The 576,716-nt window shown below is 35.5% G+C and overlaps 1 protein-coding gene, 1 long non-coding RNA gene and 3 pseudogenes across 11 annotated transcripts; 4 read left to right on the forward strand and 1 right to left on the reverse strand.

The window, feature by feature from the left end:
• Window positions 1-33,773: 33,773 nt before the first annotated feature.
• ASCC3 (activating signal cointegrator 1 complex subunit 3) lies at window positions 33,774-418,763 on the reverse strand. 9 transcript variants are annotated; one of them, XM_017958156.3, is made up of 44 exons: window positions 418,465-418,578; window positions 408,489-408,615; window positions 407,238-407,261; window positions 405,405-405,550; window positions 402,632-402,782; window positions 386,759-387,318; window positions 332,081-332,201; window positions 326,659-326,863; window positions 325,771-325,912; window positions 325,048-325,173; window positions 293,138-293,338; window positions 292,549-292,689; window positions 250,562-250,726; window positions 243,041-243,217; window positions 240,496-240,567; window positions 214,151-214,285; window positions 192,812-193,003; window positions 192,274-192,498; window positions 186,083-186,202; window positions 177,397-177,561; window positions 176,241-176,327; window positions 175,219-175,395; window positions 171,887-172,112; window positions 171,285-171,439; window positions 168,716-168,814; window positions 167,259-167,427; window positions 164,160-164,380; window positions 156,576-156,661; window positions 154,487-154,653; window positions 153,320-153,465; window positions 153,068-153,188; window positions 150,688-150,830; window positions 133,465-133,602; window positions 133,254-133,374; window positions 132,075-132,207; window positions 128,347-128,472; window positions 116,843-116,954; window positions 116,530-116,664; window positions 68,058-68,282; window positions 44,098-44,249; window positions 42,304-42,451; window positions 38,827-39,036; window positions 36,007-36,182; window positions 35,105-35,911 (listed from the first exon to the last, which is right to left on the reverse strand). In XM_017958156.3, exons 4-44 carry the CDS (start codon window positions 405,507-405,509, stop codon window positions 35,764-35,766), a joined length of 6,624 nt encoding a protein of 2,207 aa, XP_017813645.2. In that variant the 5' UTR covers window positions 405,510-405,550; window positions 407,238-407,261; window positions 408,489-408,615; window positions 418,465-418,578; the 3' UTR covers window positions 35,105-35,763. The 9 variants fall into 9 exon arrangements, with proteins under 9 accessions (XP_003898000.3, XP_017813645.2, XP_017813643.2 ...); XM_017958154.3 differs by lacking the exon at window positions 407,238-407,261; XM_017958155.3 differs by lacking the exons at window positions 407,238-407,261; window positions 418,465-418,578 and adding an exon at window positions 410,312-410,754.
• On the forward strand, window positions 50,677-59,216 carry LOC103883882 (annotated as a pseudogene).
• A 3,287-nt stretch (window positions 418,764-422,050) lies between the features above and the next one.
• Window positions 422,051-440,112, forward strand: LOC108585534. The gene is made up of 3 exons (XR_001901996.2): window positions 422,051-423,259; window positions 429,520-429,567; window positions 439,786-440,112. It is a non-coding gene; the product is annotated as an uncharacterized LOC108585534 (long non-coding RNA).
• Window positions 426,146-429,507, forward strand: LOC110743135 (annotated as a pseudogene). The gene has a single exon (XR_002521672.2). The product of XR_002521672.2 is annotated as an MAPK-interacting and spindle-stabilizing protein-like (transcript).
• Window positions 440,113-493,994: 53,882 nt separating the features above from the next.
• On the forward strand, window positions 493,995-494,090 carry LOC116275614 (annotated as a pseudogene).
• The last annotated feature ends 82,626 nt before the right edge of the window (window positions 494,091-576,716 follow it).

The raw sequence follows: 576,716 nt of genomic DNA on the forward strand, positions 1-576,716 counted from the left end.
TAAATAAGAAATGTGTACAGGACAGGTTTGTAAAACCTCATGTGTAAGTATTTTATAGATTTTTAGTCTAACACAGAAAAAAAGTTTGGTCACAAATGAGTCAAGTGATCACTCTTGGAAACACTGTAAGTCAGTGATGGATTTGGGTACAAAAATGATGATGAGCTGAGTGTACTTTTGAGAGCTCCTTCCATAGCTTCTGGATCTCATTGAGGAGGTTGTGTCTCATCCATGCAGGTAAGGACTGAAATTCAGCCCTGGCTCAGTCCTGTGTCCCATGCAGAGGGGCGTCTTTTTCTAATTTACACAAAGGCACTGTACAGTCTAGCAACAGCCCTCCCAATACTATCCTCCTTGCTGATTCAGGGCTCATGGGACACACTTCAAAGAATATTTGTCATGATGTATTGGAAATAATCTTGCAGTCATTTCAGTGCTTAATGGGTGACCAACACATAACATTTCATTCCCAGCAAGTATAAGAATAGAGTGACAGAGCAAATTTGTTTAGTAAGGGCATATCCCAGAGAAAGTAGAGAATGAAAAGAAATGCTACTGTGAGGAAAGAAAAGAGATGAACACATGGAGGTGGGGAGCACCGAGGAGAAAGTTTTACAAAAAGATTGACATCAACATGTTTAAAATGGTTCCAAAATCTATTGACCAAATTCAGGGGGAAAGACTTTAAAAAGAGCCAAGTATGCTTATTTTGAAAATTGCATTAGACAATTAGCCTGTGCATTTTTAAAAAGTAACTTAAATATTACTATTGCTTTGACTAATTCGAAATTTGAGAAGTGTAAACCCAGTAAGAACTCTTGCTGTTTAGCAATGTTATCAGCCATCAGTTCTTCAGTGGTCAGCAATGCTGTAGTTTATATAGGACCTTCACATCTTTTTCAAATGATCTGAAACCTGACCAGTGAGACAGCAGATTTGAAATGCCTGTGCAGTGACCAGAATGTGATGGGTGCTCACTAGAGGAGAGTGCTCAACTCACTTCCCACTTGCTCTATTATTTCAGCATGAAAGGAGTTAATTGGAACTTCTGTAACTCTCTACATTCCTGTGAGGATGGGGACAGAAGATATTTCTCCAAGTTTCCAAAGGGAAGGCTGAAGAACAGAGAGCTGAGTAGCTTACCCAGAACCACTTAAGAATAATGTTCACTCAAGTAAGTATTTTTGGGCTTTCCCTCAAAAAGTGAAAAAGACCAAATAAAAAGAAGTTAAGGTTAGATGTATTGGAAATAAGGAGAGTAACCCCGGGGGAAAACATCCCAATTGAAAGCTGGCCTGGGTTTCTTCTTGAAACTTTTTTCTTAACTTTTTTTTTTTTTTTTTTTTTTTTTGAGACGGAGTCTTGCTCTGTCGCCCAGAGTGGAGAGCAGTGGCGCCATCTTGGCTCACTGCAAGCTCCGCCTCCTGGGTTCGCGCCAATCTCCTGCCTCTGACTCCCTAGTAGCTGGGACTACAGGCACCCACCACCACCATGCCCGGCTAATGTTTTGTATTTTTAGTAGAGACAGGGTTTTACCGTGTTAGCCAGGATGGTCTGATCTCCTGACCTTGTGATCCACCCGCCTCGGCCTCCCAAAGTGCTGGGATTACAGGCGTGAGCCACCGTGCCCGTCCCTTAATTTCTAAATTTGGAAATCATTATGGATTTACAGGAAGTTGCAAATAAATGTACAGGGAATTCGGGTGCACCCTTTACCTTGCCTACCCGAGTAACATCTTGCATAATGTATATGTATAAATACCAAGAAAGTGACATTGGTACAATTAACAGAGCTCATTCAGGTTTCTCCAGTTACACTTGTACTCGTGTGTATGTGTGTGTGTGTGTGTGTGCGTGCCTGCGTGTGTGTGTCCGTGTGTGTGTGCTCATAGTCCTATACAGTCTGACCACATGTGTAGCTTAGTGTACCATCACCACAATTAAGATACAGAATTGCACCATCACCACAAGGGTCCCTTATATTAGCCCTTTCTCTTTGCCTCCATCCTCATCTCTAAATCCTGGACACCACTAATCTCTTTTCCATTGATAATTTTGTTTCAGGAATGTTATGTAAATGGAATAATATATAATGTAACTTTTCGAGATTGGTGTTTTCACTGAGCACCACCTCTTGAGACCAGTTCATATTGTTACACATATCAGTAGTTCATTCCTTTTTATTTCTGAGTAGTATTCAATGGTATGGATGTTCCACAGTTTTTTTTTTAACGATTCACCTTGTTGAAGAGCATTTGGGTGGTTTCCAGTTTGTATATTATACATAAAGGTGCTATGAGCATTGCTGTACAAGTTTCTGTATGAACATAAGTCTGCATTTCTGTGGAACAGATGCCTGAAAGTACAACTGCTGGGTGGTATGGGAAGTCCATTTTTGGTTTTAAAAGAAAAAGTAAAACTATATGTGTGACTGTACCACTTTACATCCTTACCACCACATATGAGTGATCCGATTTCTCCACATCTTCACTGGCATTAGATTTTTTTTTTTTTTTTTTTTTTTTTTGAAATCATATCTCTCTCTGTCACCCAGGCATGCTGCAGCCTCGACTTTGCAATCTCAAGTGATCCTCCCATCTCAGCTTGGGACTACAGGCAGGCACCGCCACGCCTGACACATTTTTGTATTTTTTTGTGGAGACGGGGTGTGACAGGGTTACCCAGGCCGGTCTCAAACTCCTGGGTTCAAGCAATCCAGCCGCCTCGGCCTCCCTAAGGGCTAGGATTACAGATGTGAGTCACCGTGCCTGGCCAGCATTTGATGTGATTTTTTATGTTAGCCATTCAGATGGGTCTGATATCATTGTGGTGTTTGTTAGTTTACATCTTCCTAATGGCAAATAATGTTAGATACCTTCTCATGTACTTATTTGCCATCTCTGTATCCCCTTTGGTAAAATGTCTGTTCATGTTTTTGTTCATTTTCTAATTGAATTGCCTGTGTGGTTTTTTACAGCTGAGTTTTGAGATTATATGTATTCTTTGTTTGATTTGTGATTTGCAAATATTTTCTCTCAGTCTGTAGTCTGTCTTTTCATCTCCTTTACAGAGTCTTTCACAAGCAAAAGTTTAAAATTTTGATGATGTCCATTTCTTCTGCTTTTTTTTTTTTTCCTATTTGAAACTTATCTTTAAAAAGCAATAGGACAACATCATCCACAAGGGAATGACTCAGTGTCAAAATCACAGCTTTCTGAAGCTATTTCACCATTGCAATGGAGAGAGGAATGCCAACTCCAACTCAACAGATATTTAAGGAAGATTTTTTTCAGTGAACAAATCAGCAAAGATCCCCACCCATGTGGCATGTAAATTCAAATGGGGGAGGTAGGCAATGAACATAATAAAGTTAATTACATAACAGGTAAGAGGGTTGTAAATGCTCTGGGAAAAGAAAAAGAAGAGCAAGGAGTATAGGGTGCTGGTCGGGGATGTTTACAGTATTGAATAAAGGTATTAGAAGGGCTTTACTGAGAAAGAGAAATTTGAGCCAACTTGAAGGAGGTGAAGGAGTTAGTCAAGTGGATATCAGGAAGGAGAGGACTGCTAAGACCCTAATGTGGGGTGTGCCTGGATGATTCATGGAGTAGCAAGAAGGTCAGTGTCCATGGCAGACTAGAGACGGGGAGGAGGAGAATGTAGGAGAAGAGAATGTAGGTGCAGATCACATAGGCCCTTGGAAGTCACCCTAAGGATTTTATGAAGTGAGGTGAGGATACATTGCAGGATTTTGAGCTGGGGGGTGAAATGATCTGACTTGTTTTAACAGGGTCACTCTGGCTGCTGTGTTGACAGTAGTTTGAAGGAGGGCAGAGCAGAAGCAAGGAGATACCTACTACAGGGATCCGGTGGAGGGGTAATGGCGGCTTCAACCAAGTGAAAGCAGAGTAGGTGGTGAGAAGTGGCTAGATTCTGGATGTATTTGAAGGTAAATCCAACAGAGTTTTCGGTGAATTGAGTGTGGGGTGAGAGAAAGAGGAAGAAGGAAGACTTCAAGATTAAAGCTAAAACATAGGCCCAGGTGCAGTGGTTTACACCTGTAATCCCAGCACTTTGAGAAGCTGAGGTAGGAGGATCACTTGAACCCAGGAGTTCAAGACCACCCTAGGCAACATAGCAAGACCTTATCCCTACAAAAACTAATTTTATAAAAATTAGCCGGGCATAGTGGTGTGTGCCTATAGTCACAGCTACTCAGGAGACTGAGGCAGGAGGATACCCTTGAGCCCAAGAGGTTGAGGCTGCAGTGAGCCATGATTGCACCACTGCACTCCAGGTTGAGTGACAGAGGGATACTATGTCTCAAAACAAAACAAAAAAAAGTTAAAACAGAGTAAAAGTGGCCCAGAGTATAGGTTGTGAATAGAAAGTTAATGAGAGAGAGGTGGGGTCAATAAAAAGGCAGTTCAGCCTTTGTGGGAGGTAATTTAACAGTATTTTTTTAAAAATTCAAAATGCATATCTATGCTTTGGTCCAACAATTTTTTTCTTTTAAGGAATTTATCCTTCAGAGATATTGTACACGTACACAGGTATATATAAAAGGACTTCACTACAGACCTGTTTACAATAGTGAGAAACAGAAACAACCTAGACATCCAGCAGTAGGGAAGGGAATGGTTTATATATTATAGTACATCAAACTATAAACCCCATGACACGTTAAACTGCATAACATATGTCTAGTTAAAGCTCTCCAAGTTATACTGTTAAATGAAAAAAGCAAGCAGCAGAGTACTACATGAATTGGGCAAAGAAAATTCTCTCTATATCCACACTTACGTATCTACATATATGTAAATACTTAGGGATAAGCCTGGGATGATACATGGGACAATTTTTCAAAGGAGCAGGGAATGCATGAAAAAACACATTGTACCCTCTTTATACGTTTAAACAGGCACTCAATATTGTCTTAATGAAACACATTTAAACAAGTATACTCTATCAAAAGCTTTTAAAAGTAGGGTAGAAGAATTATTTCTTGCCAGGGGTGATGGCTCACACCTGTAATCCCAGCACTTTGGGAGGCCGAGGTGGGCGGATCACCTGAGGTCGGGAGTTTGAGACCAGCCTGACCAGCATGGAGAAACCCCACCTTTACTAAAAATACAAAACTAGCCGGGCATGGTGGTACATGCCTGTAATCCCAGCTACTCGGGAGGCTGAGGCAGGAGAATCTCTTGAACCCGGGAGGCGGAGATTGCAGTAAGCCGAGATCGTGCCACTGCACTCCAGCCTGGGCAACAAGAGCGAAATGCTGTCTCAAAAAAAAAAAAAAAAAAAAAAGAATTAATTTCTTGTTAATAAAGCCTTTTTTTTTTTTTCACTCTGTCACCCAGGCGGAAAAGCAGTGGCATGTAATCATAGCTCACTGCAGCCTCAAACTCCTGGGCTCAAGTGAACCTTCTACCTTAGCCTTCTAAGTAGCTGGAACTGCAGATGTGAGCCACCAAGCCTGGCCACTGTAAATTAAAGTCTTCACTACTTTCCTTAGAGCCCCAGGGGATCCTGACCCTCACTCTGGGAAACAACCCCCCTTTCACGATGAGAGAGTAAGGGTTGGTTAGCCGGGGTGAAGGGCGGAAATGAGAGAGTCCAAGGTCATTCTATTTCCAAAGGCTCTAGGAGAACCACTGGGGCTTTCCTGTGAGTAGTACACCCAAATAATTAGTTATTCCTACCCCCAAATCCTAGATCTCTTTGTCGCTTTCTGCCTTACATTGAGATAGCATAAAGTGGCAGACAGAGACAGTACCTGGACTCTAAGGAGCTGGGCTCCAGTCTGCCACTCCCCCGGTGTCTCTGAGATTCTGTTTTCTTATCTGTGACATCAGGGACAACAGCAAAAGTCAGATGAGAGCTGTTGCTGGAAGTGTGTTGCGGGTGGAAGGCTCCCAGCTGTCAGCGCTCTCAAGGCAGGGATATGTCTTTCCCACTCTAAACCAGGGTGTGCTATGTTGTAGGAACTCTGAAATGGATCCTGAATAGATGCATTTGGTGCAATTTCATGAGGTATTCTTGCAGATGAATCAGACTAAGTATCTTGTAAGATTATTACTTGTTTTTTTCATTTAAAAATTTTTTGAGAATGTTGTTTCTGGATCCATTTGGATTTCTTGTTTTCTTTCTTCAAATTTCACTTTCATCTCCATTCCCAGTGACATTTATTTGCAAGGACACTCAAGGACAGAATGACAGCAGTACAAGTTTGCCACCTATAGGTGGACATTGTCATTACAAGTGTTTTTTCTGTGACCCAGACAGTGGTCTAAAAAAACAAACAAAACTCAAAAACTAACTAACAAAAAACCAGTCATGCACAAAACACCCCCGTGACTTTCACTTCAACCTTACTCTTCACATATTTGCTCTCATTATTCCCGTAAGTGTTGGTGTTAATTAGGGTCACCGGCAAGGATTTTTGTAACTACAAACAGGTGTAACTTTTGCTCTATAAAGATTTGTCTTAAATGTTTTATTGTATTTTCCTGTCTGATCAAGGTAGATTGGATTTGATATAAATGTTCTATTTCTTCAGAAAATGAACAAAAAACAGATCTAGATCACTCTGCCTTACTGCTTGTAATACAAGTAAAAGCATGGGCCTGTGCAGGTATAAAACGTGACACAGACTCTTGAGTAGTGCTGGCCAGTGGACAAAGGAACACAGGCCTTGTTTTATCTCTGAGCTCTACCAGATCATGGCCTGACACCTGAGCATCTATTTGCTCATCTATAAATTAAGTGCTGGGACTGAATTTTCTATGCAGTTCCTTCTAGCTCTAATAAGCTAGACTCGATGGGCTGAAGTAATTATAATAACAAGGATTTCTAGCATTTATTAAGGCCTTACTAGCTGTCAGGCCTGGGTTAAGCATGATCTCATTTGATCTGCATGGTAAACCTATTAAATAAGTGACACTATTACAAGTAAGAAAACCGAGATTGAGGGAAATTTAGTAATTTGCCCCAAATTATAAGAAAGTATGTGCTATGGTCAGAAGTTGACCAGTGACTACCTACTGAGCTCACCATGACTTTAGGCGCTATAATATATATCCCAATAAGTGCCGTTCCCTTTCATATAGTCCCTTCGGAAGCCTACCCAGATATTCTAATAATGTTGCCATTACTATGTTTGGATCACTGTTTTGGACAGAAAGTAGCCCAAACTGGTGGGCTAATTTTTTTTTAAGAGACAATGTCCTGCTCTGTTGCCCAGGCATGGTATAATCTTGGCTCACCCCAGCCTTAGCCTCCTGGGCTCAAGTGATCTCCCTGCCTCCGTCCCTTGAGAAGCTGGGACTACAGGCATATACCACCATGCCCAGCTAATTTTAAAAAATTTTTTGTAGAGACAGGATCTTGCTATGCTGCCCAGGCTGGTCACTAACTCTTGGTCTCAAGCAATCCTCCCACTTTGCCCTCTCAAAGTGCTGGGATTACAGGTGTGAACCACCATGCCTGGCCAAGGTGAGCTAATTTGAATAAAACAAGAAAGCTGGCCTTACTGATGTTTGGCCATCTCCAAAATAAGCAAGTGATTAAGCCAACTAGTATTTTTTTATTTATCTACATCCAATGTATGCTGAGCACCTAATTCTTCATACAGATGGAGACAAAAGACACAGGGTCTGTAAGACAGGATGTGCTGGGTGGTGAAGATGTGGGAATTACCAAAGGTCATGAAAAGGAGCCAGGCATAGTGTGCCTCAATGGAGGAGTGGAACATGGGCAAGTCAAGGCTTGGGGTGTGGGAAAGTGGAAGAGCTGGGAGAGTGCAGGTAGGTTTAACCAGAGAAGAGAGTTGGTTGCTGGAATCAGTGAGAAAGAATGCTGAAGTCTGGGGCCCAGTGGAGGAGGCCCTTTTGTGCAAAGCTAGGCATCATGAAATGCCTTGAAAGCCCTTTGGTAATGAGGAAATGCTCAGTGCAGGGCTCTTGGATGGCCCTGCCTGAATCTTCATCTCATCTCTGCCCAGCAAGTCCCCTGGGTGATGTCCTTTACCCTCAAGGTATTAGCCATCACCCTAGTCCATGGTTGTAAATATTTCTTTTTGGCTTTGAGCCCTCCGGATACTCCAGACCTGCATTCACGTCGCATGCTAGACACATCCATTGAATGATTGTTTCCTTTAGGGTCCTCAGATTCAGCATGGGTGGGCACATAAAACTAATATGTTCCTCCTGGGTTTCCTATTTCAGTTCATGGCCTCAACATGATCAAAGTCAACAGAATCATCCCCTGAATGACATCTTCAGATCTCCCATCTTGCTCCTTTCCTAGACCCCACCAATCCCTGAGTCCAGTCATCGGTGTAGCTTCCCTGGCTACAGCGCACAGATTTTGGAGTCATACAATGAATTCGAATTTGAATCCTGACTCTCTGTGGCTATATTATTAGCTAAGATGTGTAATCGGACTGAGCCTCATTTCATCATCTGTAAAATGGGTAAGATGCCGATCTACAATTTAACCGTAGGAATTATATGAGATTCCGATATAAAAGAACCCCTTCCCCTTCAGATTCATTCTCTACCCTTTCTACCCTGCTTTGTGCCACAGACACTGAACCTATGCAGAGACTCCAGAGGGAAGTGGGGTTCCCTTCAGCTTCTTGTTGGGTTTAACCAGTGGGTGACCATTGAGAGATGGGGGAGAGAAAAGCTGGAATGTTCATTGCCTCATCCTCTTCCTGCCATGGCTTTTACAGTGATTATATTTTTCTAGGCCTTGACTTTGGCGGGCAGTCCCTCTTCTATAGCTATGGCTCTCACCAGTTAAGAGAGTCCATCTTTCTCCTCTTAGCCTTTCAGACCTGGGGCAAGATCTTACTTTTGCTAGTCCCTCAGTATTTTGGCATCCTTTGGTAAAATCTGAATCCTGATCCACTTCTGTATACAGTTCTTTTATTAAACTCTTCTCAGTTAAATTTTGTGCATATGCCCATCTGTTCCTGTTGGAATCTGGCTATGACAAGGTGCAAAGGACCTTTTGGAGAAAATGATTTGGCACGGACCTGCAGGATGCAGGATGGATGGCAGGGATGAGTTCCATCCAGAGAAAGAGTACCAATGAAGGACTGGGCTATGACAGGCAGCAAAGTGAGGGTGGAAATGAAGGGCAGGTGTAGATGTACTTTCTTTGCTGTACAGAGTGCCTGCTTTTGCCACAAGCTACCTTGTCTAGGTGACACATCTGTTTATTATCTGCTTTCAAAGCCCAATGCTACTTTTAAGTAACCAAGAAACCAAAAAATAAATTTGAGGAATTGAACACTTGAGGGGCTCCCATAGCTCCAACAAAGCTCTAATCTTGTTTAGCCAGCTCCAGCCCTGTCCCAAGCCTGGTTGTAGCTGATCTTGTCTTTAATCAGGACTATAGAAGTCTCTGTTTCTCTCCCACCAAAAGCAAATATTTACCTTTCATATTCCCATAACACTTCACAGAAACTCTGATTTAGAACTGACCATGTTGACTTTGAGAGCAAGGACAAACCGTCTGGGTTTGGCTTTGGTCCCCTAGTCCCCAGCATGCAGAGCCAGCTTACTTTACCCCAGCTCTGTGGAAGCTCAGTTGAGTGTCTAGGTTGAAGAGTGACTGGAGTAGGCGTGGATGAGAATAAAGGGCAATGAATTGCAAGCTGTTGCAAAACCCACGTCCATGGTACAGGAGGAACCCGTGGACCTGCGTGCTTGCCCTTGTCAGAATGTCACAGCTCACAGGGCAGGAGGGAAGACTGGCATTCTCACCCCAGCTGCCTGTATGCTTCTCAGCCCTTAGCATAATTTTGACTCTGCAGAGGTGCACAATAAATGTTACAAAGGTAAGTAGAAGACATCATCCACTGTTTATGCTCTTGAATTGGCCAAAAGATTGTTTCTAGAAGAGAGATATTGGAATGTCTTATTTTGGAAAAGCAGCTATACAATTTTTGTTGTGTTGTGTTTCGTTTTATTTTGTTTGAGACAAGGTCTCACTCTGTTGCTCAGGCTGGAGTATAGTGGTATAATCACAGCTCCCCGCAGGTTTAACTTCTGGGCTCAAGCAATTCTCCCACCTCAGCCCCCCAAATTCCTAGGAGTACAGGCATGTGCCACTATGCCTGGCTAAATTTTTCACTTTTTGTAGAGACGGAAGTGTCCCTATATTGCCTGGGCTTGTCTTGAACTCTTGGCCTTGGGTGATCCTCCCACGTCAGCCTCCCGAAGCATTGGGATTACAGGCATGAGCCACCGAACCAGGCCAGCCATACAGTTTTGAGTTTTATCTTCTTATCTCGCTTGGGGATTGTTAAGAATAATTAATAATGTACACTTTTATTTGGGCAGGATCCATGATAGGTTCATCAATGTGTTTCTATAGGGCTTAGAGTATAATATAGTATACATTCATAAATTTTGTCTACTCTTCCCCACTACCTGCAATAGAACATTTGCAGTTTTTCGTCTGCCCTTTGAAGTACCTACCACAGATCCATTCCCCTGAGACGTAAGCAGCTCATTATAAACCCCAAGATGTAGGTGGAATGGCTTAATCTAGGTCAACTAGAGAATTGGGTAACTCAGTCAGTACTGAGTGTCTGAATCTCACCAAAGATGTCAACCTATGCCAGGTACCTTTCCCATCACAAACTTGCAATTTGGCTTAAATGAGACTTTCCTAACTGAAGCATACTTTGCACTTGATTCTCTTACTTCTGGCTTCCTGTGCTTCCATCCCAGCTTCTAATTCTGTGGCAGAGAAAAATCCTGCCCTGGAAAATGTGTGGCCACAGCAGGAGTCATCGGGCAGGACCCACCATTGCACCCTCCACCTCCAGCGTGGATTTTCTCCTTTGTCTTTTCCCCTGGCTCTCACTGACTGCCTTTCAGGACTAGGAAATACGTTGTAAAGACTGCTCTAATTGATTCCTGTATTAAAAGGGATGGTCTGAGAATGCTGTGATAATCTCAAGAGGAGAGTGAGACCCTGTCCCAAGTAAACGCTTTCCTTTTTGTTTTTCATGTTTTGATCTTATGAGCCTTGACTAGGCTCAGTTAAAAACAATGGCAGCCTCTTCAAAGGGGAATATCAAGCCCTTTGAATGGGCTAATTCTGCTCCAGGTTCCCGCCATCTACCCGCCCTTGTCAAGCGCCAGTAGAAGTCAACAGGTGGTTGTCCAAATATAAATGAAAAGGCTTAACTCTAAAACATCGCTGTCTGAGGGGATTTTTAGAAGACTTTACTCTGTGGTTTTGGCAGTGACCGTGTGTTTCTTTGCCAGCACACAGAGAAATTTGACCTGTGTCTCTCAGGAGTTAGAGATTTTCATCACTACTATCCCCACACTAGACCTATCAACCCCTTCTCCACCCCAACAGATCAGGAGACTCAAAGATGAATAGTGAAGAGAGAGAGAAAGAGAGAGAGGCTGAAGAAACAGGGGATGAGAAATGGTACAGGAATGCTTAGTGAGTCTATATTTTATTCCCTTATTAAAGTCACATTTGTATGTGTCAAAAACAGAGGGTATTTTGATGTGTGAGCAGAGTGGGAGGAGAGGTATTTTGCACGCAGATTTCTCTCAATAAATTTTTCTTTGTGCTGACAATACAGTGACAAATTAGTAGAGTTATCTGTATAAACAATGTATATTTAAGTTACCACCAACTTCTGAAGCAAAGATTGAGAAACAAGTAACAGAGGAACAGAGGAGGGAAGGCCCACGGGGTGTGATCTTTCCAGTTACCCTGAGTCTTCTTTGGTCATTTCCCTTTCTTAGGCAGCCAACCACCAGAAAATATTGACTCCAGGCAAAACTTATTTTCCAGAGCAGATTCTGTTGTGTTTCAAAGTTGCAGCAAATTTGTCCGTAGAAAGTGCTATATGCAGATATTATTGAGAACTGAGGGATTCAATTCAGAATCTAACTTTATATTCTCCAACTTCCTGAGCAAGTGATTCACTTGATACTACTTTAGAAGAATAACTGCCTTCACTTTCCATTTTGATAAGCCGTCCTGAGTGGTTAGTGATGTCAGATAACCACCGAAAGGGATAAATATGACATCTTTTTCTAATCTAGAGGCACAAAACTTTAATTATGTAAATAAAAGAATATAAATGTCAAACTCAATTTACATACATTAATAAATTATATGACTCAAATAAAAATACCCAGGTAAGCATCAGTGACAAAGGCAAACACTCACATTAACAGTAGGTCAGCATGGCATCCATCATCCTCCTTGTTCATGGGGTGGAAAACCTCTACCCCCAATCCCAAAATATCGGGTTGGGTCAGTAGGTGGAACACTCACCCTTAGGAGCTGCCATCCAAAAGACTCTGTGCAGGCTGTTCCCTGTGCGTCTTAACAGAGTTTTCTAAGATGCCTGAGGCTCCTCCTCTGAGTGTGCTCCTCCGTTATGGCCCAAGGGAACACACACCCTGGTTTAGCCTGATGCCAATTTCGGATGGGCTCATGACAGCTGACCTCTGTGGAACAGGCACCCCTGGTAGCCTGGGTAACTCCACTGTGTTCCCAAACACTCGGCTAGGATCCCATCTCAGCCTGCTGTGGCCTCAGCATGGAGCAGGGAAGATGCCCATGTACGTTCTATTCAATTGAATTTAAAGGGCAGGCTTGGACCACGGGGAGGTGCACAGATGCTCCAAAGGAGTCCAGAGAGAACATCATTTCTAAATAACTTTATCCCTTTTCTTCCCATAGGTACCAACATAGATCTTTCCCCAGAATATAGAGAAATTGCCACAGGAACTGAGCCAAAAAGCGTGCATAAACAATGTGGGTGTAGAAAAATTTTGTTCCTCGTCTCTTGTGATGGCATGGCAGAGATTAGCACTTGATAACCTTGATGATTGTGCACTTTTGAAGTAAGTAAAAGTCTCTTAATGAGCTCCTAAATTAGAGAAGAAAGGAGGCCCATCTAACCTCTACATGTTATTGGAGTCAGAAACATGGTATAGCTACAACTTAGCACTAATCTTAACAGCTTATGAATACCAGAAAATACTGTAAACCAAAGAATAAAGCTGCCCAGCAAATCCACAGTGGCCTTTCTACTAGCTAATTAGTTCTGGGAGTTCTAAGAGAACTAATTGTCCACACTAGAAAAGAAAAAAATTACTGATCCCAGGTGAAAGCAGAAGTAGTATCATGAAGTCATAAGTGTCTAATTACAAGTTTTTGAAAAGCAGCTAGCAAAAACGGAATACTGAGGTTTAGGCTCAAAAAGAGAAAGGAAGCTTTTCATAAAGCTAAGTGAACACCATTATCTTGGGAAAGAAAACACCTATTTTAACAAGGCTACCACTGTGCAAAATACACTTTCAAACTTCTCTTTCGGAACTGGTTTCGAAATCAATGACTACAGAATCTCAGTCTCATCTTATTTGACCAAAGCTGTTTTTACCTAAATTGATCACATCGGTTTTGGGCCATTTCCAAAAATTAAATTTTCTCTCAAAGAACAAATGTTTACCACTGCTGAGAAGAAATATCCCTCAGGTTCTGAAAATAATTCTGAAAGGGAATTTTTAAAAAACTCATGGCAATAATTGCTTTGGAGATGATTACATTGAAGGAAATGAGAATAATTTAAATGCAATTTTGGGGATTTGCTAAAAGTCAGATTGTATTATAATTATTCCTTGTAAATTTAAGTATCTATATAACCAAATTCAGGAAAGTCTTTTTAACTAAAGGAAGGTTGTTGAAATTTGTACAATTCCTTTTGAAATACAAGAGAAAGAAATCTTTCTCCTTCTCCCTTTAAAACATACTGGCATGTTAAGAATTTTGCTTTCAGGTTCTTCATCTTCATGAAAATAACTTATATCACCTGCTAAATCTGTAAGTGTTGGCCAAGAAAAATTATCTCCCTATACTTATTTTTCACTCTTTTTACTCTCTGTCTTCCACAGCCTGTTACAATCTTTGATTTCTACATTTTAGAGATTTTAACTGATTTTTTTTCCTTGAAATAACTTTCTTGATGATAGTCCTTAAGCTGAGAAAGTAGGGCCCACTTGGGACAAACAGAGATAACAAGCCCTAAAAGGAATCGAGGGAAGTCTGAAGTTCTGTAAGAATCTCCCAGATACCTATCAATGGCAGTAATGTGGGAGCAGAATTGGCCTCAGCTCTAAATCATCGTTCCTTCATTCCTCCCAAACTTCCACACCATTGTCCTGTCTCTGAAAGTCACATTGACATCTCTGGAACCACTGGAAAATTTTCAGAGCCCCAAAGTTTTCCAAAGTGCTGACTTACAAAGCTCGGTTGCTTGGTGTGCATTGACAGAATTTTTCCATGGGTTTTCTATTCACATGGTGAGGCAATTGGTATGGATGAAGTGATTGTATAAAGCTCTGACCCTTGCCTCATTGTGAAATAACCACACAGATCGATCACACCTGGGACCTCACGGAGCATTTGGGAGAACCAACTGGGATGGGATAGGAAGATAGGTGGTGGTGATTTCCTGCAAATAAATAAATGACATCTTCAAGGGATTTACACAATCGACTTGGAATCCAGTGGGGTAGAGGTAGCAGGGTAAGCAGGGAGATTCTTTGTGTCAGCACTGCCAGGGCGTTGGGGTTCCAAGCAGGGACAGTGTCCTTGCACAGGACTGCCTTGCTGCCCCATCCTCCCCTCCAAACTCACTTGCTTGAGCCCCAAAGGATGGCAGACATGGATAAGACAGTGTGCTTAGTGCAGTCAATTTTCAAGGTGAGAGTATGGGGTGGACAGTGGAGCCAAATTGGACACTTTGGGGGTCAACGTTTTCAATCTTGCCCTTACCATATGTTAGTTGCACATTCTTAGGAGATGTACATAGCTTCCCTGGGTATCTAGGGCAGAATGGAGAGAAATGCCAGAGCTGATGACAGGACTCAAAACAGAAAGGAAGTAACATGTGTGAGGAGTTGCTTCATACCATTATAAACCACTCTCATGTTTAACCCCCGTGAAAGTAGGTGTTATGATTTCATTATACCACTGGGAACTGAGAGTCAGAGGGCCAAGTCACACAGGTATTGCAGAACCACCAGGCCTGTCTGACTCAAGTCTTGTGCCTTTTCTGCTGCCCCATGGGTCTCAGTGCAAGTTAATCCCTCTTCAAGAAGATTCCTAAAAGCTAGAGGCAATGCAGGGTGATGGGGAGTGGGGTACTAAGGGAGGAGACAGACTCAGTAATGGTCTGTGGAAGGTACTGGTGCTTTATGGGGACGTGCTGGCAAAGGAAAGATGTGTTTTCAAACCCATGTCCTTAATACCAGCCAAGGTCAACCCGAGAACAATTCGCAGTGGAAAATTACACCCGGCAAATTCTGTAGCCTGATCCTAATTAGGAGCTAACCTCTTTTATTAGGTGAACTTTTTCTTTATTCCTTCACTGTGGAGAATTGGCAGTAATTTGTTAATGAAATAGCATGCTAATATATGTAGTCCTATAATTTGTGGATGATCAAGAGAAATTTTTTTAATTAGAAAAATAGGGCTTTTGTTTCTACTTTTCTTTTTTGTGTCTTCAAAATCATTAATTCTTTAAACGTGTTCTCTTGGTGTTAGAGAAGTGAGGAATGAAACCACTTATCTCAGGGAATGCTTTCACATCTACCCGTTTGTTTCGTCTCAATTGTTTTGGAGTTTCAATTCAGCAATCATTTATTCAGTTCCCAGAGGACACTGAATGGCACTGTCTGAGGCAGAGGTTACAGCCCCAAAGGAACTTATGACCAAATGAAATCAATGCAGATGTGCATGTAGACACGTGAGAGATAATGGGAGTTAAAATACCCCTGACAGATTTACAACCTACGTCTGATGCCATTCCTGAGGACTCACTGACTGTTCTGGGCTCTTTTATCTCATGTGGCCTCTGAGTGGGGAGGAACAATTGCTGCAGAAGTGCTAGAAACACACTAGATGCCCTAGTTTCTCCTTGTTGTGTACTTATTTTCCAGTCCACCACAAGACTGCTGAGATTCTGGGCCTTGGCTCTTAATTGGAGGTGATTGGAAATAGTGTGTCTCTCCTTGATGGTGTGCTACTGACAGTACTAAGAGGGTTGTTCTTTCTGGCTTCTTGTAGCCCCACATGCTCCTTGACTCATGGCAGCATAACTCCAATCTCTGCCTTCTTGTTCCAGTGGCATCTTCTCTGTGTCTCTTCACATCATCTGCCTTCTATGTGTGTCTGTCCACACCTCCCCTTTTGATAAGGACGGCAGTCATACTGGATTAAGGTCCATCCTAATGACCCCTTTTTAACTGTGGAAGACACTGTAAAGACCCTATTTCCGAATAAGGTCACATTCTGAGGTCCTGGGAATTAGAACCTCAACATATATTTGGGTGGAACACAATTCAATCCAGAACAGTGGTGAAAGGAGAGAAATCACCTTGATTTTTTTTTTTTTTTTGAGATGGAGACTCGCACTGTCATCTGGGCTGGAGTGCAGTGGTGCAATCTTGGCTCACTGAAACCTCCGCCTCCTGGGTTCAAGTGATTCTCTTGCCTCAGCCTCCTGAGTAGCTGAGATTACAGGTGCCCACCACCATGCCCAGCTAATTTTTTGTATTTTTAGTAGAGACGGGGTTTCCCTATGTTGGCCAGGCTGGTCTCAAACTCCTGAGCTCGTGATCCGCCTGCCTCGGTCTCCCAAAATGCTGAGATTACAGGTGTGAGCCACCACACCTGGCCGAGTTTTTTTAAAGTAGAAAACGCACAAAAATAAAACCCCTTTCCCAGAAATATTCAGTTTTTCTCCCTAAAGCACAATACTGAAACTGACTTTGTTTTAATCATCCTTTAATAGGGAGTCAGCCCTGGTGACCATCTGCTCAGGTTAAAGTCGTAGAAGATTTGAGGGCTTTGGGCACAACTGTGACATCTCCATACCCTGCAAACCCTTCAGAGAACCTGTGTCTCCTCTGAGGAGGGTGTTTTCACATGTGTGAACAAGAAATAACCCCCTTTCCCCCAAAGCTGTCCTCAGCATGAAATTAAAGCTTTCTCCTTAACTCTCCATGGACCTCTCAGATGCACAGCTAGTGAAGCAGCTTGTAAAGGAAACACTAAGTGCTAGCTTTTGGTTTTGTTATGTTTGTTTGAGGCATATTGTGATTTTGAGTGTTTTTTTCTTTTTTAAATCAAACGTTTTCAAACAACTATTTTTAATGGAAAAAAACTGTGTAAGCAGATGATAAAAAAAAAAATCAAATGGTGCAAAACATTAAACATGAAGTCTCTCCCTGCAGTCCCTTCCTCAGAAGCCACCACTCATAAATTCCTCTGATAACCTTCCAGAATTATTCTGTGGAGAGCATTGAGTTCTTTAGACAATGCACATTTAGTAACGAATATGTTGTTAAATGAATAGCAGTCTGGGGCAGAGGCTGTAAAATATTCTCCAGCAGGGTCTGTTAGACGTCAGGGACTGGGTTTTACCGCTGAACTCATTGCCTGAAAAATACCTTTAATTTCCTAGATTCTGTGCTTACTTTGCTCTCTTTCATATCAGCTTTCCCGCCACAGGAAGGCATTTGTCTGCCTAATGACCTGCAAGCAGGAAGGATATTCAGTAACCTCATTTTGTTCTGTTGACCTTCGCCGGAGACACCTCAACTGATCCTTTTAAAAGAAGATGGGACAATGAGCATAATGGGTGCTCAAGAAAACTTTAAGTTCATTTTTCTCTGTCAGTTGATTGTCTATTTTAATCCTTAAGCCTGTAAGTTTAAATTTGTACTTGTTCCACAGTCATCTTTCAAACACTTCTGATACACAAGGCTGTGTGCTATGCAGGTGAAGAGACAAAGTAAACTCGTGCCCTGAGAGAGGCTTTGCCGTGGGGGCAGGCTCAGGGGTAGGCCGCAGTGTGCAAGACCGAGGTGGAAGCTGCGCAGGACCAGAGGGCCAGGGAGGCTGCCTATGGCCTCTCTTTGTTGCCTCTTCTGTTCAGAAGCATCTGGATAACACAATTTTGGTTGCAGGTTTTGCTTAGTATGTATTTCTTTTATTGATGCACATGAGTTGTGGTATATATTCTGAGAGAGCTATGGATTGCTTCTAAAAATGATTCAGATAATGAAGGAATGTTATACATGATCTTTCTGATTTTTCTTGAATAAATCTTAGGTTGTGGTGAAATGGTTACTGAGGTGCTTTGACAAGCCTGACATCCCTTTAAATAGATCACCCATTCGGGTTGCATCAAAATGACAGTCATTCAAGGCTGTTCATCGTGGGGGTGTTACTGTATTTGCATCTCTCATCAAAGCTGTCTTTTCTTTATTCAGCACTTTTATGTTTCAACGGGGGTGGTAGTGGTGTTGGGGGTGCTTCGCTTCTATGGCTATAGCTAAAACTGGGAGGTCATCATTTGCTAGTTTCTCTTTTCCTGTCAATATGTGATAGGAAATATAAAAACATAAAGAAATATGTTTGATACAAATAACTGAGCCTGCTACAGTGATACCATTTTACCAAATACACTTTATGGGAGGAATGATTTTTAATGTCAGTTTCAAAAGTCTGTAAATCAAAAATAGAAGAGAATCTTTTAAGACCTTTGTCACATCATGAAGCATGCAGGCACGCTTGTTAATTCATGATGACATTTTAACCAGTCCTGTTTTGCCAGGAGAGATCATGACAGGGCATGTTCCCGTTTCTTAGGAGGTTTACAACTTCAGCTTCACCACTGTAGTCCAAAGAGAGTGACAGGCATCTCAGGAGCCCCAGTGTATAGCCGCGGGGGCAGGGCTGGCCATTTCCTGGCTCAGGAGGGCAGTGTGAGGAGGGGCTCTGCATCTTGACTTTTCTTCACACGGCTACTAGAGAATGCACCTGCGAGAAGTCTCCTACTGAGTCACAGAAGAAACATCTGTTGGGAAATTCTGCAGTACATCTCAGCTTAGAACAGCAGAGAAGGAAAAGCATGCTAACTAGGTCAACTTTTTCAAATCAGGGCTAATTATGAGAAACTGCTACCTGTGTGCCTCAGCTTTGGATTGGAATATGCTTCAATGGCCACCTTTATTCTACAGTTCCAATATCACCTGCTTAGATTGTTTTTTTGTGGAAAAATCCAGGGCTTCACCTTGGTAGATTAAATATTGCCTTAAAAATGTAAACACGTCATGCTAGTGTAGACAAATCATAAATTCCTCGTGTGTAATTTATTTTGATTACTGAAGAATCTGAACTTGAGTATTAGTTGGCTTTGTGATTTTTATGAAATTAAAAATGATTAGATGAGAAATGAGAAAAAATATTTGTTGCAGAAATTTTACTTGTAGTAGCATATATTGGAAACAAATATAAAAGCTCATCAACTTAAAAATGAGTGAATAAATTATGATATATTCATACAGGTAATTAAACTACAGCTGTATGTATCAACATTGATAAATCTCAACAACCATATTAAGTGAAAAAAGTTTACAAACATGCTACACTCTGCCGTATTAGTTATCTATTGCAGTGCAACAAAATACTTCCAAATGTATCAGCTTAAAAGAAGACATATTTACTTCTTCATAGTTTCTGTGGGTCAAGCCTCCAGGAATGGCTGAGCTGGTTCCTTCCGGCTCAGGATCTCTCATGAGGCTGCTTCCAGGCTATCTTTCATGGCTATTTGCAGGCGTCAGTAGATCTACTTCCACGTATACTTATGTGGGTCTTTCCCCAGGGCTGCCCCGTGACAAAGTGGGACATAGCAGCTGGCTTCTCTCGTAAGTGATCAACCAAGAGAGAGCAAGACAGAGAGTACCCAAATGGAAATTAGTCTTCTTATCACCTACATTTGGAAGTGATATCCCATTATGTATTCTAGTCATTAGAGGTGAATCTCTTAAGTCCAGCAGACACTCAAGGGGCAGGGATTGCCCACAGGTGTGAGCACAAGGAGGCATGGATCAATGGGTGCCATCTTGGAGGCTGCCCACCACAACTGCTGTGTATTACTTTTGGATATACAGTATGTGAGAATAGTATAAAAACATGGAACAAAATTATGTGGTAATATCAGTAACAGTTTAAAATATGTACACAAAAGATAATAATTCAGAATAAGGACTAGCTCTGGAATGGAAGACGAGAACAGCATTGGAAAAGGGTATATCAGGACACCAACTATACATCTAATGTTTTATTTCTCTTTTAAAAAGTAAGTGTGGAAAATGTTATAATTCAATAAATTTGGGAGACAATAGAAGGATGTCCATTTTGTTAATTTCTCATTTTAGATAGGTTTGAAATATTTCATCATAAAAAATAATGAGCAAATTACAAATAATTAAAACACTTTTATGCTATTTCTTTTGGGCTTGAAAGGTTGGGTTCAAGTATTTGGCAAACAGATGTTGGAAATGAGGGAGAAAGGAGACTTGGCTCTTTGGTTGCCAGTTTTGCTTGGGTTTCACTTTACTGGAGGCTTGGGTGTCACAAAGTGACTACTACTCAACCAACCAATAACTTTTTAGCATTGTCTTAGGTTGAATGTCAGGGATGCTAATTCACCCTCACACTATGAGAAGACCTGACTCTCACCCAATTTGTGGGTGTGGGTTCTGGCAAAAAAGGAGTACCAAAGGATGCACGAATGAAAATTAGTTGCTCCACCCCATTTAATAAAACATCTAGAAACAATGATTTCCAGATCCAGCATTTAATAGGTTATTGAAGTATGTTTTCAATGGGATAAACTGATGAAATGATCTGGTAAGCTTTCTGTTTAGAATGGCGATCATTAAAAAGTCAGGAAACAACAGGTGCTGGAAAGGATGTGGAGAAATAGGAACACTTTTACACTGTTGGTGGGATTGTAAACTAGTTCAACCATTATGGAAAACAGTATGGTGATTCCTCAAGGATCTAGAACTAGATGTACCATATGACCCAGCCATCCCATTACTGGGTATATACCCAAAGGATTATAAATCATGCTGCTATAAAGACACATGCACACGTATGTTTATTACGGCACTATTCACAATAGCAAAGACTTGGAATCAACCCAAATGTCCATCAGTGACAGACTGGATTAAGAAAATGTGGCACATATACACCATGGAATACTATGCAGCCATAAAAAAGGATGAGTTTGTGTCCTTTGTAGAGACATGGATGCAGCTGGAAACCATCATTCTTAGCAAACTATCCCAAGAACAGAAAACCAAACACTGCATGTTCTCACTCATAGGTGGGAACTGAACAATGAGATCACTTGGACTCGGGAAGGGGAACATCACACACCGGGGCCTATCATGGGGAGGGGGGAGGAGGGAGGGATTGCATTGGGAGTTATACCTGATGTAAATGACGAGTTGATGGGTGCTGATGAGTTGATGGGTGCAGCACGCCAAATGGCACAAGTATACATATGTAACAAACCTGCACGTTATGCACATGTACCCTAGAACTTAAAGTATAATAATAATTAAAAAAAAAACTTATGATCTGACAATAACAATAAAAAAAAAAAAGAAAGTTTGCTTTTGCTTATATAGAACTCTGACTCCATAGTGTATTGTCCTGAACTTTTAAATAAACCCGCAGGTGCTGTATTAGTCTGTTCTCACACTGCTATAAAGACATACACAAGACTGGGTTACTTATAAAGGGAAGAAACTTAGTTGACTCCCAGTTCCACATGACTGGGGAGGCCTCAAAAAACAATCATGGCAGAAGGTGAAGGGGCAGCAAGGACTTTCTTCACATGGTGGCAGGAGAGAGAAGTGCAAGCAAAGGAAATGCCAGATGCTTATAAAACCATTAGATCCCGTGAGAACTCACTATCATGAGAACAGCACGGGGGAAACTGCCTTCATGATCCAGTCACCTCCCTCCCTTGACATGTGGGGATTATAGGTCCCTCCTTCCACACTTCCATACATGGGGATTACAATCTGAGATGAGATTTGGGTGGAGACACACAGCCAAACCATATCAGGTGCCATTTGTTTTTGTTGTACTTTATCATCTTTGATTCAAAGCAGTTGACTTTTTTTTAGTGCACATTTTGTGTTAAGGTAAAAAATACATATAACATAAAATTTACCATTTTAACTCTTTAAAAATATACAGGTGGTATTAAGTGCCTTCATATTCCTGTGCAACTATCACCACCATTTCCTGAACTCTTTTTACCTTGAAAAACTGAAACTCTTTACCCTTTAGACAACAACTCCTTATTTTCCTTCCTCCCAGGCCCTGGCACCACCATTTTACTTTCTGTCTCTGTAAATTTGACTACTCATATATATGAGGTAATTTGTATCAGTGGAATCAAAGCATATTTTTCTTCTTGTGACTGGCTTATTTCATTTAGCATAATATCCTCAAGGTGCATCCACATCATATCATGTGGCAGAATAGTATTTCGTTTTCTGTATATACCACATTTGCTTATTCATTCATCCTTTGACAGACACTTGGGTTGCTTCTAAGGTTTGGCTATTGTGAACAATGCTGCCGTGAACATGGGTATACAAATATCTCTTCAAGACCTTGCTTTCAATTTTTCCGGAATTGCTGGATCTTATAGTAATCTTATTTTTATTTTCTTGAGGAACTGTCATACTGTTTTCCACAGTGGTTGCACCATTTTACGTTCCTACTAACAGTGGATAAGGGTTCCAATTTCTCCACATTCTCACCAACACTGGTTATTTTTGTTTGTTTATTTTATTATTTTGTGGTTAGCCATCGTAGTGAGTGTGAAGTGGTATCTCATTGTGGTTTTGATTCACATTTCTCAAATGATTAGTGGTGGTAAGCATCTTGTCACATGCTTGTTGGCCATTTGTATATCTTCTTTGGAAATATGTCTATTTAAGACCTTTGTCAATTTGGGAATCAGGTTATTTTATTGTTGAGTTTTAGGAGTGTTCTGGATATTATCTCTTATCAGATATATGATTTGTAAATATTTTCTCCCATCCTATGGGGTACCTTTTTACTCTTTTAATAGTGTCTTTTGATGTGCAAAAAATTTCAATTTTCTTGAAGTCCAAGTGTCTATTTTTTCATTTATTGCCTGTGCCTTTGGTGTCATAGCCAAGAAATAATTTCAAATCCAATCGAAAATATTTGACTTTTAATTATAGTTGCCACTTTTCTTCCTCTGTTCACCAGGGTAGATTATTTTTCTGTCTACTTACTGAATCTATAAAATATGTATATAATTACACTTTTGGTGTACTTTATGTATCCCTTTTTTCATTTTAACATCTCAGTTTTTTTAATACTTTAAGTTCTGGGATACATGTGCAGAATGTGCAGGTTTGTTACATAGGTTTGTTTGTACATGTGCCATGGTGGTTTGCTGCACCCATCAATCCATCATCTACATTAAGTATTTCTTCTAATGCTATTACTCCCCTAGCCCCCCACACCCTAACAGGCCGTGGTATGTGACGTTCCCCTCCCTGTGTCCATGTGTTCTCACTGTTCACCTCCCACTTATGAGTGAGAACATGCAGTGTTTGGTTTTCTGTTCCTGTGTTAGTTTGCTGAGAATGATAGTTTCCGGCTTCATCCATGTCACTGCAAAGGACAAGAACTCATCCTTTTTTATGGCTGCATAGTATTCCATGGTGCATATGTGTCACATTTTTTTATCCAACCTTTCATTGATGGGCATTTGGGGTGGTTCCAAGTCTTTGCTATTGTTAACAGTGCTGCAATAAACATGCGTGTGCATGTGTCTTTACATTAGAATGATTTATAATCCTTTGGGTATATACCCAGTAATGGGATTGCTGGGTCAAATGGTATTTCTGGTTCTAGATCCTTGAGGAATCGCCACACTGTCTTCCACAATGGTTGAACTAATTTACACTCCCACCAACAGTGTAAAAGTATTCCTATTTCTCCACAGCCTCTCCAGCATGTGTTGTTTCTGGACTTTTTAATGATCACCATTCTAACTGGCATGAGAAGGTATCTCATTGTGGTTTTGATTTCCGTTTTTCTAATGACCAGTGATGATGGGCTTTTTTCATATGTTTGCTGGCTGCATAAATGTCTTCTTTTGAGAAGTGTCTGTTCATATTTTTTGCCCACTTTTGGATGGGGTTGTATGTTTTTTTCTTGTAAATTTGTTTAAGTTCTTTGTATATTAGCCCTTTGTCAGATGGATAGATTGCAAAAAATTTCTCCCATTCTGCAGGTTGCCTGTTCACTCTGATGATAGTTTCTTTTGCTGTGCAGAAGCTCTTTAGTTTAATTAGATCCCATTTGTCAATTTTAGCTTTTGTTGCCATTGCTTTTGGTGTTTTAGTCATCAAGTCTTTGCCCATGCCTATGTCCTGAATGGTATTGCCTAGATTTTCTTCTAGGGTTTTTATGGTTTTAGGTCTTATGTTTATGTCTTTAATCCATCTTGAGTTAATTTTTTTATAAGGTGTAAGGAAGAGGTCCAGTTTCAGTTTTCTGCATATGTCTAGTCAGTTTTTCCAGCACCATTTATTACATAGGGAATCCTTTCCTCATTGCTTGTTTTTGTCAGGTTTCTCAAAGATCAGATGGTTGTAGACATATGGTGTTATTTCTGAGGCCTCTGTTCTGTTCCATTGGTCTATATCTCTGTTTTGGTGCCAGTACCACGCTGTTTTGATTACTACAGCCTTGTAGTATAGTTTGAAGCCAGGCATTGTGATGCCTCCAGCTTTGTTCTTTTTGCTTAGGATTGTCTTGGCTATACAGGCTCTTTTTTGGTTTCATATGAAATTTAAAGTAGTTTTTTCTCATTCTGTGAAGAAAGTCAGTGGTAGCTTGATGGGGATAGCACTGAATCTATAAATTACTTTGGGCAGTATGACCATTTTCACAACATTGATTCTTCCTGTCCATAACCATGGAGTATTTTTCCATTTGTTTGTGTCCTCTCTTATTTCCTTGAGCAGTGGTGTGGGACTATGTGAAAAAACCAAACCTACATTTATTGGTGTACCTGAAAGTGACAGGAAGAATAGAATCAAGTTGGAAAACACTCTTCAGGCTATTACTCAGGAGAACTTCCCTGATTTAGCAAGACAGGCCAACATTCAGATTCAGGAAATACAGAGAACACCACAGAGATATTCCTCGAGAAGAGCAACCCGAAGACACATAATTGTCAGATTCACCAAGGTTGAAATGAAGGAAAACATGTTAAGGGCAGCCAGAGAAAAAGGTCATGTTACCCACAAAGGGAAGCCCATCAGACTAACAGTGGATCTTTCTACATAAACCCTACAAGCCAGAGGAGACTGGGGGTAAATATTCAACATTCTTAAAGAAAATAATTTTCAACCCAGAATTTTATATCCAGTCAAATGAAGCTTCATAAGCAAAGAAGAAATAAAAACCTTTACAGACAAGCAAATGCTGACAGATTTTGTCACCATCAGGCATGCCTTACAAGAGCTCCTGAAGGAAACACTAAATATGGAAAGGAAAAACTGGTACCAGCCACTGCAAGCACATACCAAATTGTAAAGACCGTCGACAATATGAAGAAACTGCATCAACTAATGGGCAAAACAACCAGCTAACATCATAATGACAGGATCAAATTCACATATAACATATTAACCTTAAATGTAAATAGGCTAAATGCCCCGATTAAAAGACACAGACTGGCAAATTGGATAGACAGTTAAGACCCATTGGTGTGCTGTATTCAGGAGACCTATCTCACATGCAAAGACACACATAGGCTCAAAATAAAGGGATCGAGGAAGATTTACCAAGCAAATGGAAAGCAAAAAAAAAGCAGGGGTTGCAATCCTAGTTTCTGATAAAATGGACTTTAAACCAACAAAGATAAAAAAAGACAAAGAAATGCATTACATAATGGTAAAGGGATCAATGCAACAAGAAGAGCTAACTATTCTAAATATATATGCACCCAATACAGGAGCACCTAGATGCACAAAGCAAGTTCTCAGAGTCCTACAAAGAGACTTAGACTTCCACACAGTAATAGTGGGAGACTTTAACACCCCACTGTCAATATTAGACAGATCAAGGAGACAGAAAATTAACAAGGATATTCAGGACTTGAACTCAGCTCTGGATCAAGCAGACCTAATAGACATCTACAGAACTCTCCACCCCAAATCAACAGAATATACATTCTTCTCAGCACCACTTTGCACTTATTCTAAAATCAACCACATAATTGGAAGTAAAACAATCCTCAGCAAATGCAAAAGAACAGAAATCATAGCAGTATCTCAGACCACAGTGCAATCAAATTGGAACTCAGGATTAAGCAACTCATTGTTAACATTATATTTATCTGATTTTTTTAAAAAACATTTTTGTTCCAAAGAACTTTTTCCTGTTTTTTTATTGTTGTAATTGGTAATGTCTTTCTGCTTCCCTTTTTAGCTGTTTTCTGACAACTTAAAATCAAGCATTTCTGTTCTGATTGCTGATTCATGGATTCATTGAAATGCACCTGCAGATTGCATCTCTGTGAACAGTTAGTTATTTTAAATATGTCAGGATTGTCCCTAGAAGATTTCCTAAATAAAAGCTTATTCCAATCAATTTACTTAAATTCATTCTGAATTACCTCAGACTCTGTCTTTAACACATTCAATATTTATGCAATGCATCCTCATGAGTGTTTCAAATATATTGTTTGGGGATGGGATGAAGCATCAAAAAATAATTAACACAGTGGGCAAAGATAACAAAATGACAAAACTGAAATAGAAGATGCAGATGTACAATCATTTTCAGCATGAAAAGTAACAATCAATTGAGAGTAAATCTTTGTGGGTTGGATTGCTGCAAACAGCAGTGGGTCTGATGTTATGAGTTGTAGCATTTTATAAGATGGACAGAAGCCAGGATCATCACTGTGGTATATTACATGATCTGGGTATAGTTATGTTTCTATAATTGATTAGAATTGTCCATGGAGAATGTTCTTTGCTGCAATCCAAGGATTTCTTCAATGTTTCAGTTTCTCCAAAGGCCACTTGTAGGGTAATGTGTTTTTAGAGGAATGCATTTTTCTAAAGGCTCAGGAAATAAGATTGAGGTTTTACTAAGATGTCTATATTATTCTCTGTTTCTGGTAACAATAGCCCTGTATTAGAATCCAGTAGCATGATTTTTTTCTCCTGATTTTTTGGATAGAATTAGGCTTCAGAAGTTGAATAAATACTGTAAAAATGGTTGTTTCTGAAAGAAAAATCAGATATTTACTTTTAAAAGGGAAGAGTTTAGGTTTTTACTGAATATATTTAAATTGATTTTCATGCTTACACAAGCATGAGAGCAACATGACTGCCAGGAAGATTGGACAGAATGGATATTGCTTGCAATGTTAAGGAAAGTACATTAATGTTTTTAAAGAACATTACAGAATTTGCTTAAAATTTTCATTTCACTCTGCGTGCAACATACCTTATGATCCAAACACTCAGTGAGAATGTGAGTTGCCTCCACTCTTGCTCTCAAAAGTTGTTCTGCTTCCAGAGTGATCCATTTCTGATTATTTGGATATAAAAAATGGCCCTTAGCAAGATTCTAAAGTTTGAATTCAGAACCCAGAGGGGAAGTAATAAAGCAGTCAGACTTCACCTCCAGTCTGGATACCTAGGTGCCCTTTACTGTCCCTCCAACATGTTCCCAGAAAGTGCTCTCAGAAGTAATTCACATTCCCATGTGAGTGCCGAGCTACACCTGAGTGTACATGTATTTTGCGTTTTGACAGGTGGGAATCCTGTAGCAAAAAAGGAATGGAGCACAAATCTCTCTCTGGGCCCAATGATTTTTCTGTTTGGGGTGGGGGTAGAGAAGGTGAGGTGGGGCTCTTAGCTTACCGCCCCATTGACACATAAAATCAATCCTGAGGATGAGTTTGTTTGCTATTGATCATCTTAGACTTCCATTTCCATTATAGTTACTCTTTATAGTTCTTTATCATTTTCTAAGCATTTTCACATAAATGATTCATTCAACAAAATTGATTGAACACCTCCTGTGTGCTAGGTGCTGTGTGTACAGCAATGACGTTCACTGCGCTTCTTATCATGATGGAGCCAACGACTCTGAGAGAAGCCTGGGCAGGTGTTACCTCTGTTTTTGGAGGTGAGGAAATGGGAACAGAAGAAAGTTGATCAGATACATTGTCCTAAATCTTACAAAATGTGACCAGATCACCAAATATAGCACATGGTGAGGTAGCATTTCAGAACGTCATTAAAAAGAAACGAAAAACTAGGAAGGCATGGTGGGCTGTGCCTGTGGTCCCAGTTACTCAGGAGTCTGAGGTGGGAGGATTGGTTGAGTGGGAGGTTGAGGCTGCAGTTAACTGTGACTGTGCCACTGCACGATTCCAGCCTGGGCAACAGAGCAAGACACTGTCTCAAAAAAGAAAAAAAAAAAAAAAAAGAAAGAAAGAAAGAGAAAAAAAAAGCCAAAACCCTAAACTGCTTCTCTTGATACAGCAAACCTAGCTTAAAAACAAAACTTATTCCTCCCAGATCCCTGGTGAAATTGTGTTCTAATAGGCAAATATATTTCCTGATAATAATTACCAGTTCAAGTAACACAGGTAGAGATGCACACTCCTGGTAGACAGCCTGTAATTAGGCCACTTTCGTATGTACTTGAGCTTATTTGAAAGCTCATTTGTAGTTGCTGGCATTCTTTGTTAAAATTACTATTAGACATTTTCATGCAATATCAATTTTAGACATTTAAAGAAGTATGCAAGGATGGGTTTCCAGTGTGTCCAGGAGCCCAGTGGAAAGAGACAGCTATGTTGGGGCAGATCATGTTTGATAAATGAAGATCTCCATTGGTAGCTTGCTTGTTCATTATTTTAAAATTGTGTTGTGAAGACTTTGTATTTTTTCCCTCTTACTTCAATCCAAACTTTCTCTTCTGTAATTTAAACGTACTTAATATTTTTGGTGGTCCACTCTGGTGACATTTAAACAAAAATAATACTCCACGCATGTAATTTCACTAAAAAGCAATCACAAACCTAGAACTTACACATTCAAATAAATTGAGTCATTTTAGTTGAATAAACTTTTAGGTGAACTTTGGAGAATATGCACCAATCCTGGTGTGTTGACAGAAAGAACATTTTTAGAACCTTCTGATTGCAGTTAATGTCATCATAAGAAAAGCGATTTTGTTTTTTATGGTAGTCAGTATTATTCAGCGTTATTAGTTGTCTAATTCTCAGGAATTATTTGGTTATTTCAGGATCTCCATTCATCCCTCAAAGGAATAACTTTGGCACCCTCTAGGCCTTTTGGAAAAATGAACCATCAGCTGAAGGTAGTTCCAAAACCAGCTACAACAATCCTCTACATCCTGGAAAGTACAGTTCTCTGAGGCCAACAGACAGCCACACTTGGGTGAAAGCTCACACATGAAATTCATCTTAGATCAACTCTGCAATCCTCAAATCATTACAAACTCCTTCCAGTGTAACTTGGAACCAAAAAGTATGATCATTCAAGGAGACTATACTTGTTTTCAATGGTCAGGAGTGGCACCTACATGGCTTAGAAAGTCCCAGTAAAATCAAGGACACCCAAGTAATAAAATTAACAAGTAAAGAAACGTGGGTTTGGGGGATTCAAAGAACTTTTAATTAGAAGTTGTGATTCTGCTCAACCAACATGGTATGATCTACAGTCTATCATGTTCTTCAGGAAGTCTCTACGGAATGGTTAACAACTTACAGCCACAGTATTAGGAAACTTTAATCAGGCGCATTTTAAACAAATTCTCCAAATCATAGGGCAATCGAAGAATAACAATAGAAATTTAAGTATCCATTCAAATATGGCTGTCTTTTTAGCCAAAAGCTTGACCTTGGGTCAGCCTGGATCTAATATCTGAGTAGCACCCCCACAAGATCTTTCTCAAATTGGAATGCAAAGTCTTGGGAAGAATATTCAAGCAAAATAGAACCCCTGAAACTTCATTTAAAGGCCTCAAATTTGAACAACTTTATTTTTTAAAAATCGTACAGAATGCTCCTTGATGAAAAGTGGAAGGACTGAAGTGGAAATTGTGGGACTAAATCTTTCCAGAACTCATGATAGCTGTTCCTCCACTGCTTAAAAAACAGGCTTCCAGGACATCCTGGAATCAGCAGTCATTCTCAGCATTTTTGAGTACCTGAAAATAATATAACTAAAACTTACGAAACTCAAAATGTTTTTATCTCCTGTGTTGCTTAGACTTCGAATTTCTATTTCTGAAGCCAGAAAAAGAAAGTTAATCCAAGGGCTTAATACACATCTCTGAAGTCAAGCTCTATATTCAGTAATACTCATTTGAAAGATGCGCAACTTAATTCAGGTTTTTCTTTTAAGAAGCCAGCTCATGAAATAATTTCTGCCTACTCATTTTGGATTATTTCTAAAAACAGAAGGCCCCAAATTATTATCAATCTATATTCTTAACTATATGGAGTTCCTATTTGGGGGTCTTTTCACTGAAAATAGCAGCAGTGATGGAGGGAGAGAGACAGAGAGCTACAACTTCAGGTGAGAAAGATTCTATGATCATTGGAAGTTTTAAAAGATCTGTAATACCTAAGATCCATTACTACATAAAAACTCATTCTTCTTTTCCATAAGTTATAACAATCATCATCATAAAACTACCAATTAACTTAAATATACCTTTCCTCTGTTGACAAAAGATACAAGACAATCAGTTAGTACCTTGCTTTTGGTGAGTGTGACAGTACTTGTAATCTCTGGAAGAACGGGTGGTTAACTCTGTGTATGGAGGCAGTGGTGGTGGTGGTGGTGGTGGTTGTGGGGGAGATAGTTTAGAATTCCCGTGTGCCTCTGTGTTCATTTAGTCATTCAGAAAGTATTTATTGAGCGACTGTATGCCAGGAAATATAGGTCCTTCTTTGTAGCAGTGAACAGAAGTGACAAAAATCCCTGCTTTCCTGAAGCATAGTCAGAAGAGACTAATAATAAACCAACACGTATTTTAATAGTGTTGATAAAACAATGGAGAAAAACCAAACAGGAGAGGGGGTTAGGGAGGTTTTGTGGGCTTGCCATTTAAAATAAGATGGTGAGACATAAGGAGATTAGGGGCAACAGTCATCCAAGTGAGGGAGTAGAAATGGCAAGTTCAACAAGCAGGGAGGTGACTCCTGTGGTTGGTGTGTAGTGAGCAGGAGGGCCAGAGGGTAGTGAGGGGAGAAGGCAACACTGTGCAGGACCTTGTGGGTACTGCAAGGATTTTGGCTTTTGAGATGGAAAGGCACTGGAAGCTTTTGAGCAGAGTGAACTCATGATCAGACCTATGTTTCAAAACCAAATTGTTGTGTAAAGACTGAAAAGGGGCAAGAGTAGCAGCAGAGAGGCCAGCCAGGAGGTGGAGTGGATAGGGTGGCAGTGGGGAAGGTGGCTGGATTTCAGATAGATTTCAAAGGTAGAGCTGAAAAGGTCTGCTGACAGGTTAGATGTAGGTTGAGGTTTTCTAATTAAATTTCTATTCGATTAGAAAAGTAGAGTCAGTAATGACCCCAAAGTTTTGGTCCTGAGCAACTGGAGGTATGTGTGGAGCATGTCCTTGGGAAGTGACACGTAATTTTCTAAGGCTATTGGATTAAATCGTGAGAAAGGGCAATCAAAATTTGACGGAGTGGGTCAATCTTGCATATTTGGACTTCGCTGCATTGTTTGTATGTGTAAAGGGAAGAAAAGACAGATGATTTTTGGTGACTGAATATCCCACCACTGTATCCTCTTCCCATCAAAGTTAGCAGTGGAATTTTAAAGTATGATAAGGGCTCCTTATTCACGTCAAGGAAATAGGTAGGTTCCCTCTTTACATTTTCTTATTATTGGGACTGAAGGATCCCCACACTTTTTTTTTGGGAAATGTGTGAGGAGTTTTAGTTTTCAGCTTGATGGTGGTAATGGTGGGGATGAGGGCACATACATATATTTGTATGTGTTCAGGAATGGTGGTTGCAGGGGAGAATGTTGAAAGGAAACAAGCTGATTCTTACCAATTCCTGTCTGCTCTATCATCACCTTCTTCAATGCAGGTGATAACACTGGATCTTTGCTGAACGAAACCTGTAGAATTACTTTCTTCATTCACTGCCTCTCCTTTCTTATTGCCCACTCTGGTCCTCACCTCCTGAAATCTCAGCTTCCTCTCTTCCTATTTAGCTAAATTTACTCTCTTAACAATCATTCATGATCCACCGCTCTCAGAGTCAGGACCCTTGACTTGGTTCTTACTTCCCTGACCTCTTGTCAGTATTTAGCACCCATCACCCACCACAGATATGGATGCGTGTCCCGCCAGGCTCCTGGTTGTCTCCTCTCTGCACTGGTTGTCTGTTCCACTCTCAGAATGTTCTTCATCGTAACCTTCTCTGGTCCTTCCTGACTCCTTACTGCAGGTAGGTTTTGAATGTTGTTTCCTTGGCTTTTCTTGCTACACTTCCTTGCTTGGTCATATCATCTCTACATCGAGGCCAGATTCATTTTCATAAAGAAAGCTCCCACATAGCCAAACCCTAACCTCTGGTGACTTGCCAAGAAATTCCATGGTATTCACATAAGAGTTATGGTCTTTAACTCTCTAATTCACAGTCACTTCACAGACTTTCCCCTTCGTCTTGCCCATTCATCCCTTTCATGTCTCTGAGAATGCAGACCTAGCCACTCTAGGCTGGGCTAGCTATAAATTTTCCTAATGCTATTCTACCTGACCTGGAATGTCCTCTTTCTTCTGTGCCTTCCCAATTCTAAGCATCTTAAAAACAGCCTAAATGTCACTTCATGATTTTTCTAAGTAATATTTTACCTCTGAACTCCCATAGCATTTCCCCCATCACTAATATTAGTGCAATTACTTTTTATTATAATTATGAATATCTTTTTATCACCAGGCTACCCTTTTTTTTTTTTTTTTTAAATTTATTTATTATTATTATACTTTAAGTTGTAGGGTACATGTGCATAACATGCAGGTTTGTTACATATGTATACTTGTGCCATGTTAGTCTGCTGCACCCATCAACTCGTCATTTACATCAGGTATAACTCCCAATGCAATCCCTCCCCCCTCCCCCCTCCCCATGATAGGCCCCGGTGTGTGATGTTCCCCTTCCTGAGTCCAAGTGATCTCGTTGTTCAGTTCCCACCTATGAGTGAGAACATGCGGTGTTTGGTTTTCTGTTCTTGTGATAGTTTGCTAAGAATGATGGTTTCCAGCTGCATCCATGTCCCTACAAAGGACGCAAACTCATCCTTTTTTATGGCTGCATAGTATTCCATGGTGTATATGTGCCACATTTTCTTAATCCAATCTGTCACTGATGGACATTTGGGTTGATTCCAAGTCTTTGCTATTGTGAATAGTGCTGCAATAAACATACGTGTGCATGTGTCTTTATAGCAGCATAATTTATAATCCTTTGGGTATATCCCCAGTAATGGGATGGCTGGGTCATATGGTACATCTAGTTCTAGATCCTTGAGGAATCGCCATACTGTTTTCCATAATGGTTGAACTAGTTTATGTGGAGAAATAGGAACACTTTTACACTGTTGGCAGGCTACCCTTTTTGAAGGCAGGATGTGTTTCTGATTCATGTGGGTATCAGAATACTCAACACAGTGCCTACAACAAATCCTTGACTGGAACTTCAATTATTTTGAGTTGATAAACCCCAGAGAAATATGAAATGACCTGCCATGAAAACACAGTTATATAGTATAATAGCCAGCCCAGAGGTGCATGTTCTGAGATAAGTGGGTTGTAGGTACATCAGTTAAGAAAGCACTTTTTAATACAGCCTTGAAACCTTTTTATCACAATATTTCTCTTCACGAAAACAAAACCCCGCAAGACACTTTAGAACAAATGCATTCTTTCAATAATCAGGATTTGGAATTATTTTAAACACTGACAAAATTCTTGGCCAATAAAAAAGTTGTGAGATGTTAATGACTTGCAGATCTGTAAACAGTAGTACTAATCTGATTATGTTGGCATATATCCTGTTGTAAGACACATTTAACACTATAATTTTTGTTGAGTAATGAGTGTGGATAAAGTTGTAGCTAGTGTTGGTCACTCATTGGAATAAGATTAACTTAAATTTGTCACATTATTTCTCTTCTCTCTAATGGGTACAACAGAAATACTTTCTTATTGCTCCTATGTCCTGTGTCATATGTCCAGTGAAGGAGACCTCCCAAGTCTGCTTGCTGTCTAGTAAAAAGGAATGATGTTGGTAAACACGAAATCAGTGAGATTGTTACCCCGCAGGTTCCTGTACGGACTGGTCATTGTTATCTATACATAATCTTCATTTTCTTTTAATTCCACTAAAACAGTGTTTAAGATATAAATTCCAATTAGGTAATAAACTTTGCCAAAGAAAAAACAGAGAGAACTTTTATATGAAGTAAATTTCTCAGACTAGAGTCCTCATTCTCACTATACTTGGTTTGCTTGCAATAGTTATTTAGATTTAATTTTGGGAAGTGAATGCCTGGTTCTCCTGCAACCTACTTTTATTTCTTCTTCTTTTTTATTTAAGCATGGAAAAGGATATATACAAGCAATACATTCCAATTCCAGAAACACTGAAATTCTAGTACTTGTAACAGTTACATTGGAAAATGTTTTAAAATAATTTATTTTAGGGCTAAGAAAACTGAAATTATTTCACAAAGGTAGAATTTCATTCCACTAGAATGCATATTATATGAACATTGAATTTTAACAACTTTTTAGCTTGAAAAAGTATTTTTCAAGATGGAATTTGTTTGCACATGGAGAAATTTTCTTTGACCCACAGGGGTCAAAAATTTTCTGTCTCAGATTTGTCCAGGACAGCATAAAGACAAATAATTGTACTATATGATCTGTAAGTGTTACAACATGAATTAGATTATACTTCTCTCCTTGTGTAAATAAATATGTCAGAAAGATAATGGAAATAAAGCCTTGAAGTAGAAGGGAAAGAAAAGAAGAACAGATGAGTAAGGGGATATTATGGAAAGGAAGCAGAAGAAAACATTGAGTCAACTGGTCTTGAAGTGTCACTCTATATTTTATTTCCCAGTTAACTGTATCTACATTTTCTAAGATCAGTATATTCTGTTTTCTTTGTTATCATCATTAGGCTCCATAATATAATTTTACATCACATATTATTAAAACATTTATGAGTATAAGAAATTCTTGAAGCTACTTCTGCATGTAATCATATCAAAGTATAAATTTTGCTAACAATACACACTGTGTATCACCTTACAGGTTTATATTTATATTTTATGTGGCAGAGTTAGAAATCTGTGACAAGTCCTAACACTTGTCACACCTCAATGCAGTTTTCCTTAAAGAAAAAGCCAATATTCATGTAAACAGTACATTGTGAGATGTAAAATTTGATAGCTCCTAAATATCACCTCAAATATACACAAATTAAAAGATTATTCTACATGCTTTTTCATCTCACATATCAAGAAACTCATGAAGATAACATTATAAAAGGCAACATTTGTTAAAAGGCCACTGTGGTTAACTTTATGTCACTGGAGTCAATACTGCAGCCACTGTCAATTTCCTGGATGGCTGAGGTTAGAAGTTGATCCTTTCAAGGCAAACATCAAGTAATTCGATGTTGTCTAGATGACTGAACAATGAGAATTCTTAGCCACTCCTTTCAAATGGATTGTTCAGGTCAGGTTACTTTAATGCCAGGTCAGTCAGGGCATCAGAGACCTTGGTGTTGACCTGTGTAGAAAGGCTCGCTTGTGTAACGTTGAGATAGATGTCATACTGCTGGTCCAGGCCAAGGTAGCAGTCACTCATGAAATATAATGTGTAAATATACCTAAAATATAAAAATAGAATAAAAATGTAAAACCACATTTGCAATCACAATCATATTTAATGCTTTCAGAACTTTGCTAGTAGGCTTCTTCTTACCTTCCAGGTATTTCAGGGGTATAAAAAGAAAGGGAAGCAACATGATGATTTCGAATATATCCTACTCTTTTCAAAGCAATAAGTTCTCTTTTATCCACTTCTCCTAATATCAAAAACCATCCTTCATCTTTTGATTTGGGAAACCGAGGAGTAACTGCACAGCTCTCTGGCTTTCCCTATAAACCAGAAAAAAAGATACAACATTAAAAATATCTAGACTTTCTATACCACTTGGTTGTGGTTAAGGCTACGTTGAGTTACTTGAAGGCCATACATCTACATAGTTCACCATGTGTATCTGAGATGTTTTAAATTTTTTTCCATTCTGGTTTGGTGTCTTTGATATGCAATTATTTAACTTATCTCAAGATTCTCAGAGCACATTATAGACACTAGTTTGTGGTTGTAAGTATCAGAATATTTGGCCAGTTAGAATAAAAAACTCTGGATCTTGACATCCAATTAGCAAATTCTCATGCTATTCCTGCAATTAACTTTAATACCACATTGGTAGATGAACAAATTGAGACATAACCATGTTAACCAAATCTTCTAAAACCTCATTCACAAAAAACGAATGCTTAAGAAAACAAACAAACAAATAAACAAAAACACAAAGCCAATCAAGACTGGACTCTGGACCCCAACATGAGGAGTACTATATCAAATACATACTTTCCCCCCATCCAAGAAAAAAACTCACATAAATAAGCATATATTCTAATATGGTAATATTAAAGAGTCCCTTCTCTGAGAAATGGGCAATTTTAAGTCAAGCAATTTGTAAAATATATTAATCACCACAATCCAAATTAGATATAAACATAATGATCGCACTTGAGGTCTTTATTTTAGATCAATTTTTATAAAATGCAAGATTATTCTAACGATTCTTTAAGACAATAACTTTATGGCATAATAAAATATAGTAATAATGATATATTCTCAGACTTCACTCAGTATTCTAGAGGGAGATGTTTCACTTATTTCAAAAGGGTGTCAGAGAGTAATATATTTTTACAGCATTCAGAAACAAAAATTAAGAGATTTTCTGGCATGATTAAATCTAAGTTATACATAGAATATTAAGGTAAAAAATCATAGTTTTCCCCTATGATTTTATCTTTATGATTATTGCTATTTTTATGATTACTACTAGTATTAGTTTATATTACTTTTTTAATAAGTTGGAATACATTAAGTCCTCTAAAAATGCTCATATTGCCAGGTGCAGTGGGTCACACCTGTAATCCCAACATTTTGGGAGGCCAAGGCAGGTGGATCACCTGAAGTCAGGAGTTTGAGACCAGCCTGGCCAACATAATACAAAAAATTAGCCAGGTATGGTGGCAGGCACCTGTAATCCCAGTTACTTGGGATGCTGAGGCAGGAGAATTGCTTGAACCGGGAGGCGGAGGTTGCAGGGAGCTGATGTTGCACCCTTGCACTCCAGCCTGGGCAACATAAGTGAAATTCCATCTCAAACAAACAAACAAAAGCTCATATAAATGTCAGGTGTGGTGGCTCATGCCTGTAATCCCAGCACTTTGGGAGGCAGAGGCAGGCGAATCATTTGAGATCAGGAGTTCGAGATGAGCCTGGTCAACATGGTGAAACCCTATCTCTACTAAAAATACAAAAAATTAGTTGGGTGTAGTGGCACATGCCTGTAAAACCCAGCTATTTGGGAGGCTGGAGTAGGAGAAATGCTTGAACCTGGGAGGTGGAGGTTGCAGTGAGCCAAGCCTGGGTGACACAGTGAGACTCTGTATCAAAAAAAAAAAAAAAAAAAAAAAGAAAAAAGAAAAAAGAAAAAAGAAAAAAAGAAGCTCATATTAAAGTCTCTGAAATGCCAGAGGCCAATCAGTTAATACTTACACTGACAGATTTTTTAGATTTAGAAATCAAATGAGGTGAGACTTGAAGGTACAATACTGAAAGAACATCGTACAAATAGAAAGTTACTGATCATTTTGTGTGTGAGAACAGAAGGGGCAATACTAATGAACTACAGCTTCACCCCTGAGGGCTTATTCTAGATATGGGAAAGCCCTGAATCCACTGGACCATAAAGAAGACTAATTCTTTCTTATTTTAATTATTATGGCACTAAAAACCAATCTGCCCACATGCTGTGTACTAATATTCTTAAAGGACCAGATAATTAATTTTGGTGTCAGAGGCAACAGAAAAGAGCATAGTAATCTAAAATAAAAATACTGTACATTTTTGGCCTGCATGAACATTGACAAAGCTCTTCTATGCATTATAATGAAGGACGCAGGCAGATGTGGTAACTGAGGCTCAGAAAAGCTTAATGTCTTATTCAAATTCATAGAGCTAAGTGGTAAAGCTTCAGTCTCATCTATATCTAGCCCAATGCAGTTCCTGTATACCAAAGTGCCTCTAGGGCAGTACTGCTCAAGCTTTAAGGCCCTTAAAAATCATCTGGAGTATTGAGTGAAGGTATAGATTTTGAGATCCCCCCTCTTGAGGTTCTGATTCAGCCAGTCTGGAGTGGGGCCAAGGAATCTGCGCTTTAAAAGGCCCTTTAGGAATTCTCCTGGACTGAGTCTATATACCATACCTTGAGAATAGAACTCTAGGCAATATATTCTTATGTAAGGTAGATTTTCTGGGGCTGAAAAATGGCACATGAGAACTCATGAATTTCAAAAGACTAACTCTCGCTGCTTAAGACCAGTTGAGAAAGCAGGATTCATGAATGACACGGGCGCATTAGTCATATAACAGATATGTGTGGTGGCGCATGCTGGTATTTGGTGTGAAATATTTGAGAATGGAAACCAAACACTATACCTTGTGGAACCCAAAGTGGACTCTCTGCAAGCTGACTTGAAGCACATACTCTTGGTCAGCATGCAATTTGATCCATTTGTTGTCATCTCGTTTGTCTGCAGTCAGAGTTGAGACACAGAGTTCATTATGTCCTTCAACTAAGTCATCCCACGAGCCTTTAACACTTATGCCAACATTTATCACTGGCAAGTGAGATAAGAAATTCCATGCCTAAATAAAAACAGAAAAGTAACATAATAAAGGAAGAGTTTATGTGAAATGCAATGATCAACTAAGAAATAGTGTGCTTTTAGAAAAAAATCAACCTTTTAATGTTGAGATTAATTCTAGATCCAACGCAGTTGCAGGAAATAATACAGAGACATTCTGTGGACATTTACTCAGTTTCCTCTAAAGGTAGCATTTTTCAAAACTATGGTACTTATTACTACTAGGATATTAACATTAACATAATCCAGTGATTTTGTTCAGATGTCCTCAATTTTTCTTATACTTGTGGCTATATGCATGTATGTGTAAAAATATTGTGCTTTTAGTCTTTTTAATGTCTTTGTAAAAGTAAAAGAGGGCTTATCATTATTTAAACTTATGATTTCTTTATTGTAAATCCCTCCTGATATTGAGCAGCTGTTGACTATACTAAAATAAAACAAGTTAAAAAATGTTTGTTGTCGAACTGGTTTGTTTTAGAGAAGCATCTATTCAGACATTCATGTGGCTTCTAAGATGGAGAGCATTACTTGGGGATAAATGGGCAACCTGAAAAAAATTTTGTAATTGAATAATTGATGTTAGAATCCTCCACTGACCACTTATTGTACATTTTTTGGCTCCTATTTCAAATTTGTCCTATTTATTCTGAAAAAAAAAATTTCTTTATATTCGATATTTCACAAGGAATTCTATAAGTCTAGGGTTCCTTCTAGAAACAAACATGAATTTTTGGCATCATTATGCTGAGAATACCAATTAAAATGACACATTAAAAGATATTTTACCTAATTTTATACTGCTTTTGAAGTGGAAAGACATTTGTGAAAAATCAGTATTCAAATAGCAAGTGCTCACCAATGTTGAATGAATGAATGAATGAATACCTAGGTCTACAGAAAAGATGTAACAAAAGAAACTTGAGGTCATCTTTTTATAACATATACAATTCTATGGCAATATCAGCATCAGTCAAGAAAACTTCTCAAGACATTGGCTTTTTTTTTTTTTTTTTTAAATCAGTTGTTACCTTCTATGTTAGTTTTTAAAAGTACATGGTATTTTAATTTTGGTTTTCCTTTTATTCCTTTAATACATACTATATATTTCCTTATAGGTTTTGATCTTGCTTACTGCTGCTGAGTATACCTAATTGAAATGAAGTAGCCCTGATGAACCAAACTACCCCTTAGGAATTAAAAAAAATGTAAATTCAATGCAAATTTTCAATTCAAATCCAATCCTATAACTTGTCTTATGAATCTGAAATCATGTCTTGAACTGGATTTTGAAATAGTCAAGCCACAGAGTGTACTTCCAGTACAAAGGATGGTCTATCCCCTGCTAGAACCCATAGTCACTAAGTATAGAAGCTGTACCACTGGATGTTCTTCTAGGACTGGCCAGTCTGGAAAAGTGGTTAAGGGGACTTAAAAACACAATTTCTGTAAAGCATTTGACTTTGTCAGACAGCACAAGTAATATTTACCACATGAAGCAAGACTTGATATGTTTCTTTACTTGTACCATTAAATTAGTTACCAATATAATGTTTTGTTATCAGCAATTCATTGGGATTTTACTTTACAAAGTCCCCAAATGCCATATCTGGCTTTTATATATATGTAATTTTTTGTAGGACTTAATGTTATTATTATTTTCAATCTACAATGTGTACACATATATTTATTGGAGATATATATGTGTATATATATTTATGTATATAAAACATGAACTATTTTTAGAGAAACTGCTAAGACATTTCAATACCAGCCAAACATATTTATCTGAGGATTAATCTTCATCTATTGAATCAGGCAAGAGCACTGCCATGCATACAATTATTTAATTAGCAGCCAAATCCTCTGCCAGTCAGCAGCCGTTCCAGGCATACTGATGGGGTAGAAGATGCAAATCTCACAGTCGTACTGCTTTTTCTCATTACTACTGCAATTAGCACTTAAATTGATGCTTTAAACATACTAATTTCTGGAATAATTCAGGATTTGTATGTTACCTGGGATCGCCTCACTGCAGAGCCGGCACCAGATTGCTCTGCAAATTGAAGCACTTTTGAGCCAAATAACCATCATCATATCAGACAGAGCCAATTTGCATTTGGTTTTAAAGATAACAGAATGGCAATTTATGCAAATAAATTAAGTAAGTTTACTTCTGAGTTCTCCCTGAACTAATTATAACAATGTTCTAATTTTTCATCATATCTAAAACTTGGCTTGAAATCAATGTATGTTATGTTGGAAATCTGTTGTTGCTAACAGAAGCTTTGTTTTGATTTAAATATATTGTTTTTATTCATAATTTTGATGGTAATTTAGTTGGAAAGGTAGGCATTTATTATGAATATTTAAATAGTATTTTGTGCCAATCTTGGGTTCAACAGAAACTGAACAGTCAATCAGACGTTAATGCTTGTTACACTTTTTCCAAGTCTTGATAAAAAATAAGTTCCACTTGGAAAAAAAAAAGACATGGTTTAGAAGTTTCTTTAATACCCGTATTTGCAAGTCAATATGTTAATTATGTTATAAATCCTGAACGTTTACTTTGACATGTTTAGGGTAAAATTGCTTAAGACTTAAAGTCTAGATAGCCAAATATTTCTGGCATTGTTCATTCATATTTTTGGTCTTCCTAAAGATTGTTTGGAGACATGATCCATGTTGTTTTTCGCAATATAGATTCAGCTTTCTGTGTAAGTTATATGGTTCACACACACACACGGTTTACTTGAAAGGATACTTTTGGATCTAGAAACAAAGTGATTATAATAAGAGAGGGGCATAAACAAATAACTGAGGGAATTGCATGAAAATATACCAAGCATACCGAAGGAAACACTACCCTGAAGAGAGGGAGTAGAAGGCTAGGATAATGCAGCCAAGTGATGGACAAGCTACTTGAGGCTTTTCACAGCCAGCTTAGTAGCATTTATACTGAAACAACTTCTCGTAATGCAAATACCACTATTAGTTACTATTACTGTCATTATTTTTAGTATTCATTTATTGAGTTCTTACTCTATGTCAAGAACTGTATAAAGCAGTTTACATAAGAGTATCTTCCTTAATTTTCACAAGAACTTCTTGAGACATGTATGTTTTCATGTCCATAATCATAGTAGTAAATGGCAGAGACAATTTAACTCAAGGCGAGCCTGGTTCCAAAATCCATGCTCTAAGTTAGAAAACTCATGGTACACCTCTGAGTAGGGGAGCCTTCAAAACACTTAAGAGATGGTCTTACCTGTTTCGTTTTTGCAGCATGTAGCTCACTTTCTACCATGGAGCTAAATACATGGTCTTTACCTCCACAGGCCTGGATCAGTTCGGGAAGGCACTCGATGGAGGTCCGACCCCTAGCATGTGGGCCCTTCATAACTGGCTTCCATTTCCTAGGAAATAATATCGAACCAAGCAAATAATTGTTTCACAGCAGAAAGATGATTTTCTGACAATGGTGGTTTATATAATAACTTTTTTTTGTTTCAATTAAGAAATGACATTTTAAGACCATTATGTTAAGTTTAAAAATTCAGCCAGCATTCTGTATGGATAACAGCCCTAGGCAGTACTGTTATTACTACATAAAATGTATTAATTATGTGTGAGCTGAGTAAACACTTAGGGTTCACAGACATTGGGTATCTTTCTACAGGAAGACACTAATGTGAAGTAATGCTTCCATGTACATGAAGTACTGATCTGGACCCCTGAAATGTGCTTAATGGGTGCAGCAAATGTCTTTAATATAATTACTTAAATAAAGTTTTAAATTATAAGTTGTTGGGAACATAAAGCTAAAAGTTCATTTTGAGAATTTTTGAGATTTACAGCATAAGTAGTGCTAGATCCCAGAAACATAGGCCACCTAAATATTCCAGTAAGAAGAAAAATATAATTGAAACTCTTAAGAGTGCTGTGAAAACTGTATCAAATCTCTTAGGTCCCAAGCAGCTTCCATAGCAGACCTGCGTGCTATGTGTGGTAGTACCTTAATGTGTGTTCTTTACTGCTGAAACCCTACTCCCATAACTTTTATACCATACTGGAAGGGCTCCTGAAACTGAGCTGCAGACACACAGAGGAGGTTATCTGCCTTTCACCCCATGCCACTTGCTGCTGCTATGGCATAAGTGTCTTTTAGTTTCTAGGGACATCCCATGGTTGGAACCCAAGTACCATGGAGACAACTGCCCTGGAACCCAATATATTTGAGTCAAATTGAGGGACTTTCCTAAGGAGACTTCGTGTGTGCCTGAGGTTCTTGTTGGCATCTGTGTCTAGATGTCTCAAATAACTGCCACCCCTTATCCGGATGAACAGGAGTACGAGTGCATGATGGCAAGCTACAGCCAGATTGTTTTGCTTGTCTACATGACTGTGAACCAATATTTTGGCTGCAAATTATCTCTCAACTGGCGTGAAACACTGGTGTGAAAGAAACATTTCCAATTAAACACTGCCAACCCTGCTTGTATTAAACACTGTTCTTTTCCTTGCAAATATATTTCAGTCATGTACATGAGACTTATGGGTTAAATAATTGATGCTAACATAAACTCTTACACACAGGTTATATCTTGAGCTCCTAATATATGTAACTACCTAGTTTGGGACATTTTACAGATGCACAATTTACTTTTACAATGGATTTCAGATATCTCAAATCTCTTCAACAATAACAGACATTGGCCATTTATTTTGCATTAGATCACAAAGCATTTTAATGATGTCTTCTTAAATGAAGATTGATATTGTAAAAGAATAAATGCAATCAAGAAAAAAATGTATCCAATGCTTCAAATGGAAAATGATTTAGATAGGAGAAGTTTAAATTATAGTTCAGCTTGGGACTGATGATCAAATTCCAAACCAAAATGTTGTCAGTTGGCCATGTCTTACTCTGGGAAACAGGAGTATTTTCCATGTCAATAATCAGTATTCTCCATAACATAAAATTTCAGTGACTACATATATAAAAAATATATTTTAAAAAAAATTAAAACAAAACAATTACATTGAAAAGTAAGACAATTACTTGAAAAGGTGAAGATGATGGTTTTCTATGTTTGGTAGTGTAAGAAGAGAAGAGTCTTTTAACCACCGACCCTGGATCACCATCTGAATCAGATTGGTGATATTCAGGACAGTCACCAGCCAGCCCTGGTTTGCAGCCACGTCCAGCATTGCCTGAACAGGGAAAATGCACGTTACAAGAATAACATGGTACTTGCCCCCTTCACTGGGATTCTGATGTTAGCTTTAACAAAAAACAAAGAAACCAAGCATTGTATCTCTAAATTATTATTCATCAACATAGAAACCAGAAAATAAACCACAGTTGGATTGCAGGGAACAAATTTGATCACAGCATTTACTGTACATTACTTCCCACAAAGGACCAAATAATAAGTTTTGTTAGGGCAGCAAGAATAGCTACATAATATTGGTAGCTAGCATTAAAACAAAGATAAAAACTCAGTGTACTTACTATGAGAACAAATACTCATATAATTCACTGTATTAAGAACATTAGCAGCTGCATTTAAAGAGTGAATCTCATGTAGTCTTTCAAATTTAAAATCAATAATGGTAAGGAGATAGTTTTTCTTGCCAAAAATTTATTTTCTCCAAAGAACAGGCTAAACATAGAGGCCTGGTTTTCAATGACGATAATACACCACACCACATACTAGCAAAGGGGGCAACTGCTAGTGGTACATGTAGAATGAAGAGAAGCTATTCATATTAGTCTATACATTTAATCTAATGTTTTATGGACAAACAAAAGGCTGCATTTGCTTAAGGCAAAACTAAACAGTGAAATCTTATTTAAACAAAGGCAAAGTTTACACAGGCAAAGCTATTTCAATTAAATTAGATTCTGGAGAATGCTGACTTAAAGACACATAAGTTAATATCATGATCTTAGGTAGCTATTTTATACAGTTTTAGTACTGTACTCTCTTGTTTTGGGAAATGATATGAAGATAGGAGAAATTAGATATGCCTAGCAAATAATTAAAATGATACTTTAATAGTAAATATCTCAATGACAGCAAAATATTTATAAAATGTACAAAATCTGTTAGTGGACTTTTAGAAATAATTTTTAAGGCATATTATGTTGGAAAAATCAATTTGCTATACTACTTAGTACTGTTGATGGAGAAACATCTTCCTTCTGAGCGTTGAATATCCCACTCTGTTCTCTAAAAAGTGAGTTTAAAAAAACTCTCTAAAAAGTGAGTTTAAAAAACACCTGGCTAAACGAATCTATTGTTTCCTTGGTATATTACAGAGAAATGGATCAAAATTTCTGGATATCATGATTAATGTGACGTCATGGTCAAATTGGTCTTTAGTATCTATTAACCTGCTAGATATACATCATAAAGACAGAATGTTGGTATAATAGGTATATTTATATATGTGTGTGTATATGAATGTGTATACATGTATGAATGTACGTATTTATAAATCTAAGGAAAATCCACTTATATTCTTCCTTTTTCCCTGTACAGCAGAATAATATACTTTGTCTTTCTTTGAAGTATATGAGACAACAGGTCATGATGAATGCTACTCATAGACAAAAAAAGAGTAGTTCACAAGTCATAACTCTTGAGTCTTACTAAGGGAAGAGAAAAGGAAAAGAGAAATGAGTAATTATACCTAATGCAGTATTATGATGATGTCAGAACTTGCAATGTGGAGTAACTATGGCAATTTTACTTGTGATTTTACATTGCAACTTGACTGGAAATAAATTCCAGACCAAAAGCTCACATACTAGAAGAGCTAGATGGATGAACCATATATTCTTAACTTTGAAGTTTTCATGATGAAGTTGAAAGATTTCATAAAACTTATGAGATTTCCCCACAATTTTATACTGTAGGATCCAGATGTGAAAATGTAAAAAAACATGCTAACTACTTATATGAAATAAATAAAAAAGCCATATCATAAACTGAAAACTATTATTTATCTTGTTTAAATTTAGAGAAAAAGCAAGTGGGGAGACCAAGAATCTGTGATGGTAAAAGGTTTTGTGGCTCCCCAACTGAGTTGAACAAAAACATTGCTACACGTTTCTCTGCTCAATTACTCCCTAGTTGTCTTGTTCTCTTTGCCCCCATGGCTTTAGTGCAGACCTTCATTTCTCACCTGGAACATTATATTCTTTATTCTCATATAATTTCTTTTCAATATTTACTTTATATTGTTACCGAAGTGAACTGTAAGAAGGTAAAAGTGATCATATCATTCCTCTGCTTACATTTCTTTAATGGTTTTACACTGTGAAGGGGATAAAAAAACTGATGCTTCTTTGAATAACAGTCAACATTCTCTCATCTATCTGGTCCTTGCTTTTCACTCTGGCTACCTCCCACTCTGTACTCTTAGTAGAGGAATACGTAACTACTGGTATTTTCCCACACCAACCCTTGCTTTAGATGTTTCCTTCTCCGTCTCCTTTTCTTTCTTTCTTTTTTTTTTCTAAACAAATACCATTCCTGTACTTTGTCCCTCTGGGAAATTCCTATTCATCCATCAAGTCTCATTCAAATGCTACTTTTTACAATGAAGTTGCCAGACCGTTGTAGGTACAGTCAAGCACCACATAATGGTTTTGATCAACAACGAAAGAACCAAAATATACAACAGTAGTCCCATAAGACTATACAACCATATATTCTGTAACTTTTCTGTTTAAATATGTTTAGATACATGAATATCATTGTGTTATAATTTCCTACAGTATTCAGTACACTAACATGCTATACAGGTTCATAGCCTAGGTGTGTAGTGGGCTATACCATCTAGGTCTGTGTAAGTACTCTCTATGATGGTCACACATGAAGAAATTGCCTAAGGGCACGTTTCTCAGAACTCAACCCTGTTATGCAATGCATGATAGTATTTTTCCTATGTCTCTGCTGTTCTTGACACACTCCACCATCATCTTTTTGTAATCCTCTGTTTACGCATCTGTCTTTTAAAGTATAGGCTTCTTGATGGCAAGAATCTGGAATCATTCCTTGTAATTCTAGCCCAGCACAGTGCACTCAAGAAATATTTATTAAAGAATATAGGTAAAAATGTAATTACAGTGATTATAACAACATTCTTCCTAAGTTATTGCCCATCTACCAAAGACAGTATGGTATAGGAGAAAAAAAAGTTTTAATGTCAGATAAACATAAAGTAATCCCCCCTTATCTGTGGGGAATATATTCTAAGACCCTTATTTTACTTAAGAATGGCTCTGGCATATAAGAGTAGTGATGCTGGTAATTTGAATATGCCAAAGGGAAGCTGTAACATGCTTCCTTTAAGTGAAATGGTGAATGTTCTTGATTTAATAAGAAAACAAAAAAAATCATGTGCTGAGGTTGCTAAGGCATACAATAAGAAGGAAGGATAAGTCCATCCATGAATTTGTGAAGAAGAAAAAATAAATTCATGTTAGTTTTGCTGTCACACCTCAAACTGCAGAAGTTATGCCACAGTGCATGATACCTGCTTAGTTAAGATTGGAAAGGCATGAAATATACAGGTAGAAGACATGAACAGAAACATGTTCTAATTGATGGTAATCAGGTTCTGTACTATCCATGGTTTTAGGCATCCACTGGGGGTCTTGGAACTACGTTCTAAGGATAAGGGGATACTGTTGTACAAGATGGCAGGGAACAAGGCCAAAGATAGATCCTGCAGCTTAGGCCAAACTGGAGGATGTGAGCCTGGTATTCAGTTAGAGTAGGCAAGCCCATGTGACTATTCAGAGATCCAAACCTGATAGGTGCTAAGGCCAAGGGATGGTCCAGGTAAGTGGATTTGAGAGTCCTGGTAGCTTGCATTGATACTCTTCATATGACTGAGCTTAGGATGAGTTCCTTGTGTCTCACTACCTTTCACAGCAGTTTTCCTGGCAGATAAGGATTGATAGGTATATGCTCCTCCCCAGACTGGGGATGGTTTTGGTAACAACTGGCAAGTGTGCCTGAGTTTCCCAAGTAACCCCCAAAGTCCTTTACAGGGATCTAATACTCAGCGATCTAAACAATAAAAGGTTGTTTTAGTACAAGGAGGATAAATAATCCTTGACATTCATTAGCAGCTTAGCATTAATATCAGGCAAATACTTAATCCCCCTTTACCTCTTATCCACTTTCTACTTGGCACTCTATCTATCAGACAAAGCTAGGATGATTCTGAATGTTGGGGAAACATGAATGGGGGCTGACTCTGTGTGAGACTTTCTTCTACTAAGTTGGAATCAATTTCAGTTAATTGTTGATTTGGAATTCTTTGTCATCACCAGCCCTGGAAGAATGGAAATGTGATTTCAAGCACTGTATCCACTTATAAAATTATACCACAACTAAAACCTTATTTTAGTTAGCAAAAACAATAGGGTTGCCATTTATTGAAGAGAGGTGAGCTGGAGAGGAGGTGATGAATTTAATTTTGAACACATTTTAAGTGAGGTGCTACTATGAAGCTAAGAAGTTCAGGTGAGCCGGGCGCGGTGGCTCAAGCCTGTAATCCCAGCACTTTGGGAGGCCGAGACGGGCGGATCACGAGGTCAGGAGATCGAGACCATCCTGGCTAACACGGTGAAACCCTGTCTCTACTAAAAATACAAAAAGCTAGCCGGGCTTAGGTGGCGGGCTTCTGTAGTCCCAGCTACTCGGGAGGCTGAGGCAGGAGAATGGCGTGGAACCCGGAGGTGGAGCTTGCAGTGAGCCGAGATCAGGCCACTGCACTCCAGCCTGGGCGACAGAGCAAGACTCCGTCTCAAAAAAAAAAAAAAAAAAAGAAGTTCAGGTGAAAATGAGCTCTGGAGAAAGTACATGGGCTAGAGCTGTGGACTTAGAAATCCTGGGCACAAAGTGCGCAGAGCCAAAATAATTAAAATGAGCATGCATGGAGCAGAGATAGGGGAAGCAGAGTGGGGTTTACCCGGAGATGACACCTGGAAAGGGAGGGGGAGGGCAGCTAAAGGAGTCTCACAGGCACTGCTGAAAGAGTTGTGATTAGGATGGATGTTGGTTAAGCATCTACTATTTGTCAAACACTCTGTTAACCATTTAATGTAAGTTTTTGAATTTAAACCATTTTTCAGATGAAGACACTGCCTAAGGTTGCATAGCTCTGGTAAATGGGTACAGCTGACTCCAGTTCTGGGGAACCTGACTCGAAAGGGCTTGCTTTAACCAATATAGTATATTGCTTATGAATCTCACGAGGAGGAGGAGGGTGTGTAGACTTTGAATGGGGCACTAAATTAGAATTAAAGGTTCTATGAGGAATGTGCACACTAGATAAATTGAAACTTTGTGAAGTTTTCCTGACAAGACAGAATGTAAGCAAATAATAAGTCTGGATGAAGTGTAATCAGTAGTATGATTCATGAATACATGATACTGGTTGAAGAGAGAGTGTGGTATACTAGAAAAAGGTTTAGCCTGAGAGTTTAGAGTATTGTGCCTTTAAATTAGCTGTAAGACCTTGGGCAAATCACTTAACTACTAGTATTCATTTTCCTCATCTGATAAATCAAGGAGTTTGATTAGGTGCTTTTTAATGGTTTCTGTCTTCTGTAAGCTTTAATTTTTCAATAATAAAATGCCAATATGCCCATATTATATAGTTATTTGTTTTTACAGAGCTTACTTTCTATTTTTCCAGGTGGAATGTAATATCCTTGAGGTTAGGGGTAGCATATACTAAGCAGGAAATAAGCTGTACAGAGAAAAGACCCTTTTGGGGTCAGAGGAAGATAAATTATCTGCTTCCAGGGTATGTGGGCAAGAACTCACAGAAGAGAGGGGCTTCTGCTGGTCCCTGGAGACCTCACTCACAGAGAGTGAATGAAGAGAGAGAAGCTCGGAGGTGAAGAGAAGGGAAATTGATAGCACTTATATTAGAGAGTCTCAATCATCTCTGTAAGTTGGAGGCGATGTCTCTTGCTGGGAGGAAGTACCATAAAGGAGCACTGGAGAGAATTAAAGATGTGAATAAAAACTAGAGCAGCTGTGAGTTTCAACAGCATGACTTTGTAGTAGAAACAATTAGCAGTGTTCTGTGATTGTTTCCAGCAATAATTAAGTATGCATAACTTAGATGTGAAAGTTGAGAATTCAAATGTCGATAGTTACCTAGGGAGGTGAGAAACATTAGGGTACCAGTGACATTACTGTTGAAATGGCCAACTCTGGTGTCAATGCTGTTTAGAGTAGCAAGTGAAGTCATAAACAGAGGGAACTGAGGACTAAACTGAGGAATCAGGAAGGGAATAAGAGATTCCAGATCAGAATAACAGAAATGTTCAGTCAAACTGATTGATAAAGATGCTGTGGTCAGAGAGACCACAATCCTTGGCCTACTTTAATCACTACCTTCTTGATACCAAGTGATATCAATGAGTTAATGATTAAAGTAGTTCAGCTATAACAGTTAGGAATATGGGATGCATGTAATTATGATGTTATAAAAGGGTCATCTGTTGAGCCCACTATGATGGAGCTGAAGACTAGGAACTGGTGTTTGGGGAAGGAGGAAAGAGATCTAGAGTTTAGAAGACAGGTGAGAAAATAATCTTATGGACACTGAAAGTAAAACAAAACATGGATAGAAGCAGGAGTCTGAGAAGAAAGAAATGGTTGGAGAACTTTTATTCTGGGGAAGTAAGAAGAATCAGCCAATTCAGGAGTTTCTAAGTTGAATGTTACAATGAAGGTGATGTGTGTGCCTGCCTGTATCTGAGTGAGAGGGTAAGAGATGGAAAGAGAAGAAAGAGGGAGAGAGAGAAATGGGAGTTGGGGATGGAGAGAAAGAGAGAGGCAAAATTCAAAAATAGACATACTAAACACATCTTAGACCTCATCTTTATACGGAAAAGTTAAGAACTTCTGAAGTACCTGGTTTTATACAAGGGTAGAACAAAATAAAACAATAACAACAAAAACAAACAAAAAGCAAAACCCTGTAATATCCTTGAGGTTAGGGGTAGCATATACTAAGCAGGAAATAAGCTGTACAGAGAAAAGACCCTTCTGGGTTCAAAGGAAGATAAATTTTCTGCTTCCAGGGTATGTGGGCAAGAACTCACAGAAAAGAGGGGCTTCTGCTGGTCCCCTCTAGAGTTTAGAAAATGGGCAGTCTCTGTAAGGAAATTTTTAAAGGTGTGGGGTTCCTGAAGCCAAAGGTATCCTTTATGACTTAGATACACCGTATGTCCTCAACATCTATTTCGAATCAATTTTAAGAATTTCCTAAGCATAACAGGTTTGGTCTTAGCATTTAAATTCAACCACATTTTTATATTTGTGTAAGAATTTCTGCAAAGAATAGATTTATCCAAACCTATAGACACTTTTCTTCTTATCTTGCAAAGTTGCAGATTATACTTTAAAAAGTTAACATTTTAAGCTTGACAACATATCTTCTATATTTCATATCAAGTAAATCCCATGAATTTATTGTAAAAAGCTCCAGTGAATTATACAAAGTCAGACAGTGTAGAGAGTATGCAATATGGTGTGATGAAAATACCTGTATAGTACTGCACAGATTATACAACATTTTCACTAATGGCTCTCACCTAATACTCAACAATACTAACTATGAGGCAGGCATTAATACTATCCCCCTTCACAGAAAGGGGAACTTAAGCCTAAAGAAGTTTAGTGACTATGTAATCATGCTGGTAAACAAGTGATGAAGTTAAGGCTTGATTTTGGTTTTCCAGTTTCATACATGTGCTCATTACACTGTATTCTACTAAGTGTGCTGATTTCTGCATATTCTGTTTTGCTTCAAAAAGAATCTGAGGTGGCTGACATCTGACCTCGTTTCCCACATAGCAGAAAAATGCGAACTCCAGACAAAATTATTATGTATTAATTGATTATTGTCTCCGTGGGTAAATTTTATCAACATATTTTTTGAAACTCTAAAATTTTAAAATTAATTTTAACCTAACATTTAGTTATAACTACATCTTAACATTTGATCTTCAGGCACTTATCTTTTGAAACACAACTGAATTCTGGATTTAAATAATCCAAAAGTAAAATAGGAACATTGAGCACTGTGATAAAATTAAGTCAGTTTCATTGCAAGGAAATAGCATCACTGACCTAGGCTACTAAAAGAAAATCTACATCATTAAATGTACATAAAGAGGTAAGTTAAAAGGTGGATAATAAAATCTAACTCTAAGGCTTATTATTTAAAAATTTCCCCTAAAATCCAAACTTCAGTTTAAGAAATCTGTCAATTTAATCCTTAGTGTCCTCAAGTCTCTGTGGCTATAGGGTGTATGCATGGAGGTGGACGGATTGCTCCAGCTTCTCTCCCCTTCTTAGTATTCTTTAGACTCACACTCTGTCCTCTCCCTTTATCCTTCCTCCTCAAGAAACCTTTCCTCCTTTTCCCCATATCTCTTGTGATCATCTTAATGTATCTAGTGTTAGTAGAAGGATTACAATAAATGTATGAAAATAAGATCACTGCCAGGAAGAGTGGCTCACGCCTGTAATCCCAGCACTTTGGGAGGCCAAGGCAGGACAATCACTTAAACCCAGGAGTTCAAGACCAGCTTGGGAAAGAGTGAGATCCCATTAAAAAAAAAAAAAATTGCTCGGTGTGGTGGTATGTGCCTGAGGTCCTAGTTACTTGGAGTCTGAGGTGGAAGGATCGCTGGAGCCCAGGAGGTTGAGGCTACTATACACCAGCTTGGGTGATAGAGTGAGACCCCTGTCTCAAAAAAAAAAAAAAAAAAAAAAAAAAAGAGAAAATAAGATCATGACAAAGGTTGAAGTGATAAATGTCTGTTCAAATTAAATGACATGGGGATGATATATTGTCATCAGAGTTTAAAAGAAAGAGATTTATTTACGCCAAAATGAGAAAAATTATATTAATTTATAAAAACGAAGTTGTTATGTATAAAGTATCACAAGAATGCAAAACACTATGGAAAGATCATCAAAAACAGGAAAGTCTGAGAAACTGTCAGAGCCAAGAGGAGCCTGAGAAATGACTATTGAATTTAAAGGGATATCCACAATGAGATTCTAGAATAGAACTAAGGGCATTAGGTAACATTACACATTGTATACCTGTATCAAAATATTATATGTACCCTCAAAATAAGTACAAGTATTATATATCAAGAAAAAAATTTTAAAAAGAAAAAGGATATTAGGTAAAAATTAAAGAATTCTGAATAAGCATAGACTTTAGTTAATAATTATTTGCCAAAATTGGCTTGTCAATTGTTACAAATGTACCTTACCAATATATTTAAGATGTCAATACTAGGGGAAAATAGGTTCTATTTTGTATGGGAACTCTGTATTATCTTTGCAGCTTTTCTGGAAATATAAAACTATTCTCAAACAAAAAGTTTATTTTAAAAAATTGTGGAAATTGATCCTAGGCAGTTTGTTAAAACATTAGTTGTTAGACATCTGCTAGAAAATGCACTATTTAGTTCAAGAGCTCCCAGAAGCTTTACAATGATGGGAAAACCCGAAAAAGCTTTCTTGACAGAAAAGTACACTCCTTTAAAGGTTCAGGTCAGTTGCAAGTAATGATACAATATTTTGTCAATAATTAAAATGCTATAAGTACATTTATAAGAATCTTTTTCAATAGCAACAGTTGTTCATAGTAACTTTCTCCTGAACTTTTACCCCCAGAAGGTTAGCATTCAGGAAGCTCAGCTGCTGTCTAACAAACTTAATTAATCAAAAAGTCATTTCCGAGCTGTAACTATGAGTAAAAGTGCTTCAAGTGTGCTAGCAAGCCTACAAGTTAATCAAAATGCTAATGCAGTACAAATTAAAGTTGTGATTAACATTTCACAGTAGCTGCTTAAGTGAATTGATCACACAAATGGGTTAAGCATTACTCATTTCCTACAGCCCCAACCGGGAAAAGGGTTGTTATGTGGGTATGAGAAGAGGAGCAAGGGGTAGAAGGATCCTTCATAATAGCATCATATCATCAATAAACCACCACCAAATTGTTATACAAAAGCTTACAGGTAAAGTCACCCAGGGGGAAAACAGCCTTCCAAATTATATTATAGTCCTTGAAGGGAGATTGGCTATAAATCCACAAGAGTAAGTAAAGGTGTTTAACACCTCAAAATCCACACATTTGTGTTAGTTTTGGGAAAGCTAAATGCATCAGCTCTGTATCACTTCCCTAGTGGAGAATGGTGCTTTGTTTTAGGTGGTGTTTTGGGTGTTCTACTGTGGAGATAAAATATAGCTTTGATCATCTAGGACTAGGATTCTGCACCATTGTGTGGTCCTTTACATTTGGAATAATAACCATTCAGGATTAAGTTCATTTAGAATTATTTGTTTTTAAATAGTCATCCATTAATACAGCTTCATCAGGTTTTTATGGCAGAATATGAACTCCTGGCAGTCTGGCCAGGAATGCAGCCTGAATTTAGACTTCACCCTCATCTCTATGAATTTGATAAAGTCACATTGATATTTACAATAAATAAACTACATTTGTTTATAGATAATTCAAATTTGGCAGAAAATCTTAAAAACATCGTAAGACTCTACAAACAAAAAATCTTTTTCCAATCTTTCCTGTAAAAGAACTAAAAAGAAAAAAGTGAAATATTGATTTGCCTATGATATAGAGATCTATATATCCCAAGCATTGTACTCAAGTCACCTTAACAGTGTCATTATAGTTGATAAGTTTCCAGCATACTTTAGATGATACAAAAGACCCCAAATATATGCTTATGGTATTAATGCTCATAGTTCCTTGAAACATATCCACAAATTATTTACTTATAATCTACCCATCTTTTTTTTTTTTTTTTTTTGAGACGGAGTCTCGCTCTGTCACCCAGGCTGGAGTGCAGTGACTGGATCTCAGCTCACTGCAAGCTCCGCCTCCCGGGTTCACGCCATTCTCCTGCCTCATTCTCCCAAGTAGCTGGGACTACAGGCGCCCACCACCACACCCAGCTAATTTTTTTGTATTTTTAGTACAGACGGGGTTGCAGCATGTTAGCCAGGATGGTCTCGATCTCCTGACCTCGTGATCCGCCCGTGTTGGCCTTCCAAAGTGCTGGGATTACAAGCGTGAGCCACCCACCCGGCCTAATCTACCCATCTTTTTATCAAAATGATTAGAAGCTTTCTGAAGCTTCTTGTGCAGTACTATCTATTTAAAGAGAATGTTTTCTTGGTCTAATTATAAGCATTTAAAAATCTGAAAAGATTCTACAAAAATACACAAAAGACTTTATCTACCATTTGCTATATCAAAACATTTCATACAAGTATTGCATTAAGGGTTTGATCAAGTACTTCTATCGTTAAGCTCAGCAATACCCGGACTATTTTCATTGCTAAATGTATTTAAACTCCACAATTCTAAAACTCATTTGTTTAAATGACACTGACATTCTTTAATACATCACCAACACAATGAGTCTGTGCTTAGTGCATCTATATGTAAACACTCTGTTCCATGGCAATTCTACCTCCTGGCATCATAAAATATTCCTGTGCTTTTTCATCTACTACAAATGAGAATCATTTGTTAATGAAAATATAGAACCAGCTTACAGTCATAATACCTTTCACTTAAAATAATTTTTAATGAAAAATACCCACATCGCTATATCTTCTTTTTCTTCCCTTATTCTTTCCTATTCTCATACTCTACTGTGTGTATCCATAAATATACACACACATCTTTTTTTTTTTTTTTTTTTTTTTGATGACATCTCACTCTGTCACCCATGCTGGAGTACAGCAGCATGAATCATGGCTCACCACAGCCTCAAACTCCTGGGCTCCGATGATCCCCCTGCCTTAGCCTCCTAAGTAGCTGGGACTACAGGTGAGTGCCACTATGCCCAACTGATTTTTTTTTATTTTTTGTAGATATGGGGTCTTACTTTGTTGTTGCCCAGGCTGTTCTCAAATTCCTGGCCTCAAGTGATCCTCCTGCCTCAGCCTCCCCTTGTTGGGATCACTGGTGTGAGCTACTGCACTTGGCTCATACATATCTTAAGATTATCTGCCAATATACTTTAAAAAATAGATTGAAGATAAAACGCATTTTCAGAATATCTGTGAATTATAGGAAAAATATAATACTAGCTATGTGAAATGTAATATGCTTTTAGCTTATCAGAAGTTGTTACAGAGATTAAGAGGTCAAATCACTGTTCTGAAGTTTAGGCTAAACAACAATCCCACCAATAAGCTTGTAAAGATTTGTTTTTGCAAATATAGGAAGGTTGTCTAAATGAAGAAAGGTATACCCATACAATTCATATACTTCTTCCTGTTATTTATGCAGTTGATTAAAGTTATTTTTTTTTGGCTAGCACATATGACAATTGATAAAGCCTATTAGAACATTGTGATATTAATTGGAGTCTACATAGTATCTCACATGCAAAAGAGAAGAAAAACTGGAAACTCGGTAGATCAAAAAGACTTGTCTGCTCATTCCTATGGAGTAGTCATTCTTTTATTCCTTTTATTTCTTAATAAACTTGCTTTCATTAAAAGAAAAAAAATACTTGGGTGTTAAGGAAAATAATAAAAAATGAAAACTCCCGTATTAAAGTTAGAGCCAAGACTATATAAAACAATGGAAACGTATCCACCGGAACGTAGCTCCTTAAAGGTCTTCCTTTCAGGCACACTGAATCACCCATAATACTTTCAAAGCAGCTGTGCTGGCTACTTCCACTAGGGCAATGGAGTATGAATTCAATCTATACTAACATTTACCTTGGAAGACAGATCTTTACATTCTTCCTCAATAGTAAAGAGGAGATATCTGCTATCTTGAGGCAAGGTACCTCTAAGATTGCCTATTACTTCTAGAAGCTTGAAGTTTTCAAGAAGAACCAGTAGATGGACAAAGCTTGCTATCCAGGTGGCCCCATCAGTGGTGGTGGTGGTGGTGGTTAGACAGTGAAAGAAGCCAAAAAGCTAATCTAAGGAGGCAAACCTTAAAATGACAGAGGAACATAAAATGTGTGTGTGTGTGTGTTTGTGTGTGTGTGTGTGTATATGTGTGTATGTATATGTGTTTATTGTAGTACACCTACGCAGAAATTATTCTAGTGTGCATTTGCCTTTTATTATAGGGCTATCTTATAATTATGATGTTATTCTTCCTTCTCCCTATGGATCAACAATCTGATCTTTCTCTCATTATTTTCAATTATTGTAGCTTTATGGGAGAATGTGAGGAAACAAATGGTTAATTCATTAGTTTATATAGCATAATATAAAAACTTGAGAAGACGCATAAGCAGTTGATACAAAAAAGGCAAACACTACCAACTGGGCACTGTAGAGTGATATAATAAAGCAGTTACAAATATTCAATCATATTAACAAGTCCCTCTAAGAAACTGGTTAAAGTAATTATAGGCAGACTGTTGAAAAGGGAACCAGAGTAATTAAAAGGAGGTGATTTAAGTATACATTGAAAAACAGGGATTAAAAATATTATTCATGGTCTAATGGGAATTCTTGGTTAAAAAATGTAGAAATGTCTGTGAAGTTCTCAAATTTTAAAATAAATTCTCACTAGATCGTGTGTACAATTTTAAAGTCCATCAATATAGGACAAAGGGAACACAGTGAAATACATTTTTATGGTATATCCAACCTGTGTTGTAGGCTGTTTTTGCCTTCTGATGTGATTTTGGGAAAGTTACTTAGTCTTCATCTTAAATAATGAGAATACTGTACTGCTTCACTAGACTATTGTAGAAAATGGGTCAATTACATGCAAAACAAGTACAACAAACAGGGCCTGATACAAAGAAAGCCCTCAATAAATGTTCATCATTACCACCACTGTCATGATGTTTGCCTTATGGGCCATCATTAAATAGTTATTATTTTTTTCTTTTTTGGTAGGAGGTACAGGGATGGTGTACAGTTCTCCAGATATTCTGGTATAATTTGGTATTTAACATACATTAATTCCAATTTAAATTTGCAAGCATAGGTTTCTAGAAATCTTTCTAATCAGTGTACACTGTCACAGTTCTCTATGTGCATGTATATGTGTGATGTGTTTTCCTTTCACAAATTAACATCATTTTTCTTGTAGTCTTTAAGGATATTGCTGCTCATTTGCTGCGGAGCCAGAGGAGGAGGGGAGAGCCTTGGAAGACACCAACATGAACAAGTTGAAATCATCACAGAAAGATAAAGTTCGTCAGTTTATGATCTTCACACAATTTAGTGAAAAGAACCTCAGTAAGTTGTCTATCTCAAAATGACTGGAAGTTTGATGTTATAACAGATAATTTTTTCCAAAATCCTGAACTTTATATACAAGAGAGTGTAAAAGGATCGCTGGACAGGAAGAAGTTAGAACAACTGTACAATAGATACAAAGATCCTCAACATGATAATAAAATTGGAATAGATGGTATATAGCAGTTCTGTGATGGCCTGGCACTCAATCCATCCAGCATTAGTGTGTTGATTATTGCATGGAAGTTCAGAGCAGCAACACAGTGTGAGTTCTCCAAACAGGAGTTCATGGATGGCATGGCAGAAGTAGGATGTGACAGCATAGAAAAACTAAAGGCCCAGATACCCAAGACGGAACAAGAATTGAAAGAACCAGGACGATTTAAGGACTTTTACCAGGTTACTTTTAATTTTGCAAAGAATCCAGGACAAAAAGGAGTAGATCTAGAAATGGCCATTGTCTACTGGAACTTAGTGCTTAATAGAAGATTTAAATTCTTAGACTTATGGAATGAATTTTTGTTGGAACATCATAAACGATCAATACCAAAAGACACTTGGAATCTTCTTTTAGACTTCACTACAGTGATTGCAGATCATGTGTCTAATTATGATAAAGAAGGAGCATGGCCTGTTCTTATTGATGACTTTGTGGAATTTGCATGCCCTCAAATTGCTGGGACAAAAAGTACAAGAGTGTAGCACTAAAGGAACCTTCTAGAATGTACATAGTCTGTATAATAAATACAACAGAAAATTGCACAGTCAATTTCTGCTGGCTGGACTGAACTAAAGATCAATTCTCACAATTCAGACTGAGGGTTGGGACAAAACTTTAAGGATACATCTTGAACCATATTGTATTTCATTCTTCTAATGGTGGTTTGGGCTTGTCTTCTAGTCTGGGATGCTCGAAACACTTATAATTCCAACACTGTGGATTTCATCTTATATCCGTGGACCATCCTACTTTATTCTCACATAAGTCCTAGAAGCTTTATGGTGATTATTTCGAGGTTTCCATTCTCACATAAAGCACAATGCTGTCTTCATTAGAAAACAGGTGGCATAAGAATTAAACATATGAACATCACAAAACAATGTATAAGAACTGCTTAAATATATGCTTTGGGCTAGTTGCAAAGACTATGCTAACAGCACTTCCAATAAGGGTGATATATTTAAGTATACTGGATCTAGAATGGTATTTTGGTTTGGGGAGAATTTTTTTTTTTCCTGGCAAATCACATAAGTTGTTGATGTGACTAGAGTATCTGATGAAAAAACAATGTCAGAATAACCAACATGAAAAATTTTTAGGATAACTTGGTGCCTACCTGAAAAATGTATTGTGTTTCAGACTCTTGATTTCAAAAGGTTCACAGAACTAGTCTGAGCTTACCTTACCCATGTTTATATATAGTTGTCCTACGGGGAGATTTTATTTAGAAAATGTCTGCATAATGTAAGATTCTACTCCTGTCTACATTATGCACTACATAATTGGACTTCATTATGCTTTTGAAATGCTTATCTGCCTGTCACATAAGTTAAACTATTTAATTTGTTTAGAATGTTTTAAATTGCTACACAACACAATATTCTAAATTTAGGCATGAGGGTTTATTTTTTGTTTTGTTTTTACTCTTTTTTTTTGTCATTGCACTATGGAACACAAATGAAATTCTCTTAATTTATAAGAAGACAGTAGGAGTTAAATTTTGAAAATGGTTGTGATGAGCCATGAAGTTCAATCTTTATAATATAGGTACTGCTCTTTCAGACAAATAGTCCATTTTTGATGACTTCTTATTTTGTTGAAATAGCTTTAACTGCTAATCACTGTGGTTGCCAAATATTTACTTCAGGAGCAAAGATTTTCAAACAAGCATACACGATGCAAAATACCAATCTGGCTTCTAGTCTGTTTTCTGTTTTTGTTTCATTCAGATTAGCTCAGTTTTCTCATCAAAGCAGAATGCTATTTTTGTGTGTGTGTGTGTGTATATATGTATATTTTATTACAAGACCCATGAGCTGCTTTTATGATGAAAATGGTCATTTCTCTGTTCGCTTACACTCAAAGAAGGGTTCTTTGCTTTCTAAACATTTCCGTAAGGCAGGCTAGAAATGTAATACTTCAAATGTTAGATGATTATGGTCTTCTGATAAGAATAGATTCTGCTTGGTATATCCAGGCACTCTCTAAGGTCTAGGGTTGACATTAACAAAGGAATGTACTTCAGAATAGCCGTATATTTTATGCAAATATGGAAATTATTTTAAGAAACAATGACATATTAAAACTGCTTTTCATTTACATGATTTTGAAATAGACTAGAAAGCTTTTCTTATAGACATATTAATATTCCAATCATAACTTTAATTCAATAATATAGTTTTACCAAAAGAAAAATTTGAAAATTTATATTCAGGCTACTGGAATTGGTTATTAAAAGCAAAAGGAAAAAGAAGAACCTTGCTGCTTTCAGTATTACCTGATTTCATTTTTGTAAATATAAAGAGGAATTTTAATTCTACAAAATTTTTAAAACATATATATGTCTATATATGTATATGTACTGTTTTGTTTCCTGTCTTGAAGATTTTAAGTTATGGTTATTGTTTTCAGACTGATTAATTCACATATGCTGTGTTTTGAAATAAGATCCCATTAGCTGTTTTTTGTTTATTTTTTTTTCAATATAAAGTGTTTTCTTTAAAAGTCTGATACTGGTTCATGCCCTAGTGCCTTGGATTTCACATATTTTTCTTTTTAAATGCAAAACCTTTTCAACAGAATAGTGTTTGTCATCAGGTTAGTACTAAACATTTATAATTACTGTATAATTATAAACAAAAACACATAAAAGCTTTGAATATAGTTATGGAGTATTAAAGTTAAGGCTGTTCACTATAATGGCATCTTAGAATTAAACAAAACTTTTACTAGGGCTGAAAAAAAAAGAATATTGCTGCTAAAGTTCTTTAAAATAAATCTTAAAATACCTACAAGTGTTTTGATCTAAAATAAATCTTAAAATACACACAAGTGTTTTGATCTGTTAAAATGTAGGCTGCAGGCTTGATAACATGAGCTGAAGGGCAAATCTAGCCTCTATGACTTCTGAAAAAAAACTTTCCCAAATTAACTCAGTAAACTGACAGCACAACTAAACTTGGAAACACACAGCCCTCTGCTTCTCAGATCACTGAGTTCAGGCTCCATAAGCCATGGTTTCTCTTTTGGCATAACACATATGAAAGTTCAATTACTGGGAAGTTTTGAAGTACATACCATATATAGGAAGTAGTGAGAGTGACTGAGATATAAACACATATTCTTATACTATTTGGCTTAGTATTGTATTTAGATGTTTTTCATTTAAATGAAGATTATTTTTTAACTTGTAGACTGGTGGCGCTTCTTAGAAAGGATCAGAGATATCAGAGCAAGAATAAAAGTCCTGGAATCTCCATTTGGTTTCAGCACAAATTGCCTCAACAAATCACCTTTAGCAGAGCTATTTAACTTCTCTAAAAACCAACTGCTTTGTTCTTTGATTAAAAAACAGTGTCAAGGCTAGGTGTGGTAGCTCACGCCTGTAATCCCAGGAGTTTGAGACAAGACTGGGCAACATGGCAAAACTCTATCTCTACAAAAAATACAAAAAAATTAGCCAGGCGCGGTGGCTTGCACGTGTAGTCCCAGCTACTCAGGAGGCTGAGGTGGGAGAATCCATTGAGCCCAGAAGTCAAGGGTGCAGTGAGCCAAGATGGTGTCACTGCACTCCAGCCTGGGAGACAGAGCAAGATCCTGTTACCCAGGCAAAAACCAAAAATCAAAAATCAAAACCAACCAACGAAACAAAAAACACACAAAAAAGGCAGAGAGGTACTCAAAACACTAGACATTTATCATTAGTTCTGGTTTTGTCACCAAATTTGAAAATTTAGGCAACTCACTTATATTTTTGATACTTTTTACTTTTAATTTTTCCATAAGAGCTAACATGAAGCTTTTCTTTGGTATATCCAGCACAGAAAGGCTGTCATATCACTTACTACATTTTACAAATACATTTTACAAATACATTTTATAGTTAATATGATCAAGAAGAGGATTTTAAAGGTAAAGGGCAAGGACAGTCAATTCCATAATTATGCAATTTACAAATTAGAATATTCTAAACAGATTTTAAAAATTGAGATATGTATAGTAATTTTAACATTTATTTTTGTTAAGGGGGATAGCAAAGGAAATGCTAGTAACAGTAAAATATTAAAAGGAACCATGACAAAAATATCTCAAACCAAAAAATGACACAAATGCCCTTGATACATAATTTGAAATGGGATAGGAGAAGCCAAGGCAGGCTGTATTGTAGACTCTGACTTCAAGCCAGGAGGAATAATTCTACTACAACTACGTTTTTCTTTTGTGAAAGACTACTAGAACACGAGTAGTCAAGACTACAGAGTTTTCATAACCTGGATGATGGTACAAATAAAAGGTAGGCTTCTATGAAATAAAGGGAATAGTTAAGTTACTATGATAAAGCAAGGAAATAAAAGAACTACTAAGAATGAAGATACTAAGATCTATTTCCAAGTCCTGAAATTGTTGTTTACTTTATAAACATTAACTAAAGCACCACTCTTCTAAGGTGTTAGCTTTACTCAGACACCAAAGGTTAAGTGACTTGCCTATGGCCTTATACTAAAATGGCAGCAGAGGAGAATTTACAGTCAGAACTGGTGGCAGATTCCCATCCACAGTTCACAAGATCATGCTGATGTCCCATGAGAGCGGTAGTATAATTTTCAATCAGCCAGCAGAGCTGCGAACTGCTTGAACCCGTACTTTCTAAGGCCAATAGTACCCGCGTATCAAATGAAAACAACAGGGTACAGAATTAGAACTGCCAATCAGTCATTCTCTCCAAGTTTCCCACTGGCAACTCTAATATTCTTTCCTCTTAATGGCTTGTTTACTTTCATACAATTTTGTAGAGAAATTCCAAGAGTGAGAGGATTCAGAATATGAGCTTTTATTTTTGAGATGGAGTCTCGCTCTGTCACCCAGGCTAGAGTGCAGCAGCGTGATCTTGGCTCACTGCAACCTCTGCCTCCTGGGTTCAAGCAGTTCTCAGCCTCAGCCTCCCAAGTAGCTGGGATTACAGGCACCCGCCACCACCCCCGGCTAATTTTTGTATTTTTAGTAGAGGTGGGATTTCACCATCTTGGTCAGGCTGGTCTTGAACTCCTAAACTCGTGATCCACCTGCCTTGGCTTCTCAAAGTGCTGGGATTATAGGCATGAGCCATGGCACCCAGCAGAAGCTGGTTTTCATCTCTTTACAATGCAGCTTCCTTCCAGGTGGCTTCCAACAAGCCAAGTCAAACATTTAAGATGGTCAAAACTAATGCTTTTAACTTAAAATAGAGGAAAACTGCAAACACAAATGTCTAATAACAGATAACTCACTAAATAAATTATGAAATTTTATATGAGGGAATATAGCATAGCCATTAGAAATTATTCTTGAGAACAATGTTTAATGCTATAAATTATTAGGCATTTATAAAATAACATAAGATATTTCTATAAGAAAAAAGTGAATGTGTGTATGTGTAAATTTACCAAGAAAAAGTCTCCAAAGAAAAAAAAGAACTGTACACAACCGCTGCATTTTAGTTAGTATCTGCTTTTTGCAAGAGAAAGGGTTGGTAATTCTAAAACTACACCACTGAATATTCTAGGATTGAGGAGCTAAATAAATATATCTTTATTAACTATACTGTGACACCTTACAGGTAGAAAGAGGAGTTATTAATAAAAAAGAAGGAAGACTAAGTGAACCCTTTGGTCTTAGATTGAAATACAAGGTATAAGAATGATAAATATAGATGTTTTTACACACACATACACATGTCCATGAGAGGTAAATGGGCACGCAAATAAATATAAATCTCTGTGTATACATACTTACATTTCCTTGTTTTGTACACAGAGAGGGCCTAGAAGCAAAGACCCCCAAGTAGCAGTGGAATGCAGAAAGCACCCAGATTTTCTATTTTTGAGACAGGGTCTTGCTCTGTCACCCAGGCTGGAGCACAGTGGCTTGATCATGGCTCATTGCAGCCTTGACCTCCTGGGTTCAAGCAATTCTCTCACCTTGGCACCCCCTACCGTCCACCACCACACCTAGCTAATTTTTAATTTTATTTTTGTGGAGATGGGGTCTTGGCCTCCCAAAGTGCTGAGATTAAAGGTATGAACTACTATGCTCAGTCCAGATTTTAGTTTCTACAACCATCTCTAATAAAAGGAACCAAGGTTCTTATAAAAAAAAAATGGCTGATTCCAAGGCTGGGGTGATGGGGTGACAGCACAAGATGCCAGAATGCAAGGTAGTATTCAAGAAACAGTGCGGTGAGTCTATGCTTATATAAATAAATAACTGAATAAAGTAAATAAATGGGGAAGAAGGGAAGTTCTTCCTTATCGTATAATTCCAAGAATCATTAAAATAGAAATTCACAATAGTAATTGTTCTGGGCAAATATCACAAATGGATGCTGCAAATAATGTTAAAAACTATGACAAGAAACAGAATATTTATATAATCTCAAAGTTATTTTCCAAAGTATATTTATTAATTACAAAAAAAAAGTAACTAGTGAAGAAGGCTGGCAGACATCACCTCAATTGTATAAAGTCAATATCATTGCCACACACATCTGTCATAAGCCTCCTGATACGATACACTAAGAGGACAAACCATCACTGCTGCCATATTCTTGACAAAGAATACCACAAACTTAAATGTAATCATAACAGGCAAATCCAAACTGTGGGATAATTCCATAAAATAACTGCCTGGTACTCTTCACAAGTGCCAAGAAAGACAAGAAGGCTAAGGCGACATGACAACTAAATGCAATCTGCGATCCTGAATTGGATCATGGTACAGAGAGAGAAAGGGCAATTATTGGGATAAAATTCATACTGACAAAATTTGAATAGGTCTATAGATTTGTTAATAGGACTGGACCAACACTGAGTTAAGATGTTAACTTTTGGGGAGGTTGGGTAACAGGTATAAGAAAATTTCATTGTAGTATTTTGCAAATACTTGTAAGCTTGAAATTATTTCAAAACAAAAGTCTAATTTAAAAAAGATTAAAAATTCATTGAAAAAAAGAAAAGAGCCTCATATTCATGTGAGTGAAGGTATAATTACTATGAATGACTTTAATTTTAGTATGCTGCTTTTCCAAATTATCTACAATGAAGTGTACTATTTTTATAATTAAAGAGAAAATGATTTCTCTTTAGATGCTATTTAGAAGGATCAACCATATTTAAGGAATATAAATATTATCCCAGACACTGTATATAAGATATATATAGATATATATACTATATAAATATATATACTGTATATAAAAATATCTAATAGAGGCTAAAAAGTATCTGGCTGAATCCTTTTCCTTAAAAGTAAATTTAGAAACAGACTCCTTTAAGAAATTTCCTAGATTATTATCTAGTTTTTGAATCATTATTGACTGAGTGCTAAAAAAGAATCAATGAACTGATCACACAATATAGGTTTTAGAAGTAATCTACATACAAAAATTATAACGTACAATCAAAATATCTGTAAATATAAAAACTTAATTTATCTTGCCATTTCTCTTCAACTCTTTCTGACCCCAGAGTTCATTAACAAGTCAGTGTTTGAGAGAGGAAAGGAAGTTATAGGAAACATAAATGAGTATCCAGGGCAACAGCTAAAACTTTAGGACCTTTAACCTTTGTGAAGTGTGACTAATAAGCAGCAGCAAATCACCTTCCTCAATAAGTAAACCATGTGTTAGTTACAAAAGAGTGTAAAAACATGTTATATGTTTATTATAGCCTTACTTCCCTTCCAATTTTTGATAACTTGAGCTTACTCTCTCTTTTTATAGTGCTTCTAGTTTCTAAAACAATAAAATTGTTATTTTTGATAATAAAAACACTTGAGGTTAATTTTAAAACATTCAAACATTTAAGAACAGCATAAAGAAGAAATTAAAAATCACCCGAATTCCTGCTACCCAGATACGGCTACTGTTAAACTTTTGGTGGACACCATTCTGGATCTCCTCTCTGGGTATATATTCATATATAGATATGGACATTCTACACAAATGTAGAGTTCATAAATGGAATTGTAATATTTTGTAGTATTCTAATAACCTGAGAGACACTTAGGTTATTTCCAAGCCTTAACTTTGCAAATCATTTCATAATGTATATTCTTGTATACATATTTATATAGACTAACTTACTCTACCTTTAAAGATCTTAAATCTTTTGAAAATTTTAAAAATGGGTTTTTATGAAAAAAAAAGTTTAAAAACACGTCCAAAAAAGGTATAAAGTAGAAAATCAAAATCCTTTATAATCACAATCCTTTAGGTATTCTTCCCCCACCAAAACCAGCTCCTCTGACAATCATCTCCCAGTAATGTTAGCTCCATGCTTCTAGTTGCTATGGAGAAAAGCCTTGAAATCATCTTTGGTTCCTTGCTTCCTTAAAAACCCTTGTTCAATTCATTAGAAGAGTCTGTTAGTTCTCCTTAGAAAAATATTTAGTATCTGACCAATTTTCATCAACCTTACCCATTACTAACCTGATCAAACCACCATCATTTTATTGTCTAGCACTAGAGCACTTAAGGTATAAAAAGGTAATTAATATGGTTTCAGATTCCACATTGCAACTAACCTTCAAGAAATATCGCTTGTCAGGTTCTAGTGTAGCATTAAAGAAGAATACCCACAATTATCTGAAAAGGCTATAAAAATACTCTTCTCTTTTTAAACTGTTTACCCCTCTAGGCTGGATTTTTTTTCATATACTTCAACTAACACATCCTATTGCAATAGACATTTTATGTTGATTGTAAAAGAAGATATATAAACCTAGTTGATCTCTCATAAGTTGGATATTAAAGATACTTGCAAAATGTAAAAACTGCCATACTTCTCACTAATTTTTTTTTATTGTTTTAACCATCTCTTTCGACCTTTTTTACAATAAGCCTCCTGGATATTCCTTGAATATACCAAGTAACTTCCTACATGAAAACTTTCTTAGTGTTTGAATACACACCTGCAGAGACCCTATGGTTTACTCTCTTCTTTCATTTTAAGTTAAATGTTACCTTACCAGTGAGATAGTTCCTGAATACCATATTAAAAAACAGTACAAAACATTACCCTCCATCTTTCTCTTTATTTATTTTACCATTCTTTATTTTTTTAAAGCAGTTATTTAAAAATGCCAGTTATTACCTATTAATTTATATTCTAAATTGTCAGTCTTCCCCAACTTGAGTGAAAGTCCATAATAGAAGGGACTCTTCTGTCTTTTTCATTATTATATGCTCAGGGCCTAGAAAAGTATCTGGCACATAGTTTGCCTTCAATATGTTTTAGTAGAATGGGTGACTAAAACTGTCATCTTATTTCATTTATATTTGTTTTTACTTTGGAAATTCTCGGTATGATCAACCAGTTGTTTCTCAACAATGATACCATAAAGTTGTTAAATGCAAGTACATTTTATCCTAAAACTAGCAAAAAGAGGGCAGGAATGATGGGAGAAAACACACATAGATATTAGAAGTGACTTTCATACCTGACATACTCTGAGAGCTTGGTCCAAGACTGTTTTGGTATCAGTGTCATAATCTGGGCAGGGTAGCATGGCTCGGCTGAGATGTGCCTGTAGTAGGAGATGTGCTTTGGTGTGAGGGCTGTCAAATGAATGAGGATTTAATTCAATGGGAAGACATTTTGCCAGTTCACTATTCATATGATCTTCATTGTGTCTCACGGGTAAATCTGTATACTCTTCTGCATCCTGAAAAAAAAAAAAAAAAGCCCCACATGGTTGGATCAAAGTATAATTAATGTACTTCTTAGTTCTACTGACATTTAAAACATGGCTCAGAAAAATCATACAATAACTATATCCCTTAGAATTTTGCTTGTTCAATACTATCATAAGCAATGTATTAGTGATAGTGAGTTAGGTACAATCTATGTGAAATTCATGAATGTTCCTTTGTATTTACAGTCAACAAAAATAATAGAGTATTTACTAGTCATCACACACTATGCATGACACTGGGGCCACAGCAGTGAACCAGAAATTGAGAGTTCATCAGGGAAGGTAGATAAAAAAATTCTATAAAGTGTAATAAATGTTATGATACGGTAAAAGTACAGAGTGTTGAATGAAAATTCAGTTTGGGGGACCTTCTTATTTTAGAGGGCAAGGGACAGCTTTCTGAAAAAGTGATGTTTAATTTAAGATCTTCTGAATGAATGGAAGAAATAAGACCGGGCTGGAGAAAGGGGCAAGGACAAGACTGGCAAGATGAGAAAAGGGTAAAGAGCAGAATTAACTTACTATTTATTGTAACCAATTAGATCACACACAGAGTCAGATTGTTCTGGAATGTTTTGATTTTCCATCTTAGATTTTTAGGGTACAGTAGTGAAAAGTAGTCTGCATGATATCAGTCAATAAGTGCCAATTGAAACTACAAGCGAAACTAGAACTGTTGTGTTAAAAAATAGACTGATCTATTTATTAGTGTTTGTTGTGAAACAAAAATAATATTTTCCAAATATGTAGTTATTTGAGATTGTCCATGGATGTTGATATGAATCCTACATCAGACATAGCATTAATTGGATATGTTAATATTCAAACAGGGGCTGGATTTACCCTCCTACTGCAACTGCCCCTTCCTCCAAAAAAAAAAAAAAGACAAAACCTATGAAACAGTGGTCTTCAAGATGCTGAACATAAAACTATGAAAGACAATGATCCCTGATACATAGAAAACAAACCAGGTGAGCCTTAGCATTGCCTCAGCTTACTGCATAGAGAGTTACCATACTGTGGTGTAGTGAGAGGAAATCCAGGTACATCTAGAGGACTCCCTGTATTGAGGTGATGAAGACAGCCTTGCCTAAGTAGTGGAGAGTAATTAGCTCTAGGACAAATATTACTCTAGCCTGCCAAGCAAATTAAAAAAGCAACACCTAAAATGATCAAACAGCTTCCAAGTAAATTAACTGCATTCCAGAACAGAGCTCAAGAAGATTTATAGGAATACAAAAAATATAGTACTCAAGAAGGTGAAATTCACAATGTATGGCATCCAATTAAAGATTATCAACTATGCAAAAAAGCAGGAAAAGAGGATCTATAACAAGGACAATAATCAGTCAATGAAAACTTAGGAGTGACATAGATCTTAGAATTAGTAGACAAAGAAAACAGTTGTTGCAACTGTATTTTACACATTTAAAAAGTTACTGACAACTACTCAATTCAAATTTCTAGAGTTGAAAATTTCTGGAGATGAGATTTTTCATCTCAGACATTTTGTTTTTTATGAATTTTATTAATGGAAGAATACATATTGAAGAAGAAATTCATAAACTTTAAGACATTAATAGAAACTATTAAAAATGAAATACAAACAGAAAAAAGAATTAAAAAAATCAACACAACATCAATGAGTTGTGAGACAACTTCAAGTGGCCCAATGCACAGTGTGGAAGGAAAGGCAGAAAAAAATTTGAAGAAATAGTCACTGGAAAAGTTCTAATTTGATATAAACTATAAATCTATAGATTCAAGAAATTCAACAAATCTCAAAGAAAACTGAAAACTATACAACCATAATTAATCACTACTGAATTGCTCAAAATCAGTAATAAATGGAAAATATGAAAAGCAGCCAGAGGAAACACTATGTTATTTACAGTGGAAGGAAGATAAGAAAGCAAGGTGCTCATCAGAAATAATGCCATAAGGCAACAGTGAAGCAACATCTTTAATTTACTGTAAGAATAACAACTGTCGGGCCGGGTGCGGTGGCTCATGCCTGTAATCCCTGCACTTTGGGAGGCTGAGGTCCGCGGATCACGAGGTCGAGATTGAGACCATCCTGGCCAACACGGTGAAACCCCATCTCTACTAAAATTACAAAAATTAGCTGGGCATGGTCGCGAGCGCCTGTAGTCCCAGCCACTCAGGAGGCCGAGGCAGGAGAATCACTTGAACTTGGGGGGCAGAGGTTGCGGTGAGCCAAGATGTTGCCACTGCACTGCACTCTGGAGACAGAGCAAGAGTCCATCAAAAAAAAAAAAAAAAAAACCCCAAACTGAATAAATAAAAAAAGGAAAAGAAAAACAACTGTCAATCTAGAATGCTAAAATTCAGCGAAAATAAATATTTCAGAAGTGAAGAATTTTCAAACATACAAAAACTGAAATAATTCAGCTGATGCGCTTAATGTTAAAGTCATTGTTCAGGCAGAAGACAAATTATACCAGATGAAAATATGGATCTACACAAAGAAATGAAGAGCACTAAAAGTGGTAATTTCATGGATAAATATGTAATAATTTGTTATTACTATTTTAATATCACTGAATACAAAATGATTGTTTAAACAAAAATAATAAATACACATTATGGAGTTTACAATACATGCAAAAGTAAGATATATGACACAATAGCATAATTTCTGGTAGGCGAGAAACAGAGGTGTAATATTCTGAGGTTCTCTTATGATACATGACGTCTTATAGTATCATTTGAAGATAAACTGTGATGTCAAAAATGTACACCATAAATCCTAAAGCAATCACTAAAATAGTAAAATGCAAGAGTTACAGTTAGTAACTCATCATAGAGGATAAGAAGTAACTAATCTACTCTCCAAGAACTAAAAACGGAACTAACTACCCCTTGACTGGGCAGCTCCAAAGGAAAAAAAATCATTGTATCAAAAAGGTATCTGTACTTGTATGTTTATTGTAGTACTATTCACAATAGCAATGTTATGGAATAAACCCAAGTGTCCATCAATGGATAACTGAATAGAGAAAATGTGGTATGCGCCATGGAATACTATGCAGCCATCAGAAGAATGAAATTATGTCTTCTGCAGCAATATGAATGGAGCTGGAGAACATGTAATCCCACATGTTCTCACATATAAGTGGGAGCTAGACAATGGGTATACATGGACACACATACACGCAGAATTAATAGACACTGGGGACTCCAAAAGGAAGAAGAGTGGGAGCGAGATAAGAATTGAAAAATTACTTATTGGGTACAATGCTCACTACTTGGGTGATGGGTACAATAGAAACCTAAACTCCACCACACAATACATCCATGTAACACACCTGCACAGGTACCACCCTGAATCTATAAAAAATGTTTTAAAAATAAATAATTAATCCACATGAAGGTAAAAATAAAGAACAAAAATGTAAAGAACATACTTCACACGGAGCATGTGAAGTATGTTTTCATGTCATAATGAAATTAAATTAGAAATCAACAACAATCTCTGGAAAACAAATATGATTATATACTTAAACCTAAGCATATCAACAGTCACATTAAATGTAAATGGTCTAAACAACTCCATCTGAAGTCAGACATTATCTACATAATAAAGCATGACCCAACTAGAGTTGTCCCTTGGTATCCATGGAGGATTGGTTCCAGGATCCCCCGCAGATACTTAAATCCAGATATCCAAGTCTCTTATATAAAATGTGTAATATTTGCATATAACTTACACATATCCTCCTGTATACTTTAAATCATCTCTAGATTACTTATAATACCTAATACAATGTAAATGCTATGTACATAGTTGTTATATTGTATTGTCTGGGGAATAACGACAACAAAGAAAAGTCTATACATGTTCAGTACAAATGCAGCCATTTTTTGGTTTATGAATATTTTCGATCTGCAATTGATTGAATCTATGAATGCAGAACCCATAGACACAGAGGGTCAACTATATATGTTTGCTTACTACCAAACACACACTAATATACATGTATAAATACATGTATATGTGTAGATATGTACATATTAATGTATAGACAGACAAATATGTTAAAAGTAAAGGAATAGAAAAAGATATACTATGCTAACAGTAGTTCAAAGAAAGGCAGAGTGGCTATATTAATTTCAGACAAAGTAGATTTCAGAGCAAAGATTATCATCATGGATAAAGATGGTAACGTCATAACCCTAAAGGAGTCAATCACAAGGACATAACAATCTGAAACATTTATGTTCTGAATAACAGCTTCAAAATCCATGAAAAAAAAAGTGTAGAAGTACATGGAGAAATAGAAAAAAAAAAACAGTATTGCTGAAGATATCAATACCTATCTTTCAAAAATCACAAAAACAAGTCGAAAAAATCAGCAAGAATATAGAATTGAACAACACTGTAAACTAAGCTGACTTGATTGACATTTATAAAACACACAACCCAACAACAGTAGAATATATTTATTGTCAAGAACACAGAGACTATTTACTGAGATCATATTAGCGGGCCATAAAAACAAATTTTAAGTGATACTTTGACTGCAAGAAAATTAAATGAGAAACCAACGACAGATCTCTGGAAAATCCCAAATATTTAGACACTAAGTAGTACACCTCTAACTCATGATTGAAAGAAAAAATAAAACAGGAAATGAGAAAGTATTTTGCACATTCATGAATGAAAATAAAAACATAATGTCTCAGATTTTGTGGGACATCACTGGAACAGTACTTAGGACGGATTTATAAAACTAAACATCTATATTAGAATTGAAGAAAGGTCTCAAATAAGTGACTTTTGTTTCCACCTTAAAAAACTAGAAAAAGAACAGTAAATTAAGTCCAAATAAGCAAAAGAAAGGGAAGAATGAAAATTAAAGTGAAAATCATTGAAATAGGAAACAAATACAATAGAGAAAACAAATGAGACCAAAAGCTGGTTCTTTAAGATCAACAACACTGATACTCCTCTAGCAAACAGATCAGGGAAAAAGGAGAGAAAACATACATCAGTATCAGGTATAAGAGGGGTGACATAACTGCAGATTTTACAGATATTAAAATAATAATTAAAAAATAATATGAACAGCTTTATGCCTTTACCTATAAAAACTAAGATGAAATAGATAAACTGCTTGAAAGACACAAAACATTAAGAAGAAATAGAAAACTCAAGAAGAAATAACCTGAAAATCCTTACATGTATTAAAGAAATTCAATTTGTAGTAAAAATCTTCTGACACAGAAAACTCCATGCCCTGATAGCTTCCCTGGTGAATTCTATCAAACATTTAAGAAAGAATTAAAACCAATTCTGTAAGAACTTTCCTGGAACATCAAAGAGAAAGAAATATTTCCCAACTAATTTGATGGCACCAGTTCTGTCCGTATGCCCAAACAAGACAATAACATTAAAGGATAAGAAAACCACAAAATATCTCTCATAAATGTAAAAATTCTAAACAAAATTTTAGCAAATTTAACAATATATAAATAGAATAATACATCATGACCAAATGAAGTTTATTCTGGGGATGCAGGATTGGTTACACACTCAAACATCAATAAATATAATTCATCTTATAAATAAACTTTAAAAGAAAAACATTATCATCTCAGTCATACAGAAAAAAAAATCAGACAAAGTTCAACATCCATGCTTAACAAAAACTCTCAGCAAACTAAAGAAGGTTACTTTCTCAACCTCATAAATGGCACTTCTTTTTTTTTTTTCATTTTTTTTTTTTTGAGATGGAGTCTTGCTCTGTCGCCCAGGCTGGAGTGCAGTGGCACCATCTCAGCTCATTGCAAGCTTCACTTCCCGGGTTCAAGCAATTCTCTTGCCTCAGCCTCTCAAGTAGCTGGGACTACAGGCACATGCCAGCACACCTGGCTAATTTTTTTATTTTTAGTAGAGACAGGGTTTCACCGTGTTAGCTAGGATGGTCTCGATCTCTTGACCTTGTGATCTATGAGCCTCAGCCTCCCAAAGTGCTGGGATTACAGGCGTGAGCCACAGCGCTGGCCATAAATGGCACTTCTGAGAAATCTATGGCTAACATTTAATAGTGACAGACTGAATGTTTCTCCCCTAAGATCAGGAACAAAACAGGAATTTCTGCTTTCACCACTACTACTAAATCTTCTCTTTAAATAGGGCCTCACTCTGTTGCCCAGGCTGAAGTGTAGTGGCACAATCATAGCTCACTGTAGCCTCAAACTCCTGGGCTCATTATCCTCCCACCTTAGCCTCCAGAGTAGGCATGCACCACCATGCCTGGCTAATTAAAAAAAGATCTTTTTTGTAGACTTGGGATCTTATTATGCTGCCGAGGCGACCTCAAACTCCTTGCCTCAAGCAACCTCCTGCCTTAGCCTCCCAAAGCGCTGGGATTACATATGCGAACCACCATGTCTGGCCTGCTCTTACTATTTCTATTCAACATTGTACCACAGGTTCCAGCCAGTGCAATCAGGCAAGAATAAGAAATAAAGGCATCTAGACTGGAAAGGAAGAAGTACAACTATCTTTATTTGCAGATGACATGGCCATCAATGTAGAAAGTCCAATGATATCTACAAAATAAGTTTGGCAAGTGTGTAGGATACAAGATTAACATACAAAAATTGATTGTATTTTTCTGTATATTTGCAACCAACAATCAGAAATAAAAAAGGAATTCATGATAACATCATATATATGAAGTACACTTAGAGATGAATCTCATAAAAATATAAAAACCTGGACACTGAAAACAAAACACAACAAAAACACTGCTAAGAAAAAATAAAGAAGATCTAACTAAATGAAGAGTTATACCTTAATTCTCCTAAATTGATCTACAGATTTAATACAATTTCAATTGAAGCTGTAGCAGGCCCTATTTTGTGTGTGTTAGAAATTGACAAGTTGATTCTAAAATTCATATGGAAATGTAAAGGACCTAGAATAGCCAAACGCACTCAGGATAAAAAGACCAACGCTGAAGAGCTAGCACTGCATGATTTTTTCTTTTTTATAGTTTATGTATTTTAATAGCAAACTTACAGGAACAGCACACAAGACAGACAACATTAAAAACATACTTGCACGTAGGACAACTCAGAAAAATACAGTGAATGGACGGAATCTACTGTATGATAAAAATGCAAAAACACCATTGCCGTCAATAAGAAATTTACTTGTTTTAAAAAAATCTGAATCCTGGCATTGTCCAGAAAAATTTAACAAGTTTATTTATAATTATCACAAAGCTGAATTGCTGAAACTTGTTCACTGAAACATTTTGATTTGCATTAATGCTTTATATTTCCACATTTATATTAAAAATTCACACACTTTAAAAATGGAAAAACTGCCAATACCTAATTTCCGTCCCCTATTTTTTCATTCGCAATCATATACTTAGGTACCTTTTGATCCCATGGAAAAAAATATCTAGCATTCAGAACTACCATAACAGGAAGAAGATAATTTTTTTTGAGAATGAAATATTTCCCATCATGATGGATTCTTAAGCATGTTCTCCACGAGCACTACATGACTTACAAAGCTACACTAAGCAAAAAGTATATATTGGAATTGAACAAGGAGGCCCAAAATAACCCACATATACATGGGCAACTAATTTTTGACCAAGGCTCAAAGGCAAAGCAGGGGAGAACAGTCTTTTCAAGAAGTGGTAGTAGAATAACTGGGTATCCATATGACAAAAAAGAATCAACTTCAATCCGTATTTTATACCATAAAGAAATATTCACTCAAAATGTATTATAGACCTAAATATAAAATCTAAAACTTTAAAGCTTCCAGAAGAAAACATAGAACATCTTTGTTATCTAGAATTAGGAAAAAATTTCTTTGATCGGACAGTTAAAACATGACCCATACAAGGAAAAAAATGATAAACTGAACATCACCAAATTTAAAAGATATTGTTAAAATACTAAAAATATAAGCCACAGAGTGAAAATATCTGCAAAGCATATATCTCATCTAGGACATGTATCCAGAATACATAAGGTTCTCTCAAAGCTCAACAATGAGAAAACAAACGCCCCAGTAAAAAATGGGAAAAAGACTTTAACAGATACTTTATGGAAAGATGTCTCATATCACTAGTTTTAAGAAAAATATAAATTAGAATGGCCAAAATTAAAATAACTGTGACAGAGCAAGTGTTGGAGAGAATGGGAAAGAAATGGAAATTTCATGCATAGCTGGTGGGAATGTAAGATGTTCCAATTTCTTTGGAAAAGGGTCTCATGTTTTCTTAAAAAATTAAACATATACCCACCATATGATCTAGTTATTCCATTCCTAGGGATTTACTCAAGAGAAAAGAAAGCATATGTCCATACAACAAAGACTTGTACACAGTAGTCGGCAGGAGCATTATTTGTGAAGCGAAAAAAAAAAATCAGAAAAAAAATTAAATGTCCATCAACAAGTGAGACGGTAAACAACTATGTCACATCCACACAATGGAATTTTTGCAATAAAAGGAATTAATGATTGATGTTTGCCAGAACACGAATGAGCATCAAAATAATTCTGTTGACTGAAAGAAGCCAGACAAAAAAAAAAAAAAAAAAGAAAAAAAGGAATACATACACTAGGATTTCATTTATATCATACTCTAGAAAATGCAAATGAATCTAGAGGGACAGCAAGCAGATTACTAGCTACCTAGGGAAGTGGTCATGGTGGGAGGGGTGTTCATAGAGAAAAATAAGACAACTTTTGACTTGTACTCGTGGATTCTTGTCTATGAAATAAGACTTAACGATGGAAATCTTAGAGATTTCATTATTTGGAATGTAGTAATATGAAACAACTGGAATATTCTGCTATCTATGCATAATGTCTGCATGTTTTTGTGCTTGACTGAAAATTTCAGAAACCCGTGCCCATATTACATGCCAAGTATATACTACAAAAGTACTAAAAAGTGGGCCAATGACAATAGTATTAAATCCTTATGAAAACATTTAGACTATATTAATAAGAAACTTCCTATATCAAAACTTTGTATGAAATAATTTAATAAATATTTTTGAGTATCTGCCATATGCCATTGTAGACTGCTGGCACAGTCAAGCTCCCTAGTGTGACAGGCAGACATTATTCAATCAACTACATACATAAATGCAAATCTGATATGGTGACAAGTGCTATGAGGAACAGAAACGTGACAGAGTTTAGTAAAGAAATTTGACCAAGTTAGGAAGGTTAGGAAGGCTTTCTGAAAGAAAAGACATTCAAACTAAGATACATAGGATGAGCAGATATTAACTAGATGAAAAGAGAAGTGAAGAGTATTCTAGGAATAGTATACAGTACTTCTCCCTTATCCACAGGGGATACATTCCAAGAACCCCAGTGGACATATGAAACTCTGGATAGTAACAAGCCTTATATATACTATGTTTTTCCTATATATACATGCATACCTATGATAAAGTTTAATTTATAAATTAGGTAGAGTAAGAGATGAACAACAATAATAATAACATAAAACAATTATAATAATAAATTACAATAGGCATTTTGTGAATGTCCTCTTTCTCTCTCAAAATGCTTAGTGTAATGTAGGTACCTATTTTTGGATTGTGGTTGACCATGGGTAACTGAAACCTGGAAAGAAAAACTGCAAATAATTGGGGAGGACTGCTGTATACAAAGGCCCTCTAATGAGAGGAAAAATGGTGAGTCCAAGAGACTGAAAAATGTCGTGCAAAAATAGTTTCAACAGATTTAATACAGCAGGCTGAAAAAATATCGTGAATATTATTTGGAACATTCTGTTTAACTGAATTTGATAAATATTTGTTAATTATGTCCCTTATTTTTCTTGGTAATAATAAAAAAATGTATGGCTATTCTACGCTGTTTTGAATACTGTCTTCACTATTTTGGACTATGTTATGGAAGAAGTATATGCTGACACATTAGCAGTTGACAATGTTTATTTAACCCTGTGTGTCAACTTGATTTTCTTTTTTATGTCATGTTAGTTTTTTCCTTTTCTCTTTGAAGTCATTTGCCAAAAAATGAGGGATCAGCTACATAGGACAGTGCTATTATTCTTGGATTTCAGGTGAATCAGGACTGAACTACTACTACCTGCTGACTGACCCATTTCAACCTGTTTAAGCTCCATCAAAGTCCCCATCAGAAAGTTCACTTATTTTCCCACCCTTGCCAATTGGTTTAAGAAAAATGTAATAGCAAATAAGGAAGAGAATGACTCAGAAATCTAAAAAAAAAAAAAAAAAAAAAAAAATTCCTTCAAGAAAATTAAAATAATATTTAGGGAAACAAATTATATAAATGAATAATTATTTTAAGTGAGGAATAAAACATTCTACAGAGAAGAGCACTGAAGAAAACTGGATGTGTTGGAAAGTTTCCCAGAAGACATGGCATTTGTTCTAGGCTTAGAACAATTTGTAGAAGAGGAGAGAGGAGAGATTCCCTGCATTCCAAGCACAGAAAATAGTGTGAGTAGATCCACGAAAACAGATAAGCAGCGTCTAAAGTTTAAGCTTCAGGGATGAGAAGAATGATGATGCTATTAGTAGCAGAGAAGTTGGGAACATCCATGAGCAGGAGCTTTCTGTCAAGTATGCAAAATACACTTAAAGAAAGAGCAAGAATCCAGATAATTGGGTGGAGGTGATGGAAGGAGAAGAAATCAGCTTTAAGTCTGTTTCATAGTCTAAAACTTTATTCATATTTTATGTTTCTTTCTACTGTTTGTAAAATCCAATTCCTTCTGATTCTTTATCAGAAGAAAATTCAATAGCTGTTTTAGTACTGCAACCTGCATTGGATCTCCAGATTTTGAATGAAAACACTAATTAATAGCATTATCTATTAATTAGATAATCTACTTTCTTCAGTACTATGTAGGTCAAATTAGTTACATATACAATACACTCCCATATTCCCCAGAGAAAGAGAAACCTCTGAGAGTGTGAACATCTTTCTGAATATTATTCTAGTATTCAAAAGTATATATTTTTCATAAGGCTTGCCTTCTAAATGTAAGCAAACTACTTCATTTGGTGCTAAAGAAACAATGATCTGCTCCAATGCTAGAAGAAAACTTAGGGGTGCTGAACTCACAGAGAAATAGCATATCTGAACATGGCCAACTATACTCGACCATGCTTGTACTTGTGGGGTTATTTGCAGGTAACTTTGATCATAAGTACTTTTAGTTGTATTTCCCTACGTTAGAATTTCAACTCCATGTAAGATGTGACTCTACTGTTCTCTTCTAAACCATGCTAATTCTGCTAGATTTATGTGATTTATTGCATTAATCCCCTTCTTTACTAAGATTGTGTATTTGACCACTGCCAGTAGTATCAGTATCAGATGAGTCTGCTAACAGTTGAGTACATTTTGGGTTGGAAAGAATGCTCTGCAGTAGAGACATTTTTCTAAGTTTAATAAGGGGGTCATCAAACCTTTTATGAAGGTTATCCAGACAGTCACTCTCCTAAAATGTTTAACCCAGTGATGCCTTTTCTTAGTGCATGAAGTAATCTTTCTTAACTAAGGGGTCCTTAATTTCTTTGCAAAAAACTATATGCACTTCAATAAAAATTAAAAGTACTTCAATAACCACAAGGTCTTACTGTGCTGGGTAGCTGGTTTACCACATATTTATTCAGCATATATTATTGACAGGTATACACAATGGTAAACAAAAAGAGACATGACCCTCTGCTTTTATGAAACTCTGCAGTCTAGTCGGGGAGCCAGACCTTAATCAAAGTTAATCACAAATGAATGTAAAATGGCAACTGGACAAATATAATGGGGAAGAGGTACACATAATAACAATGGGTCATGTAGGTATCTGTGAAGAAGTTATGACTGAATTGAAAGACAGTCAAAATGATTTTTTTAAAAGAAAAAGGAAGGAGGGAAGATAGGTTAAGGATCAAATTTGAATTGAAAAGGGGGGACTGGAGCTTATTATAGTAACATACTCTTAAAAGGGCTTAATATTATTTTTCAAATGTAAGTTATATCTACACTATACTTGATAGTGAGACATAATCCAAAAGTGTCTACACTGATTTTACAATTAAACATATGCTTTTGGTAAATAGGACATTTTTCACTATCAAATTTGACACAGACAACACTTTTGAGATCTTCAAAGGAGCTGACATTTGGTTTATAAATGTTTATCAATTATCAAATCAATATTAGTTTCTATATTTAAAAATTATCTATAATTAACAGGTCTAATTAACAGCTATTACTTCCTTTGAGGGTTCTTCTTTTTCTGCTTCCAGTGTTTGAAATAAAGGGAATACAAACAATGCGGTAGTAAGAAATTCATCCCTTTAGAGATATTATAGATCTCTAGGGTCAGCATGGTGTGGGATGAGGTCTTGTGAGGTGGTGGAGAGAAAGCGAGATCTGGGAATTGATACAACAGGTGATCTTCAGCTCTGCCACTTCCAAGCTATGTGACCTTCTGGGAGTAACTGTAACTCCCCAGGTTCCAAATTTCTTATCTTAAATTTGGGTTTGGTGTCAGAATATGATAGTGTTTATAAACCACTTAAACACAGTAAGATGTGCTGTAAATGTTAGATATAATAATAAAAATAATAGTAATAATAATAATCACATCTGATATCCTAAAGGATGTTAACCGAATTTTAAGAGTTAACTGAATTTTGTTCTAGTTTTCAGATGTAAATCTTTGCTTATAATTATGTAAGTGTCCTTCACTATGGAAAATAAAATTTAATTAACCTACTTTAAAAAATATCATGATTCTTAAAATATTCAAAGAAACAAGATTTTTAAAACTTATGCTTTACTAGTAGTTGTACATTCATTTTATTCAAGTAACCATACAATTTATATGTGATTATATCACTGAAAATATTGGTTCTGTGAAAGACCAATATGTGCTTGTAATACAAGAGACAGTCAGATTAAAGATAAAATACTCTGAAATTGTATCCTCTTGAACTGCAGATTTGATACTGTGAGCTTTAGTCTCCAATCTCCAATTAGGTTTCTTTTAAATCCATATTAATTAAATGCTCACAAAAGTACATCAATGCATGATAAAGAAATATGCTCTTTCCAGTGCACCTCAGTGGAACTGACTCAAAATAGTGTGGAAAGACAGGCAAAAAGAAACATTAATACAGCTGGAATGCAGCATTTCTATTAAAAAAAAAAAAGCATTATGGAGTATATTACTCTGAAACCTTATAGTGTTTTCTAATTAAAACTCAAGTGCTATGAACCACAAGAACAAGATAGAAAATCGTATTTATTTTAAATTATTTAGGATGAATAGAAAATATTAAAAGTTGTTTTTTTCTTTTCTTTTTGGAGACAGTATTTTGATTATGAACTTGAAAAGAGATTTAAAATGAAGACAGACTGAAGACAACTGCTATTTAATTCTGAATTGCTCTGCCAGGCTCTCCTGTGAATACCATGGTCATGTACTCCTGAAATTCCAGTTCACAGTTTCTCTAAGCTCTTTAGAATATTACATGCTTGCTTCACCACTTTACTTAGCTCTTACGTCCCTCATGTATTTTATGCTGGGTGTTTCAGAATACTTACAGAGGAGGTTTTTTACTCAGTTAAGATTAATTAGAAAAGCAGCAATCTCAGGATCAGCAGAGAGTGAGCTAGTAAAATAATCACAATCCCTGGTTAAAAACAAGCAAATAAAAACCTTTCTAGCCACTGCTTCCTTAGTAGACGTTCTATTTACCTCCAAATTACTCCTCTAATTTTAAACAACTTGTCTAGCTAATTTCCTGTGTGATCACTGACTATCGGTAAGGTTCATTTTCTTATCTACATCATGTAGGTAATTAGAGGAAATTGAAAGTGGGTAGTGAAGCTTTTATGCAACTGGGATTGAAGCTGAATGGAGGGCAGCAAGGTCAGTGGAGTCCATTATATTTTTATGTGAGAGGCTGGTTTGTCTGCCCTATCCTTGTTTATTTAGTGTAGGCTGGACAGACTACTAACTGCAAATCTGTGTCTCTGATTTGCCCAGCTGTCCTTGAATAAAGACATCTTCCCCTGCAAATGTTAAATGACAGTGATTGACAACCTACGATGAACTCTGCTTGTAACCCCCTGCTACTGTTTTTAGATTGCAAAGGAAAAAAACAGAATAAGGAAACATCTTTCATAATCACATCAAATGGTCCCTGCTGTTCTCTCAATACTTTCCATTTTGCTTCCCTTTTCATTACAAATCTCAATCTGTTCTACAAATGCCATAAACTCAGCCACTCCACATAAAGTTAAAAAAGAAAAAAAAATTTAGCCTACTAAATTTTGCTTGCATATTTATGCTGATTTTTAGTTTATTGGGGATATACACTATTACCTAATGGTTTACTCACACAATCAGGTCACATAACTCACTTGCTTGTTCTCCTAAGAACAATATGGCAAAACCCGTACAGCTAAATATGAGATATGTCTTTCAGCAATTAACTGGCACTTGGGTTTAGTTACAGCTCCGGTAGTTTTATTTGATATGTAAATCTTAAATGTAATTGTGACCCTTAACAACACTGACTGTAAGTTTACCTTTTAGATTTGTTAAAATAAGAAACAAATGATTAAATACTTATAATGTACTCTTTTTCTTTACTAAAAGCACGTGAACAAATGAATGTTGGTTGAGTGTGTGTGTATTTTTAAACATACATATATATTTTTTCTTCCAGGTGTAGTAACTATTAGCGTCTGCTTTACCTAAGCAGATTACCTAGAGTAGAGGAAAGACACGACCAGAATGGATTTGTACCTGGTTGCACGTAAACATTACGTAACAGTAAACTAGTACTTTTATGTCACTGCACACATCGCTGCCTACACTGAACTCACTAAATTGCAGATAAGAGGGCACTTGTACAGAGGGGATGGCAGCCTGCTTGATGTGAGACTAAAGAAGCTTTATGCTATAACTTAATCTCTGTCATGGGAAAAGTAAAACTTATAAAGTTAATGAGTTCTAGACTTTAAGTAGCACTTGATTAATTTGTAACATTCTGAGGCGTTAAAACAAACCAAAATTAGTTTCTCACATTCTACTGCTGTCTTTTGGCCACTGAAGCTTTAGAAAAAACATTTCAGTAAATTTCCCTGATAGGAATCCTGTTTAATTTCTGAAGTATTAAATTAATTGGGTATTCTGTATTTTATAATAATAGTTGAAAAACAATCTGGCATTTACCATGCTAGGTCCAGATATATCAAGGGATTAAAAACATGCCTTATATTTTTATCTTTATTTCTTCAGATATTATTGGATCATTAATCTATTAAAAATTGTGATAAAACTTTTTCCTATATATTATCAAATAAATACAATTAGTATTGTTTTTAACACTTATGATTTGGACTTTTATTAAAATGATCTGTTCAAACTTAATAAATTATATACCATATCAAACAAAATAAACCTCTAAAATAAAAGACTGTTATAAACTGTATTTACATGGTATTTATATTGACCGGAAAATTCACTGTAAGGTATACTAGGAATTAACATTCCAGGTAGAAAAAAGTAAAAAAAAAAAAAAAAAAAAAAAAGCCCTATGTTAGAAAACATTTTTTGGAAATGTTACAACTAAAATTAAGTTAATTAAAAATTGTCTAATATGCACATTGTTTACTCCACTATAATAAAGTATCCAAATAACTTTATTATGTAGATGGTAAAAATATAAGTATTAATGTCTATCATTGTAATTTCTCATAAAATCTATGTATGTTTCCTTTCAGGGCTCATGTGAATATATGTATCTGATTTGTATCAATGTCTTATAAATACTTATGGACTTATGTTTAGCCTTCAACAAATTAGGACAAGAATATAAGCATTTGTCAAAAATAAATGTGAAGAAGAAATGATACTTCATTTTTTCCACTGTAAGAAGGTTGACAGCTGGAATTTAAGGGATCTTAAAATAGTGGGTCTGTTGTACTTAATTTCAGTGGTAAGAATTCCATCAGGAAAATCTATTTCCCAGGATTTATAGCTAAGTCCTTAAAAAATTGCCCTTGGATGAAACTTGAAAAAATTCCTGTTTTAAAGGTTATAATAAAAATGTCTTACAGCCTAACAATGTTTAGATATTTTCCTTTTAAGAAATACAAATCTCAAGGCTATCAGGTTTGAATCCTAAAAAGGGAAACAGATTAACAGCAACATATAATTGTGTAAGATTCAGTGTCACACTCTGCATCTATCTTAAAAAGCCAAATAGCCAATAGCTAGGCGTGGTGGCACAAGCCTGTGGTCCCAGCTACTCTGAAGGCTGAGGTGAGAGGACTGCTTGAGCCCAGGAGATGGAGGCTACAGTGAGCCGAGATAGAGCCACTGCACTCCAGCTTGGGCGACAGAGTGAAACTGTGTCTCAAAAACAAAAAACAAACAAACAAACAAACAAACAAATGAAAAAGCCAAATAATCTTTCTAATTACCTTGCTTCTATCTTTAAAACCACATATATTTATTAGAAGTGACTTTCTTTGTAATTTGCATTTCTACTGGGTATGAGAATATATCAAACATAAACAACAACAACAAAAAACCCCACAAGAATTAAACCCAAAATGGAAAGGATTAAGGCACAGCATTAAAACCCTTCTAATATGCTTAATATTTGCTTAATATTCTTGTTCTAGGAGTTAAGAAATACATATACAAAAAGTTAAATAAATCTAAAAATGAAATATCAAAACTGGCCAACATACAAGAAATATCACAATACAGGCACAATTGGCAAATGAATGAAATGAATGCTGGTGCTATAAATTTAGAAAAGGTAATAATCACTGAGGCTCAACTAAGGAAATTTTAAGAGGATGCCACACCATGTGGATGGATGAATGTCAGATACATTGTCTAGGTGGGAACCATAAGCGAAGGTATGAAGTGAAATATACACACAACATGATTAAAGGTGGGAGTGAGAATGTTAATCAGGAGAAAGGGGAAGAAGTAATTTATAACAGTCTAATGGAAGATGTAGGTAGAAAACTAAGACTGTGGAGGACCTTGACAGCCAGGCTAAGGAAAGACTGTGGAGGGGAGAAATGATGCAAATGGTGGTTTAAAACAGATTAATTGGCAAGACTGTGTTGGGTGCATTAAGGATGTCAGAGAAACTAAAATCGGAAGATCACTCAGGAGACTGTTAGCACAACTGTTTAGGAATAGGGTGATAAGAACCCAGATAGGAGCTAAAGAGTGAACATTTTTTTTTTAAAGGGAGAACTTTGAGAAAAAAATAATAAAGAAAGGACCGAATAAAAGGCAGCTGGTTTAATATGTGAAATTGGGGAGCAGAGAGGGAAGAGTCAAAGATTACTCCAAAAAATTCATCTTGGAAGTATGAAAGACTGTGAATGCAGCTCACATAAAACAATGGTAGGACTCCTCAGTCTTCTGGGCATGATGAAGACAAGATTTTAGACATGTTGAGTATGTTCACAGAGGAACAGCAACATGGGAATGTCTACTGAGCAAGCAGAAGCAGACTAAGTTTTGGTGACTTATTCTACTGTCTTTATACTCTCTATTTCACTTATCTCAACAATTATCTTTATTACATGCTCCCTTGTGATTACTCTTCTTTTTCCAGCTTTTTAAGGTGGAGGGTTAGGTCACTGATTTGAGATAGTTCTTTAATGCAGGCATATACAGTTATGAATTTCCCTTTAAGTATGCTTTAGCTGGATCTCATAAGTTCTGGTATGTTGTGCTTTTATTTGAAAGTATTTTCTAATTTCTGTTGTGATTTCTACTTTGACCCACTGAGTGTTTAAAAAAAGTATGTTGTTTTATTTCCATGTCTGTAAATTTCCCAATTTTCCTTTTGTCAATTAATTCAATTTTGGTTGGAGAACACACTTTCTATATTTCAATTATCTAACTTTATTGAGGCTTCTTTAATGGCCTGGCATACGGGGTCAATACTGGTGACTATGCCATGTGATCCATGTATTTAAAGGCAGTTTTTCAACTATAATAATATGGTATGACCTGAGAAAAGCAGATAACCAAGAAACAGGGTTTACAAAACAAGCAGAGGCCGACACAAGAAGAGGAGCCAATGACGAACATAAGAAAAAGAACTGGAAAATATATGAGAGTACATTTTTAAGGAAGCATAAAGACAGCATCAAGATTTATTCACTGTTGTCAAATACTATAAAAAGGTCAAAGAGAACGAGCACTATGAAAAGACTATAGCACTGGTAATTAGGGGGACACTAATTATCCTATGAAAATTTTGGATATTGGTAATCCGGAATACAGAAGTTAAGAATGAATGGGTGGAAAAGAAATGAAAACTGCGGGATGAGATCTCATTTTGCAGGGGTGGAGGTGGGAATGAATGAGAGAAACAATATTAAGAGAGCTACTAAGAAAATTTTATAACAAGAGTTAGGGGAAGAACGGACGTGTGGAGTATTAGGGCCAGTTTGTGAGAACCAATTGTTAATATTCACTTTATGGATATATCACATTTTGTTTGTCTATTCAGTAGTTGATGGATATTTTATCACCTTGAGCTAGGATGTTGGGGTGTGAGTGGATTGTGGCTCAAATCCGTAGACATTCACTCTTCTTAAAGAGATTTAGTCCATTATCTTGAATAGGTGTTTCTTCATTTGCTGCAAGTCCTTAGGACAACTTTCAAAGACTTTAAATAGTTAAAAAATAACTTCTGAGCAATTGAATGGATTTCCCCATGGAGAGGGTCACCTGTGCTCCTCACACTGCCATGCAGTCCATCTCCTCAGTATATTTTTAGATTACTACGATAAACCAAAAAAATATAGACTATACTTACCTAAGATCTCTCCCTCCCCATCACTTTTCTTAAAAAAAAAAAAAAAAAAAAAAAAAAAACAGAAAAAAGGAGAGAAGGATTATTGAGTATTTTCTCCTATTTTGCTGATGGTGAAAGTAAAGTATACTTGAAAGTGCCCTAATTTTGAAATCAGACAGAACTGAGGTGAATGCTGATACTGCCACTTATAACGTAGACTTTCTTAAACTTTCAGAGCCTCAGTTGTCTTATCCATAAAACAGAATAAGTAATATGTACTCCAGAAAGTGCTGTATGCTCTGAGAAGAAAATAAGATAATAGGCTCATGTCTGTAATCCCAGCATTTTGGAATGCCATCGTGAGAGGATCGCCTGAGGCTAGGAGTTCGAGACCAGCCTCAACAACATAAAGAGCTACCCCTGCCTCAAAAAAAAAAAGAAAAAAAAAAAAAGAAGAAGCTGGGTATGGTGCGTGCCTGTAGTCCTAGCTGCCTGAGAGCCTGAAGCAGGGAGATTGCTTGAGCATAGAGTTTGAGGCTACAGTGAGCTATGACTGCACCACTGCATTCCAGTCTGGGCAACAGTGAGACTCTGCCAAAAGAAAGGAAAAAAAAGAAAAGAAAAAACATAATATAGAGAGGGCACAGGAACTGACAGATAGTAGGCATTTTTTGTTTTGAACAAAAAAGGGTGCTGCCTGCTCCCTGGAGTTAAGACTATTTCTGGGGAGTAGGAGCAGATAATTTGATAACAAAAAAGTGCCTTCTTTTCAGTGCCTAGCATCACTCTCTATATTAAGATGACTCATAAAAATCTGCTGAATAGATAACAAAAAAGCTTATTTTTCTTTTTCCAGGTAAGAATGAATTGAATAATAATGGAGCTAGTGTTAAGCAAAAAATACCATTTCATTTTATCTACATATTTATATTGATGTTTTCCTTAATCATTTTAATTGCAGTTTGCTTGCATTCAGTGTGGCATAATAATATTTAAATAGTGCTTAACAGTTTGTCAAGTGCTTTAACCAATGTTATTATATATTAAAAACAGCAACTCTATGAAGCAAGGTAGGTATTGTTTTTATTTTACTGGTAAAGAAACAAGCTCAGAGATAGTAAGATAGTTATTATGATGATGGTTTGTGGTTGTACTAAATCAGAGTCACTTCTGTTATGAAGGGTGTCTTTGTCATCTAGGTATTCACTATCTAAGTTTCTACTGCTACAAAGTTGTGTAAGGAAGCAAGAGTCATACATAACTACTCCTAAACGTGTCAGCCAATTAAATATTAGTCACCGAGCATTCCTCCCAATTTAACATTGTAATCTATCCCTAGCCATCAGTCAACCACTTTGTCAATCTCTAATTGTATGAAATCAATTGAACAATATAATACAAAGCAATGAAAAATGATTAGAAAGGGTAACTAAAAATTTTGAAAGAGACACATTATTTCATTAAATCGATGAAAGTGTTGCTGGAGAGTGTTTGAATAACATGCAAATCCAGAATCAGGCAAATAAGAAGCAGGTTGAGTCAGGCTGATGAACATTGAAAGAGTTTACAATAGTAAGTGGCAGAATTAGAATTCAACTGAGTTCTGTCTGATTCCAAAATTGGGGCATTTTCAAGTATACTTTATTGTCTCTATAAACAAAAAAGGAGAAAATACTTGATAATCTCTCTCTTCTTTGAAAAAAAAAACAAGGACAGGAAAAAGGTTCATATTTTGGTTTATTATAGTAAGATAAGAAGAAAACTACATAAGACTAATGATACTATAAGTGCTCAAAAGCAAATGACTTGAATATCAAAATATTAAGGGAGGATAATGAGAAAATAGATGATGTCTGGATATATATTTTTGGAAAAAAATTTTTCTATATGATTGTGTGCTAAAAGTTAAATCCAAAGTGAAAAGCATTGTACCCTGCTTTGATTAGGAAGAAATGGATGTCCCTAAAATTTCTGAATAATTCTTATAAATACTCTAATTCTCTATTTTGACTTGTAAATACATTGCTTAAAATTAAGGATTGATTCAATAAGTGATTTGTTCTTTTGAAACAATGTTCTTTATGATCATAGAAGGTCAAATGCTGCTACAGAATTAATCACATGATTTGCAAGCCATATCTCAAAAGGACAACTTTGAAGAAGTCAAGACAGAACATGTAAAACAAAGAAACTAGAGATTTGTGGGGTGTTTTCGTTCCTTATTTAGGCTAGGTACAGCATTTGAAGATGCCACAGTTTTATTCTGAATGGGACAGATGGCTGACAACAAGAGATGGCTTATTTAGTATAGATTGGGAAACAATTATTTCAATGCATTAGCAATCATTACTACCGCAAAAATGACTTAACACTGCTCCAGGCTTCTTAACTCCTCAGTTATTTCTCCAGTCCCTCTTACACTTGGTTGCTTTCATTCCATATTATGTCCTCTGGCTAGTTTATCATGATGAGAAAGTCTTCCTGACACTTATGAATCTTGAATTTTTGTAGGAGCTTCTTCTATGAAGTGTTAATCTTTGAATTCTACTTAGTGCTTTTAAAAATGTTTATCTTTTCTTGAGATATATATTGAGAATTGAGTATTGAGAATACTCTTGGTAAAACAAGATTTGGACTCAGTATTAACAAAAATCTGAAACTTAACTAAAAATAAAGGTTTATATCATTATGTAAGGTGTGCATAGAACCACAGGAGAAACTGATTTTAAATAAACATACCAGAACATATGTATGTCATGTTAATCAAATACCTTGGGAGGTTATAAATACATTTCAATAGGGCATTCACTCTTCAACATACTGTGAAACTTCTTTTTTGGTATTATAATCAGAATGACTTTAGGAACTACACATTTTCTTGTAGTCATACAAGATGTTTTACAACTCCAAATTACATTGCCTGACTTAACAAACTTACTCACTTGACTTGGCTTCAAATAACTTCCTGTTGTTTTCTCAAAACGAAAGTAAAAGTAATGAACAAAATAAAACAAAAAACCCACAAAACAAAAATAACCATTAGTGGACCACATTTTGCTTCCCAAATAATCAAAAGAATGTACAATAAGACCCGGAAGGAGTTAATATTTTTTTGTAATGGCAAAGCCTAATAAAAACAGCTTTTCAGATAAATAATCCTGAGGAGACAACAGTCATTGGATGTATAAATTCTGTTACAGGGCTGGGCATGGTGGCCCATGCCTGTAATCCTAGCAATTTAGGAGGCCGAGGTGGGAGCATCACCTGAGGTCAGGAGTTTAAGACCAACCTGGTCAACATGGTGAAACCCCATCTTTACTAAAAACACAAAAAGTAGCCAGGCATGGTGGTGCCTATAATCCCAACTACTTGGGAGGCGGAGACAGGAGAATTGCTTGAACCTGGGAGGCAGAGATTGCAGAGAGCTGACACAGTGCCACTGCACTCCAACCAACCTGGGTGACAGAGCTAGACTCCATCTCAAAACAAAAACAAAAACAAAAACAAAATTCCATTACATTTGCTAAAAACATCAATTCTATTTTGAAACCCATATTCATCACTCAAAATTATAAATATATTGATAGATCATATAATAAGATACAGGAAGCAGGTATAACATGGAAATCTTAAATTGGGAGAATGAAAATAAAACCATTAAAAATAGAATGGTTATACGTTAGAAAACAAAATGACACCTGTCAATCAAATAGCTAATGCTATGTCTTTCTGGTAATATATGTAAGTGGATATACTTTGGACATATAACTTAGTGTCCGTTTAAGCAGAAAGTTTTAGTTTTAGTGAATGTTTGCAAAATTTAGATGTTTGAAGTTATTAATTCATAAAATTAATCACTTCCTAATATTTAGAGATATCAATATTTTGGCTCCAGGGTAAACTTTCGAGAAGTTATATTTAAAGACAACAAAGAAAAATAGAGATTTTCAGTACCAGATGTCGGGGAAGATCCCACTTGGATTTGAGCTACTTAAATTTGCAATCATGTATTTATACTTCTAACAGAGCTTCTGTTTCCCCCAGAATCAGAAAATTAACTAGCTTTGTAGCATCTTCCTTGATCTGCCACCCGTGCCCTGAGGATTAGAGACTCCACCTGAGCTTGTTTTACAAGCATAACAGAAAAAATTAATCTCTGCTGGCAGCACTCCCACTGGGATACTGATGAATAATGATATCCCTCTTTTGCTGCCCTCTCAGTCCACTAGAAAAGCCACTCTAACCCGGCAACGTGGAAACTGCTGAAACCATTCCAGCTGTGGATTAGCAGGCAGTCAAGCATCCATCTGCTCTGTGTGAATCAAGAGAAAGCAAACATGCATTCTTATGGCTAAAGTCATAGTCAGACCCCAAAACATCTTAGAGGAACACACACATACACACACACACACACACACACGCATACACACACACATAATAGGCAAGCACATACTGTAGGCTAAGTTAACCTAGTTCCTCAATTTAGTTTGCATTTCCTTGGTGCTTTTAACATTGGAAAACAAAGTACATATATGTTGAGGGGTTATAAAGTACAGCTCTTAAGTTTGGTATGCATATATGGGGCTGATTCACTGGATATTAAACTTCTAGAGTGTGATAAGAAGATAAATCAGGTATATGTGCATTTCCAAATTCTCAAATATAGCAACCAACTACTTGTTTTATAAAATAAGACTGTTTACTCAGTGGCTTAACTTTACCAATACATTGATGTGGTGGATATCTGTGGATTTTTGTCTTCGCCAAAAAGAAAAAAAAAATACAAAAAACCATTGCTTTGGTCTACAAATAGCAAAATTGCATTTAACAGGACTCTTATCAGCTCCATATTAATGAGCTCTCTAGCACTTTAATATATCCATAATGTGCTGATGTTTATATTGATAGCCTCAGGACTTTGAAAGAGCCTTAGAGGTCTTCTGAATCATCAAAGAAATACATAAATGCATACACACACATATATTTTAACACGGTTCTAAATGTATTGTGTTAAAAATTCCTTGAATTCTGAAATTCATATATATGTAGAAACTTAATTAACAAAAATATTTTAAATCACTATCACATCATGTTCTCAGTCCACGATTTATAAAAAAAGAAAAAACCTTGCTTTAAAGTTTCAGTCTGCTATCTCCCACGTCACTTTGGTGCAGGTCTCAAATGACAATTTATTCATCTTTTGTTTCTTTTCCCCAATTTTAGTTGCATTCACTGGTTATTTTGAGGTCTTAACTGATTCTTTCCTCTCTCTCTTTCCTTCCTTCTTCACTGGTTAAAAAAGTAAAAGTATCCTTTGCTCACTTTTTGATGGGGCTGTTTGTTTTTTTCTTGTAAATTTGTTTGAGTTCTTTGTAGGTTCTGGATATTAGCCCTTTGTCAGATGAGTAGATTGCAAAAATTTTCTCCCATTCTGTAGGTTTCCTGTTCACTCTGATGGTAGTTTCTTTTGCTGTGCAGAAGCTCTTTAGTTTAATTAGATCCCATTTGTCAATTTTGGCTTTTACTGCCGATGCTTTTGGTGTTTTAGACATGAAGTCTTTGCCCATGCCTATGTCCTGAATGGTACTACCTAGGTTTTCCTCTAGGGTTTTTATGGTATTAGGTCTAACATTTAAGTCTCTAATCCATCTTGAATTAATTTTCATATAAGAAGTAAGGAAAGGATCCAGTTTCAGCTTTCTACTTATGGCTAGCCAATTTTCCCAGCACCATTTATTAAATAGGGAATCCTTTCCCCATTTCTTGTTTCTCTCAGGTTTGTCAAAGATCAGATGGCTGTAGATGTGTGGTATTATTTCTGAGGACTCTGTTCTGTTCCATTGGTCTATATCTCTGTTTCGGTACCAGTACAGACGTTTCTCAAAAGAAGACATTCATACAGCCAACAGACACATGAAAAAATGCTCATCATCACTGGCCATCAGAGAAATGCAAATCAAAACCACAATGAGATATCATCTCACACCAGTTAGAATGGCAATCATTAAAAAGTCAGGAAACAACAGGTGCTGGAGAGGATGTGGAGAAATAGGAACACTTTTACACTGTTGGTGGGACTGTGAACTAGTTCAACCATTGTGGAAAACAGTATGGCGATTCCTCAACGATCTAGAACTAGAAATACCATATGACCCAGCCATCCCATTACGGGGGATACACCCAAAGGATTATAAATCATGCTGCTATAAAGACACATGCACACGTATGTTTATTGTGGCACTATTCACAATAGCAAAGACTTGGAATCAACCGAAATGTCCATCAGTGACAGACTGGATTAAGAAAATGTGGCACATATACACCATGGAATACTATGCAGCCATAAAAAAGGATGAGTTTGTGTCCTTTGTGGGGACATGGATGCAGCTGGAAACCATCATTCTTAACAAACTATCACAAGAACAGAAAACCAAACACCGCATGTTCTCACTCATAGGTGAGAACTGAACAATGAGATCACTTGGACTCGGGAAGGGGAACATCACACACCGGGGCCTATCACGGGGAGGGGGGAGGGGGGAGGGATTGCATTGGGAGTTATACCTGATGTAAATGACGAGTTGATGGGTGCTGACGAGTTGATGGGTGCAGCACACCAACGTGGCACAGGTATACATATGTAACAAACCTGCACGTTATGCACATGTACCCTAGAACTTTAAGTATAATAATAATAATAATAAAAAAGTAAAAGTAGTTCCAGATCAAAAGCCTTTCTATGCTTTTAGTTCAGCAAAGCAATACTGTCAGCTCAGTCACTGATTCTGAGCTGTTCATTTGTTGATCTGTCAGAAAAAGATGACACCTGTTTGGCATTTATCTTACAAATTTATGACACTGTTTAATAAATAACAGAAAATATCTAAAAAGATCATATAAAAGACCTCAATTTAATAAGTTGAAGTGTACATAGAAGAATAATTCTCTCTTACCAACAGAAATACTTGAAAACTGAGATTACAGTGCTTCCACCAAATTGCATTATTCTTCTGAGTTACACACAAAACAATGAATAGAATATAAGAAAGTATAACATTTTATGTAGCCAAGGAGGATGACATTTGGTAAATCCTTCTTATACCTCAATTTCTTTTTAAAGCACAATGAGCACTAACTTTCTGAAATAATCAAATTTCTGAGATATGCTTATATTCCATTGGACTGTCAGTTGGAAAACATTGTGAAATAAGTGGAATCCTTTTTCAGGAGAATGTAATGTTAAAACAAAATACAGATTTCTGAATAATACTACTGTAATAAAGACCATTTCCATGTATTTTATTTAGTAGTAACAACAAAATTTTTCAGAAAACATAGTATGAGAATGAAACATACCCATTTCTTTGGATTTAGAAATCAAAAGATATCACTGGAAATTCCTCTAGGCTTCTGTTATAAATTTTATAACCCAGTATAAAAATATTCATTTTAGCCTTTTCATGATGGGAAGACTACAGTCTGTTAAGAATTATTAATCAGTAGGTAGATTTTTTTCCTGAAGGAGCTTTTCAAAACTAGTCAGTTAATTAGTAAGTGATCTTCTATTGTTTGACATGCATAAATACCTATTAGAGTATACATATAGGGCTGTATAAAAACAAACACTTTTTCCCACTGATTCCCTTTCAAGAAGTTAAGGTTATGCTTTGCTGGTTACAAATTATTTATTCTGAAAGAGAGATACTGGTCTTTATAGGAAAGTTTTCTAGTTTTTCTTTCTATTATAAATAATGCTGTGATGACCATTTGTGTGCATTTGTGTACATACATTTTGACAACACACTTAATTCCTTTGGATCAATTCCTACAACTGCAATTAAAACACCAAGTTTCAAATCTTTTAGAAGCGTAAAATAAAAATTTTGATAGATATCACATTTTCAGGTCAGTGAAGACTATTTACCAGTGTTTGGGAATGTCCAACTTACAGCGTTCTCATCATCAATGTGTATTATCCTTTTTGAATCCCCAACAATTTCATAGGCTAAAAAAGTTGCCATTTTTTTTTTCAATTTCTAATTCCTTTATCAGTGAGAAGGTTGAGTGCTTTCTTCATATTTGTTAAAAATGAATTTCTTCTTTTGTAACTAGTTATCAAATGCCTTCTTTTCATTTTACCACTGGAGTGTTAGTGGCTATTTTTAAAATATTATGATTAAAAATTTTAAAATATTACCTTTTTATCTTTCAGATTTATGACATATATTAATGCTTTTAAAATTATATTTAAAGACATGCATATATTCTATATTTTTATGTAGGTAAATTTACCCATTTCCTTTTGCAACTTCTTCAACTCTTTTTTGTTTCCGATCTTCCCCTTTTAGAATTTTAAAAGGGGGAAGAATATAAAATTTTAACATTATGCTTTGCTTTAATACTTAATCTAGCTGAAGTTTATTTTGGCATATACTATAGAATTAGAATCTAACTTGAGTATTTTTCCAAAAAGTTATATGATTCACCTCCTACTTGTTGAATTAAACCATCCCTTAACCAATGACTTATGATGTTTCCTTTTTATTTGGTTAGTGTTTCACATGGATGATAAGTGAGGTGGGTCTTGGACCAATGTGTACAAACTGTACTGGCTGTGGTGGGGAAGGAGGCATTCCTGGCACGTGGATTAGCATAAGCTTTATGAGGGAGTAAAAGGGGGAAGAGTAGTTGAAGATGGGGGCTATTCTCACCCTGCCCTATGCTGAAGCCAGACTCAAAACAATCTGATATGTCAGGCTAAGGAATGTAAATTCATCTTGTAAGGTATTTTGATTAGAAGAGAATAATGATACTTGTTCTATGTAGAGATGACTTATATGTTATAATATATTGATCTAAATTTGCTAATATTAAAATATGATTACTAATGAAAGCTAGCAAGGGCAGATATCATATGGTAGGTAATGTACTAAGGCTTTATACATATTATTTTATTTAATCCTCCCCTTTATTTTATAGAGGAGCATGGATCTTAGAGAGGTTAAGTGACTAGTCCAAGGTCATACAGTTAGAAAATGGTGTAGTTATGCCTGTTTGATGCCAAAGCCCATGTTCTATTTTTTAATATTCAAAAAATTTCCTTGTTTTTAAGGTGTTTCACTATAATGTTTTTATTGTTCAGTTTTTACTGATGTATAATAGTTGTACATATTTATGGGATACATGTGTTTTTTTTTTTAATACGTGCATACAATGTAGAATCATCAACTCAGGGTAACTAGGATATCTAAACATTCTAGGTCTTCTCTTCTAGCTATTTGAAATACACTATAAATTCTAGTTGATAATAGTCACTCTATTGAGTTACTGTACACTGGAACTTATCCCTTCTATCTAACTGTGTTTGCACCCATTAACCCACCTATCTTCATCCCCCATACTCCCGGCCGCTGGTAACTATTATTCTATTCCCTACCTCCATGAGATCAATTTCATTTTAGCTCTCATACATGACTGCAAACATGTAATATGTGTCTTTCTATGCTCAGCTTATTTCACTTAACTTTCCAGTTTCATCCATTATAAAAGCCCATGTTCTTAATAACCAGAATTTCAGCATATTCCAGATATGCTGGTACCAGTTACACTTTCAAGACTGTTACTATCAAGCTATAATCACTTCTTAGACATAGGCCTGTTCCCTTCTTGAAAGCAGGAATCCTATCTTAATTATCATGGCTCCTCTTGTACCTAGTAGGTGCTATATAAATATACTTGGAAGGTGTATGTTTAAGAATTATATGTAGAATAGTAATAGGTATAGAACAAATAATCTTCCACATAGGAGAAAATGAAGGGCAAACAAGAGGAACTAACTAGGAAAGGTGGTCAAGAATAAGTTGTAGTAGAGGAAGGAAGAGATTACAAAAGTGCAGTACCTGTATAAAAGAATAAATGGACATTTATCCCTCATTAAAAACTAAAATGAAGTAATGCTTTGTACAACAAAAATGTTTATTCTTGAAAACCTATATTTTACAAATACTTAGATTTTAAATATGGTCCTTGCAGCCCAGTATCATATTAGATAATGTAATATTTGCCTAATTATTCAGGAAGATAAATACTAAACATCACAGTCCAACCAAATTAGAGTTGGCATTACTAAAGAACTAGATTAACTTGAGCAGAGCTTTAACTGCATTTTTCCGATGAATATATGCCTAATAAAATGGCCAATTTGATTTGCCTGATTTTTCTCTCAGCCAGGTTTCCAATGGGTTCCCAACTGTTTTGCAGATTACTGCTCAGTCCCAAAAGAAAGAACATTTTTCTTACTAATACAGCTTCCTCATAGCTTTCAAGCCCAAGTTTCTAACTCAAAGAAGTTCTAATCCATTTGCAAAGCATCTTAGTGAAGGGGTAATGACCCAGTCATAATCAGTATTACTAATCATAATTACTTTATGATTTCTCCTAATTACTAAGTGGCTTTAAAAAAAAAAAAAAAGATGAGCACTCTTAGGAGCACAGACATTGGTCTGAAAGCCAGGATAATGTCACATTAAAGAGCCTTAGTGCTTTTTTATTTGGAGGTAGGATGATGTGGCAGTGAAGGTTCATTTTTTTACAGACTGTCATTCCCCTGTGGTAGTCTAAACCCCAGAGCCATGGCTTTTAGTAAAATATTAACCTGGGGAGAGAGGACGAAGGGAACAAGGGAGTAGGGCAGAGCAACCAAAGACAGAGAACTCAGAAAATGCCCCTGAAGGGGTAAGTATGAGAGAGGATGGATATGCTAATTTCTTTCACTATAGCTACCACTTTACTATATATCTCATAACATCATGTTGCAGACCTTAAATATACACATTGACATTTATTTTTTAAAATGCCTCTTAAGAGCAAAGATTACTTGGCAGCACAACAGTCACAAGACTGTGTACTTATTTTATTCCTCCAAGCCACTAACAATGAAATAAAATGTTTCTTAGTGAGTCCAGTAGGGCTGCTCTTCTGACAGTCAGGGAGAGACTAAGTGTTCTGAATCCCTAAAAATGTAAAGGTGTCCAGAGTAAAGCAGCACTGAATGCAAAAGAAAAGCAAAATGTAAATAATAAACTTAAACCAAAACGCAGCAGAACACAAAACAAAAAACCTGTCTAGAGTAAGGTCAGATATGTTCCAACATGTGTTCCTTAAATATGTATAATGCCTTATAAACATATACATACTAATTATCTAATTACCTTATTGGATACACACAGTAACCCTGTGAAGATGTATAGGGTAGGCATAATCACACATTTTTTAATGAATAAAGAAATTGAGGCTTAGCGGGATTAAATAACTTGCCAGTTACCTAAAGAGGTTAAAATGGTCATGCTGAGATTCGAACCCATGTTTCTGAAATGCAAATACCCGTATTAAATCCACCATACTATGGCCACCTCAATGTATTAATGGCTTTTACCTATATTTACAGGTCATTCCCCACCTCCTCAGTTTCAGCTGATGATCTTGCTTCTTAGTTTATGAAAAAATTGAAGCCATCAGAAGGGCATAACTTCATTATACCACTATCCAACAGCAACCTCCTTATATCTGTACTCCAACACTGTATCTTCTATTACGATGGATAAATTGTCCCTACTTGTACCTAAGGCCAATTCTTCCATTTATGCATTGATTGCCATTTATCTTTTGTTTTTTTTTAAGGACATTGCTCCTTCCTGTATTATCTCCCCACCCTGGGATCATTTCCATGAGCATATAAATATGCTGCAACAGCTTTAGAAAAAGAAAGAAAATTGATTCCATACCATCTCTGCCACCCTAGCTCCATGTAAGGAAGTATACTCCTAGCTGTATTTGCTGTCTCTACTTTCTTAAAATTCATTCTCTCTTGAATCCTCTCAAATAAGTCTTTGGTCTTCAACCCTCCAATGAAATTACTCATTAAAGATGCCTAGGATCTCCATCTTATCAATTGAAAGAATATTCTCAGCTCCCATCTAACTCTGTACCTCAACAGTCTTTAACTCAGTTAATCACCATCCTCTTCTTGTTTTCTTAGTGACCAGAAAATAGGAAAATTTTTATTTAAAAATTAAAATAGCTTTTAAATTATTTTAAAATATCATTTACTTATTGAAAATATCAAACTATAAACCCATAATCAAGAAAAAATATTTAAAATTCTACCACTCAGAGATGATCTGTGTTAATATACTGGTGTACATTCATCTAAATATTTTATTATGCATATGTATGCATAGTAATATATATGGCTATATATATGGCTCACGCTACATATACTATTTGTACCTTGATTTTTTTTCCTTTCACTAAACAATATGTTGTGGATGGCATTCCATGACTAGAGGTATAGGTATACATCACTGGATTAATGGTTGCACAGTATTTCATTGCATAGATGTACCTTAATTTTAATTAATTAATTTTCAACTTTTAGATTCAGTGGGTACATACGCAGGTTTGTTACCTGGTATACTTGTGATGCTGAGGTTTGGGGTATGAATGATTCTATCACCCAACTACTGAACATAGTACCTAACAATTAGTTTTACAACCCTTGTCCCTCTCCCTCTTCCCCTCTAGCAGTCTCCAGTGTCTACAGTCATCTTTTTGTCCATGAGTACCCAATGTTTAGCTCCCACTTACAGGTGAGAACATGTGGTACTTATTTTTCTGTTCTTGTGTTAATTTGCTTAGGATAATACTGCATCCATGTTGCTGCAAAGGACATGATTTCATTCTTTTTTTTTTTTTTTTTTTTTGTAGCTGTGTAGTATTCCATGGTGTATATGTACCACATTTTCTTTATCCAATCCACTGTTCATGGGCACTTAGCTTGATTCAATGTCTTTGCTACTGTGAGAATGCTGAGATAAACATGTGAGTGCATGTGTCTTTTGGTAGAAGGATTTGTTTTCTTTTGGATCCCCAGTAATGGAATTGCTGGGATGAATAGTAGTTGTTTCTAGTTCTTTGAGAAATTTCTCTCCGCAGTGGCTGAACTAATTTCTATTCCCACCAACAGTTTATAAGCATTCCCTTTTCCCCACATCCTTGCCAACATCTGTTTTTTGACTTTTAATAATAGCCTTTCTGGGCCAGGTGCAGTGGCGCATACCCATAAACTTAGCACTTTGGGAGGCTGAGGTGGGAGGATCACCTGAGGTCAGGAGTTCGAGACCAGCCTGTCCAACATGGTGAAACCCCATCTAAACTAAAACTACAAAAATTAGCCGGGCATGGTGGTGGGTGCTGTAATCCCAGCTACTAGGGGAGGCTGAGGCAGGAGAATCGCTTGGACCCGGGAGGCAGAGATGGCAGTGAGCAGAGATCATGCCATTGCACTCCAGCCTGGGTGACAAAATGAGACTCTGTCTCCAAAAAAAAAAAAAAAAAAAAAAAGCCATTCTGACTAGTATGATAGTATCTCATTGTGGTTTTGATTTGCATTTCTCTGATTAGTGATGTGGAGCATTTTTTCATGTTTGCTGGTTTCTTGTATGTCTTCTTTTGAGAAGTGTCTGTTCATGTCTTCTACCCATTTTTAAACAGAGTTGTTTGGGTTTTTTTTTCTTTTTCAATTGCTTAAGATCCTTATAGATTCTGGATATTAGACCTTTGTTGGACACATAATTTGTGAATATTTTCTGTAGGTTGTCTGTTTGGTCTTTTAATAGTTTCTTTTGCTGTGCAGAAGCTCTTTAATTAAGTCTCACTTGACATTGTTGCAATTGCTTTGGAGGACTCAGTCATAAATTATTTCTTTTTTTTTTTTTTTTTTTGAGATGGAGTCTCGCTCTGTCACCCAGGTTGGAGTGCAGTGGCACAATCTTGGCTTACTGCAAGCTCCTCCTCCCAGGTTCATGCCATTCTCCTGCCTCAGCCTCCTGAGTAACTGGGACTATAGGCACCCGCCACCACACCCAGCTAATTTTTTTGTATTTTTAGTAGAGACAGGGTTTCACTGTGTTAGCCAGGATGGTCTCAATCTTCTGACCTTGCGATCCACCCATCTTGGCCTAGTCATAAATTACTTCTTAAGGCTGATGTCCAGAATGGTGTTCCCTAGGTTTTCTTCTAGGATTCTCACAGTCTGAGGTCTTAAATTTAAGTCTTTAACCCACCTAGAGCTAATTTTTGTATACGGTGAAAGGTAGGAGTCCAGTTTCATTCTTCTGTATATGGGCTAGCCAGTTTATTGAATAGAGAGTCCTTTCTGCATTGCTTATTTTTGTCAACTTTCTTGAAGATTGGGTGACTGCAGGTGTGTGGCTTTATTTCTGGGCTCTCTATTCTGTTCCACAGGTTTATGTGTCTGTTTTTGTATGAGTATCATGCTGTTTTGGTTACTGTAACCTTTTAATATAGCTTGAAGTTGGGTAATGTGATGCCTCTGGCTTTGTTCTTTTTGTTTAGAATTGCTTTGGCTATTTGTGCTCTTTTTTGGTTCCACATGAATTTTAAAATAGGTTTCCCCAATTCTGTGAAAAATGACATTGGTAGTTTGACAGGAATAGCATTAAATCTGTAGATTGCTTTGGGCCATGTGGTTATTTTAATGACATTGATTCTTGCAATCTATGAGTATGGAATGTTTTTCCATTTGTTTGTGTTATCTATGTTACCTTTTAACAGTATTTTGAAGTTCTCCTCATAGAAATCTTTCACCTCCTTGGTTAGATGTATTCCTAGGTATTTAATTTGGTTGCAGCTATTGTAAATAGGATTTCATTCTTCATTTGGCTCTCAGATTGAACATTACTGGTGTAGAGAAATGTTACTGATTTTTGTACACTGAATTTGTATCCTGGAACCTTGCTAAAATCTTTTGTTGGTTTTAATATTCTTTTGGTGAAGTCTTTAGGGTTTTCTAAGTATATAATCATATTATCACCAAAGAGAGATAGTTTGACTTCTTATTTTCCTATTTGGACGCCTTTTATTTCTTTCTCTTGTCTGATTGCTCTGGCTACCACTTCCAGGACTGTGTTAAATAGGAATGGTGAGAATGGCATCCTTACCTTGTTCCAGTTCTGAAGGGGAATGATTCCAGTTTAAGTTCAGCATGATGTTGGCTGTGGGTTTGTCATATTATTTTGAGCTATGTTCCTTTGATACCTAGTTTGAGACCATCCCCTTCTTGAGATACTTTTTTCCACCTGGTTTCCAGGACACTGCACTCTCCTGGATGTTTTCCTTTTTGCTTGTTGTTCCTCACTCCTAGTTTTCTTTGTTGTCACACCTTCTCCTCCTTCTCTCCCCAACGTCTACATACTAGCATTCTCAAGAGCTCAACCTTTAGACCTCTGGTCAATACTGACTGCCCAGATGATCTCAACCAATTCCACGACTTTGAAACTTGGAAAAGAATCCATATGCCTGTCACAGTCCCCCCATTCCCCAAGACAAACACACACTCTGCTCTTTACTCATTGCTTTTCACCTCAATTAATGGTATTCTCTCTCAGCAAATTGTTCAGGCCCAAACCTAGATAGCATCTTCCATTCTCTACTTATAATCAATCAATCATTAATTCCTGTTGGCTCAACCTTTAAAATATCCTGGGTTTGACTACTACTCACCATTTCAACCTCTAACCACTCTATCCAAGCCACCATCTTCTCTCATGTGGACTCTCTCCAACAGCCAGTTCTCCATAAAAAAGCAAGAATGATCTTTTTCACTATCAATAACATCACATCACTCATCGGATCAAAATCCCACCAATGGCTCCACTGAACACTTAGGATAAAAATCAACACTCCTTACTATGGCCCTAGATGACGTCACCTCTGTCTCCTAGGCCCTCTCAGTGTGCACTCCACTTTAAGCATACTGGCTTTTCTGCTATTCTTTGAAATTTCTAAGCAGCTCCTGCTTCCTTTGCACTTGGCTTTTCCTTCTACCCGGGATTTCTTCCCCAAGGCTTTCTCATGATTTGTTCCTTCATGTTATTCAGTTCTTTGTTCAAATATCATCTTCTCAGAATGGCTTTCCTTTACCATCGTAAACCATCCTATTAATAAGAGCATCCTCTAATTATCTTCTGATTATTAACATGTTTTCCCTGCATCTACCACTTATATTCACCTGAAATTACATGTGTGTTTATTCTTGGCCAACTCCACTGTAACTGTAAGGTCCATGAGTGGTGGAACCATTAGCTCTGTTTTCTGCTGTATGGCTGGAATATAATATGTGCTCAATAAATATTATTATTAAATAATAGCTAATATTTACTGATTACTGCAAATAAGCAAATAATCGTTCTATGCACTTCACCTATATAAACTAATGCAATCATTCCAATAACCTCATGAGGAAACTGAGGCTCAGAGGGTAAGTACCATTGTCCAAAGTCTAGAAAGTGGCAGAGATAGTATTTGAAATTGTTCAGGTTTCATTTCAGAACCCAGGCTCATAATAACTAAGCTTACATGATCAGAATTATAACCTCAGTGAATTGACTAGATGATAGATGAGCTAATATGCAAAATTTTCTTCACAACAGGTTTGTTTTGTAACTTTGTGGAATATGGGAGTCAGTGAAAGCCAGAGTTATCACCCACAGGCAAAAACTCTTTTATAATGTAACATTATAATGTGAAAAGCTAATGTGATGTGGCAATATACACAAATACTTGTGATATCACAAAAGATATAGCTCTGCAATCTTTCTGCAGATGGACTATTGACTCTCACAAGATTTGTGAGAAAATGATCAGTAGATATAAATCTCTATATAGACTATGCTCTAGATTGAATATTTGTGTCCCCTGCCCCACATTAATATGTTAAACCTGAACTCCCAGTGTGATGGTGTTTGGAGATGGGGGCTTTGGGGAGGGGGTAATTAGGTCATGAAAGTAGAACTCTCATGAATAGGGTTAGTGCCCTTATAAAGGAGACTCCAGAGAAATCTCTCACCACTTCTGCCATGTGAGGGCACAACTAGAAGATGGCCATCTATGCACCAGGAGACAGGCCCTCACCAAACACTGAATCTGCTGATTCCTTGATTTGGTATTTCATAGTCTCTAGAACGGTGAGAAATAAATATCTATTATTAAAGCTACCTATTCTATGGTATTTTTGTTTGTAGCAGTCTGAATGCACCAAGACAGGCTAAATAATAGCTAAGGTATGAGGACTACTGGTGGTCTGATAACAATGAAAAGGGAATAGGGCACAGGGAAACACTGTCAGGAATAACAAACTAAGAAAGGGTAACCGTCCTCTCTTCAATTTAAAAAACTTATAAAAGTAGTATTATATATAAAACAAGATTCAATAAAGCAAGGAGATAAACACAATGACCTGTTTTTAAACACATTAGGATATACTTCATAATAAATAATTAACAAAAATTTTTGTTCTAATCTGTGTTAACATAGTTGTTTACAATACCCCTCATCATGAAGGGGTATTTTCTATGATTATTTTTTCCTTTTACAATTCTATGTTTCCAAAATAACATAATATTGTAGGACTCTGCTTATAGTGGGTTGGATTGAATGCTGGCATGCTTAATTTTTCTTTTTCTCTTGTTACATAAAAGTGATACTGAAACGTATTCAGATGGCCTTAAATATTGGAAATGATCACTCCTGTTTAACTACTGAGCTGCTTTCTGATGATAAAAAGTAGGATGATATGACTTTTAGTTTAAACAGCATTTTGGTATTATTTGTACTGAGAAGACATTTGGGGCATGAATCATGAATCTTTTGGAAACAGTTCTAATCACCATTATTCATGGAGGAAGGAGGTCATATTGATTTCTGAATTACCCCATCTGCTGAACCAAAGAGACCCTAACAACTTTAGAGTACTTAAACTTTATTGGGATGAAATTAGAAACATTTAAGCAGAAGCCAATTTCTAGCATATGAAAATTAGATTTAATATTCTTAATTCAATATTAAAGTTTCCATATTTTCCACTTATTTAAAAAATCTGAAAAATGCTCTACTTACTCAAAGTAGAGTGAGAGGTGGTTAAAATTTGGGGAAGACATTTTATTTCCAGTAGGATAATATGTTTCAGTGTTATTTTTATTTCTCCAACATGATTGCATGTGTAATGACAATTCTAAGTAGTTATTATATCACTAAGTTAAACAGAGAGTTATTATCGATAATAAAAAAAATTTCAAAAACAGATTAATAATAATTTATTTTGCCAAATAATTCCTAATAAGATTCTCTGGAAAGTAAAATACCATGGAAGTTTTATAAATATGACTTAATTTATATAAACCCAACCAAGATTATGTTTGCGATTTAAAAATGTTTAGTTGGAGTACCCTTTGTAAATGTTCTTATGTGCCCCTGGGAGCTTGGTGTTCCAATCTTGCCCATAGGACAGGCTGGTAACTCTTTGGAGGAGGACAATGTCAGCAACTCTTTTAGACTTGAATGCTGTAGGTAGAACTAAACACTTGCCATGCTCAGATAAAGCTATATTGAGCAGCAATGGCACACAGAGATAGATACAAGCTTATGCCTTTGTTTTCATTAAGCTTTTAGGGCTCTAGTATAAATCTTCTTAAAAAATACGGATCTGTCTCTGTTTCTCTGGTATTCCCCAAATGCACTGAGTATTGGATAGAATACATAGCAAATTTTAATAAATGACAAGCTAAAAGTATCTTTTACAGATAGCTTTGGCAGAGAAATTTATGGGTGCAACCTTTTTATGTACTTTACTTTGTAAATTTAGATAAAAGAGCAAAATAAGATGTAAAAAGAAGGAAGAAAGAAAAGTACAAAACAGAAATGGGAAACGAGACAGGACATTCAAAAGGTTGCCAGGAGATACAAATTCTAACACTGCCCTTTCCCTGTTGGGAGCTGAGTTTTTATATTATTTTTCCATAGTAGTTGTGTCATCTTGGGCAAGGTTAGGCCATTTTCTTTTTTAATGAGACAGTTAACCTGGTAGATAATAAAAGAAATATATTTTGTTATCTAAATACATTTCTTCAATAACTAAAACTCATTCCTAAATCTAAACTCATTTCCTATTTAATCACCAACATTTGGAATCCTGGTAATTGATTCTTAATCTTAATCTGTGGGACAATTTAGGAAATCAAAAGTAATTAAGAAAAACAAAAAAAAGAACAAAAATTTAAAACAGGACAAATTCCAGACAGTATTACAAATACATTTTATGCTTATTGGAACATAACAGCTTAAAAACCTATAACCTACTAAATCACAATAGATATATTTGAGATTGAGGACTTCTATCGGGAAAATATCTCATTTCTCTATATTAAAGAAAGCTTGTAAGTGCAGAAGGTTAGAAGTTAAGAAATAATGGAGAACATGGAAGGTCTCAAGGGAAAGAGACCAAGAGAAGTAGAAAGATACCTTTTTTCAAGACAGTTGCCATCTGTGCCTCTCCAAAAGATGCCAGGCAGCTTCCCAGCCTGAGAGTTAGGGAAGCTCTTCTCGCAAACCCTGGAAGATATCCCATTAGGTTTCCCCACTAAGAAGATAAAGAGTAGCAGATGGGATCCTGTGATTGTCAGGAGGTTATTTGGAAATGGAAGGCCGTGAGGTTGGTGGTGTGCACTGTTATTCAGTTAACCTTCCTTTCTTTCATTTTTCCTTTAATAAACTCTTTAACTTTTTTTACATGCTAGGTTCCCTACCAATGCTATTCATAACTGGCTTGTCCTTTTTTTTAGTTTTAAATTTCTCCCTTATAAAAACACTCTTGCTTATTTTTTCAACCTTATATGTTTGTGAAAGATATTTTTGCAATTTTTCCTACAAAACAATCTGTAGTTGTGCCTCAAACATGATAAAATTCAAATATTAAAGATGTTATATTACTGAAAATATTCTATATACAGGCAGAGCAAAGAATCAGCGTGCTTTTAAAGAGAACAGTACAGAGAACTGCTAAACCTGGACATTTATTGACACATAAAAATCCTATTGTTCTGGTACTTTTCTAAATTTGGAATAGTTATATTTACATTTAGACATGAAACTCATTCTTTTAGTCAATATCCAAGCTTGTGTGAAAATAAGAATTTCACTACTTTTAATTAAATATTTGATATATAAATAAAATCTCATTTCATGTTGTCATAAGTACCATAACAACCAACTGTATGTTATACAAATTAACTGAAAATTATTGAGACATAAAACATGTGGGGCATATTTTGTTTTCTTTCAAAATTATCAATATTATAGCAAGCATATTCTGAAAAATATGTTCAAACAAATTTTCCCTAACTTTGAAGCTTTTCATTTCTCTTCCAGTTTTAAAATAGGCTACCTTCTAAAAGTCCACAGAACATATCAGATCATGATCCTGGTTTGCCACGCTGACAGGCACTTTCTACTCTGGACTTCGGATTTCAGTGCCAACATCATTAAGAGATTCTTCAAATTACTTTCAAAATGTCCTTTTCCCTCAGGATTTTTACTTATATCTAATTAGACTACTTACTCCATACCATGTAATCCCTGTTGCTAAAACTGCTAAATGCTTCAATAACTAGGAGGAGGGCATCAATGGAGCAAGACAGATGTAATGTCACTGGTTAACAGTAGAGGTGTGAAGCAGCTGCCTTAATTACGAAGCTTATTAATTCATGGTGTTAGAAAAAACTTGGCAAGGGTTCTTATAAAATACCTAACGTTTTCCAAAATAGCATCAGATTGTTTAAAACTTAAAATAATGTCTTCAATAAAAAAAAGCTGAAATAATTATTTTGTTAGTAATTAAGATCTGTATTTAATACTTACGATTCTAGTTACAAGGTCATACATAATTTTAAAAGTAACTCTGGTTCTTTATTTTTAAGAAGTATATATCTTACATGTCAATGCTTTAAAAATTTTTTACAGCTGGAATGAAATAATAGGATAAAGATAGAGTATGTCTAGGAGAGGAAATAAAGCATAGGAAAAAGTTCTAAGGAGTTACTTTCTATAGAAGCTATAACAACTTAATCTCATTAAAATTCAATTTCATTATTTACATATTAACACTTAACTTGAAGGACTATTTGATGCTTATAAATAATGTATATAGAGTGCCTAGCATGTAGTGGGTTCTCAATAAAAAGTAATTAACATTTTTTAATGGCTATATGGAAAAGACGGGATTTAAATAAATGGGCTTCTATTGTAGAGGGAGATTAGTGAAGAGAAATAGTTTCAATAGAATCTTTGCTTTACACCCAGACTAGAGTATTTTACTATCATTTAAAGACGACGATATCTAAAAACCTAAGCCAGAATCAGCTAAGCTTCTAGGAAAGAAGAATAAATAAAAATGGAAGTCTCAAAAGAGATGTTACAGGAGATAAAAAATGAGTGGATGTGTATTTCCTTTCTCAACTGTTGACTGGAATAGTTTCATATAATGGAATAATAATCAACAGAAATTAGTATCTGCAAGTACTAACAGACTGCCACAATTTTTTTTTTTTTTTTAAAAAAAGCACACAATACTCTGAAGAATAAATACATTCCTAAAGTATCTAGAGCTCCAACAGAAAAAATTCATGCACATGCCAGGCAGGTCCAATCCTGATCCCTGCTTTGTTTAAAAAAAAAAAAAAAAAAAATCACCTATCATACCAAATATGACAGTCACAATTCCATTTTCTATTTTAGTTCTTCAGTAACTTTTAATAAATTTATCCCATCTCTTTTTGAATCTATAAATTTTTGGCCTATGTTATATCCATCAATTGAAGTAATAAATCCTCTGAGTTCATTTCTTGCAGGATCAGATGGAACTTCCTACTAACTGTGAAAAAGTTACTGTTTTCAAGATCCAAAGAGGGCCTCTATTCATGATTTCAATTTTGGTCCCATTGATTCAAAGCCTTTGCCTCTCTAGACCAAAGTGCTCTAATCACATGTCTTCTAACATTTGAGTAGCTCATTTTGGACACATTCAGACTTTCTCTGATGTCCTTTTGATCTGAGGCCACCGGAAATGTATATAGCAAGTCTTCTCCATATGGACGATTAACATAACTATTTCCTGTTTTGTTTTTAGATATTCTTTTTGATAATGGGCAACATCTGCTGTCATCCTTAGAGCATCACACTGAACTGATGATTTCAGTCAGTAGCAACACCAAAGTGCAAGTGTCTTTCATGGTTTACTACCATTGTCCATAATTTATCTGTGTATGACCACACACACACCTACTCACCCACACACATACACACACACACACTCTCACACACACACATAGGAAGTTTGCCACTAATGTTCATTGTTCTGTATCTTGCCCCTAGAAAGTGCCTTATACATTGTAGACACACAATAAATATATTTTTGATGAATCAATATATAGTCTGTGGGCAGAATAGTGAACAATGAAACTGAGTATGAAAAAATGGAGAGTAATACTTAAAGGTAAGTTATTCAAGATATGCACACTGAAATATATTCTTAAAAATTTTTTTAGACAATTTCCTTTAGCTTAGCTCTATACTATTTGGAAAAATTCAGTTTCATCTGCAAACTGAGAAACTATCTGTTGCCTCCATTCTTTGGTCAAAGGGTGATATTGTCAATATAATATCATTCTAAAAACTACCAGGCTGACCCCAACCATTCTACATATAAAGAAAAAGAACATAAAAGGCGAGAATTCAAAGGATAACATATAAACAGATATAACATATAGAATTTTTACCAATCCTGACAATCTTCTGTTAATCAATTAAGTAATTAATTAAACTTTAATTTTAGGTTCAAGGTTACATGACCAAGTTTGCTACACAGGTAAATTGTGTGTTGTGGAGGTTTGGGGTACAGATTATTTTGTGACCCAGGTAATAAGCATAGTACTCAATAGGTAGTTTTTGGATCCTCTCCCTCCTCCCAGCTTCCACACTCAAGTAGGCCCTTATGTCTGTTGTTCCCTTCTTCGTGTCCATGTATTCTCAATGTTTAGCTCCCATTTATAAGTGAGAATATGTGGTATTTGGTTTTCTATTCCTGTGTGTCACATAGGATTATGGCTTCCAACTCCATCTATGTTTCTGCAAAGAATATGATTTCATTCTTTTTTTATGGCTGCATAGTTTTCCATGGTATGTATGTACCACATTTTCTTTATCCAGTCTACTGTTGATGGGCATTTAGGTTGATTCCATGACTTTGATATCGTGAATAGTACTGCAATAAACATATGCGTGCATGTGTCTTTATGGCAGAACAATTTTTATTCCTTTGGGTATATACCTAATAATGGATTGCTGGGTCAAGGGGTAGTTCTGTTTTAAGTTCTTTGAGAAATCTACACACCGCTTTCCACAATGGCTGAACTAATTTACATTTCTATTAGCAATGCATTTTGAGAAATTGCCACACTGCTTTCTACAATGGCTGAACTAATTTACATTTCTACTAGCAGTGTATACATGATGCCTTTTCTCTGCATCCTCACCAGCATCTGTTATTTTTTGACTTTTAAAATAACAGTCATTCTGACTGGTGTGAGATGGTATCTCATTGTGGTTTTGGTTTGCATTTTTCTAATAATTAGTGATGTTGAGCATTTTTTTCATATGCTTATTGGCCACATGTATATCTTCTTTTAAAAAGTATCTGTTCATGTCCTTTGCCCACTTTTTAATGGGGTTGTTTGTTTTTTTGCTTAATTTGTTTAAGTTCCTTACAGATTCTGAATATTAGACCTTTGTCAGAGGAATAGTTTGCAAATATTTTCTCCCATTCTGTAGGCTGTCTGTTTACTCTACTGATAACTTGTTTTCTTATGTAGAAGCTCTTTAGTTTAATGTGGTCTCATTTGTCAACTTTTGTTTTTGTTTGCAACTGCTTTTGGTATTTTTTTCATGAAATCTTTGCCAGGGCCTATGTCCAGAATGGTATTTCCTAGATTATCTTCCAGAGTTTTTGTAGTTTTAGGTTTCACATTCAAGTCTTTAATCCATCTTGAGTTGACTTTTGTATTTGGGTAAGGAAGGGGTCCTATTTCGATCTTCTGCATATGGCTAGGCAATTATCCCAGCACCACTTATTGAATAGGGAGTCTTTCTTCTCATTCTTTTTGCTGACAATTAGATGGTTGTAGGTATGTGGCTTCACTTCTGGGCTCTCTATTCTGTTCCATCAGTGTATGTCCGTTTTTGTGCTAGCATCATGCTGTTTTGGTTACTGTAGCCTTGTAGTATAGTTTGAAGTCAGGTAACATGATATCTCTAGCTTGGTTCCTTTTGTTTAGGATTGCCTTGGCTATTCAAGCTCTTTTTTGGATCCATATAAAGTTTGAATAGTCTTTCCTAATTCTGTGAAGAATGTCATTGGTAGTTTGTTAGAGATAGCACTGAATGTATAAATTGCTTTGGGCAGTATGGCCATTTTAACAATATTGATTCTTCCTATCTATGAATATGAAATGTTTTCCCATTTGTTTGTGTCAACTCTGATTGTTTCTGAGCAGTGTTTTGTAATTCTCATTATAGAGATTTCTCATCTCTTTGGTCAGATGTATTTCTAGGCATTTTATTCTTTTAGTCGCTATTGTGAATGGGATTGCATTCTTGACTTGGCTCTCAGCTTGAATGTTTTTGGTGTGTAGAAATTCTACTGATTTGTGTACATTGATTTTGTATTCTGGAAATTCTAATTCTTATTTCAGAAAAGTTAATAGTAATATGCAAAATGACCACATAAAGGGTAAGAATTCCAACTCATTTTTTAAAAAAGAGAAAACCATATAGCTCAGTACAAGATTATAAATACTTATATTCTCTAAAGGAAGAAAAGGTCCAAAAGAGGGTACCATCAGTTAGGACTAGATACCATCAAGAGACTATCACTTGAAACTATGTTTTGATGATAATAGGAGAGAAATAATAGGTTTATATATTTAGAAATGTTTGGTAAGAGTGAATTCATGTTTTAATATTCTTTTTTTTCCAATTTATGATTACCTTTTAGCTTATTTTTTGTGCCCACAATCATCACAATGCAATATATTCAGAGGACCCAAAAGAAAAATCTTAATGAACCTAATTTCTATATGTTATTAATACCCCAAAATCCTGAAAACCAAAAGACAAATTTAATGGGTAGCTTAAGAAATAAGAAAACTTTATTCACTAATAAAATTTAAGAAAATATTATGGAAAGTTCAAAGTAATACTAAAAAAAAATAGAAGTATTTCAGTTGTAATGTTATCAGAAATACTAAAAATTTAAAAACTAAAGATTAAAAATGACTTTAGAAACATCAATGAATATATCTTAGTAAAAGGAAGCATTAATAATGAATGTTACATGAGTGAATTGTACAAAAACATGATATGACTTTAAGTATTAAGATAACAAAAGCAATGACAATGGAAACAGATCTTTGAAACACTAATGTTATCCCCACAGCTTTCCTCATCTTCTTATGCTTTTATCATCCTGTTCCCTACTGCTTCTGTCTGACTACTAGTTTCTCCTATTTTAAAACCACAATGACATTAATATGCATTTTTGGAGGCAAAAGTAGGGGGGATACTGAGGTTCTGTGAGTCATTTGGTAGTCTTTTCATGGTTTAAAAAAAAGTCATTTAAAGAAACTTAAGAACGATTTCTGGAAATTACAACATAATTTTACAATCTTGCTGTATTATTTAGGATTTTGGTGGTAGTTACACATAGTGTTTGCTAGTGAACAAAGAATAATTCCTAGGCAAGAAATTAAGAAAACAATGTAGCATGGTACTGGTACCAAAACAGAGATATAGACCAATGGAACAGAACAGAGTCCTCAGAAATCATACCACACACATCTACAGCCATCTGATTGCTGACAAACCTGGGGAAGGAAACAAGAAATGGGAAAAGGATTCCCTATTTAATAAATGGTGCTGGGAAAATTGGCTAGCCACTTAGAGTAGAAAGCTGAAACTGGATCAGCACTCCTTACTCCTTATCTGAGGAGTGAATTCAAGATGGATTAGAGACTTAAATGTTAGACCTAATACCATAAAATCCTAGAGGAGAAACCTAGGTAGTACCATTCAGGACAGAGCGTAAGGCAAGACTGTCATCTAAAACACCAAAAGCAACGGCAGCAAAGAAGCCAAAATTGACAAATGGGATCTCCATTAAACTAAAGAGCTTCTGCACAGCCAAAAGAAACTACCATCAGGTGAACAGGCAACCTACAGAATGGGAGAGAAAATTTGCTGCAATCTACTCATCTGACAAAGGGCTAATATCCGGGGCCTACAAAGAACTCAAACAAATTTACAAAGAAAAAAACAAACAGCCCCATCAAAAGGTGGGCCGAGATGAACAGACATTTCTCAAAGAACATTCATACAGCCAACAAACACATGAAAAATGCTCATCATCACTGGCCGTAAATGCAAATCAAAACCACAATGAGATACCATCTCACACCAGTTAGAATAGCGTCATTAAAAGTCCAGGAAACAACAGGTGCTGGAGAGGATGTGGAGAAATAGGAACACTTTTACGCACTGTTGGTGGGATTTGTAAACTAGTTCAACCATTATGGAAAACAGTGGCGATTCCTCAGGATCTAGAACTAGATGTACCATATGACCCAGCCATCCCATTACAGGTATATACCCAAAGTTATAAATTATGCTGCTATGAGCATGCACCGCGATATGTTTGTTTACAGCACTATTCACAATAGCAAAGACTTGGGATATTAGAAATGTCCATCAGTGACAGGTGGATTAAGAAAATGTGCTTGCCATACACCATGGAATACTATGCAGCCATAAAAGGATGAGTTTGTGTCCTTTGTAGGGACATGGATACCCAGTTGGAATCGCCATTCTTAGCAAACTATCACAAGAACAGAAAACCAAACACGCATGACCTGCTCATAGGTGGGAGCAGACAATGAGATCACTTGGACTGGGAAGGGAGCATCACACGGGGGCCTATCATGCTGGGGAGGGGGGAGGGAGGAGTTGCATTAGAATTATACCTGATGTAAATGGCAGTTGATGGGTGCGAAACACACCAACAAAAGGCACAAGTATATATATGTATATTTCATATGCATGTACCTACAACTTACAGTATAATAATATTGTGAAATTAAGAAAACAATGTGATACCTACATATCTTCTTGTCAATGTGAGTCCTATGGTTCTTCATTCAGAATGAACCCTCATTGAGATAATAGAGACTGAGACAATATCTAGTGCAAGCCGAGAGCTCCTTGGACTAAACACCATGAGAGAAGAAGATACTCTTGCTGTGGAAATTTTTATGGGGTAGACCATATCATATCTATATAAATATTCCACTATATAGCTTTCCTTACACATATTTTCAGATGGTTCCATTTATTCAGTTATTGACAGGATGGGAACAGACCTTTTGTGTGAAAGGTAAAATAAATTCAGAACTGACTTTATTTTAACAAAATATACAACAAAAATATACCAACAGATTAGCATAACTGGTTTCATATAGTGTAATGCCAGAAAGAAACATGCTGCTGACAGGATGGGAACAGACCTTTCGTGATCAATGCCTTTTCAAAGAGAAGACTAAAGCAAATGTTTAATTTCCCTGGGATTTTAAGGTTTTTTTGGCTTTTTTAGTGGAGTAAACAGGGGTACAGAATGTAGTAGGCATATGATTCTCACAAACTTCCTTTACAGCGTGTATCTAGTTTTAACTTGTTACTTTGTACCTCCCACCTCAATGCCTTCCATCTAACTGTGTGCGTGTGTGTGTGTGTGTGTGTGTGTGTGTATGACTTGAGAGGCAGTATAGTAGGATGGTTTCAGGGCCCATACTCTGGTGCTACACTGCGAACTACTCACTTTGGACAAGATGGTTAACCTTTAAAATGGGAAAAATGATGGGATGTTATTAATATCAAATGAGTGGTTGTTGTGAGGATTAAATTAGTTTATTAATTTAAAGTTCTTAATGTCTAGTGCGTAAAAACTGCTCAAAGGTGTTAGCTGTTATTATACGTTTCCAAGGCAGAAAAGTATGCTTAAATATGAGATTAGATAAATACGAAATAAATTATAGTCTTAAATCTAACAGATACTAAGAGGCATGCCCAAATTTATTAACCATTATTTTGCTGCCTGTGCTAACAGTCTCTCCCCAAGAGAAATCCTACTTTTTTGAATCTTTGGCTAGAAGCTGATAAAAATATCATTCTTAAGGATCTAAAAAAGTCTTTATACTTTGTACTCTTCCGTCAGAAATAAATTTTTAAGTTAAAAAAAATATTTTTCGGTAGCTACCTCATATACTTTAGTCCTCTATGCTTTTCTACACAGCAAATAGAAAACTGATTACTACAGGATCCATCTATCCTTCCATCTGTTCATCAATTCATTAATAAATATTTTCAAACTCACTAAAATGTACATGGCACTATGCTGGGCACAAAATTTACAAACTAATTTCTTGGAGGGGAAAAAACTGAGAAATTTAAAACCTGTGAATAGGATACTGAAGCTTATTGAGAATGATAAAGCAATAGAAGAGGAAGGAAAAAAGTTACTCAGGGAACTACCATAGAATCAATGAATTTATAACAGAAGGACTTTAAAGACAGAATGGTCCAATTGTTCTTAACTTTTTAAAAAAGCACCAACACATCTGAAGGATAAGATAACAGTCAGAATATATGAATATCCTAACTAATGTGTTAACAAAGATTTGTGGTAAATTATTACACTTAAAATCAACAAAGTGAAGAAAAGCCAGAAGGATACATTATGTAGAAAGAAAGGTAGACAAGATGCTTCTAATATCAATTTCTTAGCTATTTGGCAAAAAAAGGAAAAATGAACAAAGTATAGTTTTTTACCATGTGATATAACTGTGGTCATTTTTTTGGTAAGGGTGTTTGTGGGGATGGGGGATAAACAGCTGTACTGACATTAATTCTAAGAACTTAATTGTGTGGATGCTTATGAAAGAAACTTCAGTAGCATCACAGATAAGTATTCAACAGGAACCATCCAAAAGAGCAATAAGAAAAGTTTTCAATCATAATTCAAAGAGGCTACTATATTTAAGGATAGGGTGATGACTTGCCTTGCTCAGGACAATCCAGTTTACATCTACTATCCTGGCTTAAATATTAATAGGGCCTCACTCCACACTCAGAAGGGTCCAAATTTTGATGATATATTATGTGGTCACCTTATCTATGGGCATCTTAGTCTACATGTGTTGCTTTGTAGTGACCCTGTTTAACAGAGGAAAGGGCTTTATAAATGGTTTCTGTTAAATTTCAAGACAAACTAGGTGGCAAAACTTTAAGCCCTAAATTAAAAGAGAAGATACGAAATATATGAAAAACTCACACTTAGAATTGAAAGCAATTCTTCAGTACTGCATTCAGGCTTCAAGCGGTCCTTGAACATTTTAACCGTTTGATGCTTCAAATAGTAATAGGAGGCAATTCGGCCATAAGTTAGAGGTTCAATGCTGCGATTATCCTATTTCAAAAGAATAACAAATGAAGAGTACATGAAAGTAGGTATCTTTATAAAATTAGTAATTCAGACAGCTGCTTTTGAAACAATTTTGTTAAAAATTTTGATAGTATTAGAAGCAAAAGACCTGTTAAAAAGCTGGGCAATCTTTTCAATTAGAATGCATATGACTAAGTCGTACCTCTCCAATTTCAATACAGTGGGAAAGTTCCAATTCAATCAGGGACTTCTCAATCAGATGGGACAGAAACTTGTTCACAGAATCATGGCTCACATCACCCAAATTGTAGTAGCTAGAAAACAAGCAAGGTTATTATTTGTTTCAAGATATTTTCTACTAAAACTATCACCTCAGTTTCACAGGCTACATATAAATATAATCCCCTTTTATTATAAAACCTATCCTCAGTAACTTCACAAAACTCACAGAAATATTAATCTTGGGTGGTAGATGACTAAATTTAGGCAATTTATTCAATTATTGTTCCCCTAGTGCTTAGGGAATAAATGACATCCTAATGACTAGAAGGGACATCAGCAGGGTAAAAATAAAGCGTTCTAACCAAACCTCAATACAGGAAAAATACGTAAATCCAGCTCTGTATATTTTCCAAGCAAAAAGCCTAAAGACATATATTTCACCTGATTGTGCCTCCCTGCAACACTGAGAAGTTCTTGGCAAAACCCTATGGCCACTAGGGATCTGTGCCTGGAAATAGACCGGAAGAGCAAGGGACTACACCCACAATCTTGGCAGTTCCCTAATTCCTGCTAGGTGAACCCTGTATCCTAATCAGAATGAGTAATTTATATGCCCTACCTCGCTTTTCCCCATCCACATCAAAGAATGGCAGTGGAAAGTAGTCTTAGAGAACAGGTTCTCATCCGTAAGACCCCATCATGATGGTTTTACATCTGTATAGGATTAGGAAGGGAATATTCATAGTCTGGGAAAAGGGTGCTAACAATTTCAAATGGGAGAGGACTAAAGAAAGCCACAACTTGAGAGCAATGGAGAATACTATCTAGATGACAATTTTTGTGATATTTTTCATTCTTCAAAGGAAGAGACTTGGGGTCAGTAAATTATAAAAAAAATTTAAAAATACACAAAGCAGGACTAATAATGTCAGGACATATTTTCATTAGAAAGAAAAGTTAGTGCAAATGGCTAGGTACACCCAAATACGAGAGGCTCCATTACATAAAAATTATTATAGTAAGGCACTATTGGAATTTATTTGGGAAAATACCTTCCATTAAAAAGGAATAGTTACTTTAATTTTATCTATCGAAAAGTTACTGTTTTTTCTAGAAAAGCTCTTGGCATGGACCAAAATAAAGCAATATTAATCAATTAAGAGATAAATAAGTACTAAACCTAGTGCTGTCATTAATTTAAACAAAATGTTCAAATTTACGTATAACTATGGAAGTGAAAAACCAAAATTATTAACCACTATAAAATATTTCTTTTCTTTTGGAAAATGACTAAGGAGGAGTATTTAGTTAGAATAATGTCTTCTGCTTCAGAGGTGAAAATAAAAATTCTGGACATTCAAGCCATATAAAAGATACAAATATCCAAAGTCATTCCAAATTTTTAAAATATTTTTTTCTCTTTCATTGTTTCCCAAGAAATGAAATTCATCAGTCAAACTTTCTGCAACATAAGTGCTTACTTTGTATTTCACATTCTTTTGGCTTGCTAAGTCTATAAATTTTCCAATACCATTTTTAGCTGTCAGGACTAATACATAACTGATAAAGTTATTTCTAAATTGAAAACACTAGTAAAAATGTGCCCAGGATACTAAGTAGTACGATTTGTAGAGTAAGAATCAAACTATTCTTTTTTTTAAACCAAATCTGTCTGCCTTGATCTTGGAACAAACAATTCTTTATGTAACTGACATTACAGAAAGAAGGTATTTTGAAAATATTACTGTGAAATACAAAAAAACTAAAATTCTACTTTTATCTATACATTTACTAGGTCATTAGAAAACTAATGGATGCTGTTACTGATTACCATAAGCCATTGTCCTATATATAACTGGGATGCCAACTTTATTATTTTATGCTTTAATGAATAAATTTGGTACATTTACAAATAACACTTAAAACTATCAATGAAAAAAACTTACCTTGAAAAAAATTACAGTTTCTTTTAAATATTTATCTTATTTTATTTACTGTATTTGCTTTAATTTGTTTAATATGTTTACAAAGTATATTTCAATGGATTAATATCCCGCCTAAAGTCTGTTTATTTAAGTGTATTGGGACTTTTTAAAGACAAATTTGTGGTTTTCATCCAGATAAAATACAGTCAGAGTAAATATTGCTTAAACATTTAAAGTACATTGCCAAAAAAAAAAAAAAGAAAAATCAACCTAAATGATGTTTCTGAGATTACAATAAATTATATGATGACTCCACTAAAATATTACTCATAATCTAACTTGTTAAAAGTTCACATTTCTTTGTGCAGAAAACACACACATTTCATTGTTATTTATTCTTAATACAGTTTTTTTTTTCTAAATGTGGTTACCAACATTCTTATTGACTTGCATAACAGAAGAAATACAAAATTCAATTCAAGTAAATTGAACTTCACTGATCTTTACCAAATACTATTCTTTGTCAACATTTGGACTGAGGTTCTAAGGGCATTTAAAATATCTTCAAATCCTTATAAAAGTAAGGTATTGTTACATCTAAATTAGATATACAATTTGTGAGACACTGTAAAATAATTTAAATGTAAATGAAGTTTTTTAGGTTACATAAAATTCTGGGAGTTAATATAAGGGATAGACTACAGATTTTTATGATCTCTATTAGTAGCATAACATAGCCTTTACTTCTATGAGGTGAACTTTTTTTTAGTTACTGTGCAACTTCTAGCCTGAACAATTATAAGCATTTAGCTTAAAACATTACATGTCATTAATTTTAATAATCACTTTACTAACTTGAAAAAGCATGCAACAGCTAAGTAAAAAGGTCTGTTTTCATATTGCACTCTCCACAGTACAAAATTTGTAATTTACTGGTTATTTAAACACAAACATTTCACAACTGTTTAATTATGGGTAAAGGATAAAATGTAGTTTCATGTTCACTGCATTGAATCATCAAGTCATTATCTTCTCTTTGCCATAAACAGACAGCCTACCTTTTTGTCAGCATGCTATTTCATTTATTTCACAGAGAAACCCAGTTTCACAATAATTGACTTGTCAGAAGCTCTAATTTATGAGACTGAGCTCTGTAAGATTTCTCTATATTGGACTCAACCTGCACACAAGCAGGGTTGAATATTTACAATGCTGTTAACAGGTGCTGAGTTGTTTAATGATTCTAATAGCCAGAAGCGTACTGAGAAAGCCAGCGGGATCACAATTACAGGCTGTTTGAACACAACAATTACTAGTCCCCTGAGAGGTGTGAAAGTCAAAGGCAGTTTGATACTGACAGCATCTAGCACATGGGCTACACAAGCTAACTTCTATTAGCAGTCCATTGGGAAAAAGTAGTAACAAACCTCTCCCTATCATAAAAATTTACAAAGTTCATAAAATTTAAAGAATCAAAAGCTAAAAAACTTTTCAACAATTACCTTTAAAAGATCTTATCAAAGGACAAACAAGAATACTACATAAGAAATCTCAAGTTACTTTTTCAAATCTTAATACTGATGAAATTTCACCAGTTGAGAATGAAAGAGGTTTTACATTAATGTAAAACATAGATAAAGTTACACCAAATGGTTTGGATTTAATGTGAATAGTGGCAGCCATTTCCTGTTTGGTTTATGTAAACCTGGCCAGATATCTTGCTGGGAAATTTTTCATCAGTATTGAAATGCTGCTGCTATAACTGTCAGTAGTGGGAAGTCATTTGTTACAGCACCATGTTTTTTTATGTTCAGATTATGCAGCAATAATAATGACACAAATAGCGAAAGTGGTTGCAGGAACAGCTGAAACTACCACAACATTTTTGCCCCAGATATATTTAAAAGCTTTCTCAGGGGAAGACAGAGTAAAACTGAACATACAAATTGAATCCAGAACTCAATTTGGAATATATTATATTTTATGAAAGCACCAGTACATGTGTTTATATTCATTTGAACAAGTTATGTGCCTATGTTATATATATATGTGTGTGTGTCTATATCTATTAACATAATTATCTTTATATGCATATATATTTGCATATATACATAATATACACAAACAAGAATATAAATAGACATATAGTGACCAACTCAGGAACAGTGGTTGAAATCTTTGTCAATACAAGTTTTACTTTTGGTGTGCTGTGGTGAGGACTTTATAGTAGTATGATTAACTGAAGGGAGCTGGAATATGAGGTCGTAGTTCCTTACCTATATATGACTATATTATAAAAATGGTCTTTCTTTTATATTTTTAAGTAAACCTCAGTCTCTTTGTTACACACACATGCATGCATACATATTCTTCCTTCCCAAGAAAAGTTAAATCTCAATTTATGGTACTGGATGAAAAGGAATATTAAGGAAAAATTAAAACTACACATAAGTTTTTCATTTGAGACAATTAATTTAGCATTTAAAAAATTTTTATCAGATCTAAAAATAAGTGAGAAAAATTTACCAGTTTCCTGTGCCTTAGTTTGCTTCCAGCTTTTGGGAAAAGTGATTTTAACATAGACAATAATAAAAAGATACAAGCAAGGGCCAATGACGAGAATGTGGAGAAAAGGGAATCCTGCTGCTAAGAATGTACATTATTAGCACAGCCTCTTTGGAAAACAGTATGGAAGTTCCTAAAAATCTAAAAATAGATCTAGCATATGATACAGCAATCCCAGTTCTGGGTATATGCCCAAAGGAATTGAAATCAGTATGTTGAAGAGACGTCTGCACTCCTATGTTCATTGCAGCATTATTCACAGTAGCCAAGATATGGAAACAACATAAAGTGCCCATCAATGGATATTCGAATGGATTTGAAAAATATGGTACATATATACACAACGGAATACTTAAAAAAAGAAGGAAATTCTATATTAGTCACAACACAGATGAATCTATAGGGGGAGGAATCTAGAGGGCGTTATGCCTAGTGAAATAAGGTAGGTAGTATGGAAAGACAAATACTGTATGATCTCACTTATATGTAGAATCTAAAAAAGTCAAACTCATAGAAGAACAGAGTAGAATGTCAGTTATTCGAGGTCATGCGGGTTGGGAAGGCCATGCAAGCAAAGGGGCAACTGGTCAAAGGGCATAAAGTTTCAGTTAGACAGGAGGAATAAGTTCTGGTGATGCACTGCACAGCATGGTAACTATCGTTAATAATAACGTATTGTGTAATCCAAAATTACTAAAAAGAGTAGATTTAAAATGTTCTTGCTACAAAGAAATGATAAGCATGTGAGGTGATCAATATGTTAATTAGCCTGATTTGTTCATTTCACACATTTTGAAACAGTACATTGTACACCATAATATAATTATCAGTTAAAATTTTTTAAAAGAAAATTTATGTTCACACAAAATCTCACAAATATTTATAGCAGCATTATTTTAAAAAAGAGTCAATCAAAAAAGAAGGTGGCAGAGCTTGACTACAGCTAAGTAAAATATATAAATTGTTAAAATTTACTTAGGCACATTTTTCCATTTTTATCTCGATGTGAAGATTTAGATATTAAAACTGACAATTTGTTTTTTTGGGGGCATCAAATAAAAAAGGGCCATTTGAATGAGTATGGCAGAGTTTCCATAAAGAACGCAGTGTTCAGCATAGCACTGAAAAGAGAAGTGGACAGGGAATGTGGACCTGACAATGAGCACAGTGATGGAGAATGGGATGGAATCCCAGTGTTGCCTCTGTCACTTGGGAGCTGTGGTACTGGGAACAAGTTGCTTAATCTCCCTGTGCTTCCTTTATTTATAAAATGGGGATCGTAACAGTACTAAATGAGTTAAGCTCCTGAAATAGCATTTCAAATATAGTAGACACCCAATAAATACTATCAATGCAGATTTTTGTTTACAACCTTATTAATTCCAATTTTCATTTTTATAAACTTCTTGCCTATATTTATGTTTTGCTATTGTTCTGCATCTAGTTTCTTAAGATAAATGCTTGGTTATTTTATTTTTAAGCATTCACATTTTTTATTAGGTCTGTAAAGATATAAATATTCCTTAGAATTGTGCTTTGGTTTAAATTCATTGTTTTATTACATTACATTTTTATTTTTGTATAGCTGTGGCCTAAACCTTTTGTTTTGATTTCATCTTTTACTAGAATAAAAGTTTTATAATCCCAAGCAGTTAAATTTTTTTGCCAGCCCTTTTATTTTTATTTCTGGTTTTATTATATTACACAATGAGAATGTAGCCTTATGATCTCTATGTTGAGATGTTCTTTGTGGTCTACTTCATGGTAAATTTTTCAAAACAAATCTTCCATTAGTGTTTGCAAGTAATGATATTTCGTTAGAGGCATATGTACAAAGATACTATAGATACAAATTCAAGGGTATTATTATTTAAATCCTCCTTTTTTATGAAATACTTATCTTTTTGATGTGTTAAAGTCTCCTAACATGACTAATTTAGTTGGGCTATAATTTTAATTGAATTTCTGTTTTTGCTTTATATACCTGATGTTATTTTTAGTTCTCTGAAAATATGTAAACTACCATAACCTTCTAGTGATTGTGTTTGTTACCAATATGACCCATTCTTCCCTGTCCTTTGTATTTTTTTGCCTCGAATTTGGTTTTGTATGATTTTAATTCTGCAGCTGCTGTTTTCTCTTTTTCTCCTTTACATCTTCTGCCAATCCTTAATTTTCAGCTTTTCTATATCAATCATGTTTGAATGAATCTAAGAATTTCTCTTTTACAACAGGGAAGTTTAAATAATTTACAATAGTTATTATTATAGTTGACCTGACTTACAGCATAAGTAGATCCTGCCTGTCCCCTGCTCAAAACTCTGCAATGGTTCCTGTTTCATCCAGAATGAAAGTCAAATTCTCACCATAGTTTCTAAGACCACCCATGCATGCCCTGTATCACTACTGGCCCTCCACATCCCCAACCTCATCTCCTGTTACTTTCCTGCTTGCACTTATTCTACTTCAGCCACATCTTTTCCTTGTTATTCCTTGAATACACCAGACATGCTAGCCTTAGAATCTCTCTTGTTCCCTTGGTCTGAAATGTTATTTCCTAGAAAGTGGCCGACTTTCTTACCTCTTTCAAGTTTTGCCTGAAATATCAGCACCCTTAATGAGGCCCACCCTGACCTTCTTTTTAATACAGTATTGTAATCTCCCATCTCCCCCCAGGCCACCTTCTGGCTCTCCCACTCTTCCTTATCCTGTTTTCCTTCTAAACATCTATTATCTTTTAATAATATTAAAATCGACTGTCTCTGTTAAAAGAACGTGAGTGCCAGGACAGCAAAAGTTTTTGTTTAGTTTACTAATACATCTTCAAAGTGGCTAGAGTGATGCCTGGAACATAGTAGGTACTCATTAATGTTTACAGAATTAAGAAATAAAAAAATTCATTTTTAAATGCTTATACTTTATAATTTTAAGTAAATTTTATGATTTTTGAGGCTAGAAGTCATTACTTATGTTGCTACTACCTTCCAATAGAAACTAATAGTTGCTAATCAGTTTTTTCTGAAAAACAAATTATTGCTGTACCTATTCTACATTTATGAACTTACATGGCAACAGCTTGGGCATAGGATTCTACTTCAGAATAATAATGACAGGTAACTCAACATATGTATAGGTGGCTACTGAAGGAACTAGCACATGAAATATGAATGGTCAAGAGTGGATAAGCTGTTACTTTTGAAAATCAATAGAAGCTACATTTATCAATATTGACTGGACTTTTAAGACTGTTAAGACTTGGCTAGCTGTAAGGGCTAAGGAGGGTACTGCAGGCAAGAAGAGTGACAGCAAAAGCACAAAAGTGAGAGGAACCTCTTATGTAGATGGTGTGGGTTAGTATCTCCTTTGATCTACACTAGCCCCTTGGATGGTGCGGGGGAGATACTCAACCATCTTTTTGGGGCAGCAAGATGAGAGGGAAAGCAGCTGCCACAACTAATAAGAGTTCTTAGTCAATGCATGAAGATAATTTACCCTTCTGACTTTCAGCCCGCAAATTTCCTATATATAAAGAGGTGTGAATTAAAGAATACTCATTTATTTACATGGACTACACTGACTACAACCATGTGTGAGCAGGAGACATCCTAAATTGCTAATACCCAAGAAGTTCTCTGGATCAGAGGCTCACTATAATCTCTGTAATTTATGAACCTCTTGAGATTTCATCTTTTGTCTACTGTGATAAGTGTACCCAAACTTCCTGTTCTGTCTTTCATTACTACTGTTTATTACAGTTTCATGTGAATTTTCTCACCATAATATTATAAAATAGAAGGCAGTTTGTAACCAGAGCAACAAGGAGTCATACCTACCCATCTCCCTGTGTGTGGGACCCCTATTCCGACCCGTGTCTCCAACTGTGCTCCTGGCTCATCTCACTCTCATGGTTGAAAAAAATGTAAACACTGGACAGTTTCCTACTCATTATCTTAATTTAAAGTTTCACTGCATTCTATGTCTACTAACGAAACCTTATCTAGTTCCCAACCCCTATATAATACATTTAATTTCTGATCGATACTACCTGACAGTTTACAAAGTAGGCAAAATTGAAAGACTAAAAGCAGGTTAAGCAATTACAGAACTATGGAAGCAAAGGAGAGGGAAGATAAAAAAAGTAAATTTGGGGTTTTAAGTCAAAGTAAACAGATGCAGTGATAATATTAACAAAAGTAAGAAAGTTACAGTAGAGAAAGATTTTGAGAGTAATATGATTAATTCAGTTCTGGACATGTTAAAGTGAAATGACGGCAGGAAGGCCATGTGGCAATATTCAGAAGGCTGGAGAAATAAAATTGTAACTTGATAGAGAGCAGATTATAGCCACATATTTTAGGGTCTTTCACATACAAGGTGATATTTTAAATATAGATAGGACTGGCAGAGAAGAACCTTTTAATATTATGTCCTGAGAAGAACACAATATCATTTCTGTAATATTCTTGCTAAATAGACATAATTGAATTTAGTGATGAGGAAACCAGCAAAAGCCAAATTGAAGGGCATTCTACAAAACAATTGGCCAGTTCTCTTCAAAAATGTCAAGGTTATGATAGACAAAGAAGACTGAGGAAATATCACAGACTAGAGTGAACTAGACAGGGTACTCAGGGTATTAAACTGGATCTTGTACAGAAAAGGGACATTAGCGGAACAATTGGTGAAATCTGAATAAAGCCCATAGCATTGTATAAATGTTAATTTCCTGATTTTGATAATTATACATGTCATGTAAGATGTTAACACGGGGAAACTGGTTAAAAGGTATACAGTGCTTCTTTGTACTATTTTTGTGGGGTTTTTTTGCAATTTAAAATAGAAAGTTCAACGATTAAAAAAAATTTAAAAAGGAGATATACACACAAAGGGCAATGTATCTGTGGATTCAGTAAGGAACTACCATTTGCTAAAGTACTAAATTGGCCTCAGAGAATTATGTCTCTGTGTGCTAATTAGACAAACTGACTAAAATGACTAGGTTCTTAGTCTCTAAACTAGACTCTTTAGGATGGTACAGAAGTAAAGCAACTGACAGGGAGTTCAGAAGAACAGCTCAAAATCAACATTATATTCTTTATAATTAATACAGAATTAGAATGGCTTTAATTCATTTACGTAATTCTCAATATGACCCAGTGAGGGAGGGAGGCTATTTGTTACTTTCCAGATGAAGAACGTCTAGCTCAGAGAAGTAAAGTGACTCAGACTCACACCATTAGTAAAGGACAGTTAGGAAACAAGAATCAGCGTGTTGATTCCAAGCCCAAAGCTCTTTCTGTCACACTAAATGCCTTGATTCTTATGTGATAGAAATGATAAATATATCTACAGTTACATGCCAACTCCCATCTACAGACACACACACACACACACACACACACACACACACACACACACACAGAGTTGTAGATTATGAGTCAGAAAACCTGACTTCGTAAGATCTGGCTTTATCAAGAAATGGTAATGGGACCTAGAACAAGTGATTTTAAGCTTCCAGCTTCCATATCTTCAATATCAAACAAGAAGATTGGGCTAGAATAAATGTAAAGTCTATTCCACAATTCTAATCCTGTAATGTGTTTGTTTGCTGTGGTAACTGTGCAGTTCTGGATGGCTATTTCACTAATTTTGCAGCTATGTTCTCAAATAATATTTAGTATCTAACCCAGACACCTTAACAGTGGAGGGAACTGGGCAAAATGTCACCATATTCTCAAACTCCTATCTAAGTAAGTTAAAATGTTGGCTGAAAAGAAACTTCTTAAGGTATTAGTAGGTAAGATTTAGTAAGAACATTTTCATCATGACTTCTCTAAGACTTTATAATGGTTTCATATTTTCTTTTACTTACATCTGGAACGTCCCTTAAAATTGACCCTTCCTCCATTCACTCTGTATCTAAGGTCCTCATTATCTTTTCCCTATTATTCAGTAGCTTCCTAACTGGTCTTCCTGCTGTAATGGTCTTTCCATCCCAGTTCACTTCCTACCATAGTGCAACAAATATTTAACAAAACAAAACCTAATTTGGTAATGTTAATCCATGTTTAAAAAAGCTCTCCATAGCCTCTAGGATCAGATGCAAACTCCTTAGCACAGCATAAGGGCCTTGTAGCCTCTGGTTCTTGGCCCACTTTCTAGTCAAGACAATCTTGTCTCCCTTCTCCTTAGGTTCTGGCTACATTAAACTTTTTCATATTCTCTAAACACTTATGACTCTTTCAAGCCCAGAGGATTTTTGCCCACATAATTTAATTCTGCCTCAAGTGCCTTTTGCCTTTTCTACTCCTGTTCCTGATTCAAGATTTGGATGAAGTGTCACCTTTTCTGTGAAGCTGTCACTCTCATAGGCTTAAATATCATTCTATTAGAGGATTTATAATTTCCATTGTAATGACTTCTATGTGTTTTTCCCACACTAACGATCAGCCCTTAAAAAACAGGGAGTCGTGTACTCATTTTTACATCTCAGTGTTTAGTTTACCATCTGAAAAACAGTAAGTGCTGAATGAAGATCTAACATATTGTCTGGAGTGACACTCTACCGTGCCTCAATTTTATTTTCTCTTGCAATCTTCTTATTAACACTTATAAATGTCCCACAATTTTTTTCCACCTATAATTTCACAAGCCTCACTCTTTTCTGAATTCCAACTGCATCTAAGTCAGTCACTGTCATGTAGTTTAGCACATTTCTTAATGACTTCAGTTATCTCAAGTCTCAACTACAGAGCACATTCCTCAGGATGGCTTAAGGTAATTAAAATAGGTTAAGTAACAAATGCATATAATTATTGATATTTTAATATACTGTGATACCAGCGATGTCATCTGATTCTTTAGACAAATTTATATACCTAGAATCTCCAAAGTTCTGCCTTTTTTGTATGTACCTTAATTTGGAGTTTATTACTTTCAAATATATCTTATTTCAGGGCAAAACAGAAAGGTATATAACTGCCCTTGCACTTACCTGGGATTCATGATAAGACGCCGGAAAAAGTAAGTCCAGGTGATATAATCCAATGCATCTTGCTTAGATGTAATTGTACCACCAGCAATCTCTGCATTTAAGTGGTCAGAGAGCACTCCTAATAAACTATATAGTGAACAAGACATGGGAGACATACAAGAGCATTAAACTGAAAACACTTAAATTTATCTCACATAGTCAAGATTCAGATTTTATGTTCTAAGATAAAAACAAATTTGTTTTATATAACTTAAAATTTAGTATATAATTTTGTATACTTTATAAATAATTCATTCCAAATTATTTAGTGGGAATTTGGTTTCAATGTACTTTAATCATGAGTCTATAAATCACTTAGTATCATGAACTCAGGTGAACCCATATTATTCACCAGTACATATATGTGTTCTCATTTTCTTTTAAAAAAGTATTTTATAATTTTCATTTAAATGTGAATAAAAAGTGGGCTAGTTAGAGAGAATGTCACAAAAGTACTATAATAACATTTTTCCAGATTAAGTTAACAGTAGTAGTAATTTGTTCAAAGCAATCACTAGTGCCTGTCACATGGTATGTACTCAATAAATGGCACTTATCACTACCAATCATTTTTGGAAAATAAATTGCTAGATGTAAAATGAATACAAGCTGACAAAAAGAAAGCTACTGACTCTCAGGAGATGATGACAGCCACGAGAGGTAGAGTAAGGGCAGGCAACAGAAGGGATATCTTGCAGAGCAAGGAAGAGCACAAGTACGGGGCATGGAGTAAGTATGGAATAAGTACTGAGGCAGATTAAAGGAGAGTTGACATGAAAGAGATGCTATTTAGAACAGAAGAGTGAGCAAATATATTCTCTTCATTAATTTGCAAATATTAAAGTCCCTAGTCATATAAAACATTATATATTAGGTGTTATAGAGTATACAAAGATAATCAGATGTGTTGAAAGACTGGTATAACAAAATGTTCAGCTTAGTTTCTTATGTTAAATATAAAAAAGGAAGCAATGTTCAACAAAAGAAAAAGCTAAGTAAAAATATAATTCATGGAAAAATATGCAGGTATTAAAAATAGTTTTTGCAAAGGACATGAGAAACTGGTTATAATAAGCTGAATTTTAAAAAGTTGCTGTGTTAGTCTCAGGTCACCAGTTGCAGACTATAAATTGGTACAGTCAATTTTGAGACCAAATTTGTAATATCTATTTGAACAATCACTATGAACCAGCAATTTCACTTTTTCATTATGATCTGCTAGAGAAACATTTACATGTGAGAATAGGAAAGAAAATCTTTCACTGCAATGTTATACACAAGAGGAGAAAACTGGAAATTCTCTAAGTGTACATTAATAGAGAAATGAATAAACTATGAAATACTATGTAATATATAAAATAATAATGGTCATATCAAGGTACAAAACAAAAAATTAGTTAACTTTTTACTGAAGTATACACAGATAAAATTACATAAATTATATAGGTACAACATAATTAATTCTTACAATTTGAACACAGTTGTGTAATCAACACCAACATCAAGCATTGAAAGTGTCTCAGAAGCCCTCCTGTTGTGCTTTTCTAGTCACTTTCTTCTCAAAAGAGTATTTGGACTTCCATTTATTTTTGCTACCTTACTGCAGTGGTTTGGGTCTGTGGCTCAATGCTTACTGGAAGAAGTGAAAGCAAAATTCCTACATCATTCCCTATCTCAAAGGGAAAGCTTTCAATATCTTCTTATAAATTATGATGATTGATATAGATTTTTTGTAGATATTCTTTATCAGATTAGAGAATATTCCCTCATACTCCTGCTTGCTAATAGTTTTATTATAAATAGGTATGGAATTTCATCAATTTTTTTACATTTATGAAATGATTATATAATTTTTCTCATTCTTGTTCATATGGTGAATTATATTCACTCATTTTTCAAATAATCATCTTTGCATTTATAGAATAAACTGCATGTAGTAGTAATATATTATCTTTTTATACATTGCTTGATTTGATTAACTATTATCTGTTTAGGAGTTCTACATTTATATTAATGAGAGACGTTTGTTACATTCCCGTCTCGTAAATTTCTTATCAGGTTTTGGTATCCAAGTTGTTCTGGTCTCATAAAACAAGCTGCAAGTATTCTTCCCTTTTCTAAGACTAGGAGGAGATTGTGTACAATTGATGCTATTTCACCCTTAAATGTTATGAAGAATTCACCATTGAAGCTTCTGGGTCAGAAGACTTCTTTCTAAAAGATTTTAAATTTCAGATTCAATTGCTTTGATAGATGAAAGACTACTTATATTTTTAAAAGAAATTTTACTATTTGATGTAAATTTTAAACATTATTTGCATTATGTTGTTAATATCCTATTATTACTCCAGTCTGTGGTATTTTTCCATTCCTTATACTTACACTAAAAAATTTATCAATTTTATTCATCCTTCTAAAAGAACCAACTTTTGGTGTTGCTGATTTTTCTCTAGTTATGTTTATTTTCAGTTTATTAATTCTAACTTTTATCTTTATCTTTTTCTTTCTTTGAGTTCAATTCGCTATTTTTTTCTAAATTCTTGAGATCAGTACTTAGATTACTAATATTTTTTTCTTTTTCTTTTGTTTTTCTGCAGATAGGGTCTCACCCTGTTGCTCAAATTAGAGTGCAGTGGCGTTGCAGCACACCGTACCTCAAACTCCTGGGATCTAGCAATCCTCCTGCTGCCTCAGGACCACATACATGAAACGCCATGCCTGGCTAATTTTTTTATTTTTACTTTTTTGTAGAAACAGGATCTATCTATGTTATCCAGGCTGGTCTCAAACTCCTGGCTTCAGGCAATTCTGCCTCAACCTTCCAAAGTGCTAGGATTACAGGTGAAAGCCACTGTGCCTGGCTGACTTTCTAAGTTTTTAAAATCAACATTATTTGCACTTATAAAAAATTTAAAAGAACCAATAACTATACACAGGATGAATCAGATGTTTTGTCTTCAATGCAGTTAGAATATGGTAAAGGAGATCCAATATATAGAAAAGGACTATGATAAAAGGTAGAAAGTGGTAAGTGTTTATAAGTGAAAAATACAAAAATCTGAGGGAAGAAAGGTTATTTTCAGCTGAGAATACAAGAGAACACTTTGTGAAAGGGGTAGTGGTTACTGGGTCCCAAAAGAGGTACAGGATGATTCTCAAATAAGCCAGCAGCCTAAATCATTAATTACGTGCTCCCTTATTTTGGATATTTATTTATTAACTGTATAACCATACTATGAAAACCCTCACCAAACTAATACTTTATTAAAGGTTTATTATGTGATAGACACTGTTCTAAGCGTTATGCATTTGATCATTATTAATACTCTATGAGATAGCTGGTCTTGCTACCATCTCCATTCTACAATAGGTACAATAAGGCAATAAGGAGTTAACTAACTTGCTCAAGATCAAGCAAGTAAATGGTAGAGCTCAGATTTTCACCCAGGTCATCTGGCTTCATAGCCAATGTGACTGAACACTGTACTATACTGCTTATTTTAAAAAGTTATTTTTAACATTTAAATTATAATTGAATATTGTCATAAAGTGATAATTATATTGTTTCACATTATATTAAACTTTTTTAAGCTACCTGTTTTACTGATTTTTATATAATAAAATATAACCAGAAAAACACTAACTTGTGATGAAATAAATCCACTTAAACTAATTTAATTAAGATTTACCTTGATTCTACTGGGAAAGGTTCATAAAGAAATTTTTTATAAAAGTCTTTCTTTATGTCATGAACTAGAATTACAGCTTTGCCTTGGTCATCAAACTGCGGCCTCCCAGCACGCCCCATCATCTGGAGGACATCTTTAAAAGAGAGAACAAAGAGATTTCTACAATGTGGCACATAGCACAAGGTATATTTACTGATTATGGAAGGCTTCTATAATCAACCAAATAACAAAAGAAATAGATTATTTTCATAATATGTTTGCTATGTTGATGGCTACTACTATATTGAGTTCCCTAAATTAATGTAATTCACTCAGAAAGTTGATAATTAAATAAGCAAGTTACGTAACTATGATGAAAAACTGAGTCCTCGAAAGGGTCTTTCTTAACATTTATAGATTTAAAGATGAAAATTCCCTTTAGTGGAATGCTTTAAAATGTTGTTTAATAGATATTATTTTAATTAAATAAGAAAAAGTAAAAAATAAAATATATATACAAAAATCTTTTCAGCAGAGTCATTTGGTTATTTTCCCCGTGAATAATGAACCAATTTAGGCCTTGTCCTCCCTGCACCCCAGTATAAAATTTCTTCCTTTTAGCCTACATAACTCTCTGAGGTAACTAATGATTTAGAAATGATATAGCTTTTACATGTATTCATTTAGTGGAAATATACATTGAGTTTATTTCCCTTTTCAAACTCACTGAAAATGCTTTTATCATGTTTTAAAGTATCTTAATAGAGTCTTCATGCATAAGTTACAGCAACAAACACTTTGGTTCTGGAAATCCCATGGGGGTATCATTTCTAGTGAAATATATTTAAAATTAAGCAAAGTAATACTTAGTCATAACTTACTAAGAAACTTCACTACTAGCTCTTAAGAAGTACTTTTATCTATTTATAAATTTGAAACCAACTTTGGTTGCTTGATAATAAGTACTTTAAGCCACTTATTATTTTCCTACTTTTGTGTAAGTAAAAGTAAATACAGCAGCAGTATTTTGTATAATATTTTAACTGGAAACAAAAAGTCTATAATTGCTTATCATCTGTTTAAATGTGACCAATTCTCAAAAGTTTAATTTGTGGAAATTCAAATTATTACTTATTCAAATTCAAATTTACTAAGGGTAAAATAGAGCTTCATGTATTTCTGTGAATTTAAGAAAATTACCTGTAATGGGAAAATCCACATAACGTCTTGTTTTTCCATCATAGTATTCTGTTCCCTTAATAATCACTAAATGAGCTGGAAAGTTTACACCCCAGGCTAATGTGCTTGTAGCAATAAGAACCTAAAAAGCAAAATAAAATATCTTATATTTAAGTAAAATATAACTTTTAAGTTACATTTAAATATGTGTTCATTGGAGGAAAAAAAGTACCTGAACTTTGCAGTTTACAAATAGTTCCTCCACTGTTTTTCGGTCCCTCTCATGTAGTCCAGCATGATGCATTCCTATTCCGAAAGCAAGTGTCAGCTTGAGGTTAGAATCTCTTACTGTTGCAATGATGTTCTCCATCTGCAAATAAAAACACAATTACAAGATGGAGATGTATAACTTTAAAATTTTCATATTAAGATTATATTTGATTAATTTTGTTTTTTATGTTATGTGGACATGAAAATATATGTCCCATGTACAGTTATGATTAAAGTTCAATTAACTGAAAATAATATCTACTTGGTGAGAATATACACTCTAAACACACTAAAGTTTAAAAGTTATTCATCTTATTTTTATGCATCGAGAAAAAATCTGTAGATAAATGGTATGTCCTTTAATGAGTAACAACCATTAAAAAGGATGGAATATTTCAGTGTCTCTGTTCATCTCTTATTATAAAAAACACTGTTTTTGAAGTTCAGTGCCAAAAATTTTGAAAATACAGACCAAAAAATCATAAAAAATCAGCCATAATCCTTGCAGACAGAAATAAATTGTTCCAATTTATGCTTTCTTACAGAACTTATCAGCCCTGAACAAGTCACATAAACTTACTGGGCCTGTTTCTTTAACTGTAAATTTGAAATAATAACAGTAATCTTATACATGCATCTAACCTTCCCTAAAGCTCTATAATAGTAAATACTATTATTCATCCTATATGTAAATGTAGTAATGATAAAAGGATACATATACCTATTTAAAAATTGTTTTCCAGAGAGGCACACAACTATAAATATATTAGCATCTCAATGTTACTATATTCTCAAAACTCTATAACTGGTGTATTTTTGTTTACTTCTTATCTTTGATCAATAGTACAGCTCCGCCTCCCGGGTTTACGCCATTTTCCTGCCTCAGCCTCCCGAGTAGCTGGGACTACAGGCGCCCGCCACTTCGCCCGGCTAGTTTTTTGTATTTTTTAGTAGAGACGGGGTTTCACCGTGTTAGCCAAGATGGTCTTGATCTCCTGACCTCGTGATCCGCCCGTCTCGGCCTCCCAAAGTGCTGGGATTACAGGCTTGAGCCACCGCGCCCGGCCCTATAATTTACCTTTTAATTTTTTAAGTCGATGTGATAGTCTTTTTTTTTCTAATTGGCTTGTGATCTTTTTTAACATATTAATGGTATTAACCCCTTGTCCATCATATGCTATAAATATCTTTGCCCCCAGTTTTTTATTTGCACTTCATTTTAATTATGCTTTAACTTTATAGACCTAAAATTGCAAATTGATCTCTTATGTTTTGTTGCTCAGAAAACTTTTCCTAAATATATACATACATACTTCCCCATTTCTTCAACTTCTGTTATAGTTTTATTTTTTAAATTTAAATAATTCTCTTGTAATTTATTTTTGTATAGAAACCATGGTAGAAATCTAAGTTTATTTTTCCTAAATAATTAACCAATTATTCCAGCAATATAGGTAAAATAATTCCTCATCTTACTTTAAACGCTCCATGTATTATATTCACAATTTTTATACATTATAATTTTTACATTTTTAAACATTTCCAGCCTCAGTTTAGCTCACTAAGCTGTCATATGTCTAAATGGTTTTTGAAATTCATGTTGTATAAATGCTCTCTGAATATTCTATCACTTTCCATTCTATATGGAAAATACTTAAACTAACACAAATTTGAAAGAGCAAATCTTATTTTCTTACAAAATTTCTTGTAAAGAACTAAATAGTTGTGGCTGGGTGTGGTGGCTCCAACCTATAATCCCAGCACTTTGGGAGGCCGAGGCGGGTGGATCATGTGAGGTTTGAGGTCAGGAGATCGAGACTAGCCTGGCCAACATGGAGAAATTTCATCTCTATTAAAAATACAAAAATTAGCTGGGCATGGTGGTGCATGCCTGTACCCCTAGCTACTCAGGAGGCTGAGACAGGAGAATCGCTTGAACCGGGATGTAGAGGTTGCAGCGAGCTTAGATCATGCCAGTGTATTCCAGCCTGGGCAACAGAGCTAGATTCTGTCTCACAAAAAAAGAAGAAGAAAAAAAGAAAGCCCAGTTTCTTTGTTTCAGATAGTTCTCTGTCCTTGAGGCAGAGGATAACATAAGGCGCAGTATAAGGAAGTGCTTTCTGGGAAACTCCATGAGGAGAATAATGTAAAGACCAAGTGATCTGAGAAGAGACGAGCACTGAAAGGAGGATACATCTCTAAAGTTTCACCACCACATTCCAACAGTAAGTAACAGGGAAGAAGTAACTTGGAAATAGTAAATGTATAATTTTTATATGCCTAAGATAGAAGTATAAAAAAGTAACAATTTCTTCAGATCTTATTTCCTTTTTTTCTTCTATTAGCACCCTCTAATATATGTACATAAGTATGTTTGCAATACACTTAGTATCTTTTCTGTGCATAAATCAGTAAGTAGATCACAAAATCCCCAGCTTGAGAAACTATCGCTGCTGCTGCAGTTTAGTAAAAATGTATGACCAAAATATCCATATAATGAAACATTCCAACTGCTTTGTTGTTAATTTTATTTTCACTAGTCAGAAAAATTTTCTCAGTTTTTTTTAAAGCGGAAGCAAGCTGTTTTACACTTATAATAATCCATAAAATAGGACAATAAAGTTTAGCTTTATAGTAATTACTAATGTATTTTAAAAGTACTATACAAACTAGGTGATATTTTAGTGACATACACATAAGAAATGTTATTTATCAACTTTCACTGAACTGAATGTAATGTATAAATAGTTCATGTATAAGTAGTTCATTCTGTTTGGCCACCTAGTATTCTTGTATTATTTACTTTATGAACTGTTATGGAGGAATATAGAAATGTATTAATATGAATCTACTTTACCTTAAAATTAGCACAGGATATGTAAGCTGACACAAATGCATGATATAAGGAAAGGTGCTTGTCTAGTCTCATAAACTACATGTTAGGTATTCTCATTTGACAACTTATTACCCATTTTTTGTTCAATAGTTCACAGCATAAAATATCTTCAATTTACACTACAAGAAACTAATTCACTGGTGTCCTTGTTCTAATGATTAGTTTGAGAAATTTTTTTTTCACTTTTAAACTTACTAAGTATAACTTGTGTAATTTATGGTGCCCCATGGCAATGCCAATCACACCCAAACAGTAATGTATCATTTGCCATAGGAAAGCTAAAGAATCCTGTGGCAGAAGGTCTGGTGAGGCATTAATATCCTGCCTTTTGCACCAGGGAAGGCTAACTGTTTCTCAATCTTCTAGCCCCACTTTCACATAAATCAATGCAGTAAAGAGAGCTACTTGCTTATCCCAACTGGCAAAGACTTAACATCCTCATGAAGACAATCACACACACACACAACTTCATTTATTACATGGTTTTTCTGGATGAATTCCAAATTATTTGAACATCATAAAAAGCAAAATTTATAGCTGTTAATCATTAAGCACAAAATACTACTAGGATGGCCTATACAAATTTGAAAATATAATTTTTTGGATTATATACATCTTTGTTACTGTACTTAAAAATAAGTTTCATCTTGATCAAAACATCATAAGACAAGCAAAAGTATTCAGAAACTCAGGATAATTAAAGTTTAAAACATAATAATAGATATAATTTGTTGAGCACTTATAATATGCCAGGCATTGTGTTTATCACTTTACAAAGATTATCACATTTAATCCTTTATATAAAGTAATATAGTCCTAATATAACACTCAATTCATTTATACAACTGAGTATATTTCAAATAGAAAGATCCAGTGATTTTGAATAATAAAGAATATACTTTCTTAGCCCTGGTTCCATCCAAGAATTAACCCCCATAAAAAATACTTGGGTTACCATCTTCTCAATTTTTCCAGTGACAGCTAGTACCTTTCTAGATGGAGAGGAGACAAGTTTATTTTATACATCAAATGGATACCTTACTACATTAAGGCTTAATTCTTGTTAAGAAGGGCTGCTATAGAACTAAAAAAAACCAAACAAACAAACAAACAAAAAAAAAAACCAAAAAAACATGATACAGAAAGTTTTACTTTCATAGTTCATTTTTGTTCAACTAATATTTGTTGTAATGCATTGGTATCTTTCCAATAAACAGCCTTTGAAATATGTCTGACTACCTGATTATTAAAAAAATTATTCAATATTATACATAAAAGAAAAACAGATCTATGTTATTCTAGGTAGTGATCTTTTTCTTAAGGTTGGGGGGGAGGAGGCACATATGTAAACTGTGGAACCATTTACTTTAACTTAATAGAATTTTTTTACATTTTATATTTATTATACTCAAAAGCTTTTGTAGAAAGATAGATTCCATTTAAGTAAATACATTACTCTGTGCCTGAAATACATTCCAGTCAGAATATAATTCAGTGAGTTGATGACAACGTTGGCTCCAAAAGAAAGGAGGAGACCAGATTGGACAAGAATGAGCTAACAGATTGTGCAGCCTGATTCTGTCCTTTTGAGTGTGATATATTGTTTCAAGATGCTAAAACCCGTACTTTCTCAAAGCGTATCTGTTGTGCTGGTTTTCTCATTTTCACAGAATCCTCATTATCAGAACTCCATACTCTTTTCAAAGCATGTCAGACTCAGACCATATGCCACTGAATAATGCTTATCAATTGTCTAAAATGCTCAATAAAAGATGTACCACAGAAGAATCATAAAAGTTACAAAGAGTTTTTTTAAAAATAAAAATAATTAAATCTATCGTATCTGGTACAGATGTTAAATGAAATGAAAACATTTCCTTATAATCACCAAATGTTAATTTCTTTTAATACAAGTCTGTGTGATAAACCCCATACACTGAAGGAAGAAAAACAATGAAACATTTTAGAGCATTCTACTGATACACTAATAAAAAAGAATTCAAGAAATAAATGAATTAAAAAGAACAGTTTCTAAACTTTATCAATACTCCCAAAATTTATACTCCCTTGCTCTGACACTCAAAGACAAGCATACTTCAAAATGACTAATCATACTTTCAACATATAAATATATTTATACGTGATTAAATTACATGTGAAGTAAATATGTAAGTTAAATGTAAATTAAATGTACAAATGAAACATAGACAATAACAGCTAAATCTTTGCTATTTTTCCAAATAAACACAATATTATCTTCCCCCCCCCTTTTTTTTTTTTAGGAAAGCATGCTTACATTTGTCTTAAAATATTTTTTGAGGGAGGGGTACAAGCAGAATCTTATTACATGTTTAGATTGTGTAGTGGTCAAGTCAGGGCTTTCAGGATACCCATTACCTGAATTGGGTATACTGTACCCATTAAGTAATTACTCATCATCTACCTCCCTCCCACTCTGTCACCCTTCCAAGTCTCCATTGTATATAATTCTCCTCTCTACATCCATTTGTATACATTAAATTTTTTTATTTTTATTTTCTTGTGCATACACAGTCACATGTATACATTTTTCTATCACCCACTTATGAGTGAGAACATGCAATATTTAGCTTTCTGTGTCTGGCTTGTTTCACTTATGATAATGACCTATAGTTCCATCCATGCTGATGCAGAAGACGTGATTTCATTCTTTTTTATAGCTGAATAGTATTCTATTTTGTATATATTACATTTTCTTTATCCAATCATTTATTGATGGATACTTAGGTTGCTTCCTATCTTTGCTATTGTGAATAGTGCTGCAATAAATATATGAGTGCGGGTATCTTTTTGATATACTTATTTCTTTTCTTTGGGTAGACACCTAGTGGTAAAATTGCTGGATGGAATGGTAGCTCTATTTTTAGTTTTCTGAGAAATTTCCAGACTATTTTCTATAGACGTTGTTCTAATTTACACTCTCACCAACAGTGTGTAAGAGTTCCCTTTCCTCTGCATCCTCATAGATGATAATAGCCATTCTGACTGGGGTAAAATAATATCCCATTGTGGTTTTAGTTTGCATTTTTCTGATGACTAGTGATGTTGAGCATTTTTTCATATACATGTTGGTCATTTGTATGTCTTCTTTTGAAAAATGTCTATTTATGTCTCTTGCACTTGGCCTAATTCTTAATAAAAACAGTATCAAAACTGGGTTGTAGGGTAACATATTAAATATTTTTTCTTATTCATGTCTTTAATTTAATTTGCCATGCTGTTGGTAGGAAATTCCAGTGTAAGCACTTCATATTTATTTCTGATTATAATTTTTATCTTTATTTCCATTGTTGAAGAATTCTGATTCTAACTCACACTTAGCATTTCCACATATTGAAAAACTTTAAAAATGCAGATAAAGGTAATGAAAGGGACATTATAAAATTTCCTAAAGTAGTATACTGTTAAATGGGTAATTATGATCTTAACATGAATTAAATTTGTGAAGGATCACAGGCAAAAAGGTATAAATATAAGATCAGATTTTACCACAGTTCTCAACAAAAAGAATCTGTTTATAAGGTATAATTTCATGTTGCTACACTATCACAGTAATAACAGTTAACATTTATTAAACATTTAACTAAGTTTCAGTATGTTAAACGTATTAACACATGTAATCCTCACAACATTATGAGGATGGGTTTCTTAATATTCTCTTTTATAGTTGAAGAGATGGCGCTCAGAGATTACTCCTACCAAGGCCACATAGCTTGTAACAGGAAGTCAGTATTGACCAAGAAGCCTGGCTCCAGTCCATGCTCTCAAGCACAATGCCACCCTCTAATCACTACATGAATAAGAGGGATATTCAGTTAACCACTGAAAGTATTAATATTATTAATCAGGCTTAAGGCTGAGCCCCATTGTTTTAGACTATATGCAGAAAACAAGTAAGATTCGAAATAATGAGTAATGTATTCAACTCATAGCTGGAAAACTATGCAGATGATTTATAAATCTATTTTTTCTTTATTATTTGAGTATTTCCCACTTCTATGCCTACAAATGAAGAATATCTAAAATTATTTTCTTTTTTAAACTAAAATATTACCTTTTTCAACTACCTCATGATTGAGAATGCCACAGCTCCTGTTGGTTGCTCTTGTTTGTTATTTCAGCTATGATTTTTCTTTTTTTTTTTTTTTCCTTTTTTCTAAAAAAAAATTTTGAGATAGTCTCCTTCTGTCGTCCAGGTTGGAGTGCAGTGGCGTGATCTTGGCTCACTGCAACCTCTGCCTCCCGGGCTCAGGTGATCCTCCTGCCTCAGCCTCTCGAGTAGCTGGGACTACAGGTGCGTGCTATCACACCCAGGCCAGGCTTGTCTTGAAATCCTGACCTCAGGTGATCCACCTACCTCAGCCTCCTGAAGTGCTGGGATTACAGGCATAAGCCACTGTGCCCAGCCCAGCTACTGGTTTTTCTTTATTTTTATTGCACTTTTGTCCCCATCAAATTACCCCCACCCCCACCATGACTTTTCCATCTTTTCTATTTGATATTGTTGTCACTGATTCCAATTAGTGTATGGCAGATTAAAATAACACAGACTCTAGGTCAGCTACACTGTTCTGAGTTCCTAAGCTGCCACTTGCTTGCTTGTGGCAAGTGATCTGGACAATCACTTAATCCTTCTAATTTCAGTTTTTGCATCTATAAAACTGGGATAATAAAAACTACCCTTTGAGAATTCATGATAAAATGTGATAATATAAACTTTAATGAATTCTAAAGTGCTCTATATAAAGACATCACTTAATACTTAGTTTAGTAAAAGTAAACTACTATTATGCTTAGCGATAATTGATATATTTTGCCTCTTTCTTCAATAGGATATGCATGCTACCAACTAAGGCAAAATAAAATAGAACAGGGCCGGGCGCGGTGGCTCAAGCCTGTAATCCCAGCACTTTGGGAGGCCGAGACGGGTGGATCACGAGGTCAGGAGATCGAGACCATCCTGGCTAACACGGTGAAACCCCGTCTCTACTAAAAAATACAAAAAACTAGCCGGGCGAGGTGGCGGGCGCCTGTAGTCCCAGCTACTCGGGAGGCTGAGGCAGGAGAATGGCGGGAACCCGGGAGGCGGAGCTTGCAGTGAGCTGAGATCCGGCCACAGCACTCCAGCCTGGGCGACAGAGCGAGACTCCGTCTCAAAAAAAAAAAAAAAAAAAATAAAAAAATAAAATAGAACAGCCTCGTATACTGTAACTCAAGGATACTGACTAGCTGCTCTAAATTGCAGAAATATTTCACAAGGCCCAACTGGTTTCAAACATCCAATGCTCAGCAAATCTGCAGATAATGCTTGCTTGACACTTCATATTCTCACCTTAATAGTTTTTTTACTGGTCAATCATTTAGAGGTATGAGGCTTGATAAAACAGAAAGCACTTGGGGTGGGAATTTTGTACCATGAGCTAAATTTATTTTAGTTCTATAAAAAACAGGTCCTTTGAGTTAGAAATAATGTTGTTACCCTGCATTAAATTCAACTTAATTTCTGATTTAAAACAATTTCAAAATCCATCTTCAACGTCTAGTACTAACTTCTTACCTAACAAAAGAAGAGGCCAATATCTATACATTGAATGAACAGGCAAATTAATCAAAGAAAACTGTAGTAAAATGTAATTAGTAGAATTCCCACCAAATCTGAACTTAGGATAATTTTGAGTAAAGCAAAACTATAGTTCATCTCTGTAGGTCTACTAATATTTTACTTGTAATGAGATTAGGTGGATTATGTTTAGCTTAAAATGATAAACTGCTCTAGTATCTAAAAACACTTTAGTATTAAGCTGTGAAAACACTATCAATCTCACTTTTCATGAAAGTGTTCTTCCTATGCACCTGCATTACAGTTTTCATAAATTCACTTTAAAGCATCGTGCAATATTATAATTGGCACATTCAAAAAATAATGTTCTGTATAATTTAGAAGAGTCTTCTAGCCAATTAATTTGAATTAACAAGGATTAACTATACTGCTGTTCCTTGTTCCAGGGAACTGTTACCTCCCATACCCTTCTAATTTTCATATTACCTCTACCTGGATTTTTTTCCATGGTTTGCTCCAGTCAGAAAGCTCTTACCTTTCCTGTTTCAGACTTTTTCCCCCCACCTACCTTTGGATGATGTTGTAGACTTTACAGCACAACTTAAAACATTCATGGCAAAAGGCCTTGCAGAATCCTAATTCATTTCTACTTGTAAGGACAAAAGTGAATAGCGAGTTCTCTTTGCTGTATTCTTCTTTTAGCTAACTGGATCTTATTAACAGTGTGGCAGAAGAAAGGGGCAGCCCTGCTGTTAACTGGCAAGATACACAGAGGAGTTAAGGGAAATAACGTAAGCAATACTAAAGAATGAAGTCTAATCTTCAGCCAGCATCCTGCTTTCCCACCCCAGAAAAGGAATCTCATCTTAGGGCAGTATTCTGAGCTTTTTTTGTTGTGTGGTTTTTGTTGTTGTTGTTGTTGTTGTTTTCGTTGTTGTTGTTGTTGAGACAGTCTTGCTCTGTCACCCAACCTGGAGTGCAGTGGCGCGTTCTTGGCTCACTGCTATCTCTGCCTCCTGGGTTCAAACGATTCTCGTGCTTCGGCCTCCCAGGTAGCTGGGATTACAGGCATATGCCACCATGCTCAGCTAATTTTTGTATTTTTTTTAGTAGAGATGGGGTTTCACCATGTTGGCCAGGCTGGCCTTGAACTCCTGACCTCAAGTGATCTGCCTGCCTTGGCCTCCCAAAGTGCTGGGATTACAGGCGTGAGCCTCCACGCCTGGCCCAGTATTCTGAGCTTTCAATCCACAGACTCACTCAGAAAGAAAAGGCCTTCCCTCTGTTCTTTCATCTGTTAGTGCTGGTTGGCAACTATCCAGATCATAGCACTGTTTTCCTTGAAATACGGGACCAGACTGCAGAATATTGGGTGGAAGCTGACAGATCATATTTGCTAGATGTTAAATTATAATATTAATTAAATTACACAGTAAAACTTCTAGAAGTTGTATACACTATTTGCTTCCATTTTCACCTCCTTGCCCCCCTCATTTGCTCCTCAGTCCATTCCAAACTGCTTCTGTTCACATGTCACTGACTGCCAAGTTCATCCAGGACCTTCAAATGATAAACCCCATGGGTGTTTCTCTGCTCTCCTCCACTCAACTCTCATTCACATTTGATATAGCCAAGCACTCCTTCCTTCACAGAACCTACTCTTCTACAGTGTTTTAGGACACTGTCTTACCATACTGGCATCACATTCTCGGTGACCTGTGCCAGTTCCTCATTTTCTATCTCAGCTCACACTAAGAGACTCCCTCAGGGCCTGCCCTCTGTTTCTCCACACTATGTCTGAGAGTCTCATGTGCTCACCTGGGTTTAAGAGTTGCCTCCACGCTGATACATCCATGTTCATATGTTCATTTCACAGTTTCTATGGGTTTCACAGACTTGTATCTAATTGCCTTTAAATCTCCACTTGAAAGTCTTGGATATGCAAACTAACATGTCCAAAATCGAACTTCTTTTTAAAAAAATGAATATAAATTCTGGGAAGGGCTGTCTACGGCTTCGAATTAGAGGACTGCTATTTTTATGGATATTTTGGGGAAGTAGGAAGCGAAAGAAGACTAAGTGCCCGACTATGTGATACCAGTTGATTTTGCAATGAAAGCTGTTGATCATAAACTGAGTATTTCACTGTCACTTTACTGGAAAGTAGAGATGATGCAAGTAGATGATTCACATTTTGTCCTGAAGTTAACTGGATTAGCCAGATAGTAAGGAGCTTAGCAAGAGTATTACTGGAGGACAAGAAAGGCAGAAGTTTTAGGTGGATGAACTCTTAGAACAGTGCCAGAATAAAAGGCTACCTGTATTTCATGAAGATTCATGACAAAAAGTTAAGAGCATTGTGCAATATGCTGGTAATGATCAAATGGGCAAAATAACCACCTCTTAGGATATCGGACAGCCTCCTTCCTAGGCCACAGTTTTATGCAATAGGTTCATGTACTCAATGGCCAAAGTGAAAGAGATGAAAATTATGCATGGGTGAAACACAAACTTCCTTTTCCTCATGAAGGCCCAGCTATTGCCACTGCTCAGTGCCTAACATGTCACCAGTAGAAACACTGGGCCTATAATAAGATATCTTACCCCTGGCACCAGACAGTTATCTGGTGGTGAGAAGATTATACTGGACCTTCTCTATCACTGAGGAGACACGTATTCATCTCTGTAAGAACAGGTACTTACTTTGGATTTTAATTCTCTTTTCCTACCAAACATGGTTCTGCCAGTAGCCTCAAGGGTAGAATTACTGAATGCCTTATACATATGACAATACCCTGTATAATAATGTTTCTGACTGAGGAACTCACTTCACAAAGGAAAAGGTAAGACAATAGGATGATGCCATTGAATGCACTGGTCTTATTATGTTCTCATTAATAGAAAGAGCTGATTTTATAGATTAAAGATTCAGAATGGCAGCTGGGAGGGAATACCCGGGAAATGTTGGGGTACTATCCTGTAGGATGAGGTGTAGCCTCTGAACTTGTAATCATCAATGATGCTATTTGTTCTACTGCCAGAATATACGGTTCTAGGAACCAAGTACTCAAGGTGTATGGATGTCTTTTGAAATCTTAGGTAAGAAACCACTTGAAAACTTTTGCTTCTCTTCCCTACAACTCTAGCTTTGCTAGTTTGGAGGCTTATTATCCAAAGGATTAACAGTTTACTTGGAAATTGAAACAGTCATATGACTACTTCAGGCTCTCAGGTTCTTGGATGAACAAACAAAATCTGGTCTCAGTATAGTCTGGGAAACTGATACTGATGAAGAAATTGGGCTACTGTTTTATAATAAGGGGAGAGAAATTTGGATAGACAGTAAATAAATCTGACACTACTGTATCCATTTGAAAAATTAAAAGATTTCACAATTCTATATATTAAACATATATAAATTTGCAATTTTCAATCTATCAGGAATGTATGCTTTTGGTCACTCCACTGGATATACAGCCTTGATTAGCTTAGTGACTGGTTGAAGAAAAAATGTACAGATGATGTATGGTAGAGAAAACGAATCATAAATATCTATTTGGCCCCCTGACTAGTTGCAGAAATACACAGTGGTCTCTAATCTTTTTCCCTTCTGTCTTACATATCAACATCTTTTAACTAATGTATTTTAACTAATTTTGTTTCTCTTTCCTCTTTCTATCCTCTTTTACTGTTGAATACGGCATGGTTAGTTGTAACTTTATACTCTAGTCCACTGACTAGAGAATATTGAGATGGGCTTGCAAAATAACTAGAAGGTGGCTAGATACAAGCAAGAGATCCAGGACTAAGTGCTAAATGGAGTTGATGAAATTTTCAGTTTTTTTTTTCTTGGAGAGGGATGAGTGGATTTGGGTTAAATGAAAGAGACTTGCATTGCCAGAAAAAATTATTTAAATTAAGTGTAGGTATAGGGAAAACAGTGTATGTATGAGATTGTGGAGTGAAAGGGCCATAGTGGACCTTTGTTGTTTTTGGGCAGCCAGTATCTGAATGTCACCTCCTATAACAAAAGCCAAAGGAGGAGATTCCTTTTTTCTGCTGCATGTCAAAGATGGAAACTCAGGCATTCAACTCTTTCTGTCTTGACTTGAAGCTTGAGAGAGTGATGCAAAGACCCAATAATAGTTTGAGGTTAGTGGCAGAAGTAGCAGAATCCAGGTCACATGGTAGCATATATCCACAAATTTTTGAAACCACTGCAATAAGGATTCCTAATGACAATATGGAAAAGTATTTCCTTTGGGGTTTCCTGACGCAGTATAATTTTACATCAATAATACACTTGAAGGTGTCTTTCTGCTTCCTAATGCTTTGAAACTATACTGGACTAAGAAGATAGATGAATAACTCTTTTTGCTTTTGCCAATAAATTAATGAGAACATATATACTCTTCTTAGTCATATTCTCTCTCTAGCCTCTTGTGATTTACCCTAGCTTTCTTTATTCTCCATGCCCCCAGCCCAAATATCTATAGACAGTTCCTGACTTAAGGTCATTCAACAGCAGAATAATTTGAATGCTGTTCTATGCCAGACACACTGCTTCATAGTTGCCAGGATAACTGTTGCTGTGCTTCCTCTGAATGCTCAAGTTGTCAACACTGGAGTCTTAACCAATTACCCATGTCCTGCCACAGAACATCAATTTAACACTACACAAGGAGCAGCAATGGAAGCAACCATTAAGCCTCCAGCCCAGAATATTAGAGAAAGTAACCCACACAAAGATTAAAATGTTAAAAAGTTTTCCTATTATTATTTAGGGCTAATTATTTAGGGGTTCAACAACTAAAACACCTGCTTTATAGTATGCTTCAGTAAAATCACATTGAATTTACATAGTAATCAATTGTAAACCCTCTGAAATTTTCATTTTAAAGGTGATTGCTTTTAGAGTCAGTAGTAAAACAAACCATAGTTTGCCTTATTCTTGAGATGGACGTGGTGAAACAAAATATCTGGAAATGACATAATATTTCTAGCTGTCCTATTTTATACTACATTTAAATAAACAGTACATTTATAACAAATATTTATGTTAATAAATACAATAATAAAACTAACAAATTTAATTTGCAGAATCTACAAGGAACTTAAACAAATTTACAAGAAAAAAGAAACCCCATTAAAAAGTGGGCAAAGGATATGAACAGATACTTCTCAAAAGAAGACATTCATGTGGCCAACAAACATAAGAAAAAAGGCTCAGCATCACTGATCATTAGAGAAATGCAAATCAAAACCATAGTGAGGTACCATCTCACATCAGTCAGAATGGCAGTTATGAAAAAGTCCAGAAATAATAGATGCAGGCAAGGTTGTGGGGAAAAAGTGACACTTTTACACTGTTGGTGGGAATGTAAATTAGTTCGACCATTGTGAAAGACAGTGTGGTAATTCCTCAAGGATCTAGAGGCAGAAATACCATCTGACCCAGAAATCCCATTACTGGGCATATACCCAAAGGAACAGAAATCATTCTATTATAAAGATACGTGCACATGTATGTTCACTGTAGCACTATTCACAATAGCAAAGACACGGAATCAACCCAAATGCCCATCAGTGATAGACTGGATAAAGAAAATGTGGTACATATACACCATGGAATACCATGCAGCCATGAAAAGAAATGAGATCATGTCCTTTGCAGGGGCATGGATGGAGGTGGAAGCTGTTATTCTCAGCAAACTAATGCAGGAACAGGAAACCAAACACCCCATGTTCTCACTTATAAGTGGGAGCTGAACAATGAGAACACATGGCCACATGGAGGGAACAACATACACTGGGGCCTCTTGGGGATGGTGGGAGGGAGAATATCAGGAAGAATAGCTAACGGATGCTGGGCTTAATACCTAGGTGATGGGTTGATCTGTGAAGCAAACCATCCTGGCACAAGTTTACTTTCATCTTTAACTGTAATCCCCATAATCCCCACATGTCAAGGCAGAGACCAGGTGGAAGTAATTGAATCATGGGGGCCGTTTCCCCCACGCTGTTCTTGTGATAGTGAGTGAGTTCTCACAAGATCTGATGGTTTTACAAGGGCTCTTCCCTTTCGCTCAGCACTTCCACTACCTGCTGCCTTGCGAGGTAGGGGTCTTGCTTCCCCTTCCCCTTCCACCATGATTGTAAGTTTCCTGAACTCCCCCAGCCAGGCTGAACTGTGAGTCAATTAAACCTCTTTCCTTTATAAATTACCCAGTCTCGGGTAGTTCTTTATAGCAGTATGAAAACGGATTAATATACCTATGTAACAAACCTACATATCCTGTTTATATACCCCGCCCAGAACTTAAAAGTTGAAGAAAAAAATATAAAAATAATACAGTTATAACAAATATTTGTTAATAAATACAGTAAATTTAAAATAAACATTTTACACACATACAAAATGTTTTCTAAGTGTTCTGTTTTAGCAGTGAAAATCTACAACAGTAGAAACCATGAGAGTATATTCTATAGTTTCTACCTAGCCTTCTTGATAGTTTTCTGCTGATCAAAAAAAAAAAATGAAACAGAGAAGTAATTCTACACAATGTCTGAGCTATCTACAATTCTTTAGGTCTCATACATTAAAATAAAAGAAAAAAAAGAAACACAGTGGATGTACTATACCTGATATTAGCGCATGAGGTTCACATTTGAAGTTAATGTGAGTCACATATGTGCTAAATGCACAATGTCTATATACTTTAAGCAAACATCCCAAAGTGTGTTTAGTAGGTTTGTACATTGTATCTTGACTTCAAAGAAAACTGTCCATTTGGAAGACTTTTAGGATAACATATAAAATAAAATGAAGCCTAGAGAGATACTGCATATAAACAGAGTCATCAATATTTTGTACATCTATTTTTCATCATTTGTCTTCTAAGTTATGACACTGCCTTAGACACAATAGGATGATTACTCAGATATCAATTAAACAATACAGGATAAAAAAATCTTTTAACAACATTATTTTGAACATAAATTAGTTTCTTAAATATCTGGTATATCCATACAAGTAACATTAAGTAAATAAAGATAAAATTTAAAAGATAAAATGATCACTATTACTCTACTTCAAGCAGTCATTTGATAGTCCGCATATTAAGCTAATTTATGAGTCTGTTAGTGAATAAGGTCATCTATGGAACTAAGCAAAACCATTCTGAAATATCAGTTAACCATTACACAATAGTGTAAGATATAGAGTACTATCCAACGGTCCTACTAACTCTAAATGAGTCATGAGAAGTAGAAGGGGAGAAATATGCAAACTGTTAATCCTGGACACCAGTGGGTTCGGAACATTGTTTTTTACTGATGCTGAAGAGCACTGTTCTTCTTTAGCCTGCATGAGATTACAAAGTGGGAACACGGAAGAGGGTAGGTGGCGAGATCACAACTCAACAATTACGCTACTGATTTCATCTGTTTTCATTGTAACTCCATTTAGGAAAATATTTTTCAAAACTGGAAAAGTGTAAGAAAGAACAATCACTATATATTAAATCTATAGAGAGGAGGAGGAATATCTATATTTAGATGTTGTACAAAGAATCACAAAGGACCATACTAACAAACTGGATTACATAAAATGCAAAGTCTTCTATTCGTAAAAAGACACCATGATAAGAAGACAAGCAATAAACTAGCAAAGTTACCTAATACAGCAGGCAAAAGATTAATATGTATATATGTATAGAAATACATATATATGGAGAAAAGTAATGTATAAAATTTTATATATGTATATATTTTTCTAAATTTGGCAAATCTCTCACACAAATCTACAAAATAAGTGCTGTACTGGAATAGATGAAAGACCAAAGAAATGAAGAGGCAACAAGGAAAAAAGAAGACAACTAGTAAATATATGAAAAAAAAAGTTCAACCATACAAAAATCAAGGCATACATTAAGATAATATTTTATCTATAATATATCAATAAGTTGCAACAAATGAGGATGCAATAAAACTGTTATTCTCATATACTTCTGATAACTCATACATCAGTGGTGATGACGCCAATAAGTACAGTTCTTTTGGAAAGTAATTAGCAGTGTAACTGAAAAAGCTGTAAAAATATTCACATCATTTGACCCACTAATTTTATTTTTAGAACTCTATACTGAGAATACAATTTTAAACAGAGAAAAATCTACAATAATAAAGATGAATGGTTATTAACTTACAGGACAAAACCACTATGAAATAGTTGCATAATGGAATATAACTGCATAGACACAAAAATTATAATTTAAAATTTTACTGGTGGTTATTACTTAGGGAAACGATAAAGCAGTTTTTAAATTTTTATATGTTGGTGCTTCCTAAAATTAAAAAAAGATTATTATATATTTTTAAAAACCCAAACTTTGCAAAATTGATTTTAACTTCAGTGAGGGCAGTGAATACTCAAAGAATATGAAAATGGTTGAATGTTACAACATACATAGGTGATAATGTTAAAGGAAAAAGATATAAATACAAATATACAAAATAAATATTAAGTGGGACTATACTAGAACAAACTATATCAGAATATTAATAGTGTGGTAAGGTGGCGGTATTAAGGATTTATTCTTTCCCTATAATATAATTACATACATAATGTTCATTCTAATACAATATAACCTGAAACGTATAAGTAGTAGAAGATAAAAGATGGTGCTTACCTCTCTTTCATCCATGTTTAACCACTGCTTTGGATCTTCTTCAGTAGCCAGGAAGGCGATCAATTCCAAAGCAGTAAGACGAGTTTGACGTCTTGATGAGACAAATATCAAAACGGGTTTGGCGGGAGAGTGGCTTCTAATTGCTGTTGAAAAGTTGTGGGAAATAAAATGGAAAGCTACTTAACCCCAGAATATGAATTTCAGTAGGATATCAAATGGATACATGAAAACTAATGATGGAAACAATTTAGGCATGAAATCTGGCATTATTGCAGGTACTACACGGATCTGGCAGCATATTAGACAGATTAATAGGAAAAGAAAAGTTGATGGCCCTACCTAGAGAGTATATTGCCTCAGAAAAGATTTAATTATGCTGGGTCAAAGTTCTATTCTGAGCTGCCAAGGAAGGAGAAACTTAAAGATTGAGACTCTCCATTAAGAGCTATACATAGACACTGAATCTTAGATTGAGTTTTCTGTGCTAAGTTGTGTTTCTTAGCTATTTGTATTGCCTAAGCAGTGATATTACAGAGTTAACTGGTCCTGGGGTCTGGTGAGAAAATCAAGTCCTGCCAGGTGATGGAAAATGTCTAAAAAGACCACAAAAAGTACCTTTTATTTTTGTTATCAGTGATAGAAAAATTAGGAGAGTTTGTACCAGTAAACAGGTTAAGAGATAAATCAGAAGAAAGTTTTCCCTCTGTTTTTCTAAAAGCATATGTGTGAGAAGGGCAGACAAGAGAATGTAGAAGGGGGCTGAAGAGAATACTATGCCTGAATGAGTATCTGAGTAAAGGGACATGGTAGTCAACACAAAGAAGATGAGATGACTCTGGTCAACACAAACCAGAGTAACAAGACTGAAGGCAATTTTGTACACCAAATCTTTAAAAATAATTAAAGAGCCACATAAATCACTTGGCTTATATTGAAATGAGGTTTTTTTTTTTTTTTTTGCTTTACATAGGCTCCAAAAAGCTGATAAGATGCCACGAGTAGATTATATATTTATGTCTACACAACTCTCTTAAAACAGTCAGAGACATGTAAAAATTTCATATAAAAAGTTCAACTGCTTTGTAATTTCTTGTTTGAAATGTGAGCTGCAGAATTTCTTTTTATGGGCTGGGAAACAAGGTTTATAATGGAAATGTTGACATGACCTTGACTTTATTTACATTCTAACTATGAGAAATAAAGCTATCACACAATCATATTTCTAAACTCAAAGAAATACAGTAATCACTACAGGTATAATAAATAGTACATAAGTATAGCTGCTGTGCAGATACCATATCTACGGAAGTATAAGTATTTTAGTTATTTACTATTGATTTATACAACACAAACGCTTCCTTTCCATCAACGGTATGCAGTCATTCCATATAGATATATGCAATTTCAACAATATATATTATGAAAAATAAACTCATTTATCTTATTTCTCATTATTTTTATTATTTATCAGAATGTTATCCAATGTAAATGATAAAGTTTGATAAATCATATTAGAGATACACCATTTAAAATACACATATTAGTACAGTATTGGTATCATTTAGACACATAAATATAAATGGATCTCTGTCTTTCTTTAAGCCTCAACATTTAATGGATTTTTGCTGCTGAAAGAACAGGTGTGGCTGAACAGCTCATGGCAGATTTATTGTTCATTAGTGATTTTGTACAATGCTTCTGTGGAGGTGTAAATAATCTGAACTGCCAAAATTGGTCTCTAGTTCACAATCAATACTTTGCTTCTGTCATAAGGCTAATTACAGCAGCTAAAAAGTCACCTCACAACTGTCACCACACAATCAACAGCAGTTCACATTTGAGAATTTATTTTTGAGGTTATTTTTAATTGACATAATAAATATTCTTTATGCAGCCCAAATAAAACATGTTTCAATAAAATCGGAGTGCTATTCTTAAATCTTTCCTGTTTGCTTGCCTAATTTGTTAGAAGAGGAAAAACTAAAAACAGAAGCACTGTACTAAAGTACTGAAATTTCTAAGTTTTATGATTTCTCATAAAAATGATTATGAGATGCTTTTGACTTGTAGCTTCCATCTCTCATATGTTCAAGCTACTATCATAAAAACACTTTGATTAATATTAAGAAAACTCTGATAACTTTTAAAATTACATACTTTTATTCTTCTACAAAGTCATTACCATTTGTGAAATCTCTCCAATTTTCAATAGGTAATTAAACATACATTTGTATTCCTTAACATTTGACACAAACTGTTTGAGATATTTGTAGAAGCTGGACCAGTATTATCCTTTCAAAGAAACCAACACCAATTAGAAGACATTTGATAGCTACCATAAACAATGGTTACTATTTTATTCCAAGAATCTGAAGCTTACCCTGAAATGCAGGCTTGTTCATACTAGCCATACGAGGACAGTAATGTTGACCTGGAAAGCCCTGAATGTGAACTTCCAGTGGAACTGGGCGTACTGATGGTCGGAAGTTAAACAAGCCCATCTAGAGTAAATACGAGAGAAAAACCATTTTCAATTTTTAGATTGAATTTTATAATGTTATTATATTGCTTTAAAGGAATCATCAAAGTCACACTACTAAATAAATGTATAATTTATCAATCTTCTACATACCTGCTTAATATTGAGCCAGTCAGCAAGGTCTCTGGCATTAGCTAATGCAGTAGACAGTCCAACTATTCTAACAGGCTTTTCTGTGTGTGATGAGATAAAATTTGTTCGAGATACAATGACCTCTAGAACAGGGCCTCTTTCCTCCCCTAGAAAATAGGGAAAAATCAATGTTAATCATTTAACAAGTCTGTGTTGGCCACTGCAACCACAAAAGGAAAAGTTTGTAGCTTCCTCAAAAAAAAAAAAAAAAAAAAAAGGAAAACTAAAGATAGAACTACCAAAGGATTCAGCAATCCCACTCCCAGTGCATGATGTCACTTAGATGTTGAATTAAAAAAAACTGACCTCATGGCAGTAAAGAGAAGAAACGTAGTTACCAGAGTCTAGGGGCATGGGTTAGAGTCACAAGAGAAGGGAACAGAGAGATGGTGATCAAAGGGTACAATGTTTCAGTTAGACAGGAGAAATAAGTTTGTCAGATCAATTGTACAGCAATGTGACAACAGTTAATAATAATATATTGTATATTTCAAAATTGCTAAATTGCAAAATTGCTAATTGCATGTTGAACTGTAATCTCCAATGTTGGAGGTGGGGCTTGGTTGGATGTGATAGGATCATGGGGGCGGTTTCTCCTAAATGGCTTAGCACCATCCTCTTGGTGCTATTCTCATGACAGTGAGTGAATTCTCACGAGATCTGGTTGTTTAAAAGTGTGTAGCATCTCCCCCATTACCTTGCTCTCTTGTTCCTGCTCTTGCCATGTAAGAAGCTCTCTGCTGCTTTACCTTCAGTCATGACTGAAAGCTTCCTGAGGCCTCCCCAGAAGCAGGAGCTACTACTTTACTATACACCCTGTAGAATCTTGAGTCAATTAAACCTCTTTTTAAAAATAAATTACCCAGTCTCAGGTATTGCTTCATGGCAATGTGAGAACAGATTAATACACTAAGAGAAAATTTTTTATGTTTCACCACAATTTATACATAAGGTGATAGATATGTTAATTAGTTTGATTTAATAATTCTACATTATATACATATATAAAAAATTGCATTGTACCCCATAAATATGATGATTATTACATGCAAATTAAAAATAATACTAATAATTAATATTTTAGAAAGTTAAAGTTTATAAACTGGCTTTAGATACAGTGGTACCTACCAAGCAGATGGATCTCATCTATGATAAGAATAGTGACTTGCTGAACATAGCTCCTATTTTGCCAGCTTCTGCTGACTCCATCCCACTTCTCTGGCGTAGTGACGATAAGGTCAGCCTTGGCAATGGATTTCATATCAGGAGTCACATCCCCTGTTAGTTCAATAACTCTGGAGGCAAATATAAAAATGATCCCAGAACATTTTCAGGTAACAAACGACCTTCTAAATGCAAAAATCTATCTCTTTTAAAATAAAATTTTATAAGGCTTAAAATTACTTTATCTACCTTTGATTTTTGAAATTTTCCAAGTTGAGTCCAAAATGTACATTTCTTAAGAACTCTAAGAAAATTTCTTGCCATAAAATGAAGGTCATACAAATTCCAATCACTGACATATCTAACTTTTATACAGATGTGCAAGGATATCTAACTTTGCTTTAATTATGTTTATAGAAACTCCATCCTAGGTGATTTTATGAAGTCCCTTGTCCCTATGTTGGAATAAATTTTTTTGTAATGAAGGAAAGTGTTACTTTATGGAGACAAAAAAGGCATTCATTAAGAATATTTAGGATTATGTGTAAATTTAATTAAAATTATGTGTAATTTAGATTGTGTGCAAGCTCATTTCTTTCCTTAGATTGGAATTTTCTATAGATTTTATAGCCAAAATGAAACGTATTAGGGTGAAAACAAGGTAAGTCAGAGCAAATATGTACCAACTCATTCTAAGCAGATCACAGTCATATAGTGAGAGAAAAGGAAAAGTAAAACCTATGTAGATCTAGAGGAATTACCTAAGAATTCCTAATTACATAGGATTAGCTCTAGGCTAACACCAAATATTAAGTAATTACTAAAATAATTTCTTTTCTTTTTTTTTTTTTTTTTTTGAGACAGAGTCTCATTTTGTCACCCAGGCTAGAGTATAGCGGCTTGATCTCAGCTCACAGAAACCTCTACCTCCCGGGTTCAAGTGATTCTCCTGTCTCCAAGTAGCTGGGATTACAGGCATGCACCACCATGCACAGCTCCTTTTTTATTTTTAGTAAAGATGGGATTTCACTATGTTGGCCAGGCTAGTCTCCAACTCCTTTCCTCAGATGATCACCCGCCTTAGCCTCCCACAGTGCCAAAGTTACAGGCGTGAGTCACCACACCCAGTCTAATATAATTTCTATCTGTGTTAAGACTTGGAAAATAAGAAAAAGGGCAAAATTGGTTCCTCTGAGCATAATGTTCACAGAGTATTTACTTATTCTCATTTATTTTAAAGATTTATATTTTATATGCTATTTTGAATATGGAATATATTCACATGGTTCAAAGAATATAGGGAATAGTCTCCATAACATCCCTATCATATGGATAGCTAGTTCTCATTCTGAAAAGAACCACATATTCATATTCTTTATCATTTTGCAAAAACATAAGCTAAGATACTTTAATTTTTTTTTTTGTTTTACATTATCTTTGGAGATCATTCTTTCCACATAAAAATAACTCATTTAGTTTTTTTTTTTTCCTACAGAGTAATATAATATTTTATATTGTGTGATGTACTATAATTTACTTACTGATACTCTATTGGAAATTCATTTCTCTGTAATCTTTTGCTATTAAAAATAATACTGCAATGAATAACCCTGTAGTATATTAAATTATTAATGAAAAAAACCCCACATCATGTTTTTCAAAGAACTTCTGCTTTTTCTTAAATAATTTACATGCAAAATGCCTTCCAAGCAGTTTCTGGAAGCTACTCTGCATAATATGAAAAAAAACAGAGACACAGAACTTATTTTTGTTTTGTTTTAGAATGAAAATATTTTGAAAAAGTTATCCTGCCAAATAAAATTACTCACATAGATTTCATCTTCAATCTTAAAACAATGAGAATATTGATATTTTAATAGTAGGTACATATCTTAAAATAAAAGACTATGAAAATCATTGCAAAGCCATTCAGCAGTTAAATAAAAGACTATGAAAATCACTGTAAAACCATTCAACAGTTTTATTTAACTCTTATTTCCTGGTCCTTTTAGTCAATTCAAAGCATATCTTTTGAGTGAAAGTAAGAACTTACTTTTTACCAAGTTTTTCTTCTATTCTAACTTTCCAATCATCCATTCTTTCACGTACTAGGGCTTTTAGGGGTGCAATATATACCGCCTAAAAAGGGGAGAATAGCCAAAAATACTCTTATGAAAATAGTGATAGCATTTTCAAATAAAAGTAAACTCCAAAAAATTTGTCAAAATATGACAGTGTGGTTTTAAAACATATCTTTCAATTCTGAATACCCAAATTTTTAAATCAATGGGAAAAAGTCATTAACTTAAACTACATTTATCCAAAATAAGACAGAAATGTAACACATCACAAACATTCCATTCATAAAAAATATTAACATAGATGAATTTAAATTACTTTTAAAAAAGTATCAGAGGTATTTTCCTTAGGCATTTTACTATGAAATTATATTCTACATAATAAAAACAAATAAAAAAATTATAATACATTATAGAGAAAATTAGGGTTCTGATGAAAATAATGTTTTTTTCTATTATTATGATTAATATTTATTTGAGTTGTATGTAACTCATGAATAAATGTACTGATGTTGAAGCTTTGAAGAGAAATAAACTATTGTTTAAATTTTAATGCAGATTTTATGAAGATGCTACTAGTACACTTTAGGTTTCAAAAAAATAAATAAAAGCTGGTCTATAGTAATCCAAACCTATACAAAATTTATTCCCTTTATGTTTCTAATTTAGAGTAGAGCTCTACTGTTACATTAACATGTCTCTAGAGATCAATAACCACATATTAGAGAGACTGAAAAGTAGGAAAACTTAGGGTTAAGTATGGAAGAAAAGCCACTAATTAGGAAACACTACAAGGGGATGTTAAAACATTTGTGAAATCATAAATGATGAAGAAACTAGCCCATAATTCCAACACAACATCTCTGTAAATGTTTCTATTTTAGTGTGATTTACTCACAAAATTAAGAACAAGAAAACTCTAAATACTACATAAAAAACTGTTAGAATTAATAAACAAATTCAATATGGTTGAAGGACACAAAGTCAACATATATAAACCAGTAGAATATATACTATTAGCAAATTATCAAAAAAAAAAAAAAAAAAAAACAAACAAATCAAGAAGAAGACAGTCCCACTTACAATAGCATCAAAAAGAGTAAAGTACTTAGGAATAAATTTAACTAAAGATGTAAAAAATCTGTACACTGAAAACTATAAAACACTGAAGAGAAACAGAAGAAAACACAAATAAATGAGAAGATATCCCATGTTCACGGACTGGAATAATTAATATTGTAGACATGGTCATACAACCCAAAGTAATCTTCAGTTTAAATGTAATCCTTATCAGAATTCCAATGACATTTTTCACAGAAACAGAAAAAAAAAAAAATCCTAAAATTCACAAGGAAGCACAAAGACCTTGAATAGCCAAAGCAATTTTAAGAAAGAAAACCAGTCAGAGGCATCACATCCTGGTTTCAAATTATATTACAAACTACAGTAATCATAAAAGTATGGAAGTATGGACCTGATATTAAAAGGGGCACACAGACCAGTGGAACAGAAAAGAGAGCCCAGAAATCAACCCACACATACAAGGTCAACTAATCTTCAACAAGGGCCTGAAGCATACATACAATAAGGAAAAGATATTCTCTTCAATAAATGATGTTGGGAAGACTGTATATTCACAAGTAAAAGTACTACTGCCATATACCATATACAAAAATTAACTCACAATGGATTAAATAATTAAACATAAGATCTAAAATGACACAATTCTTACAAGAAAACATAAGGAAAAAGCTCCTCAATGTTGGTCTTGGCAATGATTTTTGGGACATGGAATCAAAAGCAAAAATAAACAAATAGGTATACAACAAACTAAAAAGCTTCTACACAGAAAATAAAAAAAATAAATAAAATCAATAGAGAGACAATGTGAAATGAAAGAAACGACAAAATGAAAGAAAATATTTGCAAACCATATACATTAGTTCTGTCTTAGTGCCTTCCCTTTCCATGCTTCCAATTACTTATAGTCAACTGTGGCCCAAAAATGTTGAATGAAAAATTCTAGAAATAATTCATAAGTTTTAAATTATGTACCCTTCCAAGTAGCATGATGGAATCTCACCTGTCCCATTCAATTCAGCCTGCAACATGAATCATCCCCTTGTCCAGAGTATTCAGGCTGTAGCCACTCCCCAGCCATTAGTCACTTAGTAACTGTCTTGTTTACTAGAAAGACTGTGGCAGTATCACAGTGCTTTTGTTCAAGTAACCCTTACATTACTTAGTCATGGCCCCAAAGCACAAGAGTAGTGATGCTGGCAATTCGGATTTGCCAGAGAAAGGCAAGGTGTTTCAAGTGAAAAGCTGAAAGTTCTTGACTTAATAAAAGAAAAAAAAAATCATACGCTGAGACTGCTAAGATCTATGGTAAGAACATTCTATCTGTGAAATCATAAGAAGGAAATCATAACAAATTGGTGCCAGGCTGGGTGCAGTTGCTCAGGCCTGTAATCCCAGCACTTTGGGAGGTCAAGGTGGGTGGATCACCTAAGGTCAGGAGTTTCAGACTAGCCTGATCAACATGGAGAAACCCCGTCTCTACTAAAAAAATACAAAGATTAGCTGGGTGTGGTGGTGCATGCCTTTAATCCCAGCTACTTGGGAGGCTGAGGCAGAAGAATTAGTTGAATCCAGGAGGCGGGGGTTGCAGTGAGCTGAGATTGGGACATTGCACTCCAGCCTGGGCAACAAGAGCAAAATTTCATCTCAAAAAAAGAAAAAAAAAAAAGAAAGAAAAAAGAAATTTGTGCCAATTTTGATGTTGCACCTTAAAGTGCAAAAATTATGGCCACAGTACATGATAAGCACTTAGTTAAGATGGAAAAGGTATTAAATTTGTGTGCGAAAAACATGAATGAAAATGTGGTTTTAAAATTTTAATACATTTTTCTTAAGTATATATTTATAAAGGACATAGTACTGTACTACTATACCATTTCTTTTTTTACTTTTTATTTGTTTTTACTTGACACATAATAATTGCACATATTTATGGGACACACAGTGATGTTTTGATACATATAATGTATAGTGATCAGATCAGGGTAATTAGCCTATCCATCATCTCAAACATTTATCATTTCTTTGTGGTGGGAACCTTCAACATCCTTCTTCTAGCTATGTTAAACCATATTATATATTATTGTTAACTACAGTCCTTCTACAGTCATGTACAACACCAGAATTTATTCATTCTACCCAGCTGTAATGTTGCATCCTTTAACAATTCTCTCCTTATCTCTCCCTTCCCCCTACTCAATTTGGTTCAATACTATCAGGTTGCAGGCATCCATCAGGGTTTTGGAATGTATCACCTGAGGATAAGCAGGGACTAAGTATCTGATAAAAGGTTACAATCCAAAATAGAAACTTACACAACTCGATAGCAGATAAACCCAAATAATTCAATTAAAAGTGGGCAAAAGATCTGAATACATTTTTTTTTCAAAAGAAAACACACAAATGGCCACTGGATACATGAAAAGGTGCTCTTCATAACTAATCATCAAGGAAATGAAAACTAAACTCACAATAAGACATCCATTTACACCTGTTAAAATGGCTATTATCAAAAGACAAAAGACAGCCGGGCATGTGGCACAAACCTGTAGTCCCAGCTACTCAGGAGGCTGAGGCAGGAGGATCACTTGAGCCCAGAAGTTCAAGGCCAGTCTGGGCAACACAGCGAGACCCCATCTCCTCAAAAAACAAACAAAAAAAAAGAAAACAAAAAAGAAAGAACACATGTAGGTGAGGATGTGGAGAAAAGGTAACTGTTACTGTACATGATTGGTGGTAATGTAAATTGTGTAGCCATTATGGAAGACAATTTCGAGGTTCTTTAAAAATTAAGCATAGAACTATCCAGAAATCCTACTTTTGGGTATATATCCAAAGGAAATGAGATCAGTATCTTAAAGAGATATCTGTACTCCCATGTTCATTGCAGCTTTACTTAGAATAGCCCAGATATGGAAACAATCTAAGTGTTTCAAGATAGATAAAGAAATTGTAATATATACATATATATATGTATATATATGTGATATATATACACATATATATGTATATATATGTGATATATATACATATATATATGTATATATATGTGATATATATACATATATATGTATATATATGTGATATATATATACGTGATATATATATACACACACACAATGAAATATTCAGCTTTAAAGAAGAATGAAATCAGCCTTTTCAACAATATAGATGAGCCCTGGGGACATTACGCTAAGTGAAATATGCCAGACATAGAAAAATACTGCATAATTTCACTTACACATGAATTTTTAAAAGTTGGATTCATAGAAGGAAAGAGTAGGATATTGGTTACCAGGGGCGAGGAAGGGGGAATGAGGAGATTACTGGTCAACAGGTATAAAGTTTCATTTATGACGAATGAATAAGTTCTAGGCACCTAATATACAGCATCGTGATCATAGTTAATAGTACTGCATTATATACTTGAAATCTGCTAAGAGAATAGATTTTATGTGTTCTCACCACAAAAAAGATAACTATTTGAAGTGATAGGTATGTTAATTAGCTTATGGCAGTAATCACTTGACAATGTATATCAAAACATCACATTGTATAACTTAAATATACATAATTTTTATTAAAATAATATTAGGAAAGTTAAAAATTATGCTTCAAGAAAGCTTTAAAGCAATACTTACTTGACTTGTAATGTTATTTAATATTAATTAATATCATGGCCATTTGCAGAAGTCATATAAAAGCTACTCTATATTTAATATGTATAATCAAACTATATTCATTAAAGCACTAGCATTTTCTTCATATAGAAAAGATTTGATTATGAATTATTTTGTATTGTTTAACTATACCTATGAAGTGGGTTTCTCACAGTGAAATTATCTATGAATTGTACAAATCTAACAATGAGGAAAGGATGTGTGTGTGCCACTGCATACATTAGAAATTCTACTGGAGGACTACAAAGTTTAAGGTTAATTTTCTTGCGCAAATTATCCTAATACAGGTATAGCTCATTTTACTGCACTTTGCAGATATTGTTTTTTACAAATTGGAGGTTTTGTGGCAACCCCACATTGAGCAATTCTATCAATAGCAATTCTACTGATTTTTCCAAAAGTATGTGCTCACTTCATGCCTCTGTTACATTTTGGTAATTCTACCAATATTTCTAACTTTTTCTGTATTATTATATTGGTTATGGTGATCTGTGGTCAGTGATCTTTGATGTTATTGTAATTGTTTTGTAGTGTCATGAACTATACCATATAAGATGACAAACTTAATTACAAGTGTGTGTGTTCTAACTTCTCTATTGACCAGCTGTTCCCCCATCTCTTTCCTTCTCCTCAGGCCTCCTTCTTCCCTAAGACACAACAATATTGAAATTAGGTCAATTAATAATCCTACAATAGCCTCTAAATGTTCAAGTGAAAGGAAGAGTTGCATGTCTCTCACTTTAAATCAAAAGCTAGAAATGATTAAGCTTAGGGAGGAGGGCATGCCGAAAGCTGAGATAGGCCAAAAGCCAGGCCTCTTAATACCAAGGAGTTAGTCAAGTTTTGAATGCAAAGGACAAGTTCTTGAAGGAAATGAAAAGTGCTACTTCACTGAACACATGAATAATAAGAAAGTGAAACAGTTTTATTCCTGATATGGAGAAAGTTTGAGAGGTATAGATAGAAGATCAAATCAACCACGATATTTCCATAACATAAAGCCTACTCTAGAGCAAGCCCCAAATTCTCTTCAATTCTGTGAAGGCTGAGAGTGGTGAGGACAATCCAGAAGAAAAATTTGAAGCTTGTTTCACAATGTTTAAAGAAAGAAGTCACCTCTATAAAGTGCCAGGTGAAGTAGCAAGTGCTGATACAGAAGCTGCAGCAAGTTATCTGGAAAATATAGCTAAGATAATTGAGGAAGGTGGCTACAATAAACAACAGAGTTTTAATGTACACAAAATAGCCTAATATTGGAAGAGGATGCCATCAAGGACTTTCACAGGTAGAGAGAAGTCAATGACTGGCTTCAAAGCTTCAAAGGATAAGCTAACTTTCTTGTTAGCGACTAATGCAACGGGTGACTTGAAGTTGAAGCCAATGCTCATTTAACCATTCCAAAAACCCTAGCGTCCTTAAGAATTATGCTAAATCACCTCTGTCTGTGCTCTATAAATGGAACAACAAAGCCCGGATGACAGCATATTTACTACTAAAGGGCATGGTTTATTGAATATTTTAAGCCCACTGTTAAGACCTACTGCTTAGAAAAAAAGATTCCTTTCAAAATGTGACTGCTCATTGACAATGCATCTAATCACACTCCAAAGCTTTGACAGAGATGTACAAAGAGATGAATGTTGTTTTCATGCCTGCTAACATAAGACCTATTCTGCACTCCAGGGATCTAGGGGTAATTTTGGCTTTCCTATCTTTTTACTTAAGAAATATGTTTCATAAGACTATAGCTACCATAGATAGTGATTCCTCTGATGGACGTGGGCAGAGATAAGTTGAAAACCTTCTGGAAAGAATTCGCAATTCTAGATGCCATTAAGAACATGCATGATTCTTGGGAGGAGATCAAAATACCAACATTAACAGGAGTTAGGAAGAAGTTGATTCCACCCTTCATGGATGACTGAGGGGTTCAAGACCTTAGTAGAGAAAGGCACTGCAGATGTGGTAGAAACAGCAAGAGAACTAGAAGTGGAGCCTGATGATATAACTGAATTGTTACAATCTCATGATAAAATGAACAGATGAGGAGTTGCTTCCATGGATGAGCAAAGAAAAGGTACTTCTTGCGATAGAATCTACTGATGACAAAGATACTGAGACCATTGCTGAAATTACCATAAGGATTTAGAATATTACATAAACTTAGTTCATAAAGCAGTGGCAGGGTTTGAGAGGGTTGACTCATTTTGAAAGACATTCTATAGTGGGTAAAATGCTATCAGGCAGCATCACACGCTACAGAAAAAGTTTTCATGAAAGGAAGAGTCAATCAATGTGGCAAACTTCATTGTTGTCTTATTTAAAGAAATGGCCACAGCTACTCCAACCTTCAGTAGCCACAACCATGATCAGTCAGCAGCCATCGACATTGAGGCAAAACCCTTCACTAGCAAAAAGATTAAGACTCACCAAAGGCTCAGATGATTGATAGTATTTCTTAGTAATAAAGTATTTTCAAATTTAGCTATGTAGATATTTTAAACATGCTATTGCACACTTAAAAGGCTATGGTATAGTATAAACATAATTTTTATATGAACTGGGAATCCAAAAAATTTGTGTGACTTGCTTTATTGTGACATTCACTATATTGTGGTAGTATGTAACCAAACCCATGATATCTTCATGGTGTATCTGTACTGATCTGGTCCCCTGGGAAATTCACTGAGAGTGACAAATCTATTCTTTGGACCCTGCTAATATATTTATAACTGTCTAGTTTAGAGATTATGAACGTCTTTTCTAATTAAATGTAGGTATATGATTCTTTCAACAGACCTTTGAAGTAGGGTATTTGTTGAAGACTCTGAAAATGGCTAATTCAGCTGCAACAGTCTTTCCCGATCCAGTAGGTGCTCCAAGTAGGACATTACAATCCGTGTGATACAGTGTATGAAATATTTGTGTCTGTACAGGGTTAAAGTGGCTGAAGTTGTACAGGGCTTCATAAGCTTTACATCCCAAAGCTGTGATTGGTAAAGGCTGAAGATCCAGTAATTCTGAAAAGACCCAACAGGATGGCTATACAATAACTGAAAAACATGCACAATACTGAATATTGTATTGTAAAGAATATAGTAATCCTTAGTTCCTTAGATGGGGAGAACAAGCTTAACACAAATTCTCATATACCCATTACAGATCTAGCATTTCAACAAATATGTCACGCAAATAATCATATTTACCATATTCACATACTGGATGCTTTTCTGGGGGAGTGCCCTATATAAGCCAACTATAATGCTATATCCTTTTTTCCCAATCAGGAAAGTCATTTGAATAACAAGTATATGCATGTTACAGAACAAAACCTAAATCTGCCTCAATTGGCAAAAAAATTAAAACCATTTGCAGACTTCAACACTGAAATGGTTACTAACAACAAATTACTTTTGTTCTGTTAGACACTGACCAAGCAAGAGTAGTTGAGTGAACTATTGTTGTCAATGGAAAGTAAAATGAATTTAGGGTAATTCCAGGTAGAAAATAGGGTGGGAGTTTTAAAACAAAGCTGAGTAAAAAAAAACTGCCCTGAGAAAACCTAGAAACCAGATTTAGTTGTTTCTTATTATGTGGATGGGAGGCCTAGGGAATTAGAAACATAAAATGATTTAGAGAAACAGTTATACACCCTTGAATTCCACAGACCTTATATTCTCCATAATCCAGAAAGTATCCGTTAGAAAACCAGAAGGCTGCTTTACTCTCAAGATTATTTCATGAAATAGAAATCCGGTCATTTGAAATTCAAACAAGAAGAAGAAATAATCTGTAAGGTAACATAGTAGTCTGTACCTTGAGTCACATGTTCACGGTACTGTTTCAAAATGGAAGTATGGCAAATTTTCTTCTTAAAAAATGTATTTAAGAGTCAAAAAGTTAATTTAAAACATTATCCTTTCCCTACTGCTCTATTCAATTAATTACATAGGTAACTGAGGGCTAATGACACGCTAATGACTCTTAAATTTTCTGAAGCACTAAAAATCGAGGTCGGGCGCGGTGGCTCAAGCCTGTAATTCTAGCACTTCGGGAGGCCGAGGCGGATGGATCACCTGAGGAGTTTGAGAACAGCCTGGCCAACATGGCGAAACCCTGTCTCTACTAAAAATACAAAAATTAGCTGGGCGCGGTGGCAGGCACCTGTAATCCCAGCTACTAGGGAGGCTGAGGCAGGAGAATCGCTTGAACCCGGCGGGTGCTGCTCACTTGCAGTGAGCCCAGATCGCGCCACTTCACTCCAGCCTGGGCGAAAGAGTGAAACTCCGTCTCACAAATAAAATAAAATGAATAAAAAATCGAGAAGGAAGGAGGGGAAGCATTGCAAGTTAATGCTTATAATGCTAATCAAAGCTAAGATATGTTCTTAAAAAGACTAAAAAAAAAAAAAAATAAACTGTGCATATTGCATATTTACAGAGGATGTTAAATTACGATGCTTTGTATTAGTGAAAGATGAAGATTTTTCTTGGCTCATTTGGGCTCAATGGTACGACTATATATTCACAGAGACCCTGGAATCATTGAGGTTACTTTGTATATGTCTAATGTCAACTGAGATGTTATGGTAGTACATTTACTGTTTTTAAAAATGTAGTCACAACTCAGCTAATTATATGAATAGGGTGATACGTTCTTGGTCATTTGGCAGGTGAAAGATTAAACGAACATTGAAAGATAATGCTAACGCATACTAAGATCAAGTGCTGTGCCAAAGATAATGATGTTTGAAGATTATATTTTACATTAAAGCACCAAACATTTTTTATATATTTTATTCTGAGATCCTGAATATTACATGTAAGCACATTTGATGAAAAAAGACTAGAAAGATCCCCTTCAATGAGCAGATCACTAGATACTACAATCTCATTATTTTTCTATGTTGACAAGCCTGTTAGTTCTGTTCTGCCAAGATATCAAAGTGGAATTAAGCTGTAGTATAAAGTATCTCTCTTTAAAATAAGCTAAGATAATTAATAAGGTACACATATGGCAAAAATGGCAAAGTTTAAAGTCACGTTAAGACCTGCTTCAATTCCCAAAGGACTGCCAAATAATGAGTTCATTAAAAGTAGTGAGGACTATATTTTATTCTGAAAATGACAAAGGGTTTCTCTTTGGAAGAATCATATGAGAAAAAATACGGACTTTCATTTTTCTATAAATTAAGGCCCTCTTAAAATCAATACTCATCAATTATGAATTCTGAAAAAGAAACTTATTATACTAGTTAATTAACAGATTAGTTTAGGATTTTTTGAAATAGAGTATTTCATAGGGCACTTAAAAGTATCATTGTAAACATTTATTCCTGAAAATCTGCTTCTATATTAAGTCAAAATAAAAAGGTATTTGTCCATGTCATCAAAATTTAAAATGGATTTTTACAAGGTATGACAGTGAAAAACACTCTTATATGATGTTGAAGATTACCATGTACCCCTTTATAATGTTAGGGCAGAGGGATAAAACTAAAATAAAGGGCATATGTTATTTGCAGGACACAAACTCACTTGCGGTATATGGAAATCCACTCCATAGTGATACCATAATATGATTCCTTAATATTAGCTTTTTTGTTTTTGGTGTAGAAACACAAAAGATGGGGGAAAATTCCCCATAACTCACTGGTATGTTAGTTAATTTAACATACTAGAAATAAGTTTAAGTAAACTGGAATAAATGCAAGGGAGAAAATAAAAGTTTTACAGAGAGCATAGATTAAATGATTAATAACAAATGAAATAAAAAGGGAGTTACAGAGAAGTTATAATGATTATAAGTAAAACTTTATAAGGCGCAGACATTTTTCAACATTAATTAAACAACCATTTTGGAAAAATCGGTGATTCAAATCAGCATTCACCATGTTACCTGTATGAGGAGGATGTCTCTCTGGTAGAATTAGATGCTGAAAGTTGATAATACATACTGCCTCAGCACCCAGCCATCTATCAGACACTGCTCGGATGTAGTATTGGGAAGGCAAAGGCTCAAAAATAGGGATTGTAAACACCAGTAGTTGAGCTTCTTTGCTAATGACCTAATATGAAATAAAGTCAAAAATAAATAAGGATATTCTAATAGCATAAAGCCCTTATTAGTCTACTGTTAAGATAGTGGTATCTCTACAAGATATACTAAAGACAAAGTATCTTGAATTTCTAAATAGCTGAAATATTCAGAAACTTTAGAAACTTGTGCATGGTGCCCTTCTGAGGATACTGGATAGAAGGTAAAATTTTATGCCCAATTTATATTATTTATATATGCATATCATCATGTATTAACAAGTTACCAATTTGACTACCTGAATTTCCCAAACATCATTCATTCAATTACATAACTTCATGATTTTTACCATACTGAATTACCATATTATTTACTTAATATTTTTCGTTAAGTTCTATCAGTACTTAAAGTGGAATACTGGAATCACTTGGTACAAATAGAAGGTAACCAAGAAGACAAAAGCAATGAATACAAAACACTGCTCTGAAATTCTACTGTTGCCTACCCAAGACTCTTACCTGAAACTTGCTTTCTCTTTGATAAAAACAGAAATTACAAATGAGTTAAATCAGTTAAAGAAATACCATCAAATTGAGTCTTTGTCTTGTGATTTATAAAGAAATTTAGAAGAAACACTCTTTTAATTCAATACTATTCAGTATTTTGTGCATGTGACCCTTAAGACTATTATTTATCCTGCCTATTTTCATATTCCACACCTCTGGAACCCATGGATTAAACCATGGTAAAGATTATCCAGTAACGCATTGCTTAATGACAGGAATAATTCTGAAAAATGTGTCATTAGGCAATTTTGTCTTAAGAACGTCACAGTGTATGCAGGCAAGCCAGATGGTATAGCCTCTTAAACATCTAAGCTATATGGCATAGCCTATTGCTCTCATACAGCATGTGACCATGCAGCATGTTACTGTATTGAATATTTTAGGCAATTATATAACACAATGGTACATAGCTATCTAAACAAATTTAAACCTAGAAAAAGTAGGTGAAAATACAGTATTATAATCTTAAAGGACCACTATTGTACTGTTGTTGTGTATGTGGTCCGTTGTTCACTGAAATGTCACTATGTGGGACATGACTGGTAACTGAATTTCTTAAACCATGATCACATTGAATATACCAGTACTATAACATTTAATCACTGTATTCTTTTAAAACTAACAGAAAACTAAAACATAAAATAAAGTTTTAATTGTACTATAAAATTACAGAGAAATAAAAGCAGAAACTGTTAGTATAAATTTTTTTACAATGACAAAATAATAAGGATATATTCACATATATATACTTACTTGTTTTTTTAGAGCTAGAAAATACTCTGAATGATAAATATGATCATTTGTAGGATCTTCTACCCAAATCCACCAAGGTTCTCCCACTGTCCCATGTACCTAGAAGAAAAATAGTATGTCATAACTCAAGTAAGGGATAGCATCCAATCTTCTCACTCTAGAAGCTTTATTGATACATAATTTATATTACAAAGTTTACTCATTTAAATATTTACAGTATACAGTTAAATAATTTTAAAATATTTCCAAAGTTGTACAACCATCACCATAATCTAGTTTTAGAACATTTTTACCACCTCAAAAAGAAACCTTGTACCCATTAGTAGTCACTACCTTTTCCTTACAGATTTGCCTATTCTGTAAATTTCAATTAAATAAAATCATATAATATGCAGTCTTTTGTGACTGGATTTTTTAATTTACCATGATGGTTTCACAGTTCATCTAAGTTTTAGCATGCATCAATGCTTTCATTCCTTTTTATTATCTAATAATATTCCATTGGATAGATATACTGTATTTTGTTTTATCCATTTCAATGTCTTTCTCTCTCTCTTACTCTCTCTCTCACTCGCTCTTCTTTGCGAAACCCAGTCTTGTTCAGCATGCATCTCTCCCTCATGTGACTCAAGAAAAAGTGACCACATCCTCTGGGATAATTTTGATTGGCATAAGTCTATCAGCTCATGGGATTCCCCTCACAACTGCTGTGGTAAGGCAGAGGCACATGACAAATACTGGCCCAATTAGACAGAAGAAAAGGTCTATGGTCCATGCTCTGGGCTGAAGAAGTGGGGATGTGTTTCCCATGCTCTGTTTAATGCAAACAGTAAATCATGAAAACATTTGAGAAGTATCCACAAGTGTCAGCAGAGCAAATGGGTGAAAAGTTCCTGGTCCTTGAATGACATCTTTAAACAGAAGACTCAACCATCACTAGGGCCTATTCTACCTGTGGACCTTTTATTATGAAAGATAATATACTTTAGTCCTTAACTCAGTTTGAGGCAACTTAAGTTTTCCAATCTTGAAGTCAATAGCATTGTGCCTGACAGAGATAACTATTAAAATCATTAAGTACTCTGTCTTACTAATGAGTTAAATCAAACTGCAGATTTATTACAGATATTGGCAGAAGGAGACAGTGTAAGAAATACAAAACTTCCACTCATTTCAAAAATAGTGTATTAAAAATAAAATTTCAAGTATGAGTTTACGGGTAACAATAAATTTATATTTAAGTGAAACTTTATATCTATAGAAATATTAAATATAATTTTGTATCATCTAGTCCCAATGAAAATTCTGTAAAAAACATTATTATTATTATAATAATACATGTTTATAACTGAGGAAACTAAAGAAATTAAAGATTTAGACACTTTAAGACCAATGTAGAATTAGGTTAAAATCAAGGTTGGGTAATTTTAGAGCATACTGTTAAAATTCATTCACATTAAAGATCTATAAACATCAGGTAATGCAGAAGATACTTAATTAGAACTTTACAATAACATGCGAAATAGGCACTGCTATACTATTAATAGTGATTTACTTGTTTTCCCCCATCGGCTTATTGAAAGTAAGAACTGAGCCTCACTTGCCTTTGTACCTACAATCTCTAACATAGTAACTGGTACAAAAATAGATCTTTAAAAGATATTGATTGAATAAAAAGAGAATCTGGTGTGTATCTTTATATACACAATAATATCTAAGCTATCAATGGAGAAGAAAGAATTAGAAACAAAAACGTGATGGGAATCAAGGATGAACATTTTGAAAAACTGTATGGTGTTAAATATTCAGAGAAGTAAAGAAAATAACTGAGAAAGATCTATTTATTATGGCAATCCATCAGTCTCTGGAGATCACGGAGGAAGTAGTCTCAGCAGGAAAGAAACAGGTGATCGGGGGAAAATAAAGAATACTTTTCTACAAGTCTAATGTTTCAAAAAAGGAAAGAATATTAATTTAAGAGACATCAAGATTTAAAAATGGCTCTTTTTATCATGAAAAATCTTGAATTTTTTGGAAGGCTAAAATGACAAAGTAGACATGGCAAAAATGAAGATAACATAGAGAAAATAAAAGAAGATAGAACTAATATAGCAAAGTCCCTATGGAGTTGAATCCACTAAACTGTTGTTCATTGTTGAAATTTAGGTTTTCTAAATGTTTTGAAGGAACCTTACTGGTTGACATATTACTAATATACCAAGGTTTTGTTGAGGATGAGAGTAAATATTGCTATAAGTTTTTAAAATTATTATTATTTTTTTGAGACAGAGTCTCGCTCTGTCACCCAGGCTGGAGTGCAGTGGCACGGTCTTGGCTCACAGCAAACTCAGGCCTCTCGGGTTCACGCCATTCTCCTGCCTCAGCCTCCCAAGTAGCTGGGACTACAGGCGCCTGTCACCATTCTCGGCTAATTGCTATAATTTTTTACATAAATCCTCAATATATATTCCTTTTAGAGGATTTTCTATATGCCTTAGGAACAGATGTAGTTGAGCCTGTAGTACAGACATTTTTGTTTAACATAGATATAGGTGTTTTCCACTTCTACCTGATCATTCCAAGTGAAATCAGGATAGATGCTGAGTGTCACTCGGAGGACAGTCCTTGTGATGGGCTGAATGGATGCTTCCATCATAACAGAAGGAATCTGATGAACACATTGTTTGACCTTCAATCCAATATTCACATGATGCAAAATGTGACCTGCAGAAAAATATCACATAGAACAAATGTGTCCAGGCAGAAAAAAGCAATATAATCTGACTTGTAAATGGGATTTCAGAGAAGGTGATTTTATTGCTTGTTTTATGATTTGCTATGTAGATTAGCTGACATTCTTGACCTGGCATGTTTGAATATTTTGTAATAGTTAACTTGAATTAGCAATTCACAGTTTTTAAAGTCAGTATCAAGGTTTCTTTAGCTATTAATAGGGTTCTTAAAATTACGATAGTGTTTAAACTACTATAAACAGATTCACTTGAATATGAAGAGATTTTTGCTTGATTTTAGATAAATGAAAAATATTTATAAGTATGGCAAAATTTTTATTTTGATTAATGTGTAAATTCACAATACCTTCTTTTACATCTAGTAACATATTCTATTTGCACAAAACAATACATTCAAACATATTTGCTTCCTTCTTACCTATTTCGTCTTTCCTCATGTCTTTCAGCTTATCCACAGTAAGCTTTTTTTCTTCTAATCTTGTTAGGATGTGTGGTGGTAGGACTGAAAATTGTCTCAAAGGGCTAGCCCAACCCCAAAGCCTCTTGTCAATGACTTTACTAAGATTCAGGAGCCTGTAGGTCATGGCAGGCCAACGTTTCCTCAGAGCAATTTCAAAAAGAGCACGGACAATTCTAGCTGCATTCTAAAAAATAATAGGAGGAGATTGGTGGTTATACCCAATGTGCTTTTAAATTTGTCAATAAATTTATTATTCAAACTCACTCTGAAAAGAAGTGCAAGTCAAGCTGCATCCTTGAATTGTGGGGCATACCTTTTTGCATATAATCCTAATTATTCTTATTATTTCTACATAAGAATAATCCTGTCCTTTATATGTGGATGCTACTTGTTCACTCTCAGAGGAGAAGCCGTATTTCCAAGTTCTTAGAAAGTTCTACCTTCTAAACAGGAACGAAGTAGGAAGAGACAAAAGGCATGCAAAATATTTAGGAGGCTGTTAAGGCATCTGACTATAACAGACAAGGATGCCTCTAGATGAATAGTGGAATGATTAAATTTACAAGGCTATTTAGAGGATTAAGGAAGACTGGAATTCCAGTCAGGGAAAAAAAATTAATGAGAGAAGGGTGACAAATGAAATACTGATTAATGTAGCTACTTATATGAAAGGGCCATATTATTGGCTTCCTATAAACCAAACAATATGTTAACTTGCTTTACATACATTGCCTCATTTAATTTTTACAAAAACTGCATTTAATTGATATTGATATTATGATTTTATAGATGAATACACTAGGGCTCAAAGAGGTATAAAATTTCACCAAGGTCACACAGCTTGTTGGTGTCAGAGCATCTACTCAAAGCCAGGACTAAAGGACTCCAAATATAACTGAGATTCTAGACTCAGTGGTCTGAGGATAACTTCATTAATAGACATATAGAAAGCTATAATGAATGCAGTCTTTTTTCTTCACATTTCTACAGCTAGCTCCCATTTATTTTGCCTCCACCCCTCTATCATTAACTTTGCAGATTGTTTTATTAAAGATTATTTACTAAATGAACTTAAAGATACCTTCCAATATCCAATAACATCTGTATTTGAAAATAAAGAATGTTCAATCTGGTTAAAATTCAAACAAGACATACAAAACTGAAAATATTTCAAATGGCAGACAAACAATCCAGCCTAAAATTATGAGGTCAAAAATGACAGATGAGTTAAGGGCTTTCATTTCACATTTTATATAAGATATGCACTGTCTTTTGACTAATTTGACTGTTTTGTTTCGGTATTAGAAACTAAAGTACAAAATGGTAGATAGAAGTATGAGGACAGTTCTGATATCCATTAAAAATGAATGAATGGGTCTTTATAAGGCCCAGAGAATAATAAATAAAATTTTGATTACTGTATCTATCAAATAGGTTTTCCTACCTCATTTCCACTTGTTCTTATAAAAAACTGTCAGGCTAATTTTCCCAACTGTCTTTGAAAGTATGTCATTTTAATATTACTGATCTACAGTTGTCTCCTCAAAGCTAAAAGAAGTAGGAGAAATTCCATATGACAAGATACAAACAGGGCATTTTAATCTAGAATGATATAAATTGGCTGAAAATAATAAGTCTATAACATGTACAGTCTAGAAAAGTTAAGCATAAGCCTTTAAATAGAATCCTAGAATATTTGAGCTATAGGTTTACCTTAGGGGCTGAGAAGAGAAAGCTTAAAAAATATAGAAGAAAATACCATTTTACAGAGTTGAGAGAGTAGTTGTTCAATTACTGATAGCTTAAACTTAAAATGTAATAAAATATAATTTATCTGATGCATTCAGGGATGCTAAATCCATAACGGCTATTTAAGAAAAACCAGGGATGCTTTGAGATATCCTTAATCAGAAGTTGACTTCCTGGATACCAATCATGAAGAGAATTAAAGTTTTACATTGTAAGCAATTCTTATGTCAGTCTCTGATAATATCTTCATAATCTTGAAGCAAGCAGAAATGCTGCCAGATTATTCATCCAGAACCCAGTAAAACTTTACCTTTTATTTAAATGATTAACTATTTCAATATAAAATATTAGAACATATAAAATATTAGAAAATATAAAATGACAATATTTTATTACTTTACTGAAAAACATATAAAACAAAGGAGATTAGAAACAATTATTCCTATAGAAGCTATAATGTTTAAAGAATATATAAATATTTTCACTACATCTATACTAACTTTATATAATTTATGAAATCATCACCTGGTATCTTGGTTACACTGATTAAATTACTACATTCATTCAAAATGTTTACTAATATGTCTTAGTTTGTGTTTGTAAATATTACATGTTGACAGCACTCCTAAGTACTCACGGCTATTAATAATGATTCATTTAACACAAACATTGTTTTCTATATTTAGTCTTTGAACAAAATTACAAATACAACATAACAGCAGAATCATTTCCATATTTAAAATAAAATTGAGTTTTAATTTATTCTTAATTTATAAAGGGAAATACTCAATAAAATAAAATTAAAAAGCCTTGACAGGTAAGTAAGTTTTTTAAAAAAGTATGTCTAGAAGGGAAATTTTTCATTTGAAGGAAAAATAGGGTAAAACATAACCTCCTTTACTTCACATGAGGGCTTGAATATTAAAACACAAATATCTGAACATTTTATACTATGGTATTTTTTAAAAGTTATAAATTAAATGAGCTGTAGTTTAGGGAATAATTTGCTTTCTGTCCTCAATTTTTAAGTTTCAACAGTAGAGAGGAGAGATAACTTTTGTAAAAACCAGAGACTTATTACACTGAACATATGGTAGGAAATATGTTTACTATGCCTTATTTAATGATTAAAAATATTATTTCTAATATTTAGTAAAAACTAAAAAAGTTTCACAATCTTTTCTTTACGCTTGCAACATTCTTTAACTTATCTCTTTATAAGTACTTTATATTCTTTTACTTTATAAGTAAAAGAAATGAAATTCATCATTTAAAGTAGAAAAAAATCAGGTATCATTTTAAAACTTTATAAAAACATCAACACCAAAAAAAGCCAAATCAGCCATCAAATCTCATCCCCAGTCTTGTTTTATGAGCATAGATTACATAAAATATTTACAAATTAGCAGAACCAGTTCTAAGTAAAATGGTGGTTTGGTAGCATGTCACAAAGCAATACACTCATAGCATAGCATGAATTAGCACCTTGGTCCTCTAAAGATATTCAAGGAAGAGAAAAGGGAAGGGAATAAGATTCTTACCTGTGCAACATACGCAGAATCTGATATAAGGGAGAAACTGTCCATTTCTCCTCGGCTGATATAAGTTTGAAGTAAGATGTTTATTTTCCCATAACTATTCTCTACACCTCCAGGAGTGGAGAGTTCACAAAAATTGTTTAATAAGGCATCTAACTCCTCTATTTCCTCTTCTCTGACCTAGAAGAATCAATGTATTTATTGGAATTTTGAGGCTGATTTATTTAAATTTTTCACATTGAAATTAAATACACTGCATGCTTTGTAAGAGTTTCCATTTACTATAAAGCAGCACTTTTCTTTCATAGAGTTAAATAACAATAATTTTTCCACAGTTAGCTAAAAAACTGCAATATGAAATGATCTTGAGGCTGATACAATTACATTTTATTATTCATCACTAATATTAAATTTGTCATTGACATATAAAAATTTGATATGCCAAAAAATTAAATCTTCTGACCTCACCATCCTTGAATTGATGAGATTTCATATTTTATTTGACCAGAGTAAAACCTCTGCACAACTGGATTAGGGCAAACTTGAATTATCTTCAAATGCATTCATTATAGTCATATATTTTTATATGGTATAACACATTCATAGCTTAAAGCCGTGAAGTACTATGATTCAAAGTATTAAAGTTTTCACTGTTAATAAGATTAAATATTAATATAGGTACAGAAATACTCATATCTATGGTTTGAATCATACAGGTACTTTTACATTTTCTTCAATAAGCCTTATATTGCAATAAACCAAAATCTTCATACTACACTCTTCAACAGTTTCATTACTGCAAAAGCAATTTAAATTATTTGATGTGGAGTACAGAACAAAGAATGATGTTAGGTATGACGTAATATTATAATCTAGGACAGTGGGTCTTATTGATAAAGAACATTGCTGATATTCCAGATGTGATGTGCCATACAGCTCATATGATATTAATTAATGAGAAGCTTTTATAAATGAATGAATGCATACATGTTGCATGCATTTGATTCAAATTTCAAGAATCTTACCTTAATTTGATCAAATTCTTCTGCTTTGGAGACTATGGCAAAGATATCACCTTCTGTTTTGTGAGCATCAAAGAGTTCATTAAAGGTCTACCAAAGTAAGTGTTATATTTGATTAAAATCAAAACATTTAAAATATTTCAAATTAAAAATGTGACTATAAATTACAGAGTGCAGTTATAATGTATGGTTACAGTAGTTAAAGTCATTGCTTTATAAATAGCAATAAATTTATCAAAGACCAAAACAAAAATTCCTAGAACATAATTAGCTATAGAAGATCTTTAGCAGGAAAAAGATGGATGATGAATAAAAGTTAATAAAAGTTAATAAAATTTACATTAGACACCTTTAAAAAGTTCATAAAATTCTGGTTTTTTGCTTATTTTCAGCATGGCCATGTGGAAATCTGCACAGTTCACTAATTCTAAGCTGATCATGTATCAAAAAATTCAGAGATGTATATCTAGAAAATATGTAATCTGAAAATTCTCAAAATATTGCTAGTGAGGACATACAGAAAATCAGAAAACTGAGTTGAAAAAAATCAGTCAAAGGGCACAAAGATTGAAGACAAATGCTAAAGAAAGTCTAAAGTTCCTGCAAAAGAACTGCAAACAGGTTTAGGATATAGAGTGGTAGCAACACACTAGCAAGTGAACAAATCTAAAAAGTTACTTTGACGAAATGAGTGGATGTGAATAGGTGATCAAAGAAGTGAAAAGCTAGAGACAATATGTTGGATTGATCTCAACCAGATCACAGTTCTGAGATAAAATATGTTTAAAGATTTTAAAGAAACCTAAAGTGCTATACAAATAGAAGGTTTATTTGGGGAAAGATGGGGAAAAGTTAGTAAGCACATGAGGTGTTTTCTGAAAATCATTACATGTATAAGCAAATGTGCCTTGACTTTTTAGGTTTTGGTGTGTATATTGCTTAGGATAAACACATTGAATAGGATGACAAGAGGTTTCTGAGTATCTGAAGTTTTTTTTCTTGTCTTTACTGAGGGTATACTGTTGAATTCATATAAGTTAAATGGATTTTGTTATATTATTTGCTTTTATTATTTTGCATTAATAACACATTTTGAAGTCTAGAAACTATGTGCATATAAAATTAAACATATTTGCATTTGTTCCACTCAGTATAATACCTCAATGGTGTTGTATTTAATATAGTAATGGCTGGCAGTTCTACCCAAATCAGTTGAGGAAAAATATCCAGTTCGCTCCTCAAAACGAATCATCTGAGCTTTGTCTAGTTTTCGTCCAACTTCAATGACCAACTGTTCTCGATGCTTTCTTAATGTTGGGTCAATCTATGGCAAAAATATATAAACAGTTGAATATTTCTTTAGAAAGTAACCATTTGCAAACATATATCTATTTATGGAAATTAAAACTTTTCTTAATGTTTTAGTTAGACTTTTTAATTACAGTTTTTAAAGTACATTTTTCTACATTTAGGAAAAAATTGAAAATATTTTATGCCATTAAATAAAGGAAGCTTAAAAATTCATTAAAATTATAAATGTGCATATTCTTTTCAGGTACCAACATTTTGGAATCTAAAATTCTTATATGATCTTATGATCTTGAAAATCATAAAGATTAAAAATCAAATTTAAAAAACTCAATACTTGTCTTCTTTCGCCCATACAGAGGGGATTTTAAATTATCAAATCATATTCATACTTTATTATCAGTTTTTTGGAGAAATGATAGCAAGAATGCTTTCCATGTCAAAATCAAGATATATTTAAAACTGCAAAGTTATCCAGCCAGGTGCGGTGGCTCACACCTGTAATCCCAGCACTTTGGGAGGCCAAGGTGGGTGGATCACAAGGTCAGAAGTTTCAGACCAGCCTGACGAATATGAAGAAATCTCATCTCTACTAAAAATACAAAAATTAGCCGGGTACGGGGGTGCGTGCCTGTAATCCCAGCTACTCAGGAGGCTGAGGCAGGAGAATCACTTGAACCCAGGAGGCAGAGGTTGCAGTGAGCCAAGATCATGCCACTGCACTCCAACCTGGGCAACAGAGTGAGACTCCATCTAAAAAAAATGAATAAATAAAAATGCAAAGTAATCCTTTCAAACAGATAGTTTTACTGTTTTAGTAGTTTTAATAACTGTAGATGGGAGAACTCATTCTGCATAAAATAATAATAGAAATAAAAAGTAAATAAAGTTGACAGTGAATTTTTCTATAGTTTTAAAACTATTAGTTACCTAAAACTTTGTCTAAGCAGAAATAATGTAAGATATTAACAAATATTCTTGTTACTATAGTGTTGTATATAAATATATGTATGTACACATGCCAATTATTGAGGAACACTCTGTAGTCATGAGCAGTAAAGTGAAATATGACCTTTAATGGAGTAGGGGGAGTATTAAAACAATCTAGAAATCAATTAATGAGTTAACACTACTACCATTTGTTCTAACTTAGATATTTATGGTAGCTTATTTATGTAAGAAATATAGCTAAAATAAATTTTAAAAATCAGAAAAATGAGGCAAAAGAATATTAGCTGCAGGGAAGTAAGATGGAGTTAAGAATTATATCACCAAATACAAAAAGTCTTAAATGTTTGCTATGAGTGATAATATATGTATCAGGTTCAACTTATAAAATGATTTTATTAATCACCTATTACTAAACCATTAAAAATATGTTAAATTATTTTATCTATGTTAGTTTCATAAGAGTTTTGTGGCCACAAATTTGTATCGAGTAATAACATTAAAACACACAAGTCAAAAAAAAAAAGGGTCAAGATTCTCTAAAGTATAAAGGTACTATGTATCCAAAAGGTCTTTATACTGGAAGATGATAGGCAAATGGCTTTTGATTATAACCTAGTACTTTAAAATCAATTGATGTATTTATCTTGTTCCAAATTTTGAGATGGCTTAGTTCATAAAAATAAATTGTTTAGTTTTTGTTTTTCTTTACTCCTTCAAAACACTTTATTTTTATTTTATTTTATTTTATTATACTTTAAGTTCTAGGGTACATGAGCACAACATGCAGTTTTGTTACATATGTCTACATGTGCCATGTTGGTGTGCTGCACCCATTCAACTTGTCAGCACCCATCAACTCGTCATTTACATCAGGTATAACTCCCAATGCCAGCCCCCACCCCGCCTCCTCCCCATAACAGGCCCCGGTGTGTGATGTTCCCCTTCCCGAGTCCAAGTGATTTCATTGTTCAATTCCCACCTATGAGTGAGAACATGTGGTGTTTGGTTTTCTGTTCTTGTGATAGTTTGCTGAGAATGATGGTTTCCAGCTGCATCCATGTCCCTACAAAGGACACGAACTCATCCTTTTTTATGGCTGCATAGTATCCCATGGTGTATATGTGCCACATTTTCTTAATCCAGTCTGTCACTGATGGACATTTGGGTTGGTTCTAAGTCTTTGCTATTGTGAATAGTGCCACAATAAACATACGTGTGCATGTGTCTTTATAGCAGCATGATTTATAATCCTTTGGGTCTATCCCCAGTAATGGGATGGCTGGGTCATATGGTGTTTCTAGTTCTAGATCGTTGAGGAATCCCATACTGTTTTCCACAATGGTTGAACCAGTTTACAATCCCACCAACAGTGTAAAAGTGTTTCTATTTCTCCACATCCTCTCCAGCACCTGTTGTTTCCTGACTTTTTAATGATTGCCATTCTAACTGGTGTGAGATGGTATCTCATTATGGTTTTGATTTGCATTTCTCAAATGGCCAGTGATAATGAGCATTTTTTCATGTGCCTGTTGGCTGTATGCATGTCTTCTTTTGAGAAATGTCTGTTCATATCTATTGCCCATTTTTGATGGGGTTTTTTTTTTTCTCGTAAATTTGTTTGAGTTCTTTGCAGATTCTGGATATTTGTCAGATCAGTAGATTGCAAAAATTTTCTCCCATTCTGTAGATTGCCTGTTCACTCTGATGGTAGTTTCTTTTGCTGTGCAGAAGCTCTTTAGTTTAATTAGATCCCATTTGTCAATTTTGGCTTTTGTTGCCATTGCTTTTGGTGTTTTAGACATGAAGTCCTTGCCCATGCCTATGTCCTGAATGGTATTGCCTAGGTTTTCTTCTAGGGTTTTTATGGTTTTAGGTCTAACATTTAAGTCTCTAATCCATCTTGAATTAATTTTTGTTTAAGGAGTAAGGAAAGGATCCAGTTTCAGCTTTCTACTTATGGCTAGCCAATTTTCCCAGCACCATTTATTAAATAGGAAATCCTTTCCCCATTTCCTGTTTTTCTCAGGTTTGTCAAAGATCAGATGGCTGTAGATGTGTGGTATTATTTCTGAGGGGTCTGTTCTGTTCCGTTGATCTATATCTCTGTTTTGGTACCAGTACCATGCTGTTTTGGTTACTGTAGCCTTGTAGTATAGTTTGAAGTCAGGTAGCATGATGCCTCCAGCTGTGTTCTTTTGACTCAGGATTGTCTTGGCAATGCGGACTCTTTTTTGGTTCCATATGAACTTTTTTATTTTATTTTATTTTATTTTATTTTATTTTATTTTATTTTATTTTATTTTATTTTTTGAGATGGAGTCTTGCTCTGTCGCCCAGGCTGGAGTGCAGTGGCATGGTCTCGATCTCCTGACCTTGTGATCCGCCCGCCACGGCCTCCCAAACCATATGAACTTTAAAGCAATTTTTTCCAATTCTGTGAAGAAAATAATTGGTAGCTTAATGGGAATGGAATTGAATCTATAAACTACCTTGGGCAGTATGGCCATTTTCACGATATTGATTCTTCCTATCCATGAGCATGGTATGTTCTTCCATTTGTTTGTGTCCTGTTTTATTTCACTGAGCAGTGGTTTGTAGTTCTCCTTGAAGAGGTCCTTTACATCCCTTGTAAGTTGGATTCCTAGGTATTTTATTCTCTTTGAAGCAATTGTGAATGGAAGTTCATGCATGATATGGCTCTCTGTTTGTCTGTTACTGGTGTATAAGAATGCTTGTGATTTTTGCCCATTTATTTTGTATCCTGAGAGTTTGCTGAAGTTCCTTATCAGCTTATGGAGATTTGGGGCTCAGATGATGGGGTTTTCTAAATATACAATCATGTCATCTGCAAACAGGACAATTTGACTTCTTCTTTTCCTAACTGAATACCCTTGATTTCTTTCTCTTGCCTGATTGCTGTAGCCAGAATTCCAACACTATGTTGAACAGGAGTGGTGAGAGAGGGCAACCCTGTCTTGTGCCAGTTTTCAAAGGGAATGCTTCCAGTTTTTGCCCATTCAGTATGATATTGGCTGTGGGTCTGTCATAAATAGCTCTTACTACTTTGAGATACATTCCATCAATACCGAATTTATTGAGAGCTTTTAGCATGAAGGGTTGTTGAATTTTGTCAAAGGTCATTTCGCATCTATTAAGATAGTCATGTGGTTTTTGTCTTTGGTTCTGTTTATATGCTGGATTACGTTTATTGATTTGCGTATGTTGAACCAGCCTTGCATCCCAGGGATGAAGCCCACTTGATCATGGTGGATAAGCTTTCTGATGTGCTGCTGAATCCGGTTTGCCAGTATTTCATTGAGGATTTTTGCATCGATGTTCATCAGGGATATTGGTCTAAAATTCTCTTTTTCCGTTGTGTCTCTGCCAGGCTTTGGTATCAGGATGATGTTGGCCTCATAAAATGAGTTAGGGAGGATTCTCACTTTTTCTATTGATTGGAATAGTTTAAGAAGGAACGGTACCAGCTCCTCCTTGTACCTCTGGTAGAATTCAGCTGTGAATCCATCTGGTCCTGGACTTTTTTTGGATGGTAGGCTATTAATTATTGCCTCAATTTCAGAGCCTGCTATTGGTCTATTCAGGGATTCAGCTTCTTCCTGGTTTAGTCTTCGAAGAGTGTAAGTGTCCAGGAAATTATCCATTTCTTCTAGGTTTTCTAGTTTATTTGCGTGGAGGTGTTTATAGTATTCTCTGATGGTAGTTTGTATTTCTGTGGGGTCGGTGGTGATATCCCCTTTATCATTTTTTATTGTGTCTGTTTGATTCTTCTCTCTTTTCTTCTTTATTAGTCTTGCTAGCAGTCTATCAATTTTGTTGATCTTTTGAAAAAACCAGCTCCTGGATTCATTGATTTTTTGGAGGGTTTTTTGTGTCTCTATCTCCTTCAGCTCTGCTCTGATCTTAGTTATTTCTTGCCTTCTGCTAGCTTTTGAATGTGTTTGCTCTTGCTTCTCTAGTTCTTTTCATTGTGATGTTAGGGTGTCAATTTTAGATCTTTCCAGCTTTCTCTTGTGGGCATTTAGTGCTATAAATTTCCCTGTACACACTGCTTTAAATGTGTCCCAGAGATTCTGGTATGTTGTATCTTTGTTCTCATTGCTTTCAAAACATCTTTATTTCTGCCTTCATTTCGTTACGTACCCAGTAGTCATTCAGGAGCAGGTTGTTCAGTTTCCATGTAGTTGAGCGGTTTTGATTGAGATTCTTCGTCCTGAGTTCTAGTTTGATTGCACTGTGGTCTGAGAGACAGTTGTTATAATTTCTATTCTTTCACATTTGCTGAAGAGTGCTTTACTTCCAACTATGTGGTCGATTTTGGAATAAGTGCGATGTGGTGCTGAGAAGAATGTATATTCTGTTGATTTGGGGTGGAGAGTTCTGTAGATGTCTATTAGGTCTGCTTGCTGCAGAGATGAGTTCAATTCCTGGATATTCTTGTTAATTTTCTGTCTCGTTGATCTGTCTAACGTTGACAGTGGGGTGTTGAAGTCTCCCATTATTATTGTATGGGAATCTAAGTCTCTTTGTAAGTCTCTAAGGACTTGCTTTATGAATCTGGGTGCTCCTGTATTGGACACATATATATTTAGGATAGTTAGCTCTTCCTGTTGAATTGATCACTTTACCATTATGTAATGGCCTTCTTTGTCTCTTTTGATCTTTGATGGTTTAAAGTCTGTTTTATCAGAGACTAGGATTGCAACCCCTGCTTTTTTTTGTTTTCCATTTGCTTGGTAGATCTTCCTCCATCCCTTTATTTTGAGCCTGTGTATGTTTCTGCATGTGAGATGGGTCTCCTGAATACAGCAGACTGATGGGTCTTGACTCTTTATCCAATTTGCCAGTCTGTGTCTTTTAATTGGACCACTTAGTCCATTTTCATTTAAGGTTAATAGTGTTATGTGTGAACTTGATCCTGTCATTGTGATATTAGCTGGTTATTTTCCTCATTAGTTGATGCAGTTTCTTCCTAGCATCGATGGTCTTTACATTTTGGCATGTTGTTGCAATGGCTAGTACCGCTTGTTCCTTTCCATGTTTAGTGCTTCCTTCAGGGTCTCTTGTAGGGCAGGCCTGGTGGTGACAAAATCTCTAAGCATTTGCTTGTCTGTAAAGGATTTTATTTCTCCTTCACTGATGAAACTGAGTTTGGCTGGATATGAAATTCTGGGTTGAAAATTCTTTTCTTTAGGAATGTTGAATATTGGCCCCCACTCTTCTAGCTTGTAGAGTTTCTGCCAAGAGATCTGCTGTTAGTCTGATGGGTTCCCTTTGTGGGTAACCCGACCTTTCTCTCTGGCTGCCCTTAACAGTTTTTCTCTCATTTCAACTTTGGTGAATCAGACAATTATGTGTCTTGGAGTTGCTCTTCTCGAGGAGTATCTTTGTGGCATTCTTCGTATTTCCTGAATTTGAATGTTGGCCTGCCTTACTAGGTTGGGTAAGTTCTCCTGGATGATATCCTGAAGAGTGTTTTCCAACTTGGTTCCATTTTCCCCCTCACTTTCAGGCACACCAATCAGACGTATATTTGGTCTTTTCACATAATCCCATACCTCTTGGAGGCTTTGTTCATTTCTTTTTCCTTTTTTTTCTCTAGACTTCTCTTCTCCCTTCATTTCATTCATTTGATCTTCAATCATTGATACTCTTTCTTCCAGTTGATCGAGTTGGTTACTGAAGCTTGTGCATTTGTCATGTATTTCTCGTGTCATGGTTTTTATCTCTGTCAGTTCGTTTATGGCCTTCTCTGCATTGATTATTCTAGTTATCCATTCTTCCATTCTTTTTTCAAGATTTTTAGTTTCTTTGCGCTGGGTACATAGTTCCTCCTTTAGCTCTGAGGAGTATAATCGACTGAAGCCTTCTTCTCTCAACTCATCAAAGTCATTCTCGGTCCAGCTTTGATCCATTGCTGGCGATGAGCTGCGTTCCTTTGGAGGGGGAGATGCGCTCTGATTTTTTGAATTTCCATCTTTTCTGCCTTGCTTTTTCCCCATCTTTGTGGTTTTATCTGCCTTTGGTCTTTGATGCTGGTGACATACTGATGGGGTTTTGGTGTGGGTGTCCTTTCTGTTTGTTAGTTTTCCTTCTAACAGTCTGGACCCTCAGCTGTAGGTCTGTTGGAGATTATTTGAGGTCCACTCCAGACCCTGTTTGCCTGGGTATCAGCAGCAGAGGCTGCGGAAGATAGAATATTGCTGAACAGTGAGTGCTGCTGTCTGATTCTTGCTCAGGAAGCTTCATCTCAGGGGTGTACCTCACCGTGTGAGATGTGAGGTGTCAGTCTACACCTAAGTTGAAAATGCAGAAATCACCCGTCTTCTGTTTCACTCGCGCTGGGAGCTGGAGGTTGGAGCTGTTCCTATTCAGCCATCTTGCTCCGGGGAGTTCCGAAAGCATTTTAATAGTGCCACTGACTCTCCTCAAAATGCCCACATTTGTGATGAGAATAACTAGTGCCATATTCCTTAAATGTGTAAGTTTACAGGTTATAGTGCAGTTATATTTTATAACAGAGCAATTTGGCTGTAAACGTAAACATTCATTTAAAGATTAGCACAAATTTCAACTGAGAAGAAGAAAGGTAGTTGAGTCCCATCTAGAGTAAATCTAAGTATAAAAACCTAATAACGGCTTCAGATTTAACAGCCTCAGAACTAATTGCTGCTGCTGCTTTTCTTATTTTTCTTCCCCCAAGCCTTAAGTTTCAATTTTCTCATGGTAAAATCTACTGCATAGGGAAAGAAAAAAATAAAAGAAATAAAATTTAAAAAATTAGCAACTGCTTTGATAACACAATAGGATTTACATAAAAACTAAGTTACAGTAAATTAGGTGAAACTCTAATTTCGAACAAAGTTCAACTTATTTATGAATTTTGACTTAATACTAGTAAATATCCATATGATCATTGTAGAATAATGTTTTCATTAGACAACAACTGTATTTTATCTGCAATTAGGATACATTTACAATATATGAAGCAGAGTTATAAAGGAAAGACAAGATTTCACAGAATCTGTAAGCCATTGTAAAGTTCATAGGAAGAACTGCTATCAAATTCATCTAATTCTTAGTCTATGTATATGAACTTGAATAGTGGAACTGATTCCAGTCCTCTAACTGTTAAGATAGTAACTCTTTAATGGTATATTTAAATTTCAGAATAGGGATTAGAAGAGACTTGATAAGAGGAACAGATTGTATATAACCTAAGCCGATTATCAAATATGGTCAATAAGTTTCCTCATGTCTAATTCATTCTAAAATGAAATTTCTCATAGCTTAAAAAACATACCAAAATATTAATATCAAATAGAAATATACTTGAATACATGGATAATAGTACAAAGATTAATATAAGTATTTGTAGAAAAAGATTTAAATGTAGCCTGCCTAATAACTACCAGGGCCTATCTAATTTTTTGAAAAATATTAAATCTCTTGTTCTTCTTCTAGGTACCTCTTTTCAGATGAGGGAAGAGCAGCAAACAAATATCTATCCTTATGAAAGAACCAAAAAGAAGGTCTGAACTTTTTTTTTTAATAAATGAATTTTCTACCTGATAAGCCTTGTGACTGATGCCATATGCTAATGGATTTGCTCTCATCCGTACATAAAGATAAGTGTAACTTATCCACTTCACTGCTTCTTCCACATTAGTAACTGTTCCCAGAGCAATCTGCAAATCAAAAATATGACAAAAATTAATGTATTAAAGTTGAACATAAACATTACATCAAAGATCATTCTGTCAGAGGTGAAGTTTTAAAAATATATCATTGTGCATTTTTAAAAAGGTAGGCACAGTGACTGACACAACACTTTGCCAATTAATTAAAATCAGTCCTGCCTCATTTAATTGAGAATGATACATGAAAAATGTTATCTTTCAGAACTGAACTTACTCAATATTATGGCAGATGATTATTTTTCTTTAAAAGGAGTTTAATTCTACATAGCATTAAGGACATTTTTGTTATTTTTTTTTATTCAGCATACAATTTATTTTAGTTTCATTTTATGTGACTACACTGCTGAAAAATATAAGTGTTAAGTGCATCAGAATAAAAACAACAAAACATTGTTAATTCTGTTCATTTTTATCCTAATTCTGTATACTGTCATCACAAAAACCACAGAGGGGATATCCTCAGCTTTTACTTCTAAAGATATGCATCTGCAGGACTGTAAGTAAAGAGATGTAATATGAATACAATAAAAAGTTCACTTGTTTTGCACGAAACAAAGCAGATTTTGTTGTGATTTATACATATTAATAATACATACACTTTAACAAACTGATGTACAACAACAGGGAGTAGTTTTTATTTATCAGTAAACTTAACCTATGGAAAAAATATTCATGCATTTGAACCATAATAAACAGTGGATAACTCTTCAGATTATCTCTTGAAAGAAAATATTATTTTTAATATAGCATTTAATGTAGCTTTGTGATATATTAATTAAATGAAATCAAAAGTTAATAATTTAAAAACACAACAATAGCATGTAAGAGCTGTATAACAAAGAAAAAAGAATTATTAGAAGAAGACACTAACAAAGAATTTCAATGAAAAGTTTCTTAGAAATATATTTCCTTAGCCAATGGATCTATAGGTCATAATTTTATTTTTACTTAAGGTACTTACTTCACTTTAAAAATTTACCCACGTTGTAAAACTTCACAGTTGTATTTTTTTTCCTGAATTCTTGGCTGAAATTGTTTTTAACCTCTTAATACTTTAATTAAAGGAGAAGAGATGTTCCTGACCTAAATTAGTAATTTTAGGAGAAAAAAAGGAAAAACAAACCTCTTGATTTAGTCCTAAAAGAAAGTAAAACCTTCATGTTTAATTCCTACATTATAATTTTTTATTATAATTCTGTATAACTAATTTCATGAAATAAATATGTGGATGGTTAACTGTCTTTAGTTAGTTGAAGATGAGATTTAGTAATATATAATTTTCATTATAATATTATGATATATTATTTGTTACTAAAACAGAGAAATGACCAAAAGTTGAAATATAATAAGCGAGATTCTGTTTACTAACTTTTAAATTTATATTACAAATGGCCAAGCCATCCATAATGTAGGTAAATATATATATTTAGTGTAAACTGTAAAGTTTTCCACCAAAGTAAGAGTAGTAAGAACTAAAATTGAGCCAGTGTGGGAGTTGTGTAACAATTCATGAAGATTTACAACTAAAACAGTTAAACATTTTCTAATCTACTTAGGTAAATAAAACTAGTTTGGTGATACGGCTAAAAATCTGAGAGTTTCTCTCCTTTGTGAATTCATTATTTGACAGACCAAATTGTATTAAACCATAGACATATGACCTATATTCCCGTCATGACTTTATGATGTTACTTTAAAATAATGACCAACATTCCCTTAGAACCTTAGAATATTATTTTAAAGTAACATCACACAACTCCTATAAGTAGAAAAATTTATAAGGGATAAAATAAGCTTGCTATTATTTTCAAAATCAGACAGTGAATTAACATTTAAAAATTACCTATTGCTACCAGTGATATGATTAAAGGAAAGGAAAAAGTATGTAGCAAAGATTGGATCAACTAAAGGAAGTCTTGTAAATGTTCACTAAAAAGGACAAGACTACTCAGAAAAAGGAAGGTAAAGGTATGACGCTATACCTTATTTTGAGAGTAATATTTGAATGCCACCTAGTGACAAAAAATAAAAATGTATTTGTAAATACTTGATGTCACCTAGTGGCTACTTAGTACAGGAGCCTTTTATAAAACAGGATTTTTTTCATAGTACGTCTTTGAAATTTATTCGCTCATCTCAAAATCATATAGTAAGTCAGTAACAAGCCTGTGCTAAGTAAAGCACAATGGATATGGTAACAAATAGAGTATGCTCCCTAGCCTCAAGAAGTTCCAGGGTCATATGGAGGTGAGATATATGTAACTAACCACAGTGACTTATATGAACCCACCATCCATTGTGCCTAGCACATAATACCTATTCAAAATGCTTTTAAAGAAAAACATCTAACATGACATTTCTGAAAGTAGCATTAGTATACAGTGTGATAGCTTTATGTTCTGTTAAGTAAAAGAGAAAAATAAAATCCATACACAAATTTGGTAATTTAGAAATAAGATTCCATATCAGTTCATATCTAACTTTAGTATTTAAGGTAATCTCAATTGTTTATTTGAATATGTAATTTAAAAACATGGTTGAAATCATATAAAAACTTAAGCAAATACTATAATCATCGTGAGTATGCATGCGTGTGTGTGTGTGTGTGTGTGTGTGTATATATATACATATATGAGCTAGTAAATACATATAAAAACTATGCTATCTTCATTATTTATCTAAAATTTCAGTGCTGGCAATAAGTATGAACAGGGCTGAATATCAACAGACTATCAGAAAATGGTAAGTGACTCTATCATTTACCATAAACTACCTTGGCACAGGCATTTCTTAAATTTCCACAACAATCCAGTGAGAGTATCTTTATTTACAAGTGAATAGAGTAACAACAGCTTGTCTAGGGCAGAAGATCTGTGTTGGAGAGTAACTGTAGCCAGAATTAGGAAGGTCTTTCAGACTGTAGAGGCCTTAAATCCAAGGACAAGGTGTTTACATAACATTCAACAGAGATGGGATGAACTCTGTATAAAAAAATGTATGTAGTATGTAAGGTGAAAGAAAGATTAACATAGTTTGAAGAACAGACTAGACTATAGGGAGCTGGCACAGAGTATGTACTCAGTAATGTGTGATGAATAAATTTTAATCAACCTCAGTATTTCTCTCAGTGTAAAGTTCAGTGACTTTATATATGGATGGGACTTATGACCTTTCAGCATTAGGATTATTTAGTCCGTCTCATTATGCATCGATAAGCAAATGTGCCTCATAACATGTTTGCATTAAAATTATAACAATATAATAATTTCTCCAGTTCTCCTAAAGTAATAGTCAGAATTGATACTCATGACATAAAAGATATTAATGGAGGCAACATTCTTAATCTAGCACGACTCTAATGTTGATTAGTGCAACCGTAGAGTCTTGCAATGATTTGGGGAATCTAAAGACTTAAAAATTCTTTACCTAAAGAACAGAGCACATATTCATTTTATAAACCAATTTCACATTTGATTTCCACAGATAGTCAAATTTAATTTAATATTCAACAATAATTTAAGAGTTTGTTTCCTTAACAGGAAAATTTACTTTAACAGGGAACTATTCCAATAGATTAGAATATGAGCAAGTTAGTTCAACAATGGCTACACTTCACTATATTGGTAAAAAATGTCAAGATACATGTTTTGTTATTTAAATACAATTTATATCACTAAATGGAATTATGTGTATAGTTAGCTGACATTTCTGAAAACCACACATTTAATAAGTACTTTATAAATATTTGATAAGTGTATGGACCCTAATTTATTTTTAATTTCTCAGGCCTTGATCAAATAGTTTCAATGATGTTATTTTAAAGTCCCTAAGAAAAATAGTTCCTTGAAGAAAAAAAGCAGTATTTTACTGACTTTGTGTCTTCTGTATAAGATTGCCAACTTGTGTTTATTTTACCAATTACAAAAAGCTATTAAGGACATAAGTTTACTGAGATATAGTCTTCCTTGATATGCATTTTAAGATATCACTTCATATCTAACTTTAGTATTCAAGTCTGTTCTTCAAAACTATGTTAATCTTTCTTTCACCTTACATACTACATACATTTTTTATACAGAGTTCATCCCAATTCTGTAGAATGTTACTTTCAAACACCTTGTCCTTGGATTTAAGGCCTCTACATTTGAGATATAGTCTTCGTTGACATGCATCTCATGATGTGTATAAAAGAACCACGCCTTTTACTGCAAGTCGGAAAAATTATGGCTACCATTTTGGAAAATGTTTTCCATATAGGCCTTAGAAGAGGGCAAAGGCTATATATTAATATAAGCAAATGTATTCACCTTCAACTTAAATTTTATATACAAGAAATCTAAGCCATAATGAAAAGTCTAGGTTTAGAGTTAAATAGATCTGAGTTTGAATACTAGTTTCAAAAGTTATAATGTAGTGACCTTGGGTCAATTACATATCACTCTGAGGATAATATCTGCATAGCAGCAGTATTGAGAGAATAAGAGAATGTACGTGAGGCACTGAGCAGAATCTCTGGTATACAGCAGGTCCTCAGTTCACTGCTACTATCATTTTACATTAAGAGACTTTGTTCCACACATTAGACACTGCTAATCCAAGACCCAATTATTTAAGCCACACAATTATAGTAGCCAGTAGGATTGAAATTGAGCTATAATAATATTTCCTTTGGATTCAAATTTTATTTCTCAGTTTTTAAAAATGTTATTATAATTTTGCTAATAGAAAATGAGGACTTTCATGCTATTTTCTCTAACCATTATCTTCTAAAACTTATCCATTCTTTGAATGACCGTCCCAATTCTGGCTGTAGATTATCTCCAACACAGATCTTCTGCACTAGACAAGCTGTTACTCTACTCACTTCACCTGAAAGTCCCCATTTTCTCATAAAATAAAGATACTCTCACGGATCAAATTTTACCACATTCATGAACCAAAACTTTCCTGATAGCCTGGGACAAACCTATTTTCTCCTTCTGCTGAATCCTTCTACAGAACTATCTTTCCAACATTATTGCACTGTGTTTTCATGTCTTTTTCTCCCCTTTTGGAATATACACTTCTTAATAGAGAAAACAAAGTAGTAAGTGTGTTTTTCATTCTCTAAAAAGACTTATAAATAATATGATTGGAATGTTAGATTAAATTTCTATAAGCTCTTTAGGAAGTACCTAATATAGGACTTTGTACATAATAAGTAGTATTTGATTATAAATATTTCAAAGTAGTCATTTACTTAATATTTACATCCTCCCTACTTTCAATTATTGTTTGAGTCAACTTTAAAGGTATGAAAGAATACTGAATTAGCAAAGTGTTGAATACCAAATTATAATTTAAAATGTCACAAAAACAGTCAAACCTGATTTGAATGTTCTATACATATACTCTAAATTTTAAGAACGTTTATTTTCTTTACCAGTTAAGATGTTACCTACGCTTCCAGGGTCTGCTATGTAAATCTTAACATAAAAGTCACACACAGACACACACACACACAGACACACACACACGAAACAAATTATCACAATCTAGCTCAATCACATTGTGTATAACAAAGTTAATCAACTGACCTAATAGAGCTAAAAGAGTTTTATAAATTTTATTAAACCTTTAGTAAAAACTTCATGTAAAACTTTGTAAAAGTGCCAAATATTAGTTATTATTGCTATTTGTTTCCATATTTTCTACAGTCTTTGTTAGATTTCTGGTCTCTAGCAAAGCCTCATAGTTTCAAAATATGGTCTTTTAGCAATAGATTTTTTATCAGTTATCATTCTATAATCCTCTGAATTAATCAACAATAATGCCATTCAGCCTGTTTTATCTTATAACTATATGGCATAGGCTGTAATCCTAAACACTACAAAATAGCAACCAACTCAACCTTTATCTTTCTTGGTCATTCTTTTATTTTTATTTATTTTTATTTTTATTTTTTTATTATACTTTAAGTTCTAGGGTACATGTGCACAACGTGCGGGTTTGTTACATATTTTCTTGGTCATTCTTAAGGCTGATGATTCTATTCCAAACTTTTACTCATTAGATCTTACCTCTGCATTTAGGTTATCTGCAAGGCTTTCCAGAAACTGACTCTCAATTGGGTTTCGTTGGGTGAGCAAAGTGAGGTAATGGCTGAGTTTATCATGCGTTGTTATAATGATTCCTTCCCCAAATTTGTCAAATTGTGGTCGTCCAGCTCGACCAAATATCTGCATGACATCTAAAATTCCAAGGTCAACAAAGGAGCCTCTTTTTGCAGCATATATTTGTGTTCCCTAGATGAGGAAAAGTTAACAAAAATTTACATAAACACACACAAATATAATCCTGATGAACTGAATACTGAAATTAGGCAAATATGGCAAGATCTCAAAAGTGTACTTTAACTAATCCTTTCATCATCTGTGATAGAGTTAAATTTTCACAATATAAACTAGATTCTTACTGGAGAAAATAATTCTGACCTTTTATAAATAACATTCAAAGTCAAGGAAACAGAGAAATCACAATATTTTTCTAAATAAATCAACCAAGAGGCTTGCTTTAAGACACACACAAATCCATATATCAAGGAAGGTAAGCTCTTACCTTAATAATAACAGCATGGGCGGGAAGATTGACACCCCAGGCTAATGTAGCGGTACACACTAGGACTTTGATATGCCCATTAGAAAACAAGTTTTCAACTAAATTTCTGTCCTGCCGAAGCATTCCTGCATGATGAATACTAAAACCATCTGGGAATAATTCTCGTACTTGCTTATTTCTCGACCTTTGCACCTAGACACAAAGAAAGCATAAGAGTATTATTTAGCATTTAAAAGCAATTGTTATTTAGCATTTCTGTTGTATGAGTTTTATCAAAGAAATCAGAAAATTATTTTTAAGCATCTTAAGGTATTACTAAGTCTTAGTATACAATGCTTTATATAAAATAATAAAAAATAATGTTACTTATCTTAAAAAATAGGTAATAACAAAATATGTCACAAAATTCAAAAGAAAAGAAGTGAAAAGCAAGTGTCTCTTTCATCCAGAAGTTCCTTTTTGCAATCAGTCAGTATTACATGTTTCTTAGCCTTCAAAAAATATGCTATTCAAAATAAAACTAAATCTCAGTGGCTTCTTAACTCCTTAAGAGTAAAGGCCAGAGTCATTACAGTGCAAGGCCCTACAAAAATCAATCTCATTTCCTTACCTCATCCACCTCAGCCACAATGGCTGGCTTTTCTGAGTATATTTTCTGACAAGTCCATATCTACTTCAGAGCCTTTACGCTTTTATTCCAGACCCACTGCCTTTCAGGCCTTCTCCTTTCTTATTGAGATCCTCATGATGCTTCCCCTGTGATGTTCCTCATTGCAGTGAGTCAATAAACCCAGCTTTGTTCACCTACAGTTGTGTTCTTGGTGATCTCTGATGGCAAGTTGACCATCTGTTTTGGCTCCTCAACTACACATGTGCATTGAGTATACAGTAGTCCTTCCTTATCTGTAGTTTCGCTTTCTGTGGTTTCCATTACCTGAGATCAACTGTGGTCCAAAAATGTTAAATAGAATATTCCAGAAATAAATAAATCATGTTTTAAGTTGCGTGCTCTTCTGAGTAGCTTGATGAAATCTCACACTGTCCTATTCCATCCAGCCCAGAAAATGAATCTGGGCTTTGTTCAGCATATATAAGCTGTAGACACTCCTCACTCATTAGTCACTTAATAGTAGGCCTGGTTATCAGATTGCCTGTTTAAGTATCACAGCATTTGCAAGTCACCCTTATTTTACTTAATAATGGCCCTGAAGTGCAACATTAGTGATGCTGGCAATTTGAATTTGCCAGAGAGAAGCCATAAAGTGTTTCCTTTAAGTGAAAAGGTGAAAGTTTTCAACTTAAGGAAAGAAAAACAAAATTGTATGCTGATTGCTAAAATTGATGGTAAGAGCAACAAATCTTCTATTCGTGAAGTTGCAAAGAAGAAAAAAGAAATTCATATTATTAATGTTTCAAATTGCAAAAGTTATGGCTACAATGTTTGATACATACTTAGTTAAGAGGAAAAAGGCATTAAATTTGTGGGTGGAAGACATGAAGAGAAATGTATCTTAATTGACAGCAATCAAGTTAGTTCACTAGTATCTGTGGTTTCATATCTTGGAAATATGCCCCATGGATAAGGGGGGACTACTGTAACAACATTACTTCTGTTCTGTGGCTTACTCGGAGTCCAGAGGTGAGATTTAGTATACTTATATGCCACCTGTGTAACTGCTGTAGCAGAAGGTCATAAAAGACTCACTGAAGATTCACTATACAACAGACAGAATTTTTATGAAAAACTAACATTTAAAGAAATGTTTACATAGTTAAAGCTTCTGTTTGGCCATCACATCATGTGTTTGTTTGCTATTGGTCTCAAAATCTCATGATCAATTCAAGAGCTTCTTTTTGAACAGTTTTTTCCCCACACTTTTTACTTAAGGGCTGGACAATGGCAGGGAGTAAGATTTTAGGGGACTGGGGTTCCAGTCTAGACTTTGCCATACTGATTATCTCTCAGGTCACTTAAAATTTTAAACTTCTAAGTTAATAATATTTAATAAAATTATCTAAGAAAATAGCGTTCCATGAAATCTGCCTTAATTATAAAACCAAAAGTAATGCATTAACAAACCACACCATCTAGTGGCCAGCCAAGTAAATAACAACTTACACATTTTGAGCCTCTTTAGGGTCCAAAACAAAATACATATATAAACATAAAACAGGAGAGCTTCTTAAAGTTTCAAGGGGGTGTATTCTTATTTTATTCTTCTGCAGTGCAGTCAGCCTGTTAGAAATTATTTTATACATATACTTTACAATTAATTACAATTGGATCTCATTGTCTCAGCTTTCATCTTTTCAGACAAGTGATACTGTCACTGTAATCTTAAAGCAGCTCTTACGAACATGGAAAAAAGTCTAATTGTGGTGTATTTGCTAAGAGCTCCTTCAGAGGCTAAAGGTAGGGAGAGGAAAAACATTTCACTTACTTCATTTCTTCTCTAATATTTAAGAGTGGACATTCAAAGCCAACAGAGGAAACTAAAACTATTGGTTGGAGGTGATATTCTGTACAAATCATATTGCTGGATTGCTGTTTGGTTTTAGGTGAAGTCTGCTATCTGTGGACTCCCTGCATTGAAATGTTCTGCTGTCCTTCTTATAAATATAGATTCCTTAGTCAAACCCCACCTGAAGTAAGACATGGCTAGGCCTGCTGTGGCACCAATGACACAGTAAGAAGTTAAACAAGGGAAGTATGTATCTGTGATAGAGATGTTTCTTATAAAGTAGCAGGTGGATCTTGGAGTAGTGACATAGTACCTCCCACATGATCACATGGGTTTCACATTCAACCAGCACCAGTGGCCACCAACTGGGTATATCTCTCTGGTCTCTGTGAGGAACTAGGAGGAGGTAGGAGTCACTTCTACTTCTATTCTTGCATACCGTGTGCATTGTTTTATTTTTAATGGTTTATTACAGACTTGAAGTGACAACAATCTTAAAATAAGTCTGGGTTTTTTATTCTTAACTGTCTTTGAATCTGAATTTTCCATATGTGGTCTGCCTTAGCTCACAAGAAAAATGAACTGGAATCTGGCTGGGCACAGTGGCTCACGCCTGTAATCCCAGCACTTTGGGTGAGGTGGGCAGATCACGAGGTCACGAGATCAAGACCATCCTGGCTAACACAGTGAAACTCTGTCTCTACTGAAAAAAAAAAAAAAAAAAAAAAAAAGCCGGGTGTGGTGGCGTGTGCCTGTAGTCCTAGCTACTCAGGAGGCTAAGGCAGGAGAATCACTTGAACCCAGGAGGCAGAGGCTGCAGTGAGCCAAGATCACGCCACTGAACTCCAGCCTGGGTGAAAGTCTCAAAAAAAAAAGAAAAGAAAAAAAAAAAATGAACTGGAATCCCTGGAGATGAGGCCCAGGGATGTTCCTCATCTGATTTTAAAATCTGATTTTAAAAATCATCATAAAGCAAAACTATTTTTCCACTTTTAGTGTACACATCTAGGAATTTTAACACGTTTGTGTTAGATTTGCATAACTACCATCATAATCAAGAAGAGTTTCTCCACCCTAAAAAATCCCCTCATGTGATTTCTTTACAGTTAAACTTTTCCCAACTACTACCACTAATCTGTACTCCAAGAGTACAGTTTTCTCTCTCCGAGATCATTATATAAATTGAGTCAGAAAGCATATAAATTTTGAAATTGGTTTCTGTCACCCAGATTAATGACTTTGAGATTCATCTAAGTTGTTGCATATATCAATAGCTCATTCCTTTTTATTGCTGAGTAGTATTCCACGGTGCTACAGATGGGCACATTACAGTCTGTTAATCGGACCTCTCACTGAACGACATGAGGGTTGTTTCCAGTTTTCACAATTATAACCATAACATTTATAAACATTTATGTACGCTTTTTGTATATGTGGATATGATTTCATTCCTCCAAAGTAAATACCAGGAATGAAACTTTTAGGTCATATGGTAAATGTATGTTTAATTTTATAAAAAATGCCAAAGCATTTCTGGAGAATTTTAACATTTTGCATTTGCATCAGCATTGTATGACAGTTCCAGTTGCTTCCCATACTTGCCAGCTTCCCATATATTACATAATTATTATTTTTTATTTTAGCCATTGTAATAGGTGTGTGGTGGCATCTTACCATGGTTTTAACATAAGTTTGTTTAACAGTTAATGATTTTTTTTTTTTTTTTTTGAGACGGAGTCTCACTCTGTCGCCCAGGCTGGAGTGCAGTGGTCAGATCTCAGCTCACTGCAAGCTCCGCCTCCCGGGTTTACGCCATTCTCCTGCCTCAGCCTCCCGAGTAGCTAGGACTACAGGCGCCCACCACCTCACCCGGCTAGTTTTTTGTATTTTTTAGTAGAGACGGGGTTTCGCTGTGTTAGGCAGGATGGTCTCGATCTCCTGACCTCGTGATCCGCCCGCCTCGGCCTCCCAAAGTGCTGGGATTACAGGCTTGAGCCACCGCGCCCGGCCACCAGTTAATGATGTTAAACATCTTTCATGTTTTTGGATGTGCATATCTAATCAGCTCCTCAAGTTATTCTACTGCACACAAAAGTATAAGGAATGAAGTTTTTTACAGAAGAATATTTGCAGTGATGTTTTTCTCCACCTGTTTGTAATATAGCTGTACAATTTGACCTCATGAGACTATTTAGTGCTAAGCAACCTTGTATTTGTTATTGCACTAAATTATTTACATTCCTAAGAAGAGTACCTCCTAACAAATTTACGAAACTCGATAGTCACTGACAAAAAAAAAAAAAGCACTGTAAAGAATCAGAGAGGTCAATTAAATAAGAAACACGTATTTATAATATATTAGATCCTAGGAATTCAAAGAAATTTAAGACAAAATCTGAGCTTTGGATAATTTGCAGACTGGTAAGGACAGACTCATATACAAATGATTTCTATTAAATATAATGTGTTTATGATAGAGGTATATGGACCAAGATGAAACTTTGTTATTTATGACATTTATGATATTGTCATTTATAACAAAAGTATGTCTTATTTACATTTGTATTGCTAACATATGGCAGGGTGCCTTCTTCATACTGATACTACACGTTCCTTGGATGAATGAATCAGTGATCTGATAGTTTGATCAAAGAAGTCTTTACAGAAAATGTGAAATGTGGGTCTTGAAGGACAAGGGATAGCCTGCTAAATGGTGAAAGGTAGGCAGCAGGATATATAAATACCTAAGCTGGGAATGGTTAAAGAGGAAATGCTTAAACACACACAGTGTGTTTGGAGGGCATTCTGTTCAGAGGGTGTGGGATAAAAATTAAGAAAATTAAGCTAGAAAAAAGGATTGGGGTCAGGCTTTACATTGTCTCAAACATAGGTGGAAAAGGAGTCAATCTAAGTTTTTAAGCAGTGTCAGATTTGTTCTTTAGAGAGGTAACTTCACAGTTGTGCTAAGACTAGAGCAGGTTTTGGCCACTACAGCAATCTGCAGGGGAAGATGGAGGCAGGGGAAACAGAAATAACCAAACAAAGTCAAGGTGAAAGTTGGCTGGAAAGTAACCAAGACTGGATGACTGTCTAGAAAGGAGGATGAACATGACGTAAAAGAAAAGGAGTTAGAATTGTTTCAAGCTAATCCTTATCTTGGTGCAGTGAATATATGATAAGGTAAACAGGATGAGGAGAGCTAATGATGTGCCTTAAACTAGGTACTAAGAAGGTCAGAAGTAAATTATATTTCATGCATGAGTTTGAAGTGATCCATTATAAAGATTTGGGCTTCTCTTCTAAATAAATGGGAAGCCACTGAAGATTTCTGAGGAGGAGAGAAATAAGGGAGATCAGTTAGGTAACACTATAAGAACATTCAGAGTGAGATGAGATGACACGATCAGGTGTAAAACATGTGAATAAAATAACACAGGCTGGGAGCAGGGGCTCACGCCTGTAATCCCAGCACTTTGGGAGGCTGAGGTGGGTGGATCACCTGAGGTCAGGAGTTTGAGACTAGCCTGGCAAACATGGTGAAATACTAAAAATACAAAACTTAGTCTATACTAAAAATACAAAAATTGGCCAAGCATGGTGGTGTGTGCCTGTACTACCAGCTACTCGAGAGGCTGAGGCAGGAGAATCACTTGAACCTGGGAGGCGGAGGTTGCAGTGAGCCGAGATTCGCCATTGCACTCCAGCCTGGGCAACAAAAGCAAAAACTGTCTCAAAAATAAAATAATAATCATAATCATAAATAACACACACACAGAGGCAATGCTCTGTGTGTGTGTGTGTGTGTGTCTATCTTGGCTTTCTTCAAAACCAAAGGAGAAATTAAAACTGCAAAAGTCTAAAAATTAATGAAAACACTACATATCATAATAGTACAGAGTAAAGTTGTACTATGAGAAAACATCATACCTGAAATACTTACATAACTAAAGAAGAATACGTAGTAAGTGAATTAAGCATCTAACTCAAGAATCTACAAAAACCAAAATAAAACAAACCTAAGGTAATAAAAAGGAAAGCCCTAATAAAGTTAAAATAGAACCAATGATTTAAAGATTGTGAAACTGAGAAAAAAATTAACACTCTTACTTTAAAAGAAAAAAAACAAAAAATAAAGACAGTGGTCATTACTGACTAGAGAAGGAGCTGGAAAACTATGTGCCAACTGCCTGCTTTTGTAAATAAAACTTACTGGAAAACAGCCATATCAATTTGCTATAGATTGTCTAAGGCTGCTTGAGCTACAACAGGAGGGCTGAATGAATAGTTGTGGGAGAGATCATATGTCTACAAGCTTAAAATGTTTACTATCTGGTCTTTAAGTAAAATAATCTGTATAGCTGTACACAAGTACAACAGCACAAGCACAAGACCCAATGTCAGAAAAATGAAAATACCACAATTTAAACGAATATAAAAGAAATAATACTACAATTTAAAAGAATCAGAAAAGAATCAGAAAAGAGCACTTTGTAAAATTCAGTGCATTTCACTTAAACTGTTTGGAATGGATGATTTTCTAGGAAAATATTGTTACTAATATTTATCCTAGAAGTGACAGAAAACTTTATATATATGATAAAAATAATGAAAAGAAAATTTAAGAGTTAAATTTAATAGCTGGGCTTTCAAATTTTTAAAGATGAATTAATTCTAATGCTATTAAGAGACTCTAGAGGACAGAAAGAGAACACTTAGACTGATTCTACAGGCGACTATAATGGCACTGATATTAAAACCTGACAAAGCAGAAAAGTGAATACAATAACAATATCTGTCTTATAAATATTAATCTAAATAGTAAAGAACTTTAGAAAATAGAGTTTATCAATACATTAAAAAAAATTCCACAACTAAGTATTCTTCAACCCCAGAATGCAAGGGCATTGCACTTAATATATTAACATATTTAATAATTCAAAAAATTATTAAATAATTTTAATATTTTATTAAATATTAAATTTTGTAAATTTAATATTTATATTAAACATTAAATATTTAATATGCATGATGGTGTGCAGACATTGAATTTTGACAAAAGGCTACATTCAGTCCTGATGATTACAGATGATGATATACATCTCAAACTATGCTTAAAAGTGAACATTCAGAGTATACTAATTAAAATTAGGGAGTAGGCAAGGTTATTTGGTATCAGCCTATTGATGTTCCAGACAATGCTAGACATGAGAAAATAATAAAGAATATAAATACTGAAAAAGTATAAAGTAATTATTTGTTGTAGATAAAGTAAATGTTTATTTAGAACATTGGGTACTGACTAAAATATACTAAATAAAATAACAAAAGAATTTGGAAAGATGATAGTCTCAAAAATTTAATATTTTATAAAAGTATTTCTTTTATGAAAACATTTTTCTTTTCCTTAATATAATGTAAAATATTTTTATATTATATATATTTTAAAAATGGAAAGAAATATATTTTCTTTTCTTTAATTTTAATATAAAATATTAATCTTTAATATTATAAAAATATATTTTATAAACGTTTTATAAAAAGACATATATACACTATATATACAGATAATAACTCATAAAATAAGTGAAAAAATCACATTTATAAGAGCAAAAACAGAAATAATAAGAGGGAGGATCTATATAAAGTTTTATAATATTGCTGAAGAACATTCAAGAAATAATACATTTAATTTTGAGATGGGAAAACTTGATTTGGCAAAAAAACCATTTCTCATTAACTAAATGTGTAAAATCAATGCACTAACTCAACTAAAATATAACATGATTTCCCAGAGGGAATACTAAAATTCATCCTGAAAAGTAAGACTGAAAATTTATCCAGGAGAAATTCTACAATTGAAGAATAATCAGGATGTTTAATCCAACCAGTTATGGAGAATTCTACGAAAACAAAATAAGTAAAACAGTTTGATAAAAAAGAAGAAACAATAAGATCAATGACACAGAAGAGAAATTTTAGAAATGACTCAAGTAAATATGAGAATATTGTATATTAAATTTTTTAATCAACAGAAAAAACGGTATTTAGGAAAAGATGATGGGCCCACCACTATCTGGAATAAGTTCCAGAAACATCAAGTATTTAATAACAAAAATAAAATATAAGGCTTGAAGAAATCACAGATGAAGTAGGTGTATAGCTTTTATATGCAAGACATAAAACCCAGAGACCATAAATAAATTTTCAGAATTTCTACATGGTAAAAAATAATCATAAACAAACAAAAATAAACATCAAGGGTTAAACAGAAAAAGTTTATGTAACATGTATGTACTAAACATGCAGTTTAGTACATAATGGGCCAAGATTATGAACAATTTAAAGAGTAGGAAATACAAATAGGCAACGTAAAAAATGCTCAGTCTCACTCATAATTAAAGAAATGCCAACCAAAATAATAATGATGTACCATTTTTTGCCTGTTAATCTGTTATAAACTTAAAAAATTAATACTACCCAGTGCTGGCAAAGTTATATGGGGTAAAGTACAGTCTTCCCATCGTATCCGTAGGGGGCTGATTCAAGGAACACCGTCTCTTCCCCTGTAGACACCACAAACCATGGATGCTTAAGTCCCTTATATAAAATGGTATGATATTTGCATATAATTTACATGGTTTTCCTGTATACTTTAAATCATCTCTAGATTACTCATAATACCTAATACAATTTAAGTGTTATATAAGTAGTTATACTGTATTGTTTAGGGAATAATGACAAGAAAAAGTCTTCTGTGCATGTTCAGTACAGATACAACCATCTTTTTTTTCCCCCAAATTATTTTAATCCACAGTTGGCTGAATTCATGGAAGCCTTGGACATGGAGGGCCACCTGTAACAACTGCTGGAGGAAGTATAAATTGGAACAATATCTCCATGAGGCAATTTGGGGCCACTCATCAAAGTTTTAAATGCATGCAGTACATGATAGATAAATTTCAGTGCTAGGAATTTTTCTAATGTATATCATTGCAAGAGTAGGAGTAAAAATGTGTACTGCAGCATTGTTAACAATAAAAGGTAACTGGAAACAACAAAAGTATCCCTCAATAGAGGATTCAGTAAATGAATTATTGTAACATCCGCATTGTGGCATATTATACAGTTGCTAAAAGAATGAAACCCGGGGGGCGGAGCAAGATGGCCGAATAGGAGCAGCTCCAGTCTTCAACTCCCAGCGCCAGCGACACAGAAGACGGGTGATTTCGGCATTTTCAACTGAGATACTGGGTTCATCTCACTGGGGAGTGCCGGACGATCGGTACTGGTCAGCTGCTGCAGCTGCTGCAGCCCGACCAGCGAGAGCTGAAGCAGGGCGAGGCATTGCCGCACCTGGGAAGCCCAAGGGGGAAGGGAATCCCTTTTCCTAGCCAGGGGAACGGAGACACACAACACCTGGAGAATCGGGTAACTCCCACCCCAATACTGCGCTTTGAGCAAACAGGCACACCAGGAGATCATATCCCACACCTGGCTGGGAGGGTCCCACACCCACGGAGCCTCCCTCATTGCTATCACAGCAGTCTGTGATCTACTGGCAAGGCAGCAGCGAGGCTGGGGGAGTATTTTATTGAGGATTTTTGCATCTATGTTCATCAGGGATATTGGTCTAAAATTCTCTTTTTTTGTTGTATCTCTGCCAGACTTTGGTATCAGGATGATGTTGGCCTCATAAAATGAGTTAGGGAGGATTCCCTCTTTTTCTATTGATTGGAATAGTTTCAGAAGGAATGGTACCAACTCCTCCTTGTACCTCTGGTAGAATTCAGCTGTGAATCCATCTGGTCCTGGACTTTTTTTGGTTGGTAGGCTATTAATTGTTGCCTCAATTTCAGAGCCTGCTATTGGTCTATTCAGGGATTCAACTTCTTCCTGGTTTAGTCTTCGAAGAGTGTAAGTGTCCAGGAAATTATCCATTTCTTCCAGATTTTCCAGTTTATTTGCGTAGAGGTGTTTATAGTATTCTCTGATGGTAGTTTGTATTTCTGTGGGGTCGGTGGTGATATCCCCTTTATCATTTTTTATTGCGTCTATTTGATTCTTCTCTCTTTTCTTCTTTATTAGTCTTGCTAGCGGTCTGTCAATTTTGTTGATCTTTTCAAAAAACCAACTCATGGATTCATTGATTTTTTGGAGGGTTTTTTGTGTCTCTATCTCCTTCAGTTCTGCTCTGATCTTAGTTATTTCTTGCCTTCTGCTAGCTTTTGAATGTGTTTGCTCTTGCCTCTCTAGTTCTTTTAATTGCGATGTTAGAGTGTCAATTTTAGATCTTTCCTGCTTTCTCTTGTGGGCATTTAGTGCTATAAATTTCCCTCTACACACTGCTTTAAATGTGTCCCAGAGATTCTGGTATGTTGTATCTTTGTTCTCATTGGTTTCAAAGAACATCTTTATTTCTGCCTTCATTTCGTTATGTACCCAGTAGTCATTCAGGAGCAGGTTGTTCAGTTTCCATGTAGTTGAGCGGTTTTGATTGAGTTTCTTAGTCCTGAGTTCTAGTTTGATTGCACTGTGGTCTGAGAGACAGTTTGTTATAATTTCTGTTCTTGTACATTTGCTGAGGAGTGCTTTACTTCCAATTACGTGGTCAATTTTGGAGTAAGTACGATGTGGTGCTGAGAAGAATGTATATTCTGTTGATTTGGGGTGGAGAGTTCTGTAGATGTCTATTAGGTCTGCTTGCTGCAGAGATGAGTTCAATTCCTGGATATCCTTGTTAACTTTCTGTCTCGTTGATCTGTCTAATGTTGACAGTGGAGTGTTGAAGTCTCCCATTATTATTGTATGGGAGTCTAAGTCTCTTTGTAAGTCTCTAAGGACTTGCTGTATGAATCTGGGTGCTCCTGTATTGGGTGCATATATATTTAGGATAGTTAGCTCTTCCTGTTGAATTGATCCCTTTACCATTATGTAATGGCCTTCTTTGTCTCTTTTGATCTTTGATGGTTTAAAGTCTGTTTTATCAGAGACTAGTATTGCAACCCCCGCTTTTTTTTGTTCTCCATTTGCTTGGTAAATCTTCCTCCATCCCTTTATTTTGAGCCTATGTATGTCTCTGCGTGTGAGATGGGTCTCCTGAATACAGCAGACTGATGGGTCTTGACTCTTTATCCAGTTTGCCAGTCTGTGTCTCTTAATTGGAGCATTTAGTCCATTACATTTAAGGTTAAGATTGTTATGTGTGAACTTGATCCTGCCATTATGATATTAACTGGTTATTTTGCTCGTTAGTTGATGCAGTTTCTTCCTAGCCTCGATGGTCTTTACATTTTGGCATGTTTTTGAGATGGCTGGTACCGGTTGTTCCTTTCCATGTTTAGTGCTTCCTTCAGGTTCTCTTGTAAGGCAGGCCTAGTGGTGACAAAATCTCTAAGCATTTGCTTATCTGTAAAGGATTTTATTTCTCCTTCACTTATGAAACTTAGTTTGGCTGGATATGAAATTCTGGGTTTAAAATTCTTTTCTTTAAGAATGTTGAATATTGGCCCCCACTCTCTTCTGGCTTGGAGAGTTTCTGCTGAGAGATCTGCTGTGAGTCTGATGGGCTTCCCTTTGTGGGTAACCCGACCTTTCTCTCTGGCTGCCCTTAAGATTTTTTCCTTCATTTCAACTTTGGTGAATCTGGCAATTATGTGTCTTGGAGTTGCTCTTCTCGAGGAGTATCTTTGTGGCGTTCTCTGTATTTCCTGGATTTGAATGTTGGCCTGCCCTACTAGGTTGGGGAAGTTCTCCTGGATGATATCCTGAAGAGTGTTTTCCAACTTGGTTCCATTTTCCCCCTCACTTTCAGGCACTCCAATCAGACGGAGATTTGGTCTTTTTACATAATCCCATACTTCTTGCAGGCTTTGTTCATTTCTTTTTCTTCTTTTTTCTTTTGGTTTCTCTTCTCGCTTCATTTCATTCATTTGATCCTCAATCGCTGATACTCTTTCTTCCAGTTGATCGAGTCGGTTACTGAAGCTTGTGCATTTGTCACGTATTTCTCGTGTCATGGTTTTCATCTCTTTCATTTCGTTTAGGACCTTCTCTGCATTAATTACTCTAGCCATCAATTCTTCCACTTTTTTTTCAAGATTTTTAGTTTCTTTGCGCTGGGTACGTAATTCCTCCTTTAGCTCTGAGAAGTTTGATGGACTGAAGCCTTCTTCTCTCATCTCGTCAAAGTCATTCTCCGTCCAGCTTTGATCCGTTGCTGGCGATGAGCTGCGCTCCTTTGCCGGGGGAGATGCGCTCTTATTTTTTGAATTTCCAGCTTTTCTGCCCTGCTTTTTCCCCATCTTTGTGGTTTTATCTGCCTCTGGTCTTTGATGATGGTGATGTACTGATGGGGTTTTGGTGTAGGTGTCCTTCCTGTTTGATAGTTTTCCTTCTAACAGTCAGGACCCTCAGCTGTAGGTCTGTTGGAGATTGCTTGAGGTCCACTCCAGACCCTGTTTGCCTGGGTATCAGCAGCAGGGGCTGCAGAAGATAGAATATTTCTGAACAGCGAGTGTACCTGTCTGATTCTTGCTTTGGAAGCTTCCTCTCAGGGGTGTACTCCACCCTGTGAGGTGTGGGGTGTCAGACTGCCCCTAGTGGGGGATGTCTCCCAGTTAGGCTACTCAGGGGTCAGGGACCGGCTTGAGCAGGAAGTCTGTCCCTTCTCAGATCTCAACCTCGGTGTTGGGAGATCCACTGCTCTCTTCAAAGCTGTCAGACAGAGTCGTTTGCGTCTGCAGAGGTGTCTGCTGCTGTTATTGTTTACTGTGCCCTGCCCCCAGAGGTGGAGTCTACAGAGACAGGCAGGTTTCCTTGAGCTGCTGTGAGCTCCACCCAGTTTGAGCTTCCCAGCAGCTTTGTTTACCTACTTAAGCCTCAGCAATGGCAGGCGCCCCTCCCCCAGCCTGGCTGCTGCCTTGCCAGTAGATCACAGACTGCTGTGATAGCAATGAGGGAGGCTCCGTGGGTGTGGGACCCTCCCGGCCAGGTGTGGGATATGATCTCCTGGTGTGCCTGTTTGCTCAAAGCGCAGTATTGGGGTGGGAGTTGCCCGATTCTCCAGGTGTTGTGTGTCTCAGTTCCCCTGGCTAGGAAAAGGGATTCCCTTCCCCCTTGCGCTTCCCAGGTGAGGCAATGCCTCGCCCTGCCTCAGCTCTCGTTGGTCGGGCTGCAGCAGCTGATCAGTACGGATCGTCCGGCACTCCCCAGTGAGATGAACCCAGTACCTCAGTTGAAAATGCCGAAATCACCGGTCTTCTGTGTGGCTGGCGCTGGGAGTTGGAGACTGGACCTGCTCCTATTAGGCCATCTTGCTCCGCCCCCCCCAGCCTTTTCTTTGAATACTTGTCTGTCCTCTTTTGCTTTGTCAACTCGTAGCCTTCAGATCAGCTTAAAGGTCACTTTGTTGGTCAACACCATCCTCTAACACCATGGGTCTAGATCAGATTCTCCAACTCAATTTTTTCTTAGGACTTTATCCCTCTTTATTATTTATTTAAAATATAATTAAAATCAAGTATTTAATTAGTTGTTTAATCTTTCTGTCCTTCCAGAATATAAGCTCCATAAGCGTAAAAGGATGACTACTTTTTCCTCCCTAAAAGTATTTCCACTTCCACTCAAAGCAAATATTAGTCTACATATAATATCTGCTCTTACTTCCTTCTAGGAGCTTTACTGTATTGCCTGGACCGGAATATAATTTCCCAGATCTCATGTAGTAAGGGTACTAGATGATAAAGCCCATTGTGCTAATTAAAAGCATTCAGGCAAGATCTGAATGACGGAAATGAAGAGATAACTATCTACTGCTGTATTTTTCTGGCAAGCAAGATTTTGGAGACAGAAGGGTTGAAAGTTTTAACAGATGAACTATACATTCAAAATTTGGTTTTCTAGTGTGTTCATGAATGTTGGAAGGCATCTGTAGTAATAGCTGTGGCTTTTTAACTGCTAATCACCATCATGTAACTGGTTAAATTCAAGAGTTGTAGTAGTAGCCCTGAACTTCTACACCTCTGATTTTACCAAATTTCCAGTAAGTACCTAATTTCTTATACAAATTCTTTTCTATTTAAAATGTACCTAGAATGGGTTCTGTTTCCTTTTACTAAATCATAAGTGATACATGTGTCTACTTCAATCCAATATAAACAGGTTGACAGCACTTTATTTATATTGATACCCATTGATCTATTAAAGTGACTGGTAACCAGCTTACACTGAGTAAATATTTGCTGAGTGACCATGACGAAAAACAGTTTAAGGCTCATGTGTATATAAAGAAGTCACAATCACCCAGACTAGCCTAATCCCAATAACTAATTTCTATATGTTATTCTGTGTTAATTATGCATTTTAACTTGCGAGAAAGAAAGTGCCATTTGCTCTGTTTCATGTCATATTCCTTGAAAGATGATCCTGGTTCCCATATAGGCTGTCCTGATTATTAATAGAAATAAGTTGGCATTCCAGAGAGAGGACCCTAATTAGAAAAAGATAAATCTTATCTAAAATTGCATTATTTTAATTCATTTGGCCATCTGTAAAGAGAAAAATTAAAAAAATGAAATCAAAATATGAAATGTTTTTGATTTTAAATTTTATCATTACACATCTCTCTATCCCTAGGAATTTATAACATTATTTATTAATCTGATGTCTTTAGAGTGCTTCCGCTACTCAAGTATTCTCAAATGAGTGAAAAACAACATTCTAATTAACATACTTTTTCAAAACAGCATGATTCCTTAACAAGATGTATTAATTTATTGTAAGAAATTTATTCTATGCTTCTAAAATGCATCTTAGAGCACAGAAATGAAAATTGCTACAATCAAAATTTCCTTAAAAGTAATAAGAAACAAGGATAAAATTTCAATGCTATTTACTATGTTCTTTAAAAAGAGTCTCACTTATTCAAAGTGAATAATGTTAGACCATATATTAGACCACATTGAAATGAACACATTTGCCATAAAAATGTCCCTTGCTTGGAAGAAACTGAATCCTACTTTTCAGTACGTGAATTTTGGTCTCACAATTTGACTCTTCAACAATCTTCAATAGCTTCTCACTGCTTATAAAGTCTAAAAGTCTAGGCATAGAATTTGAAGTCTTCCATTGTCTGACCATGTCTAGCCCTCCATGCACCTTACATTCTGGTGAATAGAGAACATTCTTATTCTCCAAATAAACCCAGAGTTTCCCTTTGCCCGTGTTCTCTTTCTTCTCTCCTTGGAATGTCGTTTCCCTGTTGCTGCCTATTGAAATCTAAAATTACTGGCTTGAATTAATCTGCTTCTCTTTTACATTTCATCTGAACTGTTTAATCTCAGTGTATATTAACTTTTTCTTTTAATCTTTCCTTTGAAAAATTCCCAGGTTTAGAATTTCAAAGTTAAAAGGTCTGGAATAAGAGCCTTGGCTTGGCTTTTAAAATCTATTACCAAAATTTTTTTTAAAGTATTGATCAATACCACAAAAAATCTCCTCAAATCACCTTCAGAATTGGGTACTATTATGTTTAGATTTTGATAATATATTGATGAATATATGTTACATAATTTTTAAAGAATTGTTTTTCATCAAAAGTTTGTTTACCCACTTTATTTCTTCTTTTTGCTTATTTTCTCCCTAGAAACTTCATGTTTTAAGTTATTAAATTTAACAAGTGTACATGTAAAGACGTAGATATTAACTAGTCTGTTGTTGCTGTTCCTAATATTTCTACCAACCTTATTGCTTTTTACAATTCAACATTATTTTTTATTGTTCCAAAGCATTAAATTTAATTTTTGTCATATCTATTATTGTTTAAAACTGTTGTCTTCTTCCTCTTCAAAGCGTATGGGTAAACATTTACAGAATTTCCACCATGTGTTAGGCAAGGTATATGTTACCTTATTTATTACAGAATTTTTTTTTTTTTTTTTTGAGACAGAGTCTCCCTCTGTCACCCAGGTTGGAGTCGCAGTGGCGTGATCTTGGCTCACTGCAACCTCTGCCTCCAAGGTTCAGGCGATTCTCCTGCCTCAGCCTTCCCAAGTAGTTGGGACTACAGATGCGTGCCACCATGAGTGGCTTTTTTTGTATTTTTAGTAGAGACAGGGTTTCGCCATGTTGCCAAGCTGATCTCAAACTCCTGACCTCAGGTGACCTGCCCACCTCAGCCTCCCAAAGTACTGGGATTACAGGTATGAGCCACCGCACCAGGCCACAAAAATCTTAAAATATAGGTACCATTGCCACTTTGTACGTGATGAAATGTGGCTTGAGGATGTTAAAAAGGCAGAGTGTGTGAATCAACATTAAAACACAGGTTTGCTTAGATCAAAAGTTTATATTTTATATGAGGTTACGTCCCTTTGAAAATGGAAAAGTCATGCTTCCAAAAATGCAATTAAGCAAACAGTTGTATTTTTTTTTTACAATTTTGTTTCATTTTATTTAAATAATACTAATAAACTTTTGACATCCTATGTGGTGGTAACTGACAAAAAAATTATTATATTAGCCTCCAAGAGGAAAAGAGGTTGATAAGATATGGCAGGGAAAGAATAAACTCTGTGAAGATGACATTTTGTATATATTTAAAGTAAAAAAAAAGTAAGAGAAAGAGGGCTATTAACCATTTCTGCTACTAATAGTCTATTATGCTCTCTTTAGTTAACAGATACCATCTATTCTAGGAAGAGATGATTCTTATTTTACTTGGCCATATTGACACCGAAGCTGCTCAAGCAAAAATAAAACAAGCTGTAATAGTAAGCATCGATAACTAAATCAAATTGGCTTTGATTCCAGTTGCCACTGATTTAGGCAAAGGCTAAAGCTGAACTTATAAAAACAAGGAAATGATTGATAGATCTACATAATAAAAAGTCAGAAAATTATACTTTAAAGCAGCTTGAGGGGACATATTACTATTGGATTCTTCCTATTGCTATAACTGTTCAACAGATATTATCAATGACTACAGACACAAGGCTTATTACGTGACAGAAATTCTACCTAAAAGACAAACTCTTAACATCACTGATATATGTAAAAATATTGAACTCACATCAGGGCCATAAATCAGAAATATACGGTAAAGGGATGGGTGGGAATACTCAATCCAGTATGAGAACAGTTAAAGCCTGTTAAAAATTTATCCCTAACGGAAAAAATTGATTTGACTGAGATCTCAAGTAAAACAGAATCTGAAAATTCTAACTGAAGGATTCATTTAACTTAAAATTAAAATCACAATGGAAAACAATGGCTTAATAACGAAAACATATGCATCTTTAATTATATACTTACTCTTATAAACATACACTGCTGCTATTCCTTGAGGTATGTTCTATTTTATAGAAAACAGTGGTTTCTTAAGACACAATCTTTGTGGGGGAGAGTATAAAAGTAGTAAGTGGTCACTATTATGCTTTTGCCATTTTGAAATTTAGTTATTAGTATATATATATTTTCTAAAAATAAATTTCTATGATAGGTAAAGTCTTATCATTGTTCAGTTTCCAAAATAATTTCATACATCATTCTGTTTCTCATAGTAAATAACTAGACTAGGTATTATTTACTCCATTATTATTCCATTTGATAGAAGAGAAAGTACATTTCAGAAATGCTTAGATGTTCAAGGCCATAAACCTTCTAGAGGTAAAATCACAACCAGACCTTTTTGTGAATGTGTTCTGTTGGTTTGGGCATCATTTGTATGTCCTGAGATATTCCTGTGTCCTGGGAGATCCCCAAGCTCCTTTTCTGAAGGTTAAACTACTCTTGGGAGACTTTCCTTTCCTTTCCCTACATTCTTGTTTCAGTGGACAAATCTGGAAATATAGGTAGTTTTTCCCCTGGGGGTGACTTTGATATTAAAGGTGAAAACTATATAAGAAGTCCTGAGGTGTAACTACTACTTACAGAGAGAAAAGAATCATTTCAGTTGCAGCTAAGGCATAGAAACAGCCTTATTACATGCACATGTGTGTACACACAAACACATACACAGAAAAGGAGGATTTTCTTAATGGAGTTTTGTTATTTATACAAATAAAAAATATATTGTATTAAATGAAACTGTAAAGAAGTGCTTTTAAATATCTTAGTAAGTCAGGAATTGAGGTGATTACATTAAACACTTGGGGTAAAGCATCACTGTGGCATGGTAGGTATTAAGTCATATAACAGGAGGCATGAGGCTAAATTTCTGTGTATGCTGGTTTTCTATTTAAATTTTAATTAAATTTACCTTCTAATTAAATTTTAATGTTTTGGGTTCTTAATTTCCCATTTTTCAAAAACATGGGAAATGTCTCCCACCATGATGATAATAGCTCCCTTGAAATTGCTAGACTGTTAACACCATTTAAGTTCAAAGGCACTTCAAGAAATATGAAGGAAGGTACCACTAGCACTAGACAAATACTCTTAAATTCTAGAGCTTTGAGAAAATATTGAGAAAGATGACCTTATCTTTTGGTACAATATGCACTGTGGAGGGTTTCACTCTTTAAAATCTCTCTTTAGGAGAAGTGAGGGATATAGTTAGGTTGAAGAAATGGAAATGTTCTTCTATTTTATTTAAAAAAAAAAAAAAAAGACTCCATCCCCTAAGGTCTTCAGAAAGTCCCAGATTGGATGTGATCTGTTTGCTTTGAACAAACAGGACACAGTATAGTGAAAATAGTGGACTTTGGAGTCAGACTGTCTCAATTCATGGCTTCACTATTTAATATAAGATTCTCTGTGAAAATTATTTACTTTCTCAGTTTTCGTTTCCTTATCTGTAAAATGGGAATAAGAATCTTAAAGGACAGCACAATGGTGCAGGTCAGATGAGAAAATTAAAGTGAAACATCTATTGTAATGTCAGTCTTGGAGGAATAAAAGCTAAGAAAAAAAGTAATTCTGGGATACCTACTATCAGACAAATACTCTATGAAAGTCTGGGAATATAATGGTGAATAGGATAATGTTTTTAATAAATGTGTGTGTAATTCATTCTTCTTGGAAAAAAAAAGTCCAATAATAGTTGGATCAGGATAAAAATCAAGTATAATAAAAATATAAAAAAGCTATGATAAAAATGACTAGGGATTTTCAAATCTACCCAATTGTATCAAAACTTTCCATTTCTCTGTTATTTTTCTTCCAGCACAGTGATCTGTGAATTTGTGCTTGGTAACACTGCCTTAAATAAACATCATTTGAAAATGTCTCCATATAAATTACTGTAATATGCTCTAGAGTATTTCATACTATATTTGATTTACACATACACCATATCAAGGGATAATACCAGCAATATCATAGGTTATAAGGATTGAATGAGTTATATACAGTAATAAAAACAATGCCTGACACTAGCGACCACTTAATAAATGTTAAGCATTACAATAACTACAATTAAATAATAAACCTGTATTATTTAAATTAGCAATAGTTCTCCGAATTGAGATGGATAAAGAAACCAGAAATCCACAAGGTGGCTCTCAAGGTTTGGTTTTTAAACAGCATAAAGTTGTTTCATATTTCCAAAGAAATGAAACAAGACTTATGAATACCAACTTGACTTTTCAAAGACTCTCATAAATTCATGATTAATAAATAATTGGAAGGACACAAAGCTGTATAATCTGTACAATAAATGTTATGTAACAAAAGTAAAAAAATATAGAAAATAAATAAATTTTCCATTTCTAAATTGAAAGAGAGTCTGATGTTCAAAACAACTGATATCAGCTTAACATATAATTTAAAATATCAATATAAAATGGTGAAATTTATAGTACAGTTGCAATTAAATATATTTTACTTGGATAATAAATATAAAAGGGCATAGCACAATGTCTGGCAGCTAGCAGCTGTTCGGTGACCGATCAGTTAAATCTTACATTTTATATACATAAGAAAAATTTAAAGTTATCATTTTATGCCAACAGATTTTTTTTTATTTCATAATTTATTTTCACAGCTTTAAAGCAGGAGTCAGCATACTTTTTCTGCAAAGAAACAGAAAGTAATTTATAGTAGCTATCACAACAACTCTATTCTTCTCCGGTAGTGCAAAAAAAGTCAGACAATAAATAAATTGGTATGTTTATGTTCTGATAAAACTTTAATTATAAAACAGGTAGACACCTTTGGCCTGAAGATGTCTTGATCTAAATAATTACCTGATATAGTTAAATAAAATAAAATCTGATATAAATCTTAAGATACTACCAATACTCAAATTACCAGGAGGAGTGCTTGTTAAACTGTAATGTGTACAAAATCCCCTGAGGATCTAGTTAAAATGTAGATTCTGGTTTGGTGAGTCTGGGTTGGGGCCTAAAGGTCTCCCTTTTTAACAAGGATGCAGGTGATCCCAAGACCTTTTTGTCCTTTGAGCATATGTACACTGAATAACAAGGCAGCTGTTTACAAACTTTTTGGCTCAGAATTCCTTTACATTGCTTAAAAAAAAAAAAAAAAGCCTTACTTATTTAGGTTATGTCTATCAATATTAACCTTAGAAATCAAAACTGAGAAATTTTCAAAAAGTATTAATTCTTTAGAAGTACAATAATAAACCCACTAGATGTTAACGTAGGATATGAAATTTAACTGCATTTTATATTTTAACTATATTTTAAAGAGCAGGACTAAACACTTCAATTATAACCATATAGAAAGGAATGATGTGTTATGTCATACAGTGAAACCTTTTAATAAAAGATCATTAAGTCAAGAAAAAAGTCAAGATTGTAACATCATAAATCTGTAAAATTAACTTCTTGGAATTTGAGACTGTGGATCTTTCACATATAAAATACCTGGAATATGTGGCATGTTACCTGCTTTAGTTCTTGTCCTATTTGTTCCTTACCTGTTTTTCTGCAAGTACATAGTCATGTCCTTGGGTAGGAGAAAAGAAGGGAATATGGCCACAATTTTTTGCTCTTTCTATTAGAGACATAGCTGTTCTTACAGTGGCATTTCGAGCATGTACAAACACCATCACCTGAAAAGAAGGAAAGCTGTTTATTTACTATTCCAATTAATTAAATTATAGCTTAATAGTAGCCTGGATATCATTCCATATAAACAACTATTAATTTCTCAAAACAAAATCACAAATTTATGAATTCTCCAACATCTCCTTATTTTAGAACAAAGTGTATAAAGGAAAAAGGCAAGTTAAATAAAATTCAGCTTACCAGTTGATATACATTTGTGGAGTCTATAAAATTTGGAGTTTAATTTGTATGTTTCTCTTTTGAATACATAATTTATTATCATAGTCACTTATTATAGAGACAGCATAAAAAATATTTGACAGTTTTCTCACTGGAAGATTACTACATTCAGTGAAATTTCCAATTTCATAAAGATGTTTCAAGAAATTGAAAACAATAAAGAAAACTCTTCCTTGGACAAAATCATGTCTAAGAACAATCACTTAAAATACAAAGGTTAGGGGACTGCTGGAGATAAAAATGCTTCTATAGAAGTACCTGGAATTCTCTGTGTGGCAAACCTTCCTGTGGAATTATTCATGAAGTGACTGAGGATATCTGAATTACAGGGAAGGTATGTGTCTGAATGCTGTGTCAAGGAGAAATGGGGAAAAAAATGCATCTTCAGGGATAGTCACCAGGCACGGTGTGAATACAACTGAAGAGAATTAGGGAGTGTTTAGCAGCTTGCCTTTGCTGCTTGTCAGTACCTGCCTTCTTTCCTCTGTAAGTTTCTTCTTTGGCCTCTACCTTCCATCACAATCAGCTCAACCCCAGCATTCCCAAAGAGCCATTAGTATGATAAAAATTATTTTTTTCATATAGACTACTGCTCTTTTTCAATTTTATCTGGTGTGAATAAAAGCAACTTTACACAACTTTAACACTGTTAACAATCTGGAATATACAATCTGAAGATATTAAGTGTGGGTGCAGTAAATGGCTTAAAGAAACGTTTCCCTAGCCTCTGCTTTCAACTAAACTCACATATCTAAATCTCTGGAATCACTAAAGTATTCTGCTTAGGCCTCAAGCAACTCGGAGGTTCTAATCTTTGACCCTCTTCTCAATATTTCCCCTATACTCCTCTGTTAATTACATTTTTCTGGAAGCTAAAACTTTCATGTTTTTTGCAGGCTACACATTTATGAGGATATTCAAAGACTGTATCTAGTCAGGGAATTGATAGGTTCATGTGAGCTGACCTAAGTAAAAGAAAAGATCATTTTGAGGGCTAACAAAAATGAAAAGCAAAGAGGTTTGGGATTTGACCAGAAAGGAGATAGGGTGACACAAAGGTATCTATACCTCCATAGAGGTATCTCTATATTTAAACCATAATAACCTTATGTCTACAAACTTGTCAAGGTAAGTGTTCCACATATAAGATGCTTATTAAAATTCACAGTAAAATCTCAGATAACAATCATTCAAGAAACTAGAATTCTTAAATAACTAATATTATTTTAGGTACATTCAAAGTAAAGGAGAACAGATAATTTGGAGAAGATAAGAAGTTCCTCAAAATGAAACAAAACAAAAAAAACCCAAAATGTTTACAGAAAAACAAAAAGCACTGCAAGTCATCAGGAGAAATTTAATCAGCTAATTACAGTTACCAAAGGCATAAACCTTGAGATTTTATACTTTATCAGAGCTTCAACTTATTTACTGATACTAATATGTTTTGAAAAGAAATATGATAATAAGACTATTTTAAGGCTGGGCATGGCAGCTCACACCTGTAATCCCAGCACTTTGGGAGGCCAAGGGAGGTGGATCACAAGGTCAAGAGATTGAGACCGTCGTGGCCAATATGGTAAAACCCCATCTCTACTAAAAATACAAAAATTAGCTGGGCATGGTGGTGCGTGCCTGTAATCTCAGCTACTCAGGAGGCTGAGGCAGGAGAATCACTTGAACCCGGGAGACGGAGGTTGCAGTGAGCCGGGATGACGCCACTGCACTCTAGCCTGGCAACAGAGCGAGACTGTCTCAAAAAAAAAAAAAAAAAAAAAAAAGAAAGAAAGAAAAAGAATATTTTAAAAAGACTACACTAATAGAATTTATTTCAGAAAGTTTTGCAGGTACTGGGACATTCTGTTTTCCTTATTTTTCAACTAAGGAAAACAAATCTCTTGATTTTTGATAGGCTCTCTAGGCTTTCATGGGTAAACATCTTTACTTCATAGGATGTTATGAACTGCCACATAGGTTCAAATTGTGATATTTTCATAATGACTGATATACACTATTTAATGCTAAGATAGAAAATTCTGTCCTGCTGAAGATTCATCAGTTTCAGAATTTGTCAAATTCTATCATTCTATCTCTTACAAATGGTAGGGACATTTCCACTGTAAGTTTCTTCTTAAAGAGCAAGGCAGATTTTTTTTTCTCTTCTATAAAAATAAATTTTACCACCCAGAAAACCTCATTAACCCCCAAATTAAATTTTAAGAAAACTGAAATTAAAATGAAGTTATTTCTTATTTTGTTAATTCATTCGTCATTCATTCATTCATATGCTTCTGAACATGCATTAGCTAGTAAGTTCTAATAAAACTACCATGAAAATGAGAGACAAAGCCCCTGTCCTCATGGAGATGAGAATCTAGTATGTTGAATTAAATAATCACAAAATATTTTTTACTTGAAAAATATTTAGTAGGCATGTATGTGTAAAAAAGAGTTAAAAATAGAGATGAAAATAGAGAAGATGTGGTCCCTTCTACGAAAAACCTGTATAATTTGAGAAAGATAACATTGTACACATAACTTAGGCAGCTGAACCAAAGAGAAGATAACATGTGGATAACGTGGGAGCCCTAAACATGGAGCTACTTGGTTTTCTTCATTCATCCATCCCAAGATACTTATGCAGTTCCTACTATGTGCCAAATACTGTACCAAGTGCTTAGTACAGCACCAGGGGTACTATGATAACTACGTTGCAAAGATCTAAATGCATACGATACTGTTATGGGGAGAAAATTCTCTGATAATCATTCCTATCATTCCAAGGTTAAAGTTGCATAAAGGAGGCTACAGTAGTATTTGGAATATTTAATTTTGTTATTTTTAGTGTGTTAGCTTGAAGGAGTACATTCTCTTCTAAAGTTTCTCACAGTGAGACCTAGGGACTACTACATCCAAATCACTGCTGCTGCTTATTAAAATAGATTTCTGGGTCCTCCTTTAAAGCCAGCTGAGTAAGGAAATCTAACAGAGTGATCTAGAAATTGAATTATTAATAACAACTGAAATGACCACAGCACTACTGTGTGAAATTGGTTAATAATTACTACCAACTTAATTTTCCCCTCTGAAGCTGAAAGAGGATTAAAAGGTAAAGTAAAACCACGATTACAAAGATGTTTTAAGAATCCCCCTAATAATATCTTTATTTACCTATACATATGAAATATCAGGAAATTTTAAGGTATTTTATATAACCAATATAGCACCAACATTATTTCCCAGATGGGCCAGAGTTTTATAATGCTACCAGATTTCCATTCTCCATAACTCAAATGCCACATTATGTAAATCTTGTTGAATTAGCAGATATGGAGAACATAAGGGAAAATAAAATACGACCTAAATCTTCATTAATTATTTCAGTCTTACTTGTCAACTTTTCATTTTGCAAATTATTTTCTACTGCAGCCAAGAGAAATATTAGTTACAACTTAAAGTAACAATTTCTTTTTATTAAAGGATCCATCATGTCAGTGTTAAGTAAAATAAATTTTTTTTTTAAATTAAAAATTTCATGTGTTGAAGCTCCAGCTGAAGTCATTACAAGGTTTTGGGTCTCTATAAACACATCTGATTTTATGGTTTTCTAATTTGGTTAATTAAATAGACTCATATGAAAATTACAAGTAATAGGACAGCATTGTTTCATTTGACAGAAATAACTCCAAATTAATATTAGAAACACTTTTTGGTAACTGAGTAGCAGTTAAATTGGTGTGTGTCATTAAAATAAGAACAGAATAGTAAGATTAAGTCAATAATGATGGCAAATTTAGATTGTTTTATGAAACTGTTAATACTTTTATTTGAGTTTTTAGGTTATGCATTTAAAAGTATTTTATATATTTATTTTTAGTTTCAAAAGGCATTTTTCCTATAGTTTTATTTTTATTATGGAAAAGTTCACATAGAAACAAAAGTAGGCAGAATGTGGTCATAAACTGCAAAAGCCATTTATTTTTAAAATATATGATGGAAGCATGCCTGTACTTGGGGAAAAAAAGTAAGTAAATTTGAGTTCTGGTCCTGTTAGTTGACCTGTCAAAGAAAGTGTTCTTCACTTGAGATACTGATTAAAATTAATAAAGGAGTAAAAGCTCAGAAAATAATGATTCAAAAAACTGGAATGCTTAAGTAACACATACTGTTTTAGGATGTATTCAAAGGAAAGATGGACATATTATTTGAAAAAGATTTGAAAATTCTTCTTTGGAGTACTGCTAAATATCAGTGTGAGTTAGAATAAATTATTTAACCTCTTCAATTCTTATTTCCCCCAGAACACACATAAAGAGTTACAATCTATCACAGGATTACTATAAGAATCAAAGGATTAATGTAAGGGAAAACACTGTGTTTAGTAAAATGGTGGTTCTAAAATTTTAGAAAGCTTCAAAATCACCTGGCAGGCTTGTTAAAAACACAGATTGTTGCTCTTTCTCCCAATCCCCTTCCTGACTATATAGGTCTGGGGCAACCCACGAAACTGCATTTCTAAGGAGTTCAAAGATGCTAATATTCTTGTCTAGGAACTTTGAGAACCTGTGTCACAGCTGGTAAGTATTAGCACCATTATTAGGGGAATAAACATAAACAAAATTAATCTTGCCTAAAAGATTAAACGGACCAGTATGCAACTGTTATACACTGACCACCATGCACCTATTTTTTACTCATTTACATGCATATGTGCATGTGTGTATGTGTATTTAACACTACACAAAACAATTTAAAACACTTCTCCTTTAGCAACCTTTGTAAGGAGGTTGTGAAAGATGAACTAGGAATAAAAAAATCAGTAGGAATATTTAATGTGAAATCTTGAATCAAACCCTCTTTTCTTTTCTTTTTTTTTTTTGAGACGGAGTCTCACTCTGTCGCCCAGGCTGGAGTGCAGTGGCGAGATCTCGGCTCACTGCAAGCTCCGCCTCCCGGGTTGAGGCCATTCTCCTGCTTCAGCCTCCCAAGTAACTGGGACCACAGGCGCCCGCCACCACGCCCGGCTAATTTTTTTCCATTTTTAGTAGAGACAGGGTTTCACCGTGCTAGCCAGGATGGTCTCAATCTCCTGACCTCGTGATCCGCCTGCCTCGGCCTCCCAAAGTGCTGGGATTACAGGCGTGAGCCAACGCGCCCGGCCGAATCAAACCCTTTTTACTAGGAATACTGCTAAGAAGTGAAACAATGGATATATCTGAAAAAGGCACAACAATATGGCAGATAGATGTCCCACAGAAAAACGTTGCTGAGAAATGATGTTTTACATTATGTGGCACATATGGCATTGGCTCTTGCAAAAAGCTGAGGCTTGGGGTAGGGAGGGTCATGTCCTGGCAGTTAATGTTTCCATTCTAACCATCACAGTCACTTATCTGTTTTGCTCTCAGTTCTTCTCAACTTTCTTAACCCAGGCTCTTCAAGAGAATTAACCCCTAAAGACCTACATAAATATTGATTTAAAAGTTTGTGGTTCCCTGATCAGCAGCACCAGCAGCACCAGCAGCAGCAGCAGTGACCTTGAGTCAGAAACTGTGAGGGTGGGGCCCAGCCATCTGTTTTAACAAGCTCTTCAGGTTATTCTGATGCAAGTTAAAAATAGAAGAATCCTGTATTAAGGCATTCATTATAAGTTAAAAAATATATATTAGCTTTTCCTCTGTGCATTTACAATAGTTCTGGCAAATACCATCTTCTGAAGAAGTGGGAAAACAGTGTTATATGGTCTGAATGGGAATGCCACTACAGATATATTTCAGATATATTTATTTATATCCCATGACAGCATGTAGGCACAGAATAGTTTCTGCTGCTGTGATTACATTACCACATTTGTATTATCAGGTAGATACAATTTTAAAAGGTTTCATTGTGCATGCTGTAGATCCAAGAATCATCCATAGTTAGACACTACAAGTCACTACAGAGATTTTGTTTTAGATCACAGTGCTAGCCAGCTGAAGACACTCAAGTCATCTGACCATATTCTTACTCTTCTAGTACTTCCTCTATCAAATAACTTTCTATATTTAGTTATCTGACTTCTCAATAGTGAGCAAGAAGCCTGGCATACAGCAAATATTCAATGTGTCTTAAGTAAATATAAGACATTTAGCCCAAACACACAAGCCCATCACAGTTAATAATGGCAATTTCTGCTTTTTAAAAATAATTTTTGTCTTTCATGTATACTAAAAACATGGGGTTATTATGAGAAATGAGACAATATAAACAAAGCATTTACAATAGTGCATGGTACATAGTAAGTGATCAATTAATGTTAGCAGTTGTTTATTAGAGTATAATTTTGCTTCTGATAAAATTTAATACACTGTATTAATTTTTTGATAGGGTAATATATTTACATAGTTCAAAATTAGAATTAGAAAGTATAAACATGTACACAGTGTCTCTACCACCCTTCCCTCTAACCCAGTAGCCAGTATGTTTCTTGTGTGTCCTTTGAGAGTTTATGCACATATTTAAACAACTACAAATACATAATTTTAATCCCTTTACACTATATAGTAGTAGATTATACACAGTATTCTTTCCTTTTTCACTGAACCATATTATCTTGAAGATCTCACATCAGTATAGTTTTCTCATTTATATTTTACAGTTGCATAGTATTCCATTACATAGAAACACCAAAACTTATTTATAACTAGTGTGTGTTTGATGCATTTATGTTGTTTCCAATCTTTTGTTATTAAAAGCAATGTAATAAATAACTCTGTACACAAGTCATTTCACAAGTTTGTGAATATATCTGTTGGATACATTCATAGAAGTAGAATAGTTAAGTCAAAGTATGTAAGACTATTGAACTATGTCCCTATTCTGAATATAATCTGTTTAATTTTGGGGCTTTACTCTTATCAATTTGTTGGTCCTCTTTGTATATGAAAGATAGTACACTTTGCCTTTTTCTGTTTTGTGAATATTGTGTCCTAGTCTGTGCTTTATCTTTTGATTTTACTTTTGATATCTCATTCAACACAGACATAGCTCATTTTTTTTCTGTACTTAAATCTATCAGCATTTTTCTCTATAGCTTCTGGGAAATTCACAGACAAGAAAGTGCAAATAGTCATAAATATACAAAAGTATTTTTAACTTCCCTAGCACTGTTGTGGCTCTGAAAGCCCAATGGTGGATGTAAACAGAGATGGATCCTGCTTGCTCGCTCTCTGTCTCTGTCTCTCTCTCTCTCTCTCTCTCACATACACACACACACACACACACACACACACACACACACACAGATGTCCATAATCTACTGCTAAGTGAAAAACTATCAAGTTGAAGAAAAATTTCCATAATATTATCCTGAGTGTGCTGTTATATTCTAAAGAGTATGTATGTGAATGTATATGTTTGAAAACAGAGATATAGACACCCTCCAAATTAGTTATCTCACAAAATGAAAATGGGATTTGGTGAGGGATGGGGAAACAGAATAAAAAAACATTTTTTTCTTTGTATGTCTTGTATCATTTGTCTTACCAATGGAAGCAAGTTTGTAATAGTTTTTTGTTTGTTTGTTTTTGAGACGGAGTCTCGCTCTGTCGCCAGGCTGGATCAGTGGCGCGATCTCGGCCCACTGCAACCTCCGCCTCCCAGGTTCAAGTGATTCTCCTGTCTCAGCCTCCTAAGTAGCTGGGACTACAGGTGCACACCACCACACCTGGCTAAATAGTTTTTATAATTAAATATCTAAATTATTTTGAACAGGAGAAATAATTGATAACAATGAGGCTATAATAATATATTCATAATATACTGTGGTAATAAGATAGTATATTTGCTATGGTTATTTTACTGCTATGGGTTTTATGGTAGAAAGCCTAAAAAAACCCACATATTTAACAATGCACTTAAAAGGGTGATGATGAAACCTGTGGTCTAAGTGGCGAATTTATATTTTAGTTTACCTGGAAAAGTTTTAGGAAGAAAACAGAGACATGACCTAGCAGAAGAAATCAACAGAAGTTCAAGGGGAAAGTATCCATATGTTCAAAGTTACAGAGAAGAGAGCAAATTCATGTGGTGATCAATACAGACTTTTTATAGAAATGGACATGTGGACAAAAATAATACCACCTGAAAAGGTAAAACATAACCTCATAAAAAATGGTAAAGGAAATCATTCATTTCAAGGCTCAGAAAAAAAAAAAAAAAAACACAAAAACAAACCTGATACTACTAAAAGAAATACCTGAAAAATTATTTTTATGTTAGAGAAGTATTTTAAACTTAACAGAGAAAGGTCATCATGGTTAAAACAATATTGATTTTAATAAAGGAATACATATCACATGGTCAAAAAATGTGGCTTGAAGAAGTACTTTTAAAAAGTACACAAACCATGGAAAAAATCTAAAGACAATCTTGGAATTGTAATTGATAATTTTAAAGTGGTGAAGTTATAAACATGAGCTCTTGATTCTTTTATTAAAAAATGAAGATGAGCAGAAAAGCATTGATATGTATATCTGAGTAAACTGAGTATAAATATGTGAGATAGATCTTATGAAAAAATCTTAAACATTTTAAAATATAGTTTTGTGGCTACTGAATTACTTGAAAAGTTTATACATTTTTCATAAAATTTCATTTAAGAAATAAAAAAGAAACTCTCATACATACATGGAAGAGATGAACATTACTACTATGATTAAGTAGTTCTTCCTGGCTGCTTCCAGATACAAGTGCTGTGATGCCTTATCCTTTTGGGCATCCAAATAATTCAGATGCCTCTCACTTAAGTATTTATCACTGCCTATCTTTTATTTTTAACTATTTTTGTGCTTGACTTAGTTCCTCTGCTAGTCTGTGATTATCCAACAATTACGTGACAGGCACTGCAGACATATAATGGGCTCGCCTAACACTGGTCCCTGTACTTCTGGAGCTTGTATCTAATTATACGGTGAAGGATTGGAGTCTAGGAAGATCATGAACACAGAAGCCACCATTCATTACATGAACAACTATAAGAGGAAGTAACCAAAAATCAATAAATACAATAATCCAGAAATTAATTAGGATCCTCCCTCTCAAAGATGACAAAGTACTTGATTTTAAAGGTCATAACACTCTAAAGTTCTTCATTGTTGGCCCTTTGGGTGTTATCTCTCTGAACCCTTCCTGTTGTTTAAAACCCCCATGCATTTGTATATTCCTAGGACGTTACCCATGTTTTTCACTTAGTCCTCCTGCCGACTGCATTTGTGTAAATTCTATAAACCTGCAAAGCCCAGTTCTAGTGATCCTTCTCCCATCTCGCCAGGGAAAAGTAATCACTCCCATCATCACACTTTGTTCATACTTGCACCTTGTGTAATCACAAGCTTACATAGCTCACCCTAGTGTTAGGACTAATCATAAAAGACACCACTTATTGGGTCATACTATGTGCTAGGCCCATTACTAGGTACAATACACATGTTATCTTACTGTTAACCACAGCGAGATAGGTAATTGTATTAGTATTTTACAGAAGAGAAAACTAAAGCTCAGAGCATTTTAATAATTTGCCAGTCATTCAGAAGCAGAATAGGGAGTTCATCTCAGATTTGACATTTCAAAGCCTACTTTCTTTCCATCAAGTTATAGCTCTTCCTTGAATGCTGCCTGAAAGCAGAGCTTATATTTTGCTAATTTTGAGGTCTACATACCACCCTTCCTGCAATCATCCAATCAGTGGATGCTCAATAAATATTGCTGAAATTACAGTGTTAAAAATGGTCAGCTTTCACAAAGACCATTCATTTTTCAGCAGAGATTTGAATTTAAAAGTTTATAAATTACAACAGCTTAGTAGGCTGAGTTAATACTTTTCATTCACAACTTTATTAAAATATGAGGAGAAGCAAAATTCCAATTACTCAACCAAATGATTTTCATGGATAGGTTTATTTAAATTTAACAGCAAACCTCTCATTGATATTTAATAAATAAAAGTTGCTGCTAAGTCTTTTGATACTGTTGTAGAAATACGTCTATGCATATTTTAGTGCTATTGGAAGGTGTAAAATTTGTGATTTAAAAAATAAATGACTTATAAGCTATTCTGAAGATTAGCTTATAAGAAAAAATTCCGGACGTTGAGGTCAAAATTGGTTTCTAAATCTAAGCTACCTACATTAAAAATTAATCAAATGTATTCACCAAAATACAGTCTTCCCTTGGTGTCTGTGCGAGACTGGTTTCAGGACCCCCTGTGGATACCAATGCTTAAGACCCGTACATAAAATGGTGCAGTATTTGCATTTAACCTATGCACATCCTTCTGTATACTTTGTATCATGTCTTGATAATATCTAATACAACATAAATGCTTTTTAAATTGTTATTATACTGTATTGTTTAAGGGATAATGACAAGAAAAAAATTCTACGTGTCCAGTACAGATGCAACCATTCTTTTTTTCCTCAAATATTTTCCATGTGAAGTTGCTTAATCCACAAATGTAGAACCCACGGATATGGAGGGCCACCTGTAATGTACTACTGAACAGGAATAAAGAAAGTATCCTTACTTTGGGTAAAGGTAAAAAAAATGACACTACTACATTTGGATTATATCAATAAAACTATCATTTACTAAAAATAAGGCTAAAATGATAAATGTTAAAATCCTCTATTAATCATGAGTGTATCAATTCGCATTTAACAACCAGCACTTATTATTAGATATTCTTGGCAACCAATAAAATTACTAAAGTGCATGTTTTTTCTTTAAAGACATAGCTAAACATTTATTAGATACACCATGAAAATATAAACTACCTCAAATAGGGTTAATTTATGCTGCCCTAGCTATATAAGACTGTATAATTCACTGACTAGTCTTCATTCATGAAGTTATGTAAATAAGCCAAGGAAAGTAATCCACAATAGAGAGCTGTGTTTCCGCAGCTCCAAGCTATGTAATTAGATCTACACTTGGCAGTTCGGAGCCAGTTCAGGACTCTCATGCAGCTCTTCTCAAGAAACCCAAGCTTTTAAGTGATAAATAGATTCAGGTTATTATTACTGAATTATATATAGAATACTACTCTGAATGTGAAACATTCCTTATCAATTTCACTTAAAAATCATCTTAATATTCATCAGCTTTTATGTTTGAGTTGTGGAGAGCTTTAATTGCTATATTTTATTAAAAGAAATCAATAATACTTTACATCTCCTAAAATCTAAAAGATACCTGTTATTAAAAAGTATAATTTAAAAAACCAGACGACTAAGTGTACATTATGTACCATGACAGCAAAAATACAAATAGTCATATTTCTAAGTCAACTATAAAAAATATTATCTTACAATCAATAGCAAGACATTATACAATATATTTAGAAACATAAGACATATTTCAGCAGTCTCTGAAATACTAGGACCCCAGAAAATAGAACAAAAAGTATAGTTTATTAAGTATAAAATTTTAAAACAGTAAATGTTTTGAATGCATTTCTCCTTCACTGTAAATTTTTTCTCTGATTAAAACAATGTTTTCTTAAGCATATGTATTTTTTGGAGGTAATATAATTTATGTTATCCAACTGATGCTGGAATAAATTTTCTATACATTCTTAATATGCATTCAATTAATCTGAGATATGAATTCATTTTTGCAACTTATATTTATAAACATAAATAACTTAATACTATAATGCTACAAATGTGTATTTTATACCTTAACATTTTCTTGAACATAGACTATGTTATAATTTTTATTTGGCATTTATAACACACAAAAGAAAATAAACATAATCATACATATTAATTTTACTTGCTCATAATTACTTATACAAATTTAATAAAAATCAATTTTTTGTTTTAGAAAAATTGGTTAGCAATCTAGACTAACTTACCAAATTCTTACCTGATGCCAGACTAATCTACATAACATATAGACCTGTGCTGAATATCAGCAGTGTTTAAGAGTCAAGCAGACCTATGTTCAAATCATAGCTCAGCATTTATATACTAGGCAAACTTGGGCAAGTTCACCTGCACTTCAATTTTTTATCTGTAAGATGGAGATAACAGTATCTACCTTACAAGGGTGCTGTGGGAACAACAAACAGTAATTACAAAGTATAGGAAGAAGCCTAGCACATGGAGGTGATCCATTTGGTAGGACAAGGTTTAGTTGTTTTACAGAAGGTTTTCTAACATTCACCCCACATTTATTTGTTAAACTTCCCATTCACTGGGACCAAGACCAATACTGATCTCTCTGTGGCAAGAGGAAAACAAAACTGCACTTCTTTCTACATATAACAATTCTTCAAATATTTGGAAACTGCTATCAGATCTCCAGTACGACTTTCTCTTTCTTGAACTAAACTTCACCAGTTCTCAATGCTGTTTTTCATAAATGATGGTTTTTCATGGTTTAACAGTAGATGAATTATATGTACTTCATGTTTCTTCAATACTAAAAAGTATACATTCAAGCAAGATAATTTGCTGAAGAAATTTTTAAAAAAATTTATAAATGCTTCATGTTTAAAGTGTTCTTAGCTTGATTATACAGTTTAATATGATATTTTCAAAAATATATGAACTTGAACATCAACTCCAGTTAGAAACTTGAAAAAAATTTTAGTAACTTAAAATTATCATGAAACTATAGATCTTTCACCCATACTATTGAAAATTTCCTTAGGCCTCAGATTTTCTAGTTGGAATTTTTAAAATTTTTCTTTTTTTTTTTCTTTTGTTCCAATTGGAATTTATAAACATATTCTCTGAATTGTTTTCTCTGTTTAGGGCATTAAGTGGTTAAATGAAGATGTCAGTTTTGTGGTGGGAAAAAACTTTGAAATGGAAGTAAAGAAGCCAAGGTTCTAGTCTCAATTCCAAAGCATAAGCATATCTCACTTTGGGCATAGTATTTGGCTTAATTTTCTCATCTGTAAATAAGTTGGACTAAGTGAACTTGACGATGCTCTAGAAAATTTAATGACAAAATCAGCATAATGATGATCTATTAAATACCATCTTTGAAATAACTTTTTTTATAAAATAAAATTACTAGGGATCTGATCAGAAGATGTTAAAAATATTATTTAATAAATATAACCTACAATTTAGGAAAAAATTAGAATATTATCCATTTTAACTTTTAAGTAAGTAATATAACTCAACAGTATTTTTGGCAATGATTCAAACTATAAAGACAATATTTACATCATGATATGAATTTAAGATACATATATACGATGATTATAGAGTATATCTTCTTTATATCATATTTTATGGTAAGTTTTTGATACACTCATAACTGTTATTTATGTTAAAAGCATTTAAATTGAAAACTTGATTTTGTTACGGGTTTTTACATAAAAAGCATTTAGCCAAACCAACAAACTGAGGTGTGCAAGTTTTGGTCTGTATAGTGAATATAGTATGAATTGTGAGAATCTTTATATACAAGGAGTTCACAATTAGTGAGAAAAAGTAACAAAACTGAAGGTGGAAAAGCTGTCAAAAAAAAAAAAGCTTTCAAGCTCAGTGCTGGTTTGTAGAGTTGGGGCAGCATTTTTAGTTACAGGTCTGTCTTATTATATATGCAAATAATTGACTTTACACCGGATTTGAGAAAATGGAGGAATCACAGTTGTTCAATGACTAAAAGATATTATGTTTGAAACCATATAGTGCACCTAATCAGTATTCACTCAGTATAGACAATCAGTGTTCAAGCTGGGATTTTAGGACCAAAAGGGAAAACTGCTGATTTGCTTGGTCCAATGCATACATGACAAAGTAGATGACCAAATCCATTTCTGTAACAAAAATGAAACTGATACTCCATATGTGAAATATGTCTACTAACAACACAGAACAGAAATTACTGATTTTTATGTAAATTATGAAAAACTAATGCTGTAAGGAAGCAGTTAAAAAATTTTTTAAGCTGTAGAATTTGTTCTTCCAACAAACTCTTGTAGCAGCTCAATATATTAAAATAAATAAATAAATAAAAGATTAAAGCAACCAAAGTAGATCTGAGAGAAACCCACATCTCTTTCCTCACTTCCAAATAGCACACTTCTCCCTACTCCTAACCTCATGACAGCAATTCCTGTGACACCTCAGAGCACCTTGAAGCAGTCTAAATATTACAGGTATAGGAGGAAATCTTCTAGTGGAAAGGGACTGCTGAAAATTATATTTGTTCTTGGATAAAAGTTTGAAAATTCTAAAATCTCATCATCCCTTTCATTTTCCTGAATAATATTTTTGGGAAAAAAATTTGGGTAAAAATATTCATTTAAAAATAAAACAGGCTAGGTAGGTGGCTCATGCCTTTAATCCCAGCACTTTGGGAGGCCTAGGCTGGAGGGTCACTTGAGGCCAGGAGTTTGAGACTAGCGTGGGCAACAAAAGGAGACCCCACTCTCTAGTATAAATTTAAAAAAAAAAAAAAACATGGGCACAGTGGTACATGCCTGTGGTGCCAGACACTTGGGAGGCTGAGATGGGAAGTGGCTTGAAGCTCAGGAGTTTGAGGCAGCAGTGAGCTCTGATCATACCACTACACTCTAGCCTACGTGACAGAGGAAGGCTCAATCTCAATCAATCAAAAATAAAACAGATTCATTGTTTCTAAAGAGTTTTTAAAACCATTCCCTACTAAAGGGATGAGGTTTGTTTGCAGAAACAGTTAACTCCAAGTCTGAGAAGTGGAAGGTACAAAATTAGATCTTAGAAGATCCTATTGTGCAAAATGGTAAAAACCAGAAGCTAGCGTGAAGCGGTTTCCTCTGGTCAAATTTGGGTCAATATTATTTTCAAAGTAAATAGTATAGTGAGAGACTGTACCACTTTCAAGATATCGACAGAGATGTAAATTATCAAAGTCCACAGAGATATAAATTAATAAATAGGAGAGAGGAAGTTAGTCCATATGTATAGTGGGATGAAGGAAATGATGAAGTGACAAAATCATCAAAAGATGCTAAAATGAATGGGTAAAAGTTTGATGAGGGGCACTATATATTTAGTCACAAAAGTATTCCTCCCTTTTTAGAAACAAAGGGGAAAACAATAACTTTATATGGAGAAACTTAGAGGAAACAACCTTTAACAAGTGATAAAAATGAATGTCAGCAATGCTGGACAAATCCAGTAACATTTACTACCTGGTGTGAAGTAGTACAACATAACATCACTTCTGTTGTACTATTGTTACAAAACCAATAGGGCTTAATCATGAAGGAACTTTAGACAAACTCAAATTGGGATTCACTTTACAAAATAATTGATATATGCTCTTTGAAAAATGTCAAAGTCAAATCCAGTAAGACAAAATAAGGTCAAATAACTGTTCTAAATTAAAGGAAACTAAACGGACATGATAAATTAATGCAATATGCAATCTTGGACAGGGATCTTGAACCAGAAAAAAAATTATCTATAAAAGACATTATTATTATTCATTATTAATACAGATGCAAAAATCATCAACAAAATACTAGCAAGTTTAGTAGACCCTGTGTGTCCCTTCCAGACACCTTGGGTTTTGTTGGAAGATAATCCTCCCTTAAATTTCTGGTGTTCCTACACATCCAGGGCCTGCTGAGTAACAGAAACTAAAGTGCTAAACAGACAGAGAATGTCACTTCCCCAGAGCCATTTTCTCCAATTCAAAGGGTTAAAAAAAGCCTAGAGACTCCTTTCTTATCTCCCAAGGAGTCAACTGCTTACATTCCAGGATATAGGCCTTCCTTTCCTTCCTCAAGGGAGTCTGTGAAAGTTCCATAGTAAAAGATAAGGTCCCTGCATGGCCAATTGGTCTACTTTTTTTTCTCTCCTCTCTTTCTCTCTCCAGAGGAGAAGATGAGCAGATGTGCCCATAGCTCCTATACAAGCTCAGAGTTTCATAATTTTGGAGTACCTCTCCTGTGGTGCAACCCACGCACATGCAGTAGCTGGCTCTTACCATGTAGATAGATCAGCGAGGAGGTGAAACACGGTCTGTACCCTGACAAAGGTGTCAAAGTTAGCCTATGGCAGGCTACCTTTTAGCATGCAGGTAGGGCAACATCTTAGACACTTCATAGTTTCAAATATATTTAACAGGTCTCTCTGACTGTATTTCTGGAGCAGTTACTAATTTAAATGCTGTGCTATTTAGAAATGCCCATTTTATTTGTCTTAAGATAGCTACAGTACTGTAGATGATAGCTATACTTCTCATCTACTCATTTGTAAAACAAAGAAGAAATGAGATGAGATCTAAGACTATTATTCTCTTTAAAACAGAACCTTATTTTACAATATTAAATATAGACACATGATTTCTTTCTTCCCACCCCCTCTCACTTAAATATGCTACTATGGATATAGACCAATGGAACAGAACACAGCCCTCAGAAATAATACTACACATCTACAGCCATCTGATCTTTGACAAACTTGACAAAAACAAGACATGGGGAAAGGATTCCCTATTTAATAAAATGGGGCTGGGAAAATCATTAGCCATATGTAGAAAGCTGTTCTGGATCCTCTCCACAACTTATACAAAAATTCAATTCAAGATGGATTAGAGACTTGAATGTTAGACCTAAAACCATAAAAAACCCTCGAAGAAAACCTAGGTAATACCATTCAGGACATAGGCATGGGCAAGGACTTCAGTTCAAAAACGCCATTGACAAATGGGATCTAACCAACCAAAGTATTTCTGCACAGCAAAAGAAACTACCATCAGAGGAACAGGCAACCTACAGAATGGGAGAAAATTTCAATCTACTCATCTGACAAAGGGTTAATATCCAGAACCTACAAAGAACTCACAAACAAATTTACAAGAAAAAACAACCCCATCAAAAAAGTGGGCAAAGGATAATAACAGACACTTCTCAAAAAGAAGACATTTACGCGAGCCAACAGACACATGAAAAATGCTCGCCATCACTGGCCATCAGATGAGAAATGTAAATCAAACTATAATGAGATACCATCTCACACCAGTTAGAATGCATGCATCATTAAAAAGTCAGGAAAACAACAGGTGCTGAGAGGATGGGAGAAATAGGAACTACACCGGTTGGTGGACTGTAAACTAGCTCAACCATTGTGAAGACAGTGTGGTGGATTCCTCAAGGATCTAGAACTAGAAATACCCATTTGGACCCAGTCATCCCATTACTGGGTATACACCCAAAGGATTATAAATCATGCTGCCATAAAGACACATGCACATGTATGTTTATTATGTACTATTCACAATAGCAAAGACTTGGAATCAATCCAAATGTCCATCAATGACAAACTGGATTAAGAAAATGTATAACATATACACCATGGAATACTATGCAGTCATAAAAGTATGAGTTCCTGACCTTTGTAGGGATATGGATGCTTGAAACCATCATTCTCAGCAAACTATTGCAAGGACAAAAAACCAAACACTGCATGTTCTCACCATGGGTGGGAAATTGGAAACAACAAGAACACTTGGACACAGGAAGAGGAACATTACAATACCGGGCCTGTTGTGGGTGAAGTGGTTGTGGAGGATAGCATTAGAGATATACCTAATATAAATGACGAGTTAATGGTGCAAATCAACATGGCACATGTATACATATATAACAAACTCCGTACATTGTGCACATGTACCCTAGAACTTAAAGTATAATAAAAGAAAAAAATGCCAATAAGGAAAAACAAAACAAAATTTGATAAAAACAATAGCTACAGATAAAGACAGGACAAATTTATAATGGTTAATCATATTTGAATGTTGTTCTCCTTTTTTCACATTGAGAAAATACGTGGACAATTGTATCAGATTTCCTTGGCATATAAAATTTCATATTCAGCTTTAATAAAAAATACTATCTATTCAATTTTATCAAATGATTTATCTAAAAGTGTAGTCAACAAATGCTTATGGTAGCAACCTAACTTATTAACTATATTTACCAATGGCTTAAGTCCAAATATCAGGTGGAAAGCAGCTAATAAGGAGATTCAATACATCATTCTCTAGAATGAAATAAATAGCTGTCATAAAAACTTCTAATAATATAATGTAAAATACTCCCAATGGATGTTTAGAGAATTTTCTACAACTTTATAAAGACAGAAAAATGATTGCAAGCAGTCAAACATTACTTTAGCATGACCAAAGTCTATATTTAAACAGCAATAAAAATAATTCAAATAAATAGTATAAAACAAACATATAGAAATTAGGTTTCATTTTTACCAAAATAAATAAAAATAACAAAAGTGTAATGTATTTGACAGAAGTGAATCTTTTAAAATAGACTCAAAGGTCCTTTTATATTATTTAATTTGACAATTATACATGTGTGTATATATATTAAATTACACATATATGCACACTGTAATATGATATTGTAATCACAAAATCACATAAATTGCCAAATAATCTAATGCATTCAACTCTTAAACCAGAACTATCTTTACTTTTATGTAGCAAGTCAGAAAACATGCATTTACGCATTGGCTACATGCACATAAAGCACATATATGCAGGGCCCAATAGCAATATTTGCTTTCATGCAAGACATTCCGCAGGTGTGAAACAAAACAAACTAAAATAAAAATTACAAAGTGCTATGGTAAAAAAAAAAGTACCTAATTAACAAGGCAAAGCAACTAGTATTATCTTCACATTTTGCTGCTTGAGAGATAAAGACGGATAAAGAGGGGAATCAAAGAATACTTAAAGAATGAAGAAATGGATGGAAAAGTTGGTTACTTCTATAAGCAATTTATACTCACGAGACACATAAAAAAAGAGATAATGCTAATACATAATAGAGGCAAAGACTTGAAGTGAATGAAACATTAGCTTCACTGTCCTGGTTTAAATCTGGTTTTATGTAAGTTCCTTGATGTCCAACAATGTAACTATATACACACACACACACACACACACACACACATATATATATATATAAATTTCAAGAAAATAAACAAAACTACTTGTTTTGCTTCCAATTATTTCCAAGATTATGCACAGCATTTTCTTTTGATATTTTGGGTAAAACTTAAAATGGGAAGATAAGAATGAAAAAAGAACACTGTACACTTACATACCTAGGATATCCAATACCCATCAATACGACAATTGGAACTGAGGTGGCCAAGAGGTAAAAAGAAATATTATTTGCCATCAGCAGAAAGGCTGGTAATCTATAATTATTAGTCAGTTTTTAAAGGTGATTTCTTAGAAACAGAAATGTCTACTAACAACTTATAAACAATGAGGAAAGAGAAAATAAGACACACATCTAAACAAAGGCTGATGTTCAGCATTAATACAAGGTTGAAGAAGACGTTTTTCTCTTTAATATCACAAAGCTTTTTATTACTTAAAACTGAAGGTAGATTTTGAGTAAGAAGCTGCTAAGAATTTAACTTTTTAGACAATATGGAAAAGAACCTAAGTTAACTTACTAAATATGCCATAATCTCTAAAGAAGTTTCTAATTTCTTTTCCTATAACTGTAACAAAGTTTGTACAACAAGAAAAATCTCAACAGAGTTAAGGCATTAATTATTTTCCCATTCTGCAAGTTACACAGGAGGAGGGGAATTATTAACCGGAATGATAAAGCTGTACTTGCATTTGGTAACACAAAGAGAAGCTTACAAATGAGATGTTTCATTAGTTTGAGCAGATGGATCAAAATTAAAGGCTGAATCGCCAACTTTTGATTTCCCAATAGCCAAGAAGAGCTTGAAGTCTTGCAGAGTAGGACTGTTGAAAAGTCAACATGAAAAGATTTTCTCCATCTGTCATCACACATGCCTGAGTGGAACACAACTGCCTCCTACTGTTTTTAACACTTTTAAGGCAAAGCTGCACATAAAATCTATTAAGTACATGAGCACACAAGTTTAGATCACTAAAACCCATGGAATAGTATGATCAAAGAATATCAGCATGGTGTTTGAACATGAAATTTGTTTTAATCCAAATAAGGAGAAACAAATTGAATTCATTTGTATATTTAAGATAAAACTGTTAATTTTTCGACTAAAAAGTGTTTAGTTGCCTGAGAGTCACAGTTCTTTTGTTTTCAAATGGACACATACTTGAGTCTTCTAACTAATTGTTTGAAATGTAGCTCCTCTGATAAAACCAAAGTACTTAAGGAAACCAAACCAGGAAGAAATCCAAGATACTGAACAACTTGAAGGCAAGAAAAAAGCAAATTCAGAAGACTATTGACTAGAGATTTTTTTTTTTTAACTGCTTGTGGGGGAGAAGGGGCAGGCAGCATGAGGTAGTAGCAGGAAAAATTCAATTAGTTCACTTAGACTAGAATAGACTGCGTATTTCTTACTGCTGTACACTGTATTACTATAACTGCTAAGATAACAAAATAGAGCTAAAGTTTACGTACACAGCCCCACAAGAAATAACTTGATTTTCCTTAATAATAAAGAAAAGCATATTTATGAAATATGTAATTGGGTGCTTAGAAACAATGCACTATCATTGACCATTGTTATTGGTAATATTGTTATTAACCATGACCACTGTTAATAACAATGCACTAATATGTAGTTAGTTATATCTATAACGAAATTCCAGAAGCAACTCTGTCTCTCTCTCTCTCTATATATATATACACATACACACACGCGCACATAGTATACATACATAATTTACTGTACTTACATGTATAACAAAATAAACAGAAAATAATCTCAGAACGACACACACATATAGTTAGGCTTCTCAGTCATCAGAGTTAGAATAATAAAATTGAAGAGTTGATTTGGCTGTCAGTTTTTTAGATAACGTGAAAAAAATGTTGAATTATATATTTTCCGACAGATGGATGCATACAAATCACCTATTTAAAGTTATCATTTGAAACCTTATACAAAGACAGCTAGTGACTGGGATAACATTAACTTCAACCTCAATTCTTATGAGTTAAAAAAAAAACAAACACAACTCAAAAACTCTATTCTACTGGGAAGTTCTTTGTTGACCTTCTAATACAAGCAGAGGACAGAACACTACAGCTTAGTTAAGGTCTCTCTTCAAGGAGATTAAAAAAGAAAAAATAATCCTTTACGGGGTTGTAAGTTCCTGAAAACAAACCTCTAAATGAGTCTCAATAATCAATGACTACTATGAAGCACCAGTTCTTGTGTGATGGAATAAATCAAGGGTTGCTAACTTTGTTGAAATAGGTATATTTACCAAAATCAAAATGTTTAACAGTCATGCTTTCCAACTACCTACTCAGCAATTTTCTGTGCTGGACATACTGCAAAGGCATTCAGCAGAAGCTGCCACACAGTAAGCTAACTAATTGATTTTAGGTCAAATAGTATTGGCAGATCGACCTGCAAACAGAAAACTTAAACAGAGCAAGCCTTTTCAGAAGACTGATACAGAGAGAGAGATTTCAGTTTTGGGCAACTTTTATAAAGTTAAACATACAATGGAGGTAATTTCAAGAAATGAAAATGATAGAACTTTGTTCTTCACTTATGTTGCAAAAGAGCTCTTAAGTTGAGATGATTATATGAATGTAAAAGACCATTGCCTTACCAGCTTAGTACTTAAAATCTGAAGGCATTGGTCTGGGCATCTGTAATACTAGCAACACCAGAAGCAAATTTCAACTAGTGGACCATAGTCCTGATGCGTTTCATATTTCCTATCATCCTCATCTCACTAAGTATGTTAAATCTTTGAAGACAAGGCAATTCATCAAAATCAAATCATATTTACCACAGACTTCCCATGTATATGATGATATACTGAGAACTAAATCAACAGTATTTCCTTATAACCCAGTCTTTTGTGGTGGGACCTGTCCTGCTGGGACACAAAAAGTAGAAGGACAACATTGTAGAAATCAGAAGAACTGATTAAAAATTTTAAATATAATCCCTTCATCAAAGCATTTATTCACATTTTAATGCTATCATTTCTATTTATCGTTCTGTCATATTTTTGAATGAGAAAAATACAACAGATTAGATAAATTATAGGAATAAAAGAAAAAAAATTAAGGGAATAAAATGCATCAATAAAATGGAAGCACAAATACCAACAGAAGCTACCTCTGGTAGTGGAATTACCAGTGATTATTTTTTCCCCTTCATGTTTGGTTTATGGTATGCCTAAGGATTAGATTTAAAACTATTTATTTATTCAGTCTCCTTTGTATTAATGTATTTATTTATTTGTTAAGAGTATAACATTTTATGAAAAGATAAAAATTAAAGTTTACCTCTTTAACAGGGTAAAAAACAAAAGTGTGCCAGGCAGCTACTACTAAGACAGAAGAATTATCATAAAATTGTCTATTTAAAATTAAGAATACTTTAGAGGTTCATGATGATTGTCCCAATGTATATGACGCTTTTTACAGTATCCCAAAGCATTGTCCAGCTATGGTTAAAAGAAGGGTAGCTCCTTTGCAATTCAGTCTATTTCACTGTAGAAAAATTGTAGTTCCTGTATCTAGCTCTCTAGAACTTTCACTCATTGGTTCTAATTCTCTTTGTGCAAAATAGAACACACCTTCTTTCATATGACAGCCTTTCCAATACCACCACTTTCCCCCAGACCCCACCTGGGTTTTCTCTTCTGCAATCTTAACATTCCGGTTTCTTTTGACCATTAACTCAAATTATATGTATTCCAAACTTCTCATAATTGTAATAACCTTCTCTTGAACCTCTATTCTCAAAATATGGTACAAAATGACCACAGTACTTGGTAACAAGCCAAATTACAATGAAGTTTTCACCTTCCTTGATTTGAACTTTTTTCCCTCCGATAATGACATTTAAGGTGTCATTAGTTTTTCAAAGTGTATATAATACTTGTTTGAATTAAAGTGAATTTATTCAACTAAAATTATCATTTCTTCCAAGACAATGTTTCTTTAATTTATACCTACGAAATATGTTATTTGAGTTTAAATGCAAGAATTTATATTTATCCATAAGAAATTTTAGTATGTTGAATTTGAATACTGCCCAGTTGAGATAAATTTGTATCTTGGTTCTTTCTTACATGATGCCCTAATATTCACTATTGGTAAATTTTACATACATTTAGATGAAATACATTCACTAGGAAAGATATCTGAGGGGTGCCTCAAGTGACATCCCTCTAAACAACACTTTTCAACCAGGGGCACTTATGTACCCCAGAGGACATCTGGTAATGTCTGGAGACAGTTTGGGTTGTGATATCTGGAGTGGGGAAAGCCACTGGCATCTACTGGGTAGAGACCAAGGATGCTGCTAAACAACTTACAGTATACAAGACACACTTTTCATCCCCCAAAACACAATTATTCTGTACAAAATGTCAATATTGCCAATGTCAACAGGCAAAATACACATCAACTGGCTAGGAAACATATATTAATCCTATTTAAATCACATTAAAAAAATTCAGGGGCTACAAGGTAATTTATAGATTCAATGCCATCCCCACTGCTACAAATGACTTCTTCACAAAATTGAAACAACTGCTTTAAAGTTCATATGGAACCAAAAAGAGCCCGATACAAGAGACAATCAGAAGTCAAAAGAACAGAGCTGAGGCATCATGCTACCTGACTTCAAACTATACTACAAGGCTACAGTAACTGAAAACAGCATGGTACTGGCACCAAAACAGAGATATAGAATCCAAATGGAACAGAACAGAACCCCAGAAATAATACTACACATCTACAGCCATCTGATCTTTGACAAACCTGACAAACAAGACATGGGAAAGGATTCCCTATTTAATAAATGGTGCTGGGAAAAATGGCTAGCCATAAGTAGAAAGCTGAAACTGATCCTTTCCTTACTCTTGCATAATGAAAATCAACTAAGATGGATTAGAGACTTAAATGTTAGACCTAAAACCATAAAAACCCTCGAAGAAAACCTAGGTAATACCATTCAGGACATAGGCATAGGCAAGGACTTCATGTCTAAACACCAAAAGCAATGACAACAAAAGCCAAAATTGACAAATGAGATCTGACTAAACTAAAGAGCTTCTGCACAGCAAAAGAAACTACCATCAGAGTGAACAGGCAACCTATAGAGAGAATGGGAGCAGTACTTTGCAATCTACCATCTGACAAAGGGTTATCCAGAACCTACAAAGAACTCAAACAACTTATGAGAAAAACAAACAACCCCATCAAAAGTGGGCAAAGGATAAGGAACACACATTTCTCAAAGAAGACATTCATACAGCCAACAGACACATGAAAATGCTCACCATCACTGCCATCAGAGAAAATGCAAATCAAAAACCACAATGAGATACCCACCCCACACCAGTTAGAATGGCTATCATTAAAAAGTCAGGAAAACAACAGGTGCTGGAGAGGATGTGGAGAAATAGGAACACTTTTACACTACAGGGACTGTGAACTAAGTTCAACCATTGTGGAAAAACAGTATGGCTTATCTTCTCAACAATTCAGAACTAGGAAATACCATATGATCCAGCCATCCCATTACTGGGTATATACCCAAAGCGATTATAAATCATGCTGCTATAAAGACACATGCACAATTTGCTGTTTATTGTGGCACTATTCACAATAGCAAAGACTTGGAATCAACCTAAATGTCCATCAGTGACAGACTGATTAAAAAATGTGGCACATATACACCATGGAATACTATAAGCCATAAAAAGGGGATGAGTTCGTGTTCTTTGTGGGGACATGGATGCAGCTGGAACCAGCATTCTCAGCAAACTATCGCGAAGAACAGAAAACCAAGACCGTGAGATGTTCACTCATAGGTGGAATTGAACAATGAGATCAATGGGACTCGGAAGGGGAACATCACACATCGGGGCCTATTGTGGGGAAGGGGGAGAGATGGCATTGGGAGTTATACCTGATGTAAATGGCGAGTTGATGGGTGCTGATGAGTTGATGGGTGCAGCACACCAACATGACACATGTATACATATGTAACAGACCTGCACGTTGTGCACATGTACCCTAGAACTTAAAGTATAATAAAAAATTTAAAAAAGAAAAAAAAATAGTACCTGCCTCATAGGTTGCTGAGAAAATTCAATTAGTAAGTATAAGATAATCTTATCAGTTTCATACATTTATGAAGAACTAGAAAAGGTTAGCTACCATTATTATTGCTAGTATACAACTTAAAATACTTGTGATTTCCTAAAAAGTTATTCTTAAAACCAAGCACAATCTCCAGAGATTAGTTATGAATGTGATTTTAAAACTATTTCCTAAAAATAGAAAAAATGCTTCATGAATGCTGAGTATTCCAATGTTCAAGGAGGCAGTGTTCCATGCTCTCAAGTTGAAATCACCTTTGATTTATTTTGTATACTGGAGTTGCAAACAAGATGTAGTCTGGGAAAAAGAGGTTTCACTACTCTTAAAAGGAATTTAAAAACCTAAGGGCCAGGAAAACACTTTACATGTCATAAAAGGCTCACTCTGTTTTAAGAAATGACATAATAAAGTTATTCAAAGAACCATGAACAATTGGGAGGTGGCCAATTTTTATTTAAGCAATTATTATCACTTCACTTTGTCTTTAACGATCTTGATGTGAGTATACTGAACAATGGAGAATTAAAGAATAAAAGTGCTTAATTTCTAAGCACCATCAAACAATACAAAACTTTATTATATATATTACATCTCAATTGATATTGCTTCATGAAAACAGTAAGAATATAATATTTAAAATTAAAAATGGCAAACAAAATAGCATGACCTATCAATATTGGGATAATATCTATGAATATTTTTATGACTTACCCACTGGGCTAAAGCAGTTATTAATAATTAGAACCTCTGAGTCATTGCCTCAGAATTAAAGAAAAATTTTCTTCTGAAGAGCCTAAAAATTAATAATTTTTATCACTAAGCACTCTCTAAAAGCAGGATAAAATAAACCAAGTGTACCTGGTGTCCAGCCTTTACTTGCTTCAAAACATTTTCATAACATACTTCATCCATGTTATTCAACTGCTGCATCTTAAAGATTTTAAAACATTAAAAAAAATCAGATGAAACAATTATAAACTTTCTAACTACAAATAAAATTTTGCCAATTACAATGCATTTTTTAAAATTTTCAGACTACCTAGAATGCAGAGGTAACAAATTCCTTACAAACATATAACATATAACAATCCACAAAAAAAAATGCAATGCAACTTAAAAGTACAAATAGAATAACTCAGATAATAGTTTCTGAGTACTAACTTTCTAAACCCACCAAGTTTTTAAAATACAATATCTTTAAGGATATTTTTGTTAGTTACAAATATTCTAGGATAATTTTTTAAAGTTCTCTCTGCTTTTCCGAGAAGCCCATTCTCCAGGCTATTTTCCTTGTATTTCACTATATAAACCATACAGGACACCTTTCCTGTACGATTCTCAATGTTACGAGAACACTACGGATCAAGTGTCAAATGGCACACAGAGCTGAAACATACGGTAACACACTATTTCTGTAATGTATACTGAGAGAGGATGCTATTCAGAATGCTTCTACAGAAACATTTTTCAGATTAATTGGAAATCTAATATAAAATTTATGAACTAAGAAAGGGTCTCTAAGTATTTAAGGTGATGGATATCCCAATTTAACTGATCTGATATTCAGTCAAATAGATTTGACTAAAGATTTTCATGTGATAAGTTAATACATTCATATCATTATCAATGTATTCATATAATTATGAATGTATTATGCCCACATATGCCCAGAAAATATGTAAATCTACTATGTATCAATTTAAAAAAATTTAAAAGGGTCTCATATTCCTTATTAATGATGAGAAAGCTTCTAACCTAAAAGTAAGGTGACTAACCCAAAGGAGTAGGCATGTGACCCAGCCTATTATCTCTCCATTTAACATGTATTAGTAAGAGTTTAGAGGAGGATGAAAAGCATCATGTACATCTAAAATGACAGTGATTTGGATTTTTTGTTTCATTAAGGTAAACACTTTAAAATATTGGAACTCTTATGACTTATAGTTAAGTAGGATGAGGTGGTCATAGGATAATTTACTCCCCACGAATAATTTAAAAACAATCCCCACCCCCTACAAAAGACAAAACTCCCAATAACTTTTTCATTGTACTTTGGATTCATTTCTGATCAAAGCCATTATTCCAAATTGGGCATAACACTCACACCATTCTCCCATTCCTTTCATGATTATGATGGTAATGTACTGTAGTGAAATATACTTTGGATTTAATTAGTTTTAGGTAATTTACCAATTTGTATGATGCAACTGAAAGAAAATAAGGTTTAAGACGGCTGACAAGCATGTGAAACAATTTTCTTCTCTTTACATCTCTCTGTGATAACCATCTGCTTATCATTTAAATTATAAAGCTGAAAACATTCTAAAACTATAAACGATGCAGTTCTACATCTATCCTACTGATATATCGAAAATGAACTAAATAATCAAATTATATTGAAACAATTGAAAAAAACAAGCAGCAAACATTGCTGAAAAGCAGCACTTGAAACAAGAAGCTTAAAATATGCATAATTGTATATCATAAACTCTTCCTTTGTGCACAAGTCTGAAATGACTCCCAAGAATTCTAAAGATACCTTACTTTCATGCAATGCAGTTACAGGACATTAACTGTTGTATTATAGTAACAGTCACTTTGGATATTTTTAGGTGAATATTTTACTTATAATAGTGTAAGGTAAAAATGGCTCTATTTTACTAATAAAATTGTTTTTAGACAAGAAGTGACTGTAATACATTAAAGACTAAGGTTGACATAGTAACGTATGATTCTATCTTGTTCTCTTTTAGTAAAAATCTCAAAAGGCCTGTAAATATTTTCCTAAAACTATTTCTTCTACACAAAAAACAGGTGTTGTTGAATAGCTTGATAAATGTTTAAATTTTAAGCGATGTTTCCCTTATTATAAAATAAGTCTATAATAAGCACCCTAATAGTGTGAATAATATAGGTAGTACTAATTTTAAAATTAGATAAGCTTTTTAAAGCATAGAATTTTAGAAATGCCACTTATATCTATAATAATTAAGGTAATTATAGAACATTATAAGTTAAACGGAACACCTTCCTTGATGGTTGCTACTATGAAATTATTTTTCAATTTTATATGAGGTACTATTATTTCTATTAAATGCTTGTTTAATTAGAGTTTTTATTATTTCACAATGCTCTTCAATCATTTCACTTCAAAATAACTTTTTAAAACTTTTAACAACTGAAAATATGTAACACACATTGAAAACAGCAATGCAAACTATGACAAGCTACTTTCTGTAGGAGGACTTACTCTACTACAAATAGTTGAGGAAATATGCTGGAAATATGCTGGAATGTTATGTCAAAAGACTGAAATGGTCTTTTGGAGTCTCTAACCCCAAACAAGTATTCAATAATAAGTCAACAAAAATATTTTTAGATAAGAATTAAAATGAGTATTTACCTTATTTGTACATTTAATCCCCAAAAATGTCTGTCCAAGAGGTACTGGTCGAAAACGCCCATCAAAGAAGAAAAGTCCAATGTATGGATTAACATGTAAAAATGTGGCAACGTCGAGGTAGTTAGGTAAAGTTGCAGACAGTCCAAGAATCCTTATCATACTCTGTGTGGATTCAACCTATATGGATTATTTTAATTAAATGTGGGTTATTTAAATTATTTTAACCAAAAAAATTATCATTTATCCTATTAATAGGACTTCTAAAAGCTCTAGACAGAGACGAGTGTAGAGGTCAATTGACGGTCCTATCATGTAAGACTGTCTAGCCCATAATTCACAAGCTTGATTTAACAGATACATAATAAAATTCCATACCCACTATAATTAAAAATACACATGAGGGGTGAGTGTGTTGGCTCACACCTGTAATCCCAGCACTTTGGGAGGCAAGGTGGGCAGCTTGCTTGAGCCCAGGAGTTTGCGACAAGCCTGGGCAACATGGCAAAACCCCATCTCTACCAAAAAAAAAAAAAGTAACTGGTGTGGTGGCACACATTTGTAGTCCCAGCTACTCAGGAGGCTGAGGTGGGAGGATCACTGGAGCCCATATGATCGTGTCACTGCGCTCCAACATGGGTGACACAGTAAAATTTTGTTTCAAAAATAAATAAATGAATAAAAATAAAAATGCAATGGGAATTAAGAACTTTGTGACAACTAAATATATTTTTAGGTCACAAAAAACTTAGTAAATTCCAAAAACTGAAAATCAGATAGGCTATATTATCTGATTATGATGGAACATACCTAAAAAGATAAAAACAAGCGATGGCCAAAAACTTGCACTCATTTGGTAATTAAAATATATCAGTATGATTTTCTGAGTAAGCTGTTAATAATTTTGCTCAGTCTAGGAGATTCAATGGGTATAAGCAAAGTAGTCCAATGTGAATAATACTTTCAGAGTCATCCATCCATCAACACTGGGTTAGGATCTAATCTGCAGGCACTAGGGATGCAGTACTGAATAAGACATAGATCCACACATGCAGAGACTATTTGCAGAAACATAACAAGGGAGGGATAAAAAAAGTAGAGATGGGTAAAAATTAAAGTAACAAAACATATACAGTATCTTTTTATAAATTTGTTTTCACTAAAGAAATCTTACAGATATTGGCAAAACCCCAAACCAAATCCCATCAAAAGCAAGGAACCCTAAGTAAGGGGAAATAATCGCCAGACCTATTTTTAAAGAAACCTCCTTCACAACATATAGTAATTAGAATGACTAATTATCTCACAGTTCTATGTAGTACTAGTGGTGATTTGGAAGGAAATGAAAGTGATATTTGGTTTTAAAATCATCACGTAAAACACAAGAGTTACAGAATATATTTTTAAGGTTGTTTGATGTTAAAGACACAATACTCTGGCAAACACTAGACATTTTCTGCTAAAAATCTATTTTAAAACAACCATATTTTTAAATCTAAAAGTATAATTATAATATAGTTATTTAATATAGTTAAATCTATGTGAGAAACACTTTATTTGAAATACAAAAAATCTGGAATGTTATGTCTAAGCCAAACCTTGAAGTCTATACACTATACCTATTTACCTTAAAAGTATTAATTATTGACAATTACAAAAAGTTAAAAATTTACAGCTTTTCCCCTATCATTAGCTCAAGATTAGACAGTATATTTCTGTGATGTTTTCCTTCACATAAAATTTAGTTCTGATAAAATCTCCCTACTTACTAAAAGTAGATTAAGATAATTATTAGTTCATGTTGTTAAATAAAATAGATTTAAGATTTCTTATACTTTCATCTTTTCCAAATTTCTCCCAATCATGCCAAGTGTGTTAAGAATTTAGTCCCTAACATCACCATGGAAGTTCAGAACCTGAACAAAATCTACATTGCCTTCCAATAGCTTCCGAAGGCGCTTCTACATTAGTTACAAATGTTGAAGTGTGATGTGATGTGCCATCTACTGGGAACATTTGGTAAACACAAGGAACTTTGTAATATTTCAAAATAACTATGAGCATTGTACTAATACTTTAAAATATGAAAAGATTCACACAAACAAATCTGTCAAGGAAGCTGAATTCTAGTGAGTCATTTAGATGAAGAAGAATTCACTATAGTAAGTTGTGAAATTATAAGGAAGATCATCATAAGCGTTAAAAATATGTTAAAAAAAAAAGGGAGTGCAAAGAAAACACAGAAAAGGTGTAATTCATTCTGATTCAGGAACTAGGAAACACAGCATAGAAGTGGCATTTGATGGATTCAAAAGAACAGTAAATTTTCAATAGATGGATGGGTGGAGTTACAAAAAAAGAAGGCATTATATAATTTGGCATTTACAATCCTTATCTCACAACCAACAACACATTCTGCCTCAAGTTAGATTAGTTTCGTTTTTGAAAGAGGGTCAATGGTATTTAAAAGGAAGTAGGGAAAAGATCAAATAGTTTTGTGTTACTGGAACCTTTGGTAGCTGATAAAGATGTAGAAGTTAAAATTAGACAGAAGGGCTTTAATAGCTTTTAATGTCCAGCTAAACAATTTGACCATTTTTCTTAAGATAACAAACAGCAAGTCAGCAAAGGTTTATGGGCAAAGCGGTACAAAACTATGTAATTGGAATTTGATTATAATATACAGATGACAATGTGAAGATGAAATTATTATACATCTATAATATATATGATATACACTTATATCATATATTGTTATACTATATATTTATATAATATATTGCATATAGTACATAATAAACTGATAATATATAGTTTGATATAGTATATAACATTCATGGATTTTATAGAGAAACTATACTATTTACAATTTATATTTTAAATAAAAATTATACATTTATAAACAATTTACAAAATTATTTGTAAACTTTCTAAGGTTATAATGCCTGCTTAAAAATATTATGATATATAACGTTATATCTATGTGTCTTTGTACATACATACAGAAAGGATTAGCACTAAGACTACAATCTGTTTTCTTTTTCTACTGGGGATGCACAGGAGAGAAAGATGTACTGTAACAGTAAAATCCTTTGTAAACATGAATGACAGACCTCTTGGAAAATATACTAATGATATTTACTTGGCCTCTAATGTTCTATAGTTACAGAAAGTCCTTATCTTTGCTGGATGGACATGGTCTCTGTAGGTGGCTCGCTGCAAATAAATGTGGTGTATGGATTGTTATAGCGTGGCTCCTTGAAAAACATCACTAAGTTAAGTATCAGGGCATAAAATCAAAACATTTCATAATCAAACTAGCTCTCCTTTGTGTAAATCATGCCCTGCATGCTTCTTTTATGAGACCTCATGTATAACATGTGGGCCAGAGCACACGCCCTGTAGGAAAAATGGACCTGGAGAATAGAGATGGTAGTTTCAGACTTCTCCATACTTCATCCGTGTCTGATAACGACCTGCATTTAAAAATTGCTCTTAAAATGGATTTTAGCTAAAAGCTGTTTTTTATAAATTGGCTTTGAAATTTTCAACCCTTTGTGTTTTCTGTATGTGTGTACATACACACATATTTTTAATTTATGTGGTAAAAAGTAAACAAGTCCCAAATACTTCTACAATTCCATTTCTACAGAAGAAACCACTTTTTAATTAGGTCCTACTTGTCAAATTTTGTTTTTGTTGCAATTGCCATCTCCCACTTTTTAGTTTAATTAGGTCCCACCTGTCAATTTTTGGTTTTGTTACAGTTGCTTTTAGGGACTTAGCTAAAAATTTCTTGCCAAGGCCAATGTCAAGAATGGTGTTTCCTAGATTTTCTTGTAGGATTTTTACAGTTTGAGGTCTTACATTTAAATCTTTAATCCATCTTGAGTTAATTTTTGTATATAGGGAAAGGTAAAGGTCCACTTACATTATTCTGCATATGGCTAACCAGTTACCTCAGCATTATTTATTAAATAGGGAGTCCTTTCCTCACTGCTTATTTTTGTCGGCATTGTTGAGGATCAGATGGTTGTAGGTATGTGGCTTTATTTCTGAGTTTTCTATTCTGTTCCATTGGTCTGTTTGTCTGTTTTTGTACCAGTACCATGATGCTTTGGTTACTGTAGCTTTATAGTATAGTTTGAAGGTGGGTAGTGTGATGTCTCTTTTATAGTACTTTTTGCTTAGGATTGCTTTGGCTATTTGGCCTCTTTTTTTGGTTCTATATTAATTTTAGAATAGTTTTTCCTAATTCTATGAAGAATGACATCCAAACTTCAGCATCATGCAATATACCCATGTAACAAACTTGCACATGTACCCCTGTATCTAAAATAAAAGTTGAAATTGAAAAAGAAAGAAAAGAAACCACTCTTCAACTTGTTGCCTATCTTTTCATGTATGTGCACCCAATTCTACACCAGCCTAAAATCTAAGTGTAAGCAAGAACTTTGTTTTGTTTATCTATAGCATTTAGAACTATGTAGCTGGTACATGTGTAGGTGCTTAATAAATGTTCATTACCTGAATGAATGAATGAATGAATAAAAACATAAATATACTGCAAGTTTTTCTTACACAAATGGGATTGTGCTATACATACAGAACAGCTTGCTTTTTCAGTGAATAATATAACATCTTTTAAGCCCAGTTCACATAAATAAATGTGGAATGTATAGATTGTTATGGTATAGCTCCCTGAATATAAATAAGAGCACAGAGTTCATTCTCACTTTTTTAAAAGGCGGCAAAGCAGCATTTTATTGCATAAATATACTATAATTCATTAAACAATTTCTTCTATTATTGAATATTCAAGGTATTACCGAAATATTTTGTATTTTAAAAAGAGCTTCAATGAATACTGGTATTACTATATCTTTATAAATTTGTGCTATTATTTCCACAGTTAGATATACAGAAGTGAAAACATAGCATTGATTTTGCTGGATGCTTTCAAATTCCATTCTGTTTTTATTTTTGTTAATGTGATAGAACAGAAATGTCTCATACTTATTCATATTCTTTTTAAGCATCTTTTAAATATTTCTCAATAATTTTTTCTACTGTAAAATGCTCCTTCCAATTAAGATTATTTTTCTTATTAATTTATAGAAACCTATTAAATATAAATGATATTAAAAAGTTGTTTTCTGTGTTGCAAATAATTTGTTATTTGGTCTCACATTTAAAATTTTAGGGGTATGTTTTACTGATCAGAATTTTAAAATAGTTATGTATCCAAATGTGACACAGGTTTCCTTCATAACTTCTCCAGTTTTGCATATTGCATAGAACTCCCCCAACAAGATTTAAAAAAAAAAAAAAAAAACTCTCCTATGTTTTCTTCATTGAACTGGGAGCTTTGTTTGAAACAAATCATTAATCCATCTAGAATTTTATGGTGAATGTATAAAATAAAAAACAAACACTTTCAAACTTTTAAAAAATACATTATGTCACTTATTGTACCTACTTCTTTACATTTCCACTTGAATCTGAATCAGAGGTATTTAGAATAAAATATAAAGAATTGATATCTAATTAGATATTGGGATGGAAGAAAGTATTAAGGAAGAGGGAAAATTTGACTATGACTCATAGGGTTTTGGCTTCGGAATCAAGTAGATTATGATACCATATCTAGGTATATAGGGAAGATGACAAGAGTTCTTACATGTTTATGGGCAAAAGATGTCTATGGGATATCAGAGTCAAAATATACAACTGGGTTATATATATATACACACACACACACACGCGCATACACATCATACACATATCATATGTACATAATTTAGGTAAGATGGGTAGAGAAGTGGTTTTCCCTAGAGTAAATATTTAGAATACAGAGAGAAGATGGCAAGTGACAGAGTCTTAGAGAACATAAACAATAAACATTTCCAGACTGAGAACAGGGAAGAAGCAAGGAAGGCTGAGAAACAGTAGCTACAAAAACCAACCAACAAACCAAAAAACACAAGTGAAAGTAACCAGGACAGGGTGGTATCACAGAGTCAAAGGGCAAAGAGTTTCAAGATTGAGGAAACAATCAGTAGTACTAATCATCAAAAACGAGTAGAATCAAAAGTTAAAAAAAAAAAATAGGTTTGAAAACTATCTTTCAGTAACTGGTGATCTTGGTAAAAACATTTTATTACCTATGTTTGAGCAATGACCAGACTGCAGTGGTTTAGTCAAAAGGGAAACTGAATCGAGATTAATACTTCCAGACACTAGGTGGTGGTGAGGGATAGGCTTAAGGAAATTTTTTAGTAAAGACAGAAGGGACTTTGCAATCCTTTTAAGCCAAAAAGACAGTGCCCACTGAGAAAGAACTTAAAAGACACAGGAGAAAGAAAAGGGGTAGCTTATAGAGTGAAAGAAATGGGGTCCAAGGCAAGGGGAGAAAGGACCTCTGAGAAACGAATAAGGGGTGGAATGAAGGGTATGCTTCATTCCACCCCTTATTCTGGGCATTTTCCTGTTTAGGGAGAGGGAGGAAAAGGAATGGAAATTGAGAGAGTTCAAGAACGAGGGACTCTATTTCCCTTTCAGTACAAAACACTGTTGTATAAGAATAAGGCATGACAGGGTGATGAAGAGTGAAAAAGGGAACTGGTGAAGCTTGAAAAGGGTCACATTAGGGACACAGAAAAAAAGCTGCTTAGAAGTTACAAGGTAATCCCAAGGATCCATGTGAATGTAGTCTAGGAATGTCTACTCTAAATCACAGTCTATGAAGGTATACTGATGCCAGTCAGCATCTCTAGCAATCTTTCCCACTGGTAATCAGCAATCTGGCTGGAAGTACAGACATGGCTCAATTGAGTCACTGTTGTAATTTTGTCAGGTGCTCAGGGGATAAGTAAGTAAAGTTATTAAGAAGATAAGTAATTAGTCATGGAGTCTCAGCTATTTCGGAAGAAAATAAAGGCAAGAGAATATAAATACAAGACAATAAATGAGGAGTCAAGAAACTAGAGTTCTTGATTAGGTCAAAAAATAAGTGTTCATCTACTTTCTATATATGTACAATCTATAAGAAAACATCAGTTAAAAACTCATGAATATTATAAGATATCCTGTCTTTTCATTTAATGAAAAGAATGGTTGACAGAAAATATCTTAAGACTCTTGGCATTAGGAATTTACCAATTTTGGTTTGGACTATTTATGAATAGCCAATGAGGTCTAAAACTATGGACAACAGGCACATTCCCCCTTTTAAAAATATGAAGATTATGTCAACAGTAGATTTAGCTTTGTAACACAGGTCTACAATGAAAGTTTCCTTACATTTGTTCTGTTTAATTAAAGAGACTGCAATAAAATACAATTTGGAATAAAAAAAGATAGGGGACTTTTATTATGAAAATAAAATAGCTAAAGTTTTCTCCATACTAGAATTATGTTAATTCCCATGAACAATGCATATTAATATTTCCTTAGAATGCTACATTTTAAGTTGAAAAACATATTTATCCCTTCAAAATAAGCTTATAAATAACTTCCTCTTACCTGCCGTAAAGTACGGGCAACTATGCTTTCTAATACTGGTCCTCTATCTTCATGCAGCAAATGAACTTCATCAAGAATAAGGAGCTTTACAATCTGGGAAAGAGCTACATCTCCAACACTCTTTCTTGTCACTACATCCCATTTTTCCGGTGTGGTCACAAGCATCTATAAGATAAGACAAATTTTAAAAGAGGAAAAGTTACATAGGTTATTTAAAATTGAACTGTGATATTCAGAAAGAAATATTTTGGCCACCTCTATATAAATCAAATAAAAAGTGTTTAGAATAGCCTAGAATTATATCTAATTTACTATAGACAACAGTCATTTCAAGACGAACTCGCTTTAAGCTGTGATATTAGGCAGTTTAAGCTCACTGAAGGTCATTTGCCAGTGAATTGTAGGGCAAAGTATACAAAATACATACTTTTTTTTTTAAAAAAAGTATCTTACAATGAAAAAAAAAAAGAACACTATTTTTTAAAGTAGCATATACTGATAATGGTCTTTATTTGAAAAGGGACTAAAAAATGATGAAAGCATTAAAAGGAAAGAAAGAAAAATCAACAATTCACTCTACTGATAATCTAACTTTGGATAATGACAGATTAAAAATAACCCGAGATATAGTATCATAAATATACCCAGAGATCACTTACTAACAGTGCTTTTCACTGAAAAACATGCCCATGTATTGTAAAACAAAAAGACACCATAATTCTCCTAAACTTTAAATTAATGGCACATTAAAATATAAAACTAGCTAGTTATTAGTAAATATTAGGAGAGGTACAAAGTAGATTATTAAATTACAATAATGTGTAATTTAACAATTACAAAGCTATCTACCTCACCACCAACTTAGAATAGTATGCCAGCCCTTTCTTATTAATTTGCAGAGAAAAAATGTGGTAACAAATTATAAAATCAAAACTTTCAGATATCAGAAAGTATTCCTAATTTGAAAATCCCAAATCCAAATGCTCCAGTGAATATTTTCTTGGAGCATCATGTCAGCACTCAGAAAGTTCTAGATCTTGAAGCATTTTGGATTTCAGATTTTCAAATTAGAGATGCTCAACCTATACCACCAAATCTTAAAAATCCTTTCTAGTATTTTGTTTTCTATGCTTTAATTTCAGCACAGTAAGAAGTGGCTTCATTTATAATACTATTTTACTACTTCAGTTCCATGAACTAAAATGACTAGAAAATAAAGTGTCATATTTGCTTAACGAATTGGAACTCATGCAAGACATTTCCATCTGCTCTTGCATTAGGGCCTGGGTTAACTGTCAATATTTTTACTGTCAACTTAAATTTCTCTCAGTACATGTACTTAATCCCTCGGCAGTATAAAAATCAGTATTCTAAACTGTTCCAACTTTAGACTGTCCACTGGGAAAATGGCATAGTTGAGATGTTTATAAACCACCATTATGCCAAACATTTGGTATATTTAATTTTTAAATCTCATTAATTTCACAGCAAAACCAAAGGACCTAAGACTTGCCAGAACCAATTCATCTTAAACATTATTATTAAAAACTTTCCTTACAGCTGTATATAGTAAAGTTACACTATTTCATTTTCTACAATTGTTTAATGACTACTCCATTATTGTTTATCCTAGGTAAAGTGTATTCCTCCTTGAGAAGGGGACGAGAAGAGAAAAACACAGTAAAAATTTTAATCTGAACTTTTAATGATTAGTTGCATAATCTACTAATTGAATACTATAGCAAGCCCTATATCAAACACACCAGAGAGTAGTGCTTCACTGAATGATGAACATCTTGCCCAAATCCACGTATTCATAGACTTGTCCCAAACGGAATTTTTTGAATTTTGAACTAAAGAATTATGGGAGAGATCATAAAACCTCTCGTGAAATAATGCCTCCGAGATAAATGAGTTTGTGCATTTTACATTTGGTTCTTTTTCCCCCCACAAATTACTAGATTGAATTAATCTAATGCTCCTTAAGAAACAGAAAATGCAAAGATTCAATAGGTTGAAGGAACTTTTACTGTGTCAGCCAGGCAGCAATTACAGGCAGATGACCAGCTACAGTGTTAGACCCCAGAGCTATGGAGCTATGGATCTGAACTTTCTGTTCTGGGTATGTAACAACAACAACAACAACAACAACAACAACAACAACAGCAACAAAAAGGGTCTAAATATATTTTATTCATATTTTTACTCTACAAGTAGTTATTAGAGGCAAAGATTAAAAATGATTAATGTTATTAACATGGCTTCACAAAGAACTGAGCCAGAATGAAGAGAAAGAAATCAAACTAGTGGTTTGGAGGGGGAGGGGGGAACAGACAGAAAAGTGGCAGTAGGGATCATTCCAAGGAGAAAAAAATTTTTCTATACCTTCTTAAGAGTGTGGCTTACACATGTGCCAAAACAGTGTATCTCTTCTATTTGACTGTAAGTCAAAGAAAGTCTAAAAATAAATTTTTCTTTCCTAAACATAAACATCTGCAAACAAAACATTATTCTCTATGTGTCAAAAGTAACAATCAAATTGTCTAACTAGACATAACAAATGCAATATGTGAGCTTGGGAACAAACATTAAGCTGCACATATAAATGTTACTATAGTATATAACTATGCTATAGTGCTTAATATTCAGTAAACACAGGAGCCAAAAAATTAATTGAAAATAATGAATATATTTTTTTTCATATTTAATAAAAAAACACAAGAAAGAAGGGGGGAATGATAGAGTGACAGACAGACAGTCAGACAGAAGTGACATCACTATACAACTACCATAAAAGTTAGAATGAATGATAGAAAATACCAGAGGATATGTTTACAGAGGATGTGGAGCAACTAGAACTCTCCTAAACTGACGGTGGAATATAAACTTACACAACCACTTTGAAAAACTGCTTGGTAACATCTAGTAAAGCTGAAATATGCATGCGTTGTGACCCAGAAATTCCATTTCCTAATATACTATATACCCAACAGAAACACACATATATGTGCACCCAAAGACATGTATAAGAATTTTTATTGCCATATATATTATAAATATTATATTATAAATACTCCAAAATCAAAAACAAACCAAATGTCTATCAACAATAACATGGAAAAATAATAAGTAATATATTTATACAGTGGAATAAAATACATACTGAACAATAAAAATAAGTAAACTACTAAACTATATGCAACAGCATGGAAAAAAAATTCATATTAAGTATAATCACTTTTCACCTTCTCCTTTCCCACTCTCTCCTTTGCCAAGAAGTCTCTTCCCAAAAACGAAAGCATCCATAGCTGGGGATGGCCTATGATAAATCTCATATTCCATGTTTATGGGGCACATGTTAGCACTTAGGGAAGAAAGCGCACTTGATGATAGCATGAATACGTCAGAAATAGTCATGCCAATTCAACCTCATTTTCACTTCGGATAAAGTCAACAAGAAGGTAGTGAAGAGAAAGCACCAGACACAGTATATACAGAGTTTTCTGTATATACTGAAACTTTTGACAAAGCTTGCCCATGATATCTTTATGACTAAGACAAATCAGGAAGGCCAATAATACAACTATGGGTTTCTGAACAATCTCACTGAAAGACTGGTACTTGAACAAGAGCAAAAAGTTAATCAAAACCAAAATAGTCATTATTTTAGAATGAAGGAGCTAGTGTGAGGGGGTAAATAAGACAGGGAGAGGACTAGAGAAATTAAGAGGAAGAGAAAGAAATAAGGAGGGAGAGAGAATGTGTGTGTAAACAGAGAAAGAAGGCAGAGAGAATGTGTGTGTGAACAGAGAAGACATTTTATGGAAACGTTGCAACTTCTTGAACAAACTTGTAGAAGAAGATCTTGAACAAAGATCTGTCAGAGCAAATGTGTACTGGAAGCTATGCTTCAATTTTTCTTTAGTGAAAAAAAACTAGCTAGGCAATGAAGCACCTAATCCTTAAAACCTTCCAATTTTAATTGTTTCATTATACATAAAATGGAGTCCTAAGGTTTTTTTTTTTATTATTATTATTCAGAATACATATCTGGCTTAAGACACAAACATGTTTGTGATGCATAAAAGTAGTCTGTTGTATGTTTAACTCATCTTATTATAGCTAATGTGAAGTTATGCAAGTCATACTGATATATCGAATTTTAAATAATTTGTCATTTTGACTATTGGAACAATTTGTTTCTTTGAAGCACATGGCTAAAACGTAGATTTAAAATTTTGAATCAAAAGGAATACACAAATTTTAAAGATAAGAGTATACTTTCTTGTGTTTATAACATTTAAAACTGATTTTGAAATTTTTAGTACGTAGACTGTAGTAAACTGGGAACAAACGGTAAAATTACATATGTGACTTTTTAAAAACCAGAATGATAAAATATCAAAACATAGCCACTAAAATCCAACAGTACATTATATATCATCAAATCTCAGGAGCCACTGATTCCAGCTATACCATATTTTATTGTCACTAAGAAGGTGAAAAAATACCACTGGGCTGTGTGCAGTGGCTCACACCTGTAATCCCAGCACTTTGGGAGGCCAAAGTGGGAAGATGACTTGAGGCTAGGAGTTTGACACCAGCCTGTGCAGTATAGTGAGACCTCGCCTCTAGAAAAATAAAAAAATAAAAATTAACTGGATGTGGTTGCACACGCCTGTAGTCCTACAAGGGGTTGAAGTGGGAGGATCACTTGAGCCCAGGAGTTTCGGACTGCACTGAGCTGTGATCATGCCACTGCACTCCAGCCTGGGAGACAGGGCAAGACTCCATCTCTGAAAACAAAACAAAACAAGACAAAACAAATGCCACTACCAAGTATACTTTCAAAATGTATCTTACAATTGATAAAATATGGTACATTTAGTTAAAAAATGTTAGGAATCTGTTAACTAAGCTAAAGAGCAACCTTCAAGAATGCTTGCCTAGCACATCTTCTGTGGTGAAAATAGCCTGGAATTGCTACAAATCACATTCTAACATGATAGGTGTAGACCAGGCAACAGCTTGCAAGATTTAAGAAATACTGTCTTCCTCTCTAAAATACATAATCACATACTCAGTCAACCAATAAGCTTATAAATTATATGAATGTTTTAATTTAAAGATTAAATCTAAAATGTCACATGGTTTACATTCCATAAACATACATATAATTAGTTATACTAACCTCTGATATACAAATGTCAGTTCTGATTGATGGCAACGGTCCCCATAATGGAATCTGACAGCTTGCAGATTATACCTGCCCCTTGGGACTCTACAACAAATCAGTTAGTTCCAACCACTTCCTCTTCAACATTTTTTATGTTCCCTGCTCTCCCATCAATTCACATGCACGAATGCACAGTCACACACATAAAGCATAGTTTCAAATATCGAGTTATAGTTATGTCAAGGATGGTGGCTTTCAATTACAAAATAAAAATGTATTCAAATACAAAAGTATTCTCACAGCTTACTGTTTGTTGAAAAGTACAATATAATAAAGCTAAAGCACGAAGAGTGTCACCTGAAATGTATCTCGGTATTTTCATGTTAGGAAAAATAAATGATACTATTTTTAGCTAAAATTTCAAATTGACACTTACAAAAAAACAAAGTATAATTCAATAAGAAATTCTAAAGCTTCTGAAGGAACAGAGCAGGAAATGCCGAGAATCGGGGAGAGAAGTTCTCCTATTCAAAACTGAACATGTAAAAGAATTCTTTTTCTTTTTCTTTTTTTTTTTTTGGGACGGAGTCTTTGCTCTGTCACCCAGGCTGGAGTGCAGTGGTGCAACTCGGCTCACTACAAGCTCCGCCTCCCGGGTTCACGCCATTCTCCTGCCTCAGCCTCCCGAGTAGCTGGGACTACAGGTGCCCACCACCTCGCCCGGCTAGTTTTTTGTACTTTTTTTTTTTTTAGTAGAGACAGGGTTTCACCATGTTAGCCAGGATGGTCTCGATCTCCTGACCTCATGATCCGCCCGTCTCGGCCTCCCAAAGTGCTAGGATTACAGGCGTGAGCCACCGCGCCCGGCCAAAAGAATTCTTTCTAGATTATGTGTGTTTACAACTGAAATACAATTCTTTTTGCAGTTCATTCTCTTTGCAGTTCTTTTTGTTAAGACATTTTTCATCAATGCCAGAATATACATACTGAAGTCTAGCCTCATTAGCATAAGCTTGTAAAAAAAGGGACACAATACTTTGTTACCCTGAAACCTTAACTAATTACATATAATTGAGAAAAACACAAAGTTGTTTATATTTCTGTTTATAGAAACCATAAAGCCCTTGTTCATCACTCTAACTGCTTACCTGTAATACTCCAGGATTTCACTCTATTAACATCTCATAGAGCAGGCGTCTGCTACAACTTAGAATGCCTCTTCACGCTCATAAAGACAGTTTGTTGTTCACATGTGACTAATTTGTGGTAGCAACCTGTCCTGCAGTGAGGCCTAATCGTTAACAATTGAGATACTCACAGAGAACAGGTTTCCTTCATTTATTGTAAAGTTGTGTTTTTCAAATTGGACTGGTTTGTGTGCTTTGAAAGCAAAACCAAACCAAACCAAAACAAAACACAACTTTGAACGTTTGAGAGTCACTACCTCTTACCTGCCACATTTGTAAAGCCCAGTTTGAGGATCAATCTCTTACATAAAAAAAAAAAAAAAAAAAAATACTTTAAAATGTCATACTGCAGGTTGGGTGTGGTGGCTTACACCTGTAGTCCCAGCACTTTGGGAGGCTGAGGCAGGCAGATAACCAGAGGTCAGGAGTTCGAGAACAGCCTGACCAACATGGCGAAACCCCATCTCTACTAAAAATACAAAAATTAGGCAGGCATGGTGGTGGGCGCCTGTAATCCCAACTACTTGGGACGGAGAGTCAGGAAAATTGCTTGAACCCGGGAGGCGGAGATTGCAGTGAGTGGAGATCGCGCCACTGCACTCCAGCCTGGACCACAGAGCGAGACTCCATCTCAAAAAAAAAAAAAAAAGTCGTATTGCAATACAACACTACTACACCTTAAATGTGATGAACTAAATAAATGTATTATGCAGTTCTCCACAAAAAAGACTCAAAATAATAAAAAATTTATCTCTTCAAAGTAACTCCAGACAGTCAATATTAACAGATTACATTTATTCAAGAATAAGTAGTCAAAAGTTTGTTTGGGCTATACTTTTGGGAAAGGAAGACAGAGGAAAGGGGAATCTAAAACCCTATCAACAAATTACAGTATGATAAAGGCTACTGAAAATGACCATAATTAAGAAATAAATGTTTTTGTAGTTCCCTATTGTTCACCCATTTCTATTATTTAAACCATTTCTTTTTTAATTGGAAAAAAGAACAACGAACATGGGTACATCTATGAATTTCACCATAATTTGTTTATCCAAGAAGAGTTTCCTGATGGAAATTTGTGACTAACTCACTCATTCAATGTCCTTAGATGTGTGTCTATCTATGGTTAGAATACAAAGATAACTAGAAATCATACTTTGAGAAAATACAGCAAAACAGAGGAGAAATGTGGTCCAAACTCACACAATGTTATGAAATGCAATGGTCATCTATGTGGCACAGCTGTTCCAATTCGAGTAGCCGCCACTGCCACAACCTATACCTCAAGGTCCACATTACTAATATAGCACTAATATGAATGTAGTGTAGAGCCAAGTGAAATTATACATTTTCTGTATTTTCCCCTCCATTTCCTTCCATTTCCTAGAATCTAACTAACAACACTGGAAAACTAACTAACAACATTAGAAAAAAGATCAAGGAACAATGATTTGTTATTGGTTTTGAAGTGGCTTAACAGAAGTTCACATACACTAAAAATAGGGTTTAGTAAAGTGATAAAGGAGAAAAGCAAATATGACCAAAGTATACATAATATGTGATTATATATAAAACCTTGCCCTAAGCTTTTGACACTATATTGAGAAAGCAAAACTGGCACATAGCTTCAAATAGAGACAAAACAGAACCTCAATAAAAATGTTATTCTGGCATCAAACTTTAAGAGCATTTCTTCTACAGAACACTATTCTGGAGACTGAATGACACAGTACGTTCACTCAGTACCATCTTGCTAGTGAAATTTGTTCCCCAATGTGGCACTATTGGGAGGTGAGGTCTGTTGAGTGGTGTTTGGGTCATGGGGTCAGATCCCTTACGAATAAATTAATGCCCTCCTTTGGGGGTGACTGGATTTTCGCTCTATTAGTTCCCAGAAGGACTGGCAGTCAAAAAGCGTCTGGAACCTACCCACCAAGCAACCCCTGCAGTGGCACTTACGTAAGGAAGAGATCCAGTTTCAGTTTTCTGCATGTGGCTAGTGAGTTATCCTAGCACTATTTATTAAATGGGGAATCCTTTCCCCGTTGCTTGCTTTTGTCTGGTTTTTGAAGATCAGCTGGTTGTAGGAACACAGTCTTATTTCTGAGTTCTCTGTTCTGTTCCATTGCTCTATGTCTCTGTTCTTGTATCAGTACCATGCTGTATTGGTTGCTGTAGCTTTGCCGTATAGTTTGAAGTCAGGTAGCATGATGCCTCCAGCTTTGTTTTTTCTCTTTTGGACTCTCTTGGCTATTTGGGCTTCTTTTTGTTCCATATGAATTTTAAAATAGCTTTTATTTCTAATTCTGTGAAGTATGTCAATGCTAGCAATTTTTGCACATTGATTTTTTATCCTGAGATACTGCTAAAGTTGCTTACCACTTTAAGAAGCTTTTGGAATGACACAATGGGGTTTACTAGATAAAGGATCATGTCATGTGCAAACAAAGATAATTTCACTTCCTCTCTTCCTATACGAATACCCTTTATTTCATTCTCTTGCCTGATTGCCCTGGTGAAAACTTCCAATAATATGCTGAATAGGAGAAGTGAGAGAGGGAATCCTTGTCTTGTGCTGGGTTTCAAGGAGAATGCTTCCAGGTTTTGCCAATTCAGTATGACATCAGCCATGGGTTTGTCATATATAGCTCTTATTATTTTGAGGTACATTCCTTCAATACATAGTTTATTGAGAAATTTTAATAGTAGCAATGTTGAATTTTATCAAAGGCTTTTCTGCATCTATTGAGATATTCATGTGGTTTTTGTCTTCAGATTGATTTATACAATGAATCACATTTATTCATTTGCATATATTGAACCAGCCTTGCATCCTGATATGAAGCCAACTTGATTATAATCGATAAGCTTTTTGTTGTGCTGCTGGGTACAGTTAGCCAGTATTTTATTGAGGACTTTTGCATTGAAGTTCATCAAGGACATTGGCCTCAGGTTTTGTTTTTTTTTGTTGGATTTTCCAGGTTTTGGCATCAGGATGATGCTGGCCTCACAGAATGAGTTAGGGAGGAGTCCTTCTTTTTCAATTTTTTGAAATAGTTTCAGTAGAAATGGCATCAGCTCTTTGTAATTCTGGTAAAATTCAGTTGTGAATCCATCTGGTCCTGGGCTTTTTTTGGCTGGTAGGCTATGTATTACCACCTCTATTTCAGAACTCACTATTGGTCTATTCAGGGATTCAATTTCTTCCTGGTTCAGTTTTGGGAGGGTATATGTATCCAAGAACTTATCCGTTTCTTCTAGATTTTGTAGTTTATGTGCATAGAATGCTAGTTTATAGTATTCTCTGGTGGTTGGTTGTATTTCTGTGGGGTCAGTGGTGATATACCCCTTATCATTTCTGTTTGTGTTTGATTCTTCTCTCCTTCCTTCTTTATTAATCTAGCTAGTGGTTTAATGATTTTTTTATTTAAAAAAAACAGCTCCTGGATTCATTGATTTTTTGAAGGGTTATTCATGTCTCTATATCCTTCAGTCAGCTCCGATCTTGGTTATCTCATTTTCTGCTAGCTTTGGGGGTTGTCTGCTCTTGGTTCTCTCGTTCTTTTAGTTGACATGTTAGATTGTTAATCTGAGGTGTTTCTAACTTTCTGATGTGAGAATTTAGCACTACAAATTTCCCTCTTAATACTGCTTTCACTGTGTCCCAGAGATTCTGGTACACTGTCTCTTTGTTTTCAAAATTTTGAAAGAACTTCTTGATTTCCGCCTTAATTTCATTATTTAACTAAGATTCATTCAGGATCAGGTTGTTTAATTTCCATGTAGTTGTGTGATTTTGACTGAATTTCTTAATCTTGAGTCTAATTTGATTGCACTGTGGTCTGAAAGACTGTTGATTATTATTTCAGTTTTTACACACTTTCTGAGGAGTGTTTTACTTCCGATTATGTGATCAATTTTAGAGTAAATGCCATGCAGCAATGAGAGAAATGTATATTCTGTTGATTTTTGGGTGGAGAGTTCTGTAGATATCTATCTGCTCCAATTGATCCAAACCTGGGTGCGGGTCATGAATATCTCTGTTAATTTTCAGTCTCAGTGGCCTAAAATTGTCAGTGAGATTTTAAAGTCTCCCGCTATTACTGTGTGTGAATCTAAGTCTCTCTGTAGGTTTCTAACAACTTGCTTTATGAATCTGGGTGCTCCTGTATTGGACACATATATTTAGGTTAGTCAGCTCTTCTGGTTAAACTGCACCCTTTATCATTATGTAATACCCTTGTCTTCTTTTTTTATCTTTGTTGGTTTAAAATCTGCATTGTCAGAAACTAGGATGGCAACCCCTGCTTTTTTTCTGTGTTCCATTTGCTTGGTAAGTACTCCTTTATATTGAGTTTATGTATGTCTTTGCCTGTGACACGGGTCTCTTCAAAACAGCAGACTGATGGATCTTGGCTCTTTGTCCAGCTTGCCATTCTGTGTCTTTTAATTGGGGTTTTTAGTCCATTTACATGTAACATTAATATTGTTATACATTAATTTGATCCTGTCATCATGATATTGGCTAGTTATATGGTTGCTTCACAGTGTCATTGCTCAGTTTAACTCAATGTGTTTTTGTAGGACTGGTAATAGTTTTTCCTTTCCAAATTTACTGCTTCCTTCAGGAGCTCTTGCAAGGCAGGCCTGGTAGTGATGAATTCCCTCAGCATTTGCTTCTCTTTCTCCTTTGCTTACGAAGCTTAGTTTGGCCAGATAGGAAATTCTGGGTTGGAAATTCTTTTGTTTAATAATGTTGCATATTGGCACACAATCTCTTCCAGCTCGTAGGTTTTCCACTAAGAGGTCTGCTGTTAGTCTGATGGGCTTCCCTTTGTAGTTGACCTGGCCTTTCTCTCTGGCTGCCCTTAATATTTTTTCTTTCATTTCAGCCTTGGAGAATCTGATGATCATGAGCCTTGGGATTGATCTTCTCATGGATTATCTTTAAGTAGAGTTCTCTGCATTTCCAGAATTTGAATGTTGGCCTGTCTTCTTAGGCTGGGGAAGTTCTCCTGGATGATATCCTGAAGTGTGTTTTCCAACTTGGTTCCATTCTCCCCATCTCTTTTAGGTACCCCAATCAGTCATAGGTTCAGCTTCTACCTAATCAAATATTTCTTGGAGCCTTTGATCATTTATTTTCATTCTTTTTTTCTCTATTCTTTTCTGCCTGTCTTATTTCAGAAAGATAGTCTTCAAGATCTGAGATGATTTTCTCTGCTTGGTCTATTCTGCTACTGATACTTGTGATTGCATTGTGAAGTTCCTGTAGTGTTATTCAGCTCCACGAGGTTGGTTATGTTTATCTCTAAATTGGCTATTTCGGCTGTCAGCTCTTGTACTGTTTTATCTGGATACTTAGCTTCTTTGCACTAGGCTACAACATGTTCCTTTAGCTCAGTGAAGTTTGTTATTACCCACCTTCTGAAGCCTACTTCTGTTAATTCAGCCATCTCAGTCTCAAACCAGTTCTATGTCCTTGCTGGAGAGGTGCTATGGTCATTTGGATAAGAGGCACTGGCTTTTAGAGTTTTTGGCATTTTTGTGTTGCTTCTTTCTCATCTTTGCGGGCTTATCTAGCTCCAATCTTTGAGGTTGCTGAGCTTTGATTGGGGTTTTTGTGGGGTCCTTTTGTCAATGTTGATATTGCTGTTTTCTGTTTGTTTGTTTTTCTCTTAACAGTCAAGCCACTCTTCTGTAGGACTGCTGTGATTTGCTGGAGGTCTGCTCAGTTTTTCTCATACCTGGAGGTATCACCAGCAGTGAAGGCTATGAAACAGCAAAGATGGCAGCCTGCTTCTTCCTTTAGAAGCTCCATCCCAGGGGGTACTGACCTGTTGTTGGCCTGAATGTGCCTATAGGAGGTGGCTGAAGACCTCTGTTGGGAGGTCTCACCCAGTCAGGAGGAATAGAATTTGGCATTCATTCAGAGATGCATTCTGACTGCCTTTTGGTTTAGCAGGTGTGCTGCATTAGGGGGTACCCTTCCTCATTTGGACCGTTTGGACTCTCCAAAGGCACTTGACTGGAACGGCTGAATTGACTGAACCAAGAAATGGCAGCTGCCCCTAACTGCAGGAGCTCCATCCTAGGGACAGATCAGAGCCCTGACCGTATAACACTGGCTGGAGCAGCTGAAGCCCCTACAGGGAGGTACTGCCCAGTGAGGATGAACATATCCAAGTCCTGTTTAAAGAAGCAGTCTGGGCACAGTCTGGCAAAGGAGCTGTGCTGCTTTGGAGGGGACCTTTCTTCATCTAGACCATTTGGGCTCTCCAAAGCCAGCAGGCTAGAGTGGCTGAGTTGGCCAAACTGCAGAGATGGGAGCCTCCATCTTCCCCATCACAGAAACTCCATCCTGTTTCAGGCAGACTTGAGCCTGTTGCCACTGGCTGGCTGGAATTCCAAGCCAGTGGGTCTTATCTTGTCAGGTGTGGTGGAAGTGAGGCCTGCAGAACAATGCTGCTTGGCTTTCTGGATTCAGCCCCGTACCTAGGGGAATGTACAGGTGGACCTCTCTCGCCTTGCCAGGGATCTCGAGGCCATAGTATGCAAAAGTCCTGGGTCTCTGTGTGTGCCTGAGTGGCTGCTCTGCCAAGACTCTACACAGCTCTGTGTATCAGACCCAAGGCTCTGGTAGAGTGGGTTCATGAGGAGATCTCCTGATCCACAGGTTGCAAAGATCTGTGGGAGAAATATGGTTTCCCAGGTGGGGTCACACAATAACTCACTTCTTCCCTTGGCTGGGGGTGGGGAGTCCTTTGGCTCCGTGCCACTCTTGGGTGGGCCATCATCCCACCCTGCTTTTCTGCATTATCCATGGGTTGAGTTGTTTGCCTAATCAGTCGCAATGTGAGAACCTGGATATTTCAGTGGAAGGTGCTGTTATCACGTGCCCCTTTCATTCCTCTCCATGATTGCCACAGACTGCAGCTGCTTCTAATTGGCCCTCTTCGTTTTCAGCCATAAGCTGATTCTTGACTTACAGATTTTTATAATGCTCCTGTCTCGTGACTTCCCTATCCCCTTCAATCCTCAGTCTCCTCCCTCACCCCCGGCCTCTCCTATCAAAACAGGCTACCATTTACTCCCTTATCTCCCATAAGGCAACAGCTGAGGTCTCCTGGTTTATGTCCTCCAAAGCAAGAAAGCAGAGTGGGTGGTCCTATTAACATGGTTTTCATTCTATATTTGTATAAATAGTAATGTATTAACATCCTTAAATCTATATTCTTAGAGCCATGCCTCATTTGTCAATATACTATATATCTGATAGATTATGGTTTAATGAAAACACATTCAATATCTTTCAGTCATGCATTTATCAAATATTTATTATACACCTACTAGTACAAATCCCACAGTTCCCTACAACATAAGATGAAAAGATAATAGTACCTACATATCATTGGATTATAATGAATATGAGACACATTAATACTCACAAATCTTTAGAATAATGCCTGACAGATAGGGATCAATTGTGTTTTCTAACATCAGCATCATTACTATCATGCAGGGTTTTTAAACTATTTTAAAAACTGTATCTATGCTTAAGTAGCTTATTAAACACTGCCTGTTAAACGATTAACATACTGAACTGATATATGAAAAAGATACACAGTACTTTATCAAGCTATATAAAGGACTTTACCCTGAATGTTCTTACTTATCCTTAGCAGAAGCTCAAACCTTCAGCAAATCCAGAAGCTGAAACAAATCCTTTTATACTGATAAAATCTACATTGTGTATTATTTTACTTTCCCTTAGTTATTTCATATTTTATCAAGTAGCTTAAATTTATTTTATTTTATTTTTAGCTCTTTATACCAAATAGAACACTGGGAAGGAGAAGAGAGGAGTGGGGGCAAGGATTACTGATTATTATAGGTAGGCTATAAAACTCAACTATATTTTCCAGAGCTAAGTACAATCAACATAGCAACAACAATTTCTGTGCCTAAATATGTAATATAAACAACCAAGGTCTAGAAGTCAAACTGGTTTCTAATTTTCTATGAATGACTATAGGTAACTTGATAACAAAGGATAACATCAAAATTAACTTTTATAATGATAAATTATGAAACGACAAACTAATAAAAATACTATTTCCAGTTACTAATTTGAATGTGTTAAAATCCTGGAGTCGTACAGGGTCATTTTGCAAGCTTCAATGTTTTATTCAGGAGGCATGTCCAATTTTCAACTTACAGAGTTTTTATTAGCTATTATACACTGTTTTCTGGTATGCACTTTTAGCTAATCATATACACTCTTGATTTTTCCAATGGAAAAAACTTGGAAATGCTATAAACAAACTCCCAAGGAAGAGTTAAATAAATATCAAATATTCATATGATGCAGAGAGTACTCTGCAAGACCCTAGGAAGCTAGAAGCAGAGAATTCTCACTGTATGTTTGAGAATCGTGTCAAAATTGGTTCAAGAATCAGGAAAGCATGACGTTTGTAAACATTCCCTTAAGCTAAAGCCAACAGACTGTAAGCTTAACTTCTATTAAAGGGGAGTGGAGTAACTTAGCAACAATTGGCTTTTTTCTGAACTATGGCAGGACCTTTTGTGAACAAGCAACTGTGTGTCTCATAATGAAAGTAAATGTGGGCCGGGTGTGGTGGCTCATGCCAGTAATCCCAGCACTTTGGGAGGCTGAGGCGGGCGGATCACAAGGTCAGGATTAGAGACCAACCTGACCATGGTGAAAACCCATCTCTACTAAAAATACAAAAATTAGCTGGGCGTGGTGGTGTGTGCCTGTAATTCCAGCTACTCAGGAGGCTGAGGCAGTAGAATCGCTTCAACCTGGGATAGAGAGGTTGCAGTGAGACAAGATCGCACCATTGCACTCCAGCCTGGGTGACAGAGCGAGACTCCATCTCAAAAAAGAAAAAAAATTAGCCAGGCGTGGTGGTGGGTGCCTGTAATGCCAGCTACTAGGGAGGCTGAGGCAGATAATTGCTTGAACCCAGAAGGCAGAGGTTGCAGTGAGCCGAAATTGCATCACAGCACTCCAGCCTGGGTGACAGAGTGAGACTTGGTCTCAAAACAAAACAAAACAAAAAAACAAAAAAACTCAACAAGAAGAAGAACAAGAAAATGTGGATGCATGCACATACACTGCCTCTCCTCCTGTTCTGTATTGCCATCATGCTTTCTGTAAGCATATGTTTGCACTGTTGGAAGGGACTTTCTGTGATAATTGTAATGTTCTGTGTATCTGCATTATCCAAGTTGGCAGCCACTGGTAACTACTGAACAGTTGAAATCAGGCTAACTGCAAATGAGGAAAATAATTTTAAATTTTATTTAATTTTAATTTTAACAGTCATTTATGGCTAGTGGCTACTGTATTGAGCAGCACTGCTCTATTTCCTAGTTTAATAAATGAGGGATACGTGGCAGGTTTCCGTGTCTTGTCTTTTCCTATCAATCAGTAACCTTTTAGTCTTTTCCCATCAATCAGTAACCCACTTTGTCAATGTCATTAAATTCCTTTTAGATATGTATCTATTGACATAGATAGGTCATGGTATATTTTTAAATAATAAAAAAGCAGGATATAAAGCAGCTTATTTGTATAGCTTTATTAAAAGATAGCTAACACTTACTGAAAACTTATTGTGTGCCAAGAACTATTCCAAACACTTCACATGTATAAAATCAGTTAACTTTCAAGTAAAATCATCAATCCAACTTTTAACAGAACAATTTTTAAAATAAGGAAACTAAAACACATAGAATTTGAGTAACCTGACCAAAGACCTAAGTGGCTGAGGTAGGGTTTCAATCCCAGTGATCTACTCCATAGACTATTTTGCTTACGCCGCACTGCCTCTAATTAAATAGATTAATCTAACCTATCTTAGAACAAGTTAAATAGTATACGTACTTACAATAACTTGTGCCTACATATGTTAGTTTTGTCTCTTAATTTTTCTGTTAAAAAGAATATGCATTGAAATGAGATGGAAAACAAAACGAAAAGTGTTTAAAAAATTAAATACTTTAGAAGGATCAATATCCTAAGAGTTGTGGGTAATTTTTTCCTACTTTCTAAAACTTGAGATTCCTTTCACTCACTTAAGGTTGTACTACCATTAATGCAATGTTTTCTGGGAGTTCAAGTTTTGCAAATGAATTAGTAATAGCTAGAAGCCTCACTATTTGCACTTTTATAGCATTCTTTGCTGTACAGTTACAAGGTAAAATTAAATAGTAATAGGTGGAAAAAGTTATCAAAAATCAGTGAAAACCACATGGAATTCATATGGAAATGAGAAGACCTGAAATAATCAAAACAACTTTGAAAAAGAACAAGTTGGAAGACTTAACCTGATTTCAAAACTTAACGTATAGTTATAACAATCATGAGTATGGTATTAGCATAAAGATAAATATATAAATTAATGCAAAGAAGTAGAATTCAGGAATAAATCCACACATATACAGTCAATTTGTTTTCCATAGAGGTGCCAAGGCAATTTGACGCTAGAAGTTCAAAAGACACTGTTACAAACATCAAAAGGCAAACCTACTAGATGGAAGAAAATACTTGCAAAACACATATCCAACAAGGAGCTTGTATTCAGTCATACAACATCTTACATCTCAATTGCAAGACAAACTACCCACTTGAAATATTTTAGACAAGGCAAAAGACTTGAACACAAACATCACCAAAGAAAATATATAGTTGCAAAATAAAAAACATAAAAAGATGCTCAACATCATTAGTTGTTGGGGAAATATAAGTGTAAATAACAAGCTGATACTACATACCCACTAGAATAACTAAAATTACAAAGAGTACCCATATAAGTTTTGAAGAAGATATGGATAAACTGGAACCTTCATACTCGGCTGGTGGGTGGTATTGCTGCTTTGGAATACAATTCTGTAGTTTCTCATAAAAACATCCACTGTATGTCAAGCAATTCCACTCCTAGGTATTTATCCAAAAATGAATGCATACATCCATACAAATATTTGTACATGAATGTTCACAGCAGCTTTATTTGTAACAGCCAAAAACTGGAAGCAAGCCGCATGTCCATAAAAATTAAAGGGATAAACAATCCATGGTATAACCAAGCAAGTTGATACACATAGCAGTACCCAAAAAATGAACTATTAATACATGCAACAACATGGATAAATATCAATGTAATTATGTGAGTGAAAGAAGCCAGATAAAAATGTATACACTGTGTGATTCCACATATATAAATTTTTTAAAAATGTAAACAAATCTATAGTCACATTAAGCATTTCAATGGTTGTTTGGAGACAGCAGGAGGAAGAGAGAGGGATGAATTATTTTGATTGTGATGATGGTTCCATAGGTATATACATGTCAAAACTCATCAAATTGTATTTTTAAAATGTGTATTTTGTGTATATTAGTTATACCTCAACAAAGCTGATATAAAACGTTTAAAGATCAACCAGTATACATGCATTAAATGTATCATGTAGTTACTAGTGCTTTCCTTAGAATATAATTGATTACTATTTTCTTTTCTAGTAAGAAAAGTCTGAAATTTAGGAATGAATAAATAGCTTTTATCTTCATATTTACAAAAAGGATAAAATTTAAAATAAGAGCCTTTTTAAAAATCAACTCTTCAAAAGGTTTTCTCCTACGATCAATTCTATAGATTACTGTTCTGCCAAATGGGTAAGTCAAACAGAAGTCTACTTACTTCTAAATAATCAACACTCACATTTACTGTATTGCCATTTCTAAACAGGGAAGAAAACAATCTACTTTTTCTTTTCTCTTTGAATTATAAGAGCCAGGCCTAGTTTGAACAGTCAATGTAGCACGATCATCAACTCAATACTTTGGGGCTATTTTTCATGAAGTATAGTAAGTTAGGGGGAGAAATTTAAAAAAAAAATGAGGAAGCAGAAAGCAATATTTGTTGAAAGCCAATTATGTACCAACCGTTATCCTCAAATTGTTTTTTATACATTGTACCAAATAATAGCAGTAAAACAAGATACTGTTTTTGAATATTTTAGTCTTCTATAACTTGATGAAACAAGGAACTATCCAGTGAAAATGTTTTTAGGGTAAATTGGAAAGACTAGAGAGCACAGATACTATTCTTTCAAACTATTAATTTGGAGTTCTGGGCCTGCCTTAGACACAGTTGAATCCCCAACAAAAAGCACCACATCTTTCACACAATGTATTCACTTGCTCAATAGTTATTTAAAATACATGAAATACTTTACAATATATAAATTAAACAATAATGAAAACTGAAGTATTATATTTGAAAATAATCTTAATCTTACTTTTTAGACATAGCAGATCCAAGATTAGTTTGCATTCAGATGTGCTTTCATGACTGGAGAAAAAGAAGAGGGAAGTGGATAACCCATAGACCATTCTATGGGTAAGTCTAGAGGGGTGCATTTTATACATGCCTATTACCCATAAGCAGAAAAAACAAAGAACACTTTAAGGGAACCAAACCCAATGAATCTCTGGGCTTAAAGAAATTTAAGCCTATGCCGATGGCTAAGACAGAAGACATCTGTGGTAATATGACTGATAAATATGAATGTGAGGAAATTTCCTTTTCCTGAAGTCCATGAAGAATCAACTTTAACATTAAAAGGGAACTATTTGTTCTCCTCCATAACAACTTAGTTTTTGAGATACTCTTTTTGCCTCTTCCCCATCAAACAGTGTTCAATTTGTTGTAGGTGAGTGAGCGAAAAACGTAATTCTTAATAAGTAAGTCATCAGAAGTACATAGTTAACTTGGTATATCTAAGACAGGGAATAGTCTGCAGCTATCAAGTGTCACATAATATGAACTAGTATTTAATAATATGCAAAAATATTCCCTGGAAAAAGAACTTAACAAAACAATATAGAATCAACTTTCGTTTTTAAATATTTTACTAGAAAAATTATTAAAAGGGTATATACTAAATAGCTCTATAATCTGCATTTTTAAACTTTTCTACAATGAGAATATTATCCTTTTAGAATAAGAAAAAAACTGTGGGGCATGGAAATACTAAAAATAAAAGTAACTTTTCATTTGAATTGATTTTTAAAAGTGCTACAAAGCCACAGTTAGAAATGTAAAACTATGCAACAACATACCTTGAAAATGACCTTTAGGATTCAAAATGGCTTAAAATAGATGATCTAAAATAATATTTATCATAAAGAGGAATGTCCTCTAATATTCTGGTGACTTCGATTATCCAAGAACAATAGGTAGTAAATATGTCTATGTAATGTATTCAACCAAGGTTAAAATCAATGATGAATCCAAGCACAATTAATTTCCTTTAGAAAACTATTTATGAGTTTAATGGCACAAAGCTCTGAAAAATAAGATTACATATATTTCTAGCACTGATCTATAGAGTACATTTTATATAAAATTATGTCAAAAATTTTACAAATAAAATTAATATTTAATGTGTAAAATATAAATTCAAGAGAAACTAGGAAGTTACAGAAAATACAGCTCTCTACAATTCCTATAATTAACCAGCTCAAAACTTGTATTTTAGGTTTACAGCAAACTTGCGGTTCTATTGCAGTGTTTGTGAGACAGGAACTTTTTTGACAAAAATTGCCTGGAAAATTGACCAGAATAACTGCCCCAAACAATAGAAAACTTGCTTCAGATCAAGAACTACTTGAAAGTAAAAAAAATTGCCCCAAACTATCAAGCTCTCAGGATTCCAGGATCTCTATATTTGCTTATTCATGTGACATCACAAGTGAAATTTGAACTTTTAGACATTTAATAAAATAACATTAAAAATTTCTAAGGTGTATGACGAGAAAAAATAGACAATATCAGAAAATATTACAGATACCAATGGATATGGAGAATGCCCTTATGTTTTTGTGGATGCCTTAGGAGAAGAAATCTGATGTGTCTGAATTATGAAGTTCCTGCTCTGTTAATAAAGTTTAATTTTTAGAGGAACTGATTGTTTAAAGAGTGAATTATGTCTGCCAAGATAATATAGTTTTCCTGGAACTATCTTAGAATTTCTAGCTATATACCAACATTTGTGAAAAATACAAGCTGTATCATAAGACTCATGAAATGCATTTACCCCAGCATCCTTAAAAACCATTCCTGTATAAGATTCTCACTAACCAAGATCTATATCTCCTTACAGTTGCATACTTTTTAAGAATATAGTTTATGGAACCTTTTCATCTGCTTCTGTGGCACTGAATACCTAGCAATATATACTTCATCATTCTTTTATAAAACATTAAACGCGTAACAAACAAAAGCAAACAAAGTGCCAGCATGACACAGGTAAAATCTATACGGTCCTACTAATACTGGTGACCACTCAAGTGTGTAGAAATGTCAGTGGATGTCAAAGTCACTCCAGAATTGTAATTTCCCGAATCAAAGTACCCTTTCCTCTAATGGTCACCTTGGGGCAGGGTTTCTTCACCTTACAGGAATGAATCACTACAACAGACTGTGAGGAATTTTACATATTTATGCTCATTTGCTCCCCTAATTCCAACTCTAGTGGGAGGGAAGTACCATTACTTATCAGATTTTCACTGGCTCATAATACAAATAAATCAAATAGCCCTTAGACTATTTCCTCATGCTTGCATAAATCCAGATATACTATATCAAAATCTTCCTCAAGGTAGTTCAATTCACTCAATTCATATGACAGAAATATTTCTGACCCCAGTTTTTTAATACAAACGACATAAAAAAAGGGTTTTCAAAAATTATAATAAAATGAAATGTTTTAAAAAATGCAAATCCATTTTAACAGTAAAATGTAAATATTTTACAATGTAAACATTACATACGTAACATAGTGTATGTAAATGTTACATTACACTAATATATCATTTAGCATTGATGCTAGTTATAGAAAATAAAATAAAATGTCTATCATAAATTTATTTCAAGTCTTTGGAAAAAATACAATTATACTACTTCCTATCTCACACCTAAACCTTATTCTATAGGAGTTCCTTACCTAGGGTTCTTGAATTTCTGACAAATAGGGTCATAAATAAGGAAAGAGACCCCAGACCCCTACCAAAAGCTTACAAAAGTAGCCAGAGGCAGTGCTATGTTTCTGGCTTCCCAGTGTGTGAATATAAATGCATTTTCCCATAGACACGTTATCATGCAGGTCCATAACTGTACATCCAATTAAAAAAAAAAAAAAAACTCTAAAAGACAAGTTATTTCTTACGCTTGATATAAACCCCAAAAAGTTTCGCTGTAAAAACATTAATGTGTTTGATTATAGGGAGCTGCCCAAGACCCCATTGTAAACATTTTTCCATTTACTGCTAACGTCAAGTTGCAGGGTTTCAGTTTACCTGGTCATTTATGTGGTCATACACTATCATGGAAAGCAAGGGCACCTATAATTTAACAGTAAGGACCTTAGCAAGTGTGCTAAAGTCCCCAATACTAAACATTTGACCATGAGGAAATATGCCGTATTACTAACTCCCTAAAAGAGAAGGAAACACAGACTACCCTTGTACTTTATACAGATCTATAGATTCCTAAATATCAGACCCATGTTTTTAAAAAACGTCCATACAATTTACCATAGCATCTATTGGAGAGATGTTTTTGAGAATTTCTTTCATTATATTACTGTTGTTCTTTTTATAAGAGTCCCTGGGAAAAGTTTCTGCCTCATACCCTTAAGAACAGCTGTGCTTTTCCAGATCAAATGGTCACTGTGATTTATAAACCTGTTTAGTTTTCCTAGACTTTATTACCTGCATTATTGCATCAGTATTGTTCTCAGTTTCTCTTTTTAATCCAACTCATATTTTCCTTCTCCTTTCTTACCAACCTAAAGTTTACATTATCTTGCTGGTTCGTGTTTATTTTTTTAAACACCTCCATGTAAAAGAGATTAAATCATTTATGAAACAGCAGGGCAAAGCTAATGAGGTTCAGAAAATCCTAATCTCTAAGTACAGCACATTTAAACAGATAAACTAGAAATTATATATGGAAACCCAAATAAAGTGGCATTATATTTCCAACTTATTCTAGAAATGTTTCCAGAATCCTTTTGAAGTAGTTTGTCCATCTAATTCAGGTTGTTAATACCTTCAGCCATCTTTTCATACTCAACATGTTTAAAACCAAACTCACTATTATAAGAAGTTACTTTGTCATCCTATGTGCTCAGATTGAAAACGGCCTGCTAGGAAAGTTATTTTGGTATATGACATTTGTTTATCCTCCAACCTTTTAGAATGATGTCCAGAACATTAAATGGGCTAAATTCTATCTTCATGAGCCAATCAAAATTTATGCTCCCAAAAACCACTGTATATATTTTGATCAAATTGTAAGAACTCTGCAGCAGAAAGTTCAATACTGTACATAAGAAATCCTTAATAAAAAAGTTGTTTCTTTCATAATCCGGATCTCTGGTTTAAAATTAAATGGAACAGTCTCAAATGTAGAAAACTGTGAGTGTAAGTACGGAAAAAAAAGAAAGTAAATGATCTGAAAAACCCAAAATAAGAAATATAATTATTAAACTATTTTCCTTCTGTATAGTATAATTCTGTGCAGAGATAATTCTGAAGTGAATAGGCCCCTTTCAGAGCACAGACATGAAGGGATTTCTAAAGTTAGGAGCTGGGCCAAATTATATGGTTCTAACCTGATTCTTTAAGCACCACACTCTTACCAATCAAAAACTTTGAAGATCATAGCTTATTCAAATTTCACATTAATATACATCAAAATCCTAAGTAACGTGAACAAAATAAAGTTAATGATGTTTATATTTCACGGAAATTGAAATTAGAGAAAGAAAAGGTTAAAAATTCTAATTAAAATTTTAAATTTGACCAAGATCATTGGCAAGTAGTTTATTGCTAAAATATTCAACAGCAAAAAAAAAAAAAAAAAAAGCTTATTTTTGACAACAGAATGGCTATCAGCTATACTAAAATATCACCATTAAATTTAAAGTGATATTTATACTTCAGTATCTAATGATAAAAACTAAAGCGACATGATAAAGAGGAAGGTTGTATTAATGTCATCAGTAAAGGGCATGAAAAAATGGACAAATCAAAGAGGTGCCCTTTTTTTAAAAAAACAGTCTTGCTATTAATATGCTGCCTAAGCTGGAGTGCAGTGGCTAATCACAGATACAATTATAGTGCACTATAGCCTGAAACTACCGGGCTTAAGTGATCCTCCTGCCTTAGTCACTCGAGTAGTTGGTACTACAGGCTCTTGCCACTGCATCCTGCAAAATGTCTTCTATCTAGAGGAGAAAATTAGAGTAGTGGCAGTGATCAAAGAATGTGCTGACATTTTGAAAAAAGCAATCTTACCTGTAATATGGAGGACACTATATGCTAAGAGACAATTGCTTTTGTTATATTAGTTGGGCAAAAGGAAACACTGCATAAAGAACCAAAATCATTAGGCCTAAGGTAACAGGCTGAACATAAAATCAATTTGCTCTACTAATTTCAAAATATTTGATATTAATTACTAATAAGGTCACTATATGACACTGCAATTTCTTAATGTTTTAGAGAAGACCTAAAGAGTTCATCATCAATTTTAAATCATGACTAAATTCAAATTCCTACTGTTTAACTATTCAATAATTGTGCTGAAAATGCACAGCCTTTTTATATTTAATGTATTTTAGCAATTTGTTTTAAGAAAACAGATATTTTGCAGGCTAATACTAACAATGGATACAATTTTATTAAATATCAATTGCAACATAATAAAGCAAAAAAAGTTTAATTAGTCATAAAATATTCCAAGAAATTATAAGTGTTGACAAAAAGGTTTGGTTTAAAACAAATGTACTTGTACATAATCTGGTTTGGTCAAGACAAAATGCTTTAAAGTAAATGCCAGTGCAACATAAAACATTGAACTGGTGTTGATTTCTTTTAATTTTTAACTTTGGTAGGTACACGGTAGGTATTTATGGGGTACATGAGATGTTTTGATACAAGCATGTAATGAATAAGAATCATATCACGAAGAATGGGATCCCCTCAACTGTTTATGTTACAAACAATCCAATTATACTTTTAGTCATTTTAAAATGTACAATTAAATTATTATTGACTATACTCACCCTGTTGTACTATCAAATAGTAGGTCTTACTCATTGTACCCTTCAACATCGCCACCTCCCCATACTCACCCTACTACCCTTACCACACTCTAGTAACTATTGTACTACTCTTCTATTTCAATGATTTTCAATTCAATTGTTTTGAGTTTTAGATCAGTTGTTTTGATTTTTAGATCTGATATGGTTTGGCTGTGTCACCACCCAAATCTTATCTTGAATTGTAGCTTTCATAATCTCCATGTATTGTGTGAGGGACCCAGTGCGAGGTAACTGAATCATGGAAGTGGATTTTTCCCATGCTGTTCTCATAATAGTGAATAAGTATCACAAGATTTGACAGTTTTATAAAGGGCGGTTCCTCTGCACATGCTCTCTCTAAGATGTGTCTTTTCTCCTCTCTCACCTTCCACCATGATTGTGAGGCCTCCACAGTCATGTGGAACTGTGAGTCCATTAAACCTCTTTTTCTTTATAAATTACCCAGTCTCGGGTATTTCTTCATAGCAGTATGAAAACAGACTAATACAAGATCCCACAAATAAATGAGAATATGTGATATTTGCCTTTCTGTACCTGGGTTTCTCAAAACTCTCAAAAGTAGAATTAACTCTTTCTCACTGGAACATTCTTTTCCTAATTCAGTAAAAATATTCTGGAACAGCATTTCTCAAAGCAAGTTCTATTAATAATTGTTCTATGAAAGAATGGATCTGTATTCAAGTAAGTTTGGAAAATGCTAAGTTTACAATGTTAGATAAATTAACTTTCCTGCAAAGCATCATAATCTCTATTATATATATTTTCCCCCCAATGTGCTTTCTTTTTTTGAGATGAAGTATTGCTCTATAAACCCAGGCTGTAGTGCAGTGGCACCATCACGCTCACTGCAACCTCAACCTCTAGGGCTCAAGTGATCCTCCCACCTCAGCCTCCTAAGCAGTTACACCCCCAACTAATTTTGTTTATTGTCTTTATTATATTAACATGAACTATGAATCACTCTTAGAGATCATACTACATGACCATCTGACTATAGAATTCTTTCATTCATTCAGCAGCTCCCCAAAATACTGTTCTGCTACACACATACACACACACACTGGGCCAACCTGTTTTAGAGTATAATAAAAGTTCAAATTTCAAATATTTCTATTATTTTCATTTTCGCTCACGAAGTAAGAATACAGACAAAACAAAGACCTCCTGGAATCATAAAATTAAATAAGCTTTTGGTTTTACCAAAAAGCTAACTATCGGACAAACTATATGTGTCAAGATACTTTACATGGTATATTTCACAATATTAAAATTCAAATTTACTTTGAAAAAAGTAAACCTTTTAAAAATTATGCATCTACATGGAAAAATATCAAAATAATATGTATTTACATTAGCAGATATCATTAGGAGATTTTTAAGATTCATATATGTAAAAATCTTATTTTTGGAATACAATACAAAAGTAATTTATCCAGAATTTTTCTATTAGGTCTGGAACATCTAGTATTCAAAAAACCAGTAGTGATTTAAAAATTGGTTTGAGTGAATGTTTCTTTTCTTTTTTTAATTTTCTTTTTTTTTGTTTGTTTTTTGAGACAGAGTCTCACTCTGTCGCCCAGGCTGGAGTGCAGTGGCGCCATCTCAGCTCACTGCAAGCTCCACCTTCCAGGTTCACACCATTCTCCTGCCTCAGCTTCCAAGTAGTTGGGACTACACGCGCCCACCATCACGCCCGGCTAATTTTTTGTATTTTTAGTAGAGACGGCGTTTCACCATTGTTAGCCAGGATGGTTTTGATCTCCTGACCTCATGATTCGCCCGCCTTGACCTCCCAAAGTGCTGGGATTACAGGCATGAGCCACCGTGCCTGGCCAGAGTGAGTGTTTATTTTCAATTAGCCAAAATTTTGTTATGACAAATGGTATTTCCAAATAATTAAAAAAAAACTTCTTTGTACCACAAGTTAAAAATACAGGCAGAATACTTTTGTGCTTCTGAACTTTCTAGTACTTTTACACTTCTGTTTATAAATTTTCTTCCTTAGAGGTAGCATGTATGTTTCTCTATTTTCAACTTTTAATTTAATTTAAGTAATTCAGTAAAAGTTTGGAAGTTCCAGACTTATGAGAAAAAATAAACTTTCTTAGTAATCTTTGAGATACATCTTAATCACTATTCTGTCATTATTTTGTCTGTTGTTCATTAGCATTAGAATAATAAAACTGTAACTTTCACTCAATAAAGCCAACTGAGCTTATGTAAACTCCCTTCTCTCAGTTCAAAAGTATAAAAAGACGAGAAAATATTTAAAATAGTAACATTACACATGTATATACACTAAGGGAATCGAATGATAAAAATATCTGATTCTAAGGCTGGGCTTCTCTCAAAGTTTTGGGGCCAAACTGCTGTAATTTGCAGATTATATCACTGCCTACACAGAAAGTCAAAGAGAATTTACAGATAATCTATGACTATTAGAGTAAGAATACTTAGCAGCGTCGTGGGATATAATATGAACAAAACCAAGTGTTCTTATCCTCCAACAACAGCCATTACAAAATATTTTTTTTTTAATTAAATAGTGGCAAATAATACAAGATATCTAGAAATAAATCTTTTAAAATGTACAAGATCCATGAGGAAATACATTTTTGAAAAGCTTTAAAAAAGACTTAAAAAGTGGAAAATATGCAATACTCATAGGTGGAGAGACATAGTAAAGGTGTCAACTTTGTTCAAAGTATTGCAGAAACATAATTCTAATAAAAACCCAAATAGATCTTTCAATGTAATGAAAGAGTCCAATTTCAAAATTAAAATGTTCAGTAAGTAGCTAAGGCTATTCTAATACGAGAATAAATGAGGAGGCTGAATTTGCTTTATAATCAAGACTTATTCTAAAATGATAGTAATTAAAACAGTGTAGTCCTCAAGGAGGGCCAGATACAGATACACACACATACACAAACACACACACACACCACCACCACCACCACCAACAACAACAACAAATACAGCTCAGTAATAGCCACAATGCAACAGCAGAATTGAGAATATGGCAAAGATAATATTGTACTTCACTAGAAAAGGCTAGAGAGATGACAACAAAAGGGCTTTCTTTAGGTGAAGAAATAAAATAATAACCCTGCTCCTACCAAAATAACAATAAAAATCCAGAGAGACTTAAGACTTATATCTACAAAATAAAACTTCATTCAGAATAAAATCATTCAGAAGAAAAATGTAGAACTTCATACACTTGGGATAAACTGGAATTTTCAAAAAATCACAATGAACAAAAAAGGCACAAATGACAGAGGAAGTTTATAAATTTGACTATCTTATAATTTTAAGTCTATATGGCTGAACAAGATAAAGTAGAACTATTTCATCTCATTCTTGCTTATTACACCTAATAACCCTAAACAAAATGCATGAAACAGACATCGGAAGACTCTGAAAAGTGAAAAGAAGTAGGACTTGATAGGGACATCAGTACTCAAGGAAAGAGCTGGCAGGGAGTTCCTGGAGTTTCTTTCTGCATATTCCAGAATGGTGAAGAAGCCCACAACTCAGAATTTCAGTGGGTGCAGAACTAACTCCCCAAACAAACAAACAAAACTTCTCTTTCTATACAAAGGACTGAGAGGAAGCACCAAAGAGAAACTGAATCTTTTTGACAACACCAGCCAAACACCACAGAACGAAAGTGCTCCTCTCCCAACTCACCGTGTGTGAAGACTGGCACTGATGGGTGGGAACATGTGTAAACAGAGTATCGGCTACCATCCCACCCAGGAGATTTAAATAGGAAGGAAGTTCTCTGATATCATAATACTCAAAAAGTCAAAGATGCAACTGAAAATAACATGCTTACCAAGAGCCAGGAAAATACCAACTCAAATGAGAAGACACATGTAGCAGCTGCTAACTCTGAGATGACAAAGATGTTGGAATTATCTGACAAGACTGTTATTTTCATTTTACTTTAAGTTCAGGGATACATGTGTAGAATGTGCAGGTTTGTTACACAGGTATATGTGTGCCATGGTGGTTTGCTGCACCTATTGACCCATCCTCTAAGTTTCCTCCCCTCACTCCCCAAGCCCCAACAGGTCCTGGTGTGTGTTGTTCCCCTCCCTGTGTTCATGTGTTCTCATTGTTCAACTCTCACTTCTGAGTGCCAACATGCAGTGTTTGGTTTTCTGCTCCTGTGTAAGTCTGCTGAGGATGATGGTTTCCAGCTTCATCCATGTCCCTGCAAAGGACATGATCTCATTCCTTTTTATGACTGCATAGTATTCCATGATGTATATATACCACATTTTCTTTATCCAGTCTACCATTGATAGGCATTTGGGTTGGTTTCATATCTTTGCTATTGTAAATAGTGCTGCAATAAAGATGTGTGTGTATGTGTCTTTATAGTACAGTGATTTCTATTCCTTTGGGTATATACCCAGTATTGAGATTGCTGAGTCAAATGGTATTTCTGGTTTTGGATCCCTGAGGATTCATCATACTGTCTTCCACAATGGCTGAACTAATTTACATTCCCACCAACAGTGTAAAAGCATTCCTATTTCTCCACAGCCTTGCTAGCATCTATTGTTTCTTATTTTTTAATAACTGCCATTCTGACTGGTGTGAGATGGTCTCTCACTGTGGTTTTGATTTGCATTTCTCTAATGATCAGTGATTTTGAGCTGTTTTTCATATGTTTGTCATCCACATAAATGTTTTCTTTTGAGAAGTGTCTGTTCATATCATTTGCCCACTTTTGGATGGGGTTGCTTTTTTCTTGTAAATATGTCTAAGTTCCTTGTAGATTCTGGATATTAGACCTTTGTCAGATGGGTAGATTGCAAAAATTTTTCTCCCATTCTGTAGGTTGCCTGTTTACTCTGATAATAGTTTCTTCTGCTGTGCAGAAGCTCTTTAGTTTAATTAGATCCCATTTGTCAATTTTGGCTTTTGTTGCAATTGCTTTTGGCATTTTCGTCATGAAGTCTTTGCCCATGCCTATGTCCTGAATGGTATTGCCTAGGTTTTCTTCTAGGGTTTATATGGTTTGGGGTTTTAAATTTAAATCTTTAATTCATCTTGAGTTAATTTTTGTATAAGGCATACAGAAGGGGTCCAGTTTGAGTTTTCTGCATATGGCTAGCCAGTTTTCCCAGTACCATTTATTAAATATTATTGGAGATCCTTTCCCTGTTGTTTGTTTTTGTCAGCTTTATCAGATGGTTGTACATGTGTGGTGTTACTTCTTGTAGTATAGTGTGAAGTCAGGTAGCGTGATGCCTCCAGCTTTGTTCTTTTTGCTTAGTATTATCTTGGCTATACAGGGTCTTCTTTGATTCCATATGATACTTAAAGTAGTTATTTCTAATTCTGTGAAGAATGCCAATGGTAGACTGATGGGAATAGCATTGAATCTATAAATTACTTTGGGCAGGATGGCCATTTTCCCAATATTGATTCTTCCTATCCATGGGGAGGGAATGTTTTTCCCATTTGTTTGTGTCCTCTTTTATTTCACTGAGCAGTGGTTTGTAGTTCTCCTTGAAGAGGTCCTTCACATATCTTGTTAGCTGTATTCCTAGGTATTTTGTTTTCTTTGTAGAAAGTGTGAATGGGAGTTGATTCGTGACTCGGCTTTGTGCTTGTCTATTGTTGGTGTAAAGGAATATTTGTGATCTTTGCACACTGATTTTTGTATCCTGAGACTGCCAAAGTTGTTTATCAGTTTAAGGAGTTTTGGGGCTGAGCTGATGGCGTTTTCTAAATATAAAATCATGTTGTCTGCAAAAAGAGACAATTTGACTTCCTCTCTATTTGAATACTAATTTCTTTCCCTTGCCTGATTGCCCTGGCCAGAACTTCCAATACTATGTTGAATAGGAGTGGTGAGAGAGGGCCTCCTTGTCTTGTACTGGTTTTCAAAGGGAATGCTTCCAGCTTTTGCCCATTCAATATGATATTCACTGTGGGATTGTCATAAATAGTTTTTATTATTTTGAGATATGTTCCATTGATACCTAGTTTACTGAGAGTTTTTAACATAAAGGGATGTTGAATTTTAGCAAAAGCCTTTTCTGCATCTATTGAGATAATCATGTTGTTTATGGATTACATTTATTGATTTGCATATGTTGAATGAGCCATGAATCCCAAGGATGAAGCTGACTTGATCATGGTGGATAAGTTTTTTTTGATGTGCTGCTGGATTTGTTTCTGACAAGACTTTTAAAGTAATTATAAAAATCCTTTAAGGAGCAACTTCAAACACCCTTGAAACAAACGAAAAATTAGAAATGTCTCAGCAAGGAAATAGAAAATAGTTTTAAAAGCCTAATACAAAGTTCAGAACTGAAAAGTCTAATAACCTAAGTTAAAAACTCATTGGAAGAAATCAACCACAGAATGTAGACAACAAAGTAAAAGAATCAGTGACATCAAACATAGATCAAAGAAATCACCTAGACAGAACAGCAGAGAGAGAACAGATTGGAAAACAAAACAAACAAAAAACCCGGATCTCGGTGTCCTGTGGGATAATAACAAAAGATCTATTCCTGTCAGCCGAATCCAAAAAGTAAAGGAAAAAACATGACAGGTTGAAGAAATAAAGGCTGGAAACTTCCCAAATTTGACAAAGGACATAAACCTGCAGATTCAAGAAAGTGCGCAAACATTCAACAGGATGAACTTAAAGAAATTTACACCTAGGCAACTCATAATAAAACTGTTGGAAACTGAAGATAAAGAAAGAATGTTGAATCTTTAAAGAAGCCCAAAAGAAACAACATATTAACTATAAAAGAATAATAATTTGAATGGAGTGAATTTCTCTTCAGAAACCACCGAGGTCAGAAGAAAAGTGGCATACTTTTTAAGGCCTGAAAGAAAAGAAGGCCTGGCCTGGTAGCTGATGTCTATAATCCCAGCCCTTTAGGAGACCAAGGCAAGAGGATTACTTGAGACAGGAGTTTGGGAATAGCCTGGGCAACACGGCAATACCTCGTTGCTACAAAAAACAACGTGGTGGCATGCGCCTATAATCTCTGCTATTCAGGAGGCTGAGAGGAGAGGACTGCTTGAGCTCAGAAGGCTGAGGCTGCAGTGAGCCATTACTGTGCTACTGTAGTCCAGGATTGGTGACAGAGTGAGACCTTGTCTCTAAAAAATAAAATTATAAAAAAACAAAGAATAGAACTGACAACCCACGAATCTATTTCCAGCAAAAATGTCCTTCAGGAATGGAAGTGAAATAAAGATTCTCAGATTTTATGCAGAAAGGCAGCAACTGCCAGTAAGAATTGGAGTTTGGAGATTATTGGCCCAAGGATATAATCAAACATGCATGACTATGGCTGCACAAAAAGAGGAGAGAAAACTACAGCTTCATTAGTGAAAGATGCCCAAAATTAGTGAAAGGTGCCCAGAGCTAGCATTCCGAGCTAGTAAAGTAGCTTGAAATCTAAAGCGAAGGATGGTTCCAAGATGGCCGAACAGGAACAGCTCCAGGCTACAGCTCCCAGTGTGAGCAAGGCAGAAAACGGGTGATTTCTGCATTTCCAACTCAGGTACCATGTTCATCTCACTGGGGCATGTCGGACAGTGGGTGCAGGACACTGAGTTGAGCCCAGTGAGCAAAAGCCGAAGCAGAGCAAGGGGCAAGGGGCAAGGGGCAAGGGGCAAGAGAATTCCCTTTCCTAGCCAAGTGAAACCGTGACACAGAGCACCTGGAAAATTGGGTCACTCCCACCCTAATACTATGCTTTTCCAAGGGTCTTAGCTAACGGCACACCAGGAGATTATATCCTGCGCCTGGCTTGGAAGGTCCCACACCCACGGAGCCTCCCTCATTGCTAGCACAGCAGTCTGAGATCTAACTGCAAAGGGGCAGCAAGGCTGGGAGAGGGGTGCCAGCCATTACTGAGGCTTGAGTAGGTAAACAAAGCAGCCCGGAAGCTCGAACTGGGTGGAGCTTACCACAGCTCAAGGAGGCCTGACTCTGTAGACTCCACCTCTGGGGGTAGGGCATAGCCAAACAAAAGGCAGCAGAAACCTCTGCAGATTTAAATGTCCCTGTCTGACAGCTTTGAAGAGAGTACTGGTTCTCTCAGCATAGAGTTTGAGATCTGAGAATGGACAGACTGCCTCCTCAAGTGGATCCCTGACCCCTGAGTACTCAAACTGGGAGGCACCCCCCAGTAGGGGCAGACTGACACCTCACAAGGCTGGGTACCCCTCTGAGACACACCTTCTGGAGGAACGATCAGGCAGCAACATTTGCTGTTCAGCAATATTTACCTTTCTGCAGTCTCTGCTGCTGATACCCAGGCAAACAGGGTCGGGAGTGGACCTCAAGCAAACTCCAACAGACCTGCAGCTGAGGGTCCTGACTGTTAGAACGAAAACTAACAAAACAGAAAGGACATCCACACAAAACCCCATCTGTACATCACCATCATCAAAGACCAAAGGCAGAGAAAACCACAAAGATGGGGAAAAAACAGAGCAGAAAAGCTGAAAATTCTAAAAATCAGAGTGCCTCTCCCTCTCCAACAGAACGCAGCTCCTCACCAGCAACGGAACAAAGCTGGACAGAGAATGACTTTGACAACTTGACAGAAGAAGGCATCAGACGATCAAACTTTTCCGAGCTAAAGGAGAAAGTTCGAACCCACTGCAAAGAAGCTAGAAACATTGAAAAAAGATTAGATGAATGGCAAACTAGAATAACCAAAGTAGAGAAGTCCTTAAATGACCTGATGGAGCTGAAAACCATGGCACGAGAACTATGTGACAAATGCACAAGCTTCAGTAACCGATTCAATCAACTGGAAGAAAGGGTGTCAGTGATTGAAGACCAAGTGAATGAAATGAAGTGAGAAGAGAAGTTTAGAGAAAAAAGAGTAAAAAGAAATGAACAAAGCTTCCAAGAAATATGGGAGTATGTGAAAATACCAAATCTACGTATGATTGCTGCACCTGAAAGTGACGGGGAGAATGAAACCAAGTTGGAAAACACTCTGAAGGATATTATCCAGGAGAACTTCCCCAACCTAGCAAGGCAGGCCAACATTCAAATTCAGGAAATATAGAGAATGTCACAAAGATACTCCTCAAGAAGAGCAACTCCAAGACACATAATCGTCAGATTTACCAAAGTTGAAATGAAGCAAAAAATGTTAAGGGCAGCCAGAGAGAAAGGTCGGGTTACCCACAAAGGGAAGCCCATCAGACCAACAGTGGATCTCTTGGCAGAAACTCTACAAGCCAGAAGAGAGTGGGGGACAATATTCAACACTCTTAAAGAAAAGAATTTTCAACCAAGAATTTCATATCCAGCCAAACTAAGTTTCATAAGTGAAGGAGAAATAAAATCCTTTGCAGAGAAGCAAATGCTGAGAGATTATGTCATCACCAGGCCTTCCCTACAAGAGCTCCTGAAGGAAGCACTAAACATGGAAAGGAACAACCGGTACCAGCCACTGAAAAAACATGCCAAAATATAAAGACCATTAATGTTAGGAAGACACTGAATCAACTAACGAGCAAAATAACCAGCTAACATCATGATGACAGGATCAAATTCACACATAACAATGTTAACCGTAAATGTAAATGGGCTAAGTGCTCCAATTAAAAGACACAGACTGGCAAATTGGATAAAGAGTCAAGACCCATCAGTTTGCTGTATTCAGGAGCATCTCACATGCAGAGACATACATGGACTCAAAATAAAGGGATGGAGGAAGATCTACCAAGCAAATAGAAAGCAAAAAAAGGGAAGGTTGCAATCCTAGTCTCTGATAAAACAGACTTTAAACCAACAAAGATCAAAAGAGACAAAGAAGTCCATTACATAATGGCAAAGGGATCAATTTAACAAAAAGAGCTAACTATCCTAAATATATATGCACCCAATAGGAGTGACTACATTCATAAAGCAAGTCCTTACAGACTTACAAAGAGACTTATACTCCCACACAATAATAATGGGAGACTTTAACACCCCACTGTCAACATGAGAAAGATCCATGAGAGAGAGAGTTAACAAGCATATCCAGGAATTGAACTCAACTCTGCACAAGCAGACCTAATAGACATCTACAGAACTCTCCACCCCAAATCAACAGACTATATATTCTACTCAGCACCATACTGCACTTATCGCAAAATTGACCCCATAGTTGGAAGTAAAGCATTCCTCAGCAAATGCACAAGAACAGAAATTATAACAAACTGTCTCTCAGACTACAGTGCAATCAAACTAGAACTCAGGATTAAGAAACTCCCTCAAAACCACAAACTACATGGAAACTGAACAACCTGCTCCTGAATCACTACTGGGTACATAACAAAATGAAGGCAGAAATAAAGATGTTCTTTGAAACCAATGAGAACAAAGATGCAACATAACAGAATCTCTAGGATATATTTAAAGCAGTGTGTAGAGGGAAATTTATAGCACTAAATGCCCACAAGAGAAAGCAGGAAAGATCTAAAACTGACACCCTAACAACACAATTAAAAGAACTGGAGAAGCAAGAGCAAACACATTCAAAAGCTAGCAGAAGGCAAGAAATAACTAAGATCAGAGCAGAACTGAAGGAGATAAGAGACACAAAAACCCTCCAAAAAATCAATGAATCCAGGAGCTGGTTTTTTGAAAAGATCAACAAAATTGATAAGCAAGTAGACCGCAAGGCAAGACTAATAAAGAAGAAAAGAGAGAAGAACTGGGGCCAGATGCAATAAAAAATGATAAAGGGACTATCACCACCAAACCCACAGAAATACAAACTACCATCAGAGAATACTATAAACACCTCCACGCAAATAAACTAGAAAATCTAGAAGAAATGGATAATTTCCTGGACACTTACACTCTCCCAAGACCAAACCAGGAAGAAGCTGAATCCCTGAATAGACTCATAGCAGGCTCTGAAATTGAGGCAACAATTAATAGACTACCAACCAAAAAAAGTCCAGGACCAGATAGATTCACAGCCAAATTCTACCAGAGGTACAAGGAGGAGCTGGTACCATTCCTTCTGAAACTATTCCAATCAATAGAAAAAGAGGGAATCCTCCCTAACTCATTTTATGAGGCCAACATCATCCTGATACCAAAGTCTGGCAGAGACACAACGGAAAAAGAGAATTTTAGACCAATATCCCTGATGAACATCGATGCAAAAATCCTCAAGAAAATACTGGCAAACCAAATCCAGCAGCACATCAAAAAGCTTATCCACCATGGTCAAGTTGGCTTCATCCTTGGGATGCAAGGCTGGTTCAACATACGCAAATCAATAAACATAATCCAGCATATAAACAGAACCAAAGACAAAAACCACATGATTATCTCAAGAGATGCAGAAAAGGCCTTTGACAAAATGCAACAGTCCTTCATGCTAAAAACTCTCAATAAATTCAGTATTGATGGAATGTATCTCCAAATAATAAGAACTATTTACGACTAACCCACTTCTCAAAAAAGAACAGACACTTCTCAAAAGAAGATATTTATGCAGCCAACAGACACATGAAAAAATGCTCATCATCACTGGCCATCAGAGAAATGCAAATCAAAACCACAATGAGATACCACCTCACACCAGTTAGAATGGCGATCATTAAAAAGTCAGGAAACAACAGGTGCTGGAGAGGAAGCAGAGAAACAGGAACACTTTGTTGGTGGGACTTTAAAGTAGTTCTACCATTGTGGAAGACAGTGTGGCGATTCCTCAAGGATCTAGAACTAGAAATACCATTTGACCCAGCCATTCCATTAATGGATATATACCTAAAGGATTATAAATCATGCTGCTATAAAGACATATGCACATATACGTTTATTGCGGCACTCTTCACAATAGCAAAGACTTGGAACCAACCCAAATATCCATCAGTGACAGACTGGATTAAGAAAATGTGGCACATATACACCATGGAATACTGTGCAGCCATAAAAAAGGATGAGTTCATGCCCTTTGTAGGGACATGGATGCAGCTGGGAACCATCATTCTCAGCAAACCACCGCAGGAACAGAAAACCAAACACCGCATGTTCTCACTCATGGGTGGGAACTGAACAATGAGAACACTTGGGACACCAGAAGAGGAACATCACGCACCAGGGCCTGTTGTGGGGTAGGGGGAGAGGGGAGGGATAGCATTAGGAGATATACCTAATGTAAATGACAAGTTAATGGGTGCAGCACACCAACATGGCACATGTATACATATGTATCAAACCTGCACATTGTGCACATGTACCCTAGAACTTAAAGTATAATACAAAATAAATAAATAAATAATTAAAAAAAATGTTAAAGCAATAAGCCCAATGCCAGGTTGAGAACTAAACAGTACATTTATGGGACATAAGAATATAATTTACAGATATTCAGATAAAACTGCAACCTGGGCATATATAATATCTGCCCCTATCTCCATCTACCCTTTATTCCCACCCTTATCCCATATATTGTAATAATCAATAGACTACATACCATAGGAAAAATGGCCTTGAAAGAAGAGTACATTAGAGCAGTGTGACATCGAACACTGCCTGTGACTGAGCTCATGCGTATTCACAGCACCACACCCTATCAACTACAATTACTGGAGCTTTGGTCTAGCAGAGTAATACAAAGAAAATTCAGATTTGCCTTTGCAATTGCTTGAGTCTAAGAGATCTGAACAGAATCTCCCTCTATCCTCAACCAAAAAATAAAGAAAAGCAAAACGTGAAATATCCCATCTCAACTCCCAAAGGTACACAGATAAATGCCTCCCCATAAAAGGATGAGGAAACAAATATAAAAGCAGAGAACAATTCCAGAACTCAGAGCAAATGCTTTGCTTTAACACAAAGTTACTGCCAGGACAGGAGAAATCTTTTCTAAAATTTGTAACCAGTGTTTTCACTGATGTTCAAAGGAACACTGCTCAATGGAACCACTGAAAAGTACAGTGAATATTGTAAAATAGTAACTCTTCATCAAGGATACATTTAGAGGGAGAAGTTTGAAACCAATGTTAGATATAGAATAATGGAAAGTAATGTTGGAAAAGAAGATCAGTGTTTTAACCAATGACAAATTTATGGTGTTTTTCAGAGTTGCACAAAACTGCATTTTAGCTGTACACCAGAAAGATATTTGTTGCCTATACTGTTTCTCCTACCAGTAAATCTTAAAGTTATATAATTCTCTCTTGTAAAAGGAAATTTTACATTCAAACCTCAATAAAATCATAACTGCTGCTATACCTGAAGGTCCCTAGTGAACCACAAAATACATCACATCTCATAGTATACTTAATTTATACAAGATTCTTAACAAGCTAGGTAGTTGGACTTAATTCAATAAGCAATAAAGAACCAATGAAAGTTTATGAGCAAGAGAGTAATATGATCAGAATGGCAAGGGAGAAAATTTGCAAATGAGATTAATTTGGCTTTCTATATTTAAAAAAAGATTAATAATACTGAGAATGTTAGAAAAAAACACAAGGCAAATTTAAGATTATATTTAATTTAATCAATGCTGATTATTGGGAAACTTATTTATCAAAAATAGATAACATGAATAATTAAGAAGCTTTTAAAAAATTTCAAAATGAAAGTGAGGAAAGCAAGAAATTCAAACTCCACAAAAAAAGTTGAATATATATGTACTCCCACATTATTTACATTATTCTCTGGTTTGCTTTGTCTATAGCCTCATCTCAAAGGCAGCAACAGCAGAAGTTTTTAATCTGCAAGAATCTGTGAAAAGGGTAGAAGGACAGAGTAAAAAGATTAGAAACTATATAGTTTCAATTCTACAAAAATTAGCAACTCCAGAATTAGAGCAAGCACAAAAAGTTCAATTAATAAACTATTTTTGAGGCCAAGCACCTAGTCCCTGCCCTTACACAGTCAAAAATTACTGACGAAAGATACAGAGTCGAGCAAAGTGCAAAAATGGGCAAATGGGTAAGAAATACATGTTCATAAACCTTTTAAGAATATAAAATTCTGTAGGAGATCAGTCAGGGTAGTGGGAAAAATCAATAGAGAAAGATGGAAACCTTCTTGGAAGGCTGGGAGGTTTTGCAAAGCCTCGGGAGAAAATAAAAACTGAAGGTGGCTAATTCTCTTACACTGAAGCAGAGGGCAAAGGGTAGATAACAAGGGAATATAAGGGAACTCATCTCGATAAACTGGCTTACTTATGTCTCCGGACACCAATCTTTGATCATTTGCACACAGGACCACTATCTACTCGGGGGATTGACAATGTTAATTACCCACAAATTGTGTTTGCTCCAAGTCTTTGTCATTAAATCTGTACTAAATAAATACAAACGTCCCTGGCTTATCGGGGCTGCACTCTCATTGGCAGAGCTGCACTCTCATCAGTGATGGTAAGCCATGCAGTCCCCTAGCCGCGGTCTCAGGCAAAATACCTGTGTCTGTGTACTTCTTACATCTGTCGCTCGGCCAGAGTCTGTGGGACAGACTACGCATAAATCTAAGTAGATTTTTTTGGTTTTACTTTCTGCTCCTGTAAAATGGAGATATTACCCAATAGAGTTCTTGTGAAGACTCACGGAAGTTGCACATATGCATTTAGCATAGTAACTGACTCATAAATTGAATTTAAATGTTACCTCCCTTGTCTTTCCATAAACATCCTTGCGTTAGCATCAGTAACATACTCGGATACAGGACAAGAGCAATCAAAATTTTACTTGAGAGTGATCCAGATTTTTAAAACTACATCAGGTCCAAAAGCATAGATTTTGTACACTAGGTATTATTTTATGAATATAAATGAATGGTGCTACAGGATTCAGGGAAGAAGTAAATACAAGGTTTGAACTGGGTTTTAAAGACTGGGCAAGATTTGAACAAATGTCAATAGATAAAGGAAGATACTAAGAAAAAGGAGAAAACACATGAGGAAACTTACTAAAAAGCAACGTTCATTTAAGAAAATGTTATTTGAGCAAGGCTATTTTAGAAAAAGCAAAAATAGCCTGACTATAGTTTATACTGAGAAGCATCTGGGAGATAAGGTTGAAAACCAGGCTGGATGTAGACAATAAAAATAATCCGATGTCATATATAAGGCACTTTGATGTATCATGGTAGTTTTCAAATTGTTTTGGCTTTGGGACTCCTTTGTAATCTTTAAAATTATTCAGGTCACAAAGAACTTTGTCTTTTTGAATATTTCTTTATTGAGATGGAGTCTCACTCTGTCACCCAGTCCTTTATTATTATTTATTGAGATGGAGTCTCACTCTGTCACCCAGTCCTCCCCACTTCATGACCTAAACGAAGTCCAATTATCTCCCAAAGGCCTCACCTCCAAATACCATTACTTGTGGACTAGGGCTTCGAAATATAAATGATATTTGGGGGTCGGGGAGATGGTATGTAGACATTCAGCCCATATGCGTGACCTTATTTGGAAAAAGGATCTTTGCAGATGTAATTAAGGAAAGGTTGTTAAGATGAGATCATCCTGACTATGGTGGGCCCCAAATCCAATGACTAGTGTCCTTAAAAAAGGGGAGTAGGGGAAAAGACAAGCAGGGGAAAAGGTCACAAAGATGGAAGCAGAGCTTGGAGTGATGTATCTACAAACCAAAGAATGCCAAAAATTCCCAGCAGCCACCAGAAACCAGGAAGCATAGACCAGACACTGTCTCAAAGCCTCCAGAAGGAACCAACTCTGCTGACACCTTGATTTCAGACTTCTAAACTCCAGTACTGTGAGAGAATTAAGACTGTTGTTTTAAGCCACTGTACACCAAAGATAAAATTCTAAGCCCCCCAACCATTTGAATGGACCCCTCCTCTTAGCAAAGGCATTCTAAAGTTAATCTGAAAAACTAGTTCAGGCCATAATGGGAAGTGAGAGCAGGACATGCCTCATTATACTCTCCCTCCTTTTGGAATTACTGATAGAATAGACTTTTTTAAGTCTGATAAGAAACATTTACAAACTATTCTCGCTGAATAGACAGGCCTCCTTTCTTTAGATAATAACTCTTTCAACCAATTGCCAATCAGAAAATCTTTACATTTACCTATGACCTGGAAGCCTCCACTTCAAATTGTCCTGCCTTTCCAGACCAAACCCAGGTACATCTTACATACTGATAGATGTCTCATGTTTCCCTAAAATGTATAAAACCAAGCTGTACCCCAATCACATTGAGCACATGTCATCAGGACCTCCTGAGGTTGTCACTGGTGCATCCTTAACCTTGGCAAAATAAACTTTCAAAATCAATTGAGACTTGTCTCAGATACTTTTGGTCTATACCACTGAGCTTATGGTATTTTGCTATGGGGGCCCTAGGAAATTAATTCACACTCTAATTACATTTTAAATCAATATCCACTCACTGTTTTAAAACTTCTATTATCTATTTTCCATATTTTCCATCAAACTATGAATTTTTCCATTAATATCTGGTCATCCACTATTTTATTTTTTACATTTCTTTTTTTTTTTTGAGATAGAGTCTCACTCTGTTGCCCAGGCTGGTGTGCAGTGGTGCAATCTCTGCTCACTGCAAGCTCTGCCTCCCGGGTTCACGCCATTCTCCTGCCCCAGCCTCCTCAGTAGCTGGGACTACAGGTGCCCACCACCATGCCTGGCTAATTTTTTGTATTTTTAGTAGAGATGGGGTTTCACCTTATTAGCCAGGATGGTCTTGATCTCCTGACCTTGTGATCTGCCCGCCTCAGCCTCCCAAAGTGCTGGGATTACAGGCATGAGCCACCATGCCCAGCCTATTTTATTTTTTAAAAACACAATGAACTTCACCTAACTTACATATTGCTTTCAATAATAATCATCTAGTTGAAATGTAAATATTTTTTCTTACTTAGTCATAAGATTCTTGAAGACAGAAACTGTATCTTAAGTGTCTTTATTGTCATGCATTCATTCATTTCTTCTAATATGGTGCTATATACAGTGCATGATTTAATAATAATAACTTTGTATTTGATTAAATAATGAATGACCAAAAAGCTTTATTGTATGTTAAATCATTCTTATGGAATAGTTTGGAATACTAGTGCAATCATTTTAAGATCTATGTATGTCCCTCCTCTTAAAATTAAACTCTGGTCTTATTTATATCCTCATCCCCTACTGTTTTAAAAGAATAGCCTTACTGCCAATAGACTTGGAACCTAACAATATTCAAGATGCAGTAAGAATTACAGGAGTTAGAAGGGACACCAGAAAACAAAGTACCAGCAAAAACTCTTTGTAGTACAGAGATAAGATATGGTTATAAATAAAAGTTCATTATATTATGTTTGTATCACCTATTCTAGTTACTTAAGATATAGTCATTTAAAAATTTTGCAATTACCTAAAAAAAGAATGGTATTAAACAAAAAATCTAGGTAAACAACATACCTGAGTTCGTAAAATTTCACTTTTTGACAACTGCATGTCACCAGTCAATTCTTTCACAACGATGCCTAGTGGCTCTAGACGTCTGCTGAAGTAATTTGTCATTTCAGCTGCCAAGGCTTTCATTGGAGCAACATATACAATCTATACCAAAGGAACACTAGCTTGATTAATGAGCAAAAACCACCATGTCATTTGTCTTACAGTAGCCAATACAAGTCACAATTTATTGTGAAATATGATTGTAACTACTTCCAGTGAAAAATCTTAATAGTGATATATGAAAAGTCTTATTTTTGTGAGATACGTGTGTACCTGTTTAAAGAACAGAATTTGTTTACACAGCTGCATCACTTTGAAAATTGGTTTGCTTTCAAAGCTAAATGTATTTTCATAGCTTCTTACATGGTAATAGAATTTTCATAACACAAATAAGAACTGCCTTAATAGTAATGAAGTAAGTCAAGCCTTATTACTTATCTGACTTCAAGTACAATATCTTTAAGAACTTTCAAATTTCATGTTATATATAACCGCAAATTTATTTTATTCCTTACAATTTAAAAAGCTGTTGTCTGGTTTATTTACTTACCTTAAATTCATTCTTTTTGATAACACCTTGTTGAAAATGTTGGCGAATTTCGTGCAAGACCGTAAGCATTGCAATGTTGGTTTTTCCAGCTCCTGTAGGGGCACAAATCAGCATGTTCTCATTGGTGTTGTAGGCAGTCTCAAACACTATTGACTGGATTCTATTGAGTCTCTTCATTCCTTTAAAAGCCAGCTGTCCAATCTAAAAAAAAAGGCATCATCCATTATAAATAGTAACAATGTGAAGGACCCATACAAATCATTATGTGCAAACATTTATTTCCTTTGTTTATTAAAAAAAGACTAACTTGTAGTTTCACAATGTGTCTTTTATTTAAACGGAGGTGTATGCAGTTGAGAATAACTGAAAAATATTGTACAATTCGAATGTACTTGAAATGGTAACTCGATAAATTTGAAAAATATGACTCTATACCTAAATTTTAGAATACAATTCTTAAGTAAAAAAGATGATAAATTAGTAATGTGAGAAAACAAAATTAAAGACAGGTTTTTTTTAGTTCATGTTCATTTACAAATTTCATCATGATGTTCTAATTTATCTAGTCTAGATTAAAGATGACTAATGAAACAGCAAACAAGATACTTCTTGAAGATACAAATCAATAGCAAATTCTATTTCATGTGTTTTTAAAAAAAACTTAAAAAAAAATGCAGCTGTAATAGTAGGAACAAAAGCCATAGACTACACTTACACAGAGTTTGCACTGCAACATGTGCAGGTGTAGAATCTTTGATACTATTTTGTTTAATCCTCAAAACAATTATTTGGTGTAGGTACTCTTATTATGTCCCTTTAATCAAAAAGAAACTAAGACCCAGAGCAGTTAAATAATTTTTTCCTAAAATTTTCCTATATAAAAGTCTTATATGAAAACTAAAGGTCTGAGAGTAAACAAAACACTGGTTGAGATTATTTGCAGAAACTTGGAATGGCTATATTAATATCAGAAACAATAAATTTTGAAGCCAAGAATATTACCAGCAAAACAGAAAGTCATTTCGTAATGACAGAGGTAAATTAATCAATATGATATAATAGTCCTAAACATTTGTATAACTAATAACAGATCTTCAAAATACATGAAGTAAAAACTGAAGACATGCAAAGGGAAATAGGCAAATCCACCATTATAGTCAAAGATTTCAATATCACTCTTCAAAATCTGTAGAACAAGGAGGCATGAAAATCAGCAAGGCTACCATAGACTTGAATGGCACTATAAACCAACTTGACCTGATTGACACTTATTCATCTAACAATAGTAGAACACATGTTCTCTTCCACTGCTCTTGGAACATTTAAGTTATAATATATTCTTGGTCAAAAAACAAGTCTTAATAAATTGAAAAGGAAGACAGTCATGCAAAGCATATTCTCTGACTGCAATGGAATTAAATCAGGTACGCTTATTAGAAAGATACTTGGAAAATATCTAAGTATTTGAAACAAAATAGCATACCTCCTTAAAGAGCACACTTCCTACCACTGATGAAAGAAGAAATCAAAACAATTTTTAAGTATTCTTAACTGAAGGGAAATAAAAATTTATTATGTGAAAATTTGTAGAGACTGCTAAAATAATACTTAGGGGAAATTTTGTAGCACTAACCACTATATTTAAAAAGAAGATACCACATGATCTCACTCACATGTGGAATCTGAAAACGTTCATATCATCGAAGTAGCGAGTATAATAGTGGTTACCAGAAGCTACAGAGGACGGGGGGAAGAAAAGCATGGGAAAAGGTTGGTCAATGAGTTCAAAGTTACAGTTAGATAGGAAGATTAAGTTCTGGTGTCTTATTACACAGAGACTATAGCAAATAATAATGTATATTTCAAGATAGCTAGAAGAAAGGACTTTGAATGTTATAATCACAAAGAAATAATAAACATTTAAAGTGACAGATATGCTAATTACCCAGATTTGATCATTATGCACTATACACATGCATTAACACATCACATGGTACCTTTATTTATTATTTGTCAATTACAAATAAAACTTTTCAAAATAATCCATTAAAAAAGAAAAAAGAAGGTTTCAAAAGAATAACTTTATTTTCCAAAATAAAAAATTAGAAAAAGAAAAACAAAACCAAAGCAGAATAAAGGAAATAATTATAAAGATCAATGAAACAAAAAACAGAAAAGGATGATTCTTTGAAATTAATAAAATTGATTAACCTCTGGGCAGACTGATCAGGAAAAATAAGGGAAGATACTAATTATCAATACCAAGAATGAGAAAAGTGGCATCACTAGAGATAATACAGGTATTAAAAGTATAGTAAGAAAATGTAATGAACAACTACATGCCAGTAAATTTGACAACTCAGATGAAATGGGCAACTTTCTTAAACAACATAAATTGCCAAAGCTCACTCAAAAACAAATACACAACCCCATATCTATTAAAGAAATTAAGAATGAGGTTAAAATTATTTACACACAAAAAAAACAAAAAAACCTTGAGGGCCAGAGAGATTCTCAAATGAATTCCACCTAAAGTATAAGATGGAAATAATATCAATTCTACATGGAGTTTTAAACTATTTCAAAAAAAAATGTAAAAAAAGGAATACTCCCCAAATCATTCTATGAAGCTATCACTGCCCCAATATAAAAGCCAGATGAAATAAAATCACAGACTAATACCCCTCAAAGCATAAATATAAAATTATAAACAACATAATACATCACAGAAAAACTTCATGATCACCTTAATAAATGCACAAAAAGCTTTTTACAAAATCGAACATTCATTTATTATGATTTTTTGTCTTAATTTTAGCAAACCAGAAGTAGAGGAGAATCCCTCAACCCAACAGAGGGCATCTACAAAAATGTTACAGCCGTTCCCATCATATTAACAGGGTAAGACTGAATGCTTTCCTCTAAAACCAGGAATAGGAAGGCTGTTACACTCACTCACCAATTAACATTGTATTGGAGGTTCTATCCACTTAACATTGTACTGGAGTGCAATCAGAAAAGGGGTGGAAAAAAAAGAAATAAAGTCATTAATATAAAAAAGGAAGAAAACAATACCTGTATTTAGAGATGACCTGATTGTCTATGTAAAAAATCAGATGGAATTTACAAAAGAGCTCCTAAAGCTAATGTGTGGATTCAGGAAGGCTGGAGAATGCAAGACTAACAACTAGAAAATTACATTTCTATATACCAGCAATGAAATACCTGAAAGCAATTTTTTTAATCAATAAAAATAGCACTCTGTTATGAATTTCTTAAGGATAAATATGAAAAGAAATGGGAAAGGCCTGTATACTGAAAACTACACTATTTTGCTAAATGAAAGATACAATTCTTAAGACGTCTTCTTTTTTTTTTTTTTCCCCCCCAAACTCATCTACAGATTCAATGCAATTTCAATCAAAATCCCACCAGGCATTCCTATGGAAATTGGCAAGCTGACTTTAAAATTCATATGGAAACACACATGACCTAGAAGGAACAAAACAAATTTGAAAAAGAATAACAATGTTAGGGAGCTAAAACTACCTGATATCAAAAATTATTAAAACACTAGAGAAATCAAAACAGCATAGTATTTACATAAACATAAACAAATAAATCAAGGAACTGAATAGAAAATCCAGATCCACACATATTTGGACAACTGATTTTTGACAAGAGCTGAAAGGCAATGTAGATGACAAAGGTCAGCATTTTCAATAAATGATGCTAGAACAAATGAGTATACACATGTTTAAAAAATGACTTGAATCCATACCTTGTGTCACATACAAAAATTAACTCAAAATGAATCACTGACTAAAAGTAAAGCCTGAGAGTATAAAACATGTAGAAGAAAAGATGAAAGAAATTCTTTGTGGATGTGAGTTATGCCAAGATTTCTTAAATAAAATAAAAATCTATAAACAAATCAGTAAATTTCACTTAAGCAAAATGGAAAACCTATTATCTTTAAGATACTGTTAAGAAAATAAAAAGAGAAGCCATAGAATGGGAGAAAAATCTTTGCAATACATATATCAGATAAAGTACTTATATGTAGAATATATTAAAAACTCAACAAAACAATAAAGAAAATAAGCAATTTAATTTTAAGAGTAGGTAACGATGTGAAGAATCATTTCACCAAAGAAAATATATAGATGTCAAATAAGCACACATAAAAATGCTCAACATCATTAGTTATTAGGGAAATAAAAATTAAAATCACTATTATGCACCTATTAAAATGGCTAACATTTAAAAAATTGGCAAAATGTTTAATAATTTAAATATTTTAAATTGCAAGTATTGTTGAGCATGTAGAGAAAAAAAGAATTCACACATACTGATAGTAGATAAACTAAATGTACAATCACTTTAATAAAACAATCTAGCAAGCTTTTTTTGTTTTGTTTTGTTTTTGGTTTTTGGTTTTTTTTTTTTTTTTGAGACTGAGTCTCACTCTGTTGCCCAGGCTGAGTTGCAGAGGCACGATCTCGGCTCACTGCAAGCTCTGCCTCCTGGGTTCACGCCATTCTCCTGCCTCAGCCTCTCGAGTAGCTGGGACTACAGGTGCCAGCCACCACGCATGGCTAATTTTTTTTGTATTTTTAGTAGAGATGGGGTTTCACCAGGCTAGCCAGGATGGTCTAGATCTCCTGACTTCATGATCCACCAGCCTCAGCCTCCCAAAGTGCTGGGATTATAGGCGTGAGCCACCGCATCCGGCCCAATCTAGTAAGTTTTTAAAAGTTAAACAAACATACAACTAAATTAAATGTACAATCACTTTAATAAAACAATCTAGCAAGTTTTTAAAAGTTAAACCTATACCTAACATACCCCTTTGAGGGTCTACCCAAGAGAAAAAGAAGTATATGTACATACAAAAAGATGTATATGAACGTTCATAGCAGTTTTACCTGTAATAGCTTAAAACCATTCAAATGTCCATCAATAGATAAATGGATAAACAAAATGTTATATATTCATACAATGGAATACTACACAGCATTGGCCGGGTGTAGTGGCTCATGCCTGTAATCCCAGCACTTTGAGAGGCCGAGGCGGGCGAATCACAAGGTCAGGAGATCGAGACCATCCTGGCTAACACAGTGAAACCCCACCTCTACTAAAAAAAATACAAAAAATTAGCTGGGTGTGGTGGCAGGTGCCTGTAGTCCCAGCTACTCAGGAGGCTGAGGCAGAAGAATGGCGTGAACCCGGGAGAAGGAGCTTGCAGCGAGCCGGGATTGTGCCACTGTACTCCAGCCTGGGCGACAGAGCGAGACTCCGTCTCAAAATAAAACAAAACAAAACAAAACAAAACAAAACAAAACAAAACAAAACAAAACAAAACAAAACAAAAAGAGATCATAGTAGTATCTCTTAGGCCTAGGCAGGCCAATTAAACATCTGAGAGTACCACTGATACCTTCTTCATCAATTTCTCCTGATCACTTAGCCTCGGAAGGACAGTACAGCACATTTTTCAGGATACTGGGCTTATAGTCAGAGACTCAAGTTAAAATACTCGCTTTGCCACTATTTGCAATATAACTTTTAAGAAACTTAATATCTCTAAATTATATTTTCTCATCTGCAAGGTAATATTGCAAGTACGACCTGCAGGTAACTTAAGATCTCTAAATTCAATTTCCTCATCTGCAAGGTAATATTGCAAGGTAAAGGTGTTATCTTTATAACACAAGGAAGTTACAAAAATTAATTTAAAAACAGCTAACAATTATGGAGGGCTCACTATGGGCTAAGCACAGGAGTCCTTGACATAAAATATCCTAATTATTTCTATAGCCATACCAGAATATTTTATAGATGAGGAAACTGAAACTTGAAAAAGTTTGTTTCAGTTCACACAGCTATAAATGGTAAAGCTAGTATTTGAGGTCATATAGTATAACTTCAAAACCAGTCTTTAATTAGATAATATATAAAAATCATATACTATAAACCATACACAGAGATGGTACTTGTTAAATACATTGAAATAAATTAATGGTAGCTATTATCATTACTGTCATATGTCATTTCATTTTTATATAAGATTTACTAAAATATTGCTGTGAATGAATGCAGCAATTTCCAGTTTTTATAGACTTATGACAAGAAACAGAGTATACTATCCATAAACTACAAATCTGATCATGTCACATTCCAGCTTACAAAATGTTCCAAGACTTCTCATTGACTCTTCATTACCATTCAAGTTTAAGCTCAAAAGCAATCTCTGGTTCTCTCCAATTCCCTAAACAATTGTTATCTTTATTTCTTTACGCTTCACCATATTTTAGAAGATTTAAGGAACTACCATAGCTTCTCTCGACAACTAGACACTCAGACAATCCTCTTTATATATTATTATTATGACCCGTAACCACAAATATTGAAATGAGTCCTTTATATGTATTTCTGACCCATTGGATTGAAACTAAGGGTTCTGTTTTTTATTACTCTTTGTATTACCCCAGTACCTAATCAATTGCCAGGAACATAATAGGCTGCTAAATAAATTTTTATTGAATGATTTTACGCTGGCTACTAGCAAAAAGAACTATAATTAAATGAGGGGAAAAGTTTAAAGATATACACTGCATACATAATATCCTCCAAAGAAATACTAAATTGAATCTAACCAAAATATGTAGCAGTTTAGCAAAAGCCCTATAATCAACTTTCAGTAAAAAACTTATTTCTGTGTTTTTGAAGGTTATAATTCAAGAAATAAAGTATCAGAAGAATATACTAACAAACAAAACCTATTACATACATAGAGGTTTATAACATTCTAATCAATTCAACAATCGTTTACTGATTGTTATTATACTAAGGAGTTCCTTCAATACAAATATTTGTTTTCATAACAAAAGTTAGACAACGTTTAAAATGATCCTTAAAATTGACTAATTTCTGGGTTTTGTTGATGATTTTTGAGACAGCATCTGGCTCTGTTGCCCAGGCTGAAGCGCAGTGTAGCAATCATAGCTCACCGCAACCTCAAACTTCTGTAGACAAGTGATCCTCCTGCCTCAACCTTCTGAGTACCTGGGACTACAAGTGCATGTTACCACACTCAAGTAACTTCTTTTTTTTTTTTTTTTGCAGCTGGAGTGCAATGGCGCTATCTCAGCTTACTGCAACCTCCGCCTCCTGGGTTCAAGCAATTCTCCTGCCTCAGCCTTCTCAGTAGCTGGGACTACAGGCGCCTAACACCACGCCTGGCTAATTCTTTGTATTTTTAGTAGAGACAGGGTTTCACCATGTTAGCCAGGGTGGTCTCGATCTCCTGACCTTGTGATCCGCCCAGCACAGCCTCCCAAAGTGCTGGGATTACAGGCATAAGCCACTGTGCCCGGCCCTAACTTTTTTATTTTTAGTAGAGACAAGGTCTTGCTGGTCTTGCTCAGACTGATCTTTGAACTCCTGGGCTCAAGTTATCCTCCCACCTCAGCCTCCCAAAGCACTGGGATTACAGTTGTGAGCTACCACACCTGGCCCTAGCTTGTTGTTTAAAGGAAGAAAAAGGCATATTTAAAATCAGATTAAATCACTAAGGTTTCTATAATAAAGATATGAACTATATGCTGAGGTATGTAAGGGAGAGGCAGTCACTAAGCATGCCATATCAGGTACAAGAAACAGGATATTAGAAAAACACTTAGGGCTAGTGAAAAGCAGTAGCAAAGATGATGAAGATGGAAAAGTAGGCCAAGAGCAGACTACAAAAAGCCACATATGCCACACTGAAGGAGCTGACCTTTTCTTCACTCATTTACCAAGTTACTAAATGAGCACCAAATTATTGAATGAAATAGCCGGGGACTTTTTCAGCCACTAGGGATGTAACTGTGAACAAAAGTGACACAGTTACTATTTAAGGTCTCTTTTAAGCAAGGAAGCTACATATTATATTTCCTATTTGGAATATAATAAAAAATATTTAAAACCATAGAAATAATAAATTTCTCTTCTGAGAACAAGAAGGCTTATATTTAAATTATGAAAGAAAAATTCAATATGAAGAAAAGACATTATAAAGACTCCTCTGGAAACATCTCTAAAAGGTTATTTTAGAGACTACGTGAAGAAATTATCAGAGGGAACTGAGACCTAGAGAGGTTAAATAACTTACTCAAGTCCACACTGCTAATAAATTTGGTCGAGACAGGACATAAACTCAGTTTGTCCTAGCTCAAATACAAATTACCACCCAATTTACTGTTTAAAATAATATGATGATTTATCTTGCTGGTTAAGTATTCTCTACATTTATTTCAAAATAAACATTTCAAAAAAGTCCTTATAATATTCTTGCATATATATACATCACTCTATATATGCATATATATAGAGAGTGATGTATATATATGCAAGAATATATATAATATTCTCATAATGTTCTTATAAGAATAATATAAGAACATGCTGAATAGAAACAGCAAATTAAAAAGGAAAAACCCTCCAAAGCTACAAACATATTTAAAACAGCCCATGTTTTGTACCATTCCCTATAAAGTTTCTTTTTATTTTTCATTTCAAATTAAGGAAAATGAATGAAATAATTTTCACCAATAAACTTGTTGGTAAAAATAAAAGGAATGTGCACAGACAGCAATTGTGATGGCAGTAAAAAAAAAAAAAAATCACTAGAGGGCTCAGTATACTTGATATTGTGAACTGTGGTTTAAGCTACTGGCACATGAAATAATTAATGTCCATTATGCATAGATTTCTTATATTTGAATGATATTCAAATTATATTCACAAATGCTTTAAGTTAAGAAAACAAATGATTACAGAAGAAGAAGAAGAATGTGGGTTATATCAAAACTCTATTTTATTCAACTTTAGAACTACATGCTAATAATGTTTGTTTTATTTATATTTCCTGCATACACAATACGTAATGAAATGCAGCTAATCTTTGCTTCCAAATATTTGACGTTCTTCTAACTTAAAACATTTCATATTGATTTTATATATTAATGAATAAAGTTAAACTGAAATTATTTCTTAACAAATCAGCATTTGCTTTTAAACAGAAAACTGAGAGTCTCATGATCATTTATCTTAAGTGCTTTATATTTAATCCAGATAGTCGTTCTAAATATATACCATTTTCCTTTTTAATTGGTTCTAACTAATAAGCATTTTCAAAACATACCATAATTAGCAGACCAGAAACATTTTAAGTGTTACAAGCTTCATCCTACATCCCACTTGTCTATACATATTTGGGACTCACCAGACTACTGATCTTACAAACATACACCAGACTACTGATTTTAACATACACTTGTCTTACATATTTGCGACTCACTAGACTACTGAAATAAGATGACTCATTTATGAAATTCCATGGAAAGTGTAGGTTTTGGATATCCATTTATCAAATACTGGTAATACAGGCTACTCGTGAGTGCACACTCTATTTTTTAAAATAAACTGGGCATATATACCCAAAGGATTATAAATCATGCTGCTATAAAGACACATGCACACGTATGTTTATTGCGGCACTATTCACAATAGCAAAGACTTGGAACCAACCCAAATGTCCATTAGTGACAGACTGGATTAAGAAAATGTGGCACATATACACCATGGAATACTATGCAGCCATAAAAAAGGATGAGTTTGTGTCCTTTGTAGGGACATGGATGCAGCTGGAAACCATCATTCTCAGCAAACTGTCTCAAGAACAGAAAAACAAACACCGCATGTTCTCACTCATAGGTGAGAATTGAACAATGAGATCACTTGGACTCTGGAAGGGGAACATCACACACTGGGGCCTATCACGGGGAGCGGGGAGGAGGGAGGGGGGAGGGATGGCATTGGGAGTTATACCTGATGTAAATGACGAGTTGATGGGTGCTGACAAGTTGATGGGTGCAGCACACCAACATGGTATACATATGTAACAAACCTGCACGTTGTGCACATGTACCCTAGAACTTAAAGTATAATAATTAAAAAACAAAAACTGGATGATACTATTTAGCTGGAAGAACAAAAATATACAGTAAACATACCTCATTGTTTATAATAATCATATGTATTTATTTTGTCAGTTAATTAAAAAGCATTAACTAGGCATCTAAGATGAACCTAGGAACATGCTGTCCCTCCTAAACTAGTGTAAACATCATAAGCTTAAGTTTAAGATATTCAAAGGATATTAAAATTTCAGCATATATTTATCATAAATCATATAGTTACCAAGGACACACATTACATGATTTTCACAGTTTTTCTCTGGCTCCCTATAGGATGTGGCTTAGGCTCAAAATTTCAGAATCAGAGATGACAGCCACTCCACACACTCAGTCCAAGTTTTATATGCTGGAATCCCACCACTCTAATATTCCTCACAAACCTGGCTCCATGCCATAATCTATGTAAAAGTCACGAGGTTAAAAATCAGTTTACATGAATACCTTATTTAACATACTTGAGTATTCACTAGATGATCAGATGATTTTCTTTTAGATAACTGGATAAATGTTTTCATTTAAAGGTCTTCAAGTACTGACTACTTTATATGTGTGTGTATGTGTGAGCGTATAAAACTATTTTCGATAATTACTCTAAAATAGATGACTTTGGGCTTTTCCTAAACAGGATACATTTTTAAAAATCTCTGATCTGTCATTTTTAGCTGGAATCACTCATTTATTTGGCAAATAGTTCTTGAATATCTCCTCTATGTGGCATAAACTGTTCAAACACTCAATAAGGTAGATAAAGTCTCTGCTGTCATGTAGCTTACTTACGTTCTAATTAGGGTGGGAGACAAAAAATCAACATGTTTACTAATTTAAAAATTGTTTCAAATGCTCATATGAATACATTTTCACAGATGGTGTAATGGAGAGTGAGACATAACAGTCACCTTAAATTAGGTTTCTAGAAAGGTGCCTCAAGAGAGGTGATCTGAGTTGAGAATAAAATGACAAGAACCAGGCCACGAAAAAATTTGCTATCTCAGCATATTCTAGGCAAAATAAAGATCTAGAAGTAGACCACTAAATCAGGACTAACTTGAAATTTTAAGGAACTGTACAGAGATTAGGATGGCTGAGTAAGTGGTCACACATGAGAGAGAAAGATAGGAATTGTAGGTAGGTCATAGCAAAGATCTTGGATTTTTATTCTCAACACAATTAAAATCTCTGCAGGATTTTAAGTAGAAGAATAATATAATATGATTTGTAATGTTTAAAGATGTCTCTGGCTACCATGTGGAAAAAAGACTGAGAAGTAGCATAAAACTATGGCAGTAATACAAGTGGAAGGTGATGTTGGTTTATATTGGAGTGTCAGCAGAAGAAATGGAGAGAAGTTCCTGAACCCAGGCTCTCTCTTCAAGTTACAGTCAATGGATCTGATGATGACTTAAATGTAAGATAGTGGGGAAAAAAAAGAGATAAATCAAAGATGACTTTTTGCTTGAGTGAAAAATAGTTCTTAGGATATGAGGAAGATTAAGATGACAGACTGAGATAGAAAAATAAACACTCCATTTGAAGTACCTACTATACATCTAAGTAGAGATTTCAAATAGGCAATTACAACAGAATTTGAAAGTCATGGAAAGGTCAAGGATTTTTAAAAATTAATTTTTGGAAAGGTACAGTGATTCTTCCAAAATTACATAGTAGCAGCAGATTCAAACTTCAAAAATTTACAGTCTAGTAACCTTTCTAAATTCTGTCTAAAATTAGAAGCTAACAGACACTAGGTAAAGGTTTAGTGGATTCCTTGAGGAATAAAGTATATAAGGTTTTATATAATAACACTACACCTCTATTTTAGTTGTTAGAAATCTTCTTGTTCTCAATTAGGGTTTATCAACTATATTTGTGGTCAATGGAATTTTGTAGTATACTACTTAGACTAGATAAGCATTGTTATAAGTAACTAGTCACAAGATTAAATGGCAATCATCTTAATAAAAAATACTTTTGATAGTTAACACAACTTAATAAACAAATTTTATTATTGAAAGGCTATGTGACATACAACAATGCAGATTTTTTTCATATTTAAAATCTGCTCATGCAACAGCCTCTGAAAATTGAATAACTTCGTTTTCCAAATGTAATCTAAGTCTTGCTTAGGAAGAGTAAACCATATCCAACCTAATGTCATAGATCTCACATATTTGAGAAACGTTTGGCTATTCAATAAATGTGAAATTGAACTAAAAGTTAAGTTTAATATATTCTGATTATTTTACTTCAACAATTCATAAGATTACTTGGGCAAAAGAATCATACACATTTTACCACATTAACATAAATATATAATTAGCAACTATGTAGATAAAAATCTTTAAGATACTTTTAAAAGATCAACATAAAAGATGAAGATTGCAAGGTATACAGCTATAATAAGCTTTCAGCTTTCCTAATTACCAAGTGATTTCTCAAATTAGAGGAACAGTTAAGTAAATTATGATATACCTATTCAATGAAATAGTATGCATTCATTAAAATAGTAATCAAGGAGAATATGAAGCAACAGGATAAAAAATCCTATATACATTAAGTGAAAAAATACAAAATTATATTTTATTTTATTTTTTGAGATGGAGTCTCGCTATGTTGCTGAAGTTGGTCTCAAACTCCTAGGCTTATGTGATCCCCCTGCCTCAGCCTCCCAAATTGCTGGGATTCCTGTCATGTGCCAGCATGCCTGACTCCAAAATTATATTTATACTATGCTTACAACCATATTTTAAAAGACCACATTAAAAAGCTGGAAGAAAATGCTCTGCTGGCTCCACTCCTCTATTGTTACCATGGAGTCCCCTTTTCATCTTTCTGAGGATAAACCTAATTTATTGGTGAAAAAGCTTTCGGATAACAGAAACTGCTTCATATTTTACATGACTGAGCCACTTTTTGCCCTATAATTCTCATCCTTTTTAACTCTCAGGGGATCTCTCAGTAATAGATTCAGATAAACAAATGTAGAAAGTTCAGGACCTCAATTTAGGCCTTAGAGACCTTGGGACAAGTTCATTTACCTGTTAATTTCAGGTAAACTATGTTAACATACTAGGGCTAGTATCTTCATCTGACCAGTTTGTTTCTGCATGCATTTGGTTGTAAATAAACAACTTAGAAATCAAGGCTTAGCCCATAATCTTTCATACTCTACTAAGAATAGAAGACAAAATATCAGCTACCCTAGTCATAGAGAAATCTTAAAGGTGGGGACTACATTTTTTTTTTAATTTATTAATTATTATTATTATACTTTAAGTTCTAGGGTATATGTGCATAACGTGCAGGTTTGTTACATATGTATACTTGTGCCATGTTGGTGTGCTGCACCCATCAACTCGTCAGCACCCATCAACTCGTCATTTACATCAGGTATAACTTCCAATGCAATCCCTCTCCCCTCCCCGCTCCCCATGATAGGCCCCGGTGTGTGATGTCCCCCCTTCCCGAGTCCAAGTGATCTCATTGTTCAGTTCCCACCTTTGAGTGAGAACATGCGGTATTTGGTTTTCTGTTCTTGTGATAGTTTGCTAAGGATGATGGTTTCCAGCTGCATCCATGTCCCTACAAAGGACACAAACTCATCCTTTTTTATGGGGACTACATATTAAGAAACAAACAAATTAATCCTACAAATTGAAAATAAACAACTGAAAAATATTTTAAAACATTTTAAATATTCCTAGTCTAATTCATCACTGTCCAATAGAAGTACATTAAAAGCCAATATATACTTACATTTTCTAGCAGAAACATTAAAAAAACACAAAAACAGTGAAATTAATTTTATAATGTATTTTATTTAACTCAATGTATCTAAAATATCATCTTAACATGAAATTGTAAAATTAGTGTATGTTACACTTAAAGCACATTGTAATCTAGACTAGCCGTATTTCAATTGCTAAACACCCACATGTGGTTAATGGCTACTATATCAAATAGTGCAGCTCTGGAGAGTGCCCAACTAACTTATATAATACTTATAAATTGATAAATATACTGTCCTAACACAGCAGCTTGCATTCAGGGAAAATCTCTTAGGGCAACATTCAGAAATCCTTAATGTGGTCTAAAAGACCCTACCATAATATGAAGTTCATAAAATTCAGTTAAATTATAATTCAGTTAAATTATACGGTGACTCATGCCAGCAATCTCACAACTTGGGAGGCTGAAATGGAAGGATTGCTTGAGGCCAGGAGTTGGAGGCTGCAGTGAGCCATGATCATGCCACCACACTCTAGGCTGGGTGACAAGGCAAGATCCTGACTTAAAAAGAAAACAAAAAACTACACATTGAGGAGTCTTTAGGAAAGAGAAAGGACACTAGTCTTTTTCTTGATGTCTTATTCTCTATAATTATCCTTGGTAAGCATAAAAAGAAGAAAATAAGTAACCATTTGTTGAATGTGTTAAACAATGAAATTAATGTTCTTTTCCAAAATTGACAATCACTCATACTTATTTCTATATTCCAACCCAAGGTCTAAAACAGTGAGGTTGAAATGTCAACCACATATTACATTAGTGACAAATACTTGACAAATACCTCACCTGATCAAATGAAATCACTTGTATTCCCTAAAGTACTAAACGATAAATATAAGAAGTATTTATAATATAAGAATATAATATAAGAATATAAGAAGGATGAGTTTGTGTCCTTTGTAGGGACATGGATGCAGCTGGAAACCATCATTCTTAGCAAACTATCACAAGAACAGAAAACCAAACACCGCATGTTCTCACTCATAGGTGGGAACTGAACAGTGAGATCACCTGGACTCGGGAAGGGGAACATCACACACCGGGGCCTATCATGGGGAGGGGGGAGGGGAGAGGGATTGCATTGGAAGTTATACCTGATGTAAATGACGAGTTGATGGGTGCTGAGGAGTTGATGGGTGCAGCACACCAACATGGCACAAGTATACATATGTAACAAACCTGCACGTTATGCACATGTACCCTAGAACTTAAAGTATAATAATAATAAATAAATAAATAAATAAAAGAAGTATTTTCCTTTAGAATATAAGACTACTATGAGGCAGAAATTATGTTTTTCAACTTTGTCTCTCTAATTCCTAGCACAGTAAATGGTGTAAAGCAAATACTCGGTGGTGGTGTCTTTTTTTTTCTGTGCTTGCTTCAGCTGAGTCATTTTGATTAAATTGTAATTATCAACTATGAACTGCATTGTTGATGGATGTTTACAAATCAACTAATAGTTAAGATGCTCCATGTTAAGAATAAATTGTTCTATTCACATTATTTATTAAGTTCCACAAGTGTTTTATCATATATTATAAATATTAGTCAAATAATTTTTTTCTATATTCATTCACTGCAGTTGCCAGTAAAACACCAAGTTAGCTTGGATTGCAACCGCTCCTGGTACACTTGTTTTTTTGTTGTTGTTTTTGTTGTTGTTTTTTGAGACAAAGTTTGTTCTCTTGTTCTCTTGCCCAGGCTGCAGTGCAGTGGTGCGATCTCGGCTCACTGCAACCTCCGCCTCCAGGGTTCAAGCGATTTTCCTGCCTCAACCTCCCAAGTAGCTGGGACTACAGGCGTGTGCCACCACACCTAATTTTTTAAAATTTGTTTTTATTTTCATTTTTTTTTAGTACAGACAGGGTTTCACTGTGTTAGCCAGGAAGGTCTCAATCTCCTGACCTTGTGATGCGCACGTCTCAGCCTCCCAAAGTGCTAGGATTACTGGCATGTACCACCGCACCTGGCCGGTACATTTGTTCTTAAAACCAAAACAGGTAGTTTCAAAACATACTTTTAATGTATTTTTTAATCTTCCTGACACTAAGCACTAAAAACTCTAAACATAACCAGACATTTAGCATATCACAGAATCTCCCACATTAAGAATACATACAAATTATGTATTATGTCAGAAATATGTAACATTCTATCTTATATAATCCCTAAGAAACTGACTGGTTTATACCCAATCCCTATTTACGTATCTACATTTTTCTATATTTATAGCTCTCTCTATATATTATACCAACATATGCTATTATTTTAAAATATCATCCTTCTAGGTCCAGAGGTAACAAAATATTATTTCTAAGAGACTTTATAAAAATTACTAAAGCCCATGCTTATTTGTCTGTTTGAACCTGCAAAAGAATTACAGGAAATTCTTGGGAGACTGTACAGTCCAACTAGGGATCCTCGTGTACTATACGTAACAGAGTTGGTCAACTAAACTCTATATCAGTGTATTTCACAAAGAAGGTTATGCCTTACTAGTGAGTTATGAAATTAATTTAGGGATTGTTATCAGTGTTTGTAAAGAATAGAAAAGAAAAAGAAAATACTAATACATCACATGTGATAAGGGTAAAACAGTTTCGTGAAAATTGTGTTTTAATTGTTTTTGAGTGTATTAATTACAATGTAAAATATTTTTTAGATGTGCTCAATAAAAAAAAGTTTGAAATCCAGTGCCACAAATAAACACTTTCTTAGTGAACGCAAATGCATTCTTTCAAAATATGATCCTGTTTCATTTTGGGAACACAAAAATATTTCGCTCACAAATGAATGCCTATAACCTTTGGCCTATCTGGCAATTTCACTTTTTAAAAATGTATCCAAAAATATACTTACACATGTGCAAAATTGTGTATGCATAAAATTATTAATCACAAATTATTTGTCACACCAAAAATTAAAAACAATCAAAATGTCCTCAATAGTGTACCACTGGAATAACTTATGGCATATCCATGCAATGAAATTCTATGCCTCCATAAAACAGAATAAGGAAGTTTTCTATTTTCTGAGATGAAAAGATCTTTTTATGGCCAAGAAAAAGCAAGTTGCAGAATAGTATTATAATACGCTATTTTATTGTCCAAATTTGAGGACGGAAGGAAATAATAATGTATATTTGCTTGCAGAAATTCTGAAAGAATGCATAAAATTAAATACACTGCTTATTAATGAAAGAAGGTAGGGACCTGGGAAGATCAAAGACATAAGCAAAAGGCTTTTCGCTATGTAAAGGTTGCTAGTTTTTGAAACCATATGATAACACCTATGCCAAAAAAAAATATGACTGACATGTTTTAAGAAACGGAAAAGATAAAAACATGTCCGATTTAGTGGAAAAGCCTAAATGAGCTCTCATGTATAAATATTTCATATTAAGTTTTTCTCATTATTCCTTGAATTCTACCCTTTAGAAACAAAATAGTGAGTTAAATTACTCTTTCATGCCCCTTCAAATTATTCTACACCATATGTCCCCTACTCAGTGTTCTTCCCAGTCTTCTCTTTTTTGGTCTTAACATGGCTAGTTCCTCAAAGGACTTCCCAATTAAAAGTTTAGTTACAGAAGAAAACAGCAAGTGTTCTTTCTACCTCCAATATTTGTGACATCAGACCTGTGGTCTCATCTAAGCCTCAATGACTTCACCAGAGGACCAGATCTGTTATTAAATGCAAGCCTAAATCACATGTTGCTGCTATCTAAAATGTATCCTCCTACTCCTTCATCATGCACTAAAGGCTGCCTACCAAGTATCAGGCTTTGAGGACATGGCCTGACCTCAAGAGCTCACGTTGTAGCAGATGAGCTCACATTGCACATCTCTAGATTCATCACTAGACTACCAGAAACCCATTTCATAAGCTCTAACTATAACTTTGCTTCCACATACCCCCACATTGTAACGTTTAAGGAAGCAGGAAAGATCTGACATACTACTTCACTAAATACACCAATCCTAAACTACATAATTTGTGACAAGTCAGTAGACTAACTGAACACAAAAACTACAATGTGATCTCTAATGCTCTTGAATTAAAGGTAAACACACAAGATAATATATTCCTTAAGTTGGCAAGTAAATTGTTCACTAATCTATTTAGCAACCATTTTTACTGAGCACGTACTACATATAAGGTTTTGTTTTAAATGTTTTAAGTGCATGATATCACTTAGCATCCAAAGAAAATTTATGAGGTAGGTCTTTTTATCATCCTTCTTTTAAAGAGGGGGGAAGTAGGGCATGGTGAGTTTAAAGAACTTAACCAGGATAAATAGCTAGTAAACTGCAGAGCAAAGATTGAAACTCAGGTATCTGACACCAAAGTCTAAATTAAAAGTCCACGTTAGGCCAGGCGCGGTGGCTCAAGCCTGTAATCCCAGCACTTTGAGAGGCCGAGACGGGCGGATCACGAGGTCAGGAGATCGAGACCATCCTGGCTAACACGGTGAAACCCCGTCTCTACTAAAAAGTACAAAAAAAACTACGTAAAGCAAGGTGGCGGCGCCTGTAGTCCAGCTACCGGGAGGCTGAGAAATGCAAACCCAGGAGGCGCAGGAGCTGGAGATCCGCCACTGCATTCCAGGCCACTGTATTTCCAGTTTACGCATTGCAGCAAGGCTCTGTCTCAAAAAAAAAAAAAAAAAGAAAAATAAATAAATAAAATAAATAAATAAATAAATAAAAGTCCAAGTTAAAGGCTTGTAAAACTTATTAATTTCATAACTTTACACTTTTATTTTTAAGGTTAATTTTTTGATTCCTAAAACTGATTTTTAACCAAGTAACATAATTTATAAAACTAAATATGAAAATACAGTCAATGAAAATAATGATTTTACTAATAATCAAATAAATGCAAAATAGAGTAAGATACTATTTCATTCATCCGAGTGTTGAAGATTTTTTAAAAAATTGATCTTGGTAATGTTTACACCCTCATATATATTGCTTATATACAATTCATATTACAAATGTGCATACATCATTTAACCTAACTCCAAGTCAAAAAAGTATCCAAGTAAAATAACTGAACTCTTAATATCAGATACATAAAAAAGCACAAAGATGCTTGCTTTAACATCATTTACAATAAGAAAAAAAAACAGACACAAGCTGAATATCTATAAATAGGGTATTGGAGCAAGTAATTCATGACACATTCTCCATGAATCACTGTAGATAAACAGAATGAAGATATATTTGCTTATACAAAAATGTGTCTAAAAGAGAAAAAAAGTATGCCACAAAATAGTAACTAATTAAATATATTTTATTAATACAAAAACATTCTGGAAAGATATATATCAAAGTATTCTACTAAAGTTGGGGCTGTAAAGACATTTTCACTTTCTATTTTATATTATAAACATAGATGTTACATTTTAGATATTATTTTTTGGTAAGAGAAAAATTTTATCACTAGCCCTACAAAAATCTTTTCTGTTTACATAAAACAAACAAAAGGAAAAAGGCCTATTCTGTATTGACTCAATGTATTAACACAACAATATTTCTTTATAAATAGAAATACCTAATGCTTTTGTAGTAATACAAAATAACTAACTAACCCTCTTTTTCATTCTGTAATATAGAGTTCTACATCTTTACAAACACCAAATTTCTAATTTGTACCCCCTCTTGAAAGTGCACTGAAAAATTACTAAATTTTATTAAGAGATATGAAAGACAGTACATGGACACTTGTTTTCACTGAAGACTCATATATTTTAATGTTTTATGATGAAAATGCATTTTCAATCAGATGATCTGGGTAGAGGAAATTAAGTTTTAGTAACAAAGCACCTCAAAAGAGTAACCTAATATTAAATCTTTGAAAGAAGAGAGATTGTTAGATTTTGTGAAAATCAAGTTACTTATTTTCTAAAATGAAACTCAGCCAAATTGTATTACATATGAAGAAAGCAGTAAGAAAGCCCACCCAAATTAATTAGAAATTGCAATGCATTATTCATATATTTTTATGCTACTTAAATGAATGCATGTATACCACCCATTCACCCATTTAATCATTTATTAATTTAAAGACAGGATCTCATTCTGCTGCCCAGGCTGGAATGCAGTAGCATGATCATCAGCTAACTGCAATCTCAAACTCCTGGACTCCAGTGATCCTCCCACATGAGCCTCCTGAGTACCTAGGACTACAGGCATGAAGCACCATGCATGGCTAATTTTTTTAATTAAAAAAAATATTTTTAGAAATGGGATTTCACTACGTTGCCCAGGCTGGTCTTGTCCTGGGTGCAAGTGATCCTCCTGCCTTGGCCTCCCAAAGTGCTAGGATTACAGGTGTGAGCCACCATGCCCAGCCCATTTACACTGTTTAAAATATGACAACACTCAATATGCCTGTAAGTGTCAATTCCTAAAACTTCTCATACAGAAAAGTCTATCTAAGAAGCATAACAAAAACAAATGTCAGCTAAATACAGATGGACCTTCTAAATATACTTCACAGCCTGATGGTAAAATGATAAATAGGAAGTTATTACTGGCCTTGAAGACAAAACACATGAGAGAAAAAACAAACAATAGCAATACCATGTTTAACAAGAATTTCAGATATAATTAGAGTCAGAGAGGTATACTCTCTTCTTGGGAGGGTAGGATGCCCTCCTAATTCCCAGGAGAGGTATGATTTGAGCAAAAGTTGAATGTTTAGGAAAACTGAAGAAAAAACACAAAATTCTCAATGGGGGATTTTAAAAGAGAAACAGAACTTGGACTGCACAATCATAAAAAGTTCTACTGACAAACCATTCAGATTGTACATCCGGTTTTCACCAGCACACTCTTAACAATAACTCAACATGTCAGATGTCACTCTGAAACACCTTCTTTAGGGTGCTATGCCAATAGTCACATTCATACACATGCTCTTGGTATGTTATCATATTAAATTGTTAGATATAATGCTGGTGGAAATAATGTCCAAAAATTTCCATTGAGGATTCTAATAATGAAATTCCCTTGTTTAAGGAGATATACATTTAAAATGACATTCTTGCATTATTTAATCAGTTTCAAAAGTTTAAAGTCATATGAACTATAACAAATTTAAATTAAATAATTACCCTTGATTCAACATCTGTAATATTTTGTGGACTTGACCATACAAGTGCCCAAATATTTTATCCTTTGCAAAGATTTTGAGCAAACTAGTAAAAGTAATTTAAAGGTTCAAGTCAGAGCTGAAACCAATTATTACCATAAATATCAGCCAAGAAACTAAAAATGACATTTTCATTGTGGGATTCAACAGAATTTAACAGAGACTCTTTAGCTTCAGTTTTATTGCCATGATTAGAGGTGCAGCTGTTTATCAGAAGTTAGATCATACAATCTCAGCCAAGACTGTTTGTAATACCAATTAAATAATTTTAGGCTACAAAACTTTGAAACCACACTTAAAATGATATACCAGAGGCATACTTATACACACTTGATTTCTAACAGGGATGAAATTGAGTCTTAAAAATGGGTCAAAATGGTGCTAGAGTAACTGATTATCTATATTTTAAAAATGAATTTAAATCTTTGTCTTATATCATATTGAAATATCAGTTTTAGATGGTCTGGAAATGTAAATGTGCAAAGTAAGATTTTAACTGGCGGACAGACCCTAAGGTTAGCCCAAATAATCCCAGATGCCTGCCTCCTGGTGTTCATGCCCGAGTTTAGTTCTTTCCCCTCAAGCGTGGTGGGATCTGTGACTTGTTTCTAACCAATAGAAGAATATGGCAGAGGCTGTCACTCCCATGATTATTTTATGTTATATATGACTCCATCTTGTAGGATCTGCCTTCTGACAAGCAACTGACGCCCCCTTGTATTTCTCTATACTTAATGAACAATTAGAGGTTGAATCTGAAAGAGTTTTAAAATAATACCAGAAAACATAAACATGAAATACATAGGTATAAATTTAACAAATAGTTGTAAAACATATGCTAAAAATTATAAATTAATCATGAAAAAAATCAAAGAATACTTAAATAAATGAAGAAGTATATAATCTTCATGGTTTGGAAGGTTTGATATTAAGATTTAAATCCTCATCAAATAATCTATAGATTCAATGGAATATCAGTAAAATCTCAGCAGAAAATTTTGTAGAAAACAACACAATTCATATGGAAAATCGAAGAAACAAACTAAGCAAATACTAACACCTTTTTTCAAGACTTCCTATAAAGCTTCAGTAATCCAGACAGCATGGCAAAGAAGAGACACGCAGGAAATCAAAAATAAGCTCACATGTATGTATATGGTCAACTGATTTTTAACAAACGTTTAACAAACGTGCAAAAACAAATCACTGTAGAAAGAAATCTTTTCGATAAATGGTGCCTGAAAAACTGGTCAGCTGTATGCAAAAACAAACAAAAACCTTGACCCTTACCTTTCATCATACATAAAAACTAATTAAAAATGGATTATATATCTAAATGTAAGAGCTACAACTTTAAAACTTACAGAAGAAAATTACGAAGAAAATCTTAATAACCTCGCATGAGGGAAAAATCGCTTACATATGACCAAAAAGCATAATCGAGTTTTTTTTCGTTTATAGAATGAACTTCAAGGGTACTAATACATTTGCTCCACTGAAGACATTTTATGAAAAAACAAGTCATAAAATGGGAGAAAATATTACCAACACATATCTGAAAATGGACTGTATTCAGAATACCCAAAGAACTCTCAAACCTCAGTAACAGGAAAACAAATCATCCAATTAAAAACTTGACAAATTATGTAAGCAGAAATCTCACCAGAGAAGAGTGACAAGACACAAAAAGCTGCTAAACATTATAGGTCATTAGGGAAACACAAACAAAAACCAAAATGAGGTACTACTACACAACTAAGTAAAATGTTTAAAAATTTTTAAACTGACGATATTATGTGCTGACAAAAATATAGGGTGACTGGAATACTCATACATTGCTGTTGGAAATACAAAATGCTCCATTCATTTTGGAAAACAGTTTGCCAGTTTCTTACAAAGACAAATACATATTTACTGTACAATTTAGCAATTCCATTCCCATTTAGCCTGGGAAAACAAAAATACATGTTCAAACAAATAACTGCACACGAACAGTTATAGCAGTTTAAGTCATAATCAGCAAAAGTTGCAAACAAGCTAAAAGTACTTCAAATGGAGAATGAACAAATTGAAGTACAGACACAAAATGTAATACATTTCAGCCTTGAAAAAAAAAAACAAGTACTGAAACATACAGCAATATAGATGAATCTCTAATATATTACATTAAGTGACAGAAACCAGATTCAAAATATTCATGACGCTTACATGATATTATACAAGTAACTTATATGATGTATACATAAGCATTACACAAGGAATTGTATGATACTTATATGATATTTTGGAAAAGTCAAAACCATAGGGAAAATAAACAGACCAGTGGTCTGCAGGAACTGGGAGTAGTGGGAAAGAGGTAAAAGAGGCAGTAGAAAAGTTTTTGACATGATGAAAATGTTGTTTTTGATGGTGTTGATATTTACAAAATCTACTACACTATACCCCCAAAAGAGTATATTTTATAGTAGTCAAATGATATTTTAATACACCTGGCTTTCAAAAAAGACATCAAAAACAAAACAAAAAATAAAGCAACACAACAAAATGAGGGGAGGAAAGGACAGGAGGAAGGAAGGCAGGGAGGACAGGAGGGCAGGCAGAGAAAAGAATTTGGTGGGGAGGCCATTTATATATATGATTGGTCACCTTATCTTTAAATTTAGGGAAGTAACTTATAAATCCCATTGACTCTTATGTTTCTCTACATGAGATCTGAAGTTCAAAGTATAAGCTTTCCAAATACACTGAACCCACAACTCAAAAGAGTAGGGAAAGGACTTAGTCACAGACAACTGGAGATGAGCTCAAAGGATGTACTGAGGCCAGTGCTTTTATTTTATTTTATTTTTTTTTGTTTATTTATTTATTTTTTATTATTATTATACTTTAAGTTCTAGGGTACATGTGCATAATGTGCAGGTTTGTTACATACGTATACTTGTGGCCAGTGCTTTTAAAAACAGGTTCCTCATGCTCAGGGTAGGGGCTGTTGGTCAACACTTGAGATTTTCATTCATTCGCCAGGGGATGGGAAATAATAATTTGTATATTTCTTAACAGTTCCCAGGTGACTATTAAGTATAAGCAAAACTGAGAATTATTATCAAATGTCCCACCCATGCACAACACAGTGAATAGGTTTTCTGATTCATCTATGTTTAATAATTTAATATAATCTACTCTGGAAAGGACAATGTATATTTTACTCAGAAAAATTTCTGTTAAAAATATACAAGTTTAGAAGGGGTCCCTATAAGAAAAATATTTTGCTTGAACTTCTTGTGTAATATGTAAAGATTTGAAGGGACAAGCAAAACATTTAGGGGAAGAAATCATGAAAGCTATGTAACAAAACATGATATTGTACCAATTGCTTAATAATTCATTGAGATCCCTTTACATACTGATTCCCTGGTACATTTAAAATTTACCAAAATTGTATGAGGCAACCTATGTTTAGTTAACCACTTTGATATTTGCACCACTGGATCAAATTTAAACATGTCCTCTCTAAACCTCTTGCTGTCAAGGTGGATGTGACATGCCAGGGTTTATATGATGTTTATATGAAGGGTTCCCAGATTAAACAACAAAACTCAGCTATCAATGTGAGAAATTAACTGAAGGGACAGTTTATATAGGCATTTCTTGTGCTGAGAATTTACTGATCACCTGAAGTATATCACAAAAAAAGCTATACATTTTCTCTGTGCTAACTCATGTAATCATCAAAATAAATAGTCTGAAAAGAAAACTGAAACTCAGAGGCATAATTTAACTTGATTTGTGTCACAAAATGTGCAAATGGTGATGGGGTAAACTCCCATCAGTCCTACCTAACTGGATAGCAAGCTCCTTAAAGCCAGGATCATAGTTCTAAACCTCTGTGTATCCACCGTAACTCCTACCACAATGCTTTGCATCAATCATGAGCTCAGAAATTATTACTGATGACCAATAACCAATATATATGTACTTTCAAACCAAATAACAAGAAGAAAATCTATAAATAGCAACCTGTAAGTATCAAATATTTCTGTGTATTGTTGTAGGTCTGTGAAACCACAACTCACTGACATATTGAAAGACATGGACTAAATCCAGTTCTAAAACGATTTGAAATTTCCACAATATAACTTAAATTCTTTAATTTTCAGATTTCTGAATTCATTCAAGTTCTAAAATTATCATTCTGGGACAGTTCAATGTTCTTAAGTTTTTAATCTCCATTCTAATCTCCTGCTATAAAATCAATAAAGCGTAGGTTGTAAAGAAAACAATTTCTTTCATTACTCCTAGAGGCAGATGTTAGTTATAACTTTTTCTGTAGTTTAGCAGGTATTTTTGAAGCAGCTGGTGCCCTTTTCTAGTTATCTGTTTGCAAGTGTTCCCAGTAGACTATACAGTACTGCAATCCTGAAAAGGTTTTGGGCATACAGACAAAATGAATTCTTACTTAGAAAGCATAGACAGACAGTATTTCCCCTCAAATGAGACTTGAGCATTTCATAGTTTTGAATGATAAAGCATTTTCATAACAAGTAAACATTATTTTTTTAATAATTTAAATAATTGCTGAAAGTCAAAAATTGATAAAAATCTTATTTATAATTTTATAAGGAAGATTATCCAATATATCATTTTTAAACATACTAAGCATCTATTGATATCCCAAACAGAAAATAATAATTATTAAAAGCACGTACCACACCGAATGTATCAAAAATCCCCAATTACTTTCAAGAATAAACTGAGAATTTTAAAAGCTTTTCCTTACAGTTTCCATAGTTGCACTCTAAATAATACTCTAACACATAAAATCATGGCCTTCTTGACAGTCACCAGGTTTTTATACAAAACTTAATTTTGAAGATTCTCTATAAAAAATGTCACAGATAAGACATAATCCCCAACATTTCATGACAGTTCCATACAAAATTTGCAACATGAAGTCAAGAATTATTATTTTCTCTGTATACCCCAAAACAGCTCTATTAAGGAAACAATTGTTTAGTTGATATCACTGTTTCAGATGAAGATCGATGCCCACAGACTAAGCAATCAAGAAACAACAGAAGTCTCATGTTCTACAAGAAGTCTTCATTAACAGCCATAGCCTACAATGATCCCAGTAACCTTGTTCTGACACATCCTATAATAGACAGTGTTAGTTGTCCACACACAATCACTGTTTCATTTTGTTTTCTCTAATGAAAATCCATGTTTTTATTCAGAAAAATCTGGCCTCTTTCACAAAATCATGTGTTTCACCAAGCCAAACATGTCAAACTTGTTTCCCTTGAGTCCTGGAAAATACTTCCTCACTCTTAAAATAGACACAAGAAAATGCGGTCCTTATTTCTTACTGGACTTTTTTTGCACAGTGACCCTGGAATAACAGTCATGATGAGAGTTAATTTGAGGAAAAGCCAAAAAAATGAGGATAGGAAAGTAGAAAGACATCAACAAGCTGGGTTCTGAATAACATCATTGAGCAAACAAATGGACAAACCTGGACTATTTGGCTCCCCATGTCTTTTTGTTATATCAACATACTTTGATTCAATCAAATCACGAAGGCAAGAAAGTCATAGAAGCATCCAGAAAAATACTTCAGAGTATGGATCCTTTTCATGAGATCACTTTGAAGATAATGAAATGTCACTAAAACCCAGGCATTCCCCAAATTAAAAAGCCTTTTTCTAAAGCATCCCACAAGGCTGTTTACTATACTGTCACACATGCCATCAATTTCATCAGAACCATGGCCTTGAAATCACAGCCTTTTTAAGAGATCGTATCAGTAAATATTAACAAATTATGAAGTTTGAAACTAAAAATTGAATTTACCATTTTTTTAAATTTACAGACATCATAGCAAAGATGATTTCATAAATTTCAAGAGGAAGGAAACACAAATGTGGCACAAATTAAATGGAGCAAAAATTAAATTTCTAATTTAATTTGGCAAATACTAAATTTCCTTGATACAAGCCTAGCCTCACCTGGCAATTTGAATCATGGGTTGCAGAAAGGTAAGCAACTTGCCTAAAGTCTGGCAGACAGAATGTGGGATAGTGAAGACTGAAACTCAGCCTAGATTCAGGGGTCTTGCTCCTAACCAACATTGTATGCTGAACATGCACAAAAGTTTTTCCTATTTCCTATTCCTCACCTTAGTAAATGGCACTATCACTCACCAACACTGCTCAAAACAAAAAACCTATATCTCATTCTAAACTCTTCTCTCTGCCTTATCCCCTCCTATTTAATCAGTCATCAGGTCTTACATACACTAGCAGCTAAATTTCTCTCAGTTGTCCTCTGTATATATAGGCTGCCCCTTTCTTAATTTAGGCTTGTAGCTTTTCTTCCTTGAATTATTGCAGCAGTTCTACTCTTAACCTTCAACTTTGTGTTGCAGCCAGAGCAATTCCTTTAAGTGAAAACACCTGATCATTTACTCTCCTATTTCCCACAATATTGAGTCTAAACTTTTTAGTATGGTCTTTCAAAGCCCTTCATGTGCAGGCAATTGTCTTCTTCCAGACTCATTTCCTGGCGCTCTCCACATATGGCCTACATGCTAATAAGACTGAAGGGCTTGATGTCCAAAGGTAACAGCAATTTCATGCAACAACCTTTGTTTGGCATACACCTCTACCTGCTTTGTCTATCTGGCAAAAGTGTATGCCTTCAACATTATCCTTCATGAAAGCTTCTTCCTTGATCTCTTTAGTCTGCCTTTTCGGCTGCCATAGAACTTTGTACAACATAACCCAACTGTACCACTTATGTCCATGGAAATGGAACAGATACACTACAGTGAGTAACTTAAGATCAGAGATAATACTCTATTCTTTATTTTCCCAGAACTTCGCCTATAAGCACAGGATTCAAGAAGCTAGGCTCATAGAAAACTTAAATCTTAAATTCTTTACAATCAGATTTTATAGGACTCAATTTTCTTAAATTTTAAAATGAAATATTATACGCATCTTTTATATTACTTTTCTAAACCAAGTATTATCTTTGGGTCAGTAGTCCATTTTTGCTGAACAACACTCTACTGACTCTTAAAAAATCGAAGTCCCAACTGTAGAAATAGACAGAAATCAACATATTTAACACCAACAAAGAAGTAAACCTGAGTTTCTCACCAAAAATATCAAAGACATAGCTCTGTCTTCTTAGCATCTTTCTCATCCTACTTTTAAGGGTAATATCAGCACCCTCCTTTCCTTTGGGAAACTCCCCTTTGACTCCTGGTGGCTCATGGGGAGCTGATAATGAGGATACACAAGTGAGCAGCCGTGTGTCAGTAAGAACCTCACTCACATCACATCACAGGGAAAGGAATTGGTTCAGAAATGAACTGGTGACCTAAGTCAGGAAAATCAGAGTTCATCCTAGGAGGTTTTTTTGTTTTCCTGGCAAAACTGGTTAGAAAAAAATCCCCATTGCTTCTGGGACTATAGTATGGAGAAACAGTTATGTTTGCTGCTGCTGCCATACATTTTTCCCTGGTTATATGGAGAAAGCCTATCTGGGAATCAGGGGATGAAAAATCATAAGAGAAACACCAAAGGGGGTGGGTAAGAGAAAGGAGGAAAAGAGGGGAGGAAAAAGAAAAAAAAGGAAATGGAGATAAAGAAAGAAAAAGAAATAAAGAGGAGAAAAAAATCTGATGACATCATCTGAGCCTATATGTCCAAGCTGGGCACACAGGCAGTTTTACTTCTGGACAATCCAGGTAGAAAAGGCATAAACTGTCACCTTTGCTTGGTTTGACTTAGATTTCTAAAAGTTCCAACTGAGTGACTCTTGACGAATCAAGAGACGCATCTACATTTTTTACATTGTTCCCTTTCCAAGAAAGTACAAAACCCATTTAATGACATTAATGGTATTTTTGCATGTAATTCTAAAATTTTAAAATTATCCTTAAGTTTTTGATCAAATTACAGAAGTTATTAAACTTATCCAATGTGACAGTCAGTAAAAGGACATAAAAGCTTCTTAGGACAGTTAGGAATAGCATGCAATTATGATCTCAGTGAAAAATGACAGACCTTCATCTTCAATAGCACTTTCTCTGACACATAAAAGATCCTACCTGGTTAAAAAAAAGATCCAAGACAAAAGAAACATCTACTAAACTATATGACATTCTGTTAATGTCTGTTTTTTCTCCTGGGGTCTGTATTACTACTCAAGCTTATGATGTCTGGCAGGATCAATATCTACAGTGATATGACAGCAAATGGTTTACTTACTTATAATGACAAATTTCACTTAAATGTATTACTCCCCAATTATTATTAGCCATTAGAAAAGTATAAATTAAAACCACAATGAGAAATCACTACAATCAGATGGCTAAAATAAAAATATAAACAATATATAAAAATACAAATATAAGTGGCTACAATAAAAATAAAAAACAGTGACAACACCAAATGCTGGTTAGTATGTGGAGAAACTGGATTATATCATCAAATTGCTCACGGCTATGTTAAATGATACAGTCACTCTAGAAAACAGTTTGGTAGTACCTTAAAAACCTAAGCATGCAGTTTCAATATGACCCAGGAAATGCATTCCTGGACATTTACTAAACAGAATGAAAACTTATATTCACACAAAAACCTGCATACCAGGTTTATAACTGCTTTATCTGTGTTATGGAAAGAACTATGCCCTTCAAAATTTGTATGCTGAAATCCTCACCCCTCAATGTGACTGTTTTAAAGACAGGACTTTTAGGGAGGTAATTACGGTTAAATGAAATCATGAGGGTGGGGTCCTAACCTGATAGGGCTGGGGACCCTGAAAAAAGAGGAAGAAACACCAGAGGTCTCTCTTCATACACACACAGAAAAGAGGCTATGTGCGAACACAAGAAGAAGGCAGAAGGTAACTACCTTCAAGTCAAGAAGAAATCCTCACCAGAAACAAAATTTGCTAGCAACCACCTGATCTGTGACTTTTAGCCTCCAGAGCTGTGAGAAAATCGGTTTCTGCTCTTTAAGTCACCTGGTCTGTGGTCTTTTTTATGGCAGACGAATACAGTTTGTAATCACCAAAAACTATCAGTAAAATAAATGTCCTTCAATAGGTGAATAGTTAAAAAAAAAAAAACTGTGGTCATCTACAACACGTGTGGTAGGCAGAATAATGATGCCCACCAAAAATCTCCACATCCTAATCCACAGAGTCTATGAATATATTAGATTACATAAGATATGGACACTACAGTGGCAGAGGGAATTAACCTACTCAGAAAAACTCTTTTACTCCAATAATCCAAATAAAAATGAACAAAATACTTATTTAGAAATAATTATGATAGAAAAGTTAAAAAGCCTGCTTCATTCATTATTAATTTAAATAAATGTCAATGATGCTTTTTTAAAAATTTAAAGATTTAGACCAGGTGCGGTGGCTCACGCCTGTAATCTCAGCACTTCGGGAGGTGGAGGTGGGCTGATCACTTGAGGTCAGGAGTTCAAGACCAGCCTGGCCAAGATGGCAAAACCCCATCTCCACCAAAAATACAAAAATTAGCTGGGTGTGGTGGTGCACACCTGTACCCAGCTACTCAGGCAGCTGAGGCAGGAGAATTGCCTGAACCCAGGAGGCAGAGGTTGCAGTGAGCCGAGATCGTACCATTATATTCCAGCCTGGGCAACAAGAGTGAAACTCCTTCTCAAAAAAAAAAATTTATATTAAATATTTAATACATAAAACTTAATAAATCTTGATGATACTGCTTATAATGATTGATAAGGTTTATAACAATTGTATTATAATTATTTAATTTTATTGGCTGTCAGTCCTGGCTGTATTTTAGAATCACCCATAGAGCTTCAAAAAATCATTCCCAAAATATTGTTACCTGGACCTCTTTGAAGAGATTAGACTTAAATAGTAGCAAGGCACTTGGATTATTAAAAAGTTCTACGAGTACTTCTGATATACAAGATATAACTAGAATTTTATTCTACTATAAAAACTTATTGTAAAAAACAACTTAAAACTATAACAATAATAAGTTACTTTAGAATAAAGGCATAAAATGGAATAGTATGTAGTGATAAATTGATACTGAAGAAATATGTTTACTGATACAGAAAGACACATATAACTATATATACACACACAAAACAGTAGGTATGATGTCATTCCATTTTGTAAAAGAAAATACATATGGACACCTATACACAGAATGAAGTTCATTTTGGTTGGCTGTGAGTATTCTTTATGATGCTTTATGCTGCTGTTTTTGCTTGCTTTTATTTTTTGTTATTTCCGAATGATTCTATAAGAACATATATGAAAAACCACAGCAACTAAATTTTGATACGGAAAAGATTAACTTTCAATAATATGAATACGTTAACCTAGACTAAAATATTATATTTTGAAATAGAGCAAATGTGACAAAATTTTAACAAATGGTGAATCCAAGCGAAGGATATAAAGATAGTAATATTCATGCCAGTTTTCCACAGGTCAAACATAATTCAAAATTTAAAAATTCCGAAAAAATAAATTCTTAAAGCTACTTAGAATTTGCGCCCCCCCATGTATTCTATTTTACTATAGGTTGATCATTTGATATAATCAATACAATAAATAAATCCTTTAACATCTTATTTAAATCAGTGTACATAAGTTAAACCAAAATCTTAGCTGAAAAAAAAAACATGAAACACAGAAATATATGCACAAAAATATACACACATTTGTTTAATGTATGATATAGTGTATATTTTTTTAAATTTAAACTCTCCTACTATAATTGTCTAGTAACCAACTATGTATGTCTGTACTATATTTGCCAACTAATAATGTTTTAAAACAATTTTTCCAGTATAAATTCATTCATACCACATACCAAGCCTCAAAACTATCAACTCTGTAAAAGGCTCATCTCACCTCATCTAAGTCTTGGATATAAACTGGCTTTTCCTCAAAGCTGAGTGGCATTGGTTCGCTGTAGGGAATCCTTACTTCTTCATAAAGCTTGTTATTTTCTCTTTGGATTCCTTCTGGCAAAATCATCTACAAACATCAACAATAAAAATCCAGTAATAATAAAAAATAAAACACTGGCTCTGGTAAATATTCTTGAGAGAGAGAGAGAGAGAAAACACCACTTGTTTTATAACAAAGCACTGGTAAATAAACTTAGCTAATTTAAAAGAAAACAAATCTAAATAAAACAAAAACAAATGCAAAAAACCACTCACACAAAGCATTAACATATCAGGTATTTTACGTAACACACAGGCCACAGTATGTTGACAAATCTTAAAGTATACACTAATCAGATGGTACACCTGAATACAAATGTATTCATATAATTAGGAAAATGTACAACATACAGTATAAAGTTTAGCCAAGCAGCGAGGCAACTGATAAAACTCAAAAATACAAACTGCAGAAATCATAAAAGGGAGGGAAACATATATGTTCTGAATATCTACTATATGTCAGGAGCTTTACATACACCACATTACGTCATTTTCCCCAATACTTTAAAATAAAATTTAGCATAGTCAACTAGTGTTAGACTCATGAAGGAAACAGGGAAAATCTACGCATCATTTCTTTAGAATAGACATATTATTCAACAGTAGTTATATAACAATGACATACCTTTGCACCAGCAATAAATGCTGATGTTTTCATGGCTTCAGCCTGGGAATCATACACATGGGGATAATGTATTTTTTCAATGTCTGCGTCTCTCTGCCTGCTCAGAATTGGAACACTTCTAGCATTCAGAAGTGCCTGCTCTCTGTAAATATAAAAATAGGCCTAATTTGAAATGTTTATGTTTAAAGGTAATGCATACAATAAAACAATGTAATTATAAAAAATATTGGGAGGTAGCCTTCCACCATAAAAAAGAAGAAATTAAACTACACAAAGGAAGATTTTAGGAATCCTGAAATCTTCTGGGTGACAAAATAGGATTCAGCACATTTTCAGATATTATTTATAGATAACACCACCTGGTAAGTTTGATTTAATGTTCTTTCTAATTTTGTTTTTTCACAATTCAAAGATGTTTATTTAACAAGGTATACATTTCTTTTTTGAAATGTGTTTCAGTATTTAAAGAATCAAGTAAAATAATGCTTATATTTCATTTTTCTCCTACTTCTAAATAACAACATTTTTTAAAAGGTACATTAAGCATAGAAATAAAATGTATCTCAAATAAATTTATGTAAGCTATATAAATCTTAACCTAGTGGTGTGTACACAGCACCTAAAAATAGCTTACCTCTATAATCTAAATTTCTTACCTCTATAATCTAAATTTCTTATCTACCTGGATGTGACCAAGAATATTATAATTAAGCAGACCATTGCTTTCTTATCCCAGAAAATCAGGTATTCATAAAACAAACTTCTATGAAGAAAATGTGACTTTAAGTAAAAATCATCTATACTGCTGAGACTAAACTAAAAAATGATAATGATATGTAAAAGCAGCAATTACAATACAAGTATTTTTCAGCTTCTGACTTTTATTACCTCTGTATCCGCAATTCCTTAGGATCAAAGCACGTAAGTCCTTCTGAAACTTCTAAATCTTCTCCAGCCTTTTTTTCTCGTCTGGCAATTCTTTTTTCTTCACGGCGATATTGTTTCATTAACTGCTTTTCTTGTTCAGACTGAATAGTGACTTGACAACCATAATTGGGTTTAGCATTTTCTCCTAAAATTTTTTTACAATTGTCTAAGAAGCAAATTTAAGACACACAACGTTTTATAAATCTGAATATGATTTAATCTTCATGAAAACCATTTCCTTCCTCCACCCCACAACATATAATGCTCTAACAGTTCATTTTTTAAAGCTGGCACATTCAATTACATGTTTTAAGGTGAGTTTTTAAAAACCACAGTATCTAAATAAAATTACATGGTAGTTTAAGAAAAGTCAGCAGTATTTTCTTCCTACAGACCAAACAGTTCAATGTCATGCACATTAAAAATTCTTACATATAACATTAGGAACCTAAAAATTCAATTTTATCATTTGAAATTATTTGTTTATATAATTTCAATAAATATAATAATTATCAATACTAATTAGTGTTTACTGTTAATATAGTAAAAAAACAAACTCTTTCCCTATTAGAAATAACTTTTCTCCATGTAATAGACCTTAAGCAGTTAAGTTGCACATATGTTACTACTTAGTTATTTATAGATTACATAAAATTTATTGGCAGTAGTTCAAGACATATTTGAGACAATGACTAAAGCAAATAAAGCAAAAGTATAGTCCACCTTTTTATGGAAACACAGTTTTTTTTTAAAAAATGGAAAAACCAAGTGAATTAAATCTCAGTGTTTACAAAGTACACTTTAGGTCTGTGGTTTGGTCAACTCAAAATTCAGCAAAAATTTTCTTCCAACAGGATTACCTTCTGTGCTTGTTTAAATCTTTACAGCAACAGTATCTTCACTTACTGAAGTTCTAAAGGAACTAAAAGGAATGTAGCTGAAAGTAATCCAAGTCAATAAGCATTTATTGCATTGAGGTCCTACTCCGTTCTAGCCACTGCAGCTAGGCTAGGAGGACAATGAAGAATGAAACTTGGTCCATACCCTGACAGAGCACAGTGCAAATTATTTTATCATATTCCAACATCCAATACAGAACAGAGAAGGAATTAAACATAGCATCAAGATGGGAAAATTAGCTTTCTAATTCATTCTAAGTCGAATCTTCACAATTCTCAGACAATTGTTACTGATGCATTACATGATTCTGGATATAAGTCATTAAAATCTCAATCATAGGGAAAACTTCTACAATGGCTTTATAAGCCTTAAAAAGGAAAATATGTCTCAGAATTATGAAATAAAATAAAATCTCATCTATATTAGGACTAAACTTTACAGTTCTGAAATAAGCATTTTCCTAAGTTTTTTATTTCTTGTTCTCCAATTAAGTATTACATACCTACTATAACAGAATTTATAATTAGCGTTCAGTGTTAGAAAAAGAATGCAACATTCTGCCAATTTTTACATGTACTCTGAACTCTTCATAAAAGTTAACTTATCTGCAAAATTACACAATCAGCAACACAGATATCGAGCCGAATGTTTAAAAATGTGTTTATCAGAAACGAATGTTAAAGATTTTAAGCATAAAACTGTAAATACTTTAGGTGACATACTAAATGCTATGCTAATGTAATTAACATTTTAAGCAAATGTGACAGTAACAAAATACTATACATACTTATGATCATCTAAATAAAATTAAAATTATAAGAAGAAAATATATCTACCTCATAGAAAGCTTAAAAGGTCCTAATTAGAACATACTGGAATCCTGTAAGGCTGAGTATAATAGGCTATTTCAAAAAATCAAGTTGTAAAGCAGTGAATGTTTAAATGTATGGTTCTCCTTGCTGGGTTAGGTTAACTGTAGAGACTGACATGCAAAAATGAAATGAATATCCTTAACAGTAATTCTAACACAAAGTTATTCTGAAGAACTATGTACAGGCTTGTATCCTTTTAGAATAGTTGTTTAAAAATGTGTAGCACCTCCCCCTTGTTCTCATGCTCCTTCTCCTGATATGTAAGATGCCTGCTCCCCTTTTGCCTTCTGCCATGACTGGAAGCTTCCTGAGGCCTCCCCAGAAGCAAAAGCTACTAATGCTTCATGTACATCCTGCAGAACTGTGAGCCAATTAAACCTATTTTCTTTATAAATTACCCGGTGTCAGGTATTTCTTTATAGCAATGTCAGAATACACTGATACGAAAAGGGTATTGATTCTAAGAAGCTATCCTAATAGAATAAAACTTATGAAATCAACATAATAAACATAAATAAAACTCATCATCTACAGTTTCCAAAAAATATGTAAAGCTGGACTTATATTAAACTTTACATTAATAAATTACTACTATTAAAAGCTGGAATCAGGCTGTGCACTGTGGCTCACACCTGTAATCCAAACACTCTGGGAGGCTGAGGTGGGAGGACTGCTTGAGGCTAGTAGTTCAAGACTATCCTGGGCAACATGGGGAGACTTCATCTTTACCAAAAAAAAAAAAAAAAAATTGTTTTTTTCTTTAATTAACCAGGCATGGTGGCGCACACCTGTGGACCCATCTACTCGGGAGGCTGAGATGGGAGGACAGCTTGAGCACAGAAGGTTGAGGCTGCAGTGACCCCTGATTGTGCCACTGCTCCCTAGCCTGAGCAAGAGGGAGAGGGCCTGTCTCAAAAACAAAAGCTAGAATCAGTAAATATCTCTTTATTAATATTTAGGAGACTGACAAAATGAAATACCAAATTCTCAGAATTTACATTGCAGGACTAGATATTTAAACTCATTTATTTTCCTTGGCAGACACCCATTTTAGATGCTCATAAACCTTGCTGGCTTACTGCAATTTCTGATTATATACTATTCAACAGGTGTGATATGGTTAGGCTTTGTGTCCCCACACAAATCTCATCTTGAATTGTAATCCCCATAATCCCAGGTGTGAAGGGAGGAAGCTTGTGGGAGGTGACTGGATCACAGGGGCAGTTTCCCCCATACTGTTCTAGTGATAGTGATTGAGTTCTCAGGAGATCTGATAGTTTTATAAGTGTTTGGCAAGTTCCTCCTGCACATACTTCTCTCTCCTGCCACCATGTGAAGTAGGTCCTTGCTTCCCCTTCACCTTCTACCAGTTGCCTGAGGCCTCCAGCCATGTGAAACTGTGAGCCAATTAAACCTCCTTTGTTTACAGTGTGAGAACTGACTACTACAAGGTGGGAGTGCTCTTGGATGAAGGCAGAGTAGAAGTGTTCAATACACTTAAAGAATAAAGAGACCTGCAGACAAAGTTGCTAAATTCATATTTTTCAAGTTTCTTACAATCTCAAAGAAACTTGAGGCTCTGAGAACATTTATTAGTAATCAAGAGAATCTGTAAGAAACAGAAAATCTGTCAGAAATTTTAGATTTAAATTATAGCTGTTTTTATCATTTCCTTTTAGTGCCATAATCATAAATGTAAGAAAATGAGGACGTAACTTGCAAGAAGGAATAGATGTTGAATAGTTTGAAGACAGTTGCCAAGTTTCTTATGCTCATATACTTTTTTAAAATCCAAAACTATTTGTAAGGCTGGCAAAAAATACTGCGGTAAAGGTAAAAAAAAAAATTGTTTTCCTATTTATCACTTAAAACCTGAGTTTCACATCAGCTATGTTTTAAGTCAAGCTTTTATAAAAATAATTTTTTTCCTAGACAACTCTTCTTAATTTTTCTGGGATTTAAAAATATATGTAATATATGATACTATCAGTGTTCAATTTGCTCAGTGTGATAATTGTATTGTGCTTAGACATGTGCTAAAGATTTTATAGGCAAAGTATCATGATGTCCAGAACTTCCTGTCATTGTTGAGCAAAAATTTAAACAGTAGGTGTGTGTGTAAAGGGTCTAGGAAGAGCAAACTGTCAATGACTAATGAATCTACGTGAAGGGTAAACAGTGATCATTGTATTATTCTTGTAACTTTAACTACAGGGTTTGAAAGTTCTCAAAATAAAAAGTTGGAGAGCAATTACACTACTACTTGGCCCATAGTAAGTATATATGTATTTTCTTTTTAAAGAAAATTTGCTATGCAGAACCTCTTTAGTTTAATTAGGTATCACTTGTCAACCGAGTAAACAGACAAACTATAGAATAAAAGAAAATAATTGTATCTGACAAAGGCCTAAGATCCAGAATCGATAAAGAACTTAAATCAACAAGCAAGAAACAAATAACCACATTAAAAAATGGGCAAAAGACATTAACAGACACTTCTCAATAAAAGACATACAAGCAGCCAACAAATGCTCATCAACACTAATCATCAGAGAAACGCAAATCAAAACCACAATGAGATACCACCTTACACCAGCCAGAATGGCTATGATTAAAAAGTCAAATAATAACAGATGTTGGCTCAGCCACAGAAAACAGAGAACATTTATATACTGTTGGTGGGAATGTAAATTAGTCCTGCCACTACGAAAAGTAGTTTGGTGATTTCTCAAAGACCTTAAGACAGTTACCATTTGACCCAGCAATCCCATCACTAGGTACACACCCCCTACAAAATCAATCATTCTACCAAAAAGACATACAGACTCACATGTTCATCACAGCACCATTCACAACAGGAAAGACACAGAATCAACCTAAGTGCCCATCAACAGTGGATTGGATAACAAAAATGCAGTACATATGCACCATGGTACATATGCATTGTTCTGTTTCCTGAGTTGAGTCCATAGTAATATTTTTCTTACAACTTACTACATAACAGCTGTCATTTTACAGTTAAAGAAGCTTTAGAATGTTTCAATTAATCATGACTACATGATGTCCTTTGCAACAACATGAATGCAGCTAGAGGCCATTATCCTAAGCGAATTAACATAGAAAACCAAATACCTCGTGTTCTCACTTATAAGTGGGAGCTACACACTGGGTATACACAGACACAAAGACGGAAACAAGACACAATGGGGATTCCAAAAGGGCAGCGAGAGGGAGTAGGGAAAGGGATAAACAACTACCTGTCAAGCACTATGATCACCATTTGGGTGACAGAACCCATATCCCAAACCTTAGCATCAAACAATATACTCTTGTAACAAACCTGCAAGTGTACCTCCTATATGCAAAATAAAAGAAGAAAATTTGTGTATTCTAAGTAGTTTTAACTTTTACCAAAAACTGCCATACCCAAACACTGCCCTCCTATTTAGGTCACTTATGTTTTTTCATAATGTGCCATATCTAAAATCTATTTAACAGAGTAGTATCAGTGAATTATATAATAGGCCAAATAAAAATTAATTACATTAAAAACATTTGCTAACCAACGAATCTTTCCTTTAAATTACAATGACCGCTGCATACTTTCTTACCTTGAAGAACCTGAAACCTATGATCATTTGAAGAATTAAGAAATCTATCCACAATTGTAATTCTGTTCTGGAGGAGTTTCTCAATAAGTTCAAGTCCTTCAGGTCCCAGCAGTTCAAATAGCTTATAAAAAGAGAAAAAAGTAACACACATCTGTTACCTCAAAGTTTAACTTTCTCAAGTTATTAACAACCTATTCAACAGAGTTGTAAAGCCAAACTAACATAGAAATACTCAAAACGTTTAACAAAAATTGTAACTTAAACTAAGAAAAATGACTCTTCACATTGCCAAGAAGCTTTATAAAGGCTATCTGGAATTATATAATTAAAAAACATTATTCAATTTTTAAAAATTAAGATTTGAATATATAACTCCAAATCACAGAATAAGAAATTCTTGGTATAACCAAATGAAATTCTAAAATAATTTGCTCTTCAACATATCATTCTGGTTTTCCCAAATAGAGTCCAGAGTACTATTTTTCTTGCAACTTACTATACAACAGCTGTCATTTTAGTGTTAAAGAACCATTAGGATGTTTTAATGAATCATGACTTCATGCCAATTTTTTACATGTATTTTAAATGCCAAATAAATCTGAAATCTAAAACACAGTGCTGTAAGTGCTTTACATAACTTTATGAAAATTTCCCAAGCATATCCCACTCTCCTAGGCAGAGCAGTTATCAAAGATTAAGTTGATGTCAGAGGTAGAGAACCAGTGTTAGGATTCAGAGAGTTTCAACTACATAATTACACAATATAACTATTCTAGGAAGTCTCTAGGTTTCCGCAAGTATGATCTGGGAAGATATATATATACACACACACACATATATATTTTTTTCTTATTTATATATATTATATATAATATATATTTCTTGTTTAGAAATATAATACTCTAATTTTCCATATAAAGATGACATATTAACCAAATTATAACCATTCTCAGAGAATCCACACAAATAAAACCATAAAATTTTGTTTGGTGTACAGGGACATTAAAAGTTTAATAAACATTTTATTTTTGCTGTTCATTTTACTGAAATTATGCACACAAAGGGACAATAAAAGAAACAAAATGAATTATTAAGAATAGTCCTGTCCAATCAATTTTAATTCTACTGGCCAGTATTTTTTATTGAACACATTATATGCCAGGTACTATGATAGGCATTTTGCTAATCCTATCAAGCAAAGTCTCCTAACAATATTTTCAAATTAAGGTATTATTATTGTTATTTTTGGACTTAAGAAAATAAAGCTTTAGAAGATTTACACAAATTGTCCAAAGTTACACAACTAATAGTAGGGTTTTTTGAAATGACATCTATCTGAATCCAAGCCTAAACAACTTTCCACTGCACTACACTAACACTTTTGAATATTTTCCAGAAAACTGTGACCCTGAAATATGAAATATATTGTAATAAAAAAGATACCAAATTAGGTAATATAAAAGATATTGAGCTTAAGAAACTTTTGTAAAGAGAAGCAGTAAAGAGGCAAGACAATAGGAAAATGGTCAAGAAATATGAAAGTAAATACATAACTTGTGACACCCACCCTCCCTCCCCTCAAAAAAACAGGTATTAATAATATGTGGCAGAAAGAGTTTAAGACAGACAAGGATAAAGGATGCTGGTAGACAAGACATAATGTCTGTGTTCCCTTACCCTCCATACTTCCTCAAAGAATCACCCATCAATAACGTATAACATATGGAGTCCTAGAAGTCCCAGACACTCAGGGGGCCCACATGGTCAAAATTATTTTCATGATAATACTTAGCTATTATTTGCCTTTCTTATTCTGTTGACATTTGTACTGATGGTGCAAAAGCAATGGTGGGTACAACTGCTGGTGCCTTAGCATAAATCAAGCTAATAGTGTCAAATGAATTAGTAATTATCGTATTCTTCACTGTCACACAAGCACAACTACAAACAACAACAACAACACAAAGCCAACTTCACTTAAGAATGTCCTTAAGTAAAGCAATAAAAATTATTAGTTTTGTAAATTTCACATCATATGTATCTTTTCTAATATTCTGTGTGACAAAAGGGGAAGTATGTATAAAATCACTTCTATATATAGAATAAATGTATGTATAAAAGTATTTTATAAAAATTTTATAAAAGTATGCATAAAATTGCTAGTGAAGAGGCTTTCTATGTAACATTGTTTTGATTTAAAAGAATGACTAAAGACAAATTGATTATTCAGAATGGGATATCTGACATTTTCTCAAAAATGAAAGTGAGCTTCCTACACAAAGGAAAACAACTGAATGTAATTTATTGCCAATGCTAAAATGCAAGTTTTCAAGAGAAAATTAGAATTTTGAAAAACTTGCATTCCACTGTAAATTTGACCATTTCCCAATACTTAAAACTTTTCTGATGATACCAGTGATAATATTAATGAATGAATTCTTTTTATATTATATAATCAAATATGTCAACATTTAAAAGATTTGCATGACTCAATCAATTATTTTCCAAAAGACTCATATATGACGTCATAAAATTATACATGGGTAAAAAAAAAAATCCATTAAAAATGAGAACACTAATAGATTTTCAGGAAAACTAGTATAAAAATTCATTGATATGCCAGATTTTCATTGTAACTAAACTGAAAGAAACTACTGCTTGTCAAGTTTTAATTTAGCATCAAAAAAGAATATTAAAAATTATTTGAGAAGGCTTTTAAAATATTATCCTCTTTTCTAACTGCATATCTATGTGAGCCTGGATTCCCTTTGTATGCCTAAACCAAAAATATGTATGATAGCAGATTGATTACAGAAGCAGGTATGAGAATCTGCTTTCTATTAAACCAGACATTAAAAAGACTGCAAAAATTTAAAATAATGCTACTTTTCTTTCTACATTTTACAGTTTTGGAAAATATAGTTAATTTTCATTAAGCTGTTAACTTCTATTATTATTGTTATTTTAAAATGAATAAATATACGCAGTCATGTGTCACTTAATAACACATATCCTGAGACATGAACCACTAGGTGATTCTGTGGGAACATCATACAGTGTACTTATACAAACCTAGATAAGGCAGTATTCTACACAGCTAGACTATATGGTGTAGCCTATTTCTCTTAGGCTACCAACCTATACACCATGCTACTATACTGAATACTGGAGTCCACTGAAACACAATGGTAAGTGTTGGTGTGTATATGTAAACACAGACAAGATACAGTAAAAACTATTGTACAAAATATAAAAAGTGGCATAACTGTATACCTAAAGAGGAGCCTGCAGGATTGGAAGTTACTCTAGTTGAGTCAGTGAGTAATGAGTGAATGTGAAGGCCTAGGATGTTACTGTACTACCGTAGACTTTATAAACACTGTTCACTTTGGCTACACTACATTTGTTTTTTCAAAAAACAAACAAACAAACAAACAATCTTCGATAATAAGTTGACCTTAGCTTACTGTAACTTTTTACTTCATAAACTTTACATTTAACTTTTTGACTCTTTTATAACAACACTTAGCTTAAAACACAAACACACTGTACAGCTGCACAAAAACATTGTCTTTATAACCTTATTCTATAAGCTTTTTCTATTTTTAAAATTTTCATTTTTTCAACTTGTTAATTAAAACCTCACACACAAAAACACATTAGCTTAGGCCCACACAAAGTCAGGATCATCAAGATGTCACTGGTGATGATAGAAATTTTTCAGTTCTATTATAATCTTACAGCACCACTGTTGTATATAGTCCGTCACTGATCAAAACATCCTTATGCAGCACATGACTGTACTTGAAGAGTTTCTCAGTTTTAGTTTCTGGTATAGTGAATACCAATAGACAGAAACCACATAAACAAAATCTTGTAGAGTACTCAATAACTTTTAAGAGCATAAAGAGGTTCTGACATCATAAAGTTTGATAACTGATGTCCAAGATTACTATAAAACATTTTTAAATGGTCACACTCTACTTATCTTATACACGCATTTCTATAGCGTTTTCATGCCATAGTACATTTGGAAAGTCACAATATTTATAAAGCATGTGAAGTAAACGGACAAGGCTACTCTGACCAAAAGAGACTAATTAAAAGCCTAAGTGATCCTTGGCCCAGACAACTGCCTTGAGGATTAGTTAATAAGAATAGTATCCCAGCCCACCTACAACCCATTATGTTATATGCCCTGGCACACAAGAAGGAAACCTCTACTATACTAACACACAAATCTGTTTATATAATACCATGGTTTAAAATCCTTCATAGCATCCTGATCCTTACAAGGTAAAATCCAAACCTCTAAGTACTCCCTCATGATTGATACCTTCCATTGGCTGGTCCCAATAAGCCTGTCTGGCATCACATTCTTGCTTTCCCCAACTCATAAGTCCTTATCATTGAATGACGCCAATCCATCTGCTACTCTGAAGGCATGCTCTTTCACATGCCCATGTGTCTCTACATGCTGGTCCTGCTAGGCAGAATTACCTCTCTAATTTCCTTAGCACAGTAACCTCTCCTTTTAGTCTTCAAAATCCAGCTCAAATAATAACTCTTCTCTAAGACTTTCTCTATCTTTACTATGTTTTATGGCAGTTAAACAGCATACAAAGCTTCCCCATTACTCTATGTCTTCCTTCAAGGAAACTTTACTCTTTGTTTCTCCAAGAGTTAAAATAGTGCAAGACAAATCACAAGTGCTGATTAATTAAGATGTATCAAAGACATGCTGTATTCATAACAGTATTTTCTTTCAAATTTTTAACCCTTAAATAAGTGTCATATTTTTTCAAAGGGAATCATTAGAAGCATATGTTTTATTTACTAGATTAAACTCTTTCTAAATAAAAGCAAATATTATCTATAAAAATAATCTCAAAACAGAAAGAATCCTAAGTAAGTTCCTTTTGACAACACAAAAAAGTCTTTTGCCAAACTCCACCCAACACAGGATGAAGATTAAGTTTTTGTTGTTGTGTTGTTGTTGCTGTTTAATCTCCTTTAATTGCTGGTAGTTGCAAACACTTTAAGGCCCTCCTGCAACCTCAAAAATGGTTAACATATAACAAGTATAAGAGATGCCACTAAATCTACATTAAGATTCCTAAAAAACTGGTAATAAGAATTAACAGATCTGTGAAAAAATAAAAGCAATCAAAGAGTCTAGACAAAATAATGTACACAAGATCCACGTTTGATCCTCCTTTCATCCTTCAGGCATGTGTAAAAGTACTGAAGATGTGACCGGGCGCGGTGGCAAGAGGAGGATTTTTGTCTATGTTTACCCCTTCCCATACTAAAGTCACCTAGAAACAGTGTCCAACAACGTAAATATTTCTGGAGTTGAATCAAAAAAAATCACATAAGTGATGACCACAATGGAAATGAATGATAGGCCCATTTGTCCAACTCCAGTTTTTCCACACTTAATCTTGCACAGTCCTGCTCCTACTAGCATTAACTCTGTATTTAAAATAACATATATTAATTTTTATAAATGTTAACATTAAAGTGCTAAATTATAGCTCCAATAAGATCAAATATAGAAAAAAAAAACCACAACTAAAGTTATCACCTCCTTTCTCAAATCTTCTTTCTCCATTCATCACCAATTCTGTTAATGATACAATAATCCCTCAGTGAAATTAAAGTTCAAAATATTCTGATCAGAATTTATTATTTCTTTCTAGTTACACTTAACATCAAATCATACTACAAGTGCAGTGATTGTTCTTATCAGAAAAGTAGAGAAACTTAAAAATATACAAAGGACAGTTTATAGAATGAAATTACAAATAGTCCTTATGAAAACACACTAAAAAACACTCAGGCTCCCTTGTTATATTAAAAAAAAAAAAAAAAAACCTTAAAATTACATTGATTTCTGTTTACCTTTCAGATTGCCAAAAATTCAAACATTCAACAGGGCATAAAGTTGAAGCCTAAGTACTCTATGAAAAACATCTAAGATTGTGGTGAACAACAACTAGAAAAAGATTCAAAGATTCAAGGACTAGGTTATACAGGAAGAGAGAACTGAGTAAAGAGACAACTGAGAGGAGCCCACTGGGTTTGGGATAAATGTCAACACTGACCTCTAAAATAATTCTTTCAAAGGGGCCACAAACTTATTGGATTAGTTTGTAGAGAAATTTATGTCCCCCCAAAATGTTGCAAATGATAGAGTAATAAGCTTGAGATTAGTAGTTTCAAATCTAGTTATAATCAGTAAAAGGAGAAAGGGCTCTGCCAAAACCATACCAGGGTAACAGAGGACATACCCAAAGATACATCTCCATAACAAACAACATCAGAAGCTTAATACTATGAAGTGAGAGGGGATGAAATCGTACTAAAATAATTTAGCAAAGTGACTAAAAAAAAAAAAACAACCCCAAGCAGGCAACAATAACTAGCCCCAGTGGAATCATGGGACAAATATCCAGAGTATCCACAATATATTAACTGAAATGTTCATTTTCTAATGAAAAATTATAAGGTATGTAAAGTAATGGAGAGGTATGATCCACATACTAGGGGGAAAAAAGCAAGCAACAGAAATTGCCTGTGAAGGTAACCACATGTCAAATTTAATAGAAAAATACTTCAAAGTAGGCATTGTAAATATGTTAAAAGAACTAACGAGAACCGTGATTAAAGAATTAAACAATGACCAAAGAAATAAACACAAGTCCAAATGAAAGAGGAAAGAAACTGAGATAGCATTTTTTTAAAAAATGAAAATTATGAAATTATACACTACAGTAACTGAAATTAAATATTAATTAGAAGGACTCAATAGTAGAGTCAAACTGCCAGAAGAAATAATCAGCAAACTAGAAGACAAATGGATATTATGACATTTGAAGAACAAAAACAAGGCCAGGAATGGCAGCTCCTACCTGTGATCACATCACTTTGAGAGGCTGAGGAGGGAGGATTGCTTGAGGCCAGTAGTTAGAGATCAGCCTGGGCCACATAGCAAGACTCTGTCTCTTCAAAAAATAAAAGAATTAGCCAGGTGTGGTGGTGCATGCCTGTAGTCTTAGCTACTCGGAAAGCTGAGGCGGGAGGAATCCTTAAACTCAGGAGTTCAAGGCTGCCATGGGCTATGATCACACCACTGCTCTCCAGCCTGGACAAGAAAGCAAGACCCTGTCTCAAAATTGGATGGATGGATGGATGGGTGGATGGATGGATGGACAGACAGATAGACAGAAAGACAGGTAGATGAAGAAAAAAAAAACGAAGAAAAATTAAGAGACTCCGAAAAATGTGAAACACCACTAAGTGCACTGACATACACATAATGAGCATACCCAAAGGAAAGAAAAGAGAAAAAAAATTTTGAAAAACCAATAGCTTAAAACTTCTGAAATTTATTGAAAAACACACATCCAGGAAGCTTAACAAATTCCAAGTATGATAAATACAAAGAGATCCACATACAGACACATAATAGTACAAATTATGAAAGTTACAAACAAGGAAAAAAAATCTTTAAAGCAGCAAGAGAAAAATAATTCATCACTTAAAAGGAAACACCAATAAACTAACTGCTGACTTCTCAGCAGAAACAATGAAGGCCAGAAATTATGCAATAACATATTCAAAGTACTATAAAATAAAATAAGATTTAAAAAAACCTCAAACCTATCAGCCAGAAATCCTATATCCAGCAAAACTGCCATTCAAAAGTGAAAGCAAAATAAGGATGTTCCCAGACAAAAACTAAGAGATAAGCCAGGTACAGTGGTTCACACCTGTAATCCCAGTACTTTGGGAGGCAGAAGCAGGCGGATCACCTGAGGTTGGGAGTTCAAGACCAGCCTGACCAACATGGAGAAACCCTCTCTACTAAAAATACAAAAAATTTAGCCAGGCATGGTGGCGCATGCCTATAATCCCCCACACGGGAGGCTGAGGCAGGAAAAGCACTTGAACCTGGGGAGGTGGAGGTTGCAGTGAGCTGAGACTGCACCATTGTACTCCAGCCTGGGCAACAAGAGCGAAACTCCGTCTCAAAAAAAAAAAAAAAAAAAAAAACAGTAACAGATTTTGTTGATAGCCGACTTACCTTACAAGAAACATTAAAGGAAGTTTTTGAGGTTGAAAGCAAGTAACTACAGATGATAATTCAAACTCACAAATTACATATTACATAGGGTGTCTGTGTGTGTGTATGAGTGTATATATGTGTGTATAAGCAAAGTACTAAAATATATTAATTGAAAGTGAAAAGGAATACAGAATGGGGAGATGAAAGACAAATAATTCAACAATAACGGTTGGAGGGTGCAATATCACACTTTCAATATTGGATATAAAACCAAGCAGAAGATTACTAAGAAAATACAAGAATTTTTATCAGCTTAAGGAGCTTTGCGGCCACAACTATGCGGTTTTCTGAATATAGAATTGTGTTGTCTGAAACAGAGACAGACTGACTTCCTCTCTTCCTATTTGGATGCCTGATATTTCTTTCTCCTGCCTGATTGCTTGGGTAGATGTCCAATACTAATGCTGAATAGGTGAGAGAGGGCATCCTTGTCTTGTGCCTATTTTCAAGGGGAATGCTTCCAGATTTTGCCAGTTCGGTATGATCCTGGCTGTGGATCTGTCATAGATGGCTCTTACTATTTTGAGGTATGTTCCTTCAATACCTAGTTTATAGAGGGTTTTTAACATTAAGGAGGTTAAATTTCATCAAAAGCCTTTTCTACAACTATTGAGATAAGCATGTGGTTTTTGACTTTAGTTCTGTTTTTGTGATGAATCACATTTATTGATTTGCATATGCTGAACCAACCTTGCATCCCAGGGATAAAGCCTACTGGGTCGTGATGGATACATTTTTTGCTGTGTTACTGCAATCAGTTTGCCAGTATTTTATGGAGAATTTTTGCATGCCTGAAGAAAATGCCTGAAGTTTTCTTTTTTGTTGTTGTTGTGTCTCAGTCAGGTTTTAGTATCAGGATGATGTTGGCCTCATAGAATTAGTTAGGGAAGAGTCCCTCCTTCCCAGTTTCTTAGAATGGTTTTAACAGAAATGGTACCAGCTCTTCTTTGTACCTCCAGTAGAATTCAGCTGTGAAACCATCCAGTTCTGAGCTTTTTTTAGTTGTACAATATTTATCATTGATTCAATTTCAATGCTTATTATTGGTCTGTCTAGGGAATCAATGTCTTCCTGGTTCAGTCTTGGGAGGGTATATGTATCCAGGAATTTATCCCTTTCTTCTAAATTTTCTAGTTTATGTGCACAAAGGTGTTTATAGTATTCTCTGATGGTTGTTTGTATTTCTCTGGTGATATTCCCCTTATTCCTAATTGTATTTATTTGGATCTTCTCTCTTTTCATTAGTCTAGCTAGCAGTCTATTTTATTAATTTTTTCAAAAAATCAACTGGAATTGTTGATCATTTGAATAGTTTTTTGTGTCTCAACCTCCTTCAGTTTAGCTCTGACTTTGATTATTTCTAGCATTCTCCTAGCTTTGGGGTTGGTTTACTCTTGGTTCTCTAGTTCTTTTAGCTGTGATGTTAGGTTGTTAAATTGAGATCTTTCTAACTTTTTGATCAGGAAAGTCTCAGGATACAAAATAAATATACAAAAATAACCAGCATTTCTATACACCAACGACAGTCAAGCCAAGAGATAAATTGGGAATGCAATCCCACTCATAATTGCCAGAAAAATAAAATATCTAGAAATACAGCTAATGAGGGAGGTAAGAGATCTCTACAAGAGGAACTACAAAACACTGCTCAAATAAATCAGAGACAATACAAACAAATGGACAAACATTCCATGCTCATGGATAGGAAGAATCAATATCATTAAAATGGCCCTACTGCCAAAATAATTTATAGATTCAATGCTATTCTTAGCAAAGTATGAATCACATTCTTCGAAGAACTTAAAAAAAAAAAAAAAAACTATTTTAAAATTCACATGAAACCAAAAAAGAGCTCAGATAGCCAAGACAATCCTATGCAGAAAGATCAAAGCTGAAGACATCATGTTACCTGACTTCAAAGTATACCACATGGCTACCATAACCAAAATAGCATGGTATTGGTACAAAAACTGATATACAGACAAATAGAACAGGTCAGAGAACCCAGAAACAGGCCCACACACCCACAAACATCTGATCTTTGACAAAGCTGACAAAAACAAGGAATGGGGGAAAGACTCCATATTCAATAAATGGTGCTAGAATAACTGACTACCCATAGGCAGAAGACTGAAAATGGAAGATTGAATCTTCCTTGCACCATATAAAAAATTAACTAAAGATGGATTAAAGACTTAAATGTAAAACCTAAAACTATAAACATCCTGGAAGACAACCTAGACAACACTATTCTGAACATAAGAATGAGCAAAGATTTCATGATAAAAATGACAAAAGCAATTGCAAAAACTGATAAATAAGAACTAATTAAAAGAAAGAGCTTCTGTACAGCAAAAAAACTATCAACAGGGTAAACAGAATGAGACAAAATATTTGCAAAACTATACATCCAACAAAGGTCTAATATCCAATATCTACAAGGAACTTAAATTAACAAGCAAAAGACAAACAACCCCATTAAAAAGGGGGCAAAGGACATGACAGACACTTTCAAAACAAGATACACTGTGGCCAACAAGCATATGAAAAAAAGCTCAGCATCACTGATCATTAGAGAAATGCAAATCAAAACCACAATAAGATACCATCTCACATCAGTCAGAATGGCTATTACTAAAAAGTCAAAAAATAACATGCTAGGGAGGTTATGGAGAAAAAGGTATACTTATACACTGCTGGCGGGAGTGTAAATTAGTTCAACCATTTGTGGAAAGCAGTGTGGCAATTCGTCAAAGAGCTAAAAAAAAGAACTATCACTTGATCCAGCAATTCTACTACTGGGTATATACCCAAAAGAATATAAATCATTCTATTACAAAGACACACGCACACATATGCTCACTGCAGCACTATTCACAATAGCAAAGATATGGCATCAACCTAAATCCCATCACTGGTAGACTGGACAAAGAAAATGTGGTACATACACATTATGGAATACTATGCAGCCATAAAAAAAGAATGAGATTATCTTCTTCGCAGGAACATGAATAGTGCTGAAGGCCATTATCTTTAGCAAACTAGCACACCAACAGAAAATCAAATACTGCATGTTCTCACTTATAAGTGGGAGCTAATTGATGAGAACACATGAACACATAGAGAGGAACAACAGATACTGGGGCCTACCTGAGGGTAGAGGGTGGGAGGAAAGAGAGAATCTGGAGAAATAACTAATAAGTTCTAGGCTTATAACTTGGGTGACTAAATAATCTGTACAACAAACTCACATGACCTGAGTTTACCTATATAACAAACCTGCACATGTACTCCTGAACTTAAAATAAAAGTTAAGAAATATAAATAAAAATTTTAACAATTAAAAAAAGAAATACAGGATTGAGCTACACTATAAACCATCTAAACCTAACAGACATCTATAGAATAACTACCCATCAAAAGCAGAACATATACTCTTCTCCAGCACACATGAAACTTCTCCAGGATAGATCATATAGCTGGCTATAAAACAAACCTCAATAATTTTAAAGTATAGAAATAATACAAAGTATGTGTTCCAACTACAATAGAATGAAACTAGAAATCAGTAACCAAAAACACTGGAAAACGTACAAATATGTGCTAAATAAACAAAACAAAAAGAACTGAACCAAAAATTAATGAAAAGAGAAATCAGAAAACACATCGAGATGAATGAAAATAAAGATCCAACAGAGCAAAACTTATGGGATTCAGCTAAAGCAGTGAAAAGGGAAAAATTTATAGCTATAAATACATATAAAGAAAAAATAAGATCTCAAACCAGTAACCCATCAACCTTAAGACACTGGAAAAGGAAGAGCAAAATAAACCTAAAGCAAGCAGAAGGAAGGAAATAATAAAGTTCAAAGCAAAAAGTAAATGAAATCAAAACTAGAAAAACAATATAGAAAATAAAGGAAACCAAAGGTGTTCTTTGAAAAGATTAACAAAATGAACAAAACTTTAGCTAGATTGACCATGAACAAAAGAGAGAAGATGCAAATTAGTAGGATCATATATAAGTCAGGACATACTACTAAGCTGAAAGAAGTAAAAAAGGTTCTATAGGAATGTTATAAACAATTGTATGCCAATATATTAGATATATGAGATGAAAGGGAAAAATTCCTAGAAAGCTACACACTACCAAAACCAACCCAAGAAGTAATAGATAATCTGAACAGACCTATAACAAGTAAAAGATTGAATTAGTAATCAAGAAACGGCCCACAAAGAAAAGCCCAGGTCCAGATGGCTTCACTGTTGAATTCCACTAAATATTTAAAGAAGTTAATACTAATTCCTCACGCTAGTTACAAAAAGAGAAGAAAACATTTCCCGATTCATTTTAGGAGGCCAATATTACTCTGACACCAAAACCAGATAAACACATCACCTGAAAACTATAGAGCAGTATCTCTTAGGAATATGAACACAAAATTCCTCAATGAAATACAAGCAAACCGAAAGCAGCAATATAGAAAAAGAATTATAAACCATGATAGTGAGATTAATGTCAGGGATACAAGGTTGGTTCAGCATTAGAAAACCAACTGATAGACTACATCATATCAATAGAATTAAAAAAACAAATCACATGATCAGCTCAACAGATGCAGAAAAATGAACTAGAAAAAAATCTAATACTCTTTAATAATAAAAACATTCAACAAAGTAGCTCTTGAAGGGATCTTTCACAATGTGATCAAGGGTATCTATGAAAAATTCACAGCTGGCCAGGCGCGGTGGCTTGTGCTTGTAATCCCAGCACTTTGGGAGGCCGAAGCAGATGGATCATGAGGTAAGGAGTTTGAGACCAGCCTGGCCAAGATGAAACCCCATCTCTACTAAAAACACCAAAAATTAGCCGGGTGCAGTGCGGGCACCTGTAATCCCAGTTACTCAGGAGGTTGAGACAGGAGAACCGCTTGAACACGGGAGGCAAGGAGAAGGTTGCCGAGAGCCAAGATCATGCCACTGCACTCTAGCCTAGGCGACAGGGCAAGACTCCGTCTCAAAAAAAGAAAAGAAGAAAAATCCGCAGCTAACATACACAGCAGCATTTCATAATTGTGAAAAACTATATACGTAACCCACTAAGATTAGAAATAAGAAAAACAAGTCTGCACTCACCACTTCTATTGAACACTGTACTGTAGGTTCTAGGCAGGGCAGTTAGGCAAAAGCCAAAAAAAAAAAAAAAGAAAAACAAATATAAGGCATCTACATTAAAAAGCAGTAAAACTACATATAGAAAAAAACCATTAGAAGGGATAAACAAGTTGAGCAAGGGTTACAGGATAGAAGATCAATATACAAAAATCAATTATAGTTCTATAACTAGCAATGAAAAATCTGAAAATGAAATTGAGTAAAAAATTCCATTTACAAACCAACCTAAATCCATAGACAGGATTAAGAAAATGTGACACATATACACCATGGAATATAAAAAAGGATGAATTCATGTCCTTTGCAGGGACATGGATGAAGCTGGAAACCATCATTCTCAGCAAACTATGACAAGGACAGAAAACCAAACACCGCATGTTCTCACTCATAGGTGGGAATTGAATCAGTTGGACACAGGGTGGGGAACATCACATATAGGGACGTGTTGGGGGGTTGGAGGCTGGGGGAGGGATAGCATTAGGAGAAATACCTAATGTAAATGATGAGTTGATTGGTGCAGCAAACCAACATGGTACATGTATACCTATGTATCAAATCTGCACGTTGTGCACATGTACCCTAGAACTTAAAATATTAAAAAAAAATCCATTTACAATAGCATCAAAAACATTATGTATCAGTCAGGGTTCTCTAGAGGAACAGGACTAATAGGATAGACGTATACATGAAAGGGAGTTTTTTAAGGCATATCGACCCACATGATCACAAGGTGAAGTCCCGAAACAGGCCATCTGCAAGCTGAGGAACAAGGAAGCCAGTCCAAGTCCCAAAACCTCAAAAGTAGGGAAGCTGACAGTGCAGCCTTCAATCTGTGGCAGAAGGCCCAGGAGCTCCCGGCAAGTCACTGGTGTAAGTCCAAGAGTCCAGAAGCTGAAGAACTTAAGAGTCCGATGTTCAAGGGCAGGAAGCATCCAGGAAGGGGGATGGGGGGAGATGAAGGCTGGAAACTCAGCCAGTCTAGTCTTTCCATATTCTCCTGCCTGCTTCATTCTAGCTGTGCTGGCAGCTGATTAGATTGCGCCCACCCAGACTGAGAGTGGGTCTACCTCTCCCAGTCCACTGAACTCAAATTCTAATCTCCTTTGGCAAATACTCTCACAGACACACCCAGGAACAATATTTTGCATCCTTCAATCCAATCAAGTTGACACTCAATATTAACCATCATACATTACTGGGAAAAAAATCGAACAAAGGAAGTATAAGAGTTCTACACTGAAAACTTCAAATATTGCTGAAAGAAATTTTAAAAGATCTAGATAAATGGGAAAACAGTCATGTTGATGAATCAGAAGACAATTGCTAGGATCATAATAAACCCCAATTTGCTCTACAGATTAAAACCAGTTTCTATCAAAATCCCCGGTGACTTCTTTATAGAAATTAACAGGCTGATTCTAAAAATCAGATGGAATAGCAGAAAACCCAGAATAGTCAAAATAAACTTGAAGAGAACAAAGTTTAAGACTCACATTTTCATACTTCTAATTTACTACACAGCAACAGTAATTTAAAGAGTGTAGTACCAACATGAGGATACACAGACAGATCAACAGAGTAGAACTGAGAGTCCAGAAATAAACTCAAGCATCTATAGTCAACCAGTTTTTTAAAAGAATGCCAAGACTATTTAAAGGGAAAAGAAGAGACTTTTCAGTAAATGATGATGGGACAACTGGCTAGTGATGTACAAAAAATTAAGCTGTACCTTTACTTCATACCATATAAAAAATCAACTCAAATGAACAAATGACCTAAATGTAAGAGCTAAAATGATAAAACTCTTAGAAAAAAACCCAGGAATGAATCTTTATGGCTGTAGATGTGGTAAAGAATTCTTTTTTTTTTTTTTTTATTATACTTCAAGTTCTAGGGTACATGTGCATAACGTGCAGGCTTGTTACATATGTATACTTGTGCCGTGTTGGTGTGCTGCACCCATCAACTTGTCAGCACCCATCAACTCGTCATTTACATCAGGTATAATTCCCAATGCAATCCCTCCCCCCTACCCCCTCCCCGTGATAGGCCCCGGTGTGTGATGTTCCCCTTCCCGAGTCCAAGTGATCTTATTGTTCAGTTCCCACCTATGAGTGAGAACATGCGGTGTTTGGTTTTCTGTTCTTGGAATAGTTTGCTGAGAATGATGGTTTCCAGCTGCATCCATGTCCCTACAAAGGACACAAACTCATCCTTTTTTATGGCTGCGTAGTATTCCATGGTGTATATGTGCCACATTTTCTTAATCCAGTCTGTCACTGATGGACATTTGGGTTGATTCCAAGTCTTTGCTATTGTGAATAGTGCCGCAATAAACACACGTGTGCATGTGTCTTTATAGCAGCATGATTTAGAATCCTTTGGGTATATACCCAGTAATGGGATGGCTGGGTCATATGGTACTTCTAGTTCTAGATCCTTGAGGAATCACCATACTGTTTTCCATAATGGTTGAACTAGTTCACAATCCCACTAACAGTGTAAAAGTGTTCCTATTTCTCCACATCCTCTCCAGCACCTGTTGTTGCCTGACTTTTTAATGATTGCCATTCTAACTGGTGTGAGATGGTATCTCATTTTGGTTTTGATTTGCATTTCTCTGATGGCCAGTGATGAAGAGCATTTTTTCATGTGTCTGTTGGCTGCATGAATGTCTTCTTTTGAGAAATGTCTGTTCATATCCTTTGCCCACTTTTTGATGGGGTTGTTTGTTTTTTTTCTTGTAAATTTGTTTGAGTTCTTTGTAGGTTCTGGATACTAGCTGTTTGTCTGATGAGTAGATTGCAAAAATTTTCTCCCATTCTGTAGGTTGCCTGTTCACTCTGATGGTAGTTTCTTTTGCTGTGCAGAAGCTCTTTAGTTTAATTAGATCCCATTTGTCAATTTTGGCTTTTGTTGCCATTGCTTTTGGTGTTTTAGACATGAAGTCCTTGCCCATGCCTATGTCCTGAATGGTACTACCTAGGTTTTCTTCTAGGGTTTTTATGGTATTAGGTCTAACATTTAAGTCTCTAATCCATCTTGAATTAATTTTCATATAAGGAGTAAGGAAAGGATCCAGTTTCAGCTTTCTACTTATGGCTAGCCAATTTTCCCAGCACCATTTATTAAATAGGGAATCCTTTCCCCATTTCTTGTTTTTGTCAGGTTTTTCAAAGATCAGATGGCTATAGATGTGTGGTATTATTTCTGAGGACTCTGTTCTGTTCCATTGGTCTATATCTCTGTTTTGGTACCAGTACCATGCTGTTTTGGTTACTGTAGCCTTGTAGTATAGTTTGAAGTCAGGTAGCGTGATGCCTCCAGCTTTATTCTTTTGACTTAGGATTGTCCTGGAAATGTGGGCTCTTTTTTGGTTCCATATGAACTTTAAAGCAGTTTTTTTTTTTCCAATTCTGTGAAGAAACTCATTGGTAGCTTGATGGGGATGGCATTGAATCTATAAATTACCTTGGGCAGTATGGCCATTTTCATGATATTGATTCTTCCTATCCATGAGCATGGTATGTTCCTCCATTTGTTTGTGTCCTCTTTTATTTCACTGAGCAGTGGTTTGTAGTTCTCCTTGAAGAGGTCCTTTACATCCCTTGTAAGTTGGATTCCTAGGTATTTTATTCTCTTTGAAGCAATTGTGAATGGAAGCTCATTCCTGATTTGGCTCTCTGTTTGTCTGTTACTGGTGTATAAGAAGGCTTGTGATTTTTGCCCATTAATTTTGTATCCTGAGACTTTGCTTAAGTTTCTTATCAGCTTAAAGAGATTTTGGGCTGAGACAATGGGGTTTTCTAAATATACAATCATGTCATCTGCAAACAGGGACAACTTGACTTCTTCTTTTCCTAACTGAATACCCTTTATTTCTTTCTCTTGACTGATTGCCCTAGCCAGAACTTCGAACACTATGTTGAATAGGAGTGGTGAGAGAGGGCATTCCTGTCTTGTGCCAGTTTTCAAAGGGATTTTTTCCAGTTTTTGCCCATTCAGTATGATATTGGCTGTGGGTTTGTCATAAATAGCTCTTATTATTTTGAGATACGTTCCATCAATACCAAATTTATTGAGCATCTGAAATATGACATCAACAGAATGAGCAAAAAAAGAAAACAACTTAGATTTCATCAAAATAAAAAAAACTATTTGTGCTTTAAAGGATACCAACATGAAAGTGAAAAGGTAACCCACAGAATAGGAAAAAATATTTGCAAATCATGTGTCTATCTGATAAGGGATGTGTATCCAAAATATACAATGAACTCTTACAACTCAATAATAAAAAGAAAACCCAATACAAAAATGAGCAAAGGATCAGAATTTCTGCATGGACTATACATAGATGACCAATAACCAGGATGATACTCAACATCATTAGACATCAGAGAAATGCAAATCAAAATCACAATGAGATACTACTTAACACCCATTAGAAAGGCTATAAAAATGGAAAATAGCAAGTTTTGGCAAGAATGTGGAGAAAACAGTTTCCTGGTTCCTCAATAAGTTGTTTTGTTGTTGTTGTTGTTTTGTTTTGTTTTTTAAGTTGGGGTCTTGATCTGTCACCCACGCTGGAGTACAGTGGTACAATCATGGCTCACTACAGCCTTGAATTCCTGGGCTCCTGCCTCAGCCTCCTGAGTAGCTGGGACTATAGGTGCAAACGAACACACTCAGCTAATTAATTTTTTTGTAGAGACAAGATCTCACTAGGTTGCCCAGTTGAGTCTCAAACTCCTGGCCTCAAGCAACCCTCCTGTCTCAGCCTCACAAAGCACTAGGATTGTAGGCATGAGCCACCATGTCCAGCCTCAACAAATTAGACACAGAATCACTATATGACCCAACAATTCCTTCTAGGTATACGCCTAAGAGAATTGAAATATGTGTCCAATCAAAAACATGTGCACAAGTTTGGCTATTCATAATAACCAAATAATAGAAACCCAAATGTTCATCAAATGAACTGATAAATGAAATGTGATATATGCACACAATGGAATATTATTCAGCTATAAAAAAAAAATGAAGTAGTAGGCAGGGCGTGGTCATTCATGCCTGTAATCCCAGCACTTTGGGAGGCTGAGGTGGGTGGATCACAAGGTCAGGAGTTCGAGGTCAGCCTGGTTAACACGGTGAAACCCTGTCTCTACTAAAAATACAAAAGTTAGCTGGGCGTGGTGGTGCGACCCTGTAATCCCAGCTACTCAGGAACCTGAGGTGAGGCAGGAGAACTGCTTGAACCCAGGAGGTAGAGGTTGTAGTGAGCCGAGATGGTGCCACTGCACCCCAGCCTGGACGATAGAGCGAGACTCTGATTCAAAAAACAAACAAACAAACAAACAAAAAATGAAATAATAAACAACATGAATGAACTTTGAAAACGTTTTGCTAAGTAAAAAAACAGTCAAGAAAAACCATATTAGAGGATTCCATTTGTATAAAATGTCCAAAATGGAGAAATCTCCAGAGATCGAAAGTAGATAATTGGTTCACTAAGGGACGAGAGGGTAAGGAGAAGGAGAAGGAAAGATGGCAGTTAAAGGTCAAGGATTTCTTTTTGAGGTGATGAAAATGCTCTAAAATTGACTGTGGAAATGACTGCCCTCAGCTGTTAATATACTAAAAACAATCATTGATACACTTTATATGGATGTCTTATATGTTGTGTGAACTACGAATCAATTAAGCTACTATTTAAAGCTTACAAACCAAAATGACTTACAATAGAAAATGTAACAACAACAACAACAACAACAAAAAAAATGCCAGTCCCAGCGGCTTATGCCTGTATTCCAACACTTTGGGAGGCTGAGGCAGGCAGATCACTTGAGCTCAGGAGTTCGAGACCAACCTGGGCAAAAAAGTAAGACTCCATCTCGTCAAAAAATACAAAAATTAGCCAATCATTGTGGTGTATGCCTGTGATCCCAGCTACTCAGGAGGCTGAGGTGGGAGGATGGCTTGGGCCTGGGAGACAGTGGTTGCAGTGAACTGAGATTGCGTCACTGAAATCTAGCCTGGGCAACAGAGTTAGATTCTGTTTCAAAAAAAAAAAAAAAAAAATTATATATAGTTTTCCCTAAAAGCATTTTGAATGAGTGTCTTGAATTGCCATTAGTGAGATATAAGCTGTGTGCTTAAGGTTAAGACCGGTATTAAAGAACCTTGAAAATTCAAATAGATAACTATAATACATACCTATACAGTTACTTTCTCTCACCTGATTTGAAACAAATAAGAAATGCTCTTTATATATAGCATGAACTCTCCTTTAAATCCCATCAACTCTCAAAAAATTTGTTAATTCTGAAAATGAAAATGAGACCATTTATTCCATAAGAAAATAATTTATCATGGCAGAGATACCCTTACATATCTTAACTATTCAAAGTTAATCCAAAATGCAATGTTCACACATAAGTTCTAGTTAGAAATATTTAGCCCAATACATACTTCTTGGAAACCACCGGGATATTTCGAAGATAACTTCTAGTGCAAAGTCCCAAGCATAGGATCACCACACAAAAAAGCATATTATTTTTTAAAAATAACACACCTAAGTCCTAGCAAAAGAGACAAAAAGAGTGCTTTGCTCTTAATAGGACTTCCATAATCCCAAGATGAAAATCCCCATCAGAATTCTGAGATCAGCTGCCATTAGATTTAAAGAAATCCCAAAAACATGCTTCCCACAACATTTGCATTTTTCATCCAGATTGAAAGCAGGTGTCATTCTCACTCAAGATTTGCACTACAAACTAATTTGGCACTCAGGGTGACTGTTCATAAAAGCACAGCTGTCTGGATCACTGCTCTACACACAGATACAAGTTTCTGAAGTTATCAAATTAAAAAAAAAAAACAGCAAGGAAGAAGTTAGCTGCGGGTATAGAAACAGACTTCTACTAAAGAGATTTTTAAAATAAAACATGAACGAATGCAGCTCTCCAACAATGAAAAGGCAAGTTTCACTATTCTGGCAATAAACTATGGATGTGAGATTTAAGAGAGACAAGATAGGTATAGACGGGTAACATCCTTTTCCTGGTAGAAATTGTTAAAGTCATTATTATCTGTTAAGGTATTTTCCAACAGAAAAAGGTGCTTACAGTTATTCTTATTAATATAAAGCCTTATTCCTAAAATTAAATTTTAAGTAGTTCTTCACAAAATTCATGAATAGAAACAGTCAAAAAATTAACCAAAAGACTCAGAGATGCCAAAAAAAAATTTGTTGAGTTGTTGAGATGCCAAAAAAAAATTATTTCCGGGCATGCACAAACTAAAACACCATTACTTCCTTTTTTCTTGACAATGCAACACATTTAATATATGAATGCAGCTTTGAATCTCTCAAGAAAGGTAATCCTCATTTTCCACATACACAGAATTATATCACTGTTATTCCAACAGGAACAAAGCTATAGTGTATGTTAAATTCCCAATACAATATCAAATGAATCAAGATATCACCACAAATGCAAAATTAGAAGTAATGTTAAGCTTTTTAAATAATATACCATGGAAAATCACATTATAAATCATATAAAAACTGGCTTAAAAAAGATACTATAAGCCTAAATATGAACTGTAAACCTGAAAACTGGGTTATGCAGAGGTAAACTGAGGGTTTCTGAAACCACAGAATAAATATGACAAACGTAGTTAGATTATGGGTTTACTTAAAGATGCAGAAGCAAAATATTATATCCAAGTAAAACACAGTTCTTGCCATGTTATTGTGCTATTTGAACCCTGCTCCAACTAAAGTGTTGAAGAAATAATTAAGTAAGCACTAAAACGGGCTTTAAAGCAAATAAAACTTACAGAAGGTTTGTAAGTTCCATTCTGTTTCCATCTAGTGAATACTAGAGAATTCATCAAAAGTCAAAACTAAATCTACTTGGAATTCCAAAAGTCCTCATTCAAAAGAGAAACCAACTATTTTCGACATAAATAGTCAACATTCTGAAAAATAGCTGATGATGCACAGTAGGCAGAATATCTTGATGTGAATGAGGCATCCTTATCATTTCTCAGTCTTTTGGCTAAGATCAAGAATCATTTTGAATTAGAATATGGTCAGGCAGGTTATGGAATTAATGTCAATATTGAGATCAGCCACTAAAGTTGTTATTCAAGGATTGGTCATCACTCTCTCCTGCTTAATAATTTTATCAATGATATATAAACTAGGAGACATATTAAATAAAATAAATTAAGAGTATTAATATGGTACATAATAATATCCATATTTTCGAACTTTATATATAATCTGATATAATCATCTAAGAAGTATTAGAGGTAAACATAAAACTTCACAATTAGATTTAAAAACTCATATGTACTGGGGAGAAGTTCCAAGATGGCTGAAGAGGAACAGTTCCAGTCTATAGTTCCCAGTGTGAGTGACCCAGAAGACGGGTGATGTCTGCATTTCCAAATGAGGTACCAGATACATCTCACTGGGGCTTGTTGGACAGTGGGTGCAGAACAGTGGGTGCAGCCCACGGACCATGAGCCAAAGCAGGGCAATGCATTGCCTCACCTGGGAAGCACAAGGGCTCAGGGAATTCCCTTTCCTAGCCAAGGGAAGACCTGACAGATGGCACCTGGAAAATCGGGTCACTCCCACCCTAATACTGCACTTTTCCAACGGTCTTAGCAAACAGCACACCAGGAGATTATAACCCACACCTGGCTCAGAGGGTCCCACGCCCACGGAGCCTCCCTCATTGCTAAAACACCAGTCTGAGATGGAACTGCAAGGCAGCAGCGAGGCTGCCGGAGGGGTGCCCACTTTTGGTGAGGCTTGAGTAGGTAAACAAAGTGGCCAGGAAGCATTCCTATACACCAATAACAGACAAACAGAGAGCCAAATCATGAGGGAACTTCCATTCACAATTGCTTCAAAGAGAATAAACTACCTAGTAGTCCAACTTACAAGGGATATGAAGGGCCTCTTCAAGGAGAATTACAAACCACTGCTCAATGAAATAAAAAGAGTACACAAACAAATGGAAGAACATTTAATGCTCACTGATAGGAAGAATCAATATCGTGAAAATGGCCATACTGCCCAAGGTAATTTATAGATTCAATGCCATCCCCATCAAGCTATCAATGAGTTTCTTCACAGAATTGGAAAAAACTACTTTAAAGTTCATATGGAACCAAAAAAGAGCCCACACTGCCAAGACATTTCTAAGCCAAAAGAACAAAAGCTGGAGGCATCACGCTACCTGACTTCAAACTATACTACAAGGCTACAGTAACCAAAACAGCATGGTACTGGTACCAAAACAGGGATATACACCAACGGAACAGAACAGAGCCCTCAGAACTAATACCACACATCTGCAACCATCTGATCTTTCAAAAATCTAACAAAAACAAGAAATGGGGGAAGGATTCCCTATTTATTAAATGGTGCTGGGAAAACTGGCTAGCCACATGTAGAAAGGTGAAACTGGATCCCTTCCTTACACCTTATACAAAATTTAATTCAAGATGGATTAAAGATTTAAATGTCAGACCTAAAACCATAAAAACCCGAGAAGAAAACCTAGGCAATACCATTTCGGACATAGGTATGGGCAAGGACTTCACGTCTAAAACACCAAAAGCAATGGCAACAAAAGCCCAAATTGACAAATGGGATCTAATTAAACCAAAGAGCTTCTGCACAGCAAAAGAAACTACCATCAGAGTGAACAGGCAACCAAAAGAATGGCAGAAAAATTTTGCAATCTACCCATCTGACAAAGGGCTAATATCTAGAATCTACACAGAACGTAAACAAATTTACAAGAAAAAAATCAAACCAACCGCATCAAAAAGTGGGCAAAGGATAAGAACGGACACTTCTCAAAAGAAAACATGCAGCCAACAGACACATGAAAAAATGCTCATCATCACTCGCCATCAGAGAAATATAAATCAAAACCAAGAGATACTATCTCATACCAGTTAGAATGGCGATCATTAAAAAGTCAGGAAACAACAGGTGCTAGAGAGGATGTGGAGAAACAGGAACACTTTTACACTGTTGGTTGGACTGTAAACTAGTTCAACCATTGTGAAATACAGTGTGGTGATTCCTCAAGGATCTAGAACTAGAAATACCATTTGACCCAGCCATCCCATTACTGGGTATATACACAAAGGATTATAAAACATGCTGCTACAAAGACACACGCACACGTTATGTTTACTGCGGCACTATTCACAATAGTAAAGACTTAGAACCAACCCAAATATCCATCAATGATAGACTAGATTAAGAAAATGTGGCACATATACACCATGGAATACTATGCAGCCATAAAAAAGGATGAGTTCATGTCCTTTGCAGGTTCATGGATGAAGCTGGAAACCATCTTTCTGAGCAAACTGTTGTAAGGACAAAAAACCAAATACCACATGTTCTCAATCATAGATGGGAATTAAATAATGAGAACACTTGGACTCAGGGTGGGAACACCACACATCGGGGCCTGTTGTTGGGTGGGGGGAGTGGGGAGGGATAGCATTAGGAGATATACCTAATGTAAATGATGAGTTAATGGGTGCAGCATACCAACATGGCACATGTATACATATAACAAACCTGCATACATACATGTAACAAACCTGCATGTTGTGCACATGTATCCTAGAACTTAAAGTATAATAATAAAAAGAAAATAAATAATTTCCATAGTAAAAAAATAAATAAATAAAAAGTATAAACTGCATATACTCATGCTTCTCACTTATCACAGGGTAAATTTAAAACTGATTCATTAAAAAGTTGTCTTTTTCAAGAATTCAAAAGACAAAGAATTTTGAGAAATACTACATTTTTATTTAAGTTCCTTTTTTCTTTCTAATTCTACACTTTAACCTGCTACTTTTCATAAGTAAATTGATAAAAAAGTTTTTTTGGGGGCTGACATATTAACTGTAGATTTTCTATGCAGTGAACATGGTTATATATAAATCTGAATTGTCCAACTACTTTGTTGGAACAGTTCCTACTGACTGGAACTGCTGGGGCGAAGCATATACAAAATCTACATTTCTAGTAAATTTCCTACAATCAGTGTAAGCTTTTCCAGTGTTTGAATGTTTCCCATTTCCTAAAACTGCTCAAATATTAGATATCAGTATTTTAAATCACTGATAATGTAATGTTACAAAGAAACTGCTTTTTTCTTCTGTTAAAGTTAAGCTAGATAATCTTCGTATAGCCTTATTGGTTGTTATTTCATTTTCCTCTGTTCCTTTTATTTTCACTTCTCTTGTAATATTAGCCTCTTTGTTACTGATTTCTAAGAGCTCATTTCAGATTAAGGATGTGAAGATTTTATCAAGCATTGCAAATGAAATACCATGTTTATTCCTGTTTATTTTATTGTGGTGTTTTATTTTTTTGGTTGTACAGAAGTTATGTATTAAAATCTAATCCTGTTCTTTATGGCCAAAAATAAATAATAGTAATAATAAAACTCATGTGTACTTGTATAAGATGGAGAAAACTGGTACCACAAATACATTACATGAAAGCCGTGAAGGGTAAAGGATTAGATTTTTGTTTGTTTGTTGTTTTGCAAGCTCAATGTGAATAAAAAATTCAATAAAGGCTAGGAAAAAAATTAATATCTCAATAGCAATACAGTGTGTTAAACACTCCATGTGACATTCCAAAGGATGCTACAATGATTGAACCATATTTATTGATTTTTGAGTTAAATTATAATCTATACTTTTTAAGAAGACTACAATGAAAAATTGAAATACATTCAGAAAAAAGTAACCAAGATAGTAAAGAGTCTGTTTATAGGATGTTTTTGAAGCTTGTCCAACCCATGACCTGCAGGCCGCATGTGGCCCAGGACAGTTTTGAATGTCCTAAATTCAAATTCATAAACTTTCTTAAAACACTAGGAGATTCTTTTCAGATTTTTTTTATTATTATACTTTAAGTTGTAGGGTACATGTGCACAACGTGCAGGTTTGTTACATATGTATACATGTGACATGTTGGTGTGCTGCACTCATTAACTCGTCATTTACATTAGGTATATCTCCTAATGCTATCCCTCCCCCCTACTCCCTACCCACAATAGGACCTGGTGTGTGATGCTCCCCTTCCTGTGTCCAAGTGATCTCATTGTTCAGTTCCCACCTATGAGTGAGAACATGCGGTATTTGGTTTTCTGTTCTTGTGATAATTTGCTGAGAATGATGGTTTCCAGTTGCATCCATGTCCCTACAAAGGACACGAACTCATCCTATTTTATGGCTGCATAGTATTCCATGGTGTGTATGTGCCACATTTTCTTAATCCAGTCTGTCACTGATGGGCATTTCGGTTGATTCCAAGTCTTTGCTATTGTGAATAGTGCTGCAATAAACATATGTGTGCATGTGTCTTTATGGTAGCATAACTTATAATCCTTTGGGTATATACCCAGTAATGGGATGGCTGGGTCGAATGGCATTTCTAGTTCTAGATCCTTGAGGAATCGTCACACTGTTTTCCACAATGGTTGAACTAGTTCACAGTCCCACCAACAGTGTAAAAGTGTTCCTATTTCTCCACATCCTCTCCAGAACCTGTTGTTGCCTGACTTTTTAATGATCGCCATTCTAACTGGTGTGAGATGGTATCTCATTGTGGTTTTGATTTGCATTTCTCTGATGGCGAGTAATGATGAGTATTTTTTCATGTGTCTGTTGGCTGTATGAATGTCTTCTTGTGAGAAGTGTCTGTTCATATCCTTTGCCCACTTTTTGATGGGATTGTTTGTTTTTTCTTGTAAATTTGATTGAGTTCTTTATAAGCTCTGGATATTAGCCCTTTGTCAGATGAGTAGATTGCAAAAATTTTCTCCCATTCTGTAGGTTGCCTGTTCACTCTGATGGTAGTTTCTTTTGCTCTGCAGAAGCTCTTTAGTTTAATTAGATTGCATTTGTCAATTTTGGCTTTTGTTGCCGTTGCTTTTGGTGTTTTAGACACGAAGTCCTTGCCCATGCCTATGTCCTGAATGGTATTACCTAGGTTTTCTTCTAGGGTTTTTATAGTCTTAGGTCTAACATTTAAGTCTCTAATCCATCTTGAATGGAACAGAACAGAGCCCTCAGAAATAATACCACACATCTACAGCCATCTGATCTTTGAAAAACCTGACAAAAACAAGAAATGGGGAAAGGATTCCCTATTTAACAAATGGTGCTGGGAAAATTGGCTAGCCATAAGTAGAAAGCTGAAACTGGATCCTTTCCTTATTCCTTATACGAAGATTTCTTTTTTCTTTAAGCTCATGGGCTAAAAATAGAGATAATGCCAAGTAATATTCTAGGAATGCTATTTAAGTTTTTTTTCCTGGGTAAAAATGCATCGACTTCTTACTACTACTCTTATAACTTGGTTTCTAATGATTCTTCATCTAAGTTCCTTTAGAAATATCCCTTTTACAGAGCCTCTTAAAAAATCTCACTCAGTCTGATGGACTTCCCTTTGTGGGTAACCCCACCTTTCTCTCTGGCTGCCCTTAACAGTTTTTCCATCATTTCACCTTAGGTGAATCTGACGAGTATGTGTCTTGGGGTTGTTCTTCTCAAGGAGTATCTTTGTGGTGTTCTCTGTATTTCCTGAATTTGAATGTTGGCCTGTCTTGCTACATTGGGGAAGTTCTCCTGGATAATATCCTGAAGAGTGTTTTCCAACTTGGTTCCATTCTCCCCATCACTTTCAGGTACACCAATCAGACCTAGATTTGGTCTTTTCACATGGTCCCATATTTCCTGGAAGCTTTGTTTGTTCCTTCATTCTTTTTTCTCTAATCTTGTCTTCTCACTTTATTTCATTAAGTTGATCTTCAATCTCTGATATCCTTTCTTCCGCTTGATTGATTTGGCTATTGACACTTGTGCATTCACAACTGAACACAGTATTTAAAATATAATTTGATCGGCCAGGCGCGGTGGCTCACGCCTGTAATCCCAACACTTTGGGAGGCCGAGGCGGGCGGATCATGAAGTCAGGAGATCGAGACCATCCTGGCTAACATGGTGAAACCCCGTCTCTGCTAAAAATACAAAAAATTAGTGGGCCGTGGTGGTGGGCAACTGTAGTCCCAGCTACTCGAGAGGCTGAGACAGGAGAATGGCGTGAACCCGGGAGGCAGAGCTTGCAGTGAGCCAAGATGGATCGCGCCACTGCACTCCAGCTTGGGCGATGAGCAAGACTCCGTCTCAAAAAAATATAGATAGATAGATAGATAGATAGATAGATAGATAGATAGATATAGATATAGATATAGATATATAATTTGATCAGCACAGATCACAAAGATTACTACCAAGCTGGAACTAGTATTAAGCTTCTCTGAACATAGCACAAAATGGTAATGACAACAAAATGTAGACTACAAACTGAATACGCAGCGAAACAAAAGCCTTTGGTTTTAATTTTTTTTCCACATGAACTTCTGTTAGGCTAAGTCTCCCACAAACTGTACTTTTTTTGTTCATATTTTGAGAGAGTCTTGCTCTGTCGCTCAGGCTAGAGTGGAGTGGCGTGATCTCGGCTCACTGCAACCTCTGCCTCTCGGGTTCAAGCAATTCTCCTGACTCAGCCTCCCAAGTAGCTAGGACTACAGGCGCCCACCATCGAGCCCGGCTAATTTTTTGTATTTTTGGTAGAGACGGGGTTTCACCATATTGGCCAGGCTGGTCTCAAACTCCTGACCTTGTGATCTGCCTGCCTCGGCCTCCCAAAGTACTGGGATTACAGGCGTGAGCTGCCGCGCCTGGCCAAACTGTACTTTATATAGTATTTTTTAAGTCCAGAACTCCAAATGGATCCTTATACAGTTTACTTTCATACTGTTTCCTCATTGTAGTCTTTTGGAAGCTTTCTAAGTCCACATGACATCATCCACCATATCGGTAATACTATCAATGTTGAATCTGACTTTCACAAGTTTTAGAACCACACCTTTATACAGATTACTAATTGAACTGCTGAGGACAGAACCAAATTAAAAAACTGCAAGATAAAGTATGAAGGTCTGCTCCCAAACTGGCAATAAATCAATATTCAGAGTAAGGTTTTTCAATAAAACTGCAGGATAAAGAATGAAGACCTGCTCCCAAACAGGCAATGAAACAAAATTCAGAGGAAGGTTTTTCAATCAACTACTAAGTCCATCTAAACTGTATTTTACCAGTCTACATTTCTCTTTCTTCTGTCATTTAGATACTTCCTGTCTAATATTGTAGCTGCCAGCAACAAGAGCTACTTATATTCTACATAATTAAAATTAAATAAAATTTAAAATACAATTTCTAAGTCACATTAGCCACATTTTAAGCAATCAATAGACACATGTGGCTACTGTCTACCATGTTGGAGAGCAAATACAGAATACGTCAATCATCACAAAAAGACGGCATTAGTCTGGATTCTACTGTAAAATGTTCCGCTAAGATTTAGATGGAGTACGTTTACATCACATCATTTATCTGTCTAGTTGTATCATACTTACTACCAATTAGTTTTTATAAGTCCACAGTTCACACTGGGGTTCACATTTTGTGTTTTATACTTTACAAGTTTTAACAAATATGTAACGATTATAATGACAAGTATCCACCATTACAGTATCATTCAGAATCATTTCAGTATCACTCACTACCCTTAAAATCCTGTGTTCTACCTGTTCCACCCTTTCTCCCTTTCCCCAAATCCCTGAAAACCATTTATTTTTTCATTGTCTCCATAGATTTTGCCTTTTGCAGAAGGTCAAACAGTTGGAATCACAGAATATGTAGCCTTTTTAGATTGGCTTCTTATACTCAACAATTTTCATTTAAGGTTCTTCTAATTTTTTGTGGCTTTATAGTTCATTCCTTTTTATCACTGAATCATATTCTATTAGATGCATTCACCACAGGGATTACCCATTTACCTAATGAAGGATATCTCAGGTGCTTCCAAGTTTTGGCAATTATGTCTTTTTTTATTTCAATAAATTTTGCTCTTTATAAATACTATAATGTCCAAAAAATAAGCAAACAAATCCTATACAGACAAATGCTAACAGGACACCACTATATTGTACACTTTTCATTTTTCCTTTTTATGTTTTCCAACTTTTCTAAAATTATAAACATATTAATCACAGAAAATTTTTTATTTTTAAACAACACAAACCAGATTTTATCATTTGTTTCACGTTTTGTCTACTAAGAATACACCATTAATTTAATAAAATGGATTTTCACATTTACCTTATTTAGAATGAACATCTAAAATTTTAAAGAAAAATCCATTATCATGTAGACAAAGTCAGCTCAAAATTAAAATACAAGGACTAATGATTAAACAACTCAATTTCCTTTCAAAACTTATTTCTCATATGAAAAATGTTTTTGTCAGATAAACACAGTTTAACCACTTGGGTATCATGTTGACACACTGAAAAACCAATTTAGTAATTCATATTAATAATTATTATTTCATAATAGCAAAACAAATCTTTAGTGGGTGTCTGAAAACTGCAGAATATCAAACCCTATATATACTATGCTTTTTCCTATATATACATGATAAAGTATAATTTATAAATTAGCCACAGTAAGAGATTAACAACAATAATTTAAAAATAGAACAATTATAACAATATTGCAGCACCACTACTCTTGGCTTTGGGGTGCATTATTAAGTAGAATAAGGGTTACTGAACACAGTCACTGTGATACTGCAACAGTAGACCTGATAACTAAGAAGAAAAGAGCTAATATGATAATCAAGGAGGCTACTAAATGTCTACAACGAGATGATTCATGTCCCAGGCAGGACAGAGCAAGATGGTACAAGACTACTCACAAGGACGTGTAATTTAAAACCCTGTTGTTTATTTCTGGAACTTATCATTTAATATTTTCAGAATGTGGTTGACTGTCAGTAGTTGAAACCACAGAAAGCAAAACTTCGATAAGAGGGGACTACCACATATTCTTTTCAAGTAGAAGACATGGCATTTAGACAATAGCTAGTTAAGAAAAGGAATAGCAACTTATAGACAAAAAATAATAATAATAATAATAATTTAACTGAGCATCTGAATGACCAGACATAAAATGTAGCAAATAGGAGAGGTATTTCTTTTCAGTAGGCTCATTTGTTGTATATCTAGAAGAAATGAACACCTATCACAGAAAGCAATACCTAAAACCCATTACATAGATACAACATTTGTATGAGATATATTACATTTCATGGTAGACAATCAGTATGTAAGCAATAATGTTTACTCTCTTTCCTTACGAATATGGACAATGAAAGAAAAATCACAGCATTTATATGTGTAGGTACCACCTGTACCTCTCCGTGTTGCCTTATGGGAATTGGGGCTCCTAGAACAGGTACAAATGCTGATATTTAGGCTACTGCTATTGCTGCAAGTAGTAAACTGTCCTTTGTCTTTGTTAAAAAAAAAAAAAAAAAAAAGGAAAAAACGAAAACATAGCATTTATCAAGGAATCAATCTTTCTACTTAAGGGATTGCAAGACATAAACTTGCTTCACAGAAATTCAATTCACAGTTCACAAGAATATTATATCACAAAGCACTTTTTCTGGGTATGAGGTGATATGTAAAATGCATAAGCAACTAAGTTATGGGAAACCTATACTCATATAAAACTAAAAACGGGGTTAAAAACATCAAAGTAAAGCAAAATATAAATAAGACTAATATAAGTTAGTATGATTTCTTGGTTTGGTTTTGTTTTCCCCAGAATCATCAAAATACTTATAAAGGCTACAGTTAAGTTATCCTTATTAAAACCAATATAACATCATGAATAATTTTCTATCACCTTGATCAAACTAGTTTTCAATTTTAACCCTAAGTAGAAAAGGTTTAGTTATTCTTCTGTTTTCAAGTTTTAGAATATTTATAAAAGACTAAAACAGTTTATCACAACAAAAACGTGATCTTATAAAGATAATAACAATCATTTCTCTTTAAATAAAAACACTAAAATATATTTTACTTTTAAATTTCTTCTTAAAATTGTCTTGAAAAACCCTTTCCCTTTTATGCTTCAGAGAAAAAGGAGGATGCCTGCTAAGAGAACTAGTATTATCAATTAAAATTATAAAGACGGCACAAAATTCACACTTTAATGCAACTCTTCTGGTTAAAAAAGAAAGACAGAGACAGAGAGAGAGAAAGGTGCATTTGAACTTAAAAATAAAACTAACATCTCCCTCAACCAGAAATTCGACAAAATAGACAAAGCAATGAGCAGAGCTAAAAGTTGCGGTAAGCTCAGCTACAGTTCTGGACAGCTAGGCCAGGAGTTTGGCTCCTGCTGGGTAACCTAGATAAAAATTGATCCATGCAAATGGGAACTAGAGCTAATCTTAATGGAAGCCAGGGATTAGACATGGAGCTTCCATGTTCATGAAAAAAAAAAAAAGCTGAACTACCATCGAAATGATTCCTAGGGCCACAGCTACTATAGAGTCAGGGCATGGAGTAAGGAGGAATGTGAAGGGGGAATCTTCAAATTAAGGTCAGTCTAAAATTAAAATTCTAAACCATAAGAAATATTACACTAAAATTGGCAGTCAACAAAATCAGCAATGAAACATAAGAAAATAATATGAAACAACATGACAAAGACTTTGAAATAAGTATTATAAAGCTGAAAAGACAAAACAGTTGCTTTATTAAAAAAGGAATTTATAAAACAAAACAAAAAAGTTAAAGAAGAACCAGTGAATAATAAAAAGAGACATGCAGAAATCAAGAAATAAAAAATAATCACTAAAAATTCCTCAGATAATTCTGTGGAATTAGTACAAGGATTTCACCTCGAATGCAAGACAGAAGTAAATAGATTTAAAAACAAATTAAAGTATTGGAGATGGAAGATATAGAGTGAGAGGTTCCAATATATCTCTGATAGGATTTTTGAAAGACGAAGACTAGAGAGAATGACAGAAAGGCATTATTTTAAACGATTATTGCCTGGAATGTTCTAGGATTATAGAAATACATGAATATTCAGAAAGAATGCTTATAAAGGAATAACAAAAAAGACCGCAAGTCTTTCATCAACCACAAATGATGTTGGAAGGAAGTGGGGTGATAAATGTAAGTGCTGAGAGAAAGATAATCTTCCTAGAATGTAATCGCCAACTAAACTATTATTACTCTTATTATTCAAGAACGAGAACAAAATTTAAACACTTTAAGACATACAAAGACTAAATACTTAGCAACCATTGAACCTCTCTAAAAGAATTCTTAATGAAGTACTGCAGTAAGAAGAAAAATGAATCTAAAAGAAAATCATGAATATAAGAAAGGATGAGCACACTCATAAAACATGCCAGTACATTTAACTATACGCTCAAACAAATAAATCATTTTTATCTTTAAAGAAAGAAAGCTCTCAACAATAGTAAGATGGACAAAAGGAAGTTGTTCAGTGGTTGGAAGAAGCATTCTTAGCTACCCATTCGTGTTTAAAACACATTTAAGAGCATGCACCAGAAGTGAAATTCAATCTATTAGCTCCTAAACCAGAAAAAGAATAAAAGGGAATATAAAAATGTTATAAATCCTAGAGACAATATAAAAGGGTAGAGGAAGAATGATAAACCCAAAAGCTTAGAAACTAAAAGGTGTTCATCTAGTTTATGAATTACAATTAAACAATAAACAGTACATACCAAATGAAATACAGTTAAAGCACCACTTACAAATTTTGAAGAGTAGAAATGAGGAAAGTGTTCACAAATAAATAGAGCTGAGCTATACTAGAAAAACAAAGAAGGAAATAAAATAAAATATAAAACTTAATGAAATTAAAAGTCTTATTTTTAATTGACAAAACTGAGAAGCAACCAATATATCCTTCAATAGGTGAATGAATAAACAAATTGGACTACATCTGTATAATGGAATATTTTATTCAATGCTAAAAAAAAACCAACAACAACAACTGTCAAGCCATGAAAAGACATGGAGGAATCTTAAATGCATAATGCTAAGAAAAGAACCCAATCTGAAAAGGCGACATACTATATGATTTCAACTATATGACATCTGGAAAAAAACATGGTAAGAGTAAAAAGATCTGTGGTTCCCAAGGCTACAGGGGAAGGGAGGAATGAAATGGTAGAGCACAAAGGACTTTTTAGAGTGGTGAAACTATTCTGTATAATACTGCGATGGTAGATACATACCAGTATACATTTGTCAGGGCCCATACAACGCATAATACCAAGAGTGAATCCTTCTGTAATCCTATGGTAAACTATGGACTTCAACTAATAATAATGTGTAAATATTGGCTTATCAATCATAACAAATGTACCACTCTAATACAAGATGTTAGAAGAAAATAAGGGGAGTAGATATACAAGAACTCTATACGTTTCACTTATTTTTTCTGTAAATGTAAAACTGCTCCAAAAATTAGTATATTAATTAAAAACAAAATATAGTATAAAATTCAAGAAAAAAAAAATTGTAAAGCTATTATCAATGAAAATGATTATTCCCTTAATGCAGGTAAATGTCTGTAAAACTGAAGGATGTGTCATTCAGAGCGTAAGGGCTGCAGTGAAAGGTTGCGGGACGCGCGCTTTCAAAGGCTGAAATCCTGGCGGCTCACGCCTGTCATCCCAGCACTTTGGGAAGCCCAGGAGGGCAGATCACTTGAGGTCAGAAGTTAGAGACCAGCGTAGCCAATATGGCGAAACCCCGTCTTTATTAAAAATACAAAATTAGCCAGGCATGGTGGTGCATGCCTGTAATCCCAGTTACTGAAGGAGAATCGCTGGAACCCGTGAGGCAGAGGGTGGAGTGAGCCGAGATAGCATCACTGCACACCAGCCTGGGTGACAGGGCAAGTGACTGTGGTTTAAACAAAAATTATCTAGCCAAATGTCTTATATATAAAAGATGCTTATCAAATCTTTGTGGAGAAAAGGAATAAGTAATGAAAGCAGGGAATCAGTGACTAACACAAGGTTGTTTTCAATGAGTTTTTGTCATTAGGTCATAAAATATAAATCTCTCTTGGAATTTCACATTAGAATTTATTTTTCACATACAATAAAATAAATGTTTAGAATATTTCAAATGTTAGCACAATTATTATTGATAGCATAAGGAAACAAGTATTTGTAAACAATCAAACATTTTTAAAGAAGAAACCCATTGTCATTGTGAAAGAAGTATATTTGTCATCACTGGGTTTAATTAGAAGACCTTTAGGCTCATCCCAACCTCTTCAGTATTTAAAAACTGGAAAACTGTCATATGTCTTATTATTTAAAAGGAACACATGCTGTATGAATAAATCCCAAAACATATGTGAGAAAAATAAAAATAAAGAGCAACAAAAGCAAAAGCTGGTTTTCTGAAAACAAGGCAAAGACTACTCTAGCAAAAAGGAGATAAGTACATCAGAGACAGATATAAGAAAGAAGTAATATAACTAAAAGCTAGCATAATTTTTTTTAATAAGAGCACATTATAAACAACTTTATAGCAAAAATCTAAGTACTCAGAAGAAATGGCTAATTTCACAAAAATATAATTATCAAACAACTTAGCAAGAGAAAGTCTGAATAAACAAACAACTACTGGAAAATTCAAATTGGTAATTGAAGTTGGTCCTCCAAAAGAGACTAGGCTGTATAATTTCAGAGGCACACTAGTATTAAATTTTCATGGATAGATAACTGCTTTCTTACAGAAACTTTTTTGAAAACACAAGAGAAAGCTGAAACTGGAATAATGTTAACTATTAACACAGAATAATTCACAAATTCTCGAATCTGGCTGAGTTTCTAGACAGAGTATAAGCATCTAAAAACCATATAATGCATCAGTGCCTACCCAATAAGCCTTCAAGGGGAAAAAAAAAAAGACACATTCTGATTCTTACACATTGAAGAAAACAGATACATTTCCTCTTTAATTACATAGAACATGCATTTTAAAAATTAGAGTTATTCTCAGAAATAGTTTGCAAATATTTTCTCCCATTCCCTAGGCTGTATTTTCATTCTGTTTATTGTTCCCTTTGTTGTACGGATGCTGTTTAGATTGATGTAATACAATTTGTCTATTTTTGCTTTTTTTGCTTATGATTTGGGAGTCTTATCCAAAAAATAACCCTTACACAGATCAATATCAAGAAGCATTTCTCTTATGTTGTTGTCTAGTGGATTTATCATTTCAGGTATCAGTTAAGTCATTAAACTATTTCGAGTTAATTTTTGTACATTGTGATACAGGTCTAGTTTCATTCTTCTGCAGATGAATATCCAGATTTTCCAGCCCAATTTATTGAAGAAACTGTCCTTTATCCATTGTGTCTTGGGACTTTTGTCAAAAATCAGTTGGCTATAAGCCCATGGATTTATTTCTGCATTTTCTATTCTGTTCTATTGGTCTCTGTGTCTATTTTTATGCCAGTACCATGCTGTTTTGATTACTATCGTTTTGAAGTATATTTTGAGGTGTCTGGTAGTGTGATGCCTCAAGATTATTTTGGCTACTCAGGGTCTTCTGTGGTTCCATACAAATTTTAGGATTGTTTTCTCTATTTCTGTAAAGAATGTTGTGGGTATTTTGATAGGGATTGCACTGCCTGTAGATTACTTTAGGGGTATAGACATGTTATCAACATTAGTTTTTATAATTCACCAGTACAAAATATCTTTCCATTTATTTGCATCTTCTTCAAATTATTTCGTCAATGTTTTATATGTTTTCAATGTAGAGATCTTTCCCATCTCTGGCTAAATTTACTCTCAGGTATTCTGTATATGTGTAGCTATTTTAAATGGAATTGTTTTCTTGATTTATTTTTCAGATAGTTTGCTTTTAATGTATTAATATACAAATGATACTGATTTTTGTATGTTGATTTTATATCCTGGAACTTTATTAAATTTGTTTATTCTAACAGTTTTTTAAGAGTCTTTAGGGTTCCCTACATATAAGATTGGATCATGTTGTCTGTAAACAGGGATAATTTAACTCCTTCCTTTCCACATTGGATGTCTTTTACTTCTTTCTCTTGCCTACCTGCTCTGGCTAGAACTTCCAGTACTATGTTGAATAGAAGTGGCAAAAGTGTGCATCCTCATCTTATTCCAGATCTTAAGAGAAAATGTTTTTAACTTTTCCCCATTCAATATCATGTTAGCTATAGGTTTGTCATATATGACCTATGTTATGTTGAGGTACATTCCTTCCAATTTGTTGAGGGGTTTTAATCATGAAGTGATGTTGAATTTTGCCAAGTGATTTTTCTGCATCTACTGAAATGATCATAAAGTTTTGTCCTTCATTCTATTCATGTGATATATTATGTTCATTAATTTGCATATTTTGTACCATCCTTGCATCCCTGGGATGAATCCCACTTGGTCATGGTGAATGATCCCTTTAATGTGCTATTGAATTTGGATTGCTAGTATTTTGTTAAGAATGTTTTACATCTATGTTTATCAGCAATACTGGAGTTTTCTTTTCTTGTTGTGTCCTTATGTGGTTTTGGTATCACGATAGTGCTCAGCCTGTAGCGTGACTTTGGAAGTATCCACTCTTCAAGTTTCTGAAATAATTTGAGTAGAACCATTATAAGGCCTTTATTGGCAGAATTCAGAAGTAAAGCTATCAGATCCTGGAATTGTCTTTGATAGGAGATTTTTTTATTACTGATTTCATCTCATTACTTGTTACTGGTCTGTTCAGATTTTCTGGTTCTTCATGATTCAATTTTGGTAGGGTTTATGTGTCTAGGAAGGCTAATATACAGAATAATAAGGAAATTAAATAACTCAATTGCAAAATAATCTGACAATAATCCATCAAAAATGAGCAAAAAATCTGAATAGACATTTCTCAAAAGAAAATACACAAAAGGCCAACAGGTATAGGCAAAAAATGCTCAACATCACTAATCATCAGGGAAATGCAAATCAAAACCACAAAGAGGTACCATTTCACTCCAATTAGAATTGCTATTACCAAAAAGACAAAAATAAACAAAAAACAACTATTGGTGCAGATGTGAAGAAAAGGGACCTCTTAAACACTGTCAGTAGAAATGTAAATTAGTACAACCATTATGAAAAACAGTATGAAGGTTTCTCAAAACATTAAAAATACCACTATCATATGATCCAGCAATCCCACTACTGGGTATATATCCAAAGGAAAACAAATCAGTATGATGAAGAGATACCTGCACTCCCATATTTACTGCAGCACTATTCACAACAGCCAAGATATGAATCAACCTAGCATCCATCAACAGATGAATAGATAAAGAATATATAGTATATACACAATGGGATACTATTCAGTCGTAAAAAGCAATGGAATCCTGTCACTTGCAACAACATGGATGAACCTGGAGGACATCATGTTAAGTAAAATAAGCCGGGCACAGTAAGACAAATACTGTTTGCTCTCACTCCCCTGTGGAATCTAAAAAAGCTGATCTCATAGAAGTAGAGAGTACAATAGTGATTACCAGAGGCTGGAGAGATTGAGGGTGGAGAGAGAATAAGTAGAGTTTGGTCAATGGGTACAAAGTTACAGTTAGAGAGGAGGAGTAAGTTATGGCCTATCTAGAGCACAGTAGGATGACTAGGGCTAACAATACTGTGTTGTGTATTTCAAAAAAGCTGGAAAAGAGAATTTTCAATATAACAAGGGAATGATAAATGTATGAGGTGATGGTTATGCTAAACACTCTGATTTGATTTTTAAACAATGTATACATGTATTGAAACATCACACTAGACCCCATAAATAGGCATAATTATGCATCCATTAAAAAAAATTTAAAAAATTTTTGAAAGATGGTAAATAGTATGATCAAAAAAGTTTTTTAAAATTAGAGTTGTTCTATACGTTAAAGTAATAAACAGCACACATTATAAATTACAAAGAAAAACTGTATGCAATTTAGGAAATGTCTTTCTTTGAGATACGAAGCAATTTTAGACTTGCATATGAAATTTTAAAATGTGCATATTGAAAACTAACAATATGAAGTATAATAAGAGAAGAAAATGTTAAAACCTGAGAACAGTTTTGAATTGACAGTTCATATGGATCTGAATATGGATAATTATAAAAAGCAGATAATGTTATTTAAAACTTTATAAATTATTCTTAGTCTGAATTGTGGCACAGAAAGTTATTAAGTATTCATACATTATAAAATAAGGTAATAAATAACATAAGAAAATGACCATGAAAATTATGACAGCATTTATTTATCTTTTAAGAAGAATTTCTATGCAAATTGTGGCTGTTTGTAGAGAATTAGATAAATTATATTTACAGAATAACTAATGCTTATTATTTACAGGTACTTAATCTACATAACAATTTAACAAAGCTAAAACTAAGGTCACTTGCAACTTCATTAAGACAACTTGGAATGTGAACACTATTTATTCCTCACATACTATAATTAATTAGCTGCACAGTAAATAAGTCAAAGCTAGGAACCACTACATATTTAAAAGCTTACTTTACATTTTCATGTATATGGCAAATTGACAGCTTCCTTGATTCTTAGATATTCTGATATTAATTGTCTCATAAGACAAGTTTCAACCATTATGTGTGTATGTATGTGTGTGCTCATGCATGCATACACATATATATAACTTAAAATTTATGTATTAAATCTTAAATATTTGAGTGAATGCTTACAGCAATTTCTAAATGTAATAACCATACTTATTTATGTTTACAAACTGATATCCAAAATGTTTTTAATTTATCTCAAACACAATTAACAGAAACGTATCTTTGTTTTACTAATAAAATGCATTTATCTTATTTCTTCCCCATACCAATATATTACATGTAACTGTCAATATGTCTAATCCAAGTACCCATGTGCTCTTCCAAATCATTCCTAACAACATTCATTATATCACATACAATTTTCCAGCATTTCCGACTTAAAAGCATGCATGAAAGATCCAAAAGGAGAGGACAAAAGAAAGCAAGATAATGGGAGGAGGTTGATTAAACTTTGTTAGATTACCTTTTATCTCCCCAAACTTAAAAGTACTTGGCACAGAGTACAGAATTAATGACTGAATAAATAAATGAATGAACAGTATCAAACAGAGAAGTAGTATGAAATTTGTCAAACTGTCTTACTCTCTGAACAACCAGTCCAATCAAGAGCAAATTAGTTCAAAATCTGTTATTGCCATAAATTGGAAACATATATTTAAGCTCCTCATTGTGAGCTTAATATGTTAATAATGCATTTTTACCCACATCTATAACAAGACAATATATGACCTCAAAAATGCTTCAGGTTGACAGGTATCTTAAAAGTCATAAAAATCCAACTTTCCACAAATCCCAGCAAAAGTGATGATTCAGCATGTGCATTTACATCTTCAATAACAAGTCTCACTACTTGCCAAAAGAGGTTGATATATTTAAAGGACTTTGAAAATTGAAAAGGTTTAACTGAGCTAAGATCTGTCCTCACATATATTTTACCCAGAAGTCCTAGTTGTAACCCTTGAACCACCCTTCTTCCATATACAGCTCTTCGAGTACTATGCTCATCTCTATCTCACTGGAGCTTTCTCTTTAGAAGGACTACCTACTGCAGTTTTTTTCTTAAGTGGCAAAAAAGCAACATACAACCAAGAGAAATAAAAAATATGGCTTGGGTTTTCCTAATACAGATTAAAAAACTTAAAAGATCTGTAATAGCGGATAAATTACTTCAAGAATGTTGACCTTTCCTAAACGTTACACTCAGCTAAAAGTAGAACACAGGATTCTTGAGTTTTTCCTCATGAAAGTTGTATCCCTTTTAAAGTAAAAATAGTAATGAATAACCTAAAATAGCAGACAATGTGGAAGTGAAAAGAAACTTGGGAGAAAATGGGCATATCACTTTAGAGTATACAGTATGAACATATTCAGACATATACCCACAAATTAAAGACAGACAAAAGATACATCTGATCCAAATAACTTTCCACCCAAAACCAGTGAGTACTTTTGTATGCAAAATGTTTAGTGATAGGAATACATTCAAAAAGTTTATATACACATGAGTAAATATTTAGGATAAGAGTCTTTTTGTTTTCGTTTTTGACAGGCTCTTACTCTGTCACCAGCCTGGAGGGCAGTGGCACAGTCATAACTCACTAAAGCCTCAACCTCCCAGGCTCAAGCGATCCTCCCACCTCAGCCTCTCAAGTAGCTGGGACTATACGCACGTGCTACCACGCCTGGCTAACTTTTTTTTCTTTTTTTAGCATAAGAGTCTTTATTGCAATGTTATTTATAATAGCAAAAAACTAGATAAAACTTGAATCTTCAATAGCAAATAATAATACTACTCTGCAACCATTAAAAATTATTACATTATAGATTATTCTCATTAAAACAAGCATTACAAAATGTTAAGGAACATAAAAGCAGGTTCAAAATTATATATCCTGTATGACCTAGTTTTTAAGTATTTTTATTTTAAAAGATATATACTCCAAAATATTTGCAGTGATTATGACTGAATAATGGTGGGTTCATAGATGATATAGTTCCTGCATTCTGCTTACATATGACCTAAATTTTCTAAAACTATGACATATTTTTCAAAATTAGAAAAACATAGTTGTATTAAAAATGGGTGGCAATAAAAATGGAAATTTCCATCACTATACTGAAAAAAAAAGAGAAAAAATTGATTGGTATCTAATGAAACACTATGGCTTCACTAGTAGCCATAAACTGAGAAAATAAGAAGGACATAAGAGGAAAAATGGTGGCAAAATCACAGTAAGTAACAAATCAAAAAATGTTCTTTCCTTTGGAAAGATAAAAGAGTCATTCTCTTACTACTACTTTTGCTTGCATCTTCTCCTACAGAGAATGTTAGCTTAAAAAAGAAAAGAGTGGAACAAAACCCATAAATATTGAATGCTAGCTACAGCAAAGGAGACAGTAGTAAGGAACATCCTAGCCCTTCAAAGAAGTTCAGGTATGCAGACCCTGACAGAGCATATCACGAGGTTCAAGAACCACTTATACACTTGATCTCAGAATGATTGCTATCTCTTGAGAAATATTCTTTTAAAAAAATAATAAGTGTAAGATGAAGGCAAAAGTCCCCAATTTGAAAAAAGAAAAGATAAAAATGATGGACTGTAAAAACTACTTAATTGTCAGCTTAACATCAAAAAATGGCAAGGTGAATTTAAAAAAAAAAAAAGTCATGACAAAATAATTCTTATGAGATTATTAGGTTAGCGGTTCTTAAATTGGCAAAGCAACTGGAAGTGTGACATCTTTGAAGATGATGGGGCAAAGCATTCTACATGTCAGTACTATTAGAAGACTAAACAGCTGTATCCAAATTGTGTTGATAACGGATTAATGTCAACATAGAAGAAAACTGAAGTTGTACACATTAAAAAAAAAAAAAAAAAAAAAAAGACTAAGGAATGAAAAACATAACTGCCATCATATGTTTAAAAGATAGTCATATAGGAGTAGATGCCTGGGGGGGCGGAGCAAGATGGCCGAATAGGAACAGCTCCAGTCTCCAACTCCCAGCGCGAGCGACACAGAAGACCGGTGATTTCTGCATTTTCAACTGAGGTACTGGGTTCATCTCACTGGGGAGTGCCGGACGATCGGTGCTGGTCAGCTGCTGCAGCCCGACCAGCACCAGCTGAAGCAGGGCGAGGCATTGCCTCACCTGGGAAGTGCAAGGGGGAAGGGAATCCCTTTTCCTAGCCAGGGGAACTGAGATACACAACACCTGGAAAATCGGGTAACTCCCACCCCAATACTGCGCTTTAAGCAAACAGGCACACCAGGAGATCATATCCCACACCTGGCCGGGAGGGTCCCACGCCCACGGAGCCTCCCTCATTGCTAGCACAGCAGTCTGCGATCTCGCCGCAAGGCAGCAGCGAGGCTGGGGGAGGGGTGCCCACCATTGCTGAGGCTTAAGTAGGTAAACAAAGCTGCTGGGAAGCTCAAACTGGGTGGAGCTCACAGCAGCTCAAGGAAACCTGCCTGTCTCTGTAGACTCCACCTCTGGGGACAGGGCACAGTAAAGAATAACAAACGCAGCAGAAACCTCTGCAGACGCAAACGACTCTGTCTGACAGCTTTGAAGAGAGCAGTGGATCTCCCAACACGGAGGTTGAGATCTGAGAAGGGACAGACTCCCTGCTCAAGTGGGTCCCTGACCCCTGAGTAGCCTAATTGGGAGACATCCCCCACTAGGGGCAGTCTGACACCCCACACCTCACAGGGTGGAGTACACCCCTGAGAGGAAGCTTCCAAAGCAAGAATCAGACAGGTACACTCGCTGTTCAGAAATATTCTATCTTCTGCAGCCCCTGCTGCTGATACCCAGGCAAACAGGGTCTGGAGTGGACCTCAAGCAATCTCCAACAGACCTACAGCTGAGGGTCCTGACTGTTAGAAGGAAAACTATCAAACAGGAAGGACACCTACACCAAAACCCCATCAGTACATCACCATCATCAAAGACCAGAGGCAGATAAAACCACAAAGATGGGGAAAAAGCAGGGCAGAAAAGCTGGAAATTCAAAAAATAAGAGTGCATCTCCCCCGGCAAAGGAGCGGATCAAAGCTGGATGGAGAATGACTTTGACGAGATGAGAGAAGAAGGCTTCAGTCCATCAAATTTCTCAGAGCTAAAGGAGGAATTACGTACCCAGCGCAAAGAAACTAAAAATCTTGAAAAAAAAGTGGAAGAATTGATGGCTAGAGTAATTAATGCAGAGAAGGTCATAAACGAAATGAAAGAGATGAAAACCATGACACGAGAAATACGTGACAAATGCACAAGCTTCAGTAACCGACTCGATCAACTGGAAGAGAGAGTATCAGCGATTGAGGATCAAGTGAATGAAATGAAGCGAGAAGAGAAACCAAAAGAAAAAGGAAGAAAAAGAAATGAACAAAGCCTGCAAGAAGTATGGGATTATGTAAAAAGACCAAATCTACGTCTGATTGGGGTGCCTGAAAGTGAGGGGGAAAATGGAACCAAGTTGGAAAACACTCTTCAGGATATCATCCAGGAGAACTTCCCCAACCTAGTAGGGCAGGCCAACATTCAAATCCAGGAAATACAGAGAACGCCACAAAGATACTCCTCGAGAAGAGCAACTCCAAGACACATAATTGCCAGATTCACCAAAGTTGAAATGAAGGAAAAAATCTTAAGGGCAGCCAGAGAGAAAGGTCGGGTTACCCACAAAGGGAAGCCCATCAGACTAACAGCAGATCTCTCGGCAGAAACTCTACAAGCCAGAAGAGAGTGGGGGCCAATATTCAACATTCTTAAAGAAAAGAATTTTAAACCCAGAATTTCATATCCAGCCAAACTAAGTTTCATAAGTGAAGGAGAAATAAAATCCTTTACAGATAAGCAAATGCTTAGAGATTTTGTCACCACTAGGCCTGCCTTACAAGAGACCCTGAAGGAAGCACTCAACACGGAAAGGAACAACCGGTACCAGCCATTGCAAAAACATGCCAAAATGTAAAGACCATCGAGGCTAGGAAGAAACTGCATCAACTAACGAGCAAAATAACCAGTTAATATCATAATGGCAGGATCAAGTTCACACATAACAATCTTAACCTTAAATGTAAATGGACTAAATGCTCCAATTAAAAGACACAGACTGGCAAACTGGATAAAGAGTCAAGACCCATCAGTCTGCTGTATTCAGGAGACCCATCTCACATGCAGAGACATACATAGGCTCAAAATAAAGGGATGGAGGGTGATTTACCAAGCAAATGGAGAACAAAAAAAAGCGGGGGTTGCAATACTAGTCTCTGATAAAACAGACTTTAAACCATCAAAGATTAAAAGAGACAAAGAAGGCCATTACATAATGGTAAAGGGATCAATTCAACAGGAAGAGCTAACTCTCCTAAATATATATGCACCCAATACAGGAGCACCCAGATTCATACAGCAAGTCCTTAGAGACTTACAAAGAGACTTAGACTCCCACACAATAATAATGGGAGACTTCAACACTCCACTGTCAACATTAGACAGATCAACGAGACAGAAAGTTAACAAGGATATCCAGGAATTGAACTCATCTCTGCAGCAAGCAGACCTAATAGACATCTATAGAACTCTCCACCTCAAATCAACAGAATATACATTCTTCTCAGCACCACATCGTACTTACTCCAAAACTGACCACGTAATTGGAAGTAAAGCACTGCTCAGCAAATGTACAAGAACAGAAATTATAACAAACTGTCTCTCAGACCACAGTGCAATCAAACTAGAACTCAGGACTAAGAAACTCAATCAAAACCGCTCAACTACATGGAAACTGAACAACCTGCTCCTGAATGACTACTGGGTACATAACGAAATGAAGGCAGAAATAAAGATGTTCTTTGAAACCAATGAGAACAAAGATACAATACCAGAATCTCTGGGACACATTTAAAGCAGTGTGTAGAGGGAAATTTATAGCACTAAATGCCCACAAGAGAAAGCAGGAAAGATCTAAAATTGACACTCTAACATTGCAATTAAAAGAACTAGAGAAGCAAGAGCAAACACATTCGAAAGCTAGCAGAAGGCAAGAAATAACTAAGATCAGAGCAGAACTGAAGGAGATAGAGACACAAAAAACCCTCCAAAAAATCAATGAATCCAGGAGTTGGTTTTTTGAAAAGATCAACAAAATTGACAGACCACTAGCAAGACTAATAAAGAAGAAAAGAGAGAAGAATCAAATCGACGCAATTAAAAATGATAAAGGGGATATCACCACCGACCCCACAGAAATACAAACTACCATCAGAGAATACTATAAACACCTCTACGCAAATAAACTGGAAAACCTAGAAGAAATGGATAATTTCCTGGACACTTACACTCTTCCAAGACTAAACCAGGAAGAAGTTGAATCCCTGAATAGACCAATAGTAGGCTCTGAAATTGAGGCAATAATTAATAGCCTACCAACCAAAAAAAGTCCAGGACCAGATGGATTCACAGCTGAATTCTACCAGAGGTATAAGGAGGAGTTGGTACCATTCCTTCTGAAACTATTCCAATCAATAGAAAAAGAGGGAATCCTCCCTAACTCATTTTATGAGGCCAACATCATCCTGATACCAAAGCCTGGCAGAGACACAACGGAAAAAGAGAATTTTAGACCAATATCCCTGATGAACATCGATGCAAAAATCCTCAATGAAATACTGGCAAACCGGATTCAGCAACACATCAAAAAGCTTATCCACCATGATCAAGTGGGCTTCATCCCTGGGATGCAAGGCTGGTTCAACATTCGCAAATCAATAAACATAATCCAGCATATAAACAGAACCAAAGACAAGAACCACATGATTATCTCAATAGACGCAGAAAAGGCTTTTGACAAAATTCAACAGCCCTCCATGCTAAAAACGCTCGATAAATTCGGTATTGATGGAACGTACCTCAAAATAATAAAAGCTATTTATGACAAACCCACAGCCAATATCATACTGAATGGGCAAAAACTGGAAAAATTCCCTTTGAAAACTGGCACAAGACAGGGATGCCCTCTCTCACCACTCCTATTCAACATAGTGTTGGAAGTTCTGGCTAGGGCAATTAGGCAAGAGAAAGAAATCAAGGGTATTCAGTTAGGAAAAGAAGAAGTCAAATTGTCCCTCTTTGCAGATGACATGATTGTATATTTAGAAAACCCCATTGTCTCAGCCCAAAATCTCTTTAAGCTGATAAGCAACTTCAGCAAAGTCTCAGGATACAAAATTAATGTGCAAAAATCACAAGCATTCTTATACACCAGTAACAGACAAACAGAGAGCCAAATAAGGAATGAACTTCCATTCACAATTGCTTCAAAGAAAATAAAATACCTAGGAATCCAACTTACAAGGGATGTAAAGGACCTCTTCAAGGAGAACTACAAACCACTGCTCAGTGAAATAAAAGAGGACACAAACAAATGGAAGAACATACCATGCTCATGGATAGGAAGAATCAATATCGTGAAAATGGCCATACTGCCCAAGGTAATTTATAGATTCAATGCCATCCCCATCAAGCTACCAATGAGTTTCTTCACAGAATTGGAAAAAACTGCTTTGAAGTTCATATGGAGCTAAAAAAGAGCCCACATCTCCAAGACAATCCTATGTCAAAAGAACAAAGCTAGAGGCATCACGCTACCTGACTTCAAACTATATTACAAAGCTACAGTAACCAAAACAGCATAGTACTGGTACCAAAACAGAGATATAGACCAATGGAACAGAACAGAGTCCTCAGAAATAATACCCCACATCTACAGCCATCTGATCTTTGACAAACCTGAGAGAAACAAGAAATGGGGAAAGGATTCCCTATTTAATAAATGGTGCTGGGAAAATTGGCTAGCCATAAGTAGAAAGCTGAAACTGGATCCTTTCCTTACTCCTTATATGAAAATTAATTCAAGATGGATTAGAGACTTAAATGTTAGACCTAATACCATAAAAATCCTAGAGGAAAACCTAGGTAGTACCATTCAGGACATAGGCATGGGCAAAGACTTCATGTCTAAAACACCAAAAGCAACGGCAGCAAAAGCCAAAATTGACAAATGGGATCTCATTAAACTAAAGAGCTTCTGCACAGCAAAAGAAACTACCATCAGAGTGAACAGGCAACCTACAGAATGGGAGAAAATTTTTGCAATCTACTCATCTGACAAAGGGCTAATATCCAGAACCTACAAAGAACTCAAACAAATTTACAAGAAAAAAACAAACAACCCCATCAAAAAGTGGGCAAAGGATATGAATAGACATTTCTCAAAAGAAGACATTCATACAGCCAACAAACACATGAAAAAATGCTCATCATCACTGGCCATCAGAGAAATGCAAATCAAAACCACAATGAGATACCATCTCACACCAGTTAGAATGGCGATCATTAAAAAGTCAGGAAACAACAGGTGCTGGAGAGGATGTGGAGAAATAGGAACACTTTTACACTGTTGGTGGGATTGTAAACTAGTTCAACCATTATGGAAAACAGTATGGCGATTCCTCAAGGATCTAGAACTAGATGTACCATATGACCCAGCCATCCCATTACTGGGTATATACCCAAAGGATTATAAATTATGCTGCTATAAAGACACATGCACACGTATGTTTATTGCAGCACTATTCACAATAGCAAAGACTTGGAATCAACCCAAATGTCCATCAGTGACAGATTGGATTAAGAAAATGTGGCACATATACACCATGGAATACTATGCAGCCATAAAAAAGGATGAGTTTGTGTCCTTTGTAGGGACATGGATGCAGCTGGAAACCATCATTCTTAGCAAACTATCACAAGAACAGAAAACCAAACACCGCATGTTCTCACTCATAGGTGGGAACTGAACAATGAGATCACTTGGACTCGGGAAGGGGAACATCACACACCGGGGCCTATCATGGGGAGAGGGGAGGGGGGAGGGATTGCATTGGGAGTTATACCTGATGTAAATGACGAGTTGATGGGTGCAGCACACCAACATGGCACAAGTATACATATGTAACAAACCTGCACGTTATGCACATGTACCCTACAACTTAAAGTATAATAATAATGAATAAATTTAAAAAAAAAAAAAAAAAGGAGTAGATGCCTGTGACTTTGTTGCCCCATTGCACACATATAGAACTGAATGGCAGTAGGAGTATTATCAGTTAGCAAAAGAAATAATTTACAAGATAACTACTCCAGAAAGAGATGGGATAACATTTGAATAAAAGAAGCTCTTCATCAGAATAAGTATTCCTCATTACATGAGGATCACCATTTCCATGGAATTCCTAACACACAAATACCACACTGGATGGAGAAATTCTATGATTCTAAACATTCTTGTAAAGGATAATTTTCAATTCAGGCAGCAGGGTAGAGGCTCTTCTGATTATTTGGTGAAAGACAACAAAAAACCAATACATACTGGTCCTCAGAGCTGAAAGGACACTTTTAATTCCAATCTGGCTGATGTGGTATCATAGCTCAGCAATACTAAGGCTACCAAAAACAATGTACAGCACCTAACGAATGGAGAGCCTTTTCATAAAGCACTAATATGAATCTTTCAGTACAGCAACATTTTAAATACCTTATTCTAGTTACAAAAAAAAAAAAAAACAAAAACAAAAACTACTACACCCTCTTTATCAAATTGTAATACACACATTAAATGAGAGGTTCTCAAAGTGTGAGCCAGAATCTCTAAGATCCTTTCAGAAGATACATGAGGTGAAAATTGTTTTCATAATCATACTAAAACATTATTTAACTTTTTCATTCTCATGTTCCCATGAGCATAATGTAGTGGATTTTTGCAGAGGCTACATAATGTAATGTGTGATATAAGAATATACTGAATACAAAAGTATATATGGGAATCTAGCTGTCTTCTATTAAGCCAAACATTGAAATCATTTATAAAAATATGATACAATGCCACTCTTCATACTTTTCTGATTTTAGAAAATAGTTATTATTCATTAAAATGTTATTTATACTATAGTAATATGATAGATTTAGTATTTATTATTTTAAATGATTTGGGGCTGGGTGCAGTGGCTCATGCCTGCAATCCCTGCACTTCAGGAGGCCGTGGCGAGAGGATCACTTGAGGCCAGGAATTCGTGACCAGTCAGGGCAACATCACAGAACCCTGTCTCTACAAAAACATTCTTTAAAAAATTAGTTGCATGTGGTGACGCATCCTTGTAGTCCTAACTACTAGGGAGTCTGAGGCAGGAGGATTGCTTGAGCCCAGGAGTTACAGGTTATATAAGCTGTGGTCATGCCACTACACTTCAGCCTGGGTAACAGAATGAGACTCTGTCTCTGAAAGGATAATAAGAAAGACTAAAAAAAGAATGATTTAATAGATACTTATTAAATTAATATAGTAAAAATTTTCAATTTTGATTCCTAATATAGTAAATATCAATAGAGCTCAATAACAAAGAAAAAGTATATGAGGTTCTCAGTACTTTTGCCTGCCTGAGACCAGCTGTCACCTGCCGGCCATTCCTGCCTCAGCCTCCCGAGTAGCTGGGACGCCTCACCTCGGCTCAAGCAAGTTTCTTTTTGTATTTTTAGTAGAGACGGGTTTCACTGTGTTAGCCAGGATGGTCTCTGGATCTCCTGACCTCGACCTGCCTCGCCTCCCAAAGTGCTGGGATTACAGGCTTCAGCCACCGCGCCCGGCCAATTTTTAAGAGTCCAAAAGAGTTTTGAGAACAAAAAACTTGAGAATCATTGTATTAAAGCAAGCTAATTATTCTCCACCAAATTTTCAAAGGATGATAGAATCATTTCTGACGCAAATAAGTTCCAAAAACTACACAGTCTTCCCTCAGAAGACAATCTAGCCAAATAACTCACACTGCTGGACATCAGACACATATCTGGAGGTTCAGAAATGAACTTGCATGGGTCAAGTAATGCCATCTGCCTAGAGTCAAGAGATAATACTAACAGCAAATGTCAAATCACAAATGCTATAAAGCAGCAGCCCATCTGCACAAAAGCAAACTACGGTTGTATCAATAAAATCAAAACTCACTTTTTCTAAAAACTGATTACACAGTAACTCTATCAATATTTACAGCAGCATTAACAGCTTTGCAAATAGCATGCAATATTGAAATAGTACTGAGATATGTATACTTCAATATATCTCCAATATGCCAGCCTTTCAGATCCCACTTTACATATCTCAAGTTTTTTTTTTTTTTTTAATTAACATCTTTTCCATCTTAACAAGAACTATTAATATCAGAACTCACTTCAAAAACTTAATCCAAAAGATTTTCTTTAGGGTAGTCAGACATTAAAAAGCCAGGCAGGAAAAAAATAAAAATAATTAAATAATTCCCTGAATTGAGACCTCACTTTTAAACATCACTTTATTATTTGAAACATCCATAGATAAGAAGGCACAGATAAAAATTTATTTACTGATATATAAGGTATACACCTAAATAAAAGTTTGATTATACAACTATATGGTGCAAACACTTGAGACCCTGGTCTGTGAAACATTATGTCTCATATATATTATCTCACAAATCCACACAGCAACACTGTGAAGTAAATATTTCACAAATCAGAGAAATGGGGTTCACAAGAGCTTAGTAATTTGCCCATAGTCAGTAAGAGATAAGCAAACAGAGACAAAATTTGGCCTGGCTTTATAAGAAAAGAAATTCCTTCAAAGAGCCTTGCCAGTTAATGTTCTTTTCTTCAAAAAATCTGATGGCATACTAGATAGCAATGGTAGATCTATGCTGAGAAAAAAAGTCCCAGAATTTCTACCACTCTCTTGCTTTGTGACTTTAGTAAACAACTGAACCTCAGTTTTCTTCACCTTTATAAAGAGGATATCATTCCTACACATTGCAGGACTGTGAAGAAGCTGGTTAGGTCAAAGAAGAAAGCCTGGTTCAGGTCCATACATAACAGGCACTTAAAACCTGGTAGCTTTACTATTGTTAATACTACTACTTTCTAGGGTAAAATTTTCTGTTGAAATTCCATTAATTATACCATTCCAATAGAACGAATCCTACTGCTACAATTCTGGTTCTGAAACAGCAGCAGCAGGAAGATAATCTCTACCAATAATGGACAGGTTTTGATTAAGAAAATAACATGGAGTATTCAAGTCTTATTCACTTCCAGGTGTTAAAATGCACTTCTAAAAGTGAATACAATTCAAGAACATAAAGAACCTTAAAGATCTTCTAGCCAATCAAATTCTAAGGCTTAATCATAATGCCTACAGTCTTACCTGGAAAATTACAGAAGCCAAAAGAAGAAATGCTCTTAGAAGAAAGTAATGTAGAGGCTCAAGGTAGGGAGGGAAAAGGGGATGATATTCGCAAAAGCTAAGAAGCGTGTTATTTTATTAGTACAACATACAGGAGAACACAAATGTACTTTCTAACTCATCTTAAACAGGTCTAAAACAGGAGAACATAGATGTACTTTCTATGTAATAAATTCCCTGAGGAATTATTAAAACTTATCTTAAGCAAGGTCTAAAAGTTTCATCCTTTTATTTCAGTCAATTCCTTATTTGAAACTCTAAAAGGAAAAGATCTTGTTTCTAAAGAAATTTTGAATTAAGAGTAGATGTCAATAATTCCCCTACATAAATTTAAGATGCTTAGCTTCAAAACACAGGAATATGTACAAATCTACTTAAACTCCAGTGCGCCTGTGTACTTTGTCAGAATGTCTGAATTTACATCCTGGATCCACTATCTACTCTGTAACTCCAGACAAATTTCCCAGCATCTCCACACTCAATTTGCTAATCTATAAAATATCTGCCACCAGCAATCAATAATCTATGGGGCTGACAAAGCATTTACTCAAGGTACCAGCAAAGCAGACCAGGAAAGTTAGAAAAACTTCTCAAAAAGGAACTTGATGTTTGAAAAAGACATCAACTTTATCACCATGGTAATAAATGAAATTTTGTTAGATTTTCTTATGTTTGCTTTAGTATGCTATTTTTTAAAAAATTTTCATCACATATGGGAGGGGATGAGAAATGCCTCAGAGTGTAACCTTTTCAGTTCTTAGGGCTTCTAACATCTTAATCTAGCACTGCCTATCTCAAAGCACTGCTATAAAGATTAAATGAAGTCATGCACATAAAGCACTTAACATAATGCCTTGTCATGTAATAATGTCAGTTATTATTATTACTATTGTCATTAGTCTTATTCCTCTCCACGTTTCAGTCGGAAACCTTCTCACACAGTCTTTGTGGCAAATGTAATCATATGAATATACTTTTTATTCCCATGTTTCTAACACTAGTTTAATAATAAAATAAAGGTCTTTTTTAAAAAGATGTTTAATAGCTAGCCCTTAAAAATGGCTTTATCATCAATTAGTCATTAGGTCAATAAACTATTCAGAGCTGGGAAACCACAAGTTGAGAAGAATTTTTGCCATCAGCATAGAAGTAGCTTTATATGCTTATTATATGCTTTTCTTAGATTATATGTAAAAATATTCCCATTTTTACATTTCTGGAGCAAGAGCACACAGCATGCTACTTAAACATTCCTATTTAAATAAAGACTCAAGTAAAAGCTTAAAAAGAAATAGAAATTAACTGTTATCATATGAACTGATTGATTATGCTCTTTTTAATTATCCTCTTTCCAGGTTTAAGTATGTAGAAGTAAATAGAAAACACATAAGGTATAGCACACCCTAAAGTGAAAACAACACTGGTCAAGAACAATTGTAGTGAAACAACTGTAGGGAAACAACTATAGAAAACTACCAAAGCATCACTTGAAAATTATACTGAAAATTTGCCAGAACAACAGAATGTAACATATAACAGCAAAGAATTATATCTAAAATATAAATTATGAATAACCTAAACTGCAGAACAAAAATTAAGATAATGATTCGTTTTTATACACAAACATGAAAACCAAAACACTGACTATATAAAACCATATAGAACTACCACTCAAGCCACTGACGGGATGTGAAATAATAACTTACATGTTAAACTAACCATTAACCCTGGTTGAAAAAAATCATTGAACCAAACTATGTAGGCTTCAGGGTGGCTTGTCATATACCTTAACAAGGTGCACAGCCCTCACCTCCTTTGGCTCTTACCTATCTGCATACCCTTGTTTCTCAGCACTCCACCTTTGCATCTTGCATGCTTGCTGTACAGAGCTACAGCTCTCTGAAAACAGTGTTCAAGCCTGAAATATGCTTACCTTTCTGGTCCATTTGAAAGAGTTAAATCTAGTCATATCTGAAGACTTGGTTCAAGCTTAACCTTCTCTATGCATACTTTTCCTCATACTAACACCTCTATAAAATCTATGACTTGTTCTTTTATGCACCCATTTTCTTTGCATGTACTATTATAATACCCATGATATTTCAATAGAGTTACTTGTTGACACGTCTCCTCCTGCCAGACAATTAATTCTGAGAACAAGTTTACTATCTTATTCATCCTTTTATGTTCAGTAAATAGCACTGTACCTAGCAATACAATAAGCATACAGTAAATATATGAAAATGAAGCTATTATGAAAAAAATCTAGAACAAATATTCCCCTTCAAACAATCAGATTCAGTTACATACTTTAAAATTGTGGTGAAAGACTAAGAAATACAAACTTACTATAGATACTCAGAAGTGAAAGTAATGGGTTTTATGGCTCACTAAGAAAATAAAATATCCATTAATTAGATATTTATAAGTTTCAGTTTACTATAATCATAACTGGATAACTGCTATTATGATGAGCAAATATTAGTAAAATTTTCTTCATAAATCACAGTTTTTAAATATTATGTTCAGAATGTTAGAGAAAATTTAATAGTGTAGAACAGATCTGATATAAATTAAACCAAATGTAAAACATTCAAGGTAAATAAGACTGATCACAGAATTAATGATATAATACCTTACTTCCAAACTAACGTTAGTCGGCGTAACACCTATCACTACCATGGGTTAAGTCCTCCAATACCTACTTAGTTAATTCTCTTTTCTCTGAAAAATACAGCTAGTATTTTTTCTGTATTTCTGATACTTAATGTGATTTAAAAATTCTTAATTCCAATAATAACAACGAAAATAATCACAATTACCACATAATCATTATTTACTATGTTACTTACCATTTTGCATATATCATATTCAATCCTTATAACAATTCTCTGTCTTGATATTGGTGTCTCCTTGAGATAGCCCAACAAGAAAACTGAGCTTCTGAGATATTAAGTTACCTAAAGTGTCACAACCAGTAAGTGGAAAGGGAAGAACAAACTGATTTCAAAGCCTGTCCTTTCTACAACAGTAGGCCATCTCTCTTAATCTTTCATGAAATATGTTACTCATTGAATTTGTCCAGTATTAAAATTAAGTTGACATCAAACCAGCACTGTCCCAGTAACCAGGGCATGTGGACAATCAACTATTGCCTGCTGACTCCTCTGCTACACTCATTACACTTTCAGACCTCCTGTAACTATCCAGTGGGAACGTATATACAGGCCTGCTATGTGAAACCATTTGGCTATAGATTCAACTACTATACAGAACATTAAAGAACTTTCTTTGCTAACCAACCATGTTTAAAAACACTATTTCATTAAGATAGTTTACATTAATATAAAAAAATCAATCATTTCAACTATACCTCATCCTGAAGTTCATCACCACTTTTAATAGAAGCAAGCATATCATACAAAGTACAGCAAAGATCTTCTACTCTTGGCACTTCAGTCATTTCCTTCAAAGTTGAATTTAAGTACTTTTCAACTTCACACCACAAAAAGGAGCCATTTGTTTTTTCCACAGGCTTGAGTTCTGGGGTGCAAGCCTCCTGGAGATGTTCATTCAGAAACTTCTTGTAATCTAGGCTTATAGTTTTCTGAGTTTCACCATTTATTGGCAGTTCATCAAAGTGGTCCAAATCATGCATGTCAAATGAAAACGCTAAATTTTTACCAAAAAAAAACCTATCGCCATGTTCTTTTTCTGTCACCTGCACAAGAGCAGTAAGATCATCTTGACTAAAGTGAGAAATAATTCGATTAGTAGCATTACAAGCTGCAGTGGCAGATGATGATGGAAAGGGGCCAAACATCTGTTTGATAGCCTTTGTTTCCTTGTGACCAACAGAGTCCTTCAAGTGAAATGTCATGAAGAGAAATGCAGCCCCACTTTCAATTGCTTCTCTGCCATTATCAGTTCCAACTATTCAAAGACAAAAGAAACAGTATTAGCTCAATTGAATCATGGTTCAAGTTACGATCTTCCAAAAAATTACCACAAATATTCTCCTGAGTAAATCTAACAGTCAAATCATAACAACAGACCAGGTGTAGTGGCTCCATATAATCCCCACACTCTGGAAGGTCAAGGAAGGAAGATCATTTGAGTCTAGGAGTTCAAGACCAGCCTGGGCAACATGGTGAGAACCAGCTCTACAAAAATTTTTAAAAATTAGCCAGGCATGGTGGTGCGCACCTCTAGTCCCAGCTACTCAGGAGGCTGAGGTGGAAGGATCGCTTGAGCCTGGAAGGCTGGGGCTGCAGTGAGCCATGATTGTGTCACCGTATTCAGCCTGGGCAACAGTTGTGAGACCTTGTATAAAAAACAACAAAAACATAGCAATAAAGATAGCCAATTTAAGGAGCAGGAAAACAACCCATTCCTGAAAAAGTATTTATTTCCCAAAGAACTACTTTAGGTAAATAAATCATTATCAGTAATTATTATGTATCTAAGTACAGAAACTACCTAATAACAATCCTTACCACTTCTTTCTAAAAACCACTTGAGGCACTAGCTAAAACTCACTTTAAAACTAATTTTAAAGATTGATTTGATGAGCTAGTTAAATAAACCAAAGTAAGGTACAGAAAACAATCTGAATTACAGACTTTTGGAGCTTCAAGGAAGCCTCAAAAACCTGTAATTTTATTTCCAATTTGTACCATAAACCTGAGATGGCAAGAAATATTTCTATAGTTGTCATTCAAAAACATTTAATACCATCAAGGATATTTATTAAGCTGAAGATAAAGTTAGTCATATTATAAAATAAAAAAGAACGCTCCTGTTTAAAAGAGGCTAGAAGTAAATACAAGAAGAATCAGCCTCTAATTTATTTAAGGCATTTTCTCATATCCAATTTTCTCAAATAAAAAAAGAAAAGCATCTGTATTTCTGACATGGGTTTCAAAGAATATTCTTAGGGAAGAAAACAAGAATTTAAATCTTCAAAAGGCCCCCAAAGCCTATGTGACTTACCTAAATACTGGTAAAGTTAATAATGTAATGAACACTGGTATCTTCCTAAAAAACGTGACTGCAGTTTCTCCCGCCTGTAATCCCAGCACTTTGGGAGGCCGAGGTGGGTGGATCACCGAGGTGGGTGGATCACCGAGGTCAGGAATTCGAGACCAGCCTGGTCAACATGGCAAAACCTCGTCTTTACTAAAAATACAAAAATTAGCTGGGTGTGGTGGCACACACCTGTAATCCTAGCTACTCAGGAGACTGAGGCAGGAGAATCGCTTGAACCTAGGAGGCGCAGGTTGCAGTGAGTAGAGATAGCGCCACTGTACTCCAGCCTGGGTGACAGAATGAGACTCCATCAAAAAAAAGAAAGAAAAGAATAGAAAAAAAAAAAAGGAAAGAAGGAAGGAAACATGACTCCAATATCATTATTCACAAATCTTCAACAGCTTACTATAGCTTGATCCAAGCTCCTACACTACCAGAAGTTGATCCCAGCATTTTATTTTCCAGTCTTATTAGCTATTATACATTTCCTGCTCCAGCCAAAAAGAATTTCTTAACCAAAAACCATGTTCTACCCCACTCTATGCCTATTTCTATATCATACTGATTCTTCTTCAAGGCCTCTGATTGTTCAAATCCTACCCATGTTTCAGAATACAGCTCAACCGCCTCTTTCAAGATGAGTATAACGTTGAGTACATTGTAAATGGTACTGATGACAATACCACTGTAGTATTCTTCACTGTACTTAGCCCCAAATAGGTGGCTCCACAAAGATTAGTTGATTCAAACTAGACTCAGGCCTCACTGACACCAGGCTAGTATTTTTATACTACACCAAACTGCCTCAGTCACTTTTTACTTTGTCTGCTATTCAGTCATGTGTAGAAGATTAACAATGTATATGTAGGAAAATAAGCAATTTTACAATGTATGTTTCCAATTTGTTCAAGTATGAAGTCTACTTTTACTGTTATAAGTAATTTACACAATTATCTGACATACAATTATTCTTTTAGTATTTAAGAAAATATCTGAAAATCTTCTATAGTGCTTTTAAATTAATTCAATAGCATTTATGTATATTTATTCATTCTATACATTTTACTTATAACTTGTAAAACAGGTTTTGGATAATTTGGGGATTATGGTGCTTCTACAGATAATTTAAAAGGGTTGATACGACTGATACTAAAGTCTGAGCAAAAATGGAATTCACATTTACAAACATTATCTACCATTTTAAATATATATTTTTTGTAAAGATAGTATTGTTATCACTTTACATCTTGGGATTTTTTTTAAAAATAATAATTTACTAAAAACTTTCACATAATTATCTCACTTTGTCCTAACAAAAGTATCTCCATTTTATAGATGTTAAACGGAAACAGAATTTGAGTAATTAGGGAAAGATCAAATAGCTATTACGGTATTAAACAAGATTAACAGTAGTCTTCTAACTCCTAAACAAATTATTTCCCCTATGTCACACTGATTCCCTGTAAATTCCTAGAAAGTAGAACTTATTTCTAATTCATGTTTACAAAGTAAATTTTAAAAATACATAGGTCACCTTAAGAAATAAAATAGTTGAAGAATAGCCTTATTATGTAATGTAAAAGTGTATTTAACTTAAATATCCATTATTAGGTTACTGGTTGAATTCTGATATAACCACATATTACATTCACTAAATATAATGCAGCAGATTTATGTATCTTGCCTTTAAAAAGTCCATTAAGAGTGGGTGAAAAAGTTATAAGCCCATGTTTGAAGAGAAAATAATTGTAGACTCATAGAAACATCAACAAAGATCAAAGGCAACTTTTTTGGAGTTTCAAATTTTTAATAACCATTAACTTAAAACTATAATTTCAAAAATCACAAATACTTAAAAATATTTAAACCTAGCTGGGCTGTGGTGTTTCATAAATGTTAATATTCTACCCTAATTACTAACTCTCCTTCTGCACAACCTATGTGAAATGGACACGTGTTCATACCACAAAGCAGTATCTCAAGAGAGAATCTCTATATGCCTTACTGTTCTGGGAGTTCCACTAGCCAACACTATTTGTTGACATGAATGGCTACACAACAAAAATAATGACTACAGCAGTATGAAAACAATGAACTTTTTCAGGACACCAAAACATCAGATGGTAACGTCCACTTCCACCACCTTCCTGCAACCACATCTGCTTGTCTTTCCTAAGGGACACCGACATGCTTTCCAGCACGCTGTCGGCATGAGATGACGTGTTGGCGTAAGAGACTGGCTGTTAGCACGCTGCCCGGATGAGAGTGCGGATCAGATTGGAGCAGACGAAGGACCCCAGGTGCTGCGGCAGCAAAGGATGCACCACAACTTGCTGGTACAGCCCACTCAATGTTTTTTTGGTGACTAAAATGTATGAAAAGAGTTTGTAAAATGTAGACAACACATCTGACGAAAATGATGTAGTCAGTTGTCTAATTAGCCAAAGCTATCCAAGGCCCAACCTACCCTCAACAAAAATGTAATTGGCAGGGAAATACTAAGCGATTCTCTATGAGCAGGCTGAACCACCACCCAATTGGCCACATCAGAAGGGGGAGATGGGACGGCTTTGGACAACGCGTGTGGTTACACTTCTAAAGTAGAAAGGTGTTATAGTCATGTTCTTGTTTTCTGACACTAAATCCAAAATTGAACATGTTACATTAACTGTGAGAATCCTGTTCCAAAATAGCCTTTTGTTCACTTCTCTTTATATTCTATATGTAATTTAAGTAATAATACAAACGATTAGGTTTATGATCTTTGGTAAGTTAACATTTGCACCCAATTCTTAAAGCTTCATATCAGTCACTATGTTCACCTTTCGAAGAGGAATCAGGATTTTAAGTTTAGATTTGGCCACAGATAAATTGATACACTAATCAACTGTCGAAAAGTTTATATAAAACTTAAGAACTCCAAACTTTTAAAGAAACTACTCTAGAAACCTACATACTTGGGTATCTTTCTGTCCATAAAACACTGAATAACATAAGCTGTAAACCGGAAAACTGGCTCCGCCCACCTGGCACTTCAACTGTAACACATTTAAAAGGATGCACTTAGAAAGTCCCTACAATACTTTTATTAAGAAGAAATACTCATCCTACTTTGCAGTTATATTGAGAGGAAATGGGCTGTGAAATGCACAGTAAACTACAAGGCACTTCCCAGAATTTTTAAAAAAAAGTCAAAAGTGAAAGAGGCTTGCCAAAAATCACAGTTAAGTAGCAAAGCATGATCAGAACTCAACTTGGCTGGCTGACTGGTGCTCTTTTATTATAAATAATTTTCAAACTTAAAAAAAAAAAAAAACCTTACATAGAAACTAACCATATATGGTTTTATAAAACTATATATTTGGTTGTTACTATAAGATTCTAAAATAATTGTTTTAAAATCAAAGAGTTAAATGATGTTTACAATTGTCAGTCATCCTCAACACACAATTTACATCTGTTTTCTTTTGATTCAAAATATTAAGAATTAAATGGTTTTAAGTTGTCACTTTTTTCTGTAGCCTACTTTAATAGTTGAGGAATCTTGGGAAAAGGATGAGTAGAAAATTTTAAAGATTGAAATAAAATATAAATCACTTGCATCCATAATTGATAAGTATTTTTTTATTTTTTTGGAGACGGAGTCTTGCTCTGTCACCCAGACTGAAGTGCAGTTTTGAGACGGAGTCTTGCTCTGTCACCCAGGCTGGAGTGCAGTGACACAATCTCGGCTCCCTGCAACCTTTGCCTCCTGGGCTCAAGTGATTCTCCAGTCTCAGCCTCCTGAGTAGCTGGGAGTACAGGCACACGCCACTATGCCTAGCTAATTTTTATATTCTTTTGTAGAGTCGTTTCACCATGTGGCCCAGGCTGGTCTCAAACTCCTGAGTTCGGGTGATCCACCTATCTCGGCCTCCCAAAGGGCTGGGATTACAGGCGTGAGCCACTGTACCCAGTCAATAAGTATTCAATTTAGAAGTTGTCAATAAATGAGTTCCTTGACCAGTTAAATCCTCAGAGATTCGCTGATTTTTTTGAATCTGGTAAGTATTATAATGTTTTATTTTAAAAATATGTAAAATACAGGACTTTACCTACAACATTAGATACAACAAAGTACATTATTTAACAAAATACAAAAATGATTCAACTTGAATATAAAATATATCATGTCTCCATAATTTTTCCCTCTACATATTCCTGTTCATTTCCAATTAGTGTAATGATTAAGCAAGTACAATATCTAAACTAGTCTCATGAATCTTGCTAATATTTTCCTCCTTTTTACAGAAAAACTCAGATACAGAGATTACAAAACATACTGATGCTACAAGAATAAGCCAGGTACTTTTTTTTTTTTTTTTTTTTTTTTGAGGGAGAGAGTATTAAAACATCTTTCAAATGATCACAAAATTATCAAACTTTTGAGCTAACAGAGGTAGGCATTTTCCATGTGGCTTTTGGGGGAATAAAATGAACAATTTCTGTGATATAATTTTAAAATTGCGTAAGTAATGTAATTTAGTATAATAAGCCTCATGTATTTTAGAGTATATAACTCTTTCTGTGCATGAAAGCACCTTTAGCAATACCTTGCATTAAACAGGAAACATATTCAAGAAATGTTCAATATAGTGATTTGAAGGAGTTACTTAAATGTTAAAATTATTACTACATTTACATAAAAACTGTTGCCTTTGGGATGAGCAAATAAAGGAAAGCAAACAAAGATATTTGTTAGAAAAAAATAGTAGTAGTACAAAAGATTGAAATTAGTTCAAGGCATTTCCCTATGTTTTAAAAACAGCCATTTAATTTTATGTACATTCATTACAAAATGTGAATACTCAACTTGCAACTTTAAGGCAGCAACCAGCCACTATATTACCTTTCCAGTAGTATAAAACCCTGCATCAAATTACAATGTAACTTCCCAGGCAACCAAATAGCTAACATAAAAGTCTGAATTAGACTTCATATAAAAGTTTCCTATAATAAAACCATCATTTTGAGCATCACTAAGGAAATTAAAACAAATCACATAGCTCACTGAGATTTAACTGCCATTTTAGACTTTTTTAACATTGAAGGAAAAACAAACAAAAAAGATTAAAGTATACACTTCAGTATTGCATCCATATATCAGATGCTTAGTAATATTATACTCGTAATACTATTTAAAATTATCACTTTTAAAATGCCTCTACTAAGGAATGCAGTTTTAAATTTTCTTATATTTAAGGAATCATAATTTGTTAATGAAAAATAATCTACTAATAAACTAAAGCACATTGTCAAGAACTTTTATTTTATTTCTATTTTGGAGACAGGATCAGACTGTCACCCAGCCTGGAGTGCAGAGGCATGATCTTGGCTCACTCCAGCCTTTGCCTCCTGGACTCAAGTCATCCTCCAAACTCAGCCTCCCGAGTAGCTGGGACTACAGACATGCGCTACCATGCCTGGCTAATTGTTTTTGTATATTTTGTAGAGATGGGGTTTCACCATGTTGTCCAGGCTAGTCTCAAACTCCTGAGTTCAAGCGATCCACCCACCTCGGCCTCCCAAAATTCTGGGATTACAGGCATAAGCCACTGTACCCAGCCAGTATCCATTCTGTTTACAATGGTTTAGCTATATTCCCAGGTAATCTGAATTGCCTATTTACACAGCTGATACATTTGCAAAGTCCTCTTGATTTTTATAGTTATCCAGCTTTTTAAAAATTTCTCTTGTAAAATGGACATAAATATAACACCTCTGTCTTTGAAACATTCAAAACACAATATAATGCTGTCCAGTGTTACCTTCTCTATGAATTGTTTCCTGACTTACCTAAGCAGTTTCCTGCCCTTTGAACCAGTAAATCACTGGACACATTACATCTGTCATAACATTTAACCCATAGAAGCAACTATTTGTTTACTAATGGTTATTAGCACATCTAAATTATAATAAAATTATTCATTGACAGCCACTTATCAGATTAACCCTAGGCACTTTATACTACTACTGAACATCACAACAACTGCAGAGGGTGAGAACTGTTATCACCATATTATGGAAGAGAAAAGAAGTGTAGTGATATTAACTAGCTACCCACTAGTAACTGACAGAACTGAATTTGTACCCACATATATTAACGGATACTTTGAAATTACCCCAAACTATAAAAAAGTAAGGAAACTGAAAAGCAAATAAAGACAGTACAAGAAATATAGTTGCATCAAGTACACAGATATAATGCCTAGATGTGGAGCAGATTATCTGGTGAATAAAAGGCAACAAATGTGAAAAGGCCAAATCATTAGCACAGACTTGAGCCCTACCATTATCAAGCTGCTGACCTACATAGGGAACTTGTCAGATGAAACAAATTAACCCACTTGGTGTCTTTATCACTACAATAAGTTTTGATATTTGAGCTGAATATATTCCTAATACATATATTTATGGATGTATAAATATGTAACACAAATATAAAAATAGGCACGAGAATGAAAAACACCAATTTATTATATTTATGATACTGGTTAACCAGGGCCTGAGCATGGTACATAGGAGTTCTCACCATGATAGCCAAACCTCAAGCTAAATAAATACACAAGCATGTTACTTATCAATCTGAAATATTTCATTTTTAATCTATGTAACATATAAAGCATAGTAATTCTTTTTATTGACTATAACAATATACAGTACACATACAGCTCAAAGAATTATCAAAAAATGAACACACCTGTGTAATCTGGTTAACTACTTCAAGAATCAGAACATTATCAGCTCCCCAGAAACCTCCCTCACATTCACTCCTACTTACTACCTCCTTCCTCAAGAGTAGCCACTATCCTGACTTCTAAAACCAGAGACTGTCATGCCTAGTTTTCAATTTTATATTAATGGAATTATAATATGTATTGTATGGCTTCTTTTGTCAACATTATAAAATTCACTTACAATGTTATACATAGTTGTAATCTGTTATTGCTATAAGGTAGTCTACATACAACAACTTAAGCGTTTTAACAATGAACTGGGTTGTTTCTACATTAAGGCTATCACAAATAATGTTGCCATGAATGCACAAATTTTTGATATACACGTATGTACAAGCATTTTTATTGGACATTGATGTTCTAAGATTAAAATTTCACTTATCCAACCATAGTAAGTAATAGTAGACACTGTCAAAACAGTTACGCAAAGTGGTTGTACCAACTGTGAACTCTAGCAGCAGTGAATGAAAATTCTTGTTTCACATTCTTGATCCTAACAATAATGTCAGTCTTTTTCATTTTAACCATTCTAATGGGCATGTAGTGGCATCTCCTTGACTACCAATGAAGCTGAAGCCTTTTTCATGTTTACTGGCCAATTATCTCCTGTGCAGTCCTTGTTCAAAGCTCTTACTCATGTTTTTATAGGATTAGCTGTCCTTTCATTATTGATTTGTAGGAGCTCATATTTAATCTGGATACAAGCTCTCTTTTTGGTTATATATCTTGAAGCTATATTCTCCCACTCTATGTTTTGCCTTTTTACTCTTAATAAATAGAAGGCATTAATTCTACTACAGTCCAACTTAATCATTCCCTTTGTACTTTTTGTTCTCTATTTGATAAATTTTGGCACATACCAAGATCCTGAAGATACTCTTTTACATCTTTTAGAAGAGGTATTGTATTGTGTGTCATGCTTAATTCTGTAGGCTGTTTAAAATTATTTTTAAAATAGATACTTTTTTTCATCTATGCATTTGACCCAGCACCATATACTGAAAAAATAGCCTTGTCTCACTATTGTTTGGCCTTCATTATAAATCAAGTATACTTCTATCTGTAGGTTTGTTTCTGGGCTATATTCTGTCATACTAGTCCATTTGCCTATTCTTGGACCAACACCACACTGTCTACTTATCTTTATAATAAGTTTTAATATCTACTAGAGTAAGTTTTCCCTCTTTATTTTTCAAAGTTAACCAGGCTGCTCTTTGCCTTTGAATTTCCATATAACTTTCATATTACCTTGTCAATTTCCACACATACACACATACATACATACACACACACACACACACACACCCCTCCTCAAACATAAGACTATGCTCGGGATAGCACTGAATCTATAGATCAATTTGGGTAAAAAAATATATCATTATAACAGTGAGTCTTCCAATCCTTGGTATATCCCTCTGTTTATTTAGATTTTTTTTAAATTCTCTCAGTAATATTTTAGTTTTCCATGAAGAAGTCTTGCTTATTTTTTGTTAAATGTATTCCTATTTGATGCTTTTGTAAATGTAAAATAAATTAAAATATATAAAATTTCAGGTAAAATGTATTAAGTTACATAAAGATAAATGTAATTTTAATGTGCTTCTAGTAAGTAGAAATAAAATTGATTTTAATATTAACCTTGTTAAATTCACTTTCTACAGGTACAGTCATATGAAAAATGGAAAGTTTTTTTTTTTCTTCCAGTCGTTATGCCCTTACTTTTTCTTGCCATATTATGTTAGCAAGGATTTTTCATACAGTGAGAAACAGAAGTGGTAATAGGCATTTGTGTCTAATTCCGTACCTCAGGGAAGCTTCTAACTTTGTACTATTAAGTATGTTTGTTCTAAGTGTTTTATAGCTACTGCTTATCAGATTAACAAAATCTCCTTCTGTTCCTAGTTTGTTGAGAATTTTTATCATAAGTAATGTTAGATATTCATAAAATGCTTTTTCTCTGCTGAATAATCATGTAATTTTTAAACCTTTACTACTTTACAGCAAATCACCCTACCTTCTCATATTTATTAATCCACTCATTATAAACATTTGATCACACACACATCATGTGTATTTCTTTTGCTGACACATTTGACAGTACATTTTAATCTTCATGAGATTTCACTATATATACTGCAGTATGCTTCTCCTGAGATTTAGGATATCCTCTTACATAGCCACAACATTATCACATCTGAGATCTAATATTACCTAATGACGTCCAGCCTATATTCAGATTTCTCCAATGGCCCCAAAAATATGTAATTTTTTTCTGATTCAAGAGTCAATCAAGGATCATACATTACATTTTGATTGTTATATGCCTTAACTTCTTTTAATCTACAATAGTACTCTCATACCTTTCTAAATGAGATTATGACATTCTCCATTAAAGCCATCATAGTATATAGATTTCTTTGTAGTTAAGGTTTTTAATTACAGATTAAATTCATTTAATAGTCAAATATTCAGATTTTCTATTTCCTCTTTTGTCCATTTTAGTCATTTTTGTCATCTTAGTCCTCTGAATCTGTCAGAAGCTCTGCTCATCTTCTCATCCTCCTCTTTTCCATCCAGCCTCCTCTTCTGGAATGGACAATTCACTTCTAGGAAAAAGTAGCCCAAATGCCAGGATCACATTTTCTGGGTTTCTGCTTCTACATCTTGGCCCCAAAAATCTTCACTGCCCTGGTAACTTCTCTGATACAGTAAAACAAATTTTGTATTTTGCAGTTTTTCTAGGTATTCTCTGTAGAGGGTTGTTCCACATTACCCTGTCTGCCACTTTGTGGGAAGCAAAACTCTTTGAACTATTTTGCAATCGGCAATTTTCAAAATAACTGTCACAAACACTGCTATATCCCTTTAACAGGCCTTTATAATTCTAAATGTCTACCATTATGTCCATAGAAAAAATTGCCAGATTCTGCTAATATCTCTTTATACTTCCTATTCCAGTCATTGCTTTATAAATGGCTTTCCACCCTAGATTTTGATTCCTCATTTTTTAACAGCAAAATCTTACTTCCTTGATAACTCACAAACTACAGTGGATTTACAAATGCCCTAAACCATACTTTATAAGCCACTCCTGTCCAACCTACTTTTTGATTCATACTTTTCTTAAAGATGAAGTTATTAAAGGTAAGATGCATTAAAAAAGTCAAAACTCATAAAAATAGGGGCTTATAAATTAGAAAAAGCAAAACAAACAGGTCTGTGTAAGACAAAAGTTGAATAGTGAAATAAACTAGTTCAGTTCTGACTGAGTCTTGATTTGTATCCATACTATAGCAAAATCATTAGATTAATACACTCTGGGACAAGTTCAAACATTCTGTTCTGGCTCTTTAAGAGATATTCAGTTAGACAGAGAGTTGATTAGGGAATGGTAGGGTCTTTCTCCCCACTTGTCCACTACTCTTGGCCCCCATCTTAGTTTCTGTCTACACTGTGCAAATCTTACTAGCCTCATGAAATAATTTAAATTCTTAAGTAACAGATGTATGCCTAATACATAATGCATTTTGATTACTAGTCTCAATCCTGACTTCTTTATTTTAAAAAATGTTTACACTTAGAGCACATAAAATATACTGAAAAAGTTTCATTGCCAACTGAATATAGACTATATCCTTCAACATTCAAGAAGGAGACAGCTATGCCTACAATGAGTATTTAAATACACTAAGATTAAGGACCAAGAATACTATTTTTAAATAATTTATATATTTTCTCCATAAAACTAAATTTTATTATTAAAATAATCTTTAGGGAAGAATCAAACTGTAAAAAGGTATGGGAATATACCACATGTAAATTGTGGGCTTGGGAGTGATAGGAGGAATACTTAAAAATGACAAAAAAGAGAGAAACTGCCACTTGTAAGACATCGTCAGCATTACAGGTAGTGAAGACCACAGAGAACTTTGAGTTGGATTCTCAATACTTCATTTGTTTATTGAACATCTACTAGATCCCTTGCAGCATATTAGGCAATGGAGTAGAAAGATGCTGTGACTCCTGTAATATCTGTTTCATTAAAGCATTCACAGTCTATCAGAGACTTCACTACTGTGAAGGGAGAAGACAGGAAAATAATTATGAAACAACAAGTACTCTAAAAAAGTATGTATAATAGAACACAATGGGGAAAGTTATTTTAACACATAAAAGAGAGAGGAAAAGCATTATGTACTGTTCAGGAAATTCAGACAGTAAACACTGCATATGTTGGCATAAAGGTTGCATGTGATCCAATGGCAAAGCGATAAAAAAGTAAATTGTGTCAACTCATAAAGGAGTTTTATGTATCATTCTAAAGAATCTGATCTAAAAGGTAAGCTGGGAATAAAAATGACCTTTGCCTTTGACAAAGATCAGTCTAGTGACAGTGAAGAAGGTGGATGAGAAAGGAAAGCTAAAGCAAACGACTACTGAAGTAGTTCAGACATGCGGTGGTAAAAGGCTGAAATGAGGCAATGGTAAATATACAGAGTAAATTTAAGAACAGTTGAAATGCAGACTTAGTAGGACATGACCTCTAACTACAAGGAAAGAAAAGGTAAAAATCTAGGATTTCTATCATATTCCTAATTCAGAATTTAGATCTAGGCCTGCTTTCAAGACATACAAACCACAAGATTCACTTAACTTTAATGGGCCCTGTTTTTTCACATACAAAATGAAGGCATTAGACAAGATGTCCTCTGATATTTCCTCCAGCTTAATGTCAATTGTCCAGATTAAACAATATGCATAGCCTTGTCTCATAAAATTATACTCAAGTGAAATATTTTTTCTTTATTCTCTTGCTTAACCTTTTTAATACAATTATACCAAAATTATCTATGCTAGAAGATAAATATAAGAGAAATGACAGGGACATTTTCCACATGAGACTAATCCTTTCAAAGCTGGTAGCTTTAATTACATTTCCAGTATCAGCATTTTCATCCAGAAGGGAAGTTTCACTAAAGCTAATAGTTATTCAACTTAAGCACAGCATTTAAAAATGGGTATAATACATTTAGAATTTGCCTACATACAACTTAAGATTTTATTTGTCTGATAAACATTATTTTGAGACATTAATCTCAAAATAATCCATTAAACACACAGGCCAGGTGATCAGTCCCTAAGTATGAATCAGGTATTTACTTCACCACAGGTACAATCCCCAGAATTATATTTAATGACTGGTATTTAAAACAATGTTTTCTGACTTGTGGCCAGACATATCCGGAGAAAGCAATCTAAAGGGTTTTCATTTTTTAAATCTTAAATTCCACATCATTTAGGTAAAGAAATAACTTAGTCATGGTACTGAATAAGCTCAATACATCATTACATTTTTGTTCAGTATTCTGAGGTATTTTTGTAATAGAACTAAAGAAGAGGAAGGACACTCTGTATAGTTTTTGAAAAGTACTTTAGTCAGATTCTGGTGGCCTCAACATCTTACAAATGAAGATGTGATGAAAACCAGGAGGGTTAAGACCCTAGTCAAGGTGATGTGGAAGACTGCATTTTCGCCACTATTTTTCAAACGACCTGCCTCTGTATTCTTAAAATATAAAGTCTAAATCTATGCCAAATGCTATTACAAATCTCATCAAAGTGTGCTATATTGCCCCTAGGCTTAAGCAAACTCAGTTTTTACTAATGTCCTTGAACTTCTAAAAATCTAACTGCACAACCATGAGACATTTTATACTTTCACAACTTAAAACAATGAGGACATTCAATCAAATATCATACTAGGTTACAGACCAATGATACTTAAATGACATATTTTTAAAAGTTAACATATTTGAAAAAAAAATTATAGATTTGATGACCATAAGAAAGTTTTCAAGTCTATGAGATGTAACAGAAACACAATCCAGAGCTGGTATATGGAATAAAATTGCCAACCAGCAAGCATATGGTAAGGTAAAGATCCAAATTCTCTCTCCACCAAGGAATCACCTGAGAACATTTTTTTCATTTATTTAACAAATGAATTTTTATTAAGACTCTAAAATATCCTGGGTTCTAGTATAAGCACTGGAGATGGACAGTTTAACAAGAAGAATAAGATCCTATTCTCATGAAACTTACATCAGAGTGACAATAAACAAGTAAAATGTCAGATAATGATACATGTTATGGAGAAAATGTTATGAATGGTTATAAGATAAAGAGTGACTGGGTAACAATTTACTGGCGTGAAGACCTCATTGAGGAAGTAATTTTTTAACTGAGTTTAAAATGACAAAAAGGGATCTACCATCATTAAGATTAGAACAGAGTATTCCCAACACAGAGAGCAGCATGTGTGAAGACCCAAATCAGGTACTAGCTTGGTAGGTTTGAGGAAGCTGAAGAGAGACATGTGTTTGACACAGTAATGAAGGCAAGAATGAAGTGAGGTCAGAGAGAGAGGGAGACCAGATCATGTAAGACCAGAATAGGAGTCTGGACATTTTATAGTTATAAACCTGCTAAATTTGGAAAATCTAGAACTATAGTAGTATTAATTATGCTTTTTAGTTATCAGAATTTGGAATATGATGAATTTCAATGTACAAACACAGGGGTTTTACCAGTCATTTGTTTCATTTAGTTTGATTTTTAACCTTGGCAAAGTAACCTGAGTTAGTATACAATATTATAATTTCAAATTACATTTTCCTTCAAATATAATCAATTGATAAGAATATTAGTCTGGGAAGGGAAGTGAAGCAGTCAAAGTATAGTTTAAGTGCTGTTATTCACTGTGTACTAGGTGGGCATCTATAATAAGAAACTGAGCTACATGGCTTTTAAGCTGCCTTAGAGCTACATTAAAATTTTAATTTACTTTATCTTTATTTTAATCAAGATAGTGGTTTTCAAACCCTGAATTCCTACAAATCCTTCACGCTTGATAGTATTATAATTACTAATTTACTTCTGCCTATCCCCAGCCTGTCACTCTCTATCCTAAGCTTGTTGACAGATAAGGGCTATCTTTTTTTTTTCTGTTCGAGACAGGGTCTCACTTGAGTTGCCCAGACTGAAGTGCAGTGGCGCGATCTTGGCTTACCACAGCCTCAACCTCTCAGGCTCAGGTAATTTTCCCACATCAGCCTCCAGAGTAGCTGGGACTACAAGTGCGCACCACCACACCCAGCTAGTTTATTTTATTTGTATTTTTAGTAGAGACAGGGTTTTGCCATGTTGCCCAGGCTGGTCTCAAACTCCTGAACTCAAGTAATCTGCCTGCCTTGACCTCCCAAGGTGCTGGGGTTATACGAATGAGCCAATGCGCCCGGCCAGGATTGTCTTTCATAATTATGAATACTTACGCCAGGAAATTTTAGCTTTCCTTTATATAGTATGTTGTTTACAAGGAATCTGTTTTTAAACCTTACTGGTTCTCTTTAAAAAAAAAGAAAAAAGAAAAAAGAAAACTATACCTATCTGTTTTGCAGCATGTAATATATCTTTTAAGTCTTCATTTATACTTTGCATTTTACTCTTCTCCAGTTTTTCATTCAAAAATTTTATTATCTTCTTCCATGTCAGGCCCAAATCTAAACCTTGTTCATGAAGTTTAGATCGTTTTATCTGAAATAAGAGATCATAATGTAGAAAAATACTGCTTAAAGTTCTTCTTAACTCCAACACTGATTACATATATTTTGCATTACATTATACAACTTGGTACTACCCACAAGAATTCAAAGTTGTATCTATTCACATCCAAACTGACTACTCACAAAACAATTTTCCTTAAATGGGTTTTCATAGATTCTCATTTGTTTAAAATATATGTTTAATAAAAGCTTCTTTTTACAATTTTAATTACACTGCATACTGACAAAATCATTTCATACAGCAAAGTAAAAAGTTCAACATCCAGATAATAATATTATTATTATTATTGATAACATCACACGTCTTGCCATTTTTCTAATTGCTTGTTTTTAATACAGCTTAGACTATACTGTATATAAATCAGAGCTTTATGTCATGCTTTTTAATGAAACGCATTTATAGAAAATTAGACTCCCATGATAGGGTCAAATATATTCAAGTCAGCATTACTTTGTTAACCATGATCCTAGACCAGGTGAGGCATTTGGAAGATTCTTTTTTATACACACTCTTTTCTATTAGGTGGCTTAAACAAGAGAAATTTATTTTCTCACAGTTCTGGAGCTACAAGTTCAAGATCAAGGTGTTGGCAGGTTTGGGTTCTTCTGAGGCTTTTGTATATTTGAGACTACAGATCTTTCCATTCTCAAGAACTGACCACAGAACACAATAAAAATTTTATTTCAGACCTCTGGCTTTGATCCACAGAGAAAACTCATGAAGCTTTCAAACCAAATGCAAAAGTAGTGGGTCAGGTAGAAAGCAGTAATTTTACTATTGGTTAGAATGATGAAAATGCATAATTCACCATTACTTCCCTGCCTCCATTTTTTAATTTCAAATGAGATTAGTCATTCTGAGTTTAGGGAGAGGAGAATGGGCAAAGGTAGAGATGAAACAAGATTGGCCATAAAATGAATTAAGTTGTTACAATGGAGTCATAAGCACATTAAGGTTTATCTTATTTGTCTCTTTACTTTTGTATACATTGAACAGCTTCTGACATAAAAAGTTATATTAAAATGAAGTTCATCATTACTGTGTCAAACACATGTCTGTCTTCAACTTCCTCAAACCTACCAAGCTAGTACCTGATTTGGGTCTTTGCACATGCTGCTTTCTGTGTTGGGAATACTCTGTTCTAATCTTAATGATGGTAGATCCCTTTTTGTCATTTTAAACTCAGCTAAAAAAATTACTTCCTTAATGAGGTCTTCATGCCAATAAGCTGTTACCCACTCTTTATCGTATAACTATTCATAACATTTTCTCCATAACATGTATCATTATCTGATTAAGTTAAAATAAAGCCATTAGGATGGGACTTAATTATCTGATAGATCTTGTAACAAAATTTAGACACATAAAGAGACACCAGGGATATGCTTGTGCAGAGGACAAATCATGTGAGGACACAGCAGGAAGGCTGCCTTAACTGCAAGCCACACAGAGAAGTCTCAGAAGAAACCAAGTCTGCCAACACCTTGATCTTGGACTTCTAGCTCCAGAACTATGAGAAAATAAATCTTTGTTGTTTAAGCCACCTAATCTGTTATTCCTAATTTTGTTATCACCTAATTTTGTTATTCTGTGCAAACTAATATACCACATTCAGAGACATTTCTAAGAATCTTTCCTATTTAAGTATCTTATAAGTACATGTCTAGAATTTTCTGGAAGTCTTGATAACATATACTTTTAATTTTTCCACAATATTAAACTTGTAACTACGTATGTAATTTATTTTATACCTTTATAAGACTTATATAAGTTTATCCATCAGAAGAAATTACTTGCCAAACCTCATACCCTAATTTGCAATTCAGAAAATGTAGTCATTGAACCTATACAGGAAAGAGACTGAAGAAGTTCCTTTGATAAAACAAAAATGATCTTCCAAAGTAATAATTGCCCATTTCTGACCTAGTGAGATCTACCTATATTTGCAGGAAGGGTAACATTAGCATTATTTATTATAAAATTAACTCATATAAGGAAATTTTCCATACCATAATTACTAAAGCAGGGGTCAGTCTTTACTATAAATGTCAAAGCAGTCCTTGTACATTTAATTTTTGTTTCTTACTAAAATGTATTTCTGAATGTTACTCATAAAGTAGCTTTTAAATTAACAATGTTTCTTAAGTCTTAAACACCTTTCTTACCAATTATAATGACAAGTCATTTTAATGAGATCAACCTCTGAGTTCAAGAGATTAATATTCATATTTCTCATAAGGTACAGACACTGCTTTTGTTTATTTGGTAAGAATTTTACCAGAGACCTAAAAACTTACTCAGATAATCCAGAGGTAAATTACAGGATTAAGTTACAAATGTAATTGTGGTAGGGAACTGAACAAAAGAAAAATTAACAAAAGATTCAATTATCATAGTTCTGATTATTCCCCTTGACAATATGGTTTTAGGTGCTAAATGTAAGTATTCCCATAGGAAACAGCAGCATACACATTCTCCATCTTTGTCTCACACCAAACAAGATAAAACTTCCATGTTAAACACATAGAATAGAGAAAAAGAATGTCAAATAGTTGTCCATAGTCTATTTATAATAATGTTCAACATTTCTACCTTTAACACATCTACCTTTAAGTCAGCCACTTCTTCATTATAATTATCCTGCTTGGTGACATTTGAAAAGGAACGCAAGGCTCCTGTGAGACGAGGTAAAGCCATCTATTATTCAATCAGTGATCCATACAAGAAGAAACCTGAAACTGAAATGAAACAAGATGATATTTATCTGTTCAGAAGAGGTGGCAGAGGTAATCAAACTCAACAAATTAGCCTGTACCAGAAAAAAAAAAAGAAAAAAAAAATAGTTAAAAAGCAATGGTAATCAACGTTGAAAAATTCTCCTGACATATTTTCTATCCATGAAGTTTTTTTGTTTGTTTTTATAAAGCATTAGCTATGGTTGGAGAAAGGAAAAAGAAACAAACATGTCCTGAAAACTGGGTTCTGTAGATTCCCAAGTACAGGCCTCAAATACTATATTACTACTGCCAATAATATTGAAAGAGATGAAACCACTTGTTCATCTTTTTCCCTAATTTTGTTTTATGCTCACTGATTTCAAATTACACCACTTTCCAGTGGTTTCCTCAGCTTGGAATGGTTTCCCTTGATGTTGCTATAGCTGGCTTCACACTGAACTCTTGGCTTAAAAGATGCCTCCTAAGATGGAGCCTTTCCTGACCACCCCATCTAAAACAGGTGACCCAGTCACTGTCTACCAAAGCCCAAAATTTTAATTCTCTTTATAGCATTAAGTAATATTTGACACTTTCTTGTTTATTTACTAATGCATGTGTTGTTTCACCCCACAAAAAGTAAGCTTCATGACAGAAAGACCTCTTAATTTTACTAATCTCCCCAGCATATAGACAACAGAACCAGAATATTTTTTGGTACTCAATAATTATCTGTTAATGAATAAATGGAAGACAAATGAAGAAAACGCAAAAATGGTAATAGACTCAACAACAGGCCAGAAAAGAAAACAGCTGATGAGGGGGAAGAAAATACAGGGAAAGAGAGAATTCAGATGGCCTGGTCTAATCTCCTCCTTAACAGGCTGATGACTAAACAATTTCTAGGCAAAAAGATTAATAATATTTACTATTAGGAGAGTGGTGATCTATGAAAGACTCTTGGAGGACTATACTAGTTTAAGATTGCTTATTATAACACAACTACTATCTACAGATTTATAAGGCATGGCTCCCTGAAGAATGTCACATAAGCTATGTAGGTCTTTAAAACATCCCAGCTAGGAACGATTTTGCCCCACATGGGACATCTGGCAATATTTTAGATATTTTGGTTGTCACAACTATCAGGCAGGTGGAAGGGGACTACTGGTTTCTAGTGGATAGAGGCCAATGATGCTACTAAACATACAATACAGAGGACAGTTCCCCAACAACTAAGAATTATCTACGCCAAAATGTCCAATGTGGGAAGGAAAGAACTGGGAAAGGGAAGACAGACAGAATGTCTCAGACTATTCTCTGCTCCTGCTGTTCCTCTTGATTACTGTATTCCTGAAGTTATCAAAAAGGGTAATACTTGGAAAAATCTCCGACCTATATATTAGAATAATCAGATACAAAATACTTATCTATAATAACTATAATAGAATTTTTAAAATAATGAATAATAAAATACAAGTAGGATGATTTGAAAATGTAACTTTTAGAAATAAAAATATATACTTGTTAAATTTTAAAACAATCAACAGATGGGTTAAACAATAGCTAAAAATAAAAGTGATAACCTGGAAGAGACTTGAAGAAATAACCCATGCATGATGTCACAAACAGACTAAGTACAAATAATGCAGGATAAATAAAAACAAATGGAAATATGTCAATAATCATAATAAATACAAATTAAACTTACCTCTCAAAAGACTGACAGTATGAACTGCAAAACAACAAAGAAGTAAAACACTAGGGCTACACCGAAAACATAGGAAAGGAAAGGCTGAAAGTTAAGGGATAGGATAAGATCTTCCTGCAAATAACCAAACGTAGCTGGTGGCTATATCAAAAATATCAGATCAGACAAAATTGGCTTCAAAACAACAGGTGTTCGGGAGGAATTAAAAAAAAACTCTCTACATAATAAGATAAAGCTCACTAAGAAGACTTAAAAGTTCTGAATTTGTATGCACTGCTAGGATAGTCTCAAAATAAAACAAATAGACCTCAAGGAGAAAGTGACAAGTCTAACATCAAAGTAAAAGTTTAAAGACCTCAATTATTGACAAGTCAAGCCAACCTTCCCTCCAAAATAAAAAATCAATAAAGATATAGAGAACCTGAAGAGTACAATTACTAAGTCTGATTTAATGAACAAATACAGAAACCTGAACTTGATTTTTAAAAATGCATATTCTTCTGAAGTACACTTGAACAGTTTCAAAAATCGTCTAGGTATACTCAGCCATAAAGCAAATCTCAACAAATTACAAAGAATAAGTGTCATATAAGTCAGAAGTTAGTAAACTTTTATGCAAAAAGAGAGTAGTAAAAAATTTAGGTTTAGGCCAGGTGTGGTGGCTCATGCCTAATCCCCCCACTTTGGGAGGCCGAGGCGGGCAGATCAGCTGAGGTCAGGAGTTTAAGACCAACCTGGCCAACAAGGCAAAACCCCATCTCTATAAAAATACAAAAATTAGTCAGGTGTGGTGGCAGGCGCCTGTAATCCCAGCTACTCAGGAGGCTGACACATGAGAATTGCTTGAACCGTAGCAGAGAGCCGAGACGGCGCCAGTGCACTCCAGCCAGGGTGACAGAGTGAGAATCCGTCTCAAAAAAAAACAAAAAAAAATTAGGTTTAGCAAGCCACATGCAGTCTCTGCCATATATTCTTTCCTTTTTTAAAAAATGACACTTTAGAAGTGTAAAACCCATTCTGGGGCTCAGGGTGACCAAATCTGTTTACTGATCCCTGATAAGAGGTCACATTCTTTGAGCAAAATAGTTAAGATTACAAATCAAAAACAAAAAAATGAGGTATTAAAAACAAACATGATTGCACTACAGATCAGTAAAGAACTGGTATGAGGACAGCTGGGGAAAAAAACAGTTGGACTCTCTACATCACACTGGAAAATTTTAAACAGAGAAGTCAAATGATCCAACTTACAAATAAACTTCCAAGTTAGCTGACTTCAGATTTCAACTACCTGCTGGGAGTGAATTCAGGAAAGCATGGAAATAAGATGATTCAGGGAATCACATCTGGATTTTTCTCACACTAGATAACATACTTCCTGGAGCATGTGGAAGAAAAAAATGAAAGCAAGAGTCAGTGGACAGTACAGAGCAGAGATTCTCAAATTTTATTATATAGTGAAACTACCTGGAGGGCTTCTTGAAAAACAAACTGGCTGAGCCCTACCACCTTACTCCCTTCACCCCAATATTCCAATTCAGCAGATCAGATGGCACTGAGATGAGGTTTGAGAATTTACATTTCCAGCAAGTTTGCAGATGATGCAGCAGGTCAAGGATCGTAGTTGAGAACCACTGTCTTAGAGATGATGTCTTTTCTTCTTTTTTTTTTTTTCTTTTGAGACGGAGTCTCGCTTTGTCGCCAAGGCTGGAGTAAAGTGGCATGATCTCGGCTCACTGCAACCTCCACCTCCCAGATTCAAGCAATTCTCCTGCCTCAGCCTCCCGAGTAGCTGGGATTACAGGCGTGCGCCACCATGCCTGGCTAATTTTGGTATTTTTAGCAGAGATGGGGCTTCCATGTTGGTCAGGCTGGCTTCAAACTCCTGACCTCGTGATCCACCCGCCTCGACCTCCTAAAGTGCTAGGATTACAGGTGTGAGCCACCATGCCCAGCCAATGTCTTTTATTCTTAAATCACCATTTAATTTTGTCTCAAGCCAATAATGGCCAAGGGAGAAATTCATCTAGGAAATCAAGCCGGGTGGATCGCTTGAGGCCAGGAGTTTGAGACCAGCCTGGTTAACATAGTGAGACCTCCAACTCTACAAAAAAATTTTTAAAAGCCAGGCAAGTGGCACGCGCCTGTAGTCCCAGCTACTCAGGAGGCTGAGGTGGGAGAATTGCTTGAGCCTGGAAGGTCAAGGCTGCAGTGAGCCATGATCGTGCCACTGCACTCAGCCTGGGTGACAGAAATCCATGGCCTGAATTCAGTGCATAGCCTGGTTCCTACCAGCCTTTCTCAACTGGGGTCTGTAAGAGAATACAAGTCTCTTAATGAAAGTAACTTGACTTTTTCTCAGTCCTCCCAAGAATTATACAGAGTATGTATGTACGTTGTACATGTCATCCATAGAGAGGAAGTAAGGTATACAATGGATACCAAAGCATTGGGGTTTTAATTTTCTACCCACACTGAGACATTGCAAAAATGTATTCAAGATGACTAAATTTAGTCAAGTCTTTAAAGAAAGGCCCTGATAGTAAACTAAACATACTCTGCCTCAGAACCTACCTTTTACCACACAAGTTAGTGCTTTCAAAATGTAGCATCAGAACAAGAAACATGATGTATTAATACTGTGCCTCAGGCATGGTATTACAAATTAATGGGGTACTTGGGACCACTACTTTCACCATTTTTATATACATGACAGTAATGTCCTGAATCCTCTGTGCCTTTCTCTTTTAAAAAAAGTAGAAAGCAGGACTCCATTTTTATTCTAACTCACAAACCTAGCAAATCCTAACAAGATAATACACTCAACCTCTAAGAAGAGATCTAATATTAGGATTCGGTAATGAGGTCACATTGTTACAAACTACAGTAACTGAAAACTTTAAAGCTCCCTGAGATCTGAGTAGAAAAACAAAGGGGGGATCATGGCAGACAGGAGGCAGGACTAGACTGCAGCTCCCACTCTTGACAGAGCAGTGTGTGGAGTCTTGCATCGTAAACTCTTGCTCCAGAGCGACAGCAGGAATAAATCAGGAAAGCCAAGAGAACCCACAGACCTTCTGAAGAAAGCAGATTGCTCCTGCAGGACCCAGGATACACTCCAAATACTGTGCTGGCATCCATGACTGAGACCCACAGATGGTTTACATCACAGGACTCTGTGCAGACAACCCCCAGTACCAGCCCAAAGCCTGGTAGACCTGCCGAGTGGCTAAATCCAGAAGAGAGATAACAATCATTACAGCTTGGCTCTCAGGAAGCCACATCCCTAGGAAAAGGGGGATAATACTACATCAAGGGAACACCCCGTGGGACAAAATAATCTGAACAACAGCCTTGAGTCCTATACCTTCCCTCTGATAGACTCTACCCAAATGAGAAGAACCAGAAAATGAATACTGGAAATATGACAAAACATGGTTCTTTAACAGTCCCCCCCCCAAAAAAATCACACTAGCTCACCAACAATGGATCCAAACCAAGAAGAAATCCCTGATTTACCTGAAAAAGAATTCAGAAGGTGAGTTATTAAGCTAATCAAGGAGGCATCAGAGAAAGGCAAAGCCCAATTTATAGAAAAAAAAAAAAAAAAGAAACAAGAAATGAAGGGAGAAATCTTCAGTGATATAGACAGCATAAATAAGAAACAAAGCTTCAGGAAACAATGGATACATTTATAGAAATGCAAAATGCTCTGGAAAGTCTCAGCAATAGAACTGAACATGCAGATCTTCAGAGCTCAAAGACAAGGTTTTGTAATTAACCCAATCCAACAAAGGCAAATAAAAAAGAATAAGAAAATATGAACAAATCCCCCAAGAGGTATGGGATTACATTAAATTACCAAACCTAAGAATAATCAGCGTTCCTGAGGAAGAAGAGAAATCTAAAAGTTTGGAAAACATATTTGGGGGAATAATCGAAGAAAATTTCCCCAGCCTTGCTAGAGACCTAGACATCCAAATACAAGAAGCTCAAAGAACACCTGGGAAATGCATCATAAAAAGATCATCGCCTAGGCACACTGTCATCAGGTTATCTAAAGTTAAGATGCAGGAAAGAATCTTATGAGCTGTGAGGCAAAAGCACCAGGTAACCTATAAAGGAAAACCTATCACATTAACGGCAGATTTCTCAGCGGAAACCCTACAAGCTAGAAGGGACTGGAGCCCTATCTTCAGCCTCCTTAAACAAAACAATTATCAGCCAAGAATTTTGTATCCAGCAAAACTAAGCTTCGTAAACGAAGGGAAGGTACAGTCTTTTTCAAGCAAACAAATGCTGAGAACTTGCCACTACCAAGCCAGCACTACAAAAACTGCTAAAAAGAGCTCTAAATCTTGAAACAAATCCTGGAAACACATCAAATAAAGCTCCCGGAGATCTTATCAAAATAATCAGCATGAATTATGCTTGTCAAGGGAATGAAGCAAAGCACATTACCAGATTTGCTATTTTTATTTGATGTGTTTTCTTCCCAAGGTTGAATGACCAACACTAAAAATGTAACAGTTCATTAGCTCATTGTTACCTATAAATCATTCATACACAAATATTTGAGTTTCTCCTATCTACTAGGATCTGGGCTAGGCACTGGATGTTAATAAAGTTTACAGTTTCTCAAAACACATTGTATTTTGTACCAGGAAAAAGATTCCCTTTAAGTTGTATTTGAAATGTATAAAGGTCAAATTCAGAAAACAAATTTTAAATCTTATGTTATTCATTTACTCAGCAAATATGTATAGATTACCCACCATATATTAGATATTTTATGAGGCTCTAGAGATTAAAAAAAGAAAAACATTTTGATATGATTGCACTTGCCCTCAATGATGAGTTTACAGTATGGTTAGGAAGAAAGAAAAATAGTTGCAATAATTATGCAGCTATAACTGTAGGAAGACAGGGAAGGAGCATCTAAAGGGGTAGGAGGGCACTAGATATAAAGGAAGGAAGCTGAGCTTGAGCTGAGACTTAAAGGACCTAGACAAGGTTATTACAAGGGGTAAACTATGAGGGGGAAAGCCAAAATAACAGACTCAATTACTTTTAAAACCCCTACAGAATGTGCATTTGGAAACTGATGAAATAAGACCTAAAGATGTAAGCAGAGACCAAACAACATGTCTCAAATTAAGCACTTTTCATTCTGATAATCAGAATCACTGAAAAAAATTAACATGTTATAGAAAAATTACTCAGATTTACATGTGGTGAACTGTCAAGGTGGGGTCAAACAGGACATAGACAAACCAGTTGGAAAGTTTTTCAATAAACCAAGTGAAAGATAAAGAGGATAGAATTAAGCCAGGGAAATGCATAAAAGGATGGATTTAGGAGATCAGTATACTTGGAAGACAGAATCAATGTGGAATAGGATTTAAAGAAGGAGAAAGCAGCAGGACACTCAAATTTCTGGCTTAGGAAATGTTGAAGAGTGGAGGACTCTATTATGTATAGAGGGCATCAGGAAGAGGAATGATAATTCTGTTTTGGAAAACTTTAATTATGGGCTATCAAGTGGGATATATGGTTTTGGATTTCCTATCAGAGGTCTGGGCTGGAAATCCAGAATTTCATGTTATCACTTCATCACAGTTAAAACCATGGATGAACATAATATTCGTTTAAGTCAAATATACATAAGCCCATGGACCCTCTTCCTAAGAAAACAGACATACATACATATAAACAACATTTTATATTCCATTTCAAAAGCTGCATGAATGCCCATTAATGCACTCTACTCCTAAAGGCCTCTTGGAAGTAGACAGTAGAGAATTAAGAACAGAGTTCCAAGAAAGTGATCCACAAATTGTTAGTCATATGGAAAGAGTGATATGACAAGAGAAAAGAAAGTTTCAAATGACATGATACAGTCCACTGTACTCAGCAACTCTGAGGTCCCAGATGACTAGCACACCTAGTTTCCAAAAATGGTAGAAGGTAAATCTCAGTGAATTAAAGGATAAATGCAAAGGGAGAAAATGGGGGGGGGGGGGGAAAGAAAAAAAAAATCTACAAATGGGTATATGCTATTCTTTCAAGAAATTAAGAAAGAAAAGGAGAAAAAGTAAGAAATACTGAAATAATGTGGTTTAAGAGTTTCTGAAAATACAGGATAGAGTTGATCATGATTCTGTCATAATCAGGGGAGAACAAAGACAGAAGGAAAAGTTGAGCAATCAGGAGAAAGACTATGACTGATGGAGTTAGGGTCTCTGAGAATACAGGCGAGAATGACAACAAAAGCACAGGTCTAGAGAGACTTGGATAGATAAGTATGGAAGGAAAGATGAGTGGAAGTGAATATAGTTATAACATGGTTAAGCAGAGGGTGAAGGAGGAGAGAAAAACATGGTAAAAGGGAGTTCCACCAAAATGACTCCTATTTTATTTGAGATATGCTGAGACTGTTCAAACAGGTGATGAGATGGGATTTTTTCTATTACAGAGGCAAAAGTCTGAACTTACCACCCACAATAACAGAAGAAATATTTTTCAGGTAGCAATGAATGTTCAGCTCATACTGCAAACAAAAGGTGGCAATAATCTGGCATAGGAACAAAGGTTGGTGTGAACCAGGGTTAAGGTTTTGTAACACAGGGGTTGTGGGACAATGAAGCCTAAATGATGAGGGTTGTTAAGTGCTTAACTTTAGGCCTAGATGAAAGGAAAAGATGTTCAACTAGGAGGTCTTAAAGACAAATCATAACATTCATAGTTAAAATTTCTGGTAAGATCACAGTGAGTAAGTATTAAGAAAAACTGGCCTGCATATCAATTTTTACCTTACTAATTTTTACTCCACATTTAATATGGTCCACTAAATGATAAATACATAAATGAAAAATTCTGTTAATAATAAATACTTAATGCCCCAGAACAAATATAATTTCTAAAGGATTGAAACCCTAAAAGCCTATTTTTGTTAGAAGTACTGGCTGTGGCTATCTGAACAAATCTTTAAATTGTTAATTAAACGAAAGTACAGATAAAAAGAAAGTCTTGAAAATGTAACTGCCCTTTTTTACATTCCAAATAAGGAGAAAACTAATCTAATGGTAGCATATTTCCTTTTGCGAGATGATATTAACCAATAATTAGTGAGCTAGAATCCCAATACACACTATTCTGAAGTACTACATATAAAAATTGTAACATTTATTCTTCTTAAACCAAACCTGTGTTTCTTAACTCTAAATGGTCTAATTGCTTGATAGCAACTTTAGGAAAATACAGTTACTGTATTTTTTCATTATAAACAAATGAGAAAACCTCCAAAACAGTCAAACTATATTTCCTAATAAGTTCAGTCAACAATTAGTTACTGACAATTATGGATACTAGGGAATTATTAAAGGGACAAAAATAGTCAAAGTGATACAGTGCAGATTAAGGGATAAAACCACTGACATGAAGGAGCAGGTTGTAAATGGAGTAAAATTAGAATTTAAGATTTCAATACTTAAAATACAATCTTGTACCCACAAACCGACACCTTGAAAAATGAACAGTGAATAAAGATTAAATAAACAGTGAATAAGAATATTTATATTTTATTGTGCCTTTTTTAAAAATTGAGTTGTGATATTGTTAATATTAGCAAGATCAGAACTCAGAAAATAGCCACCATCGACACATATATACAATCCTCCATTATGCCATTTCAAAAGGGGTTGATTTTTCATGGTAAATCCTAAAGATAATTTTAACCTTTTATCTCTTACTTGTATTAAACCTTATTACCATCAATTGGTTCATACAGCAGAGTCTAAGCACATTTTACTTTCTTTAATCTACCAAACACTGTAGGCCAAAAAAAGGAAGGTAGAGTCAGACAAAAACAATAATTACTAGAGATTCTGCTTACATTTCAGGTATTGAATACCTGCTGTAGAGTGAACGGCGGATGGGCAACAAGAATCTTGCTCTTTCAGTCTGTTTTAATCACCACATGCATCTCAAAATGTGAGCATCTTGCTGCATTGCATGACTCTAGTTTTTAATACTTTTTCTCTTTTTTTAAAAAACATACAAGGTGGTGACCAAACACAGACCAACTTTTTCACTGGGAGTTCATCTAAAGAAACTGTGATACATTCCAAGTCAGGATGAAAAACACGGCTGTGTAGGACGTGCTGAGAGACAGCATGTTATGCCAACCTGATGTCCTCTTAAGGGATTCTCAAAGGTAATCTTAGCTATTCACAGTTTCCACCTAACAAGTTCACTTTAGATGCTAACTCATTCTTAAGCAAGAAGCAATTGCTCTTGAATAGTTCCCAATCAAGTTAGGAAACACATCTGAAGCACGTAGAATAGAGAAAGCATGACAAAAATAATAAAATACATAAACACTTTTCACACAATACAAAATATAAAATAGTTAAAAACAAAATTTAAAACAAAATGGGGCTCTTATTCTCTAACTTATCCTCTAACTAGGTTTCCCACCCAAAGGTGGGGGAAAAAAAATCCTGGACAGGTTTATAACTATAAAGCAGATTAGCCTTTATATTCAGAATATTCCCCCCAAAGTTGTGTTAATTTTACTTTTAGCACAGGATAAGGAAGGCTTTTCCTTTAAATGTCCCTGGAAAAACAAAAAAAATATTTTAGCACCAGATAAGGCAAGCATAGTCAAAAATTCCAGAACATCCCACAAAGATGAAACAAGCACACCCATTACTCTCAAGAAAACATGGAACAGACCCAGCACATATTAGGCAGTATATATTACAACTCTTCGCACAAAAGAAAAGGTCCAGTGGAAAAGGGCCTAGCACAGATTATGTCTGAAAGACAAATTCTCATTCCACCCTAATCCATAAGCCTCTGGAAGGCAGACTCAAGGAATTTACACCTGCCCTCTTGTGAGAGTGGAAAAAACTCAAATTGTTTTTCCTCTGCTCTCACACCACAATTATCAACACAGAAGATGTCTGTGGCAAAATGTGTATGAGTTTCTCCCTACGCACCAAGCAAGCAATCATTTCTGCAGCAGACATTAGATAGGTGTTCTCTAATTCATTTCTGACACTATCTAGAGATACTGTCATATCCCACAGAATGAAGGCCCAGTCCCACAAGACTGCCCACCACTTCTGATGCCAATTACAAGTTCCAGACTTTTTTTTATCTGTACTTCTGACTGGCCAGCTATAAATTGGGGATTACATGACCCTCTCCTTGGGTTCGGTTAATTTGCTAGAGTGGTTCACAGAACTCAGGGAAACATGTTTACCAACTTATTATAAAGGATATTACAAAGGATACAGATGAAGAGATACATAGGATAGGGTAATTTATAAGGGAAGGGAATTTCCATGCAGAACTTCCAAGTACTTCCTAGGCATACCACCTCAAGGACTCTCCACATGTTCAGCTTTCAGAAGCTCTCTGAACCCTGTCATTTTGAGTTTTTATGGAGGCTTCACTACATAGGCATAATTGATTAAACCCTTTGGCCACTGGTGATCAACTTAATCTTCAGCCCCTCTCTCACCTCCCTAAGCAGTTAGGGGGTAGGGATGAAAGTCCCAACCTTCTAATAATTCCTTGATCTTTCTGGTAACCAGCTCCCATCCTGAAGCTACTAGGGGCAGCCAGCTAGCAAAGACAAAATTCTTAGTCAATTTATTAGCACACAAAAAGGCAAAATGGGGCCTGTAATCCCAGCACTTTGGGAGGCCCATACAGGGAGATTGCTTGAGCCCAGGCGTTCCAGAGATACACAGGGGATCAATCAGACCAATGTGAAGACTGGAAAGCAACTGATTTCTATCTCAAAAGAAAAAGCTTTTTATTTATTTATTTTGAGGTAGAAACTGAGGTAGAACTGTGAACTTTATATTTAAACCAGCTGTGCAAAAGAAAAACTTACTCTTCTGAACTGGCAAACCACTGGTACATATACTATCTTTTTGATCAAAGGCAATATCAAATCATGCTGTTAAAGCAAGATCATCTGCTCCTCTTTCAATGCCAGTTATATATATACATTGACAATAACTTTTTCTTTTAAAAGCTTTGGTTTGGTCAACTACACATCCATGGTATGAGAAAGAACCCTAGTCAAGATTCTCTCTTTAAGGAGGCTGCTGGATTATAGAAAGTTCATGAGCACAGAGATTGTCTCTCTCTTGCTCTCCTAGGTCTGGCCCAGCGTTTGACACATAGGAAGACTTGAATGAATGAATGAATGACAAAAAACTGTTAAGGAGGGATCAAGAAAGCTGAACCCATGAAAAATTAATTTACTCATATAAGTAAGATTATTTAGTCTAAGCTTAACAGCATCTTTAAGGATCATTTTTCTCATGCAAAACTATTATAACCATCATTAAACAAAAGAGACGACAAAAACTGGAGCACGATCCATGGTAAAACCAAAAGCTGAATTCTCAACTTTTGAGAACTCTGAGAATCAGAAAAAGGATTTCAATCTATGAAACATAAAATCTGGTGAGGAGAAAATGGCTATCAGTCTAACCTAACTTAGGGAAAGAAAGAAAATGTAACTATGAGTTTGAATGCACAAGTGACAACACATCTAACTTTTACCAAACCCTAGAATTATGCTTCTTTTAAACCAAAGAATAGCAAATACCATTAGCACACTGCATTCCACGGATAATTTATGATAAGAAACTTATTTGAAATAACTGCCCATTACTCACAAAACCTCCCTAGCACCCACATACACATTTATTTATTTCAAAATGACATTCTAGGCTCCTTGATTGCGAAATTCACCCACAATCCACCACGGTCAGCTACCTATTTACTTTTCAGTGTGTTGGAGGAAAAATACGAGGAAGATTTCTTTCTCAAAATCTAAGTGAAAAAAAACTTAGTTACCAAGGCTTTGTAACAGAAAAAAAGAAAGAAAACAAATTACCCATGCATGGGACAGGAAAAAACACCTCATCTGGTCACGTTGTGGCTTAATACCTAGACAATACGTGGCTTAGGTTAAGTTTTCTATCCCCTACCCCACCTACAAACTCTAGGAATGGGCGGTATTGTTGCGAGACCCCGGACTCGACCTCAAACCACCGAAAAGGATGACAGGTCTGGACTTGCCCCGGAGGTAGGAAGAGAATCTCTCGGCGGGTCGCGTAGCCCGCCCCGCTGTCCCCGCCTCCAGTCAGCTCCCCTGGCCGCGGCGACCCTTCTCGTCCTCCCACCTCCACCTCCTCACCTCTCGGCCCGGCTCACGCGTTTCCCTTCACTCTGTCAGCTCCTGCCACCGCGCCTCCTTCCCTTTCGGTTTTACTTTAACTTCCCACGCCGGGTGAGGTGCTGAGGGCAGGGCCAAAGATGCGGGCGGGCAGCTGTACCGCCGCGCCCTGTCAGCCCTCCACGCCGCGCTTGCCGGGGTCGCGCCCAGTCACAGGGAACTGCGTGCGAGGACCATCAGCCAGACAGACCGACCCACGGACCCGGCGAGGAGGGACAGAGTGTAGCTGGCGCCGGCCTACACGTCACCGCCCCGCTGCAGCGCCAACGTCGGCACGTCGACTCGTCGACTCCGGGCCCTCCGCCCCGCCCGCGTGCGCGCGTCGCCCCGCCTCCCGCCTCCAGCCTCTAGTCGGCTGGGCTCGGAGCAGCAGATGCGGAAGGTCCCGGCGGCGGCGAGGATGAGTCGCCAGGACCAGGCGGGAGCGGCCCTGAACGGTGTGCTTTACCCTGGTTGCTCGCGCCGGGTCAGGCCTGCCATCTCGACCTCTCTGTGAGTTTTTCCCCTGCATTTACTTCAGGCTGCCGCGCTTCTCCATAAGGTAAATATGTGGAGGAAATAATTCCTATTAAAGGTAAAGGAAAAGAGAGCAATTTGAATGAAGAAACAGGTAGTTGCTATCGTCGTCTTCAGCCAAAGCTCTCTGGCTACTGGAAGTATACATGGTTCTCTAGTGTCAAGGCCTGTTTTCCATAAGCTTTCTGGATTCTCAGCTTAGTTCCCTCAAAGTGATCTCTGCAAGTCGGTCCTTGGGTCAGAAGACCTCCTCCAAAAACAGAAAGCCCGAAGATTCCCTAACTCGATTGAAAAGATAGGAAGATACGAAGAAAAACTAACCTAAAGAACTATGTGGTTTATCTGCAAAGAGTTCTAGACTAAAAGCCAACAATGCAACGATAGTATGAGTGAATGTGTTTGTTGTGGCTCTCCTCTGCCATTCCCGCTTCTTCATAAGGTAATGTGCCCCGATGCCTGGTAGAACTGTTTTGTAGAGGCAGCCAATAGTGATCCAGTTATTCTCTTTACTGGTCAGACCACCTCTGAAGTGCTGTGTTCAGCATATGAAGAAGACCTCAATCAAGATGGCATTCTATCAGGGAAGAGCAAAATGATGAAGAGAACTCAAAAACAGGGCAAGTGAAGAAGTATTGATTAAACCTTCCAGGACTCAGTTAGAAGAGAGAAAACTACTGGACTCTCTCCAAATATGAAGTGACCTGTCATGTGAAGTTGATTTGTTTCATGTGATGCAAACTTCAGGGAACAGATTTAAGATCCTGAAAAGAAGATGCCCTTGTAGCACGACCCAAAAAGAATTTCCTACCTTAGCATGTGTGAATACTTCAACAACAGAATTTTGCTTCAGGGAGATTCTGAAGCTCACTTAATAGGGACTTGGTACAGGGGAGCCACACATCAACAGAAGAATTGGTTGATGGCTTTGTTAAACGTATTTCCAATCTTGAGATTGCATGTGTCTTTGGTCCTGGACTTCATAGAATTTACAAGTTAGTTCATGAGAGAAGACAAATGCATCACAAAAATAAATAATGCAAGGAGGCCACTTGATAATGAGAGATGCTGATAAGTGCTAGGAATTCACATGGCAGATTATTCTCATCACAGTTCCAGAGGCTTAAGGGAGAAGAGAAGAATCGAAAATACACTACCTAGAACTGCGCTATCCATTAGGGTAGCCACCAGCTAAATATGTCTGTTGACATTTGAAATGTGTCTTGTCCAAATTGAGAGATGCAATGAGTTCAAAATGTACACCAGATTTCAAAGACTTAGAAAAGAAATGTAAAATATTGTAATTCTTATGTCGATTACGTGTTGAAATTATATACAATGGATCAAATAAAATATGTTAAAATTAATTTCAACTTTATTTTTACTTTTTATGTGACTTCTAGAAAATTTTAAATTACATAGGTGGGCTTGCATCATATTTCTATTAAATAGTCCTAGCCTGGAAGGAAATTCAGTTAGCCCTCTGTATCCATGACTTCTGTATATGTCTCAACCAACTTTGGAACAAAAACAATTAGAAAATAAAAAAGAAGAAGAATGGTTATGTCTGCACTGAACATGCATAGACTCTTTTTTTCTTGTCATTATTTCCTAAACAATATGGGTATAACAACTGTTTACATAGCACTTCCCATTATATTAGGTATTATAAGTAACCTAGACATGGTTTAAAGTATATGGGACAATGTGCATGGGTTATATACAAATACTATGCCATTTTGTATAAGGACTTGAGCATCCTGGGGTTTTGGTATGTGGGAGTGTCCTGGAACCAATTCCCTGTGGACACTGAGGCATGGCCTTACTTCACTGAACTCTTAAGAACTATTTTTGTCCTGTTTATAGTCCCCGGGGTTTCCTCAATTTTTTTTTTTCAAGAGATGGGGTCTTGCTGTATTGCACAAGCTGAAGTGCACTGGCTATTCACAAGCATGATCATTGTGCACAACAGCCCTGAACTCCTGGGCTCAATGATTCTTCTGCTTCACCCTCCCAGGCAGCTAGGACTACAGGTACATGCCATCAAGCTCAGCTTCCCCAAATGTTAGTGGAAAGACAGCCTAAGGAGAATGGGCCCTGATGACAAAGAGACTGTCCAGAAAGTATGCCATGAGCAAAGCCAAGAAACAAGACTATACCTGCATTCTAGATAATGAGTAACCTATTTATCTGTAATGGAACATTGTTAATAGAAGCTAGTGACAAAGCTAAAATGTAAACAAACTATAAGGAGACACAATTTTAAATTTAAAGAATTGAGTATAATAGGCAGTCAGTATTTGGCGGTCACAAAATGGAATTGGGAGATTATTTTGGCAATATTGGGTAGGGTGGGTTGAAAGTAGTGCATGGCTGGGAAACCAATTAAAACTCATTGCAGTGGGCTAGGCGCGGTGGCTCACACCTGTAATCCCAGTGCTTTGGGAAGCTGAGGCAGGAGGATCACTTAAAGCCAGAAGTTCAAAAGCAGCCTGGGCAACGTAGGAAGACCCCCATCTCTACAAAAAATAGAAAAAAAAATAGCCAGACTTGATGGTACACACCTGTAGTCTTAGTTACTAAGGAGACTGAATTGGGAGGCTCTCTTGAGGCCAGGAGTTTGAGGCTACAGTGAGCTATGATCATGCCATTTAGCTCAAGCCTGGGCTACAGAGCAAGACCCCATCCCTAATTGAAAAACAAAACAAAACTCCACATTTCATTTATAAATGTATCATATGGCTGGGTGTGGTGGCTCACAGCTGTAATCCCAGCACTTTGGGAGGCTGAAGCAGGTGAATTGCTTGAGCCCAGGAGTTTGAGACTAGCCTGTGCAACATGACAAAACCCTTTCTCTACAAAAAAAAATATATATGTGTGTATATGTATATATATATATATATGAAAACTAGCTGGGTGTGGTGTCATGCACCTGTAGTCCCAGCTGCTCAGGAGGCTAAGGCAGGAGGATCACTTGAGCTGGGAGGTCGAGGCTATAGTGAGCCATGATCGCACCCCTGTACTGTAGCCTGGGTAACAGAGTGAAACACTGTCTTAAAAAAAAAAAAAAAAGTATCATACCAAAAAAAGGCTCAATATTGGATTGATTTAAATTAAATTGTAATACATCTCTAAATTTCGAGGCATTAAAAAAGCATAATGTGAATCTGTATTGCTTGGTACGGTAATATGTCTAAGATGTACAGTGGAATGAAATAGCTTGCAACACAATCTATACATAATATGAACACATTTAGGTAAAATTACATAAGTTTGTGTGTGTTTTATGTATATGTGTAACATCATTCTGCAAAGAGTGCCTTTAGTTATCTCAAAATTGTCTCAAGAACAGAAAATTTCAAGGTGGAAGTGTTTCCAAGCTATTTTTTGTAGCTCAACAAAATTATTCACGCTTTTGACTTTTTTCATTTCTATGTTTCATTATCTTTAGTATGTTAGCCTTTCATTCTCAGACTTGTCACTTCGTGGGTAGAGGGGATGGGCTGCCAAGTTTCAGAACCATTTCCAGCCCATCAGTCTTTGGGTACCTCCTTCAGGATGTGTGTCCACTAGGTCTGCCTAGCTCACCAGTGTGCCGTAGCCTCAGCTTCTAGGCCTTTCTTGTTGTATCTATTGTCAGTCAGTTCTTCCCTGCCCTTTTTCACCCCACCTCATCCTGCAACACCGAGTCTTAATATTCCTCTTTACTGCACTCCAGTGCAGTTCCTTCTCTGAAGCTGATGCTTAACCTTTGGGGAATGCTGATTAATAAAAGACTCAATTCTAAAATGTTTTCCTACTCTTTTAAATAAGTGATATTAGAAAAGAAAAAAGTTAGATTACTACCATGGCAGACACTGTTGTTTGCCTCCTCAACCACCATTTCTTCCCTCTTTCTTAACTAATGAGGTGATTTTTTTTAAGTACCAAACAACTCAAAAAATGTGAGCTTCTCCCAAAGTAATTTCATTTCCCTTTGAATAAGAATGTTGTAGAGGTGGTCATGTGGCAAAGGGACAATCTCAGCTTTGGAGAATCCTGCACTATGTTTTACACAGGTTTCAAAATATATGCTTACAATATATAAAAGATTTTCTTGAATTACTGTTCAAGATGGTGAACTCAGCATATCATTTGCCTACTATTCTTTCCTACACAGTACAGAAATAAAAATGAAGAAACAGAAAAAATGAAGAATAAGTAAAGGAGTAAAGATGATGTGTGCCTGTATGCATGCACTTATGTGAGTAGAAAAAAGTAGATGATGTCAAGAAAAGCAAATGAAATTTCAAAAATATCTTGGGATACAAAGCAAATAGTAGTGATTTGACCAAAACCATAGCCTAAAAAATATAGTGGAGAAGCTACACAGGATAGGACAGAAGTAAGAATAAGGGCTGAAAATGGGGATAAAATATGGCACAATTGAATCTATCACCACACACATTTCCCTTTCTCATCCATATACACTGAGAGGAAGCAAAAGATATTAGTATCTGCATCCAGATAAAAACAAAGACCAAAAATGACCCCCCAAATCTTCTCCAAATTAATTGAATAAATAGTACAGAAAAGTGAAAACTTTTAGGTTGATGACGTAGAGGAAAAATATTCTCATTCTAGCATTCAGGGCCAGCATCCTGAGAACAAGCTAATTGCTTACTCATCTAAAGTGAAACTTCATATTTGGCATTCCTGGCCCTGTCCTACCTAACCCAGCCACATATTCACAATTCCTACACAAGAGAGAGAGAGAACTGTCAGACCTCTTACCTACAAAAGGAAAAGGAAAACTGTATCAACTACCAATTATATATGTATATACACATATATATGAACAATGAAGAATTAACAGGCAAATAAGGAAAATGAGCATCATGAGAGAAAAATACAAAGAAAAACATAGAAAAACACTCTAAAGAAGGCAAGGAAGCATAAATAAAAGATTTTAAAGGAGCACCCCAATTAATATGGAATTCAGAACACATTATAGCTACAAGATATGAACAAGATACTCTGAAAAAGGAGCAACGATAGAGCAAAAAGAGCTACCAGACATTAAAAATATGTTAACTTAACTCAAGAGAAGTACTGGAGATTAAATCAAAGAAGTCTTGTAAGAATATAGTATACATAGCAGAGAGAAAATAAGAAAGAAAACATAAGAATGTCATGGAGAGCCAATCCAATAGGCTTAACATTCAACCAGTAGATGAGAAAGATTAAAAAAAAAAAAAAAAAAGGCAGAGGGAGTGAGAAAAGTATAAGATTTTTTTAGAGCAAAGAAGAAAACTTTTCAGATTTGAGTAGACTTGGGGTATTGAAAAATAGATTTAAAAAGACTCATGCCTGGAGACATTATCATGTAATGCCACAGATAAAAATTATGAGGAAGAATTCCCCAAAGTTCCTAAACACAAAAGACATATTATCAACAAAGGAATAGGGACAGGTGCTATCAGCATCACTGCATATCTGAAGATAATGACAGAATATTTCAAAATTGTAATTGTAGATGTTTTGCAGTCTACAAGTCTATACTCATTCAAATTATCAGTTAACTGTGAGAGTAAAATGAAGATATTTTCAGACTAACAAGGATGTAGAATATTTTTCTCCTGGGTGATCTTTTGGAAACTCACTAGGCCATATAATCCAACAAAATAAGGACAAAAATTTATGCTGATGCTAGAGAAAGGTAAGGACAAATCTCTGCAAGATGGCTGTGCAGCAAGTCTAGAGAGCAAGCAGTATACATTGGAGAAGAGCATGGAGGATTCAAGAAGTGAGGTCACATAAAGAGAAAAAAAAAAGAAGGAATTCAGTAGACTAGATGGTAAGACAGGAGATTTGAAAAACAAAAAAATGAAACTGTGGTGTATATATATATGATGGGATACTGCTCAGCCATATAAAGGAATGAATTAATGACATTCACAGCAACCTGGATGAAATTGAAGACTATTATTCTAAGTGAAGTCACTCAAGAATGGAAAACCAAACATCATATGTTCACAACTCGTAAGTAGGAGGTAAGCTATTAAGATGTAAAGGCATAAGAATGACACAGTGGACTTTGGGGACTCGGGGAAAGGGTGGGAAGTGGGTGAGGAATAAAAGACTACTAATTGGGTAGGGTATATACTGCTCAGGTGATGGGTGCACCAAAATCTCACACATCACCAGTAAAGAACTTACTCATGTAACCAAACACCACCTGTGCCCCAATAACCTATGTAAAGAAAAAAATTTAAAATAATGATAATCAAAATTTTAAAAAAGGAAAACAAAAAAATGAAGATATAGTAAATCAAATAGTGCCAGAATAAAAGGGAGGAAAGAGTAGTTCCTCAGAAGAACTTTTTAAAAAATATTACCATAAAAGGGTAAAAAACAGTACATATTCAGGAAAATTAGCACTGAGAGGAAGAAAGAGAGCCAATGAAGGAGAAAAAGAAAGAGTGGCTAAAGAGTTATGAGATAAACAGAGTATATTTAAAAAATTTTCTTCAAGTCACCCAGGTAATTACTGCTTCAAAGTTAAGGAGGGTGAAGATTGAGTAAATGTCTTTGGAAATATAAGTGATTGATGATTTGAAGCAATTTAGTAACATGGTAGGGATGGAATTAGATGTCAAGTGTAAGAGAGTAAATGAGAAGTGAGAAAGTGAAAACAGTGATGATAATTGTTTTTGTCTAATAAATGAATGAAAAAAGCAGGGCAATACATGGAGGAAATATCAAGGTCCAGAAAAAATCTTGTTATCTGCCTGATGTTTTTAGGATAGAAAGAAAAACAGATATAAATAGAAGGAAAGAACCTGTAAGAAGTGAGTCAAGTAAGGAAATAATAAGGTAAAGGCACACAAGGATATACTCAAGGCTGTGGGTGAAGCTATTAACCTTGGTAGAGAGAAGTTTTCCTGGGAGACAGGAGGAAAGAAGTAGGGGATGTTTGAAAATACATACAGGAAACATTTAATGTGTTGAAGAATGTATAACTTTACAAATTTTGAAGTGAATATGCACTATGAAAGCCATGTTTCTTTTGGTGTCCTTGAAATTATGAATTGTTCATTGCAAAAATATTTTAAACTACTTCCGATAAGGTAGTGAGATATTAAATTTTTATAAAATATTATAAAATTCAGACAAAATCCAATTTCAAGAATGCAGTCATAGATTAGGTTGTAAAAAGCAACACCATTCTCAGTCAATATAAACATATGAAATAAAAACTACAAGTCACAGTTGTCACTGGCAAATTTAACTTGGTGTCCAATTGGTTCCCTAAATGCCAGGTGATACCCCATGATAAATGTGGGTATGCCCATGAATATGTGTTAATGTGTGTGCATGGGACTTGGAGAAAAGAAAATTGGAAGTAATTAGCTTCAAAACTAATGATTTTTATCTAGCCTTTAATATCTGAAACTAGACTTGACTTTCTTATACAAGCAAATAATATATTGCAGCCCCAAACTTTGGTAGATTATTTGCTTGTATAAGAAAGTCAAATCTAGTTTCAGATATTAAAGGCTAGATAAAAGTCATTAGTTTTGAAGCTAATTACTTCCAATTTTCTTTTCTCCATTTATCCTTAAAGCATTGTATGAAAAGGGAAGAATCATTCCTTGCCAACTGTTGCCTTCCTATCATTCCTCCAAGAGATAAGTTAGGATATTGGTAAGACTGTATTTAATGAGACCCCAAACCAACAACTTAATAGAGTTTTCTTCTCATATAATAGGTTAGTGATGGGTAATCCTGAAATCGTGTAGTTGCTTTCTCAATTTAGTCATCCCAGGACGAGAGTACGTTCTTGTCACTTTGCCATTTATAGAGTGTTGTTTTCATCTAATAGTTCAAAATGGCCCACAGTCATGATCATATATATTTCAAGCAGCAGTCTAAAGGAAGAGGAGAAGAAAAGGACATACCTTTGGGAACATGAGTTGAAAGTACAGCTATCGAAGAGGAGCCACGTGCTGCTGGTGCTGTTGCAGCCACTGCTCTGGCTGCAGTCAGTCAGGCTGCGCCCACTTCTTCAGGGCCCAGTCCCTCGGACCCATCGCCCCTTCTAGACCCTACTGCGGTCTCGGATATTGCCGGGAAAATGTCTGATGAATTTTCTTTGGCAGATGCACTACCTGAGCACTCCCCTGCCAAAACCTCTGCTGTGAGCAATACAAAACCTGGCCAACCTCCTCAAGGCTGACCAGGCTCCAACCCTTGGAATAATCTGAGTGCTCCACCTTCAGTGCCATCTGGACTCCCACCAAGTGCAACACCCTCCACTGTGCCTTTTGGACCAGCATCAACAGGAATGTATCCCTCTGTGCCTCCCACCAGACCACCTCCAGGACCACCAGCACCCTTTCCTCCTTCTAGACCGTCATCCCCCCAACCTGGTGGTCCTTATCCAGCCCCAACTGTGCCAGGCCCTGGGGCCATATCCTACACCAAATATGTCCTTTCCAGAGCTACCCAGACCATGTGGTGCACCCACAGATCCAGATGCAGCTGGTCCTTTATGTCCATGGAGATCCATGTCTTCTGGACCTTGGGCGCCAGGAATGGGAGGGCAGTATTCTACCCCTAATATGCCATATCCATCTCCAGGGCCATATCCCGCTCCTCCTCCTCCCCAAGTCCCTGGGGCAGCATAACCTGTTCCATGGGGCACCATTCCATCAGGAGCCTGGGGACCACCAGTACCATATCCTGCCCCTACAGAATAGTATCCCACACCAGGATGCTATCCTACTCCCAGTAATCCTTTCCAAGTGTCTTCAGGACCTTCTGGTGCTCCACTGATGCCTGGTGGCCCCCATTCTTACCACTGAGTTAACAATGGACGAAGAGATGACACTTTGCTTTTTGAAGTACATATATATGCACATGAATGCATATATAAAAATTGCTGGTTTCACTATTAGAGGGCATTCATGAAAGACAAATCTTGTGCCTCTCAGAGAAGATAACTGCCTCTTGTACTTGGATGTGTAGTACATCATATGTACACAATCAGATAAAAGCGTAGAAGTAAATCATTCAGCTGTGATTTTTTATTTGGTTTTCATGGAAAGTTAAAGTATATTGAATAGCTCTTTGACAGAATTTGTTTAAACTATGAAACTACACACTTAAAAATCTAAGATGTGGATTATTGTTAGAATCTGCAATTTCATTGACAAATTATTTCAAGTATTTTTCTATAATCACTTTCCCCTTCTAAATAAATAAACTTTGAGAATAACCCATCATAACCCAAAGAAATGATGCCTCAACATTTTGCACTGCTCTGTCAGACAAATTCAACTGGTCCTCTTGAGATCGTATTTTGGATATGCATTTTTAAACTGTCAGTAATTATTGTCAGATGTGGAGTTCAATAGCCAACCAGTGTTCATTTTTATCCTTGAGCTTTTAGTAAAAACTTCCTGGTTTTATTTTTAGTCATTGGGGCATACAGCACTAAAGTCTGCTATTTATGGAAACTAACTTTTTTGTTTTTAATCCAGGTCAACATGTATGTAAATTACATTTTTAGATAATTGATTAAAAAAAAATAAGGAAGTACACCTATCACTTGCAGTCACATTTTATTTACCAGACTTAAGTCACATGGTCACACTCAGTTGCAAGGAAAACTAGAACATACAGTCCTCATTTTAGGCAACTATATACTCAGTTAAAAAGCTTGGGTTCTATTACTGTAAGAGATAAAGAGATACTTAGAGATGAATGTTTCACCCATAAAGCTTTTCCTCAGTTAAAGCAAACATACCGGTATCAAGCAGATAAGGGTAGCCTCTCTTCAGTTCTTATAAGAACTGAACCTCAGGGAACAGAATGGAATGGAATGTAAATAATAACTTTTATCTCTTTCAAGCATATGAATATTTAGGTAGTAGAAGATGGTAAAATAAAATGCTGGATATTAATTATTTTTAAAATTAATTTTTCCCAAAACTTAAACTATTCTTAAGCATTTTTATGATTAAGTGAAACTTTCATTCACTCTACCTACAACTAATTAAGCATATATCTCATAATCCACACTTTGCTAAGCATTGTGAAATATTCCGAAGAAAAATATGATATGATCTCTATTCTCAAGGAATTTACAAGAACTTACAGTTTGGGTAGGAAACAAATTTAACATTCACAAGGCTTTTCAAGAACAATTAGGTGCTGAGTTGTGTGATACTTCTTTTATGAATACAAAAGGAGGCCAAATTAAAGATAGGCCCCTGTTAGCTGCAGAAGATTAAAAGCCTGTGTGGAAAACTGAAATTTGAATTGATCATATAAATATAGGTAGAATTTATTTATAAAATCTTTCATATGTAAACTCTTAAAAGGTGTATTTGTAGGATTCATTCTAGAGAATAAAGATACTGAAGTTTAAAATTCTAATTTGTTGCTGGTGATAGTTTAAAGGATACAAGTGGCTGATTCAGTATATAAGCCAGTTTTATTTCTGTGTTTTTGCTTTAGATTGTATCCACAAGTACCAGCAGAGTACCTGACACATAGTAGACACAAGTAAGTATTTGTTAAATAATTTTCTTTTTATAATAGTGTTTCCTTTATTGTTTGACCAAGAACTTTTAAAAATTGAGCTGTAGCTTTTTTAAACATTGAAGTGTTCCAAAGTATAGAAACCTTAAGTGAACAGTGCTATACACCACTTAATACAACTGATAGATGTAGGAGGAAGATAAGGGAGGGTCCCCGGTAGAAGCTCCCACTCGCCTGGGCTTGAGGAGGATGGGGTGTAGCCTCAGGAAATTCATGCCATTTGCAGGAGGCAGGAGCCTGGGCTCATCAGTTCCTGTGTGATGACCTGGGATTCAATCTGTGAGGTGGACGCCTGTTAACAGGAACCCCTCTCGCTTTGCAAAGTATTTTTTTCCTTGTTGCCCAGTAAATTCCATTCCCTCTCACCCTGCAAAGTGTCTGCATGACTAACTTTTCCTGGTCATGTGGCAAGAACCTGGTTTTTTTCCTACATTTTGGCACCCAGAACTTGGGACCTGAAGAAGCGTGAGTGAAATGTGGACCGAAAACCTCTCACTTTCATTTCTAAGTATTTTGTTCCTATGACATTTTTCTTCTTTTTTTTTTGAGGACAGTAACAGCACCTATCTTTTCGTTTACAATATGGGAGGTGGTCCACACCCACCACAACAGCCACAAGCTTGTCTGCAGGATGGTTGGGCAAGCAGTGGCTCCCCACCCACCTTCCCTCCCAGCTGGGTGGGGTGCATGGCCCTGACTGCCACACATGTGTACAGTATCCAACCGCACAGCAGGAATGAGCCACAGCCACTACCTAGGCCCCAGGGCCGCCTTGGGGGTTCCGGCTCTGCACAGCTGGATGACCAGACTCCTGCTGGATCCATGTCTGGGGGGAAAGGAACCAATTTGAAAAAGAATAAGAAGTTCTTCCCCCAGGCATCTTTCCAACCCTGCACTTTAACTTTTGTTTCCTTTTCTCTATCTAGTCAGCAGTTAATTTTTATGTGAGAGAGTTTTTTTTTTTTTTCTTTTTGGAAAACATTTTAACCAGGCCAGGACCCCAGTGATCACTGTTTATATTCTCTGTAAAGTTTTAGTTATGAAAAAGGATTTATGAGATTGGTCTTAAGCGATAGCCAATCCGGTGTGCTTTCCGTGACTTTCTGAATGGTCAGCAACAAACTTTGCTATAGGCCTCCATCTTGTTTTAGGTCCTTGAGAGCATGATGTGTAACCCCCGGCAATGCTTTTTTAAGTGTCTGCACAGCCAAGATTCAATCCTGGCTTAGGAAATGACTCCTTTCTGCTTTGATATCTGTGCGACCTTTGCCTTTTATTGATTCCCTTCCTCTGCATGAACTACCTTGGATTTTCCTTTCCCTGAGCTTTCAGTAAAGTTTGAAAGCCAGAAATATTGGCCACTTGGCACAGCTAAAGTCAGGTAATAAGGGTGTTAAAAGGATTTTCTTAAAGAGCATTCAGCTTAATTAAAAGTGGATATCCAAATTATAGGTGTGTTTAAAAGATCTTAATGTTTTTCTCTTCTGGGATCTTCTTTGGCTGGAAGAAGTGGTTTTTGTTTTGTTTTGTTTTGTTTCATTTTGAGACAGAGTCTCACTCGATTGCCCAGGCTGAAGTGCAGTGGCGCAATCTCAGCTCACTGTAACCTCCGCCTCCCAGGTTCAAGTAATTCTCCTGCCTCAGCCTCCCAAGTAGCTGGAATTACAGGCACCTGCCACTGTGCCCAGCTAATTTTTGTATTTTTAGTAGAGACGGGGTTTCACCATCTTGGCCAGGCTGGTCTTGAACTCCTGACCTGTGATCCACCTGCCTCAGCCTCCCAGTGGAAAAAGTTTTCTTCTCAGTGAACAGAATTCTTTTTCTCCATTTTGCCTGCCACTTTCAATGAATACATGAGAAGGGAGAGACCTCTTTTTTCCTAATGGAACCCCAGGAGAATTAAAAGTGGATAGATCCCTCTCAAAATCTGTTTTTGCCCCCAGTTATGCCTGTGTATTAGGCCTTAGAAGCTATGTGTTTTCCTGGCCCTGTCTCTTAAAGGGCTCCACCAGGAGGCCAATAATCCAAATAGAAGATTGGCAAGCAAAAGATCTTATGGCAACTGGGTTTTCTTCTGCCTGTCTGTGTAATTTTATGTGTGTGTTGTATTTGTGATGTCTATAAAAATAGCTCAAATTAATTGACCTAAAGGAAGATGAGTGCTTGCATCAAATATTTTTCAAAGGGAAGATAAAAGCTGTGATACTTTTAAATTCATGTGACTTTAATCTTTGAGAAATAAAAACAGCCTTAAAGATTATTGGGGTCAGGTGCGGTGGCTCACGCCTGTAATCCCAACATTTTGAGAGGCCGAGGCATGTGGATCATTTGAGGTCAGGAGTTCGAGACCAGCATGACCAACATGGTGAAACCCCATCTCTACTAAAAAAAAAAAAAATACGAAATTAGCCAGATGTGGTGGTGCATGCCTGTAATCCCAAATACTTGGGAGACTAGGGCAGGAGAATCACTTGAACCCGGGAGGCAGAGGTTGCAGTGAGCCGAGATAGTGCCGTTGCACTCCAGACTGGGCAACAAGAGCTAAACTCCATCTCAAAAAAAAAAAATTAATGGTAAAATCCCAGATGTCATCAAAATGTAAGTGAGTGAACTAAATTATGCAGGTCTGATAATAGGTTTGCTAAGTGTTTTAAAGTTATAACTGCTTTTTGGGTTTTGAGAACTCTTTGAATTGCCTGCTCCACAAATGATAAGGCCCGGGGATATATAAAATTGACTAGGCCCTTAAGTATGCTAGAAGGAATCAAACCTTGGCTGCACCTACCACATAATTAAAGCTACTGGCTAGGTTTTATATTAAAGTTAAAAATTGCTGGGAGTTACCATTATAACATTATAACGTTAAAACATGAAACTACTAGAAATAGATTTACATGTTTGGTGTGTAAGAACAGTAAATTTTTTTAGTAAAAGATTATAAAAAGGCATGGAAATATAAATTCTTGCCTAGGGTTAAAGAATTGTTTTAAATTAGGTAAGATAAAGCTAAAGTTCAAACAAGCGGTGGAAGGATTATAAAAATTAATCTTGCAAAAATTCCATGTGTGAACATATTGACTAAATTCAAAAGGGTATTATATGGTTTTTCTGTAAATTGAGCATTGAAATAAAAGCACAACAAGGTACTCTTAAGGCACTAATCTGCTCTTTATCAAAATTTATAAAGGGTTATAAAACGTTTTTACTTTTTTACATTTCTGAGTCATTTTGGCAAAATAAATAACTTATGGTAATCTGGAATTCTGTTTCATAACATCAAGTATTTTAAACCTCTGCATATTTAAAAGGCTTCCCAAAATCAAACTTCAGTTTCAAAATTGTCTTTGCTGTTGCCTGGCTTTTGGATGCTACAGAGGGCCCCTGGAGTATTTAAAAGAGAAGTAAACAGGATTATTTGACATGTGTAGCTGCATGGGATTGCCAAAATGGTGTTCAATCTTCTTTAGGTTATATTTTGGTGGTTAATACTAATATATGTTTGAAAATTGTATGAGATTTCTAAAGTTCTAATGTCTAAAGTATATGCTATCAATCATAATTAAGATAGTTTTGTTAACTTATTATAAAACACAGAGATAATGAAACTTCTATGTCAATTGTGTTTCTAATTGTAACTACCCTGGACATTTTGTTATTCACAGACAATTGTCTTGTTTCAATCCTTTTCAAAAGATGGTTTATAATAAGCTATAGTACTCTGACAGGTGCTCTCCAATACAGATTTCTGATAACTTTGGAAATATGACATTGGAATAAAGGAAACATGCACAGGATTCATGAAGAGCCAAAATGTTCACTGATACCAAGAAACACAAGAGTTAACTAAATGGACTGAACTCATAGAAAACTGAAGCAATCTTTTTGATTTTGCTTGGAATATTGTTGATCCTTGTTTCGTTTTTCAGTGTCAAGGAAATTTATTTTGAAATATTTACAGCCTTTAATAATTGAGTAAAGTATACTCCTCTCAACAAAATCTGGAGTATATTTGTCTCTCTTTCTGCTTGGCTTTTCCAGAATATGGAAATTAGTTATCAGTTTTTTTTTTTTTTTTTTTGAGAGTCAGAGTCTCTCTCTAAGGCTGGAGTGGAGTGGCACAATCTTGGCTCACTGCAACCTCCACATCCCGGGTTCAAGTAATTATCCTGCCTCAGCCTCCCAAGTAGTTGGGATTACAGTGTGCACCACCATGCCCAGCTAATTTTTATATTTTTAGTAGAGATTGGATTTCACCAGGTTGGCCAGGCTGGTCTTGAACTCTGGACCTCAGGTGCTCCTCCTGCCTCAGCCTCCCAAAGGGCTGGGATTCCAGGCGTGAGTCACCGTGCCTGTCTGTTATGAGTGTTCTTAACTCATGGCAATATAGTTGTTTGAATCATTGCAATAAGAATCTATTTTCTTTTGCAACAGGATGCAATTGGAGAAACTGGTTGTTTTACCAAGGCTTTAACTGGAAGGGTATATGCTTTCCTTTAAGGAGTCAAGTTCAACTTGCTGATAAAAGCCCCTTGAGAAAACTGGTCTCATACCTTTGTCTATTCAGTCCTTATAATTTTTCTGACATGTAGTAAGTAAAGAATGTCACTTCCTGACAGACCCAGGAGCTCCAAGTTTATCTTGGAACCTTAAGAGGAGAGGATTACCCAACTCACAGGTATTTGAGGGTACAAACCGATGGCTGGACTTGGCTTTAAAAGGTCTTATCTGAGATTCTTTGTGGAACAGAGTTCCATCAAAGCCAATCTAAAATTCCTGTTTCTGAAAGAAATAATTATTCTTGCTGCATTTTATGCAAATAATCAGGCCAAGTATAAGACTAAAGTCTATTTTGCAAACTCGGTCCTATCATGATTTGTTTTTTTTACAAAAATGAGGACTGAAGAGAGAGAAATTATGTTTCAAAACTTATCATACCTTTGTCATTAGATTCTACATTCATTAGCTGTTTTTAAGATTTTGCCTACATTTTAGACTAACCCTTCTTGTTCCTGTGAACTGACCAGCAATCTCCAGCTCCAGTTCAGAAGGAACAAGAGGGTTGAGTAATGTAAAAATCTAGATCAATATTCTAGTTCTATGTAATTATCCTGCAGATCCTTCCAGGTCATGGGAATAAATAGGATGTTTATCACTTGCAGGTTTCCTTTTTGGGAAAGTAAGAATAAGGGAGCTAACCAGAGCCAAGCACCCAAGCACCATGCACCCAAATCTTAGCAAGCATAACTATAGTGACAAGTTATCTGGGCATATCACAAGACATCATTTTCCTTCCCTTGTTGGAGGAGGACTCCATTCCACAGCTATACCCTAGCATTTGGCTTATGATAAGGAGTCCATGCAACTCCTCCTGAGACACATTTTGTCCCAAATTCAATTCCAAGCTTTGATTAAAAACCCTAGGAAGAAAAAATGGATCTGAGGGATCCAGAGTCAAATGATAACAGAAGTTAAAAGGTGGCCGGGCATGGTGGCTCATGCCTGTAATCCCAGCACTTTGGGAGGCCGAGGCGGGTGGATCACGAGGTCAGGAGATTGAGACCATCCTGGCTAACACGGTGAAACCCCATCTCTACTAAAAATACAAAAAATTAGCCAGGCATCATGGCGGGCACCTGTAGTCCCAACTACTTGGGATGCTGAGGCAGGAGAATGGTGTGAACCTGGGAGGAGGTGGAGCTTGCAGTGAGCGGAGATCACACCACTGCACTCCAGCCTGGGCGACAGAGTGAGACTCTGTCTCAAAAAAAAAAAAAAAAAAAGGTTAAAAAGCATGACTGATTCCTGCCAATTAGGCCAATCGTCCCATTTCATGGATAAAGGTCATGCTAGTATCCGCGGCATAAATGAGGTCTAGGGAATTCAAAGGCTACTGACAGCAGGGGAGGTAGGGTGTAAGTGGGTAAGAGCAGATACTCCCACTCCCTGCCCCCCCACCCTGTTAACATGGGTGAAAGCCACTTTGACACTCATGACCCTGTTGCAGTTGCCAGGACTTGGGGATACAATAATGGAGGAAAGAAAGAGCAATGCCTCGCTTTCTCTCTCTCTCATGTACACCAGTTATTTGCTAGGAAGAGATGAGAACCAGGGATGCCTGCTCCCCTCTTTCTAGATCATTAGGCATTCATCTTCAGTCTGTACCCCTTTCGAATGCATCCCAACCCCTGGGACTCCTTTGAAACAGGAGTCTTTTTTCCTTTTTCCTCCTCTGTCCTCTCTTAGATAGGTAATTGTGTCTCTGTACTACAGGACACTCTCCTCAGATGCATCCTCCAATCTTGCCAGAGTTAATTTCCCAAACCTTAGACTGGTTGGCTTAGGATTGGTCTCGGGGGAAAGGAACCCAGAAGCCTGACATGCCGACAAAATGGGAAAAGATTTTTTACCGGCTGGGCTTTTGGTCTCCCTCTCCCTGTGCAAATTGGTAAAAGGCCGTGGGATTTTTAGGCTGTCCTTACTCCACCCTTTATTCATTTCGATGCATGTTTTCTAATAACTCGAATTGTCTCTTCTCCCCTTCAAGCCATCAGACTCTAAATGGTCATGCAACTAGGGCCTCAGACGATGGCTCTTTTTGCCAGGGACACTTAGATAGTCCTCTGATGGAGCTCTAGCTAATGTTTTCCCCAAACAGCACTCCTTGTCAGCAGGAAGCAGTTAAGATCGTTCTTTGTCCTTATCCTTATCCTAACAGCACTTAGATGTACTTCTTTAGTGGGAGGAATGACAGACATAGGAGGAAGATAAGGGGGAGGGTCCCCGGAGAATCTCTGACCAGCCTGCGCACTGGGAGGATGGAGTGGAGCCTTGTGAAGTTCATGCCATTTGCAGTGGGGAGAAGTCTGAGTTCTTCAGTTCCTATATGGTGACCTGGGATTCAGTCTGTGAGATGGGGTCTGTTAACAGGAACTCCTCTTGCTTTGCTGAGAGTTTTTTTCCTTTTTGCCCAGTAAATTCCATTTCTCCTCACTCTGCAAACTGTTTGTGTGCCTAACTTTTCCTGTTCATGTGTCAGGAACTCATTTTTTTCTACAACATAACACCACCCAAATCAGGATTTATAACATTTCCAACACTCCATAGAACTCCCTTATGATTCCTCCTAGTCAGCACCTAAATCATCCCACCTCACCCACCCCTCATTAGCCACTATTCTGATCTCTATAACATAGACTACTATTTCGGATTTTGAACTTCTTAGGAAGGAAATCATATGGTATGTCACTCACTATTTTTCAGTTTGTTGCCATCCTGGCCTTAATTTGTGAGGCTTTTTGATACTTGAAAGAGATACTTCCCACCCTCTATTTTAAAAGACTTTTCTTATGGGAGAACCTAATAACAGTGTGGAAAATGTTTTTTATTATACAGTTTTATACATTAAAGATGTCATTGATCTTTAGACTTCAAAGACAGGTTGTGCTTACCATAAGGATAAACCAAAATCAGCATAACTTTTATCCTCCATCATTGTAGCACAACTTGGTACTTCTAAAATGACAGCCAAGTTAATTTGCTGTGATTTTTTTATTAAAACAGACCTGGAAATTCCCTGAGAAGTTAGGGCCAATTACAAACTTAAAAGCACAGTCCCCACCCTAATTTCTAAAGCCAACTGCATGTTTAAAGAGTCCCCCAAAACAGGTTAGTTTTGATAATTTGCTATAAGGACTCCAATAACTCACTGAAAGCTGTTATACTCATGGTTATGGTTTATTAAAGGGAAGGGGTACAGGTTAATATCAGCCAAAGAAAGACACACATGGAACATTGTCCAGGAGAGTTTCAAATGTGAAATTTCACTTGACTTCTAGCCATGAAATCAGGGTATCACTGTTCTGTCATCTACATGGGACAGCATGTATATAGTGTTGCAAATCAGGGACGTTTACCTGAGTATAGTGTCCAGTGGTTTTTTTGGGGGGAGGCTTCGTCATATAGGCATAATTGATTGATTGTTGCCCATTTGGTTAATCTTAGAATCCAGGACCATTGATACTATGATGCTGTGTGACCCAAAGCTCCCCACTTAAGTTATATTGTTGGTACTTTTGGTTGTCTAGCCCCCAAAATAGAACTTTATATGTGTGGCTAGTCCCCACCCTAAATTACCTTGCTACATACCTAGTTTGACCCAAGTCCTCCAGACAGACAATCCTATAAGGCTAGGCCTTCTCTTTTGAGCAAGCCCAAATTCTTTACTTACTACATGTCTTTTGAATCTCTACTTCTCTATATGGAGAATTTGTTGCTTTTAAACCCTAAAATTAAATTCTTTTTTCAAAATGCATCCCCTCAGTGATTAATTCCATGAGTTTTTATTTTGAAAAACTCTGAATGATCATGAAGTATCTCAACATATTTGACAAGAGAATTAATATCAAAGTAAGGGTACTAACATTTTCTTTCCCCGCTAATTGTCTAATACATATAAGTATGAGAATTCTGCCAAGATTACTAAACTTGAGCATTCCTTTTAAAGTTGGGCAATACTTACAAAATAAAACTGAGAGTTTCCCAGTAGACTCTAATGCCAGAACTGACAATGAATGGAAAACGAGGCTAAGTAGCAGCATTTCAGTTATTTTCAGTTTGGGGGTTGGGCAAGCATACAACACTCCCTCAAGAAAGAATGAAACTCCTAAAGAAGTCTATAAGAAACAGTAAATTTCTCAAAAATTATATCTAAATTTTGAAAAAAATATTATTTTATGTAAATGTATTGAAGAGTAATCACTATGGAACTATTACTATTATAGTAAAAGTGAAATTAAAATATTTAAAAGTTAAGGGGCTGCTTAGTATTATTCATGTCAAGTTTCTGTTTAAAATAATTTTCAATGACTATTTTGATAGATTTAGTACGCTTCCGTGTTTAGATATGAGTTGCCAGGTTTTTCTTTCCTTCTTGTTAAGATATTTAACAAGTTCTGTGTTTCTACAGAACTTAAATGGATGAAACAGGCTGGAGACTGAAATGCCACCTTAGCAGCTCGAACAGGAGTAGGGAAATTGAAGTCAATCAAATCACAGGCCAGGAAGGCAGCTTTTACAGAATTATGGGTCAGGATGGGCAAGGTTCAAGTCAGGCATAAGATGCGGATTTCATAGACTCAAGAAGCTGAAACTAAAATATTTATTTAGCTAGCTCTCTTGGTTAAGTTGAATTTTCATCCATTAATTCAAATGATATATATTAAGCAACTACTATGAGTTGGCAAAGTAACAAGACAAGAAAACGATGTTGCAGCTTTTACAGATGATAGCTGACTTGCTGAACACCTGCTTGCTGTTTGCCAGGCATTGTGCTATGCTCTTCTTTCTGATACTTAAGTTTATTAATTATTATCTAGGTTAAACAAATAAGAAAATTGAGTCTCTGACACATTTACCATTTAACTGAAAGAAAACATCTCAGAGCCATTTGGCCTATGCTCTAAAGTGGAAACTTCTTCCTGTCAAAGGCCCGTACTAGTTGTGGTGGTCACAGTTTCTCAGTGACAGGAAAAGTATCTTTATCTTCTCTATCACTTTCAGCTTCTGTGGTGGATACAGAACCACATCTTTTGGCAAACTGTGGAATTTCATAAAGAAGGGCAACCTTAGGACTGATGACAAACCAATTATGGGTTACTTTATTTTTTTCTTTATTAAAAAGACTTTTTTTTTCTACCTAGGATATCAGTATTTTCTAGAAAACGAGATGCTCAGTCTGATTACAGCTCTATCACTTGTTTATTTTGCCATTATGCAGAGGAAAAAAATAGGGATAATTAATTTTAGCATATCAGTATTTAAACTATCTATTCAAGATTGTATTAAAATAAGATCTTCCCTAAGAATGTGATATTGGTTTCACTAATATCTCATTTTAAAATGTAAAATCTTAGTACAATTGATTAATGAACAAAGTGAAACATTATCCTTGCCTGAACATAAAGTCTCAGATTTAAATACTCTGCACAGACTTGGCTATTTAACGACTAAAGTGAATTTTTACAAATAATTACTGACATAGATGCTCTTTGGGAGAATGTCTCCTTTTTTTAACGTTCACAAAGACACAGCAAGGCCTTTTAAATACATACATAAGCAAGACAAGATTAAGTGGCAATTTTATTATGTATGTAGCACTAATTATTGTTTTTTCTTTTATGAAAGCAGAAAGAATGTAATATCCTCTTGTGGTTTGAGACTCTGAAAGTGGACAACTATATTCTAGGAATAGCAAGTTTGTGTGTTGAGACGACCTTCCACCTGGTATGAATAGGGGTTACCAATACCTACAGCTGACATCAGTCTCAGAATTTTGTCTTTTTCTGTTTAGCTATCTTCTGACCTGATGGAACCAACTCAACTTGCCAGATGTCACAAGTTTAAAAAATAACATTTAAAAAGCAATGTTTACTAAAAATATAAATGTAGTTTTTATGTTGAGTAAGCATAGCTTTTGACATATCCAAAATTAAACTTTATTTTTTTGTCTTACAGTTTCTTTAAATTCTACTTGGTGCTGGAGGTGGCTGGAGTTGATTGGTGGGGATTTCCTGTACTTAGATGAAAACTCTGGTGCGATCTATGTTGTTTGCTTTTAAGTAATATAACATTTCATAATCGTTGTAGGTCACAAACACTATTCCAATTATACTCTTGCAACTAGACTATAGTACTACGCAATAATAAAAATTCAGAGTTGAATTTAGTATTAATTCATTTCCTTTTACCCCAGCATAAGCCTACTTCAGGCTGAGAGTCCACATTGAGGAAGTAGAGTGGACCTTCTTCTCTTTCCTTTCTCCATATCGCAACATCCTCCCACCCCACTTATCTCTGTCATTTCCAAGGCTACACATGTCCCTTAGTAGTTGGGGGATTGAGAAAAGATCAGGAAATCAGGAGATATAGGAAGCTTCTCTCTCTTTATTTATTTACTCATTTATTTGAGACAGAGTCTCGCTCTGTCTCCCAGGCTGGAGTGCACTGGTGTCATCTCAGCTCACTACAACCTCTGCCACCTGGGCTCAAGCAATTCTCATACCTCAGCCTCTCTAGTAGCTGGGATTACAAGCTTGCATCACCATGCCTAGCTAATTTTTGTATTTTTAGTAGAGAAGGGGTTTCGACATGTTGGCCAAGCTAGTCTCAAGCTCTTGGCCTCAAGTGATCCACCCGCCTCTGCCTCCCACAAGTGCTGGGATTACAGGTGTGAGCCACTGTGTCTGGTCAAATATAAGAAATTTCTTGCTTGGTTGCAAAGCCCAGAGGTCTCCTTCTCTGGATCTAAAGACAAGGGTTCCTGGCAAGTTCTAGTAAAGGATTAAAACAAACTTTTTCTTGGGAAACACTTTTGAGGACTCTTTGAAGGTTCCCAACTAGACCCTCCCAACTCCTGCATTTCTCTGTCTGATGCATCTTTCTTTCCTCCACTCCTGGGAAATCTGCTGTACACCTACACTTTCTTTATTGAGGGGAATTCCTTACTCCTCCATATGGTTTTATTGGAGAGAACCTATGACGGTTAATTTCACGTGTCAACTTGACTTGCCTAAGGCATGCCCAGATAGCTAGTAAAACATTATTTCTGGGTGTGTCTTTGGGGGTACCACCAAAAGAGATTAGTATTTTTATTGCTAGTCTGAGTAAAGAAGATCCACCCTCGACAATATGGGCATAACCAATGTGTAGACCTTCCTGATAGAACAAAAAGTCATAAGCAGAGCAAATTTGCTCTCTTCTGGAGCTGGGACACCAATCCTCTCCTCCTGTTGCAAATCAGTGCTTCTGGTTTTTGGGCCTTGGACTCTGGCACTTACACCAGCACCCCACTCCCACCTCCACTTCTCCCTGGTTTTTGGCCTCAGAGTGGGAGTTACACTATTGGCTTCCCTGATCCTCAGGCCTTTGGACTCAGACTGAATCACACTACTGGCTTTTCTGGTTCTCCAGCTTGCAAACAGTGTATTTTCGGACTTCACAGTATCCATAATCACATGAGCTAATTCCCATAATAAATCCCCTCATCTATATCTATGTCTGTATCACCCATATCTATCTATCTATCTATCTATCTATCTATCTATCTATCTATCTATCTATCTAGTCTATCAATCATCTATCTATATATCCTATTTACTCTGTTTCTCTGGAGATCTGGGAAACTTCACTAATATAGAACCCAGAATGACCTACACTAGGGATTTTATATTCAGAACAACTTAAATCTATACTCCTGGGAAATAATTTTAAAATATAAACAAAATTCAAACCAAAATAGAATGATCCACTCTAACTCTCCTTTTGGTGGCTTGCATTCCTTGCCCTGACAAGCTTTAAGAATGAAGGCCAGTCTTAAAGCAACAGTGCTCTCCTGACTCTACCACCAAGCGGACAGTCATCCTCTTAGCCTCTAAATTACCTGAGGTGAGGTTAGACCCCAATCTGCAGTCCACTTTAGCTTTTTCTGGTGTCAGTGCAACACTACTTCTTTGGGTTTTCTTTTTTTTTTTTTTCCAATGAAATTTTTTTTGTAGAGACAGGGACTCATTATGTCTGATCTCCAACTCCTCACCTCAAGCAATCCTACCATGTCAGTCTCCCAAAGTGCTGGTATTACATGTGTGAGCTATCAAATCCAGCCTTGGGTTTTCTAACTGCATAAAACACATCTCAAAATTTTTCTATAGTCCCCTTGTGATCCCCCTTGCTTCCCTTGAGTTTAGAAGGTAATACTCACATATGCCTACTCCCTAGAGAGGGTAGGTACTCACAACACTGTAACGGCTCTCCCAAGAAGTTTCTCCTCTACTTTCTCTGACACTTTTTAAAAAATAGCTTTGGTTTGGTTGCAGGCTCAAAGAATCATGTAACAGTTTCTTGGATCAATTTCTTTAGTACACCTGTATATGTAGGGAAGAATGTATCTCATTCTCACTTATGTGTCTTATCATCTATTGGTGCCTCAATGGAAACTAGGACAGGCAGAAAGAAGCCTGTTCTAAGATCCTTTTAGAAATACAGGCACGAATAAGCAGACACATTATAGAACCTAGGTGAAAGCAGCATTATTATATATCAGACCAGGGTTTAAATATTTCTTAAATTTTTGTCATTTTCCCCATCTATATTTACCCATATCTTTGTTCAAAAGTTCATAATCTGTAACAACTACTGTTGAAGTCACTTGTCTCTGATTTGGGTTTTATCCCAGTTAAATGTGTTCTTCAAAATACCTTTGGATTGGTTGATCTGAAATGCAAATATTATCTTGTCACCTCTCTGCTTTAAATCTTTCAAAATTTCCCAATAGCCTTACCTCTTACTTTGAGAAGAGGCTTGCTTCTCAAACTTCAGAGTATGTAAAATGATCCGGGAATCTGGTAAAATGCAGATTCTATTAGAATAACATTTGGAGTGTGGTTCCTAACTCTGCATTAAAAAAAAACAACCAAAACTCTGAGGTGATACTGATGCCAAAATCATAGAGAAATTTTGACTCCTTAGCTCTGCTATATGAAGACCTAGTCTATATCTCTGATTTCATCTCTTATCCGTAGCCACAATTCATGCTTTCCTAGCATTATGTTACCTTTAAAAATCATGCTGTTTCATGTCTTGTGACGGTTTCCTTTTTCCTTTTCTTTCTTTTTTTTTTTTAATTGATGATTTACATGTAGTAGTAACTGGCTGAGATCTTTTTTTCCCTTCAAGGTTTCTTCAGCTCAGAAAGCAGTACCTGTATTCACAAGCTGAGCTAACTGTTTTATATTTGTTTCTTGTAGCGTCTGTAGCAAATTACCACAAACTAGATGACTTAAAACAACAGAAATGTATTCTCTCCCAGCTCTGAAGGCCAGAAGCATGAAATCAAAGCATCAGGAGGGCAATGCTCCCTCTATGGTTTTAAGGGAAAATCTGTTCCTTGCCTCTTCCATCTTCTGCTGCCTCCAGTAGTTCCTTGTCTTTTGGCCAAATCACTGCAATCTCTGCCTCTGTGGTCATGTTGCTGTCTCATATGTCTTAAAACTCTCTACCGAATATTTATTTTTTGGAAAAGCATATCATTGCATAAGGGCTCGCCCAGATAATCCAGAATAAATTCCTCCTCACAAGACCCTTAACTTAATCACATCTTTCGCCATATAAAGCAATATTCACAGACAGGGGGATAAGGATGTGGCCTTTCTGCAGGACCCCATTCAGCCAACTACATGCCTCTTTTAGAGTGCATGGTATCAGTAGAATAATAGCTCCTATGTATTGGGGGCTTATGTGCCAGCCTCTAATAGCCTTTTACTTAGGTAATAAAAACGTGAATAAACCCTTTGAGCAGCCCTTTCTCTTGCACCCAGTCCACTTTGAGAACAGACTCAGAACTTCTGGCATTCTCTGCAAAAGCAAGTCCAACTTCAAAAACATTGGTCAGTAATGTAAATGTTATGAAATTTTCTTGGGGAAACTTGTACACACAAAGCAAACTATAAGTAACCTTCTTTATCAGATGTCTCTGTAAATCCCTTTAAAAATATTTTTTGGAAGACAGTGTGGTGATTCCTCAAGGATCTAGAACCAGAAATACCATTTGACCCAGCAATCCCATTACTGGGTATATACCCAAAGGATTATAAATCATTCTACTATAAAGACACATACACACCTATGTTTATTGCGTCACTGTTCATAATAGCAAAGACTTGGAACCAACCCAAATGCCCATCAGTGATAGACTCGATAAAGAAAATGTGGCACATATACACTATGGAATACATGCAGCCACAAAAAAAAAAAAAAAAAAAAAAAGAGTTAATGTCCTTTGCAGGGATATGGGTGAAGCTGGAAACCATTATTCTCAGAAAACTGACACAAAAACAGAAAACCAAACACCACATATTCTCACTCATAAGTGGTAGTTGAACAATGAGAACACATAGACACAGGGAGGGAACAACACACCAGGGCCTGTTGGGGGGTAGGGGGTCGGGGGAGGGATAGCATTAGGAGAAATACCTAATGTAGATGACGGGTTGATGAGTGCAGCACACCAACATGGCACATGTATATCTGTGTAACAAATCTACATATTTTTCACATGTACCCCAGAACTTAGAGCATAATAAATTTAAAAAAATTTTTTCTTCAGCCAGATGTGATGCTGTGAGCCTGTAGTCCCAGCTACTTGGAGGACTGAGGAGGGAGGATCACTTGCAACCAGGAGTTCAAAGCCAGCCTGGGCAACATAATGAGGCCCCATTTCTAATTTTACAAATCTCTTTCTTCATCCCTACAGGATCTCAAGTCCCATTTTGTATTGAGGTATTTTGCTGCAGTACAACAGTAAAACAAAATTAGTAAGACAGTAAACTTTAGTTCATTCTTTTACAGTTGGTAGCTCATGTATTTTAAACATCACAATTTTAGGAAGTAGGATTTTATAGAGATAGGAAGAAACTAAATAACTTATTCAGTGTTACACAAGTAGTGAGTAGTAGTGCTAGATTCAAATCCAGATCTTCTAGTGCCCAAGTCTTATGATTTTAACCATTATTTAAACATGGTGCTTTAACATTGTATTGTATTATACTATCAATTCTGTGCTTGATCCTTAGGTGAATGTTGCCAAGGAGAAGTCTGTCATTCAGGATCACCTAAAAGTATTAATGAATCAGAATCTCTAGGAGTGGGGTCAGATTCTATACTTTTAACAACATCCCTGATAATTCTTATACACATGAGCATTTAAGAGACCACTGCATTTGACTATAATAGTGTCAATAGTAAAGCCTATGCCTTATTTATCTTTGTGGTTATTTATCTTGTTATTAGTAACTTGTACAGTGTCAAGTTTAGAGTAAGTATAAAAGTAAGTTCGTTGAGTTAAAGCAATCTGACTTAGGGCTCCTTTTAATACCCTTCATAAAGACTCCTTTCAGAATCTGAAGTGGAGCTGAATATTTATGTGAAGATTAAGTGACTTTAGATGGAAGATTTAGAAGAAACCAAAACAGAAAACTTGCAGGTTACTAGACTACTTGGAAATCTAGCAATGTCTCGTGCTTGCATGGTATTAAATCTAGATGAACCTTCAGTCAGCTTTAGAGCTTGGACCCTTGTGATACGCTGTTGAATGACCCTGACTCCAGATAAAGATTTATCCAAAGGGCATTCACCTTCTTTTTCCACTAACAAATTACTCTTAAGAGGATGGTTCTTCAGAAAAACTCTGGTAAAATGTTCTAGATAAGGAAACAAGAGTTTTCAGTAATTACCACCTCCATAGGAGAAAAATTAGCAATAAACTGACTACATGGAGCCTCCTTGTGATGGTTAATTTGATGTCAACTTGACAGGGCCCAGATTAATTATTTCTGAGTGCTCAGATTATTATTATTATTAATTATTATTTATATTAATGTTAATTATTATTATTTCTGAGTACCCAGATTAATTATTATTTCTGGGTGCATCTGCAAAGATGCTTCCCTTTCAACCTGCAAACTCTGTAAAGTAAGTGGTCCTCTCCTCTGTGAGTGGGCATCATCAAATCCATTGAGGACCTGAATAAAACAAAAAGCAGCAGAAGGAGGAATTTCCTCCTTTTTTATTCCACCTCATTGCTGAGCTAAGATATCTTATATCTTTTCCTGCCATGGACTGGGATTTATACCATCAGCTCCCCTGGTTTTAGGCCTATGGGACTTGGACTGATTTACACCTCTGGAACTCCTGCGCCTGCAGCTTGCAGATGACAGAAAATGAGACATGTCAGTCTCCATAATTGGGTGAGCCAATTCCTCAAAATAAACAAACAAATAAGTAGTGAACGGTTATCTCCTATTGATTCTGTTTTTCTGGAGAACCTTGGCTAATACACCCCTAAATTGTGCAATACAATTCATAATTCAAGAAACAACACATTTCATTGGGAAAGAACTTTAAGAAACAGAGCTAAATGAAGCATCTCAGGTTCAAGCTCTCCCCACTGCCACATCCTTTCTTCTAATATAACATAACCTGCTCTGAATTTAATTATATTTCATAGTTTGAGATTGAGAATGAGTATGGGAAGACCCACCAAACCTTCCATACAGTGATAATACTATTATTATTATTATTATTATTATACTTTAAGTTCTAGGGTACATGTGCACAACGTGCAGTTTGTTACATAGGTATACATATGCCATGTTGGTTTTCTGCACCCATCAACTCGTCATTTATGTTAGGTATTTCTCCTAATGCTATCCCTCCCTCAGCCCCTCACCCCCCGACAGGCCCTGGTGTGTGATGTTCCCCACACTGCGTCCATGTGTTCTGACTGTTCAACTCCCAGCTATAAGGGAGAACATGCGGTGTTTGGTTTTCTGTCCCTGTGATAGTTTCCTTAGAATGATGGTTTCCAGTTTCATCCATGACCCTGCAAAGGACATGAACTCTTCCTTTTTTATGGCTGCATAGTATTCTATGGTATATATGTGCCACATTTTCTTAATTCAGTCTATCATTGACAAATATTTGGGTTGGTTCCAAGTCTTTGTTGTTGTGAATAGTGCCACAATAAACATATGTGCATGTGTCTTTATAGTAGCATGATTTATACCCCTTTGGGTATATACCCAGTAATGGAATGGCTGGGTCAAATGGTATTTCTAGTTCTAGATCCTTGAGGAATCACCACACTGTCTTCCACAATGGTTGAACTAGTTTACACTCCCACCAACAATGTAAAAGTGTTCCTATTTCTCCACATCTTCTCCAGCATCTGTTGTTTCCTGATTTTTTAATGATCGCCATTCTGACTGGCATGAGATAGTATCTTATTGTGGTTTTCATTTGCATTTCTCTGATGACCAGTGATGATGAGCATTTTTTCATAAGTCTGTTGGCTGCATAAATGTCTTCTTTTGAGAAGTGTCTGTTCATATCCCTTGCTCACTTTTTGATGCGGTTGTTTGTTTTTTTCTTGTAAATTTGTTTAAGTTCCTTTTAGATTCTGGATATTACCCTTTGTCAGATAGGTAGATTGCAAAATTTTTTTTCCCATTCTGTATGTTGCCTGTTCACTGTGATATTGTTTCTTTTGCTGTGCAGAAGCTCTTTACTTTAATTAGATCCCATTTGTCTATTTTGGCTTTTGTTGCCATTGTTTTGAGTGTTTTAGTCATGAACTCTTTGCCCGTGCCTATGTCCTGAATGGTATTGCCTAGGTTTTCTTCTTGGGTTTTTATGGTGTTGGGTCGTACATTTAAGTCTTTAATCCATCTTGAGTTACTTTTTGTATATGGTGTAAGGAAGGAGTTCACCTTTCTACATATGGCTAGCCAGTTTTCCCAGCACCATTTATTAAATAGGAAATCCTTTTCCCATTGTTTGTTTTTGTTAGGTTTGTCAAAGATCAGATGGTTGTAAATGTGTGGTGTTATTTCTGAGGGCTCTGTTCTGTTCCATTGGTCTATATATCTATCTTGGTACCAGTACCAGTACCATGCTGTTTTGGTTACTGTAGCCTTGTAGTATAGTTTGAAGTCAGGTAGCATGATGCCTCCAGCTTTGTTCTTTTCGCTTAGGATTGTCTTGGCTATATGGACTCTGTTTGTCTATTATTGGTGTATAGGAATGCTTGTGATTTTTGCACATTGATTTTGTATCCTGAGACTATGCTGAAGTTGCTTATCAGCTTAAGTAGATTTGGGGCTGAGACGATGGGATTTTCTAAATATACAATCATGTCATCTGCAAACAGAGACAATTTGACTTCCTCTTTTCCTAATTGAATACCTTTTATTTCTTTCTCTTGCCTGATTGCCCTAGCCAGAACTTTCAGCACTATGTTGAATAGGAGTGGTAAGAGAGGGCATCCTTGCCTTGTGCCAGTTTTCAAAGGGAATGCTGCCAGGTTTTGCCCATTCTGTATGACATTGGCTGTAGGTTAGTCATAAATAGCTCTTATTATTTTGAGATATGTCCCATGTATACCTAGTTTATTGAAAATTTTTAGCATGAAGGGCTGTCGAATTTTGTCGATGGTCTTTTCTGCATCTTTGAGATAATCATGTGGTTTTTCTTGTTGGTTCTGTTTATGCAGTGGATTGATTTGCGTATGTTGAATCAGCCTTGCATCCCAGGGATGAAGCTGACTTGATCGTGGTGGATAAGCTTTTTGATGTGCTGCTGCATTCGGTTTGTCAGTATTTTATTGAGGATTGTTGCATCAATGTTCATCAGGGATAGTGGCCTAAAATTGCATTTTTTTGGTATCTACCAGGCTTTGGTATCAGGATGATGCTGGCCTCATAAAATGAGTTAGAGAGGATTGCCTCTTTTTCTATTAATTGGAATACTTTCAGAAGGAATGGTACCAGCTCCTCTTTGTAGCTCTGGTAGAATTCAGCTGTGAATCTGTCTGGTCCTGGACTTTTTTTGGTTGATAGGCTATTAATTATTGCCTCAATTTCAGAACCTGTTACTGGTATATTCAGAGATTCAACTTCTTCTTTGTTTAGTCTTGGGAGGGTGTATGTGTCCATGAATTTATCCATTTCTTCTAGATTTTCTAGTTTATTTGCATAGGAGTGCTTATAGTATTCTCTGATGGTAGTTTGTATTTCTTTGGAATCAGTGGTGATATCCCCTTTATCATTTTTTATTGCATCTGTTTGAGTCTTTCTTTTCTTCTTTATTAGTCTTGCTAGCGGTCTATCTATTTTGTTGATCTTTTCAACAAATCAGCTCCTGGATTCATTGATTTTTCTGAATGGTTTTTTTATGTCTCTATCTCCTTCAGTTCTGCTCTGATCTTAGTTATTTCTTGCCTTCTGCTAGCTTTTGAATGTGTTTGCTCTTGCTTCTCTAATTCTTTTAGTTGTGATGTTAGGGTGTTGATTTTAGATATTTCCTGCTTTCTCTTGTGGGCATTTAGTGCTATAAATTTCCCTCTACACACTGCTTTAAATGTGTCCCAGAAGTTCTGGTGTGTTGTGTCTTTGTTCTCTTTGGTTTCAAAGAACATCTTTATTTCTGCCTTCATTTCGTTATTTACCCAGTAGTCATTCAGGAGTAGGTTGTTCAGTTTCCATGTAGTTGTGTGGTTTTGAGTGAGTTTCTTAATTCTGAATACTAATTTGATTGCACTATAGTCTGAGAGACAGTTTGTTGTGATTTCTGTTATTTACATTTGCTGAGGAGTGCTTTACTTCCAACTGTGTGGTCAGTTTTGGAATAAGAGCAATGTGGTGCTGAGAAGAATGTATATTCTGTTGATTTGGGGTGGAGAGTTCTGTAGATGTCTATTAGGTCCACTTGGTCCAGAGCTGAGTTCAAGTCCTGGATATCCTTGTTAACCTTCTGTCTTGTTGTCTGTCTAATATTGACAGTGGGATGTTTAAGTCTCCCATTATTATTGTGTGGGAGTGTAAGTCTCTTTTTAGGTCTCTCAGGACTTGCTTTATGAATCTGGGTGCCCCTGTATTGCATGCATGTATATTTAGGATAGTTAGCTCTTCTTGTTGAATTGATCCCTTTACCATTATGTAGTGGCTTTCTTTGTCTCTTTTGAGCTTTGTTGGTTTAAAGCCTGTTTTATCAGAGACTAGGATTGAACCCACTGCTTTTTTTTTGCTTTCCGTTTGCTTGGTAGATCTTCTTCCATCCCTTTATTTTGAGCCTATGTGTGTGTTTGGACATGAGATGGTTCTCCTGAATGAAGCAAACAGATGGGTCTTGACTCTTTATCCAATTTACCAATCTGTGTCTTTTAATTGGGGCATTTAGCCCATTTACATTTCAGGTTAATATTGTTCTGCTTGAATTTGATCTTGTCATTATGATGTTAGCTGGTTATTTTGCCCATTAATTGATGCAGTTTCTTCATAGCATTGATGGTCTTTGCCATTTGTCGTGTTTTTTCAGTGGCTGGTACCAGTTGTTCTTTCCATGTTTAGTGCTTTCTTCAGGAGCTCTTGCAAGGCAGGCCTGATGGTGACAAAATCTCTCAGCATTTGCTTGTCTGTAAAGGATTTTATTTTTCCTTCACTAATGAAGCTTAGTTTGGCTGGATATGAGATTCTGGGTTGCAAATTCTTTTCTTTAAGAATATTTAATATTGGCCCTACTCTCTTCTGGCTTGTAGGAATTCTGCTGAGAGATCCACTGTTAATCTGATGGGCTTCCCTTTGTGGGTAACCTGACCTTTCTCTCTGGCTGCCGTTAACATTTTTTCCTTCATTTTCACCTTGGTGAATCTGACAATTATGTGTCTTGGAGTTGCTCTTCTCGAGGAGTATCTTTGTGGTATTCTCTGTATTTCCTGAATTTGAATTCTGGACTGCCTTTCTAGGTTAGGGAAGTTCTGCTGGATAATATCCTGAAGAGTGTTTTCTAACTTGATTCCATTCTCCCCGTCACCTTCCGATACACCAATCAAATGTATATTTGGTGTTTTCACATAGTCCTGTATTTCTTGGAGGCTTTGTTTGTTTCTTTTCCCTCTTTTTTCTCTAATCTTGTCTTCTCTCTTTATTTCACTAATTTGATCTTCAATCACTGATATCCCTTCTTCCACTTGATTGAATTGGCTATTGGAGCTTTTGCATGGGTCATGAACTTCTTGTGCTGTGGGTTTCAGCTCCGTCAGGTCATTAAAGGTCTTCTCTACACTGTTTATTCTAGTTAGCCATTTTTCTAACCTTTTTTCAAGGTTTTTAGCTTTTTTGGCGATGGTTAGAACATACTCCTTTAGCTCAGAGAAGTTTGTTATTACCGACCTTATGAAGCCTACTTCTGTCAACTTGTTGAAGTCATTGTCCATCCAGTTTTGTTCTGTTGCTGGTGAGGAGCTGAGATCCTTTGGAGGAGAAGAGGCACTCTGGTTTTTGGAATTTTCTGCTTTTGTGCTCTGGTTTCTCCCCATCTTTGTGATTTTATCTAACTTTGGTCCTTGATGTTGGTGGCCTACACACAAAAACATGGGGTTTTTGTGTGAATGTACTTTTTGTTGATGTTGATGCTATTACTCTCTGTTTCTGAGTTTTCCTTCTAACAGTCAGGCCTCTCAGCTGCAGGTCTGTTGGAGTTTGCTGGAGGTCCACTCCAGACCCTATTTGCCTGGTATCACCATCGGAGACTACAGAACAGCAAATATTGCTACCTGATCCTTCCTCTGGAAGCTTTGTTCCAGAGGGGCACCCACCTGTTTGCGGTGTCTGTTGGCCCCTACTGGGAGGTGTCTCCCAGTCAGGCTACACGGGGTTCAGGGACTGTCTTGAGGAGGCAGTCTGTGCGTTCTTGGAGCTCCAAAGCCATGCTGAGAGAACCACTGTTCTCCTCAGAACTGTCAGACAGGGACGTTTAAGTCGCAGAAGCTGTCTGCTGCCTTTTGTTCTGCTATGCCCTGCCCCCAGAGGTGGAATCTAGAGTGGCAGTAGGCCTTGCTGAGCTGCAGTGGCCTCTGCCCAGTTCGAGCTTCCTGGCTGCTTTGTTTACACTGTGAGCTACTCAAGCCTCAGCAACGGTGGACGCCCTTCCCCTGTCAAGCTGCAGCATTGAAGGTTGATCTGAGACTCCTGTGCTAGCAGTGAGCAAGGCTCCGTGGGCGTGGGACCTGCCGAGCCAGTCACGGGATGGTATCTCCTGGTCTGCTGGTTGCTAAGACCATGGGAAATGTGCAGTATTTGGGCAGCAGTGTACTGTTTCTCCAGTTATAGTCTGTCACGGCTTCTCTTGGCTAGGAAAGGGAAATCCCCCAACCCCTTGCACTTCCCAGATGAGGCAATGCCCCGCCCTGCTTCAGCTCGCCCTCTATTGGCTGCACCCACTGTCTAACCAGTCTCAATGAGATGAACTAGGTCCCTCAGTTGGAAATGCAGAAATCACCCGTCTTCTGTGTCAATCTCACTGGGAGCTGCGGAATAGAGCTGTTGCTATTCGGCCATCTTGCAAGAGACCGGGCAATGGTATACTGTTTTAAGGTCTTTATTTTGATTCATTATTTTACTGCTGGAGTTTAATATTTAAGTAAATTATGGTAGATGGATGGTATATCTTCTGAATCTTTGAATTGCTAAATATTTTTAGTTGTTTTCAAATGAAAAAACTTTCCCGAATTTTAAAGACATTGGTTTAAACAAATAAATAAACACCTTTAGTTTCCTTGTGTGACCAGTCTGATGCTTGTCTCCAGCTAAGACCATTTGTTTAGCTTCCTTTCCCTTCCCTGTTCTGTTCCGCTCACTCTTTTTGAGAGCATTCACCAAATAAATCACTCCAGATAGCTTAGACTATGACTTCTGAGGTCTATGATTTCAACCACCTAAGAGAAACTGGCTCACTTTCCTTAGTTGTAGTTTGAAAAACCTTACAAAAGACTTTTGGTGACTGGCTTAGGTCAGACGTCTTTTCCTTCCTGGATTAGGCATCCATAGCAGGTATCTATGAGGGCTTTGTTTTCTATCTATCTATCTATCTATCTATCTATCTATCTATCTATCCATTTCATCCATCCATCATCACCTATCAAGCCAGATATCTTGTAGTCTTCCTCAATTCCCTCAAATCCCACATCAAATCCATTTGTATCAATATACAGTCCTGTCAGTTGGCTCACCTTAAAAATATATTCATAAAAGACCAAGAAAGTTTGTTGAAGTGTTCCATATTAAAGGAACCTAAAGAGACACAGCAACTAAATGTAATACTGAATCCTGTACTAGAGGCAAGAAAAAGGACATTACTGGTTAACTGACAAGATTGGGACAAAAATGGTAAATTATGTAAATGTATTTTATTATGTTAAATTTACTGGAGCTGATCATTGTGCTGTGGTTATGTAAGAGATGATCCTTATTCTTAGGAAACATGGAAATACACACTGCTAAATTTAGAAATAAAGGGTCATAATGTAAGATGAAAATAACTTACCTTCCAATAGCTAAAATGAAAGAAAAACACTATTTGTACATAAATTTATATATATTGTATTACATATGATATATTAATAGATATTACATACTATATGATATATTAATATATTGACATATTATTAATATATTCTTTATATTTTATATTAATATATATTTATATAAATATAAGTTTATAAATAGATACATATATATTGAGAGAGAGAAAGGAGGAACTGATAAAGCAGACAGGGTACAATGTTAACGCAGGTGAAACTAGATAAGGGGTCTGTCTGTAGGTGTGTACAACTCCAGAATCTGACCACACTTTATCACCCAGTACAAAACAATGTTTCTCAAGCCACCATCCTGATTCCACTCTTGCCCAGTGTTTCTCAAGCCACCATCCTGATTCCACTGTTGCCCAGTCTACAGTCTGTTTGCCACACAGAAGCCAGACTGAGCCTTTGGATATGTAAATATGATCATGTCACTCCTGCTCAAAATCCCCAAACGGCTTACCGTCAAACACGTGTAGTAAAATCCAAAGACCTCTACAGAGCTATGTGCTGCCCCTTGGTTATCTTTTGATCTTATCTGCTATACTCACCCCCCTCAATCTAACTCTTTGCTCCAGCCATCCTACCTCCTTGCTGTTGCTGAATATACCCAGCATGCTTCTACCTTAGAGTTACCAGCCCAAATTTATACTCACTAAAACTCAGATTTTTTCTAGTATGGTTGACATAAACATGCTTGAGGTTATTTAAACATTTCCTTCAGTATTTTGTATTTTGCCATAAGATTTTTTAAAAAGCATAAAAACAAATGAAAACTAGGTCATAGCTAGCAGCCAAAACAATATAGTGGCAATGAATCTGAAGATATAAATGATAAGCAACCGTTTTCATATAGAATCTTATTTCAGTTTAAGCGGCCGCAAATTTTAATACTATTATAAAAATCCCTTTGACTTCATCTTTTTAGAACTGATTTTTAAGAAGTTCTTATGGGAACAGTTCATATTTTTAATAAGCATTTTTATTTCTTCACAATGAAAAGAGTCTATCCATATGTTCAATATTATGCTATTGTATTTTATTGAAGTTATTTGTTGGAAGAATGAATATTTTCTCAAAGGAAACAAATTATATATTATGAATAGTAAAATAATCATATCTGAAAGTTTTCATTGAATGTGTATTAATTTAATAAAATTGCACATGTAAGCAGGCCTTTATCAAACTGCTACTATAAACTCAAAGGAAGGAGAACTACTTTTAAAGAAATGAAAGGTAAGTGAATGTGCAATCAGAATTTAATTTTGTGCAGGATTTAAGTGCATTTAAATTAGAAACAAAAAATGACATATCAGAAAGCAGATTAAGGGCAAAAAGTTAGTCTTTTGGTGTTTTCTACAGGAGTATTGAGGATTATAGACAAATTTCAAACCCCAAATATAAACAATGGCTCTTTGCTATTTCAGGAGGATGAGGAAAGTTAGAGTTGGGAAATAGAGGTAATCAGGGACTCAAAGATAGAGATTTACCTGGAACTCAATTCATTCTAATTTAACCATTTTGAATGATGTCTTACTTTATCATATCTATCATGGATGAACTTTTTTTTAAGATACATAATGTTACGGTTTCATTTCCTAAAGATACTAAGTTATTTGAAATACTTTATTTTAAAAGTATCATAGCTGAACAGTTGAGCATTTTTAGGGTAGTAGCTCCATGAAATTGGCTGTATGTCCAGTGAGCTCATGCACCATTTCAATAAATACATAAAAGAATAAGAATATATGTGTGAAATATACATTTCATTTCAAGAAATATAATTAATTGCCCATGTAACATTATAATACCAAAAAATCAAATATAAATTACCATTCATCTTTCTTTCTGCATCCCTATGAACCATATATTTTTTCTATAGTCTCTAATATTTTTGCCTAGATGATTACAAAAATTTTACCTAGTTGTAGTCATGGGTTCAGATTTATATTTTCAAATATAAGCATTTACCTGGCTTCTTAGCATTTTAAAATATAATTTTAATTAGTGCCTAATATTTCATCAAGTGAATGCACAATAATTACTGTTTCATCATTTGTGAATATTTAGGAGTATGTATATTCTTGATTTTTTGGGGGGGAGTGTAGAGATTTTTTAAAAATTCAATATATGTGGTTTGGATTAATTGTAATTTTTAGTTTAGTGAATAAAATAAAGCAGTTTTATTTTATTATTAAAAATAATAAGGCAGAGTTAAGAATTCTATAGAGGGCTATTGAACCAAAGCAACAAAATAAATTGAATTTACATTCTTTTCATAGTTAAATATAAACCATTCAATTATTTAAAAAAACAGAATAAGAATAATAAACATTATTTAATAATTAAGAACAATATCTCAGAGTATACTTAGGTTATGTAAATCCTTTGAATATTAAGGAACAAGGAAAAAGGAGAGGCAGGCAGGAGAGAGACGAGATAGAGAGACGAGTATAAGAAAATGGATACACTGGAAGAGAAATATATACAGATGGGTATTGTAATCTCTGCTGGTTTTTTCCTGTCTCTTCATACCTGGAGGATTGTATCCATCACTGAGGATTCTGACCTGTATGACTGCTTGGAACATTTTGGCCTTTGGGCAGAGAGAATGAGAGGGACCTAAGTCATGAATTAGCTGCTATCACTTTGATTTTGCATCCCAGTTCTTGTCTCTGACATTTTGTCTGGTTTCCTTGTGCCTGAGTCTCTGTCTTGCATCTAAGACAGAGTATTCTACCTCTTATGGAGCTTAATTTCTTTTTTGTTTGCTTGTTTGTTCACCATTCAGTCCTTACTGAATTATTCAATTATTCAATTATCAGCTTCTGGATCTTTTGAATGATGAGTATACCTCTGGTCCTTCTATTGCTATGTTTTGTACATCTACTGGAGATCTCACCTACTGTTGAATTTTCCTGATATTGTAACTGACATTGACCATGTCTGGGCTGCACAGGTCTAGTCCACTCACTTGTCTTGCCTATGGATGGATATTTATTCAGTTCAGATGTAGGTCATCTCAGTTTGGTCCATCTGACTGGTGGTCAAAATCCAGGGACCACCCAAAAAAACTCTGTAAATAGTAGTACTTAAAACTTTTAATTGTCTAAATATTTTTAAAACGTTCAGTATGCAAAATTTTGAGCCCCTTTTAACAATGGCTTGATATAGTAACCATATTGCTTAGCAGAAAGTCAGGTGCAAAAACTCCAGGACTTGATAGGATAGTTCAATAACTAATTATAAATGATATACAAATGGTTATCAACAAATGTTAAGAATCAAAGGAAGATGAAAGCAAGCTATGTATGAGAAAAGACTACAGGACTTACAATCGGACGAACAGAGTTGGAGACCCAGGTGTATCCCCTCGTACTTTTTTATTTGTTTTTGAGACAAAGTCTTATTCTGTTGCAGAGGCTGGAGTACAGTAGCACAATCATAGCTCACTGCAACCTCAAACTCGTGGACTCAGGCAATCGTCCCACCTCGGCCTCCCAAGTGGCTGGGATTACAGGCACACACCACCACACCTGGCTAATTTCTTATTTTTTATAGAGATAAGTTCTCACACGTTGCCCAGGCTGATCTTGAACTCCTGGGCTAAAGTAATCCACTCACCTCAGCCTCCCAAAGTGTTGGAATTATAGATATGAGCCATTGTGCCCAGCCTGTATCCTCTTGTTTACTACAACACTGGACAAGCTACTTAACATCTCTGAGCCTCGGTTTCCTCATTAGCAAATTAATGACAATAGCCATCTAAAGGTCTGAGCGAGAATTAAATTGAATAATATAAATGAAGGTATATAACATATAGTGGGCCCGTAACAACTTTTTTTAATATAAGGTAATTGATTATTTTATATAAAATAAGATGTCTCCTATGTACAAAACCTGTGAAATAGTCCCAATCTTAGATGGGACATATTTTGAGTTTTCAGGTTGTAACCTAGTGATTCATTCACTTATGCACTAAATATTTCTTAGCTTTTCAAAATTAAAGTCCCTATAGTCAAGTAGCTCATCATCTAGGAAACCCAGTTGTAGTAAACCTGGGCTATGAGTAAATCCTTATAAATGGGATATCAGAGAGCAAAAGTGAACTATACTCTGAATGTCTTTACTTGTAAATGCTTAGAGCATTGCTTTGGATCAGATGACAAATGAGATTCAAAAATTTGATATTAGCTATATTATCTTATTTGCTGTAGGCATTAAATCATGCAGAAATGTGGAAAGTAAGAGAGAAAGATCCAAATTCCAGGTATTGATTGTTCTGATCAAGAAAGGAAAAGGAAAACTGCCAGGAGAAGCAATTTTCTGCACCTAATTTGAAAACCTACAAAGCCTAAGAGATACTTCTCTAGTTACTCAGCAAACATTTCTGAATGCCCACTCTTTGCCCTGTCTTGTTATAGACTCCAGGAATTCAAAGGTATAGTCTCAGTCATCATGTCTAACTGGGAGCCACATGTGGAAATCATTACAAGGTGCTAATCAAGATATGTACAAAGACTGTGGAAGCACTGAACAAAGTGCAGTCCATTTTACTTATCTGGGTATGAAATCTATTCAGGGTCTTAAAAATAATCTTGAAATCGCCAAAAATCTAGGAATTTTCTAGACCATTAAGACTTAAGCAAAAACATAGGATGGAAAGAAATTACATGACATGTGTAGGAAAAGCATAAGATACATGAGAGTGAGTGGAAAAGGATTAGAGGCTGAATTAGGGGACTTCAGTCGTCTAATTGAGGGGTCAAAAAACAATGGCCGAGGGGCTGGCCCATCACTCGTTTTATTACATAAAGTTTTATTGAACACAGACACACCCATTAGTTTAGGTATTACCCATGAATATTTTCAAGCTGCAACAGTAGAATTGAGTAGCTGTGAAAGAGTTGAATAACATATTTATGATATGACCCTTTACATGAAAAGTTTGCTGAATTCTGGTCTAGGTTATAAATGACAAAGAACTGAACTAAGGAAGTAGTATGCATTAGAGGAAAAAGAATTTGTGAAGCATTTTAAAGAGAGTTTGTTCCTTAAAGTATATTTAATTTTATTGCTTTTTATTACTACATATCCCTATAAAAGTAATAGCTATTTATTGTAAACAATTTAAATAATGCAGTGTATATAAAATAGACAGTAAAAACTCAAATAGCAAAAATGTATTAATATAAAGAGAAGGTAAATGTTCTCAGAGGCAGCCATTGTTAACAGTTTGAACAACATTTTTCAAGATGTTTTCATGAAAATATATTTAAACAAATATATTTGTTTTGTTTTATAAATGGGATCATTTTATTCAGACTATTCTATAATCTGTATTTATCACTTAACAGTACAGCACACACTTCTTTTCATGTCATGATCTGTCTCATGCCCATTAACAGTTTTATTTTGTAGACTTTCCTTTGTAGGGAAGTTTAATTTAATTATTTATTTATTCTACAGATATTTATTGAGCAATGAAGTGCACATCTATGAAACTGTCTACTCAGTACCCCACCACACAAATCTTCTGAGGACTGCTATCCCCATCCATTTGTGTACAATGATGGCCATTATACTAGTATAATTTAATTCTGCTTCCTGGCCTCTATTCTTTGGTTTAAGTGTGGGGATTTAACACAAGTCAGCTGTGCAGAAATGGCTAATCATCACTAAAATTTAGGCTTTCTGACAACCTAGGCAATACCATCTTGCACATGGGAATGGGCAATGATTTCTTGACAAAGACACCAAAAACATTGCAACAAAAAGCAAAAATTGACATGTGGGATCTAATTAAACCTAAGCACTTCTGCACAGCAAAAGAAACTATCAACAGAATAAACAACCTACAGAACAGGAGAAAATATTTGCAAACTATACACCCGACTGCCATCTAATATCCAGCATCTTTAAAGAACTTAAACAAATTTACAAGAGAAAAACAAAGAACCCCATTAAAAAGTGGGTAAAGAACATGAACAGACACTTCTCAAAAAAGACATAAAGGTGACCAACAAGCATATGAGAAAGAGCTCAATATGATTTATCATTAGATAAATGTAAATCAAAACTATGATGAGATTCCATCTCACACCAGTCAGAGTTGATATTATTAAAAAGTCAAAAACATAACAGATGCTGGCAAGGTTGTGGAGAAGGGAACACTTTTACATTGCTGGTGGGAGTGCAAATTAGTTCAGCTATTGTGGAAAACAGTATGGGGATTCCTCAAAGGCCTAAAAACAGAACCATCATTTGATCCCATTCCTAGGCATATACCCAGAGGAATATAAATCATTTTCCCGTAAAAACACATCCACATAAATGTTCATTGCAGCACTGTTCACAGTAAAAAAGACATGAAATCAACCTAAATGCCCATCAGTGGTAGACTGGATAAAGAAAATGAAGTATACATACACCATGGAAAACTATGCAGCCATAAAAAAGAATGAGAGCAAGTCTTTTGCAGGAACATGGATGGAGCTGGAGGCTATTATCCTTAGCAAACTGATACAAGAACAGAAAACCAAATACCACATGTTCTCACTTATAAGTGGGAACTAAATGATAAGAACTTATAAACAAAGAAAGAAACAACTTTCTTGAGAGTGGAGGGTAGGAGGAGGGAGTCTACTTGAGAGTGGAGGGTAGGGGGAGGGAGAGGAGCAGAAAATATAACTATTGTATACGGGCTTAGTACTAGGTGATTCAATCTGTGCAACAAACCTCTGTGACATAAGTTTACCTATGTAACAAACCTTCACATGTACCCCTGAACCTAAAATAAAGGAGATACTGAGGCACAGGTTAGATAATGTCCAGATATTAGAATGTGTTTTGCAGATAATACCAGCTGTCCACCAAAAGCTTTTCTTCTTTTCTTACTGGGTATATGGCTAACCTACATTTCTTACACTCTTTTGGTCATATGTGGTCCAAGTAAATTTTTACCAGTGAAATGTGAATGGAAGTAATGAATACTATTATATTAGTTATCTCTTACTATACAAATAATAGCCTAAAATAACAATAAACATTATTTCATACAGTTTCTATGGAGTTGCAAATTCAGAATTGGCTTTGCTGCATGGTTCTAGATCACAGTCTTGGTTGTAGTCAAGATGGCAATGGGGCTGCAGTCATCTGAAGGCAGGACTGGAGGTTTCACTTCCAAAATGACTTATTTACGTGGCCTTTGGCAGGATACCTCAGTTTCTTTCTTTTTTTTTTTTTTTTCCTTCACATGCATCTCCTGAAAAGACTACCTGAGTGTCTTCATAACATGACATCTGTCTTTCCCCATAGCAAGAGAGGAAGGCAGAAGCTGCAATATCTTTTGTGACCTGGACTCAAAAGTTATATGTGTTCATTGCCACAATATCAGATTGGTTATACAGGTCAGCTCCTTTCAATGTGGGAGAGTAGTACAGAAGAAGTGTGGATACGCAGAGGTGGGATTCACTGGTGGTGGGGGTGCATCTTGGAGGCTGGCTACCACAGTCCTTTAAGAGAGAAGCTAGGCCTTTCTCACATTCTTTTTCTTCTTCTGATTGGAAACTGGATGCGGAACCTCATCCTAGATTGTAGAGATAATGGGGCCCTAGGGGTTGCAGGGCCACAAGATGGAATGAATGTATATATTTGAATCAGATTCCTCTACTCAAATTACAGGGTCCTGGACATCCTCTAGATAATAGTGGTCTTATGACATTGCCTCTTGATGTAGTAGCCAGATGGATTTTTGAGTGGCCTCCTCTGAGGACAGGAGTTTGTTGTATTTATAATAGGATGTATGGTATTTGGTGTTGGCAGACAATTCTCCATGAACATTTTCATATTTCTTTAGGATTCATATCTTCAAAGCAAGGGGTAATGTTTGAATAGCAAAGGCCTTGAAAGCTAGAAATTTAGAGATCTGTCTCCTTTGGAGACATTTGCTTACATTCCAAAATAATAAAGATAAAGAACTTCCCCTTCTTTCCTGGAGAGAATTTGTTTGCATTTCAGAATAAAACATACTCTCTCTTTTTCTCTCCAGAAACGAAAACGGGCATATATGCCAGCAGTCCTTATATAAGCTCTGAACCTCATAAATTTAGAATTCCTCTCCTTGGATGCATTTCTGTTACATGCACAAGTAATATCTCACTCTTATTCATGTTGGCCCATGGAGACTGGAGCTGGGAAAATTGCTCCAGAAAGCTTCTTTCTTTCTGGAAAGAAGCTGCTCTGGCTTTTTTTTTGCTGTAAATAATAACTTATTTGTCTTATCCAGAAAAACATTTTTCTCCTGTCAAGATAGCTATATCTATATATCTATACAACTGTGGCAGGCTAACTTACTGGCTTGCAAGCAGGAGAAGATCTCTGACCTTTGACAGTTTCTGACTTAACAATTATGAACAACATTATGCCAATAAATAAGACAACTGAGATCAAATGAACAAATTCCTTTAAAGACACAGACCACCAAGCTCATTAAAGAAGAAATAAACTGAATAGCCCTATGTCTATGAAAGACATAGAACTTGTAGTGAACAACCTTACTACGATGAAAACTTCAGATCCAGTTGGTTTCATTGGTGAATTCCAACGAACATTTAAGGAAGAAATAACACCAATTCCCCACAAACTCTTCCAGAAAGTTGAAAATGGGGGAATACTTCCTAATTCATTCTATGAGCGTTAAAGTACTCTTATACTCAAACAAAAAAAATATTTAATTTTCGTGTGCGTATATGAGTACTTTGGGTATTAATACCTTTTTTTTGTTGTTTAGGAATAAGAGTACTTTTTGGCCTTACAGAATAAATTAGGAAGCCTCTTTGGGAGGTTAAGGTGGGTAGATGGCTTGAGTCCCAGAATTTGAGATCAGCCTGGGCAACATGGCAAAATCCCATCTCTACAAAAAGTACAAAAAAATTGGGCATGGTGGCATGCGCATGTAGGCTGATGCGAAAAGATCACCCAAGCCCAGGAAGTCAAATGGCAGTGAGCTGAGCCATGATTGTGCAACTGCCCTCTTGGTGACAGAGTGAGACCCTATCTTAATTAAAAAGACCAAAAAAAAAAAAAAAAAAAAGATATTGCAAGGAAATAAAACTACAGATCACCATTTCTTATAATCATACATAGCAATTGTTAAAACTTTTTTTTGCAAATCTAATAAAAACTATGTAAAAAAGATAATACATAATGACTAAGTGAGGTTTATTCCAGGAATGCAAGATTGAGTAAACATTTGAAAAACAATTGATGTAATTTACCACATTAACAAACTAAAAAGAAAAATTACATGATTCATCTAAATAGGCACAGAAAAATATAGGAGATAACACTGGGTTACATAATACTTTCTTGGATATGACACCAAAATCACCATTCATTTACATAAATTGGTAAATTGGACTTCATCAAAGTTAACAACTTATGCTCTGCGGAGGAAGCTGGTTGGAGAATAAAAAACATGAATTGGGTAGACAATACTTTCAAATCATGTATATGATACATGGCTCTTGGCCAGAATATATAAAAAACTCAATAGTTAAAAAAAAAATTCCCAGAAATGAGCAAAAACATTTGAACAGACACTTCACTAAAGAAGATATACAAATGGCCAATAAGCACATGAAAAATACTCAACATCATTAGTAATAAGGGATGCACAAATTAAAAATCACAATGTGATTCCATTATACACCTACTAGAATGGCTAAAATTTAAAAAGACTGATTTTGGCAAAGATGTTTAGGAAACAGAACTCATATACACTGTTGATAGGAATATAACATGGTACAACCACTTTTGACAGCAGTTTGACAGTTTCTTAAGAAACTAAACATACATCCTTCGTGTGATCCAACAATTTCATTTCTAGCTATTCACTCAAGAGAAATAGCCAAGCACAGTGGTGCAAGCCTGTAGTCCCAGCTACTTGGGAGGCTGAGGTGGGGGGAATCACTTGAACTATGGAGTTCCGTAGTGTCCTATGACTGTGCCTGTGAATGGCCACTGCCCCTAACCTGGGCAACATAGGAAAACCTCGTCTCTTAAAAGAAGAAAATCAAGTGTCCACACAAAGACAGGGCCACAAATGTTTACAGTAGTGTAATTTGCAATAGATAAGACCTAGAAACCACTCAAATGTCTATCAGAAGGTGAATGGATAAACAAATTATGGAAGATATTACAGTGGAATGCTTCTCAATAATACACTTGAGATTACACTTGGTGATATCTCCTTCTAAAGCAGAGGAAGCTACAGGAGATAGTAGATAAAGACCTAGTGTAAGACAAATAAACAAAATCAAACATCTTTTCAGAGCAGCTTATATCCACAGGAGATTTTGAGTAGCCACAGGAGGCTAATCCTGTGGCACAGAGGGAGAGTGCCGGTGGAGAACCACGTTAACTGAGAACAGGCCTTTACCATGAAATATACTTCCATTAAAAAATATGTGAAGTTGAGGTTTGTTCATTTGGGAGCATTTTGACTGCTGTCAGTTTTCTATTGAATTTTATGTGATGTTATTGGTTTTTCTTTTTTTAAAAAAATAATAATCCCATGTTTCTACATTGTGGCCCCTGAGCTTACATTTGAGGAGTTTGTGGGGAGATTTGCCACTTTTTCAGGCGAGAACTTTAAAAGAACAATACCCATTATCAGAAATTCGAGCCTTCAGTGGTGGAAGTCAGTTGTAAATAAATAATTTTTTTTTTAAGTCACAGTTGAATATTTACTTGATTGTAAGTAAATAATCAAATATAACCTCTGTCCTTTGAAATTTTGATTATGTAATTAATCACTATTAATCATGCTTCAACTATTCCAATCTTTTTTTTTTTTAACATTTATTCCAGGTTTGGGGGTACATGTGAAGGTTTGTTATATAGGTAAACATGTGTCATGGAGTGTGTTGTATAGATTATTTCATAACCCAGGTATTAAGTCCAGTACACAACAGTTGTATTTTCTGCTCCTCTCCCTCCTCCCACCCTTCACCCTCAAGTAGACCCCAGTATCTGTCATTTCCTTCTTTGTGTTCATAAGTTCTTATAATTCACCTCCCACTTTTGAAAACATGTGGTATTTGGTTTTCTGTTCCTGCAATAGTTTGCTAAGGTTAGTGCCCTCCAGGTTCATCCACGTTCCTGCAAAAGACACGATCTCATTCTGTTTTATGGCTGCATAATATTACATGTTCCATGGTGTATATGTACCACATTTTCTTTCTCCAATCTGTCATTGATGGGCATTTAGGTTGATTCCATGTTTTTGCTATTGCGAAGAGTGCTGCAATGAACATTCATGTGGATATGTCTTTATGGTAGGATGATTTATATTTCTCTGGCTATATACCCAGTAATGGGATTGCTGGGTCAAATGGTCAGATGGAAGTTCTGCTTTTGGGTCTTTGAGGAATTGCCATACTGCTTTCCACAATGGCTGAACTAATTTACACTTCCACCAGCAGTGTATAAGTGTTCCTTTTTCTCTGCAACCTTGCCGGCATCTGGTTTTTTGTTTGTTTGTTTGTTTTTTGTTTTTACTTTTTAATAATAGCCAACAGTCTTTAAATCTTAAAAATAAAACTCTGTTCTGAATGAGGCATGCGAACATCAAAAACCAGAAACATTATTTTCTGAATATAGAGTGCTCTCACTCAGGTAATGCAAAATCAAATGCAGATTATGTCTACGTGCCAGTTTTTTAAATTTTGGATTCAAGCATGATATTTATGAAGTAAATTTTTTATTTGGCATTTAATATCACACTTTTGGTTTCTTCTTGTCAAGCCAATTATCCATATTTTTTTCTCTGTACAAAGGGTAAGAAAAACTCCAGATGGCCTAAACCTTTCTCATATTGTTACATTCAATGATCTTTCTATTCACTTTCTGAGAAGTTAGGAGACAGGGACAAGTAATTGGGTTAATAATAGCATTCTATAATATTTCTGGCATTCCTTTGTCAAGATTTCTGCTTGGTTTTTGACCACTCACTTTGTTGCTGGCTTTCTAGTTGTCTGTATTCCTAGACCTGTTGGTTGGTACAATCTAATGTGACCTCTTGGTCTCTGGTATATCTCTTCCTCTGAAAACCTAGGCTATAGTCATAATTCTAATTCAAAGATCTCTGCTCATTTCAGATTGTGAGAAAAATAAAGAAAACAGAGAAAATAATTATGGGCAAATGTTTTGAAAATACTTACAATAGGTCACAGAGAGTATTTGGTGCAGTTGCATGTAGTTCTTTGTAAACTATCATCACTAAAGAAGAGCAAATAAAAATCATGTCCTACTAAGTTTAGATCCATTGAACTCTTTGACAGAAGATTCAAAAGCAACCACAGAAACCTTCAGCAAAAGGACAATGTAATACTTTCTTACATGTTAAATTCAGGTTATAGCATGTCTTCTTTTCTTTTCTTTTCTTTTCTTTTCTTTTCTCTTCTTTTCTTTCTTTTCTTTTCCCTCTCCTCTCCTCTCCTCTCTGTCCTGTCTTTTTTCTCTTCTTTTCTCTTCTCTTCTCTTCTCCTTTTCTTTTCTTTTCTTTTGAGTTGTGGTCTTGCTATGTTACCCAGGCTGGACTGGAACTCCTGGACGCAAGAAATTCTCCTGCCTCAGCCTCCTGAGTATCTGGGACTACAGGCATGCACCACAGCACCCAGCCACAAACATATTATCTTTCATTTCTGGAGGTCAGAAGTCTGAAAATGGGTCCTGTGGGGCTAAAGTCAAGGTGCCAGCAGGGCTAGTTCTTTCTGGAAGCTCTATGGGAGAAGCTATTTCTGTTTTTTCCAGGTTCTAGAGGTTTCCCATATTCTCTGGTTTGTGGCTCCTTCCTCCATCTTCAAATCTAGCAACATAACCTCTTCAAATCTCCATCTCCCTGTCTGACCCCTGCTTCTATCATCACATCTCGTCTGATTCTGGCTCTCCCGCTTCCCTCTTTTCTTTATAAGTACTTTTATGTGGTGTGAGTATTCTTATATGGCCCAATTAGGTAATCCAGAATAATTTTTCCATCTGAAGATTCCTAAGCACATATGCAAAGCCCCCTTTGACACGGAAGGCAATATACATAGGTTTTGGGGCATAGTGTGTAGACATCTTTGGATGTCTACTATTCTGTCACTGCAAGGTCCCTGAGAGGAAGAATAGACAGTGCAGTGGAACAGTGTGATCTCTACAATACACCATTCAGTGGAAGCAAGGAGCTTGAAGCCAGAGGGGGTTATGAGAATGTGCCTTTCACGGTTTTTGAGTAGCGCAATGATATAATCATAGTATCTGTGCTTTAGGAAGATAATTTTGTGATAATATATAAGATGAATTATAGCATAAAATAAATATCAAAATAGTTAAATAACAGCTCAAGAGAACAATAGGTATGTCACAAAGTAGTACATGATTAATTGCTAAAAGAACTCTACAGACAATAATGGCTCTTAGAATTTTTTAAAGTAAATTAGGATAATGATGATTAGTGAAACTGCTCTAAAGAGGCCAAGGACATGAATTTGATTCTTTTTGTGTGGGTCAGACTATTCTGGGTGTTTAATACTTAATCACAACTAATTATTTTGCAATTGGAAGGATGGAAGAGGTATAAAGAAAATCAAGTAAGAAAGAAAGGTAGAGTAGTACTAACGTTTCATCTGTACTAAAACAATTTCAATGTTTATGTCCTTCTGATGTTAGATTAGTACTTTATATATTAAAGATGGTATTTTACTTATATAATTAGGCAAAATTAGGTTTTACAAAATGCATACATTTGTGACAAGTACACTCAATTTTTAAAATCATAGGCATGCTTCTAAATATTTGTATAAATAAAATTTATGTAAATTTCCGAATATTTCAAATATATCTGTTAGAAACTATATGCAAAAAGAGTATGCAATTTTATTTCCTAAAAACAAAATTTATATGGAAATTAGGATTATAATACAAAGTTTTCCTTTTTTCTATTTTAAAAAAAAACTTTTATTTTAGTTGCACAGGGCCATGTGAAGATTTGTTATATAGGTAAAATGTATGTCATAGGGGTTTGGTGTACAGATTATTTCATTACCCAAGTAACAAGCATAGTCCTGAATAGGTAGTTTCTCGATCCTCACCCTCCTTCCACCCCATATCCTCAAGTAGGTGCTGGTATCTATTTTTCCCTTCTTTGGGTACATGTATACTCAATGTTTAGCTACCACTTATAAGTGAGAACTTGTGATACATGGTTTTCTGTTCCTGTATTAGTTCACTTAGGATAATGGCGATCAGCTTCAACCATGTGGCTCCAAAGGACATGATCTCATTGTGTAGTATTCCATGGTGCATATGTACCACCAATTGATATGCATTTAGGTTGATTCCATGTCTCTGCCATTGTGAATAGTGCTGTGAGGAACATACACGTGCATGTGTCTTTGTGGTAGAATGATTTATATTCCTTTGGGTATGTATACAATAAAGGAATTGCTTGGTTGAATGGTATTTCTGTTTTAAGTTTTTTAAACAATTGCCACACTGCTTTTCACAATAACTAAACTAATTTACACCCTAACCAACAGTGTATGAGCATTCCCTTTTCTCTGCAACTTCGCCAGCATCTGTTATTTTTTTGACTTTTTAGTAATAGCCTTTCTGACTGGTGTGAGATGGTATCTAACTGTGCTTTTGATTTGCATTTCTGTAATGATTAGTGATAATGAACATTATTTTATGTGCTTGTTGTCCACATATATGTCTTCTTTTGAAAAGTATCTGTTCATGTCCTTTGCAAATTTTTAATGGGATTTTGGTTGGCATTTACTGGTTAGTTTAAGTTCCTTATAGATTCTGGATATTAGACTTTTGTTAGATGTATAGTTTGCAAATATTTCTTCCATTCTCTCGGTTGTCTCTTTACGCTGATAATACATTCTTTTTTCTGTACTGAAACTCTTTAGTTTAATTACATCCCATTTGTCTATTTTTGTTTTTGTTGCAATTGCTTTTGGTGTCTTCATCGTGAAATCTTTCCAGGGCCTATATCTAAATGGTATTGCCTAGGTTATCTTTCAGGGTTTTTATAGTTTTAGGTTTTACATTTAAGTCTTTAATCCATCTTGAGTTGATGTTTGTATATGGTGTAAGGAAGGGATCCAATTTCAATATGATGTTGGCTGTTGGTTTTTCATATATGGCTCTCATTATTTTGAGGTATGTTGCCTCAATGCCTAGTTTGTTGAGGGTTTTAAACATGAAGGAAAGCTCAATTTATCAAAAGGCTTTTCTGCATCTATTGAGATGATCATGTGGTTTTTGTCTTCAGCTCTATTTATGTGATGAATCACATTTATTGATTTGCATATGTTGAACCAACTTTGCATCCCAGGGAGAACCCCTACTTGATTGTGGTGGATCAGCTTTTTGATGTGTTGCTGGATTTGTTTTGCTAGTATTTTGTTGAGAATTTTTGCATCTGTTTTCATCAAGGATATTGTGCAAATATTTATTTATTTTTTGTTGTGTCTCTGTCAGGTTCTGGTATCAGGATGATGCTGGCCTCATAGAATGAGTTAGGGAAGAATCCCTCTTCTTCAATTTTTTGTAATAGTTTCAGTAGGAATGGTACCAGCCCTTTTTTATACATCTGGTAGAATCCAGCTTTGAATCTGTCTGGTCCTGTGTATTTTCTGGATGGTAGGATTTTCATCACTGATTCAATTTTGGAACTCATTATTGATCTGTTCAGGGATACAATTTTCTTCTTGGTTCAGTCCTAGAAGGTTGTATGTTTCCAGGAAATTATCTGTTTCTTCTAGGTGTTCTAGTTTGTGTGCATAGAGGTGTTCATAGTAGTCTCTGAGGGTTTTTATATTTCTGTGGGGTTCATAGCAATGTCCCCTTTGTCATTTCTGATTGTGTTTATTTGGATCTTCTCTCTTTTTTTCTTTATTAGTCTACCTAGCAGTCTACCAAGCATATTAGTTTGTTCAAAAAACCAATTCCTAGATCCACTGATTTTTTGGTATTTTTTTTGCATCTCAATTTTATTCAGTTCAGCTATGATTTTGGTTATTTCTTGTCTTCTGCTAGCTTTGGAGTTGGTTTGCTTTTGTTTTCTAGTTCCTCTAGGTGTGATGTTAGTTTGTTAACTTGAGATCTTTCTACAGCATGATAAACTTCTCTCTTAACATTGCTTTAGTTGTATCCTAGAGATTCTGATACATTGTGTCTATTCTCTTTAGTTTCAAAGAATGTCTTGATTTCTCTCTTAATTTTATTGTTTACCCCAAAGCCATCCAGAAGCAGGTTGTTTAGCTTCCATGTAATTGTATGATTGTGGGTGATCTTAGTATTGATTTCAATTTTTATTTTGCTGTGGTGCAAGAGTATGGTTGGTAGGATTTTGCTTTTTTGAATTTGCTGTGAATTGTTTTATGGCCAATGGTGTGGTCAGTTTTAGAGTATGTGCCATGTGCTGATGAGAATGATGTATATTCTGTTGTTTTGGGGTGGCGACTTCTGTTAGTCTCTGTTAGGTCCATTTGGTTAAGTGTCAAGTTAAGGTCCTGAGTATCTTTATTAGTTTTCTACTGCAGTGATCTAATTCTGTCAGTAGGGTGTTGAAATCTCCCACTATTATTGTGTGGGAGTCTAAGTCTCTTTGAAAGTCTGTAAGAACTTGTTTTATGAATCTGGGTGCTCCTGTATTGGACACTTATGTATTTAGGATAGTTAGGTCTTCTTTTTTTTTTTTTTTAATTTATTTATTATTATTATACTTTAAGTTGTAGGGTACATGTGCATAACGTGCAGGTTTGTTACATATGTATACTTGTGCCATGTTGGTGTGCTGCACCCATCAACTCGTCATTTACATCAGGTATAACTCCCAATGCAATCCCTCCCCGCCTCCCCCCTCCCCATGATAGGCCCCGGTGTGTGATGTTCCCCTTCCTGAGTCCAAGTGATCTCATTGTTCAGTTCCCACCTATGAGTGAGAACAATGTTGAGTTGAACCCTCTACTAACATGTAATGCCCTTCTTTGTCTTTTTTGATCATTGCTGGTTTAAAGTCTGTTTTGTTTGAAATTAGAATAGCAACCCCTGCTTTTTTCTGTTTTCTATTTGCTTGGTAAATTTTTCTCCAGCCCTTTACTTTGAGGCTATGGGTGTCACTGCTTGTGAGATGGGTGTCTTGAAGACAGCATACTGTTAGGTATTGTTTCTTCATCCAACTTGCCGCTCGGTGCCTTTTAATTGGGGCATTTATTCCATATACATTCAAGATTTATATGAATATGTGCATATTTGATCCATTCATTGTGTTGTTAGCTGGTTATTATGCAGACTTGATTGTGTACTTACTTTATAGAGTCAATGGTCTATGTACTTAGCATATTTTTGTGATGGCCAGTAACAGTCTTTCCTTTCCATATTTTGTACTCCTTCAAGGACCTCTTGTAAAGCAGGTATGGTGGTAACAAATTCCTTGCTTATCTGAAAAGGATCTTATTTTTCTTTTGCTTACGAAGCTTAGTTTGGCTGGCTATAAAATTGTTAGCTGGAATTTCTTTAAGAATGCTGAATATAGGCTCCTTGATGTCTTCTGGCTTTTCAGGTTCTGCTGAAAGTTTTGTTGTTAGCCTGATAGGATTGCTTTATTAGCTGATCTGCCCCTTATCTCTAGCTGCTTTTAACGTTTTTTCTTTCATTTTGATCTTGGAGAATCTGATGACTGTGTGTTTTGGAGATGTTCATCTTGTATAGTATCTTACATAGGTTATTGGCATTTTCTGAATTTAAATGTTTCCTCTCTAGTGAGTTTGGGGAAATTTTCACGGATGATATCCTCAAATATGTTTGCCAAGTTGCTTGCTTTCTCTCTGTTTCTTTTACGGATGCCAGTGAGTTATAGATTCAGTCTCTTTACATAATCTTACATTTCTCAAAGGCTTTATTCATTCTTCTTTATTCTTTTTGCTTTTTTCTTTTTTTGTCTGAATGAGTTATTTCAGAGAATTGTTCTTTAAGGTATGAGATTCCTTTCTTAGCCTGGTTGATTCTGTTGTTAATACTTGTGATCATATTATGAAATTCTTTAAGTTTGTTTTTCAGTTCTATTAGATCAGGTTGGTTGTTTCTTAAAATGACCATTTTGTCTTTTGGCTCCTGTATCATTTTACTGTATTTCTTAGATTCCTTGGATTAGGTTTTGACTTTTTCCTGAAGCTCAATGATCTTCATTCCTATCTATATTCTGAATTCTATTTTTGTCATTTCAGCCATTTCAGGCTGATTAAGAATCATCACTGGGGAACTAGTGCAGTCATTTGAAGGCAAGAGGACACTCTGGCTTTTTGAGTTGCCAGAGTTCTTGCACTGGTTTTTTCTCATCTGTGTGGGCTGATGTTCCTTCAGTGTTTGAATTCACTGTCCTTTAGATGGATTTATTGCTTTAATCTTCTTTGATTCCCTTGAGGGTTTGATTGTGGTATACGGTGGGTTTAGTCAATTAGCTTAGTTTCTGGAAGATTTTAAGGGGCCAAGGCTCAGCTCAGCACTCCTGGTACTGACTCTGGGGGGCTGGTACCCCCTGGTACCAGGCCTTTGTTCTCTGGCCCCTCAAGTTTAGGAACCTGCTGTGTTGGAGGGGCTGAGGTATTCCTGGTCCACTCACCACAACTCTCCGAATGGTGGCACTGGCCAAAGTGCTTCATCAGGGCAGTGGCAGCAGGATCTGTGCTCACTCGTGCATGCCTGCAGATGTGGCAGTACTGCAGACTGCACATGTTTTGGCTGGGGCAGGGTACCAGTAGGGCTACAACATTTTCTTGATGAGCATACATCTAGAACAAGACAAATTAGAAGACCTATGTTGTAATATATAGAATATGGACTTTGGAATCTAACAGTGGATCTGAGTTTGAGCTCTGATTTTTATTAGTTGTGTGGTTTTAGGTAATTTAACTTCTCTGAGTCTCTAGTTCTGTTTTATAAAATAGAGATAATAATGCCTATTTTTAGAATTGTTTTGAAGAGTAGAGATTATATATGTATTGTTGATACATTACAAATAGTACTTTTTTCAGAATCTATTTCCTAGGGAAACAAATAGTATTTTTACTTGCTATTATGCTAATTGAAATGTTCAACATCAGTAACTTATTATAGCCATGACTTTAACAGAGATACACCTGGTATTAGGACCAGGTTTAAAATGTGATTACAAATAGTTTTTCCCTTTCTTTGGTCTCTTCTGTTGTTGCTGTTAGGATATCAGCTATCTGTCCAATTTTCTTTCATCATTGGTAACCTATCTTTTCTTTCTGGTTTCTAAGTATAAGTTACACACGTTATGTAGGTAACCTGAACATTTGCAAGTGTCATGGCTTTAACATGGTGTAAATAAACCAGCTGCCTATAAATGTACCTGGATCTCTTATGGACACAGAAAATATATTCCCTGAGTCTTTATAGAAAAGCATATAATGAACAAAATTCTCAATACCTACCTTTCTAACTACCCTAAAATGGGACTTCATCCTGCATCACTGTATATCCTTACCCTCTTTTACAGTTTTCTAATTGGACCAACTGTTCCTGGACATTGAGATACATATATATATATTCTGTTTTCTGCCCAAAATGTTAGCCATTCATGGAACTGCTTCACAGTGCACCACCACATCAACCATCTTGGATTTTTTGTATCTTTATTCAAAATAACTTTTCTGAGTGTACTAGTTTACTAGGGCTGCTATAATAGAATACCACACAATGGGTGCCTCAAATGACAGAAATTAATTTTCTCAAAGTTCTGGAGGCTAGAAGTCCAAGAACCAGGTGTTGAGAAGTGTGATTTTTCCTGGGGCCTCTCTTCTTGCCTTGCAGATGGCTTCCTTCTCACTGTGTCTTCACATAGCCATTGCGCATGCACATGCCTGGTTTCTTTCTCTTGTAAAAATGCCAGTTATATTGGATTTGCATATCCTAAAGCCGTATTTTAACAATTACCCCTTAAAGGCCCTATCTCTAAATATGGTCACATCTGAGGTACTAATATCAGGGCTTCAACATATGAATTTGAAGGGGTGAGGCATGATTCAGTCAATAACACTAAAAAAGGAGGTCTGATTGGCTTAGTTTAGGTCTCTAGCCATAGAAGTAAGAAGAGTACTGAGGAAACAGGAACCCAGAAAACAGTAGAATAGTTTGAAGGTATTTTAAAAACCTAATAGTTACCATGTGTTCCCTAAGGAGGAATTAAAAGGCAGCTATCTTATGTTGCTAGTTAATTGCAGAGATGGAAGATCTAGTTTTAGGTATTTTGTTTACTGTGGTAAAAAACACATAACAAAATTTACCATCATAAACATTTTAAGTATATAGTACAGTACTGTTAACTATGTGCCCATTGTTGTGCAACAGGCCTCTAGACCGTGTTTTGTTTGTTTGTTTTTTAATGGCTCCTTGTAGAGTAGGGCTAACCCATACACAGTATGCCCAGAGTCAGCCTAGAACATTTTTTATCTTGCAAAACTAAAATTCTATTCCTCTGAGCAACACCTCCCCTTCTCTTCCTCTGCTCAACCCCGGCGACCACCGTTCTACTTTCAGTTCTGAGAGTTTGAGTACTTTCGATATCTCATGTAAATGACATCATGTAGCATTTGTCTTTTTGTAACCAGCTTATTTCCCTTAGCGTAATATATCCTCAAGGTTCATCAATGTTATAGCATAGGTTTTTTAAAGGCCAAATAGTTAGTTTCAGATATTTTTATAAAGGCAACACTAAACTTCACCAAAATATTTGCTCACCCTTATTTCATATTTCATGTACATCATTTTTTGAATTTGTTTCTCTTCTTATTTAAGTATCCAGAATTGTTTTCAAGGTAAGCCTTGGCATAGCAAATACTGTATTATTAACCACATATGAAACAGTGTTTATGTTTTTGTGTTTTCATGAAACTTGTTACTGCGTTTACTTTAGAATTTTTTTTCTGCCTTTCTCACTCCCTTTCTCTCTCCTTCCTATTTTTTTCTTCCTTTCTTTATTGTATGTTTATTGGGTGTCTGCCTTGTATCAGCTGTGTGATAATAATTGAGAATTCAAGAGAAAATCTAGAGCAGCAAAGCTTCTGAGATATTACATATTTGAGAATACTTTACTATGTCTTCACATTTTAATGGCAATATGGAAAAATCTATCTATATATATATATAAGATGGAGTCTCGCTCTGTTGCCCAGGCTGGAGTGCAGTGGCTCAAAGCAAGCTCCGTGTCCTGGGTTCACACCATTCTCCTGCCTCAGCCTCCTGAGTAGCTGGGACTACAGGCACCTGCCACCATGCCCAACTAATTTTTTGTATTTTTAGTAGAGATGGAGTTTCGCTGTGTTAGCCAGGATGCTCTTCATCTCCTGACCTCGTGATCCACCCGCCTTGGCCTCCCAAAGTGCTGGGATTACAGGCGTGAGCCACTGCGCCTGGCCATGGAAAATTCTAGATTTTAAGTTCTTCAATATTTTGAAGACTACTCTATTGTATGCTTATATTGCTATTGAAAAATCTCAGATCAGTCTAATTCTATTTTTTTTTTTGTATGTGATCTGTTCTTTCTCCTTGTAAATAACAAAAGAGGTTCACTTTATCTTGTATATTCATAAATGCCACTGTAATGTGTCTCAGGGTGGGTTTTATCCTTATTTCTACTCTGGCACTTTTTGGGCCTTTTCAATCTTAACTATTTTACATTTAAAACAATTCTGGAAAATATAACTTCATTCTTTCTTTAATTATTTCTTTCTATTCAAGGGCTTTGAGAGATGGTCAAGTAAATAGTGAGAAGTCATTGACCTGCACTCTTGGAATATTGTATTCACATGGTTCAATTTTATAGGCTAGATTTCTTTTTCCTTAAATTCAATCATACAGTGTGATTCCGTAGTGATTAATAATGTAAATGCTTTCCATTAGCTTTCAGTTTTCAGAATCAACTATAGGCAAAAAATTAAAGAACTAATCATTGTTAGAGAATAAAAAGCAAATTATATAATCATCGGCAGTAAAATAAGAGTGTATCTGACTAAAATTGGGAGGTTGAAGGAGGAAGGAGGTGTAAAATGAGGTACAGAAGAACTAATTCTTTCATATTTGTAGTAAAGAGTTACGAAGTGCTATTTAAAGTTTAAAAAAATAAGTTCAAGATGGTGGATATACTATTTACCATGATCTGATCACTATACATTATAATGTACCAAAAGACTACTGTGTACCTTATGTATATCCATAATTATTTGTCAATTTAAAAAATAAAATTTAAAAAACCTGAAAAAAATAAAAGTTAAAAATCAAGTTAAAATTATATTTATGCATATTACTTGAAATTTTAGAGTATACTGACCAAAATAATAATGTAACAAAAATTGAAGGGGGAGGGGAGAGTGTCAGAGAAAATGAACAATTTTTTATCTTCTCTGGTAAAGAGGACAGCTGATAAAAGAAATAGAAGTGTAACGATTTAAGCGTATTGTTTGTAGTCATAAAGATAAACTCAAGAAGAACTAAATCCAGAAATAGTAGTAATAAAATGGTTGTATATGAGGGGTAAAATTGGGCTTGGGAGACAGGAAGAAAGACTTACTTTTCATTTTAAACTCTTCTATACTTTTAAAAGATTTGTTTCTGTATATATGTATCTATTACTCTTGACACAAATAAAACAAGATTTTTTTTTTTTTTTTAAAAGAAATTTCTGTCAGTCTGGAGAAAGATAAACATTATCTTAAGAATATTTGTCAAAAAAAAAAAAAAAAAAAAAAAAAAATTTTTTTGAGACGGAGTCTCGCTCTGCCGCCCAGGCTGGAGTGCAGTGGCCGGATCTCAGCTCACTGCAAGCTCCGCCTCCCGGGTTCATGCCATTCTCCTGCCTCAGCCTCCCGAGTAGCTGGGACTACAGGTGCCCGCCACCTCGCCCGGCTAGTTTTTTTTTTGTATTTTTAAAGTAGAGACGGGGTTTCACCGTGTTAGCCAGGATGGTCTCGATCTCCTGACCTCGTGATCCGCCCGTCTCGGCCTCCCAAAGTGCTGGGATTACAGGCTTGAGCCACCGCGCCCGGCCTCATGTTGTAGTTCTATGTCCACATCCTTAAAACATCTGATTATCTTCAGATTACCCATTGTCTAATCATAACAGAAGGCTTATTACTATTTTTTTAAAAAAGAATGCTAGTTTCATTTGTTCAATTAGGTTAGGGTTTTGTGTACATTTGTACTTTCTATCCAACCTATGGGTCTTAATTTAAATTTTCCGTCTGAATTGCCCTGGAGTGTTACCATGGGGGACAGTTATGAGAGTTTAAAAATAAAATTTAATAGATCTTTATATTTTGAACCCTCAAATAATAGTAGTGGGGATTTATTTTCAAGTGCCTTCTGTTAGGATATTTACTTTTACCTTGGCTTCTTTTGCAATTTATCTTTTTTCATAGTGACTATTCAGTGCATTTACTTCTCGTAGCAGCACTCATCTAGACATAGTTAAAACTAATTGCCTGAGTCTGGAGGTGAACAGTTTTTCTGTTCTATTTGTCCTTGTTCCAGCGAATGAATGTTAGATTTTCATTTTTTAACATAGTCCCTAGTCAGCAGGTTAATATGCTTAGGATAGTACTGATCCAAGTGTTTCCTTGGACTGATCTTCAACGACTATTTTTGTCATTAAGAGCTGAAGCAAGTTACAAAAGGGAAGAAAATAAGACAGGATTATAAAATTCAAATAACGAATCATATGTGTACATAGTTATTTTCTCTCTAATCCTGAATTTCATTCTTTATTGTTTCCTGATACTGCTTACGATGATTTTTGTTTGTACTTATATTTTGGGCTAAGGCATTTAAGTTAAATCGCCAAAGAAAGGGAAAGAATATTTGAAGACCATTACCTTCATATCTCAAATCTCAAATTATTTTACTGCTATAAGTCAAATTCACTCAAATCTTTGAGTATCAAAAGGCTACTCTTTGTCCAGTTTAATGCAAAGTATTATGGGCAAAGCAAAAGAAATAGTAGTTCCTGTCATTGGAATGTGAGCCATCTAGCTGTGGAGATAGCATTCAGAGAAACAAATAAATGCAAGATAATAAATTGCAGTATAATACCTATATTTCAGTGTTGAAAATGTACATATTCTAACAATTCAGAAATGACAAATATCAAGATGAACCAAGATTGTACAACTTGGTGATGGGCAAAGTATTTTTATCTCAGGCTTAAAGAGATTATAAGGTTTAGGCTAATTATTGAGAAGGAAATGTGCATCCAGGAGAAAGCAAGAATTTGGACATTTGGAAAGAGAATGGCTTCTTACTTGCTGTTTAGAGTGCATGGTGGTGCAAACAGAGTTGTATAATTAGCGGCTTATGTGTATGTGTGTTGAAAACTCACGGGCCCTACTTTTGTATGATATGCTCAAACGATGGTGATGGCTGATTGTAAGTTCCCTTATGTTTCCTTTCTGTTATCCCTGGTCCTTCAATAAATATATGTTACAAATTTCCATTTCCTCTTTAGCTATGGAGCTGGGATGATGTGCTATGAGGAATTAAAGAGAAGTATCTATCTAATCTTTATGACAGACAATGAATGGGCAGATTTGTTCTTCTGAGCCCAGATGGTGGTATTGGAAGCAGCCACTGAATAAGGGCAGTTATGGCCAGCGGTAGGACAATTGGTGGAGGGTTGTCAGCACAAAGGTAACTGCCAGGCTGAGGAAGAAGCTGATGCTAGAACATGAGAGCACATGGGAAGGAGTACTTGGTGACATTATCAGAAATCACTCAGGCACAGTTTGACAGGGAGCTGCTTTCTAGCAATAAATCCAGCAGAGCCTCATTCCAACATATTTTCGGCCACATTTATGAACATCGTTTATTATTCTACAGATTTCCTTTACATCCCTGCTTGCTTTCCCTCCCCCCCCCCCCACAACAAATAGGAAAGCTATTGAGACACTGGGTGTCTCACATCCCAGTGATATTCTGATGAGTGGTCAGTATTTTGAATTCTGGGGATAGAAAATATTAACTAGAATTAATATTTGAATTAACACATTAGTTAACTAATAGATTCTTAAACATGAGAATAGTAGCAAGGACTCAGATGCCCATCTACATAAGAAGAAGATTAGACAAAACAACCTCTAATTTTCTTTCTTATAAAAATCTTAGCCTACCCTCACATAGCCATACATGTTTTCCATCCATCCTCCAATGCTAAGGCAAGATCTTTGATTCCCTATACCTGTCTGCTCTGTATTCCGAAACTCAACTTTAAAAATGTATTCACAGCCAGGCGTGGTGTCTCATGCCTGTAATCCCACTACTTTGGGAGGCCGAGGTGGGCAGATCACTTGAGCCCAGGAGTTTGTGACCAGCCTGAGCAACATGGTGAAACCCTGTCTCTACAAAAATACAAGAATTAGCTGGGCGTGGTGGTGTCTGCTGATGAGTCCCCTTCTGGGGGAGGCCCAGGCAGGAGATCACTTGAACCTGGAGCAGAGGTTGCAGTAAGCTGAATCGTGCCACTGCACTCCAGCCTATGGAGCAAGTGAGACTTTGTCTCAAAAAAAAAAAAAAAAAAAAAAAAAAAAAAAAAATTAAAATAAAATTAATAAAAAGTATTCACATAAAACTGGAAATTAAGTCACTTAGCTTAGTTCTCTGGGAGAAGATGCTGATTTGAGATTACTATTCTTAATCTTTGTGTTAAAATGATTAGTATAAATCAAGATTTACTTTCTGGTTTTCTACTTTTTTATTATTATACTTTAAGTTCTAGGGTACACAACGTGCAGGTTTGTTACATAGGTATACATGTGCCATGTTGGTGTGCTACATTCATCAACTCCACATTTACATTAGGTATTTCTGCTAATGCTATCCATCCCCCAGCCAGCCCCAGTGTGTAATGTTCCCAATCCTGTGTCCAAGTGTTCTCATTGCTCAACTCCCACTTATGAGTGAGAACATGTGGTGTTTGGTTTCCTGTCCTTGTGATAGTTTGCTTAGAACGATGGTTTCCAGCTTCATCCAGGTCCCTGCAAAGGACATGAACTCATGCTTTTTTATGGCTGCATAATATTCCATGGTATATATGTGCCACATTTTCTTAATCCAGTCTATCGTTGATGGACATTTGGATTGGTTCCAAGTCTTTGCTATTGTCAATAGTGCCACAATAAACATACATGTGCATGTGTCTTTATCATAGAATGATTTATAATCCTTTGGGTATATGCCCCGTAATGGGATTGCTGGGTCAAATGTATTTCTAGTTCTAGATCCTTGAGGATTCACCACACTGTCTTCCACAATGGTTGAACTAGTTTGCAGTCCCACCAACAGTGTAAAAGCATTCCTATTTCTCCACATCTTCTCCAGCATCTATTGTTTTTTGACTTTTTAATAATCACGATTGTAACTGACATGAGATGGTATCTCATTGTGGTTTTGATTTTCATTTCTCTAATGACAAATGATGATGAACATTTCTGCATATGTCTGTTGGCTGCCTAGATGTCTTCTTTTGAGAAGTGTCTGTTCATATCCATTGCCCACTTTTAGATGTTTTTTGTTGTTGTTGTTGTTGTAAATTTGTTTAAGTTCTTTGTGGTTTCTGGATATTACTCCTTTGTCAGATGGGTAGATTGAAAAAATTTTATTCCGTTCTGTAGGTTGCCTGTTCACTCTGATGATAGTTTCTTTTGCTGTGCAGAAGCTCTTTACTTTAATTAGATCCCATTTGTCTATTTTGGCTTTTGTTGCCATTGCTTTTGATGTTTTAGTCATGAAGTCTTTGCCTATGGCTGTGTCCTGAATGGTATTGCCTAGGTTTTCTTCTAGGGTTTTTATGATGTTAGGTGTTACATTTAAGCCTTTAATCTGTCTTGAGTTAATTTTTGTATATGGTATAAGGAAGGGATCCAGGTTCAGCTTTGTACATATGAGTAGCCAGTTTTCCCAGCACCATTTGTTAAATAGGAAATCCTTTCCCTATTGCTTGTTTTTGTCAGGTTTGTCAAAGATCAGATGGTTGTAAATGTGTAGTGTTATTTCTGAGGCCTCCATTCTTTTCCATTGTTCTATATATCTGTTTTGCTACCAGTACCATGGTGTTTTGGTTACTGTAGCCTTGTAGTATAGTTTGAAGTCAGGTACCGTGATGCCTCCAGCTTTGTTCTTTTTGCTTAGGATTGTCTTGGCTATGTAGGCTCTTTTTCGGTTTCATTTGAATTTTAAAGTACTTTTTTGCAATTCTGTGAAGAAAGTTCGTGGTAGCTTGATGGGGATAGCCTTGAATCTATAAATTAATTTGGGCAGTATGGCCATTTTCATGATATTGATTTTTCCTATCCATGAGCATGGAATGTTCTTCCATTTGTTTGTGTCCTCTTTTATTTCGTTGAGCAGTGGTTTGTAGTTCTCCTTGAAGACGTCCTTCACATCTCTTGTAAGTTGGATTCCTATTTTATTCTCTTTATAGTAATTGTGAATGGGAGTTCCCTCATGATTTGGCTATTTGTCTATTATTGGTGTATAGGAATGTTTGTGATTTTTGCACATTGATTTTGTATCCTGAGACTTTGTTGAAGTTGCTTATCAGCTTAAAGAGATTTTGGGCTGAGACAATGGGGTTTTCTAAATATACAATCATGTCATCTGCAAACAGAGACAATTTGACTTCCTCTTTTCCTAATTGAATACCCTTTATTTCTTTCTGTTGCCTGATTACCCTGGCCAGAACTTCCAATACTATGTTGAATAGGAGTGGTGAGAGAGGGCATCCTTGTCTTGTGCCGATTTTCAAAGGGAATGCTTCCAGTTTTTGCCTATTCAGTATGATAATGGCTGTGGGTTAGTCATAAATAGCTCTTATTATTTTGAGATACGTTACATCAATACCTAGTTTATTGAGAGTTTTTAGCATGAAGGGCTGTTGAAGTTTGCTGAAGGCCTTTTCCGCATCTATTGAGATAATCATGTGGTTTTTGTCTTTGGTTCTACTTATGTGATGGATTACGTTTATTGATTTGCATATATTGAACCAGCCTTGTATCACAGGGATGAAACCAACTTGATCTTGGTGGATAAGCTTTTTGATGTGCTACTGGATTCAGGTTGCCAGTATTTTATTGAGGATTTTCGCACTGATGTTCACCAGAGATATTGGCCTAAAATTCTCTTTTTCTGTTGTGTCTCTGGCAAGCTTTGGTATCAGGACAATGCTGGCCTCATAAAATGAGTTAGGGAGGATTCCCTCTTTTTCTATTGATTGGAATAGTTTCAGAAGGAATGGTACCAGCTCCTTTTTTTACCTCTGGTAGAATTCAGCTGTGAATCCTTCTGGTCCTGCACTTGTTTTGGTTGGTAGGCTATTAATTATTGCTTCAATTTCACAACCTGTTATTGGTCTATTCAGAGATTCAACTTCTTTCTTGTTTAGTCTTGGGAGGGTGTATGTGTCCAGGAATTTATCCATGTCTTCTAGATTTTCTAGTTTATGTATGTGTCCAGGAATTTATCCATTTCTTCTAGATTTTCTAGTTTATCTTCTTAGAGGTATTTATAGTATTCTCAGATGATTTACATTTTAATTTCATTTTTCCCTGTTAAAGTTGCTTTACTACTTAAAATAAATGAAACATTTATTTTCTCACATAAAAGAAATGTTTGTTTCTACAATGTTTATTTTTATAATGTTTTTTATAAAAAGCATAATAAAATAAAATATGGAGACAAAAACTATTGACAATTTAAAAACATTACCCAGAATCTCATGTTTTTTAAGTAAAAAGAGGTAACATTTTTTTTACATTTTGGTCTTAATAGTTTATTATGCTGAGGTAGATAGAGTATATTAACATCCTTAAAGAAATATGATCATTTTACTCAATATTAAAGCTGAAACATTTTCTCTGATTAGGGAAAATTTTTGATGGCTGCTGTGTAATGTGTCTGTGTACCACATTTTATGCAATAATTTTCCTATTATTGTGCCTTTAGTTTATTTCCATTCTTTGCTATCATAAAAACCTATAAAGAATATTTTTAAATATAGATATTTGACCACATATTTAATTATTTCCTTATTTTAGCTACACAGAAGGAACCTAATAAACCAAAAATTATGAACATGTTTAAAATGCTAGGATGTATAATGTCAGATTTTTCTTCTAGAGGTTTTACCAGTTTACATTCCTACAAGAAAGTATGAGTGTATGTCCTCACATGTTCTTGGAAACATGGAATAAAAAATTTGTCATTTGAGGGCGAAATTATTATTTTATTATAATTGTACTCTTCATTTCTTTGGTTATAGTTTTATATGTTTTGCCTATTTCTTTTCTTTTTTCTTTTTTTTTTTTTTTGAGACAGAGTCTCATCCTGTCACCCAGGCTGGAGTGCAGTGGCACAATCTCAGCTCACTGCAAGCTCCGCCTCCCAGGTTCATGCCATTCTCCTGCCTTGGCCTCCTGAGCAGCTGGGACTACAGGCGCCCGCCACCACGCCTAGCTAATTTTTTGTATTTTTAGTAGATACGGGGTTTCACCATGTTAGCCAGGATGGTCTGAATATCCTGACCTCGTGATCCACCCGCCTTGGCCTCCCAAAGTACTGGGATTACAGGCGTGAGCCACCGCGCCCGGCCTGTTTTGTCTATTTCTTAAAAATTGAACTGGTTTTCTTTATTACTACATTTTGAGAGTTCTTTATATATATTGAATAAAAGTCCTTTATCAAATATGTGATTTGCAAGTGTTTTCCCAGTTTGTGGCTTTTCTTTTTATTCTTTTAGTAGCGCCTTTTGCAGAGGCTACCATTATACTATGTTTGCTACATTTGTATAACTTTAGTTAAAATTAAAAGGAGCAAGGGAGAGAGAGAATGAGAAAAAGGAAGAGAAGGAGGAAAGATAGAGAAAGAGAGAAGATAGGGAGGGAGACAGGGAGAGAGAGGGAAGGAGAGAAGAGAGAAAAACCTATTGATTTAGGTTGGGTTATGTGCTCATCCCTTGGCAGGTTAGGTGCTCATCAAAGACAGGGCACTTTGATATTTTCACCAAAAAGATACAAAGTGGGTGTTCCTCAAAAGAAACAAGAAAAGGGTAATGGTTGTGTAGTTTTATCTCATGAAAGCTATGGACTTTTTATTAGAAAAGATACAAATGCAATGCATAATGCCTTTTGCATACAGATTTTTAAGAACATTTACAAACATGGTCAGGATGAGAACACTGGCTTGATAATTCTGAAAATAAAACTCCATAGCCTATAAGTCGCTTTATTATAATTGAGAAATCTGACAGTATCCTAACCTTCCATGATTCTGAATTCTTTAGGCTGTGTCTTAAAATGACAGTGTGCTTTTTACTTGGAGACATCATAAGACCTTCCAGGTTTCAGGTTCTTTGTAGGAGTTTGGTCAGTGTGGTCGGAAAAGTTATAAAAATTATGAGGAAAAGACACAAACCTTCTTGGAATGCTGGGAGGTTTTGCAAAAGCTTCGGGAAAGGATTTGGCTGAAGGCAGCTGAATTCTCTCAGGGTAGATAACAAGGAAGAGTAAGGAAATTGATCTAGATAAGTTAGTTTACCTAGGCCTTGGAACAGGGCCTTTAATCATCTGCATGCAGGACTGCTCTCTGGGGGAGGGGGGGTGGCAAAACCATGTTAATTACCCACAAGTGTGTTTACTCAAGGCCTTTGTCATTAAATCTGTACTGAATGAATGCCCACAACACTGACTTTAGCGAGGCTGCAGCTGTTGTGACTCTTTATGGCATCCTCCTTGATGTCTGTGAGCAGCATGGTTCCCCAGCTGCATGGCCAGGCAAAAAACCTGTGTCTGTGTACATTTTTTCATCTGTCACTTGACCACTGGGTCAGACGTGGCAGGTGGTGCCCAGTGTGAGGAACGCTGCAACAGATCACAACGGAACCCTTGAAAATGAAGGAGAAGAGACTGCACAGTCAGTAAATCAGTAAGTCATTGGTGCCCACTTAATTTCCAAGTTCAAGGGAATTGTTCAGGCTAGGGTTTCATCACGGGACAACAGTTACCAGTTCAACAGCAACAGTATATAAAAGTACTGAAGCAGCAGCTTAAAGCTAGCAGAGCCTCAGTTTCACAGGCTCAATTAAGGGACCTAATGCAAACTTGTTTCCCATAACTAATGGTTCCTGGAAGAAGGTAAGCTAGACCTACAGCTCTGGAAACAAGTGGGGAGAAATCTTAAACAATATCATGCACAAGGGCAACAGGTCCCAGTAACATCTCTAACATTATGGGCTTTGGTTAGGGTGGATCTGGTCCCACTTTACACAGAAGAGCCTAAAAAGGGAAGGGAGGAGGAACCATCACCTACCCTACCAGCTCCTCCTTCTCCCTCAGCCCTCCTGTTTCTGGTCAAAAATACTAAAGAGGAAAAGGAGGTTTTGCCTGAGCTGCCTCCTCTAATAAATTAGAAAAAAAGACAAGGGATATGCTACGACCCTGTCTTAGCAAGTGGCATTAGAAGGGGAGCTCTTAGCCTGCCCAGTAATGCAAGATTGACAAGGCCATCAGGTATGTGAACCCATTTATTTTAACGCTTATAAACACCTAAGAAAAAGTATTACAGAAAACAGAGCTGCTAGCCCATTTATGAAAGGAATGATTGAAGCCATGGCAGACAACCTCCATATGACCCCATGGGACTGGTCAGTGCTAGCTAAAGCAACTTTGGAACCCGACAAATACCTCCTTTGGAGGGCAGAATATAATGAGTTGTGTGACTAGCCAACTAGAATCAAGTGTCCGGGCAAGACATAACAGCTGCTATGCTCCAGGAGAGGGGTCCCCATGCTGATGTACAATAACAACTAAATTTTCATCCCCAGGCCTATGCACAAGTGTCTTTGTGCTCTCTCGGGACTTGGGACTAAATTGCCGAAAGCAGAGTTCAATAGTTTATAAATGTTCGACAAGGGCCTCAGGAACCACTTGTTGAATTTATCAATCGGCTAACCCAGGCAATTAAGAGACAAATTAGTCATGCCCGGGCCGCTGATATCTTATTGTTGCAATTGGCTTATGAAAATGCTAATGTCGGCTGCCAGCAAGCAATGCAGGCAATCAGAGGAAAGACAGCCACAGTCGGGGAACTTATATGAGCATGTCAACTGGTGGGGACTGGAACACACAAAGCCAAAATATTGGCTATGGCATTAAGGCCTCCTAAAGTGAAAAGGGAGAGAAACCCAAATTGTTTTCTATGTGGAGAGCCAGGTCATATGAAGAGGGAATATACCAATAATAGAGACCAAGGTACCTCAGGGAAAGAACCCCTTCTATATGCCCCAGTGTAAAAAGGGGAAACATAGGGCAAATCAATACAGGTCCAAATTTGATAAAAACAGCAACCCCATAAGTAACCAGGTGGGAACTTCATGAGGGGGCCGGCCCCAGACCCTGCTTCAAACTGGGGCAATGCCAGCAGCTTTCCTCAGTCAGATGGAAAGCCCACAGTCATCTCTCTCAGAGCAGCCACCACTGGAAGCACAGGACTGGACTTACTTTGCCCCAGTAAATTAGTGCTGAAAGAAGGAGAAGACCCTAAAAGGGTTGCAGCTGGTATCTGGAGCCCACTGCCTCCGGGAACAATGGGATTAGTCCTAGGACGATCAAGCCTATCCAATAAAGGAATTAATGTGCTCACTGGGGTAATTGGTAGTGATTATCAAGGTGAGATATTAGTTATGATGGAATGTAAAGGTCTGTATATTCTTCCCCCTGGATCAAAGATAGCTCAGTTACTACTTTTACCATACTGGGTCCCCAATGCCAATGGAAAGGAAAGGGGAAAGGGAAGTTTTCGAAGCACAGAAGCCACAGGAGTATGTTGGAATCAATTAATTGCTGATCATGATCACTTTAAAAATTAGAAATAAGAATTTTACTGGCTTATTGGACGCAGGAGCAGATATTTTGATTATTGGTGATCAAAACTGGCCAGAAGCTTGGCCTTGAGTCACTCAGAAACAAAAAATTGTTGGCATCAGGGAAGTGCACACAACCAAGCAGAGCATGTGCCCCCTAACGTGTTGCAATTCGGATGGTAGAAAAGCAGTTGTACAACCTCTAATCATGCCCATCCCTGTTAATTTTGGGGACTGTACCTATTAGCCCAATAGGCGGTCACTTTGCAGACCCCTTTCTAGTAATGGCCGCTGTTGTTATCCCTCCCCTACCCCTAACATGGCTCTCTCAAGATCCAATTTGGGTAGAACAGTAGCCTTTAAAGGGAGCTAAATTACAAACAGCCCATGTATTAGTTAAGGAGCAATTAAAAGCCGGCCATATAGAACCATCAAACAGCCCTTGGAATTTGCCCATTTTCGTCATTCCCAAAAAGTCTGGTAAATGGAGACTTTTGCTTGACTTATGTGCTATTAATGCTAATTTGCAACCTATGGGGCCCCTTCAACAGGGGCTCCCTTCCCCCATGGTAATTCCTCAAGATTGGCCTATAATCATTATTGACTTAAAAGATTATTCCCCTTGCAGAACAGGACATAGAAAAATTTGTGCTTACAATACCAGCTATTAATAATGAAAGGCCAGCTTACCAATTTCATCAGAAAGTGCTTTCTCAAGGAATGCTAAACAATCCTACCATGTGTCAGTATCATGTAAACCGGGCTTTACTCCCCAGTAGAAAAGAATTTCTTAGTTGTAAGATTATTCATTTTATGGATGATATTTTACTAGCAGCCCCAATGGAGCCAGTACTTTTAAGTTTATATGCCTCTGTCGTAAAGAATATACAGTTAAGAGGTGTAATCATAGTACCTAAAAAAGTACAAATGTCCTCTCCTTGGAAATATCTTGGGTACATACTAACTTCCCGGTCAGTAAGACCTCAAAAGATTAAATTAAATACTAGCAACTTACACACCTCAAATGATTATCATAAATTACTAGACAATATTAACTGACTTCACCTCACCCTAGGCATAACTGTTGTTAAGTTACAGAACCTGTTTTCTATCTTAAAAGGCAATATTGCCCTAGACTCTCCTACGTATTTAACTCCTGCAGCACAAAGGGAAATTGAGGAAGTAGAGCAAGATATTTCTGAGAGGCAACTAGATTGCATAGATCAATGATATTCAGTTCAGTTGTTTGTTTTTCCCACTAAACACTCCCTTCCTGGGTTAATAGGACAGATGGCCCCAGGGCTACGCTTCCTAGAAGGGGTTTTTTGCTCACATACCAGGACTAAAACCCTCTCTCCCTATATCTAGCTGGTTAGTAACCTCCAGCTGGGCAATTATAACATCTTAGACTGGAGCCCTCACAGTCATTTGCAGGGTGGTGTCTATTGTGGCATCAATGACAGTTTCATATCCATGTCCCATTCCCCTATAATTTGGGCCGATAGGGGGATGGGATATCCCAGACCCCAAGTAGAGTCCATGCCACCACTAGACACTTTATGGCACCTGGGACTTCTTATCACCCCCCTTAACACCTGGGATGGGACATATCATAATTCCAGTCACAATTATACTATGACCTTTTTTCATAATCACACTGATCAGTGCCTGATTTGTACCACCCATTCATATGTTTTCCTTTTGGGGACCAATATTTCCATTACACCCCAAAACTCCACATTTGTGACCCAACTGTAGGGACAGGCTTGGTACACCTCTTGTATCATTAATTATAATATATCTAATTTAAATATTACTAGGCTCATGGTATTGAGGAGACAATCTGAGGCTTTCCTACCAGTCAATTTAATATGCAATTCGCAAGATTCCTCTGCCCTTGCCGCCTTAGAATGTGCCTTGTCCCAGGTCAGACACAAATGATTCGTAGTTGCACTTACAGCCTTTGTAGTCTCAGCCATAGTCATCTTAGAAACTGCTAGTGTTGCTGTAGCATCTATTACTGAATCAGTACAAACAGCTATTTTTATAGATAATTTGGTCAGAAATGTGTCTAATGAACTTCTCTTACCACAGGGTATAGATCAAAAGATTCTTGCATGTCTGTATGCCCTTGAGGCTGCCTTGGAATATGTGGGGGAGCAACAAGATGCACTGGCCTTCCAACAGCAATTAAACTGTGACCGGGAGCTTAAGCACATCTGTGTCACCTCTCTACCTTGGAATCAATCATTACATAGTTGGGATAAGGTGAAACAACATCTCTGGGGAACCTTTCATGATAATTTAACAGCAAATGTAAAGTAACTTAAAACTAAAAATCTAGAATCCCTAAATGCCGTAGATCTACATGTGCTCTCTCCAGAAGGTTGGGGGCGACCACGTTAATTACCCACAAGTGTGTTAACTCAAGGCCTTTGTCATTAAATCTGTATTGCATAAAAGCCTGCAGTGCCTGCTTGTCCAGGCTGCAGCTGCTATGACTCCTCAAGGCATCCTCTTCGATGTCTGTGAGTGACCCTGTCCCCTAGCCATGCGGCCAGGCAAAAAACCTGTGTCTGCATACATTTTTTCATCCATCACTCAATCAGGATCTGCAGGTCAGACCCAGCAGTTCTTTAAGAAACCTTCATAACTATCATTGTTCAGTTTTATTTTTGATTCCATTAATTCTAAATTTGCACCATGTTATCTCTTTCATAAATCACATTCATATTCATTTTCTTTGTTATTCTATGTGTATTCCTCAAGTTTATCACTTGTTTCACTGACCGATTTTTTCTGTAATATTTCAATAATGTATTGCTTCTGTCCATTTAATAGTATTCAATGATTTATATTATTCAAATAATGATTTGAATAGTTCTGCAGAGTTTATCTTTTCACTCTTACTTAATAGTTGCTAATATCACTGAGATCCACTCTAAAACTACTGGTTTGGATCTTTGGATATTGCAGAGAAGGACTTGACACAAGCCAAATTTGAGTATTTATTTACATATCTTAGACTGTGAATATTGGTTTACAGCACTTCATCCTTATGTAACTGTAACTGTACTGACCACCTCCTCTGAAGCTAGGACAAGGCTCAAAATCATATCTGGTTTTTCTTTCCATATAATATATTTTTTAAACCAGCTTCTCTCTAAATACAGTTATATCCCCGGCCAAAGGAAATTCCTCTGTCCCCTTTTCTTCTTATACTAGATGCAAAACTTCTCTTAAGAACATCATATGACTGTGAAACAAAATATTTATTTTTGAGGTATTTGTGATGGTTAATTTTATGTGTCAATTTGACTGGATTAAGGGCTGCCCACATAGCTGGTAAAACCTTATTTCTGGTTGCGCATCGTGGCTCATGCCTATAATCCCAGCACTTTGGGAGGCCAAGGTGGGCAGATCACTTGAGGCCAGGAGTTTTAGACCAGCCTGGCCAACATGGCAAAACCCTGTCTCTACTAAAAATACAAAAATTAGCCGGGCATGATGGTGCATGCCTGTAATCCCAGCTACTTGGTAGCTGAGGCACGAGAATTGCTTGAACCCAGGTGGCAGAGGTTTCAGTGAGCCGAGATTGTGCCACTGAACTCTAGCCTGGGCAACAGAGCAAGTCTCTGTCTCAAAACAAGCAAACAAACAAAAAAACAAAACACCTTATTTTTGGGTGTGTCTGTGAGGGTGTTTACTGCAGATATTAGCACTTGAATTGGTAAACTGAGTAAAGAAGATCCTCCCTCACCAAATCTATTGAGACACTGGGTAGGACAAAAAGGTGGAGAAACTGAATTTATTCTCTCTTCTTGAAGTAGGATATGCATCTCCTACCTTTGATGCTGTTAGACAGCAGTGCTCCTGGTTCTCTGGCCTTTAAAGTGAATTATACCACTGGCTTTACTGGGTCTCCAGCCTATAGACAGATCATGAGACTTAGCCTCCAGAATCATATGAGTCAATATCTATAATAAACCCCTTCATGTTCTGTGTATATCCTATTGGTCCTGTTTCTTTGGAGAATCTTAATACATTATATTATATCTGTTATTACTCCTCTTATTCATCTAGTCCATTGGTCTTCACCATTCTGTGGAGTGCTCCATCAAATCTGATCTTCTGTGTGCTACATTTAAAATTTTCTTAAATTTTCTGTTTTGCTTCTTCATTCTACAACACCTCAATAAGTAAAATGACAAAAGATTCTCCTTGATAAGAGATAATATCTTCATGTACCTGTAAGATCTATTCTGGGGTGAGATTTACTTCCTTCTTTTTCCTTTCATCTTTTCCAATTTTCTCAATATTGACATTTAATTACTATTTAAAAATATTTTTCTATATCTTACTCAGATTATTTATTGATATATGGAGACTTGGTCTTAGAGGATACTGTTTTAAAAATCCTTTCCAGTTGACTTATGCTTGCAGATTGCACTCTGAGTTAGAAATATATCTCTTATAATCATGTTGTTAAAGAACTGCTAGTCTGGGGAAGCTTTCATTTAGTTTGCCTAAATTATAAAAAGTGGGTCGAGTTGGTTGGAATTCCCTTAAATGCACAATTTTAGTTTATATGGATCTTCCTTAGTTGTGACCCATTAGAATTAGAGTCTGAAGAAAGTCCAAACTCTCTACTCTCATAAGAGGCTTAAATATTCTTATTGTTAGTATTTTAGATTTTATTACAGATTTTTTTCTTCTCTTGATGCTTTCATGATACTATTTTATTAGTTTTACAAATTAAAATGTGAAAATGTTTTCGGGTGAAGTTTTCATGTTTTTATTTTGTTTTTACAGAAGGGAAAATATTTCCTCTTTTGAAAATGTTATCTTTGTGTTTAAATAACATGAGAATTCTGTGAACATGAATTAATTAATCTTGATTCAGTTTATTTTGCTTGCTAAAAATAAGACTGCAAACCAGAAATAATGTCAGTGTTTATTTCAGGATATTCCTGTAGGTCATTTTTATCAGAAACAATAGTCTGCTTACCTGGGAAGAAACAGTATGTTAAATAGGAGTTTACTTATCAAAGTTCATTTAAAAATGCTCACATTGGCCAGATGCAGGGGCTCATGCCTGTAATCTCAGCACTTTGGGAGGCCCAGGTGGGCAGATCACTTGAGGTTAGGAGTTCGAGACCAGTCTGCCCAACATGGTGAAACCTGGTCTCTACTAAAAATACGAAAATTAGGCTGGGCACAGTGACTCACGCCTGTAATCCCAGCACTTTGGGAGGCCAAGGCGGGCGGTTCACAAGGTCAAGAGATCGAGACCATCCTGGCCAACGCGGTGAAACCCTGTCTCTAATAAAAATACAAAAATTAGCTGTGCGTGGTGGCATGCACCTGCAGTCCCAGCTACTCGGGAGTCTGAGTCAGGAGAATCGCTTGAACCCGGAAAGTGGAAGTTGCAGTAAGCCAAGATCACGCCATTGGACTCCAGCTTGGTGACAGAGCAAGACTCCTTCTCAAAAAACAAACAAACAAAAACCAAAAATTAACCAGATGTGGTGGCAGGCACTTGTAATCCCAGCTACTAGGAAGGCTGGGGCAGGAAAATTGCTTGAACCCAGGAGGTGAAGGTTACAGTGAGCTGAGATCTTGCCATTGCACTCCCGCCTGGGTGACAGAGCGAGACTCCTTCTCAAAACAAAACAAAACAAAACAAAACCCCTCACATTGCTGTCTACCAAATTGAAATGATTCTATCACAAACTATGTTCATTTCTAACCAATTTCCTGCCTCAAAAATCTTGCCCTAAACCACGTAATCCCAGAAACACTTTTGATTTCTCTTTTCTGAGACACTGCTAAGATTCTTTCAAAGGGATTTTTTCCCTATTATAATGAGTTCAAATAAATTTAGTTGATTACCAGGTTGCTTGGTAAGATATTGGTGGGTTCAACAATCAGAAACAGTAATGTCCAATAGAACTTTATGCAATCATACAAACATCCAATACAGGAGTCACCAGTCACATGTGCACTTAAAATATGACTAGTTAACTAAGGAACTCAGTTTTAATTTTATTTAATTTTAACTGCTTTAAATTTAAATTTAAATGTACATACACAGCTAAGGTCTCTCATATTAGAGGAGGTTCCACTGACATTCAGTTGAGTTCTCACCTCACTGCTGTGATTGAGATTTTTGAGTCAGAAACAGTACTTTCCACTGAGATTCTTTCACCTTCCTGCTTAGTAGTCTCGCTGACTGTGATGGGGGAGAGGAAGATTTTGATCCATTTTTTTTTCCTTTTATCGTGAAATGCTAAGTTTATATTGTCTTCCAGAAAATACAACTTTGGAGGAGATTGTATAATAATGCTTTTGTTATTACCTGATCGGATTTGAAAGCTGTTCTCCTTGTTGAAAAATCAGCTTTGTTATTCATAACTCTACTCTTTATCTTTGCCGTTGCTCTGTGTGTGTGTGTGTGTGTATGTGTGTTTCTGTGTGTGTGTGTCTGTGGGTCTGTATGTGACTCTGTAAGAAGAAAGTGAATAAGCATAAGCCCTAATAAGTCTGTTTCTCAGAATGGACCCAGGCACTGAAGACTGCAGAAAGTTTTCACTTCAATCAGTTTCTTTTGGATAAATTTTGCCTTACATTATTATCAATTAGTATCTTATGAGAATTTTCCTTAGTTTTGTCTTGTTTGCTTCCCATGAGGACTTGATTCTGAAAGATATCTCTCATCCAAAGTTTCCATCTACATAGACTTTGAAGTCTGTATAGTTGACTGATTCTGAGGGAGAGGTTGTGTAATATGCAGGGTGAAGGCCAACCATTTGAGGGCCCAAGACATAAGGTGCATCAACAATACTTTTGATGAGTTGATGCTAGAATTCTCATGAATTTATCTCATTTTAAACTAAATCTGTGTCTCATTCTGGTCAATTCTCCTAACTCATATATTTTTACACATCAATTTCTGTAAATATCTTTTCAAATGACCTGATTTCACCTTGGATAATTTAGGTCATAGTGGTCACTTTGAGAAACATTTGATATGAACAAAATTTTTTATTTGAGAAGCACTTTGGAACAGAAAGGGAAAAAAATACCAAACGTCCAATGGCAGACATTGATTTTATTGTTATAATGAAACTCCCAAAAGAAACTCAGTTTCCAAAATTGCTTCCTTAAAAGTTTCTTTGGCTAAGGAATGTGAAAAACTTAAAATTATCTTTCTTTAAGATAGTCCCAATCAGAACTTGAACTTTTGTCTTACTGTCTTGCTTCATCTTTTGCTTCTCCATTATACTCTACCTCTACTCCTCTTTCCGATCTGGTTTTCTTATCTTTTGGGTGTCCAGAAACCCCCAAAGCTGACCCATCTCTAAAAGTTAAATTCCCTTTAGAAAATGCAAATCTATTCTGGTTGACTTTAAGCCCTAAGACTCATAAAAAGACTAGCATTAGATCCTTATAAAGCATCATGGTTGGGGTTTAATGCTCATATGTGAGCTGAGCCTCCCTCAAACATTATTAGGACACCAACACAATACCAGTCTGACATGGAAAAAAAAAAAAAGACTAGTATTAGATGAAAGCCATTGTCAAAGACTTTCATACCTGTAGATAAGATAGAAATTTACAAAGACATTTAGAATAGCTTTAAAAATATAAAACCCAGGTTTCTGGATCAATATCAATTGGTTTATGTATTAACAGTAATCTTATATACTTATATAAAAAAGGACTAAATGGGTCATAAGAATTACTACTTAAGAAGACTCTGAATTGTACAGGAAACCAGAAGGATTTACAAAAGCTGTGGAATTGCTAAATTAAAAATTCTCCCTTTTAGAGCAGTTTTAGGTTCACATCAAAATTAAGTGGAAAGTAAAACAAACAAACAAACAAAACTCTCCCAATGATCTTTTTCTTTAAGTCTTTTAGAATTCCCCTATTGATAATCAGATTATAGATTTTTAGCTAAACTAAACTTTGACTTTCCAGTATTTTTGTATCCACCTGAAGCCCAGGTTGAAGATCTTTGTGCTAGATTCTTTATGGGCAAAAATTTTACTGATATTGGCAGAATCGTTGGGGATGAACTCGTTAAGGTTGAAATTGATCCAAGGCTTTTATAATATCCTCCAAAACCAGAAGCTACGAAAGTCCTCAAGTCAATAGCTAAAAGCCAAAGAGGCAAAGAATACTAGTCGTACATTATACTGGTCTTTGTACCACTCCAATTCATTTAGCCAAGAAAATGAATGGGTAAGGATATAGATTGTTCAGGACCTTAAGCCCAAATAAAAGTCAACCTCTGCTTTCCGGTGGTACCAAATCCCAAAACTACTTAATCTGCAATACCATCATTATAAACTTTGTTCTGCTTTCTTTAGTGTCCCTTTAGATTAAAAATAGTCAATACCTGTTTATTTGTTTGTTTTCTCCTAGGAAAGTTAAAATATTTACCTGGGCAGTTGAAGGTTTATGGAGTCACCCTCCCATTTTTCACAGGTGCTTAACAAGGAACTTCAGTATTGCAAATTTTTCTTAGTATGTTGACTAACTTTTGCTATGTTCTAAAGCCAAGTTGAGCTTGAAGGCTGACTTTTATTTACTTAACGTTCTAGCTCAGAAGGGTTATGTCATTTCCTGCTCCCCAAAATTGCAATTTTGTCAAAACACAGTGCATTATCTGGAACATAATTTGTTCTAAGGGGAGTGCATTCTTCACCATTGATAGGTTACAAGCCACTCAAAATTTTCCTAGACTGATTACTAAGAAATAATTAAAAGGTTTTCTGGTTTTCACTGGCACCTGCAAGCAATGGATTCCTAGCTTTTAAAAAATCATCTCATCTTTATATGACTTATTTAGTCCTTGGTAGTTGAAACTCTTTTCTGGGACTCTAAATATTAACAGGCATTTTCTGACATAAAATTACCTCTTCAAAAGCCTCAGACTGTGGACCTTTCTAATTATAAACTCTCTACCTATTTGTGTATGAATGCTCTGGGAAATCCCTTAGTGTTCTGATCCAAAGCCATGGGAATCATCACAGACGAGTTACTTATTTCAGCCTTTCCCTAGACCCATAATCTTGTATAAGCAGCAGCAGCAACAGCCAAACCAGTGGAGGCTTCACTGACTGGGTTTTAGGATCTTCCTTAAACTTGATGTTTTTTTCATGCCGTGTAATCTGTGTTACTTACTGAAAATACATTCCATTTCTCAGCAAGCAGCCTGAAATGTTATTACTTTCTCCTTCATCAAGTCTGTCCATTATTGGAATATTTTAAATCCTACTAACCTCTTTCATTATCCAAAGAAAGGTAATCCCACAATTGTTTAGCTTCTGTTCAATAATTGACTATGTTTGAATAGGTTTATTATAAATTGCCTTAGAATATTCTGATTCAGTAATGTTTGTTGATGGGTCATCTCTTACTTCTGAAAATGGAAAATATTAGGCAGTGTATTCCATGACAAACATCATTTCACTCCTATAATATGATACTTAATCAGAAGTAAATTTAGCCCTGATGGTAGACTTTTTTACACTTGCCAGAGCTTGACAATTGCTAAAGACAAGATTGATTTATACCCTCAGAGTAGGTAAGTCATGGGATAAGTCTACAATTTTGGAATGTTTTGGAAACAACATTTTAAAAATTGTAGTGTTCTATCTCTATATATTAGTCTATATCTGTATATATAATCACTGTGGCATTAAGTATATACACAATGTTGTGCAACAATTACCACTATCTATTCCTAGAATTTTGTCATCATCCCAAACAGGAACGCTGTGCCCACTAACTGTTCCCTACTGTTCCCAGCTCTTGTAACCTATATTCTACTTTCTGTTGCTATGAATTTCCTTGTTCATATAAGAGGGATTATATAACATTTGTTCTTTTGTGTTTGGCTTATCTCATTTAGCATAATGTTTTCAAGGTCACATGTATCAGACTTTCATTCTTTTTTCATGTCTGATTAGCATTTCATTATATGTCTATACAAGATTTTGTTTATCCATTCACCTGTTGATGGACACTTGGGTTGTTTCCACCTTTTTGCTACTGGGAATAATGCAGCCATGAACATTGGTGTACAAGTATCTGTTTGAGTCCCTACTTTCAATTCTTTGGAGTATATACCTTGGAGTGGAATTTCTGGATCATATGGTAATTCTATGCTTAACTTTTTGAGGAACAGCCAAACAATTTTCCACAGTGACTGCACCATTTACATTCCCACCAGCAATGCATAGGGGTTCTAATTTCTCTACGGACCCCACCAACACTTGTTATTTTCCATACTTTTGACAACAGCTATCCTAATGGGTGCAAAGTATTAATAAATGTTTTTAGTCTTAGCAATTAACCATTGCTATGGAATTGTGCCCCTCCAAAATTCAAATATTGAAGTTCTAACACCTAATATGATGGTTTTTGGAGGTAGAGCCTTTGAGAGGAAATTAAGTTTAGATGAGATCATGAGGGTGGAGACTTTTTGATGGGATTCATGCCATTATAAAAAGAGACACCAGAGATCTTGCTCTCTTCTCTACTGAGGAAGGCCATGTGAGAGCACAGTAATATGGCTCCATCAACAAGCCAAGAAAAGAGCTCTCACCAGAACTTGCCTATGCTGTCAGCCTGATTTTGGATTTCCAGACTCCAGAACTATGAGAAAATAAATTTCTGTTGTTTAATCCACTCAGTCTGTGGTATTTTATCATGGTAGCATGAGCTGACTAAGACCTCAGTTAGCAATGTTTAACAGATTAAATAAATTTTAAATATTCTAGAACTTCCTAACAGTTGGCTATCCTAAAAGTTGAAGCTATACAAAAACATATAGCATGGAGTTAAAGGAAAATTCTACATAATCAGTATGGCAGGCAGATAGCCCTCACTAAGATTCTGGGCCCCATGATAATCCTAGAAGCCAATTCTTCTGAAAGGTTGAAAGAAGCTATTGTAGAATGCCAGTGATTGGCCCAGAAACTGAAAAGAGTTATTGGAAAAACTCTGGTTGTAAATTTCAAGAGGATATTCTCTGACACTTTAGAGTAGATACTTGATGATACTAGAGGACCTCAACTGAAACCTTGACAGCAATTTTACATGAAATCATATACTACAACAAGGACAAATTGATCACTATTGTCAGTCAATGTAAGTGAAGAAATTTTTACTAGGATTACTGAGGGTATCTGTGGTAGATGTCTGTAAATATATGATATGGCCAAGAACCCATACCAGTACAGACAAGAACCTCCTGTCAATGTCTTCACGGAGTCTATATAATCTACTTTCTTCTATGGGTTTTGAATATGTCCTGATCAGTATTTGCTCATTCTTAGAGTGAGCTGAAGTATTTACTTGCTAGAGAGCTGTGGTTCGGAGAGTGTCTAACACATTACTGTGTTCTCAACCTGGAATTCCAATCCTTCCAGTGATAATAACACTCATCTTACTAGGACTGTTAGAAGATTTTGTAAAGCTTTGTACTTACTCAGAAACTTCATTGTGCCTATCACTCTCAATCCTTAGGTAAATTAGGTAGAGCTAATCATATTTTAAAACTCAAACTTGCAAAATTATCTGACATTTTTTGTCTTCCTTGACCAAGGTTATTCACTCTGGCCCTTAAGACCATGAAGTTAACGCCTCCCGGCGCTCGTTGCCTCTTACCACATGGACTTTAAAAAGGTCATACTATGAGACTGGCTATTTCTTTACTAATTTTGGACTGTACTTCAGATATACATCTCAAATTAATTAGACTCAGAAATGAACTAGACTCAGAAAGGGAAACTGTGGAATGCATTTAATACCTGTCACTCATGTTTACAGACTTTGCCAACGAGGTTTACTATGTAGGTAAATCTGAATTCTTTATAAAATATAACATTTCATCTATTTCATGACATCCTTACTGCATATTCTCCTATCTGGCACCTAATTATCTCTAAAGAGTGTCAAACCCATACAATACAATTTAGCATCAACTTGGGGTATGTTGGCCAAGAGCTTGATATTTGGGAAGCCCCCTACCACAGGTATTGAATTTGTGGTGCAGAAGCCTTTTGAATATTATCAGTAACTTAGACAGGAACTTATCTTTGTAAATTAATGCTTATTTCAGACTACTCAGGTAGTCTTTGATATCACTCTGGCTACATTTTGGTTACTAGTTATCCTTCTCAGAAAAAAGGTAACTATACAACTTGTTTCAAAGAAGAAAATAACTATGTTTTTACTGAGATATGAAACCGTAACTACACAGGGAAATTATAGATGGTTTTCTTCTTCTCTCAGGCCTCTATATCACTTTTTACTACAGGCATGGATGAAGGGGAATATATTAACATGTTATGGTGCAGATATTGAAAGAAGAGTTAGATAATGTCAGTAAGTTCATAGAAATCGATAGAACACCTTCTCTGTTCAAAAATAAAGAGTCTATAGACATAAATGGACTGTAGAGGTATTATATATACCATTTTAGGAAAAAGAATATTGTTTTTACCCTCTATAGATATTTCTGATAATTTTAACATTACTAAGAGGGTCCAGGAAACCAATAAGAACATTATAAAATTAGGTAATTTGACTAAAATGCCCCTATTAGTCTATAGGCTTTTTGGTGGATGTAGTCTGTTTTCTTGATTTAGTTTAGTTTGGCCACCTTTGTTTCTTGGCTAATGTGTAGATTACAGAATCTGATTGTAGTATTCTTGGTGTTTGACAGTGGTACTACAATGTTCAAATGCGTAATCTCAAGAATTTTAAATGCTTTTCATAACCACTGTTCCATCAAACGATAATCCAACAAAAAGAACAAGGAAACCTGGTGTATGCAGTGGTTGAAATGACCAACAACAGAATTCAGATATGTAATGATGACTCTATAAACATCTATGTAATGATCTCCCCCATGTGATAACCATCTGTTTTCCAGATCAGGCTGAAGAATCACTATGAGGGAGAACTGAGAAATAAGACCATTTGCATCAACAGGAATTTGGTAAGATTTTAGACTATGTCGACCTGACCTAGGTGTTTGTTACAGGAAAATTTTGTCTGGGAGAGATAAAACTATAAACCCATACATAAATTCACTGTTTGTTTCAGAACTTTCCTACAGATCAATTTATTGGACATAATCTGATGACCTGGGAATCTGGTGGCCTGGGAAAACTGCTCACTTATCAAACAGGGGCTTCTATTTTAAGATTTGATTAGAGACCTTCACTGTACTATGTCTACAAATCCTAAATGATTATACCAAAACTTTTATCCAATCCTAATCAATTCTCTCTCTTGAAAGACCTACCTTGAATCACCTGGGCTCAGACCTCACCGTCTTATAACTATCTCAGTGCTGATAGCCTTCTTTTGAGATACTGCTAAAACTTTCTCAAGATGGTGTTCTCCTTTAGTGCAGAAATTCCAAATAAAGTTGGTTTTTCTATGTTAACAAGTTGTTGGGTGACATTTTTGGAAGTTTAGCAAAAATCTGTATAAACATCTTTGGAAAAAATAAGGTTACCATTTCTTATAATGTTTAGATTTAATATGTTGAAGAGATTACTTCAGAAGTTTAGAAAACTACTGATTTTAGAGATTGAAAAAAATTATTATTGAATTTTTAAAATTTCTCTTTAAAATTTATTCAAAAAGCAAATATATTATGAAAGTTGAATAAACCAGAACTGTTGACGTAAGAGGGTTAAGTAGCATTGTTTGTAGTGGTAAGACATTATTTCTATACATTAAAAAACAAAAGTTTCAAGTTGTAATTTAGGTGAAAAAAGAATCAATTGCTGTGGCTTACTCAATGCCAAAAATTTCCAAATGAAAAATAAGAAAAAATGTACAAGCTATTGTTGACAATATGAAGAGAGATCTTGGGAGCAAAATGAAAAGAATTTTAAAACATTGAGTATTAGAGGGCATTTAAAATAAAGATAACATTTGGGAAAAGGTTTGATTGAGATAAAGTTGGTTAAAATTTGTCCTCTATCTATCAAATTGAGTATTGATTTTGTGCATGTATATATTGTGCTGACTGAAATTAAAATGATGAAACTTAGAGATTTGGAAACTAGAACAGGGGAACAAAACAGGGCTGTAGGGTGACCTAAATTTCAGTTAGATACTACTGACTGCAGGTAATAAAGGGACTATTTAGATTTCAAAGGAAAAATAAGAAATTTAGCTGGGTGAACTAATACTGTAACTGACTTTAAATCAAAGGAAATATTCTTATTTGAAATAGGAGTTATATAAACTTACTTTTTTATTTTGATTTTGTCTATGCTGTGCCATTCCAAATGTTCTGACTGCGTTAGAAAAGAAAATGATTCAGAGAAACTCTGATTGATTAAAGGAGCATTATGAGTAGTATTCTGGGTGTTTTAGAAACTAAAACACATTAGTAAAACTTATTTTTTGAAAAACAGTATAAATTTGGTCATTTACTGGCTTAGCAGTGATTTTCATTTTAGTGCAATTATGCTTATATTCTTCATGAAAGATTATTGGGTATTATCACAACATACTACTTTTATAATCTCTGACTCTCAAAATATCTCTGAGATAGAGATGAAAATTTGCTACACTTTTAATGAACTGATTATCATTGAAGTCAGTAGTTTGTACATATTATACACAATAGAAGTGTTTTGCAAATCTCTCTGTGTTTTCTTCACTGTTGATATATGTTATCGACAAGAGTATTATGCAACTAGAAAGCAAAATTCCTCTTTATAGATTCCGTATTTTAGGGACTGTGAACAGAATGACAAATCAGTGGTACCATATACTGACAATATTTCTTTTGTAGAAAGAATCTCTATTTGCCATGATTATGAAGAATCACACTTTTTATGTTTCAATACTTGAGAATAATTATAATAACCAGCAACTCAAGCTTTTTTAAAAAAATATTTGTTTGTACTGCCTTCTATCCTGTCATGTCTTAGAATGGTTGCTTGTTCCTAGTAGGGCCACATACTGCTTCATTTATGATCAATGTGACAGAAACCCTTCCTTCCCACATCAGGATGGAAAGTCTTCCTTTTGAACCACTCACATGAGTTGACACAGTGTGCTAATTGGCTTAGGCCTGAATAATCTGGTCCAGTGACTGTGGAATGAAGAATGGAATTACCAATTGCCTGGGCCAATGTAGGACTCATTCCTAGAACTGGGATCATTCCTAGAACTGGGATCATGGAGCTAATGGTGCCAGGAATGGATGTTGGGAGAACAATCACAACATAACACTGCCTGTCTCCAAACTGATGTCTATGATGTTTCTCTAGAATTAAATGTTGACCTTTCTCTTCTTTCTGTTTATTGAAATACTTCTCATCTTGTAAGGATAAGGTAAAGATTTATTTTCTTGATACAAGACACCTTCTTTGACTCTTAATCCTCATTCTCTATTTTCTCTGTTGGACTTATATTTTATGCCATATAACATACAGCTATATTATATGCTGCTACTTAAAATTGACCCAGCTAATTTTTAATAGGTTGAAAGCACAAATAAATAACAAAGAATATTCTTATTTTTACCCTGCACTTGTTTCATGTAAGTACTTTTTGTTTTTCAAGCCACATTGTACACTCTTTGTGACAGATGTTTTTCCCTTGTTTTCTTCTGTGCCTCACAGATTTAGGTTCAGAGTAGAAATGACAGATTATTATTGTCTAATTCTTAGTGGTCCAAAAAACAGAACTGCTAATTATTGCTATGTTGTTGGTCATTAAAATTTTAAAGCTTAATTTTAGGGATTATATTTGGTTTTATCTTAAAATGATATCAATTTTAGTTAAAAAACCCATTAAAATTTTAATTTAATCACATAGTAGTCTTAGCTTCTTATGTTTTAACTAAATATATATTACAGAGGAATGAAGGCTATATATGAAATTATTTTAAATTGCAAAAAGATTCTCAGTTGTGCAAGAATTGTTACTCAGAGTCTCTTGAGTGCTTAATAAATATTTGGTCTTATTACTGTCTAGTTCATATTTGCTTATCCATTGGAAAATTAAAATAAATCTCCTAATTTTCATAATGATTTTATAATATATCAATCTTCTTTGTAACTCCTCTGAGAAGAGATGGTCGATGAGGCACTCTGTAAAAGAAGGTTAAAAGTTTTGTTATTTTAAATCTGCATATTAAGCTCATAATTTGAAATGTTTATGGTTTTCTCAGGTTCCTTCTAATGACTGTATTGTTTTATTCACTCTACTTAATGTAACTTCTAAATAAATTATGAGTTATCATAAGCTTTCTCTAAAATACAATTTTCGAATCATAGGAAAATGATTGATGTGCTATAAGTTATCATTCTTAAGAGCAGGGATCTCGGAGCCGCGCAGCCTGTGTTTGAATCCTAACTGAATGACATTAATTATTAATTGGATAGCTTTGGGCAAGTTACTTAACTTCTCTGGTGCCTCAGCTTTCTCATTTGTAGAACAGTGATAATAATACCTACATTATAGGATTCTCATGAAGGTAAAAGTTTGGTTTAACTTTATTTCTGCATATGAGTTGTATGCAAAATGTCATCATAGAATTACAGAATTAGACATGGCAAAACCTATTTGCTCTTTATTGAAAGATGACTATTCTTAAGTAAGTACTACTTAACTTAGCATAAGTAAAATGCCTAAGTTATAAGTATACAAGAGAATCTTTTTAGAATTCGAAGGAGAAAGTATAGCTGTCATTCACTAGGTCTGGAAGCAGGATTTGGAAAGCAGCAGAAATCAAGGCAGCTTCTCTCTCTCTCTCTTTCCCTCTTTCTTGTGGGCTGTAAGGACTCTCTGCTAAGCATCTTTCTGTGTAAGTCTGCTTTATGATTCTCTGTTTTTCCAGATACTCTTCCTCTGCTCCATTTACTCATGAGCCTGACTTAGCTACCTCACCTTGGCACTGTATCCCCTACCAAGTGAAGTGAACTGCCCAGCAGAGAAAAACTAGAGTTCTTGTATCCTTATAACTGATTTTGGGAGAAATTATAATTTGTACAGCTCAGATCAGTTACCCACAATCATCTAGTAAACTATACCAAGGGGAGGGAAAAGACAGCCCCCTGTCCATTCAGAAGGGGGTTTGGGTCCCACTATTCCTAGAACATGCATTGACTCACAGGGAAATTGACTAGCAAGTACTGGTTAGATCTGTTTTGAAGATGGACTTAAACATTTAACAGAAGCAATGTAAAAACAAAGTAGAGAATACCTTTTAATTAATTTCCTAATCAATTTAGTTTTAAAGTGAGTGACATACATTTTCACTGATTGTCTTTCCATGTGTCCCCTTAGCCTCATGTCTGGCATATGACATGGAGGATGGTGGCTGTCCTGTCTGCTCCTTACATCACAGGGACAGGGGATGAGTGAAAATGGAGGCCCAGATGTCTAAATTTTTAAAGTTACAAATCAAACCAACAGATTGTTGAATAAAATATGTTTTATCCTATTTCTTTTACATACTGGCCTTCATAATTATTTGAAAGGCCAGATTTAAAGTTAGGGATCTCAGACTTCATGAAGTTCTATGCTCAAATGAGTTGGCTTACCCATTTTTCCTTCTGCTGCTGGCTCTGTGAGGGATTTATGTCCACACATGGTCCACCTGTTCAAACTCTTTCCACATCTCCTACAACCAGCCACCTCTCAGACCTATGAAATGCACACCTGCAGTACAATCTACCCTCAGGAGAATGGAACCAAGACAGAGGCTTTTGCAGGCCCTAAAAACTGGCTCTAAAAAGTGCAGAGCCTAGGTCAGTGTCCCTTCTTACTTGAGCCTAAAGACAGTTCAGGTGATGAAAGAAAGTATGTATATCCATTAGATTATGATTTCAGGTGTCAATGAGATTTATCATTGAATGAAAATAAGGAGGGTATTTAATTTTCATAAAGTGGGAGGTTTACATCATTAACTAAGAAAGGCCAGAGAACACTGATTGTTAAATATGGAGGTTTTACTTTTGCATTTAATAAATGGAAAATATAGAAAAAAATATTAATCATCTCTTTTTTAAAGAAGTCCAAAGCACATGAAATGCAGCAATTATACTTCTCGATATCAATGTTTAAGAAAAGGTTAATAAATTAGACAATGTAAAAAGTGGATTAGTATTTCATGGAAAACAGAAAAAAGCAGGGTTACAACCTTAGTTTTAGACAAAACAGACTTTAAACCAACAAAAATTAAAAAAAGGCAAAGAAGGGCATTACATGATGGTAAAGGGTTCAATTCAGCAAGAAGAGGTAACTTTCTTCAATATATGTGTGTCCAATACAGAAATACCCAGATTCATAAAGCAAGTCCTTTGAGATCTTTGAAGAGACTTAGACTCTCACACAATAACAGTGAGAGACTTTAACTCCCCACTGACAGTGTTAGGCAGATCATCGAGACAGAAAACTAAAAAAGCTATGCAGGACCCAAACCCAGCTTTGCTTCAAGTGGACCTGCTAGATATCTACAGAACTCTCTACACAAAAACAACAGAATATACATTCCTCTCATCACCACATGGCACTTCCTCTAAAACTGATCACCTAATCGTAAGTAAACACTCCTCAGGAAATGCATAAAAACTGAAATAATAATAAACAGGCTTTCAGATCACAGTGCAATCAAATTAGAACTCAAGAATAAGAAATTCACTCAAAACCACACAACTACATGGAAACTGGACAACCTGCTCCTAAATAAATATTGGGTAAATAATGAAATTAAGGCAGAAATAAAGAAGTTCTCTGAAAATTATGAGAGCAAAGAGACAATGTACCTGAATCTCTGGGACATGATGAAAGCAGTGTTATAAGGGAAATTTATAGCACTGAATGCCCATATCAAAAAGCTAGAAAAATCTCAAGTTTACAACCTAATATCTCAACTAAAAGAGCTAGAGAACCAAGAGCAAACAAACCCCAAAGCCAGCAGAAGACAAGAAATAGCCAAGATCAGGGCTGAATTGAAGGAGATAGAGACATGTAAAACCCTTAAAAATATTAATGAATCCAGGACAGGTGTGGTAAGATGGTCGAATAGGAACAGCTCTGGTTTGCAGCTCCCAGCATGATCGATGCAGAAGACAGGTGATTTCTGCATTTCCAACTGAGTTACCTGGTTCCTCTCACTGGGACTGGTTGGAGAGTGGGTGCAGCCCATGGAGAGCAAGCTGAAGCAGGGTGGGGGCATTGTCTCACCCGGGAAGCACAAGGGGTTGGGGGATTTCCCTTTCCTAGCCAAGGGAAGCCGTGACAGACTACCTGGAAAAAGGGGACACTCCTGCCCAAATACCGTGCTTTTCCCAAGGTCTTAGCAACCGGCAGACAAGGAGATTCTCCCCCGTGCTGGGCTCGGTGGGTCCCACGCCCATGGAGCCTTGCTCACTGCTAGTGCAGCAATCTGAGATTGAACTGCTAGTCAGAAGTCTGGCTCGGGGAGGGGCATCCACCATTGCTGAGGCTTAAGTGGGTAAACAGAGCAGCCCAGGAAGCTCCTCAACAAGGCCTACTGCCTCAGGACTCCACCTCTGTGAGCAGGGCATAGCTAAACAAAAGGCAGCCGACAACTTCTGCAGACTTAAACGTCCCTGTCTGACAGCTCTGAAGAGAGCAATGGTTCTCCCAGCACGATGTTTGAGCTCTGAGAATGGACAGACTGCCTCCTCAAGTGGGCCCCTGACCCTTGTGTAGTCTAACTGGGAGATACCTCCCAGTAGGGGCTGACAGACAACTCATGTAGGTGGCTGCTCCTCTGGGATGAAGCTTCCAGAGGAAGGATCGGGCAGCAAAATTTGCTGTTCTGCAATATTTGCTGTTTTGCAGCCTCTGCTGGTGACACCCAGGCAAACAGGGCCTGGAGTGGACCTCCAGCAAACTCCAATATACCTGCAGCTGAGGGACCTGACTGTTAGAAGGACAACTAACAAACAGAAAGGAATAGAATCAACATCAACAAAAAGGACATTCACACCAAAACCCCATCTGTAGGTCACCAACATCAAAGACCAAAGACAGATAAAAACCACAAAGATGGGGAGAAAACCAGAGCAGAAAAGCTGAAAATTATAAAAATCAGAGTGCCTCTTCTCTTCCAAAGGATCACAGCTCCACACTAGCAATGGAAAAAAGCTGGATGGAGAATGACTTTGATGAGTTGACAAAAGTAGGCTTCGGAAAGTCAGTAATAACAAACTTCTCCAAGCTAAAGGAGGGTGTTCGAACTCACAGCTAGGAAGAAAAACCTTGACAAAAGCTTAAATGAATGGCTAACTAGAATAAACAGTGTAGAGAAGACTTTAAATGACCTGATAGAGCTGAAAACCATGGCAGGAGAACTTCGTGACGCATGAACAAGCTTCAATAGCCGATTCGATCAAGTTGAAGAAAGGGTACCAGTGATTGAAGATCAAATTAATGATATAAAGCAAGAAGACAAGGTTAGAGAAAAAAGAGTAAAAAGAAACAAACAAAGCTTCCAAGAAATATGGGACTATGTGAAAAGACCAAATCTACATTTGATTAGTGTACCTGAAAGTGATGGGGAGAATGGAACCAAGCTGTAAAACACTCTTCAGGATATTATCCAGGAGAACTTCCCCAACCTAGCAAGGCAGGCCAATATTCAAATTCAGGAAATACAGAGAACACCACAAAGATACTCCTTGAGAAGAGCAACCCCAAGACACATAACTGTCAGATTCACCAGGATTGAAACGAAGGAAAAAATGCCAGGGGTATTTTTTCAGGATATTATCCAGGAGAATTCAGGATAGTGTCCAGGAGAACTTCCCTAATCTAGCAAGGCAGGCCAACATTTAAATTCAGGAAATACAGAGAACACCACAAAGATACTCCTCGAGAGGAGCAACCCAAGACACATAATTGTCAGATTCACCAAGGTTGAAATGAAGGAAAAAATGCTAAGGGCAGCCAGAGAGAAAGGTTGGGTTACCCACAAAGGGAAGCCCATCAGATTAACAGCTGATCTCTTGGCAGAAACCCTATAAGCCAGAAGAGACTGGGGGCCAATATTCAACATTCTTAAAGAAAAGATTTTTCAACCCAGAATTTCATATCCAGCCAAACTAAGTTTCATACGTGAAGGAGAAATAAAATCCTTTACAGACAAGCAAATGCTGAGAGATTTTGTCACCACCAGGCTTGCTTACAAGAGCTCCTGAAGGAAACACTAAACATGGAAAGGAACAACTGGTACCAGCCACTGCAAAAACTTGCAAAATTGTAAAAACCATCAATGCTAGGAAGAAACTGCATCAACTAATGGACAAAATAGCCAGCTAATATCATAATGACAGGATCAAATTCACACATAACAATATTAACCTTAAATGTAAGGTTAAATTGGATACTAGCAAACTGGATACAGAGTAAAGACCAATCAGTGTGCTGTATTCGGGAGACCCATCTCATGTGCAGAGATGCACATAGGCTCAAAATAAAGGGAAGGAGGAAGATCTACCAAGCAAATGGAAAGCAAAAAAAAAAAAAAGGGGTTGCAATCCCAGTCTCTGATAAAACAGAGTTTAAACCAACAAAGATCAAAAGAGACAAAGAAGGTCATTACATAATGGTAAAGGGTTCAATTCAACAAGAAGAGCTAACTATCCTAAATATATATGCACCCAATTCAGGGGCACCCAGATTAATAAAGCAAGTCCTGAGAGACCCAAAAAGAGACTTAGACTCCTACACAATAATAATGGGAGACTTTAACACCCACTGTCAATATTAGACAGATCAACGAGACAGAAGGTTAACAAAGATATCCAGGACTTGAATTCAGCTCTACACCAAGCAGACCTAATAGACATCTACAGAACTCTCCACCCCAAATCAACAGAATATACATTCTTCTCAGCAGCACATCGCACTTATTCCAAAATCGAGCACATAGTTGGAAGTAAAGCACTCCTCAGCAAATGTAAATAACAGAAATCACAACAAACTGTCTCTCAGACCACAGTGTAATCAAATTAGAACTCATGATTAAGAAACTCACTCAAAACTGCACAACTACATGGAAACAGAACAACCAGGTCCTGAAGGACTACTGAATAAATAACGAAATGACGGCAGAAATAAAGATGTTCTTTGAAACCAATGAGAACAAAGACACAACGTACCAGAATCTCTGGGACACATTTAAAGCAGTGTGTAGAGCAATTTATAGCACTAAATGCCCACAAAAGAAAGCAGGGAAGATCTGAAATCGGCACTCTAACATCACAATTAAAAGAACTAGAGAGGCAAGAGCAAACAAATTCAAAAGCTAGCAAAAGGCAAGAAATAACTAAGATCAGAGCAGAGGTGAAAGAGATAGAGACACAAAAAACCCTTCAAAAAATCAATGAATTGAGGAGCTGGTTTTTTGAAAAGATCAATAAAATATATAGACCACTAGCAAGACTAATAAAGAAGAAAAGAGAGAAGAATCAAATAGATGCAATAAAAAATGATAATGGGAATACCATCACTGATCCCACAGAAATACAAACTACCATCAGAGAATACTGTAAACACCTCTACGCAAATAAACTTGAAAATCTAGAAGAAATGGATAAATTCCTGGATGCATACACCCTCCCAGAACTAAACCAGGAAGAAGTTGAATCCCTGAATAGACCAATAACAGGCTCTGAAATTTAGGCAATAATTAATAGCCTACCAACCAAAACAAGTCCAGGACCAGACGGATTCACAGCCGAATTCTACGAGAGGTAAAAAGGGGAGCTGGTACCATTCCTTCTGAAACTATTCCAATCAATAGAAAGGAGGGAATCCTCCCTAACTCATTTTATGAGGCCAGCATTGTCCTGATACCAAAGCTTGCCAGAGACACAACAAAAAAAGAGAATTTTAGGCCAATATCCCTGGTGAACATCGGTGCGAAAATCCTCAATAAAATACTGGCAACCCGAATCCAGCAGCACATCAAAAAGCTTGTCCCCCAAGATCAGGTTGGTTTCATCCCTGTGATACAAGGCTGGTTCAACATACGCAAATCAATAAACATAATCCATCACATAAACAGAACCAAAGACAAAAACCACGTGATTATCTCAATAGGTGCAGAAAAGACCTTCAGCAAAATTCAACAGCCCTTCATGCTAAAAACTCTCAATAAACTAGGTATTGATGTAACGTATCTCAAAATAATGAGAGCTACTTATGACAAACCCACAGCCAGTATCATACTGAATGGGCAAAAAATTGAAGCATTGACTTTGAAAACTGGCACAAGACAAGGGATGCCTTCTCTCACCACTCCTATTCAACATACTTTTGGAAGTTCTGGCCAAGGCAATCAGGCAACAGAAAGAAATAAAGTGTATTAAATTAGGAAAAGAAGAAGTCAAATTGTCCCTGTTTACAGATGACATGATTATACATTTAGAAAACCCCATCGTCTCAGCTCCAAATCTCCTTAAGCTGATAAGCAACTTCAGCAAAGTCTCAGGATACAAAATCAATGTGCAAAAATCACAAGCATTCTTATACACCAATGACAGACAGAGAGCCAAATCATGAGTGAACTCCTCTTCACAATTGTTACAAAGAGAACAAAATACCTAGGAATCCAACTTACAAGGGATGTGAAGGAACTCTTGAAGGAGAACTACAAACCACTGCTCAACAAAATAAAAGAGGACACACACAAATGGAAAAACATTCCATGCTCATGGATAGGAAGAATCAATATCATGAAAACGGCCATACTGCCCAAGGTAATTTATAGATTCAATGCCATCCCCATCAAGCTACCAATGAGTTTCTTCACAGAATTGGAAAAAACTGCTTTGAAGTTCATATGGAACTAAAAAAGAGCCCACATTGCCAAGACAATCCTAAGTCAAAGGAACAAAGCTGGAGGCATCACACTACCTGACTTCAAACTATACTACAAGGCTACAGTAACCAAAACAGCATGGTACTGGTACCAAAAGAGAGATATAAACCAATGGAACAGAACAGAGCCCTCAGAAATAACACCACACATCTACAACCATCTGATCTTTGACAAACCTGACAAAAACAAGAAATGGAGAAAGGATTCCCTATTTAATAATTGGTGCTGGGAAAACTGGCTAACCATGTGTAGAAAGCTGAACATGGATCCCTTCCTTACACCTTATACAAAAATTAATTCAAGATGTATTAAAGACTTAAATGTTAGACCTAAAACCATAAAAATCCTACAAGAAAACCTAGGCAATACCATTCAGGACATAAGCATGGGCAAGGACTTCATGACTAAAACACTAAAAGCAATGACAACAAAAGCCAAAATTGACAAATGGGATCTAATTAAACTAAAGAGCTTCTGCACAGCAAAAGAAACTATCATTAGAGTGAACAGGCAACCTACAGAATGGAATAAAATTTTTGCAATCTACCCATCTGACAAAGGGCTAATATCCAGAATCTACAAAGAACTTAAACAAATTTACAAGAAGAAAATCAAACAACTCCATCAAAAAGTGGGCAAAGTATACGAACAGACACTTTTCAAAAGAAGACATTTATGCAGCCAACAGACACATGAAAAAGTGCTTGCCATCACTGATCATCAGAGAAATGCAAATCAAAACCACAGTGAGATACCATCTCACACCAATTAGAATGGCGATCCTTAAAAAGTCAGGAAATGACAGGTGCTGGAGAGGATGTAGAGAAATAGGAATGCTTTTTCACTGTTGGTGGAAGTATAAACTAGTTAAACCATTGTGGAAGACAGTGTGGTGATTCCTCATGGATCTAGAACCAGAAATAGCATTTCACCCAGCCATTCCATTACTGGGTATATACTCAAAGGATTATAAATCATACTACTATAAAGGCAAATGCACACGTATGTTTATTGCAGCACTATGTACAATAGCAAAGAGTTGGAACCAACCCAAATGGTTCATCAGTGATAGACTGGATTAAGAAAATATGGCACATATACACCATGGAATACTATTCAGCCATAAAAAGATAAGTTCATGTCCTTTGTAGTGACATGGATTAAACTGGAAACCATCATTCTCAGCAAACTATCACAAGGACAGAAAACAAAACGCTGCATGTTCTCACTGATGAGTGGAAATTGAACAATGAGAATACTTGTACACAGGGCGAGGAACACCACACACCAAAGCCTGTCATGGGGTAGGGGAATTGGGGAGGGATAGCATTAGGAGAAATACCTAATGTAAATGACGAGTTAATGGGTGCAGCAAACCAACATGGAACATGTAAAAATATGTAACAAACCTGCACGTTGTGCACATGTACCCTAGAACTTAAAGTATAATAATTTAAAAAAAAGGAAAATTAATAAATGTAATTCATCACATAAGCAGAACTAAAGACAAAAACCACATGGTTATCTCAACAGATGCAGAAAAAGACTTCAATAAAATTCAGCATCCCTTTGTACTAAAAACTCTCTGTAAACTAGATATTGAAGGAACGCATCTAAAAATGATGAGAGCCATATATGACAAACCAACAGCCAATATCATACATGGGCAAAATCTGGAAGCATTCCCCATGAAAACCACCACAAGACAGGGATGCCCTCTCTCACCACTCCTATTCACAACAGTATTGAAAGTTTTGGCCAGGGCAATCAGAGAAGAGAAAGAAATAAAGTGTATTCACACAGCAAGAGATGAAGTCAAATTATCATTGTTTGCAGATGACATGATCCTATATTTAGAAAACCCCATCGTCACAGCCCAAAACTTCTTAACCTGAGAAGCAACTTTCGCAAAGTTTTAGGATACAAAATGAATGTGCAAAAGTCACTAGCATTCCTATACACCAACAATGGTCAAGCCAAGAGAGAAATCAGGAATGAAATCCCATTCAAAATTGTCACAAAAAGAATAAAATACCTAGAAACACAGGTGACAAGGGAAGTGAAGGACCTTTTCAAGGAGAACTGCAAACCACTGCTCAAAGAAATCAGAGAGGGCACAAAGAAATGGAAAAATATTCCATGCTCATAGATAGAAAGAATCAATATTGTGAAAATAGACATACTTCCCAAAGCAATTTATAGATTTATTCCCATTAAACTACCATTGACATTCTTCACAGAATTTGGAAAAGCTATTTTAAAATTCATATGGAACCTGAAAAAAGCCTGAATAGCCAAGGCAATCCTAAATATGAAGAAAGCTGGAGGCATCACACTACTCAACTTCCAACTATACTACAAGGCTACAGTAACCAAAATAGCATGGTACTGGTGCAAGAACAGACACATAGACAAATGGAACAGAAGAGAACTGGAAATAAGACCACACACCTACAACCATCTGATCTCTGACAAACCTGACAAAAACAAGCAATGGGGAAAGGATTGCCTATTTAATAAATGGTGCTGGGAGAACTGACTAGCCATATGCAGAAAATTGAAACTGGACCCCTTCCTTACACCATATAAAAAATCAACTCCAGATGGATTAAAGACTTAAATGTAAAACCCAAAACTATAAAAACCCTCAAGACAACCTAGGCAATACAATTTAAGACATAGGCACAGGCAAACATTTCATGATGAAGATGACAGAAGCAATTGCGACAAAAGCAAAAATTGACAAATGGCATCTAATTAGGCTAAAGAGCTTCTGCACAGGATAAAAAGCTATTGTTAGAATAAATAGACAATCTATAGAAAAGGAGAACATTTTTGCAACCTACCTATCTGACAAAGGTCTAATATCCAGCATCTACAAGGAATTTAAACAAATTACAAGAAATAAACAACCCTATTAAAAAGTGGGCAAAGGACATAAACAAATGCTTCGTGGAAGAAGATATACATATGACCAAGAAACATATGAAAAAAACTCACTATCACTGATCATTAGAGGAATGCAAACCAAAACCACAGTGAGATACCATCTCACACCAGTAAGAATGGCTATTACTAAACAGTCAAAAAAACAACAGATGCTGGTGAGATTGTGGAGAAAAAGGAATCCTTATACACTGTTGGTGGAAATGTCAATTAGCTCAACCATTGTGGAAGACAGTGTGCTGATTCCTTAAAGATCTAGAGGCAGAAATACCATTTGACTCAGCAATCCCATTACTGGGTATATACCCATAGGAATATAAATCATTCTATTGTAAAAATACATGCACACATATTTTCACTGAAGCACTATTCACAATAGGAAGGGCATGGAATCAACCTAAATGCCCATCAATGATAGATTAAAGAAAACGTGGTACATGTACACCATGGAATACTATGCAACTGTAAAAAAAAAAAAAAAGAGATCATTCCTTTGCAGGGACATGGATGGAGCTGGAGGACGTTATTCTCAGCAAGCTAGAGCAGAAATAGAAATCAAATACTGCATGTTCTCACTCTTAAGTGGGAGCTGAATGATAAGAACACGTGTACACATGGGGGGAACAACACACACTGGGGTCTATCAGAGGGTGGGAGTGGGAGGAGGGAGAGTATCAGGAAGAATAGCTAATGAATGCTGAGCTTAATACCTAGGAAATAGGATGATCTGTGCAGCTAACCAACATGGCACACGTTTACCTATGTAACAATCCTGCACGTCATGCACATGTATCCCTGAACTTAAAATAAAAGTTGGAAATAAACAACAAAAAATTACATTTTGGAGCAGAGACCTTTTCTTTCCATCCAACTCCAGATTTAAGACTTGGCTATTTCTGAGAAATTATGTACCTTGAAAGTCCATTTACCTCTGGAATAAATGAGTCTGTATATTTCCTTGATATTGAAGATTTTAACAAATATAAGAAAAAAATGAATAAGTGGTTTAATATTTAGCTTTTTATTTTTAAAAGTATTCTTCAGAAAATTGCTAGAGGAAAAAAATCTGGCCTAATTAAATAACAATTTCTATATGCTCTCTACTTACTTTTCAGAGCTGCAACAGAACTGTCTCTTTCAGTGTGACATAAACACTCCCTCCACAGTCACTAAGAAATTAAGAAAACCTCATTTATTTTTCCAGGGCCCATTAACAAGTCCATATTTTATTTGTCTTTCTTCTTCATTTTCAGCTGCACTTTGCTAATAAGAAAAAGCTAACATTTTTTCTAGCAATCAAAATCTATTCACAATACTGATTTCCAATTATTTAAAGAATGAATTGCATTTTGCAATTTTGGCTGGTTTAAAAAGTGGATTCAGTAAATATCTTGCCTGGAAAAAGAGATAATAGGTTCATCATGGCTATTGTCCCTTAAGTCAGAGTTACACAACAGTAGTTTGTTTAATCCTTTTCTTTTTCTTGCCCTTGGTAAAGACATTTCATTAACATTTTAACTTACAAGGAAATAAATTATTTTAGTTTGGAGCTTTAATAACCTACCTAGCATGCATTTTCTGTGAGCCTGCATTTTTTTTTTTTTTAAAAAAAGATTCTAACAGTTTTCAACATTGGTTTTAATTTTGTTTTCTTAACAGTATCTACTGACCTACTGAAATTTTCAATACTGAGTTTGAGCCATATTTATATTTTAAAGAAAGACCAAACCATTAACTGCATGGACTCAGGTTATAATAGAAGCAGATTCATGTACTAGGTTTTACTCTGATATAGTGAAATAATATCATTCAAATACAATCTTGATCAAGAGTATCCCTCAAATCACCCTTATTTAGGGAATTTGTCATGAAACACTGCCATTTCCTTTCTGTTGTGTAGGAAGGGTACATGCCTCTGTCATGCACAGGTTTACTGGGTGTCAGTCCTGAATTTGGTAATTTTAAAAAATTGATAATTAAAAATAATAAGCAGGGGGTCTTTTAGAATTCTCTTTGGACACTTTGTTTAAAATTAGCTTTAAAAATAAAATATCTGAATTTACTAAATAGCCAAATTAAACATCAATGACATTACAATGTACAACAAAAAGGAATTTAGTTTTGCCCCTAGATGAAGAGAGCCACTGCAGCATTTGTCCCAGTGTCTTCATCGCTTGTTCTCCTCTTCCTTCTTCCCACATCTTTTTTATATGAACTGGTTCAGTGTTTACTCAATGCTAGTTAGGTAACTGGGGTTTGCTTTCCTGGTTACAAATGCATTATGTGTTCATTTTCCCTTTCTCCTGCAGTCACTCTAGTTGTTAACGTTCTCTTTTCTGCTCCACTTTTTCTCTTCTTTATTCTTTATGTTAAATGACTCACTCTCGCTCCCGAGCCCCATCATGCTGTGGCCACTGCTGCTCCTTTTATCCGCACTCACCCTTTCAGAACCGCTTTCACAAGCTCACCGTCATCCCTGTTGAGTTTGTTGAGTTGCACAAATTTGCTTTGAGCTCTCTGGGCTTTCCCTCTGTGCTGTTCATCTGGGCCAAGAGGTCATATGTTTTGGAACCAGCTACCCTGTAAGGAGAGAGCTTGTGTCACTTGTTCCCTAAAGAGGATGTTCTTATTTATGTTATCCACCACATAACACTTCATGTTCCCTCTGCAGTTTAGGTAGGTGTGCCTACTAGCCAGCAGACAGCCATGTCATTCTGAACACTGGTCCAGTCATTACATTATCCCATGGTCATTGATCCATATTTTCCTCTTTTGTCCTCTCTGAATGATATTATAGAAAAAACTATTTTCTCCCTTTAAGAAACTAAAATATTTGCAGAGAAGAATCTAGCTGTCAAGCAACTGCCTTGAACCAAACTATTACTTTGTAATGCTTTCTCGTCTTCTCCCTACACGTCTTCATTGTACCTAGGAAGCAGGTTTAAGGAATTATCTTTCAGAACTTTAAACATTTAAATTACTTATTTTCCCACTGCATGTAAGTTGCTAAAGATCCAGAATTATTAAAGGCTTAGTGTAGGTTTCAGTGAGTGTGAAATTCAAATAAAATTTAAGTGAAAGCCTCAATGACTAAGAATGGTCATAATCAGCTTGATACATTCATTCGGTAAATATTTACTAAAAATTTTTAAGATAGTAGTTTAGATGCTGAATATATAGCAGTGAATGAAACAGACAAACTCTTTTGCCTTTATGTAGTTTACATAATAGTCGGGGGGACAAATAAAAAACAAGTTAATATATAATGTAATGTCAACTGGTGAATACATGTGGAAGGTAGAAAAGGATATCTTAATTAAAATAAATAATATATCGAGGTCAAAATTTCTTTTTGCAACCTCACCACCAAATGCAACTTCTATAAGCTACTACTAAAATATGAACATTGCTTTGTCATGTATTGTGTAATGGAATTTTTAGATCATAAACTTCATGCTAAAATATACCATACATAGGAAGAGGGCACAAATTATAAAAGTGCAGCTCAGTGAATTTTTTTCGCTAATGAACACACTGGTGTAACCACTACTCAGATAAATAAGCTGAATAATTACCAGTAGCTTTTCCCAGTCACTAACATCGCCTCCCAAAAGCAACCACTATTTTTACTTCATGTCACTAATTCATTCTGTATGCTCTTAAACTTTAAATAGATGAAGGTGTATAGCCTGTATTCTCTTGTGTTTGTTTCTCTTTCTTTCATTGAGATTATCAGTGTTGTGTGCAACAGTGTTTTTCATTCTTATTGCTATTTAGATTTCCCTTGTATGAATACATTGTAATTTATTAACCCATTCTACTGATAAAAAAACATTTGTATTGTTTTCAGTTTTTGAGTAATACAAATAGTGCTACAATAACATTCTTATAAAAGTCTTTTAAAATTTTTTACTTTTTTTTTCCTAGGGAAGATCACAGATGGCCATATAAATGTCTTTTGATGAACATATTTTTGCATCTTTGCAGTATATATACATAGAAGTAGCAGTGCTTCATCATAGATTATGCATGTATCTAGCTTTAGTGGATATTGCCAAACTGTGATTATACTAAGTCACACTCTCAGAACAGGGTATGAGAGTGTAGTTATCTATATTCTGATGAACACTGGTATGATTCTTTTCAATTTTATCTATTCTTATGTTATCTCACAAGTTTTACTTTGCATTTCCATGAAGAGTAATGATTATGAGAACATGTTCACATTTCTTGTCCATTTTAGATCCTCTTTTATGAAGTGTCCATGCTAGTCATTTGTCTTTTTTTAAAACTGAATTGTCCACTTTTTCCTTATTGTTTTATTTATTTTATTTTTAACTTTTATTTTAGGTTTGGGGATACATGTGAACCTTTGTTACACAGGTAAACTTGTGTCATGGGGGTTTGTTGTACAGATTTTTTCAACACCCAGGTATTAACCCAGTACCCAATAGCTATCTTTTCTGTTCCTCTCCCTCCTCCCACCCTACCTCCTCAAGTAGACCCCAGTGTCTGTTGTTTCCTTCTTTGTGTTCATAAGTTCTTATCATGTAGCTCCCACTTATAAGTGAGAACATGTGGTATTTGGTTTTCTGTTCCTGCATTAGTTTGCTATATATTTTTTCTGATTGTTTTGTAGGAGCTTTAGGTACTTTAAGTCCTTTGTTGGCCAGATAAATATAAAATGTTTTGTCTCTCATTCTTTTTTTACTTTAAGGTGCCTTTTTTGTTGTTATTAATTTTAAGGTAGCTCAATTGATTAATCTTTTCTTTCATGGTTAGTGCTTTTGAGGTTCTGTTGAAAATGCCTAATATAATATAATATAGTACAATAAAATATAATATAAATTTCCTATGTTATTTTTTAGAAAATTTAGTGTTATACGCTCCATTCAAACTTAAATACATCTGGAAGAGATTTTCTTGACGGTCTAATGTAAAGGTCAAGATTTACATTTTTTCTAATGTAGGGATGTGATGGCCTCAGGATCATTTATTTAAAAAATACCCTTTTCTACTACATTTTAGTAGCTACAGTTTATTTAAAAAGCACCCTTTTCTACTATGTTGCACTACTACTACTTTGTAGTGGCCTTTGTCATAAATCAAGTGACTATATATGTTTTGTTTGCTTCTGTATTCTCTATTCTGTTGTATTGGTCTATTTATCCATCCTTGGATTCATATCACACTGTCTGCAGGAGCAAGTACTTCATGTGTGTATATATATACATGTATAGGCAGACAGACACCCATGCACTCTAAAATTTTGATTATGATTGCATTTAATCTATAAGATAATTTGAGAACAAACTGCACATTCACAATATTAAGCCATCTAATCAACAAATAAGGTATTATTTAAACCTTTTTCCCAGTCTCAGTATTTTTTTGTTCTCCGTACAAACATCCTCCAAATCTTTCATGAGATTTTTTTCCTATGTCTTAAAGTTGTTTTTCAGTGCTATTTTTGTAAAAGATATTGTTTTAAAATTTGTATTTTCTATGTGTTTATTGCTATTGTACAAATTTCAATTGATTTTTGTCTGCTGAACTGGCTTGCTTTATTTATTTGTTTATTTATTTATTTATTTATTCATTTATTCATTTATTCATTTATGTATTTATTTTGAGACAGAGTCTCTCTCTCTCACCCAGGTTGGAGTGCAGTGGTGCAATGTTGGCTCACTGTAACCTCCACCTCCTGGGTTCAAGTGATTCTCGTGCCTCAACCTTTCGAGTAGCTGGGATTACAGGCATGTGCGACCATGCCCAGCTATTGTTTGGTTTTTTTTGTTTTGTGTTTTTGGGACAGGGGTGTCACTCTGTCACGCAGGCTGGAGTACAGTGGCAGGATATCAGCTCACTGCAACCTCTGCCTCCTGGGTTCCAGTGATTCTCCAGCCTCAGCCTCCCAGGTAGCTGGGACTACAGACATGAGCTACCAAGACCTGGCTAATTGTTGCTTTTTTTTTTTTTTTTTTGTAGACACAGGGTTTTGCCACATTGGCCAGGCTTGTCTCTAGTTCCTGGTCTCAAGTGATCCACTATCCTCATCCTCCCAAAGTGCTAGGATTACAGGTGAGACCTACTGGGCCCCGCCTGGATTTTCTACATATATAATCTTGCCAGCTATGAATATAATCTCATTTCTCCATTTCCAGTTCTTATTCCTTTTACATGTCTTATTGAGCGTACTAGGCTCTTTAGAGTATGTAGTTATAGCCTTGTATTAGTCTGTTTTCACAATGCTATGAAGAAATACCTGAGACTGGGTAATTTATAAAGGAAAGAGGTTTAATTGACTCAGTTCCCCATGGCTGGGAAGGCCTCAGGAAACTTACAATCATGATAGAAGGTGAAGGGGAAGCAAGCATGGGCCTTCTCACATGGCAGCAGGAGAGAGTGAATGAGTTCAGGAAAAATTGTCATTTATAAAACCAACAGATCTTTTGAGAACTCACTTACTATCAGGAGAACAGCATGGGGGAACCACCACCATGATCCAGTAACGTTCCAGAAGGTCTCTCCCCCAACAGGTGGGGATTACAATTCAAGATGAGATTTGGGTGGGGACACAGAGCCAAACCATATCAACCCTGTAATATTTCACTGTTTCACATGATGTTTCCTTTAGGTTTCTTTAGAAGCATATAACCAGATAAAATTAATTTAGAATATTACCAAACTTTAAAGAAAAGATCCACAAATGTTTTTTCAGCATTTATTGAGATAATCATATGTGATTGTGCCTTCATTTTTCCCTCTTAATGTGGGGAATTACATTGATGTTTCAATGTAAAACCAAACTTTCATTCCTGAAATAAATCCAACTTGCTCTCAATGTATTGTGCTTTTTGCATAATTTGGATTTGAATTGCTAATATTTTGTTAATGATATTTGCATCCATATTTACATGAGTGATAAAACTATAATTCTCCTTACTTGTAATATCCTAGTCACATTTTGTAGGCAGTATGGATTTGGCTATTATTTTCATAATCCAGTCTGTCAATTTTAATATTTTTGTTAGATTATTTAGTCTGTTTACATTTAATGTAATTATTGATATATTTGGATATACAAATGTAAATATACATATATACATGTACTCTCTTACTATTTTTCATTTGTGCCATCTATTCTGCGATAAAACTCTACCTCCTGTTCTTGATCTTCTTGAGCATATTAATTACAATTATTTTATTTATTTTTAAACATTTTAATTTTAATTTTTTTTGACACAGAGTCTTACTCTGTCTCCCAGGCGGGAGAACAGTGGAGCAATCTGGGCTCACTGCAACCTCTGCCTTCTGGGTTCAAGCGATTCTGGTGTCTCAGCCTCCCGAGTAGCTGGGATTACAAGCACACGCCACCATGCCTGGCTAATTGTTTTTGTATTTCTAGTAGAGATGGGTTTTCACTGTGTGTGCCCGGCTGGCCTTGAACTCCCGACCTCAAGTGATCCACCTGCTTGGCCTCCCAAAGTGCTGTGATTACAGACATGAGCCACTGTACCTGACCACAATTATTTTAAATTCAATTTTTAATAACTCCAAAATATGAATCACCTATGAATCCCTTTCTATTAAATTACTTTCCCTATTCTTTTGTCTTCCCTTTTGGTTCTGGTAATTTTTGATTGGCTCCTAGATTTTTTGCATTAAAAATTTTAAAGGCTGGGCACAGTGACTCACACCTGTAATCCCAGCACTTTGGGAGGCAGAGGCAGGCAGATGATGAGGTCAAGAGATTGAGAACATCCCGGCCAACAAGGTGAAGTCCTGCTTTACTAAAAATACAAAAGTTAGCTGGGGATGGTGGTGCATGCCTGTAGTCCCAGCTACTTGGGAGGCTGAGGCAGAAGAATCACTTGAACCTGGGAGGCAGAGGTTGCAGTGAGTCAAGATTGTGCTACTGTACTCCAGCCTGGTGACAGAGCAAGACTCCATCTCAAAAAAAAAAAAAAGTAAAGATTTGGGTGATACTATATTTCTCTAAGTAGGACTTAACTTGTCCTCCAGAAAACAGCTAGGTAGAAGCAAATCACCTCAATTTAATAAGGGAACAAGGTGTCTTAAGGTAGGTTCAGCATTTGTAAAACTCTATTTACTTCTGGGACATATCTCTCTAGGGGTCCCCAAATAAAGTCTGTGATGTTTGCTGGCCTTTCTTTCTTGGAGCAATCTACAAAAACTTTGCTCTACTTTATGGTGACTTTCTACTTAGATTTTTAGCTTCTCACCATGCACAGCTTAAGATTTGGCAAATACCCTTTTTTTGAGACTGATTTTGCTGTTGTTGCTCAGGCTGGAGTGCAATGGTGAGATCTCAACTCACTGCAACTTCCGCCTCCTGGGTTCAAGCGATTCTCCTGCCTCAGCCTCCCGAGTAGCTGGGATTACAGGCATGCACCACCATGCCTGGCTAATTTTGTATTTTTAGTAGAGACAGGGTTTCTCCATGTTGGTCAGGCTGGTCTCGAACTCCTGACCTCAGGTGATCTGCCCGCCTTGGCCTTCCAAAGTGCTGGGATTACAAGTGTGAGCCACCATGCCCAGCCTAAGATTTGTCAGATATCTTGAGGGGAGAATTAGTGTAGTATGTTGGGCTCATTTTTTCTCCTCAGATTCTTGTTCTCTTAAGTCCTGGCTGCCTGATCAGGCCTAAACTCAAGTTCTTTATTTCCTCACCTCCTTAAGACCATTGAAAACTTCACTCATCCACTAATGTTTTCTTCTTTTATTGAGCAGCCCCTGGGTCCTAAAGATTTGGCAAATGCCTAAAGGGGAAATTGATACACAAGATGTCAAGTTCATGAACACAAAGGACGAACAGACACTGGGGTCTACTTGAGGGTGAAGGGTGGGAGGAGGGAGAGGAGCAGAAAAAATGACTATTAGGTATTAGGCTTCAAACCTGAAATATGAGATAATCTATGCAATAAACCTCCATGACATGAGTTTACCTATGTAACAAACCTTCATATGTACTCCTAAACCTCAAGTAAAAGTTAAAAAAAAATTTAAAAAATGTTGATTTCACTCTAAGAAGCTTCTTGTTTCTTCGGCTTCTTGTCCCCTTGAGTCTTGGCTGATTTGAATCTCTCCAATACCTTGAAAATGGTTTTCATTTTCTGTTTTATTCAGCTTTTCTAGTTGTTCTGGTGTGAGTGTTGATTTGCTAGTAGCTACTTTGTCATAGCTAAAAATGGAAGTTGTAGAGGCATTTTCTTTATAGAAAAATGATCTAATGACAGGTGGTCATTAATCTAGTAGTTAGAAAAAAAAATCAGAGAAATATCTTAATTAAATCTTAATATTAAAAATAAAGAGTTGAATAGCTGAAGAAAGACTGAGATATTAAGCCAAAGAAAGTGTAATATAGGTCATAATTCATAAAAATATGGAGGAGATGAAGATTACATTTTTCCAATATGAGAATATTAGACTGCTATCAAATATAAACATTAACAAAAGAGGTTGAGTAGGTTGTTAGTGATCTAATCAAATTTAACAGACATTTTTTCCCAATGTCTTTTGTGAGAAAGGCTTTCATTTTCTTGCTCTTGAACAAGAGCCACCAATTATGGCTGTTGATTTTATTTTATCTGTTTTCCATGAGAAAAAAAAATCACAACTTTTTCTGTAGTGAGTTGTCAGGGGAATGCATGTTTATAACTGCAAGAAAAGTAAGAAAGTTCCTACTATACAGTGTCCTGACACCAGTTTTGGTAACATGCTTTTTCAGACCTGTGAAGAACAGATAAAAATAAAATCATAGCCTCAATGAAGAGTAATGTAAGTTTGAGAGAAATCTGAACAGGGTCAGCTGTTATAGCTTATATATATAAAATAGAATATTATAAGCTTACATAACAGAGAAACAGAAAATAGAAAATAATAATGTATGGCAGGGCCAGCCTTCATAACCCTCAGATGATTTTACTCTCTGCTGACTGTAGATCCCCTGAGGCTGCATGTCCTACAGGCTTTGGGACTAAGAGGAGTTATGCCTTTGCAGGAGGCAGATGCCAATAAGTCACCTAATTATGATAAGTATTTCTGCATGTAACTTTTAATAATATCTCTAAATATTGCTTTTGTATATGCAGGGACTGAGCTGCAAAGATATGTGAGACTGATTACCATCTAACGAGCATGTAAATACAGAGAGATTTTCTCCAGTCTGGTGGGTGACTTAAGCTAATAATAGATTATGAAGAATGGAGGGGCCAATACAACCTTAAATTTAAGAAAGGTGCTATAAATAAAAACTGGAACATAATTTTCTGATCTACTATGTCAGTTGAGTCCTGTTCAGCAAGCATCTATTGAGCATTTATTATGTACCAGATATTGTATTTTGTGTTGCATACAAAGATTAATAATTTATGGTTGGGTGTACCTTGAAGAATGGTTTTTCGGCCTCGATATTATCGACACTTTGGGCCAAATATTTCTTTCTAGTGGGAGGCTGTCCAGAGCATTGTAAAATGTTCAGCAGCATCACAGGCCTCTACCCAGTAAATTCTAATAGCACTCCCCTGCTAGTTGTGACAACCAAAAGTATCCCTAGACATTGCCAAATGTGCCCCAGAGGGCAAAATAATCCTCAGTTGAAAACCATTGCCTTAAAGAAAGTTAAATCAAGTGGAAGACACTGAGGAGTAAACAGATAATTTAAATAATGCAAAAAGTGTGGTGAATGGGGAATGCGAATGTGCTTGGGAACAAAGAAGAGGAATAAAAAATAATTAACTGTTTTAGATCCAGGATGGAATGCAGAGAGGGTTTTTGGAGGAGTATTAATTGATTTTGAAGTATAAGAGAGATATAGGTCTTTCACAAGTGAGAATCAGTATATGTAACAAGAAGCAGAATGAAACCCGAAATCAAACTATCTGGATTCAAACTCAGCTCCATTTTTACCTGGATATATGTGGACAAGTTACTTTTTCCTCCAATATTCCCTTAGAAAATTAGAATATCTCCCTCAAAGTTTGTTGCACAAATGGAATTAGAGAACCATGTGATGTGCTTAGCTCACCACATGTAATGAGCACTCAGTAACTATTGAATAGATATTATTATTGTTGTTGTCATTGTTGTTAATAACCTTGCAGAAATTCTCTCAAAAAGATTTATTCTAAAAGGATATAGTAAATGTCTACTGCTATTGCACCCAAATCAAAATCGTTGTGCAGATAAGTCCCCAAGCTCAAAGTTGCATAGTCCTATTTAGGGTTGTGCCTGCATGTGTGTTTATGTTTTCAGCTGCATGATTCTTCCAAAGGAAAGCCATTTAGAAAGGAGCATTTGCCACATAATTCAGTTGAGAATCCTGGCTATAGGCAAGAATCCTATAAGACTGACTGGAGAGGTTTTACATGTGAATTTGAAAGAAATGCTGTCTTGTTTTTGTTGCATATTCCTTAAATAGAGGGATTAAAGAAGCATTCTAAAGAATCTGAAAATTACTAAACAGGGCTTGAATGCAAAATTGGAAGGAGAAATGCAGAGACTCAACAAGCACATTTACTAAATGAGACTTGACCATATGTTGCCTTCAGGACATTTATAATCACTGAGCCAGACAAAATTCACCTTGTACTCAGTTACCCAAAACAAGCTTTCTGAGTATTTCTGGTTTTGTCACTTTTAACTGAAATGTGGCCAATTACTGTTTAAGGGACCAAAGGAGATACGTCTTCCTTCTGTGACTAAGACCTATGAATTACAATGTGACTACACTGGGAATTACATTATGAATCATAGTGTGAATTACACTATGTAGACTATCTGGGAAAAGTAAGTATTTTATATCACTGAGCAGCATGAAAAATCTGGAATCATAAACAAATGACATGGTATCTAATGTGTATAAGGTCTAGATGTATATGCCCTTTGGCCTACTGGATTTTCTCAATGAGCAAGAGCTACTCCCTTTCTCTATTTATAGTTCTTAGATAGATTACTATTTTACTACTAGGAGTAAGGTAGGTGGATTATTTTACAATAAATGACATGCTTTTATTAAATATGGTTTATCCATTACAGAATGGATCTTTATCAGTTTGCATGTTATTCCCATTTTGCATATTATGGCCTCCCATCTGGAGGCCAATAAATGAAAGATTGAACAGTCTTGAAGTGGGTTGCTCCTGTTTATCTTATGGTCTAATTAAGCTCTTAGAAGAGCTACAAAAGGTGACAGACACATTAATTAAATGCTTTGGATATTACCAATATCTTTCTTTGATGTGACAAGCAGGATTGCCTCAAAATAACCCTGGCAGATTATAAGCAATGATACCCAAACTCAGCTTTCTATGATTAGTTTCCCAAGAGATTGCTGACTTCTATCCTCAGCCTCCTATGAGCTGAAGGTCCCCAGCTTCTTGCTTTCTTAGACAACTCCATACATAGCTGGAACCTCCAATCTGGACTCCTGTGCTTCAGCCCTGTGCTGTTCAATATGGTAGCCACTAGCCACATATGACTGTAGAGCACTTGAACTGAAAAGCTAGTCTAAATTGAGATTGCTGAAAGTGTAAAATACACGCTGTATTTCAAAGACTTTGCATGAAAAATATAAAGTATCTCAATAATTATTTAAAATTGGCTATATGCTAAAATGATTACATTTGAATGTATTGGGTTAAATAAAATAGATTATTAAAATTAATTTTATCTGCTTTTAAAGTGTGACTACTAGAAAATTTAAAGTCATGCTTGTGGCTTGTGTTAAGTTTCTGTTGGATCGTGGTGCTATATGTAGTCTGTTTAGTCTTTATCAATAATATTGCTCTCACCTTGTCCTACAAGAAAAGAAAGCCATAGAAGTCATTGTCCTGAACACAGACCCATACTACATGTTCAGCAGAGAGCCTTGATAGGGGTAAGACTCTCTGAGTAAGATTTATGCCTTTCTCTTGTGTTTGCTTTTGAGGATCAGCTTACTCCTTTCAAGGTGTTTTTTTGTTTTTTTGTTTTTTTCCTCTTTATCTTTTTCTGAAGAGCAGATTGAAGGTAGCCTTTATGCTATAGCTGGTTTAGCTCTACTACTAAGGTATCACTCTTCTGGAACCTTATCTAATCCTCTGGATGTTTAAAAACACCTCTCCACACTGACTTTTGGAACTAGAATGTCTCCCAGCCCTGCCTGAACCTTGAAACTTGTTTAGTTGGATCTTGATAGCTTTCTGCATTACCCTACCCATGCACAGCTTGTTATTTAGTAGTGGACTCAAAGAATTCCTGTGCAGATTACTGGATCTCTTTTTCTTCATGTCTTCCTTTCCCTATGGGAGTTTGTACCACAAATTCCAACCACCACACTCTCCTCAAACTCTGATTTCTAGATTCTCAATTCAGTGAGACATCCATGCTCTGTTTGGTTAAATAATTCTTGTGTTGTAGCCTTGAAAATGACTCTACATGGAAAGCTGCGGCAATAGTCAGTCCTACATCATTTATTTTTCTTTCCCCTGGACTCACGGTCCTCTGTTGCCTTTATTTTAATCTCTGGAAACATCTGTTTCATATAATTTGTCCAGGTTTCTGGTTGTTTTATGGTGACAGGGAAAGTTCAGTACCTAATCCATCATGGTACAAGCAGAAGTTCAATTAAGAATTTTAATTCAATATCTCCTCGTTAGTTGTTAGTTTTACATCTTTTTATTTTTCTTTAGTAGTTGCTATATATTTTATAGCCTGCAACCTTGGATTATAAAGTACAATATACATTTGTTGTTTTATTACTTCTTGGGAAATGCAAGAATCTTAGAACATGTAATGTAGTCTCTACTAGGCTTTTGTGCTATTTCTATTCTGTGTTTATATAACATACATATGCACATACACACACACAACATCAAGACCTCGTTTTTAAAAATACAGTCAACTTTTATTTAGATTTGTTTACATATTTACTTTTTCCATCAGTCTTCTTTTTTTTATTGCCATGCTTTCATCTATGATTATGATTCTTCTGCCTGAAAACCTCATGTTAGTATCTCTTTAGTATAGGTCTGCTGGAGTATAATTCTCTGTTTTTATTTATTTGAATATGTTTTTATTTCACCTTCATTTTTGAGTAAATTTTTGACTGGATATAGAAATTCTAGCTTGGTAGTTATTTTCTTTCAATATTTTGAAGATATTTTTGGCTTCTGCTTTTTTTTTGTTGAGAAGTCAGCTTTCATTCAATTTTAATTTTGATTCTTTAGAAGTAATGCTTCTGTTGTCAGATGGATAGTTTGCAAAAATTGTCTCCCATTCTGTAGGTTGTCTGTTCACTCTGATTATAGTTTATTTTGCTGTGCAGAAGCTCTTTAGTTTAATTAGATCCATTTGTCAAATTTGACTTTTGCTGCCATTGCTTTTGGTGTTTTAGTCCTGAAGTCTTTGCCCATGCCTATGTCCTGAACGGTATTGCCTAGGTTTTCTTCTAGGGTCTTTATGGTTTTAGGTCTTATGTTTAAGTCTTTAATCCATCTTGAGTTAACTTTTATAAAAGGTGTAAGGAAGGGGCAGTTTGAGTTTTCTGCATATGGCTAGACAGTTTTCCCAGCACCAATTATTAAATAGGGAATCCTTTCCCTATTTGTGTTTTGTCAGGTTTGTCAAAGATTAGATGGTTGTAGATGTGTGGCATTGTTTCTGAGACCTCTGTTCTGTTCCATTGGTCTATGTATCTGTTTTGGTACCAGTACCATGATGTTTTGGTTACTTTAGCCTTGTAGTATAGTTTGAAGTCAGGTAGTGTGATGCCTCCAGCATTGTTCTTTTTGCTTAGGATTGTCTTGGCTATATGGGCTCTTTTTTGGTTCCATATGAAATTTAAAGTAGTTTTTTTTTTTTTTTTTTTAATTCTGTGAAGTCCAGAATCTACAAGGAACTTAAACAAATTTACAAGAACAAAACAATCCCATCAAAAAAGGGGGTGAAGGTTATGAACAGACACTTCTCAAAAGAAGACATTTATGTGGCCAACAAACATGAGAAAAAGTTCATCATCACCGATCATTAAGGAAATGCAAATCAAAATCACAATGAGATACCATCTCATGCCAGTTAGAATTGTGATCATTGAAAAGTCAGGAAACAACAGATGCTGGAGAGGATGTGGAGAAATAGGAACACTTTTACACTGTTGGTGGGAGTGTAAACTAGTTCAACCATTGTAGAAGACAGTATGACGATTCCTCAAGGACCCAGAAATACCATTTGACCCAGCAATCTCATTACTGGGTATATTCCTAAAGAATTATAAATCATTCTACTAGAAAGACACATGCACACGTATGTTTCTTGCAGCACAGTTCACAATAGTAAAGACTTGGAACCAACCCAAATGCCCATCAATGATAGACTGGTTAAATAAAATGTGGCGCATATATACCATGGAATACTATGCAGCCAGGGTTGGTTCATGTCCTTTGCAGGTACATGGATGAAGCTGGAAACCATCATTCTCAGAAAACTAACACAGGAACAGAAAACCAAACACCACATTTCTCACTCACAAGTGGGAGTTGAACAATGAGAACACATGGACATAGGGAGGGAATATTACACACCAGGGCCTGTCGGGAGTTGGGGGATAGGGGAGGGATAACATTAGGAGAAATACCTAATGTAGATGGCGGGTTGATGGGTGCAGCAAACCACCATGGGACGTGTATACCTATATAACAAACTTGCACATTCTGCACATGTATCCCAGAACTTGAAGCATTAAAAAAACAAAAAGAAGAAGGAATACTTCCTATTCTCTCATGCTGTTTTAAAGATTGTCTATCCTTTATTTTTTACAGTTTTGTCATGGTATGTCTGGATCTGGCTTTCTTTGTATTTTTCCTGTTTGGGAATTACAGTGCATCTTGTATCTGCGCCTTAATATTTTTCATTCGTTTAGAAAACTTTTGACCGTTAGCTCTTTAAATATTGCTTTGCTCCATTCTTCACTCCTCTTGCTGAGATTTCAAGATATGTTAGACACTTTACCAAGCCCCAAATATTTCTTAAGCAGTATCCTGTATTTTCCATTATTTTTTATTTTTCTTCTTTAATATGGGTGCTTTCTTTTGACTTACATAGACTTCCATTGTGAATTACAATTTGTAGAGGTAACGTGAGGTTTGAAATGATGACCTCTTTCTCCTGAAAGAATTTACTTTTGCTTCTTGCAGGAAGTTAGGGTAGGATAGGGCACTTTAAACAAAGATCAAGTTGATTTAAAGCTGGAGTTTTGCCTTTGTGAACACTCTTTAGTCAGATGTTGTTGTTGTTTTGTTTTTGTTTTTGTTTTTGTTTTTTTTAATTTTCCTAAGTCAAGGTCTCACTTTGATCCTTTAGTTTTGCCAACTGAAGGCCTTCAGTATTTTAACCTGTGTCTCTTCTCCTTGGCAGGCCCTGAATGTAGTTTTTGTGTTTTTACCCCTGTAAAACTGCTGAATGCTCTGCTTAGCTTCTTTTTTTCTCATCTAAAGCTTTCAAACTAGCTAATGCCTACAGGGTAAGAGAGGTTCCCAACATTTGCCTCACCTCTCTGGGCTTCACTTTTTCTCTGAAATCATGTTTCCTTAGGTTGTCATTGCTTTGGTAGCTCTCTGGTGACTCCAAAGAGATGACTTTTATGTTTATTCTTGCCTTTCAGATTATTTTTGGTGAATGTATAGTCTTGAACAGCTAGTTCATTACTGGTTGGAAAAAGAGATTACCTATGGGTTGGAATTAGAAGGGTGACATATAGAACTTGCCTCTACAACCAGAAAGGATGCTCCATGAGGGCTACACTTCTGTCCTTCAGCTGTACTAGATTGTTAGCTATTGTTCAGATTGGCCAGACTTTCTCCTGGCTCAGATCCATTGTATTTGCTATTTCCTATACCTGGAATGCTCTTGTTGTTTCTCTTCATTTAACAAACTCACACTCATCTTGCAGATCTTAGACTACACATAATTTCATAGTGAAGCCTTCCTTCACCTCCCAGAATAGGTTAGATTCCCCCGAATTTTTCTCTTACAGTAATTTACACACTTAGAATTATGCAATTAATTATGATTTAATGTCTGTCTTATACAGACAGGAATTCAGTCTGCTTCTCCAGATTGTGCTAGCACAATGCCAGTCACGTAATAGATGTTCCAAAAATAAATGTAATCTGCACTGACATGCTTTAAGCTAGACTAATATTTTCTAAAACATATTCTATGACAAAGATGTTCTAAGTTGAGATAACCTTTGGAAAAACTTCATAGTAAAACTGCTTTGGGGAAAATCACAATAGACAATAACAAATTTAAAACTTAGGAATTCCATATTAAACAAAGCTGCTTGACTTTGCTTATTCCTGAGTTTAACATTTAAAAGATAAATATTAATCCTGCAGAATATATTTCAAAAATCATTTGGTTAGATATTTTCTAGAAATGGAAACTCAGAGAAATTTTCTGTTTTAGGAAAAACAAATTTCATTCCAGAATGAGTCTATATATTGCAAATTCTGGATGAGTGAAATCAAAATCAAAGAGGCCTCAAGGACAACTCCATTCCAGCAATATTTGCAGGACTAGAGTTAAGCTGACATGGACAAAAGATTTTCTGCCTCCAGTTTACTAAAATCTATATAGCTCCAGAAATTGCACAAAATAGGAAGGTTTTAAGCACTGATTTCAAGGGACTGTCCTCATGAGCTGAAGTATTGTATATTGAACGGCCTATTTCAGCCACATGATCTTTTTTGCAGTCAGGTAGACTTAGCAAATATGTTGCATTTGCCAGATTGGTGTTGACAATTAACTAGCCCTTGCATCAAAGAAGAATGATATGAGAAGTAAAATCAGATGGAAGCAGCATTTCAACTGGTAAATAAAACAATTTTCTTTTCAGAGAATTCCCAGTAGCTAATTGTAAATTGAAAATTGTTTCATCATTAAGTAATAACTAATTTACATTAATTCCTATTGGCTTTCCCTCTTTTCTTTCTTTCCCTCTGGCTCTTTCCTTCATTTAATGAATTTGGAATTAATCACTAGAAATAAACCATGATTATATTCACATCTGTATAACTGTTCCTTCTCTAGCCCTTCAGCTATTTTTCTTCTCCTTCAAAATATATTTGCCCCTTAAGATTTTATGCTAAATCTCCTCTCCTACCCACTATTTCTCTCTTCTATTTCATGCCTCCCTTGTCCCTTTCAATCCACATTGTTCTTTTCCGCTTTGTTATAAATACCTCTTTGACTCCTACTTTTCGGAAATAGTATTAGCTTTTATGCATCATGGAATTGTGGAGGATGTAAACATGATGTGGGGCATAGTTGGAACAGCAAAATTAAGCTGAACACAAATAAAAAGTGTAATGGAATTAATTTAAATCACACATTTTCCATTTCCTCCTGTTTACATAGAGTATACTCTTTAGGACTGCAAACAATATCTTGCTTCAGGATGCTGCCTGCTCCTGGCTGTTGACTCAACCTTGCCCTATTATTATATTTCCATGACGTATTTTCACACAGGGAGTCTATGGCACCATTTATCAGCTGGTAGATGAATGTCAAATCTGTGTTGTCATCCATGACAACTGGATATAAGTCTAACCTATCTTTTGGACATGTTTACATAGTTATTCTAATAGTATCTGAAATTTATTATGTACAAACTTTAATTGAATATCCATAATACTTTCAGCTGAGTACTTGACAAGGTAGAGAATTCCAGTTCTCTTTCTTCTTACATCAAATGTACTTGTTCCCATTATTCTCTCCATTATTTTGTGAATGATATCATGTTCTCTGTAAATTACACTTAATAAATCCAGCATACAATTTGTATTTTTCTTCCCACTTTTTTTGAACAAATATTTAACTGCATCTTCTGTTTTAAGAACAAATGTTGGGATTCTATACTTAGGAGGTCACAGTTATGCTCTCCATAACTTTGCTGTTTAGTGGAGATCCTGGCAGAGAAATAAGTACTAGAGTAACAAAGGTAAGCACAGGGTACTATGGGAGCACAGAAGAGGACACTCATCCAGCATGGGAGAGTCACAGAAGATTCCCTAGAGGAGATGACTGGTATCTCTAGTATCTCAAGTTACAAAACACAAGTAAAAATTATTTCCAGAGAAAGTGAGGGCAGTGAATGGTGGCAAGAAGAGCTTTTCAAGGAATAGGAGAACTATGTGAAGATCTGAATACACCCCCACCCCACCCTTTCTTTAATAGGGAAAGAAGTGGGGACATGAGCAGGGTACTGCACAGGTCAAGATAGTCCTTGTATACCTAGTTAAAGGGTATACATCTTGAGGGAAGAACATCAGTGAATGGTTGGCATGAGGCAGGGCTGTGTGACTGGTTCTGGCCAATGGGCTGTGATGGTGAGTGACAGTGAAAAGTCATTGACTGTGCTGTTTTACAATCTTTCTTCAACTGCCATATCAAGTAAGGATGTGGGATTCAGATGGTACAGCTGCAGGAAGGTAGAGATCCCACTGTCCTGTGCTGCTCAGTCACTGTATAAACGTCAGTTACCCTGGAGGGTGTCTGACATGGAGCAGACAGCCTTGCTGAGATTTTGGGATCCCTTGTTACCAGAGCAGAATACTGACCGTCTAATTGATAGTCATTCATAGAAAGATATTTCCTTATGCCCAATCTAAAATTGCTAGCCTCTTTTCAGTCGTCGTCACATAATTCAAAGCAATTATCACCATATGAAACAATCTTTCATTTGTTTATTTTTATTGTCTGCATTTATCTTTTATAATATGAACTCTGCAAAGTAATGAACTGTCTCTCTTGTATTCCAGAGCTTAGAGCAATGTGTGGCACATAACATGAAAAAAGACCATTTCAAACTGAGGATACTTTTGCAGAAACAAATGAGAAAAGGATGTAGTACATAACTATTTTGTGAATTGCTTACAGAAAGAGAAATTTAATTTTATTTCTTATACAGTATGCAAAATATGGAAGGAAAGAGTGAAAGGCTTTATGTAGATTATTTTAGTCAGAGAAACAGAGGCCTGGGCACCAATTTGGGTGTGAAGATAAGAATAAGGGATTTCAGAATTCAATTAACTTGAATCATTGCTGTTGTCATTACTGATTTTACACCTTGTGATAGCAATAACTTATGGTGGCAGATTTCAGAACTTCCCCGGTATTTTATGGTTTGTGTGTTTGTCTTTCAGAGGCCCTTCTGTTATTTGTTTCACACAAGTACATTTTCATTCCTGATTTCTGTTACTGATAGGAATACTGCCCTATTGCTCTTATTGATTTCCCCAAATTAAGATATAAAGTTACCATGACAGACAACAGCATTTTATAGCCTGAGAATAGATGATGCTGAATAAAGAAACATCCTAGTTTCTGAATCATGGATGATGAATTTTGGAACAAAATATAAGGTTGCTAAGCAAAACAAATCAGTGGCATGCCAGTGATCACTAAGAGTAAGATGAATACTCATTGAAACAGTCTATAAGATTTAGCCTTTAAAGTCTAACAAACTTAGAGTTCTCTTGCTGATTTTCTATCATTATATGAATAAAGTGGAGGTTATAACAGCCTCAAAATCATATAGTTCTAATGGGAGATTAAATGGATAACCCGTCTGAAGCACTTAGCGTGATGATTGGCACTTAGTAAGTACTCTCTGAAAGTCTTCATTTTCCCCTTTTATCTTCTTCTTTTACTTTTACTTTTGCCCAAGTCCCCACAGCTGGTGAAACAGCCTACATTCTTATCTAGTATATTTTGAATCCAGACTCCTGTGCTTTTTGTATTGTGCAATTCTACGGATTACTTGTGTTACCAATTACAAACGAATAAGTGGACACTTTAAAAAATCTTATCAGGTGGCTTTGTAATCTTTTCATTGAAATATCGTATTAATGTTTATTTTGTTGTTTTTTTTTTTTTCTTCTCAGCATACTATGTCAATTTCTTCTAACAAGAGCATATGTCTTTTCTTTGAGACCCACTCCTTTCCCACAACCCATTACATTCAATCTGGTGGGACTGCCGGTTTCAGCATCTTGGCCCAGTAGTCACGGATGTGATCATGTAAGCTATGATCTGTCATAGGGCTGTGTCTTCCTGGATGCCATTGTGATTCCCACAGTGGGATGTGTGACTCAACTTGAGGTATTGTGATAAAGAGTCTGACTCCATGTTTTAGGTTTGACTGTAACCACTTCTAAGCCTCACTCCTCTGTCTTCCCTTCTGCTTCTGGGAAAGCTGATAATTAAAAAGCCAGTGTTCTCTCCTTTGGTGATGGTGGATGATTCAAGCCACATAAGCCCCTCCCCTACCCACGCCTGGGAATCCTCACCCAGACCCCCACCTCCTAACCACAATACAAGCCTTAGGTCAGTTGCCTTTTCTTTTCTAAACCCAGCTTGGAACGTCTGTCCTGCTTTCCTAGAAAACTTAATTATGTAAGTAGTAACCCATTTTAGTACCTTCGTGGTGTGTGTGTGGTGTCATCAGTTTTGACATCTGATTCAAACTTTGGGTAAGGATCCATCCTGCTTCTGAAAAATGGCAATAATGGATATCATGTGAATCTCTTTTTTCACTTGAATTGTGAGCTCTAATGATACGACCCTGAGCTGCCAGTCACCATATCCCTCACAACATGAACAGAGCTGAGAGGACAGAGTCCACACCCAGAGTGAAGCAGAGGAGTCAGTGAGAGTGTCTTGAAGTCACATGCCTGTTCTAGGGTCCACTCCACACTTCCCAATTACAGGGGCCAAAATTTCCCCTTCATAGCTTAAGCTAGTTTTTTTGGTTCCAGTAACTTTCAACAAAAAGAATCGAGACTTACAAGGAGATTATTTAGGAAAAATACCTTAACAGGCTTTAGAAATACAGGTGAGACCCCAACACTCTGAGCATTGAAGAAAGTTTTAGAAAAGAAGGTTGAGTTGCTCTCCATGAGGCAAAGAAAGGTTTTTTTTGTTTGTTTTATGTATTTTTTTTTGCTTTTGTTGTATTGGAATATTAAGAAAGACAAAGGAAGTGTGCTACATAGGGGAGATGTCAGGAGAGATATGTGTAAGAACAGAGAGTGGAAGGGCCCTTGCGGGAAAGGAATGTCTAGAAAGGATCTTAAAATTGTTAGGCGACTCATTCTCAGGATCCTGACTTTCAGTAAGGTGTTCTATTCTTAATAATGCATATGTTGCTTCCGTGGAAATGCAAGAAGTGGCTGTTGAAATTACATTTGTTTTACTAAGAAGCAAAACAGAGACTCCACCTCTAAGAATGCAGAGGAGCCCTCCATTAGTACACTGGCAACCTGAGGAAGGCTTTCAGCTTGCACAGGCTGCAGAATAGAGGTGGGACTTTGGTGACAATTTTACTTAGAGCTTAAAGGGCAGAGATTTCATGCTGACATCTGAATTATATACAGTTTGGAGTGAATAAGAACAAATCTAATTTGTAGACAACATTATTTGAATAAGTCACTATGAAAACTGTACTTTTTTTTCTCAAACCTTATGGGTACCACTTAGTAATGTATTATTATGAATTAGTAGTAATGTGGTGACTTATAAAAGTTCATTTTCTTTATATGCCTAATTTATGTCCATGTCATAACCTAGGTACTGGGGAAAATTCACTCATTGTATGCTCAAAAATAGATTTTTAAAAAGCAATGCAGGCAAAAATCTATTAAAAACAGATTTTTTAAAAAGCCTGTAATTTTAGTTTTGTTGTAATTCATTGATATTGATCTAAACTAAAGGTTCATTAATTTAGCGTTGCCATATTTTTGCTAAGTAGAATATTATAGTACTTGTATTAACTCAGTATATCCCAAGAATTTTTCAAAGTTTTTAAATAAGCAATCATAGTTATTCATGTGGGTTTATAAGTTAATGTTTTTTTAAAAAAATTTTGAATAAAAAGTACTTAATAAGCATATGGAATTAGAATTCTAGAGCTGGAAGGGACCTTAAATATCATTCTGTTCCCTTAATTTGTACTTGAAGAATTGAGACCCAGAAAAACTGACTGACTTGCTCAAATCATACACGTGGAATTGAATCCAGAACTTCAGACACTTGGTTCTTGGTCAAGTCTTGTTCCCAACATGGCATTTTCCCCACCTATAAAATGAAGGGGATGGACTGCAAAATTTTTATGGTTCTTTTCTCCTCTAATATTATCCAATTAAAAATCTAATGATTTAGGTAGTTTCTATATTTTTATCTAAACTTCCAAGTAACTGGGAACAAAAACTACTTATTGAAACACATGGAGCTGAAATGTGTCTTTTGCATAGTGACTCTCAACATGTTTATGCAATCCAGGAAACATCATGCAGCTGTTAGTCACTCCTTTGCTTATTATGAAATAGAACACTTTGGCTAGTTGCTCTCACCTGCCATTATCTTAGTAGTTTGTGTAAGGGACCACATTTAAGAAATAAACACTTTCCACGTGAGAAAGGAGGTGTAAAATCAGGCTCCATAATCAAACACCAAGGTTTTATTGAACTCTTGCTGTATATTTAGTATAGTGCCCGAGATAAGACTGGGTAAAAAAAAGTATAAGACACCACACTCAATAGCATCTTACCATCCAGGGGAGGAGATAGAGCTATTTTATATATATTTTTAAAACCCAGAAAAATTATATGCTATGTTATGTGGTTCTGACTCCATATGAAATAAGAATTCCAGGAAGAAAGAATCATCTTCTTTATAGCTCCCTATTTCTTTATTCTTAAGCTATATCTTTCACACTTTGGAAATAAAGTTTGGATAGTTGGCATGAGCTACTTAGGGTTTTAAAAACCAAGGTGAGGAATTTTGACCTGGTGGGAAAAATAAAAGAAACCACTAATATATGTCTGTATAGGCAGGTGAGGTGATGGAAATGCAGTTTTAAGATTAGTGTCAGGCAGTGGGTATGCAAGCTGAACTGCAGATGGGAAGTTTGAATGCAGGAAATAAAAGCAGTTTCAGAAATCCTAGATGATGTAATGTGGATGTGTTAAGATATGTAATGCTGATTGCTGAAACAACTTCAAAAGTCAGTGGCTTAACACAATAACATATTATTCCTCTTTCATGTTGCAGTCCCATATGGATTAGTGAGAGGTTTGGTACAATAAAATCATTTAGGATCTTATGTAATTTACAGACTGCTGTTTTTACTTTTTCTTTTTCTTTTTTTTTTTTCTGATGCCGTCTCTCTCTGTTGCTTAGGTTGGAGTACAGTGGCTTGATCTCTGCTCACTGCAGCTTCTGCCTCCCAGGTTCGAGTGATTCTCCTGCCTCAACCTCCCAAGTAGCTCGGACTACAGGCACGCACCACCATGCCGGGCTAATTTTTTAGTATTTTTAGTAGATACAGGGTTTCACCATGCTGGTCAGGCTGGCCTTGAACTCCTGACCTCAAGTAAGCTACCTGCCTCGGCCTCCTAAAGTGCTGGGATTACAGGCATGACCCACTGTGGCCAGCCTGTTTTGACATTTTTAACTTAGTTTTCAAGTTCACATGAGATTATATACCACCATCAAACTGGAGGGAGGGAGATGAAGAGAAAGAAGAGACACTATTTCCGATGACATGGTTAATCTCATAGGATCACCTAGAGCAAGTCCTGGAAATTGTGGTTTAGTAGTGTGAGTAGGAAAGGGAAATTGGTTTGGTAAACATGTAGCCAGCCTCCTTCCCAAGGATATCCAGGAAATAAATTTTGACAAATGTAAAACAATATAAATAATACTAACATTTACTGAATGAGTTATGAACTGTGCAGTATAGTGATAGTTCCTAAACTTGTGTGATGATTCTGATTATTTGGGAAACTTTTAAAAACATTCATTTTTGAACCCTGTACCTGGATCTCTGGAGGACAGGTCTTGAAATCTGTGCTTTTAATATTTTTCAGGTAATTTTGATTACTGGCAAGTTTCAGAAGCACTGTTTTACACAAATACAACTGTAGGTGCTTTTTAATTTTCCATTTTACACATGAGGTTTTTGAGGTTAATTAATAGGGGGTGGCAGAAATAGAACTTGAATTCGATCCTGCCAGACCCTGAAGATGAACACTTAAATTTTCTTTTATCCCTCCATGAGAATTACAACTAATTATTAAGGAACTTATGGACCTCTGCATATTTTTTATATATCTAATATACTTTTTGGTACTTTCATAAATGCTGTGATATTGGATTTTTAATATTTTTATTTCTGAATAAGAGGGTATATTCATAAACATAAAAATATGAAATTTTAGGACTAGACATATTCTCCACTTAAGATCAAGAGAAGTTTAACATGCTCTTGGTTCCTATTATGTCATGAATTTCAGAAACTAAAAATAAATTGAGTAAGTTTGGTGGTGCCTCAAAAGATAGCTTTGGCCATTTGTAGGAAAAACATCCCACCATCTTCAAGGATAGACTGGGTGAGGCATAGGTTAACTGAATGGCCCAAGTCAGTCAGTGATGCTGTTCTAAAGACCAGGATAAACACATAAACATCCTGAGGCAGGAATATCTCACCTTGGTAATGACAAGTAATCCTTGGGGTAGAAATGTCAGTGAACTATCTTCAGTGATAAAAAATCAAAGGTGTGAAGCAACAAACTAGCAGAAAAAGAAATCAAGAAAGTAGTTCTATTTACAATAGCTAAGCACAACAATGACAAAATACCTAGGAATAAATTTAATCAAGGAGATAAGAGATCTCTACAAAGAAAACTATGAAATGTGATGAAAAATATTGAAGAGGATACAAATGGAAAGACATCCTTTGTTTATGAATTAGAATAAGTAATATTGTTAGAATGACCATATTACTCACAGAGACTGATTCGATGCAATCCCTATCAAAATATCCATAATATTCTTAACATAAATAGGAAAAAAAATTCTAAAATGTGTATGGAATCATGAAAGACCCCAAATAGACAAAGAAATCTTGAACAAAAAGGGCTGGAAGCATCACACTACCAAACTTCAAAATATCTTACAAAGCTATAATAACCAAAACAGCATGGTATTGGCATAAAAACAGACACATAGACCAATGAAACAGAATAGAGAATGCAGAAATAAATCTAAAATTAGTTGGCTATACTGACAGCCAACTGAATTTTTTGAGAAAGGCACTGACAACATTCATTGGGAAAGGGACAGTCTCATCAATATATGGTGTTGGGAAAACTGGATGTCCTTATGCAAAAAAATACAACTAGATTTTTATCTCTCACCATATATAAAAATAACTCAAAATGAATTAAAGACTTAAATGTAAGACCTGAAATTATAAAACTACTGAAGAAAACATGGGGGAAATGCTTCAGGTCATTGAAAGATTTCATGGAGAAGACTTCAAAAGCACAGATAACAAAAGCAAAAGTGATCTCAAGGTTTTTTCATATGCTTGTTGGCTGCCTGTATGCCTTCTTTTGAGAAGTGCCTGTTCATATCTTTGGCCTACCTTTTTAATGGAGTTGCTTTTCTCTTGTAAATTTGTTTAAGTTTCTTAGAGATGCTGGATATTGGACTTTTGTCAGGGGCATAGTTTGCAAATATTTTCTCCCATTTTGCAGGTTGTCTGTTTCTTCTGTTGATAGTTTCTTCTTCTGTGCAGAAGCTCTTAAGTTTAATTAAATCTCATTTGTCAATTTTTGCTTTTGTGATAATTGGTTTTGGTGTCTTTACCATGAATTCTTTGCCCATGCCTACGTCCAGGATGGTATTGCCTAGGTCGGCTTCCAGGGTTTTTATAGTTTTGGATTTTACATTTAAGTCTTTAATCCAGCTTTAGTTGATTTTTGTATAAGGTGGAAGGAAGGGGTCCACCTTCAATCTTCTGCATATGGCTATATCCCAGCACCGTTTATTGTATAGAGAGTCCTTTCCCCATTGCTTGTTTTTGTTAGCTTTGTCGAAGATCAGATGGTTGTAGACATGTGGCCATATTTCTGAACTCTCTGTTCTGTTACATTGGTCTATGTGCCTGCTTTTGAATCAGTACCATGCTGTTTTGGTTACTGTAGCTTCATAGCATATAGTCTGAAGTTGGGTACTGTGATGCCCCTAGCTTTCTTCTTTTTGCTTAGGATTGCCTTGGCTATTTGGGTCCTTTTTTGTTCCATATAAATTTTAAAATACTTTTTTTTCTAGTTCTGTGAAGAATGTCATTGGTAGTTTGATAGGGATAACATTGAATCTGTAAATTTCTTTAGTCATATTAATGATACTGATTATTTCTATCCATGAGCATAGGATGTTTTTCATTTGTTTGTGTCTTCTCTGGTTTCTTTGAGGAGTGTTTTGTAATTCTTATTGTAGAGATCTTTCACCTCCCTGGTTAGCTGTATTCCTAGGTATTTTATTCTTTTTGTGGCAGTTGTGAGTGGGATTGCCTTTCTGATTTGGTCCTTGGTTTGGCTGTTACTGGTGTATAGGAATGCTAGTGATTTTTGTACATTGATTTTGTATCCTGAAACTTTGCTGAAGTTGTTTATCAGCTGAGGAGCTTTTGGGCCAAGACTATGGTGTTTTCTAGATATAGAATCATGTCATCTGCAAACAGAGATAGTTTGACTCCCTGTCTTCCTATTTGGATGCTCTTTATTTCTTTCTCTTGCCTGATTGTTCTGGCTAAGACTTCCAATACTATGTTGAACATAAGTGATGAGAAAGGGCATCCTCGTCTTGTGTCAGTTTTCAAGGAGAATACTTCCAGTTTTTGCCCATTCACTATAGTATTGGCTGTGGGTTTGTCATAGATGGTTTTTATTAGTTTGAGGTATATTCCCTAAATACTTAGTTTATTGAGAATTTTTAAAATGAGGGGTGTTCAATTTTATTGAAATCTTTTTCTGCATCTATTGAGATAACCATGTGGTTTTTGTTTTTAGTTCTATTTATGTGATGAATCACATTTCTTGATTTGCATATGTTGAACCAACCTTGCATCCTGTGCCTCAACAGCTCATGGGCTGTGCCTTCTGGTGGAGATGGCACTGTGTGGACACTGCCAAGATTTACCACCTGTGCCCTCCAGAGGGGAGGTCACTGCAGCCTTCAGCATACCTGGGGCAGCTGAGCAGTGTGGCACCAGAGTGCAAGTAGTAGAACATTGAGGCAGCACCTGGAAACGAGTGCAAAGGTCCCATGGAAAGCATGGGTGCCCAAAGCCCCTCTTTGATAGAGTTCTGTCCTCTATGCCTTGGCTCAATATCACTGATCATTAGAAAAATGCAAATCAAAACCACAGTGAGGCACTATCTCCCACAAGTCAGAATGACTATTATTAAAAAGTCAAAAAATAACAGATGCTGGTGAGGTTGTGGAGAAACAAGAACACTTATACACTTATACATCCCATTACAGCTGCCTTCACCTAGATTTCAAAAAATGGAGCTACCAGGGGCCTTGGGCACATGACCCAGGGAGAGAGCTGCCAGAAGGGCTGAGCCATTTCAGAAAGCACACACTAGGGAAATGCCTAGTGGAGCCATGGGGCAGGTATGGCTCCAAGACCCTAGAACTGTAGAGACACCAGCGTGCAATGCCAACCTAAAAGAGCCCCGGTACCTGACTCCAACCCATGAGAGCTGTTGTGTTTGCGGTTCTCAGCAAAGTGACTGGTCTGGGACAGCCTGGAACTCTGGGGACTATTTCTCACCCCAGTATCAACACAGCAACTTCTTTGTGGGCAAATTACATTGATGAACAGGGGCCTGCCTATTTGAAAAGATGTTTTTCCTTCAGAAATTGTTATGGGTTGAATTGTATAGCCCAAAAAGTCATGTTTTGGAGTTCTAATCCCTGATAGCTCAGAATGTGACCTTATTCAGAAATAAGGTTTTTACAAATGTAATTCATTAAGTTGAAGTCATACTGGAGTAGGATAGGCTTCTAATTCTATATGACTGGAGTCCTTATAAAATAAAAGTAACTTGGACAAGAACACACATGCAGGAAGAACACCATGTGAAGATGGAGACAGAGATCTGGGTGTCACAGCAGAAGCCAAGGAATACCCACGCTTTCTAGGAAACCACCAGAAGCTAGGAGGGAGACCTGGAACAGATTTCCTCTTACAGCCCTCAGAAGGAACCAACCTTGCTGCCACCTTGACCTGATTTCTAGCGTCCAGAACTGAGACAATAAATTTCTGTTATTCTGAGGCAGCAAATTTTGATACCTCGACACAGCAGTCCTAGCAAACTAATACAGGGACTGTAAATGACAATAAGAAACATAAAAATAAAAGTAAATATTCCTCCCTTGGGGGATTTTGAGAATTGCAGAATATAGTTTGCAGTCTGGTATAAATGAAAAATCAGACAGATCGGGATTGATATCTTACCTATACCAGGGTCTGGGTGGGTTTCTTTGACTGAGTTATCCAGATTCTCAGAGTCTCAATATCTTTATTTAAATAATGGAGAAATAGTATTTAATATTTTGGTCATTATGAATGACTGAATAATATCTCTACTATTTCAATTATTGTTTTGAAAATGTAATTGCTACCATTCCACTATGGTTTGAATGTGTCCTCCAAAGTTCATGCATTGGAAAGTTTTTTCTCAATGCAACAGGGTTGAGAAATGGGACCTTTAAGAGGTGTTTAGGTCATGAGAGCTCTGCCCTCATGAGTGGATTAATGTAGTTACTGTAGAAGCAAGTTTGTTATTGAGAGAGTGGATTTGTTATAAAAACAAGTTCAGCTCTCTCTCTCAACATGTGATGCCTTTTATCATGTTATGATGCAGGAAGAAGTCACCATCCCAGCCTCCAGAACTATAAGGCACTAAATTTCTTTTCTTAATAAATCACCCAGTCTCATGTATACTGTTATAATAGCACAAAACCGACTAAGACATATTCACTGCTTAATATGCATTATTTCACAACAAATCAACGAAGATATTACTGTATTACCTCCATTTAGGGAAAAGTGATTAGACTTATGCATGGGTCATACTATTTTTAAGAATAAACCTGTCATCTAAGGCAAAAGTCACAAACACTATACCTCTCACTTCTTGGATTATCTGCCTAGTGAAGAACATATGTCTGTTGTATTTGCTTTATATCATATCATATCATCTCTGTGTGTGTGGATGTATACATATTTGCAATATTCTGCCTTCTCTACAGGAGCTTGAACCAGAAGTATGGCTCCTTTATTTTTCAAGTATCTCTAGAAAAATTATAAAGTAATGATTAATTATTAACATGGCATTAAATCATAAAATGACCAGAATTATACCTAATGTAAAAATAATAAGCCAAATGAGAAAATAATCCATCAATTATTTTTTACAGAAAAGACTTTCTCTCTCATGCAATACAAGAAGTTATGGTATTTTTGGCATTCCCCTATGATTTAAACTTTGATTTATGTTTATTTGTCATTTCACTATAATACTTGAACATAATATTTTGGAGCTTGTACTTTAAAATAATTGCTAGTCTAAAGAAAAATATTATAAAAAGTCAAACAAGTTTTGTGCTTCATTTAAAGAGATACTTATATATAACTTTCATGAAACTATGGTATTAATGATTTATCTGTAGATTATACTCTCTTTTCGAGATTATTTTCTACTCATTATTTCTCTTTTTGGAACCCAGAACAGGGGCTTGCACAAATCATGTGCACAATAAGGTTTGCTGATGATAGTGTAGGTCACTCATACAACTTATTTAACTTGAAAGTATCTTTAAAAATAATGTATTTCTTTCATTGATCCTGTAATTCTTATTTTGAATATGTAAATATACTCCTCAGAAAACTGGAAAAAAATCCCAGTAGTTTTATTCTTACATGGTGATTATATATTAATACTAAAACTCCAAATTTATCTATACTAAGTAAAACTTATCCATTGCACAGGAAATGAATGATTTCGTACTTTTTGAGAAGTTCTGAGAACTCAGCAAGCGTTGAACTAAATGGTATGATGGAATATGGATGATTATCTCCAGCTGTGGAATATCTGTTCCAATCCCAGGATATAAGGACCCTTTAAAAAGAAGAAGAGATGCATGAGCTTTACTGTTGGTGCCTCATTATTATATGACATTCTATAAGATGTGCATTGGAAGTTTACACGACTGCATTTGGAAGCAGTTTGGTGAAATTTATCTATGATGCGTTTCAGTGGTTCAGTTGTTAGCCTCATCTATCCTGTTTACAAGAGTACATTTGGAAGCAGTTCATTTGGCGAAATTTATCTAGGATGTGTTTCGGTGGTTCAGTTCTTAGTCTCATATATCTTGCTGTGTCCTACAAAATGCACATTGGGAATTTAAAGACTGTTTAACATTCTGCTTTTAGAGTACGTGAGCCATGTCATTTGAACTATGAATGACCATTTGGTGGTTTTTTAATTCCTGAGGATACTTCGTTCCCTTGAAATAAGAAACAATGTTTAAGAGGATAATTTCTTTGAGAAATAGTAGTAAGTGCACATGGTAGTAGTTTTCTATCATTCTGCTTCCTAAATGATTACCCTTAGAACCGATCATAAATCCTACCTGAGTGAGGGCAATGAGAAATAGCTCAGGAAGCTGTCAGGAAGGTGACTTCGGGAGTATGTGAGTTAACTGAGTGGTGCCAACATAGCTTTACCACAAAACACTCATCAGGTATTAGTATATGGACTACGAGATAGTTTTTCCTTATTTTTCAAAAGTGACTAACATCTAAAAAAAAAGTGTGAAATAAATTCTTGTCTTGAGAAAGTTGCTCTCTGATAGTCACATCTTCAAATTTTAAAGTAGAAAATAGTTCTATAGTCATAGTTACATTTGGGAAATCAATATTTGATAATAAAAGTTCTATCAATGGCTGAATGAATGGACCGTTGTATAAGAGGAAAATAAATCCTGGGATCTTCAAATGCTTTATATTAAAGTGTACTTGGGTAGCACATTTATGTGCAGCATTTTATAGTACTTTATGAAGCTGTATCCTCCAGTCATCTTGGTATTAAAGACCCAAGGAAAATTTTACTAATTTCTCTAGAGCTTGAGTAGCAATTGTAGAAAATTAATTTATTCACCGCCTTTATGACAATATAGCATAAGGTTCAGAACACTGGTTATGAAGTTAGGCTGCCTAGGTTTGAATCTTTATTATCTTCTTATTAGCTATATGACCTTATTAGGCATTTGCAAGTCACACAATCTTTTCTGTCACCTTATCTGTAAAATAAAGATATAATCAGTGCCTATTTCATAAAGTTTATCAAGATTAAATGAGGATAAAGCATATAAGTAAAATTCTCGGGATAGTGTTTGGCATACAATAAGTGTTCTAACATTTTGGACACTCCTTTCAAGCCAAGGAGTATGAAAATGATCAAGGTGCAAGGAGATTAAGGAAGGCACCCCTTGGGATCTGTATTTCCCTTTGCTTCTCTCTTGCTCATCAATAGTTCAGGGAGCTTCTCAGGAAGTCACAGCAGATATTACTAGAGATGTTATATAGAGAAAAACCGGAGTGCTGCTTTGTGTGTCAGTAACCACAAATGCAACACTGCTATTGTCTGCATAAAAATAGGTAATGTCAGGTAGACTTCTCAGTAGTTAAATGATACAATTAGAAGCACTGTTGAACATACTTTTCACAAAATGGAAAAAAAACTTCATACAAGATCTAGCAGAGCTAAAATTTAAATACCCAGCTTGAGTTATGTGCTTCTAAATATAGCTCAGTTTCTGTTATCTGCATGGCTCATCATCCAGCATGAAGATTAGCATGTGCTTATATCCATAAAATTGGCAGGTATTTAATTTACGGTAACTGGGTTTTTAAATTTAAATGTTAGATTTAATAGGCTAGATAAAACGTAACAATTATGTATGAAAAAATTAATTGAGTCTGTTGTAATTCATTCAAGTAATGCTCACAATACAGGGTAAATGGGAAGTAAATCTTTTAGAATCTGCCACTTTACCTTTTTTAGTAGTTGCACAGTTCTTCAGCACAGTTTTATGGCATAGTTCTTATTTAACAGACATGCATATTTAAGCACCTTATGTAGAATATATCATAGGAAACAATTGAAAATCTAAGTTATGATGGATGTTGAGATCTATCCTATTTTGTTCCTTAAATACCAGAAAAGTATAATCAATTAATTCTTTAGACAAATCTTAAAAGGGTACTTCTTAACTCAAACCCATGTTGCTAAACTTTGGCTTCTCTCCTACAAAACTACTAAGCAAAAAACAAACTTACTTTAAAAAATTGCTTTAGCAGATGCTTTTGGTGCCTGATATGGTTTGGATCTTTGTCCCCACCCAAATTTCATGTTGAATTACAATCTGTGATGTTGGAGATGGGGCCTCCTGGGAGGTGATTGGATCATGGTGGTGGTTTTTCATGAATGGGTTAGCACCATCCCTTTGATACTGTTCTTGTGATAGAGTTCTCACAAGATCTAGTTGTTTAGAAGTTTCTCTCTCAGTCCTGCTCCTGCTTTGCTTTTGACCATGAGTAAAAACTCCCTGAGGCCTCCCCAGAATAAGACACTTCAGTGCTTCCTGTACAGCCTGTGGAACTGTGAGCAAATTAAACCTCTTTTCTTTATTCTAAGATGTTTCCTAGAATAAAGAATTCTAAGATTTTTTTCAAGCTCCTGGCCCCTGGTATACACACTCTATCTCACAATTATTTAATCAAACACTAATCTAGGTGCTGCTGTGAAGAGATTTTTCAGATGCAATTAAAGTCCTAATCTATCTGACCTAATTACATGAACCGTTTAAAATCAGAGTTTTTTCCCACTATTGGCAGAAGAAGGCATCAAGATTCATCCCTACTGGCTGAAAAGAAAGTAAACATCCGTTTTGTGAACTGCTTGGGGCCCTGGGAGGAGCAGGTGGGGAGAGGGCACCTGGCAAGGAAACATGGGCAGTCTCAGTGGGAACTGAGAGCAAAACTGAAAGTGACATTTGAGTCCTACAACTATAGGATGAATTCTGCTAATAACCAATAAGCTTGGAAGGGAACCCTGAATCCAGATGAGAACCACAGTCCTGGCCAACACCTTCATTTTAGTCTAGTGAGACCCTGAGCAGAGAATCTACTTATGTTACACCTGAACTTCTGGCCTTCAGAAACTGAGCTAAAAAATGGGTGCTTTTTTTAAGCTGCTGCCTGTGATAATTTATTGTGCAGCAATAAAAAAAACTAATGCACTAATGTTCAACTGTTGCTAATAGTTCTGTGTGAGCTCAGACTCACCTCATACCAGTATCATCCTACCTTAAGGATTCACTTTGTGTCCATCCTCTTTCTACCTCAGGGTCTTCTCCAATGAATAGAAGCTTCTTTGGCCCTGTGCAATCACAGCTTGGAAGTATAAGGGACTTGATACTCTACACCACTAATCCAATGGAGGGTAAGTCCAGTAGATGAAAGTTCCAGCCTAGTGCTCTTTGAGTGGACAATTCCACATGTTTCACAGAAGTCCTGGTAGAACTGAGCCTTGATTCCCAGACCAGTGACCTCAACTGCTCACTATCTCAACATTTTATTAACTTATCCTTCTTGTCTCATTTTCTTTCTGCAATAAACTTTCCTGCATGCAAGTTCTTCTCTCAGATTCTGTTTTCAGGGAAATCCAAACTAAGAGAGTTGCAAGCCTTTTAAATGAACTAGATAAGAAGCAAGCCAATCTTCCCCTCCTTGAGTGCTACATTTCTTGGGATTATTACCAAGAGATGCAGTATCGAAGATAAAAGGAAAATGTCTCTTCAGCAAATCATAAGAAGAAAATAATACTTTCAGATTGAAAGAGTCAAAATTAGATGATTGTGTGAAGTATATTCTGAAAAATTCTGGAATCAGCATGTGTTATCACTTGTGTCAACTCCCAAAACAATGATCATTACAATTTCTTTCACGTGAAACATGCTTCATATTTATAAAGTACTTTCATATGTATTATTTCTTTTTATTCCCACAACAATCTAGATTATGCTTTTAGTATTCCAGTGATCTTGGGATATTCTATAGCTTGAAGGGGGTTAAAATTATTTTTGAGGAATAGATATTATGTAGTTGTTAATATGAACTTTTCCTCTTGTGATTTAATAATGTCTTCCAAAGAATATCATTGAAGTCCTTCTTCATTTTAAAACTGTCACATGTTTTGATACAGGTAAATTTTTTGTTATCTTTTTGTCTTTTGGTCTGCCAATTCTATGATGGTTAAAAATTCCTTCAATATATAGAAGAAACACATAACTTAGTGGAGAGTTATAACTTAGTTCTCTTTTTGTTTGTAGCCTCTTTATTTAGTATTTATCTCATGTCTTCACTTACTAATACTAAGTAATGTTTAAGAAATTCGTAGTTTTCATGATATTTCTGGTTGGAATAGTGAGATTCTTGAGAACTGTGATTTTTTTGAGCATTTGAAAAACTATTTATTGAATAAGTAATACATTCACATAGTTCAAAATTCTAAAGGAATAAAACAGCCTACAATACTGTTAATACTATATGAAAACTGTGAGTTTTAAACAATTCCTGGGCCCTAAATTCTCTGCATTCTGAAACTTTGCTATTATTTCCAAGATAAATTCTTGCTGATTATATTCAGGGAAAGTGATCTAACAGAACCCGGAAAATCTCTTTGGGAAAATTAGACATTCTCTGGAAGGTCTTTTCTGTCTCTATGTTATGTTCTCTGAATTTCTACTGCTTAGTTCTTTGCTAGTTCTTTTTTTTTTTTTTTTTTAAATTTGACAGTCATTTCCTGCTGCTTTTTCGAATCTCAAAGTGTAGTCCTCTGTTTGAGGTATCACAGTTGGTTGTTACAGAAAAAGTTTTTTTATGTTACAATTGGAAGATTATGACTTCAGGAAGGTGAAAGTAGCAAAGGAAATAGAATCCAAACCAAGATCTTTAGTGGAAAAAAATACAAGAAAACATGTAGAATTGGTCTCAAGTTTTCTATTATGTTTTAAAATTTCCCCATAAGCCATCATAACTCTTCAAAGGCATATTAAAATTGATGGCTTAGGGTGAACCTTTCAATGATATTTTTATTTTTACCAATTCTAATTTATTTTTTCCCAACTCCTTTCTCATGATCTAACTTTCAGTAATGCTAACAAAGATGGTGTTGTTTTGTATTTTTGCTTTAAAAAATTAAGCAACCCATACCTCTATATATTCATAATTGCCTTAGACAGTTGAAGGTGAAATTTTGGAGCTCTTCATAGTTAATCTAGTGGCAATTCCTTTTCTCACTTATGCATTTATAATAAGCCAGTGTTTTCTAAAACTAGAACTATGGCTACTGTGTTCCCAGGCAGCCAGTAGTTACCATGCCTTATAACTGACTGATCATACCCCTAGAAAAACCCTTGTCAGAGCCTGAAGCTTTATGGCCTTAATTCTACATCTCACTAATTAATGAATCATGTTCATTCTCAGGTCTGTTATTTCTTAGCACATGATCATTTTCTCATAGTCTGTGATCAATTTGGCTTCCTAAATCGTTTAATGTTAGAATTTCCACCATTGTTTGCATGGTATTGTACGTGTCTTTATGCTCACACAAATTATTCATACAGCCAGATTTAGACTGATGATTCAACATACCTCATTGTGGTCACCAATCAGTGTTCTTATACAACAAACCTATTTTATTACTTTGAATAGTCTTCCCATGAAGACATGGAAAATAATCTTCATGTCTCTCAACAAGGAATAATTACCAAAGTTGATCTGTACTTCTGAGGATTATGGTAATGTGATAGTCACTGAAATGGATGTGGCAAGGGTAAAACTTAATCTGAGAATTGTAAATAGCATCATTAAAACCTTAAATATATATCGCCACATTAAAATGGGCCCAAATTATTAGGGAGCCATAATTCCTTAGACAGCCTGCTTTAAAAAGGTAATGATTAGAGGCCCCCTTCCCTTAGAGTGTTGGATTTGGGTTGGGGGAATATTTGGAAATAATCCAGAAATTTATTTATAACATACACATTTCTCATTGACATTCCTTTTCTCTGCAAAGGACATTATCTAATAAAATGATTTAACACAAACAAATAAAGAATGTTCACACTTCTAGACCAGATTATTTCAGTATCTTGACATTTCTTTTAAAATTTGCAGCGGTAATTACAGCTTTGTCAGGTAAGTAATCAATTAGGTAAAAGTTTAAGTGCAAAGTTTTATCTGGCATGAGAAGATTAATATGTGCTTTGCTAATAACTACATTTAGTAGGATGGATCTCTTTAGTAGTTCTATTTGTCTACTGTGCAAATTCATGATTACATTTCCCAATTACCTCAGATACTGCTGTCATTGTTTTTCTTCTCCAGAGGTGTTAATGCTTTGGTTTTTGGCATTAATTATATTGGAAATTACTTTATAAAATAAATATGAAAAGCAGGTTTTTACTTAGAAATAGCAACAGAGGTTGGGTGCTATGACTCATTCATACCTGTAATCCCAGCACTTTGGGAGGCCAAGATGGGAGGATCACTTGAGGCCAGGAGTTTGAGGCCAGTCTGGGTGACATCGTGAGACCCTGGCTCTCCAAAAAAAAAAAAAAAGAAAGAAAGAAAGAAAAGAAATAAGTAGCAACGTGAACTTCCTTTTCCTAAACAAGGTCTTTTACCCAAAGTTTTGGAAAAACAAATAAATGTATTTTTGTCATATCTTGTTAAGCAGATAGAAAACTATTCACTATAATTCCACAAATATTTGGTGAACATTTGCTATGCACCATGTATATTGCTAAGTTGCATGGGTGCAAATGGATACAATGTGGTCCTTTTTCTCAGTTTTCTCAAAAAAGGGAAAAGGGAAAGGTACACAACTAAATACACTAAGATAAAGACATTGACAACGTGGTTTTGAAGCTCAGAGAGTGGGCATTTACTTCTATCTTTAATATTTCTATCTAGTCTTCCTTGGGTATGTTAGATTTTTAGCTGCGTCTTGAAGGATGAGTATGAGTTAGTCAGATGGAAAAAGAGGAAAAGGTTTGCCAGGCAGAAAAAATATCATAGATAAAGCAAGTATGGTAGTTTTCGAAAAAGGAAATTATAGAGAAAGGAGAACTGTATTAGAGGAGCCCATTTTCATCCTGCTAAAATCTTTACATGTCCAACAAGATAAATAGGGTAAGCAAATATCTCAAATAACCTTTGGCAGCATTATCAACATAATCCTGAAATGAATCTTAACCCAGCTCACTCCCCATCTAGACACCAAACTCAGAGGCAATTGTGCAATAGGCAGATCATGGACTTTGAGATCATATAGATTTTTTTTTTCAAAAGGCAGATTTATCACTTGCAAGTTGGATAGGCTTGAGAAATCTGGACTTTTGTGTCACAAAAGGTTCAATCTATAATATGAGGATAACTACAACTTTACAGGGTTATTCTGAAGGTGTAACTAATATCTATCTCATTTTATATATAAAAAAAGTAATACCAGTAATTTGTAATTTTTCTTCCTGATTGATTTGCACAGGGAAATTCTATGTCCACAAACCAAGTTTTTTTTTAATTTTATTTTTTAAACCTGGGCAATAATAAACTTCCATTTGTTTGGGAAAACTTTTTCTGTGACACCTGTCAAATAATTTTCTAAGTACTGTGGAAATTCTTCCACAAATTCATGTAAGCAGCATCTAAAACACATTCTTGAGTGTTATTATTTAAACATAGTGTATATATGGTTTAGAAAAAAATTTCAAAACAATGAAGTTTTACATGTCTCTTTTTTCATATATAATCTAGGCCATCTAGTCTTCTTAATTTGTACCTGGTAATATTGTTTGTATCTATGCCTATATCTATCTCTTTCATAATAAATATTTAAATCTTTACTTAAAATTTTTCTTCTTGCCATTCCAGACTAGTATATGCTATTAACATTTGGAAAGCTCAAGAAGTAAATTGAGAACAGCTGTGGAATGATTAATATTGATGCCTTGGGTACGATGTTCTGTCAGTCTTGTGAGTGGCAGTAAATCACCAGGAAAGTGGAACTGAACTGTATCTTTTCTCATCTTGTTACATATATTAGCTGACACAAAGACTGACTATAAAAGGACACATCTTCCCCAACTCTCTGGCTAACAACTGCATGACTCTCCTTTATATAAGGTTATATTTGAGGATATATTTATATAGTTTGATATATAATACATATTAATTAACTCATTTAGAAATTGCCTATTATGGTGATTGGTTTGCAAATGATTTCGAATTCTTTCATCAAAGATGGAAACTGAGTAGTTTGTTTTTAAAGTTTGGTCATTTGAATTTATTTCGGTTTGTTTTGTTTCAAATTGTCAGTGATCTTCAAAATGGCACCTTACGGTTTTCAAACAAAATGTCTTCTTTAGACTAGCATCAGTGGCTACACTGACTTTACAGGTGAGAAGCAATATCAAAGGAGGTCCATGTATTGTGCATGTGTTGTTCAGGCAGGGTTTAACCATGAGTGGTGTAGAAAACTACTCTCAAGGTATTTCCCCAAGCAAGAGATGAGTTCTTGAAAAAGGAGGTGATGTTTCTTGTATGTAGCAATTTTTGAGTTCTTAATGCTATTAGCATTCAAATAATCACCGCTTGTCCTCCTAATTTCACATCTTTAGAATAATATTCTATTTTGTCCACTTATCTTCAATGGAGTGTTAGAAGCAGATAATTTATTTTGGATGTTGGTAGGGGAAGAAATGGAAGACAAACTTTCTTCCTATGAGGCATTGGGCCTTAACCTATACAGTGCCCAATCAAGTCTCCTAATATTTTGCTCAGGTTATAAATGTATATTTAACTACTGACTGGCTTCCAGGAGTCGTGTTCCTCTGTATCACCATATATTAGGATAGATCTTGGTATATTTTACAGTTAAGCAATTCCATACAAGTCTGCAAATTTTAATTGACTATAGCAAAAATTGTTCCTATGCTATATCAGAAAACCTTTCAGTCCTCTAGAATATGTAATTTTGAAAATAGTTTCCACACTGATCATTACAGGGTCTCATAATGTACTAGAAATTTCTCTATGACTATAGAAAGAGAAAACAATTCAATGAGTTCCTCAGACTTGACCAGATTTTACTTGACCACTTTCTTACTACAATTTACAACCACCCTCATCCTGGGTTTATTCCAACACTCCATTTCCAAGGGAAGTGTTCCATATGGATATGGAAGCAGTGTTACAGTACCTTTCTGCAATAATTGGCATTTTGATGTGTGGTAGAATGGTGGTAAAAATGAGTACAATTATTTGTCCTTTTTGTATGTATGCTCTTTGCAGTATGACTTTGCAGCTTCTCACATCTAGAGGTGGAGTTTATTTCCTCATCTCTTTAGACTGGGTATGTCTTGTGCCTTGCTTTGGCCAGTATAATGTGATGAAATTGTGCCAGTTTCAAGCATTGGCCTCAAGGGGTCTTGAATGCTTCTACTTGTCCTCTTGGTTTCCTGCCCCAGCACATGAACTAAGCCAGGCTAGCTTGCTAGATGACCAGAGATACATTATCATTGGAATATAGTAGGTCCTTACTAAAAATGTGTTTATAAATAAATGAATGGTATTCCACAGCGTCTTTGCTCACTTCTGGCCATTTATCTTCTTTCTTGGTATGGTAGATTGTATGCCTCAGCTTCACTAATATCTGCTTTTCTTCCCCTTCTTGAGGAAGGATTATATCCTCCCATTCATTAAAGTCAGGCTTAGCCATGTGACTAGACTGAACAAAGAAACATGAGTGGAACTGGTTAGGCTTAGGATTAGGGTGTCACTTTCAGGTAGAAGCTTTAAAACTAGATTATGGTTTGCTACATTGTCTTTCTCCTTACTATTACAAAAGGCAAGTACTCCATATAGGGCCTGCCCTATCCTCCTGAGCTCATGAATGAAGATGAAATATGGCAGAGTTGGTTGGTTCAACCAACTCTTTATGGGCACGTTGCAAGAGCAGGACGAAAAACTCTTGTTATTATAAACCACCACTGACATTTTGGAATTGTTTGTTATTGCAGCATAATCTAGCCTATTATAACCAACATGCTGGATGATCACTACCACTTATATACTGTTTTTATTACTACTTAAATACTTATGACAAATATATATCACTATCCATATATATATATTGCTGGTGGGCATTTAAGATGATACAGTCACTTAGTGAAAAAAAATTGGCAGTGTCTTAAAAAGTCAAACATACACCTATGATACAAATGAGCCATTCTACTTGTATATTTATACTTGAAGGAAATGAAAGCATGTTTGTACAAAGACTTTTGCAAATGTTCACCATAGTCAAAAAAAATGGTCAAATGTCCCTCAACATGCTGGTGGGTAAACAAAATTAGTATATCTATCTAATGAATACTACTCAGCAATACAAAGAATGAACTACTGATGTATGCAGCAAAATGGATGAACACAAAATCATTATTCTAAGTAAAAACAGCCAAAGAAAGTTTCTATTTTATATGATACCATGTCTGTGAAATTTCTAAATCCATAGAGACAGAATGTAGATCAGTGGTTGCATGGGATTCAGGGTGATACTTTTCTAAAGCTGGATTGTAGCAGTGCAAAAATTTAAAAATTATTGAACTATGCATTTACAATGAATGAATTTATGGTTTGTAAATTCTACCTCAATAATACTGAAAAGAAAATTAGACCCATTTTTTTTCCTGAGTTATAGATGTATATCTAACTACTGACTAGCTATTTCTGCCTAGACAGCTCATAAGTGCTTCAAAATTACACAAAAAGTAGGCTGTGTATTTCCTTTGGCATCTCTCCAAATTATATTTCAGCACCCTATTACCTATAGTATTACCACACAGAAAGTTGCTCCAGCCAAATAACTTTTTTTTAGACTCCTTGCAACTAGTTACCTCTCTATTCAAGTTGTCCACACACTATTAATCCTATCTTTTGCATATACCTCAAATTTATCAGCTCCTCTTATTTTCATTCACTTGCTAACTTTTCTCTCATCTCCAGCACTACTCTAATGCTCTTACTTCTAATGTTGCCATATTTTGAATTTTTAATTTTTTAATGTCTCTTGAATGGCCAGAGTCTAAAGATGTTTTATAACAATGAGGATGAATATATCATAAATTATTACATTCACTTTATAAATATATGCTGACATGCCTTCCCTATGCATATTATTGAACAAAAATACATAAGAGAACATTCTAAAACCATTCAATACAATTAACTATTTAAAATACTAAAAAGTGATTAAGTTCCATAGTGATAGTCATTCTGGGTATTGCCAAGTGGTATAAAAACTCGCTAGTCTGAAAGGGAAGTTTGGAATGGAATACAGAGCTTCTGTGTTTCAAGTCTGAATCAGCATTACCTTAGCATTCAACTTAAATTTTCATTTACTCTAAGATAGTGATAAACAGCTCATAGCCCTTGGCCTCCCTCTGTCCAGCCTAATTTCAAAACATGGTTTTGAGCTATTTTCAAGGGCAATCTTTCAACTCATTCAAAATATTGAGTTTAAGGTGGAAAATGCTTACAGAAAAGTTCTGTTAGACAGTACAGGAATGAATGTCCAGGTCTGGGGAAGGGGATACTGCTCTCTGAGAGGGGAAAGGCTGCATCTCTTTCTAGGGCTAGAATAGAATTACTGATTAAAACTATGAGAGATATCTTACTAGAGGCACCTGGCACTCACCTACTCCACAAAGAAGGACCAAAACAGCAAATAGGTACTCACACTTTGAATAGAGCATCTAAGAAAGAACACTGGAATTCAGCATGGAAGTGACAGGGAACATCTGAGGGACAGAAAGAAAAGGAAGTGAGGCACACCGCCTGGCTAGGATCAGCTGGGATCTAGAAGAGGATTCCCAGTACAGGGAAAGAGTAAGTCAGAGATTCCCAGTGGTCCACTTTCCCAGCATGAACTCCTGCAATCTTAGCCATGGGTGAGCCACTTGGCACTAATAGACCCTGAGAATAGTATAGGGCTCTACCTGGAGTCTGAGTGATGGTATTGTTCTAGAGAGAGAGTTTGCATGGGGTCCCACACATCCCCTGAGACCCAAGCAGGGTCAGGACAGCACCATTTTGAGAGCCCAGCCTTCACCAGGCTACATCCTGCCCAGAGGCCCAAGAGCGCCTGCATCTCCGCATTTCTGGAGCCCCATTAACATTCTCCTGCATATACCTGGTAGGCTACAGTGTTGTGATACTGGCTGGACCTAGTCATGTGGCCTAGTCCCCAGCACTTTAGCCAATACAGGGCGCTATATTTTAGGGAATGAGTAGTGCAGTGTAACAGGGAGGCTGCCCTAGGGACAAAGGGAGCCAAAATGCATGCTCCCCATAGCCTGAGAGCTGCCTGCCTGGGGCTACTGCCACTGAAAGCAACCTTACCCCCTCCTCCAGGAGCAGAGCTGCCATTCACCTACATATGCCTTTAATGGGCCTGAAGACAGACCCACCTTGCCCTGTGCCATCGCCACCCAAGCACACTAGCAGTTGGTGCATCTATTGCAGTTGGTGCATTTGAGAACCACCAGGAGGCTTGACAATAGGCCCAGACTGCCTGCTACCGGTGCCTGAATGTGTCTGCCTGGGGCCTAAGGATTGCCCCAACCTGCCCAACACAGTTTGCACCTGTGCACATCATTGAGTGGGACTGAGGATTGGTCCACCTGACATGGTTTGGCTCTGTATACCCACCTAACCTCATCTGGAATTATGATCCCCATGTGTGGAGCGAGGGACCTAGTGGGAAGTGATTAGACCATGGGGGTGTTTTCCCTCATTCTGTTCTCATGATGGTGAGGGAATTCTCATGAGATCTGATGGTTTAAAAGTGGCAGTTTCCCCTACACATGCTGTCTCTCCTGCTGCTTGGTGAAAAAGGTGCCTGCTTCCCCTTTGCCTTCCGCCATGATTGTAAGTTTCCTGAGGCCTCCCTAGCCATGTGGAACTGTGAGTCAATTAAACCTCTTTGTTTATAAATTACCCACTCTCAGGCAGTTCTTTATAGCAGTGTGAAAACAAACGAATACAGACTATAGAAGTGTGAAAACAGACTAAAACAGACTAACAAGCAGTGTAAAACAGACTAGTAGCACCCTACCTGGTACTGCTCCTACCAGTGCCTGAGCATGCCATATGGGGGCCTGGGGATTGATTGACCCACCCTGAATGTCACCACCGGCATGTGTGTGCAGCATCAGAAGGCTGAAAACTGACCCAGCACATCTGCTGCAAGGATCTGAGCATGCTTTCTGGGGACCTGGGTTTAACCCACCCCACCTGCTGCCACTGGCACCCACATATAGCTTCCAGGGTCCTAAGGACAGATCTGAATAGCCTACTGGTGCTTGTACCCGTCAGCTGGGGGCTGACAGACCAAGCCCCACTACTGCAGCCTGTGCCTATGTGCATACTGGGGGCCTTAGAACAGAACCGCTTCACCTGGTGCCATTCCTGTCAGTTCCCAAGTGCATTGTCTGGGGGCCTGGGTATTGCTCTGTCCTGCATTCCACTGATGGCACCCACACATTCCTCCTGGGAGCCTGAAGATAGGCCTACCCAGCCTGCCATCACCAATAACACTGGTATCCATCCACACACACCACCTAGGGGCCTGTGGACTGACCTGCCTAGCCTACTACTGCGTTTTTATGCAACTTGAAAGCCTGAGGGTTGGCCTGGCATTACTACTGCCATCACTGATGCCATGTACACCACCCAGGGAACTGAGGACCTGCCTACCTACCTGACCCACTTCTGCCACTGGTGGCAACCAAACACATCACCTGGAGGCTCAAGGATCGGTCCACCTAGGTTTGCCAACACCATTGTCCACATATGCCACATGGGAGTCCAAAGATAAGCATATTTGGCCTTCTGCCACTCCCGCTGGGGCCTGGAGGTTAGCCTCAGCAATAAAGCCTCAATGAAGCCTCATCACAGCCTCTGTTAACAACTGAAGCCTAAGCCACTTAGGAACTCACAGACACCACTGATGTTGATTACAGCTGAAGAAGTCATACAGAGACTACATTACCGCATGCACTCAGAATCAAAACTAAAGCGCCCTGTGCAACCAACGCTATGGTTACAGCTATAGGAAAAAGTCTTTCCCTACAAAGGCCAACTCAAAAAATGGAAGGAAGCAACTATTACACCAGATGTGTACATATGAATGTAAGAACACAAGAAACATGAAAAAGCAAGGAAAAATGACACCTCCAATGGAACACAAAATTTCTCTAGCAACAAATTTTTTCTTTTCTCCACCCTGTCAGCAGTTCACACAGCTCTGTGCTTTAAGCTGGTTTTTTTTTTTTTTTTTTTTTTTTTTCCTTTTCTTTTCTTCACCTGGAGTTAACTTTTATGCGACAGGGTACTTTTTTTTTTCTTTCTTTTTCCCTTTAGAAGACGTTTTACTAAGCCAGGACCCCAAATATCACTGTTGACATTCTCTGTAAAGTTTTAATTATGAAAAAGGATTTGTGAGGTTTATCTTAATCTGTAGCCACTCTTTTATGATCTTCATGTCTTTCTGCATGGTTCCGTCAGAAAGAGGGGTACCCCCTAGGATGAAATATGGGCCTAGGATTACAAGCCCACTGTTCAAGCCAGCCTGGCAAACTGGTCAGTAGCAAACTTTGCTGCAGGCCTCCATCTTGTTTTATGTCCTTGGGAGAACCACGTGGCAGTGCTTTGTTTTAACCTCTGCCATTTTACAGTGGTGGCCCAGGTTCAATCTGGCTTAGGGAATGAGTCCTTTCTTATTTGATGTCTGTGTGACCTTTGCCATTTGTTGATTCTCTCTCCCTCCATGAACTGCCTTGAATTTTCCTTTCTCTGAGCACCTGGGAGGTTATGTTTGGTAAAGTTCAAAAGCCAGGAATATTAGCCACTTGGTGTGGCTAAAGTCAGGTAATAAGGAATTTCCAAGGATTTTCTTTAAGAGTTCTCAGCTTAATTAAAAGTGGATATCCAAATTACATGTATATTTAAAAGGCCTTTATGCTTTTCTCTTATTGGATCTTGTTTTGCTATGAAAAAGTTTTTGTTTTTTCCAGTTGACTGAATTTTCTCTCTTTTGTCTTGCCACCTTTAATTCATGCATAAGAGACTCTAAGATAATTTCTGATGGCCTAGGAGTCCTTGGGAAAAGCAGAAAAGGCCCCATGGATTCCATTTGGGGAGAGACCTCTGTTTTCCTCATGGAGCCCTAGGAATTCGAGGCAGATGGATACCTCTCAAAATTTGTTTTCATCTTCCAGCTATACCTGTTTATTAGGTCCTAGAAACTCACATGCTTTCCCAGCCTTGCTCTTAAAAGCTCCACCTGGAGGTCAATAATTCAATTAGGAGCTTGGCAAACAAAAAATCTTATAGCTCCTGGATCTTCTTCTGCCTGTCTGTTTAGTTCTATAAGTGTTACATGTGTGATGTCTATAAATAAGAGATCTAATTAACTGACTTGAAGGATAAGTGCTTGGATCAAACATTTTTTATGGGGAAGATAAAAGCTGTGGTACCTTTTAGTTCACATGACTTTAATCTTTGAAAAATTAAAACAGCCTTAAAGATTATTGGTAAAATGAAGATGTTGTCAAAATGTAAATTTTGGCCTAGGGTTAAAGGACTGTTTTGAATTAGATAAGATAAAGCTAAAAGTTTAAACAAGTTGCAGAAGGATTATAAAAATTAATCTTGAAAAAAAAATTCTGTGTGTGAACATTGACTAAATTCAAAAGGGTTATAAAATGTTTTTGCTTTTTTAAAATTTCTGAGTCATCATTTAACAAATAAGTAAGTTACAGTAATCTGGACTTCTATTTGACAACATTAAGTATTTTAAACCTCTAATATGTTTAACAGACTTCCCAAAACCAAATTTAGTTTCAAAATTGTCTCTCCTGACTCCTAGCTTTTAGATGCTACAGAGGGCCCCTGAAGCATACAGAAGAGAAGTAAACAGGATTATTTGACATATTTGGGTCCACGGGATTACAAAAATGATGTTTAATCTTCTTCAGGTTATATTTTAGTGATTAATATTAATATATGTTCTGAATTTGTATGGGATTTCTAAAATTCTCGTGTCTGAGTATATGCCATCAATAACAATTAAGGTTGTTATATTAACTTATAGTAAACCACAGAGATAACCAAATTGCTTTGTCAACTGTGTTTCTGACTCTTAACTACCCGGACATTTTGTTATTCAATTGTTTTGTTTTAATCCTCTTCAAAAGATGGTTTATAATCAGCTATAGAACTATGACAGGTGCTCTCAAATGCAGGTGTTTTTTTGTTTGTTTGTTTGTTTGTTTTTTTGTAATGTTGGAGATTGTGACACTGTAATCAAGGAAAAATGTACCAGATTCATGAGGAGCTGAAATGTTCATGAATATCAAGCAAAACAAAGTTAACTGGGTGGACTGAACTAATAGAAAGCTGAAGTAATCTTTTTGACTTTTGCTTGGAACATTACTGATACTTGTTTCATTTTTCAGAGTCACGGAAACTTATTTTGAGTTATTTACAGCCTTTAACAATTGAGTAAGGTATAACCCTGTGAGCAAAATTTGGAGCATATTTATCTCTCTGTCTGGCTTCTCCAGAATTTGGAAACAAATTTTGAGGATTCTTAACTTATGGCAATACAGTTATTTGCATCAGTGCAATATGAATCTATTTTCTTTTGCAACAGTACACAATTGGAGAAACTGGTTGTTTCACCAAGGCTTTGACTGGAAGGGTATGCCTCCCTTTGAGGAGTCAAGCTCAACTTGCTGAGCTTATAAAAGCCCCTTGTTGGGGCACTGTCTTCATACCTTGTCTACACAGTCCCTGTACAGGGTTCTTAACCCGTGGTTAGTAAAGAATGTCACGTTCTAACAGACTCAGGAAACCCATGTTCTTGAGACCTCAAGAAAAGAGAAGTTTATCCAACTCGTGGCTATTTGAGGATACAAACCCATAGCTGGGCTCGGCTTTAGAAAATCCTATCTGAGATTCTTTGTGAAGCAGAGTTCCATCAAAGCTAATCTAACAGGCCTATGTAGAAATAATTATTCTTGCTGCACTTTATGCAAATAATCAGTCCAAGTATAAGACTAAAGTCTATTTTGCAAACAACTCAATCCTATCATGATTTGCTTTTAACAAAAATGAGGACTGGAAAGAGAGTAATTATGTTTCAAAACTTATCATACATTTGTTATTAAATTCCAGACTCACTGGTTGTTCTTAAGTTTCTTGTCTACATTTCAGACTAACCCTGCTTATTCCTGTGAACCAACCAGCAATTTCCAACTGCAACTCAGAAGGAACAAAAGAGATAAGTAATGTAAAACTCTGATCAATATTTTAATTCTGAGCAATTATCCTGCAAATCCTGCCAAGCAATGGGAATAAATAGGGTGCCCATCACCCAGAGGTGTCCTTTTTGAGAACGTAAGACCAAGGGAGCTAACCAAAGTCAAATCCCTTGCACTCAAATCTTAGCAAGCATCACTATAGCCACCAGTTATCTGAGCATGCCACAGGACATCCTTTTCTCTCTCATTGTAGGAGGACTCAATTCCACAGCTTTGCCTTAGCATTTGGCTTATGATAAGGAGTCTATGCAAAACCCTTAAGACACATTTTTGTCCCAAACTAAATTTCAAGCTTTGGGTCAAAACCCTAGGAAAACAAACAAACAAACAAAAAAACTGGATCCGAGGAATCTAGAGGCAGATGATAACGCAAGTTAAAAGGCTCTGCACAGGTGAGCAGACTAATTCCTGCCAATTAGGCCAAGCCTCTCATTTCATGGATAAAGGTCATGCTAGTATTCATGGCATAAATAAGGTCTAGGGAACTCAAAGCCTACTAACAGCAGGGAAGACAGGTTGTATGTAGATAAGAGTAGGTATTCCAACCCTTAGGCCCTCCTGTTAACATTGGTGAAAGCCGTGTTGACACCCATGGGCAGCATCCTTTTACAGTTGCTGGAACTTGGGGATATAAGGATGGAAGAAAGAAAGGATGCCTCACTTTCTCTCCCTTATGTATTCCAGGTATTCACTAGGAAGAGAAAGGAACCAGGGATGCCTGCTCCCCTCTTTCTAGATGCGTAGGCATTCATCTGCAGTCTGTACTCCTTTTGAATGTATCCTGAACCCTTGGAATGCTTTTGAAAAAAACTGCCTTCTTTTTTCCTTTTTCCTCCTCTGTCTTCTCTTCACAGATAGGTAATTCTGTCTTTGTACTCTGGGACACTCCCCTCATATGCATCCTCCAAACTTGGAAAAGTTAATTTTTCCAAATTAATCCCAAACCCTAAACTGGTTGGCTTAGGATTGGGCTTGGGGTAAGGGAAGCCAGAACCCTGACATGTTGGCAAAAGGGTAATTTTTTTTCTTTTTTAACCAGTCAGGCTTTTGGCCTCCTTCTCCCTTCACAAACTGGTAAAGGCTTTGGGATTTTCGAGCTGTCCTTACCCCTACCTTGTTTTGTTTTGATACAGTTTTCTAATAACTTGGTTTGTCTCTTCTTGCCTTTGGGTCATCAAACTCCAAACAGTCATGCAACTGGAGCCTTGGATGATGGCCCCTTTTGTTGGGGATGCTTAGATAGGTTTTTGAGGGAGCTCTGACTGTCATCTCCCGAAAACAGCACCCCATGTCATCAATAAGCAGTTAATATCGGTCTTTGTCCTTGTCCTTATCCCTATTCTAAAAGCAGTTAGATGTACTTCTTTAGAGGGGGGAATGATAGATACAGAAGGCAGATAAGGGAGGGTATCCAGAGAATCTCTGACCCAGCCCACAAGTATATACATCAGATGTATACAGATGCTTTTGTGCAGATGAGGAAACCTGTCCAGGGCCTTGTCTGGGCATGTCCTCATTGGACTGGGGACCCACTTGTACACTGGGAGAGAGGGGTGGAACCAATGGGAATTTGCACCTTATGCAGGGGGGTGGAGCCTGGCCTATTCAGCTTGTGCGTGGTGGCCTGGTATTCAATCTGTGAAGTGGGAGCCTATTGGAAGGACCCCTCTTTTTTTGCTGAGAGCTTTCTTTTAATAAATTTTGCTCTCCTTGCCTTTCAATGTGTCTGTGTGCGTAATTATTCCTGGTCATTATAAAAGAACCTGGATTTTAGCAGAACTAAGGAGCAAAAAATCCCACATGAGTATATCTACCTTTTTCTTTTTACTTATAAAATAAACATCACTTTGAAATATTTCAACAAAGAATCTGATGCAAGCCTGTTTTATTCTCTATTAGAGTTTAGGTATAAACCCTGATGCTTCTTTTATAATGTTCTGAGTTGTAAGATATCTAATGTGACATTTAAAATTTTATCAAACACTCTAGAAATTGATCTTAAAGTTATTTTATTTCTTTTTGTTTGTAACAGATTCATAGACACATTATTTTGTTTTGTTTCCATAAACATAATGGAACTCAAAAGCGCTGCTTTGTGGATGGCAAGATCTTTCCAGGGGAAGCATAAACCTAACAAAGCTGAAGGTACATCCCTACTTTTCTCTGTCCTGAAAATGCACTACGCATCTGGGATCCCCTTCATTAGAAAACAGCTTCTTTTGAAAAGATGATATATAATGATTAACAATAGCAAGTTTCTTATTAAAATAAGCTTTTGGACAAAATTACAGTTTACTTTTTGATTTGCACTAGTGAATTGATTTCTACTGTTACAGAAAGTGATAATTTTCCCCCAAATATGTGACACAGGTATAAGTTTTAAAAGTTTAAAAAACTGTGTTGTGAAATGTTTACGGCAAACAAAAAGATGTGAAGAGCAAACATTGCCCTTTGTATGTATTCTACAAAGAATATACAGCAAAAGCACTAACTTGACACAGGAATATTTTTGTTGTTTAAATTTGTTTTCAGTTTTTATGGACTACTTTTTATTTTTTATTTTCCTTTTTCAATATGTAAAACATTTTCGTGATTTCAAAGTATATAATAAGGTATATTGAAGAAATTTTTCATTGTATTCTTCCTTCTCCCATCTCTTCCTCTTTGTATAAGTTGCCATTTTTATTAGTTTTTATTTATCTTTCCAGTATTTTCTTTCTGCAAATATAAGGAAATGCACATGTCCATTTGCATTTTCCTCCTTCCTTACACAAAGGAGTAATAGACATTGTTCTCTACTTTATTTTCACTTAGCAATACATCTTCAAAATCACTTTAGATAAAAACATAGAGATCTTCCTCCTGTTTATGGCGGCATAATACTTCATTTTAAGGATGTACCATAGCTTATTCAACTGGTTCCCTATTTATGGGTGATTACACTATCCCTAGTATTTTGCTAATATAAATAATAACATAATAAATAACCTGGTACACATGAAATTTTGTGATTTTTCTAGTTAAGTAAGGGGAACAGCAAGAATTGTTCCTGCATACTTTTTACTCAGTTATATATGAAGGATTTCAAAGAGATGTCAATTCTGGAAAATGCTTCTGGCCATCCCAAATGCTTTACTTGCATCTACTGTTTTTTAACTTGTTTTTTTCTCATTAATTCCAACTCTTATTACTAAAAGACTACATCAAAAGAAATTAAGGGAATCTCCAACTATATTTGAATAAGTGATTTTGCCATATATACTGACCAGAGTCACACTTGCTCTCACTCCAAAAACAAATCATTGCACTGCCTGAGAGGAAAATGGATTGATGGCTAAGAAAGTCTAATTGTTACTTCTGTATTCCTCATGATTTCCTTTCTCTTTACTGCAGTTCTGAAATTTGGATGACCAGGTCATTCAGCCCTGATCAGTCCCAGGGCAAAACTCACAGTCCCTAAGCTCACAAGAATGTAATGTGTATCAAAAGGTAAATATAGACCTACGAAATGAGATGACTGCTGCAGATGCTTCTAATATTAACTTTGGCCACTCTGTGCACTTTTTTTTCTGTAAAGAGGTCTATTTGGGGGCCAGGCATGGTGGCTTACACATGTAATCCCCGCACTTTGGGGGAACGAGGCTGGCAGATTACTTGAGGTCAGGAGTTCGAGACCACCCTGGCCAACATGGTGAAACCCCATCTCTACAAAAACACAAACAATTTAGCTGGGCGTGGTGACTTGGATCTGTAATCCCAGCTACTTGGGAGGCTGAGACAGGAGAATCCCTCCACACTGGGAGGCAGAGGTTGCAGTGAGCTGAGATTATGCCACTGCACTCCAGCTTGTGCAACAGAGTGAGGCTCCATCTCAAAAAAAAAAAAAAAAAAGAAGAAGAAGAAGAAGTCTATTTGGGGAATTGCAGTTAGGTCAGACACCAGCTATATAAACTTGCAGTATCAGAACTGCAGGAAGAAGACCTCTGATAAAAGTCCCTGACAAGACCTTCTGTCTAAGAGGCATCACTGGTTCTGTACACTGATGGCCCTCATTTCTCTCTAAATTCTTTGTCTATACAGCAATCTTCCTTACCCTCAGGGGATACATTCCAAGATCTCTAGTAGATACCTGGAATCATGGACAATATACATATATATAAAAAACATATGTGTATATATATTTATATATATTTAAATATATATACTTTTTTTATACATACTTCTAAAAAAATTTAATTAACAAATTAGGCACGGTAAGAGATGAACAACAATAACCAATAATAAAATAGAACAGTTATAACTGTATACTGTAATAAACGTTGTGAATGTGATTTGCCTCTCAAAATATCTTACTGTATTGTACTCATCTGTTTTTGGATAGCAGTTGACCCTGGATGACTGAAACTGTGGAGAGTAAAACTGTGGATAAGGGAGACTACTGTATTATTTCTCCTTAACTTCTGATAGTATCAAATTTCTTATAAAATTATTCCTGACTGCTTTAAAGACACAAGGCCAGCAGTTGAGACAAATAGCACTATAAAATCTCAATCAAATAAAATAGTTTATGCTATTAGAAGATAAAGTCTTCTCCACAAACACCATTTATTTTGTGCAGTAGTGATAGGTAAGAGGTAGATCCAAAAATTTGCTGTTCCTGTGCTACCTGTAAGAAAAACAAAACAAACAAACAACAACAACAAAAACAAAAACAAAGAAAATCCTATGATTGAGGGAGAAAGTCTAAACCATGGAAAACAGTTCTTAATTAAACTCATGGAGATTTGTTTGAATTTGGAAAGAAATCATTTAGAGGAATCTGAAATAAAATTGTAGCAATTGATTTATGGCTTCTGTAAATAATTTGTTTTCATTATAAATAGTTCCTTTCATTTTTGATTCATCTTTGTTTACACTTATAACTGCAAAGCATCTATTTTGAATAGAGCTTGAAAGACTTATTTATTTGATTCACTCTTTCCTTTTTTCCTTCCTTCCCTCCCTCTTTCCCTTCCTTCCTCTACAAATATTAATGGAGTGATTACCAGGTGCCATACACTGTGCTAAGAACTGGATATCTTTTCATTTTTCCTCTTTCCCCAAATAGTCTGGCCTTTATTAACAAAGTAAGTATTGTCTAATCTTGTCAAAAGGGCATGTGCAAGGTACATTGCTAAATACATGGAGTGTATAGTTATTTAATATATTTAACTAGTTTTAAACACATATGCTACCTACATAGGTCAGTAGGATTCCCATATCACATGTAAAGAAAATGAAATGAAGCAAGACCTTCTCTCCACAAAAAATAACAAAAATTAACTAGGCATGGTGGTGCATACCAGTGATCCTAGCTACTTGGAAGGCTGAGAGGCAGGAGGATCACTGGAGCCCAGGAGTTCGAGACTGCTGTGAGCTATGATCACACCACTGCAACATTGCACTCCAGCCTCAGCAACAGAGTGCAGAGTGAGATCCCTAGCTGTGAAAAAAGGAGAAAATGAATATTTACTGATAATAAGCATGGATCTCTCCACTTTGGGAAATACCATGTTATTGGTAAAGGGCTTGATTTTCTTTTGCATAATTTGACATTTTAAAAAAATTCTGTGCCTTAGAACAATAATTAAAAAGTGTATTTGGAAATGTGTTTGGCACAAGACACGGAGTTTTCGGTTGAAGTTCATTATAAATAAATGTCCTTTTTTTCAGCTTTTGAGTTCCATTTCTGACAAACTTCTCAAAACTATCGACCTTACCATCTGTGAGATGAATGGAGGCAAAAATTATGTTACCTGTCCCTACACTTCCATAATTATGCTTTGGATTCTAATAGTAAACAATTTTGTGAAGCATCAGTTTAGTAATTTCCCTTGATAGGAGAACTAAAAGAGCTTTTTGAATTTCAATTGGAAAAGAAGAGATACTGTTAATTATATTTTTCTATTTAGAAAAGTGTCATATTTGCTTTATTTAACTGCTGTAGTTCTTTGGTTATGTGAACCCACTAAAGCACTAGATGCCTGTAAAAAGAGTTGAGTGGCAGTTAATTAATGCCTCATTTGAATTTTAACAATTATGTCAGCAGAAGGTGCACTAAATAGCAAAGGTGTCCTAAGTGAATGAAATGAGTAGATCCAGTGCTTTTAGATGACAGACCAGGTGAAATGTTTCTCCAGTTCAGCAACAAATTTCTATTTTGTTTAAGAAATATTAATTGATTACCAGTTTTATATTGGGTCTTAGTTGGGTGTTGCTAAGAAAAGAAAGTAAAGATAAAGTCTCTTTCTTCTAGGGACTTTTAACTAAACAGGGAGAAGGAATTACAAAAATAATTGTTACATGCCACAGAATATTGTTGGTATTAAAGCATTGCAAAGATAGTGGAGGTCACTGAATGAAGAGATCTTTCCTGGATGGGAAAATAAGAAAAGGCTTAAAGCTGGGACCTTGAAGAAAGAGGAGAGTTCTGGAAGTTGCTATATGGAAACGAATGTTTCCTCTAAAATTTGTTGAAATGTAATACAACAAATCAAACAGTGAAATATAAGAGCAAAACAAAGACATTTAAATACAGGAAAGAACTTGGGAAATTTACCATTTATGCTCATCTTCTAAAAAAAAAATCATTCAGGACTTGTTCGCAATCTTAAGTGAAAGCATTCGGTGGTTTTTCATTAAGTATGCTGTGAACCGATTTGTTTCAGGTGCTTTTTATTAGGCTAAGAAAATTCCCTTCTATTACTAGTTTGTTAATAGGTCGTGAATGAATGTTGAATTTTGTCAAATATCTTTCTGTATCAGTTGAGATAATCACATCGTTTTTCTTCTTTAAATCATCTGTAAATATAATGAATTACATTGACTGAGATTTGAATGTTTAGACAGTCTTGCATTTCCAGGATAAATTCCACTTGGTAGTAAGGTAGTATTCTTTTTACATGTTCATAAATTCCCAATTTATGTCCAGAATATGATCAGTTTTTGTAAATGTTTTCCTAAGAGTTTGAAAAGAATATGTATTTTGTGTAAGTTTATTAAAATGGTTTTATATATTCATTACATTATTTGTTAATCACACTGATAAATCTTATATACCGTTAAAGATTTTTGTCTGTTTTCTCAATGAGAGAGATGAGTTAAAATTTTCTACCATGAGTGTGGATTTCTTTACATATTTTTATAGGTCTGTCAATATTTGAGTTGTATATTTTGAAGCAATTATAATTTTAAATTGCTAAAATATAAAATTTCTAGGACACCAAGGTGGGCAGATCACCTGAGGTCAGGAGTTCGATACCAGCCTGACCAATGTGGTGAAACTCCATCTCTACTAAAAATACAAAAATTAGCTGGGTGTGGTGGTGTGCACCTGTAGTCCCAGCTACTCAGGAGACTGAGACAGGAGAATTGCTTGAACCTGGGTTGGGGAGGTTGCAGTGAGCCAAGATTGTGCCATTGCACTCCAGCCTGATGACAGAGCGAGACTCTGTGTTTTAAAAAAAAAAAAAAAAAAAAGAAAGAAAAACAAACAAAAAAAATTATCATCCTGGTACCCAGTTTAACATCTGTAATGTTTTTAACTTTGAAGCCCATTTTGTCTGACATTTATATAGATAACAGCACCTTTTTAAAAGAATTTTAATGATCTATTTTTTCCTGTCATTTAAATATTTATATCATTTAAATATTAATATCATTTGGGATATATTTTATGTATAATAAATGTACCACTAGCATACAGTTGAATGGTCTTTGAAAAATATATACTCCTGTGTAACTTTCACTACATCATGACATAGAACATTTCCATCATCCCCAAACATTCAAGTCAATCCTTTGCCATTCCTGTACCTAGATAAACATTGATCCATATTCTGTCACTATAGTTTTTGGCTTTTCTAGAATTCATATAAGTGGAAACATACAGTATGTACTACTTTTGTGTCTAGAATCACTTTTTTTTGGCTCAGCATGTGTTTGAGATTATCCAGGTTGTTGCATGTTTCAGTAAATTGTCCCATTTTTACTACTGAGTTCATGATATGGATATATCATTATGTATTATTATGTGGGCATATCACAAGTTATTTACTCATTTGCCTTTTGCTAGGCCTTTGAGTTCTCTCTAGCTTTTGGCTATTATGAATAAAGCTGCTGTGAACATCCTTAAGTAAGTCTGTGTAAGCATACGTTTTCATTTCTCTATGAGTAAAATTACTAGGTCATATGGTAGGTGTATGCATGACTTTATGAGAACCAAAGTGGTTGTACAACTCAATGTTTTTACCAGCAATACATGAGAGTAACGGCTGCTCCAAAACCTCACCAAAACTTGATATTTTTAGTTCTTTTAATTTTAGCCATTCTAGTGGGTGTGTTGTGATATCTTGTTGGTCTTCCAACTTGCTTTTCCCTAATGAATAATGATGTTAGGCATCTTTTTGTGTGCTTATTAGCCATTTACATATCTTCTATGATAAAGTATATATTCAAATATTTTGTCCATTTTAAAAGTTAATTGTTTATCTTTTTATTATTAAGAGTTTTAAAATTTAATCTACATAAAAATTCCTTGGCAGTTAAATGGTTAGCAAATATTTTCTTCCAGTCATTGGCTTGACTTTTCATTTTATTAATGGTGTCTTTCCAAGAGCAAAAGTTTTAAATATTGAAAAGTCAAATTTGCCAATTTTTTCTTGTGATGGTTTATATTGTTGTGCCTATCTCAGACAATGTTGACTACTCAAAGATTATAAAGATTTTCTTATATGCTGTGTTCTAGATATTATATAATTTTAGCTTTTACATTTCTGTCAATGATTCATTTTAAGGTAAATTAAAATGAGATTTTATTAAAATGAGATTTTAATTTACTTAAATTTTTTTTAAGAGATGATTTTTTAAAAGAGGATCTTTTCCCCCAAAGACATCTTGGTATAAATGGGGTACCTATATGTGTATTGGTCTTTTTCTGATTTCTGTCTTTCCATTAATCTGTAGTTCTAGATTTACACTGATTCTACACTGCCTTGATTACTTAAGTCTTTCAACTTTGTCTTATGTTTTGAAATAGTGTTTTTCTGGTTCTTTTGCATATCTGTATAGAGTGTAAAACTAACTTGTCAATTTCTACCAAAAAAAATCTTTCTAGAATTCTTTTTGTGATTACATTGAATCTATATAGCTCAATTTAGAGAAAACTGACACCTCAACAATAATGAATCTTTCTATTAATGAACATGGTGTATTCCTCTACTTATTTAGGTCTTCCTTAATTTCTCTCATTAATACATTATAATTTTTAGTATATATATCTTATATATATTTGATTAAATTTTCCTTAACAATTTTACATGTTTGGTACTTAAAATTTTCAGTTTTCAAATTTTCATTGTGAGTATATAACAATACAATTGATTTTTGCATAGTGAGTGTATCATGTGATTTCCAAAATTTACTTATTGAGTCTAGTGATTTTTGGTGTATTTCTTAGAATTTTCTACATATACTATCATATCATTTGGAGATAATGACAGTTGCTATTTTGGTTACAATCTGTGTCACATTTATGTTTCTTGCCTTATTTCACTTGTGTGTCTTCTGGTGAAACCTATAGGACCGATTAATATATTCAGTTTTAGGATTTAGGATTAGATAGTTGTGGGGAAACCAGAGTTAATGACTCACCTTTAAAATCATTTTGTTTAGTAGTTGAGCACTTATTGATTCAAATCCTCTAACTTTTTTGATAAATTTAAGTTTATCCACTTTAGTCTGTGTTTGGTTTAAGTTCAAAGCTGTACAAAAGATGTACAATAAATGTGCAGATGGCTTGTCAGAAACCTTCCTTCTTCTTTTTGTCTTTCTCCTTCTCCTTCTTCCTCTTCGTCTTCTTCCTTTTTCCTTCTTTCTCCTTCTTTCTTCTTGCCAATTTGTTATGTACATGACAATTTGAACCTTCTGGGTGGTTCTTAGGCCTGATCCACCACTCATACCTGAGTCTTTACTGTGTAGGATGACTTTGATTCCTTCTGAACAGAATGAATTATGTCATATGGTTTATTTTCTTTTACTGTGTTGAACTCACACTGGAGAAAATATTAGTATGTTCAAAGCTTGTACCACAAAAAGACTCAGTTTGGAATACAAGATTAAATTCTAGTAAACTCTTTCACAGTAGGTGAGGTATTTGCTGTAATAAGGGCTAGCAGAAATGATCTATACAATGTGGGATTTGTAATTCTGATAACTTTGGACATAATGAAAGCATACAGTAACTTCACATGTCTTTCTTAATAAATATGTAAGGTTTATTCTATGTTTTGCTTTTCAAATTGAAAAATGAAAGGTAATTTAGAAAACAGACATCTGAATAGTTGATATGTAAATTTGTTAAAACATTTTATTTTAAAACCATGTTATTTTGATTTGGTGTTATAAATATAGACTTTCCTGATTCAAGATTCATGTTTACAAGGAAGTAGACAAGAAAAAAGTTAGTTTTAACATTATTTGAAACATACACTTTTAAGGAAATAACATAAGTAAGGGGAGCTTTATTTATGATGGATTTTTTTCAGGATATTTGAAGATATTCTTGTGTACAATTACATTAAAAAACTTGTTTGTTTATACAAACAGGTTGATCTAATCCAATTACTGTGTACACTGAAAACAGTAAACTTTCAACAAATTTGGAAATTCTTTCAGTGACACTATAAATTTAGTGTTATTTAATATACACCTATTTAACAGTGTTATATTTTCTTATGTTATTCACAAATTTTAAATTCAATATTTAGACTTTTTCCTCATAATTACCTCATTGTGTGCTTGTGATTTTCAAAGTTTGATAAGAGTTATAAAATGATTTTAACTTGACTTTTTTTGGTTAATGTAAATGAAGCAATAGGTGTTTTGCCTTTTATAAACATTCAGGTGCTTCTCTGCATGGGGATGCAGCAGAAGTAAGAACAATCTTCAAAGGAGAATTGCAGGAATTCTGGAGTTTCCTAGATATCTGGTTGGCAATAGTCAGGGAAATGTGAGTAATTTTAATTCAGTAAGTTTAGCAATAAAATATCTACTGATTAAAAGTAAGAAATATGCACATAAATAAGACAATGTATTTATTCTTTCAGTTAAATGTGTGGTCTTTACCCACATAATATGGGCCAATTATGATTTAGGAGACCCTGGATGTTGTTAACCTCCTTATGTACAGTTAGTGAGTCTTCTAAAAACTGTTAAGGTTGAGAAGTGGGGCTAATCTAAACCTATTAAGATCAGAGATAAGGTCTACTTCAAATGACTAATGAAACAAACAGATCAAATATTGCAAGATTCCAAGATTCGAAACTGTTCCTGAAAATAAAGTCTTAAAAACAAAAAACTATACAATAAAGAAAATGTAACAAAAAATGCGTTGCACAGATCAGTTCTTTAGAAAAATGCAAACTGAATAGTGATTTAAGAAAAACCATAATGATATTGGGGCAAAGGGTGCATGTGTGTGTTTCTGTTTTATGTGGTGTGAGAGAGCCATATCTAAGCTTTCTATAATAGAGAATCAATAGCGAATGTAAACATTGAAAAAATGGAAACTTACACCTTAACCAAAAAGAAAAAAATCTTTACATTGGAATTCATTGGAGTCATCATAGTCCTGTGAGGAGAAGCTGTCTTTTTTAACTGGCTAACATAATAAATTCTTGGCTCAGATTAAGGGCTCAGTAAATGTTGATTGCATGTTTAAATATTCTAATTGTATCATTTACCTAGTGATACCCTTTCCCACTGCATGTAGTCATTTTGGAACCATGGACTGTCGCCACTCAAAACAAGTTACATGACTGACTATTTGGTATCTACATGCAAGAAAGCATTGATCAAGTACTCATGATCAACAGACATGCCAGGGGATCTTGAAAATGGTAGAGAATTATGAATTTATGTAAAATTGTCAAAAAGAAAGAAGAATAAACTGGGAAAATCCTGGAGGATGGTGCTGAAGGGACTATGCAGACTGTAGGTGGTAAGATTAAGAGACTGCTCACACTGGGAACCAGGTGGAAAAAACACACTGGAACTCCCAGGGGTTGGGGTCTGAAGTTGTAGTATTGGCCCTAGAGAAAATCCTGGATGGTGTCTGTGTTGATAACTAGGGGCCACATGACAATACGAAACTTTTGGGTGTCCTATGTTTAGAAATGAAGGGAGTCAACTCGGGGGATGTATCCCTGGAGGTGCCGAGAGGCCCTATTCACTCAACCTCACTGCTGTGTTTCACACAGATTGTAAGTGGCAGAGTGTGTATCATATATTTGTCATTCCTGGTCTAGGATCTGGGACACTGGTCAATTAAATGTCCAATTTAATTGGTCAAGGCAGGGAAGGCTTAGGAATCTACTTTCAGACATTCAAAGATATAGAATTAAGGAATACTATCAGGTTGAACCGAATGAATAGGAGTTTATTTGACCTTTTTCCAACATACTATTATGAAAAGTTTCAAATATCTAACAAAGTTAGAGAATTTTGAGGGGAACAACATTCAATTTTTTTTTGTGTGTGTGTTTTTTTTTTTTTGACTGCAAAACAGGAATTTCATTTTGTTTACTTTGGACACCTTGACCAGGTATGGTTAGGCTGACGATGGAGGCAGTTTGTTCATTGGCCTCCTAAATACTACACACTCCAAGTATCATAGCTAGAACCTATGAATATAACTTGTTATGAAAAGTGCAGAGAAAGGTTGTAGGTGAGATCTCGATGCATAGCACAAAAAAGCTATCCAAATATATTTTATTCACTGTCGCTATAAACCCAGGTAATAAAAATGCTTCATAAACAACAAAATACAAACCAACAAAAAGTTGATTGTTTTGAGTATGAATATATATTTGCTTATTCAGAAGTTTTGATACTTTTATGAGAAAAACCTTTAGCAGGTTATTATTTTAGTTTTTTTAAATATTTGCATAGACGGTATTTTCTCATTATTTTCACTTGTGAAAATGGAATTTCTGAAAGAAGCTGTATGCGGACTAACAATGAAATGGTAATCAATTTGAATGTAAAATAATCTCTTATGATTTCCCATGTTGGTAGATATTATTTGGATTGGAGATTTTGAGCCACAAAAGATGACTTTCATGTGTCTCCCTAGCCTATTAATCTTTCACATTAGTCAGTACTCTTTAAATCAATTGAAACATTTTTTATGCCTGTCTAAAGATGACTTCTTGAAAACCGTAACAGTAATCGAACTATGACAGATATCTTGATTAAAAAACAAAAATGAAAACAGAATAAAATCACCAAGCTCTAGGCCATGCTGTTATTTTCTGTAAAATAGACTTGGGCATAACACAGGTAAGTCACTTTTTTTCCTGGAATATTATTAGGTGATTTAAAATAATTACAGCAACATTTATGGGAAACTGTTGGCATTTCAAGTTTATGAAATTGCTTTTAAATGTGCACAGAATAGAGCACCTTTGTTTCTAAGGCTACAAGCATTGAACCAAGACTAATAACTGTAAGCTACCCAGTGCCACACCTGACAAATTGTGATTTGCTACATAACTTACTGTTTGGACAGACTTGCTACACCTAGAAAATGCATATATTTGTGTATGCACATACAAACTCACACCTCAATTTGATGTTTTTCTTTCAATTCATAAGAATTAACATTTTAGTCTTTTTTTAATTTTATATTATTTATTTCATTCTACTTGTATTATTATTATGATATAAATTATTATTTTCTTTCCCCACTTATTATCCAAATGTCCTTCATAGCTGTTTTTTTTTTCTTTTTTTTTAATTATTATTATACTTTAAGTTCTAGGGTACATGTGCATAACGTGCAGGTTTGTTACATATGTATACTTGTGCCATGTTGCTGTGCTGCACCCATCAACTCGTCAGCACCCATCAACTCGTCATTTACATCAGCTATAACTCCCAATGCAATCCCTCCCCCCTTCCCCCTCCCCCCTCCCCATAATAGGCCCTGGTGTGTGATGTTCCCCTTCCCGAGTCCAAGTGATCTCATTGTTCAGTTCCCACCTATGAGTGAGAACATGCGGTGTTTAGTTTTCTGTTCTTGTGATAGTTTGCTAAGAATGATGGTTTCCAGCTGCATCCATGTCTCTACAAAGGACACAAACTCATCCTTTTTGATGGCTGCATAGTATTCCATGGTGTATATGTGCCACATTTTCTTAATCCAGTCTGTCACTGATGGACATTTGGGTTGATTCCAAGTCTTTGCTATTGTGAATAGTGCCGCAATAAACATACGTGTGCATGTGTCTTTATAGCAGCATGATTTATAATCCTCTGGGTATATACCCAGTAATGGGATGGCTGGGTCATATGGTACATCTAGTTCTAGATCCTTGAGGAATCGCCATACTGTTTTCCATAATGGTTGAACTAGTTTACAATCCCACCAACAGTGTAAAAGTGTTCCTATTTCTCCACATCCTCTCCAGCACCTGTTGTTTCCTGACTTTTTAATGATCGCCATTCTAACTGGTGTGAGATGGTATCTCATTGTGGTTTTGATCTGCATTTCTCTGATGGCGAGTGATGATGAGCATTTTTTCATGTGTCTGTTGGCTGTATGAATGTCCTTTTTTGAGAAATGTCTGTTCATATCCTTTGCCCACTTTTTGATGGGGTTGTTTGTTTTTTTCTTGTAAATTTGTTGGAGTTCTTTGTAGGTTCTGGATATTAGCCCTTTGTCAGATGAGTAGATTGCAAAAATTTTCTCCCATTCTGTAGGTTGCCTGTTCACTCTGATGGTAGTTTCTTTTGCTGTGCAGAAGCTCTTTAGTTTAATGAGATCCCAT

This window comes from Papio anubis, chromosome 6 (genome assembly GCF_008728515.1).
Source record: "Papio anubis isolate 15944 chromosome 6, Panubis1.0, whole genome shotgun sequence".
Classification (NCBI taxonomy): Eukaryota; Metazoa; Chordata; class Mammalia; order Primates; family Cercopithecidae; genus Papio; species Papio anubis.

Bases quoted from the DNA above. Each gene is read 5' to 3' on its own strand.
- ASCC3 (XM_003897951.5), bottom strand. From the start codon at position 405,509: ATGGCTTTACCTCGTCTCACAGGAGCCTTGCGTTCCTTTTCAAATGTC. The intron at 175,396-176,240 runs GTAAGATTCTTG...TGATTCTTCTAG, and splicing joins AAGAATTTGATCAAATTAAG to GTCAGAGAAGAGGAAATAGA. The intron at 116,955-128,346 runs GTAAGTGCAAGG...CTTGTTTTCTAG, and splicing joins CGTCTTATCATGAATCCCAG to CTACTACAATTTGGGTGATG.